The sequence below is a fragment of the Tamandua tetradactyla genome, chromosome 9 (assembly GCF_023851605.1).
Source record: "Tamandua tetradactyla isolate mTamTet1 chromosome 9, mTamTet1.pri, whole genome shotgun sequence".
NCBI classification, from domain to species: Eukaryota; Metazoa; Chordata; class Mammalia; order Pilosa; family Myrmecophagidae; genus Tamandua; species Tamandua tetradactyla.
The window spans coordinates 82,204,756-82,672,841 of record NC_135335.1 but is presented as its reverse complement, the minus strand read 5'-3'; the positions used below and the strand labels follow the sequence as shown (position 1 = coordinate 82,672,841).

Genomic DNA, 468,086 nt, shown 5'->3' with positions numbered 1-468,086 from the left:
GGGATTCACTAGAAAACTGAAAGGATAAGAAATCTATTGATTTGGAGACACTCCAGTGGTTCTATGAGTCCACAGTTTCAAAAACCCAAACCATGGATTTCATCTACTGTTAAATAGATGAATTTTTTAGTATCAGAAGATAAGTTTGAATTTCATTCTTCCGAATGAATTTTTTTTTGAATTTTCTTAACTTTGTGGGTTTCAGCCAGATACTTTGCCTTCCTTGAACGTATTTTCATGTGGTTTTTTAATATTTATACAAAATTATTTCCCATTAGTTCTCTAATTTTAATTGTTGGTAACCATTTCAGTGTGTAGCCATTACATGGTGCAGGAATGATTTATTCACATTAATGTCTGAGGAGACCATGACCCATTTCATTTGCTACGTGGTAAGCCCTGGTATTCATGGAGGCTTTCCGAATAGTTCTGATGAAGTCTTAAAGCGCATGTAATTCTGAAAACAAATTACCATTCAGTAAGACTTATACAGGATGGTAAGCCCCACATGGCAAAAGGTTTCTAAAAAATTCCATAAACATTAAGCATATTTATGTCATAGCATTAAGTTTGGTCAATTTGAAACTTACTGTATTGTAGTATAAGAGGTATTTTGTTTGCTTGTGTTTACTTTCTCAGGAGTAAATGCGTTTTGGTTAACCACAATGGCAAACTTAGTCAAGACATTTATGTCAACAAATCCTACTGCTTAACAAAGTCACATTCTTAGTTTCTAGGACAGCAGACTGGATTCTAAGTAATAAGGTGTTTATAAGGCATGCTATAAATCTGGGACTATAAACATGTCTACTTTTCTGTTAAACCTGCTGCTGTGCATGAGTACAATAAGCTCTTTTCAGTTTTATGGTAGCCAGAATGTTAGCATGCCAGCCTTGATTACTGTTGATTCTACTGTTCCCAAAGCCTCCTACCAAGCTCTTGACCCAAGTCACGCTCCCTGGTGATGTCATAATGCTGCTTAGAATTTGCTCATTCACTGTACCTGCAGGGATGTCCCAAGAGTCACATACCTTCCCTATTAATCACAAGCTGGTTGGAGAATAACACCTTGAAAAAATTAGGAACTCTCCTTCTCCTGATTTCAAAGGTATCACATTTTTAGATTGTTCAAAATAAGTGTATAGATATAGTAAAATGACTATTACTATTAGAGTAACTATTTTTAATATGGCTTTTTCTCAAGTGTCAGCAGTACTAATTTTGGTTGTTTTGACAAAAACCAGGATTTTCTCTGCATTCATAAGAAAAACATTTCTATTCAACATATATTTATGAAACACAGAGCCTGGCATTTGAGATTATCCCCATGGTTACTGATGTCAAACATCTAGAGGAAAAGAGAGGAAACTAGACATAGCTCTGGATATTTAAAATACATGATGTCAAATATATCTATTCAGGAAAATCTGACCAATTTTAACATCTTCACTTTTCATCCAAATGTTAGGCATTTATATACATAAACTTTGAATCTTGCCTTTCTTTACATTTTAATACCAGAACCAAAATACTCAGAGCATAATGTTCCTTAGGTCTTATTAGTTGGACCAATATTTAAAACAACCCCCCCCCAAAAAAGTCTTTAAAACCACTGATTTTGAACTCAGTCCAAAACAAATAGCTCATGTATTTGTATACTTTTTGTTTCTCAGATGAACACTAACAAGGTAACTTTGGTGTTTTAATCAGGCATGAACAATGGTCCAAATACAAATGACTAAAACCACAAGTTAATTTCCCATGAACTATGATAGGCTCAAAACTTACACTATCTTTTATTATAAGCTATCCTTTTCCTCTCTACACTTTATATTTAATAAAACAGAGTTTTTAGATTGAAAATTTTATTCTACTACCTTCAGGAAGAACTTCATCAGCAACTGAAATATTTAACCAAAGATTTAGAGGTTATTTCTGAACAGTTCAAGTTTTTTGCCCACATTTATACATACCTATTTGCCATTTAACACAACTAATGTATAATGTTTGGCAATTAATACAAACTCGCCCAAAAAAAGTCCCTTAAATTGTTTTTCAAGTGAGTGATATATAAGCATTTTCAAAGAGAAAAAAATTGTAAAATCCTCAATGTTAAAATATTTTATGATATTTAAACATTTGTTGATTTTGCATAATAAATCAAAATAAATGTATAAAACAAAAATTATCTGTTCTAGTTTGCTAGCTACCGGAATGCAATATACCAGAAACAGAATGGCTTTTAAAAAGGGGAATTTAATGAGTTGCTAGTTTACAGTTCTAAGGCCAAGAAAATGTCCCAAAAAAGCAAGTCTATAGAAATGTCCCATCAAAGGCATCCTGGGAAAGATACCTTGGTTCAAGAAGGCCAGTGAAGTTCAGGGTCTCTCTCTCAAGCAAGAAGGCAAATGGCAAACACAGTCGCAGTTTCTCTCTCATCTGGAAAGGCACATGGTGAACACAGGGTTCCTCTCTCATCTGGAAGGGCACATGATGGACATGGCATCATCTGCTAGCTTCTTCTCCTGGCTTCTGGTTTCATGAAGCTCCCCGGGAGGCATTTTCCTTCTTCATTTCCAAATGTGACTGGCTTGTGGACTCTCTGCTTCGTGTGCTGCAGCATTCTATGCTCTCTCTGAATCTTCTCATTCTCTAAAATGTTTCCTTTTTTATAGGACTCCAGAAACTTATCAAGACCTACTTTTGGGGGAGAGACATGTCATCACCTAATCCAGTTTAACAACCACTCTTGATTAAATTACATCCCCAGGAAGATGATCTGATTACAGTTTCAAACATACAATATTGAATAGGGATTATTCTGCCTTTATGAAATGGGATTTAGATTAAAACATGGCTTTTCTAGGGGACCTACGTCCTTTCAAACCAACACATGATCATAAATCCATAAAATTCACATTACCTGTGTTAATTTAATATGAGTTACATGATTGTTTTAGAGACTCAAACTCACTACTTAGCCCACAGATATTGTCATCTTTTTTATATGATTAGAGTATAAGCTTCATGAGGTCAGCAACCATGTCTGGTTTTTCTCATCATTGTAAGGTCTTAGGAAATATTTGATGTGAAAATGAGTGAATGATCCATATTAATATGGGAAATTTTAAATATTGAGCAAGTCAAAAATTTTAATACCTCTACACTGAAAACTGCAAACATTTTTGAGAGAAGATCAGAGAAGCCAAGTTAATGGAAGGATATATCCTGTCCATGGATTAGAAATTCTCCATCAAATTTATCTTATCAGTTAAATGTAATCTAGTCAAAATCTCAAGTGATTTTTTTTCAGAAATTAACATGATTCTAAAATTCACAGAGAAATTCAAAGGCCCAAAAACAATCAAGGCAAGCTTGAGAAACAACAATAAAATATATTGGAGGACTTATTACTATATATCACAGGACTTATACTGTATATCATGAATTATACTAATTAGAAGAGTGTGGTATTAATGAAATAAGTAACCTGAGCAGTGAAACCGAACAGAGAATTTATAAATAGAGAAACATATATACATTCATCTGATTTATGTAAAGGTGACACTACAGTGAAGTATGAAAAGGATGTCTTTTTGATAAGTAGTGCTGGTTTGATTGTATATCCATATAAAAAATATTTTTTGACCTTTTTATCATGTTACATACAAAGATCAATTCCAGATTGGTTGCAGATCTAAATGTGAAAGGTAAAACAAATAAAGCCTTTAAAGAAAAGGCAAGAATATCTATGTGACCTTGAGGTAGTCAAATATTACTTAAACAGAATACAAAAAGCACTAATCATAAAAAATTATAATCCATAAATTTATAATAAAACAACAAAAAAGCAACTTAATAAAGAACACAGTGACTTCTGCTTCTGTAATAGACTAATGTTAGCTGGCTGATTCTCACACCTGAAATGACAACAACAACAAATACAAAATACACGGAACAACCATCTTCAAAATGATAAAAATCAGGACAAAGGCAATAATCTCTGAGATAGAGAATAAATGAAGTGAGTCCTACCTTACACCCTGGATAGAGTTTCCATTCCTTAGTGCAAAAAGGGGGAACCCCAGTAAAAGCCAGAGGACTCCCTGAGGTAAAGAAACAGAGTTAAGAATAAAGGAAGTCCAAGAAAGCTAAAGTTCACAGGACAAAGTACTGAAGAGGAGATAGATGCACAGAGAACTCCAGAGATAAGTACTGATTGGAACATGCATATGAGGAAACCACCCAAGGCCAGGAAAAGAATAAGAGAAAATCATAGGGAACAGTGCCCAGCACTCAGACAGGGCCAGAAAAGTGCCTGTTTCCATTAACCAGACTGGAAGACCTTATGATTCACAGGACATGGGGAAATAATCCAAAATGGAGTTACTTCAGTAAAGACAAAAAAAAATAGCCTTAGACTAAATGCTCCTCTGGGTTACAAAACTACTCTTAAAAGGAAAACTCAAAAGAATCAAACTGTTTACATGTACTTTAATGTATCTCAGGACAAATCTTTAGGATATTCCTTGAAATATAATTATATGCAGGACCCCAGAAGGTAAAATCACAATGCCTGGCATCCAATTAAAGATTATTAGACATGCAAAGAATCAGGAAAATACATCTAATAATGAATTCGAAAACAGCCAATTGAAACCAACCCAGAGTGATACAGATGTTAGAATTAGCAGACAGGAACCATAAAGCAGTTATTTTAACTCTGTTCCAAATGTTCAAAACATTAAATAGAGACAGGGAAGATTAGAAAAATCCACAAATCAAGTTTCTAGAGATGAAAATGACAGTTTTTGAGATGAAAACTATACTGTTTAGGATTAGCAGCTGATTAGGCATTTTACAAAACAGGTTAATGAGCTTGAAGGCAAAGTAATGGAAACTATCCAAATGAAACACAGAAAGATGACTTTTTTTTTTTTTTTTTTTGCATGGGCAGGCACTGGGAATCAAACCCAGGTTTCCAGCATGGCAGACAAGACCTGTGCCTGCTGAGTCACCATGGCCCACCCAGAAAGATGACTTTTTAATAAAAATATGCATCAGTGAGCTGTAGAACAACTTCAAGCAGCCTAATATACATAATACTGGAGTCTTCAAAGGAAGGTGGGTGGGGCAGAAAAAATGATGAAGAAACGTCCAGAATTGTTACAAGTGTGATGAAATCTATGAAAAACAGACCCAGGAAGCTCAGCAAACCCCAAGCACAGGAAACATGAAGAAAAACTGTACCAAGTCACATAACAAATTGCTTAAAACCAATAATGAAGAGAAAATCTTAAAAACAGCCATAGAGGGCCCTTTTAAAAAGTCAACCAAGGAGATGGAAAAGTAAGATGCTTCAGGGCTCTGTTCCCCCACAGAATCTTTAAACAACCAACAAAGTCCTGGCAGAAACATCTTTCTCAAAGCTCCATTAGAGAACTGTAGTAGAACAGTGTGGAGCCAGCCTACATTCCCAGTGATCCATGATTCTGGTTCTGAAGGGAGTGGAGTAACCCTTGTGCACATATGGGAAGCATGTATGTCTGGCTGAATCTCTGCTGTGACCTGAGGGACTCACCTCCAAGAACTTGCCCTAAATGAAGATGGCAGCTCACTGAACCCTACTATAGAATGCTGTAGGACAGTCAAATGGCTATCTGGACAAGACAAGGGATTACTAACTATAGGATATACAGTGCAGTGGCCAGACCATGAGGAAACTTTCACAAGGAAGAGGGGACATTCTAATCCTTGTAAATGGGGAGATTCCTAGGGTCATGTGTACCTATACAAGACTAAGCACATGAACAGAAAGGATCTGGGAGGCTCCTACAAGCTAGTCTCTCAACTCATTATATAGATAAGCCCTGAAGGAGAACACTGTTATATGTTAATCTGCAAAGGCTGGAAAAGGTATTTTATGTTTTTCCATTTTTTAAATTATCTCCTGGCATTCAAGGAAAACTCTGGTATAACACTAGCTGGATACAAAATAAAGGGAGCACACCTCAGAGCCTATTCCTGTGATCACACATTAAAATATGAAAATGTCCAGGTTTCAGCAAAACATACAAAGATATAGGAAGTGATGGTCCAGGGAAGGAGAAGATTAAATCATTTTAATCATTGATGAGGAGGACCAGACCTGAGACATACCAGACAGAGCTTTTTAAAATGGTCCTAAATAAAGTTCCAAGAGCTAATGGAAAACATGAACAAAATACTAAAGGGAAATGATAGATGAATTCACACAGAAAAATCAACAGAAGAATGGAAATCATGAAAAGAAACCAAACCAAGTTGAAGACCACAGTAGTAGAAATTTTAAAAATACCTATAGTTTTTCAACAGCAGATTTTGAGCTGGAAGAATAAAGAACCAGTGAACATTAAGATAAGACAAATGAAATCCAACCAAAAATTTTATACCTGGCAACACTGTCTTTCCATATGAGAGAGATTAAGAAATTCCCAGATTAAAAACAAAACTTCTGAGTTTTTCAGCACTAACCCAGGCCTGCAAGGAGATGCTAAAGAGAGTTTTGTAGGTTGAAAGGAAAGGATAATAGATAACAGATTGAAGCCACATGAAAAATAAAGATGTTTGGTAAGGGTTTCAGCAGGGGTAAATATAAATGCCCATATTGTATTTTGGGTTTGTAACTCCACTTTTTTCTTCCTACAGGATCTAAAAAAAGCAAATGCATAATATGAAATGAGAAATCAGTGATTTTGGAGTCCATAATGTATAAACATGTAATTTGTGACAAGAATACATAAAGGTGGGTAAATGGAGGGGTATACGAGCATTGTTCGTACACTATTAAAGTTAAGTTTGTAGCAAACAAAGGAGATTGTCGCAGCTTTAAAATGTTAAATTTAATCTTAATGATAACTACAGAGAATGTATTGGATAATATGCAAGCTCACAGAGACAGAAATTATAGTACATTTTGACATGGGCAGGGGACAGGAGAATGTGGAATCAGTGCAAAACAGGTATAGGATTTCTGTTTGGGGAGACGGGAACATTTTAGTAATGGAAGTTGGTGAGGGCACCAGAACACAGTGAATGTGATTAATCCAATTGAATGGTATTCTTGGGAGTGGTTGACATGAGAATATTAATGTTGTATGGATATTGCCACACACATAAAAGAAAGAACAACAAAGAGACAATGACAACTAAAGGCAATAACAAGGGAGAGAAGACTCAAGAGGACATTGTTGGAAAATTTGAAAAATTTAACATATAGGTTTTACAATGGATGGAGGTGACCTAAGGACACACAACTGATGAAAGGAAGGGAGAACTTCCCCGGTGGCTGCCCATGTAAAAAAAAGAAAAGAAGGGGGAACTGTGGTATATGCATACAATGGACCGTTAAGCAGCTGCAAGAAGAAATGAAATTGTGAGGCATGCGACTAGATGAATGAAACTTGTAAGTTGAATGAAATTACCAGAAATGAAAATACGAATATAACACCTCACTAATGTGGGCTAACTATAACTTGTCAACTCTGAGACTTGAATTCAAGAGCAGGTTTTGAATTAGGTTATCAGGTGAAGGCCTACTTTAAAGTCCCTAGATTGTAACCTCTTACACAGTCACATCTATTCGGGAGTTGTAACTGCTATTTCTAAATTCTGAGATGCTGAGTTCTTTGTGTATAACCTGGTTGTTCCCTGAAACTTTGTATTCGTATGATGCCTGAGACTCAGAGCTAGAGCTCTGCAGCTATGAAAGTCAGCATTACCCCGTACAGCAACTGTTAAAAACAATGAAAAAGTGGTCAAACTTCAATTAGAGATATGAATGAAACTGATCTGGGTAGGACTAAGATAATTCAGACCAAAGGTTAGAGGATGATATTAACTGTATTTTAAAACTTCAACTTCTGAGTGAGATGAAAGAAAGAGATTTGATTTATTTGATGCAAAATTTGTATTTTTGGTAATACATTCCTTTACCTTGTATGGTCAGCTTATTCATACACCATTAACTTCATGGGATCTTAAATTGGGAGTGAGATCTTGTTGGTTTGTACAGGTTGGTGTGATGCCCCAATACATCCCAGAATAATATGGGCAGAAGATTAAAAATATTTTCAAAGCCCCCTTGAAGGACTGGGAAAAGAGGTGAAAATATTAAACTTCCCACCTGTGTACGACTAAATATTCTCACAAACATTGGAGACTTACAATTTGATGGCCAAGCCCTCAATCTTGGGGCTTGCCCTTATGAAACTTATCCGTGCAAAGAAGGAATCTAAGTCTACTTATGATTATGCTGAGTCCCCTCCAGAGAACCTCTTTTGTTGCTTAAATGTGGACTTTCACTCTAAGCTAACTCCACAGGTGAACTCACTGTCCTCCCCCACTATATGGGATATGACTCCCAAGGGTATAAATCTCCCTGGCAACATGAGACATGACCCCCAGGGATGAATCTGGCTCTGGTATCATGGGATTGAGAAAGACTTACTGACCAAAAGGGAGAAGATAAATGAATCAAATTAATGTTTCAGTGACTGAAAGATTTCAAATAGAGTTGAGAGATCATTCTGGAGGTTATTCTTATGCAGTATACAGATATCCGTTTTCATTTTGGAGGGTATTGAAGTAGCTAGAGGAAAGTACATGAAACTGTTGAACTGTAGTCCAATAGCCTTGATTCTTGAAGATGACTGAATACCTATAGAGTTTTTAAGGTGTTGCTGTGTGACTCTGAAAACCTTGTGGCTGACTCTCCCATAATCCAGTGTTTGGCCAGATGACTAAGGAAAAAAAAAGGCCAAAAATAAACAAATAATAGAGGGAGGGGTGTGTGAATGTTTTGGGTGTTCTTTTTCACTTTTATTCTTTATTGTTTTTGAAGTAATGAAAATAATCAAAAATGGATTGTGATGAATACACAGCTATATGATGATACTGTGAACCACTGATTGTACAATTTGGATGATTATATGGTATTTGAATATCTAATATATCTCAATAAAATTGCATTAAAAATTAGCATATAGACATATAGCATGCAAAGCTCACACAGACTATGAGCTTTATATCAATGGTGAATTTCTTGAACTTGAGAGCTGTATTGCAGGTGGATACATGGTGAGTATTCTTGTTCTTGAGAAATGTGCTTGGAAGTATTAAGTATTCAGGGAATGTGATGTATACAACCTACACTCAAGCATTCAGAAAATAGATTAATGAATAGATAGATAATGGGTGAATGGACAAATGGATGTGTTGATGGATTGATGGATAGATAGGTAGAATCATCCCATGGCTTTAGTAAGCGCTATGGCTACATAGCATGTGGATGTTGAGCCAACACAATCTGTGGTCTTCTCAAGTAGGTTATGCTTTGAAGAACCAGCACACCCACACATTGTTAAAGTGGGGTCCCTAATTTTAAAAAGTTTTATTTTAGTATACCTTCTAGACAATTCTGTTCTATAAAACCTCTGTCAGAAAATAGTGGAGACTGTGCAGAAAAACGATAAGGCCAGATGAACAACTCCAGATTTTCTGCAGTAACTCATAGCTGTCCAAGAGAGTAGAGGTGGAGAGCCCTCCCCCTTCAATCTTGCAATATTTCCTAACTTTTTCCCCTCTCCCACGAGATATCTGTTCCTTTCAGCAGATCCTGGTGATCTTACCCAAACCCTTTAATTTGTTTCATAGAAATTTAAGTAAAATGTCTTTTTAACTAGAGCATACTAATTGCATCTTCATCTCTTTGGGATGTTATTGAATGCTACTATTTCACACACTATTTTGCAAATTTGCTCTTCGAGGTTATAAGGTTGTCTGCTTCCACCTTAAATGCCTCCAGACTCAGTTTTTGTTTTAGTTTGTTCTTTCTTTCTTCCAGATCAGTGTTATTTGTCACTTCAGGTTGCCCAAATTGTTCTTGATTTATGAAAGCCCTCTTTCAGCTTCCTCTTATTTGTTGCCTCCTTTGGAGTCTCAAGTCAGAAATCAGATTTCTAGGCTTATTAAAATTCTGCATAAAATAAGAACTGACTTTTCAGTGAAATTGAGGACATGAGCTAGTGTTGCTGGAAGCTACTTCAGTAGATTTCAGATCTTTCCCCTTCTTTTCAGGTACTTGTTAGCCATAGCTAAAAATGAAAGATGACTGATAAGTGGGTCAGTATCATAATAGAATTAACAAAAGAACAGGATATGGACAACTACCAACCCCAGCACTAGTTATTCAGTAGGGAAATTGGGCCATCACTGAGGTCTAAGTAAACTTCCTTTACATTGCCTCAAGGCAAACGCTATAATGTTTTGAATCGAAAGCTGCACTGAAAAGCCCTGTAGGCTTGCTGCAGTTCTCCAAATCTAAGAGTAGACAGAGATTTCATTCTTTTTAAGTGTTATATTGCCAAGAATGCCTGTTGACTTGCAAATATTCTTGGAAGTGATATCATTATAAGCTAATCAGCATCAATATCTGTCTATGGAATAGTTTCTCCCATTTGGTAGCCTATCTGCACACAAAACCCAGACAGAACACAGGCTGGCAATTTGAGAGATATGTGGTGCTTGATAGCCAGCATAAGGGTCTTGAGGCCTGGAAATGAGAGGATGGAGAGGGAGGAGTCCAAGGAGGAAAAGGGAAAAGCATTAAGCAACTTCACTTCCTTCATGATTTTGCTACAGATAGCTATAGACATATGCATGCTTATTTTATAATCTCAAAATTATATGAAAAGAAAAGTTATATACAATTCTTATAGATCTCATTAGAAAGAAAATCTCTCTGCTCAGCTTTCTTCTGAATTTTTATAAATCTACGAAATTCATGCAGACATAATCTCAAACTAAGAATACCTCAAACATAGATCCCCTTAAGGGAGCTGCCTACATTTTGAAAGAATGCTAAGGCAAAGCAGTTCTTCATATTATATGTGAAGAATATTTTTATACTTGTTTAAGTAATGAAAGAAAATTGCTTAGCAGAGATTGAGCAGATACTCACCAAACTTGTTTATTCTTCCTGGACACACAGCTAAATTACATTTCCTGGACCCTTTATATTCTAGACTATGTAACTAATTCTTACTCATGGAATGAATAGAAATGAATAAATTAAGAATATAACTTACATCCATCATTGCTTCATCTTCCTTTCATCAACTGAGGCCACATGTTGTAGATAATGTGGCCACAGCATAGAAAGGCCTGGGTCCTTGAATAACTGCATGGAGGAGAACCCCCTACTAACCTCATTGGGTTTTTAAGTGAGAAATCAAAGTTTATTGGATTAAGCACTGAGAGTTTGGGTTTGCTTATTTTACAGCTAGCATTATTTTACCCTGCTTAAAAATACATCACTTTTGAGTGAAAAAAAAGGAATTCACTTATTCATTGTTGTTCTAATCTACTAAATTGTGGGATAGTTTGTAATTCAGCAGTAGATAACTAACACAGATATCCCTTGAGAACTTGGAAGTAAAGGAATAAATATTAACCACTGATGGTTCAACTCGGTAAAATTTTAAAAAAATTAAAATGAAGTAGCTATTATCAGCACTATGCCCATAAAACAAAAGGTACTTTAGGGATGCAGCAAAGGTATTGCTGAGAGGGAAATTTATAGTTCCAAATGCCTACTTTAAAAAAGAAGAAAGAGCTCAAATCAAAGACCTAATTACACACCTTGAAGAGCTACAAAAGGAACAGAAAACTAATCCCAAAGCAAGCAGAAAATAAACAACAAAGTTTAGAGTAAAAATAAATGAAATTGAAAATAAAAAATCAGTTGAGAGAATTAACAAAACCAAAATTTAGCTCTTTGAGAGGATCAATAAAATAGACAAACCCTCAGCTAGAATGACAAAGAAAGAAGGAGACAAGATGATAATAAAATCAAATGAGAGGAGTGACATTACTACTAACCCCACAGCAATGAAATGAATCATAAGAGGATACTATGGAAAACAGTATGTCAACAAATTAGACAACACAGTTGAAATGGGCAAATTCCTAGAAACACATGAACAACCTACACTGACTCTATAAAGAAATGGAAGACCTTAATAGACCAATAACAAGTAAAGAGATTGAATTGGTTATCAAAAACCTCCCAATAAAGAAAACCCCAAACCAGATGCCTTCACAGGTGAATTCTACCAATCCTTCCAAGAAGATTTAATACCAGATCTGTTCAAACTGTTCCACAAACTACAATGAAAGAAAATTACAGACTAGTTTAGATGCAAAAATCTTCAACAAAATACTTTCAAATCGAATTCAACAGCACATTAAAATAATTTACACCATGATCAAGTGGGTTTTATCCCAGGTATGCAAAGGGTGCCTCAGCTCGAGAAAATCAATTCATGTAGTACTTCATGTTAACAAATCAAAGGGACAAAAACACTTGATCATCTCAGTTGATGCAGAAGAGTGATTTGACAAAATCCAACATCCTTTCTTGATAAAAACACTTCAAACAATAGGAATAGAAGGAAACTTCTTCAACATGATAAAGGCATAAATGGAAAACCAAAGCTAATGTCATACTCAATGGTGAAAGACTGAAAGCTTTCACTCTAAGATCTGCAACAAGAAAAGAAAATGCACATTGTCACCATTGTAACTCAATATTATGCTGGAATTCTAGCTAGAGCAGTTAGGCAAGAAAAAGAGATAAAAGGCATCTACATTGGAAAGGAAAAGTAAAACTTTCACTGTTTGTAGATGACATGATCCTATATACAGAAACTCCCCAAAATTCTACAACAAAACAACTAGAGCTTTAATGAACTTTAAGAAAGTGGCAGTACACAAGATCAACACACAGAAATCAGTCATGTTTCTATACACTAGTAATAGACAATCTGAGGCAGAAATTAAAAAAAAAATTCCATTTACAATAGCAACTAAAATAATCAATATCTAGGAATATATTTAACCAAGGAGGTAAGGGATTTGTACCCAGAAAACTACAAAACATTGCTAAAAGAAACTAAGAAGGTCTAGATAAATGGAAGAGTATTCCATGTTCATGGATTGAAAGACTAAATATCATTAAGATGTTGATTCTACCCAAAGTGATTTACAAATTCAGCACACGTCAAACAAAATTCTGCCCTAATTGCAGAAATGGAAAAGCCAATTATCAAATTTATGTGGAAGTGTAAGGAGACCTGAGTATACAAAATCATATAAAAAAAAAAAAAGGAAGAAGGTTGGAGGACTCACACTTCCTGTCTTTAAAACATATTACAAAGCTACAATGGTCAAAACAACATGGTAAAGGCATAAAACTAGATATATTGACCAATGAAATTTATTTCAGAGTTCAGAAATAGACCCTTACATCTATGGCCAATTGATAATTGACAAGGTGGCCAAGTCCACTCTACTTAGACAGACTAATCTGTTCAACAAATGGTTCTGGTAGAATTAAATATCCATATGCAAAAGAATGAAAGAGGTCCCCTAACTCACACCTTCTACAAAAATTAACTCAAAATGAGTCAAAGACCTAAAATAAGATCCCAGTACCATAAAATTCATAGAAAAAAATGTAAGCAAGCATCTTCAAGATTTTATGGTAAGCAATGGTTTCTTAGAAACCACCCAAAGCACAAACTATGAAAGAAAAAATAAATGGGACTTCAACAAAACTTAAAAGTTTATCAAGGACTTTGTCAAGAAAGTGAAAAGGCAACCTACGCAATGGGAGAAAATACTTAGGAACCATATATCTCATAAGGATTTAATATCCAGAATATATAAATAAATCCTACAGCTCAACAATTAAAAGAAAACAACACAATTAAAAATGGGCAAAGAACTTGGAATAGATATTTTTCCAAAGAGGAAATACGAATGGCTAAAAAGTACATGAAAATATGCTCAATATCACTAGCTATTAGGGAAATGCAAATCAAAACCATATGACATATTCTTTCACCCCTACTAGAATGACCACTATTAAAAAAAAAAAAAGGAACAGAAAACTAGAAGAGTTAGAGAGGATGTGGAGAAATAGGAATACTCATTCACTGCTGGTAGGAATGTAAAATGGTGCAGCCTCTGTGGAAGACAGTTTGGCTGTTCCTCAGAAAGCCAAGTATAGAATTACCATATGATCTGGCAATCCTGCTATTAGGTACATACACAGAAGAACTGAAAGCAGGGACCTGAAGAGATATTTGCATACTGATGTTCATGTGTCATTATTCACAATTGCCAAAAAGGGGAAGCAACCCAAGTGCCTACCAACTGGTGAATGGATAAACAAAATGTGGCATATAAATATGATGGAATATTATTCAGCTCTAGGAAGGAATGAAGTCCTGATACATGTGAAACATGGATAAACCTTGAAGTCATTGTGTTGAATGAAATAAGCCAGGCACAAAAGGACAAATATTTTATTATCTCACTGACATGAATTATAGCTAGCAAACTCAGAGTTTGAAACTAGAATATAGGTTACTAGGTCATAGGATAGTGGTAGAGAATGGGTAACTGTTGTTAAATTTGTGCAGAATTTCAAATAAATCAATTGTAAATGTTTGGAAATGCATAGAGTGATAGTAGCACATTATTGTGAATGTAGTTAACAGCAAAGAATTGTGTGTTTGAATGCAGTGAAGTGGAAATTATAGGTCGTGTATTTTACTAGGAGGAAAGTTAGAGAATAAAACATGGAATTTATAACACAGTGAACCCTACTATGAACAATGACTGTGGTTAATAGTACCAATATAAAAATGTTCTTTCAATTATAACAAATGTGTGTCACTATTACAAGGTGTTAGTAATAGGATGGAATATGGGAAAAATATACCATATGCAACTATGGATTATAGTCAGTAGTAATATATTAATATTCTATCAGTGACTGTAACTAAGGTACCACACCAATGCAAAGTGTCAACAATAGAATGTTGTATATTTTCCATGACTTTTCTGTAAATCTACAACTTCTCTAACAAAAAAAAATAATAATTTTTTAAAAAACCGTTATGCTAAGTGGAAGAAATCAGATGCAAAGTACTACATATTTTATTATTTCATTTGTATAAAATGTAAATATATATAAATCTATAGAGACAGAATTAGAGTAGTGATTATGTAGGGCTGGGGTATGATAGAGGGACTGATTGGTGACTGCTAAAGGGTATGGGTTTTTTCTTTTTTTGAGTAATGAATATGTTCTAAAATTAATTGTAGTGATAAGTGCACAACTCTGTGAGTATACTGAAAGCCATGGACTGTACACTTTGAATGGATTGTATGGTCTATAAATATATCTCAATAAAATTGCTTTTAAAAAAGTCCTCTTTAATCCAGGACTCTGAATATAAAAATGAGTATCTTTTCTAAATGTGTAACACATACCAGTTGCTGTTCTAAGCATTTTAACCATGTGTTCTCATTTAATATTGAAGAAAACAAACTGCTTGAACTCTAGAAGGAAAAACTTAAAGATCTTGTATTTTTAATGCACCCTAAAGGAGCATGAACTTTTTTGCTGCTGGTCCTTTTGCCATGGTCTCTCTTCTTCCTAGAGCATTCTTCTTATACTGTCTTCTAATCCCTTCCCCAGGCCCCTGTTTCTTGGTTATTCCTCTGACCTCAACTAAAAAAAATATGTTTTCCCTGATCCTTTCCTCTCATAATGTGTCCCTCTTATACATTCCTGGAAGGTTCTTATACTTACCTCATGTAGCACTTATATACTCTATATAGAAGTTGTGTGTTTAATAATCTCTCCCCCACTTTAAACTGAAGGTTCCCTCAGGGCTAAACCCATGTTTACATTGTATTCCCAGTACTTAGTACAGAGCCTCATCTTGAAGGAAAAGTCTAGCTTAGGTTCCTGGAATTCACATGGAAACCCTGTAGCCTCATCCAAGCCTCTTCACAGTTAAAAATGAACAGCCACTTTTCCTGCCTTTTTGGTGATGCAACTATGAGCAGGGACACGACCAAGAAGCAGAGATCTAGGAAAAGAGGAGCAGTAGCCACGGCAACAGTGATGCCACTTATTGATCAACCCAGTCATCTATAACTGAACTTGGATAAGAAGGGAAGAAAGGTGCATTAAATAATACCAAAGGGAATTTACAAAATATTATTTCAGCCCTCTCCTATCTGGCAGGAATCGCGGCAGGTACTTATGAAAGTGAGAAGGAAAGGGAAAGAATCATATATACAGAATGAAAAGTAGATTGTTTATATCCTAAATATTCACATCTAGTTGAGACGACAAGAAAGACACAATAAAAATAAACTAAATATCCCAGTGTGCCAATTTGAGAGGATTTATGTACCCTAGAAAAGCCATGTTTTAATCCTGATTCATCTCATGGAAGTAACCATTTCTTTCAATCCCTATTCAATACTATATAGGTTGGAAAGTTGGTTAGATTATCTCCACAGAGATATGATTCACCCAATTGTGGTTATTATTCTTGATTAGATGAAGATGTGAGTCCATCCATTCCAGGTGGGTCTTGATTACCTTCTGGAATCCTTTAAAAGAGGAAGCATATTGGAAAAGGCTTGACGTCTGAGAAAGCCATAAGAACGATGAGAGCCAAAATAGCCAGAGACATTTGGAGATGAAGAAGGAAAACACCCCTGGGGGAGCTTCATGAAACAAGAAGCCTGAAGAGAAAGTTAGCAGATGTCCTGATGTTTGCCATGTGCCTTTCCAGTTGAGAAAGAAACTTCATCACCTATCTTAAGTGAAGGTAACTTCTTGCTGGTGTCTTAAGTTGGACATTTTTATAGACTTGCATGGCATTAGAACTGTAAACTTGCAACTTATTAAATGTCTGAGGTGTCTTTCCATGGATGCCTTAGACTGGACATTATCATAATAATTGGGACATTTTCACTGCCTTAGTGAAAACTTAATAAACATGCAACTTAATAAATCCCCCCTTTTGAAAGTCACTTTGTTTCCAGTACATTGCATTCTGGCAGCTGGCACACTAGAACACCCAGCAACACCATTCCCCCAGACCTACTACCCCTAAATTCCTGCCGAGACATTCTCCGAATATGTGGCATTATTTGCAACATAGAATTTCATTCAATAATCTCTAAAACACAAATTATTAAGGAAAAGAATACAACCAAGATCTTTCACAAGGGATTGAAAACAAAAGATGGCAGGGGTCAGGCAAGTTACATAAATGAGTAAAGCAGGCAAGTATAATATAATGAGGGCTTCAAGGGTTGGGTAATTGGAACTAAACCAGAGCCTGCACACTCTGGCTAAAATAATTCAAATTCATATTAAAAACTAAATCAAGCTGAAACAAAATGAAATTTCTATAATAAAAGCCATTGCCTGGTAAACAAGTCAATGCCAGATGTGAACCCTGTCCTAAACTACATTCTTTAAAGACTAGAGCATCAATCAATTAAGTAATACATGTGTAGTGACCATTGCTTCCTTAGAGAAGGATTGGTAGAGTAGATAAAACTGACATAAAAGTTAAAGCCTAAGAAGGAGCCCGCATGAGTTCAGAGATTGAAAAGTTCAATGTAGAATTGCAGGGAAAAGATGGGTAGGAAATAGACAAAAAATAGAGAAAAGGGCCTTTTCAAGTCTTCTTTTTAATCCCTCACTGTCATGGTCTGGTTCACATGTCAAGTAGGCCAGGTGGTGGTGCCCGTTTTTCTGGTTGGGCAAGTGCTGTCCTGTCTGTGGCTATGAAGACATTTCATGGACATAGATCATGTTTATGTTGGCTCCATACACGGCTGATTGCATTTGTAATCAGCTGAGGGGAGTGTCTTCTGCAGTGAGTGATGCTTAATCTAATCACTGGAAGGCTTTTCAGGAGGATTCAGAAGAGACAGCTTCCTTCCTGCTTCAGCTGACAAGCCTCTCCTCTCGAGTTCATCCAGACTCTTCATCGGAGTCATCAACTCCACAGCCTGCCTGGTGGATTTTAGACTTCCATTCCTATGGTTGTCCAGTCAGCCTCTCCTGAAAGTTTGTTGAGGAACATCATCAGAGTTGCCAACTTGCAAACTGCCCTACAGACCTTGGACTCTATGTTCCCATGGTTACATGAGACATTTCTATAAATTTTAATACCTATGGACATTTCCTGATAATCCTGTTTGTCTAGAGAACCCTAGCTAATGCAGCTTGGTACCAGGAGTGGTTCTTAAGAAACAGAATCTATGCGTATGCACTCAGTAATTCTTAACATCATCACATAGATGCGGAATCATCGTTTCTTAGTACATTTGCATCGGTTTAGAGGAACTAGCAACACAACAGAAAAAGATATAAAATGTTAATATAGAGAAAAGAAATAAAAGTAGTACTAATAGTAAAAAAAAAAAAAAGAAAAAAAAAGAAACAGAATCTGAAAAATGGATTTTTATGATTAGTTTTCTACTCTGACTGGACTCAAAGGCACTAAGAACTCTGTTTCCCATAATCAGAATGATACTGCCAATCCATTGAGTGAGTTGGCAAAAGAGATAGTCAAAATATCACCATTGGATTCTTCTAATGCTTCACTTGTATGAAGCCAGGCTCTGGGGGATAATGTTTTTAACACCTTTACAGAGTTTTGTGGAAATAGGAGGCATAGAGATGTTGGCTGGTTGTTGTTAGATATGCTGTATGCACTAATGAGTGAAAGGGATGGGCTTCAGGCTTCAAATGAAAAGCTTATGTGCCATCTGACAGATGTAAATGTTTCTATGAGTGCCCTGAAGAAAATTATTTTATTTCCTATGGCCATTGGCTTGAGATCTCCAAAAATCAGACTCAGAATCTTATTGTCAGAGTAGCAACTTTACAACATAAACTGAAATCTCAATCTTGCATCGTGTCTGCTATTAAAGTGAGGGCCTTGATTGGAAAGGAGTAGGACTCTGAAAAATGGGATGGCGACATATGGATTGATAATGATATCAGTGGAGAAGTTGAAATCCTAGGTCATGCTGAGTCTTCTCAAGATAACACTGTAATAGTCTGCCCTGAGGACATAGCTGCTCCCCCTCCAGCCTGCCCTGTGGAGTTGATCACCCAACCACCACCTAAGTGATTAGCTCTAGAGTTATTAATCATGTTTCACAAGATGAAACAGAATATTAATGTCCTGAAGCAAATAGCTTAGAAGATTTTTCTAATTCTTTTCATGACCCACCCCCACCACCCCTCATTTCTTCCAGACCTATAATTAGACTAGAGTCCCAGCAGGCCCAAAAAGGTGAGGTACAAATATCACCCATGAAGAGGTACACTATATTCCGAAAGAACTCTGTGAATTTTCCAATTTATATAGGCAGAAATCAGGGGAATATGTGTGACAATGGATTTTAAGGGTGTGGGATAATGGTGGGAGGCATATAAAGCTGGATCAGGCTGAATTTATTGATATGGGCCCACTAAGCAGAGATTAGTTATATAACTTGAGGGATTAGAAAAGGCATTAACAGTTTGTTTGGATGGTTGGCTGAAATATGGATCAAAAGGTGGCCAACATTACCTGAGGTTGAAATGCCAGAATTGCCATGGTATAATGTAGTTGAGGGGATCCAGAGACTTAGAGAGATTGGAATGTTAGAGTGGATTTATCATGGAAAGCCTGCTCATACACCCAAGGAATGTCTGAAGGTTGAACCTTTTGCCAGAGCTGTGAGAAATAAATTTCTGAGACTAGCAGCATCATCCCTGAAGAGCTCTGCAGTTACCCTTCTCTGTAGGTCAGATATTACTGTGAACAGCAGCTATCACTGAGCTGGAATCGTTAAACACAATGGGGATGACTGGACCCTGATTTGGCAGAAGCCAGGCGGCAGCACTTAATTGCCAGAGACGAGGTTCGCATGGCTATAATAATAGCAGACTCAAAGCAGGAGTCAAAATAATATGACTTGCAGATGCTTGTGGTATTGGCTAGTAAATCATGGGGTTCCTATAAGTGCAATAGATAGGCAGTCTACTAAATTCTTGTTTGAGCTGTATAAACAGAAGTGTTCTAGGTCAAGTGAACAGAAGTCTAACTTGAATTACAAAAACAGAGAGTCATGGTTCCTTAATCAATTTCCAGACTTAAGACAGTTTACAGACTCAGAGCCCCTTGAATGAGAGGAAGGCCAGGTCCCTTTGGAGGAGGACCTTTTTACAATATCACAAATTTATACTGTTAATCTTCCTCCAAGCCTTCCCCAAGGAGACCAGCAGCCTTTTACCAGGGTAACTTTGCATTGGAGAAAAGGAAATGATCAGATATTTTGCAGATTAGTAGACACTGTTTTAGAGGTGACATTAATTCCAGGGTACCCAAAACATCACTCTGGTCCACCAGTCAGAGTGGGGCCTTATGTGGTCAGGAAACTAATGGAGTTTTAGCTCAGGACCATCTCACAGTAGGTCCTGTGGGCCACTGGACCTGTTCTGTAGTTATTTTCCCAGTTCCAGAATGCATAATTAGAATAGACATACTGAGCAACTAGCAGAATCCCCACATTGGCTCTCTAACTTGTGGAGTGGGGGTTATTATGGTAGGAAAGGCAAGGTGGAAGCCAATAGAAATGCCTCTACCTAGCAAATTAGTAAATCAGAAGCAATACCAGATTCCTGGAGGGACTGCCGAGATTACTGCCACTCTTAAGGACTTGGAGGATGCAGAGGTGGTGATTCCCACCACATCCCCATTCAACTCTCCCATTTGGCCTGTGCAGAAAACAGATGGGTGTTGGTGGATGACAGTGGATTATCATAAGCTCAACCAGGTGGTAACTCCAATTGCAGCTGCTGTTCGGGATGTGGTATCATGGCTTGAGCAAATCAATACATCATCCCCTGGTATCTGGTATGATCTGGGAAGCGCTTTTTTCTCAATAGCTATTAATAAGCACCACCAGAAACAGTTTGCTTTCAGCTGGCAAGGTCAGCAATATACTTTCACTGTCCTACCTCAGGGATATATCAAATCTCAAGCCGTATGTCATATCTTGTCTGCAGGGAGCTTGATCATTTCTCCCTCCCACAAGACATCACACTGGTCCATTATATTGATGATATCATGTTGATTGGACCTAGTGAGCAAGAAGTAGCAACTACTCTAGACTTGATAAGGCATTTGTATGTCAGAGGATGGGAAATAAATCCACAAAAATACAGGGGCCTTCCACCTCAGTGAAATTTCTAGGTGTCCAGTGGTGTGGGGCATATGGAAATATCCCTTCTAAGGTGGAGGGTAAGTTGCTTCATGTGGCCCTCTCCTACAACTAAAAAGAAACACAGCACCTAGTTGGTCTCTTTGGATTTTGGTGACAACATATTCCTCACTTGGGTGTCCTACCCCAACTCATTTATCGAGTGACCAGAAAAGCAGCTCATTTTGAGTGGGGACCTGAAACAAGAGGAGGCTCTGTGACAGATTCAGGCTGCTGTAGAAGCTGCTCTGCCACTTGGACCATATGATCCAGCAGATCCAATGGTACTGGAAGTGTCAGGGGCAATTAGAAACACTGACTGGAGCCTTTGGCAGGCCCCTATAGGAGAATTACAATGCAGACCCTTAGGATTTTGGAGCAAAGCTTTACCATATCCTACAGATAACTACTCTTCTTTTGAGAAACAGCTTTTAGCCTACTACTGGGCCTTAGTAGAGACTGAACGCTTACCCTTGGACCACCAAGTTACCATGAGACCTGAGTTGCCTAAAACTAACTGGGTGTTGTCTGACCCACCAAGCCATAAAGTTTGGAGTATGCAGCAGCACTCCATCATAAAATGGAAATGGTATATACAAGCTAGGGTCAGAGCAGATCCTGAAGGCACAAGTGAGTTACATGGTGAAGTGACCCAAATGCCCATGGTCTTCACTCCTGCCACATTACCTTCTCTTTCCCAGACCAGAGCTGTGGCCTTTTGGGGAGTCCCTTACAGTGAATTGACTGAGGGAGAGAAAACTCGGGTCTGATTTACAGATGGTTCGGCATGATATGCAGGTACCGCCTGAAAGTGGACAGCTGCAGCACTTCAACTCCTTTCCCAAATGTCCCTGAAGGACAGTGGTGAAGGGAAATCCTCCCAGTGGGCAGAACTTCGAGCAGTGCACTTGGTTGTTCATTTTGCTTGGAAGGAGAACTGGTGCATTTGTATACTCACTCATGGACTGTTGCTAATGGTTTGGCTGCATGGTCAAGGATTTGGAAAGACCATAACTGGAAAATTGGTGACAAAAAGGTCTGGGGAAGATGTTTGTGGATAGACTTTTCTAGGAGTAAAGCTGAAAACATTAAGATATTTGTGTCCCATGTGAAGGTGCACCAGAGGGTGACTTCAGCAGAAAAAGGTTTTAATAATCAAGTGGATAAGATGACCCATTCTTTGGGTAACAGTCAGCCTCTTTCCACAGCAACTCCTGTCATTGCCCAATGGGCTCATGAACAAAGTGGTTATGGTGGTAGGGATGGAGGTTATGCATGGGCTCAGCAACATGGACTTCCACTGACCAAGGCTGATCTGGCTACAGCCGCTGCTGAGTACCCAATCTGCCAGCAGCAGAGACCCACACTCAGCCCCCAATATGGCACCATTCCCCGAGGTGACCAGCCAGCTACATGGTGGCAGGTTGATTACATTGGACCACTCCCTTCATGGAAGGGTCAGCAATTTGTTCTAACTGGAATAGACACATACTCTGGATATGGGTTTGCTTTCCCTGCACGCAATGCTTCTGCCAAAACTACTATCCATGGGCTTACAGAATGCCTTATCCATCATCATGGTATTCCACATAGCATTGCTTCGGATCAAGGAACACACTTCACAGCAAATGAAGTGCGGGAATGGGCACATGCTCATGGAATTCTCTGGTCTTACCATGTTCCCCATCATCCAGAAGCAGCTGGATTGATAGAACGGTGGAATGGCCTTTTGAAAACTCAATTACGGTGCCAACTAGGTGGCAAAAACTTGAAAGGCTGGGGTAATGTTCTCCAGGAAGCTGTGTATGCTCTGAATCAGCGTCCGCTGTATGGTGCTGTTTCTCCCATAGCCAGGATCCATGGGTCCAGGAACCAAGGGGTGGAAATGGGAGTGGCACCACTCACTATTACCCCTAGTGATCCACTAGGAAATATCTGTTTCCTGTCCCTGCAGCCTTGAGCTCTGCTGGTCTATAGGCTTTAGTTCCAGAAGGGGGGAGTGCTTCCACCAGGAGAAACAATAATGGTTCTATTGAACTGGAATCTTAAGTCTGCCACCTGGTCACTTTGGGCTACTGATGCCCCTGGATCAACAAGCCAAGAAGGGGATTACTTTACTGGCCGGGGTGATTGACCCTGACTTTCAGGGGGAAATAAGACTGCAACTACACAATGGAGGTAAAGAAGAGTTTTCCTGGAATATAGGAGATCCCCTAGGGCATCTTTTATTACTGCCATGCCCTGTGATTAAAATCGATGGAATGTAGAATGGAATGATTTCTAAATGTTGTGTTAATTTCTTTTTTTTCTTTAATTAAAAAAAAAAAGTAACCCATAAAAAAAAAAAAAAAAGATGGAAAACTGCAACAACCCAATCCAGGCAGGACTACCAATAGCTCTGAAACTTCAGGAATGAAGGTTTGTGTCATCCCACCAGGCAAAGAACCATGGCCCGCTGAAGTCCTTGCTGAGGGTAAAGGGAATATGGTAGTGGAAGAAGGTAGTGATAAATATGAACTATGACCATGTGATCAGCTACAGAAATGAGGACTGTAATGCTGTTTTGTTCATGTTATACTATTTAAGTTGTAAGAGATCAAGATTAAAAATGAATATTACCCAAGGACTTGCCCCATATCTGGGAAAATTTAATACATTTCCGGTTGTATGTGAAACAGTTTAGTATTGTTAGGCGAGGAAAAAACGTGCCTGTTATTGTTTTCTATTTAGAGATTAAGTATGGTTTAAGATGATGTTGCCAGGTTGACCAGGGGTGGAAAGTCATGGTCAGGTTCATGTGTCAACTTGGCCAGGTGGTGGTGCCTGTTTATCTGGTTAGGTAAGTGCTGGCCTATCTGTTGCTATGAAGTTATTTCATTAACTTAAATCATGATTATGTCTGCTGCATCCACAGCTGATTATATATTTAATCAGCCAAAGGGAGTGTCTTCTGCAATGAGTGATGCTTAATCTAATCACTGGGAGTCTTTAAAGGATGATTCAGAAAAGAGAGCTTCCTTCCTGCTTCAGCCGGTGGGCCTCTCCTGTGGAGTTCATCCAGAACCGTCGTTGGAGTTGTCAGCTTCACAGCCTGCCCTATGGATTTTGGACTCTTCCATTCCTATGGTTGTCCAGCTAGCCTCTCCTGAGAGTTCACTGAGGAACTTCATCGGAGTTGCCAGCTGTGACCTGCCCTACAGACCATGGACTCTACATTCCCATGCTTATGTGAGACATTTTTATAAATTTTATATTTATGGATAGTTTCTGCTGATTGTGTTTCTCTAAAGAACCCTAGCTAATACACTTGCCAAGCATCCAATAAAGCATCCAAGAAGAACTCAGTATGAGAAATCTCATATAGATGGATAACCTCTGTCCCAGTGAGTGGATAAGTAGGAGCACTCCCACATCTCCTCCCTATGAGGTGAATGGGCTTTTTTACAAAAGAAGATGAAAATTGGCTCAAGTTCTCAACTCACTTTGAAAATACTCTGACCACAAGATGCCTAATTTGGGGCAATTACAACATGACCTAGGAGCAAACTCGGTGGAGCCACAATTAATTGGGACCAAGGAGACACAGGAAGATTCTTCAGTACTCTGGGGATCATTAGAAGCAACAGGGACTGGGCTGCAAGGAAAGCAAGGGAGGGAAAGAGGTAGAATGTGATAGAACAGGAAGTAAATACAAGGGCACGATTTAGGAGGGACTATTTTCCATTATATATTTTCTAAACCAGGTGTTTTTCTTTAGTTATATTCCTTTCCTCTTTTTACCATCTACTCCCTCTGTATCTACTTTCACCCTATTTCCAAGCCCTCAAACCAGACAATGGGGGCTGAAGAATGGAGGTTTACAAGAAGAAAGGGATTCAATTGCAATACCAATTGATATAAAGAATTTGACTTTTGCCATTCAATACCCCCCTGGAGATTCTTGGTAACAATTGTAGGCACAACCTCCTCATGCTGAGCACACAGTTAATCTAAGTCAAGGCTTCTGTGACTTACAGGCCTCTTAGCCCTCCTTTGGCCTTTCAAGTAAAAACATTTTAGAATTGGCTTCAGCAAACAGTGCTCTTTCTGGAGAGCAAATGGAATGGATACATAGTTATATTAAGGTTTGAATAGAATTTTAATCCACTAATCAAGATTCTTTTTGTTTTAAAGCCAGATGATATGAAAGCAGAAGCTTTAGGCTCATCTAAGCTGCTTTATTATTTCTTCCTTCTACTACTCTAGGTTTGGAGAAGAAAAGAAAGGAGAAGAGGCATATGCAGTTAGATTGGTTCTGGCTCACTTGCACTTAGATAAAGGCATCTCCTCAAACACTATTATAGGCCTGGGCAGCTCTGGGCTCAATGGCAGAAGAGAATCAGAAAGCTGAAATACTTCTCACAGAACACTAAACTCAGAGGTAGAAGTTGTCTAAGGAGCTGCTCCATTGCAGAGTAACTGGTTGTATCTTTTATCCACTCAGGTGGGTACAGTCATGATGTATGATGGTTTTAGCTGGAAACTGGGACATCCAGCTCTTGATTCCTTTTCCCATGTTGGGAGTCCTAGCCCATATGGCCAGTACCATCTGCTGGGATAAATGATCTACACTTAAATCAACATTTTAAACACAGAATTTTAGACAGCAATTGGATTATGCAGGTAGTGAAAGAGCTGAGGAATTGAACATGGATGAGGCAAGCAACCCAGAGATGATCAGCAACATCTATTTAATAGAAAAATCTATCTTCTAGGGCTAGAGAAACAAAGGGTTGAGTGAGTGTTATTGGAACTTTTGGAACCCAGTAGCCATCTGACAGAAATTTTAACCTGGAAGTTCTGCTGTACCAGAGCTGGAATCATGAAGGGAGGGCCTAGCCAGCAGAAACTATAGCCTCAGAGGAGATACAGCCCTTGTCAGAGATGGTGCTTGAGGCAGAGTAGTGGTGGGTGGGGGTGGAAGTGTTGATATACTATGGCTTCTCCTTACCTCCCTTCTTCTAACCTCCCACCAGAACTCCCATTGGCTGAACTTAGCAGCAAGCCAATTTGCAAGGGATCCTGTAAAATGTAGTTCTCTGTGATGCCAAGCAGAAGCAGAGAAGGGTAGAGAAGGGATCTGAGAGCAAATAATGAAATGACTGAACCACTTAGTGTTACAGATGATTTTCCTTCAGTTGTTATTTCATCCCTTAATTTACACTTCATCTTTAGAATTATTATTAGCTAATATCCTGTCTTCTGCCCATCTTAGGCACTTATGAAGTTGAAATTACCATATTTTCATGTTAGATGGACAGAGAGAAAGAAAGAGTAATCTATGGATAGCTTTAATAAGCAAACTATTTCTTACCGGGTAATCTTCACACAACAATTCATAATCATAAACAGTATTTCCTAACCCTCCCAGATCAGAGACAGGATAATTTCAAAATGTTGGAGATAATAAGTGCACCCCCCCATCTTTTTTTGAACGGGATGGCTCTGGCAAGTGACAACTTGTCCCTAAAGCTCCTCCTTAAATCATTTTTACCATTCTGGATGCAATAACATGACACATGCTTAGCACATACTATCTGTTGAATCCATCAGATGGGATTTACTTCAAAGGGTATTACAAGCTGATGGTGGTATTAATTGCTGTCTGCCCAATGTAAGCTTTATTCATTGTGAAATTACGTTTTGTGATTCTTATCATAAAAAACTCCTTTAGTGTAGCATTTTAACTTATTAGCTACTGTCATATACAGGGCAAGGCATTGAACATGGAAAGGACTCCAGACTAAGGTGTGGACCATGGTCAGTGACAGCTGGGAGTTATAACAGGTGTGAGCCTCTATATCCATTGGAGGGAAGAGAACATTTCAAATTTATCTGCAACCTAGACCTGGTATGAAAGACAGTGTCTGCTTAGTAAAAACTCCTCTACTGAAACCTCTAGCACAGATAATTTGAAAAGAATTGAGTTATGTCTGTTTGCTGATTCTTACATAGAAGTTAAAATTGGAAAATAAGAACCAAAGCATTAAATAACTTGCAGTAGGTTCCAAAAGGAACCTCAGGATATTACAACTAATGTGTTCTGGATATGTTCTGGATGTGACATAAAGTGAAAACTAAGGAAATCTGAATGAAGTATGGATTTTAGTTAAGAAAGATGTATCAATATTAATCCATTAATTTTAACAAATATGCCATGCAAGATGGTAACTGTAGGTGAAACTGGGTTCTAGTTTTTAGATAGCTAGAAAAACTACCTTTGCAGTTTTTCTGTAAATCTAAAACCATTCTTAAAAAGTTGGGTTTTCTAAGCGAATTGATTACTAATCTTGGGATAAATCCAGGCCTCTTGACCCTCAAGTCTTCTTGCTTTTTCCAAAGGCAGGAATTTTTCATTTTTCTGTTTATCATGAATGTCTTTGGCAGTCTGGGGGGAGTAAAAATGCATAAAAGATGTAGGATTACAAAGGAAAACAATTCTATTGAAATGTTATCAAAATATTATGATTAAATACAAAATTAATTATATTGAAATAGTTTAAAAAAAAAAACAGCCAAATTTGTGATGTAGTAATGTGTGTGCTTTTCTCTAATGCCTTAACTACAAAATCTAGTCACAGGTCTATTACCTACAGTAATTTTGAAGCATGATGAGTGTGAATGATATTTCAAGAGACCTACACCAACTAAAATGTGAAGTGAAAATATTTTTCATTTCTATTGGTGCTGCTAATACTACTGTGATTTGTTGTCTACATTCATAGTTTAAGGAAGAGTTAAATTTCAGTTAGTAGTTGTGAAAAAAATTTGCAAATTTTTCCCTTCCGTGTTCATAGGCCACACTTCTCATTCTACCATGGACTAAGAGTTAAGAATTCCTGGGTTAAAGGAAGTACTTGCACTTGCAGCCACTGTAAGGATAACAATCACTGAGGGCTCTATGAAATTAGAGGACTTTCCAGTCTTGAATATCTGTCTCTAATTGGATACAGAAAAAAATTTTTGACAAAATGCATGTATTCTTTTCTTTACTCTCTACAGCTTCACTTTGTTCATCCTTCCCAGTCTGATGTTGTGGAAAGCCTTACTAAAAAGTTAAAGATGAATCCGAATTTTCATCATTTTTTTTATTATTCACACCATGAATCTAAACCTTTCCCTAGTTCCTTTTTACTTGTTCTAACTCCCCAGCTAACAAGTTCTACATGTTTATCTTGGTATATGGGAACTCTCTATACTATCTCTGCAGTTTATATAGGAGTACTTTCTCAAATTTGTCCATAATTTCATCACATAAAACTTTCTCTGAAAAATAGTGAAAAGCAGCCCATATCCAAGTCATGTTTCTAAAGAACTTACTTTGTATAAATACTGTTAATCTGTGGTTGGTTTACACTTTATCTATCTTTGATGCTTAAATATCCCCCTTGAGATGTGGCTTTCTAAATTTCTCTCTGCTACTCCATCCCCTTTCATCAAGTTACCAGAAAAGAAAAATCCCATGGTATACAAGCTATACCATCAAAAAAAACTTGCATAGGATCCTGTCCAGAAATGGTTGATGCCTAGCAGTTTGGCATTGCCAAGGAAAATTTTGTAGTTAAACACTTATCCCCTAATGACTTTCTGCATCTTTACACAAACTTACCTGATGACTGGATCTGTCAGTGCCTGCCTCCCAGTAGAATAGTTTTGGCTCCACAAATCAGACTTTGTATTTACTAAGTATGAAGCCTGGCAATCATTCAACCACAAGTAATCTGCAAACATTTACTTGCCTAAACCAATCTTCCTTTTGACATGTCATCCTGGGTGTTGCCGAGCTTGGAAACATCTCAAACAATGTGCTTCGTTTTTGAAAAACATAATTAATCTACAATGATTGAAATCTGACAAGATGCCCTCAATCCATCCTTTATTTTGTTTTATTATAAGCAACTTTGCATAAGCAATTTAATAACAGAAAATCTGAAATAAGCTAAATGAATTCATGGGAGCTGGTTTACTTGACTCTCTTTGCATTTGACTAGCTACTTCCAACTAATTATTTGTTCTTGGTAATGCCATCATATTAGAATACAGATAGGTAGATTGATGAAGAGCAGAGACTGTTGTGATTTTTTTCTACTGAAGCAGAAATTTGCCTGGGCTTGCTGAGTATTAATGCACTTACAAAAACTTACTTGTCTTGAAATATAAAGATAATATCCCTGAGTGGATATTACTTTTTTCTGTGATCTAGTGCTGGAGACTTAGTAAAAGAATGCAGCCAAAACAAGCTCATGTTATTTCTCCTTGGCAAGTTCTATGCCAGTGACAAAAGTTTCCCCCTGCAATGCCTCCTCCCTCATGGTTTCAGAGTCTATAGCCATACTTGCAAAGCAAAGTAGAAAAAATGAGGACAGTGTCTGGATAATTTCAGTCCCCACACCAAAAAGAATCACCTTTTCTCTTCTCTTAAAAGAATAATTAGGGTTTTATCTGTAAAATGAAGGGACTGATTTAGTTGGTTTCTATGAGATAATTTTAATCCATATTCACCGGTTCTCCTTTTGGAGTAAGGATGGCAAGTGGCAAGTGGCAGCAGAGACTAGCTGCAGGAAAAGAGCCAAAAGGCAGTGCAGCAGTGCACAATCTCAGGACAAGCAGGCCTTGGGACAGACTGACCAAAGAGAGCTTCTCCAGCCGCACCACACTCCTGGGGGCTCTGGGATCCCTAGCCAAAGACTGGCTGAAATGGATATGAATGTTTAATATTGATTACATTCCTCTTGTTTCTTAGAAAGAAAAAAAAATAACTATTAACAAAAACACTCTTCCATTCAGTCCTTATCTTTTTAACCTAACCAATAAAATTGGGATGGGACCTCCATAGAGTTGCCAACTTTTAAATTTGCCAGATTAGGAGCATTAAATATATCACCATCCTCTGTTATCATTTTGTTTCATTAAAAGTAAAAGGATATCAGGCAGGCAATGGTGGCACAGTGGCAGAGTTCTTACTTGCCATGCCAGAGACCTGGGTTCGATTCCCAGTGCCTACCCAAGCAAAACAAAAACAAGCAAACCAACGAACAAAAAAGTAAAAGGATATTTTAATGCCAAACAAAAGGAAGGAAGAAAGAATATAATCTAAAAATAAAAAACACTGATTTTAATAAATTTGTTTGTGAAATATTCATTATTTATCCTTTTCTTGGCTTTTGTTTTATGTTTTTGTCTTTCTTAGCTTTAAAATTTTCACCACTGCCAGTCCAACATTGAGAAATCTTTGCTTTAGAAATATAATTTAGCTAAGACAAAATATCACAAAAGAGTTCAGGAGAAGCAGTGTAGGTTGAAGGAATCAATCTATTTAAATCTTGTTTTGGCTCTTAACCCTACATTGTGGTCTGTCATTTGATTCTCCTAGATTGGGTTTCTCTAGGTTTCCTTTCTTTTACTCTCTCTCTTAAGAAAGGATGGGTGGAAGGAAGGAAGGAAGGAAGGAAGGAAGGAAGGAAGGAAGGAAAGGTCAGGGGAGGGAAGGAAGGGAGAGAGAGGAGGAGAGAGAGAAAGAAAAGAAAAGGGGGAGGGTGGAAGGTAGAGAAGAGTTGAAGAGGGGAGGGGAGTAGAAGGAAGGAGAGGGGAGGAGAGGAGAGGAGAAACAATTTCTTAAAGGTCAGAGATCCACCCTTTGGTTGTGCTTGATGCTGATATGTGGCCATATTCAATAAATGTTTATTGAACTGTAAATGTCTTCTCTGTAAGTGATGAAACCATTCAGATGGTATTTGCTCTTGCAGATTAAACAACCCAGGCTTTATAATAATGCCTTATAATACAGCCCTCCTCTGACATCCATAGTGGGAGTAGGTTTCCTTCTGTCTTAGAGTCTTAGATACACTAAAGTACTCCTGTTAATGATGATTTGTAGGAAGACAATTAACCATCCTCAGTACCCACAATCTCATGCTCTTGCTCCCCACTCCCACCCTCCTCCATTAAAACTTCTTATCACTAGCAGAAAGACCCAGTGCTGGGATCTTATCATTCAAGAGCCTAAAGTCATTCTGTTGTATTTTGGTGAAACTCATCCCCTGTTTTTCAACAGGGATTAGGTGTTTTAAAGGTGGAATTGATCCCCGGAACATCTAAGGGAATCCAGGGTCATCAAATCCCATGTTCTTTGGGTAGTTTCATATGAATCCTGAAATGCATGCATGTATGTATGTATGTGTGTATGTATGCAGATATATAGATATGTATGTATACTATTGCTAAGACACCCTTCTACCCCCTGAACCCTGAAGCGGAAAGAGTGATTCAGGTGAGATAACACTTTCTCTTCAGTTAGTCTTTCAATTGCTATAGGAACAATGTCTCTCTCTCTCTCTCTCTCTCTCTCTCTCTCTTTTTTTTTTTTCGCATGGGCAGGCACCAGAAATGGAACCTGGGTCTCTGGCATGGCAGGTGAGAACTCTGCCAGCTGAGCCACCTGTGATCTGCCCTATCTCATGTTTTTTTAAGTTTATTTTCTTTTTTATTCAGAAAGCTTCTGGATTCCATTAAAATCACCAGGCTAAGACCTCAGAGTAAGTGTCTGTTTTTCTTAGTGGTGTGTGAGAGACTGATGACTTTCAAAGTGGCTTCTTTAAAAAAGGTAAGATGTTCACTAGAATAGCAACTTCGGGGTCCTTGTTCAGACATGTTGGGGCTTGAATATGACAAATGTAAGACTAAACTTCCATTAAACAAAAATGTACTGTGAGCAAAGTCCTGATGTGTTTGGGTGAATAGTGAGCTTCCACCACATGCAAGGTATAATAATAATCAGGTTTTCAAAATACTCAGACTCTGCTGGCCTCTCTAAGATAGAAATGTACAGACAGATAAAAGACTGTTCAGATTCTATTTTAATCTTTGCCTCCCTCCTTGTGGTCTTAGAGGCCTAGTCTTGAAAGCAAATGATATTTCTACCTCCTCCTTGCCAGGCCCAGGAATTCGCATTTTAATTTTGGAACACAGGAAAAAAATCAAATGAAATGCTTTATTTATTTGTTTGAGATTTTTTTTCTTCTTTCCAGGGATAAAAACTATTGCTTACGGAGTTATACTCTAAATATGAAGAGTCCCAAGGCAGAGCTTGTAACTGGAACTATAGTAAATATGTTTATGCTTCACACAGGAGGAAGGAATCCAGCTACAAGGGGCTTCAACATGGAAGGGATTTGTTGTTAGAGCATAGGGATTGGTTTGCCTTGAGCTAAACTTCAATTTAGGAGCTTTATACATACACAAGCAGGAAATATCCTTTAATAGAAATGTGCTGAGAGCACTTCTTTGGTAGGGAAAGTTAGGTACATTTTAGTCATCTTTTCAGCAAATCTGAAGGCCTCTGAACTATAAAATGATGACAACTTGGTTACCAACTATAATTCTTAAAATTAGTCTTCTCACCTGGATTCTGCTTACCTCAGTTAAGATGGTCATACAACTTGTGATCCAAACTAGACACTTAGCAAAAGTGGGTGCTATTAATAAAGACCTTGAGACAGCAGGCATAAACCAGGACTGAACCAGGCAAACTAAAATGAATGATCGATCAAATATTCAGCAAAATTTCCTTTTCAAGTAAAAGAACTTAAGCTGCTTGGGGTCTACAGGCAGGTTGTGATGGAAGGTAAAGGGTCAAATCACGGAAAGGTCAGAAAGAAGAAATTTCCCAGCTGGAACTACTTTGAACATAGAAACTTAGGGCAGGAAAGAACCATGCAATCTTCTGGTTCAACCATATGAGGAAGCTAAAGAGAGATTAGCGAGCCACAGGTTCCATACAGAATGGTGATGAAATCTAGGCCTCCTGACTCAGCTACATCGAAATGTCACGGCTAGTTTCTATGGCTCAATTGTTAGCTGACTGGATAAGATCCCAATGGAATGAATGTCAGCGATAAGTCATTTCCCTTCCCAGCATCAGTGTCTCCCATCCCTACCCTCTTGTGAAATATTTAGCTCTCCTTATTGAAGAACTGATAGATAATAACACTAGTGAATAGCAATTATTTGAGCCTTTTACTTAGAATTGAGCAGGCCTAGTCTCATTAGTTAGCACACTCATTAAAGCTTCATTTATCTGGAAAACTAATTACCATACATTATTACCTAGCAGAAAACTGAAATCAGGTCAGCTTCAATGGAAGAAGGAATGTCTGTTATAAAGAAAGGCAGGTACTGCAGGACCTGAAACAGAGTGTCTGAGCTAGCCAGGGTGGGCCTTGTGAAAGTATAGGATATTAGAGAAGGGATTGCTAGAATGATTGAAGACATTATATGTCCTCAATATAGAATATATATTATATAATATAAATTATGTTGTATTATATAAGATTATATAATTTTATATAATATTATAAAATATATATAATATAGAGAGGAAGGTTCAGAGGACAAATGTTGCATGGTAGATACTTTTAAGGCTTCCTTAAAAGTTAATTAGAAGCATGAGCTCACACCTGGACCAGGTGTGGGGTGCCCAGAGCACCAAGGAGTGTTTCCTCTGTCTTTAATTATGGGTTAAGAGCTTAAATATCAAAAATGAGGAATTAATTATCCCCTGGAAGGCAGATTCTACTGCATGTCTTTCTCTCACTCTTCAGTATTTCCCCACAAGACAAGGTGATTTGGCAGGAAAAGGAAGATGAATTAATTCCAAACATAGATCTAATTTTTAACCTGTCACTTATGAGTAGCACATTCTGTTTTACGCAAATAGTCTAGGAGAATTGGAGTGGATGCCTCTTGCAAATCTAAGAGAAAAAATAATGAAATGCAAGCATTGTTTGGAATGAAAGAACAATTCTTTTTGGAGTGTCAATTTATTTGAGGCAGTATCTTTGCTGCAAAAAGCCAGTTTTTATAGGAAGATGGAAAAATTGAATCAATCATTCAGAATTTTAGTTTCACTCTAGTCTATATCACCTGTATTTCTTATTGGATGTTTGGGAATTTATGGATGAATTTTTCAGTTTTCACCAATCTGTTGAATATTGTGGAAGATTCATAGCTCTACAATGAGAGCATAAAATATTTCTCAGGTCTCTTACATTAGCTCTTCCAGAGTACCTCTTAGAGAGTTATCTTTTATTGGGCAGTACCCAGTTGGTATGTATTAAGTATTAGTCTGTTGCCGTTGGGCTGAACTAAGATATGTATTTTGCATACATAGCCTTGGAGAAAAGAAGCACTACTACAGTACTTTTCAAACTTTTTTGACAGCAACCCACATAAGAAATACATTTTCCATTTTGACCCAGTATGTTGACATATTCACACTCACATACACACACATCCGAATTAAACATTTCTGAAAAAAATGCCTTTACTACATATGGCATAATTTGATATTTTCTATCTTTTATGCTGATCTTAATCTGTAAAATTGGTTTTTTGACCAACTACTATGAAATGGCCTACTGTTAGAAACACAGTGTTCTATAGCAGTTATGAATTAGATCTCTGGGCTAGGATTTGTGTTTTAATTCTGATTTTCTATGAGACATTTTGCAAATACTTTTCTGCAGGCAGTTTCCTCTGCTGCAAAATGGGAAAACCAAGTCAGTATATAAACAATGCCAAAACAAAGGTTTTTTTAATCTATTTAGTTAAAGCCAATTCAATTATTTTCAGAGTAAAGAATTGGCTTCTGTCTGAATGGACTGTTCAAATCTGTCACTATGGTCAGTCCTATAAAACTTTATCTCCCATCTGCTCTGGAATTAATAAAATGACTGAGAAATGTTCTGAATCATTTTTTAAATGCACAAAAAATGAGTTTAAATTAATTTTAAATGTTGTTATTATTGCTAAGATTTTTAAAGTAAAATCCTCAATCACTGGGATATCACCATTTCTGTCTATATTCTTCAAAAATAATTAATTTGATGGCCTTGTTTCATAGCTGGTACTCAGGTTGCCTCTAGCTTAGGTAACCAACAAAGAACTAAGAATTTTGATTAAATTGAAGTATTCATTATCTGACTTCTCAGTATAAAACACAGTATGCATTCCAACAATGGCCTACCAAATAAAATGCATCTATTGAGCCACTGTTCATCATAAAGCTGATCACATAGACACATACACTTTATTCGCTCAACACATTTTAATTGAACATTTACTATTTGATAGGCACTGCAGTAGACATTGTTAGAGCTCAATTAAGACAGTTAGAGGCCATGAGCACTGAAAAAATTATATGTCCCTTGTGCTGGTTCGAATCTGTGGTGGACCCCAGAAAAGCCAGGTCCTTTAATCCTCATTCAGTATTGCTGGCTAGGAGCTATTTTATTGTTCCCAAGGAGATATGACTCACCCACTTGTGGGTTTTAACCTTGATTAGATGAAAATGTGACTTCATCCATTCCAGGAGAGTCTTCATTAGTTTCCTGGAACCCACTAAAAGAGGAAGCATTTTGGAGAAAGCTTGAGAGCCATGACAGAACCATGAGAGCAGAGCCATGGCAGGGTGATGAGAACCAGGAGAGCCCACATAGTCAGAGACCTTTGGAGGGAAAGAAGGAAAATGCCCCTGGGGGAGCTTCATGAGACAAGAAGCCGGAAAGAAAGCTAGCAGATGTCGCCATGCTCACCACGTGCCTTTCCAGTTGAGAAAGACACCTTGAATTTCATCAGCCATTATTGAGTGAAGGTAACCCATGTTGGTGCCTTAATTTGGACATTTTTATAGATTTTAATTGGGACGTCTTCACAGCCTTAGAACCATAAACTTATAACTTATTAAATTCCCCTTTTTAAAAGTCATTCTGTTTCTTATATATCACATTCTGGTAGCTTGCAAACTAGAACATCCCCCTTGCCATGAACACTCCAAAGATAATTTAAACTGAAAACAATACTAAACTGCAAAATATGTAAGGAAATGATCAGAATTCCTATTCCCTCAACCCCATGGTAAATTTTTATAATTTTCAGAAATATCCAAGTTCAAATTTTTCAGAAACTTTTTTTCTCACTTTCTGGAGCTTGTATTTTTCTTGTTCCCTACACATATGTTTAGTCTGCCTACTGTATATCCAGGCCAGGACATTGTAACTTCAGAGATGAAAGACATACTTTCTGTCATTATTGAAAGCATAGTCCAGTGAATAGAAAACACATATAAAGTGGTAGGTCTTAAATCATCACCCACCTACATGGAAAGCCTGGCTAATGAACCTCTGTGAGGAGTGCATCATAAACTATGTTGCCTATTCTGGACACTTGAATTTTTACTGCAATACTTAGCTGGGATCCACATGGTCCAGGCATTTATAGTGGTACTGGGTTGGTTTTTTTTTTTAACTTGGAGTGTTAAAAAGACACTAAGCAGAAGTTAAACATAAGTGTGTCAAATTATAGTGTAAGTAATTTGCTGAATGTAATTATACATTTAACTTGCAGGTGCAAAACATTTACTGTAGGTTTGGGTTATTTAAATATGATTTTTCCTAAGGAATTGGTTTGTGTTTCTTTCCCATTTAAAATATGAAGTCATACCTTATACATCTTCGTAAGCTCAGGACCTCACATTGTCTGGGGCAGAGCAGGAGGGTATTGCATTATTAAGAGTGATGGCAAGGAACAGAAAGAGGAAAGGTGGAGGAAGGGCAAAGCAATAATATTCACTTCTTACAGAGCCAGACATCCAGACCAGAGGAATGCTACGAGAATGCAGGGTTAGCTATGTTATGTTAAGTTAAAGAGCATCCAGTGGGAAACTAAAACTAGCCAGATATGCACCAACATTTGGGAGGTGGGGATAGCAATATCTATATTAATATTCATCCCTCACAAGAGGAAGTCATGGATAACTAAAATAAAAAAAATAAAAAAAGAGTGATGGCAGCTAAAGGAGGTTTGTTTCTTTGAATACAAACTGAAACACTTGCTGACAGGATTTTTCCTATTCAGGATGACCCTGCAACCCTTTTTCTTCCTCACTGGATCCTCTCTGCCTCTTATTTCTGTACTCTAGAAACCGCCTCTTAACCTATCATATGTTTTCTGAAATAATAAGGTTTTGATTCTGTGGAAATTGAAAATGGACCCCCACGTTAGAAATATTGAATGCCAAAATATATCTTGTGTAACCCTGCTAAACAGCCATTTCATACCTACCATTGTACATAGTACATATTCAAAAATAGAAGTTTGTCCCTTCTGCTAGAAATTTAGTAGCCGCAGAATCTCTCTCCACCAGGGTTGGCTTATGGTCCTGAGCCCCACCTGCCAAAAGGTTGGAGCTGGGAGAGTGCGGAGGGGAAGGCAGTAATCAGGAAGGCAACCTCTTGACATAAGTCTCAAGTCTGGAGGACTTTCTTGTGTGAACATGCTAAGTCTTGAGGGGGGATGGAAGAATTGAAGAGGACTGAGAAGTCCTCCAATTTGTGTAATTGGAGAACTGGAGATCACTGAAGAATCTATTTCTATAGCCCAAGAGCAAAAGGCCAAAACTGTGGCAATTAACAGAGAAGAAACAGAAATATTCCACTGAAATTTTAATCATGTTATTAGGTGTATGAACATTTAAAATTGCTATGTTCTCCTGATGAATTTATTAAATTTAACAGTTTTATTGAGATGTAATTCACTTACCATAAAATTCACTCTACTAAAGTGTACAATTCAGCAATTTTTAGTATATCCACAGAGTTGTGGAACCATCCCTGCTATCTCATTTCAGAACATTTTCATCACCCCAAAAAAGAAACCCCGCACCAATTAGCAGTCATTCCCACTCTCCCTTCCCCTAGTCCCTGGCAACCATTAATCAACTTTCTGTCTCTATGGATTTGCCTATTTTGGATTTTTGACAATTGATATAAATGGAATCATATATTATGTGATGTTTTGTGACAAGCTTCTTTCACTTGCCTAATGCTTTCAAATTTCGTTCATATTGTAGTATGCATCAGAACTACATTTCTCTATATTTGCAAATAATATTCCATCATATGACTAGACCACACTTTGTTAATTCAACCATCAGTTGAGGGACATTTTGATTGTTTCCTCTTTTTGCCTATTATAAATAATGCTGCTATGAACACTTGTACCTGAATTTTTTGCATGAACATATGTTTTTATTTCTCTTGGATATATACCTAGGAGTGGAACTGTAGAATAACATGGTAACTCTTTGTTTAACATTCTGAGGAACTGGTAAACAGTTTTCCAAAGGGGCCACACATAAAATTTACACTGTTTTATAACCCCACAACAATGAGGATTCTATTTTCTACACATCATTACCCACACTTGTCTCTTACAAATTTTAGCCACCCTAATGGGTATAAAGAGGTAGCTTATTATGGTTTTGCTTTGCATTCTCCTGATGACTAATGATGTTGAACATCTTTTCATGTGCATATTGGCTATTTCTCTATCTTTTCAGGAGAAATGTCCACCGAAATCCTTTCCCCATTTCTAATTGGGTTATTTGCCTTTTTACTGCTAAGTTATAAGAGTTCTTTACACATTGTGGACGTGAGTTCTTTAACAGATATTTGCAGAAAATATGCAAATATTTTCTCCCAATCTGTTGATTGTTTTATCACCTTCTTGATGGTGTTATTTGAAGAATGGAAGTTTATAATTTTGGCAAGTCCAATTTATCCATTTCTTTTTCTTTTATCACATTTGCTTTCATTGTCATATTTAATAAACCATTGCCTTATCCAAGGCCATAAATATTTACTCCTATGACTGTAAGAGTTGTACAGTTTTAGCTCTTACATTTAGTTTTCTTATCCATTTTGAGTTAATTTTTTAATATGGTATGAGTTAGGGCTCCAATATCATTCTTTTGTATGTGGATATCCAGGTGTCCCAGGAACATTTCTCAAAAGACAATTTTTCTCCATTTCTTGGTCTTAGCAACTCTTGTTGAAATTCATTTGACCTTAAATGTAAGAGTTTACTTGTGGACTTTCAATTCCATTCTATTTATCAGTGTGTCTATTCTTACGTCATTGCTTCACAGTCTTGATTACTGTAGCTTCGTAGTAAGTTTTAAAGTTGAAAATGAGTCCTCCAACTTTTTCTTTTTAAATATTGTTTTGGCTATTCTAGGACTCTGAATTTCCATATGAATTTTAAGATCCACTTGCCAGTTTCTACAAAATAAGGAAGCTAGGATATTGATAGGGGTTGCATTAACTCTGTATCAATTTGAGAAACAGTGCCATCTTAACAAAACTAAGTCTTCCAATCCATGAACATGGGGTGTCTTTCCATTTATTTAGGTCTTCTTTTCTTTCTTTCAGCAATGTTTTGTAATTTTCAGTATCTGTAGTAGTTTGCAGCTGTTATGTACACCAGAAAAGGCCATGTTCTTTTAGTCCATTCTTGTGGGTGCAGACCTTTTGCAGAGGGAACTTTTGGTTAGGTTATTTCAGTTGAGAATTTACCCACCCCATTTAAGATGGGACTTAATCCTTTACTGGAGTCCTTTATGAGAGGTTAAAGATAGAAAACCCGCAGATCACAGAAGGAGAAATGCCCTGGATATGCTAAAAGAGAACTCACAGAGGCTCAGAGAGAAAGCCATTGGAATCAGAACCTGAAAGCAATGAAACCTGGGAGTGAAGGACCAGCAGATGCCAGCCATGTGACAGAGGAACCCCAGATGCCAGCAACCTTTCCTCAGAGAAGATAACTTCCTCTTGATGCCTTAATTTGGACATCTTCAAGGTCTTAGAAATCTAAATGTGTAAACTAATAAATCCCCATTGTAAAATCCAACCCATTTTTGATATATTGCATTCCAGCAGCTTAGCAAACCAAAACAGTGTCCAATTCTGGCACCTTTTTTGTTACATTAATTTAGAAGAATTTTTGATACTGTGGTAAATGGAATGGTTTCTTAATTTCATTTTCATATTTCTCATTGCTAGTGTTTAGAATGCTATCAGTTATTGTATTTTGATCTTATATTCTGCAACCTTGTTAAACTCATCACTTATTAGTTTTAATGTTTTTGTGAATTCCTTAGATCTTCTATATATCATGTCACCTCCAAATAGAGGTAGTTCTATATCTTCCTTTCTAATCTTGGCACCTTTTATTTCTTTTCTGGCCTAATTGCACTGTAACGAATTCCAGTGAAATATTAAACAGAAGTGGCAAAAGCAGACATCTTTGCCTTGTTTCTTACTTAAGGGGAAATCCATTCAGTCTATCACCGTTAAGGATAAGACTGTCTGTGACTTCTTATATATGCTTCTTATCAGTTGAAAAAGTTTCCTCCTACTCTTTGTTGTTGAGTGTTTGTATAATAACTAAAGGTGTTGAATTTTGTCCAATGCTTTTTCTGCATCTATTGGATAACCATGGGGGTTTTGCTGTTTAACTTATTAGTATGGTATCTTACACTGATTGCTTTTTAGATGGGATACCAACCTTGTATTCTTGGGCCTGATCCTATTTGGTCACAGTTTATAATTCTTTTTATATGTTGTTGGATTTGGCTTGCTAATATTTTGCTGAGAATTTTTGTATCTATATTCTGTAATTTTATTTTCTTGTGATATCTTTGTCTGGATTTGAGTAATTTCGACCTCATAGAATGAGTAAGGATATGTTTTCTCCTTTTCTATTTGTTGGAAAAGTTTGTGAAGTATTTGTACTAGATCTCCTTGAAATGTTTGTTGGACTTCACCAGTGAAGCAATCTAGGCATGGGCTTTTCTTTGTGTGTGGATTTTAATTACTCACTTGACTCTCTACTTGTTTTAGGTCTATTCAGAATTTCTATTCTTTCTTGGGTCCATCTCTACAGTTTTTGCCTTTCTAGGAATTTGTCCATTTTTTCTATGTTATCTAATTTTTGCCAGACAGTTATTTATAATAGTTTCTTATAATTCTCTCTTATTTCTGTAAGGTTGCTAGTGATGCCCCTCTTTCTTTCCTGTTTTTAATAATTTGAGTCTTCTCTCTTTTATTATTGTCCCATATAACTAAAGATTTGTTAATTTTGTTGATCTTTTCAAAGAACCAACTTTTGGTTGCGTTGATTTTTCTCTATTGCTTTTCTATTCTGTATTTCATTTACTTTTGTTCTTATTATTATTTCCTTTGTTTGGCTTGCTATTGGTTTAGTTTGCTCTTATTTTTCTAGTTTTTTAAAGTAGATGGTTATTGATTTGAGATCTTTATGTTTTAATATAATTCTTATATTACAAATCCATATATTTATATATGTTACAAACAGCTATAAGTTTCCCTCTGAGCACTGCTTTAACTGTATCCCATAAGTTTTGGTTTTCTAATTTCTTCAACCCATTGACTATTTAGGAGTGCAATGCTTAAATTCCGCATTTTTTCAGTTTTCCAAATTTCCTTCTGCTATTGATTTCTAATTTATGTCCATGTGACTAGATCTTTTTAACTTTATTGGAGCTTGTTTTATGTTCTAACATATGGTCTATCCAAGAGAACATTCTATGTATACTTGAGAGTAATGTATAGTCTCTTGTTGAGTAGAGTGTTCTATAGATGTCTATAGATCCAAATGGATTATTGTTTGTCTAATCTTTCATTTTCTGATTTAAATTCTGCCTAGTTGCTATATCCATTATTGAAATTGGGATATTAAAATCTCCAGCTATTTTTGTTGGATTATCTGTTTTCCCCTTCAATTCTATCCATTTTTCCTTCATGGAATTTGGGATTCTGTTGAATATAAGCTTCTAATTATTAAATATTTATGGTGAATTGACCCTTTAACATCATTAATAGTCTTTCTTTGTCTCTAGTAATGATTTTTTTTCTTAGAATCTATTTTGCTGATATTGGTATAGCCACTCTAGTTCTCTTTTGGTTGCTGTTTGTATGGTATATTTTTATCCATCCTTTCACTTGTAACCCATTTGTGGCTTTGAATCTATTATGTTTCTCTTGTAGACAGCACATTGTTGGATTGCATGATTTTATCCATTCTTTCAAGTTCTGCATTTTAATTGGAATGTTTAACCCATTCTTATTTAATGTAATTACTGATAAAGTAGTAATTTAGAGCTGCCATTTTTCTATTTGTTTTGTGTATGTCATATATCTTTTTTATCCTTTACTCCTCCATTACTTTCTCCTTTCATGTAAAATGTTTTCTAGAATGACACTTTAATTCCTTTATTCTTCCTTTTACTGTATCTTTTAAGTTACTTCATTAATAGTTGTCATGAGCCATCAGGAGATAGAAATAGGATAAGATAGTGGGTAATTGGAGCTGAAGGGATATGGACTGCGCAACAGGACTGGATACAAAAACTCAGAAATGGACAGCACAATACTACCTAATTGTAATGTAATTATGTTAAAACACTGAATGAAGCTGCATGTGAAAATGATAGAGGGAGGAGGGCTGGGGACATAAATGAAATCAGAAAGAAAGATAGATGTTAAAGATCGAGATGGTATAATCTAGGAATTCCTAGAGTGTCTAATAATAGTGAAATGTACAATGTACAAATTTTAAAAATGTTTTTGCATGAGGAAGAACAAAGGATCGTCATTATTGCAGGGTGCTGAAAATAGATGATAACTAATACTTTAAAATGTCACCTTATGTGTGAGACTAAAGCAAAAAATGTTTATTTGTTACAAAATTTAGATTTTGACTAGAGCATTTCCTAATATAACTCATGTAGATAGTTTGATTGAATGTCATAAGTACTTGGAATCTCAGGTAGCACATGAGATTTTGTTGGTTTGTCCAGAGTGATCCCCCAATGAATCCCAGAATGATTTGATCAGTGACTGGAAAAGTATTTGCAAGCCCCCTTCGGGGAATGCTGAGAGTGGGGAGAAATTCAACTTCCCCAAGTTGAATTCTTGATATTCTCACAAGCAGTGTGGACAACCAAAGCTATAGGCTGAGCCCCCAGTCTTGGGGTTTGTTCACATGAAACTTAACCCCACAAAAGATAGGTCAAGTCTACTTAAAATTTAGGCCTAAGAGTCACCTCCAAGAGAGCCTCTTTTGTTGCTCAGACGTGGCCTGTCTCTCCAGCCAATATGATGAGCAGTCTCACCACCCTCCCCCTCTCTGCATGGGACATGACTCCAGGGGTGTGGACCTTCCTGGCAACGTGGGACAAAGATCCTGGAATGAGCTGAGACTCAGCATCAAAGGACTGAGAAAAACCCTAGAATAGGCTGAGAATTAACATCAAGGGATTGAGAGAAACTTCTCGACCAAAAGGGGGAAGAGTAAAATGAGACAAAGTATCAATGGCTGAGAGATCCCAAACAGAGTCGAGAGGTTATCCTGGAGGTTATTCTTATGCATTAAGTAGATATCACCTTGTTGTTCAAGATGTAGTGGAGAGGCTGGAGGGAATTGCCTGAAAATGTAGTGCTGTGTTCCAGTAGCCATGTTTCTTGATGATGGTTGAACAATGATACAGCTTTCACAATGAGACTCTGTGAATGTGAAAACCTTATGTCTGATGCTCCTTTTAGCAACTATATCAACAGAAGAGTAGAACATATGGAATAAAAATAAATAATAAGGGGAACAAATGTTAAAATAAATTCAGTTTGAAATAGTGGTAAATGAAAGCGAGGGGTAAAGGGTATGGTATGTATAGTTTTTTTTTCTCTATTATCATTTTATTTCTTTTTCTGTTGTCTTTTTATTTCTTTTTCTAAATCGATGCAAATGTACTAAGAAATGATGAATATGCAACTATGTGATGATATTAAGAATTACTGATTATATATGTAGAATGAAATGATTTCTAAATGTTTTGTTAATTTTTTTTAATTAATAAAAAAAGTTAAAAAAATAGTTGTCATGAGGATTAAAATTAACATCCTAGTTTAAAACAGTCTAATTCATATTAATATTAACTTAATTTCAGTAATGAACAAAGTAATTGCTTACAAAAAGCCACCTCCCTCCTTCTTCTGTTGTATTATTATTAACAAAATTAAATATTTACATAAATCCATCAACACAGTTTTATTACTTTTGCTTTGTGTAAACTTTTAAAATCAAATAAGAAAAGAAAAGTTATACCAATTTTGTTGAAAACTGAACATTTTAAATAATATAATGTGGCAATTCTGGAAATCAGATCCCTGCCCCCAGGGTATTTTATTGTTGCTGTTTTGTTGTTGTCATTGTTATTGCTGCTATTCATTTACTTAGCAACTTTTTTGGGCTAAGTCTCTAAGGACATATTCCCTGCCATATGTAAGCACTAAAGTCTCTTCTTGATTAACTTAGTTATCAGCTAATGATTGGACAGATATTTCCTTAAATGCCTTGGACCAATAAGTCTTCAATGCTTTGCTGAGGAATTCTGTTTATATATTTGAAAACAACTTCAACCTTCCAGTAGTTTGCAATTCTGCTTTGTCCTTTACATCCTACTTTCCCAGGGCCTCAGAGTCCATCAAAATTGAGAGATTAGGGACTTCTCAGATCTTTCTTGGGGATCCTCATAGCCTTGCAATGTGCATGGCCTTCTAGAGCCCAGGAATATGTCAAAGCTTTTCAAAGCACCCCTCTGGACATCTCATTCCCCAGACCGTCCTTTTACATTTGGGGGCCAGCTCCTTGTTTGCCCTGTTATTGTTTCCTTCAGCAGCTGCAATGTTAAATACTTATCACTGATTGCTTTCAACCAATGCCCTGGGATGAAGCTTACTCCACCGAGAGAGGTCTAAATTAGGTCAGATAAGGACAAGCCATGTTAGGGTCTTTTCCAGGGAGTTTTCACACAGGTCAAATAGTACCAGTTCTCTGGGAATGTGACTGTTTGAGGAGCTCCCAACCCAGTATTGTCCTTTAAGTGGCTCTAGCCTACAGGTTTTCAAGGCTACTGAAGATCTGGAGAGATAGGAATGGAAATAAGCAAGTTAAAATGGCATAGAATTGCTATTCTTACTGATATTCATCTGCTTCTCTTGAACAAATGCTCCTTGAAGTATCATGAGTCTTTGATTAATTTCCAGAAATCTGCAAAAGTTGATTTTGACAATATTTTGCCAGTTTTCCCATTGATTTTATAGATGCTATTTTTCAGAAGACCTTACTCCGCCATCCCAGAAGTCCTATCCTCACTTCAGGTTTCTTTTATTTTTTCAAATATGAAGTATTTATTCAGAAACATAACACACTCATAGCTAAGCCAATTATTCAGTTTAAAGATGAAATTTTACATTGAAATTTTGTCTAAGATTTTTTAATAGTTGATTATTCCGACAGTTACACCCAAAGCTTAAACAACCCTTCCCTAAACTAGACTAGAGATTAAATCCTGACACTTTGAATTATAAATAAAGATGGCATAACATACATCAGTCAGCCTTTATAGAAGAAATTCATTTAGCAAAGTTGATTATACATTCTATAAAGTGGATCGTATTCTCTCATTGAATGCTCAGAGAGGTGGAAGGGAGCCAGGGGCCCTGAAGCGCAGCTCAATATCTTCCTCAGAGGCTGGGTTCCAAAGAGGCCTCTTCTGTAGTGTGTTCCCAGCATGGGTGAAGTGCCTCAGCTCTTGGTCATGTAAGTCTCTGAGGAGAATAATTTCTCCCTTACTTACAAGATCCTCTAACTCCATATTTATAGATCCTATTTCTTTGTTCTCTATCCCCTTTTATATGGTCAATTGCCAGGCTTATAGAGTTATTCTTCAAACTTCTCTAACTAATCCACCATCTGCCCCAGATGGCTCTCAAGCCCCTCAATCCTGAATATTCAAGGCCTCTTTTCATTGAGAGGAAGTGGTTCCCCACTTTAAATTCTATGAGTTGAATTTATGCTGAAAGGAATCTATCTGAAGTCTTCAAAAGTGCAATTTACTTGCATTGTGCTACAGAAATAAGAAACCCAGAGGTTTAGCCTTAAATATCCATTAACTTTCAAATTTAGGGCCCCGAGAGAGTATTTTTGCAAGTACTTTTACTTATAGCCTTTAAATATTGCCAGTTAGTTTTTATAAGGTATAGAATTCTACAACCCCAAGGCCATAAGAATGACACCTGATACTTGTGTGGAATCAGCAATTGACTTCTAGGAAGCATTAGGAGTTACAGGATGCTTTTAGAGGTATTAGTCACTAGAAGTATCTGTGAACAGATTGCCATTAAGCAAACACAGCAGAAGATGATGGCTGGGTGAGGAAGTATGAGGGCTGCTGGTCAGATGGCATGTCTGAGCAAGGGCCAATTCCTGGAGGCCAGATCCAGGAGTGGGCACCCACATACCCAGTTCTAGGGCTTCAGGCCTCAAAGGGAACTGGGGAGATTTAGCCTCACCTCTGTGGACAGCAGAAGACTACTGGTAACCCTATGCAGCCCTAACCAAATCAGCCTTCAGGGCTGACTGGGTTACAAGCTTCCCAGAATGTAGATGATGGGGCAGGGGCAAGTTGCATAAATGGTGGATAGCATGGATTTGGGAGTTTAATCACAGTGCATGTGCTTATTTTACCTTACTATTTTTAGTAGGGATTTTAAATTACTGCCTGTTTAACAATTTGAGGGGAGAAATAATTAAGTAGAGGCAACTGAGCAGGATCATTCTTCAGTAGCATCCAGCCTTGACCAGCATGGCTGCTACAATGCCCAGAAAAGCTAACAACAGAAGACCAAGCTTTCCTTTGTTGAATTGTTTCAAAATGAAAAAATGTTTCCAAGTCTACCTTTGACTGGCTGTTAGGAAGATACCAGAAGCAACAGATACCAGAAGCACTTTCTCTCTTTAAACTTTTTAATAAACAGGCTCATTGATGAGAAAAAGTATTGACACTATGTTTTACATGATAAGCCCCCATCCCACTGACACCCACACCTCCAAAGGGCAAATAATTGAGTATGAAATGCATAATAACATCATTGCTGGTGTCACCACCACTGGAAGTTTGGTCAATCATCTGTTTGATCAGATAAGAAAATATATAGAAAGCTTAGGGGTCTCCTGCACTTGATAGTGAATTCTATGACTTCATCTGCATTTTTCACAAGCATTATTGGAAGAACTGATCCAAAAATTTCTTCTTGCATCATCTTCGTTTCAGGATGAACATCAGTAAGTATAGTTGGGGCTATACAGCATGTGACCTCATCAGTCTCCCCATTGTAAGCTATCTTTTGTCCTTCAAGCAAACTTAATATCCTCTTGAAATGACGTGTATTGATTACCTTCTCATAATCAGGAGACTCTTTTACATTTTCTCCATAAAATTCCTTCATTTTTCCTTTATCTGCTGCATATTTTGGTTCTGAAGGGAGGGTTCACAGAGAGTGTAGACTGGAGCAATGCAAGTTTGACCATAATTCATGTCCTAGCCCCAAGTAATTTATCTGCTAGTAATGTCCGGGTCACAATCTTTATCAATGTAGCAATGTGACTCTTCCCTCCTAGCTCCAGTCTCTGGGATTAGGTGCTTGGGAACAGCTTCCATGACAGTGTTTCCAACTGTAGTATTTTCCATATAAAGAACGTGGTCAAATCGCTGCCTCAGCAGTTCCATGGTTTCCTTAATACGCTCATTAATAACAACATACAGGTCCTTGTCTAAATACTGAGGGAGGAGCCTAGCCAAGATCTTGGCTGTATTCATACTTAGTTCAGAAGGCGTTATAATCACAGCATTTCCTACAGTGGTGGCTCCTATGAGTGGCTGAATGGCAAAAACAAACGGGTAGTTCCAAGCTCCAATAATCAGTATGACTCCCAGGGACTCTGAATTAATATAGACCTCATCCAACATGGTGAGCTGGTTCTTCTCAGCTAATTAGGCAGCTTCTGTAGCACATTATCAATTTCTTTAAGGACCCTAAGGACTTCTCTTTTTTTTTTTTTTTATTAATTAAAAAAATTAACTAACACAACATTTAGAAATCATTCCATTCTACATATGCAATCAGTAATTCTTAATATCATCACATAGATGTATGATCATTTCTTAGTACATATGCATCGATTTAGAAAAAGAAATAGCAAGACAACAGAAAAAGAAATAAAATGATAATATAGAGAAAAAATAAAAATAAAAATAAAAAATACAAAAATATATAAGAAAAAAACAAAACTATAGCTCAGATGCAGCTTCATTCAGTGTTTTAACATAATTACGTTACAATTAGGTAGTATTGTGCTGTCCATTTTTTTTTCTTTTTTAGAAATCATACCATTCTGCATATGCAATCAGTAATTCTTAACATCATCACATAGATGCATGATCATCGTTTCTTAGTACATTTGCATCGGTTTAGAAGAACTAGCAATATAACTGAAAAAGATATAGAATGTTAATATAGAGAAAAAAAATAAAAGTAATAATAGTAAGAACAAAACAAAACAAAACAAAAACCTATAGCTCGGATGCAGCTTCATTCAGTGTTTTAACATGATTACTTTACAATTAGGTATTATTGTGCTGTCCATTTTTGAGTTTTTGTATCTAGTCCTACTGCACAGTCTGTATCCCATCAGCTCCAATTACCCATTATCTTACCCTGTTTCTAACTCCTGCTGAACTCTGTTACCAATAACATATTCCAAGTTTATTCTCGAGTGTCGATTCACATCATTGGGACCATACAGTATTTGTCTTTTAGTTTTTGGCTAGACTCACTCAGCATAATGTTCTCTAGGTCCATCCATGTTATTACATGCTTCATAAGTTTATCCTGCCTTAAAGCTGCATAATATTCCATCGTATGTATATACCACAGTTTGTTTAGCCACTCATCTGTTGATGGACATTTTGGCTGTTTCCATCTCTTTGCAATTGTAAATAACGCTGCTATAAACATTGGTGTGCAAATGTCCATTTGAGTTTTTGCCCTTAATTCCTTTCAGTAGATTCCCAGCAATGATATTGCTGGGTCGTATGGCAATTCTATATTCAGCTTTTTGAGGAACCGCCAAACTGCCTTCCACAGTGGTTGCACCATTTGACATTCCCACCAACAGTGGATAAGTGTGCCTCTTTCTCCGCATCCTCTCCAGCACTTGTCATTTTCTGTTTTGTTGATAATGGCCATTCTGGTGGGTGTGAGATGATATCTCATTGTGGTTTTGATTTGCATTTCTCTAATGGCCAGGGACATTGAGCATCTCTTCATGTGCCTTTTGGCCATTTGTATTTCCTCCTCTGAGAGGTGTCTATTCAAGTCTTTTTCCCATTTTGTAATTGGGTTGGCTCTCTTTTTGTTGTTGAGTTGAACAATCTCATTATAAATGCTGGATACTAGACCTTTATCTGATATGTTGTTTCCAAATATTGATTCCCATTGTGTAGGCTGTCTTTCTACTTTCTTGATGAAGTTCTTTGATGCACAAAAGTGTTTAATTTTGAGGAGTTCCCATTTATTTATTTCCTTCTTCAGTGCTCTTGCTTTAGGTTTAAGGTCCATAAAACTGCCTCCAATTGTAAGATTCATAAGATATCTCCCTACATTTTCCTCTAACTGTTTTATGGTCTTAGACCTAATGTTTAGATCTTTGATCCATTTTGAGTTAACTTTTGTGTAGGGTGTGAGATATGGGTCTTCTTTCATTCTTTTGCATATGGATATCCAGTTCTCTAGGCACCATTTATTGAAGAGACTGTTCTGTCCCAGGTGAGTTGGCTTGACTGCCTTATCAAAGATCAAACAGGACCCTAAGGACTTCTTGACTGTATGTGTTGCCTTTTCTCTTGCATGGGTCAGTGGCAATGGCTGCCAGGATATCCTTTGCATGCTTCTGCACCATCCTCCTCAGGGACTCAAGCTGCTGCACCTGGCATTGCAAGAGTCATAACCAGCAGGTCTTGAATGCATTACACAGCTGCTGAACATGGTGCTCCGTGACCTTGTTCTTGCTGCCTTCTTGCTCTGCTCCAGCTTCAGCACCTCAAGGTTTCTTCTTAGTAGTGAAAGCATAGTATATTTTTCTCTATCCTTTTACTTTTAACTATTTGTAGCTTTATATTTAAGGAGCGTTAGATATAAATTTAAGTTAGGTCTTGCTTTTTTATCCAATGTCTCTATCTCTGCCTTTAAAATGGAGTATTTAGACCATATACATTTAACCTGTTTCTTGATAGGTTTAAAATACCAGAACCTTATTATTTTCTGTTTTTCCCATCTGTTCTTTGTTTCCTTTTCCTCTTTGTCTGTTTTCTTTTGAATTACTGCATATTTTTATTGAAATATATTCACATACCATGTAATCAGCCAAAGTGTACAACCAATGGTTCACAATATCATCATATAGCTATGCATTTATCATCACAATTGACTTTTTTTTCCTTTTTTGTGAAAAATAACATACATACCCAAAAAAGCAATAAGTTTCAAAGCACTTCAGAACAATTAGTTGTAGAACAGATTTTAGTATTCAGTATGGGTTACAATTTCACATTTTTAGGTTTTTTATACTAGCCGCTCCAAGACACTAGAGAGTAAAAGAAATATCAATATAATGATTCAACAATCATACTCATTTGTTAAACCCTACCTTCTCTGTATAACTCCATTACCATTGATCTTTCTCCCACTCTTCAGGGGTATTTGGCTGTGCCTATACTTTTTCTTGTTGGAAGGGCCGTCAATAACACGAGATAGGAGGACGGAACTAGTTGATGCTCTGCTGGCTCCTCTGCATTTCAAGATTTATCTAATCTAGGGACCCAACTAAGGTTGTAGGTTTCAGGAAAGTTACCCTAGGGCATGGAACCTTTGTGGAATCTTATATAATGCCCTAGGTGTTCTTTAGGATTGTCAGGAATGGTTTTGGTTGGAGTTTGGCAAGCTATGATAGGTAGCGATGTTTAACTGAAGCTGGCATAAGAGTGACCTCCAGAGTATCCTCTCGACTGTATTTGAACTCTCTCAGCTACTGATACCTTATTTGTGCCACTTCTTTTCCCCCTTTTGGTCAGGATGACATTGTTGATCCCACGGTTCCAGGGCCAAGCTCATCCCTGGAAGTCATCTCCGTGCTGCAGGGGAGACTTTCACCCCTGGATGTCATGTCCCATGTATGGGGGAGGGCAATGACTTCACTTGCAAAGATGGGCTTAAAGAGGGAAAGGCCACATCTGAGCAACAAGACGTCCTGCAGAAGTAACTCATAGGCATGAATTACTGCATAGTTTTATGTTTCCATTTCATCCCTCTCTTTTTTTTTTTTGGCTTATTGACTATAAATCTTTTTCCTGTTTTTAGTAGTTAATTTATAGTCTAGTGTATATTTATCATTGTCTATCTTCAAGTAATGCTATACTTCACATGTAGTAGAAGAGTTTTACAAGAGTATAACTTTCCTCTCTCCTAGACTTTGTGCTTTGTTGTCATACATTTTACTTCTGCATGCTATTAACTCTACCACACATTATTATTTTTGCTTTAACAGGCCAATTATCTTTCAAAGAAGTTTCAAAAATAAAAAAAAATGTATTCACATATCTACCTTTACTGGTGATCTTCATTTCTTTGAATAGATAATTATTTCCCTCTGGTGTCATTTTTCCTTCTGCCTGAAGGACTTCTTTTTAATATTTCTTGTAATGCAGGTCTGCTGGTGGTTAATTAATTCAGATTTTATATATCTTTTAAAAATCTCACTTTTGCCTTATTTTTCAAAGATATTTCCCTTTTTGTAAAATTCTAGTTTGACATGTTGTTGTTCTTTTCCACTACTTTTAAGATGCAGTTCAACTGTCTTCTGGTTTGCATTGCTTCTTATAAATGTTCTGTCATTCTTACCATTTTTTTCTTTGTACCTAATGTCTGCTTTCTTTGGCTACTTTTAAGATTTTCCATTCTTCATTGCTTTTAATCAATTTGCTTATAATTTGCATTGGTATGTTTTCTTGTTTCTTGTGTTTGGGATTTGTTAAGTTTCTTGGAGTTTGCATTAAATTTGGAAAGTTTTTGGATGTCTTTTTCAATAAGTTTTCAGTCCCCCTCCAATTCTAATTATATACATAAAAGCTCTTTGAAATTGTCCTGTGGTTCACAATTCACTGTTTATATTTTTTCCAGTTTTTTCTGTTTCCTATTTTTATATATTTGAGTTCACTAATCTTTTCTTCCACAGTATCTAATCAACAAATTAATATTATTTTCATTTCAGACAGTGTAAGTTTCATGTTTAGAAATTCAGTTTCAGTCTCTTATTTCTTCCATTTCTGTATTTATGGCCAAATATTTTCTTTACCTTCTTGAGTGTTCTAGTTTGCTAGCTGCTGGAATGCAACACACCAGAGACGGACTGACTTTTAATAAAAGAGGATTTATTTTGTTAGTTCTTCAGAGGAAAGGCAGCTAACTTTCAACTGAAATTCTTTCTTACGTGGGAAGGCACAGGATGGTCTCTGCAGGCCAACTCTCCAGGCCTCTGGGTTCCAACAACTTTCCCTGGGGTGATTTCTTTCTGCATCTCCAAAGAACTGGGCTGAGCTGCAAGTGCTGAGATGGGGTATGCTGAGCTGCTTGGGCTGTGCTACATTGTGCTCTCTCATTTAAGCACCAGCCAATTAAGTCAAACATCATTCATTGCAGCAGGCACACCTCCTAGCCAACTGCAGATGTAATCAGCAACAGATGAGGTTCACATACCATTGACTCATGTCCACAGCAACAGAACTAGGTGCCCTTCACCTGGCCAAGTTGACAACTGACTCTAATTACCACATTGAACATATAAAATTATAGTTATAATAACTGTTTTAATTTCTTTGTCTACTAATTCTAACATCTCTGTCACTTCTGAATCTGTATATATTAATTTATTTTTCTTTTAGTTATGGAGGTGATTTTTCCTGCTTCTTTGCATGACTTGTAATTACATATTTGATTCCAGACTTTGTGAATTTTCTACCTTGTTTTGTGCTTGATATTTTTTATTTCTACAAATATTCTTAGAGTTTTGAGTTATAGTTAATTATTTGGAAACAGTTTCATACTTTCAAGGGTTGCTTTTAAGCTTTATTATGTGGAACTGTAAGAGGCTTTATTCTAAAGCTAACTCTGTCTCATTTCTGATTCAACAATCATCTGAGTATTTTATCAATTGCTGCATGAATTATGAGTTGTTACATTCTGGATAGCTGGAACATGAACATCTTCCAGTGTGAGCTCTGGGGATTGTTCCCTCTGCTCCTTTTGGGTATTCCTTTTCCCAGCTTTGGGTAGTTTCCTCACATGCCTATGTTATTGATATTCTTCTGAAGACTTGAGTTGAACCTTCTTCAGATATCCAGGGCTACCTGCCCCCACCGTGCAACTTTCCCAGTATACTATATTTACCTTAAGCTCCCTGGATTCCCAGCCCTGTCTCCTCAACTCAAGTGACTTTTGTGCTCTGCTCAGGGTCTCCTGCCCTGATTTGTGGTCTGGAAAATCTCTCCAGAGAGTAATGTGGTGCAATGGTAGGGCACACCTAATTTATTTTCACTATCTCAGTGATCACAGTTTTGTCATCCTGATATACAAGGTCTGAAAACTGTGGTTCCATATATATGTTCATGTTTTATTTGTTTCACTGGGGAGGGTATGGCCAGTTCCTATTAGTTGGTCTTTGAGGGAAATGAAGTCCTGTCCTACTGAATTTGTGTCACTTTTAGGAGATAAAATTGACAAAACCCAGTGACTATATGTATGAGGAATATTGCAGTCTAGAATGATTCCCTGTGCAGAGATATTTGCAACCTAGTGCATTAGGCTAACTTACTTATTGGTATTAATACTTTGCATTTGGGTGGCACTTTCTCATTCATGATCTCTATACTATTGTCCCTTTCCTCATTCGTGGAAGGGAGAACTGGTAGTTAATCAGTAATAACATCCTTACTGATTATTATTAACCAGCCATATGTTGATAAGGAATTCAAAAAACTATATACACAAAAACAGATTTTCTTCAGAATTGCAACCCATGAAAGGGCCACAAAAAAAGTGGAGATTTTAGTGGCTCCTCCTTCCTGGTCAATTTCCAACCCCTACCATGCCCCCCACCAACAACTGCTCAATAGATTTTACCCATTTAGCATCTACTCTCAAAAACTACCTTTTCCACATTTTTGCCCCTTTTGTAATCATTAGGAAATTTTTAAGAAAAAGGAAAGAAAATCCTTCTTTGCAGCCTCTTTTCTCTTTAACACCTTGCTGTTCTCCTCAGCCTCTACTATTCATGGTGTATCTATGATTCATTAGTAAAGAAACATGGTATTATTCCCTATAGGAAAATGAGCATATACCAGTCCCCAGGAAGATGATGGGCTATGTCAGGAAGAGGAAGAGGAGGAAAAATCATTCCTACCACATCTCTTTCCTAGTTTTAGATTAAGTCGGGGGATAAGTATATATTACATATATCACATTGATGGAATCAGAACTAGATCTATTGTTTTCTTGGCTCTCACCTCCACTTCTAATTATTTTTCCTTTACAATATGGTTTTGATATATTTTTCTCCTAAGAAATACAGGTTGAATGTTACATATGTGCCCATCCCCAACCTATATATTTCTAGTCCTTGTTAAGAAGAAAATATTCAAATGCCTTGTCTGTTTGTTTCTTGTTAATCTTTATGGCTTCCATCTTTAAAAATAATTTCAGTTCTGCCTTTTATGCCCAGGAAAGCCATTGCCCTGTGGGGTTCCTTTTGAAAACAGAACATACTCTGAATTTTCCGAGAATTCACATGATGATATATGGAATTATTTTGTGGACATCTTGCTGTTTCCTCTCCTCTTAAGTACAAATAGTTCTAATTTTTTTTTACTTTGCAAAATCTCATGAACTTCAGCAAAGGCAAGCATGTAAAATATATGGAAGGACTCCATTCTAATATTTTCTTTTTGCATTTTTTTCTTACTGGGAAATTTCCTCCCTGACAGTTTCTGAGATATGAGCAATTCTTACTTCTTTGCTAAAAACAAAACAAAAAACTTTCTGGAAGTAATAATCATCCTTAGTCAACAGTGACCTCTAGGACTCTGGTTAATTTTTTTTTTTTTGGTTAATTAATTTTTAAAATGGTTTAGAGAACAAGTGATCATAAGAACCAGAATGCATCCTCAGCCTCAGTGAGGCTTTTCTTTTTTCTTTTTTCTATTTTAAAAATTGGGTTCTTCAGATTGCTCTCTCCCTGGACTCCAGAATTCCATTCTCTACCTTCTCCCTAGACCTGAGTGTCTTTTGCCTCTCTGGTAGCACCAATTCATTTCACACAGACCTCATAGCAAAGAATATGCTTGATCTATGCTTAAAACCCTTCGAAAGAAACTGGATTCATGAACATTTGCCCAGCAAATTTATGGCAGCACCCCAGTCCTATGGAAATAAAGTATCAATTACTTTGTAGGTTGCTTTAAGGTGTAATCAAGAAGAAAAATTTTAAAAGAAAGCACTTTGTGAGTACTGTTCCATTCAACAAAATACTCTGCTTTGCATTTTAGATATAGTTGACTGCCTTACCTTACTTAAAAAGTCCTACCTCCAAAATTCATTCACTCCACTGTAAGCTCTAGAGTCTACTAGGAGTTTGTTCTACTTACCTTTGCATATCTGAAGCAGTACGGTGCTTGGAGGGATTCAGTACAGGCCTTTAAGTTGAATTAATGAGACAACTTCTTATGTGGATAGTGGAGCTCCTTCACTAGAGAGGATAATCTGTGAGGAAATCAGGAAGTCTTTGCTGTTTATCTGGGAGAAGAGAGATTTTCTTTTACCATGCATAACTATTCTGATATGTAACGGGATCCCTGAGAAGTGTGATTTGAGAGACGAACTTACCCCCATTAAAACATACTTCACTGGTGATTCAAACTCTACTACTAAATAATCATTTTCCTGCATAATTCAGACTTTTTTTTTTCAATAATCCTCACTTACAATATAAAATTCCTCTGGAAAGTAATTAATTAACAATTATATGTGAATGGATGGATCACACTGATGATCATACTAACATTCTTCTACCTCAGGGATCTCTGGGCAGCATAAAAATTCCAGGCTCTGAAGGACTTGGGGGAGCCTAAAGGGATAGTAGAGTACAGAGGAGAGAGAAGGCCACTAAGCCAAATGTTACCTTCATATTCCAGTTATGAGCTACCACAATCCATGGTCTCCATAGTAGGAATATCCTCCCCTTCTCCCATTTGTGACCAGATCAGTGTTTCTAAATAGAGCAATAAGAAGTTAGAGAATGAGAGCTTTTCTGATACTTAAAATGAATGAAAATTCTATCTTAGTCCTTGGAGTGGTAAAATAACGCTAGTATATATGAATCACATCTATTTTCCTAAATTCACCTTTTACCTACCTGTGTGAACTTGAGCAACTTACTTTTATCTCTCTCTAAAATAATTGCAAGATGATAATAAAGAGTATTTGCAAAGTCCCCTTGGAGGATTGAGGGGAATTCCTGGAATTTTCACAAGCAGTGTGGCAACCAATTCAGTAGGATGAGCTCTAGATCTTTGGGTTTGCCCCTAGAAACTTATTCTTGCAAAGGAGAAACTACGCCTACTTATAATTATGCCTAAGAGTCACCCCCAGAGAACCTCTTTTGCTGCTCAGATGTGCTTCTCTCTCTCTCTAAGCCAACTTGGCAGGTGAACTCACTGCCCTCCCCACTATATGGGACATGACTTTCAGGGGTGTAAATCTCTCTGGCAACATGGGAAAGGGCTCCCAGGGTAAGCCAGGACCTGACAGATTGAGAAAGCCTTCCTGACCAAAACAGGGAAGTGAGAAATGAAACAAAATAACATTTTAGTGGCTGAGATATTTGAGAGTCAAGATGTTATCCTTGAGGCTATTCTTATGTATTATATAGATATTCCTTTTAGTTTATGGTGTACTGGGGGGGCTAGAGGGAAGTACCTGAAACTGTTGACCTATATTCTAATAGCCTTGATTCTTGAAGATGACTGTATAATTATATAGTTTTTACAGTATGACCATATGATTGTGAAAACTTTGTGTCTGATGCTCCTTTTATCCAGAGTATGGATTGATAAGTAAAAAAAATAAGGATAAAAAGTACATAAATAATAGTGGGGAATAAGGGGTAAAAAAAAAAAGGTCAATGAGAGAGAGAGGTGAGGGGTCTTGGATGCATGAATTTTTTCTTTTTTCTTTTCATTTATTTTTCTGGAGTGGTACGAATGTTCTAAAAATGATCATGGTGATGAATACACAATTATGTGATGGTATTGTGAGCCACTAATTTGGATGAACTGTATATGTGTGAAGATTTCTCAATAAAAATTTTTTTTACAAAGACGTTAATAGGATAATAATTACACCTAGAACAAAGTGTTGTTGTGAAGATTAAATGAGGTAGTGCAGGTACTTAGTGACATCTCAATAAAACATTAGCAATTATTGTTACTACTGCCGGTGTTGTTATGTCCTGCTTTACAATCTAATTGAAGATAGATATCAAGCTCCATTTTGAACTTTCAGATGAAATGCTGACAGAATGCAGATTTCACAATACCTGATCTAAGATGGAGAGTTAGTGATGGATTATAGCAGCTAAGGGGCTAGAGATGGGAAGGATATCTGAATAAAGAGAAGGAACTAACTGTTTTGTTTTGTTTTTTAATGGCCACTATAGATCAAGGGCTGTGTGCTTTGTTGTCTCAAGAATCCTCATGGCAACCAAAAAAATTACCCCTTTTTATAGAAGGAGAAACTGAAGTTTAGGGTAGGTAATTTATCCAAGGTCACATAACTAGTATTGCAACAGTAGTGCTGGAGTTCAAAATCAGAAATATTTTATTCAATATTCAAGTGGGAACTTCCCTGTATGACATATAATTCCACATGGTCTGAAAGGAGTTTTGGCTCATGAGCTATTTGGGCTTCTTTAGAAGCTCTAATCATGTATTCCTTACTGGGTCTTCCTTATGATCAGTGCTTGATTAATATCAAATTTGTTGAACTAATTTTTGAACAATAAGGAAGTGGATAAACGGATCAACTAAGAAAATAAGCTACGGGCAGTGTGACGGTGGCTCAGTGGCAGAATTCTTGCCTGCCATGCTGGAGACCTAGGTTCATTTCCCAGTATTAAAGACCTGCCGTAAACTGAGGACACCAGTATCAGATTATATTTCTTCTAGTCATGTAAGAACTTTCCCCTAGCAATTACCATTCCCACCCCAAGCTCTGACTCTGGAGAGTTTGTGAAAGGTGAGGGAAAGGGGAAAGTACAAGGCTGGGAAATAGAGAGGTAGAGAGGTAGACCATGCCCAATCTTCCCCAATGTAAGTTTTCAGCTTAAAGTAGAACTGAACCAGAGGAAGGGAGAAGCTTTAGCTTTAAATAAACTTTGAAATTTTGATGAAGTGCCATAATGTTATAAAATATTGATTGTTAATTAGTATTTAAAGAACTGCAAATGAAATTACCTATGAAATTTAAACTCACTATGTTTTGGTGAAATTAATTAAAGGCTGCTTTAAAACAGATGTACTGCTAATGAATTTTAATTGATGTGAAGTATAATCTTGATTGTCATTAATAAATCTCCCAGTAGTATGTCCCATTTAGGAGATATTAGCCAAAATTGTCTTTAGGTAACCTAAATAGCTTGAGTTTCAGAGACTGAAAAAAATGGTTTCTGAATGTAATTTTGAGAAAATTACTTGGCCTCACTGAGACCAATTTCCTCACCAATAAAAGGAAATAATGGTAATGCTTATTACACTATTAAATGAGATAAAACTGCATTTATACTGTTTTAGTTTCCTAGCTGCTAAAACAAATGTCATACAGTGGGTTGGGTTGGCTTAATAACAGGAATTTATTGGCTCAGGTTTCAGAGATTAAAGGGCTGACTTCCTCAGAATGTCTTTCTGTAACCAATTTCCTTGCTTATAAAGACTTCAGCAATATTGGATTAAGGTCACCCTCATTCAGTTAGGGTGTATCTTAACCGATAACACATTCAAAGGTCCTACTTACAAATGGTTCACACCCACCAAATCAGGGGTTGGAACCTGAGCATGCCTTTGGGGGGGGCATGAGTCAATCCCCAATAGCCAATAAATGCAAACTAAGAAATTCAGGTAAACTCTCAAAAATATATATATATATATATATTTTTAAATCTGATTGCTTTAGTTTGCTAATACTGCCAGAAATGGATTTGTTTTTATAAACGGAATTTATTAAGTTACAGGTTTACAGTTCTAAGGCCATAAAAATGCCTTAACTAAGGTATCCAGAGAAAGATACCTTGATGCAAGAAGGACTGATCTAGAAAGGCATGTGGCTGGCATCTGCTGGTCCTTTAGCTTCTGGTTTCAGACAGCTTCCCCAGGGCCATTTTCTTTCTGCATGTCCAAATGTCTCTGCCTGTGTTGGCTCTAAGCTTTTTCCAAAATGGTTCCCTCTTAAAGGACTCCAGTAAGTGGATTAAGACCCACCTTGAATGGGAGGAGATATATGTCCATGGAAACAACCTAATCAAAAGGTTCCACTCTAAACAATGGGTCTGCCTCCACAAGATTGGATTAGGAAAAAGAACATGACCTTTCATATTTACTAACTTCTACTGTGTTATCTTCTTGACCCATGAGACAGATTTATTTTTACGCACAATCTTATTTCTTCATTAATGGTAATGAGTGAAAGGGTTGTCTGCTTATGTTTGCCATTGTGTCCTCAAGATCTACTATAGTGCCTGGAGCATAGTTGCACTATAACTTATTTATTTATTTGTTGAATTAATTAAAGGTGAGAAGCCTGGAAAGTCAAGCAAGAGCTGAATCATGAAAGGCTTTATGTGGCATACTAAAGAGTTTGGATTTTCACCTGAGAAAGATGAAAAGCCATTGAAAGATTTAGTCAGGATGATAGTATGATCTGATTTGGGTTCTAGACATATTAGTTTGACAGTCATATGGAGGATGGATTAGAGATAATCAGCAAAAATGAATCATTTATTTATCAATTCACTAAATACCTAGTAGTGCTTTCTTGGCATTGTTCCAAGCACTAGGAAGAGTGCAGTGAACAAGACAGAGCAAAGTCCTTGACTTATAAAATTTATATTTTAATGAGAGATGCTAAATAAAATTTACTTTGATACATCCAGGAGCTAACATTCACAATAGAAAAATGCATTGTATTCAGTAAATAATGTTTTAAAATATGAAAGAAAATGGAATTGGTCCTCTCTTCTCTAAGTTATTCTTTCACAAAAATGAAGCAAGAAATCTATAAATAAGTGAAATTTTTCTGAATTTGGTTATTATTTCTGTATTACTTCCATTTTATTAGCCAGAACATTTTATATGTCCCTACCTTTGTTCTGTGTGCTCTCCAATTTATCCCCATGCCTTCATCATACTCAGCCTTCCCCTTTGCTTCTTTCCCCTTTAAGTTTCCCACTGACTGTTTACTTAATTCCAAAGGGGCCCATTAAGCCAGGTAGGTGTAAATAAACAGCTAGATCTCTAAATTTGGTGAAATGAACTCTTACAAATAATGCGGTAAGCAGCTATTTGGTTATGCCTATTCTATAGGGGAACTTTGATTTGTCTTCTTGCTAGCTTCTGTTACCTGTATTCTTGCATGGCTTTCCCCTCCCAATGACAAGCAATGTATGGGTTTGGTTCCCCATAACCAGCACCTCCACTTGTGATGGAAAAGTACATCACTTAAGCCTCTTATGTGGTGCACTTTCTTTACTTATTAGAAATCAATAAATAAGTGAACAGATGCCCTGTTGGATCCTATATCCAGAGTTTTTAGTGATCCTGCACGAGAACACATTGTGATCGTCTTTTGGAAATGTCGATAACTTGCACATATCAGAACAGGATTTGCCCTCTATATCAAACCCAACATATTATTATCTCTTGAAGGGGAAATATTGCCATTCCAGATGAACTGGAAACCAGATGGGGAAGCTGTGACTGAAACCGCCATGCCACTATGCCTGAAACCTCACCTCCTTTTTATGTCAGGGTAAATTGTGACCAAATACAGTTAGTGTAACTGGGATTCTTCGATATGCCCCATTTTTCTAAAACAAGGAAGAAGGAAACGTTTTCACAATTTTACCTAAAGCAAAATTTTAGTATCAATATTCATTCAAATGATTCAGAAGTGAGTTTTCCAATTTGTAACTTATATACTCCCTCGTGACAGTTGACATGTTCTTATTTCAAATACCTCACCAATTTTTGGCTAAAAAAGGGGGGGGGGCGGAAATGAGATACATCTATCAGTCTGTTTTGTGTGTGTTGAAAGAGCCAATTTTCTTCAGTATGCGTATTTCTTTAATAAAATAAAAATAACATGTAATTGACTTGAAAGCAGTATACGTGTATGTTACTAAGTAATTTTTTAAATATTTTGTATGTATTCATATGCACAATGCTTGCAAATCAATTACATGTTACTTGTCATATTTTATATTTTATATATATTTTATATATTTTTATGAAATAGATATAGAAAAAAAATTGTTGTGATACCCTCCACAATTTATCTAGTGAGGAAGGATTATGAGGGAACAAAGTTTCCAGGTAGAAAGAATGGCATAAAAGAAGGACATGGTTGAAAGAAAATAGGGCATGCTTGGAGAGAGGGGTAGTTTTTGTTTCTTTTTTTTTTCTTTTGCATGGGCAAGCACTGGGAATCGAACCCAGGTCTCCAGCACAGTAGGTGAGAACTCTCCCTGCTGAGACACTGTGGCCTGCCTGAGAGGGGTAGTTTTTTGCGCCTGTAATGTGGTGAGGACACAGGTATTAGAGAAAATAAGACTGGAAAGTTTAGAGACAGATGATTAAGGACTTTAAGTGCTGTATTAAAGAATCGGACTTTGTTCTTCAGCAGTGGAATGCCATGGGTGATAGCATGGTGACATCTAAAGGCTTAAAGTAGAGAGAGACTAGAGATGAGGAGATAGAATAAGAAGCTATGAAATAGTGCTTGAGATATATCCTATAGTCCTGGAGGGAAATAATAGAAGGGATAGAGAAAGGAGCATGGATAAAAATGGCATTACATAAGTCTAGTAAACAGAACTTGGTATAGATTGGACATGATGGGGAAGGAAAAATAAAAAGTGGTGGCATTCTTAGGAGTTATGCCATCAACATGGCAATGTAAGCCATCGCCTGGAAAAATATTCCCTAAGAATAAACTAATAAAAGGGCAAATTCCATGTGTTGGAACTCCACAGGGTGATAAAGATAGAGAAGGACTCCACAGATGCTGACTCAAAGAAAAAGAAAAGTAATCTCCCAGATCAGGCAGAGATTATGGGAAGAGAGTGGAGTAGGAAGCTCCAGGACTCAGCCCTTCTACCAAAAAAAAAAAAAAAAATATTGAATAGGCAAGAACTGTCTGAAATAATTATTTCAGACAGCATCCAGAGAAGAGTAGGAGGAAGACGCTGACAAATTACCATTAAGAATAGTAAATTGTTTCTCCACAGCATCTACTGACACCAATCCCCGATTCCTGAGGCAGGGCACCATGGGTACTGGCCCCTAGCTAGCTCACTGGTAACAGAAAGGAACATTTAAAAACCCTCCCCAAGGGTGGGCCACAGTGGCTCAGCAGGCAAGAATGCTTGCCTAACACGCCAGAGAACCCAGGTTCAGTTCCTGGTGCCTGCCCATGTGAAAAAAAAAAAAAAAACCCTCCCCAAGAACAGGAATGGGCAAGGATGATCGCTGATCATAGATTTTAATTAGCAAATTCTGATAGCTGGGGATCCAGCTCTGAAGGCAGCACTATTTTCAACCTGTTCTGGACCAAGGCAGTGGCATCAGTGGTGGTGGAGATTTAAAGACATTGCGCTTCCTCAGGCCTATGACAGACAGTGAGCTGAAGGGCTGCATTTGCAGAGCAGATGAGGAAAGCTCAGCTCTGGATTCATCAGAGACGCTCTTGGTACCCTTCTTAATTCCATCCTTCCACCTGCAAGGCACTGTATAGCCAGTCTGCAGCCCTTTGTGCACACCTGGCCCTGTTCTGGCTAAGAGAAGCTGACTTGGGAATGTGCTCTCTGGTGTGCCCTCCTCTCAGAATTTGCCCTCAAGGCAAAAGCAACTTGTAGCACAGAAAGCCTAAGAAACTATAGAGTTAGACAGTCTGGGACAAAGGCCTGCCAGCTACAAACGCTGGGCGAGGGAGGTCTGTTTCCTGGGAAACCGAGGGACAACCAAACTCCTGTAATCAGGGGAACTCCAAAACAACTAAAGAGCAAAAGCCAAAGACCTGACAGAAGCCCAGAAAGACAGGGAAAACCCTGAGCACTGCATTTGCCTTAAACAGATCTTCCTGATTGGAAGGCTGAAGCTCAAGAAAATCTCTATCTTATCATCAAATGGTTACAAAAGGAATGAACAGACATCTCAGGAAATAAATCCCAAGTTAACATTTTAAAATATTACAAGGTACAACAAAAGACTATAAGACAGTCACAGGAAATGACGGCCCACCCAAAGGAAGTGGATAAAAGTCCAGAAAACAGTAATGAAGAAGATGATAATGTAGACATATTGAGCAAAGCCATTAAAAAATGATCTTAAAAATGGTCAAAGAGAGCTGCTGTTGGAGCTGGTGTCCAGGCTGGTGATGGGGTTAATTCCCAATTGTAAGACTCTCAGTTGCACCCACCCAGCCCCACCATCACCCCAAAGCCCCACATTCCAACTGCCACCTCCTTCTCCTCCTCAATAACGTGGGCCTCTGAAAGGTATGATATATTTCATCCAAGATAATCCGTTTCTGTCCAGAAATCTACAGTGGTAACAAGGACATGGGACTCCTTCTGCCAGGTACCAGATGGTTCAATAAATGGACATCCTGGCTGACAACCGTGAAAAGGAAACTTGAAATATTTCATTTGATTTTTGTGGGACTCCACAATCCTAAATCCATAGAACACATCAGGCTTCGAGTTCCCTGTAGAATTCTAAAATAAAGTTCCCTGTAGAATTCTAAAATAACCATTGCTAATGAGGATGTCTGATGCTGTTACTGAACAAGGTGAAACTGAAACAATGAAGGATTTGGAGGCAGAAATGAAAGATACAACTAGAGTTGAAAATCTTATCAAATCAGAAAACTATGGGAAGATTTTGGCAAAGAATTAACGTTGTATTGACAATATTGATTGGCAGGAGAAAATTCAGATCCAGTTAACACAATCATTTGAAAAGGAAAACCCCTCAAAAGATGAAGCAGAAAAAGAAAATGATAAGTTGCCCAGAAAAATGTTATCAAGAGATTCCAGTCATGAATACCCTGATTCAACTGGCATTAATTTCCATAAATTTTTAGTAAATACATTGAAAAAAAATCCCAGGGACAAAATGATGCTGCTGAAATTGGAACAAGAAATTTTAGATTTCATTGGTAGTAGTGAGTCTCAACGTAAAAAATTGCTCCCAGTGACATCTTACTGTAAGATGCTATCACACAGAGTAGCTGCTTACTTTGGATTAGATCACAATGTTGATCAGAGTGGGAAGTCTGTCATAGTAAACAAAACTAGCAATACAAGAATACCTGATCATAAATTTAATAAACATATTAAGGATGATAAAGGTGAAGACTTTCAGAAACAATACATTCTCAAGAGAGATAACTCTAGCTTTGACAAAGATGATAGCAAGATGAAAATACGATTGAAAGATGACGGAAGTAAATCTATAGACGAAAGAGAAGAAGAGTGTCAGAGAGTTAGAGAAAGATTATTTTCCCAAGATTCCCTATGTCCCCAAGAGAATTATATTATTGACAAAAGAATCCAAGATGAGGATGGTAGTGGTACCTAGCAAAGATGTCAAACATTTAGAGTTAATAAAGATGCATCAGGGAGATCAACAAATAGCCATCAAAGCAGCACTGAGAATGAGCTGAAGTCCCCTGAACCGTGACCCTGGAGCAGCACAGATTCAGAGACCTCTCTCTGGAACTTAAAGCCTGTTGTAACCAAAGTCAGCAGCTTCAGTGGAATTTCAGTCCTAACAAGAGGTGATAGTTCTAGAAGCAAAGAAAGCATAGACAGGCTTTCAAAAAACGTTCTGAGTCTTCTGATAGTGTAGGGTCATCTATGGGCTCTCTTTTTCACATCCAGCAACCTCCTCCAGGTGCACCTCTCAGCCAGTCTTTTCATGGCACACCTGTCATCTATCCTACTGTCAGCACTCATAGTTCTATTTCCTTTGATGGTGGCTTACATTGGCAAGTGGCATCTCCTAGCATTAGCTTCTTTTTACTTCCCTTGGAAGTGGCAGGCATACCACCTGGCAGTATTCTGATCAACCCACCAACAGGTCAGCCCTTCATAAACTCAGATGGGGGTCCAGTTGTGTATAATCTTGTTATGACTCAACAACCAGTTAGAACCCAAGTGCCTGAACCTCCACAGCCACCTCTGCCACCACCACCACCTCAGCAACAAGCAGCTAATCACATTTTCTCACAGGACAACCTTGGATCTCAGTTTAGCCACATGACTCTTGCCCACCAGCCATCTGCTGATGGTTTTGACCCACATGCCACCATGTTCCAGTCCACTGTTGTTCTTCAGTCCCCATAGTAGTCTGGTTATATCATGACAGCAGCCCCCCACCAGATCCTCCACTGCCACCTCCTTCTCCTCCCCTCCCTCCTGGGCAGCCAGTCCCTACTGCTGGCTTTCCTGCCTCCAGTCAATCTGTCAGCCAGTCTGTGCTCCAGCAGCAGGGATATATTCAGCAGCTCTCACCACAGATGCCAGCCTGTTACTGTGCTCCAAGCCACTATCACTCCAGTCAACCTCAGTATTGCCCAATACATTGGCAATTACATCAATAATTGATAATCTTCTGTCCTTTACAATTCACTTCTAATTCAGCCACTGCCACAGCCTGCACCAGCAGACAGCTTCACCTAATTGAATCAGAAAAGAAATATATCCTAAAATCCTTACCTAAAAGGAAAATAAATTTTGTTATGCTAATAAGTTTAATAAAACATTTCCCTTTAACAGAAACAAAAATGGTCAGAGAGGTGAAGGAAAATACAGAGAAAGAGCTAAAGGTATCAAGAAAACAATGAATGAGCTATAGGAGAGTCTTGATAAAGCGATAGAAATTTTTAAAAAGAACCAAACAGTACTACGAGTTGAAGACCACAATAACTGAAATGAAAAATGGCAAATTATTATTAGCAGAAGAAAGAATCAGTGAACTTGAAGATAAAACACTTGAAGTGAGTCTGGGTGAGGAGCAGAAAGAAAAAAAGAAACATTAAAAGCAAAAATAGTCTAAGACACCTTTGGAACACCATTAAATGCAGCAATACATGCCTTATGGGAGTACCAAAGGGAAAGAAAGAGAGAAAGAGGTAGAAGGAATGTTCAAAGAAATAATGACAGGGAGCTTCCCAAACCTAGCAAAAGATGTGATCATGCACATCCAAAAAGCCCAGGGAAAACCAACATGAAGAAAAATATATCCTGCCATATGTCAAGTATCAAATGCAAAGGACAAGGACAGACTTCTGAAAGCTACAAGAGAACAGCAATATATTTTGTGCAAGGGAGTCCCAATTAGATTGAGTACCAGTATCTCATCAGAAACCATGGAGGCAAGAAAGCAGTGGGTTGAAATACATAAAGTGCTGAAATAAAATAACTGCCAGCCAAGAATTTTATATCCTGTGAGAGTTACATTCAAAACTGAGGGAGAAGGTGGGCCATGGTGGCTCAGCATGCAGAGTTCTCACCTGCCATGCTGGAGACATGGGTTCAATTCCCAGTGCCTGCCCATGTGAAAAAAAAAAAGAAAGAAACTGAGGGCGAGCTTAAGACATTCTGAGATAAAAGCTGAGGAAGTCCATCACCACTAGATCTGCTCTACAGGCAATGTTAAATGGGGTTCTTCAGACTGAAAGGAAAAGATAGTAGACAGTGGTTCAAAGTAGTGAAAAGAAAAAACGAATGACACTAGATGTAACCTTTGTGTAATTATAATTATAAATTCCAGTATTATTGTAGTGTACTGTTTGGTATGTAACTCCACTTCTTACTTCCCACAGACGATAAATTTAAGTGCATGAAAGTAATGGTAAATCTGTGTTTTCAGAAATGCAGTGTACAAAGATATAAGTAGTAATGGGTAAAAATAATAGTGAGGGTATAAAGGGTTAGTAAAAGCACATGTGCATGCTATTGAAGTTGTTAGTATCAATCCAAATATAATTATTATAAGTTTAGGATGTCAAATTTTAATCCAAGAGAACCACAAAGAAAACAGGGTGAAAATGTTTCAAGATAGAAATAAAAAGGCACTCAATATGGTACAACAGAAAAAATCAAATAAATATAAAAATAGGCAGTAATGTAGCAGGGGCAACTCACTTTATAAAGGCTAAATAGCAAAATGGCAGAAGAAAGTCCTGTGTTGTCAGTCACGTCTTTTAATGTAAATGACTTGAAATCTGCAGTCAAAAGGCAGAGACTGGCAGAATGGATAAAAAAGCATTAGCCAAATCTATGCTGTCTGCAAGAAACTGATCTTAAATTCACAAATACAAGTAGGTCAAGGGTGAAAGAATGGAAAAGCATATACCAAGAAAGTATATATAACCAGAAGAGAGCAGGGGTGGCTATACTAATATCAGATAAAATAGACTTTAAGTTAAAAACAGTTAGGGGGCACACATGGTCATTATATATTGATAAAAGGAATTATTCAGTAGGAAGATGTAGCAATTATAAAAATATATGCACCTAGCACCAGAGCCCCAAAAATATTGGAAGCAAATACTGACAGATTTGAAGGGAGAAATTCTACATTACTAAGTAAATGCCCCCAGGGAAGCTGTTTGAAGCCAGAAGCCAAAGACCCTAAAAGATGCCTACCAGGTGCCTTCCAACCTGATAGAGAGGTATTCTGGGCCCATCGGCCTTTATTGAGACAAGATATCTTTCTCTGGATGCCATGGTTTTTATGGCCTTAGAACTATAAACTTGTAACTTAATAAATTCCCTTTATAAAAGCAAACCCTTTGTGCTATATTGCATTCCAGCAGCATTAGCAGACCAATACAGATTTTGGTACCAAGAAGTGGGCTGCTGCTGCATCTTTCAAATACCAAGCATGTTGAATGGTTTTTTAAATGGATAAGTGGAAGATTCTGGAAGAATTGTGAGAAACTTGGTTGAGAGGGCCTAGAATGTTTTGAAGAGACTATTGGTAGAAATGTGGACTCTAAAGATATGTTCAGCAAGGCTTTAGACAGAAATGATGCATGTGTCATTGCAAACTGGAAGGAAGGCAATCTCTGAGGATGGTAAGCAGAATTTGAGTGATGAACTTGGATATTGAGCAGAAGAAATTTCCAAACTAAATGTAGAAAATGCAATCTGACTTCTCTTTACAGTGTATCGTAAAACATAACAGGAGAGATAAGTTGAGAACTGAACACTTGGGTACAAAGAAAACAGAAATTGATGGTCTGAAAAATTCAGGGCTGCCAAAAAGTGAGACTCCAGTGAATAGGGCTCCAAATGAGGATTTAATCAAACATGGAAGCAGTCAGTCATTACAGGACAAATGAAAATTTGAGATGGAGTTATCCAGAAAGGATTTGTGGTAAGTCTTATAGTCTGATTATGACCCCTGCAAGCTACATAGAAAACTGATGAGTGTTGCAGGACCTGTATAAACGGATCCACTGACAGTCCCCTAAAAGGGATATGAAAGGGACAAATTGAGGGGGAAATGACTTCAGAGACAGACCATGGAAGCTAAGGTCTGGATCCAGGCAATCTCAGGCCAGGAGAGCAGACCCACCCATACACTTACAGAGGCAGAGTGTGCCCCAGAAGCAGTGTGTGCTGGTTTGAAAGGAATTATGTACCCTAAGAAAGCCATGTTTTAATCCTAATCCTATTTTGTAAAGACAGCAGTTTCTTCTAATCCCTATTTGGCACTGTATGTTGGAAATTCTAATTAGATTATCTCCATGGAGATGTGACTCAATGAAGTGTGGGTATTAAACTTGATTAGGTGGAGACATATCTCCACCCATCCTATGTGGGTCTTGATTAGTTTACCAGGGACATAAACAGATAACCGCACACTAGTGTTCATAGCAGCATTAATAACAATTACCGAAAGATGGAAGCAACCCAAGTATCCATCAACTGATAATGGATAAATGTGATCTATACATACAATGGAATATTATTCAGCCATAAAAAGGAATGGAGTCCTGATAGATGTGACAACATGGATGAACCTCAAAGGCATCATGTTGAGTGATATAAGTCAGACACAAAAGGGTAAAAATTGCATGATCTCACCAATTAAGAACAATTAAAATAAGCCACCTCATAGAGTCAGAATCTAGAATTTGGTTACTAGGAGTTGGGGCAAGGTTAGGAATGGGAAATAAAGGCATAAAATATACAGAGTTCCTGTTTGGAATGATGGTAATATTTGGGTAATGGATAGTTTTAATAGTAGCACAATACTGTGAACGCAATTAAAAGAATTGAAATAAATATTGAATGTAATTAAAAGGAGAAATGTTAGATAATTTTTTTAATCCATGGAACTATACACAAACAGTGAACCCTAAGTTAAACCATGGACTTGAATTAAAAGTAGTTTTTAAAATGTGCTACCATCAATTGTAACAAATGTACCTACATCGATGCAAGGGGTTGGTGGTGGGAGGATGTATTCTATGCATGATTGTTCGGTAAGCCTGCAACATCTTTAATAAAATACATACATATCAGGTAAGAGATATTCTTCCCAGACCCACCAGTCCAGACCACTCCCCTTCACTCAGTCCTGCACAGCATGGGAGTTGTGCAGAGGGAGAACAGCCAGGTTCCTCTGACCACAGACGCAGACCACAGGGAAACACACATCAATGAGTTAGAACCCCATGCATTTCCAGGCACAGGGACCCAAGTCTTCAGAGATCCAGGAGGAAACACAAGTTTCTGAGGAGTGCTGCATACAGAAAGGCCAACAGGGGAGAAAATAGAGAGAGACCATAGCAAAATTGCAAGAGGTGCGTAGGCTCAATCCAGTCTTGGCTTGCTGAGCCACTAACACACAAAACAGACTTTTCTGGACTGGCACACCTTTCTGGATTGACCCCATCTGTGTTCCTGTAGTGGAATATCCTAGCAGGGAAGAAACCAGAGGCAGAAAATTCTCACAGAAGAAAGGCAGGGAGGGGGACCGAACTGCTATGGACAGGACAGGTCTCAGAACAGAGAAGTGTAAGGAAAAAGGAGACACTAGGTGAAAGAGAGAATTTAAACAAATCATAGTAGCTGGGGAGAAAATTCAGCAGAAAAACAGACAGAACAAATCAAGATTCTTGGAGAAGAGAGTGATTTGGACAGCGAGTAAAGTTTTAAAGTCCACCTGGGGGAATGGGGAGAAAGGGAGCAATATTCAACTTCCCCATTTGGAGAATTTCTGATATTCTCACAAGCAGTGGAGACAACCAAATCAATAGGCCAAGCCCTCAATATTGGGACCTGCCCCCTATGAAACTTATTCATGCAAAAGATAGGCTAAGCCTACTTAAAATTAGGCCTAAGATTCACCCCCAGAGAACAACCTTTGTTGCTCAGATGTGGCCTCTCTCTCTAAGCCAACATGGCAAGTGAACTCACTGCCCTCCTCACTATGTGGGACATGACTCTCAAGTGTATAAATCTCCCTGGCAACATGGGACAGAAATCCTAGAATGGACTAGGACTCAGCATCAAGAGATTGAGAAAACCTTCTTGACCAAAACAGTGAAGAGAGAAATGAGAAAAAATAGTGTCAGTGGTTGAGAGATTTCAAACAGAGTTGAGAGGTTATCCTAGAGGTTATTCTTACACATTATATAGAGATCCCTTTTTAGTTTATGGTGTATTGGAGTGGCTAGAGGGAAGTACCTGAAACTAGAGCTGTGTTCCAGTAGTCTTGATTCTTGAAGATGATTGTATAATGACATAGCTTTTACAATGTGACTGGGTGATTGTGAAAACCTTGTATCTGATAATCCTTTTATCTAGGTATGGACAGATGAATAAAAAATATGGATAAAAAGTAAACAAATAGGGTGCACAGGTGGTTCAGTGGTAGAATGCTCACCTTCCATGCGGGACACCGGGTTCAATTCCCAGACCATGCACCCCAAAAATAATAATAATAAAAATAAACAAATATTAGGGGGGACAAAGGTTAAAATAAATTGGGCAGATAGAAATACCAGTGGTCAATGAGAGGGAGGGGTATGGGATATGGGACATATGAGTTTTTTCTTTTTTCTTTTTTATTTCTTTTTCTGCAGTGATGCAAGTATTCAAAAAAATGATCATGGTGTTGAATACACAACTATGTGATGACATTGTGAGCCATTAACTGTATACCATGCATGAAATATTTATATGTTAAGAATGTATGTTTATATATTAAGTTTATATATTAATTGTATGTTTGTATATTATTAAGTTTTATCAATAGAAAGATTTTTTTGTAAAGTTTCTTGGAGAAGTAAGAGAAGAAAGGAAGCTTTCTCCTGGAAGTGAAACAATTGCATCAAAGGGCAATCTTAAAAATTAGGGGGACTTCCGGGAAGATGGCCAACTCGAGATTAGCCCTGCTCCACAAAAGTTTGGAGAGAGGACAGAAGGGCGACTGAGGTGGCGATTTGGGAGTGTAGCTGACCTGGGAGAGCCTTCCACACCGCATGTGGCAGCCCTGGTTGCGGAGGCCAAGGAACTGAGAGGCAGAAGGCTGGACCCTGGCATGGAGGCACAGAGCTGCTCACCCCACACACCATGCACCTGAACCCCATCACCTTCCCCCATTCCCTGCGCTCCAGGCAACCCCACCCCACCAGCCCCCAGTGCATATACCTGCCCACACCTCCACCCCAAGTGCAGCCCATCCCACCTTTCCTGCACCCCTCCCAAACACTACCTCCCCCTCCCTGTTCCTTACAGGCTGTTGGCCAGCTCATGAAGGTTGCAGGTACTAACCTCCATACCTAGGCTACACTCGCCCCTCATCCATAGTGTTGCACAGCCTCACCCTGCCCTCCCTGAGCTCAGCACATCCATTTACAGCACTCCCAGGCTCATGCATGCACATGGGCCCCCAATCACGTCATTCAGCTCTGGGAACCTCAATTTACAGCAGTCTTAGAACCGCCATGTGCACAGCCCTCACTCTCACTTCCCAGCTCTGAGAATGTGCTGACCTGTGCAGCCGGGTCACATCTGCCCCCAATCCATGGACGCTTAATGCTGACCTGCTGCCACAGCTCTATGCATGCACACAAAGGGCCTGTGCCTTAGACCAGCACACACCAGAGTTATGCCCCGCCCCAGACCAGTGCACCTGCACAGCTACATCCTCCCTGGTTGCTAGGTACCCACATTCACATGCATCAGCATAACATAGCCAACCTGTACCCATACCTGCCCTGAAACAAATCACCATACCGAGTGCCCCACTCTGTACCCTGCTTCCTGCTGTACAACCATCCTGCAAACACAAGGCCTTAGACTACTGAAAGAAATCAACTCCCAAAGTTAATCAATCAAGATATTTATATGCCACAAAGACAGCAAAAGATCACTAAGCATATCACAATGCAGACAGATATAGCCTGCCTGATGACCAAATTAGAACACCAGAGGAGACACAGACATTGGAACAACTAATCAGAGATGTTCATACAACTCTATTTAATAAAATAAGTGGGGTACAGATCACATAAAGGAGATTAAGAAGACAGTAGAAGAGCACAAAGAGGAATTTGAAAGAATAAATGGAAAAATAGAAATCACGGATATTAAAGACTCTGTTGATCAAATAAAAAACATACTAGAGGCACACAACACCAGATGTGAGGAGACAGAAGAAAGAATAAGTGATATACAGGGCAGGATAATTGACTTCAAAAACGCAAAACAGCAAATAACAAAAAAGATGGAAGAAATTGAATGGGAACTCAGGGAAATGATAGACAAAACAAAGCACACAAATATAAGAATCATTGGTGTCCCAGAAGGAGAAGGGAGGAGTAAAGGGCTTGGAAGAGTAGCTGAGGATATAATGGGGAAAACTTCCCAACCCTCATAAAGGACATAAATATACAAGTTAAAGAATCTCAAAGAACTCCAAACAGAATAAATCCAAATAGCCCTTTCCCAAGGCACATACTAATCAGTCTGTCAAATGTTGAAGAGAAGCAGAAAATCCTGAAAGCAGCAAGAGAAAAACAATCTACTGCATACAAGGGAAATCAAATAAGACTGAGTTCAGACTACTTAACTAGCGCTCTGGAGGTGAGAAGGCAGTGGTATGATATAGTCAAGATCATGAAAGAGAAAGACTTCCAGCCAAGAATTCTGTACCAAGCCAAATTGTCCTTCAAAACTGATGGAGAGATTAAAGTTTTCACAGACAAAGAAGTCCTGAAAGAATTTTCCAACAAGAGACCAGCCCAACAAGAAATACTAAAAGGAGTTCTGCCAGCTGAAAAAAAAAAAAAAAAAAAAAGACAGGAGAGGGAGGTCTGGAGGAGGGCAGAGAATTGAAGAGTACACTAAAGGTAATTTGAAGAATACAAAAAGAAAGAGGGAAAATAATATAGAGATCTGACAAATAAAATAAAAATGATAAGATGGTGGAATCAAGAAACTCCTTTTCAGTAATAGCTTTCAATATTAACAGCTAAACTTACCAATTAAAAGATACAGATTGGCAGAATGGATTAAGAAACATAATCCAGCTATATACTGCTTACAAGTGACTCATCTTAGACATAATGATACAAATAGATTGAAAGTGAAAGGATGGAAAAAATTTTTCCACGCAAGTTGTAACCAAAAGAAAACAGGAGTAGCTATACTAATAGCAGACAAGAGAGACTTTAAATGTAAAGACATCATAAGTGGCAAAGAAGGACATTGTATACTAATTAAAAGGTCAATTCACCAAGAAGATATAACAATCATAAATGTTTATGCTCCCAATCAAGGAGCTCCAAAGTACATAAGACAAATATTGGCAAAGCTGAAGGGAGCAATAGATGTTTCAACAATAATAGTAGGAGGCTTCAATACACCACTCTCCTCTATAGATAGAACAACTAATCAGAACATCAACAAGGAAATAGAGAAGTTAAATAGCTTGATAAATGAATTAGACCTAACAGATAAATATAGGTCATTGCACTCCAAAGCACAAGGTTTTACATTCTTCTCTAGTGATCATGGAACATTCTCCAAGATAGATCATATGCTGGGGCACAAAACAGGTCTTTATAAATTTAAAAATATTGAAATTATTCAAGGCACTTTCTCTGTTCACAATAGGATGAAGCTGGATCTCAATAACCACCAAAAAATGAGAACATTCATAAATATATGGAGACTAAATAACACTCTCTTAAACAACAAGTGGGTCAAAGAAGAAATTGCTAGAGAAATCAGTAGCTATCTGGGGATGAATGAAAATGAGAATACAACTTATGAGAACTTATGGGATGCAGCAAAGGCTGTGCTGAGAGGGAAATTTATTGCCCTAAATGCCTATATTAAAAAACAAGAAACAGCAAAAATCGAGGACTTAACAACACACCTGGAGGAACCTGAGGAAGAACAGCAAACTAACCCCAAAGCAAATAGTAGAAGAGAAATAACAGATTAAAGCAGAGATAGATGAATGGGAGGACAAAAGAACAATAGAAAGAATCAATAAAACCAAAAGTTGGTTCTTTAAGAAAATCAATAAAATTGATGGGCCATTAGCAAGACTGACAAAGAAAAAAACAGGATATGCAAGTAAACAAAATCAGAAATGAGAAGCAGTGCATTACCACAGACCCTGAAGAAATAAAAGAAATCATAAAAGGATACTATGAACAACTATATGCCAACAACTTAGACAACTTAGATGAAATGGACAAATTCCTGGAGACACACAAACAAGCTACATTGACTCAGGAAGAAATAGACGATCTCAACAAACCAATCACAAGTAAAAAGATTAAATCAGTCATCAAAAATCTTCCTACAAAGAAAAACCCAGGGCCAGATGGCTTCACAGGAGAATTTCATCAAACATTCTAGAAAGAACTAACACCAGTTGTGCTCAAACTTTTCTAAAAATTTGAGGAAAAAGAAACCCTACCTAATTCATTTTATGAAGCTAGTATGATTTTAATATCAAAACCAGGTAAAGATGCTATAAAAAAAAAAGGAAAATTACAAGCCAATTTCCCTAATGAACATAGATGCAAAAATTCTCAATAAAATATCAGCAAATAAAATCCAACAGCACATTAAAAGAATTATACACATGACCAAGTGGGGTTTATACCAGGAATACAAGGATGGTTCAACACAAGAAACTCAATTAATGTAACTCATCATATTAGCATATCAAAAAGGAAAAATCACATGATCATCTAGATTCATGCTGAAAAAGCATTTGACAAAATTCAGCATCCTTTTCTGATAAAAACACTCCAAAAGAAAAGAATCAAAAGTAACTACCTCAATATGTTAAAGGAAAAATATGAAAAACTGATACCAGCATCATATGCAATGGAGAGAGACTGAAAGCCTTCCCCCTAAGATCAGGTACAAGACAAGGATGCCCACTGTCACCACTATTATTCAACATTGTGACAGAAGTTCTAGCTAAAGCAATCAAGCAGGACAAAGAAATAAAAGGCATCCAAATTGGAAAGGAAAAGGTAAAACTCTCTTTATATGCACATGATATGATACTATATTTGGAAGATCATGAGAAATCTACAGCAAAGTTACATGAGCTAATAAACAAATTCAGCAAGGTGGTGGGATATAAAATTAATGTGCAAAAATAAGTAACATTTCTATACACAAGCAATAAGCTAGCTAAGGAGTCAGTTAAGAAAAAAATTCCATTCAAAATAGCAACTAAAGGAATAAAATACTTAAGAATGAACTTAACTAGGGACATAAAGGACTGATACACAGAAAACTACATAATATTGCTAAAAGAAATCAGAGGAGGTCTAAATATAGGTGGAAAGACATTCCCTGTTCATGGATAGGAAGGCTAAATATAGTTAAGATGTCAATTCTCCCCAGATTGATCTACAGATTCAACACAGTACCAATTAAAATTCCAACAACTATTTTGAAGATTTGTAAAAGCTAACTACCAAATTCATCTGGAAGGGAAAGAGACCCCGAATAGCTAAAAGCATCCTTAAAAAAAAGAACAAAGTGGGAGGATTAACACTTCCTGACCTTAAAACCTATTATAAAGCTACAGTGGTCAAAACAGCATGGTACTGGCACAAAGACAGAAGCATTGACCAATGGAATCAAATTGAGAGTGCAGAAATAGACTACCAGATCTAAGGTCAACTGGTTTTTGACAAGACCCCCAAATTCTCTGAACTGGGACAAAATAGTCCTGGATATCAATAGCCAAGAGAATAAAAGAGGACCCCTATATTTACACCTTACAAAAATATTAACTCAAAATGGATCAAACAGGGTGGACCACGGTGGCTCAGCAGGTAAGAGTGCTTACCTGCCATGCCCAAGGACCTGGGTTCGATTCCCGGTGCCTGCCCATGTTAAAAAAAAAAAATGGATCAAATACCTAAATATAAGAACTAATACCGTAAAGCTTCTAGAAGAAAATGTAGGGAAACTTCCTCAAGACCTAGTAATAGGAGGTAGCTTCCTAAGCTTTATACCCAAAGCACAAGCAACAAAAGAAAAAACAGATAAATGGGAACTCCTCAAAATCAAATGCTTCTGCACCTCAAAAGACCTTGTCAAGAAGGTGAACAGGCAGCCAACTGAATGGGAAAAAATATTTGGAAATCACATATCAGAAAAGGTTTGATTTCCTGTATATACAAAGAAAGAGCAAACAATCCAGTTATAAAATGGGCTAAAGGTATGAATAGACATTTTTCTGAAGAGCAAATACAGATGGCTCAAAAGCACATGAAGAGATGCTCATTTTCATTGGCTATAAGGGAAATGCAGATCAAGACTACAATGAGATACCACCTCATACCTATAAGAATGGCTGTTATTAAACAAACAGGAAACTATAAATATTTTAGAGGATGTGGAGAAACTGAAACACTTATGCACTGCTGGTGGCAATGCATAATGGTGCAGCCACTATGGAAGACTGTTTGGCAGTTCCTTAGGAAACTAAATATCGAGTTGCCCTATGACCCAGCAATAGCACTACTTGATATATACCCAGAAGAGCTGAAAGCAACAACACAAACAAACATTTGCACACCGATGTTCACAGCAGCATTATTCACAATCGCCAAAAGATGGAAACAAACCAGATGCCCATCAACAGAGGAGTGGATCGACAAAATGTGCTATATGCATAGGATAGAATATTATGCAGCAGTAAGACAAAATGACATCCTGAAGCAAATGAGAAGATGGATGAGCCTTGAGGACATAATGCTGAGTGAAGTTAGCCAGACACAAAAGGATACTGTATAAGTTCACTTTTATGTCCAGCATAAAGGTATAATAAGAGGCTTATAATGCAAAAAATAGGGGACTCACAGATACATAGAAGCCAGAGATGGGTGAATTGTTAGCTAATGAGGTTGAACTCCAATGTAAAAGAATAAATAGGAGCGAAGGTGATTCTCTAGTGCGTCTAGAAGTAATATTACCATATTGAAGATGAACAAGAATGAAAGGGGTTGTATAGACCTATGTGTCCCACTGACTCACTAGAAATATGAATGAGTTCTCATAAGAATTACATCAAAGATATGATTCTTGTATAGAGAGTGTTTATAAGTCCAGGGTACAGGGGGAAAACTGCCATTGCATGCTATGAGCTATGTTAAAAAGGAAACCATCAGCACTAACTACCACAGCAACAGCAGAGGTAAATAATGGGGTGAAGGACAAGAGTTAAGGAAAGGTTTAGATTTCCTATTTGGCAAGGGTGTGTTTATTGGTTTTCTGTCTCTTGGGAACAATGAAATTATCTAAAATTGAGAATGTTGATGGAATGTGGACTTTGAGCCCTCTACATGATGCCCTATGAATGCAGGCACTGAAGGATGTACTGAGAAGTAGATTGGCGAACAATGGTGTATCCTTATGAATGAAGGTTGTGCTGCTACAAGAAAGAACAATGTCATGAGGCATGCAATGATGTGAATGAATATGTGGGACATTTGGTGAGACAAAATAAGCCAGAAACAAACAAACAAAACAATGGTATGGTTACCTTTAGAAAATGCTTATAAGAAGACAGGTGCCTAGAGTGTAAGCTTTTAAAGCAGACACAGTGGTGATTATTATTTATGGATTTTGAGAGACTGTTTTATATATATAGATATAACCTGATATTTAGAGATAAGAATGAAGCCGAACAGGTTGGGGTTAAAGTCATTCAGAACATAGGGGTAAGGAAGACAGTGTCTATATCTTAGAACCACACATGCTCTTTGAGACCAATGGAAGAAAGGTTTAGTTGATTTGGAACTGAAATTTTCTGTAGTGCATAACCTAATTCAACCTATCTGTATAGCTCATTTGAACAATTCAAACACAGGAAGCACAGAATAAGAAAGAAGTCCTTTAATCCTGTATAGATTATTGTAATGCCTGGAAACATCCTAGAGTATATTAATCAGATAATCGAAAAGTATTGGCAAAGTCCCCTGAAGGAGGGGATAAAGACTATGGAACTATTAAACCTTTTCATCAGGGAATCCCCTGATATTGTGTAAAATTTTGGGATACCCAAATTGATAGGACATGCCCTGAATCATGAGGCTTATTCTTGTGAAGCTTATGTAGGTAGCAGAGAAGCTTAGGCTACCTATAGGCATGCCTAAGAATTACTTCTGGAGGACCTCTATTGTTGCTCAGATGTGGACTCGGTCTCTCTAAGCCCAACTCTGCAAGTGAAATAATTGCCCACCCCCTACATGGGACATGATATCCAGGGGTGAAAGTCTCCCAGACGACATGGGAGATGACTTTCAGGGATCAATCTGGTACCATGGGATGAACAATTCCATCCTGACCAAAAGGCAGAAAAGAAGTGTAATTAATAAAGTATCAGCAGCAGAGAGAGTTCAAATAGAGTCAAGAGGCTACTCTAGAGGTTGCTCTTATACAAGCTTCAGGTAGACCTTGCTACCTGTCATAACCTGCCAACCCCCAACCAGGATCATTCCAGCCAATCCTAAAGAACAACTAGGGCAGTACATAAGATTCCACACGGGTTCCAGGCACTAGAGTAACTTTTTGGAAACCTACAACCTCCAGATGGGTCCTTGGTCCAGGTAAGTCCTGAAACCTAGCCAAGCCTCTCCAGAACATCAGAAAATTTCATCTCCCTACCCCATATTAGTGACAGACCATTCCAGTAGCAAAAATTTAGAATTGCCATAGCCCAAACAACCCCAAAGAGAGGTATGGAAAGATCAAAGGTGATGGTGGAATTATACATAGAAGATAGGACTTAACAAATGAATATGAATGCTGAATCATTAAACTGATATCTCTTTTAGTCTCCAGTATTTTAGAGCAGCTAGAAGTAAAAACCTAAAATTGCGAAATTGTAACCCATGTCAAAGTCTGAAATATGTTCTATAACTAATTGTGGTACTATACTTTGAAATTTATAGCTTTTTTGTATATATGTTATTATTCACAAAAAAAAGAGGGAAAAATAAGTCGATTGTGATGATAAAAAAGTATTTAAGCTCTCTAGCCTCCTATATTCTGGAGCAGCTAGAAGGAAAAATATGAGAGGATCATATAGTAGCCCATGATAAACTCTGGGATCTGTCCTGTAACCACTTATTGAAGAGTGCTTTGAAAACTATTGTTTTTTTATTTCTTTGCTTTGTATATACTTTATACCATACAATTTAAAAAGTTAAATATGAAAAATATATTTATATATATATATATGTAAATATATATATTCCTTCTGGCCTCCAATGTTCTGGTGCAACTAGAAGGAAAAATCTGAGAAGATGGTATGGTAGTCCATGACAAACTCTTGGATCTGTCTGTAACTACTTGTTGAAGAGTCCTTTGAAAACTACTGCTTTTTTCTTTCTTTACTCTGTATAGATGTCATATTATACAATAAAAAAAGTTAAATTTAGAAAAAAAAATGTACCACAGGCAGTGCAACAGAGGCTTAGTGGCAGAATTCTCACCTTCCGCGCCAGAGACCTGGGTTTGTTTTCCAGAGCCTGCCCATGTCAAAAAAAAAAAAAAAAAAAGAAAGTATACCAAACAACCAGGGTAAGAAACAGATGAAGAACAGCTGAGAAATTATGAACAGTTAAATATGGGCTATTCTAAAGGTCCATAATAAGTTGGACCTGTCAAAGCCAATCAACAATAAAACCCCAGACAAGAGAGAGAAACTGATGTTCAGAATTAGAATATCAAAATAGGCTAACACCCAGGCATCAGCAAAAAATTACACATCATACTAAGAAATAGAAAGATATGGCTCAGTCAAGGGAACAAATTGAAACTTCAGAGAAGACTCAGAACTTGGAGCAAATAATCAAAAAAGTTCAAACAATCTCCTATATCAATTCAAGAAGATAAAGGAAAATATGGCTAAAGAGATATTAAGCAGGCAATTTGTAAGCATAAAGAAGAATTTGAAAGTGTAAAAAGAAACATAACACAATAATGGAGATTAAAAATACACAAGAGGCATACAACAGCAGATTTGAATAAGCAAGAGAATCTGCAGACTAGAAGACAGGTCAATCTAAATCATACAGTCAGAAGAACAGATAGAGAAAATAATAGAAAACAATTCAGCAAGAAAGGGGCTTATTTCCTGATAATGGAAATGCAAAATATAAAGGGGTAAAGTGGGGAACCCCATACAGAAGGGGAACTGAGGGATATGGGAGCAGGGGAGTATATGCTATTGAAGTTAAGTTGGTGTCTTTTCAAATTCGTAGATATAGAGGTAGGTTGTATAATATAAACCCAAGGTAACAACAAAGAAAATATTTTTAAAATATAGAGAAACAGAAAAGAGGAAGAAATCAGTCAGCTACATCACAAAAGATAAACTATATAGAAAAGGAGGTTGCAATAAAGGAAAGGAGAGACAAAAAAAGACAAGACATATAAAACAAAGCACAAAATGTCTGAAGTGGGCTGGCCACAGAGGCTCAACAGGCAAAGTTTTTGCCTGCCATGCTGGAGACCTGGTTTGATTCCCGGTGCCAGCCCATGAAAAAAAAAAGGCTAAAGTAAGTACTCCCTTTATAGTAAAACACTGAAAGTTAATGGATTAAACTTGCCAATCCAAAGATGCAGATTGGCAGAATGGATAAAAAAAAAAAAGTATGATTCATTGTTTACAAGAGATACAACTTAGACCCAATGGCACAAATAGATTGAAAGGGAAAGGATAAGAAAAGATATTCCATGCAAAAAGTAACTAAAAAGAACTGTGGGTAGCTATACTAATATCAGACAAAATAGACTTTAAGTCAAAATCTCTTCCAAGAGACAAAGAAAGACATATATATTATTAAAAGGGGTAATACACCAAGAAGAAATAATAATAAATATTTATGCACCAAACCATAGTGCCCCAAAATACATGGGCTAAATAAGGGCAAAACTGAAGGGAGAAATTTACACCTCTGCAATAATGATTGGATCCCTCAGTACACCACTCTCATAAATAGATGGAACATGTAGACAAAAGACCAATAAAGAAACAGAGAATATGAGAAATAAACTAGACCTAACAAACATATACAGAACATTGCACCCCAAAACAGCAGGTTATACATTGTTCTCAAGTGTACATGGATCATTCCACAGGACATACCACATGTTGGGTCACAAAACAGCGAAACTTATGGAAATGATGATACTGTGAGCCATTGATTTTATACTTTGGATGGTTTTTATGATGTATGAATATATATTAATAAAATTCAAAAAAATATGGGAAGCAGTAAAGGCAGTATTGATAGGGAAAATAATAACCATAAATGCCTACATTAAAAAACAAGAAAGAATTAAAATCAAAGACCTCCTGGAGAAACTAGTAAAAGAACAGCAAACTAAACCCAAACCAAGCAGAAGGAAAGAAATTACAAGGATTAGTGCAGAATAAATGAAATGAAGAATAACAAAACAATAGAATTAACAAAAATGCTTCTTCTTTGAAAAGACCAATAAAATGCATAAACACTTTAGCTAGAGCGACAAAGAAAAAAGGGAGAAGATACAAATAAATAAAATCATAAATGAGAAGGGGGAATCTCACTACTGACCCCACATAAATTAAAGGGCTCATATGAGGATACTATGAACGACTGTATGCCAACAAATTATATAACCTAGATAAAATGGACAAATTCCTAGAAACACATGAACAATCTACAATGACTAAATGAAATAGAAGACCTCAACAGACCACTTATATGTATAGAGATTGGAACAGTCATTAAAAGAAACTCCAAAAAGAGAAAAGCCCTGGGCCAGATGACTTCACAATGAATTCTACCAATCATTCCATGAAGACTTAATAACAATCCTGCTAAACCCCTCCAAAAGACTAAAGTGGAGGGAACACTACCTAGCTCATTCTATGAAGCCAACATCATCTTAATACAAAAGCCAAGTAAAGATACAAAGCCAAGTAAAGAAAGGTGCACACCAATTCCTCTTAAGAGTATAGATACAAAATCCTCAACAAAATATTTGTAAAGTGAATCCAACAGCACATCAAAAGAATTGTACACCATGATCAAGTGGGTTTTATCCCAGGTATGCAAGAGTAGTTCAACACAAGAAAATAAATGTAATACACCACAGTAACAAATTGAAAGGGGAAACCACATGATCATTTCAATTGATGCACAGAAGGCAACTGACAAAATCCAACATCCTTTCATATTAAACTTTGAAAGACAGGAATAGAAGAAGGCTTTCTCAACATGATTAAGGGCGTATATGAAAAGCCAACAGCTAATATCACACTCAGTGGTGAAAGACTGAAAGCTTTCCCTCTAGGATCTAGAACAAGGAAAGGATGCCCCACTGTCACCACTGTCATTCAACATTGTGGTAAACATTCTAGAAAGTGCAGTTAGGCAAAAAAAAAAAAAAAAAAGGCATCCAACTGGAAAGGAAGAGTAAAACTTTCACTATTTGAAGATGACATGATCCTATATATAGACAGCCCCAAAGTATCTACAGCTAAGCCACTAGAGCTAAAAAACGAGTTCAGCAAAGTGGCAGGATACAAGATCAATATGCAAAAATCAGTAGTGTTTCCATACTACTATACATTTAGAAATGACTAAACTGAAAAGGAAATCAAGAAAAAAATCCTTTTACAATAACTAAAAGAATCACCTATCTAGGAATAAACTTAACCAAGGATGTTGTGGTAGTTAGGTTCAGGTGTCAACTTGACCAGGTGATGATGCCCCATAGTTCTGTTGCTGTGGACTTGAATCACTGACATGGGAAATTCATCTATGACTGATTACACCTGCAGTTGGCTAAGGGGCATGCCTTCCACAATGAGTGATGTTTAATTTAATTAGCTAGAGGCTTTAAAGAGAGAGCTCAACACCACATAGCTTAAGCAACTCAGCATACCTCATCTCAGCACTTGCAACTCAGCCCAGACGCTTGGCGATGCAGAAAGAATTTGGCCCAGGGAAAGCTGCTGGAACCCACAAGCCTGGAGAGAAGGCCACCAGACATTGCCCTTTGCCCGTGTAAGAGAGAAATTCACATGAAAGTTAGCTGCTTTTCCTATGAAGAACTATAAGCTTTTAACTAAATAAATCCATCTCTAGTGTGTTACATTCTGGCAGCTTTGGCAGACTAAAACAGATGTAAAGAACCTAAACACAGAAAGCTACAAAACATTATTAAAAGAAACCAAGAAGACCTAAATAAATTGAAGGACATTCTGTGTTCATGGATTGGAAAACTAAATATTGTTAAGATGTCAATTTTACACAAAGTGATTTAAGCTTCAGTGCAATCTCAATAAAAATTCCAACAGCCTACTTTGTAGAAATTGAAAATCCAATTATCAAATTTATTTGGAAGGGCAAAAGGTCCCCAATAGCCAAAAACATCTATAAAAAGAAGAACTAAGTTAGAAAACTCACACTTCCTGACTTAAAGCATATTACAAAGCTGTAGTCAAAACAGCATGGCACTGACATAATGACATTATACTGACCAGTGGAATCAAATTGAGAGTTCAAAATTAGGCCCTCACATCTATGGTCAATTGATATTTGACAAAGCTACCAAGTCCACCCAACTGGAACAGAATAGTCTCTTCAACAATTGGTGCTAGGAAAACTGGATACCCATATACAACAGAATGACACCTTAACTAAAAACTCAAAATGGATCAAAGAAATAAAAGAACCAGGACTATTAAATGCCTAGAACGTATTGGGAAGCATCTTCAGGATCTTGTAGTAGGCAATGGTTTCTTTGGCTTTATACTCAAAGCACAAACAACAAATAAAAAATGAATAAATGGAAAAATCATCAAAATAAAAACTTTCATGCGTCAAATGACTTTATCATGAAATAGAAAAACAACCCAGTCATTGAGAGAAAATATTTGGAAACCACCTAACCCAAGAAGAGTTTAATATCCAGAACATATAAAGAAACCCTAGAAAAACAAACAACCCAAATAAAAAATAGGCAAAAGACTTGACTAGACAGTTCTCCAGAGAAGACCTATAGAGGCTAAAAACCACAGGAAAACTTGTTCAACATCATTAGCTATTAAGGAGATGCAAATCAAAATCACAATGAGATGCCATTTCATACCTACTAGAATGGGTACTATTTAAAAAAATGGGAAAGTACAAGTGCTGGAGAGAATGTGGAGAATTAGGAACACTCATTCATTGCTGGTAGGAACATAAAATGGTGCAGCTGCTGTGGAAGACAGATTGGCAGTTCGTTAAAAACCAAGTCTAGAAATACCATATCATCAGGAATCCCTCTACTAGGTATTTACCCAAAAGAATTTAAAGCAGGATCTCTATTTACTTTCTGATATTTATTGCAGCATTATTTACCATTGCCAAAAGATGAAAGCAACCCAAGTGTCCATGAACCAATGAATGGACAAATAAAATGTGATATGTACATAAAAAGGAATGAAGTTCTGGCACCTGGAACAACATGGATGAACCTTGATGACATCATACTGAGTGAAATAAGTCAGACACAAAAGGGCAAATATTTTATCAAAGTCCTACATTGTGTGGCTGAGTATTTTAAATACACACAGTGTCATTTATTAAAGGAGCTAATGTATCCCCCTCTCCCCAGGTAATTGATCAGTTGTGGACTTTGTGACCTGTGTCTAAACCTGTGCTTTAAGATCTTGGAGTTTTCACTCTATTTCTATGTCTTTTGATCTCTTTCCCCTATACTTTTTCTTTCTTTGTCTCTTTTTTCCAGTATCTCTGAATCTTTCAGTCTCTCTCTGAGTCTCTTTTTTTTGCATGGGCAGGCACCGGAAATCGAACCCGGGTCTCCAGCATGGCAGGCGAGAACTCTGCCTGCTGAGCCACCATGGCCTGCCACCTGAGTCATATTTTTTTAAATGCTCTTTTAGAACAGAAAACAGCTCAGATCCTGCTGTGGCATGTGTCCTACGTGTCTCTCTTGTGTCTGCTAAAGCACATGATGCTGTATTTATGGTAGAAAATGACTTTATTTGCTTTCTTAGAATTGTTTATAACAGATGGTATAAGAGGTAATAAACAGAAAAATCTATGCTTGTAAAGAATACAAAAGTTCATTTTACCTACTATAACATGCTGTCTGAAACTTATTTTCTCTCCAAGAAATAAATGTTTTAGTGGACCAAAAAAAGGGCAAATATTGTATGATTTCACTGATATGAAATTATTAGAATAAGAAAGCTCATAGAGTTAGAACCTACAATATAGGTTACATAGGGGTAGGAAACATGGAATTCATGCTTAATTTGTACAGAATTTCTATTTGGGTTGGTTATAAAATTTTGGAAATGGATGGTAGTAATGTGACACAACAATGTAAGTATAATTAGCAGCACTGAATTACATGCATGAATGTGATTAAATGGGAAATTTTTAGTCATATATATATATATATGCTGTTGGAATAAAAATTAAAAAATAAAAATTGGACTGTACAACACAGTGGGCCTTATTGTAAACAATGGACTATAGTTAATTGTATAATTATAAAAATGTTCTTTCATGAATTTATAACAAATGTACCTCCCTAATTAAGGTGTAAATAATAGGATTGTATAAATGGGAAAATACACCTTAATGTAAAACTTTGGACTATGATGACTAGCACAATTTTAATATTCTTTCATCAGCTGTAACAAACATACTACACAAATGTAAAATGTTAATGATGGTGAGGTAATACATGGGAACACTTGTTTGTTACATTATTTTTCTATAAACCTACAACTTCTCTATTTTAAAAAAGTTATAAAGCTAGTTGTAAAATCCACTTTATATTTTAGTGTACTTACCTCAAAAGTGCATGATGCTCTGAAAGAATGTCTTTTTGTTTCTTTTTTAAACTTTTTTATTGTTAAATATAGCATATACGAAGAAAAGAAAGAAAAAGCAATGATTTTCAAAGTACACTTTAACAAGTAGATACAGAATAGATTTCAGAGTTTTTTGGTTTACCATTCCACTATTTCAGAATGCCGTTTATGTGTACTGTAAAAGTCTGGGGGAATAAAGCTTCTTAATTTGGGGGGAAAGAAAACTAATGGCATTCTGTTCGTCCCTTTGCCTGCCCATGTAAAAAAAAAAAAGTAATGGCATTCTATAATCTCCAGTTTAGGAGATTATGAAAATAACTCTTTTATCCAATGTAGGAACCCCAGTAGAAGGAAGAGTAAAGATTTTTATTTTAGACATGTCGAATTTTAAGTTTTGCTATTTATCTCTATGCAGGTTTCCAGATGCTACTTGGAAACACAGGGTGGGAGTGTAGGAAAGGGCTAAAACCAAGAGATTGGTTCATCCTTCTAGGAATTACAGCATAAAGAGATCATAGTTGAGAACCAAGGGTGAAGCCTTAAAGAAGGCCCCCGATGATGGGGCTGAAAGTAGAAGAAAATAAGCCTGGAGGGAGGGAAAGAGAAGAAATAATGCAGTTTGATGAAAGAATGTCCGAGAGGGTGTGATGACACAGAATACAGAGAGAAGTATTTTAAGAAGGACATGTTAAGAAAAGCTTGTTGTATGCTTGCCATGGCATGAACATACTTGCTTATTTGGTCTGGCTGAGTAAACAGGCTCCAGTTAACCAGGGAAAACATTTTATTCCCAGAATCAACAATAGAATGGAGCCTTGCTGTCTAGGATAAGATGGGGTTGGCTATTCATCCTAAGACCCTTCCTGCTTTTTGACCTGTAACCTGGACTCTCTGCAGCTCTCTTGTATTCAACATGTAGGGAGCATACTCCAGCTAAAAGAAAAATTTCACCTCTCTTCTCCAAAAACCACCTACTGATTCTGTTATTTCTTATCACCTTGTGATGCTGTCCATTGTTGTGATTCCAGACAGCAATGGGTTTCAACAATCTCTCTCCACTTTTACTAAGTACAGAGGTTATCCAAACAACAATGGGTAAAGACAAATATCTCTCAAAAAATAATATGAAACCCACTGAAAACTAAAATTGAGACTTCCTTGACCACCCAAGAGCACAACTATACTGTTTGATCTCACTTTACATTCTTTACCATTAACGTTGAATGAGGAATCCTACCATATATGCCTACTTTATTTGTGCTATCCTATTTTCCTTAATTAGTAGTTCACATTTTTTTCTCTATTCTCAAAATTCCTACAGGCACAGGTTTCTCATCATTCTCAGTTAATAATGTTTACAGAGAAATGAAGCAATCACCATTATCTTTCCATCGTAAAATCTATCAAATTATACCTGTATTCAATACTGAACTTTGCTTTTCCACCAGCTACATTGAATGTATTATCATTGCTATACCAAAGTCCTGTCCCTCCATCTGGATCCTATCCTCTCTCACTTTCTGAATCACTTTTATTTTACTATCCCCTCTCTGTTGAGCTTTCTGTCATGACAGAAACATGCTCAAATGCCTCCCATTTCAGAACCTCACCTTCCCAGATGAAAATAGGAGCATAGCACCTATTCTCTGAATATGTAAGTTCTTCTACTGACTCTATGACCTCCCTCCTCTTCTTTATTCCTCAAAGCCCTCTTGTTTTACACATTCTGCATTATTTTATTAGACATGGTACAAAAGAAACCATAATTATAATTTGACCCCTGCTTTAGCCAATTATTCTGTCATTGGATTATGGACACAATACCCTTCCTAAATCTTTGCTAGTGTTTTGTAAATTGCTAGCAGAAGATGAAGTACAAGTCAATTATTTATTTGTTAACAGCACTTGGAATATATTAATTAAAACTAGGTTTGTTATAAGATGAGTGAGGCTTGGAAAAGGATCAAAAAGATAGTTAAAAAGATGAGAAAGTGACACCTTAAGAATAAAGTTAAAGAACTGAGCTTATTTGGAGCAGAGACAAGAAAACTGGAAAATAACTTTAAAATGACCTTTTCTAATGAGAGAATTTTTCAGAGAATAATGAATATCTGATAATATTAACAAAGGAAAAAAGAGTTTCAGTAGAAGCTTCAGTGACAGTTTATTTCTTTGTTGTCTGACATTGAAATACTTTGCCAAATAAGATGTAAAATCTCCTCCTGTAGAGCAGATATTTTCATATAACATGAATTAGCTCAGTTAAAATTCAAGAATGGCGGTACTTGAAGTCAGAAGGAAATAATAGGTACCACTGCAAGATTGCTTTACCGCTACAACTCTGAAATGCTTTGTGCATATCATAGTTATTTTTAACTTAGCCAAATGAAATTTCTCTATTTCTTCAATCTGTGATGAAGATTCTCAAAAGCCTGGTAGAAGAAATGGAATAAAAATACTTCAGTTTTGGAAATTCTCCATGTTCTTTACTGTTTACCATACTAGTCCTTACAAAAATGATCTAGTCACTCGTATCTCAAGAATGTTTGCCTCCTTTGTTTCTGTCACTTTTCTTTTATGAGAACCAAATGGCAATAACCATGAAGGTTTAACTATTTTTAACATTTAAAAGGTTATGCTAACAACATAATTTAAAAATGAGCAGAGGACTTGAATAGACATCTCTCCAAAGAAGATATACAAATGGCCAATAAGCATATGAAAAGATGCTTATATTATTAGCCACTAGGGAAATACAAATCAAAACTACAATGAGATCCCACTTCATACTCACAAAGATAGTTATTTTTTTAATGGAAAATAGCAAGTGTTGGAGAGAATGCAGAAAAATTGGAACTCTTGTGCATTGTTGGTGGGAATATAAAAAGTGCAGTCACTATAGAAAGCAATATGGTAGGTTCTCAGAAAGTTAAATATAAAATTACCATATGATCCAGCAATTCCCCTTCTAGGTTAATACCCAAAGAAAGTAGAAGCAGATTCCCAAACACCTACTTATACACCAATGTTTATAGCAGCATTATTCACATTAGCCAAAAGTAGGAAACAACCCAAGTGGTCATCAGTAAATGAATGAATAAGCAAAATGTGTGTTTTAGTTTCCACTGCTTTAGAAAATACCATGCAATGTTTTAGGGCTGCTTGAGCAAATACCATGCAGTGTTTCAGTTTAAACAATGGGAATTTATTTGCTAATGGTTTTGAGGTTAGGAAAAAGTACAAACCAAGCCAATGTTTTCTCCCCAAAGATGACATTCTGGAGCTGACTGAAGGCAATCCTTGGTCCTTAGTTTGTCACATGGCAAGGTACATGCCAGCATCTCCTAATCTCTTCCTTTTCTTCCACATTCCATTGATGTTCAGCTTCTGGCTGCTTCCTCTCAGCCGTCTCTTCCTATCTGAATATTGTCAGTGAATACAAGCTAAGAGGACAGTTCTTCATGGTAGGGATTATCACACAGAGGGTCCAAAATACTATTTTATCATCCATCTCTGAAATTTATGGATCAGAAAATGATGAGTTATCTCTTCAGCAGGTTAGAATTTGATTTGTTGTTTACTTACTGCTCCTTTCTAAGATGTGCTTCTCTACCCAGTGGTCCTTTATTCACTGAAGTCTATCACAGAATAGGCTCTGTGTTAAGCACTGAAGCTACAGCAGTAAAGCAGAGAGATAAGGTCATTTGTGAAGCTACCATGAAAATAAAATTTCTCTGCAATGAGGAGAACTCAAAGAATTTGGTTAGGAACATAAAATCAAAGAAAGTGCTGTATGTCTTCCATTTACCCCTCAAAATCCTCTCTCTACCCTTCATTACCCTGCTCTGTGCCCCTGGAGGCTGATGTGTCGGAAACCCTATTGGCTTCCTACTGAATTTGGCCTATGGGGGCCCCATCAAGAGGTGGGGGGATGAAAGAGTGAAATTGAGGTGGCCATTGTCTCAGCTCCCTCCTTACCTGGGTTAGTTGCATCCTTCCACAGCTTGCAGTCAAATAGACTATTCCCTACAGCTACTCTCGCCAATTTCTATAACCACTCTCTTCCCTCAGTGCCTGAAGAGGCCTATAGATAGCAATGGTTTCCCACTCTACCTTGCCCTGGGCACTCCTATACCTTGTTGCCCAACCAGTGACTGGGGGGTTAACTTGTAAATACAGTACAATGCTTATCATTCAATTTTCCCCAAAACTTTATGGCACACAACAAATTTATATGTCTGTGGTCATTTTATCTCTCATTCTGTGTGGCTTAGAACCATGTTTCTTGAGAAAATACAAGTCGCTGAGCTCTCAGAAACAAGCTTAGGAAGACTCCTGTGATAGTTAGGTTCTGATGTCAACATGGCCAGGTGATGAGGCCCAGTTGTCTGGTCAGGCAAGCACTGGCCTAATTATTGCTGCAAGGATATTTCATGGCTGACTGATAAATCAGAAGACTGATTTATTAAATCATCAGTCAGTTGATTTCAGCTGTGGCTGATTACAACTAAGGCAGCATCTCCACAAATGAGATAATCCAATCAACTGAATTTGAACTGATTGGTTGAAGACTTTTCAGGAAAAAGAATTCACTGCTTCTTCAGCCAGTGAGCCTCTCCTGTGGAGTTTGTTGAGACCCTTCATTGGAGTTCCCAGCTTCACAGCCTGCCCTATAGACCTTGAGCTCTTGAATTTCCATGGTGGCATGAGACACTTTTATAGCTCTCATATTTACAGATCTCTCCTGATGGTTCTGTTTCTCTAGAGAACCTTGACTAATACAATCCCCAACTGCATGCAATTCTTCAGATTCTTTTCAGCTCTCTCCTCGGGCTCTACTGTGCAATCCCACCTAATCTAACCTTCTCTATGCTTACTGGACTTTAAAATCTCTTCAATGTATTTTGTTTATTTGAGGGAGGCAATCCACTAACACTTTTAATTATAGGGCAGAAACACTTCCTCAACTTCTGTTCTGGGCCATGGAGCAAGACTCTAGTAGGATTTTACATCTTATGCTTTTTGTATGGGTTCTTCAGTGAAGGCCTACAGTGGAGAAGAGTTGGCACATTTTTCTTGATTACTTAGCTTGAAGTATAGCAATCACTAATTATAGGCAGCTGTCCAAGATTACTCTTATAGGTGAGTTCAGAATTCAGTATAATTTCCTTATTGGGACAATGATAAAAATGTGATTGCACATGCTGAGAAGGAATTCTTTATGATGCCTCAATCTTATTTTTGCTTTGGTTAATGGCTGATCTAATAAAGAGCATTCAGGAGTCCTCTTACCATCTCAGATTTCAGTTTTCTGTTGTCAGTGTTCATCTTTCCATTTTCAGGCCACAGATCATTTACCATGACAGAGAGGATTAGAAACAAAATGAGAGCCAAGGAATTCTACTTTCTCTTTGTCACTCATGAACCCAACACTATGACTCTATATAGCGCATAAAAAAGCATTAGTAATTATCGCGCATAATCTGTTACATAAAGTTTTGCCCCCATTAATGCATGTGAAGGCATGTTAGTAATTATATTAAGGATTACCTGTCAACAAAACACTGTGCTTATAGTTAGATTCTATACAAGATAAGTAAAAATCTACCCTGAGGCATAGACAGTAACTAGTATATTTTGTTCTTCTCAAGCTGGTAAAGAGTGTCTCATTCCAATGTATTTTATTCAACTTTACAATGTATGGCATGTATATCTGCACAGAGTTTCTAAATATAAGTCTGTTGTTTAAGTGATAGAGACTAATAATGGTTCACTTTCTAGAAGTGAGAGCATAAAATGGATCATAGGAGAGGGGTAAGAATAGGGCATTAGCAGGAGCCCTCAGAAGGCTGGAAGTAGGTTAGCCATAGAATAAAGTATAGTAGACTGGCGAACCTATCATCTAGGAGAAAGTGGTGTCATAGAAGATGGAAAGAAATGCTTTGACAAGGATGCATTGATTCTTCATGAGCAGATTCTAAGGTTGCCTCATACATTATGGAATGAGGGCCGTACCATCCCTATTGCCTCTGCATCTCCCAGGGGATTGCTGTCATTTAAGATTTTAGCCTGGTTTCCAACAGTCCGTGCTGATATGACATTGTATCTGATAGTGTAAAACATTTCTGTTGCCTTTTCTGAAATTAGTTTGGCAGGCACTCTTGTCTGGCAAATGTTATCAAAACCCTACTGGGTCATAAATATGTAAGACTTCATGAGTCCCTCCTGTCTCCTTATTTTGGCTAAAATAAGGCATCTGTATGCCAATCAGTGGCATCCATTGTAGCAGTCACCAATAGTCAGAGAATTCACAGTTAAAAAGAAAAGCAAAATGAACTTCAGAGGCAGGTGTTTGATATAAATGAAAACTGTACTACATATTAACAGTAATTTTGGCTGTTCATTTGAGCCAAATGGGCAGAAACATTTTCAAGCATACAAACATTTCTTTCTGGACTTCTGTGTTCTGGCCCCGTTGTTGCCCTTAGAAATGTTCACTTTTGCAAATTGCACCAGATACCATCAGATCTAATTCTCTCCCTTGGGCCCAAGAATGCTTTCCTTTTTCATCTTTGTTTTTTATCAGGAAGTTATGTTCAAAGAGTTTATCCCCAATAGTAAGTTAAATTCCAATTCTTTGAGTCAGAGTAACATTTAACATGCACTTCAACATCAGTGTTACCTGTTTTGCTACAAGTTTTGCCTGGAGATAGGGTATTTTTAGAATTATTATGAAACATCTCACAACCACATCACAGAATGAATAGAAGACAGTTAAAAGATGGCTTTCTGTACTTTGAAGAATTATCACCCAAAAGGTAGGGGTCATTCACTATTTTCAATTTACAAGAAGAAACAGATCTAAGCGCAAGGGTTTAAGTTAGAAGGAAAAGAGTCCTAACAGTAATGGATGATATATGGTGTACATTGGAAGTGGTTCCAAAAACTGGCTGTAGACTCTTCTAGAAAGGTATTAAAAATTGAACAAATTTGTGCCAGTCTGGGAAATTTGGAGTCAGGAAAGGCTGAGTACACTCCAGGTACTTTCTCAGGTTTGTAACTCGGTAATGCTGAATCAATTTGGGTTTAGAAATCCGAGTCTTTAGTTAACCAAAATAATTCAGAGAAAAGCATTATAACAGTGTAGGCACTGCTTTTTCATGGTACCCAAATGGCACTGAATCTTCATTGGGCACTAACAGAATTATATAAAATCCAATTTTATAAAAATTAAAAGTGTGACAACTCAGAAATATTATCTGAAATATGTATAGCAGTTTATTTCCAGTGGGTTCTAAAAGCTACGTCATACTGTCACCTCATTTATTCTTATTATCTATCTGTGAGGAACTCTATTTTCACATTCAGAAAATAGTTCCAGAGCCCATAATTCAGGGCTCTATGGTGGCATTAGATATGCAGTGAAGAAGAAAGTGTCTGTCTTCATAAAGTGTACAGTCTTCTGGGAAATAGAGACATTCAACAAGCAACCAAACACATAAACTGCAAATTGTTAAGAAAGAAAAAAGGAAAAGAAAGTAAATAAACAGGATGCTGTGATAGAGAATAATGGGAAAGACTTATCTGGAGTGATCAGAAACAGCCCCCTTAATTCACCTCTAGATTATACAAAAGGAGTCATTGTGTTGTTTTAATATCATTTCCTGTTTATGAAATTGCTGTGATTTAAACAATCATATTTTAAGTTACAAAATGGCTGTTCCCTGTCATTCAACCAAATAAAAAGAGACTATATCTCCATAACTAAATTTGTCAACTTGGGCAAATTAATAAAAAAATAGTAAAACACACACATCCTCTAGATATGAACATGAAAAACACAAACCAGTTATTTCGTGGCTTTCTGCTTTTTTACTAAAAACCTGAAAACTGACAAATGCCAGAAAAGAAAGGAAAAATTTGAACCAGGCCTTATTTTTGTCTCTACATCTAAGATGAGCAAACCGAGACCCAGGGACATTAAGTTACTTTTCAGAAATCATACAGTGATTTGAAAATGTAACAGATGTTTAAACCCAGATCCAATGGCTGCTTATCTATTATACTTTTCACTATCTTTAATTAACTATGCTTCATAATTGAATTATATATCCTTGCTCCTGGATTTTCATAGCTTCTAGAAGATGGACTTTACAATTATGGCTGAAACTGTTGTGTGCTAGTCAAATTAATTCCAAGTTTCCTTTCCCTCCTGAGCACACAGCGAGAGTACGTTTCATGATCTCCTTTGCAATTAGGTGAGCTCTGGCAGTGGAATGTGGGTGGAAGTGACAATGCCATTTCCAGGCCTGGCCCATGAAATCCTTTCACACAATCCTTCATATTCTGTCTTTTCACATCTGCCAGTAAATGGAAAGGATTTCAAGGTCTTGGAGGAGGTTGGAATCACAAAATAGAAGACTGACCTTTGAATGACAATATGGAAGGTTAGCAGACCAGGAACACCTGCCTGAACTCTACGGGTAAGTAATAAATATTGATTATATTAAGCTATTGAGATTTTTAGGGTTTTTTTAATAGCAGCTAATATCATTTGCCTTAATTAATATACTAACATTGTTATTGGTATTCTATAAGCATAGCCTGAGATATATGTTTTATTAGATTTATCAATTTTCTGTTACTGCTATAACAAATATCACAAACTTAGTGGCTTAAATCAACACAGATTTATTAACTTTCAGTTCTGGAGGGCAGAAGTCTAACATGGGTCTCACTTGCCCAAAATTGAGTTGTTGGTATGGCTTTACTCTTTTCTGGAGGCTTCAGGGGAGAATCTGTTTTCTTGCCTTTTCCAGCTTCTAGAGGCTGCCCACATTCCTTGACTCATGGCCCTCTTCCATCTTCAAGCCATCAAAGGCCAGTCTGGTCTTTTTCCTGTCACATCACTCTGACACTGACTCTTCTGCCTCCCTCTTCCACATTTATAGACACTTGTGATTGCATTGGGTTCACCCAGATAATTCAGAAAAATCTCCCTATCTTAAGGTCAGCTGATGAGCAACCATAATTGCATTGGCAACCTTAGTTCCCCTTTGCTGTATAATGTAACATAATCGCAGATTCCACTGATTAGAACATAGACATTTTTGGACCAGTGGTGGGGAAGGGAAAGAAGGGGACCCAAAAGGTATTAAAATAGAACTTATCCTTAAATTTAAACTAAAGATGCACTTCTTTACCTGAATCTCCATTATACTCTGATACTTCTCTGGGAAAAATTAGCATGCCTCTTATAAATACCAGAATGGCATTTCTAACAAATGTTTTTTAAAATAATTAAGGATATATGTTCTAGTTTGCTGGCTGCCAGAATGCGATATTCCAGAAACGGAATGACTTTCAGAAAGAGGAATTTAATAAGTTGCTAGTTTACAGTTCTAAGGCTGAGAAAATGTCCCAATTAAGATGTCTATAGAAATGTCCAATCTAAGGCAACCAAAGATACCTTGGTTCAAGAAGGCCGATGAAGTTCAGGGTTTCTCTCTCATCTGGAAGGGCACATGGCAGACACAGTGTCATCTGCTAGCTTTCTAAAGCTCCTTGGGAGGCATTTTCCTTCATCTCCAAAGGTCACTGGCTGGTGGACTCTGCTTCTAGTGGCTATGTCATTCTGCTCTGCTCTCTCTGAATCTCCTTCATTCTCCCAAATGTTTCGTCTTTTATAGGACTCCAGAAACTTATCAAGACCCACCCAAATGGGTGGAGACATGTCATCACCTAATCCAGTATAACAACCACGCTTGATTAAATACATCTCCAGGAAGATGATCTGATTACAATTTCAAACATACAGTATCGAATAGGGATTATTCTGCCTTTACGAAATGGGATTTTGATTAAAACATGGCTTTCCTAGGGTCCATACATCCTCTCAAATCAACACAATATATAAACCTAACATTACATATCATTATTTCGTTCATACCAATAATTCCATTTTTTTTAAGATAGAATTGACCACATTTGAACAACATTTCAGGATAATCTCACCTAGTGGCAAAAATTAGGGAAAGTAATGCTGTGAACATCTTTGGGTTAGGTGAAGTTTGTTCAAAGGGTCTACTTTTATGGTTTTTTCAGGATACTGAATTTGAAAAAATTTCAGCTCTGTGTATATGTGCCTGCATATGCACAATTACGCATGTTCATGCATGCACACATGAGAAACATAATCCTGCCCCCCCAAAAAATAATAAATGAGGGTTGGGGAAGAAAAAAGAAGAGACTTGAACTGAAGTTATAATGAGAAAAGACACTACAAAAATAACATGTGGCTTTTGTGGTATTCCATATTTAGCCTCTCAGATGCTTCCAGAGCAAACATAGTCCATTTATAAATGGAAGGAGGATTTAGCTGTCAACCTAGATGCTCTACCAGAGATCTAGGGTGGGGGGGAAGCCACACCTGTGCTCTTTTAGTCTCTTACCTCATTGCCTGAAGCAAATGCCCCACCCCTAAAAATCAGTCTTAGTCTCTGAAATTGTAGTCATAAGCATTTATTCTTTCCTTCACAATACAGAAAAGGGAAGCATTTAGTTAGTATTTAAATCTCCTCACAAGAGATGACTTCAACCATGTCATTTTTCAAATCTCAAGTATTATATCTGAAATGAGATTCAATCTGACTACATTTTCACATAATCTACTCTTAGGATGGAGTACAGAGACACTGCCTGTGCTATTACAGAAGTGGTCTGGGTGCCACAGGAAAGATGAAAAGGAAAAGTCAGAAAGGAGATGTGCCTCCCCCACCCCCCACCCCCAATCTTCTGAAGGGTAAAGAATCAGTGGTGAACTTGACTCCTGACTTCACCATATTTAGTGTGTGCATAAGCAAATTCTATAAACCCTCTGATCCTAGGGATTTTCACCTTTAAAAAGGTGACAATCAGTTCCACCTTCACAGAAAAACTTGTGTGCTGATTAAACCAGATGATTGAGATAGGTGCTAACACAGTCTTTGATTCATGGAAGGTACTCAAGAGCATTTTTATAGCTCCTCTAAATCCTGGGCTTATATGCCTTTTGACCCATGCCTCATCCTTCCCCTGATTTTCTTCTCTGTATTTCTGAGGGGATGAACCTTCCCCAGGCTCCCACATCGGCTGGCTCCTAACACTGTGGTCAGGAGTGTGTGAGGCAAAGGGTACAGGGTGAGTCAAAGTAATTTTCCCTTCCCTCTCCGCCTTTGATGGCTTATCTGGCATTGGCTGCATGTCCTTTACGGTTCTAACCTCTGTACAGCAAGCTCACCTTGAGTCCAGCTTTGGTCAGGTTATCTTAGCCCATTGGACAAGGTTATATCACCTCCTTCCAGGGATGGTAATGATTAACTTTTGGGTTACCTCACTGATATCTACATGGCTTGTTTTGGCTCTTAGTGTCTACATCACTTGTGCAACTAGTTCCCTACATCAGGTTCCCTGTTTTTGATACTCCAAGTGGTTTCCATTTTCCTCTCTAGATCTTCTCTTCCTCTTTCTTCAGTGGTGATAGTAGAAGTAGAAAATATAAAGGTCAAGAGACTTAGCCTGCCTTGAATTCATTTTATCGCACAAACTTTGCCATAGTTACAACCCTATAGTTTCTTTTAATCCCTGTTTTGATGTACATTATCTGCTTCCTACAAATGGTAATAATGATCTAATGGTCTATAGTCAGGGGAAGTACCAAAAATCACTTACCACTATCTAAGTGGGTGGTTGACAGGGACTAAAGGTCTCTTGTCATCAAATGAAAAGCAAGTCAGTTTGTCATCCTAGATATAAGACTTTCCAACAGATGGAAAGTCTTTCCAACAGATGGAACAGCTAATAGGCTATGGACTAGAAATTTTCCAATATGCAAAGGTGGACAAAATTGGGAGCCCTCTATTCACTTCTCTTATGTGTCTACTTAATGGACACCTCAGAGAAACCTTCCCTGACCACCCCAATCTAGACCAGAACCATCATCAGTACCACCACAACTCTTTTCTTTTACTTCAATGATTTCATGAATACTGGATTTCATATTATACATTTATTCGTATATTATCTGTTGCCTGCACTAATATGGAAGTCTTAGGTGGTCAAGGGCTTTGTTTCATTCATCACTAAATACCAAGAACCTAGTGCTATACTTGGCACATACTAGACATTTAATAAATATGTGCTCAGTGAGTGAATGAATGAGGACACTGGATGCCTTATATCTGAATTTGCCCCCTTCTCCCCACTACACACTTCTACCCTCAGCCAAGAGTATCCTCCTGCTACTTGCAAATCCCAAATTCCCTACCAGGAGACCCTGTTTAGGCCCTAAGAAAAAGTGTATAATCAGTTCCTAATTTTAAGCAATGGGTTGTTACCTCTTTCAAGAGCCTCTTGATGCTATTTGCTTATCCCAGTTCACTTTCTTTCACCTCTCCAGTTCTTATCAGTTTTTTGCTTTCCAAACATGTACCTGGACCTTTTCACCTAGCTAACTTGTGACTCAATGTTTTAAACTGACCATGAACTTACGTGTATTTCTTGGTTTCTTGCTATTGACCTAGCTGCTACCAATTCCTAATTTAGACTCATTGTTCCTGGTTTCCATAATATATACATGTTCTATGTATCTAAGTTTGGTTATGTTAAAATAATATGAGAAGGGAAGACACAGAGGGCTGGACTTTACCAAGAGCACCTTGAATTCTGAATTCTTGAGCTGATTTGATATATAACCTTAAAGAAAGTTATTTAACCACTTTTAGTCTGGCTGGCCCCTATGTAACTATGCTGTTAAGCAGAAAACTCAATGCTAATGCACAGCTGCACATTCTGAAAGGAACTTCTACTCTTGGACTGATCAATAATAAGCAAAATTAGCTCTGCTAATCCCTAGTTGCTATAGGCTTTGGTGACATATTCATGTCGTGGAAACAACAGCTTTTTCAATTCCCTCCTTAACAGTATTTTGTGCCTATAAACAGCCTCATGTGTCTCCCTACTTTTCTGAGCTAATTTACCCCTTAATAAAAAAAAGAAACGATTTGGCCTAGGAGTTAAGAAAGCTGTAGTCTTGTCCCAACTCTGCCATCCATTAGCTATGTGACTTTGGACAATTTCCTTCTCTAGGCCTTAATATACTCATCTTTAAATGATCACTATAAATTTTTTTTTTTTTTTTTTTTTTTGCATGGGCAGGCACTGGAAAACGAACCCGCGTCTCTGGTATGGCAGGCGAGAACTCTGCCTCCTGAGCCACCATGGCTCACCTCCTAGAATTATTTTAAGCTTTAGAATCCTATGAAACCCAGAGAATAAGTAACAGGACTGGTATATGTAGGAGTTTTGCCAAAATGGTACACAAAAGAGAATCTTGACTGTGATTTGATGAAAAGATCCTTAAAATCTCAGGGATCTTAATAATTCCCTTTAGTTTTCTAGCTTCCATTTCTAAAACTATAAAATCAAGAGTTTGAACAATATCATCTTTTTCTGATGTCTTATCATTCCTTTGTTTCTATCACTATAGAAAATTTATTTGCTGACATATACTATCAAGTTTTCACATCTTTGAAAACAGACAACTACAGAGTTGCACTTGGAATTTGGGTGAAAGATGGTATTAAACCCTCTTCACCTTGTTAAGAGCTTTTCTACCTAGTAAATTCCAGTGTGAGACTAGCTTGTTATTTTGATATCCATGAGATATATATATTATATTTATAAATATTTATAAATATGAATTTATAACAGAAGAACCTAGTGCCAATAAAAGGAGGAGGAGCTAAGGTGAAATATGTGACAACGTATTTGCTAGTTTCAAAATTATAAGCCAGATTTCATCTTTGATGAAAGATAGTTCAATTGGATCCAATCATAGTCATTGCTTTATTTTTCACATTTTCCAAATTGCATTCAGTACCCAGACCTTGATCTTCTAGACCTAATAGCTCTAAGATTGATTGAAGGCATTTTGTTTTATTAAACTGTCAGTTTTATCCCCGCAAGAGCCTCTCTCATAATTGACATTGAGAAGAGCTTATTTCATAACTTCACTGTAAAATATTAACCAGATTAAGCATCATAAAGACTTGAAACCAGGTTTCTATTATTTTCCAAGAGGGCAAATGGTACAGTGACAGATAAATAAAAGGGAATATGTAGGGTTTGCTATTCCTCAAAAAGAAAACACATGAATACTATTGTCATCTTCAGGAAAGACTGTTTGAGACCTACAAAGGGGTTATATCAAAGCACTTAGCACAAGGCCTGGCTCCTGGTACATAGATGGTAAATTTAATTCGCCTTCTTTTTCTCCTTTTAGAAATGGCTTCCTAGACAACCATCATGATGCTCTCGAATCCCAAAAGTTCTAAATTCTCCCCCTCCATAATTCACTAGTATCCCTCTGCTCTTCTAATAAAGCTTAATAAATATCTCCGTGCTTCCCACACCCTTGGGCTGTTCACTTTATTTCGACTAGTGTCTAAGCAGGTGAAAGGCACACAACATGCAGAGTCAAGATTCAACATGCTTTACACATGCTTTCTACCTGACAGGGAACTATTTTTAAGTTGAGAGCTCTGAGAACACACTGTCTATGAAAGTGAGTATTGCTCATTCAGCCTTCCTCAGTGTTGGCACTTTCCCATCTCCTTCTAGGACAGTGAAACTCCAACGACATGGGTGGAAATCAGCAGTCTCTGTGAGGCACACTTAGGAAATCTGCTGTCTGGCCCTCTGAGTCTCAGAGCATGCACACTGGTAGATCCAACAGGCTACTAAAGTCCCCTTTACCTCACCTATATCCAAGATTATTCAGTCCTATTCTCTGTGTCATTGATTTATGCCTTCCTTACCAGTTTTTTTATAATGGTAACCAAAACCGTCCAAGAGTTAATCTATGTATATGTATTGATTTATGATATTAATGTGTTATATATTTATTTATGTTTCCCCATCCTTTTATCACAATGGATTGTAATAGCTTTTATATGATAAATTTATAATACAGAAAATCAGGGCCAAAGAAAGTGTGCCCACCTTGGAGGTCAGTGTGGTTGCTGAGATGGGAGACTGGATAACTATTCCAAGGATGTTCAGTTGTTCAAAATACTTTTTTGTAAATCTATTGGTACCATCTTCTGAGCTAGCTAATGACCTCTTTAAAAAGTCAATCTGAACACATCTGGTTACTCTTTATATTCCACTGAGTCAGCTTCTTACATGTAGAGACACTCAATAAATATTTGCTGAATTCAGTGAATGGAATTAGATTCCAAAGCTGAAAATTACCCTCAGAGAATGAAGATTCATCACTGTTGAATCTGTACAATGAGTTACAACTCAAAAAAAAGACTGGAGACATATGTGAATTCGTGTGTTAACCACATTTGTCTGGAGATTTCAGAATTACCAATGAAAATTCAGAAAACAATAATGAACAGGACAAAGTCAAAGCTTTCGATATGAACATGTGTTACTTTTATAATTAAGAAAATTATCAGTCTATTTTGATTTTACATCCTATGCCTCAGGTAATTCCAAAAAGGAATTTCTCAAAAATGTTACCTAATACTAGCATTTTGGGAATATGTGTACAACTTTCAGAAGTGATTACTTTGAAAGGGACAACACATATTTAGATGAGTACATTCTGTTATGTTTGTTTAAAAAAATAATCCACTACTTATAATCATGCTTCTATTTTAGATATTTTCAGGAATATAAGTCATGACATGGATCCTATGAGGGACATGATTTTAAAAATAAGAGAAATAAACATTCAAGAAATAAGCAGATGACACTTAGGGTCAGGGCAAGTAGCCAGCTGCCTGGGGTGTAGCCTCTAAAACAGCTCTCTCCTCTGGTCGGCTGAAACGGAGCAGCAGTAAGGGTTCATCTAGAGGTTCTACCGAGTGATAAGCATTAATGGAAGTTTGCCAGGCCGGGTATTTAGAGACTAAGGACAAGCATTATCATTCCAGTTTTACGGAATGAAATCAAAACTAAAGTTCCCAACAATCCCCCTCTGTGGGTAGTGTAATGAGGGACTGTTCTCCCCCTTTCAAACCAGAGCGCTGAGAGGATATATACAGAGGACCCACATCAATACACGGGTATTTCTGTCAGCTGCATAAGCCGCTAAGACAGCCACACCCTCAGCAGAAACGGCCCCATAAACCAAGAGCTAATTAAACCCAGAGTTGTTATCACTCACCGCTGGACGGAGTGGTGTATGGTGAGGGTGTTCTGGACGAGAGTGTCCATGTCAACTATGAGGCTTTCTATGAAGAGAACTTTTTTAAACTTGTTGGTGAGAGAACAGAAGGGAGAAAACGGGGAGGGCGCTGTGGCTGGTTGCTGAAAGCTCAAGGCCATCCAAAGGCAGCAGTGATTTATGCTGAAAGAGGCCATTTTACCAGCTCCTTTTGAACCAGGGCCACTGGAAAGGGTACATCAGAGCAGACGTTCCTGTGTGACGGCTGCTCTCTCTCTGGGGGAATATGGAGCTGGGCTGAAAAGGAGGTGGGGACGGTGGGAAGCCAAAGCTGGTTCCCCTCTCCCAGTGGAAAGGAGAAGTGTGCAGCCCGTTGCAAAAAGAAAACATTATAAAGTGCCTGTTTATGTGCTGAAGTAATTTCTAATTACTGGAGGCAGGGAACGTGGTCTGGTGTGGTTAGAGGAGGGAGCAGAGCGCCAGGACACTGACCATTCTGTTCTCCTTTCTGCCCTTAGCCTCCTCCTTCTCTGACTGGCTACAAGTCACTAAACCGCCTCCCTCCTCAGAACTCCAGGATATGATTTGGGTAAAACTTCTCATTCATTCAGTACTTAGCATCTGGCATTCTCAAGTACTTTAAGATGTTTGAGTAATTAATAGCATCCCTTTGAGGCTGAAAGTTATTATTATGAAGATGATGATGCTTTTATTTGATGGTGATCCTAGGCACACAGAGTTTTAAGTCATTTCCCTGCAAGGGCTAGAATCCATAAGTATGGCTAAGAGCTAATCTTGGGCTATTACCACTCAACCCCACACCCTCCTAGACCACACCAGGGAACTCACGGGGTGCTCTGAGGATAAATGAGTGTTTATTCAGCCTTAGGAGCAGCTCAGATTAGGTGTTAAAGAAATACAAAGCATTTCTAATACAGACAGAGCTTTATTTTCAAAGCCGTGCTAGTATTCCTGAATCTTCCACTCACAGGGCAGAGATCATGAATATAGACTGTTGGAACCAGGTTGAATTATACCTCCCTCATTTTATGTGTTGATTTTTCTCTTTGAAAAATTAAGACATAATCTTTGAAAAAATATTCAAGAAGTACACAGAGTAAAGAGCCACAGAGTGCAAAGAGAGCAGTCCCTCCTCAACACTTGTCCTACATCCACTCCCACCCGTCCCCAGTCAAATTCAGCAGTTCCAGGCAACGTTTAGTGTCTCGGTTTTCCTACTAAGCTTTCACAAAATTAATAAAAAATATTTGGGGGCCCATAGAGCACAGTCTGAATCCCAACTGTTTTGGGATTATCCCAGCTACATAACCATGGCCATGCGCTTGAATCCCTATAAGCTTCAGTTTCCTCATCTGTAAAACAATGCCTACCTCACAGAGGTATTTGGAAGATTAATAAGATACCCACTTTGTACAGTTAAAGAAAGGTTAACTATTTTTAAGAATATATATGTTTATTTTACAAAATAATATCATTATAAGCATGAGTTTTACAACAGGCTAACAACTTAATTGTGCTTTTTTAAGAGCTAATATCTTGATATATTCACATTTTTTGAAGTTTTGCTTTATATATTTAATTAGTAAATTGTCTGAAATTTAATTAGTAGAAACCACCAACTTTGGATTGCTTATTTTAGATTAATAAGCCTGTGCCCTTTACTTCTCTGTTGGCTGTTGGGCTATTTCACCAGCTTTAGAAAGATAAAATATGTGATGTGGTTGGGTTGAAGTTTTGGTTTTGAATCATTTGTGGATGTTAATTTACCCTGCTTCAGGCCACTAACACAGATAATAGAGAATTGCCTATATAGTTGGGAAATTTTAACTGAAAAAAATATGACTGCAATTCCCTAATAGTAACACAGCTTTTATTTGTGTGCTCTTTAGAGAGGGTACAAAGCATTTTCACAGATACTATTGAATTTCTTCTTCATTCAGCTCTGTGAAGTAGGTAAGTGCTGTAGTGCAATATGTGAGGGTGCCTGAAAATTGTAATTTAATTTTTTTGAATTTAGAGAATTGTCTTTTAGGATATTTGAAAGCAGTCACTGCATTTCAGAAGAAAATAAATTTTATCTTCAGGGAAGGCCCTCCTTTTCTTCTGTGAGGGAGGGATCTTTTTTTATCACACAGCTATAAGACAATGTGTATACATAGTCATGTGTTTTTAAAATTTTGCAAAAATAAGACCGTTTTGTGTTCTTTTTCTTATTTTGCAAAAATAAGACCTTTTTTGCACTTTTTCTTATAAAGAAACCTATTACATTAAAATGTTAAAAATTTGACCTCATACTGTAAATTGAGTCTATTAGCAAGACTGATTTATTACAAAGATTTTGGACAATGATATTTTGTTTGTTTTAAGTTTTCTTATGCTGAAAAATATTGTTTGTTCCTGCCACATATGGTCTGTGCCCTTGCCCAAACACTGACGCATGGCAAAGGGAAGACTGGATGATGGTCAAGAGGAAAATGCAAGTTTGACCTTCTCTTTAAATCACCTCAACAACAGATTGTGAAATGCGTCAGGCCTGGACATGGAGAACATGGGCTAAACCAGTGATTTCACAAGCATGGTGTCATTAAGAGCTCTATAACCCAGGCTTCAGGCTTCAGTGCATATACTGTGAACCGTTGGATTAGCATGGTCGTGTATTTGGATCAGGCTGCATCTTGAAGAAAATGGATCTTCCTGTCATGATTCACCCTGGGGAATAAAATGTAGCTTGTGGTGGTGATTTTTGAATATGCCCATTGGCAGGAGCTTAGCTGGCTCCATATATAGAAGCTTGACTGGAGCTAAGCAAGTAATCAGTGTTTGAGTCTGGCAACTCCTACAAGCAGTTAGTTTTAAGCAAAGGTGAATTCACCATGCAGCCAATGAAGCTTAACCTTCAGAACTTCTCATTCTGCAGAGTCCTTGCAAAGGTCTTGATAGGGACCTTAGCAATGTGTATACATGGTCATGTGTTTTTAAATTTAAGAACTTTTTGCATTCTTTTTTCTTATAGAGAATCTCAAAATTGCAAAAACTTCATTCCCCTCCAACTTGAGATCTGGCCTAGTTCTATGACAATCTATACTGTACTTTTATTGTCTCCAAGACTTCAATAAGGTTCAATTAAATACTACAGAATTAGCCTTGTCTTGGCTGTTTGGAGGAATTAAAACGAACTGGGTCTACACTTGGAGCAAAATGGTACAAGGCTTATGGTAATATCCTGGAGAAGCTGGTTATGAGATGCAGTAGTTGATCAGCAGAAAGTGGGAGAGTGGTCTGGGGGAAATTAGGAGTCAGATGGTTATGGCCGAGCATGAGGAGGTATGGGCCAGTCAGGAGGGTGAGCACTTGGGCCATACATGCTCACAACCACCTTCACATGTTTTAGAAGGAAAGGAACCTTCAAAGGAGATCGTTAGCCCCACTGTTTATGCATTGTAGAAGCTACTGAAGTTATGTTCATTTTAGAGATTAAGAAACCAAAAAGAACAGAGATGAAGCAAGTAACTTGAGAAAGACCGCGTAGCTAATTAGTAAAATAGGTATGGAGCCTGAGTATCTTGAATTCATGGCCAATTGTTTCCACACTGAAAGGGGACCACAGGGTCAGAAGTTTTCCATCTAAGAAAACTGAGCAAAAGAGAAGAAAGCAACTTTAACCAGTGGCCATTTTAGTTGCTGATGTTGTCAAATATCTACTTGTTTGAATGAAAAACTTGATAAGATCTCTGGTTTCTTATTTTGAGCAACAAATTTCAAATTAGATTTTGCAATTAAAGCTCTGTTATTGTGTATCAACAGTCTGATTCCATTCTTAAGAAATCCAGGCCAAATGAATCTGTATTGATAGAAATCTGGAAAGTTATTGGGATGAGGTGGGAGAACAGGGGAACTGATCGGAAAAGAGAGCTAGGAGACTTTCTTATGCTATGTCTTTTTACAGTCATCAAACTAAATACCTAGGAATTGTGCATTTTTTGTGTGTTAGTTCAATGTCAATAAATATATAAAATAATATAGACTATCAAAAACACCCACAAAAATAAAAATTAAATGAAAACTCCCTTACTCCACAAAAGCATGTATAAAAACTCTGAAGACTCAGGGAGGTAAGATTTTCTGTTTTTCCTGTTGCTGCGGAAAATGTTTCACCCACATTACCATGTCACACGTTTCTATCTCCCTTTTATCTCTCACTGCTACTGGAGAACAATGCCATTACCAGACACAGTATGATTATCAGGCAAAACAATATTATTAATGGAAATTTTGGCAAATGTTTTCAGCAAAATCCTTTCCCAATCATAGGGTCATATTTTCTTTCCATCTATTCTCTGATACCCCAATCTCTCTGCTGCAGATTTCTTTTTATAAACTCTTTTTTTAAACTCTAGTACAACCCTATGTGCTATGCATTTCTTCAGTGCCCAAATGCAACAGGATTAATCCCAACTAAAATAAGTACAGGTTTTTGTTTACTCCATTTGTGAAAAGTTTTACACTAGTTTTTCAAAATGTCTATGCTTTTTTCTGATTATAAAGGAAATATACCTTTGATGTCAATAAATACCATCATCAGTGTCAGCCATTCCTCACATTTTTCTTTTGCTGCATTCCACAATCAATATCATGTGAGCATATTCAATTTTTTGAGGGGGATGCATGGTCCAGGAATCGAACCTCGGTCTCCCACATGGAAAGCAAACATTCTACCACTGAACCACCCGTGCACTCTGCATATTCAATTTTTATTCACCTTTTTCACCATACCATTATATCATATGAATTTTCTGATACTATTAGATACATTTTCTAATATTAGGCTTTACCTACTAATTATTGCGCCTTTATTTTTTGAGTTGGTCAAATAACTTTACCAACTTTCAGTTGATAAGTATTTTCCTGCTCTATCAATTAATAAAGCAGTGCCATGTTAATCAAAATTAGATAGCATTAATCCAAAGTAGTAGGGAGAGTGTGAGTACCTTGAGAACAGGGATGATATTTCTCCATCTTTACAGTCTCCACAGTGCCTACCACATAGTAGGAATTAAAGGAATTAAATGAACACTTGAAGATTGAATTAATGAATGATTGGATGGATGGATGGATGAGAGAGTGAGTGATGGCCATTGGATAATATTTCCAGACATCAGGACTTGCCAAGTAGGCACATAGAGCTCAGTGCCCATTGCTTTTCACCTGGAAATAACATGTATTCTATGGGAACTCCTAAGCAAAAATAAAATAACTTTTAACAACAGCAAAAACTGTGCATTAACACTGCTTAACAGACTTTGGTTACTCTTTTGGATGTTCTAGCCGTAAGTTTTCCAGTTGTTTTCTTTTAAACTGTTATCACACTAAATATAATCTGGAATTGTGTGTCTGTGATGCCTCTTTGGATTATACGAGTTATTATTTGAATGTCAGAGAGGCTTTATAAAACAAGAATTCAAAATATTCTGAGATTCCTTATTCATGGAATTACTAAATTTTAAGACGTTTAGAGCCAGAGAAGACCTAAGTGATCATCTATTTCAAGCCCCCTTTTTACAGAAGAGGAAAGAAAGCAAAGTCAATTGGTTTATCAAGGTCATTCAGATAACCAGAACTGATGTAGCAGGATCTTACCTTTCATTTTTGTCTTCATTATGTGGCAACACATTGCCTCTGGTGGATCTCTTCTGTGGTTCATTAAGAGCAATTTATGTTGAAAAAATACTGTTTCCTTTTCTTATAAGTTTTCAAAGAAGCAGATCAGGGTAATTAGTAGATTTATAATTTATCTGGACTTAAGCAGGACACTTGACAAAGTATTTCATATATTTGTTCTCATATTGGAGCAACATAAATGGGATGCTGGGACAATTATCATTTTCAGTGGTTTCCTTTATTTTTTAACCTGAAAATGACATAGACACACAGAAGTGCATTACATACACGTACAGTTTGAGTTATAAGGTGAATACATAGAAAACCACCACCAGAACAAGAAATAAAACACTGCCAATTTCCAAAAAACCCACCTTTCATGTGTTTACCCATAAACACAAATCTTACCCTTCTCTCTAAAGACAACTATTACCCCAACATATTTCCTGCTTTTCTTTATCTTTTTACCACCAGGAATTTATCCCTAAACACTATAATTAGCTTTGCCTGTTTTTAAAATTAAAATAAGTGGGATAAATTTAATATGATTTTGTGTCTGATATTTTGCTTAACAGAGTATTTAATATTCATTTAAGACTATACTGTACCTATAATTCATTTTCATTGCTTTGTAATATTCCATAGTATGAACACACCACGATAGATTTCTATTCATTTTATTATTGAGAAAAATTCAAGTTGTTTCTAAATTGGGGGACTTACAAATGATTTTTTTATATCCTGGTGCACATGTGTACCATTTGTCCTGGGTATATGCCTAGGAGTAGAATTACTGGATCATGATATATCTTCATCTGCAACTTTAGTAGATAATGCTACAAGTTTTCCAAACTGAAGTACCAGTTTTCACTCCCACCAGCTATATATGAGACACTTCCTTGATCTATATCTTCACCAAAACGTAGCATTGTTAGGCTTTTAAATTTTTGCCTGCCTAATTTGTATGTGTGTCTCACTGTGGTTTTGCTATGCATTTATCTGATTACTAATGAAGTTGAACAACTTTTCATAAGTTTATTACCTATTTGGCTTCCTACTTGTAATGGGCCTATTTAAATTTTTTGCCTATTTTTCTACTAAGTCTCCTGGAATTATTTAGATAATCTGGTGTTATATTAACTGATTTTATGTGATGAAAATATCTTCTGCCACACTCTCTGGTTTACCTCTTCATGCCTTAATAGTGTCTTTTGATGTACAGAAGTTTTTAATTTTAAAGTGGTCAAGTTTGTCAGTTTTTCCTTTGCGGTTATTGCTTTTTACATCTTATTTAAGAAATCTTTTCCTATCATGATACAATTAAACTAGTTTCTAGTGTTCATGTCACATTTATGTCTCTAATTCATCTTGATTGATTTTTGTGTATGGTAAAATAAAGGATCAAATTTCCTTTTAATCAAGATGAATGCTCAAATGTCTCAACGTTATTAATGAAAAAACTACTTTCCTCACTGCTTTGTAGTGCCATCGTCTTCATTAACTAGTCTCTTTATGGGCCTCTTTTGTAGCTCTTTTTTGGTTATCATGATCGATTTATGTCTTCTACTGACAATAGCACGGTGACTTAGTTATCTGAGATTTATAATATATGTTGGCATATGGTAGAACATGTTCCTTCCTGTTTTTCTGTTTTTCTTCTCCAAAAGTTCATTAGTTTCCTGGACATGATGGAGTAAGAGGGGCAATTAAAAACAATTGCAACAATTTAAAAACTAGACAAATATAAGTGAAAATACCATTTTTAAGACTTGAAAAGCAAAGCAGTTACTAACTGTGGTCCCTGAAAAACAGGAAACAAATGAGGTGAGTCTGATGATTGCTCCAACTTTATGCCTGAGACAGCATTCTGGACTGCACGACAGCACCATGTCTTGCTGAATTGAGGAGATCTTCATTTTTTCCTTTATATTTCCTAATCCCCTCCTGTAATTTTTCCAACTTTTGATTTCAATTATTTCCTTCTAGAAGTTTTTGTTTTTCTTTCTGGTCTATTTTCCAGTTCACTTAATATTTCTTTGACTGTAGCTAATCTTTTGTTAAAGTATCCAATGAATTTAATTTTAGTTACTGTACTTTTCAGTTCAACAATTTCTGTTTGTTTGTGTTTTTTTCAAATATGCTATGGCTTTTTTATAGTTTCCAGTTTTCTACCAAAGATTTCAAGCTTAACTTTTGCCTGTTTGAAGTAATAAGCATAGCTGTTTTATAGTTTGTGTCTCATATTTCTGACACAGAGCGTGCTATATTTTGAGGTTTGTGTGTGTGTGTGCCTTCTTCAAGTTAATGTTAATTGTATCTTGTTTTGTCGTGAGGCTGATTGTCTTTTATGCAAGATATTGATTCTAAACATTCTTTGAAAGAAAAAGCTCAATTCTTATTATTATCTTCCTCCAGAGATGATTTTTGTTTACTTTGCAGACTCCTGAGAATTCTAGAGAGTTTAAATATTGACATTTTTCTAGGAAAACAAGATGACATAAAGCCAAATTGTACTTTGGGGGCTGATTTACTTTCAGTTCATCTTAACTTTTAGAGTGAAGCCCTTTACCTGGGCCTCCACCCTTTACACACCTTGAATTCCAACTTTTCCCCCAGGACCCCACAAAATTACCAATAGTTTAATGCAGTCTCAAATCCTCCTCTTCTGAATCAACAAACCTTGAGACCAGTGGAAAAGTGGCCCAAGTACTAGACTCATTTAAATGGATTTCCTCCACTATAAATCTCTCCCCAGGAACTCCTCACTATCTTCTCAACAACTATGTGCTGTGAATAAGATTTAAGTCCACCCAGCTCTTTTCATTTGTCTTCAGTCACACTGATTCTCTGAATTACCTACTCCAGCACTACCAGAAGAGGAGGTCTAGGAAATTTCATTTTTAACAAGTTAAGTAACACCCTGAATTATAATGATAAATAGACTGATGGCAGGCCAAATCCTCACTTCATTAAAATAACAGTTTTAGATAATAATATAGAGGACACATTAAACCATTAAATTACTAGAAAGAATTTGATAAAGTTGTAATGATGCAAGAATCAAAAATATTTCAACTAAGTGTAACAAGATTAAGTATGTAATCTTATTAGTTCTCTACATAAATTAGGAAGAAGGATCAGGGTGACTTTTAACTGATTGAAATTAGGTGGTCTGTAAAGTTCTATAAATATCAGTTAGATCAAGAGAGGAAATAAATCCCAATTTATTTTATGAGACCAAAATTATCCTGAAATCAAAACCAGACAAATAGATTAAGATGGCATATTCTGTATTCAAATATTTTTGTTGTTTCAGAATTTCTTGTCTTCCTTTTCTATCAACTGCTGATACCAGGGTTTCAAAATTGCCATCAGACCTGAATTATAATAAATGTTAAAGGAAGTCCTTTAAGCAGAAGAGAATGATATCAGATGAAAACAGGGATCTATACAATGGAATGTAAAGCACCAGAAAAATAACCGTGGGTATAAATTTAAAAGACTTTATTATTATTAAACTTCTTTAAAAAAATAATTAATTGTTTAAAAAAATAACAATGTATTGTGGAATTTATAACATATTTGGAAGTAAAATATGCAACGTTGCACAAAGGGCAGGAATGAGTAATGAAGAAAGTGAATTGTAAGATCCTTGTATGTTGAGTGGTAGAATATCACTCAGAAATAAATAGTAATAAGTTAAATGTATGTATATATTATGAATCCTAAATCAACAACTATATAACAAAACAAAGATTTATAGCTAATAAGTATGCAAAGGAGATGAAATGTGATTTTTTTAAAAGCTACTCAGATTACTCTGGAGATCACTCTTACGCAAGCTTCAGTTAGACATTGCTACCTACCATAGTTTCCCAAACCCCAACCAAAACCATTCCTGCCAATCTAAAAGAACACTAGGGCAATATATAAGATTCTACAAAGGTTCCATGCACTAGGGTAACTTTCCAGAAACCTACAACTTCCAGATGAGTTCCTGGACCAGATAAGTCCTGAAATGCAGAGGGGCCAGCCTCTCCAGAAAATCAACTAGTTTCATCCCCTATCCCATATTACTAACAGCCTCTCCCAACACGAAAAACTTAGAATGACCACAGCCCGAGTACCCCTAAAGAGTGGGAGAAAAATCAAAGGAGAAGGTAGTGTTTAACAAATGAGTGTGATTGCTGGATTTCTTTTAGTCTCCAGAATCTTAGAGCATCAAGAAGTAAAAACCTAAAACTGTGGCATTGTAACCCATACCAAACTCTGAAATCTGTTCTACAAATAATTGTTGTGATGTGTTTTGAAATTTATTGGGTTTTTTTTTTGTATATATGCTATTTTTCACAAAAAAAAGAAAGAAAAAGTTGATTGTGATGATAAAATATATACATATATTCTTTCTAGCCTCCAGTGTTCCGGAGCAGCTAAAAGGAAAAATCTGAGATGATGGAGTGGTAGTCCATGCAAATTCTGGGATCTGTTCTGTAACTACTCATTAAAGTGTACTTTGAAAATTACTGTTTTTTTCTTTCTTTACTTTGTATATATGTTATTTTACACAATGTAAAAGTTTAAAAAAAACTACTCAGATAATCCAAAAGGAGTCAGAAAAAGAAGAGAAAACAAAGAACAAATGGGACAAAGAAAACAAATAACATAATGGCAGATCTAAATCCAATTATATCAATAATCACATTAATTGCAGATGTTTTTCACAAACCAATTAAAAGCTGTAAAATGTTAGATAGAAAAATTTTTTTTTAAAGCGAGACCTACCTATGTATTGCCTACAAGAAACTCTCTTTCAATACAAGGACACAATTGGGTTATATAGTTTGCGAGCCTATTATGACAAATAGCACAAAATTTAAACAGGAATTTCTTGGCTCACAGTTGTGAAGCTAGAATTCCAAAATCAAGATACTGGCAAGGCTTTTCCTTTTCTCCTAGAGTGTGTAGCACTCTGGTTCTGAATGCTGTCAGTCTTTGGGGTCCCTGGGCTTGTATTTCTGCCTCCCGTCGCATGGAAATCTCATTCTCTTCTTCCAGCTGTTCACGTTTCCACTGACTTCCTGTTTGTCTTCCTGGACTTTTCTGACTCTGGATTCCAGTTGTTTCTTCTGTTTATTAGGCCTCCAGTAATTTGGATTAAGACTCAACCTGATTGAGTGGGCCACATCTTAACTTTCAGAGGTCCTATTTACAATAGTTTACACCTAGAGGGATACAGATTATGATTAAGAATGTGCGTTTATTGGGGTACATAATTCAATCTCTCACAAGGTATTTTTTTGAGCAGTCCACCCAATGACAGCTGAAAATATATTCTTTTCCAATAGAATCAGACGATATTCTTGATCATAAAACAAATCTCAGTATATTTTAAAAGATTCATATCATACACAGTATGTTTTCTGACCACCATGGAAATAAATTCAAAAACAGTAAAGAGAGATAGCTTACAAATTCACAAATATTTGGAAGTTAAACACATCTCTTACTAATGCATGAACCAAAGAAGAACTCAAAAAGGTAATTAGAAAATATTTTTAACTAAATGAAAATAAAAACCTAGCATGTCAAAATGTATGGGATGCAGCTAAAAGAAGTGCTCAAAGGAAATTTGATACCATTAAACACCCATATTAGAAAAGATATGAAACCAATCAGTGATGTCAGCTTCCACCTTAAGAAACTAAAAGTATTCAAGTAAATGACACCCAAAATAAGCAGAAGAAAGGAAATAATAAAGATAAGAGCAGATATCAATGAAATAGAAAGCAGAAAAATATTAGAGAAAAAGCAATGAAACCAAAATGTTGTTCCTTGAGAAAATCAATAAATTGATAAACCTCTAGCCATACTGGTAAAGCAAAAGAGGAGAGAGAAATGAAAGAAATATTATCACAAAATATTTCACAGGCACCAAACATAAGGAAAAATCATTATTTTATTTTTATTTATTTATTTTTGCATGGGCAGGCTCTGGGAATCGAACCCAGGTCTCCAGCATGGCAGGTGAGATTTCTGCCACTGAGCCACTGTTGCACTGCCCTATAAGGAAATATTATTTAAAACCTGTCTTCATGTGTTAACGCTGCTGAAAATGCAATATGCCAGAAATAGGTTGGCTTTTATAAAAAAGTGAATTTAAGTTACAAGTTTGCCGGTATAAGGCCAAAAAAATGCCCAAACTAAGGCATCCAGAAAAAAATATCTTGACTCAAGAAAGGACTGATGACATTCAAGGTTTCTTTGTCAGCTGGGAAGGCACATGGCGTGTGCTCATTTTCTCTCCTGGCTTCACGTTTCAAATGGCTTTCCAGGGACATTTTCATTCTGCAACTTCAAACAGCTCTGTCTGCGTCAGCTCTGAAATTTTTTCCAAAATGGTTCTCTCTTAAAGGACTCCAGTGCATCACCCACCTTGAATGGGTGGAAATGCATCTGCATGGAAACCACCTAACCAAAAGTTTATACTCACAATTGGGTGGGTCATATCTCCATGGAATCAACTTGATTAAAAAGATCCCACCCAACAGTATTGAAACAGGATTAAAGAACTTGGCTTTTCTGGGTTTCACGACAGTTACAAACCGGTACACAGTCATATGGTACATTTAGATGAAATGGACAAATTGCTTAAAGTTCACAAGCAACCCTGAATAAACCTATACATGTTATAAAAAATGAATTTGAAACTTTAAAACTTTCTCACAAAGCTCCAGACTTCATTGGTGAATTCTACCAAGCATTTGAAAATAAATAATGCCAAATCTACACAAGCCTTCTCGAAACGAGACGTTAGCATATTTCCCAACTCATTTTCTGCAATCCACATTACACTAATGCTAACACTAGACAAAAACATTATAAGAAAACCAACCCTTACAAACCTAGACCCAGAAATCCTCAATAAAGTATTAGCATGGTAAACATCAATATATAAAAATATAATATACAATTGATAATTTCAATGTAACTCCAATAAAAATCCAGCAGTCCTTAATGTAGAAATTATAAAATTCATATGGAGAAAGAACCTAGAATACACAAAATAACTTTGAAGAAGAACAACAAAGTGGGAAACCTAACATAATCTGATTTCATGACTTACTATAAAGATAAAATAATCAAGACTGTACTACTGGCATCAAGAGAGACAAATAGATCAATGGAACATAACAAAGAGCCCAGATAGACACACACATTTATGGTCAATTAATTTTTTAAAGAGGTGCAGTGGCGAAATGACCAACAAATAGGGCTAGAACAAATGGATAAATACATGCAAAGAAAACAAACTTTGATCCCTTTCATTATATACAAACATTAGCTCAAAATGAGCGTAGATATAATATAAAACCTAAAGCTATAAAACTTCTAGAATAAAATATAGGAGAAAATCTTTATGACCTTAGGTTAGGCAAAAAATTTTAGATATAACACTAAATGTACAATTTACAAATGAAAACATCATATTACAGACTTCATCAAAATTAAAAACTTTTGCCTTTTGAGATCATTAACGTAAAAAGACAAACCACAGACTGTGCAAAAATACTTGCAAAACATTACCTGACAAAGGGCTTATATTCAGATTATGTAAAAAATTCTTACAACTCAATAGTAAGAAGCCAACTCAGTAAAAAATGTGAAAAAGATTTTAACAGGAAGGTCAATGGAAGACATACAGGTAGCCAATAAAGTAAAAAATGTTATTAGCCATTAGAGAAATGTAAATTAAAGCCACAATGAAGTACCACAGAAGCCTACCAGAGTGGCTAAAATTAGATGCTCTGACAATGCCAAGTAGTAGCAAAGATGCAGAGGAACTCCAGCTTTCATACATTGCTGATGGGAATGCAAAATGGAATAGCCAGTTTGGAAAATGTTTTAGCGATACCACACTGAGCTATTTTCCCAAGAGAAATGAAAACATATATCTAAAATGTGAGTGTTCACAGCAGCAGTACTCATAATAGTGAAAAACTAGAAAATACCCAAGTGTGCATCAACCAGTAAATGCATAAACAAATACTCAGCAATATAAAGAAACGAACACAAACAACATATATTAATACATGCAACAACGTGGATGACTCTCAAAAACATAATTTATGTGAAAGAAGACAAACATAAAAGACTCCAGATTTTATCAGTCCATTTGCAGGCATTTGTCATTTTATTGCACTTCAGAGATATAATGTTTTTAACAAATTGAAAGTTTGTAGTAACCCTGTAGAGCAATTCTATCTGTCCCATTTTCCCAACAGCATGAGTTCACTTCATGTCTCTGTGTTACATTTTGGTAATTCTCACAAGATTTCAAACTTTTTCATTATTACATCTGTTATGGTGATCCGTAGTCAGTAATCTTTGATGTTACTACTGGAATCATTTTGGGGCACTATAAACCATGCCCATGTAAGATGGCAAGCTTAATCAATAAATGTATGTATTCTGACCGCTCCACTGACCAGCCATCTCTCTCCCTCTCCTCAGGCCTCCCTATTCCCTGAGACATAACAATATTGAAATTAGGTCAGTTGACATCCCTACAAAGGCCTCTATGTGATCAAGTGAAAGGAAGAGTTCCAGGTCTCTCACTTTAAATCAAAAGCTAGAAATGATTGAGCTTTGTGAGGAAGGCATGTCAAAAGCTGAGATAGGCCAAAAGCAAGGCCTCTTGAGCCAAATAGTTAGATAAGTTGTAATTGCAAAAGAAAAATTCTTGAAGGAAATTCAAGGTGCTATTCCAGATGAATAATAAGAAAACAAAACCGCCTAATTGTTGATTTGGAGAAAGTTTTAGTGGTCTGGATAGGAGATCAACCTAGCCATAACATTTCCTTAAGCCAAAGCCTAATCCATAGCAAGGCCCTAACTCGCTCAAATTCCATGAAGGCTGAAAGAGGTGAAGAAGCTGGAGTACAAAAGTTTGAAGCTAGCAGAGGTTGCTTCATGAGGTTTAAGGAAAAACGTCATCTCCATAACATAAAAATATCAGATGAAGTGCTGAGGTAGAAGCTGCAGGAAGTTATCCAGAAGATCTAGCTAAGATCATCAGTAAATGTGGCTACCTTAAACAGATTTTCAAAGTAGATGAAACAGACTTCTACTGGAAGAAGATGCCATCTAGACATACATAGCCAGAAAGGAGAAGTCAATGCCTGGCTTTAAAGATTCAAATAATTTTATTATTTGTAAAGTTTATCTTAATAAAATTGGAAAGGGAGATAAGGAATGAGACTTTCCAAATTATTGATAATGGTTACATATTCAGCATAGGAGTAAAAAGTAAAAGAAGTGAAATAAGAAGGATGACTTTTTTTTTAAGAAGGGTGACTTTTATCTTTTACTTTATATACTTTAGAAATGCTTGAAATATTTTTCAGCAAATATGTTCCTTTTGTTGTTTTTATAAAAACTAATACCATGTTTACAACAAAAATAAAATATTAAATTTTCAACCCCAAAAGAAAGTTTCAGAAAAGCCCACATCTGCTCATTATTGGCAAGAGGCTAGAAAGAAGGTAAGGTGTGGGGGCGGGGGGAGAAAGAAAGAAAGTAGCTAGACCCGCAAGAGTCCATCATCACCCTCCCCAAATCAGGAAAGCTCTAAATAAGTTTGTGAAGATAGGCATTGTTGATTTATGTAGGATGGTTTCTGAAATCTTCAGTTTTGTACTCCTCAATTTTAGATTCCAAAAATTTCAACTCAAATAATATTTATTGAGCATCTACTATGTGACCAGTCTTGTAGTAGGTCTTATGAAGGATTCAGAAAGTGGAGTCTAAATCAAAAATCAAATTCTTTAGAGCCCACTTTTTCATTTTTTTGTAATTTTAAGCTTTGAACAGTATTGAAGAGTGCTGAATTTCAGATTTTACTACAATTCCTCCAGAAAAGACACAACTAAATTCTTTCCAAATACCTCCAGCCAAACAGAAGTTAACCTTTAACCCAGTGTGGAATTTAAAAAAAATAAAATAAAATAACTGAAAACAAAAATAAAAAACAAAAACATAGCCTACTTAGGGAGTACAGGATACATTACACTGACTGATGCTAAAAGTGGGTCACCAGTTTGTCAAAGGCTAAGCACCAGATCAATCTCCATCTCTTTTTAAAGTATTTCAGTCATTCTTTGGATTTCCACCAATCATAACTGTCTACATTTAATCTTATAAAATCCTCAGACAGATGTTCTTCAAATTAAGTATATTTCAGAATATCAAGGGAGAAAGCAGATAGAAGATTCCTGTCTTTGGAAGGTAGAACTGCCCACCCCTCCACCACCCCCTCCCCCCCGAAATGGCTCTGTCCTCCCTCCACTACCACCCGTGTCCCTTGAGTTATCTCCAGGGCACTCATGGGATCCACAAAGGCCTGAAATGAATTACTAAACATTAATATGCTACATCAGAAGTTATTATCTAAAAACTGTTAAAATAAAAAACTGAACATGATTCAGAAAATCAAGTTAATTCCTTCCCTTTTGCTTCTAAACTGGTGCCAAGAACAGTGCCTAACCTTTGGAAGATGGTTTATAATCACTTATATAACTATCTGCAAGACCTAGAGATTTTTGGAGCTAAGTATCTAGAGGAAAGTTTCTAAAGAGGCCAAGAAGGTTCACTTGGGAAGGTTTTTTGTCTCTCTGCCTATTTCTAAACTCTAAGGAATATTTGCTGCCAAATACCCTCAATTCCTGGTTAGCATAGTCTGAAGAACCTCCTCACATAAAACAGAAAAATGTATCATGGAACTTTACATCACTCACATCTTACAAGGCAGATGAGGACTGTAACATCCATTATCTTTCTTTCCTCATAGAATGAGAAAGCTGCTGACTCTGTCCCTTCATTTCAGAGCTAATAGTTTGATAGAGCCTACCTAAACCCCAGGCAGCACAAAGAGGAGTTTCATGAAGAACCTTTTTTCTGTATATTTAAAAGAACATTTAAGCCTGCATCTAGGCATAAAGCCCATTAGAAGAGTTCTTCAAAGGAAGAGTGACCTAATTCTAGTCTCCCATGTCTCCCAACTTAGGGGGAGCCTTTGCTATTCTCTGGACTCCTTCCTAAACTAGAAGTGATGAGACTGGGAAAGAGTTAACACATATGTGTAGGAAAGATGGGAATATGTGAGGAAACAGAAAGACAAAGAAGTTACAAGGAAGTGAAAAGAGAAAGACAAAGAACCAAGAACTAGCTTGCTCACCCTTGGACGTGTAGGAAGGAAGGACTGTTCTTTTTAGTATGGTGCCTCATTCCTTCTGCATCCAGGTGGTGGCACTGGTGCTCTTCCTGCCTTACCCTGCGGGCAGCATTCAGCTTGTCTCCTAAAATTGCAGAAACTCGAGGAGGCAGAGCAAGAGATGAGGGATACTTGGCTGCCTAGTAATGGAGCCATTGAAAGTCTCCTGAAAGGACCATTCCTTTGTACATGCTACCTTAACAAAAGTGTAGCAATCTGTGAGTAAAGAAAGGAATAGGAGACTATACTGGAAGGTGGCCTATGGACAGGAAATTCAGAGATCAAGCAGGGAGAGCCAGTCCGGGTTTTAAAGGCAGTCTTAAAGATGATTAGATTAGAAAGTTACATCCCAAACTATGCCGATTGTATCCAGAAATACATAGGTCAGTTTATGTTATCCCCCCAAAAGTTGTATAATATCAAAGCCTATATACCCTTCCTTCATTCTCCATTACTTTACATGGCATCTGATTTTATAGACAGGAAAAAAAAAAAGCATAGAGGTCTGCTGACTTAGACATGGTCACCTAACAAGCTTGTGATAAAGTTCCCTGGAACCCTTAATGGTGTGGACAAATACACCTTCCAAACACAAGGTGACAAAGACACAGCTTCATGACCCCTGTGCTAAACTCTCATTTAAACGTGTTTCTGGTTAAGCTAAGGAACAGTACATTTTGCTTTAGACACATCCTTTGCAAATATGCATTTTTATATGTATTTTTAAAACACAAGACTCAAACACAGAGATGCAAAGAGACCATCACAGATTTTCAAGTGGACCTGGAAGAATTGTCACTAGTCCTATTTATTGAACAACTATATGGTCTACAAATAAGATAAATAGCATTTCAAATACTTCTATATTTAGATTTCTCAAAGCTACAGAGAAGGAATTTCAAATGGACATTGTGACATAACATACAAAAATTTGGGGTTTGGATACATTGGTTTCTAATTCTTCCCTAGTCCCCATCAGACCATGTAGTCTTGAGTAAACTACTTAACTCCTATACCCCAATTTCCTCTTCTGTATAGCAAGGGACTTCAACTGGATTCATCTTAAAATCACACTCATCTTCAGCCAACCATCATGATTTTACTGGCGCTCTATTTGTGAGCAAATATTCTTCCACCTCAGATTGCTCCTGTTTGCTTCCTCAAAATAATTTAGCCTAAGACTTTGACCACAGTGTGTATGAAAAAAAACTTGCCGAGGGAGGTTAGAAGGGCAACCAACACCTTGACTTTCTCTATGGCTTTTCTCCCCAGTATTGTTCAGGCCACTATAATACCCTGCTTCAGTATGTAAACCTATACTTTGACCAGCAGCATCCATGCGACTGATATATTTAACTCTATAACTTATTTAAATTCTCACCATTTCTGTTGTTATCGCAAACTCTATTGTCAATTCTATTTTCCCAGACAATAGAAAAGAAGGGCTGGAACAGCCTAGGAAAAAAATGTCACATCCAAGCATGAGTGTCAAGTGAGATTCTACTACCCAAGCAAGGTGTGACCAAAACTCACAGAGAAGGTGAAGATAAGTGTGCCAGTGGTACCAAAAATTAATTTTTTTGGCCAGATATTGAATGGTCTTTCATAACAACATGCTAAGTCACTACATGCTATAACTGCACAGTTGTAATCACTTTATGAGAGAAGGCATTTGTGTTTGTAAAGTATTTGGATTAATCACTTAACTTTATTCATCTTGCCTCTGCTACAGGATCACTAAATATACATACCCTTAAAAAAAGGGCAGTTTTATCCATTAAGCACCATCTTTTTCTAGTGCTTATACACTACAGATTTGCCTCCTGCTCTCTGGGACCTGAGTGTCCCAGTTTGGTGGTATTTCTCACTTAATGAGAAATTAGGCAGGCAAATGGACATAGTTCTAGTCTGCTTCCGAAAGTCTACAAGTAGCTTAAAGGATCTATCCAAATAATTGAATATTTGTCTGGAAATCAAACCAAACACCTGAGTTCAAGTGACTCAGGGGTTATTAAAGGAGCTGTTAAAGACTTTTGTGGTATCTGCCACCTTACAGACACAAAATTGAAAGATATTGAGCCAAATTTTAAAATTCACAATAAAAGTGAAAGGATAAGTAAAGCTGTTATTTCTTGGACAATGGGTTCTTTCCAGGTTTCTCAGAATTCGTATGCTAACACTGTGCATATTCACCTTCACTTTTTGGCCTCTTTTCCCTATTTTGCAAAACAAGCCTTTTCCTTTAAGATACTGGTTATGGAAGGAATGTTTGCAGTCCTTTCATAGTTCTCACTCCTTGGGACGCTGATAGAAGTGTTAATGGCTTTTGGCAGGGAAAAAAAGTAACTGCCTTAAGCTCACCTAATATCTTTCCTGGTCCTAAATTGTGTAGCTGTTGGCTTTGTGAGGTTTTAGACATGTAAGCAAGGTGACTTGAACCCTTTTCTGCTCCTATCCATCCAGAAACTATGCTCTTTTGAGGTCCAGCTTTTGTTAATTGTAAAATAAGTTATGTGGATGACTCCCCTTTGCAGCACAGCACCAGAAGTCTGTTCTCTCCCCCTAGCACCTAATTTCTCATTCAAATTCTTAGTTTTCCAGAGCTGATGTGACAAATACCACCCAAAGAATTGATTGTCTTTAACAACAGAAATTTATTGTGTCACAGTTTTGGAGGCCAGAAGTCCAATGCCAAGGTGTTGGCAGGCCTTGCCTTCTCTGAGAATCTGAGGCATACTGGCAATCCTCCATCACATGGAGAACTTTCTCTCCTTGTGTCTGCTCCTCTGATTTCCACTGACTTCTGACTTCTACCGGCTAACTGCATCTGAATTCCCTCAGCTTATAAGAACTCTGGTCATATGAATAAGGCCCAGCTTTATTCAATTTAGACTCATCTAAATGAGTTCTTTTAAGTGTCCACACCTCACATATGAATCCACACCTTAACTAATAATAACGTCTTCAGAGGGCCTGCTTTCAAACGGGTTCACACCTAACCAGGGGTTAGGACTCGAACATGTCTTTTGTGGATGACATTATTCAGTACCCAACAAATTCTGCCTTTCTTCATTGCTCCGAGAAAATATTTCCTCACTCCCTAGCCCAGTCATTTTTTAACTTTTCCAAATTGTAATTCTCTTTGCCCAGCTGTAATCTTCTATGGGCACTCAATAGGTAAGGCAGGTAACAGGTAGGTTGAAGCCCAGGCCACACATGACCCATCTTCTGCATTTCTCCCCTTAACCTACGGCTGCCCGTTAAGGGCCCTCATGGAACCTTCAACCTTTAAGATGCAGCAGAGCTCAGAAGTCCTTCCTTCCTCTGAACTCATATTTTACTCACTGTTTATAACATTCATTTTTTTATTCATTCATTCAGCAAATATTGAATATCTACTTTGAGCACCTGACACTTAAGTATGTATGGACTGACAATCACAAATCTAATCATATTGGAATTTATTATTTACCAAGTATCTATATCCCAATAAAATATGAGTTTGTCCTTAGATCCCCAGATCCTATACAGACCCCAAACCCTAATGGGTGCTGGATTTTCCCATATATCCACAAGGCTTCACTTCCTCCAGGTCTCTGCTCAAATGCCATTTATTAAAGAGGTCTTCACTGGCCAGCTTACCTGAAATCATGCCTCCTTCACCCTGTCTTCCTCAGTACCCTTAATCTGCTTTACATTTTGTCCACAATACTTATCACCCTCTGATAAATTATATATCCCCCCTAAAATATAGAACTCTTGTTTATGCACTACCATATATATCTGCAGCCTCTAGAACAGAGCCTGGCACAGAAGTTGGGACTCAATAAATATTTATTGGATGGATGGATGAGTAAATGAAATGAGTAAATATGGCCACATAATCATATTAAAATGCATATATTGGTTATACCCTTCACTGGGATGGCACCTTCTTTAGAGCAGATCTATAACTTCACTCTCTCTGTGCAAGTACAGTATCTTGCTTATGGCACATGTTCCACACATTTATTTAATTGATTGTTCAAGGGGAGGGAAGATGGGCAAAAGATACTGTCTGCAGCAGAGGTACCTACAAGAGACCTGTAGCCCACCTTTGTGGCACATACATAGCTGATCAGGAGCTGCCTGTATCCCCAAGAAGACCAAAGGGACATAGGCTGAGCATAAAGGAGAAAAACGACCTGAGTGAGAGAGAGAGAGAGAGGAAGAAAAAGAGAAAGAAGTCCTTGGTGAACACCAGTTTAAAAAAAACAACTATCTCACAGGAAGACTGCATAGAAATCTACTTTGTCTCACTTACTGATCAAAGGTGAGGTTGGGGAGACAATTGGGGAAACTGGGAGACACAGAAAATATTAGAATCTCCATCTTCATAGCTGATACATCAAGAGTTAGTACTGTGTTACATATCTCTGCTTATTTACTTAGAAGGTCCAGGTACCAATAACAGGCAAATAGCTATAAGAACACCTTGCAAATTGTTTATGCTATTGTCTTAGTTTCCTACGGCAATCATAGCAAAGTAGCACAAACTGTTAAAACAAATTGTCTCGCAGATCTGAAGCCTAAGAGTCTAAAATCGGTAGGGGGAAATCCTTACCTGACTCTTTCTGGCTCTGGATGGTTTGTAGGCAATCCTTGGGTTTCAATCTCTTCCTCATTTATCACATGGGGCTCTCCCCTGTGCCTCTCTGTCTGTGTCCAGTTTCCTCTTATAACGACACCAGTTATATTGGCTTAGGGTGTACCCTATTCCAGTTTGGCCTCATTTAAATAACAGCTTGAAAGATTCTATTTCCAAATAGAATTCACATTCACAGGACCAGAGGTTAGGACTCGAACATATCTTATAGGGGAACACAAACCAACCCAAATAGCCACCTTCCTGTTTGTATACCTGAATAACAGGCTTAATTGTTTTTAAATAAGCAACCATAGCTCTGTGATACTAATTCTTATTAAACTTATATTTACCAAGGATTCTGAATCTTTTTTTTTTCTATCCCATACTATGGCTAATCAGTCTCTCTCTGGTTTGAGTTCAGTTTCCCACAACCAAATGTTGATCACTGCTCTAATTTACCTTGAGCATAATGAACTTAAACCCTGCCCCCAACAAGTAGTTATCTGGCATGAGAAGTAATAAAACACAAACTGTTCAGAAGCAGGATGTGAGAAAAAGAATTTGAAGCATGAAACTATTTAGGAGAGATGCTTCCCTTAATAACTCCACCATAGCTTCTGGTATTTTTCAGATATTCCACTCACAGAACAAGGGCTATAATGATGGTGTCTCATTTACGGGTGAATGTCTGGGGTGGTCTTGTCCGGACTTTTGTCACGTCCCCCTCTCTAACACCTTCACTGTCTTTCTATTGCCTAGGACATAAAGCCCATGCTTTTTTTTCTTTTTTTTTTTTTAAGCCCATGTTTTTATCCTAATACTCAAAGTTTCCATTCTAAACATTCCTCCTTCTATCCACTACCCAAAATCTCTATTCCAGCCAAGTCATGCTCAGAGCTCTGTTAGGAAGCTAAGCTTATTCTGACGCTTGTGCCCTTGTTCAATCAAACCCTGCACCTGAAACGCTCTCTGCCCTCCTTTTCACCAAATACTATTTACATCCCTTCCACAGCCCAACTACAATCTTCCTCTTCCACAGAGCTTTCCACGGTGGCCCTTTACTCAAATTGTGATAGATACAGTAGCATTGTCATCACCTGAGAGCTCATTAGAAAAGCAGAATCTCAGGCCCCACTACAGACTACCTATTGTAAGTTGTATTTAGCAAGCTCTGTAGGGGAATTGTGTGCACATTAAAGTTTGAGAGGTCCTACTGTCATATTCTATGCGCCTCCTTTGACTCTTCTACTCTGCCTTAATGGCATCTGTTACTCCACTGCCTTGAATTGTCCAGTCTTTGGACATGACCTTATACTGTATATATTTACAGTTCCTCTGTCTCTTTCTAACCAAATTTGTGAGTTAGTCAACAAATATAATTGGACATCTATGTACTATGGCACCAACCCCTGAAAAGTTAAAATATGATACAAATTTTTTTGATACCAGAAAACATGTAAGAGGATGCATCACATGACTTCCAAAACTTAGAAGAGACGTGAAAGAATCCACCATGAGTAGGCAGGACCTCTCCCACCCTCTGGGCCATTGTCAGAGATACCTGGGCTCGACAGAGGGCCCACAGCAGGCCCTAAGAGTTTGGTGAATATGAGCAGACCACAAAGTTTTGCAAGGTTTTGACAAACAGCACATTCAGCAGCTGCATTCTGCAGCTTCTGTCCTTCAGATTTGTATTCTCTGAAGTCATAGGAGCCACGGCCTTCAGAAAAAAGAACAGGGAGTGACGAGGGAAGACTGATATTCTTTAATGTCTTGGAGGAATCATGAGGAGCTTTGTCATTTGACAGATGCCAAGGACATTCTTGAGGTGGTTAGGCATGGGGGAGGAATGATGAAGGAAGAATATGGCTTATGCAGCAACTTTCAAAATTAATCTCCCTCTGTGTGTGTGTGTGTGTGTGTGTGTGTGTGTGCACTGTTTTCAACCTCAGATGTAAAAATAATTTCTAACATCCAGGAAAGCTGAAAGAAAGTCACCTGCTGTTAAAATATTGCCCTCATTTACTTTATCAATTGTAGGCTCTGCTCTCTCTTTCTGGCTTCCCTGTCTCCCTCTACTCCTATCCTTCTACCTGTCTTTATCTATCTATCTAGTAATTATTCTTGAACCTTTGAGAGTAAGTTGTATCCATCATGCCCCTTTATTCCTAAATATTTCAGTGTGTATTTCCAAAAATATGGACCTTCACATAACCATAGTTGCTATAGCTTTAAACATCTTAATTTCCACAGCTTTCTCATGATGACTGCATACTTCTTGGCATTGTTTCACCAGTAGGATGACCACTTTTTATTTGATTAATATCTGTGGAGTTGTTCTTATGTTCTGATGTAAGCATTTTTCAATGTGATTTACTGTCGTGACTAGTAACTCCTCAATATTACACCAGGTTTTTCCTACAAGCTCTTGACTTTGCTGTGTTCTAGTCATTCCCTCTATCATACTGCCTCTAATAACTGAGCTGTGGTCAAGCAGAGTCTGAAGGTGGTCACTAAAGGCTTTTATTTCTTGGGACTAGTCAAAGAAACATTTGGTCCGGAATCTACCCATTTTCCTTAGAGGAAAATCCAATAATACATTTGAAAAAAAGATCAAGCCATTTTTACTATGAACTGTGTCAGTAAGGGTTTAGAGTAAGGGTTAATTTCATATGTCATCTTGGCTAGGTTATGATCTCCACTTGTTTGGCCATGCAAGCACTGACCTGATTGTTTCTGTGAGGGTATTTCATAAATGGCTTTAAATCATTAGTCAGTTGGTTGCATTTATGGTTAACTGATTATATCTACAATCAACCAAGGAGATTGCCTGCAGCAATGAGAGGTGTCTCCTCATCCAATCAATTAGAGGCTTAAAGGGAGAACTGAGAATTTAAGCAGTCATAAAGTCTATTTCAGCCAGCCAGCCAACTTCTCTTGGGGAATTCACTGTCACCTTCATCAGAGTTTCCAACATACAGCCTGCTGTACAGAATTCAGACTTGCCAATCTCCATAGTCACATGAGCCAATTCCTATTGACAAATCTGTTAATATAATCCTTAATATTTATACATGTATATGTATATATATCTCTATCTACCTATATATATATATATATCTTTCATATATATCTCCCATTGGTTCCATTTCTCTGGAGAACCCTGACTAATACAAATTGCAAAAGAAAAAGGAGAGAAGAAAGAATAAAAAGAGTTATAATGTGAAGTATACAAGAAACTGCATTATGTCATAAATTAAAATGCTAGTGCTCAACTTTTCATGTTATGAAAATAGCATGGTATTAGTTAGGGTTCTCCAGGAAAGCAGAGCCAACAGGATATATATTAGGTAAATATTGAGATTTATTATAGGAATTGGTTCACATGGACTCTGGGAATGGGCAAGTCCAAATTCTGTAAGGCTGGCTGCAAACTGCGAACTCCAGTGAAGGTTTTTGATGAAATCCCCAAAAGAAGCTGGCTGGCTAAATTCTTCCTTCTGAGTGCTGAAATCATCAGGTCTTCCTTTAAGGCCTTCAACTGATTGAATGAGACTTCACTCATTGTTGAAAACAATCTTCTTAGCTGTGTGTAGATAAAATCAGCCATAGATGCCATCAACTTAAGGATGATTTAAATCCATGAAATATCCTCACAGTAACAATCATTCAGTGCTCACTTGAGGAAAGAACTGGATGTAACCAACTTGACAAATGAACTTAACTATCAGAGGCACTTCTCACCTTTGTAATGAGTTGTATTTAAAAATATAGTTGAGCTAAGCTAAGCCATAATATGCCCTTCCAAAAGAAAAAAAAATATTAATTCTCAGAAGAATCAAATTGTGCATATTGTTAGTAGGGCAGCTGTTAATGAATTGAGCTGAAGGGAAGCTCGTGACATTTCTTCAATCTTATTGAGTCTACCCTATCTTTATAAGCCCAATTTCACCAGTAACCACAGTTATTCTTATTGTTTTAATGTGTATCTCTGTAATCTACAAAACAATTTCAACACAAGATGACTTCTAACTATTAAATTGGTCCTAGGTTGGTTTTCATCAATTTTAAATGACAGAACTAAATTGTAATCATAGTTTCATGCATGCATGGAGAGCTCATACCTGGGAAGAATTTTTCCAAATCTCCAGTCAAAATAAGGTGTCTAACTTTACGTAAAAATTTATGGAATCTGAGTGAGTTGGTAATCTTACTACCATCACTCCATATCCGGTGTTCTATGAAAATATTTTTATTAAGTTAGTATCGATGAAGCATTTAATTATATTATTAATAAATGCTTTACCAAGGTTCAAACCTTGATCTTCTTTCCTTCTCTCTACTTGCTGCCTTGGTGATCATATCTAGTCCCATGGCCTGAAATACTGTCTGCCGCTGATAGCTTCAGCCGGGCCGCGCGACCGGTACACTGGGTGGGTTTGGGGCGAGCTCGCAGGGAATTAACCTGGGTAAGCTGGAGCCAGCGCTTTCCCCAGCCGGCGGTCGTGAGAAACGTCTTCACTGAGGCCAGATTCGGGTTAACGCTTTTATTGATACACACCGGGATGGGCCACCTGGGAACCCGAGGAGTGAGACGTCTGGGGTCCGAAGACCCCGGGGCTCGGACGACCCAGAGCGGGGTAAGCGTGGGGCTTAAGTACTCTCGGGGAGGGGTGGAGTCTTGGGCGCACACGTCAGGGGGAGACAGCCACTCACACAAGCTTAGCGGCAGTTGCTAGGCAGAAGGGTATGTTTCGGGGATAGGGAAGTATAGAGAATAACAGGAAGGCCTGTTGTTTTGTGGTGGGCTATGGAAATGGGCGGTTTACGACAAGAGGGGGAAGGGGGGAACAGTGAGCTAGGTTACAGATATGGGGGGCAGAGAGTGAACATAGAGAGGGAGAGAAACATTAAAAAATTTTAAGTTTGGCTAGGCTCCAGTCCCTGAGAAGTATGCCACACTGTCTATATGCATTTACACCACCACCTCATCCTCTCTCCTGAACTCCTGAACCTTATATCTGACTGTCTATTTGAACTGTATATTTGGGTGTTGTGCCAGTTTGAAACTATTATGTACCCCAGAAAAATCATGTTTTAATCTTGATCCAATCTTGTGGGGCTGGATCTATTGTTTAGGATGAGAAAATTTGATTGGATTGTTTCCGTGGAGATGTGACACACCCACTTGTGGGTATAGCTTTTCGATTGGTTGGAGTTTTGAGGTTTTCCACTCAAGATGGGACTTGATTAGTTTACAAGAGTCCTTTAAAAGAGGAAACATTTTGCAGAAACCTCAGATGCAGATGTTTGGGAAACAGTTGCTTCAGAGTTAACAGAACACGGACGTTCGGTGATGCTTGGAGTGCCAACAGAGAGAGCAGATGCTTAGACATGGGCAGAGCCCAGAAGACATTGCCATGTACCTTCCCATGTGATACTAAAGCCAGCAGCCAGAGTTGCATCCCAGAGAAGACAACAGGTGTTTAGAGAGGACACCACTGGTATCAGAAGCTGGAAACAATGAAACCAGGAACAAGGGCCTGCAGATGCCTGCCAGTCACATGCCTTTCCATGGGGCATACATTAGTGTTTCTTTGACATTAAGGTATCATTCTCTGTATGCCTTAGTTTAGACATTTCTATGGCCTTAGAACTGTAAATTTTCAACTTAATAAATTCCCTTTTAAAAAGCTGTTCCATTTCTGGTATATTGCATTCTGGAAGCTTCAACAAACTAATACAGATATCTAATAGATATCTCAGACTTCATGGGTCCAAGTTAAGCTCCTAGTATTTCCTTCCAAATCACAAACTACCTACAGTTATCTTCATCTCAATAAATAGCAACATTGTTCTTTGATAAGCATGGGATATAAAGTTTTGTAACATCCTGGGTCCCATTATTTCTCTCAGAGCCCTCCATCAGAAAATCCCAACATTTTAATAATCAGAATATAGTCTGATTTGACCATTTCTCACTTTCTCATTGCTAATACTCTGAACAAGCTGCTATCATTTCCTACCTAGATTACTTCAATAGTTTCTAACTTATTTCACTGATTCTGCCCCGGCCACCCCTACAGTTTTTTTCCCAAAAACAAAACCAAACTAACTAGTTCCATCCACCTATCCCATATTACCAACAGCCTCTTCCAACATGAAAAAGTTAAAATGGCTGTAGCCCAAATACCCCTAAAAAATGAGGGAAAGATCAAAGGTGGTGGTGGAGTTATGCAGGGAAGGTAGGGTTTAACAAATGAGTCTGAGTGCTTAATCAGTATATTGATATTTGTTGTAGTCTCCAGAACCTTAGAGCAGCTAAAAATAAAAACCTAAAATTGTGGAATTGTAACTCATACCAAACTCTGAAATCTGTTCTACAACTAAGTTTTGCTATGTACTTTGAAATTTATTGCTTTTTTTGTGTGTATGTTATTTTTCACAAAAAAAGAGAAGGTAGAGTATAATAGAGAAGATAGGATTTAACAAATTAATATGACTACTGAATCAATACATTGATATTTATTTAGGTCTCCCATGTCTTTGAGCAGCTAGAAGAAAAAAGGAAAAATCATGGAACTGTAACCCATACCAAACTTTAACATCTGTTGTATATCTACCTGTCAAAATATTCTTGGAAATTTATTTCTTTTTTGTATGTATGTTACTTTTCACAATAAAAAAAAGTGTTTACTGGGGCAGGCCACATTGGCTCAGCAGGCAGAGTTCTCGCCTGCCATGCCAGAGACCTGGGTTCAATTCACAGTGCCTGCTTATGGATAAAAAAATAAATTAACTAATTAAAAACTTTTTTAAAAAGTGTATTAAAAAAAAAAAGAGCCAAACTGATCTCTATCAAGTCCAAGTCTGAGCTTCTTGTTTCAATCATGATAGAATAACTGGTATTAGACTTACTATTCTGGTATAGACAACCATAAAAACAAATAAAATATATAAAATTGTAGTTTGTAGTCAGAAACTACCAGAAATAAACATACAGCTACAAACCTTGACAGAAGGGAACCACATGAAGTCAGCTCTATCTTTTCCCTGAAGACACCTTTCAAGGAGTGGCACTTTGTTGGGAAGAAGAAATGAAGATCAGAGCTCAGGGCTGCTAAGGTGACAGGTATTTGGAGTGGGTCAAAGTAAAAGAGGTGAGAGAATCACAGAAAAAGAACTCTAAATCTGCATGAGAATTCTCCTTAAGAACTTGCCTGACTCTTTATCTCATGTAACAGGAAAAATGCACATGTGCAGGAAAAAATTCCAGGAGGTATCAGAGACAGCTTATGAGATGATAAGAGTTAAACAAAGATTTCAGAAGTCACACAGTACTTGGGAGGATCTAGAAAATTGATTAGGCCATAGTGAAGGGGCATTGGTAAATACTGCATTGAGACACCCCAAAAGAGTCATGAGCTAGAAATAGCAATCCTACCCTTGGAAAATAATTGTGGCCAACCACTAGGCAAAACTCTGAAATGCCCTAACAAGGTCCAATCTTTTACAATCTCAAACCAATCTTTTACAGTATCAAGACAATCTACCAGTAATTTAGAATAAGGAAGAGAACATCATCCTGAGTATCTATAATATTCAGCATTCAAACAAAAGAATTCTAGATAGGTTAAAGAAGCAGAAAAGTGCATTTTTCAGTACGTAATTTGTACTTTAATAGAGTGATTTTAAAAAGACAAATGCATAGAGGGAAAAAAAAACACATTATCCTCAGGGGAGAAATATGAGGATTACAGCTGATTGCTCAACAGAAACAATGGAAGCCAGAAGACAATGGAAGACCTTTTAATATTCTTAAAGTGCTACCAATTTAGTATTCTACATCCAGTGGAAATATTTTTTCAAATTTAAAGTGAAATATAGATTTTCCAAGACACACAAATGTGGATCAAATTTGATACCATCAATCTTACTACATATTGAAGAAAAATGTTCATGAATGAAAAGACAAAAGTAGAAAAAGTAATGCAACAGAAAGATTAAATATGTGAGTAAATGTGAAGACTTTGATTAAAGTAAAATTAATAAAAATGTTTTGTGAGGCTTATAGCATGTAAAGCTTAAAAAAGAAAGACTATCAAAAAAGGTGAAAGGAGGCATGCAAATAGGTAAACGAACCTTAATAGCTGTATGTAGAATGAAATCTCAGGAACAAAAAGACAAATATTATCATGCTCATTATACGGACTAACTTTAATATAAAAATTCGGTGAACTAAAGTCGAGAACATTGCTTATCAGGTTGGGGCTTATTGTAAAGGATCCTAGATTGTAAGCTCTTACAGCAGTCAAACATATTCAGGAGGGGTAACTGTTAATTCTAAATTCTGTGATACAGAGATGTTTGTATATAACATGGTCTTTCCCAGAAAATTTGGATGTATATGTGACACCTGAGGCTCAGAGTTAGCGATCCGAAGCTATGAAATTCAGTAGTTTTAAAAGTTGAAAAAAATGAAAAAGTGATCAGACATTGAGTAGAGATATGAATGAGGCTGATCTAGATAGGACTAAGGTATATTAGAAGACTGGGTAAAGGATGATATCATCCACATTTCAAAACTTCAACTTCTGTGTGAGACTAAAGGGAGAGATGTTTATTTAGTTGAAAATTTATATTTTGGGTAGTGCATTTCCTAATTTATCTTGTATAGGTAGTTTAGTTGAACACCAGAAGTACCTGGCATCTTGAATAAGGCATGAGATTTTGTTGGTTTGTCCATATTAGTGTGATGCCCTGATAAATTCCAGAGTGATTTGGGCAGTGAATAAAGAAGTATTTGCAAAGTCCCTTTGGGAGAATAGGCAGAAAGGAGGACATATTCAACTTCCCTATTTGGAGAATTTCTGATATTCTTGCAAGAAGTGCTGACAACCAAATCAATTGGCTGAGCCCTTGATCTTGGTTCTCACCTATGAAACTTATTCCTGCAAGAAAATTGGGCACATAGAGCCTGGGGCTACATTGAGCCACATACCAACTTAAGCTCTTGATTGACAAACCCCAGTAGCAGGAGTCTGGCTCTGAAAAGGCCTTTTTTTTTCTTTCTTATTTTCTACTCCCTAACAGCTCATTAGCTAGAACAAGAAGCAACTCTCAGGCTCCAGCACTGCCCCAGGCCAGGGTGGAATTAAGCTTGCCTGAGACAAAGTAATTAGTCAGGTGAAAGGAGTTAATTCCCTAAAGGGTGTATCATCCCATGGAAAAGGTGGGGCCCAGCTCAAGCGGAATCCCTTCTTCAAGGAATTCAGGTCCCAGAGACTGCAAAACTAAAACAGTTAAACTCATCCTACAACTTCACCTTTGTCTCACCCACACCCCTAGCAGAGAAAGTCTACTGAAATTAAAGGAACAACATCAGTTCAAGCTGGTGGGAAGCTGTGGGCAGACAAGTGCCTCATGCTTGGCAGGAGAGGAAAAGGACAGGCTTCATAGGAAAGTCTGACAACATGCTGGGTATTACCCTCAGGGAAAAATAATGCTGGCTACTCTTTCCTACTGAGACCAAGGGCCTGTCCGGTTTGAGAAAATCTGACTGGAGTCAATAATATCTGAGGAGACCACCTTAAAAAAAAAAAAAAAACTCCATATAGGCAAGGCAAGAAACAGAAAAATAAGAACTAAAAAATTCTGACCATTTAACAGAACCCATACTAGAGATCTAAAATAAGTTGAACTGAATGTCAAAGAACAGATAGAAAACAAAGCCATCCAGCAACAAAATCCTAGGCAAAAGAGTGAAAACAACCTCCAGAATAAACTAATTAAGGAAATTAAATGCCTAGATGCCAGCAAAAAATAATGAGTCACACTAGGAAAATTGAAGATATGACCCAGGCAAAGGAACAAATCAACACTTAAAATGAGATACAGGAGTAGAAACAACTAATTCAGGATGTTGAAAAAGACATGGAAAATCTCATCAAAAATCAAATCAGTGAGTCAAGGGAGAATATAAAGAAGACATCGGACAACAAAAAGAAGAGCTAGAAAGTTTGAAAATACAAATCACAGAAACTATGGGAATAAAAGGCACAATAGAAGAAATTTTAAAAAGTGGAAACTTACAATAATAGATTTGAGGAGGCAGAAGAAAGGATTAATGAACTAGAGGGACTGGCCATCTGAAATCACACTCACAAAAGAAAATATTTGGAAACAAATTGAAAAACATGAGCAAGGCCTCAGGGAATTGAATGATAACATGAATAAACACGTTGTGGAGGAGAAAGATTAATGGAGGAAATAATTACTGAAAATTTCCCATCTCTTATGAATGACATAAGTGTGGATCCAAGAAAAGCAGCATACCCCAAACAGAACAGATCCAAATAGACATACTCAAGACACTTACTAAACAGATTGTCAAATGTCAAAGGCAAAGAGAGAATTTTGAAAGCAGCAAGAGAAAAGTCATCCATCACACACAAGGGAAGCCAAATGAGATTGTGTGGACTTCTCAGCAAAAAATGATGGAGACAAGAAGGCAGTGGTATGATAAATTCAAGATTCTAAAAGTGAAAAACTGCCAATGCAGAATTCTATATCCAGCAAAATTGTCCTTCAAAAATCAGGGGGAGAATGAAATATTTTCAGACAATCACTGAGAGAATTTGTAACTAAGAGATTGGCTCTACAAGAAATACTAAAGGGAGTACTACAGGAAGATAGGGAAAGGCAGGAGAGAGAGGTCTGAAGAAGAGTGTAGAAATGAAGACTATCAGTAAAGGTAAAAAGAGAAAAAATATATATTTGACATATAAAATCCAAGGTAAAATGGTAGAAGAAAGTACTGACTTTACAGTAATAACATTAAATGTTAATGGACAGTGGGCCACAGTGGCTCAGCAGACAGATGCCAGAGACCCAGGTTTAATTCCTGGTGCCTGCCCATGCAAAAAATGTTAATGGAGTAAACTCCCCAATCAAAAGCCATATACTGGCAGATGGATTTAAAAACAGGACCCATCTATATGCTGACTACAGGAGACTCATTTTAGACCCAAGGACAAAAAATATCTTGAAAGTGAAAGGTTGAGAAAAAATATTTCATTCAAACAACAATCAAAAAAGAGCAGGAGTAGTTATACTACAATTTGACAAATTAGACTTGAAATGTAAAACAATTAAAAGAGAGAAAGAAGGACATTATGTACTAATAAAAGGAACAATTCAACAAGAAGACATTTCATAAATATTTATCCACTGAACCAGAGTCCTCCAAAATACATGAGGCAAATACTGACAACATGGAAGGGAGAAATAGACACTTTTACCATGATAGTTGGAAACTTCAATTCCCCACTCTCATCAATGGATAGGAATCTAGACAGGGAATCAGCAAAAAAAAAAAACAGAGAATTTGAATAACACGATAAATGAACTAGACTTAACAGACATTTATAGAACATTACACCATACAACACCAGGAAACACATTTTTCCCAAGTGCTCAAGGATCATTCTAAAGGATAGACAATACGCTGGGTCACAAATCAAGTCTCAAAAAATTTAAAAAGATGGAAATCATACAAAACATTTTCTTGGATCATAATGGAATGAAGTTGGAAATGAATAGCAGGCAGAGGGCCAGAAAATTCACAAATTTATGGAGTCTAAACAACACACTCTTAAGCAGCCAGTGGATCAAGGAAGAAATTACAAAAGAATCAGTAAATATCTTGAGGCAAGTGTAAATGAAAATACAACATACCAAAATTTATGGGATGCAGCAAAGGCAATACTAAGAGGGAAATTCATTGCCTTAAATGCCTATCTTTTAAAAAAGAAGAAAGAGCAAAAATTGAGGAATTAACTGTTCACTTGGAAGAACTAGAGAAAGCATAGCAAACTAACCCCCAAAGTAAACAAAAGGAAAGAAATAATGGAGATTACAGCAGAAATAGATGAAATTGAGATGAATAAATGCAAAATGAAAATGAAATGAATAAATGTAAAACATTTTCTTGTTTGTGAAAACAATCAAGAAAATCAACAAATCCAGAAGTTGATTCTTTGAGAAAATAAATAAAACTGATGGGCCCTTAGCTAGGATGACAAAGAAAAAAAATAGAGGATGCAAATAAATAAAGTTAGAAATGGAAAAGGAGATACAATCACTGACCCTGCATAAATAAAGGAGGTAATAAGAGGATACTGTAAGCAGCTATATGCTAATAAACTAGACAGCACTGATGAAGTGGACAACTTCCTAGATACACACGAACAACCAACATTGACTTGAGAAAAAATAAATGACCTCTACAAACCAATCACAAGTAAAGAGATTGAATCAGTCATCAAGAAACTCCCTAGAAAAGAAAACTCCAGGACCAGATGGCTTCACATGTGAATTCTACCAAACATTCAAGAAAGAATTAGTACCAATCCTGCTTTAAAAAATTGAAGAGGAGGGAAAGTTACCTGTCTCATTCTATGAGGCCAACATCACCCTGATACCAAAGCCAGACAAAGATACTACAAGAAAATAAAATTACAGACCAACCTCTCTAATGAGAATAGACACAAAAATCCTCAACAAAATTTTTGTAAATTAAATCCAGCAACACATTAAAAGAGTTATACACCATTCCCAAGTTGGATTTATTCCAGGTATGCAAACATGTTTCAACAATATAAAATCAATTAATGTAATATACCATATCAATAAATCAAAGCAGAAAAACCATATGATAATCTTGATTGATGCAGAAAAGGCATTTGACAAAATTCAATATCCTTTCTTGACGAAAACCTTCAAATGATGGGAATGGAAGGGAACTTCCTCAACATAGTAAAGATAATATATGAAAAACCCACAGCTAACATCATCAATGGGGAAAGACTGAAAGCTTTCCCTCTAAGATCAGGAGCAAGACAAGGATGGCCACTGTCACCATTACTATTCAAAATTGTGCCGCAAGTTCTAGCCTGAGCAATTGGACAAGAAAAAGAAATTAAAGGCATCAAAACTGGAAAGGAAAAAGTAAAACTTTCACTGTTTGCAGATGATAAGATATGTATGTTGAAAGTCCCAAAAAATCTCCAACAAAGCTACTAGAGTTAATAAATGAGCACAATAAAGTGCCAAAATCAACACCCAAAAATCAGTAATATTTGGTTTGGTTCATAAGAACCAAATTGTCAAATATTTAGGAATATATTTAACTAAAAATACAAAAGACTTATACACAGAAAACTATAAGAAACTGCTCAAAGAAATTATGGAAAACCTAAATAAATGCAAAGGCATATGTTCACAGGCTGGAAGACTAAATATAGTTAAGATGTCAATTCTACCCAAATTGATTTATAGATTCAATGCAATACCAATTAAAATTCAAACAACTTATTTTGAAGAAATAGAAAAACCAATAACCAAATTTATTTGGAAGGGAAAAGTACCCTGAATAGCTAAAAATATCTTTAGAAAGAAAAAGGAAGAGAGAGGTCTTACACTACCTGACTTGAAAGCGTATTACAAAGCTACAGTGGTCAAAACAGCATGGTACTGGCATAAAGTTAGATAAACTGACCAATGGAATCAAATAGAGTGTTCAAATATCGACCCTTTCAACTATGGACAATTGATCTTTGATAAGGCAGTCAGGCCAACTCATCTGCAATGAGCAGCCTCTTCGATAAATGGTGCTTGTAAAACTGGATATTCATATACAAAAAAATGAAAGAGGATCCATATTTCACATACTATACAAAAATTAACTCAAAATGGATCAAAGACCTAAACATTAGATCTAAGACCATAAAAATTTTAGAAGAAAATGTAGGGAAATGTCTTATAAATCTTGAAATAGAAGGCGACTTCCTAGACCTTATACCCAAAGCATGAGCATTGAAAAAAGAAATAGATAAATGGGAACAGCTCAAAATTAAATACTTTTGTGCACCAAAGTACTTTGTCAAGAAAGTAAAAAGGCAGCCTAAGCAAGGGGAGACAATATTGGGAAACCACATATCAGATAAGGATTTAGTATCCAGAATATAGAAAGAGATTCTTCAACTAAACAACAAAAAGACAATCATCCCAATTAAAAAACTGGGCGAAAGACATGAACAGACGCTTCTCAGAAGAATAAATACAAATGGTTAAAAGGCACATGAAAAGATGCTCAACTTCATTGGCTATTCAGGAAATGCAAATCAAAACACAATGAGATATCATCTGGCACACACTAGAATGACCACTATCAAAAAAACAGAAAATAACAAGTGCTAGAGAGGATGTGGAGAAAGAGGAACACTTATCCACTGTTGGTGGGAATGTAAAATGCTACAAAAATGCTCTAGAAGGCAGTTTGGTGGTTCTTCAGGAAGCTAAGTGTAGAATTGCCATATGATCCAGCAATCTCATTACCAGGCATATATTCAAAGGACCTGAAGACAAGGATACAAATGGACATTTGCACACCAGTGTTTATAGCAGCATTATTTATATTTGTCAAGAGGTGGAAATAGCCCAAATTTCTATCAACAGATGAATGGCTAAACAAGCTGTGGTATATACATATGATAGAATATTACACAGATGTAAGACAGAATAAAGTAATGAAGCATGTAACAATGTGGATGAACCTTGAGAACATTACGCTGAGTGAAATTAGCCACAAACAAAAGGACAAACACTGTATGGTCAAACTGATAGGACCTGACATTAATGAGTGAACTTTGAGAGTTGAAGTTAAGAATACATGTTATCAGGATATAGAAATAGGGTAGAGATTGGGCATTTGGTTCTGAGGGAACACAGATTGTACAATAGGACATATTGTAAAGATTCAGAAATGGATAGCACAATACTACGTGATTGTAGCACAATAACTTAAGTACACTAAATGAAACTGAATGTGAGTATGGTTGAGGGAGAAAGGCTGGGGGCACATATGAAACCGGAAGGAAAGATAGAGGATGAAGACTGCGATGGTATAATTTAGGAATGCCTAGCGTGGACAATGATGGTGATTTAATGTACAAATAACAAAACATTTTTTGCATGAGGGAGAACAAATGAATGTCAACATTGCAAGATGTTGAAAATGGATGGTATATGGTAATAAGTACAGTCTATGCAAGTTAGGTATATAATCAACAGTAATATTGTAATGCACTTCAGCTGAATGTAACAAAGGCATTATGCCAAATCTAAATGTCAGCATGGGGTGGGGAGAGGCATAGGGAAGAGGTATGGATTCTTTGTGGGAGAAAAGGAAATGTCCTCACATAGATCATGGTGGTGAAGGCATGTCTATATACTTAGGTTTGATTGTATGATGTGTGAATAAAACTGCTTACAAATGAACAGAGAGAAACAGGTACTAGAGAAAGAGATGTACCTTTCCTATTCACTGTTGGTAGGGAAACTGAGAGGCACAATCCCTTGGAGGGCAGTGTGATGGCTCCACAGGAGGCTAGGGGTGTGTTGCCATATGATTCTGGAACCCCGTTGCTTAGTATATAACTGGAGGAACTGAGAGTGGGGACATGGATGAACATTTGCACACTGGTTTTTAGTGTTCATGATTCACAATGGATGGAGGTGACCTAAGGGTACAACAACCAAGGAATAGAAAGGGGAACTATAGGGTATATTTTCAATGAACTACTGAGCAGCTGTAAGAATGAATGAAGTTGTGACGCATGCAACTAAATGTATGAACCTTAAGGACCGTATGTTGAATGAAATATCAGGAATAAAAAGACAAATATTACCATGCTCAATCATATGGATTAACTATAATATAAAAACTCGGTGAACTGAAGTTGAGAACATGGGTTATCATGTTGGTGCCTACTGTAAAGGGTCTTAGATTGTAAGATTTTAAAGCAGTGTCACATATATTCAGGAGTTGCAACTGTTATTTCTAAACTGAGATACTGAGCAATTTGTATATAATCTGGTCGATCCCAGAAACTTCAGGTATTTATGTGACACATGAGACTCAGAGTTAGAGCTCAGAAGCTATAAATGTCAACATTACCCCATTCAACAACTGTTTAAAAAGTTGAAAAAAGGATCAAATTTTGAGTAGAGATATTGGAGAAGCTGATCTGGATAGAACAGAATACAGGACTAAGGACGATATGGTCCATATTTTAAAATTTCAACTTCTGTGTTAGAACAAAGGAAGAGATGTTTATTTGGTGCAAAACTTCTGTTTTGGGCAATGCATTACCTAATTTAACTTGTATGGTCAGTTTAGTTGAACACCATAATTTCATGGAATTTTAAATAGACTGTATGATTCCATTGGTTTGTCCAGGTTAGCATGATGCCCCAATTTGGGGCAGTGAATAAAGAAGTATTTGCAAAGACCCCTTAGGGAACAGGGGAGAAAGGAGGAAATATTCAACTTCCCCATTTGGGGAATTTCTGATATTCTGGCAAGAAGTGGGAACAACCAAATCAATAGGCCAAGCCATTGATCTTGGCGTTCGCCCCTATGAAACTTATTCCTGAAAAAGACAGACTAAACTTACTTAAAATTAGGCCTAAGAATCACCCCCAGAGAACCTCTTTTGTTGATCAGATGTGGCCTCTCTCTCTCTCTTAGCCAGCTCGGTAGGTAAACTCACTGCACTTCCCCCACTCCCCCACCCCCACATGGGACATGACTCCCAGGAGGGTAAATCTCCCTGGAAACTTGGGACAGCACTCTCAGGATGAGCCAGGACCCAGCATCAATGGATTGAGAAAACCTTCTTGACCAAAAGGGGAAAGAAAGATATGAGACAAAATAAAGTTTCAGTGGCTAAGAGATTACAGGATTGAGAGGTTGTCCTGGAGGTTATTCTTATGCATTATATAGCTAACCCTTTTTAGTTTATGGTATATTGGAGTGGCTGAAGGGAAGTACCTGAAACTGTTGAGCTGTGTTCCAGTACCCTTGATTCTCGAAGACAATTACATAAAGATATAACTTTTACCATGTGACTATGTGATTGTGGAAACCTTGTGTCTAATACTCTTTTTATCCAGGGTATGGATAGATGAGTAAAAAAGTATGGATAAAAAATAAATATATAATAGGGGGATAAGAGGGAAAATAAATTGGGTAGATGGAAATACTAGTGTCAATGAGAGGGAGGTGTAAGGGGTATGGTATTTATGAGTTTTTTTTCTTTTTTCTTTTTATTTCTTTTTCTGGAGTAATGCAAATGTTCTAAAAAAATTATCATCGTACTGAATACATAACCATGTGGTTATATTGTGAGCCATTTATTGCGCACTATGAATGGAATGTATGTGTGTGAAGATTGGTGAAAAAAAATTTCAAAAAAAAAATGCAAATTAAAACCACAATATGCTTCCCTTACACTCCTACCAAAATGGCTAAAATCAAAAGACTGTCAATATCAAGAATTGGGAGAATGTCTACCTCTTTAGCAGTATCTACTAAAGCTAAACATATACCCACCATAGGACTCAACATTTCCACTTCTAGGTGTATCCAAGAAAAACTATTATATATATGCTGGTTTGAACGGAGGTATGTCCCCCTAGAAAAGCCATGTTTTAATCTAAATCTCATTTTCTTAAAGGCAGAATAATCCCTATTCAATACTCAATGTTTGAAACTGTAATCAGATCATCTCCATGGAAGTGTGATTTAATCAAGAGTGGTTGTTAAACTGGATTAGGTGATGACATGTCTCCACCCATTTGGGTAGATCTTGATAAGTTTCTGGAGTCCTATAAAAGAGGGCACATTTTGGAGAATGAGAGATTCTGAGAGAGCAGAGAATGTTGCAGAACCACGAAGAGAGAGTCCACGAGCCAGCACCTTTGGAGATGAAGAAGGAAAATGCCTCCCAGGGAACTTCATGAAACAAGAAGCCAGGAGAGAAGTTAGCAGATGACGCCGTTTTCACCATGTGCCCTTCCAGCTTAGAGAGAAGCCCTGACTGTGTTCGCCATCTGCCTTCTCAGCTGAGAGAGAAACCCTGAACTTCATCAGTCTTCTTGAACCAAGGTATCTTTCCCTGGATGGATGCCTTTGATTGGACATTTCAATAGACTTGTTTTAAGTGGGACATTTTCTCAGCCTTAGAACTGTAAACTAGCAACTTATTAAATTCCCCTTTTTAAATGTTTTTACATGAGGAAGAACAAAGGATTGTCATTACTGCAGGGTGCTGAAAATAGATGGTAATTAATATTTTAAAATTTTAACTTATGTGTGAGACTAAAGCAAAAAATGTTTATTTGGTACAAAATTTATATTTTGACTAGTGCATTTCCTAATATAACTTATGTAGACAGCTTAATTGAACACCATAAGTACATGAAACCTTGAGTAGGACATGAGATTTTGTTGATTTGTCCAGAGTGATGCCCTGATAAATCCCAGAGTGATTTGAACAGTGAATAAAAAAGTACTTGCAAAGTCCCCTTCAGGGAATGGTGAGAATGGGAGAAAATTCATTCTCACAAGCAGTGTGGACAACCAAAGCTATAGGCTGAGCCCCCAGTCTTGGGGTTTGTTCCTATGAAACTTAACCCCACAAAGGATAAGTTAAGCCTACTTAAAATTAGGCCTAAGAGTCACCCCCAAGAGAACCTCTTTTGTTGCTCGGATGTGGCCTCTCCAACCAACACAACAAGCAAACTCACCACCCTCCCCGTCTACGTGGGACATGATTCCCAGGGGTTGTGGACCTTTCTAGCAACATGGGACAGAAATCCTAGAATGAGCTGAGACTCAGCATCAAGGGATCAAGAAAACTTTCCCAACCAAAAGAGGGAAGAGTGAAATGAGACAAAATAAAGTGTCAATGGCTAACAGATTCCAAGCAGAGTTGAGAGATTATCCTGGGGGTTATTCTTACGCATTAAATAGATATCACCTTGTTAGTCAAGATGTGATGGAGAGGCTAGAGGGAACTGCCTGAAAATGTAGAGCTGTGTTCCAGTAGCCATGTTTTTTGAAGATGGTTGTATAATGATATAGCTTTCACAATGTGACTGTGTGATTGTGAAAACCTTGTGTCTGATGCTCCTTTTATCTACCTTGTCAACAGATGAGTAGTACATACAGAATAAAACTAAATAATAGGGGGAACAAATGTTAAAATAAATTTAGTTTGAAATGCTAATGATCAATGAAAGGGAGGGGTATGTATGAATTTTTTTCTGTTTTCTTTTTATTTCTTTTTCTGAATAGATGCAAATGTTCCAAGAAATGATCATGATGATGAATATGCATCTATGTGATAATATGGTGAATTACTGATTATATATGTAGAATGGAATGATCAAAACTTAAGAATGTTTGCGTTCGTTTGATGTTTTTTGGTATTTAAAAAAATTAAAATAATTAATTAAAAAAATTCACCTTTTTAAAAGTCATTCTGTTTCTGGTATATTGCATTCTGGCAGCTAGCAAACTAAAACATCCACCAAAAGATATATACAAGAATATTCACGACATCTTTGTTCATCATTTCCCAAAACTAGAAGCTATCCTTTGTAGAATGCTCCTCTGCAGAAGAATGGATAAATTAAGTTATATTCATAAAACTGAACACTATTCCTTGATTGGGGGAAAGGGTCGTTAGGGGAGAAAAACACTGATACATGCAACAAAGATGAATCTCAAAATATAAAGTTAAAGAAATGAAGCCACATAAAAGTATACATTGTATGATTCCATTTAAATGAATTTCAAGAACATTCAAACTAATAAATAATATGAGAAGATAGAAGAGTGATTACCTCCATTGAGGCAATGGGGCATGACCTGATTGGAGCAAGGAAAATTCTGAGTTGATGGCAATATTCTATATCTTGATTTAGTTGTTTGTTACATAGATGGATACTTACATATAAAAACTATTGAGAAAAAAATTATTGAGATCTACACTTGCAATCTGTGCACTTTACAGTATATGAGTTATGCCTCGATTTAAAAAAAACTTTAGAGGAGAAAAAATACAAGTCAGGTCACATCACTTCTCTGCTTAAATCTTCCAGTGGTCTTCCAGTGTCTCACCTAGTGAAAGCCCAGATCCTTACACTTTACCATGTCCTACGTCGTACATATGAGCTTCTCAACTCCACCCACACCCGGTTGAATCAGACTTCATCTTGCTGTTCCTCAAAAACACCAGGCAGCTTCTGTCTTCGAGCTGTTGTCTTTGCCTGGAAATCCTTTTACATTCATCGCTATCTAACATGCTAAATATTTTACATACTATTTTAATTGTCCATGACCCACACCTGATTATAAGTTTCATGAGGGCAGAGAGTCTTGTGAGTTTTATTCATTGTTCTATCCCTAGTATCTAGAAGTGAGCCTGACATATAGTAAGTACTCAGTATATTTTTATAATGAATTAATAAACCATTATCACCATTTTCACACCTCTTATGCACACCTCACATTCTCTCTGCCCCACCTCTTATTCCAACCATCTATGGCCATCAATTATAAACATAAGTCAACCAGTTTTTCCTCACTGTAATATGACAATACCTCACGTTAGGCCATGCAGTGGATCTTTCACTTCTTGACCAGAGCTTTTTTACACCAGAGTGTGCGAATCTGCTCACTATATGAGAGCATCCCAAAAGAGTGAGATGTGAACTCCAGTTAGATGACCTTTTACCATTAGGGAAGAAAGCTGTCGAATGAATGCTGTCTCCTTTAATTGACTATGGCATGGATCACAAACTTTTTCTGTAAAGGAGAAAAATGTAAATATGATAGTCTTTACGGGCCATAGAGTCTCTGTCCTAATCAACTCTGTCATTGTACCCTAAAAGCAGCCATAGAAAATATATAAATGAATGGGCATGTTACAATAAAACTTTATTTATAAAAATAAATTGTCAGCCAGTTTGACCCATAAGCTATAGTTTACTAAACTATTCTGAGATACATTTCAAAAGGCTCCTCAAAAGTTCCAGCAGGATCAAACACCAGTTTCTTGTCAAATAAATAACCATATCCTTGTAATGGCTTTTCCTTTTTCTTTTTTTCACTGCCTCTGGCCTTTCCTGGAATGACTTTCTAACTAACCTACATGCCTTTATCTTGGGCTCTGCTTTCAGAGGAACCCAGTCTACACTGCTAGCCTTAAAAACATTATTTCATTCATATTGTAAGTCAAGTATTGTTTGATTGCTAGAAGTGAGCCTTTGCCTTCGTGATAGGCTATTTTACTGGAAAATATACTAAAAGTAAAAATTATGTAAACTAAACCTGATTTTTCTAGAAAAAATATAATCCTAGCTATTCTGGTTTCAAAAATCAGGTACCTATTTTTTTGATAAAAAGTACTTTAAATGAGCACTATAAACCTGACCAAAACAGTAAGCAAAGCTTAAAATTTAATAAAATATCTCAAAACAGTCAAACTATACAAAATTCTATTTCCATGGCTCCTAATTTTATTTTATTCAACACATCAAAAGAAGAACATGTTCTTATGTGAAGAAATTCTGACAGGCATATATGAGGAAATGCCAAACAATTTCAATAGCAGTTAAAAACCCAACCCAGGAATGTTAGATTTCCTGTTCTTGTGCTTTTATTTATTTATATTTTTTAAATTTTCACGTGGCTACATGGGTTTGGGGAACCAGTTTTAGATTTGTTGCTATAATCTAGTGTTATCAAACATTTCCTCAAAACTGTCTGTGTTCAGCTGCTATAACGTCAATAAGTGATAACGTGGCACTATCTGGCAAAACACTATCAACATGAAATTCACTAAATTGGATCACTGTAATCAATTGGTGTGGTAGTTTGAATTATTTATCCAACTTAGGCATGTTCTTAATCTTAATCCACATTTCTGTGAGTGTGAACCCACTGGAAATAGGACCTGGTGAAGATGTTATTTTTAGTTAAGGTTTGTCCCAATTGAATAAGGACGGGTCTTAATCAGATTAATGGAGGCCTTATGAAGAGTAAGCCATGGAGGGGACCCAGAAGTGGAAAGTCAGCAGGAGCCCGGAAGAGGAGAGGACAATGCCGTGTGATGGGAAGGAGATAAGCCTAGAAGCACCAAGGTTTGCCACAGCCAGTCCAGACTGCTATGACCCTGGGAGGGAGCAAGCCTTCTACCCCCAAAATCATGAGATGATACATTTCCATTGTTTAAGTCAATCAATTGAATGATATATATTATAGCAGCTGAGGCAAACCTAAGACAGGTTAGGGCAGCAGTATGAAGTCTTAGTGTGCAGCCTGCTACTGCAAGCAAGTGTTAAGAATATTCACAGTATCATTGTACTGATATTTCTGTTAGTCTGCAGTGTCTTGGAGCAGCTAGAAGGAAAAACCTAAAATTGTGGAACCATAACCCATACCAAACTCTGAAATCTGTTCTATAACAACTTGTTACAATGTATTTTGAAATGGATTTTTTTGTATATGTGTTATATTTCACAATAAAAACATTTACAAACAAGAAGAATATTCAGAGTTGCAATCTACACATTTTTAACCATAGGCAGCCATTTAACAAGATATGTCCCACAAAATTATTTTATAGGAAAATGTTGACAATCTGATTATTAGAAAAGTGGACAAAGAACAAGTTCTGCTAATGGTGGATTTTCCAACACGTATAGGCCTACTCTGACTGTATATAGAGAAATCCTTCCTTTTCTCAAGTCAGAAGGTGGAGTTCAGTTACTGCCTCTTATATCTCCTAGCTCTGCAATTATAGACCATTTATTTCACCTCTCTAAGTTTTGGATTTTTATCTGAAAATTAGGAATAATATTAATAGTATCAACCTCACAGAACTGTTGTGAGGATTAAATAATAATATTTGTAAAGTATTCAATCATTGCCTGTGTGGTAGTTAGATTCGGTTGTCAACTTGGCCAGGTGAAGGCACCTAGCTCTGTTGCTGTGGACATGAGCCAATGGTACGTGAACCTCATCTGTTGCTGATTACATCTGCAGTCAGCTAGGAGGCATGCCTGCTGCAATGAATGATGCTTGACTTAATTGGCTGGTGCTTAAATGAGAGACTCAACGTAGCACAGCCCAAGCAGCTCAGCATACCTCATCTCAGCACTCACAACTCAGCCCAGGCCTTTGGAGATGCAGAAAGGAATCACCCCTGGGAAAGTTGTTAGAATGCAGAGGCTTGGAGAGAAGGCCAACAGAGATTGCCCTGTGCCTTCCCACATAAGAAAGAACCTCAGATGAAAGTTAGCTGCCTTTCTTCTGAAGAACTAACAAAATAAATCCCCTTTTATTAAAAGCCAATCCGTCTCTGGTGTGTTGCATTCTGGCAGCTAGCAAACTAGAACAGCCTGACACACAACAAAAATTTAGTAACTGTTGACTATCATTACCATCATCATCATCATCGCCATCACCATTTCTTTCAACAAATAATTCAAGCTTCCTTTATCTTCTCTGGACCATTTGAATCCTTATTTTAATTCCTTCCCTGAAGTTTGTATCCCAAGATCTGTAACAATGTTTATCAACTTCTTATAATCCATTTCTCTAGGCATATAACCTCATGCAGTATACCCCTTCCCATTCTAATATCCTAGCATCAACTCCAATGAAGATCTTGTTCACCATTGGGGTAACTCGCTTGACATTTTATTACACTTGACTTTTTGTAGTTGGCGTTATGGAACTATATTTTTACTCTGCTGGGCCTCTATGGACCTGCTACCCCATCCCATGCTGCATCTTCCACAGTACGTGCATCCTCCTTGAATCCTCTGATTTCCTGCCCTCAAGTTTGCCAGGATGACAGACAAACCAACCACGAACTTCTATATAGTTGTTTGCTTGTTTTTTTGTATGCTGTATGGTGGGGGTTACATTTCATTCTTTTTCCATGTGAGTATTCCCTTATTGCAGCACCATTCGTTGAATTCTTGTTTGGTTGGTTTTTCGTTTGTTTGTTTGTTTGTCTTGGGCCAAGACTTGAACCCCAGCCTCCCACATGGCGAGCGAGAATTCTACCACTGAACTACCCTTGCAGCTCACCCCAACATAGTTTTTTAATTTTTCAAGTACATGCATAAAATCATACAGAAAGGAGACTCCACTTGGGATAGAGAGCAGATGCTCTCTCCTGTAATTCTTTTGCTATCTGTCTCCAGTTCCTTATTAAGAAGTTTTACATTGTTCAGTCCTCCCACTCACTTGAAAATTATCTTTTGCTCATCACCACCCCCCACCCAGATCCTCCACCACTATCCTTTCCCAGTCAAAATTCCCATTACTCAAAAGTAGGATTTTGATAAACTATTTTGAGAGTAAAGAGTAGATCAAACTAGTTCATACTAGACGGAATAAATGATTACTAGCTCTGTATGATCACTTATTCTGTTTTCAGTTCTATATCTTGCAATTCCCTCATCCTTAGTGTAGTAATAAAAGTGTGAACAGAGAGTACCGAAAAATGCCAGTGTCCTCCCAAGGGATCTACATTAAAATCTTGAGCTGGTTATCCCTAAGGGCTACATTCCCAAAGGTGGAATTTCTGTTTGACTGGCCCGTGTGTATGTGTGTTTGGAGTGGAGAAAAGTGGGGAGGTTTGCCTGGATGTGAACAATTGCCCCTTACATAGCTCTTTGGAAAGTATGAATTTTTGCATATTAAGTGGCCTTAGAGTAGGCCCTATCTACAAAGAGAAAATTTCAAACCTGATCCATGTATTACTGAGGCATATAAATGGTCCTTTGCAAATGTATAAGTATCCTTTCTACAGTAGGTAGCTTATGTAAAGGAGAGACATAATTTTAAATGAAACGTAGAAGTGTGGAATGATTATGAAGTTTCAAGGTAGATTCTTATGCTGTTTGCATCTTTGAGAAATAAAGCTTAATCCAAAATGATTTGAGAAGATGAATCAGAGGTTAAAGAACATTACACAAATACTTCTGCTGTCTAAAGCTAAATTGCTTTTGGGCATTCCTCCATCTTTAAAGAGGCAGGAGACAAGATTAATGTTTGTTTGACATTCTAACCATTAGGTATAAATTTTAATCTTCAGTGAGGAAAGGGAATCACTTGTAGTTTCAAAATATGGGAGACAAAAAGCCTTCAGCTAGGGAAGGAAAAGTTTAGACTAGATATTAGGAAAAAGAATGTTCTTATGAACAAGAGCCACAGAGTATTAGAGTAAGTTCCCAAAAGAGGTCAAAGGAGCTTCTGTGCAAAAAATAATGGTTTCATTAAGATGTGAGAATATAAGGAATGGCTCTTTAAAAATGCATTTGGAAGCAAGAGACTTTTTGCTGATCCTATGGCCTAATAGGCCAAAAGGCTGCATCACTCAATAGCAAGGCATGTTCAAGACAATAGGGAAATACAATGAGGCCTGGAAAAACGGTACTAATGAAAACTGTGGATACTACAGAGTCTCCTCTTTCATACTAACATCTGAAAAGTCTTTCAGAAATCTACTGAGATAAATATTTCAGGTCAGAGGGGAAAGAATCAAAGGTGAGTGTGGAGACCCAGAACTGCAGAAAATTCCAAACAGATGAACATATACATTTTCAATTTCCTGAAGTCTAAGAGCACAACAATATTTTACAAAGTGGCAGATCACATCATGGGGAAGCCAAAGACAGGCATTTTTGCATACATAATAGTCAGCTATTTTAGTGATAAGAAAATCTTCAAAAAGACATCTGAAATTCCAGTTCACGATCCAAAAGTGACACTATTTTCTTGTCATCAGAACTGCAGTCACACATTTTATTAAAGTCAGCCCCTTCTTTAACAATGAGATCCCCTCTCCAGACAAAAAAAACTTAGATTTTGTCATTGAGCTTTAAAATTTGAACCCAAGAACTTTCCATGTGTTAGCCAAATGATCAGTTTAAAGATGAAAACTTCAGTCAATCCACCACAACTCCTAACATCTAATTTAACAGATTTTTACTGAAGTAACCTATCATTTTTGCATTGTAATGATAGAGCTTAATGGTTCCAGTGGTTTCCCAAGGCCATAAAAAGTGAGGATTTATGATAGAACATCTGAGACATCTGTCACCTCATTAATGGACAAGGTTGATTTGGTTCATCTGGCTAAGTCCATGCCACTTCCCTCACCAATTTCTGTTTCTTTCTCACTCATTCAAAGAGGATGAACTTCTTTAAGAGTAGAGAACTTTTGAAAATTTGAAGAAATCTCAATGTTTCACTTACTGCAGATGTGTAAAATATCATCCCAAGACTTAGTGGCTTAAAACAATAAACATGTGTTAGTTCTCATAGTTTCTGTGGATCAGGAGTTCAGAAGTTACTTGGTTGAGCAATTCTGACTCAAGTCTCTCATAAGGTTGCAGTCATTCAAAGACTTGTCCAGGGCTGTAAGATCCACTTCCAAGCTGACTTGCTCACTTTGCTGGAAGTAGGGGCTGGCCTTCGGCAGGGGCGTCAGATCCTCTCTCTGTGGACCTCTCCAAAGGGCAGTTTGAGTGTCCTCACAGCCTGTTAGCTTGTGTCCTCCAGGATGGAGGAGAGCAAGGCTGAAGCTGAAATACCTTTTATGGCCTAGCTTTGGAAGTCATAAACCATTGCTTCTGCCACATTATATTGGTCATACCAGACTGATTTATTGTGGAAGGGGATAATACAAGTACATAAATACCAGTAAGCTAAGATCACTGGGGGTCATCTTGGAAACTGGCTACCACATTTAAAGTATGGGTGAATGAGTTATTTGTTGATTCCAAAGTTTGTTCTCAGCTACATGTGGTAATTAATTTTTACAATTTTTTTGCTGTTTCATACACAAGATGGCTTACTCTTTCTTCTGTTTGGTTGTAAAGACACCGTGTTTTCTCTTCCTTGGCTCCAAGCATGAATTATTGGTTTCATGTTGAAAATACCTATTTTTACACTCATTCCAGTGATTCTAGCCTCTGCAGTCTTCTCGTCGGCCCTTTTTATTCCTTTATTTAACAAACATTTATTAAATGCCTTCTGTATATCAGGTACTAAAGATAAAATGACCAGAAAAACAAATAAGGTTCCAAGTTTCATAGAATTTATATTCTAGTGAGAAAAACAAACAATACAAGACAAATAAATATCAACGTATATAATGATAAATGTTAGAATAAAAATAAAATAGCGAAGGCGGGCAATGGTGGCTCAGTGGCAGAGTTCTCAACTGCCAGGCCAGAGATCCAAGTTCGATTCCTGGAGCCTGCCCACGCAAAAGGTAAAAAAAAAAAAAAAAAAAAATAGCTAGATGGATAGGTTTCTCTGAGGAGGTGATAGCTGAATCCTGGATAACAAAAATGCAAAGATTTGAGGGAAGAGCATTCTGGCATAAGATGTAGATGAACTTGATGTAGATGAACAAAAGAACAAAAAAAGGTCCAAAGGCTGGAAGAAGAGAGAGAGAGGAATGAAATGAGGTCATATAAATGGGTAGGGACAGATCTAGTTCAGTTCTGTGGACCAGGGCAAAGTGTTCAAATTTTATCCCAGGAGTGACTGCAAGTCATTCTTTTCCAACAATCTTTCTCTTATAATGAATGCTTATTTTCTTTCCTTCCTCTCTTTTTCATTCCCTTCCTTCCTGCAGTTGAGACCTCAGTGTTTCTCTACATCAGGTTCTCCTCTCCTTCCAGACACACAGGAGGTTACATCCTTCAATGGCTTGCAGATAAGAGGGCCATGTTTAGTACTGGCCAGTGGGTTGCAAGTGGGAGTGACGTGCCACTTCTGGGTTGAACTCTTCTATTGCCAACACAAGACTACAGCTCTGTCTTCTTCTGTTAACAACTGAAGTCACATGCCCCAAATGGTACAGCTGTTAAACCCTCCATCAGATCGAGTCCTTGAGTGACTTTGTAAACCAGAGCTCCCATGACCACACTGACATGCAATGGCAACAAGAAACAAAATTTTTGTGTGTCTTAAGCCACTGAGATTTGGGTATTGTATTTAACAGAACATAGCCTAGATTAGTCTGATTATCATGCTTCCAAATAAGTTCTAAACTGAGTTGTTGCCAGTCAACCCAAATCATTATTTTGTAGCTGGTGTTGATTGTTTCCCCAGTATGGTCGTTCTGATTTTCAGTTTCTCTGAACAGTTTCTTCCACCCTCCCATCTCTAGTTACTAGGATAATAGAAAAGTATTGTCATCAGCTGTAAATAAATCATGAAGTTAGCATTTATAAAACCCAAGTTTTCTAATTCAGAGAAGGGAGTGAAGTTCATTATTTAAACTTGAGTGAGAAAGGATATATCTCGTTTACAAGCTGCTGCCATCCAGATGTTGGGAAGAATTTCAGAAGGGCATAGTGATGCCAACTCCATTTCTATACTTAAGATAGTACATCGCACCCAAGGGGAAAATAGAGTGGTTTATCTTTTCTATTTTCCATCTCAAAGTCATCCATAAAGATACACATTTAAATTTTGCTAACTCCCTCAAGGTTCATTAACTTCATTACATTTGTTTAGAAAGCCCCTATCAGTTAAAAAAAAAAAAATTCTCCACTCATGTTACATGGCAGCTTAATGTTTCTGCCAGAGGTATATCATAAATGGGAATTCCAAGCAACACAAATAAGCTTATAAATACTTTTAATTTCTTTCAAATGTCCTCCTTGACTCATGCCACTTCAATTAAGCATGGCATTCTCTAAGCCATTTCCAATTCCTCTGATCAAACAGTCTGGACTAATATTACCTGGGGGTTTTGACTGTGTCCAAGAGATCTGCTTTAACAAACCGTCTGTTAAAGCTCCTGGATTCTTTCCATGTAGTGAGTCTCACACATCATGTGGTATACATTTACACCCTTTGAACCATGTCCTAGACATTTTATTGGAGGAACTTGACTCAATCCCAGATGATCTTTTCAAAGACCTTTCCTTTTTAAAAAATTTAAGATCTCATATTGTGGAAGAGCTGTTCAAAAAGTTCTGTATCTGTGAAGTAGACATAAAACAAGAATGCCTTCTTCTCTTCATCTTCCAGTTTGGGTTCCATTTCTGAGGAGAGGTTCCTGAGGGGATAGTAAGTGATGAAGAAACATAGCAGTTATTAAATGTTTCAGCTAAAGCCAACTTAGAATGACCCACAAGCATCAAGTACAAGAGGGGTTTCTGGCATATCCAGTTAACCATATTCTCAGAACCCTTAGAATAATCTATTCCTATCTTCAGCAAAACAAACTTCAGCAATTGTTGTTTATGAGACCATTAATAATAGATCCAAGACTACAGGTTTGATCTCTATTCAGGCCAGTTAACTTTCCTAGGCTCCATGGCTAAAAACAGAAACAATGGCCCTTCATTAATCATGTAAAAGGCAAAATTTATTAAGCACATATACACAACATATGCATTTTGCACACTTGCTTTTGGTCCCAAAGTTAGAGTCAGTGAGAGAATGTAGAGAGGTGAAATAAATACATAACCACAACTGGGAGAATCACTCAAAAGCACCCCTTTTGGTTGAGGATATCCTCTATAACCGAGATTTTCACAGATAACCACTTATTTCTCGTAACTCTGTGAAGCAGTTTCTGTGTCTCCCACTTAGCAGATGAGAAAAGATGAAACTCAGAATCATGAAACGACTTACCCAGCTGAGATCATGTAGATAGTCAAGAATTAGAACATGAGCCCATATCCAGAGCTTCTTCCCTTCTTCTTTGCCACTTCTTAGAACCTAGAGGTCATGGTTTATATGTGAAAAGCATCTTCTCTGAATATCAAAGTTAGCAAATTCTGGTGTAAAGACTGCTTTCCTGGTCATTCACCTATGTGAGCTTTAAAGCAGAGTAAATATTGTAAACTTAATTAAGTCTGGATTCTCAATTCATATCAAACATAATAACATAATATTTCCTAGTTAATGTGTTGGTTATATTTTTGGAACATACCAATGCAGTATGAAAATGCCAACTATTAAAATATACAATGGAATTCTCTCATCCAATGTGATCAGTTCAGGTGGTTTATTGGTTAAGTAAACATCAGTATAGGGCATATTATCATTAAACACTATATTTCCATTTATCATTGATCATTTATTTGAACTAAAAACATATTAGCTAGTGTTATTCACAAATCTTTTTATGTGTGCCCAAAGCCTTTTTTAAAGTATGAGTTTCCTAATTAGATTCCTACACAGTTATTCTGCATATACCATACTCTAGGTACATCATTTACAATTTCTAGCTTAAACTGGAAAAAAACAGTGAAAATTTTTTCTATATTTGTAATCTTTTCCAATCTCTTGCAAGTTATCTTGCCCATACTAACTGTGGTAGTTTATACCTATCCCAGAAAGGATCATGTTCATGTTCCTTTTTAAATTTGTTTTTTCGCACTTTTTGTTTGTTTGTTTGTTTGTTTGTTTGGGGGGGGATCATGTTCTTTTAATCCATTCCTATGGGTACAAACCTATTGTATGTGAACCTTTTGATTAGGATATTTCAGTTGTGGTTTGCCCCAGGATGGGTCTTAAAATCTTCTTACTATAGTCCTTTATAAGAGGATAAATATCCCAGTAAAGCTATGAGATGAAATTCAGCGAAACACCCAGAGAAGTTTAGAGAAAAAGCCATAGATGAAGAAGCCAGAAGTGGAAGCAATGAAACCCTGGAAGAAAGGACCAGCAGATGTCACCATGTGCCTTGCTGCCTGACAAAGGAACCCAAGCACACTGGTTATTAGTCTTCAGAGAAGGTATCATCCTGTTGAAGCCTTAATTTGGACAATTTCATAGTCTTAGAACTGTAAACTTGTAAGCTAATAGATTCCCATTGTTAAAAGCCAGTCTATTTTGGTATACTGCATTTCGCCAGCTTTAGCAAACCAAAACACTAATTTAATAATATTTGTTTTATAAACTCATCTGTATCCAATTTTTCCAAAGTATTCCACTCTGTAACTCTCTTTTCACCCTACTTCATCAATTTATAGAATTTTTTATTAATTTGTATAAGGTCAATAACATTGACAGTTGACGGAGGCAGGCTGCTTGGTGAAGAGTCTCAGGCACAGCAGAGTGACTGCCAATCTCGACTATCTGTGAGCTATGGTATCAGACAGTTGCCTAACTCGGGAGTGGGGGACAAGCAGAGGCCAGTGCAGCAAGACAGATATTTGGAAGTTAGTTAAGAGAATTTCTACATATATATTTTAGTTGCTGCTGAATATTTTATGATACCACAAATTATATAACCTTTTCACAAACCAAACAGTTCCAAATCACAGGACAGCAGCCTAAACTGACGGGACTTGGCAAACTGGCATAACATGATTCAGAACATCTAAGACAACAACCGTGTTTCTAGGACCCAGGAAACTTTGGAGTTTGGGGGTGGGGGTGGGTAGGCCTCTAAAATCCAACAGGATCAAGTGCGGGGAACTGAGAGGCAAATTTCTTCTGAGCCAAAGAGGGAGGTTCTATGGCTCAGCGGCAGAAGGACATATTTTGTAGCTTGGGAGACACAGCATGGTCAGTTTGATGAGTCAGATGGCCCAGACTCAGAAAAGAATGTTTGGCACTTAATGGACTTCAGAGGGTATTTTCTGGAGTCCAGAAGAGATCTGAGAAGTCCTTTAGTGGCATCAGTAGTTTCAACTTCAGCCACACTCTCACAGAATTTAACTTGGCCTCAAATATCTAGATTTCCTAGATCTAGGAATTAGCCTCATAAAAGAATTAGCGAAGTTCTTCTCACATTTGGGGAAAGAGACTTTCAGTCAAAGTCAAAGTCTCCCAAAGTCAAAGCCTCCCAGTATGAAAAGGTTAATAGCCTTCAAGGACAGAGGTAAGGTTAACAGTTTCCATTTAAACTTTTCCTCTAAGACTTTTTTTTTGGGGGGGGGGGTGCATGGTCCGAGAATTGAACCTGGGTCTCCCGCATGTAAGGAGAGCATTCTACCACTGAAACACCCGTGCACCCTTCCTCTAACACTTTTATAGCTATGTGGATGTTACCATCAATTAGACCTAAATATATACTGATGCAATATACTTGAGTTCATAATTTAATACAAATATTTATCTTCTCCCACTTTCGGGAACATGTAATTAAGCAAAAATTTAGTTGTCTTTTTCCCTTAGTAGAGAGATACCAAGTTTCAACTCTGAAATACATTAAATCTAGCCTCACACTAGTTTTAATTGGCATGGTCTTAGAGGTCATCCTTTTTCCTTTCACAGATGAGAAAACTGGAATGTTGGGGACTACATTATATAAAAGTAGAATTAGAACTGGAACTAGATGTCTTGCCTATTCACCATGCCATACTTCTTACACTCCCACAGTTTTTATTTTATGTTCAAATCAAGAAAAATATCTTCAAATTCCACTAAAGCAAGAGCTCTGAATTTGAGAGTCCATGGGTGAGCTTTAGGGGATCCGTGAACCTCCAGAAATTATATACCAAATATATAAATCTGTGCCTTTTTTGTGACGTTTCTGTGCATTTTTCTGCAAAGATATTCTCAAAGGATTTCCATAAGCCCCAAAAAAGTTAAAACATACTTCAATGCTATTTATATTGTGGGGAAATAAAAGATCTAACCAGTTGATCATCTTTTTCTGCTCCTATCACTTCTTTTAATAAAAATTTTTCTTGAATTATTTTCCTTTATTATGAATCCCCAAGAACTGAGATGTTAATTGAGCTATAAATTTGACCACATTAAGCACACGCATTTCAGATCATTTTAATGGTTTTGGAAAAATATTTTCATGTTCATATAAAATAAGGGTGTTACAGATCTCAGGGAAAAATAGAGAAATTCAGAATTGTATCACTATCTTGATTTCATCATACAGGGATTTGGTGTTAGTAATGATTCCCTTACATGAGGAGAGAAAGGCAGTACTATTTAAAATCTTCATCAGTGTCCAAACTTCAAGAATCACTAAATAACCAGAGGTTTATTACTTCATACTCAGGCTGAGAAATATTTTAGCCATCTCCTTAAGGAGAAGAAATTACCTAAATGATATTATAGAAATGGAATAGTCTCCTGCAAAGACTCCTGTGGTTGGTCTCTGAAAACCTGCTCCCAATCTCAGCTCTGCCACTTACTTATGTATTAATTAACCTTTCTGAGATTCTATTTTCTCACCTGTAAAATAAGTACAAAAGTAGTATTTGACTTGCTGTTACACAGTGTTGTTTTGATGATTGATATGTCAAAGCCCTCTCTTAAACGATTAATTACTAAAGATATTAAATAAATTGCTTTTGATAGCAGGGTAGCTTTATTCAAATTTGGAAAGAAATTCTTCAAGCTATTCAGATCTCTCTCTCTCTTTTTTTTTCCTGTTGACTTAAAAATCTACCTAAATATCGGAGTTGGAGAGTATCTTTCTAATTATTCTACTTTAATACCTTTATTTTACAAAAAGGGAAACTGATTATGAAATTTGCACAATTGGCCGTTTCTGTAAAATAAGGGGACTGCAGGATAGCCATACTAATACCTTTGCTATAGAAATACTGTGAAGAAAACCTTGGATAGACCCAATAAAGCATTGAGGACAGTGCCTGGTAGCAAGTGTTTAGTATATAATAGCTCCTATTATCAGTAAGGGGGTCTTTGAGAAAGGGCAAATATCTTGCCCTGGGTCACATTGCTAAGTACTTATAAATCCAATTTTCCAACAATACTTTGGGAACGGAAACTCAGAGACTTCCCCAAGTCTGAGCTCAGTTAGTTTTCCCAATAGTGCTAACCCTAATCTTATCTACAATAAATTTGTAAGAATCCTGATGCGTCGTATAATATTAGGTTTAAAGAACTTGGAGAGCTGAAGGGTGCTCACCAGTGCAGACCTGCTCACAGATTTTTGGTTTGGTCTTTGGACAACTCAGTCAAAGCCAGACTAAAATATGGAGACTACAAATCAACAGCCCAACCCCCCACAGCCCACCCCCCTTCCTCATGGAAGAAAAGCAGAAGCACAAAAGTTCAGGCTAGCTGGCCCACCAGCTTATTTGATGGGGGGCATCACCAGAGGTAACTTGATCCTAGTGTGGGAATATGAACCAGTCCTCAGTCCACCATCCCCCAGATGGATCCACTCCTAATCCTTAAAGACAGAATAGTCCCTGGGTTTCCCTTTGACCCTTGTCCTAGGTTATCTACATAGATTCTCTCCAGCTGTGTTGAATCATTCCTTTCTACCTTCTATCTTTGCTTTCCCAGCATTTCCTTTGCTAAATAACACAAACAGAAGCCCAGTCTCAAAACATTTCCCAATTTGCAGCCTGAATTCAGTGGAATACACTTTCATGTTAAGCTTTGAAGCCTATGGTAAAGATTGCGTTAGAGACAGTTATCTGCCAGCTATTAACCATTGCCTCTGGTCCGAAGTGAATTCTCAGAGGGCATGGTTCCCCTACAACTTAATCAATGAGCCCCTTTGGCTTTAGGGTTGCAAGGGCCAAGAGCTCCATCAAAGAAGCCTATGTGCTTTCAGCAACTCAGAAGATTCCAGTTGTTTTCATCAGCCCTGAGAGGTTAAAATAAACAAATAAGAAAGTGCCAGGTTGCCCTCTCATTTCTTCTTCTACCCTGTGCCAGGTAGGACCAGTGCTGGACAGGCTGCCCCCAAAGAGACTGCGGTAGTGCCCGTGAGGCCAAGCCATGCCATCGGAGCTTTCACTGCACCAAGTGCCTGTCTTTCTCTTCTCATTCCACTCTCCATTTCTAAAAACTCTTGAAACACCCATTGCTGCATAATTACCAAATGAATTAAAAGCTCTCCAACCCATCCAAGCTGGCACAAGTTACATCCAGTTTGAGGCTGCAGTTGGCAGCCTTTGGGTACGTCAACAATTTCAGCAGCATTTGGAAACAAAGCCTTGTATGGAAAAGCTCAGCAATTGTTTGTGCTTGCAGCTGTCATTGATTGGGATTTTTCCTGTCCACTTGCAGCACAGCCTGGAATGTGAGTAAGGTCTCCATGATGGCATTATAGTGTAAATATGTCCTCAGCCTTGACGCATTTACGGGTTTTTTTTTTTTTTAAAAAAAAGCTCATAAACATGTTTGGCTGCCAGACAGGTTACAGAAAATAGGCTGTTCATTGAGCGACTGTTCAACCTGAAGGTACTACTTAGGTACTACTAGGCATCTTAGACCTAGCGTCTGTATTCTTCTTTCAGACGTATAGATCCTCTGAGTTGAAATGTGGTTGAAAAATTTTAACTGTTCATGGAGTAGAGTTTTAAATGCCAAATTTCAGTCTTTAGACTCTGGATACAAGACTACTTAGTGTCTGTCTTGCCTGAGATGAGAAGAAAAATTGTATAAAGCATTTGCTAACGTCTGTCCACCTGGGGACATTTCTTCAGATAAGGAAGGCTCCCTAAAAATTGCTAATGGGATTAATTCCCACAAATAGCCATTGACAGACTGGAATTCAAACCCAGGTCTTTCGACTTCATGTTTTGTTCTTTTTCTTAATAATGAGTTTCTTCTTTCTTGATATGTGTTCTCTTCTTCTGCAATTCAATACAACTTAACTTAGCAAGAGTTTATTGAGTACTAAATATGTTACAGGAACCCACTGCTCTCTGTCTTGATACCAGGAAATGGTCTCATTCTAATTGTTGAGAGGTCTCACTCCTTGGTTGGACACCCTGTCCATTGACAGAGTATGGGCACTAGAGATAAAGCCTCTCTTTCACTGAATACTTAATGGCCATCTACTCTGTTTAAACACCATGTTAGATCCTAGTCATACAGTGGTAAATAAAACCAACATTTCCTTGCCCACATGGGGTTTAGAATATATTTGTCTTTAAATGTATCTTTTGTTTCTCTAGAAAAGCATAAATCCCTGTAAGACCTGAGTCTTCTTCTCTTTGAATGGTACGATGGCTGAATTCATTAAGTGCATAATTTTTGTTATTGAGGTCAAATGTTCTTAATCGTCCACAGGTAGTGGCAGTGGTTTTCTTTGCCTTTCCCACTGATCAGTCCTTTTCAGACTGCTAACAGTAATTATAGAACCAGAGTTCCTAATCGTAAAGAAAAAAGAACAGATAAGGCCAGTGTTCTAGTTTGCTAGCTGCCAGAATGCAATATACCAGAAACAGAATGGCTTTTAAAAGGGGAATTTAATAAGTTGCTAGTTTACAGTTCTAAGGCAGAGAAAATGTCCCAATTAAACAAGTTTATAGAAATGTTCAATCTAAGGCATCCAGGGAAAGATACCTTGGTTCAAGGAGGCTGATGAAGTTTAGGGTTCCTCTCTCATCTGGAAGGGCACATGGCAAACATGGCATCATCTGCTAGCTTCTTCTCCTGGCTTCCTGTTTCGTGAAGCACCCCAGGAGGCATTTTTCTTCTTCATCTCCAGAGGTCACTGACTGGTGGACTCTACTATGTCGTTCTGCTCTGCTCTCTCTGAATAGCTTTCGTTCTCCAAAATGTTGCCTCTTTTGTAGGACTCCAGAAACTTATCAAGACTCACCCAAATAGGTGGAGACATGTCGTCACCTAATCCAGTTTAACAACCACTCTTGATTAAATCACATCTCCAGGGAGATGATCTGATTGCAGTTTCAAACATACAGAATTGAATAGGGGTTATTCTGCTTTACAAAATGAAATTTAGATTAAAACGTGGCTTTTCTAGGGGACATACATCCTTTCAAACCAGCACAGCCAGCTTCATGGGTGTGTGCCCTGAGCAGTCACACAGGACCCCATTCTCAGAAGAACCCTATGCTTGGTTTAATGCATAGCTGTCACTATCTTGAAAATAAAGGGGCTGCACAAATGATGTAGCCTGTCATGAGAACAGAGTTGGATGTGGCAGGCAAAGTATTGTAATTTTAACATCAACATCATGAGTTTGCCAATAGAGTCCTCTTCAATATGTTTTAACAAGCCCTCCAGGCAATTTTCGTGTATGTTGAAAATTGGGAACCAATGAGTTTTAGCATTGTAAGTCTATTGAGAGCAGAATCTGTGTCTCATACTCCTCTCTATCTTCTATAGTTTCTCAGATAGACAAGTATTGATTATTTAATGCAGATCCGTTGAAGGACAATTGGTAGATATTCAGACTTAGAGGACTTTGCCTTAGTGATTTGCCTGAATAGTGGAGAAAATAGCAATACTGATCCATCCTTGGTCAACAGATTTGTTTATCCTGCTCCTTTGAAGTCAGAGCCAATAAAGTAGAAAGCTTTGGAGGCTAAGCTTGGCATCTGGGTGTAATAGAATCATCTCTTAATTGCTCTCTCACACATATACATTTTGGAGATACTACCAAAGTCTTATTGCTGAGAGTAACCTTAGATCATAAGGACACAGCCCCATAATTTGTAAATGGGAAAAATCAATGTCCATAAAGTTGAACCAACTTCTTAGAGGTAACCCAGAGAATGTTTTAGTAAGGTGAAACAAATAAGAAGAAACGGTAAAAGCCAGAATCACCTTGATAATAGTTTAGTGCCCTTCATGACTAGGCATGGAGAAATGGGAAGCAACCACCCTGTTGAGAAGTTCTATTAAGTGCACTGTCATTGAGCTTCATTTACACACTGTCTCCTGCAAGGTGATTTGATTTCAGAGCACAAACATATCTCAAAGAGACAACCTTTGCATTCTCAACCACTTTCAAATGTCCCATCTTTCCTATGCAGCCAGATGTCTCATCTCAGAAAAAGAAGACTGTGCCTGGGCTGCATAATTGATAACTGACTTCCACCCCTTTGGGAAGAAAATGACCCTTGCTTGTAGGTGGCCCTGCTCGGCTCTGAGCTGCTTATCTCCACTTAACACCTGTTTTTCATTTGTAACACCAAAAACACTTCATGCTTATTAAGCATCATCTGGGCTTAATTTTTAAATTACGAGTTTGGTATGGTTTGTTTTTGAAGTGGCTACAACAGAGTTCACCTTCCTATGTGATGGTGCCTTCTAAACTAAGCTATTGGTTTCTTGTAGATTTAGACAAATATGGTTGTTATAAGAAGTTTAAAATATAAAGGATGTAAATCTTGAAATTTCTTTCCTTTGCCTAGATATGACTGTAGATGAGTCTTTACCCTCACATGTGGTTCATTTGCTCTATTTTTCTTCTCCAATTTTGAATTTCAAGAATTCTTAGATTTTATGTAAAATTAGTTTTGAGGTTTAAGGCCAATAAGGCTCTTCAGCATTGCTTTCTTCTATTTTTCAGAATTTTGCAATTGGTATTGTTTAGTTTTGATAGCCAATAGTTCTTTATGTGGTATTTTGTCAACACACTTGGTCAACATAGAGTTAAGACATTCATCTTCATTTAAGAAGAGAGAATCAGGAATCTATTAGTTCTAAGCCATATATAATTGTAAAGTCACACGGTTTAAAAAAAGATATGTAACATAAATTTGAACAGAATTTTCCAGGGTTCTATGATGCATTTTTAAATGCCCATTCTCTGGCATTACACATTCATAACTATTCATGTATTAGGCAGGTATTCTAGTCCTGGTACTACACAAGAATATTTTAATTCTAGCCCATTCAATTCCTTGACATTGGGTAGTGTTGCAAGTTTGGGGGGGCATGATGCAAATCTGCAGCAATTTTATTGTACATCCTTTAAATTAAAGGCCAATTTGAATTGATGGAAAGGTTAATTTTTCTTCTGAAATTAAACGTAAACTAAGTGTTGCCAACTTCTCCTCCCTTCAGGAGAAACAGCCCTCCTATGAAAGACTAATAACTATTCTAAACCCTCTTCCCATGTGTTCTAGTTTGCTAGCTACCGGAATGCAATATACCAGAAACAGAATGACTTTTAAAAAGGGGAATTTAATAGGTTCCTAGTTAAAGTTCTAAGGCTGAGAAAATGCCCCAGTTAAAGCAAATCTATAGAAATGTCCAATATAAGGCATCCAGGGAAAGATACCTTGATTCAAGAAGGCAGATGAATTTCAGGGTTTCTCTCTCAAGTGGAAGGGCACTTGGCAAACATGGTCAGGATTCCTCTCTCATCTGGAAGGGCACATGGTTAACACAGTGTCATCTGCTAGCCTCTTCTCCTGGCTTCCTGTTTCATGAGGCACCCCGGGAGGCATTTTCCTTCTTCATCTCCAAAGGTCACTGGCTGGTGGACTCTGCTTCTCATGGTGCTACAGCATTCTCTGCTCTCTCCGAATCTCTCTTTCATTCTCCAAAATGTTTCCTCTTTTATAGGACTTCAGAAACTTATCAAGATCCACCCAAATGAGTGGAGACATGTCATCACCTAATCCAGTTTAACAACCATTCTTGATTAAAGCACATCTGTAGGGAGATGATCTAATTACAGATTCAAACATACAGTATTGAATAGGGATTATTCTGCTTTTACAAAATGAGATTTTGATTAAAACATGGCTTTTCTAAGGGACATACATCCTTTCAAACCAACACACCATGTGATTTCAAAACTTCAGTTCTCTCTCCATATATTTCCAAGAAGCCCCAGGACATACTTATGTTTCACAGAACTGTCTTACCATAGTCCCATCCCACCCTGTTGTTATGATTTAACTGTCCAATGTCATCAGCTCTAAGCTACATGCAACCAGAGTCCTTTTCTACCTCTTTACCATTGTATCCTCAACATCTAGAACAGTGCCTGGCTCATGATAGATGTTAGGTTAATCCCTTGGGTGTTGGATTAATGAAAAGATGGATGAATGATGCATTGTAAACATATCCGCCACGTTGATCAAATTTCAAAATTTAGATTTCATATGGGAAGGGGAGAAAGGTAGGGAAATCACCTAAATACTAACCTAAATTTCCATTGTTATTCCTAAGAAATAGGACTATGCCATTCAGTAATGACATATTAAGGAAATTCATTAATTGGAGTATACTCTCCATTATCATTGTGTTAACTCCTACAAAGGGGAAATAGTTTTCCTTTACTTTTGTCAACTACTGTGTGATATTTTGCTCACAGTTGATCTCTTAATATAGTTTCTCATGGGCAAAATAACAATAGAGGTATTTTTATTTCTCAATGGGTTTATGCAAAATAATGCACAGTTGCAAGAGCTATGCAAATTATCAATAACATGTTTACATTTTTTGTTACCCTTAGAACACCTAGTTAGTGGCTAAAAGAAATACAAAAGAAGTCATTTTTTCACATCCATCCATCCTTTCATATCATAATATTTCAAACTTCCAGATCAAAAAATTTATAAACAAGTTTTAAGAGTATTACTATTAACAATCATACTTTCTATAAGATGCCTCCATCATTGCCATAAATATAGTACTCTACTGTATGAGTGAAACTCTTGAATCTTTGAATATGTTTCTACTACTCTCCCCTTCAACCTTTGGCTATTGCCATTTGAAGCATTTCTTATCCCTACGGTATATACATATTTTCAATATTGCTTTTTCTTTCAATATTCTCCATATCTCTCTTGGGATGACTTTAATCCCAATAAAAAATGGAATTGCCCACCTTTGCAAAGGATTTTATCCTGGATGCTGGCTCTCCTAAGTTCTGTTCTCTTCTATGTCTACTAGTATCTTTCAGGAAAACCCTACCTTTATGAATCTCACCTATCAATGACCCAAAAAAAATGCTGAGTCAGCTCCATAATGCCCCAAATATCTTTAAATAGCCCAGAAAGAATCAGATTTTCGACAAGGCTCTGAAAAAACATGTTAAAATACTTGCTCAACACAATACAATGCCATCCATCCTGTATTCCCATTCACACACTCAGCATTTTTTTCACAATACAGTTCTGTAAATTATAAAGACAACATACTATAATAGTTGGGGGCACAAGCTTTGGGGCTAAGATGAGGTTATTACCTCTGCTAGCTGTGTGAGTTTAAATTGTTTAACCTATCTGAGCTCAGTTTTTTCATTCTAAATAAGTAAGAATAATGTTTACTGCATACAACTATCAAGAGTTTTAGATTGGGGAAAACTGCATATATAGCAGGAGCTGCCTCTGTTGAACCTGAAGTTAGGTTATATATACGTGTGAATTTGATCAATAGATACATTAGATCAAGGAGTACAGCTTTTTCACCAGAATGATATATCCATTTTAGTACAAAAAAAATAGCCTTCTGTCTTTTAACAGTCATACAAAATTTTATGGTATGAAAAAAAAAACAGTTTAGTTTCATTTGCGTTTTTGCTTTCGCTTTTTTGTTTGTTCGTTTTTAGTTGTTCACATATAAATGGCCATTTGGGCTTCTGCCAACATTTTTGCTGTTACAACAATGATGCAGTGAACATCACTGTACATATTCCCTTGCACATTTGTGCTCTTGGATATGTGACAAGTTGAATTTCTGGGCCATAAGTTATACTTATTTTTAGTTTCAATAGATGCTACCAAACTACACTGGAAAAGGCTCTTCAAAAATGCTTTTCACCTGATTTTCACAACAATTTTAGATTGTTGCCAATCAGATAAATGTATAATTATATCTGATTTTAATTCTCTGACCACTAGTGAGGTTAAACATCTATACATTTGTTAGCCATCGGTAGTTTCTTTTATTTATATTTCCTTTCCACAGTTTTTGACCATTTTTCTTTTGGTCGTGCAGTCTTCCTCACTTACATGTAAATTTCCTTGTATATTCTGGATATTAATCTGTTAAATATGTGGCAAATATTTTCTCCCATCTCTCTCTTGCCTTTGACTTTACTATGTCACCATAGTAACATTTTTTAATGTTTTTATTGAGAAATATTCATACACGTACAGTCCAACTCTATAATGCAATCAGTGACTCACAATATCATCACATAGTTGTGTATTCTTCACCATGATAATTTTTAGAACATTTGCATCACTCCAGAAAAAGTATTAAAAAGAAAAAAAACTCATACATCCCATACCCCTTGCCCCTCCCTCTAATTTACTCATAGTATTTCAATCTACCCAATGTTTACCCTTTATCTCCACCTATTAGTTATCTATTTTCATCTTTTTTTTTTTTAACTCCTCTGTCCATACCCTGGATAAAAGTTGCATCAGATGCAAGGTTTACACAATCACATTGCATAAGTTATATAGTTATACAATTATCAAGAATCAGGGCTACTGAAACACAGTTCAACAGTTTCATATACTTCCCTCTAGCCACTTCAATACACCATAAACTAAAAACAGATATCTAGATGATGTGCAAGAATAACCTCCAGGATAGCCTCGGGGCTCTGTTTGAACTCTCTCAACCCCTGAGACTTTATTTTATCTCACTTCTTTCCTCCCCCTTCTCATTCCAATGATGTCGGCCCCCAGGAGTCTTGTCCCAAGTTGCCAGGGAGATTTTCACTCCTGGGAGTCATGTCCCACATAGGGAGTAGGGCAGTGAGTTCACCTGCCAAGTTGGCTTAGAACGAGAGAGAAGCCACATCTGAACAGCAAGAGGCTCTCTGGGGGTCACTTTCAGACATAATTATCAGTAGCCTTAGCCTCACCTTTGCAGGAAAAAACTCCATATCAGCAAGTCCCAAGATTGAGGACCTGACTATTGAATTGGTTGTCCCCACTGCTTGCGAGAATATCAGGAATTCCTCAGATGGGGAAGTCTAATATTTCCCCCTTTCTCCCCAATCCCCCAAGGGGATTTTTAAAATACTTCTTATTCTCTGCCCAAATTACTGTAGGATATAGCAGGGCATCACACTAATGTGTACAAACCAATAAGATCTCACACCCTATTCAAGATTCCATGTAATTATGGCATTCAAGTCAACTGACCATACAAATTAAATTAGATAATGCGCTACTCAAAATATAAATTTTGCACCAAATAAATTTCTCTCCCTTTGACCTCACGCAGAGGTTGAAGCTTTAAAATATAGGCCATATTATCCTTTACCCAGTGTTCTGGTTTACCTTAGTCCTATCCAGATCAGCTTCATTCATATCTCTAGATGAATTCTGATCACTTTTTCATCTTTTTTAACAGTTGCTAAATGGGCTAATGCTGACTTTCATAGCTTCAGTGCTCTATCTCTGAGTCTCAAGTGCCACATAAATACCCAAAGTTTTAGGGAACAACCAGGTTATTTACAAATAGCTCAGTATTTCAGAATTTAGAAATTGCAGTTACAACTCCTGAATATATGTGACTGCTGTAAAAATTTACAATCTAGGACCCTTTACAATAGGCCTCAACCTAATAACCTATGCTCTTGACTTCAGTTCTCTGAATTCGTATATTCTAGTTAGTCCATATGAGTGAGGCATGATAATAGCTGTCTTTTTGTTTCTGTCATTTCACTTAGCATACCCTCCTTGAGGCTCATTCACCTAGTTGCATGCCTCACAACTTCATTCCTTCTTCAGCCCCTCAGTAGTCCATTGTATGTCAACACCACAGTTCCCGCTTCCATTCCTCACCACCATAAACACCAGTGTCCAATCATGTCCCCACTCTCAGCTCCTCAAGTTGTATACCTAGCAATGGGGCTCCAAGATCATATGACAACCCCACCCCTAGCCTCCTCTGAAAACACCACACACTGCCATCCAAGTGGCTGCACCCCTCAGCTTCCCTACTAACAGTAAATAAGTACATCTCTTTCTCCACATCTTTTCTAGTACCTGTTTCTTTCAGTTCATTTGTAACCAATTTTATTTGTACATATACGATCCAGCCTAAGTAAATAGACATGCCTTCACCACCATAATCTATATGAAGATATTACCTTTCCTTCTGCGTGGAATCCATACCCTTCTCCCATTTCCCCACCTGCTGACACTTAATTTTGGCATAATGCCTTTGTTATGTTCAGCAGAAGCATTTACAATGTTTCTGTTGACCATAGACCCTAGCTTGCATTGATTGCACCTTTTCCTGTATACCACCCATTTTCAACCCCTTGCAATGTTGACATTCATTTGTTTTCCCCCATATAAAAACATTTTTATATTTGTCCATTTAATCTCCATCATTGTCCACTGTAGGAATTCTTAAATTGTACCATCTCAGTCTTTGTCCTCTGTCTTTCCTTCTGGTTTCATACGTGCCCCCAGCCCTTCTCTTTCAACCATACTCACATCCGACTTCATTCAGTGTACTTATATTATTGTGCTACCATCAAGTAGTATTGTGCTTTATCCATTTCTGAATCTTTACAATCAGTTGTGGTGAATTCTTGATATATGAAACTTTTATTTAATTTGGCCAAATGTATTATTTCATTTTATGTCTTAAGAGAATATTTCCTATACTTAGGTAAAAATATATTGTCCTTTATTTTTTACTTATGGCTTTAGCTGGGTTTTTTTTTTTCATATTTGGATCTTTAATGGCTCTAGAACTTATTTTTGTGAATGATAGAGTTGGGGATTTATTTGTTTTGCAAGTGGATAGCCAGGTCTCCCCAAATCATTTAGTGACTAGCCTCTCCTTTCTTCAGAGATCTGAAATATATTGATTATATGGTAAATTCTCACCAATATTTTTTATTGCCTCTGAATTTGTTAAATGTCCATTGATCTTATGCCTATTTTTGCACAAATATCACACAATTGTATTATCTTTATAATATGTTTTGATAAGCAGTAGGGAAAATTAACTTGTCCATATTTTGTTTTTCAAAATTTTCTTTGCTCTTCTTACAAAGTCTCTCAAGATTTTTAGAATCACTTTGTCAAGTAGTATAGAAATTCTTTGGGGGAATTTTCATTGAGATTCTATTGATTTTATTGATTAACTTGAGGATAATTGGTACTTTTACAATGTTGAGTCATGTCATTCATGGACATGGTATAATAGCTCTTTTTTCAGATCTTCACTCATGTCCTTCAACAAAGTTTTATAGTTTCTTCCATAAAGTCTTGCATACTGGCATTTCAAAATTCATCGGAGTTACTTTTGACTTGCATTTTAAACTGTTAAATTTGCTATTTGGTTGTTTACTTCAGAGTTTTTACTATTGTGAATGGAATCTTTTATTCTACTATATTTTGTAATTGATTATTGCTGAGAAATACTGCTTTTCACATGCTTTACTTGTTTTCTGGCTAAATCACTGTATTTTCTTATTAGTTCTAATGGTCTGTCTATTGATTATCTTGGGTTTTCTAAATTGGTAATCATATTAAGGGTCTCACAAGACTGAATCAAGATGTCAGTAAGGCTGCATTCTTATCTGGAGACTTTATTGGGAATCTGCTTTCACACTCACTCTGAGTGATGGCAGAATTCATTTCCTCTCAGTTGTGAGACTGAGAGCCCTGGCTTCTTGCTGGCTATAGTAGAAGCCACTCTCAGCTCCTAGAAGCTTCTGAAATTCCTAGAGGCTCTCCACAGTGCCTTGCCATGTGAGCTTTTCCAACATGACCACTTAACTTCATCAAGCCAGAAGAGAGTCTCCAGAGTGAGTCTCCTTACAAGACAGAGTGTTATAAATTTAAGAGTCATGGAGTAGCATCCACCCACTCACTTTTGCAATATTCTATTGGTTATAAGCAAGTCACAGTTCCTGCCCACACTCAAGGGGAAGAGATTACATAAAAGCAAGAACAGCAAGAGTGAGCTACAAATGCAGGAAACACCTAGAGTCTACCCACCATCACAGCCCAGATATGGTATCAAATTTTTAGAGTATGTTAAGATTCACTATTTATGCTAGTAGTTAGCATTTTGTAATTATTATAAAGATAATGTGTGGTTAAGTTCAAAAGTCTACACACAACTGTTAGATCAAGCTTATTCAAATCCTCTATTTTTCTTGTTGGCTTGATGTGTGGATTTTTAACAGGTTTTATAAAATTGTAATTATTATTGTGGGTTTGCATATTTATTATTATCGCTCTTTTTCTTGAAATATTTTGAAGTTTTGTGGTTATGTGCACACTGAAATAGTTATATATTTGTGGGAGATTTTTCTTTTTATCTGAAATATCTTTTCAATACTCTTAGTTCATGTATTCTCTTTTGTCTGATGTCAATCTTACTATACTAGGTTCTTTATTCCTTTTTCTTACAAGAAAATATGGCTATTTTAATTTATTTACAATTCAGTTTTAATTGTTTTTCATCAAAGATATTTGCGTAAAATTCATAGAACCAAGTAGTTCTGCAAGAGTTACACAAAAGTTGTTAGCTCCCCCCCACCTTCCCCACTGCACACACATAGCATGATTTTATACTCCCCAGAGACAACCACTTTCAATTACTTATCATTAAATGGCGTGCTTTATAATGCTACTTCCATAAACATAGAACTATTTCCTTTTTCAAACACACATACATATCCCACCCCCACCGCTTGGAGAAACCCTTACTTCCTATCCACCTAGTATAATTAAATCATAATATTAGTTAGATCAATGTTCAGTGTTTCCATTATTCTATGTAAATGCTGCTCTGAGCTATCTATTATGCTATACTTTTGTTTACATTACTTTTGAGTTTTCTTCAAGTTAATAATTGTGTTGTGTTTTCATTTGCTTGTTTTCCATCTACTTATCCTCGGAAAAGTTGAAGGGACACTGAACGAGGTTGTGTGGTAGCAAGAACGCTGGACTCAAGTCAGAAGCCCTCTGCTCTGATACTGCAGTCACCATCTCTGTGATCTCAGAAAGACCACACAGTTCACTGGGCCTCAGTTTCTCTTTTGAAATGGGGTCACAATCCAAGTCCTGCCTGCTTAGAGCCGTCACCACTAGGTGCTCGGGAATGGGCTTTGTATAGTGAAAGGGTTGTGCCAGCTTATCTGCTAGCAGCATGCCAACCATTGGTATATTGAAGTCAACCATGGTGGGCATCTTTTTACCATGGAGACTGACAAATGCTACGGATGTGAGTTTTTTTCCCAAAAAGCTACTTCATCAACATACCCGTTACGTGCAAATGGAAGTGATTATAATAACTATTTCATGGCGGTACTCTCCTAATTGTTCCCATGTCGTAATGTATAACTCAATTGTAGCATTGATCACATTATAACACTATTACATAATAGGCCCTAAGGTCCTTGAGAGTCGGGTCTTCCCCCAGTGTCTAACATGTTGGCAGGCCCTGAACTGATATCTAATTCCATATTTTTTGAATGAGTGGCGAAAATGTTTCACTGTTTGGGGATAAGCATAGGGAGAGGAGAGTTGAGAGGAGGAGTTAGGAAAGGCATATCACATGGAGAGGGGCCTTGTGAGATGTATTGGGAATAGCTTTCCTTAATTGGGAGTTTTCTAAGAGCCAGGTACTTTTCTAGGTGCTGTGCAGATATTGTCTCCTATAGTCCTCACAACAGCCTGAGATAGGTGTTCTTATCCCCACTTCACAGGTGAGAAAAAGAAAGCATCCAGAGTTAAGTAATGTGCTCTTCGTTGTGCAGGCTGAGGTTCAGATCTGACCATACCTGTGTGCCTAAACATATCCCTTCATTAGGGCATAGTAAACCGCAATATCTATGGGTCTGTTGCTAAAATAAAGGCGTGAAACAGGCCTATTTGAAATCTGAGTGTGGCATGAGACCTATAGCAAACTCAAGAGCCCAGACTGTCTAAAGGGAATGATAGCTTAAAGTGGGGTCTACTGGACTTTTTGAAGAGAAGCTGCCAATCAGAGTTTTATCTCATGAATTTCGAAAGTTGGTAATTAGTTCTAATTAAAATTAAAAAAAATACTCAAGATAAAATAGAACATCTATAAATGGCTATCAGTTTGCAAACTTTGATACACTGTCTACTCCCAAAATAAATTTTGAGCAGCCAGGGGGCAGCATGAATGTGTAGATGTGTGACTGGAGGAGGAAATAGAAAAAATAAAAAACAAGCTTGGTCCACTATACAGTTTTACCCAGAAGGTCAAGCCATCACCTTGCACAGCAAGGGGCCAACTGAGAACTGAGGGAAGCCCCCCTTCTTGGTGCACATTCCATCTTCTCCAGGCTTCCCCAGGGAGGGCACATTCCTCATCATCAAGTGGCAGAGTTGTTGATTTAAAAGATTCTTAGAATATTCCATTCAATACCCCAGTGGGTTTTTCTTCCCTTCGAAACAAGATCTCTAGGCCATGGCTTAGATCATGGAAACTCCACAGAGGTGAGTTGGAAGATCATCATGAATTTAGGTCCTACACAGAGTTTCCTGAGACCCAGCAAGTCCCTACAGATTCCCTATCTATTGATTTCCTGAACAATGCTGTCCCCACCACCGAGTCACAAACCAATTCCCCATTCTTTCCCATAAATTGTAGCTTTTGAAGAAAGTTGGAAGATTAAATCCTTCATATAGTGAATCTCAAGTTTTCTTTTCAATAAAGTTTTAAATAGTTGCAAAGTTACTTATAATTAACTCTTGAAAAATACAAGTAGCTAACTAATAACCCACCATTTCGTAAATGTAACTAGCTCTCTGGGAATAGATAGGAATAAAGGAGAGGGTGAGAGACAATAAAAATTGCAAAGAGAATATTTCCACAGGTCCATGTATAAAAACAACAGGCAACTGAGTTAGAGATTTGACTGCAAGTTGTGAAAGGAAAGACTGGACCTGGCTGTGAGCAACTATTTCTCTCTATGGGAACCAGGTTACTCAAACCCATCTGGACCAGCTGCCGGAATGAAGAGTTTTTGAAAAAACTCTTCTGCTGTTACTGGTATCCTTCACCAAGTCCAGTTGAGGATCCCTGGGGTAGAAGAGATGTCAAAAGCCATCCTAGGATAAAAGGGCTATGGGATTGGCCAAGCTAGACACAAAGCAAAGGGTGAGATCACTCCTAGGGCAATGAGAAATGGTCCCGCCCTGTGACTTGGTTAGGTTCTAATAGTCCCCTGGGGAGATGATAAATAGATACAGCACTTTACAGAGCAATGCCCCTATTGTTCCCCTACAACACAAGGGCTCTCAGAGATGGTGCCCAGGGGCTGTAACCCCTAATTTCTCTTTAACATTCACGACCCAATAGCGCTTGCAGATAAATACCCCAGAGATAGTGCACTGCTTTCTCATTGAAAAAGAATAAAGCTCTGCCCTAGAGCATAGCACAATATAATGCATTCTATTATGCATTTATTCTCTCCACTGTGGGCATCTAAGATGGGAATGGTCCTTACACTCATTTTCCTCCCATGCCCTCTTACTGCTTCGGTGCCGTCCAGACAATAACCAGCTGATGCCCTGTATTGCTGCTGTGATCTTCACACTCCCACCCTAGATCCCAGCAGCAGCAGCCCAGCTCCCCTACTCTCTGCTTTAGCTACCTCATCTTATTTAATTCTCAAAACAACCTCATGAGGCAAGGACGGTTCCCATTTTACAAGGAAAGAAATTAAGGAGTCTAAGAAGTTAAAAGGTAATTTTCCAAGGTGCTAGAGCCAGAAATGCAAATCCAAGTCAAATGAAATCCAAAGCATTTCTCTTTCCATCACATTTCACTGGATTAGCAATACACCTAACCTCCTTCTTGACACATCTGTAACCCACACATCAAGCATGGTCTTTTAACACACCATCACACCGTCTCATACCCCTCTCTCTTTGCTTCCCCTTGCTCAGTTATCTACTAAAAATTCCTCTCCTATTTTTCTCAATCATTTTCCCTCAACTTGTTCTGTTTGTGAATTCTGTATGTGAAACATTGATAATAGGGAGGGTACCCAGCAAGGAAAATGAAAGTTGTACCTTTAGGAGTAAAACTAAACATGATAAAGAACAGCGCTATTCAGAGCTTCAGCTGTACCCAAATTTCTACTCCAAAATTTCCAAAGAATTGTGCATCTACTTTCTCCTCATTCCTTAATGAAATATTTTTCCCTTGGTCATCAGCAGTAAAGACAAGTTTTTTAAAAATCTGTTTTTCATTAAATTGCATTGTTCTTCTATTCAGTTTGGTTGTTAACATTATTATTTTCTTATTCTAAAATTACAATATTTCGGATATATTACAGGCTAAGGAGACCTTTTCAGGCTGACCTGGGAACCCATCCACCGAATACAATATGGTAACTTGGGAAAATGAATTTCCAAAACCCCATTTGTAGTTGGTGATAATTTGTATAGTTTGTAGAAATGTATCACTGGAAATATATACATATAATGTCTCTAGTCAAAGTCTGTGCAATCTCCCATTTAAGTCAGGACCACAGCCTCCTCTTTCCTGTAACATTATGCACCACAAGGTCACCACCAATTTTTTTTCCATGAGGGCAATTATCTAAATGTGTTGGGGTTTTTTTTTTTTTTCACTTACCCTCTCAGTTGCCTGACTGCTTAATCAGTGTTCCTTCCCTTAGTTTCCTGTTCTTCCTCATTATTTCAGTGCAACTTTGTCACTGACTAGCTTGTCCACACAGCGTGAAGGCAGGTGCATGACATAGACAATTCAAAGATGAGATGAGATTCAGGATTTCATTTCTTACTCCTTTTTTCGGTGTCAAGGGGACATACTTTGGTGTACTCTAGAAACTACATTTTGTCATAAACATGTTTTTATAAAAGTCTTGTTGATTTATGAATTCGACATTTACTTTTTGAAAACCTTCTGTGTTAAGGCCTGATAGTTGCTCAAAAGTGGAATCCTGGACAAGGGTTAAGAAAAAAGGCATCCTATTCTGTTTTGATCCCATTTATGTGTTCTCAGGCAAATTATTTAATATCTCTGTTCTCAGTTTTCTCACCTGCAAGACAATTCTATGATACTCTCAAGAAATAAGACATAGCTGCTGTCCTTAAGAGGAACCTAGCACTATGCTTAATGTTTGTTTCAGCCCATAAAGCAGCTTCTCTTTCTGAGAGGCTAAATGCACACAGAAAAAGCAGAAAAAATCAATGCAAACAATAATAAAATGCTAAAAAATTTTATGTATCTAAAAGCACTGATAAATGCCAGAAAACAACTATTTCTATAAACTCACGTAGTTGGCAATGACTTCATGGAAGAAGTAAGATTTAAGATGAGTCTAAGGAGCATGTGTAGGATATAACTAAGTAAAGGGTATGAGGAAAGTGTTACAAACTCAGAATGGCATGACAGAAAATGAGGAGGTAGGAAAGTAAATACATATAAATAGATAAATTAGATAGATAGATATAGATAGAGAGAGAGAGAGAGATGATAGATAGATAGATAGATAGATAGACAGATATAGAAATAAACATGTATAGACATATGTGTGTGAATGCACATACACAAAAGAGCATTAATTATCTCTGAACAAATACCTACTGAGCACCCACTCTGGTCCAGGTACTATTACTGGTACATGGAAGACATCAGTGAACAAAACAAAGTCCCTGCCCTCATGGAATATTTTAGCAAGGGAAACACACCTAAACAGTAAGCATTATAAGAGAATTATTCGGTAAGGTTTATTGAAGGTTTAAAAGTGGTCAGTACTATGGAAATAAAAAGAAAGTAGAGAAGGATATGGAGGTCAGGATTATGAATGATGAAAATAGAGAGGTTGGGAAGTTTAATCAGGGAAGTCAATATAAACCTCATTGAGAAGGCATGCACCAAGCAAAGACTTGAAGGAGTTGGATAAATTTAAGGAAAGTATTCCATGCAGAGGGAAAATAAACAAATGCCTAAGTCATGAATATGTTTCACATTCAAGAATGAACAGGCCAACATGGATGGAAGGGAGTGGGAAAGGGAGAAAGTGAACTTTGTGTCCACTATAAGGATTCTGGAGTTTGCTCTGTGTGAACTGGGCATCTTTGGAGGGTTTTAGTTAAGGAGTGACATGATCTGACAAATTTTAAAGGGTCACTCTAGCTGATGTGTGTAGGGTTAGGAGCCAAAAGCCGATTGAGGGTTTATTACAATAATCCAAATAAGACATGATGGTGGATCAGAGCAAGGTGATAGCATGGAGGTGGGAGAAGTGGTTTGATTCCAGATATATTTTGACAGTATAGTCAAGAGTATTCACTGAAAGATAGTGCAAAACCAGGAGAAGTCATGGATGGTTTGGAATATTACGTTTGCCATTATACTAGACCATTTCACTATAGTTAGAATACTTCTGCCCTCTCTGCTCCAGCCTCACCACTATTACTTTCTAGGTGAGAAATATAAAACTCAGAGAATCTCACCAAGTCATCCAAAGTCTCTATGTTGTTAAAGAATTTAGAACTGAATTTGTTTCCATTTGTAATCATCATATAATTTTATTTTATATTGGTTCAATGCTAACTATATTGTTAAATATGGACATTTCTTTGTCATCCTTTTTAAAATTGCTACCCAAATCTCCTTATTTCCCTTTCTTTATTTTTCTCCAAAGCCATTATCTAGCATGCTATATCTTTTACTTGTTTCTTGTCTTTCTTCCCCATTAGAATATAAGCAGTGATTTTTGTCAGTTTGGGGACTGCTATTTCTCTAAGAAGAGTGCCCAGCATATAGTAGGCATTCAGTACATATGTGTTGAGTTAATGCAGGCATTTAAGGCATAAAGATAAGAAAGAATCAAAGAAAGGAAAGGATGAAGTGTTTTAGAAACAAACACATGTGCACAGTGCCCTTATGAAGGGACAAAGGGAATTCAAACTCTCCAACATTTTATGTCTATATTCATACACAAACCAAACGATCACGTGAAAATGAAAAGCAATAAAACTAAATTAAGATGAAAGAATTTTTAATTTAAAAAACTAAATTCAACTTTTCTAGATTCATTTCTGCAAATGATTTTCGGTCTGGGGATATTTTCCTTACTCCAGAAGAATTGAAATCCTGCCAATCTCCTCTGGATGGGAGATAAAAGCTATGGTAGGAGTTGGAGAAGCTATGATAAAGATTGAGTTGGAGAAGCTATGATATAGATTTTTTTTTAATGAGCATTGAACAGATAGATACAGTGACACAGTTCTTCCCCAAATGTTGAACTCTATCAACAGCATGTAGTCACTCATAATTCTGAAGCCTTTCACAGGAAGAAATGTGCTATATGCTTCTGTGTGAACTGTAGAAGATCGAAATTTCAGGATGCAAGTTACTGACTCAGAAATCTGGCCTTTCCAACTCCCTTTCCTTATTAATCACCATGCAGTATAACCAGCAGACATGACAGTGATTTCCCACTGCTGAATCAGTAACTATGCTGCATCTCTTCCTAGATTTGGAAAGAGATTGAATTGTATGAAGACCTTCCCTTGGAAACAATAAATGAATGTTTTCATTTAAACCATATATAATACGTATATTTCAATTTGCAACTTACAAAACATATTTTATGCATTTTGCCCATCTAGTGGACTAGATGGAGCTCACTTTCCCAGATACATCACTTGCTCTTGAGTCTTTTCAAGACTACTGTGCTAGGTGTCTGCCATTTGCCACTCTAAATCCATTCTCTTCCCTGTCCCACACTCTCCCCCATCTCTACTTTGCTCTGTGCCTGAGAGGCTGACCCCATTGTGTGCATCAAGAATTCCCAGGTCTTTTGACTATTCACTGGTCTCAGGCAGCAGGAGGCTCTGGCAGGAAAGTAGAGGACGGGGGGAATATAAGCCTTGGGCACTTTAGCTCCCTGCTCCCTTCCTACCAGGTCTCAGGATATGGGCTGCATCCCGTCAGGCCAGCCACAGTTCCCTCTGGAAGCAGTGTGAGGTACATCCCCTTCACCTTATCCCTTCTGGTCTAGAAGTGGCAATACTATCAATATCCCTAAGTGATGCACCTGTTGATTTCCTTAAACTCGACCTTTAAAAAAAACTGCTCAAATCACCAAGGTTGAGTGTGCTATTTTGTTCCTACTAGGATCCATCAATACACACAGTTAATAAGGGGAAGAGCAGGATTTATATCCAGATCTGTTAACTCCAATCCAGGGATGTTCTTCTGTTTAATAACTGAGGTTATCAGATGATAAAGCTATATGCATTCTAGAGGAAATCTGATTGCTCCCTTCATTTTTTAATATAATGAAACCCCCTCTCTCACTTTGAATCTTATTCTTTCAACCTGCCCACCAACATTTGTTGGAAGAACATTCTGCCAGGCACTTTGCTAGGTGCATCCTCCAGTTGTTCAGATAAGGTGAAGGTAGGTGTCGCACATCAGGACCCCAGGAAGCCAACTGTGAGGTGGTGATAAGCTTACAGGCAATTTACTATGAAGCTCCTGAGTTCCATACCCATGAAAAGGCAAGAAGGAAGCAGCACTGGACACCTTGCTCTGTGCCTGAGAGGCTGACCCCATTGTGTGTATTGCAATACAGCCATAGTATTCAACATACAGAAGAGGTTGAATTGCAATGCAGCCTTAGTGGAAGCTTCAGCAAACCCTGAGAAGTTTTTCAAAGCTTAGGTGAGCTTTCAGATTAGAACATACCTGAATTTAAGAGTTGAGTCTTAACACTCCGTGTTGAATAGTCATTGAATGTTGATCACCCAATGAAGGGGACATGACCTTGGGTCAGACAATTCTTCAACAAATGCAACACCCAAAGGGGACTAATAAATAGATGAGGGCAGTCTCTGGTGGCATGTCCAAAAGCTAAGGGAATAAGTTCTGCTTTCCTGAAGGAGGATCAGTGTCCCTCATAGTCGGGGAAGGAGGAGATACAGATATTAGACAAAAATGTATTCAGGTCAGTATAGAGATATTCGCAGAGTATTATGGCACCCAGAAAGGGAACCTAATCTGGTTTTGGGATTGTGAGAAAAATTCCTACACGAGATGATGCTTTACTTGACTCCTCAAGGCTAAAGAAGACATTAGCCCAACAAAGGAGTGTGGCATGTAAGGGAACTTTGGATAGAGGGTGTAGCTTGAACAAAGTCAGAGATTGGTGTCTGATGGAATCTAAATAAGAAGGGTTGCTGGTGCATAAAGTTTGAGACTGGAAAGGTAAGAAACTAAGCTGGAAAAGCAAGCAGGACCATCGCAGGGAGGCTTTGGATGATATGTCAAACAACTCAGGCTTTAGACTCTAGGCAAAAGGGAGACACTGTGAAATAAGAGAAAGTCCTCTCCCAGGACATTGCCTTCCACTGGAGGGCTTTCAGTGGCAAGGAAAACCCTGCTTAGGGTGGATTTCAAGTTTCCCTCAGCCTAATCCAGGTCTATACAATGAACACACAGCTTTTTCACCCCTCTGAGCTCCCTTTCTCTTTGAAGGAATGTCCTCATTGAGAAGATATCTGCAGCATGGAAGAGTGTTCACTAAATATCCCAACTCCAAAATCAGATTAGTTTCAACCCTAGGGCTGGATGTGTGGTGGAACAGAATCTCCAAGAAACTGATCGTGCTGGAGGAACCACCATCTGGCTCTGTTAAATTTTGTGGGTGTAAATTAGTCCACCTAAGATCCAGAAGGAAAAATACCCGATTCTAATTCTTTTGCTCCTCTACCATACCAGCCAAGTTCAAATAACATCCTTCTCTAGATGATGAGCAAACTAGAGTGAGATCATTTACTTTGCCTCTGAGGAATCAAAAAACATGTAGGATTCTACAGCAGCAACTACCAAACAGAAAACACATCTCTCCATAAACCAGCTGTGAAAGCCCCATCCTATGTGAGGACAAATTTAACCACAGCAATGACAGAGACAACCGAACACGTTCACACTTGACATGAATGCTGTTTCTTGACAAACGGTCCTGATATGTCAGGATGGCCTGTGGGGGAGCCTTACTCTAGACAACTGAATCTTCTCATGAAGTCTACTTAGACTACAGTTTAGAAATACAAAGAAGATTTTATTGTGTTCTTTAATTCTGGTTAACAGGCTCGATTTTAGCTGAGCTGTTTGGAATTTGGAATCATGTCAAAACAGGATTCTTTCTCCAAGTTAGACAAAGTCTCCAAGTTCAGTTTGCCCAATTTAGACTATTAAAGTGTTAAATTTAGGAAAAAGAGGCTGCACACCTGGATTCTTAGGTTTTCCTGAGACATGTGTGCCCTTGGGCTCTTCTCATTGGCCACAGAAATTTAAAGATAAAATTCCATGCGGAATATTTGCTTTCTTCCAGGGAATAAAATGAAAACACCAAGGGGAAAGGGAAGCAGCTCTGGCAAGGAGGACCCTGTGACGGTCAAAGTTGAGAAAAACCTCAATTTGTCCAAGCCGTTGCTATACACTTGAAATATGTGGCCATGCAACATTTTTTGGCTGATTTCCCAAGGGTATATGTTCCAAATTCCTACCTCATTTATCAAGAGCTGCAAGTTGTTTAATGTTGCTTAGGACACTTTGATTGTTGCCAATATATTCTTCCCTTCAGGGTGAGTTTTCCCCTTGAATATTTTCATCTTGTCTTGTTTGAGGCAGAGGCCTTGAAAAACACATCAAACGCTTTCCTCTGGGTATCACCCCTCCTGGCGTGCCCCTCTTTATTCTATACCTCACAATACATAGAAATGATTCTTTCATTCATTCTTTCATTCACTAAGCCTCTATCTAATTAAAGACTGTATCTAATCTAGACACTAAGCTTAGGGGACTTAGGCAACTGGGAGAGAGCAACAGGTCAATGCAAAACCAAATTACAAGGTGATTACCGCTAAGAGATTTGGAACAAAGTACTCAGGGATCTTTTACAACAATACTGTCCTCAGCTAAATTATGGACTCATCTTAGTGATTTTTTTAACTTCTTAGACTCTTCACTGTGCCCCAAATATAAATATTTCTTTTTCAGTTCAGCCCTTTTAAAAGAATAACATTATTCTCCTTTCTTTCTAACAGACCGGGCCTAGAAAGTCAGGGGCATTCTTTACATAAAGCTATTAATTATTATAGTTCCCATCTCATTATGGGCATTGGGAGATTTTTTACTCTCTTCTCCAATATGCCATGCTATTCCAGTTACTAACTAGAAAGCACATCGCCTTCTGTGCCATGGGAATGTCATTCAAGAGGGGTTTTATGCAGAATATTGGAGACGGGAACCCTTTCAGTCACCGGCCTCCTAAGCAAAGAATTCTTTCAAAACAGGAAGGAGTGGCAGCTAAATGTTTTTTCAGCTAAAATTAAATCATCCAAAAGCATAAACACAGGAATTCCACTTCCTTATCAATTTATTTATCTCCAGTGCTTCTGATGGATGAAAGAAGATGTCTCATATTGTTGATTTGGTTGGGTAACTATTTTACTTCAGCTCTCTTGAAGCAAGGCATTATTTAGAGTTTGTTAGAAGAAAGAAATAGTAAGGCCAATTCTTTAGAACAATTATGGAGAAACTGCCAAAAGAGCTGGCATTTCTTTATAAACAGTTGACTTCAAATGGTCCAAAGATTAATTGACTGGAAGCCGGAATGGCCTCATTAGCCTTCAATTTGACGTCATGAAGCTACTTTTTCTTGCTCTTCCCGCAGTCAAACAAAGGGACGCAAAGCCCTTGGTGAGCTCATATTCCTACTCCTGTCACCGAAAGCCTTCATGCATTTAAATGTCACTGCCTCTCTAAAGGAACTCCAGACCAGGAAGAGGGAGAGCAAACAGACTCTTATCTGCAGGACCAGAGGAACAAGCTGCTCTTGGTCGAACTTGAGTCCAGAAATGAACTAGGCACCACGAGGATGCTGTCTGGCAGGAGGCCATCATACAGCCCTCTGCGGAGGGCCAGAGCCCTAAAAGACTTCCTTCACTCCACATGGGTGAGCAATTTCCTCCCAAGTGACTACTAACCAATGGCAGACCGAATTACAGACAAGACCGATGGGTCTGCCTGGCATGCTGAATCTACATTAGGTTTTGTTGTTTTTCTTTGGGAAAAAAAAAAAAGAAATCCTCAAACACAAGAACTAAAACTCCAGGACAAATCTCAATAGTGGGAGGACTTCTCTAAACGGAAGGAAACAAAGAGAACAAGTCACAAGAAATACAGCAAAAAAGTGACCCAGGAAGCACTGATTACACACAACACACGCACGCACACACACCCCAGAAAGGCAATAATTCTCAGGGTCAAGAATTGAAGATGTTTTCTCGCCAGTGTGGGAAAAACTGCAAAGTCTGCCCACAAAAAGGCCATGGCTTTATGTGCTTTCTCTCCCTTCCTGATTGTATGCCTGCAGCCTGAGTCTAAAGCTAAGGGGCAAAATTTGCTTTTGTCCTGTTTTTATCTAGAAGAACTTCTTGGTAAAGCTGTACCTGTATTGGGACCCCAAAGCCTCTGATTTTCACCTACTAGCATTTTTCTTCCAGAACCAGCCACATAATTTGCAGGGCCAATATATTATATAAATGTGGACCTTTTGCTCAAAAAAGGAGGGGAAAAAAAAGATTTTCTTTACTTGCATGGTCTCTTTCTTGGCCTGTCAGGGTGTTTTTATTTTCTATTTACTTGGCACTCCCTTATGCACAGGAAACTTGCTGAGTGAGTGCAGACCCTCACAGGAGCCCTCTCTGCACCCTTGCCCAGGTCTCCACTGTGGGCAGAAGAGGCAGCAATAACTGCGAAGTTGCAGGGAGTGGGTGACAGAAACCCATCCAAAAAGAAGGGTGAGAGGCAGTAGAACAAGTGAATCCAGACTGCAGGTCCCTGGGCAAAGCACAAATGCAAAGACAAAATTATTAAGAAGTTCAGGATGATAACCACAGAGCACTAAGCCTCAAATTCGGGGTCCCTTTCTGAGTGAGGGATCCTGTGCTATTGCACATTGGTCACCCACCCATGGTGCCAACCCTGTTCCCTTCTAATAAAGGGAATGTGGGTGCAAGGTAAAAATTACAAGACTGCCGGCAAACATATACATTTATACCAACAGACAGATACACACAAACACACATGCATGTGTGTACCTGGCTCTTCTCTGTACCGTTTTTTCAGACTAGATGCTTGGATGAAAGATTACTGAGACAAAGGTATAACCATTGTTGGGGCTCTTGATGCATATTGACAGTCACTTTGCTGAATAGTGTGGTGACTTCCAGTACCACCAGCAAAGCCCAGCAGGACAGGTTGACTGTATCCCCTTTGGCAATTTTGCTGCTTTAATATGAAATAAAGATGCTACTTAATTTGCATTTGCATTGAAAATAAAATAAAGTACCTCTTTATATATTTTTGTCTGCCTGATATGTTTTGCAATTTTTGAAAACCAACAATTATTTTTAAAAAATTATAGTGTGCTATTTAGTGATATCATGCAGCAGAAAACAAAGTCACCTTTTGTGTTGATCTTAATAGAAAGGTCTGTTTCTAGCAGGAAAATTAGACCTCAGTGTGAAAGTATCTTACCTTAAAGTCGCCATGGTTAAATGTAGCAGTTGGACCTATAACTTGTCATTGTAATTGGACAATCGAAAGTGGCCACATAGCATGACATTGTCAGCATTCCTCATGTGGAATCTGTCATTTGCTGCTTTTTACTGTGGTTATTTGTGTGAGAGTTTCATTCCCCATCCTTCTACCCTCAAAAGAACTGTAAGCCCCTTGAATTTCATTCATCTTTGCATGATCTTACAATGCTCATTGCAGCATTAAGTACATCATCAACACCAGATATTCCAAAAGCATCAGGGTAGTTCAATCTGCTCACACAAGTTGAGGTCCCTTGTCTCATCTTCTCACTCCTATGTTTAGCTATTCCTAGATTTATGGCTTTCAGGGTAAAATCATAAAGTAACCTTGAATTAAATGTCAAGGAGACAAATCCAGAAAATTTGTATATGTGTGTATTTTATACATAACAGAAAGAATGACAGTTTGTAAAGCCGTAATACCTGCATCATCATTGCATTTTTACCCAAATTATTTCTTAATCAACACTTAAAATCAGGAAGATTAGAATGTAATGGAATAATTGTTAGTTTTTAATTTGGCAAATCAAACATATATATATTGAAAGTGTACAAATGAATTCAGAAAATATTGTAATGCTAAAAAAAGTTAAACATTTCCATATTTATACATTTAAAAATTCAATGCAATATCTTTCTCTTTTTCATCAACCAATGTGAGTCAATAAATATAGATAACTTAATACACTCTACAAATGAAGAAATATTTTTTAAACAAGATCAACCAGACAATGCAGACAATGCAGTTGCTAGATACAAGTGTCATATCCATTTAAGTAACACCTATTTTATATATATATATGTAATATATATACATACATACAGCATGGATAATTCAAAAGATTATCATCACTGTGTTCTCTAGGAAGAGGGGACATCATGTGAAAAATACTGACATGAAAACAAAATTTATTGAACTCTTACCATGAGATAGGTATTCTGGATTATTTTATTTAATTCCCACAATAATACTAAAGAAATAGAGGATACTGTTACCCACTATTTTTCAGATGAGGCATCCAAGGCTCAGGGGGGTGAAGGAAGCTAGTAAGCAGTAAAACCAGGATATGTACCCAAGCAACAGAGTCCAACTCTTAACCTCTATGTTTTTCTACCTCCTGTGGTGTTTTTAGTGGATTCCCTACCCTTTTAGCTTGGGCCAGACCACCAATTGTTTCTTGCCTAGGAAGCCAGCTTGTACCATAGCCAGATTTAGCAAATAAAAGTACAGGACAACCAGTTAAATCTGAATTTCAGATAAACAATGAATAATTTTTTTTATTATAAGTATGTCCCAATATTGCATATTTTTAAAATTCTTCCCTTTTTTTCGAAATTCAGGTTTAACTGGGTGCCCTGTATTTTATCTGGCAACTCTCTGGCTTGCCATCACTCTGAGTTACCGTCACAGATTCTGAAACGACAGCAATGTGGCTTTTTGAGAAAGATAGAAGAGCAATTCTAGGTTGAAACTGGCATCAGGGACAAGGACAGACCCTGTTTCCATAGACAAAACGTTCACTTAATAGCAGCCAAAATGAACATCCCTCTTAAGCTTGCAATTTGGGCCCCCATTGAACCCCTCCTCTTCTAAGCCTTGTAAACTTTAATCAATATTTGCTGAATGAAGGCTTTCTGATCTTCAGACTTCTCACCATGCAAATAATGACAATATTTCACTGGGTTGTTTTGAAGGTCAAGTGAGGTTATATATGTAAACATTTACTGTAAACGCTGTTTGGGGATTCATTTCTGGACATGGGAAATTAAGAATATCATTTTTTCCCAAGAACCAAGAATAAATGCTGTTAATCCAAGCCATTTTCAGTAATCATATAAAGCAGGAAGTCTAATATTTAAATGGATTAAGATAAAAACTAATATACTTGAAAGTGAATAAAAAAGAATGATTTAAATTTTGAAATCAACTGTAAAAATCACTTAGCATCTTTGCACGTAGTTAAGTAGAAATAAAAATAGCTCTTTTTTTATATAATATGTTAATGTATTATTTGTTTCCATTATTTATGCAGTGTCAACTGTTCAAAAGCAAAGTTTTATTGAATACTATCCTTTTTTATTTTTCTTTTCCTTTTTTCTTGCTGAAAAGCTGCCAAAAACAATTACCAAGAACAAGAACAAGGTTATATTAAATGTCCTATAGCCAAGAGTAATGCAGAGAGTGGAAAAGTAAATATGCTATATACACATACACATGTATACACGTACACACACACATATATACAGAAGGATGATAATGAAATGATGATTTCTGCATGGGTGTTTTAATTTACCAACATTTTTCAAGAATTTTCTCAAGTTCTTTGCAAAAAGAAAGTTTTGTTTTTGAAACGTCGTCACATCTCACAAATGGGAAATTCCAGATCATTTTCTGTTCAAAGAGAATCTGTTTCCTGAAAAACAGAAAGAAAATGTTATTGAACAGAAGTCTCAAATATTCAAGTTTGGTTGATCGGCCAAATCAATTTGTTCATGAAATCCTTTTATAGATCAGGGTCAGAGTACTTGAAATATAACTCTACTGCTAGAAAATTGGACCTTGGAGAAAATGATGGAGACATGGAACCAAGAGAAATATTTGAAGCTGGTGGAGCTGAGTTCACGTAATCTTGTCCTCAGCAGACAGCTGAGCAGATAGGGTTTGTAAGGAAAAGAATATAGACATCACAAGTCAGAAAATCCAAATTCTTGTCCTGGCTCCACTAGCAACTTGCTATGTGACCTTCAGCCCCTCTGTGTCTCTGTTTCCTCATCTTTAAAATGGAGACAATAATAATTGGAGGTAATGTTGTGAAGATGCATGTATTTAAAGGTGATAAATAGTTATTATAAGCAATGTTCTTACAATATTTGTAAGAAAGTAGAACCTAGAGACTAAGGGAAAAAAGAGGGATTCTATGTGGCAAGATGTCATAAGCAAAAATTCAAGAAATTTATACAATGAGGTTCAGTTTGGGTGCAGGGAGAAGAAACTCATGATGGAACTGTAGACTTAGAGTTCAGAAAAAGATTTGTTGTTTCGGTAAGTTCTGATATTAACAAGCCAGAGACCTGAAGTTACTGTAAATGCTTCCACTGTCTGTGTAGTCATAAGTGAAGCCATCGGTCATATAGTTCCCCACATATAATCTCTTTATACAAGTACTACAATCTTGTTTGTGCTCTGAGTCTGCTGTGTGAGAGAACAAAGTACGGAAGCAGTGACTAAGAAGTATAAAGGAAAAGTTATGGGTTTGAAGGAGAAATCCATGATTGAATGTGATGGGAAGTGTTCTAGTTTAAAATCTGCCAGAATATGGTATACCAGAAACAGAGCGGCTTTTAAAAAGAGGAATTTATTAAGTTGCAAGTTTACAGTTCTAAAGCCATGAAAATATCCAAATTAAGACTCTAACAAGAGGTTACCTCCATTCAAGAAATGCTGATGAAATTCGGGGTCTCTCTCTTAGCTGGGAGGACATGTGGCGACGTCTGCTAGCTTTCTTTCCCAGCTTCTTGTTTCAAGAAGCTCCCTGGGGGGTGTTTTCCTTCTTCATCTCCAGAGGTCTCTGACTGCATGGGCTGTTGGTCCCGGTGGCTCTTATGGCTCTATAGCTTTTTTCAAAATGGTTCCCTTTCAAAGGGCTCCAGTAAGCAACCCCACCTTGAATGGGTGGGTACTAATCTCCATGGAAACCATCTTATCAAAATGCCCCACCCACAATTGGGTGGGGGTTACATCTCTATGGAAACGATCAAAAAGCTCCCACCCAGCAATACTGAATGAGGATTAAAGGACATGGCTTTTCTAGGGTACATAATAGCTTCAAACCAGCACAGGAAGTTATCCCAATTTGAAGCTATTATGTACTCTAGAAAAGCCATATTTTAATCCTAGTCCTATATAGTAGGAGCAGTCATTTCTTTTGATTAGGTCATCTCTGTGGGGACTTTTGATTAGATTATCTCCACAGAAATGTGGCTTGCCAATTGGGGTGTGACCTTTTAATTAAATGGGGATATGACTCCACCCATTCCAGGTGGGTCTTGATTAGTTTACTGAACTCCTTTAAAATGGGAAACATTTTGGGGAGAGCTTAGAACAGAGACATGGATGTTTTGAGATGCTTGGAGCCAAGCAGACTTCACCATGAGATGTCAAGCAAGCCAGAACCTGGAGAGAGCAAAGGGAAGCCAAGAGATGAAAGCTAACCCCAGACAAAACTCAGGCAGAAGCTGGAGGAGATTTGACCCTTGAAAGAAGGGACCACACAAAATGAGAACTAAATGGATACAGCCAAGAGATGAAGGCCAGCCCTGGAGGAGTAAAGTGAGAAACTCCTACAGGAACAGAGGTTGAAAGCGATGGAGCCCAGGAGCAAGGACCAGCAGATGTCAGCCATGTGCCTTCCCAGACCACCCTTCCTTGGGCCAAGGAATTGTTACTGAAATAGTTCAAGGCTTTTTGTGATATTGTGATGGAGTGAATTTATTTTGCGTATGGAAAAAACGTGTCTATTTGGGGTCCAGAGGGTGAGATGTGCTTGTTTGAAGCAATACGTATCACAGAAAAAACATGTTTTAATCGTAATCCTATCTTGTGAGAGCAGCCATTTATTTTAATCTTGATTCAATATTATTGGGCAGAAACTGTTTATTAGATTTTTCTCCATGGAGATGTGGCATGTCCAATTGTGGGTGTGGCCTTTTGATTAGATGGAAACATAACTCCACCCATTCCAGGTGGGGCTGATTAGTTTATTGGGGTCCTTTTAAAGAGGAAAGATTTGGAAAAAGCTTAGAACAGAGACATAGATTTTGGAAATGCTTGGAGCCCAGCAGACATCATCATTTGCTTTCTCATGAGATGTTAAGCAAGCCAGAACTTGAAGAGATCCAAGGGAAGCCAAGAGATGTAAGTGAGCCCTGGAGGAGCAAAGTGAGGAACTCCTACAGGAGGCTGAAAGCAGTGGAACCCAGGAGCAAGGGACCAGCAGATGCCAGCCATGTGCCTTCACAGATCACTCTTCCTTGAGACAAGGTATCTTTGTCTTGATGCTTTAGTTAGGATATATTTAAAGCCTTAGAACTGTAACTTGTAACTTAATAAATTCCCTTTTTAAAAGCCATTCCATTTCTGGTATATTGCATTCTGGCAGCATAACAAACTAACACAGAAGGTTTCCTAAGTGTCAGCCAAATCAGATAGATGCGTATTGCCTGGATGATTTCATGTTTTGTAACAGCTCCAAATTGAAAACAGTTGGCTGGCAGTCAGAGGGGAAATCAAGTCAAATCCAATTATGTTCCAAGGTCAGCCCCATCTCTTCCCTCTGCTGTCCTGCAATGGGATTATCAACCAGCTTTAGGGTCGAATGAGGCACTGATTCTCCCAATTCCAGAGGATGCCTAAGAGGTCCTCTGAGTGGTTTTCTTGAAGCCCTATTCCCCACTTAGTTTAAGGTGAGAGGGAAGTATTACCTGTCCCTACCCCAGGATGGGCGTTATCCCCACCATGCTAAAAATTTCCTTCGAAGATGTGCTCCTACTAGCCTCATCAACCTCCATATGAACTCCTTGCCTTTTCTTATATTACTCTTATACAAGGTGATAATGGCAAACCTAGTTTTGTATTGCTCACATTGCAAATCCTGCATAAATGGTGGGATAATCTCGCTCTAGATTGTAGGTGTTGACACCTATTGTTTTTTCCTTGACTTACAGGCCTCTAACAAAACTAAGATATCAGGAAAAACTCAGTTAACATCCTATTTCATTAGTATTTTGAGAGAAAAACGTGAAGGAATACATACAAAATTACATGCAATCATTTTCAGGAACGAGGAGTGATCACAAGAGACTTTCACTTTCTACATGAAATATTTCTACTCAGTTCATGTTTGTCTGTGTGTTCCTTATCTTTGCAATCAAAGATAAAATAATTAATGTGAATGCCCCCAGGATCCTACGAATGTTGAATTGACTATGACATCCAAGGAGAGGTCTGACTAGATTCAAGGCCATGGTGAATCTGCAGATTCAAAAGATGACATCTCCCTATCCTTCTCTTCCTCCAACACTTGGCTTTGATTTTCTCTGACTTTGTTTCATTCCCAGGCAGACCATCTTCACATGACAGCAAATGTCCCCCCTTGGAAATTCACAAATTCACCTGATTTTTTGAAGTTCACAAAGTCAGGAATAGAGAGAGTCTCTCTTTCATAGAATTCAAATCAATCTCCCCCATCCCCCAAAGACTCAGTGGTCCTGCTGGGACCTGGGCCAATCACTGTTTTCAGGGAGTGAGGAACTTTGATTTGCCCACTTGAATTATGCAACTGCCTAAGTGACAGGTAAGATAAACTCCATTTGAATGTCAGCCCCAACTTTACCTTTACATGTGTTAAGGGGTAGAGAATGTTTCCTAAAGGGATAGAGGGCAGATTAAAAAGAAAGGAAGGAAGGATGGGAGGGAAGGAGGGAGGAATGTGGGGAAGAGAGAAGGGACAGAAAGAAAACAAAGGAGAGGAAGAGGGAGAGAGGGAAGGAAGGGAGAAAGGAAGGGAGGGAGGGAAGGAGGAAGGAAGGAAGAAAGGAAGGGAAGAAAGAAAGAAAGAAGGATGTGTACCACATCAGAGGCTGAGCATTTACAGGGGACATTTACTGACCACCTATTTCATGCATGATGGTGAAGACTCTTGGAAATCTAGAACTTAACATTGAAAGTTTAGCTATAAGTTACCTCAAAGATCCACGCTATGATGACATATAATAAATCCTAATGGCAATGTTTCCTACATGAATAGTTTTCAAATTTTAGTGTCTATCAGAATCACCTGGAGGGCTTCTAAAGCACAGATTCCTGGATCCCACTCCTAAGTCTGAAGTGAGGCCAAATAATTACATTACTAGTAAATTCCCAGGTAATGCTGATGCCATAAGGAACATACTTGGAGAAACACTACCCTACAGCAAAGGGTTTTGTGATGGCTAGGTTGAGGTGTCAACTAGGCCAGATGATTATACCCAGATATCTAGTCAAGCAAGCAGTGGCCTACCTGTTGCTGTGAGAACATTTTGTGGACTTAATTCATCTATGGCTGATTACATCTACAGTCAACTAATGGGAATGTCTCCACAATGAGAGACATTAATCTAATAGGTTGACAGCTTTAAAGAAGAAATCAGGAGAAATAATCTCTCTCTATTCTCTCTGCTTCAGCCAATCATCCTCTCCTGGGGAATTCATTGAAGACTTTCATTGGAGTTGCCAGCTCATGGCCTACCCTATGGAATTTGGACTTATACATCCCCCACAGTTGTGTGAGACATTTATATAAAATCTCATATTTACAGATATCTCCTGTTGGTTCTGCTTCTCTAGAGCTACAGCTTTGGTACTGAGAGTGGTTCTTGAGAAAACAGAATCTTTAAAATGGATTTTTGCAATTGATTATCTACTCTGATTAGATTCAAAGGCACTAGTGACTCTATTTCCAATAATCTAGATGGCACTGACAGTCCATGCTGTGAATAGCAATAGTGATATGCATGCAAAATATCACCATTGATTCTGCTAATTGTATGCTTATACCAGTCAAGGCTCTGGGTGACTGTTTTTGACTCCTTAACAGAGTTTTGTGGATTAAAAGGTATAAAGATGTTGGCTGGTTGTTCCTAAGTACACTGGATATAGTATAGTTATAAAAGAAAGGGATGAGCTGAAGGTTTCAAATTTGCAGCCTAAGTACCATATAAAAGATGTAAAAGTTCTTATTTGTGCCCTGAAAGAAAATATTATTTCCTGTGGACTCAGACTTATCTCTGAAAACCAGCCTGAGAGTTTTGTGTGAGAAGCAGATTTATAATATAACTAAATTCTCAACCTTACAGTGTGCCAGCTGTTAAAGGATGTGAGATAATGGTGGAAGTAATATAAAGCTGGGTCAGGCTGAATTTATTGATATGGCCCACAAAACAGATTCTGGATTCTATGTTATAGCTCAAGAGGTTACAAAGGGAGTTAACAGCTTGTTTGGGTGGTTGGCTGGAACATAAATCAAAAGGTGACCAATATTACCTGAGTTTGAAATGCCAGAGCTGCTCTAGTATAATGTAGATGAGGGGATCCAAAACCTTAGAGAGATTGGAACGTTAGAGTGGATTTATTACAGAAAACCAGCTCATACACCCCAGGAATGTCCAAAGTACACACCTTTTACCAGGACCGAAGAATAAATTTGTGAGACTAGTTCCATCATCCCTAAAGAGCTCTGTAGTCACCCTTCTCTGTAGGTCAGATTTTACTGTGGGAACTGCTGTCACTGAGCTGGAATCCTTAAACACAAGGCCAATGATTGGATCTCAAGTTGACAGAAGCCAAGTGGTGACAGCTAGTCACCATAGACAAGGTGGACATGGCCACCATAATGGACAGCAGATTCAAAGCAGCAGTCAAAATAATCTGACTCACAAAGACTTACGGCATTGGCTAATAGATTGTGGGGTACCTTAGAAATAAAATAGATGAACAGTCTACTAAATTCTTGTTTGAGCTGTATAAGCAGAAAAGTTTTAGGTTAAGTGAAAAAAAGTCTAACTTGAATTTCAAAAACAGAGAGTCATGGCCCCTTAATCAATTCCCAGACTTGAAACAGTTTACAGACCCCAGAGCCCCTTGACTGAGGGCAAGGCCAGGTACCCTTTGGGAAGGACCCTCTTACACCACCAAAATGTTATACCATTAACCTTTCTTCCAGTCTTCCCCAAGAAGACCTATGGCCTTTTACCAGGGTAATTGTGCACTGGGGAAAAGGAAATGATCAGATATTTCAGGGATTATAAGACACTGGCTCAGAAGTGACTTTTCTGCTTGTACAGCTCAAACAAGAATTCAGTAGACTGCTCATCTATTTTATTTCTAAGGTACCCCACAATCTACTAGCCAGTGCCGTAAGTGTTTGTGAGTCAGATTATTTATTAATTCCAGGAGATCCAAAACATCACTCTGCTCCATCGAATGGAGGGCAGGTGTTCAATAGAGTCTTAGCTCAAATCCATCTCACAGTGGGTCCCAGTAGGTCCCCAGACCCATTCTGTAGTTATTTCCCCAGTTCCAGAATGCATGTTTGGAATAAACATACTGAGCAATTGACAGTCCCCACACTGGTTCCTTGACTTGTGCAGTGAGGGTTATTATGGTAAGAAAGGCCAAATGAAAGCTGCTAGAAACTGCCCCTACCTAACAGAAGCAATACTAGGATTCCTGGAGGGATTGCAGAGATTAGTGTCACTCTTAAGAGCTTGAAGGATGCAGTGGTGGTGATTCCCACTACATCCCCATTCAACCTTCCTATTTGGCCTGTACAGAAAACTGATGGGTGTTGAAGGATGACTGGATTATCATAAACTTAACCAGGTGGTGATTCCAATTGCAGCAGCTGTTTCAGGTAGGTTATCATTGCTTGAGCAAATAAGCACTCCCCTGGTACCTGGTATGCAGCTATTGATCTGGGAAATGTTTTTTTCTCAATAGCTGTTAGTAAGGACCAGAAACAATTTGCTTTCAGTTGGCAAGGCCAGCAGTATACCTTCATTGTCCTACCTGAGGGGTATATCAAATCTCCTGCCCAATGTGATAATCTTGTCTGTAGATTGATCATTCTTCTCTCTCACAAGGCATCACACTGGTCCATTATATTGATGATTGTATTAGTTTTTTAAGCTGCTGGAATGCAATATAGCAGAAATGGAACAGCTTTTACAAGGGGAATTTCATAAGTTGCAAGTTCACAGTTCTAAGGCCAGAAAATGTACAAATTAAGGCACAAACAATAGGTTACTTTCCCTCAAGAAAGGCTAATACCATCCAGAACACCTCCATCAGATGGGAAGGCATGTGACTGGCATCTGCCAGTACCTTCTCCTGGGCTCTGTTACTTTCAGCCCCTGTTTCCTGTGGGGGGTCCTCACCTGGCATCTGTGAGCATTCACTCAGCTGCTCCAGCACAAAATCCTTGGCTTTGTTCCTTAGCTTAGCATCTGTCAGGGCCAGAGATTTCTTCTTTTCAGGTTCTGACTATTTCTGTGAGTCCTTGCTTAGCACCCAAGCTATTTCTGTCTCAATCTCCAAATGTCTATATCAATTCTCTCTGTTGGCTGTGAAGCAACTGCCCTCCAAGTGTCTACATCTCCTCTCTCGTTTCTTCAAAATGTTTCCCCTTTTAAAGGATTCCAGTAAACTAATCAAGACCCACTTTGAATGGGTAGAGTCATATCTCTATCTAATCAAAAGCTCACACCCACAATTGGGTATGTCACATCTCCCATCTCTGTGGAGATAATCTAATCAAAAGTTTCTGCCCTACAATATTAAATCAGGATTAAAGGAAAGGGCTACCCCACAAGATTAAATCAGGATTAAAACATTGCTTTTCTGGGGTACAGAATACTTTCAAGCCAGCACAATGATATATTGTTGATTGGACCTAGTGAGCAAGAAATAGCAACTACTCTAGACTTATTGATAAGGCATTTGCATGATAGAAGGGGAGAGATAAATAAAATATCATGTTTAAATGTTAATGTTACCCAAGGACTTGCGCCCTATTCTGGAGAAATTTAGTGCATTTCAGTTGTACGGAGGACAGTTGAGTATTGTTAGATGAAAATATCTTTTGTTGTTTTCATTTAGAGATTAAGCACGGTTTAAGGGAATGTGTATAGCTGCTAAATTGACAAAGGATGGAATGTGATGGTTAGATTCATGTGTCATCTTGACCAGGTAATGGTGCCCAGTTGTCTGGTCAAGCAATCAATGGCCTATCTATTGTTGTGAGAACATTTCATGGACATAAATCATCAGTACATTGATTACATCTATGCTTGATTTCATCTGCACTCAGCTAAGGGGACTGTCTTCCACAATGAGAGATATTTAATTTAATCAGTTGAAGGCTTTAAAGGAGAAGTCAGGTGAGAGAATCTCTCTTTGCTTCAGCCAGCCGGCCTCTTATGGAGAATTCATCAAAGACCTTCATTGGAGTTGCCAGCCTATGTCCTGCTCTGCAGAATTTGGACTCCTGAATGCCCACAGTTGTGTGAGATACTTTTATAAAATCTCATATTTACAGATGTCTTCTTTTGGTTCTACTGCCCTGGAGAACCCTGACTACTACATCTTTCATGAAGATTAATTTTAAAATATAACCAAAGTGACTACTGCTATTTTGAGTCCCTATTTCAACAAGAATGGTGACTCTATTTGGTGAAGAAGTCAATTCAACTTCTCAACTAGTGGTATTCTTGAATTTAGGGATACCCCCTAAGTCTCTGGATGTATTCTTCACAATTACTAAGACTTCTGTATACAAAAAAATTTACTCAAGTGTCCACCCTGGAGAATAGTGAAATTTGATGTAGTGCTCTGGCTAAAGCTAAAGCCTGAAGCAAATGACCCAGCCTGAACTTTTCCCACTGTTGTCCCATCCTTTGCAAAGCAATGCAAGTCTTGGCCAAGTCAAGGACACCATTAGAAAGAAGCCAGCAAAATAGGCAGGAAAGTCACTAGAGCTTTAAACTCAAGAAGCTTTCATCTCCAAAATAGCATGTTCATTCTCTTTGGTTCAACCAGTGTTTCTGGTGGAAGTGAAATTATTTTCTGGAGTCCAAGAAAGATTTACGACAGTAAAAGAACAGATTTTACCTGGCAGTGGGTGTGTGCAAGGTTTGTTCTCTTTCATGTGAGACCCAATTGCTCGTTATTTTGCAAATGCTAATATTAGACCCAGTTAATCATTGCACATTCCTTTTATTAGGTGAGGAGTTACATTCTTGAAACTGCTCTCAGGAAAACAATCCTTCATTTCCAGACCACCCTGAGCTGTAGATTTGGGTTTTCAGCAGCAGTCATACTGCATGGCCATGTGGCAGACATCTGGGCAGCCCTTAGACATCTGCTCTTCGGCCTCAACCCCTTGGAAGTGGTTTAGAACTTCCTCTTTTCTCTTTCACTTGGCCCAAGTTTGCTCCTTCTACAAACATCATGAAGGTGTTAGTAGCACCAGAGAATTAGACTTTATTGCTTCTTTCCCTATGGGCAAAGCTGCTGGAATAGGATGTATTTAATCTACTTTATTTGAAGACCCTAATTCAGACAAGTTAGTGAGTTTGTGAAAAGTATGAAATATGGAATTGTTAGGCTATATTCAGTTCTGTTACTCCTAAGTGAATGTGTCTTGATTCTAATAGTCATTTCTAAATTAATTATTGGCAAATTAGTAGCCAATTTGCCATAGAAACATTGTGGTTAGACTCTGAGCCAACCTCCAGATGTCTCCTTAACTCATTTTTTGCCTGAAGTATAGTACCATAAAGTCTCATAAACATCTACAACTTTGCTTTTGAAATAAAAACATCCCAAGTTCCAACTCAGAACTTCAGAGGGTGGTTGCTGAAACTCCCCTTCATAACTTGCTGTTGCAGTCAGTTGCCAGACAGTGAGATGGGGCTCCCAGAAAGCAGAAAGGGAATTCTAAGAGGAGATTTTGGGTGATGGGAGTAGCAAAAGTGTAGGTCCACATTTTAGATGGTGGCCTCAGTTCTTGTTGAGTGATTATGGTAATGAAGATGGGGAGTGGGGAAATGAGGAGGGAAAGGAGGCCCCTCACAGAAACAGAAGGGGAGCAGTAAGATAAGCCTTGGACTTGGCCTCCAATTTATAAAAAGAAAATCCTCCCCTTGAATTAGTAAGTGGTCCATTTATGACAATAGCCGGGCAAAATCATGTTGTTACCAAGATCCTTAGAAAAACTGCTTTACCAAACAAACAAAATATTTTATAATTGGCCCATCAATTTGAAACATGCCTGAAAATCATTTATTTCCTTAAGTCTTTTAGCACCTACTTATCTACCCACCCCCAAGCCCCATTATCAAACCTCATCCAGCAATTAATTATTGAGCATTGGACTGTGTGCCAAGGCTAACCTCATGAACATTCTATTCATTTGCATAACCTGCAAACCATTGTATCATAAACAAGCTTACTTGAGGTGTTCTTTCCCGTAGTGTCTTCTGGGACCCCTTTTTCTCCCCTCATTTGCTCTTTCTCTTACATCTTAGATTCCCTCAACTTAACCAGTCCTTTAAGGCCCCTGTGGGCACTGCTCATTCTAAAATCCCACTCTTGGTCCTAACCCCAGGGCCTAGCGAGATGTCCCTTCCACTGCTCCCAGGACAAGGAAGCAGATGTTAGTCTTTGGCTAATGAAACTGGCTTCTTTTTCTGCCTGAGTTCTATTTTCCAGACTCTAGTGCAAAGTCCTTCTTTTTTTTATCTTTCTTTCTTTTCTTTCTTTCCATTTTTGCCCCTATACTCTTTCCTTTTCTTTCTCTTTTGTTCTTTCTATCTATGAAACTCTTGCTTTCTTGCTAAATTGTGTGGAAGACTGGGGGGTGGCACTAGTACACAATGCCCAATCCACACAGAGTACTGATGCACATATTAGACTACAAAGGATGAAAATTAGAATCCAAAGCAGCATTCCCAAAAGAACTCTTATGGGAAAGACTCCTTACAGGCATTCGGGTAAGGCTCCACACTCAGACTTCGTTTACATTTCATAGCTTTTACTAAATTTCCTTCAACTGTCTCTCCAAACATCCTTCTGTGGTCCATAAACTACTTCCAGTGGAATCTGGATCATATTTTGTCTAATTCCTATAACTTTGAGAGAAACTGAAACAGGCCAATCACTTCTAAGCAAAGCTCTCTGTTTAAAAAGAAATCATGTTTGCCATTTCTCTGTCAGCACTGTCACAGCACTACCCTTTCTCCTTCTGATAATCAGGATGGTCTGTATCTTTCCAAAATAATGGTTATAGGGACTCTGCTTGCTGCTTTAAATCTCACTGCTTCTTTATAGATATTTATTAAACTGTGGATAAGTCAGCTTTAATTGTCTGTGGCCAAATGGGACAGATATGACATTTGGTATCCCCAGCCTTCCCTACCTGCTCCTTTGATAGTAAAAATCTGTCATCCTAAAAAGTAGATAACAGATGAGGCTTAGAGGTGACTTCTTCTGGTATATTGTGCTTTGTAATGTGGGATCAAAGTAATGTGGAATTTCAGGGAGGGAACATCATGGGTATCTTCTGATGCTCTTAAAATATGTCATTAAGATAGCCACCTATTGACATAGGTCTGAGGACTCTGAGAAGTTAGCAGAATTGCTCACTGACCCACTGCTTCCTGGAGTTTCACTTTTAAAATATCGGGATGTAATTAGGAGGCAGCTGGACCCATAAAGACCACCTAGGGCAGGCAACTTTGCATTTAGAAGAAGCATTGGCTCTGCCTTCACTTCTCCCAAATATGAACACATGAAGGCAGGCTCCTCTTTAAAGCCACCTAGGAGAAATAGTCTTTCTCCCAGGAGTCTGGCCAAAGTAAAAGAACATTTTGTTAATCATTGCTCATTATCAGTTTGGCCAGAGAATTGTGGGTTTATCTTTTGCCTCTGGGTGACACAGACTCAGGGTAAATTCCATCACATAAATAATCAGTTTACAATTCTGGGTGGTTTTCCCTGGGTCAGAAACTCTCAAGTCCGTGCTTCTGAACTTCCACTGGGGTATGTTTCACTGTGAGTCGTCATGACTGAAATTTTGCAGGGTAAAATGGAATTCTCCATGCATCTCCTCAGAGCTCAGGAGGCTTTTGAGGCAAACCTGTGTTTCTACAGGTCTGTTGTTTTAATGTACATTTACTCTAGAATGGAATAATCATTAAAAACACTCCTGTCATTCTTCTACTCCTGCCAACTAATGGCCTGGACTTAAGGGCTCAGCTTGCCTCTGGGGACAGAGCAATGCTTTGCAATAGCTGCAGTTGCTCTAGCTTTTCTTTTTTCAAGACTGGTTATTCAATCAGTGACCCTTATTTAATTTATATGAGTAACATTGGTACTTCTGCCTTTGGTAAATGGAGAAGTCCAATAGGAAATTCACCTTTCCTCCCATGGATGGCAGATATATATTATTAATTATTTTAATCCTCAAAGGTGCTTAGAAATAGAGTCAATCTCATCTTCTGTATTGGTCCCTGGGGAAATCTCAGGCAATATCATTTGCTTAGGTAGGAAGAAAACAAGTGTGGGTACTTCATTTTGCTTCATATCCTGAGAGGACTTGAAAAAACTGAGATGTTTCAGTTTCTCTGATATGAGGCATGGAAAAAATCAAAATATTCTGCTTAAAACCCACCACAGTGCAAGCTGAACTAGCCAAGACTGTTTTTGATTTTAAGAAAAAGCCAACTCAAGAAAAACTGAATTGTACTTTTCTAAAGGGTCAATCTAAGATAGTATTCCTCAAACTTTCGTTTTTAATAAGACCCACAGCAGGAATTATATTTTACATCACAACACACACCCACATATACAGAAATATTTATCCAAAATATGTTTGCGGAAACATTACTTACTCTTACAACAGACTATGAACTCTGATAATTTTACCTGTTCTAGTCCATTCTCTCCCATTCCATTTTATTTTATTCTATTGCATTTTTTTAAATATGCTAATTGTGACTCACAAAATCGATTTCTCAATCTACTACCCACACTGTGAAAAAGAGTCTTGGGGTGGAGGGAGAGAGGTGAGAAGTTAAACCTCTTCACCAATGCTCTAAATCCTCCTCCTGTTGGAGAGGTCCCAGCTTTCCCACTGAGGATGTCACTGCTTTGGTTAAAGATGTTGTATTCGTTAGGGTTCTCTAGAGAAACAGAACCAACAGGGAACACTTGCAAATATAAAATTTATGAAAGTGTCTCACGTGACCGTAGGAACGCAGAGTCCAAAATCCACAGGGCAGACTGCGAAGCCGATGACTCCAATGGATGGCCTGGACGAACTCCACAGGAGAGGCTCACCAGCCAAAGCAGGAAAGCAACCTGTCTCCTCTGAGTCCTCCTTAAAAGGCTTCCCATGATTGGATTTAGCATCACTAATTGCAGAAGACACTCCCCTTTGGCTGATTACAAATGGAATCAGCTGTGGATGTAGCTGACGTGATCATGACCTAATCCTATGAAATGTCCTCATTGCAACAGACAGGCCAGCGCTTGCCCAATCAGATGAACAGGTACCACAACTTGGCCAAGTTGACACCTGTCCCTAACCAAGACAGTCCACCCCTTGTCAACTTGGCACATATATATATATATATATATATATATATATATATATATCACCTTAGACCATACTTAATTTCCAAATGAAAACATATAAGCACACATTTATTTTTTTTTTACCTGACAATACTCAACTGTCCTGCATATAACTGGAAACACATTAAATCTCTCCAGAATAGCGTGCAAATCTTTGGGCAACATTCATTCTTAAACTTGATATCTTACAACTTAAATAGTATAACACAAACAAAACAGCATTACAGTCCTCGTTTCTGTAACTGATCACGTGGTCGAAGTTCATATTTATCACTACCTTCTTCCACTACCCATTTCATGTTCCCTTTACCCTCAGCAAGCACTTCAGCTGGCCGTGGTTCTTTGCCTGGTGGGGTGACCCAAACCTTCATTCCTGAAGTCTCAGAGCCATTAGTGGTCCTGCCTGGATTGTGTTGTTGCAGTTTTCCATTGATTTTAATCACAGGGCATGGTAGTACTAATAGATGCCCCAGGGGATCTCCTATATTCCAAGAAAACTCTTCTTTACCTCCATTATGTAGTTGCAGTCCTACTTCCTTCTGATAGTCAGGGTCAATTACCCCAGACAATAATGTAATCCCCTTCTTGGTGTGTTAATCCAGAGGCATAAGTAGCCCAAAGTGGCCAGGTGGCAATCTTAACTTCCAGTCCAGTGGTATCACTGTTGTTTCTCCTGGAGAAAGCACACCCCATTTTGGAACTAAAACCTGTAGACCAGCAGAACTCAGGGTAGCAGGGACAGGAAGCAAAAATTTTCCTAGTGGATCACTAGGAGTAATAGTGAGTGGCACCACACCCATTTCCACCCCTTGGTTCCTGGACCCATGGATCCTGGCTATGGGAGAAACAGCACCATACAGTGGACGCTGATTCAGAGCATACACAGCTTCCTGGAGAACATTACCCCAGCCTTTCAAGTTTTTGCCACCTAGTTGGCTCCGTAATTGAGTTTTCAAAAGGCCATTCCACCGTTCTATCAATCCAGCAGCTTCTGGATGATGGGGAACATGGTAAGACCAGAGAATTCCATGAGCATGTGCCCATTCCCGCACTTCATTTGCTGTGAAGTGTGTTCCTTGATCCGAAGCAATGCTATGTGGAATACCATGATGATGGATAAGGCATTCTGTAAGCCCACGGATAGTAGTTTTGGCAGAAGCATTGCGTGCAGGGAAAGCAAACCCATATCCAGAGTATGTGTCTATTCCAGTTAGAACAAATCACTGCCCCTTCCAAGAAGGGAGTGGTCCAATGTAATCAACCTGCCACCATGTAGCTGGCTGGTCACCTCGGGGAATGGTGCCATACCGGGGGCTGAGTGTGGGTCTCTGCTGCTGGCAGATTGGGCACTCAGCAGTGGCTGTAGCCAGGTCAGCCTTGGTGAGTGGAAGTCCATGTTGCTGAGCCCATGCATAACCTCCATCCCTACCACCATGACCACTTTGTTCATGAGCCCATTGGGCAATAACAGGAGTTGCTGGGGAAAGAGGCTGACTGGTATCCATAGAACGGGTCATCTTATCCACTTGATTATTAAAATCTTCCTCTGCTGAAGTCACCCTCTGGTGTGCATTCACATGGGACACAAATATCTTCATGTTATTAGCCCACTCAGAAAGGTCTATCCACATACTTCTTCCCCAGACCTCTTTGTCACCAATTTTCCAATTATGGTCTTTCCAAGTCCCTGACTATCCAGCCAAACCATTAGCAACAGTCCATGAGTCAGTATACAAACGCACCTCTGGCCAGTTTTCCTTCCAAGCACAATGAACAACCAGGTGCACTGCTCGAAGTTCTGCCCACTGGGAGGATTTCCCCTCACCACTGTCCTTCAAGCACACCCCAGAAAGGGGTTGTAATGCTGCAGCTGTCCACTTTCGGGTGGTACCTGCATATCGTGCTGAACCATCTGTAAACCAGGCCCGAGTTTTCTCTTCCTCAGTCAATTCACTGTAAGCAACTCCCCAAGAGGCCATAGCTCTGGTCTGGAAAAGAGAAGGTAATGTGGCAGCAGGAGTGGAAACCATGGGCATTTGTGCCACTTCTTCATGTAACTTACTTGTGCCTTCAGGACCTGCTCTGGCTCTATCTCGTATATACCATTTCCACTTTACAATAGAGTGCTGCTGTGCATGCCCAACTTTATGGCTTGGTGGGTCAGACAACACCAAACTCATGATAGGCAACTCAGGTCTCATGGTAACTTGGTGGCCCATGGTTAAGCGTTCAGTCTCTACTAAGGTCCAGTAGCAGGCCAAAAGCTGTTTCTCAAAAGGAGAGTAGTTATCTGCAGCAGATGGTAAGGCTTTGCTCCAAAATCCTAAGGGTCTGTGTTGTGATTCTCCTATAGGGGCCTGCCAAAGGCTCCAGACAGCATCTCTATTTGCCACTGACACTTCCAGCACCATTGGATCTGTTGGATCATATGGCCCAAGTGGCAGAGTAGCTTGCACAGCAGCCTGGACCTGTTGCAGAGCCTCCTCTTGTTCAGGTCCCCACTCAAAATTAGCAGCTTTTCCGGTCACTCGATAAATGGGCCGGAGTAGCACACCCAAATGAGGAATATGCTGTCGCCAAAATCCAAAAAGACCCACTAGGCGTTGTGCCTCTTTTTTGGTTGTGGGAGGGGCCAGATGCAGCAATTTATCCTTCACCTTAGAAGGGATATCTCGACATGCCCCACACCACCGGACACCTAGAAATTTTACTGAGGTGGAAGGCCCCTGTATTTTTGTTGGATTTACCTCCCATCCTCTGACACGCAAATGCCTTACCAGTAAATCTAGAGCAGTTGCTACTTCTTGCTCACTAGGTCCAATCAACATGATATCATCAATATAATGGACCAGTGTGATGTCTAGTGGGAGGCAGAAACGATCAAGGTCTCCGCAAACAAAATTATGACATAGGGCTGGAGAGTTGATATACCCCTGAGGTAGAACAGTGAAAGTATATTGCTGACCTTGCCAGCTGAAAGCAAACTGTTTCTGGTGGTCCTTACTAATAGCTATTGAGAAAAAAGCATTTGCCAGATCAATAGCTGCATACCAGGTACCAGGGGATGTATTGATTTGCTCAAGCAATGATACTACATCTGGAACAGCAGCTGCAATTGGAGTTACCACCTGGTTGAGTTTATGATAATCCACTGTCATTCTCCAAGACCCATCTGTTTTCTGCACAGGCCAAATAGGAGAGTTGAATGGGGATGTGGTGGGAATCACCACCCCTGCATCTTTCAAGTCCTTAAGAGTGGCAGTAATCTCTGCAATCCCTCCAGGAATACGGTATTGCTTTTGATTTACTATTTTGCTTGGTAGGGGCAGTTCTAGTGGCTTCCACTTGGCCTTTCCCACCATAATAGCCCTCACTGCACGAGTTAGAGAACCAACGTGGGGATTCTGCCAGTTGCTCAGTATGTCTATGCCAATTATACATTCCAGAACTGGGGAAATAACTACAGGATGGGTCCGGGGGCCCACTGGACCCACTGTGAGACGGACCTGAGCTAAAACTTCATTGATCACCTGGCCTCCATAAGCCCCCACTCTGACTGGTGGTCCAGAGTGACATTTTGGGTCCCCTGGAATTAATGTCACTTCTGAACCAGTGTCTAATAATCCCCGAAATATCTGATCATTTCCTTTTCCCCAATGCACAGTTACCCTGGTAAAAGGCCGTCGGTCTCCTTGGGGAAGACTTAGAGGAAGGTTAACAGTATAAATTTGTGGCAGTGTAACAGGTTTCTTCCCCATAGGGACCTGGCCTCCCCTTCATTCAAGGGGCTCAGGGTCTGTAAACTGTTTCAAGTCTGGAAATTGGTTAAGGGGCCATGACTCTGTGTTTTTGTAATTCAGGTTAGACTTCTGTTCCCTTGACCTAGAACTCTTTTGTTTATACAGCTCCAACAAGAATTTAGTAGGCTGCCCTTCTATTGTATTTCTAGGCACCCCATGATTTATTAGCCAATGCCACAAATCTCTGCATGTCATATAATTTTGATGCCTCCTTTGAGTTTGTTGTCTATTATAATACCCACGTCTACCCTGTCTTTGGTGATTAAGTGCTGCCACCTGGCTTCTGCCAACTTGGGATCCTGTCATCCCCATTGTGTTTAAGGATTCCAGCTCAGTGACAGCAGTTCCTACAGTAATATCTGACCTACAGAGAAGTGCAACCACAGAGCTCTCGAGGGATGATGGTGCTAGTCTCACAAATTTATTTCTCACTGTTCTGGTAAAAGGTGCATCCTCTGGACATTCCTGGGGTGTAAGAGCAGGCTTTGCATGATAAATCCACTCTAACATCCCAATCTCTCTAAGCTTCTGGATCCCCTCATCTACATTATACCAGGGCAGTTCTGGCATTTCAACCTCAGGTAATGTTGACCACCTTTTGATCCATGTTTCAACCAACCACCCAAACAAGCTGTTAACACCTTTTCTAACTGCTCTAGCTATAACATTGAATGCAGAATCTCTGCTTAGTGGGCCCATATCAATAAATTCAGCCTGATCCAGCCTTATATTCCTCCCACCATTATCCCACACTCTTAAAATCCATTGCCACACATATTCCCCTGATTTCTGTCTATATAAATTGGAAAACTCACACAGTTCTTTTGGAGTATAACGTACCTCCTCATGTGTGATACTATGTACCTCACCTTTAGGGGCCTGTTGGGACTTTAGTCTAGTTATAGGTCTAGAAGAAATGAGGGGTGGTGGGGGTGGGTCATGAAAAGAATTAGAAATATCTTCCAAGCCATTTGCTTCAGGGCTTTCATTTGCAGTTTCATCTGGTGAAACAGGATTAATCACTCTAGGGCTAATCCCTTCAGGAGGAGGTTGGGTGGCCAATTCCTCAAGGCAGGCTGGAGGTGGGGCGGCTATGTCCTCAGGGCAGACTATTACAGGGTTATCTAAAGAAGGCTCAGCATGGTCTAGGGTTTCAACCTCACCCCCAACATCATTATCAATCCATATGTCACCATCCCATTTTTCAGGGTCCCACTCCTTTCCAATCAATGCCCTCACTTTAACGGCAGACACCATGCAAGACTGAGATTTCAGTTTACATTGTAAAGTTGCTACTCTAACAATAAGATTCTGAGTCCGATTTTCAGAGATCTCAAGTCTACGGCTACAGGAAATAAAATTTTCCTTCAGGATACTCATAGAAACCTCTACATCTTTCAGACGGCACTTAAGCTTCTTGTTTGAAGCCTTAAGCCCATCCCTTTCACCCTTTAATGTAGACAGTGTATCTAACAACAACCAACCAACATCTCTATAACTCTTATTCCTACAAAACTCTGTAAAGGTGTCAAAAACATTATCCCCCAGAGTCTGGCTTCGTACAAGTGAAGCATTAGGAGAATCGAATGATGATATTTTGACTATCTCCTTTGCCAACTCAGTCCATGGATTGGGAGTGTCATTCTGATTACGGGAATCAGAGTCCTTATTGTCTCTGAGCCCAGTCAGAGTAGAAAACCATTCATAAAAACCCATTTTTAAGATTCTGTTCCTTAAGAACCACTCCCGGTACCAAGATGTATTAGTTAGGGTTCTCTAGAGAAACAGAACCAACAGGGAACACTTGCAAATATAAAATTTATGAAAGTGTCTCACGTAACCGTAGGAACACAGAGTCCAAAATCCACAGGGCAGGCTGCGAAGCCGACGACTCCAATGGATGGCCTGGACGAACTCCACAGGAGAGGCTCACCAGCCAAAGCAGGAATGCAACCTGTCTCCTCTGAGTTCTCCTTAAAAGGCTTCCCATGATTGGATTTAGCATCACTAATTGCAGAAGACACTCCCCTTTGGCTGATTACAAATGGAATCAGCTGTGGATGTAGCTGACGTGATCATGACCTAATCCTATGAAATGTCCTCATTGCAACAGACAGGCCAGCGCTTGCCCAATCAGATGAACAGGTACCACAACTTGGCCAAGTTGACACCTGTCCCTAACCAAGACAGATGTTATTGCTTATTAAGATGCAAATGAACCCTGCATGAGTAACAGATTAAATCTGGACTATCATTTATACCCTGAAATTGTATAATATATATATATTATAATAGTGTAATATATCATGTCATATACGTCACAGTAGAGAAAGGAGATCAGCTTGAATAAAGGAAAGGGTGAGAATGAGAACACTGAAGTTCTGAGGAAGGGGTGGGTAAAGGAGTTCTGGGGAGGATGGGGCACCTCTTTATCCTACAGCTGTACCTTCCTCCCGTCAGGTGGAGAGGCTGGGGGCCTCCTCACCCTGTGCTCCCCAGCTGGCCCCTCCACTCCTACTCCTAGGGTGGGGCAAGAATAAAAAGTGCAGTGTAGAAATGAATAAGACAGAGCAAGAGCACCTAGAGTCCTACAGGAGGCCTTTCAAAGGTGAGGGAGAAAGCAAGGAGAGGGCGCACCCATCTGCTCTTACCTCCTTCCTTTTGCTACACTGCTTCTCCCTTCACGAATCCTCTTCCCATTTGTCTCTCCCCTTCTCACCTTTTCCAATAAGAAGTTCCTGACTATACCAGCCCTTCTCTGAGCTCCAGGAGCACTTTTTGCCAATACCAGTATTTTGTCCTTTCAAAGCAACCTGCACAAATGTCCAATGGAGCACCCACTGCATGCAAAACATCATGATTGCTTGACCTGAGGGGTCATGCGGTCATCCGCAGTGCCCAGCACAGAGACCATATCCCCTCACTCATCCATGTATTATTTCATTTAACAATATGAATGTAGTGCTTGTACACATCAAGACCACTGCCAGGTGCAGGAAATATGATGATGAGCAAAACAGACACGGCCCCTGCATTTTTACAATTTGTTGTGTATTTGTTAATGAATATTTTCTGGATGAATGGTGTGATGAAGTAGTGAATAAATGAATCTTATACTGCCATATATTGTAATCTCACTGCTTCATAACACAGGCAGATTTCATTGTGAGAAAACCCTTGTGTTGAATCAAAGTCTATTTCTCTGAAACTTCTATGCATTAATCCACAAAGAACAGAAGTAGCTGAAGACAATTTCTTTGTCTGCAGACATTCTCCTCTCCAGTCTAAATGTCCCCTATTCCTTCAGGGGCTCCTCAAAACAGCATCAGCAATGGATTGGTTGTTTTTCTCATAAAATCCTCCATTTGGTCTATAATCTCCTCCAAGAGTGACACACAAAAGGAAAATCCAGCGTCCAGATGTGGTAACTGCTGCACTCTAAACTTTATATGTTCACAGATGCAGCCTCCTGCCATATTAACTTCTCCAAAAACTGAATTCTACCACCAGCTTAATATTAACAATGTTGACCACGTACTCATACTAGGACTTGATTTATCCAAAAACTCCCTTTACTACTTGAAATTTTGTACAGCCCTCTTCCTCCCAGCCCTCCCCCACCCCAAGCATATTTAGATGGCTATTTTGAGAACTACCATTTTTTATATAATTCTGTCTCCTTGACTACAGGAGAGCTCTTACCAGGTTTCCTATTCTTCCAAAGAGTTTTTCTGGTTGTATTTTAAATAGCAAACCTCTCTTAAGTCTAGTAGCAAAAGTCATAAGGGGTGAGACTCAGAAGTCTTTAAAGGTCACAATCCTGCCTTGTGCGGAAGGATGGTCAATAGCTAACAAGAATAAAACTGCCACCCAAAGAGAAGCTGAGACTAGAAATGGCGAGAGTCCCAGGGTTTTGCGTCCCTTGCCCCATTTATCCTTAAAACCCAGCGACTTCCCTTTCCTTCCTACAGTATGGTTGTTCTTGGATTCCAAGAACCAATAAATTCCCTTTTTGCCTTTTTCCCTAATTCCAATTGGGTTTCTGTAAGTCACAACCAAAAGATTTCTGACTAATCCAACTCCTAATTTCTTCTTGCTGAGTGCTGCCGTGCTGTTCTTAAACCAAATATTCGCATCCTGTACTTACATGTTTTCTAACTCAAAGTCAGGATCTTACATTTACTGCTGTTAAATATATCTTATTTTATTTGATTCATAATTTTAGTGTAGTTGGTCACAAATTTACACATACTGCTGTCAGCTGTGCTAAGAAAATGTGGCTTTTATAAATGTTTGGTAATGGAGATAGTCATCTTCATAAGTCCCTCCTGGGTAGCAAGGAAAAAAATTTTTTTTTCCGAATAATCGTGTCTCATTCAGAAAAGTCTTTAAAGCTGGATAAAACTGGCTCAGTTTCTTTTGAGTAAAATTCCAGTCCTTTGGAGCAATCCAGACCCTGTTCTTCAGCTGGATGAAGGTAGTAATCATGAAACTTTACGATGATGGAAAAGAGTCTCCAAATCCAAGTACATCCTCTGGTCCTCACTAGTCTGTGCCATGGGGTGACTTGACTTGTCCCATCCCTGGACTGGGATCCCTGAGGAGTGGTTGGCTCTATGTGAGACTTGGGGGCCTTATACTGGCATCCACAGTTGAAATCAGTGGCTTTGGCTCTTCGTCTCTGGTCCCAAACCCAACATATGCTGTGAATCTTTCCAAGCCCTCTCAGCATCTCCATGTGCCCACTCTCGGGAATGTGGGAATTTCACATTCATATCAGGGGATGCCTGGAATAGTTCCTAGGGTCAATCTATCAAGCAACCTAGTATTAGTGATACAACATTTTGGAAATTATGGAAGCTCAACTAATTTTGAGGCCAATACCAAAGTTTGCAACTTTCCTCAAACTGAACATAAGGGAACTAGCTGATAGTCCCAATATGACCAGGCTTCCATATACCTATCTTTATATGTCTGCAGCCTTTGAACTTTTAGCCTTGAACAAAACCCCAAACAACCCTTGTATCAATACCTCTCTCATTCCCATAGTCTACTAGGACTGCAAGGCATTACTTCTTTTCCTTCTTGGTCTCAGAGGTTTCTCTGCCATCATATCAGAGTCCCCTCTGTCCTATTTCTTATTAAAACTCAATGATCTGACATCCAGCAGTGTGAATCTCCCTGTCAACATGAGATATAACTCCCAGGGATTAGCCTGGCCCTGGCACCATGGGATCGACAATGCCATCCTGACAGAAAAGTGGGAAAATAAATGTAACAAAATAAGGTGGCTAAGAGAGTACAAATGGAGGCGAGAGGCTATTTTGGGAGCTACTCTTACGCAAGCTTCAGCTAGATATTGCTATTTGCCACAGTTTGCCAAACCCCAACCAATATCATTCTTGTTAACCCTAAAGAATTCCCCGTGCTCTATTGGAGATGTTACGGAAGTTTCATGCACTAAGTTTACGTTTCAGAAACCTAAAACCTTCAGATGGTTCTTAGGTCAGATAAGTTCTGAAACTCAGAAGTGCCAGTCTCTCCAAGAACATCAACCAGTTCCATCCCCCATCCCATATTGACAACACCCCATTTCAACACGAAAAAGATAGAATGAACATAACTCAAATATCCCTAAAGATTGGGAGAAGGATTAAAGGAGAAGGAAAAGTTATAACAGAGAAGTTAGGATCTAACAAATGAGTATGAAAATATTGATCTTCCTTTTTAGTCTCAAATAACAGTATATTTATTCTTTTTAGTCCCCAGAAGCAACTAGAAGGTAAAACTTAAAATTGTGTAACTGTAACCCACACAAAACTTTGAAATCTGTTATATTGCTACCTATTAAACTGTACTTTGATATATGTTGCTTTTTTGTATATATGCTATATTTCACATTAAAAATGTTTAAAAAAACAATCAAAAATGTTGCTGGGAGCTAAAGTTTAGAAAATCTGTTTCTCTCACCTTTTATTTTTTTTCAAAGCATTATCAGTCTGTGGGCTCAAAATTTCCATTTTGGAATTTGAAATCTGAGCATTGCTTTCATCTTTGCATACCTGCTGCAAAAATCCTAATTTCCCTCAAAGCAAATGGATGCCTCTAACCAAATAAGAGGAGGTCACATAACGTGAAAAGCGTTTTAACATATATCAAAATATTATTCCCATTACACTAACATAGAGATAAAACTGGAACCTAATTGTGTTATGTACTAACACTTTGATCTCATTTACCCATAAATTTGAAAACTTTGTCTTTTGTAACTCTGTAACATCATAGATAATAATGATAACAATCTTGAACAATAGAAGATAGAGCTCTATTCCTATTTAAAAGGATTATGTACCCTAGAAAAGCCGTGTTTTAATCCTGATCCATCTTGCGGAGGCAGCCTTTTCTTTTAATACTTATTCAGCACTGCAGGTTGGAACTTGATTAGATTATCTTTGTGGAGAAGTGACACACCCAATTGTGGATATTAACATTTGATTAGAGGGGGATGTGACTCCACCCATTCCAGGAGGATCTTTATTAGTTGACTGGAATTCTTTAAAAGATGAAACATTTTTTAAAAAACTAGAGAGCCATGAGAACTACAGGAGCCCATGCAGCCAGACACCTTTGGAGATGAAGAAAGAAAACATCCCTGGAGGAGCTTCATGAAACAAGAAGCCTGAAGAGAAAGCTAACAGATGGCATCATGTTCACCATGTGCTTTTCCGGTTGAGAGAAAAACCCTGAACTTCATTGGCCTTCTTGAACTGAGGTATCTTTCCCTGATGCCTTTGATTGGATATTTTTATACACTTGCTTTAATTGGGACATTTTCATGGCCTTGGAACTGTAAACTTGCAGCTTAACAAATTTCCCCTTTTAAAAGCCACTCTGTTTCTGGGATATTGCATTCTGGCAGCTGTAAAACTAGAACAAGCTTTGAGGTACAATGCTAGAAACATGTTTGAAAGTGGAAAATGATCCGCAGTGAGAGTACTACTTATCTGGAATTTATTTCTGTTAGCCTAAGTAAATCAGTTGTTTAGAGTTGTGGTGGGCAGACCTTAAGGCAACCCCCAGTGAGGTGTGCCTCCTGGTATTCATGCCTTTCAATAATCCTCTCCTCTTGAGTACAGGCAGGACTTGGAACATATTTTTTATCCAATAGACTATAGCAAAGGTGATAGGATGTCTCTCTCATGTTTATTTTGTTATATTAAGCTATGTCTTACTAGAGACTTCCTCCCTTGCTGGCTTTGAAGAAGCAAGCAGTCACATTAGGAAGCCCATTTAGCAAGGAGGTGAGAGTGGTCTCTCAAAGTAGATGACAGTCCCCCACCAACAACCAAAATGAAGCTGGGGCCCTCAGTCTAACAGCCACCAGGAAATGAATTCTGCCAACAACTTGAATGAGTTTAGAAGGGAATTCTCCAGTTGTGTCTTCAGATGAAAACACAGTCTGATTGATACTTAGATTATTGCAATTTGGTGAAACCCTATAGCAGAGAACTCAGTTAAGCCTTGCCCAGATCTCAACCCACATAAATTGTAAGAAAGTAAATGTTTGTTGTTTTAAGCCACTAAATTTATTACATGGCTTACAAACATTGATATGGGGTGATATAGTAAGAGAACAAATTGTTCAGATATGTGCCTTGGTTCTGACCTCTGCTTCAGATTATATTGCCTTCTTGGGCAGGTGGCTGAATCAGTGCTCAAAAGACCTAAAACCTATGGCAAACTCTATTAAGTAAGTTTATGACCAGCAATTCCATTCCCTTCTCTGTGCATCAATTTTCTCATCTGTAAAATAAAAAAGTTTTACTATGTGAAGTCTAAGATACCTCTCAGCTAAAAGATTTCATGTTGTATGATCCAAAAAGAGGGAAATACTCTTGAGATGTATTTTAACTGAGGTAAAGCAGAAAGGAATGCAGTTTGGAAATAATGGAACAGAAATGAGCAAGTGCTGAAGGCTAAAAAGAAATTCAGCTCTGAGTAGAAAGTAAAAAAGACCCCATATACTGAGCACATCATAGAAGACGATGAAATTAAATGACCCAAAGCAACTATAGACAAATGATTCCAGCATATCAGCCAAATGGGCGATGGGACCATTAGCAATTTTCAGCTTGGTTTCATCAGCATCATTCTGAAGACCTCTATTTTTTTTTTATATAAAAAATATAGCTCAAATCTTTTCCAATAACTTTACCCTCAGCCCAGCTCTGAGTAGCTTAGCATGGAAATCCTCTTCATGTTCACCACCCTTAATAACAGACATTCCTCAGTTATTAAACCACTGTCTTGATTTCTGGTTAACTAGAAGAGCAGAGCCAATGTTCTTAGAAGTTAACTAGACAACAAATTCATGTGAAATAGTTTTATGGGTCTCCATTTTCTAATGCTACATAAAGAAAGGCTTTGAATAGTACTGGATTCTGGGAAAGCCATGGTGAGTATTTTCTAAGATTTCAATGGGGACTATAACTGAGGACATAAATTCTAAGACCATCATAAGCTCAATGTTGGAAAAAGAGAAGTGTTCTTTTCAGTGTGAAAAAATAAAGCTGCTCATTAGAGCCTTAGAATGAATCTACTCTTACAAAACTAATCCAAGAATAAACTAAGAAATAGAGCTTTGCTGAAAAAAAAAATTCCTCGTGGATTTACAAGTTACTATAAGTCCCTAAGGAGTAGGGTTTGAGCTATAAAGTTGCCTGAGGTAAACACGTCTGTACAGGGTAGTGAGAATTTGGGAACGGCCATCTTTCCACAACAAAGACACTACTGATACTAAAAACCAGACCTGTCAGGCTTTCTGTCCACTATGCTAAATGGTACTTAGTGTGGGTTTAAGAGTAACTTAATGGTTGCTGGCTTAAGAAAGAGGGTATTTTGAGGTACTGTTAAATATGTGAAAACAGAAGAGTCCATCTGAATTTCTTAAAAGCTTAAAATCTGAAATCATTTAACTTAAAAAATATTTTATGTTAAATTGACAATTGTCTACAAAGTCAAAATTCATAATTATTCAGAAACATATAAGCAAAACTAGAAAATGTGCAAGTCTTATTTCTTTCATCAAATGAAATAACAATGTTAAAGAGTCCAATAAGTAGTAGATTCCAATAAATGTAGCTTTCATTTCAATTTCTACTCTGTGCTTTATTTAATCGCCACATAGGAATAGTGGGCCAATTATTGGCCAACTCTTTGATTTTATAATTAACTCAGCTGAATGTTATCAGATCAATTAAAAACTCTCTCAGAACTGAGCTATCTGGGAAAGCATATTAATCTCTGATGCAAATTCATTTTTTTGAAGCCTACTTTGACCGATTGCAACATTCCTTTCTTCCACAGCTGAGAAAGGATCTAATATACATGAGATAGGAAATTGATCAAGTTTGGGGGCATACGAATACCTGGTCAGAGTGAGGAGTATTTCATCTTCTGAATGTTTTGATCATTAGAATAATCAGAAATCTGAAAGTTTAGGATTACATCTTAAATAGTTAGATGCTCACCAGATGGAAAACTTCAGGGAAATGTTCCATGACCCTTAGATCTTCAGAGCATGCTTTTATTTACCTTTAAAGTCACTCATACTTTCTAGATCAAGTTCAAGAATCCACAACAAAAGCCAAATTTTAGTAATTTCACTCAGCATTTTGAATTATTTACAAATGCTTATAAAAATTGATTTTTAACTATATGCAAAACACCTTGTCAATTAGAACAGTTTGGGGAGAGAGATGGATAGAGAAATAAGACATAACTCCTGGCCTCCAATCCTAGTCTAGTAGGAAAAATGAGACATATTCCCAAACAACCACAATACCACAATACAAGGTAGAATGTGCCATATGAGGAGCACAGATAATATGCCATGTGAGCTCAAAGGCAGAAGGGGTTATTTGATAGCTGGGATTTTATAAAGATTCAACAATACTTCTCATCACTGTTATATTATAGAACTATTAAAATTATCTCAAAATTAAGGAACTCAGAATTGGGAGGATCCTGAGAAATTATCAAGCCCAACCCTCTATCCATGGATTTCTTAAGTGCAAATCCATGTACTTGCTGCAGGGTATCTGGAACACTCTGACCTTGCCTATCATTCTCTATTTGCTTCGGAGACCTGCCCTCTCCAATCCATCCATTAAATGTTGAGGCTCCTCAAGGATTCATCCTAGACCCATTCTTGCACTTCAATAACTATGCATATATCAATGACACTTAAATTTATCTCTCCAGCCTAGATCTCATTTCTGAGTTCAAGACCCATGTATTTCACTGCCTACTTGGCATCTCCTCTAGGAAAACTTACACTCAGTATGTCAAAATTTATTTTTACCCTTTCAAACTTTGTCTTCCTTTGCTCCTTCCTATCTACTCTTAAATCCCTAAGACATGACACACTCTCCATACACCAAAACTTGAGCATCTTTTTAAAACACACTCATCAAACCATATCACATTTTTGCTAAAATTCTTCTGCAGCCTCCCATTGCTTGTAGGGTAAAACCAAATCCTATACATGGTCTTGGAAGCTTTGGACTGTAAATAACAGAATCACCCCTGCAAAAATACACACACACACAACACTCTACTAGCTTAAACAATGATGTCACTTTAAAAAAGTTCTCAAAAGTGTGGCAACACTTTTAAAGGACTAGGGGAAAATGTGGAAATATTAAAGTTTCCCACCTGGAGAATTCCTGATATTCTCACAAGCATTGAAGACCAGTTTAATAGACTGAGCCCTCAATTTTGAGGCTTGCCCTCATGAAACTTATTTCTGCAAAGGGCAAGCTACACCTACTTCTAATTATGCCTAAGCGTTACCCCTAGAGAACCTCTTTTGTTGCTCAGATGTAGCGTCTCTCTCTAAACCAACTCAGCAGGTAAACTCACTGCCCTCTCCCCACATGGGACATGATTCGAAGAGGTGTAAATCTCCCTGAAAGCATGGGATATGACTCCTGGGGGTGAGCCTGGACCCAACATCATGGGAACAAGAAAAACTTCTTGACCAAAAGGAGAAGAGAAATGAAACAAAATAATGTTTCAGTGACTGAGAGATTTCAAATTGAGTCAAGAGGTCATTCTGGAGGTTATTCTTAAGCATTATATAGATATCTCTCTTTAGTTTTTAGTGTTTTAGAATAGCTAGAGGGAAATACCTGAAACTGTTGAAATGTAATCCAGTAGTTTTCATACTTGAAGATGATTGTATAGCTATATAGTTTTACATTGTGACCATGTGTTTGTGAAAATCCTATGGCTGGCACTCCCTTTATGGAATGTATGGACACATGAGTAAAAAAAAATAAGAAGAAGAAGAACAAAAATAAAGAAATAATAGGGAGGGTGAGGAATACAGAGTATTTTGGGTTTTCTTTTTTTTTTTTTTTGTTCTTATTTTGGGGGAACTAATGAAAATGCTCAGAAATTGGTTGTGTTGATGAATGCGCAACTATATGATGATACTGTGAACCATTGATTGTACACTTTGGATGATTATATGGTATGTGAATATATCTCATTAAAACTGCATTTTAAAAAAAATGCAGGGGACTAGTCACGGTAGCTCAGAAGGAAGAGTTCTCGCTTGCCGTGCTGGAGACCCAGGTTCAATCTCCAGTGCCTGCCCATGCAAAAAATAAAAGTGCCCCAGAATGAATCATTAACATCATCAAGAAATCAGTTTTCTTTCATCTTTATTCTCTGCCATGAAATTTTAAAATCTGATTTATACTCACCTTAGTTTTGATCATGAAGGAAAGTTTTCTTACCTTGATGTTTCTTCTAGATATATTTCTCTCTATTAGAAATCAGAGAACATTGAAGTCACAACTAAAATAATGATTCCTTCCTAAAATTCAATTCCTTCACTGAATTATCTAAAGTGCCCTCATTTGGTCCCTTAATTATTCTGACTGTAATTTGGCAAGATATTTTGAAGTGTAGGTTGGTGTGGTTCGTTGGATCTGTTGCCTCACCAAGAGTGCATAATTTTGACAAATATGACACTGATCTCATGACCCAAATGTTTCATGGTCCCATACCAATCAATTTGTGAAACATCAATAGCCAATGAATTTCAAGTTCAGCAAACATTCAGTTGTAGTGGACTGAAAGTGTTTGTGCTTGATAAAGCACATGTCAGCACACATATTTACTTTAGGGTACCTCCCAATAAAATAAAATATCCATCAAAAATGAGTGCTACTTTCTCCTTATACTATGTGCTCTGCTTCATAGAATGAGTGCAGGTTGTAAATAAAGCAATAATAAGGACATAAAGGGAGAGTAAGAAGTGTGATTTCTTATTCTAGAGCCATGAATTGGAGGAGAGGCATAACAGGTAGAAAGGCAACATAAGATACCCAATGATGTGTCTCTCTTTCCCTCCATGGGAAATAAAATTTGATGAACAAAAGAGTTGTTTGCAGTGAAAATGATATATTGTTTATGGCTGTTCCTTAAAGGTAACCAAGGTGACCTTTATGACATTCAAAAGAACCCAGCCACCCCATCTTAAGGAGAGACCAAGACAGGAGGGAGTGGATCCCTGTAGTTCCAGTCCAAGTACATAAAAGATGCTGTGTATTGACCCTGTGATGAGATCACAGAAGTATGATGGAGACCAATGTAATGGTCTTTACAGCACTAGGAAAGCACAACAGAAGGCTTATAAGGATTGTGCTATAAAGTTTATATAATTAAACCAGGTGGAATATGTTGATAAACATTAGCTGAATGAAAATTTGGGGTGGAAATCAAGCATTAAAGTTCTAGATGTTTCCTTGATCAGAAAACTCTTAATTTGTCACAACTTCTTTGAAAGTATTTGAATCCTCATTTGTCTTCGAAAACTGAACTGAGCAAGCAGAGGTTGATTGATCTGATGTTTTCAAAATGCCCATCTTTACAAGGATCTTCTGGAGAACAATAAGAAAGACATTGCCCATGACCTCGAGGAGCTGTTAATGTCAAGAGAGTTTGCATGAAAGATTTCTTTACAAGAAAATGGATGGGAAGAGGATACAGGGAATTTAAGGGATCTGGTCTTTTCTCCTTCCCAGTTACTAGAGGCTACAGAATGAAGACTCTATGAAGATGCAGCTGAGATGATAACCTCTGACTATAAGTGGGGCTTAAGAGGCTCAGGCAAGACTTCCTTTGTGCTAACCTCAGGTCTCCTCCATTCTGAACATCGTCAAAAATCTGAACTTTTGATCCTACAGACTCACTCTTTCCCCCTCAGAACTTCTAAGGAAGAGTCTTCATGACTCTTTAGTACAAGGGAGAAGACTTGGGAAAAATGCTACATCCCAGGAGCTAAAATAAAAGAGTGAAGTGGGCCTGGAGAAAAACAATCTGGTAGTGAGAAACCACAGAATAACAAAATATTAGAAATAAGGTAAATCAGTTGGTTAGAGTCTACCAAACAGAGAGCTGTAATCTGGGCTATAGGTATGAATTGGAGCCCAGGGGGAAAATATCACCAACAAAGATTTAGGGACTCTATCAGGTGCTCCAGGCAGTTAAACCCAGAAGCCCTACAGCAATATGACCCTGTCAAAAAACTCCTCCTGGGAGTAATCTAGATGGCCATGTAAAAACTAATCTGCCCTAGCAGATCCTGATTCAGGACTCCAGTAATGCCTGACACAAGAGAGGGCATCTGTTGTTGATTTCTTCCCATCCCTTTTATATCAGATTGAAAAACCTTTTCATTTATGACAGTATGAAGAATATGATTGCCTGGAAACTGACGACTATGAAACAACTAGAAATTCCAGATAAAATATAACATTCTTTCAAATGCATAGCTGAATTCACCAAAGAATTAAGAGAAAATTCCAGGGGCCCCAAATGCAAACAAAACTATATGAATACCAGAGCATCAAGAGCATGAACCAATTGCCCCTCCCCTGAGTATTAAGGGGGCGGAGAGTTTTCCAGTTTGCAGAAAACAGAATGTACTTGGGTTATAACTGCCATGCAAGAACAGAAGAACGAATGCCTCAGAATTCATACCATGACTAGGTATCTCTCTTGGGTGACCTTGGGTGACTTCCAGCCATCTCATCACAACCAGTCCCCCGACCTTCCTTCCCATTTGCTGGTTCTGAAGAACACAGTGAACCTATCTCAGCATTTCTTTTAGATATGTTCATCCCTATCAGAAAGCAGAAGACACTGAAACCACTTAACTATAATAATAAACCCTGGGGAATCTTAGGGTTCCCCAGCTTTGGTAGCATTTTGTCACCCCTAAAACTTTAGCTCCACATCTACTCCCCCGGGTACACAAAATGTAGTGATACATCTTCCACTCTCCCTGCCTTCCCATTCCAAGCCTTCTGGATTCTATAATATTAGCCCCCAGGACCCTAAGCCCCAAAACTATCATGCCTAAAAAAAGTACTAAAATACCAAGAATGTTCTTCTTGAAAAATTGAATATTCTTCCTTTTTTGGAGGAAAGGCCCTGCCTGTTTTGAAAGCCAAATATGATATCCTTCCTTTAAAAATCTCTGTATCAACAGCTTGGTCATGGCCTCTTCAAGAATGGGGTCAGCACCTGGAGGAAGAATTGGAGATCTCAGTAAGTGGTACTAACTATAGGGTCAGGAAACCAATAGACACCTGGAAGAAAAAAAGTACATGATTACAGTGAAAACAGAGATCGCTATCTGTGATGCTCATTCTTAAGCAAGGAACTCCATGTTTTCCTGAGGAGGTAGATATGACAGGGCTACTTAACCCTGAGATGACTCACTGAAATACATCCGGAGTTGCTGTATGTTCATTGGGAGACCCCCATTGGCATTGCAGACTATAAATTATGGTCATTCCTAAGAGGTAACAAGAGAGGTTCTGTCAGCTGTGCAATTACTTTGTTTTGGCAGGACACTTTGGAGTCAAGAAAACATTGGCTGGAGTTCAAGGCCAAGATTTTGGATCAGCTGCCACCATAATTTTTCAGAAATGTGATGACTGTTCCTCAAGAAATAGTTTCCTAAGTAGGCTGCAGGAATGTCTCCTGTACATATTCAAAAGGGATTTAAAGAATGAACCCCCTTGGGACCTACCAGTACAGCTGAATTACCATGGGCTTTTCAAGCAAAGGGCAAGAAGTCTGGGTTGCATCAAGATTCCTCCTCTCCAAGTAGTGAAGGAATTAGATAGTAAATTTGATTGAGATAGGATGTGCCTGAACTCTGTATCTTCTACACAATATATGAACACATCACTATAAAATCTATCTCGGCTACTGTGTTAGTTTGAAACTGCTGTGTGCCCCAGAAAAGCCATGTTCTTTTTCCTAGTCCAATCTTGTGGGGCAAACTTATTGTTTGGGCAGGATCTTTTTTAAGTTGCTTCCATTGAAATGTGACCCACCCAATTGTGGATGGGACCTTTTGATTACATGGTTTCCGTGGAGATGCATCTCTACCCACTCAAGTTGGATCTTAATCCACTACTGGAGTCCTTTAAGAGGGAGCCATTTTGAAAAATCACAGAGCGGATACAGACAGAGACATTTGGAGATGCAGAAAGAAAACACCCCCAGGGAAGCTATGTGAAACCAGAAGCCGAAGGACCAGCAGATGCCAGCCATTGACTTTTCTTGAATCAAGGTATCTTTTTCTGCATGCCTTAATTTGGACATTTTTATGCCCTTAGAACTATAAACTTTTAACTTAATAAATTCACTTTTAAAAGTCAACCCATTTCTGGTATATTGCATTCTGGCAGCATTAGCAAACTAAAATAGCTACCTAAATACAATTTATCCTTTCTTCACTGCAAGTTCTGTGTTAAACTCAAATAGGCTAACCTTCCTACACTGCCAGCTATTCTGTTTGGATGTAATGACAGTGAAAAAGAAGAGTATGTCAACATCTAAATGATCCTGATTCCCCAGAGAGTCACTGAAGTCCTAGACACACTCAATCTTCCATTCTTGCATGTTTCCAGTCTTTCATTCGTATACCAGAAAGCATCACTAATACTTAAAAGATTCAAGGAATCATTGCAGTTTGAATACCAAGTCCATTCTCTGCTCCCCCATTATTTTAGTATACCACTGGGCAAGCACTCTATTATTAACTTTATATGTTGTGTTGTCAAAGGAAACATTTACAATATGTCTGAACTCCTAAGATAGAAATGAGGGAAAAGTTTGACTGGTGGGAGTTTGGGTGTGAAATAGGGAATGAAGTGAATTGGAAGTACCATTACAGATGCATAGATATTATGCCAGGGAGGCTCTTTCACCACTCATGCAGAGGAGAAATGCCACCACCATAAGGCAGTGGCTGGGCCATACAGATAACATCCTGAGAAGATGAGAGAGAGCCTTTAATTTATTATCAATTATTAGATTCATATTATTAACTCTATGGGAATAAAATTAAGTATATACAAAACACTTTTGGTTCTGTAAAAGGTTGGAGTAAGAAATAGTGGTTGGACTCTGAGAGTTTATATGGTTTACATAATGGAGGCTGATGCTGGATTCCTCATTTTACTTAGGAAATTATATTCATTTTGGGGAAAGTCTGAAAAGTTTTTCTGCTTTAATATGAATGTGCATGTATTGGTTCTATCTTATAAACACAATGTTATAAATGTCAAGGAGCTAATAATTTGTAAATGGTTGTGGCCTGAAGTCTTGGAAGGCCTACTATATTTTAAACATTTTTATCATGTTTTCAACTTTACCTTGGGCATGTGTGTGCACAATAAATAAGTATATTGTATATTGGGAAGGAGGTTGTATCTATAGGAGGAGACAGGAGACCTAGAAGATTCAACAGCAAAGCTTTAAATTATCAGTCTCCTAGTTATTTCCATCCTTTTGTGTCACCCTTCTTCTCCTGTTCTCCAACTTGCAATACACACACAAACCTCACCAAAATAGGAGGGTGTCTGGTGAGATAATAATTTGGAACTGTTAGCTGAATTCCAAAATGCATTTATAATTGAAAGATTTATGTCACAGGCATTTAAACCATTATTCTCATGGTAGACCTTCAGGGCAGAACCTTCTCCAGGGTCTTTATCAGACTGTGAAGTTCATCCTAAAATCCAGGGTCTGGCGGGCCGCGGTGGCTCAGCGGGCAAGAGTGCTTGCCTGCTATGCCGGAGGACCCCGGTTCGATTCCCGGCCCCAGCCCATGTAAGAAACAAACAAACAAACAAAATATAATAAAACAAGAAAATGTTTAAAAGATGTTTCCCTTTCTTCCTCTCTTCCTTCCTTCCATCCTTCCTTTCTTCTCTCTGTCTTTCCTTCCCTTCCTCCCTCTCTCTTTAAAAAAAAAAAAAAAAAAAAAAATCCAGGGTCTTCATAAGGTCTGAAGTGTCCTTCATTCTTTAGCATAAAAAGACCAATAGATCAACGTTTGAAAACTTTGCACTGTAATCCTGAGTGTGCTATTTATCAATTGTGAGACTTTGAACAGATCACTTAACTGCTCAGAACGTCAATTTACTTATCAATAAATGAAAAGTGTCATTGGTGGGATGAGTTCTAAGTCTGCCTCGTAGGAAGAAATGAATGGTAAGCAGTGGTGTGCTGGTAAGTGCTTAGTAACAGGATCTCAGAACAGAAGGCGCCCTGATTTGTCATTTGTTGATTTCTATGATGTAAATACTCCCACCATGACCAATTTCAATCTACCAACATAACATCTCTGAACATGGAGCTGAGAAATGATACACAGTAGCACACTATCATACAATATTTCCACTGCACAGATACAAAAGACAAAAATAAGCTCATGAGCATAGATAATAGCAAAATAAAGTACGATAACTAGGAAATTATGTATATTAAGTATTTATTGGATAAAATTTATTTAGCTGTAACCTCATTTATTTTAGTTTTTAGTAATAGCTTTGTTTACCAACTGGCTCTCAAAATTCCTGAAAATTCAATAATTGGCTCTCATTGTATCACCCTCCCTCTCTTATCCCTCAACACATCACTGGTTGTTAGGTATCTTTTGTATGACAGAGATGAACCAGAGAATGGTAGTTAATTCTTAAATGAAGTCTAAGGATAGCTTTGAGCCAAGGTTTATATTGGATGAGAAGATATAAGATCTTGCATGGGTAGAAATGAGAATAAAATGAGAAAAGTATCCACGTGACATATGCAGGGATTTGGAAACAGAGGCTTTTCTTTTTCTCAAGCCAAAGCAGCTAAGTTTAGAAAAGGTTTTAAGTAAGAAAAAAATGTTTCAGTGTCATAGTTTGGAAAGATACACTTAGGAAAATGCTCTACTGTGTTGTCACATTATTACTATTATTATAAACTGGTGAGTAGTGATCTGATCACTATACAGATGCTCCTTGTTAGTGTAACTTGAAGTTCAACATTGGGTCCTGGTTTTGAGTAACAACTATGAAAACTTTCGAAGGCAAGAGTGGTGGTCTGAAATGTTTTGTTAAATTGTTAATTCCTCTACTATACTCAAAGGTGAGAGATTTCTCAAAGTAAACAAAGATAAACTATTAGGAATCCAGGCAGGACCCAGGTTATGTGTGGCCCTTTAAAGAATAGCCATCAGGGGTTTATTGAACAAAGATCCCTAAGTCTCTGGAGATAAACGGACTAGGTCTTGATGCCCAGAAGACAAGATACATTCTCATGGTACAACAAATAAGAGAACATTTTGGAATTCCGTCAGATAACAACAGATTAAAGCAATGTTTCCAAATTGATATATTTCATGAATTTGAGTCATTTATAAAAAATGTAAGGATGGCCAACTTGGTTCTTCATCAAGTAAAAAATAAACCTATTAACTATTGTCAGTACAGTTTTATAAAAGAAAGGGAATTTTCACAACTCACACACTAATCATAAAGCTATAATCTCAGACAAAAAGGCAATCTTTAAGTAAGTATTGAATCAATATTTATGAAAAATTTCCTATATGGTCCTAATTTTTCTAATTTCAGCACAAACTGGTAAAATTCCCCCTCCTTGCCATCAGTCTATAGCTGGGTACTGGAAACCCCTGAACTACAATCCTAAATCCTCCCTTTACTTTACCACAGTGATGAGCATATGATACAGCAGTACATGGCAGAGGAACAATGAAGAGCAAATGCATCTGGAACAAAGATCCCTAAGTCTCTGGAGATAAACAGACTAGGTCTTGGTGCCCAGAAGACAAGAGAAAGGGAGACCCCAGAGGGTCTTTTAGGAATAGTTATGGCATGAATGACACTACTGACTGTTCTGAGCCATATGGCAGAGTGAAAAGAGCTTGGGCTCTGGAACAGTCCCCACTCTCATACCTCATTCTATCAGTGACTGTGGGTAAGTTTTTTCACTATTCTGTGTGTCAGTCCTCATTTTGGAAAAAGAGGTGACAATACTACCTGCCTCATCGGGCGTGGTGAGAATCACGAGTCATAGGGCTTAGACCAGTGAGCTCTCGTCATTTCTCTGCCAGAAATCTCACACAGGTAATCTGGTGTACGTCTTGGTGTCTTCATCTATGAAATATGAGGATAGGGAAAGAACATGGTGATGTTTGCTGGGCTCCAAACATCTCCAAATATCTGTGTCTCTGTCAGGTTTGAAGCCACTGTTCTCCAAGCAACTGCATCTGCACTCTCATTTTTTCAAAATGTCCCCTGTTTTAAAGGACTCCAGTAAAATGATCAAGACCCATCTTGAATGGGTGAAGTCACATCTCATCTAATTAAAAGGTCACACCCACAATTGGGTATGTAACATCTTTGTAGAGACAATCTAATAAAAAATTTCTGCACTAAAATATGGAATCAGGATTGAAAGACACCACTGCCCCCACAAGATTGAATCAGGATTAAAACATGACTTTTCTGGGGTACATAATAGCTTCAAATCAGCATAGTCAGCAAATAGAAAAGCCAGGGATTTAAGAGATTTAAGCTTTACAGTCCTTCAAGTGGGTGCCATTTAAGAATATCTGTTTTAAGAAAATCTGGTTTCAGAAAGCAAAAACATCATGCTGTATTTACATTACAAAAATTCTGCAGAGTTTTTTCAAGTAAAAATTCCCCTATGCAGAAAATATTTTGTTGTGGTATCACAACTTACTTGTCAAAGAAGTTTAAGGGGGAAAGGATTAAATCTAAAGTGTCAGAGAATTCTTTGAAGACCACAGCTCTGAAGTTATGATGATAAGAGGATAAATAAGGTGGAACAAAGCTCTGCCTGATTGTCCAATTAATTGTCTGAACCAGGCTTGCAAGCCTCCAAGTCCTAATACATATTAGTAAAGAGAGGTAGATGCAAGAACATTAAGAGTGGTTGGGAATGAGGCAAACCAGGGCATATATGCCCCACTCAAAGGTGTTTGAATTCCATTTTTTTTTTCTAAGCACTGGGTGGCCAAACCAAATGCATCTGCGGACCTCCCATTCATAACCCCTGGGACAGTAAATAACGTGAAATAAGGTGGAACTCATTTGAGGTTAGGAGGTTAGAAGCCTACAGAGGAACTGGGATTTGAACTGCAGATAAGGGATGGACCCAATTAAAAAGAGAAGGGTTTTCCAGGCAGGAGGAACAGTGAGAATTAAAAAGTTCAGGCAGAAAAATGCAGGGAATGCTTAGTGGGTGGCAAGTAAATCAGTTTCAGCACAATTTAACTGAATCAAAGGAATAGTGAATAATAAATCAATAAAGCAAGACTGAGGGTGCTGTCTTGGGGCTGTGAACACCAGGCATGGAATATGGAATCTGACCTGTGGGAAATGGGAGTCATTAAAGGTCATCAGGCAGGAGAGTAAAATTATCAAAGCATGATTGTAGGAAGACTGATACGGCAGTTGTGTGAAGAATGAGTAAATGGGATTGCTTACCAATAAGGAGAAGAATCAGGAGGCTCTCTGCTAATTTAGCATCAAGGTGATAAAGAACTTGATTACTGGCAAAGTGAATGTAGAGGAAGAGATGGATGGGATTCTGATTGGATATGGAAGGTGATAAAAAGGAGTGAGATCTATGCATAGAAGAATGAAAATAACCACCATCTACTGGATTCAGCAGTTTGGCAAAGCCATTGCCTACAGCTAACAGCCTGACTTCAAACCCCAGTTCTGCCTTGTGCTAGCTGTAAGGGCTTGAGCAAGTTTCTTTACCTCTCTGAGCCTCAATTAACACATCTCCAAAGTGACACCTCAACCATAGTCCCTACCTCATAAGGTATTATATGGTTAAATAAATGAACACCTTTACAGTGCTTGGCACAACTTAACATGTAGAAAGTTCGTAGTGAATAGCTATGGTTGTTAAGTTGTGAAAGGCACACATTCTGGCCATTCCTTACTCTCCTTTTGAATGAAATGTTGAGAATAGTCATAAAGGTACCAGGTGGCAAGCTTTATTTAGATATGGTCTCTTGCTGGATTTTTGCTTTCAAGCATAAAATACCTTTGACATCATCCAAGACGTTCCTGCTGGGGAAACAGACCTCTTATGCACATATATATAATTATACATAAATATGAGATTTATTAAAGGAATTGGCTCATGAGACTGCAGGGATTTGCAAGGCTGAATTTCGTACAGCAGGACACAAGTTGGGAACGCCAATGAAAGTTTCTATGAATTTCCAAGAGAAGCTGGCTGGCCAAAGTAGAGATAGAAATTCTTTCTGACTGCTGAAATCATCAGTTCACCCTTTAAGGCCTTCAACTGATTAATGAGACTTCTCTCATTGCTGAAGACAATCTTCTTAGTTGATCATAGATGTAATCAGTCCTAGAGACAATCAATTGATTGATGATTTAAATCCATGAAATGCCCTCACAGTAACAACCAAGCCAGTGCTTGTTTGACCAAACCACTAGCTGCCATAACCTAAACAAGCTGACACAAGAACTTACCATAGGATCATTCTACCCCAGGCTTCTCTGAATGTTGCTTCATACAAGCCCAACATCTCGAGATGAGTCAAAAATGCCTTATAACTGTGGTGGGACCATATCCCCTGGAGGAGCCTTGATTTATGATCTGACACTAATGCTAAATCATGGGCTTTTAGGGTGGACCTAAATAGCAACTCCCATTGGAGAAAGTACAAATGGTCGCATGGCTTTAAAATATAGAAATTTAATAAACCATCTGGTAACATTAACTACAGACAAGGAAAAGTTGTTTGTTTTCTTTAGGTCTTATATATCCCTTAACAATCATGAGTTGGCAAGCATCTGGAGGAGTGGAAAGGTGGACAGGGGGAGGTAGAAGATGAGTAGGGAATAATGTGCTAATTGCTTTGCATTAATTACATCATTTACTCCTATTACTCCCATTTCATAGATGAGGAAACTCTGGAGCCAGTATCGTTGGGTTTATAGCCTTGCTGTGTGACCTATGTAAAAATAAGGATAATAACAGTCCCAACTTCCCTGGACTGCTGTGAGGACTTCCAACTTAGAATCATACCTGATCCATGGAAAGCATTCAGTTGAATTATTATATGCTCCTGTCTACTTGGATAAGGAAGAAAAAGCCAAAGCTGGCAATTTCTGAGGTCTTTCAAGATAAGAAGAGTCTTTTCTGTTGAAAATCAGGCACCTGAAAATTTCTTTTCAATTTGACCTAGTGACAAGTAGTCTCGTCCTCTGGGAGGATGAGAGATAATGAGGAGGAACAGATTCCTTTTCTGTACACCACCCCCTTTCAAAAGGGTCCCGGCAGGGCCAAGAGGGGAGTGCTGACCTTATTTCCTCTGAAGCTCCCGGAGGGCCAGAGCAGTGCCAGTGAAACATGTTTTCCTCCGACTCTTGTACAATGCCAGGCCAGCTGTGGTATACCTGCCCCATGCCTCCTGCTCTCTCCTCCTGGCTGAGATGGACCCAAGGATAGCGCCCTGGAATTGGTCCCCCTGGGGCACTGAAGCTGGAAGCTCTGACCAGTCAGAGCAGAATCTTCTCCCACCACCACCATCATGGAGGACCCCCACATATCCTATCAGTTCTGTTTCTCTGAAGAACCTTAACTGCTATAGAGGCCATGGTCCCAAAAGGGATGCGGGAGAACGGTGGGAATACTGTTTCTTAGAGGTTTCCTAGGCCCACCCTTCATTCCTGCCCTGCCTCTCCCTGAGTCAGCACCCTGCTGAGAATCTTCTAAAACACAGGCACCCAGCGTGGGTGGCATTTGTGGTGATGGTAGGGACCTCACTGGCAGTGGAAGCAGGACGAGGGGAACACTGCTCCATCCATGAGAATTTCTGTGTGTCTCGGGCTTAAAATAAGTCACGAGTAACTTCCCAGATAGTGAAGCAGCTTTTTCACAATCCGGTGGCAACTGGCAAATTCTTGAGGCGGGTTAATCTGCTAAGTACGCTGGAACCTGGGGGGCTCTTCAGAGTGGCAAAATTGACTGAAGATCTCCTTAAAGTGGGCAGGGGGCATAATAATCTGGGTCATCGAGGTCAAGTGTCCAGAATCATGTGGTCTTCAGGCCCTGGGGGTTCAAGGTAATTTTTATTATTCACGAAGATTTGGTCCCTTACATGTCAATTCAAGTTAATTTATTCTTTTCTTATTTCTGCAAGCTTCTCTTTGCTGGGCAGAAACCCATGAGTCATTTTATCACTCAAACATTACAATTCATCACATCCATTCATTGATGTTTTACTTAAACTAGTCCGACAAGAACAGAAAGTGCTCAAAGAATATGGATCTGTGCAGTGAATTATAAACAGGAAAGGGTTTCTGTGGGATGTAATTTTTAATGAGCACACATTGTTATACTTGGGGTATGTGGCACTCTTGCTTAATAGAAACATTTACAAGAACACATACACATTTATATCCAAACACCAAATGAAGTAGATATTTTAAATGGCCAGTTTGCACCAGAAATAAAGTATATTATACAAAACAGGGGTTATATCCACAGTCATTAATTCTCGTTTTCTACACAAAACAATAATAAATTAAATCACATTATATGCAGATAATTCTACTTACATTAGAATAATAAAAGATGTAACTTATGCAGCTTTAATTTTCTACCAGACCCATGGTAGGTTTGTATTGTTTGGTAAGTCTGTACTTAAATTAGCAGTGAATAGTATGAACCAGAAGACAAGGACCCCAGAATTACACCTCCACAGTGTCTGTCCCATGTTTTCATGGTTTCAATTATTCACCATGTACAGGTAACAAAGCTCAGATTCCCAGGACCCAAAACAAAGGTCTGCAAACCCATGGCATCTCCAGACTGTCACCTCATTGTTGTAAGACAAACCACAGCAGCATTGAATACTGAAAAAAGACACCATGTTTTTCAAAATCTATATTGTCCTTTCTCAATCTTCTCTGCCAAGTCATTACATGCTCGACAGCTTTGTTCTTTCAGCAAAACAAAATAATCTGGTAGCCTATATTATGACTTACAATTGGTAAGTGGTCCCTTTATTCCTTGAGCATGGAAATTTAGGTCTTTAAAAATTTGAATCAAAGCAATCCAGCATTTCTGCCCTTAGTTCTGCTTGTTCAAATCTCTCCCCTAAGAATCATCTCACATCTGACACATCAAAGAGCGATTATAACGTATGGATTTTTATTCTGAGTCTCAGCTCCCATTGAAACTATCATGGTGCTTTCAGTAGCTTACAACACGCACATGAAACAGCATCAGCTGGTCTAGAATGTTTTGTGTTTGGTATGAATTAACATTAGTGGTTCATAAAAAATTTGAACAAACTCCAAGCCAGCATCTTTGGAAAGTCATTTTTAATTCTGCAGTTTCACGGTGGGTTATACCTGCAATAGACGTTTGTGGGATCTACATGCTGAAAACCAAAGCCAAGCTTGCTTTGTATGTGGACATCACAGCCTTGAATGGCCCGAGAGCTTATGTAGTCAAGTTAGCATAAGGTCAAAATTAAAAGCCAGCTACATTCCTACAGGCAACACCATTGTGCCTTTTTTCTTCTGAGGAAGTATGGAAGTCCTACACACAGGTTTCAACCCGCACAGGCAAGGTGCTGATATACCATTGCAACTATGACACTGGAGGATAGCCGGGGGGGGGGGGGGGGGGGGGGGGGGGTGTCAGGGATGGAGGGGGGAGGGGCAGTGGCGTCTGCAATACTTTCTTTTTCTGTTTCTTGTAGAGGATCTAACTCCTGATTCCTCTTGCCTGATGTGTCCCAAGCTTCTTGCTGCATCTGGCTTATAAAAGAGCTGTTAAAGAGGGACTAAGTTACTGGTTATTTTCTAGTTCTAAAGGAGAAATAAAAAAGAAATAGTCCCTCTGAAGAGCACCATCTCATTCTCTTTGCTTCCATACTGCCCCTAAAACTCATCCTGCATTTCTACACAGTTTAAGTTTTTTTCTACTGAGCAAGAAATTTACTAGCTTCCTTGTGAAGCACTGAACCACAAGGTGAAACTAAATAAAACCCATGAAAGGCAGATCAGGGGACCTAAATTTGGTTGGCATTGGCTTTGTATTCACTCAGGATCTCAGTTCTTTGTGTCCCAAGAAACAGAGGTACACCTTCCTTCCAGTCTATAAGTGCTTCCTTAATACTTGTGGCAGGATATTCATTTGATCTCCTAAAGAGATGTCCACAAATAGCCAGTGTATACTCATTTACAAAGAAGTCCTGATGCTACTGGAACCTACTGGTGAATCCCTGCCACTCTTTGTATGAGGTCTATACAATGACCTTTATCTCCCTGCTGATAGCATATCTTACCACTCCCCCAAATCAGCTGCAAAAAGAAGGAAAGTGGGAAGTTAGGGGCAAAGAAGGTACCTGTGCCATGCGAATATCAATGATCCTATTAGTATGAACAGGGAGAAGGGACTTAAGATTCCAAAGCAAAAGGCTGAATTAAGAGGAGAGAAGGGGGCTGCCTCTTCCCATAGGCTTCTCCCCTCTCCCCCCCCCCCCCATTAGAAATAGCTTCTGAAATGTCAAGAACTATTTTTAGGCATGTGGAACACGCTGATGGTTTTTCAGAGAAATTTAATGAACACGGAGACTTATTCGTGGAACTCTGGTCATTCTGAGGGGTTAATATGGACTCTGTGAAGAAAGTTCTTTCCAGATAGAAGTGATCATTTGGGGAAAGCTTTTATTTCTGAGTCCGTCCCCTGCTCCCGCCCCCCTCCCACATACAAAAGCTCAGAGAATAACAATGATTTTTCATAAAACCTATACCAATTTCCAACACCAAAAAAGTATATACTCATTTTGACCTGTATCAATGTCAGCTTATGACATACTGATAAACTTACCCCTTTTGAAATCTGAATACACTGCAGGTGCAGTAAAACATATATAGAATGGATTGAAGAACTAAAGCCCTGCTTATTTCACTTTATGCAATGTGGCTACTGGCAAGATATGAATATCATATAAGGACATCTAGGATGTTGCTTAGCAGTTAGGAACTTAAATCCCAAACTACAACCTGGAAAAGTCTTAACTCAGGGCAACCGTGGCCAAAACACATACGCTTTAGCAAAGGTTTCCCAAGTTAATGGAGTTTTCAAAACTTAATGGAGTTTTGGTAACTCAGATGAAAATTCAAAAGAAGAAAGAATAGACAACACATATGTAAACAAGCAATTAATCTTAAAAACATTAGAACTCCTTTAAGATTGGAAGAAAATGGCATCTACATGCCAGAAATTTTATGCTTTGTTCTGCCATTTCTTGTTTGACTCAGGTTTTTATTTCATTAACTATTCTAAGTTAAAGTGAATAGATTTTTCTTAATAGTTCCTGTAATATTTTGCAAGTGCAACAGAAAACTTGAAGAACCACATTAAGATACCTATAGTTCATTAATACAAAAGTTCATTAATACAACAAATACTGCTGTTCTGCCATTTTTGAAAGATAAATTTTTACGTTTCAGATTTTATCTAGGAATAAAATATTAAGTTTAGGACTATTCCTCTACCTGAAGTAGAAATAAAAGATATTCAATTTTAAATATTAGAGTTAATGGGCTCCTAAAAATTCTAGAAAGGCTAGAAATGTTTATATCCAAACACCACAACCACATAGAGTATTTGTTCCTATAGAAGTACATAGGCTCAATATTTAAATGTTTTGGTTTTTTTTTTACAAACACAAGATAAAAGAAAACGAGCACTTTAAAAACATATTTGAAAACATCTGTGAAAAACAAAAAATGAGAAAGAAATAAGCTCCCCAATTCATGTAAATAAGATGGATGTAATCTTTCCATCAGATTTCACTTTCAGGAGCCCTGAGCTGTCAAATGCTTGGCTTTCCTGGATTTTACTGCCCAAACTCTCTTTCCACATTAGAATCTCTAGAGTTTGCCTTTTTTCCCCCATACTTTTATTGAATTCGGCCCTTGTTTCTCTGCATCTACCATGGAGAACTACAACATTGTTGTTTCGGTGGCTCCTAGTTCATTCCTTTACCATGCCCTCCAGCTGCCTGCATTCCACTTGTTAAATGAAAGGGGAAAGATGTGCCTCACACAGATGATCTGTCCCCTCTGGTTGAAATGGTGGTCACAGAGGCAGATTCCACCAGTGAAGCCAGCAGAGGCCAAAGGATCCAAAGGCTCTTACAAACACACTCTTCACGGCCACCTTTGGGAACTACGGCCTCCAAAGCTACCAAGGAATTGCTCAAGCTCGGCTGTGCTCCTCCCTAGAAGTGTCCTTTGATAGACAGTAATATAATTTTTAAACTATTTTTCAGCTGCTCAAAATGTCATTGAGAAAAGACCCTAGTGCCCCAATACAAAGTGGTAACCTACTCTAGCAACTTCCCGTTCTTCCCTCACTGTCTATTTTCTCCACAATAAGGGAAAATGGCCACCTGAGTTTAAACCCATGTGCAGAGTGCTGGGTGCAAAGTAGATATTCAGTAAATACATATTCAACGTAGTCCAAACTCCTTATATGCACACTCAACCCAGTGTGACAGGTTATCAGTGGATGATTATAAAGGGAATGAAAGGGAATATAACGGATATTTAAATTCCCCCTTTGAACCAAAACCACTGCTGTGAATTTGGTAAAAGGTCATGTATGCATTTTTTTTTTTTTTTTTTTTAAGAGAGAGGGAGGAAGGGAAGGAAAGACAGAGAAGGAAGGAAGGATGGAAGGAAGGAAGGGAAACATTTTTAAACATTTTCTTGTTTTTATTATATTTTGTTTGTTTGTTTGTTTTTTACATGGGCTGGGGCCGGGAATCGAACCGGGGTCCTCCGGCACGGCAGGCAAGCACTCTTGCCCGCTGAGCCACCGCGGCCCGCCCCATGTATGCATTTTATAAATTTATCAGTTCTGTGCTTACTGTCACACTCTCTTTATAAAGTTGTCCTTGAGGTAAAGGGGCTGTCCCCTTTATAAACCCTGCTTGGTTCTAATAACTTTTCACCCCTGATCTTGAAATCTCACTTTACTAGCACTGGAAGGGTGTATCTATCTATAAAATAACTTCCACTTAAAAGAGGTAAACTGATATACTCCTTTAGACTTTGTAATCTAGCTACATTTCTAAATCTCTGAAATTAAAGCAACAAATTGCATTTGGCTGTGACCAAGGGCAAGAGGAAAACAGGAAGAAAATGAGAAGCATCTTTCATCATTGTTGGTTTGTTGTACACTCTACCCACGCATTTAAAATATAAATGAAATTTAATCTTCAAATGAAAAAAAAAGACCCATTTTCTAACAGCAAAATACAAGGTTAAAGTACTTAAAAATAAAGTGTTAGCGTGAAATAGGGCTTTTTTTTTTTACATTAAAAAAGGAAACATTTAAGACTTGCTTTTCTTGTGTAAATCCTCTTACCTCAAATGACAGTTTACAACCTTCCAGAGCTGCTTTTATGAGACAGTGAGGAGGGAGTCAGAGAAGAAATTCTATTTCAAGATATAAAGTCAGAACCTGAAAGTACACTTAGGACAGAGCAGTCCTCAACCACCACCCCTAGAAAGAAGGACGCTGCATTTCCGACCTTGCAGTTTTTCATTACAAGATCTTCTTCCCGGGTGTTAAATTGTGTCCAAGAATATTCTACCTTGTAAAAATGATTTTATTCTAGCTATAAAACATTTCATTTAAGAAAACCACAATTTATATCCTCGCATGAAATGCCCCTGCAGGCCATCAAAATAGGGAGACCTCAGATTTTAAAACCATAAAACTAATCATATACCCTTGAAGCAGTATGAACATTTAACAGAATGATGTTATTTCCTTATATTTGTCACAAGATGAAAGGCCGTGAGGCATATGCTAATTAATAATAGTTCCTGAGCTTCTAAAGAAATTAAAAAATGAAATGACTAACTGCTTAAAAGAATGAGTTCTTCAAGAGTGCCCCTCTGTTCCACTGATGTCTTTTATGCCATCTATCTCCTTAAAGAATTTCAGACAGAAAGAAAAGTCTTCCTTTAAGCCACCGAAAAATGAGATCTGATGGAATCTTCCCGTAACTCCCGATGTTTTCCACCGCTACTTTCTTCTTGCTGGCTTCGTCTCTCGATGGTGATTCTGTATTTCTTCCTGGGTAAAGAAAGGGAAAGTGAATGTAGTGGTAAAACCTCACTTGGCTACAAAATACTGTGGTTTCTCTTACAGAGAATGCCCTCAAGGGACATCTGGGTTGGGAGTGATAAATGAGAAGTGACAGAAATGAAACCCTGGTAGAGATTAAAGTGGTGTGCCCCAAGGCGTCATGCCCTTATTCAAGGAGGAAAATTGGCATGCTTTCCAAAATACAAAGAACAAGCCTTCCCCTTCTTCCCTGGGTGCCTTGTAGGTTAAGTCTTGTCTGTTCTTACCCAGAAGTTCTTCCCAACTCCCAGGATATGCTTTAGATAAAGATCAGATTAAGTGTCCTATGACCAAGGGACAGAAATACAATTGTTCCCACAAAGAGCCACATACACTCAGAATTCCATTTCCATGCAGAAATGAAGAAATCTTGGTCTAATGACTTATGAATGAACCATACACTTGACCTCCAAAGATCATAAAAGAAAGGACCCGTCCTTGCAAACCAGTACCTTAACACAAGGAAAGCATTAGAATTTCACAAGCCCTGGGGCTTAGCCACAGGTAACTAAGCTTGTGGGGTCTGCAAATGCTAAGTGTTGACCAGCCTAAGAGCATGTACTCAGAGCTACCCCCTACTCTTAAGAAGGTGAACCAAGGCACTTATTTCCCAACTGGAGTAACCCTGAGAAACTGGTTTTCTGCGTTGTCCAGATTCCCTCTCCACTTTCACATTTGGTGGGTGTTAGGACTTTGGGTCAGAACATCTGTGGTCCAAGGATAGCAGTGGCTCTCTGGCCCACAGGGGAAGTGACAGAAACTTCTGGACTGGCTACACAGTATGCTAACTCCCTGACCACCAAACCCAGGCTCCACACCAAAAGAATAGCTTAGGTTTGTTTTAACCACCACACACAAATAGAATCGTGCAAAGGCAAGTGACAAAGGAAAGGACGAGGATTTTAAAACTTTATGGAGCGCTCCTAACCTGAAAAAGTAGAAGGCCATTAGCAAACCTGCTCCTAATAAGGCACCCACAACAATTCCCGTCACAGCCGATTCTTCCAGGCCACCTGCTTGAGAGAAAAACATGGGTCATCAGAGCTTATTTTGCGAACTAAGTAAGAATGCTGCTGTGTTCCAGCGGCCATGTTTCTTGAAGATGATTGTATAATGATACAGCTTCCACAGTGTGACTGTGTGATTGTGAAAACCTTGTGTCTGATGCTCCTTTTATCTACCTTGTCAACAGATGGGTAGAACATATGGAATAAAAATAAATAATAGGGGGAACAAATGTTAAAATAAATTTAGTTTGAAATGCTTGTGATCAGTGAAAGGGAGAGGTAAGGGGTATGGTATGTATGAATTTTTTCTGAATAGATGCAAATGCTCCAAGAAATGATCAAGATGATGAATATGCAACTATGTGATGACATTGTGAATTACTGATTATATATGTAGAACAGAATATTCAAAAGTTAAGAACGTTTGCGTTTGTTTGGTGTTTTTGGTATTTACAAAAATTTAAAAAAAAAAGAATGCCTCCGCTTCATTCTCTGGAAGGTGTTTCTCAACTTCCCACTTGAGGCAAATTTTCCTTTCTTTTTCAGAGATGTTTTCTTGGTGGATCCCACTTTTCAGCTTTTGCCAAGTGAAAGGCTTAAGAAGCATCTGAGAAAGTACTAGATAAGCGAACACACTGTTAGAAGAGAATGAGCACAATGGCAGCATACTCAGATTCAAGAAGGATTCGAGGAAACCTGGAGACCGAAGTTCTCGGGCCCACCCACCCTCTGCTGAGTTCACTGTCAGAGAAGACAACCAGACGGACCGTAGGACTGACCCAGCACTTCTTATTTTCACACATGGGTGGTGATACTTCAAAGTGCTGGAAGGTCTGGTGAAAATTTTGTTGGGTCAACATTCTATTTTTAGATGTTCTCTCACCACAGCCTGAGTTTCACGTCAAAACGTCCTATATAGCTTTGTGAATATGTGAATAACAATTCGAAACAATCAAGTTCAATAGTGTCCCAGTTATTATATAAAAGCAAGTTTTTCTATAAAAAGTTTAGTATATGGCCTTCAGGGCATTACCTCATTTAATCATCAAAACAACCCTAAGAGTTCGGTACATTTTTCTCATTTTACATATGGAAAACTGAGGCTTCTTCAAGAGGCCAAGGGGCTCTCCTGGGGTCACAAAGCCAGCAAGCGATGGGGGGGTGGGGGGTGTTTGAATCCAGCCCAGTAACTGTGTTCTGGAAACCCTTCCTTCTGCCTTACTTCCACTCATAATTATTACATAGACATAAATAACCCACCATGCGAAAGACATTCCCAGAACATAACGATTATATAAATGTTAGCCAAAAATTTGGTCTGAAAGAGCAATATTCACTTTGTTCTCCCTCATGAGTTCATAAAAAGGTCTTATAAAAGGTATGATTTCTAACAATTTTCCTATTTATAAGCTCCTTATAAGAACATCACTTGCTTCTGTATTAATCTACAAGGTCGCTCATAATAATAGGTTTTACATTTTTTTGCCCACTTGTAAATTTTTAGGGCCATTATACATTCGGTTCTGATGGATAGGAAGGAGCTACGAACTTTGAAAATCAGGCTAAGACTTGCTTCAAAGGATGAATAAGTGAGTGGCATTTAGTATTTGATATTTTGATTTTCCCTGCAAGTGAAAACCTCAAATACTAAGAGATATAAAAATAGAGAGAAGCCGTCTACCATTCTAAAAGAGAAGCATGGAAAATAAGAAAGACCTGTAACTCTCTGATAAAAGCAGGATTCCAGTTTGTGAATTTTCCCCATGTGTCTTATAAACCATCAGAAAAAGAAATCTTAACTTTTAAAACATGAGCTCCCAAAGAACACTTATCTTTTAAAATTGCATTATACCAATACTACAGATGATGAAATGCATAGCAAATTAAGTCTCCAAACTTACATGATTTGCAGGGAGAGGGGTTCGAGTGTTCCACAATTCTGGTTTCATCTATTCTCAGTTTTAAAGGCCCCCAAGGATATTTGACATTTGGCCGCATTTCAAAACGACCTTCTTTTCCAAAGTAATCGCCAATAACCTATATAAGAAAGAAACCAGATATACAAACCGAATGGCCAAAGTTATCTGTTTCCAAAGGAAGCACAAAGCTCACAGCCTTGAACTGTCACCCCAAAAAAACACCCGGCCTGATGGCCACAGCCTGTCTCGGTGTGTATATCAGCACCCCATTTCCAGGGAGGAAGATAGGCCTGCCATCGAGTCCTTCTCCCACGGCAGAAAGCAGCAAGCACTTCAGAAGAAACCAGGGCCTAGACTGGGCTCCCTGACTGTACACACCGATTACAGCTACGAAGATTCTTTAAGTCAGGATTTGGGGTCACAGATGGTGCTATTAAAGTGGAAAACGTAGAGGAATTGTAGCCCCCCTGGGCAGGGAAAGTGGTGACAGAGAAACAGAAAGACACAGAAGAAGTGAAACAAGGGCCACCTGGAGCGTGTTCCCACCCAAGGCTGAGCCCCACCAGCCTTTATCTGGGTATATTTCAGTTGTTACTGCCCAGTGGTAAGGGGAGATTTTCCCTAAAGAAAACCCTGAAATCCATGCCTTATTCCCTTGCTCGGTCAGATATGGCATTCTGTCTCCCTTACCCACCAACCTACCTGCCACAAAGGGCCATGCGTAAGTGCCCAAGAGACTTTCAATGACGTGTGAGGCTGAGTGAGTTTATTTCACACCCAGGTTAGGCGTGTACAGGCACCTGGACTCCTTCCCTTCAACTGGCCTGACAAGTAATTAAAGCAGCAAGGAGCATCTTTGGGAGCTCCCTGGTTCACCCCTTTCAGGTGGGTGGACTATTCCTCGCGTCCTGACTGCTGGGTGACACTCTCCGATGTGACCAACGTGCCCCCCTTGCAACCCCATTTCCAGGCTGAGCGCTCTCTTTGCAACTGATTCCTCTGCTCCTGGAAAATAACCTTCTATGGCTTCAGTTCAAAGTTCACCCCAGGTTCTGAGCCCTAACTTAGAAATATCTTCCCATCCAAGTTCTCAGGACTTGTTTCTCGGTTTTCTGGGCACAAGCACCCTGCTCCTTTAAGTGACATGCCAGTGACATCTCCTCACTGCCCTTTCCATCAGACTCTGAGGCTTCTAGATAATCCCCCAAGTGCTACAACAGCTGGCATGTACCGGGCACCTTCTCCATGCTTTTCGCACTTTCACGCCATCAGCCTCGCAATGACCCAGTGATGGACTATTATGACCCGCCTTTCACAGACAGGGAAATCGGAAGGTAGATGAGGTAAAATGGCATACACTGCACAGAGCGCGTGCCTGCCTTGCTGATCGGGCCCCTCCCACCAGGTCTCGTGTTGAATCAGGCAGGCATCTGTGTGCAAAGTAGAAAATCAGCAAGTTCCACAGCCCAGGGCAGATAAGAAGCCATGAGGCTGAGCAAGAGGGATCAAGGACGCACTCAGAGGAGACGGCCTTAGGTTACTTGAAACACTGCCTATTTGCATAAACTTTATATAAATACACTTATAATTTACAGTTTTTTAATATATAGTACTTTCCTAGGTTTAATTTTCACCTGGTTCTCACAATAACCACATGAGACAGCCAAGAAAGATATTCTGATTTCCATTTTACAGTCCAGCAAACTGAGGCAGAGAGCACGTACCCCCACCCCACACCCACTCCCTCCATAGTAAGTGTTAGAGACTCATCATTGCATCCAGGGCACTCTTTTCTTTTCTTGATGCTATTCTGAAACTACATCATCTTTTGAAATAGTGGCATGTTCAGTTTGTATACCCCACCACACCCCCCAAAAAAATCCCCAATATAAGAGAGGAAATAAAGTTTTACTATTTCAAAGGGATGACCCTCCTTTGCCTCTTGGGACTGATGTTTGATTCTTGGATTTTCCCACCGAGGATAAACTTGACATCTTTTCCTGAAGTCTTCCCTGACACCCTCAACTAAAGGTGAGTTCTCCCTCCTTGGAAACTCCAATGTTTTCAACTTATTTATATTTTGGAGACTGCATCAGGGACAGCTATTTTGACAGCAGGACAAAAATATTCCTTGGACTCTCCACTAGCAGAATGAGCTGTGGGTGCCGAAGTTCCTTTGCTCACCTCCTGGGTGCCTGCTTCTGTGTCCGTCATGGCAATCACGGAGAAATCGCCATACCGGTCTCCATTGGCATCTATGGACACCCGCCCAGCAATACCTAGAGGATGATATACGAAGGGCTAGAAATTAGTTGCTTAAACTACCTCTGTCTGCCAACAAAAACAAGAAAATGAATTGACAGGATTTTTTAAACTAACTAATGCCACAGGAAATCTCATCAGACACTGAGCATTTTTGTTGGCATTTGGAAAGACATTGTAATTTCATCTGTGTCTGCATTCCTAAATTCTTAGCATTTCTCCATTTAAAAAGGAAAAGAAAGAGAAATGAGTGATTTTCTTTGGGGAATAAGTTTTTTTAAAAAAAATTAAGGCTAATCCTGGAAGCAGCATGCTTATCGCAGAGTTTTGTACCAATAAAGAGAGAGAGAGACGGCAAAGAATGAGAAGTGGAAGGACTTTCATAGACGTGTTATGGGGCTGTGTTGTCATCAGACAACACAATGAAAGAAAAAATAATCAGTCCATGGCACAGGACTCAGCTGGCGTGCTTAATGACAAATTCCAACGCACAGGGGAGCAGAGGAGAGAGTCTAGCTTCATGGGTCCTGAATGTCAAGAGCTGAAGAAGAACTGTTCTTTACGCCAATCACTTTCTTCATTCATTCTTTCTCTAAATGTTTCCTGGGTGATTACTAGGTACCGGATTTGGTGCTGCAGCTGGGGACTGAATCAGATACAGTCTCTGCTCAAGAACGGGGCAGCCTGGACTAAGGATTTACAGGTCTACACTGGACTCTGACTGCTGACATTTACTAGTTCTGTGGTCACAGGGAAAGCACTTTAGCCTCTGAGATTCAGTCTCCATGACTGCAAAATAGGCATAAGGTTACCTCGTGACAAAGAAAGGTCCATTTAATCACCTCAACAAAGACTAAATGAGACAAAATATGGAAAGAACTTTCAACCCGTGGTTATTCCTCTATGGTTACTTTCTCCTATTATTCTTACTACCATTTTATTCAAAGGCTGGTAGAGGACATGGGGCTGTGCTCCCACCACTCAGAGAAGGAGCTATCACATCCAGACAGAGAATGAGGGAGGACTCGGTAAAACAGGAGGAATTTTACAGGGACTTTGGAGGAAGTGTATGATTTGGACAAGGAGCAATCGGGAATCACGAGTATTCTAGGCAGAACAGCCAGTCTAGTTGGTACTTATGAAGGAAGAAGACCAAAAGGGAGAGAGGGACTTTGTCCAGAGGGAGATGGGTCCATGTGTGTGGAAGGGAGCTATGAGAAGGAAGGCTGGAACAGGGTGGCCAGTGTGTGTCTTCTTCAAGAATCTGAACTTACTCTGGCTAGCAAGGGCGATTTAGAACACTAAGTAAGAGCAAATATGCATTATTAGCTGATATTAAATCTCTGCATCATAATTTTCAGACATTAAATAAGAGAATGAATGCATCGGCCACATCCTAATAAACTAAGGCTATTGGTTTTCTTGCATTTAAACTGTGGTAAAGCTCAGTGTCACTCTTAATTGGTGTTTCGATTGATTTGGTTCTTTCCGGACGTACAGCCTCCTCTAGTAAAACGGATGTCTGGGAAAAAGGATCCCAGGGGAAAGTTCCATCCTCTGGTGTGGTTTGGAGAGGGCCTGTATTTGGGTTTACTGTCATTTGGGTTGTGGTTTGAGGGCTCCCTCATTTTTCCAGACTTTGGGCTTCTTTGCAGGAAACTGAATGGAGCCACCATTCATCTTGACTCTTTTTTTGTCTTCTTAATATAGGCTGGTTACAAAAGATGCTTGCCTCAAACTTGTGTGTCTTCATAGTCAATAAAACATTATAAGTATCACTTTATAAAAATTTCTTTCTCTCCAAACATATTGGTCATCCAAAGCCATTTGACCCTCTATTTGGAGGTATTTATGATGGTATGTCTTGCTAAGTATTTTGCAGAATATTTTAAAAAACAAGGCAGGCCTGGTAATTTAAGACCTCACTGCACTGTTAAGCTATTACAATTCTGTTAAGAAATGGGGTGAGAACACTCAGCGTGGCTGATTAGCAAAGTGAGACTTCACTTGAGAGTATTGTACATAAGATGAGATCGTCAGGCTGACTGAAGAAGTTTCCTGTACAAAAGTAATGGGACGGGGCGGGCCATGATGGCTCAGCAGGCAGAGTTCTCACCTGCTATGCTGGAGACCCGGGTTCAATTCCCAGTGCCTGCTGATGAAAAAATAATAATAATAATGATGATGAGATGTTCCGGCCTAATTGCTATGGGCCTGTAGTAGAGTTCCAGATTTGAGCCACAATCTTATTTACCTTGTCACTCTGACCTCTCACACAGAAGAAATTTAGCTTCTTTCCAGGCCATTTATTGAAAGCCTTGAGAGCTGGTCATTGGTTTCTCGGCAATAAAATCCAAACTTGTCACACAACATCCAGAGTATTTTTCCCCTGACAACTTAATGGTCACTTACAGGTTACTTTATTTCTAATTTTAGGAAAGTTAGAGTTTCTCTTCATACGGATACCTTAGAGATCTTTCTGGGCCTACCCCGGGATGGCTCTTTGTTTATACAAATAAAATTGGCTCTCCAAGCAATTGAAATCCAAAACTTACCCTGAAATTATTTGTACATTTGGTCAAATGAGATTTAGACTGAACTATAACAGCTGATTATTTCAGGGCTCTTTTCATATTGCTAAGCGTAGACCTGTCCCTAGAATGGAAGTGTCAAGTGGCCTACGGGAAAGGTCAGTCTGTGCCCTGGTTCCAAGTAGACCCGCACTCCAGCCAGCGCGGCGGCCTGCCCTTCCCTTAACAAACTCCCTCAGTTCTGCCCTCCAATGTCCTCCAACTCTGGCTCCTGTTCTGTCAGAGGACCAAGAACAAATGACCACACCAGGTAGTGAGTAATAACTAGAATGGGATGTGGCCGACCAAGGTTGTGTCCACACAGGCCAGCGTCTCAGTGTATTGTGTGCAACTTCTGGGAAATTTGACTCTGTCCTCATATACCCCCTGAATTAGCCTATTTGTTTCCAGTTCCTCAGCTAAATCAGTCAAAGGTGAAGCAAGATGATCCTGGAAGCTTGGTGGCCCATGTCCCATAATCTCTCTAAAGTTAAAAGAGAAGTCATTCTGATTCTCAGTAAGGATGGCATCCACCAAAACCACCATGGAGAAATGACATCAGGTGACTGTGACCAGAGCTACTGCCCGGTCAACCCTAGCTACTAGGGTACCCCCTCCCCACTGTCTTACCCTTTCTAATAACTGCAGATAAGCTGGGGACTGGAATAGACAGGGGTCCCAAAAGAAAAATATGTATTTTTCCAAAATTTAGACTTGCCCAATTTATTCCAGGCACTGAAAATGAAAGCAAAGGTAACTTTCATTAGTCAGATTACAAATAAACATAGGCCCACCCCAATGCATTAAAGGACTCAGAGGAAGAGTAAGCACAAAGCTAAAGGGAACAGGACCTGATGAGTCATCGACTAGGCCAGTCTTCTTAATTACAGCTGAAGGGAGAAGCAACCAAATGAGGCCACCAGTCAGGGGCCAGGATGCCGGATTCCCACCCCCTGCTCCAGTGATCTGTATACCATGTCTGTTGTTCTCAAATGATGCCCATTAGCACACTACAGCTTAGTTTCCGCCTAGCAGCCTAGGAGCCTTTTTTAAGATGCAATATAGATCATGGCACAAAAAGCCCACTAGTAGCTTTCTACCTTACTCAGGGTAAAATCCAAAATCCTTATCACTGCTTCCAAGGTCTGGCCCTACTAAATTCTCTGATCATGCTTCCTGCCACCCCCATACACACACTCTGCTTACTCAAGCCTCCCTACTCTTCCGTGGACACACACAACACTCTCCCACCGGCTGCACTCAGGGTCTCTGCCCTTGCTATTCCCTCTGGAATGTTCTCCCATAAGCATCTTCATAGCTTGCCCCTCACTTTTCTCAGGTCCCCCCCTTACTTTTCAGAGAGGCCTTCCCTGACCACACTATCACTTTCTACCTCCCTGCTTTGTTTTAATTTTCTTCATAGCACTGATAGCCCCTAAAATGATGTATTAATTTGTTCATTGCCACTTCCCCCCATCAGCAATGTAAGCTCAGTTTATTGCAGAGAATATCTTTATTTCACTGCTGAATCCACAGTGCTTCAATTAGGGCCTAGCACATAGTAGGTGCTCAATGAATATTGGTTGAATGAATGAAGTCCAGCAACTGGATCACTCCCTCATTAGCTTTCTCTGAGTGTGGGTGAAGTGAGAGGAAATCAGACCTTTTATGCACTACAGGCAGGAATATAAATTAGTAGACCTTTCTCGAAGGCATCTGGTAATATCTAATGCATTTAAAAGGCACCTACATACTTTTGGATCCAGAAGTCCCACACTAGGAATCTTCACTGTTGGATGTCTCCACAACACTTCATGAGGATGTGCAGCTTCTTGCATAATATGGCAGCATTTTGCATAAAAGCAAAAACTGTAAACAACTGCAGTGCCCATCAATGGGAAACCAGTTAAAGAAGTGACTGCACAGCCATATGGCAGAATAATATGTAACTATTATTTAAAACGTGTTGGATCTGTAAGTGCTGATGCGAAAAAACAATTCTTTTACTTGATATAACATGAAGAATGGCATTCACTGTATGATCCCTGTTGTGAACATTTTTAAAATAAGATATGCAAATGCATATGTGCCAGCAGAAGGCATAAATATTTTTAGACAGAATCATAGGAAACTGTTAATAGTGATTATATTGGGGAGGAGGACTGGGTTGGGTTGGGAAAGAAAGCTTTCACTTTTTATATCATACATTTTTGTACTATTTAAATTTTCCAGCCAAGTATAGTCTCACTCTTGTAAAATTTTTAAATGCCAACGGATTGCCTGAGTGATGAGATTATAGGCTATTTTTGTTGTTCTTATACTTCTCTGTACTTAAGAAAATAGCAACTAATATGTACCTTTTTTTTAAAAAATAAAGCAGAGATCTCAAATAGGCCTGCTCATCCTTCTAATCACCCAGATTTAACCATGACAGCTAGTATTTCCTAAGTTTGAGAAAGACCAGCATTGTCTGAATGCAGCAATGTGAGTCTGGTAAGGTTTAAAACTTATCACAGAACTCCTCATAAACTTGTTATTCTATTGCGAATGAGACTTGTCATTTTAATGACAACTGAATCATTTAATGGGACTTCTGTCTCAAGAAGCGTAGCACTGTCACTTAAATACCAAAAGAACAGGCATTTTCTATTTCCGTAGTATTTTTTCAAAACACTTTCACATGCATCCTCTCATTTAATTTTCACAACAAGTTTATGAGGTGAGTTGATCTTGAATTCTTATCCTTACTTTGCAGATGAGAAAAGCAAGACACCGGCCAGGTTCTGCATTTATAAAAGAGAAAAAGAGAACTAGGAAAGAAGCAGCTCAATTAGCAGCAGAGAGTTGTCGCCTCATAGGATGCATTCTCACCTTCAAACGTTCTATTCCAAGTCTGCTGGATGATTTTCCCTCCATCCTTCTTGCTGTAACCAGCTCTGAGCACTTCATGTAAAGCCAGGACATAGAGGAGGATGGCATCATGGAATCCTTCCACAAACATGTTAACCTGTAAGGGAAGCGTCAGCTGGATGAGACACACTCCAAATGACTCCTGTTCAGGAGTGATGCAAAGCTATCCAAAGGGTTAACAACTTAGACTCAGTGTCTGAAAGCAATGGCAGAGGTGTACACAAATTCGGCCAGTTTACTGGCACTGGCTTAGTGAGGATAACTCTTCCCCAGTTTGGGAATTTGGAGTGCAGACAAAAGATTACAGAAGTCAAGAAAACTGTACCTGTTGACTAAGGCAAATACTACAGGTGCATCAGCCTTTGCACATGGTTCCCTCTGCAGATTCCCTCCTTCCCCCTCCTCTGCTCTCCACCTCGAGACTACTCAAGTCTGACCTTCTCCTTGAGGCCTTCTTCTCTTCCCACTGCCCCCGTGATCTGGAAGGGGGACTGACAAAAGGAACAGACAGAAAATCCATTCAGTTTCACGCAAATATTTATTGATTGTCTCCGACAAGCCGAGCAGGGTGCCAGTACTAAGGATGTGATGAGGAGTGGACTCAGCGATTTCTGCCTCCCCGCCCACCATTCATGTCCTCTCTTCCCTGGGCAATCACACCTCACTTTCCCTTTTCAATCTGTGTTTTAGTGGTTCGAATGCACCTGACCACTCACTACCCCACCGCTGTGCCGAGCTCACTGGACAAGAATGAGAAACAGTCCTGGACCATTTGTATAGCCCAGTTGAGCCCTGACTCAAATAAGATAGCCCTTGCCTTCAAGGAACTTGCAGTCACAAGCAGATAAACCTGGACATGTGAACTTGGGGAAAGCATGTAGTCTCTTTGAGCCCTATTTCCTTCCTCTGTATAATGACAGAAAGACCAGCACCCACTTTAAGAGGTAGTTGCACAAGCAGTCTAAGGAGCTTAACATTATAGTGCCTGGCTCCTAAGAAGTAGTCAACACAATACTGATATTATTTGGTGCACACTAAAATGTTATCAATGCTATATTCAAGGTCTGCTCAGAATACAGTAAGACTATACAAAGAGGAATCATCAACAGTATGGGCTGGAAGGGGCAGTCAGGTGAGGCTTAACAGCAGGGGCAAAAGGTGACCTGAGTTTTGAAGGAATGTAGAGCTGCTCTGCAGTGTGGGAGGCTGAGGAAAGTGCTGCAGGTTGGGGATTGCGGGCAGAGGCCTCGTCAGGCCTGGCCCTGCTGCCTGTTGCAGGTGGGAGGGGAGAAGCGGGAGGGGAGGGGAGAGGTGGAGAGGGAGAGGGAGAGGAAGAGAGGGGCAAGGGCCCCCCACAAGATGGTGCTAGGAAGGTGAGGAAAGCCAGATCATGGGGAACCCAGAGGTTATACAGAGGAACTTGGACTCCTCTGCAGACATTTAATTACTTTCACTTATTTTATTTCACTTCTTAGCTAGACTATAAGCATCCTTTCTCAAGGTCTAATTCCCCATTTAAGTCCATTATAACATGCATTGTACATCATGCACATGGGATGAGCAAATACTGACTTACAACCAAACTCTGTATATAAAAGACAGAATAAAATAAAATCAAGCCTTCTTGTTTCAGGAAAAAGTGGTAACATCAGAACGCCAGGGCAGCAACATAAATTGGACATACCTTAGATGACACTGTGAGGCTTCTGAGTCGGGAATTCCTTCCCCCATCCCTCGAGAGAAACCCCACCAGAAGACAGCCATGCTGCTCTTCTGCATCACTGGTTCAAATGCAGAAAGGTTTGCAGAAGTCTCGGACCAATGAATGGTTCTACATGGCTTCCTCCGACCCTAAGGACTGTGAGTCCTGTTTGTGTCACAGAAGTCTGTGCTTCTGTATTTGCCAAAATCTAGAGCTGAGAGGCAGTTTATCATGGTGGTTAAAGAGCCTGGGCTCACTTTCCAGCTTTCTTTCTTATTAGCTACGTTTTATACCACTCTGACCCTCAGTTTCCTCATCTGGAAAATGAGGATAATAAGAGCATCTACCTTGTGAGAATAGTATCAAAGGGCTGCTGTTAGGTTTAAATGATTTAATGGATGTAAAAGATTTTGACTAGTGCATGGCACAGAGCTGACAGTTGTATTATCATCTAGAGATGAAGAATTACAAACTTAAGAGTCACACTCAGTTTTTAACACCTGATTCAGAAAATGAGTGATGTACTTACACTCATGTAATCGGTTAATGTTATCTCATTAACCCCCATTTTACACTTAGTAGAAACTTTGCTCATAGTTCATGCTTTGATGCCTCAAGCAGTTCTCTTACTTGCACAGCACCACACCCTTCATTTCACCCACGTATGATTCTGCAGAACCTCTGGGAGAGGTGGAAGACAGAGACACTACTCCAAAACAGGAGAGCTCTGCATTAGCTGGTTGGACCCCTAGTCCAAGCCTAACCCTCAGCAACTTAATCTCTCTAACCATCAGTTTTCTCATCTGTTAAATGGGGTGTTATTCCCACCTCACCTCACAGAGCTTTTCTGGAATTAAATGAATCAGTGTGCCTAAAACACCTAAAAAAGTTCCCGGAACCAAGAAACAACTGGGAGGTGTTGGCTCTTCCTCTTAGCCATCAAGCTTAAGTCTCAGTCATCATTTTCTTAGGCAAAGAATAATGGTGGAGAAAAAAGGTCTGCTGTTCAAAGATAATTTCCTGATTTGGCCACGCTAATGTAATTTCCCAAAGGAATATGACATTTTCCTGAGGCCATGAGGTGATCATGGCTTGGCAAAGCATGCATGCTGATGAGTTGGATTTTAATAAGTGAACTTGAGCTGTTGGACTGAATTTTCAGGGCACCAAAATAAATAAGTAAATACATTTTCCAAAAGGTCTGTCTTCTTTTTGAGAATTACATATACGAAAAGAGAAAAGAAAACCCTACTACGGAGGGAAGCCACAGAGTCATACGATTCTAGAATGTTGATATTAGAAAGCTCTGGTCTAGGCCCCTCCTGACTTTGAGGACCATAAGAGCTTCGTTCTTCTTCCGTATTCCCACACGCCATGCTCTCTGTTTCTAGAGAGTCTGGGGTGGCCCCCACTTAAACAATGAAGTCCAAGCTTCTGGGCCTCAGCAGTCGACCCCCTTGCTCCTTCTCTCTGACCCCTTCTCAAAACCCTAACACAGGGCCACCATGCTAAACTTGTCCGCCATGCTAACCTTGGCCACCATGTTAACCTTGGTCATCATGCTAACCTTGGGCGCCATGCTAACCTTGGTCATCATGCTAACCTTGGGCGCCATGCTAACCTTGGCCATCATGCTAACCTTGGGCACCATGCTAACCTTGGCCATCATGTTAACCTTGGCCATCATGCTAACCCTGACTGCCATGTTAACCTTGGCCGCCCAATGTACTCAATGTGTGCCCTAGTCTGCCCTCTCCCTACCTGGCCTCCCCTTCCTTCCTTCTGGATGTGCCCTCTCTACAATCCAGGATGGGAAGAATGATTATCTAACCCAGAAGGATGAAAATGGATTACTTCTGTCCTATCAGCTTCAATAACAGAAGAGAGAAAATAGGCTCTGAACACAGGCCCAGTTCCAAAAACTCATTTGGTCTTGATTTGCAAGTAGATCACAAAACTTGCCTTCTTTCCCCTGAGAGTGGCTCAAAGTCTCCCTCTCATGCCAAAATTAACAGGAAAGCTGTTATCCCTGCTGAGGTTCACTGGCACCCCAGCCTGCTGCGGGGGAGGTTTCACAACACCTACCTCATAGCACCTCAAACATAAGCAAAACCCTAGAGACCGTCTTTTCCCGAGGAGAACATTCTCACATCCCCAGGTGTGTTTTAATGGGAGGAAAGCCCGTTAGCATATTATAGACACTGAAAATTGGAAGTGCAAATTAAAAAAAAAAAAAATTGGGAAAGAAAAAGAAAAAAACCAGAGTATGCATTAAGTTTACCTTTGGAAGACACTCTACTGAACCTCGGGGCTGGAGGAATCTTAGGTCATCTGGTCTGTCTCCCTGCCTCAAGTCAAAACAACTCTCGGCACGTCAAGGTCCCGATGAACTCAGCTCATGCTGTTGTTACTGCTCAGAGAAAACGTGATTCCCCAGCCTGAGTGGCCTGGTCTACTATTTCGCATCCTTTCAAAAGAGAAAGCTCTTCCTCACAGGGGTCTCTGCTAAATTCCAAACTGCATCCATTCCCGTGCTAGGTGCTGAGCAAGCTGAGTTAAAACAGTACAGCACAGGCACTCACTCAACCAGCACCTCGGCTGCACAGAACGGGCAGACGCACCCATACACGGAAGTTGTGAAGTGGACAAGCTCCAGAAAGAGCATCGTTTGACCTTGTGTATCAAGTCATTCAAACAAAATGAAAATCATTCACCATCTGCCACTCACTCTGGGAAGATAACATGAGAAAGGCTGCATATCGCCACTCTCTCCCATCACTGAATCTCAACAGCCTTGCTTCAGTCCTCTGCAGACCCCGAGAGCAACTAGCTGGCCAGCGGCGGGCAGATACTCTTAACGAAAAAGCACCACTTACCACTGGCCTTGCTCTCTGATAGCACCTGTCAGCACCTGGTAGTGCTCTTCTTTAAAAATTCCATACCTTAGGGAAAGCTGAATAGAAGTCTTATTTTGTTAACCAAACATAAAGAGCCGCCATTCGTGACGTGGCTCCAAGCCATGAGAGAGTGGCATCTTTTCCATTTCTCTCTGGGAAGACAACTTCTTACTTAGACGGCCTCCTCAATGCTTGTGTTACAAACAACTAAGCAAAATGCTGTGTGCCTCAGCTGTTCCATAAAGGGAGAGAGAACAGCACAGCCACAATCTCTCTGGATACCTGAGAAAGCCTCTAGAGCGCTCGGAGAAGGCTGCTGGGAGAAAGCTTCCAAAGTTAAAAGCAAGGTTAGGCTGTCCCGGGGTTTTGCTTGTGGTATTCACAGGAACTCAAGCATAGCATATGGCGATTCTATCTTCCTCACCACAAACCAGTGGTGCCCAATGCAAATGAGGGAAGCTGAGGGTGTTGGGCAGGATTGCTCAAGAGTCCTTTGCAAAAGACATGCCCCTCAACCTCCCATGAGGTTGAAGGAGATATGGGGGCAGGGGGGATTCTGAGGGAGGGCAGTGAGAAGACAGAGAGGGTCCAGGACCCGGCCCTTCCCCTCCACAGCAGATACAGTGGCCACAACATCCTGTCCGGTGAGTGATGAGAGACACCGAATGGAGGGGCTCTCGGACTCAATGAATAGACATGCAACTTCTGCTCACCTTTACTGCACCTGCCTTCGTGGAATTCACACTTGGACAGCTGCGGATTTATTTTAGTCTTGAGGAAAGTTAAGGTGAAAGTGCATCGTTATCCTAGTTTAACCTGAGAAAACGCCAAGGGCAAGTGGCTCCAGGCAGGCAGTAGCTGGAGGAGAGAGCCAGGGTCTCCATCTGCAGCGCTGTGCTCCACTCACGCATCTCTGCACTGTCCCGGCAGACTTCTTTTTCCCCATCCTTAAACTAGGACTCATTTGGGGTAGGGGATTTGTCCTAAGTTGTCCAAATGACTGCCTCTATCCTGGGCTCAGCTCTACCCTTGTTAGCAATGCTCAAGAATGACCAATTAATTTAGGTCTTAGAGGTTGCATTGTAGCTGCCTGCAGAGAAGCAGATTTTTTTTTTCACTCTGTCTCTCATTCCCAGATCCAAATAAATTGTTGAACAAACGCAGTCCTGGGAAGATGGCTAAGCTATCAGCCCTTGTTCCTCTCTCACACTTCCATATGACCCTCCAAATGACTGGACAGCAGCAGAGGCTCAGCACAGGTGCCCAGTGTGGCCAACAGAATCTATTTAGAGATGGAACCAGCAAGGAGAGGGACCCACAGGCCTGCTCGTGGGGAGCAAGGAGGAAGACTCCACGAGCTTCGCCTTGGAACTGATGGGTATGGAGCACAAGCAAATGAGAAATGACTTTTAAAAGTCCTCCCCACTCTTGCACAGGTAATTCAGTCACCCTTCAAATGTGTCACACTCACGTGATCTACAGATGGTTGTCCTCACCCATCACCCTCGAAGGGTTAATGAGAAATGCACATATGCAATGGCATAAGGTATCCCTGGGTTTCAGCTGAGTGACAGCTGTCCGCAGCCTTGACCACCCTACTGGCATTAGTGCCCGACCAGATACGCTTCTGGAAAACCTGGTGGCCCGACCCCCACAGGCTGCCATTCACGTACGGGTCTCTCTTTCCCAGCGTCTGTGTTCCAGGTCAAAGCCCCGGTCGTCGGGGTGACCAGAGACACAAAACAAACCCAACAGAAGGGCAGGAGCAGCCAGCAGCTGCCCCGCACACAGCAGGCTCAGCAGAGCTGCGGGCGCAGACGTAGACCCAAGGCCAGGCCAAAGGGACATGGAGACGGGGGAAGAGGGGACAATTTCTGTTCTCATGGTTTATGAAAGGCCAAAATCCGAAGAAGCACACAAATTCTACTTTACTAAACTTGTTGACACCCTTATAATGTGGTCGAGAGAACTTCAGACAACTTCTCCTGGATTTCTTGAGGCCCTTAGAGATGTGATTACAAAGAAGAGATGAGAAAAAAATTCTTGTTTTGTATAAGGGAGATATTTTTTCACTTCTTTTTTTTGATCTTAAAATGAAACCTACCCTTTTTGTTTAAGCAATTTCAAGTTGGGCTGGGGGTGGAGCTAAGATCTAAAACCCCAAGTTCTAGTATTATTGACGTAAGACTTATTGACTTACTGACTCACTGTGAACAGCCAATTTCGTTCAGGTCTTAATTCAGAGTTTCCCACCCTCTATTCTATAGTGCAGCAGCATTCTTTGAAATGTTCGCAGATGGTGTTAGCAATACCAGCATCGTGTTTAAACAGGTTTGAAAACTACTAAAGTCAAACAGGCCTCTTTACTGCTGGGTAATAATTATTACAGCTAACTTTTATTGACCATCTACTATTTGCTAGGAGCTGTGTACACTTAATAAGCTCTGCTGTACTCTGTACTTCACAAAACATTCATAGATAAGTACTGATGCCATCCTACGAGAGAGAGACTAACATCCTAACTGGAAGAAGAGATCTAGGTTAGTGGATGGGGTCAAAACTCCAGGAAACTTTGGAATGGGTAGGTTCTTATAAAAGGTCTCAGTTTGGCTTGTTTCATTATAACATTTATCCCATTGACATATGTTCCACAGGTAATATATGCCCTAGTTTATGTTTTTAATTGGCAAATACTTGGGTAGCACTAAAAGTTGAATATGTATGCTGGCGAGGCAACTGATAGTTTATAAAAGAAAAAACAGCTAAGTGTACCTAAAAGTTCAGCACCACAAAGAAAAGCCTGAGAGAGGGCAAAAGGGGGCAGAAAGCGTTCCAGGAGGCACAGCACATAACAGCTGGAGAGAAAGTGCCCTCGGTAACTGTGACAGCAGCTGATCGGCATTCCCTCATCAGGGTAAGGGAGGGGCCCCCCACTCTAGAGAAGGAAGGAGAGGGCAGAAGATGGAAGATAAAGAGGAGATGGGCACGAGGCAACAACAAGCTAATTTACCCTTATCCCTTATCCCTTAACCAGTTTTTTCCTTTGAACTAGTAGGTAACAGCCTGACTCAGTCAGATCCAAATAAATTGGGATTTCTGACAAGCCACAGATTCAGCTAAAGTTAACCTTGCCCCGGCTATGGGTAAAAATTAAAAATGCCTATTATGCCAAAGGGGCACGTGAATAAGTTGGGCGTGAAGGAGTGTCTGACTTCAGAGATCAGAATCTTCAGGTACATCAGCAGCCAAACCAGATAATCATAGACCTGTTAATTACAGGTTTCCTAACTGGCCGTCAGTATGAACTATAACAGCTTTGGTTTGGGAGGATCTTTAATCTGTATGGTCTTGATTCTTAATGATGATATAATAATATCAATAACAATAATAGTAATAGTATAGCAAAACATTATTTACCCAGCCTTGTCAGGGTGAAAAAAGGTTTCACATAAGCAAATTTTCCAGATTCTTAAACACTTTTTCTCTAAGTATCCAAATGTTTCAATAAGGTTGGATGGAAATGTTTCTAAAATGAACCCCGTCCATTCCAGCCTTGGGACTAGAAAGGACTGAACGTGATATTAACCTTTTGGGATTCTCTCCATCGGAAAGCCATGACAATGAACAGTCCATTACTGTGCTCTGCACACAATGCCAACTCCAGGTCTGCAGCTCCTCATAGATATTCTCTCTTCTTCCACACTGATAGAACATGCGCTGGGACCCTCACTCCTTCCTGAAGTTCTTTCCTCCCTGGCTGCTAAGACTCTTCCGCATGTCTTCATCAAGCCCTCGCTGTTGGTGATTAAAGGATTCTCAGCAGTTAAAGAATTATGTTCAAATGCTTAGGGATGGAAAACCACACTCTCCATTATTAGCCACGCCCCCAAATGAACTCTATCTCTCACTCCTTACAAAACCCCTTGGATTCTCTGAAGTAACTTGACACATTAGCCGTTGGGCTTGGAATGCCCTCCCCACCGGTCTTGTCTCATCCAAAGCAAACTCCCACTCAACGCTGTTGGTTATTCTCAGGTTACTCCCTCCAGCTCCACCCTCCGCGTGTCTGCAGCTGGCGGTATACCCTGGGAGGCTGACATGTATGGACGGCATCAACTGCATCCCCTCACCCTCTGGCTTCTGGTTGGATTCAGCCAAAGGGAGACACCAGCAGGAGAGGAGAGCACAGGAGGAGAAGGGTCAGGCTGGCAGGGACTGCTCCTCCACCAGATGCCACAAATGGATCTCTCCAACTAACTACCAAGGGGCTTGCAGGCTCTGTAAACCTCTCCCTCCTCTTATTCCTTCTATAGGTTGTAACAGCTTCCCAATTTTGCAGGCCCCCAGGTTCTGCATCAAACCTTGTTGGTTTCATTTAACCCCACACATACCTTTGTAAATAGCCCCTTTACTGAATTCTTCATTTCTTTTAAGTGTGTCATCGATTTCCACCCAAGACCGTGACTGACATATCAGCCTTCTGGAGCAGCTCAAACTTGTTGTTACTGCAGCCTTGCCTGAACCACTCACTTCCTTCTTTCTTCTACCCACACCCTTAATACAAACAGCCATCATTACATTTGTCAGTCTATTTTGCAATATCCATATGCTGCCCAAGCTCCTTGATGGTACAAGCCATATCTGAGGTATCTTTATTTTCCTGGGACCCAGCTTGCTCTGAATAGAGAATGCACGCGCTTGATTTGACTTCCCTCTCACTGTCACTTCCCACGCCTCTCACTGTGCCTACCTCCAGCAAGCCAGTGCTTCTTTCTCGCTTCCCACCACTAATGTTCTGTAAGCCGGGACAAGAAATCACAGGCTTGTTAGAGCTAAACCTAAATTAAGGGTAACAGGTCCGCAGGGAGGATTTAAGGGATTCACCCGTGATTAAATTAAGAGGCTCTACATCTATTTTAGCTGCTCAGAGGACTTCTTCCCTTAGTTCTTTGCTCTTGACAGGGTCCCATGGTGTTGAGATTGTCATAAAATTGGTTAAATAGCTACTGCCAAAGGAAAACCCTCTGGGTTTTAACACCAGGACAGGGAGGTTTAAACTGAAACTAAAATTCTCAGCAAATGAATGAAAGAAATAATTTTTAAATCAACTCTTTTTTTTTTTTTTTGAGAAATGTTTTCCAAGTTTGCTACCAAAGGCAAAAAAAAAAAAAAGAATTCTGGGTATTATGTACCCCAAAAAAGCCATGTTTTAATCGTGATCCAATCTTATGGAGGCAGCCGTTTCTTTTAATCCCTATTCAGCACTTTAGGTTGGAAATTTGATTAGATAATCCCCACAGAGATGTGACACGCCCAAGTGTGGGTGTGACCTTTGATGAGATGGAGATGTGGCTCCACCCATCCCAGGTGGGTCTTGATTAGATTTATGGGATCCTTTAAAAGAGGAGACATTTTGGAGAGAGTCAGAAACAACAGAGCCTAGAGAAATGACAGAAGCTTCAGAGCTGTCAGAAACTTCCCAGCAGAGCTGACACAGATGTGGACACGTGAAGAACACAGGCAGATGTGTGGAGGTGCTTGGAGCCCAGCAGACGTCACCACGAGATGTTAAGAAAGCCAGAACCTGGAGAGAACCAAGGGAAGCCAAGAGATGAAAGCCAGCCCCAAACCAAACTCAGGCAGAAGCTGGAGGAGATTTGACCCCTGAAAGAAGGGACCACACAAAATGAGAACTAAATGGATACAGCTTTATCCCTGAGGGTATTCCCTGGTCCAGGAGGCAGAGGGAAGCTAGAACTCAAGCACATCACAGGTTTCTTGGATCTCGGGATAGAAGGACAGAGTTCAGAGTTGTCAGAGAGGTGAGACATTGAGGGAGAAAATCCTGGGAAGGACAAAGCCACAGAGAAATGAACATCCAAATCTGTACTTAAATTTCTGGTATCCTTGGCTGAGCCCTAAAGTGCTATAGGCACAAGGGAAAACAACAAATTGTCTAGCAGAAAGCAACAGCTGAAAGGCTGAGAAAGCTGAGAAACATTTGAATTTCTGCCCTCTGCAGGGAAGAGAGTTTGGAGTTAAAAACAAAACAAAAAAGTGGTGAATACCTCAGGTTTGCCAGTGAAATCCTATAGTGGCCACAATGAGTGAAGATTACATCCCCAAACTACAAATTAACCCTAAGACTAAAATAAAAACAAAACAGAACCATCCTTAATAAACTGTAAAAGTAAGCTTCTGGAAGTTCAAAGTGGTCAGTCAGTAATCTAGCTACCTGCTAGAACAAAACTAACGCTCTTCAGAGGAACATAATTGTATAGTGTCTCTGTAAAATATCCACAACATCCAGTATAAAATTTAAAAATCACAAGACATGCAGAGGTGAAGAGAAGGAAAATGTGATCTACAGTCGGAAGAAAAAAAATATTGAATAAGATACCTTTAAATGATCCAAATGTTGAAATTAGCAAATAAGGACTTTAAAGGGGCTATTTATTTCAAATATGTTCACATCTTAAATAAAAAGGTAGTTCAAACAAAAGGGATCATATAGAGAACCACAGCAGAGAAATGGAAGCCATAAAAAAAGAACAAATGGAAATTCTGGAACTGAAAAGTACAATAGTGAAAAAAAATTTCACTGCAAAGGTTTAAAACAGATCGAGGGTGGGCCACGGTGGCTCAGCAGGCAGAGTTCTCACCTGCCATGCCAGAGACCTGGGTTCAATTCCTGGTGCCTGCCCATGCAAAAAAAAAAGCAGATTGAGACAGCCAAAAGCCAGTGAGCTTGAAGAAACTTTAGCAGTGAATACCCAATTTAAAGAACAGAAATGATACAAGGTCAATATGCAAAAATCAACTGTCTTTCTACATACTGTCAACAAATAATTGAAAATGAATGTTTAAAATTCTGTTTAAAACAGCATCAAAAAATTTAAAATTAACAAAAAAAAATTAATCAACAATATGCAAGACTGACACATAGAAAACTGCAAAACACTGTTTAGAGAAATTAAAGGAAACCTAAATAAATGAAGAAAATCATGCCCCCCATAAAGACAAGTTTAAATTTTAATCTGCATTACTATGGGTGTGAAACCTATTTGTAAAGAAGACCTCTGAAGATGTTAAGTTGTTATTAGTTAAGATGTAGGACCTTCAAAGATCCGATTTAGATGAGGCTAAATTGAATCAGGATGGGCCTTAAACCATGTCTGGAGTCCATTGAAGGCAGAGGAAATTCGGATACAATCAGTCAGTAGAGCGAGAAGTCAGAGAAAGCCACAGGAAGAGACCAAGGAGACAGACCACCATGTGTTGGAGGCAGAGATGCAGACCAAAAAACACCAAAGATTACTAGCAAGTCACCACCAGAATGCTTCCCAGAGAAAGCAAGGCCTGCCAAGATCTTGATTTTGGACCTCTTTTCTCCAAAACCATCAGACAATAGATTTCTGTTGTTTAAGTCAAACCACTGTGTGGTACTCGTCATGACAGCCCTGGCTAATGAAGACAAATGAGATACCATGCTTATGGATTGGAAGAATCAATATTTTTAAGATGTTTATTTCCCCCCAAATTTTTCTACAAATTTAATACAATCCCAGTCAAAATCCCAGGAAGATATCTGTCAAAATTGAAAAGATGATTCTAAATTCATATCAGAAAAGGAAAGAATTTTGAATAGGTGACCTTTATTGAAAAAGAAGAACAAATTAAAGGACTCACATTACCAGATTTCAAGACTCACTATAAAACTACAGCATTCAAGACAATGTAGAATTGGCATAAGAAAATTACACTTACATAGTCAAATTCTGACCAAGGTACTTGAGTAATTCAATGGGGGAAAAAAAAATCTTTTCAACACATGATGCTAGAAGAAATGGAAAAACATATGAGCAAAAATTAAAACTTGACCCCTACTTCACACCATATACAAAAATTACATTTCAGATAGATTATAGACCTAAACATGAAACCTAAAACTATAAAGCTCTAGAAAAAGGAGGAGAATATCTTTTGTGACTTCCGAGTCTCCAAATTTTTCTTAAAGAAGCCCTAGACATAAAAAGTTGACTTTATAAGACAAAAAAAAGTCCTCTGCTCATCAAAAAGCACCATACAAAATCCAAAAGACCAAGAGAAAAACTGGGAGAAAACATTCAATATACTACGTCTGCTTATACCCAAAACACAAAAAATAACTCTTTAAAATCAATAACATAAAGACTACCCAAGTCAAAAATTAGCAAAATACTTCAGCAGATAGGTCACAAAAGTGAAGTGGCCAACAAGTACATGAAAAGAGGCTCAAAAGATCACAGTCATCAGGGTAATACAATTTAAAACCACAATGAGAAACCATTTTACATCCATCAGAATAGCTCAAATTTAAAAGCTGACTACACCAAATGTAGGTGAGGTTGTGGAACAACTGGCACTCTCATAGATTGCTGGCAAGAGTGTAAAATGATACAACTTCTTTGGCAGTTCCTTATAAAAGTAAATATACATCTATGCCATGACCTAACAAATTCATTCCAAGATACTTACCCAATAGAAATGAAAACATATGTCCACAAAAAGACTCATGTAAGAATGTTCATTGTAGCTTTACTCATTCTAGCTCCAATCCGGAAAGAACCCAAGTGTCCATCAACAGGAGAATAAGTAAACAAACTGCAATAGGTTTACATAGTGGGCTACTGTTCAACAATTTTTTAGAAAAGGATGAACTACTCATATATGCAACATCACCCAAAACCCCAAGAGCATCATACTGAGTTAAAGAAGCCAAACACAAAAGGATGTAATATATGATTCCACTCATACAATACGTGCTGTCTGAATTCAAGAATCGGCAAAACTAACGTGTGATAATAGAAATCAGAAGACCTGTTGTCTAGGAGAATGGGAATTATTTGGAAGAGGGCATAAGGAAACTGTCTGTGGTGACGCAAACGTTCTATATCCCGAGTGGGATGGTGATTACAGGGACACGTACATTTACCAAAGCAGATGAAATAGTACAATTAAGATCTATGGATTTCATTGCATGTAAATTTATTTCTAAATAAAGTAATAAAGAGTGATATCATATAGATATATATTAAAATATTCATGTATGAAATAATGATGTGGTGGATTTTTTTCAAAATTATCATGGAATGGGGGTAAGGATGGGGAAAGTTAAAGATGCAATAGGACTGAGTTGATAATTGTTGAAGCTGGGGACAGAAGCATGGACTTTCACCATACTGCTCTCTCTGTTTTTGTATATATTTGAAATTTTCAATAATAAAATGTTTTTATTAAATTGATTCCCTAAATAAACAACCCAAACCTGGAAAAGTATAGATATGTTTCCAGAGTCACTACATTTAGAACATATGAAAATGCGTAATAATAAGGTCAACCTTCATGCTTCATCCAGTCAAGTACTGTTTCCTTACCATTGAACCGAAATACATATTTTTTAAAAGATATCAACTGAAAATATTAAGGTAACAAACCAAACACTCAACACTCCCTCAATCCCATTTGGGATCCATCATAATGAACTGAGCCCAATCATTCTGGAACTCATTTTAAAATAGCCTTGGGGGGTGGGGGGCGCAAGGGTAGCAGACCTGGGTGTGATTCCTGGTCCATGCAGTTCCCAAACAAAGAAACAAACGAGAAAATGAAAAATTCAACAAATGGTGCTGCAATAACGGGATACTCACATGGAAAAAGAATGAAATGTGACCCTGCCAAAGAAAATACAGAAAAAGAAAAGGAAAAAAATAGCCTTTAGAAACGATGCAAATGATGAGTTTCACATGCCTACTAACTACCAAGAAAAAGTTATTCCTTGTGATTATCCTAAAAGTATCTTTTCAATTCTATAGTTTGAGAATTCAGATATGTCCTCAAATTTCAAGAAATGCCCTCATAGTCTTCACAAGGTTTGAGCATGTTATACCTTATTACACATTTTGAAGAGACTCATCTTTTTACTCTATTGCATAGGAAAATTATTTCATTCTCTTAGGCAATTAAAAGAACTTAAAGAAATGGAATGATTTCTAAATGTTGTGTTAGTTAATTTTTTTTAATTAATAAAAAAATAAATAAAATAAAATTAAAAAAAAGAACTTAAAGAAAAAAAAACCTTTAGGGCTAACAAACTCTACTAAGGTGAGTACTCATTTCTCCCAAAAAGCTACCAAAATTGTGCACAATTTTAGATGCAGACATATCATGATTTTGAATCACGGAGATATTCCCAATCTTTTGGAAGGTCGAATGACACTGGGTTAATAAATACATTTGCCACAAAACAGGAAAAACCCCTGGGTTCATATCTTATGGAAGAAATTTGCCCTATCAAATATAATTTTTAGTTAACTTTCAGGGGAAAAGGCTCAAAGGGAAAACACAGTAATACTGGGTATTAGATTGGAAAAGACAGTTAAAGCGTTGCTGAAAAAATATAAACTGATTTTAAACCAGAAAACAAGGCTTAGTTTCTTTAATTCCGCTATCCATGAAGTCACTTCATCATTATTTAGAGACCTGGTATGCTTTTTTAAGAGCTGAGACAGAATTCAAAAGAAAAAAAACCCTAACCAGAGTCTGTTCTCAAAGAACTGAGATGTCAAAAATTTTATGTAAACTATCACAATCATCTGACGTAAAGCCCTCCCTCACCCCCAGGGCACAATGAATGCATAAATGAGGTTGGCGGTCTATTCATATTCCCCCACGCCACACATTAATTGCATTCACACTGGGCCATTTCAATGTCCCTGTGCATTATTCATTCATTCACCACTCTTGTCTTTTGGTTCCATGACCACAATTACGATGATGAAATTCATCTCCATTCAATTTCAATAACTCAGTCTCATGCACAATGACCTCGATAAATCCTTCTCAGAGTTAATGTGCATGCAGTTCACTTAGGATTCTTGTTCAAATCCAGATTCTGACTCAGTAGTCCTGTTGGGGGAAGGGGCAGAGATTCCCCATTTCTAAATTTCCCAGGTGACACTGACCTGCCAGCCCATAGACCACTTTTTGAATAGCAAGACTCTTAGACTCTGGCTTCACCTGGAACTGCCCTACTTTCAAAATCCTTGGAAATCTCTTTTCTCTTTTACTACAATCTCCTAGTCTTTCCATTCTCTTATGTGTGTGGAGCAAGGTCTTTGAAGTCAGACTTATCTGCCTTGACTCCTCTATCGTGGTCCAGCTGAGCTCTGAATGGAGCAGTCCCCAGCGAGGGGCTGAGGGCCAACAGACACACACCTCTCCTGGGCAGAGAAGCCCAGAAGGAACCTGGAAGTGGGGGTCTGCCACTCAAGAGGAAGGTTGAGGTTGGAGACACAAATTTAGGTATTATCCATATAGAGGTGAAAGTGAACATCCTGCCCAGACAAATGGATGCACTACCAAGGAAGAATGTTTAGAGAAAAGAGAGCCAAGGGAAGAACTCTGGGAAACACCAGTATTTGTTGAGCAAGTAGAAAAGAGAAGTCATCAAAGGAGACTAAGAAAGACAAGCAATATAGGTAGGGAATTTAGAGACAGTGGTATTTGGACAGGCATGGGAGGAAGTCAACTTCAAAAAAGAGAGAGACCTTCTCCAAACTACTTCTCTGCAAAACCCCTCCATTCAAGCATGTTACTCACTATCCCCTAAACATGTCATTCATTCCTACTTCTAGGTTTGGATTCCCTGTATTTGCCTCACTTAGGAGGCCCATCTCTATCCATCTATTCTTGCCCATCCTTCAAGAGCCACCTAGCATAGTGCTGGCTTTTCCCCATAGCACCTAGCACATGCCCTGCCCAAAGGAGGGGCTCAGTAAGTACATGATGATATACATAGTGGCTCAATCAATAACAACTTCAGACTAAACTACCTGCATGATGATACACAGGGGTTAAGGGTACTTAAAAATATATGAGTGCTGGCAAGAATAATTTTTAAAAAAAGATATGAGTGCTGGAGTGAAAATGAGTCATATATGAAATCAGCTCAATCCAAGGAATTATTGGACAGTTACCATTAATATATGTCAATGATGACCACAGACAAGAGAAAATGGCATAACACTGAGATGAAAGTAATTGGGGTGACAACAGTGGGTAAACTGGGATGCCAATCTGATGCAGGACTGCTTATGAATAAAGAAATCTCTTTGAAATCTTCACTAATGCATAGAAACACAGCAATATGACTTCAGTGATGTAGCAATTATGCCCATCAGACTTACCTTAAATAGAAGAAATAATAATGTTCCCCAAATTTAGGTCAATCATCAAACTGTTTATTATAAGAATATATAGACATAGATATAAATATAGACACAGATATAAAGATATAGATATCCTTTGCTCACCTCCTCCCTATCTTCACAGCCCTTAGGGCAAGATTTTTCGATCTTTACAAAATGAAGCAAGTTCATTCCCGGAAAAAAAAATTCAGAAGATTAAAGACTAATCCAAAATAATCTCCTACAGCATGAGCTGTTTTCAAATTTCATAACAGGGAAGGTGGTTGAATCCCCAGCAATATATTATTCCAGCTCCTCTCTTTGAACAATTGGCTGGACCCCAAAAAGGATGTCATTTAAAACTGCTACTACACACTGCTTGTAGGCCAGGGGATGTTCTGCTTTTGGCTGCTGTTTTCTTTGGACACCATCACTCAAGGTGCTTAAGCTTATAAAACCCCTTTACAATCATTTTTCATAACTTCCAAAAGCAACTCAGTGTGGTCTTCTCCACTGAACAGATTAAAGTCACTGGCACACTGGGCGGCATACCCTGGGGTCATCAATTGTTTTAATGCCCCATCAGTTGATATTTATTGAACCACTACCTTGAGCTTTTCTGCCACATCCACCCACATGGATAGCAGCGTCAACAGCCAGAATTTATGAACCAGAACTCTGCCCTCAGAGACTTAAAAAACCTGTGGCTGCTGTCGGCATCGAACACCAGAGTTCTCTGTTAGCAGAGTGGCTGAGGAAGCCTGGCCGTGGCCTGTCTACCTCCTTTCTTCCAAGCTGGAAGGCTGACTGCATGGGCATTTCCTTCTGGATTCTGTCAAACTATGTGAAATGCAGATCAATTCAAACTGCAAGAATGGACGTTTATGTTCTGAAAACATCTAGCCATCGCGGAGCCCAACTATTTCATGATCCAGATTGGCTGGACAAAGAGAAAATTCTGCAAGAGGCACTATCTCATCTCCTCCACCTAACCGCAAAATGCCACCTTTATATGCATTTACCTTATGCCTCCCTTTTCCAGGTTCCTCCTTTAAATGCAATATCCTGGTAATGCTAATCTCCGGAAACCTTAATATTTCTATGTAAATGAACTCACCAGGTGGAGAAAGCAGTACTGGGAGACTCCAAGAGCACAGAGGTAGGTATTGGGAGGGATGAGAAAGACAGAAAAAGAAGTCCAAGCTTTCATCCTCTGCAGTTTTGCCTGGGGCCCCTTCATTTATACTAAACGGTATAATTCTACGAGCTGATGCAGATTCTTTCTGCAAGCTGACCTGGTAATAAATGTGTCTACAGTCAAATTTTTAAGTGATCTGACTAGTCAAAAAGAATTTAAATTGTTTCAATCGTGAAGAATTTGCACAAAGGAGCTAAAGTACTCTTCTACTTTATACAGTGACAATACAGAAAAAAACAAACAAGCAAAATAAAAGTACATCAGTTTACCCTTTCAATTGCAAAACATAGTTTCACACTGCATTGTTATATTAGTCATGCATATTTGAGCATATTGCCACCATTATTACACAATATCTTTCTAACTGAAATTATATCACTACACATAATGGAGAAAAAAAATCCAGTGATTGTCTTTTCCAAAGCCAAAATGAAACCTATTGCTTAGAAAGGTCTTCTTTCATAGGCACTGTGATTCTTTGCAAACAATTTCAGATTATACCAGTTCAATAACATATTTTGCAATTAATAAATTCACACCTGTATTGTGAACCATTGATTGTACACTTTGGATGATTACATGGTATGTGAATATATAATATATATCAAATTTTAAAAATGAAAAATAAACACCTGCCAATATATGGAAATTACGAGCAAATGGATACTTAGTATTTTATGATCAAACCAAAAACAGTTTAATCAGGAGTACCCAAAGTCTTTAAATGTTCTAATTTAGCACAACTAAAGTTGCTTTGAAGTTAATGGAATAAACAATTGTAGAGCAATTCCCCCCTTTATTTCAAGAAAATGAAAGTGATGTACTTTTTAGAATTCAGTATATCTTTATTTAAATATGTTTTGAATCAACTGATGCTTCTCCAGCCAGAGAAAACAAATGTTTTTTTCATAAGCCATTCCCCTTGCAGTGCCTTGACCTCCCAATTACATTTCACTAATAAAACTAAACTTATTAATATATTGGCATGTGAACTCATTATTTTTCTGTTGTTAAAAGTCAACTTGTGGTTAGCTTTTATTCTTTCAAATACAATTAGCAAAGCCCTCCAGTGCCTGAAAGGGCCTTTTCATTTGGACAAATTATTCCCTTGGCTGACTTTAAAGAAACAGGGGGAGGACAGAGAGGGAGGGGGCAGTAGAGGGGGAAGGGGGAAGCCTCCTTCCATTCTGATGCGGCTCTAGTGGACACAAAAGCCTGTCTGTGCATAATCCCACCAGAAGTGGGGCAAATACAGTTTGCATCTATGGGCTGCAGTTTTTTTTTTCCATTTTCTTTCTTTAGCTTTAATGATTAGCGAACTTCTAAAAATTTCAGTGAGAGTACAGGGTTCAAATTAAATTACATTACGTAAGTCAAGAGAGGGTGAAGGGTCTGGCCAAGATTTTCTTGGTGATCTGATAACTTTACAATTGTCACCTCCCACACTGCATCTGCGCAAAACTACTGTCGAAATACAAGCTGGTGTAGATAGCTTTACTGCTTGCCCTTTCCTCACTTAAGGAAATCAGAGTGCCTGTTTTGTTTTTTTTCAACATTTTGGACTTTCCAAAATGTAATGTCTGGCCTATCTAAGCAATTATTTATTAAACCCTGTCTCTGTTCAAATATCTTGGCAAGACAAATTGTCACTTCCCCGTTCTGGGAGAAACTTGGGAGAGAAGGAGTACCTAAAACGCATCCTAGTTCTCTAACAATACTGCTATGCCTCGGAAACTGCTGGGATATTTGTTTAATTAGTTAAATTTTCAACTTTTAAATAAGGAGAGAAAAGCTATGGGTGGCCTGCTAACCTCAAACGAGCAAATATCCAAGGTTATAAAATCACCCTCTGCTCAGAATACCTGGTTAGAAATAAAAACAGCATTTACCAAATTCTAACCCAAGTCCAGAACAGAGATTGCATTAAGAAGGATGAAACTAAATTTGAAAGCTAAAATACTAAAGATACAGGATTATTTCATTTAAAAGTTGGACACTACACATTCTTTATAACCAAAACACTTTTCTTTAGTTCCAAAAGCCATCTCTGAGATTAACTGGAGAAATACTAAAATGCTTCTGATCCACTCTCAAAAACTTGTCTCTAATTTTGCTTGCAAAACTACACTTGCAGCTGTATCTTTGCAAATGCAAACTGGACATTAGGACATTGCAATTACTTAATCTGTGTACCCAAAGGTGAGTCTTGCCTGTACCAACAACAGTTAACATGCCATAGAATGGCGGCAGCTAGTTTGGAGCTGAAGAAAAGCCAGTCCTTTGTATTTTCCAAAAGACTGATGTCATGCAATGTTATCAACATAATTCTTTATTGTAATACTATTCTCTAAAATCTGGTGGGACTGGTGGAGGTGAGGGTGGGTTGTGATGGTTGTTACACTGTGATTTTTTTAAATAAAGCATAAGAAAATTCTACGATCAGATAATAACAATGAAACAGCCTCTAAATTAAGACTAAAATTAGAAAAACACTTTTAACATGTAATAACATAAACCTGGCAATGGAAAAGCCCCTTGAGGTGCTGGCCCAATCTCTGCTTTTCCAACAGTACTGAGGCCCTAAGAAATGAGACCTGGCCAAGGACTTTCCCAGCAGAAGCTCACCGGACTAGTCTGAGGACACTTCTACAGCTGCCTTCCCAGCTGGTTTGCCTTGGAGTAGAAATGATGCTGTCTGTACCACCAACAGTGGCCTGTAAAAGGATGGAACCTCTTCAGAGGAGATGGTCTTGGTGTCAGCTACATAGGTACATTGGAAGGTTAAGAGGTCACGCTGGGGACCTCTTAACAAGGTTATGTCCTCAAAATTTTTTCACCTTTTTTCTAAAGCATTATTATTTTACAATTTTAGAGCCATAACAGATTCTAGACTGGGATTGAATTTCTACCATTACATAGTAATTAATTACAAACAATCTGCCCAAACACACAAAAAACCTCCTCCAATTATTTTATGTAAATATCCCATTTTAACCTTAAAACTCAGTCAATTTAGCTTTTTTGAAAAACCTACTTTAAAACTTAAATCCTACAAAAAAGAAAAAAAATCTTATTTATGCTGGTAGCAGGTCTCCTAGATGATTTTCCTATATATGTAAAAAATTTTCATCCTTAAAATGAAGCTGGGATAAGAGCTACATTAGAGGAAAAGTTTAGTCCTGGACATAATGTAAAAGAACAGTCTTCATATACCAGTACGACCAACCTATAAAACCACTCTTTCCATAGTAAATACGTTGCTAATATTGTTACTGTAGGTGGCTTGTGTCAGTTGTTTCTAACCAAGCCCTGAAGACAGGTTTGTCTCTGAGGGCAAGAAAGTGCGCACTGGGCTGGTAAAAAGTAAAGATACAGTAGCCACCAGAAGGAAAACTGGAATCAAGTGGCGATTTTTAAAGAAGCCAGAGCATTTGGCACCAAGAAAATATGCTTTTGTGCACTTGCTCTCTTGCTCACTCCCTCTTGCTCTTGCTCTCTCCTTCATTTCCTCTTTATCCCTCTTTTCCTTACTTTGAATACAAGATAATCCCTTCAAATAAAAGATGGCACTTCCATTACGGACACATGCCAAGTACTGAGATTCAACAATCCAAAAGAGACTTCTGATAAATCACAGCTATTTACATAACGACTCCCTCCAAAATCACCACTAAAACAACAATAAAGTATTTCTTGAGGTATAAACTCACAAGACAAAAGAGTAGAGGAAGAAAATAATGAGAAATGTCAACAAAATTTTAGAAGTTGGCAAGGAGTAACCAACTCAATAGACTGGAGAAACTAAAACCTCAGGGTTCACAGGACAGTAGCAGGGAAGTCTAATGGGAAGCAAAGCTGTTCGCAGCGAGGCTCTAGAACTGGAGATACTAGTTGCCTCAGGAGGTGGGGTTGTGATGAGGTTGAAAATAGGGGGATTATTTGAAAGTTTGTATGAGGAGCACTTAAAAGCCAGAGCCCTACCCCAACCTCACACAAAGATGAATCTGCCCCTCCCCATCCAGGAGGCAGACTGGAGATTTATGTTCTGAAGATCTTGAGACAAAGAGATCTGAATGAGAGAATACCAAGCACAGCTGGAGATTGGATGAAGCATAAAATGGAAAACAAGGCTTAAGTGAAATGTCTGAAGTCCTAGAGATGAGACTTCCCCTTCCTGGTCCCAGAATGTTGGGCAGCCTTACGACCCTGAAAGAGGTCACCAAAGGATGACTCTTTCTTCATAGTTGAAGATCCCTTTGATAAAATACCTCAATACCTTATTACCCTAAAGCCCACCACTAGATAAGTTCCATCCATACTCACAGAGCTTCTGCAGAATCCTACAATGGTTCACCCTTAAATATAAATGACAGCTAAGGAGTACCAAAATTTAAGGAAAGCCTCTAATATGAAATAGAAAGAGTGCAAAGTTAACAAGGGAAAAAAAATGGGGACTTGAAAGAAATAGATAATGTAAAAGATAGAAGAAAACTTATTTTAAAATCTTATTTCAATAAATATATAATACCAGTGATTTTAAGACATACCTTTGTTCTATGAATCTTAGGAAGAAAAAAATCTATTAAATTGTGGTAGCTCATCAATTATAAAATGACTCTAATTTTAGAAATGTTAAGATGTGGAACAAAAAGTGTATTCTAGAATTGATGAAAGGGTATGCTCAGAGAGATAAAATACTGAGCCTGGAAACAAGATAAGGGTGTCATTTTTAGAAAGGGAGGCATTCAGAGAATAAGGGAAAGCTCTTGAAAATTAAAAATATGAGCACAGAAATTAAAAATCCAATAGACAGATCAGGAAAAAAACTCAACGCAATCTCTCAGATAGTAAAACAAAAAAGTAATGTTGAAAAATAGGAGAGAAAATTAGAGAATTCATTAAGAAGAGCCAATATCCAACTTAAAAAATACCAGAAAGAGAAAACAAGGAGTCCAGAACAAAAATTTTTAAAAACCCACACTGAGGCATATCACTGTGAAATTTCAGAGTATTCATTCCCCACCCCTTCCCCTGCTCTGCTTTGTTCCTAAGGGATGACTCCTCCAGCTGCATCTCCCTCTTAGCTGACTTTCGGCTAGTTCAGCCAACATGAAGCACTAGTGGGAGATCTGAAATGGGAGGATATTTCTCCCTCTCTCTCCGCCTTAGTAATGTCTCTGATTGAGGCTGCATATCCCTCATACTTCTAGCTCCTGTGGGCAGCCCTAACTCCTGGGTCCTGGTGAAACTGTCTCTTCCTGTTCCTTCCAGCTCTAGGGGCAGTAATGGATTTTTACTCCTACTAATCTCTGGTTTGCCTTACTGTTTCATTTCACACTTCAACTCTTCCAACACCTTAAAATTCGTTCTTCCCTTTAAATTCCTCCTGCAGAATTACTGATACAATTGGGAATGAGGAGAAAATATTAAAAGCATCTAGCGATAGAGAAAAAGAAAGTGACAGTGAAAAGATAAAGAATCAGAATGGAGACACCAAAAGCAAGAAAACAATGGGGCGATTACATCAAAGTTTGGAGAGAAGTAATCATCAAATTAAAATTTTACACCCAGCTAAATTATCAATTAAATGTAAGGAAAAGAAGTATTTTCTAATGTGCAAAGTCTCAAAAGATTTTCCACTCATGGTCCCTGTTACCTGTAAAATCAAGGTGATATTCAAGACAGAAGAAGAAAAATCTGCTGTCCAAGTAAAAGGGGATCCAATACAAAAGAGAACTGAGGGAAATTTCCAGGTTGATGTTGAAGGAAACAGTGATTCTAACTTGAAGTTGGAAGACAAAGAGCTCCCCCCAAAATTAATATGATACCTAAATGTTTTACTGAGGGAATGAGAATGAAATACTGAAAACTATATGGAAGCAAATAAAAAACCAAGACAATTATTCACTCCACAGAAAACAAAAGCTACAATGGAAAGAATATGTAATCAGACATGGTTCCATTGTGAATAATTTTTATATGATCATCATAATAAAAGCTCTGAAAATGAATTTTTAACCAAAACTATGTTATAAAAATACTGGAAGGATAGGAGGAAAAGGAAGTATTGGCAGAAGAAGAGTGTGTATAAAAGAGTTAAAATTTTTTCCACTGTAAGAAATCAAAAGGTAATACCAAAAATGTTAATAACAGAAGTAGCAATACAAATAAGCTGTTTTAGAAATACAAAAGGCAATAGCAGAAGCAGACAAAATGTTAATGATACTGTTTCTTAAGAAATGGAAGTCAGGAGTGGGGAAATAGAAGAATACGACTCATGCTTGCCTCATAGTACTAAGAATTTACTTTAATTCAATGTGGGTCTTTTCGATTCATTATATCAGGAGCTTGCAGTCTAGAAACTCATTTATTTTGATTTACTCAACATCAGGGAAATAAGGTGAGCTTCACTCAAGGGCAGAGCCAACTGTGAAAGAGCCAGCCAGTACGTGGGCCTCAGAAATGCCAAACACAGTAGGGAGAATGGGTCAAGTCCAAGAATGGGATTTACTGAAGAGTCCAGAAGACAAAAAGGCTGCCAGAGGGGAAAAGATCCCTCCAAAGTTGGTTCAGTCTAACTTAAGAAATAGTAACAGAGACGAATTTAAACCTACCTCTTAAAGATACAATGTGAAAACACCAGGAACTGGGGTGACTTCCTAGTCCAGGATGAGTGAAGGAATAAATGAACGAACAATGCTCTCATCTCAGAAATAAATCTAATGATTTCAGAATCTAAGATACAGTGTATTAGATTAGAGCATTTAAGTGTTTCTTCAGTTTCTCCTGGGGTGGAGGGGATTTTTCAACGCAACCTGGACGCTCCATGTTGTGTCCTATCCATGAGTAAACAGGGCTCTGGATAATACCTGAGCTAATGGTATGCTGAAAAGCCATGGATTCGTTCAATGGTTTTTAAGTATTTGCTACACTGATTCCACAAGCACCAGAAGAGGAGCAGCCAGAAATACACACATGTGTACTCACATACAAAATGCTGTACATAATTATAAAAGGTTAATGCAGCCTTGGTCAAAAAACCTCATCCACTTCAAGGGTCAAAGAACTCATACACAGGAGCCTCCCACTAAAGAAAAATTAAATGAGCCCATCCCACTCAATTTCATTTTTCTAGGAACATGAGTTTCACATATGTGCCACATTTGGTCCCCTACAAAACAGATTGTCCACACTTCTGTTAGTAGGGCTTCACAAAATAAGGCGCATGTGGCTTTATGTCCCTGCTGGTACAGGAATGCAGCTGTCATGAGCTCCCCAGAGCTCACAGTCATGGATATTTATATACCTGCTGAAGTATTTTTAGGTAATGAGAATCCCACCCCAAATGGGATCACTGACTTGTCCAAAATGAAGCTCATGGCCAGGCTCCCTGGGGCACTCAATAAATGGTATCTGATGATCAAGAAAATGATGGTTTATGCTTCAGAAAAAAAAAAAGAGGCAACAGCCCCAACCAAACTTTGTCAAGTGTGTGAAAGAGTAAGAGAAACAGATACCTTCTAAATGTGTATTTGGGCAGGAAGGTGCAGGGAAAGGAAGGAAATCCTTCAACGCACATTGCCTGCCAGCCTCATTTATAGAGCCTGAGACACTCAAATCTTAGGGTCACAGGTGAGCCCCATACTGGGCACACTGCTTTTCCAAGGATGGGACTGATGCAGTGGAAAAAGAAAGTGTTTGAACCAGGAGTCAGGAGATGCATCTAATCTTGGCTTGGTCACCACACAGCATATTCTAAAACCAAATTCCAGCGCTTTGGAATTGAACTGCTCGGGTGGCCAAGGTCAAGCGCTTTCCCTAAGACATCGCTGAGTGAGAGCCACTGCACGTGTGTGGGCGACACAATAAAAACTACCAGAGAAGTCCAGGAAGTACTTGGCAAAGACCGGCCTGCACCCTACCTGAAGTCCCACTGGTGCTTTACTTCTGAAGTTTATACATTTCTGATGACCCCCAAATGGCCTTCAGAACTCCACTGTGAAATGCCCAACACCATCTCCCATGGGACAGGTGAAGCCAAACACCGGGTTCTGTGCTCCGGAAGAGGTCTACACACAGGGTCTGGTTGTACCACTGCAGTATACTTGTTGCCTCACCTCCCTGAGCCTCAGTTTCCACCACTGTTCAAGAAGGGGGTGGGTCAGATGCTCTCCCCACTCAATAACAACAACAATAAATCACATCATAATAATAGCTCACTTTTATTGATTGCTTCCTATGTGCCGAGCATACAATAAGGGGATACAAAGGGAAGAAGAAACCAACAGCGTTCACTTTCTCACAGGGTTTGCAGTCTGGTGGAGGAGACAGAAGTTAGTTAGAAAATCACACAAAGGTGTGTAATAACAGCCCGAGAGATGTGCTATGATGGAAAAGAGTGCTGTAAGAGCCTGGGGGTCTGGAGAGACTGTGCCGAGGAAGGGGTATTTGAGTTAAGTTCTGAAAGAAGTAGAGGCATTAGCCACACCATATACATCGGTCTGGAGGGTAAGCAATAACAGTGAGAGAAACAGCTGACAGCTATTGAAACTTAACTGCTTGGCAAGGTGTTAAGTATTATTCATATACAACTCGTGAATTATTTCAACAATCTCATCAGTTCCAATTATTATTTCCATTGTATAATTAGTTGACAAAGGTACAGAGTTTCAGATATGTGTCCAAGAATGTAAGAGGCAGAGCCAGGTCTGTGAACTTTCCAGCCGGCGTACTTAGCCACTAGGCTACATTGCTCCAATTGTGGTCATTAGCCCCTGTCACGGTCAGGTTCATGTGTCAACTTGGCCAGGTGGTGGTATCCGTTTATCTGGTTGGGCAAGTGCTGGCCTGTCTTTTCCTATGAGGACACTTCATAGAATTAAATCCTGATCACCTCGGCTACATCCACAGCTGATCCCACTTGTAATCAGCCAAGGGGAGTGTCTTCTGCAATGAGTGATGCTTAATCTAATCACTGGAAGCCTTTTAAGGAGGATTCAGAAGGGACAGGCTCTCTTCTGCTTTGGCCGGTGAGCCTCTCCTGTGGAGCTCATCCAGACCCTCCATTGGAATTGCCAGCTTCCCAGCCTGCCCTACAGATTTCAGACTCTATGTTCCCATGGTTACATGAGACACTTTTATAAATTTTATATTTATGACTATTTCCTGTTGATTCTGTTTCTCTAGAGAACCCTCACTAATACAACTTGGTACCAAGAGTGGTTCTTAAGAAACAGAATCTTTGGGTTTTTGTGAATGGTTTTCTACTCTGACTGGACTCAAAGGCTACTAAGGACTCTGATTCCCATAACCAGAATGACACTGCCAATCCATGCAGTGAGTTGGCAAAAGAGATAGTCAAAATATCACCATTTGATTCTTCTAATGCTTCGTTTGTATGAAGCCAGGCTCTCGGGGATAATGTTTTTCATACCTTTACAGAGTTTTGTGGAAATAGTAAGTGTAGAGATGTTGGCTGGTTGCATTAGATACACTGGATACATTAATGAGTGAAAGGGATGAGCTTCAAATGAGAAGCTTATGCACCATTTGACAGATATAGACGCTTCTGTGAGTGTTCTGAATGAAAATCTTACTTCCTGTAGCCGTAGATTTGAGATCTCTGAAAATCAGACTCAGAATCTTATTGTTAGAGTAGCAACTTTACAACATAAACTGAAATCTCAATCTTGCAAGGTGTCTGCTGTTAAAGTGAGGGCATGGATTGGAAAGGAGTGGGACCCTGAAAAATGGGATGGTGACATATCAATTGATAATGATGTGGGTGGCAAGGCTGAAACCCTAAGTCATGCTGAGTCTTCTCTAGATAATCCTATAATAGTCTGCCCTGAGGACATAACCCCCCCACCTCCAGTCTGTCTTGAGGAGTTGGCCACCCAACCTCCACCTGAAGGGATTAGCACTAGAGTGATTAATCCTGTTTCACCAGATGAAACTGCAAATGAATGCCCTGAAGCAAATGGCTTGAAAGATACTTTTGATTATTTTCATGACCAACCCTCACAACCCCTCATTTCTTCCAGACGTATAACTCAACTAAAGTCCCAATAGGCCCTAAAGTTGAGGTACAAAGTATCACACATGAGGAGGTATGTTATACTCCAAAAGAATTGTGTGAGTTTTCCAATTTATATAGACAGAAATCAGGGGAATACGTGTGGCAATGGATTTTAAGGGTGTGGGATAATGGTGGGAGGAATATAAGGCTGGATCAGGCTGAATGTACTGATATGGGACCACTAAGTAGAGATTCTGCATTCAATGTTATAACTCAAGGGGTTAGAAAAGTCATTAACACTTTGGACGGTTGGCTGAAACATGGATGAAAAGGTGGCCGACATTACCTGAGGGTAAAATGCCAGAACTGACCTGATATAATGTAGATGAGGGGATCCAGAGGCTTAGAGAGATTGGAATGTTAGAGTGGATTTATCATGCAAAGCCTGCTCTTACACCCCAGGAATGTCTGGAGGATGCACCTTTTACCAGAACAGTGAGAAATAAATTTGTGAGACTAGCACCATCATCCCTAAAGGGCTCTGTGGTTGCACTTCTCTGTAGGTCAGATATTACTGTAGGAACTGCTATCCCAGACCTGGAATCCTTAAACACAATGGGGGTGATGGGATCCCGAGTTGGCAGAAGCCAGGTGGCAGCACATAATTGCCAAAGACAGGGTAGACGTGGCTATTATAATAGACAGCAAACTCAAAGCAGGCGTCAAAATTATATGACTCACCAAGATTTGTGGCATTGGCTAGTAAATCATGGGGTACTTAGAAATACAATAGATGGGCAGTCTACTAAATTCTTGTTTGAGCTGTATAAACAAAAGAGTTCTAGGTCAAGTGAGCAGAACTCTAACTTGAATTACAAAAACACAGAGCCACGGCCCCTTAATCAATTTACAGACTTGAGACAGTTACAGACCCAGAGCCCCTTGAATGAAGGGGAGGCCAGTTCCCTTTGGGGAATAACACTGCTACACTGCCACAAATCTATACTATTAATCTTCCTTCAAGCCTTCCCCAAGGAGAAGGACAGCCTTTTACCAGGGTAACTGTGCACTGGGGAAAAGAAAATGATCAGATATTTTGGGGATTATTAAATACTGGTTCAGAAGTGACATTAATGCCAGGGAACTAAAAACATCACTCTGGTCCACCAGTCAGAGTGGGGGCTTATGGAGGTCAGGTGATCAATGGAGTTTTAGCTCAGGTCCTTTTCACAGTGGGTTCAGTGGAGCCCTGGACCCATTCTGTAGTTATTTCCCCAGTTCCAGAATGCATAATGGAATAGCCATACTGAGCAACTAGCAGAATCCCCACATTGGCTCTCTAACTTGTGCAGTGAGGGCTATTATGGTGGGAAAGCCAAGTGGAAGCCACTAGAACTGCCCCTACCAAGCAAAATAGTAAATCAGAAGCAATACCGTATTCCTGGAGGGACTGCAGAGATTACTGCCACTCTTAAGGACTTGAAGGATGCAGGGGTGGTGAGTCCCACCACATCCCCATTCAACTCTCCTATTTGGCCTGTGCAGAAAACAGATGGGTCTTGGAGGATGACAGTGGATTATCATAAGCTCTTCCAGGTGGTAACTCCAATTGCAGCTGCTGTTCCAGAAGTGGTATAATTGCTTGAGCAAATCAATACATCGCCTGATGCCTGGTAAGTAGCTATTGATCTGGCAAATGCTTTTTTCTCAATAGCTGTTAGTAAGGACCACCAGAAACAGTTTGCTTTCAGCAGGCAAGGTCAGTGATATACTTTCACTGTCCTACATCAGGGGTATATCAACTCTCCAGCCCAAGCCCTTTGTCTGCAGGGACCTTGATCGTTTTTCCCTCCCACAAGACATCACATTGCTCCACTATATTGATGATATCATGTTGATTAGAACTAGTGAGCAAGAAGTAGCAACTACTCTAGACTTACTGGTAAGGCATCTGCATGCCAGAGGACAGGAAATAAATTCAACAAAAATACAGGGGCCTTCCACCTCAGTGAAATTTCTAGGTGTCCAGTGGTGTGGGGCATGTCAAGATATTCTTTCTAAGGTGAAGGATAAGTTGCTGCATCTGGCCCCTCCTATAACCAAAATAGAGGCACAATGCCTGGTTGGTTTCTTTGGATTTTGGCCACAATGTGTTCCTCATCTGGGTGTGCTACTCTGGCCCATTTATCAGATGACCAGAAAAGCTGCTAATTTTGAGTGGGGACCTGAACAAAAGGAGGCTCTGCAACAGGTCCAGGCTGCTGTACAAGCTGCTCTGCCACTTGGACCATAACATCCAGCAGATCCAATGGTTCTGGAAGTGCCAGTGGCAAATAGAGATGCTGTCTAGAGCCTTTGGCAGGCCCCTATAGGAGAATCACAATGCAGACCCTTAGGATTTTGGAGCAAAACCTTATCCTCTGCTGCAGATAACTACTCTCCTTTTGAGAAACAGCTTTTGGCCTGCTACTGAGCCTTAGTAGAGACTGAACACTTAACCATGAGCCACCAAGTTATCATGAGACCTGAGTTGCCTATCATGAGCTGGGTGTGGTCTGATTCACCAAGTCATAAAGTTGGGTGTGCACAGCAGCACTCCATCATAAAATGGAAATGCTATATACGAGATAGGGCCAGAGCAGATCCTGAAGGCACAAGTAAATTACATGAAAAAGTGGCCCAAATGCCCATGGTCTCCACTCCTGCCACAATTCCTTCTCTTGCAGAGTTCCTCACAGTGAACTGACTGAGGAAGAGAAAACTCAGGCCTGGTTTACAGATGGTTCAGCACGATATGCAGGTACCACCCGAAAGTGGACAGCTACAGCACTACAACCCCTTTCTGGGGTGTCCTTGAAGGACAATGGTGAGGAGAAATCCTCCCAGTGGGCAGAACTTCGAGTAGTGCACCTGGTTGTTCATTTTGCTTGGAGGAGAACTGGCCAGACGTGCATTTGTATACTGACTCATGGGCTGTTGCTAATGGTTTGGCTGGATGGTCAGGGACTTGGAAAGAACATAATTAAAAAATTGGTGACAAAGAGGTCTGGGGAAGAAGTATGTGGATAGACCTTTCTGAGTGGGCTAAGAACATGAAGATATTTGTGTTCCATGTGAATATGCACCAGAGGGTGACTTCAGCAGAGGAAGGCTTTAATAATCAAGTGGATAAGATGACCCGTTCTGTGGATACCAGTCAGCCTCTTTCCCCAGCAACTCCTGTCATTGCCCAATGGGCTCATGAACGAAGTGGTCATGGTGGTAGGGATGGAGGTTATGCATGGGCTCAGCAACATGGACTTCCACTCACCAAGGCTGACCTGGCTAAAGCCACTGCTGAGTGCCCAATCTGCCAGCAGCAAAGACCCACACTCAGCCCCCAACATGGCACCATTTCCCGAGATGACCAGTCGGCTACATGGTGGCAAGTTGATTACATTGGAATCCTTCCATGGAAGGGGCAGCAATTTGTTTTAACTGGAATAGACACATACTCTGGATATGGGTTTGCTTTCCCTGCTCGCAATGCTTCTGCCAAAACTACCATCCATGGGCTTACAGAATGCCTTATCCATCGTCATATTCCACACAGCATTGCTTCGGATCAAGGAACACACTTCACAGTAAATGAAGTGCAGGAATAGGCACATGCTCAAGGAATTATTCTCTGGTCTTGCCGTATTCTCTATCCCCAATTCAGAAGCAGCTGAATTGATAGAATGGTGGAATCACCTTTTAAAAACTCAATTACAGTGTCAGTTAGGTGGCAATACCTTGAAGGGCTGAGGTAATGTTCTTCAGGAAGCTGTGTATGCTCTGAATCAGCGTCCAATGTATGGTGCTGTTTCTCCCATAGCCAGGACCCATAGGTCCAGGAACCAAGGGGTGGAAATGAGAGTGGCACCACTCACTATTAACCCCAGTGATCCACTAGGAAAATTTTTGCTTCCTTTTCCTAAGACCCTGAGCTCTGCTAGTCTACAAGTTTTAGGTCCAAAAGGGGAGTGCTTTCACCAGGAGAAACAACAATAATTCCACTGAACTGGAATCTAAGACTGCCACCTGGTCACTTTGGGTTACTCATGCCCCTGGATCAACAAGCCAAGAAGGAGATTACATTACTGGCTGGGGTGACTGAGACTGCAACTACACAATGGAGGTAAAGAAGAGTTCTCCTGCAATACAGGAGATCTCCTAGGGTGTCTTTTAGTACTACCATGCCCTGTGATTAAACTCAATAGAAAACTGCAACAACCCAATCCAGGAAGGACTACTAATGGCTCTGAAATTTAAGGAATGAAGGTTTGGGTCACCCCACCAGGCAAAGAACCACGGCCAGCTGAAGGGCTTGCTGAGGGTAAAGGGAAGATGGGATGGGTAGTGGCAGAAGGTAGTGATAAATATGAACTACAACCACATGATCAGTTACAGAAACAAGGACTGTAATGCTGTTTTGTTCACGTTATACTATTTAAGTTGTAAGACATCAAGTTTAAGAATGAATATTACCCAAAAACTTGCACCCTATTCTGGAAAGATTTAATATGTTTCAAGTTACATGCAGGACAGTTGAGTATTGTTAGGTAAGAAAAAAAAATGTGTCTTTTTTTTTTTCTATTTAGAAATTAGGTATGGTTTAAGGTGATGAGTATAACTGCCAAGTTGACAAGGGGTGGACTGTCATGGTCAGGTTCATATGTCAACTTGGCCAAGTGGTAGTACCTGTTTGTCTGGTTGGGCAAGTGTTGGCCTGTCTTTTGCTATGAGGACATTTCATAGAATTAAATCTTGATCAAGTCAGCTACATCCACAACTGGTTCCACTTGTAATCAGCCAAGGGGAGTGCACTCGTTTGAAAGGATGTACATACCCTAGAAAAGCCATGTTTTAATCCTAATCCCATTTTGTAAAGGCAATCATATCTTCTAATACCTATTCAGTACTGTATGTTTGAAACTGTAATTAGATCATCTCTTTGGAGATGTGACTCAGGGAGTCTTGATGTGATCTTGATGCAATCTTGAGTAATCAAGAGTGGTTGTTAAATTGGATTAAGTAGAGATGTGTCTCCACCCATTCGGGTGGGTTTTGATTAATTTATTGGAATCCTATAAAAGAGGAAACATCTTGGAGTAACTGAGAGATTCAGAGAGCGCAGAGAGGAATGACATAGCAATGAGAAGCAGAGCACCCATGAGCCAGTGATCTCTGGAGAGGAAGAAGGAAAACGCCTCCCGGGGAGCTTCATGAAACAGGAAGCCAGGAGAGAAAGCTACCAGATGAGGCCTTGCTAGCCCTGTGCCCTTCCAGCTGAGAAAGAAACTGTGACTATGTTCACCATGAACTTCCATTGGCCTTCTTGAACCAAGGTATCTTTCCCTGGATGCCTTTGACTGAACATTTCTATAGACTTGCTTTAATTGGGACATTACCTTGGCCTTAGAACTGTAAACTAGCAACTTATTAAATTTCCCTTTTAGAAGCCATTCTGTTTCTGGTATATTGCATTCTGGCAGCTAGCAAACTAGAATAGGGAGTGTCTTCTTTAATGAGTGATGCTTAGTCTAATCACTGGAAGCCTTTTAAGGAGGATTCAGAAGGGACAGGCTCCTTCCTGCTTCAGTCAGCAAACCTCTCCTGTGGAGTTCATCCAGACCCTCCATCAGAATTGTCAGCTTCACAGCCTGCCCTACAGATTTTGGACTACATTCCCACAGTTGCGTGAGACACTTTTATAAATTTTATATTTACGAATATTTCCTGTTGATAGTGTTTCTCTAGAGAACCCTCACTAACACAGCCCCTTTAAAACATAATGGATCAGAATGTAATAGGCATCTACCAGGCTCACAAGTAAGAGGACAAGTGTACTTTTAAAATATGATTATTCTCCCCATAGGAAGGTGGAGACGGTGTCATAAGACAGATGTAATAATCACTACACAACTACAGTCCCAGTGACAGGCTGCCCTAAACAACTCAATCCTCTATCACATCACACACAGGTACCACTCAAGCCCCCACCTGAGCCGAGCAGATCAGGAGTGGCACTTAACCCCTAAGAAGCTAATCCATTGGCCAACCACAGCCTTTGTGATCACTCAACCTCAAGAGCTCCACCAAGGCAAATGTGACAGGTTCAACCATAGCCATAGTCTCCTAAATATGAACTGGGAAACAGGGAAACTCAAAAGTCTTGAGGGAGAAAGAGGTCAGACATATTCCAGATGGTTAAAATTAGGAAAATCTGGCAATATCAATCACTACATTATAAAAGATTAAAGAAAAAACACCTTATTATTTCAATAAATACAGAAAAAGCACTAGATGAAATTCAACATCCAAACCTACACAGGTGATAAAATTATATAGAACTCAATACCCACATATACACATAGCAATACACGTAAAATTGGGGAAAACTGAATCAGATCAGCGTACCGTATCAATTTAAATATTCTGGTTGTGATATCATACCATTATTTTCCAAAATGGTACCATTGGTCTAAACTACGCAAAGTGTACAAGAGTTTTCTCTATATTATATTGTAAAACTGCATGTAAATCTGCAATTATCTGTTTAAAAATTCAATTAAGAAAGAGGGCAAGAGATGGAAATGGAGATGGGGGTTGGAGATCAATTTTACCAAAAAATCCATCAAAATGCGGTAAGTTAAAAAATATAGAATAGACTTCCTGGAAGATGGCGGCTTAGTAAGACGCGCGGATCTTAGTTTCTTCTCCAGGACACCTACTAGGGGAGTAGAAACGATACAGAAAGCGCCCAAAGCCACAACAGAGATAAAAAAAGACAGCGTACCCCATCCTGGAACGGCTGGCTGGCTGAGAGAAGCAGCTCGGGTGAGATCGCCAAGGCGCGCGGGCCTTACCGGGCGGGGTGGCAAGCGGCCGGAGTTACTCCCTTCCCCCTTCCCGGGCCGGCTGGGAGAATTGGAGAGGTGGTCCCCTGAAACCAAGGCGACTGGCGCCCACACCACGCGCAGCCCCCGGACCAACTGAGAGAATTGGATCGGAAACCCCCAGGCTGCGGAGAACGGTGACCCCGTGACTCCCGGGGAACGTGCACTCTCTCGGGCGGGCCGCTGCCGCTGGCGCCCTCCCGCCACGCTTGTTGCCCAGGGCCGACTAGGAAATTCGGACGGGCTCTTTCCCTGGCTGCGGCGACCAGCAACCCTCCCTGCGTTCGGACACCCTCCCTGCGTTCGGACCCCGGGCCGGCTCAAGCCGCTTCGGCTAGCGAACCCCCAGGACGGCGAGAGTTTTCCAAAGTTTAAGGTCCCACAGCACCTTTTACTGGTGGGACCCGCAGACAAACGTGTGCCACGAGCGCCACCTACTGGGCAGGATAAGAAAAACAGAACCCAGAGATTTCACAGAAAAATATTACAACCTTGCTGGGTCCAACACCAAGAGAAATCTGAATAAATGCCCAGACGCCAGCAGCAGAAGATAACTGTCCACGCTCAAAAGATTGAGAATATGGCTCAGTCAAAGGAACAAACCAATAGCTCAAATGAGACACAAGAGCTGAGACAACTAATGCTGAATATACGAACAGAAATGGAAAACCTCTTCAAAAATGAAATCGATAAATTGAGGGAGGACATGAAGAGGACATGGGCTGAACATAAAGAAGAAATAGAAAAACTGAAAAAACAAATTGCAGAACTTATGGAAGTGAAGGATAAAGTAGCAAACATAGAAAAAATAATGGATAGCTACAATGATAGATTTAAAGAGACAGAAGATAGAATTAGTGATTTGGAGGATGGAACATCTGAATTCCAAAAAGAAACAGAAACTATAGGGAAAAGAATGGAAAAATTTGAACAGGGTATCAGGGAACTCAAGGACAATATGAACCGCACAAATATACGTGTTGTGGGTGTCCCAGAAGGAGAAGAGAAGGGAAAAGGAGGAGAAAAACTAATGGAAGAAATTATCACTGAAAATTTCCCAACTCTTATGAAAGACCTAAAATTACAGATCCAAGAAGTGCAGCGCACCCCAAAGAGATTAGACCCAAATAGGCGTTCTCCAAGACACTTACTAGTTAGAATGTCAGAGGTCAAAGAGAAAGAGAAGATCTTGAAAGCAGCAAGAGAAAAACAATCCATTACATACAAGGGAAACCCAATAAGACTATGTGTAGATTTCTCAGCAGAAACCATGGAAGCTAGAAGACAGTGGGATGATATATTTAAAATACTAAAAGAGAAAAACTGCCAACCAAGACTCCTATATCCAGCAAAATTATCCTTCAAAAATGAGGGAGAAATTAAAACATTCTCAGACAAAAAGTCACTGAAAGAATTCGTGACCAAGAGACCAGCTCTGCAAGAAATACTAAAGGGAGCATTAGAGTCAGATACAAAAAGACAGAAGAGAGAGATATGGAAAAGAGTGTAGAAAGAAGGAAAATCAGATATGATATATATAATACAAAAGGCAAAATGTTAGAGGAAAATATTATCCAAACAGTAATAACACTAAATGTCAATGGACTGAATTCCCCAATCAAAAGACATAGATTGGCAGAATGGATTAAAAAGCAGGATCCTTCTATATGCTGTCTACAGGAAACACATCTTAGACCCAAAGATAAACATAGGTTGAAAGTGAAAGGTTGGGAAAAGATATTTCATGCAAATAACAACCAGAAAAGAGCAGGAGTGGCTATACTAATATCCAACAAATTAGACTTCAAATGTAAAGCAGTTAAAAGAGACAAAGAAGGACACTATATACTAATAAAAGGAACAATTAAACAAGAAGACATAACAATCATAAATATTTACGCACCGAACCAGAATGCCCCAAAATACGTGAGGAATACACTGTAAACACTGAAAAGGGAAATAGACTCATATACTATAATAGTTGGAGACTTCAGCTCACCACTCTCATCAAGGGACAGAACATCTAGACAGAAGATCAACAAAGAAATAGAGAATCTGAATATTACTATAAATGAACTAGACTTAATAGACATTTATAGGACATTACATCCCACAACAGCAGGATACACCTTTTTCTCAAGTGCTCATGGATCATTCTCAAAAATAGACCATATGCTGGGTCACAAAGCAAGTCTTAACAAATTTAAAAAGATTGAAATCTTACACAACACTTTCTCGGACCATAAAGGAATGATGTTGGAAATCAATAATAGGCAGAGTGCCAGAAAATTCACAAATACGTGGAGGCTCAACAACACACTCCTAAACAACGAGTGGGTCAAAGAAGAAATTGCTAGAGAAATTAGCAAATACCTCGAGGCGAATGAAAATCAAAACACAACATATCAAAACTTATGGGATGCAGCAAAGGCAGTGCTAAGAGGGAAATTTATTGCTCTAAATGCCTATATCAGAAAAGAAGAAAAGGCAAAAATTCAGGAATTAACCATCCATTTGGAAGAACTGGAGAAAGAACAGCAAGCTAACCCCAAAGCAAGCAAAAGGAAAGAAATAACAAAGATTAGAGCACAAATAAATGAAATTGAAAACATGAAAACAATAGAGAAAATCAATAAGGCCAGAAGTTGGTTCTATGAGAAAATCAATAAGATTGATCGGCCCTTAGCAAGATTGACAAAAAGAAGAAGAGAGAGGATGCAAATAAATAAGATCAGAAATGGAAGAGGAGACATAACTACTGACCTCACAGAAATAAAGGAGGTAATAACAGGATACTATGAACAACTTTACGCTAATAAATACAACAATTTAGAGGAAATGGACGGGTTCCTGGAAAGACATGAACAACCAACTTTGACTCAAGAAGACATAGATGACCTCAACAAACCAATCACAAGTAAAGAAATTGAATTAGTCATTCAAAAGCTTCCTAAAAAGAAAAGTCCAGGACCAGATGGCTTCACATGTGAATTCTACCAAACGTTCCAGAAAGAATTAGTACCAATTCTCTTCAAACTCTTCAAAAAAATCGAAGTGGAGGGAAAACTACCTAATTCATTCTATGAAGCCAACATCACCCTCATACCAAAACCAGGCAAAGATATTACAAAAAAAGAAAACTACAGACCAATCTCTCTAATGAATACAGATGCAAAAATCCTCAATAAAATTCTAGCAAATCGTATCCAACAGCACATTAAAAGAATTATACATCATGACCAAGTAGGATTCATCCCAGGTATGCAAGGATGGTTTAACATAAGAAAATCAATTAATGTAATACACCATATCAACAAATCAAAGCAGAAAAATCACATGATCATCTCAATTGATGCAGAGAAGGCATTCGACAAGATTCAACATCTTTTCCTGTTGAAAACACTTCAAAAGATAGGAATACAAGGGAACTTCCTTAAAATGATAGAGGGAATATATGAAAAACCCACAGCTAATATCATCCTCAATGGGGAAAAATTGAAAACTTTCCCCCTAAGATCAGGAAGAAGACAAGGATGTCCACTATCACCACTATTATTCAACATTGTGTTGGAGGTTCTAGCCAGAGCAATTAGACAAGAAAAAGATATACAAGGCATCAAAATTGGAAAGGAAGAAGTAAAACTATCACTGTTTGCAGATGTTATGATACTATACGTCGAAAACCCGGAAAAATCCACAACAAAACTACTAGAGCTAATAAATGAGTACAGCAAAGTAGCAGGTTACAAGATCAACATTCAAAAATCTGTAGCATTTCTATACACTAGTAATGAACAAGCTGAGGGGGAAATCAAGAAACGAATCCCATTTACAATTGCAACTAAAAGAATAAAATACCTAGTAATAAATTTAACTAAAGAGACAAAAAACCTATATAAAGAAAACTACAAAAAACTGCTAAAAGAAATCACAGAAGACCTAAATAGATGGAAGGGCATACCGTGTTCATGGATTGGAAGACTAAATATAGTTAAGATGTCAATCCTACCTAAATTAATTTACAGATTCAATGCAATACCAATCAAAATCCCAACAACTTATTTTTCAGAAATAGAAAAACCAATAAGCAAATTTATCTGGAAGGGCAGGGTGCCCCAAATTGCTAAAAACATCTTGAGGAAAAAAAACGAAGCTGGAGGTCTCGCGCTGCCTGACTTTAAGGCATATTATGAAGCCACAGTGGTCAAAACAGCATGGTATTGGCATAAAGATAGATATATCGACCAATGGAATTGAATAGAGTGCTCAGATATAGACCCTCTCATCTATGGACATTTGATCTTTGATAAGGCAGTCAAGCCAACTCACCTGGGACAGAGCAGTCTCTTCAATAAATGGTGCCTAGAGAACTGGATATCCATATGCAAAAGAATCAAAGAAGACCCATCTCTCACACCCTATACAAAAGTTAACTCAAAATGGATCAAAGATCTAAACATTAGGTCTAAGACCATAAAACAGTTAGAGGAAAATGTTGGGAGACATCTTATGGATCTTACAACTGGAGGCGGTTTTATGGACCTTAAACCTAAAGCAAGAGCACTGAAGAAGGAAATAAATAAATGGGAACTCCTCAAAATTAAACACTTTTGTGCATCAAAGAACTTCATCAAGAAAGTAGAAAGACAACCTTCACAATGGGAGACAATATTTGGAAATGATATATCAGATAAAGGTCTAGTATCCAGAATTTATAAAGAGATTGTTCATCTCAACAACAAAAAGACAGCCAACCCAATTACAAAATGGGAAAAAGACTTGAACAGACACCTCTCAGAAGAGGAAATACGGATGGCCAAGAGGCACATGAAGAGATGCTCAATGTCCCTGGCCATTAGAGAAATGCAAATCAAAACCACAATGAGATATCATCTCACACCCACCAGAATGGCCATTATCAACAAAACAGAAAATGACAAGTGCTGGAGAGGATGCGGAGAAAGAGGCACACTTATCCACTGTTGGTGGGAATGTCAAAGGGTGCAACCACTGTGGAAGGCAGTTTGGTGGTTCCTCAAAAAGCTGAATATAGAATTGCCATACGACCCAGCAATACCATTGCTAGGTATCTACTCAAAGGACTTAAGGGCAAAGACACAAACGGACATTTGCACACCAATGTTTATAGCAGCATTATTTACAATTGCAAAGAGATGGAAACAGCCAAAATCTCCATCAACAGAAGAGTGGCTAAACAAACTGTGGTATATACATACGATGGAATATTATGCAGCTTTAAGACAAGATAAACTTATGAACCATGTAATAACATGGATGGACCTAGAGAATATTATGCTGAGTGAATCCAGCCAAAAACTAAAGGACAAATACTGTATGGTCCCACTGATGTGAACGGACATTCGAGAATAAACTTGAAATATGTCATTGGTAACAGAGTTCAGCAGGAGTTAGAAACAGGGTAAGACAATGGGTAATTGAAGCTGAAGGGATACAGACTGTGCAACAGGACTAGATACAAAAACTCAAAAATGGACAGCACAATAATACCTAATTGTAAAGTAATCATGTTAAAACACTGAATGAAGCTGCATCTGAGCTATAGGTTTTTGTTTTGTTTTGTTTTGTTTTGTTTTGATTTTACTATTATTACTTTTATTTTTTTCTCTATATTAACATTCTATATCTTTTTCGGTTATGTTGCTAGTTCTTCTAAACCAATGCAAATGTACTAAGAAATGATGATCATGCATCTATGTGATGATGTTAAGAATTAATGATTGCATGTGTAGAATGGTATGATCTCTAAATGTTGGGTTAATTTCTTTTTTTCCGTTAATTAAAAAAAAAAAAAAAAAGAGAAGGGATAATTGGAGATGAAGGGATACAGACTGTACAACGGGACTGGATATAAAAACTCAGAAATGGACAGCACAATACTACCCAATTGTAAGGCAATTATGTTAAAACACTGAATGAAGCTGCATGTGAGGTATAGGTTTTTTGTTTTTGTTTTTTTTTTGTTTTTTTTTCTTTCTATTATTGTTTTAATTCTTATTCTGTTGTCTTTTTATTTCTTTTTCTAAATTGATGCAAATGTACTAAGAAATGATGAATATGCAACTATGTGATGTTATTAAGAATTACTGATTGTACATGTAGATTGGAATGATTTCTAATTGTTTTGTTAATTCTTTTTTTAATTAATAAAAAAAAAGAAAAAAAAATATAGAATAATAACTTTACTGAAACATATCATTGCCACTGCATTCTTCCAATGCTTCAGTAAAGCCCTTTTAAAAAATTTAAGGTTTCATTTTGCATTTTCAGAAGATCAGGCCTTTCCAAGGCTGCTGATAATGTGCTGTCTGATGCACATGGTTCTGGATACTATCTATGAAGAACAATCAGGCATATCATACAATCTGTATTGCCTACAATAAAAACTATATCCAAAGCCTGCCCTTAACCTTATACAGTGTAGAGACCTTGATGCTTGTTATGCTGTTCTTGTTTCAGGTGGCATACTAATAGGTCTTGCTTTGCCAAAAAGGAGAGGTGGGGGCCTCTGCAAACAAGAAATAAAAGGGAACTTCCGTAACCTAATGGGCTTCCCAAAAAAACCTCACAGCAAACATCGTACTTAAATAGTGAAATGCTAGATCCTTTCCATGGTAAGGTTAAGAACGAGGCAAGACTGTCCACTACCATTGCCTATATTCAATACCGTATTGAAATCCCAGCCAGTGCAAAATTACCCAATTAATTAATTAAAAGTACAAGAATTGGAAAAAAAATCATTACTATTCAAAGCTCATGTGATTGTTTAGAAAATGCATGACAAATTTTAGGAGATAACTAAATTTTAGAATAAGAGAGTTCTAATCCACTAAAGTTGCTGGATTTGAGACCAACAGCAGAGGCTGAAGAGACCACTATGGGTTTCACGGACTCAAGTAAGTAGATCAGCCAACCCATTACTAGAAATAAGGGAATCAGAAAGACCTAGAAAAGAGCTAAGCTAAGCTTAGAATGAAGACCACTGTTCCAGTTTGCTAGCTGCCAGAAGGCAACACACCAGAGATGGATTGGCTTTCAATAAAAGGGGATTTATTTCATTAAAAATGTGTAGTTCCTTAGAATAAAGGCAGCTAACTTTCAACTGAGGTTCTTTCTTACGTGAGGTTCTTTCTTACGTGATCTCTGCTGGCCTTCTTTCCAGGCCTCTGGATTCCAACAACTTTCCCCAGGGTGACTCCCTTCTGCATCTCCAAAGGCCTGGGCTGAGGTGCGAGTGCTGAGATGAGGTATGATCAGCTGCTTGGGCTGTGCTACGTGGCACTCTCTCATTTAAGCACCAGTCAATTAAGTCAAACATCATTCACTGCAGTAGGCACACCTCCTCGCCAACTGCAGATGCAATGAGCAACTGATGAGGTTCATGTACCACTGGCTCATATCCACAGCAACAGAACTAGGCACCTTCACCTGGACAACTGACACCTGACCCTAACTACCACAACGACAAACACTTGCACCTCTTGTGAAGCATCTCCTGATGCCTTGGATCTGGCTCTAGCAACCACGAGACTCAGACACACCAGGGTCCTTGTCCTCCAGTTCTCATATCTCCCTCCTCTGCAACGGCTCAGCACGGCCACCTGTCTAAACTAACTTGATAAAACGTCTGCACCTGGCAATCAAGGTTGCCTAACTGAAACACATGTAAATATGAAAGAAGGATACGTTTTCAGAACAGGATTGAGTTGTTATAGCAAGCTCTAATTTCTGCTTAAAATTATAAGTTGTACTTATTCACATGTATTTATATTGATCTATAAAGTCCATTTCAATGATCCTACCATCAGAGAGAAGCAATACTATAAGCCACGGCTGCAAATAACCTCCAAAGCACTATTTGGTTTTAAACATATTATGCATCTTTGTGGTATACCTTCCAAGTGAAACTTTTCTTAGACTACTATTAAAATCAGCTTGAATATTCTGAACGGAGAATAACTGGTGACCAAGAAAAATGGCCCAATAGTGCTGGGGTGCAGCTTATGTCAAACCTATGCTGAAATAGTTGAACTTCAACAACCTCAAGGAAGAATCCAGACAAAATGTCACCACCGCAGAGTTTTTAACCACAAAATTAATATAAAACTAGTAAAGTAAAATAATACCATGATGCATGTAAAAGACCTCAGTGTTTTTAACACTAGTACAGACCACCTTCAACCTCAGTTGGATCTCAGTTGCCCTTTGTGTTCTTTCAGACTCCTGAGCAAAGGATTGGGATAAAAATGACAGTACTGTCATAGGTTTCCTTCAACTTGGGCTCTAGTGCAGAAACCCTACTTCTTTCAAAATTCAGAACGATGCTGTCCAATACAGTAGCCACTAGTTACCTGTGGCCACTGAGCACTTGAAGTATGGTTAGTCTAAACTGAGACATGCTGCAAGGGTAAAATACACACTAGATTTCAAAGACTTTGTAACAAAAAAAAAAAGAATAAAAAATTTCATTAATAATTTTTACATTGATTAAATGTTGAAATGATAATATTAATAGTAAACTGAGCTAATGAAATATTAAAATTAATTTCATCTGTGCTTCTTTTTTACTTTTTTTTAATGTGGCAATTAAAAGCATTTGGGGCTTGCATTATAGGGACAGCACTGATTTAAAATGACAAAAAAATATTTTAAATGATGTGTATTTTATATATAAAACACTGAAAGCATTAGTAAATGTTTGTAAGTCCTCTACTACATCATACAACAGCAAATTTCTGAAAAGATGGGTATAATCTTATTACAATAGTACAAAAGAGGTACCATTTATTGAGTTCCAAATTTATGACAGAGATAGCACTAAATGCCTCAGACAGATGATCTGTAACCCTGCCAACAAGGCACCCTGGATCAGGGAGACTGAGTAACGGCCCAAGATCACTTATAGAAAGTGCCAGATGCAGGTGCTGCCTGCAAGTCTGTCTGAGGCTGGTGCCAGTCGCCCGTGGTACTTCGAGTTAAGAACCTGGGAGAGGCCCTCTTTGGAAAGGACTGCCTCTTGTGAAGTTGGCCATTATCTATCCAAGTCATAAGCCCATTATTGAGGGAACGCCCTTCTCTGTTTGGGGCACTGTGGAGGGAACAGTTTGCAAAACTAGCACACCTACCCAACCAGCCCAAGGGGACCCAGGGCTCCTGCAATTCTGAGAAAGGATCTGCAGGAGTGAGAAGCGGCTCTGGAGGCTGCCCAGCAAGTGTGCCAGAGGCAGTAGAAACAATGGGCCAGGAGAGGTGTGTTCAGCTGCCTCCTTAGAGGCGTTCCTCTGCTAAAGGAAGCATCCTTAGCCTGCTAAGCTTCTCACTCTGCTGCATTCCTAGAAAATGTGCCAGGAGCAACAGCACCAATGGATCGGAAAGGCCTGGAATACTTGAGCAGGAAGCAGCTTGCAGCAGAAAGGGGCAACACAGTGTCCGCAAGAGAGAGAGAGGCAGACTAGCCATGATGCTTGGACTTGTCAAAAGAGCCTTCTCCAACCCAAAATACTTTCTGCCACCAAGCTCTGGGAAAAAGAGGCCTGCAAAACATTGGCACGCCGTTGTTCATCTCCCTCCACTGCGCTCCTAGCCGAATAGGTGGGTGGAAGTATACAGACTTCCACTAGCTCCGCATTACTTCAAGTACCCACAAAAAGCCATTTTCCTTCCTGCAACAGTTGGGGATGTGTGAGTGGGGGGTGGGATGGGGGATCAGGCCACAAAGAAAACACAGAGAAGGCAACAGGGACATTCAGACGCAAATCCAGAAATTTTTGAATGGCTCAGAATGGGACATTTTGTCACCTCTGATTTAATGAGAAGACTGTTTTCAGGATGCTGAAGGTCTAGGTTCATAATCAAGCACTTACGTAATCCTCCTCATTGAGCCCCTGCTTCTCAACAGAACTTTTCACCTCCATGGAAAACTTCTCAAACTCAGGTTTCACTGTCCTCAGTAGAGTGACTGTTTGGAGGGATGAGTAGGCCTGCTTTGCTTCAAAGTCGTGTTTGTCTCCTCGCTTCCACGAGCCATCTCCTACAGGAGAAATGAAAATATTTATAATTCCAAGCCGGCCAACATAAAGGCACCATTCTACCTTTTTCACTGTGAGGTGTCCCTAATATGCTACTTTTGGCATCCAGGGCACCAGGTATTGTCATAGCTTTGCACTCGGTATAATCTGGCAATGCAGAGCTCCTTAGAGGAGAAGGAGGTCCTTTGGACATGTGTTCCTCTGACGTGTGAGACAGAAAGAAAAGCACCATTGAGGTAACTGCCTTCTAATAACCATGCAACTGCAAAGGTCAGCTCCCCAGAATTGTAGCACTGGAGGAGTAAGAAGTACTCCCTGACTTCACACTTATATTTTCATACCTGCACTCAACTGTAGATGTGAACCAAGTTGTTACTGTGGTATAATAAACCTGATATTCTGTAGCTGTGGAATGGCAGGCTACAGCTATGTACTACAACAGATAAATCCAAGTGTTATAAAGTTAGTGCTGTTGGGAAAAAAAACTGTTTTGGACCATTGACATTTCTTAAATCTATTCAAGGTGAAAAACAGCTTAAGTGAACTTGAGGATTTGCATCTCTCTAGAGTAGACAACGTTGTAAAAATTATTTATTGAACAACATATAAAAGTACAGCAATAGTAATGAAATAAAAATTGCTGACATTCATTGAGCACATATTATATAGATAAAATAAAAGCTAGTATTATGCAGCCACTTTATATGTGTAACTGCATTTAATCGTCACAAGGCCCCCTGATGTAGGTAATACAATTTTACAGATGGGGAAACTGAGGCATTGAAACTCTGAGTACCCCACGGCTTCATAATTCTCCCTTTCACAAAAGCAAAGGTAAATTACATGGATAAGAATGATCACTCTTCCTTCTATTACTACTTTTCACACACAAAAAAAACTGTTTCTCTTTATTAGTATGATTCCTAACTACAACCAGGAATTCAATCTTCCAGAGTCCAACACCAAGCTCAGTTGTTCTCCCTAAGCCTCAGTCCAGGACAAGACCTTCAGTCCCAAGGGCTGAGCCAAGATGTCTCCACACCATGCAGCCTGGGCTATGCAGCCCCCACTCTACTCTTGCAGAAGAAGTTAAATGCAGGTTTGGGGATTGTGTAATTTCTATCATAGCTTGAATCAGATAGACATGGATTAGCCATGTACTACACACAAGGTTCTGTGATAGCTACGTAAATATCCTGAACAGTCTCGATCCCTTTGAAGAGAGGGTTTTGTAAACAACTGAAGTTATTACAGGGTAGGATTACAAGCCACCATGAGAGTACAGAGAAACACCACAGATGATGGAGGAAGAATCAACACTCTCCAACCAGGAAAGCTTCAGGTCAGGAGACATTAGCTGGTCCGAAATGTGTAAAGAGGATTTTAATGGGACAAGAAGGGATGGAAAGGCTTAACAGGCAGAGCCCACAACACAGACAGAGATGCAAATGTATAGGACCTCCAGTAGGCACCTGGGAACCTCAGTCCGGAGCATAAGAAAAGACAAAGACAGACAATTTGTTTGGGGAGGCATCTGTATAATCATAATCCTAATAAGAGGAACCATCTATTAACTGCTTACTATGTACCAGGGAACCATTATAAGATAGAGTAAGATGGAGGCCAGGCTTCTTTAAGGACTACATCCATTCTTCAGTGAGCACAAGATTAAATTTCAGGTGCCCAAACAAAACCTGACAATGAAGTCCTCCTTCTCCCAGGGGAATCCTCCCAAGCACTGATGAGGCCCCAGCGTGAGTGATAACTATGCGGAAGCTCAGAGAGTGGGCGGGAATCAGTGCGGGAATCAGCCAGGTAAACTCAGCTGAGTGCTCCAAAGCCCAGACACAGAGACACCTTTGTTAAGGGGCCAGATCCGTTTGCCAGGAAGACCCCAAATTCTACGAACGTCTAGAATATCTTCATCCCATGGAGGAACCCATTTTTATAGGCATGTAGCAAATATTTATCAATCCATTTTTATTTGACTTGAGACGTCAAAACAGCAGAGATGATGTTTCTTAGGCAAAAAGGGTCAGAGTTTCTCAGCTCTGGAAAAAAGTTCTCTCCAGGAGCATACAAGGAGAAACACTTAACCCGACAGGCTTTTATGCTGTGTAATCAGAAAGCACACCTAGAGTTGCAACAGCAAGTAACTCAGTTACTAAAATGGAATAAACAATTTTTTTTTAAATGAGTGAAATCCAGTACAACTAATCCATCTACCACAGTGTAAATGATAATAACTTGGAGTTCTATTTTCTAGAAAAACTCCACTGGAAAAAGAATGGAAATGACAGCACTTAATAAACTGAAGCCAAGCCAAACAGGTGTCTGCTCACAATCACAACTGATGCTATAACTTCCTGCTTTTGTGGGCCTTTCTTCTTTGTAATGTGCCAGTAATATCTCCCATCTCAAGTCTGTGGGACGCTGGGGAAGCAGAACTCGGCTTGGCAAGATGCCCCCTCAGTGGGGACATATTTAATTCAGGAGACAACTGGGTGCCTCTGAAGATTTATGAGCAGAACACAAGAGTGACACGACGGGAGACATGCCTTGAGAAATGTTAGTGGATTAAAGTGTGGAGACACTAAAGGTTCACAGCCCACAGTAATCCAGTCAAGAGGTTCTAAGAGGTTACATGTGGGAAGTTACACATCAAAAAATTTTAAATGGTTGTCTGGGTGATTAGAAATATGGGTGAGTTTTCTTTTCTTTTTATATTTTATATTTTTCTGAAACTAACAGATTTTCAGTAATAGCTCTTTACCATTCTTATAATCAGGAAAGAGGTTACACCTTCGAAAATGAAAGCTGAGGCCTGTGCAAGTGGAATCCCAAAACTCTTCAGCAGTTAAGGAGCGAGGGCCAGCAGAGCAGATGACGCAAAGAGAAAAGGAAAACCACTTGTCACTGAAAGAAACAGCAGAGCCAGGTGGAGGAGGAGGGTATTAGGTGGTCATGAGAAACGATAATGATTTCAGTTGGGGTCATGGAAAATTCAAGGTGACTACAGAATGCCTAAGTGACAAACTCCTGCTGGCCTTTGGAAAGAAGAGTAAGGGCTAAGAAAGTGCAGGAGTTATTTCCATACACCTCAGAGTGAGAGTCCGGGTCGGCTGCTCTGGATAAGAGTGCAGAAAGAGAGGGGAGGGGACAGAGCACAGGACACTTTGGGGATGCAATTTTTAATGGACAGGAGGAGTAAGAAAAAACAGGAAGATGCTAACAGAGAACCAGAAGAATACCTTCCAGAAAGAGGTAGATGATAAAATGGAACGCTCTAGAGCTGCGGTTGTCTAATCCAGTTGCCCTGCCCATGAATGACTAACTTCAATTTAAATTCACTAAAATTAAATGAAATTTAAAGTCAGTTCTACAGCCACCTGGGCATATTTCAAGCGCTCGGCAGCCACAGGTAGCCAACAGCCCCACACACTGGAGAATGCAAGAGAGAGCATAGCTATCATCATGGAAAGTTCCATTGGATGGTCCCGCTTTAGAGGAAGGGAGCATGGTGTGGATAAGGCTAACGGATTTGATAACGGTCATTGGTGACCTTCAGGAAAGCACTTGCAGAGGAGCAGTGGGTACGAATGTCACGTACTTAACAATCGTCCTGAACAAGGGATAAAGAAGCAGAGAAAGAGCCTGCTAGTGAAAGGCAGGGTAGAGAAGAAGATTTTTTGCAGCTACGTCAGGAGGAAGAGAAAGCAGACAGTCTTACTTTGCTCTGCTTTGCTTATTTTTGTTTTAAGCATCATAGAGACCCAAGCTTGCATTCAGAGTAAGGAGGGTGCACAATATTTATGAAAGTGGAAATAAGCTGTTCAGCACCAAGGCCTGTGCTCAGCAATCCCATGTCTGGGGAGCTGGCATTGGCAAGAGGTGCCCACCTTGAGATGACCTTGTCATCCCATAGCTCCGAGCACTTACTGAGGAACCAAGAACCCAGCTCAGAGCAGGCCTCCAACATAATGTGACCTGAACGAGTAATTGAGTCATCACAGATCTGCCCAGGAGATGAATGCCTGACATTCATTCTGACTGGCTGTGCAGCACTGTGGCACTTGACCTCCGGTGGCCACTGAATGGAAAGAAAAGCACTGGCCTCCTTGCTTCATTCACCCCCTCCAAATAACCGGCATTACGTACTTTCCTTGGGCTCGACTCTCTACAGCTACTTTGCCTGTAGTATTTCATTCTTTAATTCTCATATTAAATCTATGAGGACAATTTTAAACACAATCCCATCTTACAGATGGGAAAACTGAGGCTCAAGGAGATTAACATGTCTGAAGTGACTTGGCTAATACATGATGGAAACAGGATTCAAACACAAGCCTGACTCCAAATGCTGGTGTCTGCCTTCTCTACATTCATTTCATCAGACCTGGGAGCCTTCCAAGATTTAAAAAAGCATGCACTAAGAGGGAAATGTTGTAAAAAACAGAAGAGGAAAGGAAAGGGCTATAACGCAGTTTAACAACTGTGACAGTTGAGGAATTATGTGAGAAATCTCCTTTTCTCTTTGTCCAAATTGACTTTAATATGCATATATCATTCCATATACATCATTTTTCATTGTCAACACATAATAAATTCCAATCCCTCCCCCATTTTTTTGTTATTTTTCCACTTCTAATCAGCCGAATAATTTAATTTGTGTGTATCACTGATTTCTATTATACGTCCATCCTCACCTTAGTTAGTGCATCTTTGAGTTTTCGGGAAGGCTGAAAAGTTCTACGATAATCTTAACAGTCCTGGAATGGGACTACCCAGACAACCTTCCACCTAATTTACATTCTAAGAAGATGATTCCAATGGATGATAATAACAATAGGTGCTATTACAAATGCTACAGGGCAATATATACCATCTTCTCCCTAGATGTAGCTTTTAACTTATCCTTACTGTATGAAATTCTTCCATAATATATTACCCATAGAACTCCTACAACAACATAATCTGAGCAAATTTGAGAATTTTTTTAACGCTCACCAAGCCCAAACACTCTAGAAATCAGTAAAAATGGGCATACTATCAATACGTTTTTAAAAATCCAACATCAGTAAGTATTGCTCAAAATAGAGACCTTTTTTAGGCTTTTGGGTTTGGAGTGATGAGGCACAGGGAGAAGAAGATGTAAGAGGACTTTTCACAAACATACATTTGACTCTTAGGATACAAAATCTCTTACTAATGTTGTACCCCAGAACCTTGGTCTAAGTCACTCTGCCCCACCATATGATTCTGTCCCCTTTGCTCCAGGTTGAAGGGACTTCAGGTTCTGGGGAAGATACAAACTGTTGCCTCCCTACACTCATTCTCCTTTCTTCCTTGGTAACAGATCCCTGAAGTAATTCGGGTTAGCAATGAATCCAGCCAAAAGTACACATTTTCCTGGCCTCCTGTGCAACTACGGGTAGCCAATGATATGCAAGCAGAATCTAATGAGTGGGGCTTCCAGGAGAGCCCTTCAAAGAGAATCGATTCAACTGGAAGTGTCTCTTTTTGTCTGATCTCTCCCTTTGTCTTGCCTAGAATTAGGATGCGGTCTCTGGAGGTTTGAGATCTTCTGATCTCAAGCAATGACACCAGGTAGTAAGGACGAGACAGCAGAGAAACAGAAGCCTGGATCCCTGATGTCATTATGGGACCACCATCACTGGTGACTCCCCACTTCAGACTTCTTACACATGAAAGAATAAATCCCCACGTTTGTCTAAGTGAATATAATGGGGGGGGGGGTTGGGTAATTTATACATAGATGCAATTCCTAATGGATACAGGTCTTTAGAATGCATTTTTTAGAAAGAGAACATATGACCCTAAAGCTATCTGTAAAACTACCACCACAAAAAAACAGAAAATGTACAAACTTAACATAATTTTGAAGTACCACACATAACAAAGTAAAATAAGAGTCATAATAAATATAGCTAACATTTAAACATTTACTGCGTTCCAAGAAGTTTGCTATGTGTTTTACATATTTCATCTCATTTATTATTCAGCCTGATGCCATAATTTAAATACTATTATCATCATTAGAAGAAATCACGGGTTGCAGGCAAGGGCAGGGTAAGGTCACTTTGCCAAGGAACACAGCTAGCAGGTGACACAGGAGCCCAAAGCCTGAGCCACCAGGCTATAAGAAGGTGAAACAAAAGCAGATACCATCACAACGGCCATGAATATTTTGTAAATTGTAGAAGAACACCCTGTGTAACTCTATGCAATTAAATTTTCAAGAAGGAGAAAAACTGACCAGCCAACTGTGCCAGTTTGAAAGGATTACGTACCCTAGACAAGCCATGTTTTAAAGCTCGTCCATCTTGTGGAAGCAGCCCTTTCTTTTAATCCCTATTCAGCACTGTAGGTTGGAAACGTTATTAGATTATCTCCATGGAGATGTGACACACCCAATTGCGGGTATTAATCTTTGATTAGAGGGATGTGACTCTACCCATTCCAGGTGGGTCTTGATTAGTTTACTGGAATCCTTTAAAGGAGGAAACATTTTAGAAAAAACTTCAGAGCCATGAGAGCCCATGAAGCCAGAGACCTTCGGAGATGAAGAAGGAAAACGTCCCCAGAGGAGCTTCATGAAACATGAAGCCTGGAGAGAAAGCTAGCAGACATCGTCATGTTCGCTACGTGCCTTTCCAGCTGAGAGAGAAACCCAGAAGTTCACCGGCCTTTCTTGAGTGAAGGTAGCCTCTTGCTGGTACCTTAATTTCGACATCATAGCCTGGCCTTAATTTGAACATTTTTCATGGCATTAGAACTGTAAACTTGCAACTTAATAAATTCCTCTTTTTAAAAGCCGTTCTGTTTCTGGTATATCTCATTCCAGCAGCTGTTAAAGTAGAACACCAACTGTCATGAAAAAAAAACATTTTTAGAAAAAGTCCAAACATTACTAGCAATAAGTCATATCACCAAGACTTATTATGCACTAATATTCTGCACCGAGAAGGACACAGCACCACTTTGGTAGTATTGTTACCAAAAATGCAAAAATTCAATGTAATCATGGGGCAACATTAGATAAAGCCAAACTGAGAGACATTTAACAAAATAACAGACCAGTAACTCATCAAAAGTGTCAAGAATATAAAAGAAAAGGAAAGACTGAGGAACTATCAAATGAATGGAAGGGATTGTAGAGATACAGCAACTAAATGTAATGTGGGATTCTGGAACATCAAAAAAAACAGTAGGAGGAAAGGTGTAACATGCAAATAAGGCCTGTAGTTTAGTCGATTGTACCAATGTTACATTTTGATCTTGGATCAAGAAGGGAAACCCCACTATTCTATATAAAGGAGTAGGGGAAAGACGAAGATTGAGGCAGCAAGGAGGGCAAAATAAGGTGTTTATCCTACAAAGCTCACATCTCTTTTCCTATTTCAGGAAACAGTTGCTACTTCTGTTTCATCCATTTTTCTTTATCCCCATGAGAAGTGAGTTTTATTATCTGCATATGCGCAATGATCTACTGATTAATTGAGCCAGGATGTCAGGGCAGGAAACCGGGGTGAATGCTTTAAAGTTTAGATCCTAACTACATCCTGCCAGCGAGGACTGGGAAGAGAAGCTCAGTATAAACATGCCATTTGTGATGTACACACTTACAGTCCCCAGGTCATGGCTCAGCTTTAAGCAATCAACACAGAGCCATTAGGAAATGTTCCATAGCCCTATAGTATCTACTTCAGACAGGGCCCTAATCACATGTGGGAGGGGAAAATGTTCTGACCTCCATGACCCCCTTAAACACCACCCCATCACAAGGACCCCAGGTACTTCCTCACATCCCTTTTACGGAATTAAATACTCTAGAGCCTATGTATCTGTGGTCCCCAAACTTTCATACAAGAGCGGCTTAACCACAGGAATCTGGATGGAAGTGGGCAGGGAGCAGTGGCTTTCTATTTCTTTTTTTTTTTTTTAACTTTAAACTATGGCAAAAAAAATGTATTTTACATTGTAATCCATTAAACACACATGTGCAGGCAAACATAAATATATTCCCAAGCATACCATTGTATTATTAAAGTTTCACAAGCCATTAACTGTCTTAAACCCAGCATAATTTGACAAGTTCTGTACTATGTTGCTATGCTCATCCTATTAAACGAAATAGAATGCTGCCCAAATCTCACTAAAATTATTCCAACGGTCAATAGGGTGCAGCTGGAAAGGCACAGGTCTGAGGTTCTTTTTGGCCTAGACTTGTGACTATTTGGAAAGCTGGAGGGGCTGTGCTAAGTCCGGGACATGTCCCTAGACACGACTAACATGCTCTCATTGGATTCTCAGAGGAGGGAAAGCTTGCGAAGGCACGAGAAATCGGGAGTGTCTAAACGGCCTTAGGGAAATCAAATCTGTTTACCAAAGGGAAATCGGTGTGGCCTCTTTCCTCACAGCCCCTCGTGGACCTCTGCCCCGGCGGGGGTGGGGTGGGTGGGGAGGGGGCTGGGAGGGGTGTTACCGTAGGAAGAGCTGTTGAAGAGTTCGATGTTGAAGAAGGCGTAGTCGCCGCTGGTCATGCCGTGCCTGTGCGCCGCCAGCATGATGCTCCGCACCGCGTCGCCGCCCGCACACAGGATCACCACTGGCGGGGGAAGCACAGAACGCGCGTGAGACGCCGCCGCACGCACGGCTGCAGCCCTCGGGGGTGCGGGTCCCCCAAGGGCGGGCTATTCATACAGCCCCGAGGCGTCTCCCCATTCATTACCTATTAGTTACAAAGGGGAGAAGAGTCACTTTACAGTGGAGAAGGCTCGCAGACACCACGACGCCCGAGTGATGGAAGCCACGCCACCCACCACGGCGGGGGACAGACTCGGGAGCCTGAGATCCAAAAACGCCCGCAATGGGCGCCTGCGTCCGCCTCTTGCGGAAGCAGAGAAACCCACACACTGGGGGACAGTCAGTCAAACACTTGGTCTGTGCTCCTTAAATATGTCGATTTCAAGAAAACCAAAAACAGGCAAGAAAAGAGAATAAAGGGAGAGAAGATTAAACATGATACGGGATCCCAGACCTTAATAAAGAGTTTTGCTCTAAAGGCATTATTGAGACAACAGGCGAAATGTGCATAAAGTCCGTAAATCAGTTAACAGCATTGTGTTTGTGTTCAAGTTCTTGTTTTTCACAATTACTCTGAGGTTACGTGAGTGAATGGCGTTGTTCTTAGGAAGCACACACTTAAGCATTTGGGGCAAAGAAGCATGATGGCTGCAACTTGCTCTCAAATGGTTTGGAAGAGATAGTGATATCTGTGTGCATGTGTCTTTATGTATATGCATGTACATAGGAGGTGGTGGAGGCAAGATAAAACAGAGCTTTTGAGAATGATAGAGGAAATGTGACAAAATGTGAATGACTGGGTGGGCCACACTGGCTCAGCAGGTAGAGTTCTCACCTGCTGTGCTGGAGACCGGGTTCGATTCCCGGTACCTGCCCATGGGGGAAAAAAATGTGAATGATTGGTGAAAGTCCGGGTGAAGGTTTTATGGGAGTTCTTTGTACTTTCTTGCATTTCTTCTAAAAGCTTAAAAATCATTTCCAAATAAAGTTTAAAAAAATAATACTTCAAATAAATCACCAAATTCTATATATATGTTCTTTACGCTGTCTGGACTCTGAAACATGATTTTCAGGCTGCCTCAACATAGGTAGAAAATAGTTGAGATCTGAGGTCCCTCCCCCGCATTGTCTGTTTTTATCCACACTGTTGGATTTGAGGCTTTAAGCAAGTTCATAATATCGTTACTTACAAAGAGCCACGCAGGCTGGAGTGGAGCCCAACATCCAGCTAAAGCGATCACTACTGATGGCCAAAAGAGTAATATGTGGGTCTCTGTCCTGCTCCCCAGGACCGGGTTCGGCTTTGCCTCCTACATGGTGCAAAGGAGAGACCCAGAGAGGCCTGGGTGCTGCAACCACATTATCACGCTCAGTGCCAGCCCTCCAAGATGTGTATGTTCTTTGTGAAAGCATGGGTGCTGAAAGACATAAAACAAACTTCAGGCTGTGCCAGGGCTGCCTTGGCACCCTGTGTAGAGGGCTGGGCTCTTGTTGATGTTTAGTTTACTGCACACGTTAATTCTGAGTGTTACATCAGGACTTTGACATTTCGTACTACCTAAAAGGGCTTGGTGTGCAGAGTAAAAGCTCTGGGGAATAAGAGGTATAGTTACATATTTGGGATAAACGGTCAAATTCCAAGACGTCTCCATTAGGAAGCTTTAGAACAGACGCCTAATTGCTTGATTAGTACCTAGACCCTTGCTTTAGCTCTGATTCTATTCTAGCCACTTAAAAGAAAAAGAGCCAAGGCGTTCTGCAAAGCAGTCCACATAGAGAAGACAAGCTGAAGAAGTTTGGTGTGGATTCCAAGAATGGGGCCTCCAGGAGGTTCCAGGTGACTTTGGTCAATTGATCACAATCCAGACTCTGGATCTGTCAGCACATGGAGAGTAGGGCCACTGCTCAGGGGCAGATTCCCACTCATCTAACGCAGATATCTGTAGATAAATTGAGATGCAGTTTTATTTAATAGGCCCAGGATGGTCATGACCACATCTGTATAGACATGACCTGTGCCTGGGCATGCTAAATGGGCAACCAAATTATAAGCGGTAGGATGTTAATGAGGATGAAATCACAATTTGGGGGAGGGGGGGGATCAGTGGGAGGATGCAACACTCCAGGCCTCAGGCCTCATAACCCTAAGCATCCTTCTAAGAGAATGACCAGGTCCAGGACTCCACAGGCTGCTCCCCTAAATCCCGGATGGACACTGCCCAACACTGGCTTCTGTGTTACTTTTTTTTCTATTATTAAATTCCTGGCCAACCTCCTTCTCTTCATCCCATCGCCACCATCATCACCATCACCAACCCTTTCTGGCACTTTTTTCTTTCTAGCTGGTCAGTATCTGTTTAGGCTAAGAGACACAGAGTGACATCTTCTTTCCGAGCAGAAATGGCTCATTTCAGAACTCATCTACTTGGGTTGACCATACGGTTTAACTCTCAAAAGGAAAGCCTCGTGGGCAGGCCACAGTGGCTCAGTAGGCAGAGTTCTTGCCTGCCATGCCGGAGACCCGGGCTCCAGTGCCTGCCCACACACACACAAAGAGTAAAGCGTAGTTTCTAAGTTTCAGAACAAGCATTTAAAGATGCCAGCAAAGCAGTCAGGGTACAGCATCCTTCTGGGTTCTTAAGTTTCACAGGTTCTTAGCGTTGTCTCATTCAGGTCTAAACTCAACAGCGAGTATTTTTAGTAGCTTGCCTTTATAAATCCATCAAAGGGTTTAAAATAGTTCTCATCAAAATAGCTCTCCTTTCCTCCTCATGCTTCATCAGTTTACCTAATAACTAATTAAATTACATGCTATGTTATTAATAAGCACAACTGGCACAAACAGATTTGGGAACAACTTTTGGAAAATACGCAGAGGTGTAAGAAGGGCATGGGTATGTCAGAAGCACACTGACTGCCAATACCTACTACCAGTCCATGAGGTTTATAGAGGATAAGAAAGCATCAGCTTATCCCGTTACCTGCTTTAGTGGAGGTCAATTGACACAGCTTCTGTTGTATGTAAGTATGTTTGAATATATAAATATTAAATTTTTATCAAATAGTTAAACTTCTAACAGAGGAGATGAAGTGATTTTAACTTTCTGGATAGACTTCTCTTCACTCTACTCTAGTGTCTCTGCCTTGCCAAAGAATGTGTGATGTTCTATGCCATCCTCCACTTTTCCACAACTTTCTCACTGTCACAGTACATTTTTGCAATCACTCCGAGAACTGCAAAGCGAAGTGCAAAAGGGGTGGCTATGGATATCAACTCAGGGAAGCAACAATATTCCAAGTAGTCTATCTGAGTTAGAGGGGATATCCTTTTCCCAGTGTCTGGTTTCCATGTGGAGCATCTTCTAATAGGGTAACACTCCTCATCTTTCAATGTGCCCTAATTTACTCTTTCTCAGAGGAAAAGCAGTGAATTATCCAAGTGGAAAATCTGGAAGAAAAACCTGGGATGGCTGAGATTAGCTCTTTGTACCTTCCTCTTTGGGATGTGTCTGCAGAGTCCCCTTTCTGGACTACTTTCATCCTGGGGTCAAGGGAGTGCCCCAAAAGCAGAGTTCTGTGGCTGAGCAGCAGTACCTGTGACTTGGTGAATGAATGACTAATCTTGGGGTGCAGCAATAGCAAGCAGGTCTTTTGGAAACAGATCTAAATCCACGTCCTCCGATAGGTTTTATCAGTAATGAAAATGACATTTTCATATTCTCCATCTGACTCCTATATCATCTTCCACTGAATTCTAAACTTAGAAGGGCTAAAGAAGGGTGTCATTGCATGGGAGCAAAGCAGGATGTGCTATGTGCAGAAAATTAAAAATATAGTAGCAGAAATGAAAAACAAAAATTCAAGAGTTATTTTGGAAATAAAGTCAAAGAAATATACAAGCAAGAGAAATTTTTTTTTAAGAGAACAGGCGGTAAAATAGGGGGAAAGAGATAAGAAAGGTAGAGGATTGACCCAGGAAATTGTACATCCAAATAAAACAAATTCCAGAAAGAGAGAACAGAGAAAAAGATGAGGATAAAATTATCAAAAAAAAATTTAAGAAATTTTTCCAGAACTGAAAGACTTAAGTGACCAGATTGAAGGGGTCCACCGAGTACACGAGGCAAAATACTGGCACCAAAACATATCACAATGAAACTTTAAAACATTAAGTGCAAAGAGAAGAATCTAAAAGTTTCCAGAAAGAAAATAATAATAATAAATTACAAACAATGGGTTAGGAATCCCAACAGATTCAGGCTTCCTAATAGCAATGCTAGAAGTTAGAAGACTTTGGCGCAATGACTTCAAATTTTGAGGGAAAATTATTTCCAATCCGGAATTCTGTAATTATGTATAAAGGTGGGATAGAAAAAACTTTCAGTCGTGAAGGGTCTCAAAACTTAGCTCTCATCCATCTTTTCTCAAAAACTTCCCAGAGGATGTGCTCCACCAAAACAAGGGTATAAACCAAGAAAGAGGAAGACAAATATCTCCCACAAGAGAGAATCATCCCCCAGGGGGATGTGGAGGAAAGAATCCAGGGTTACAATAGCATAGCATGCCAAGAAAATATCCAAACAGGAGCAGCTCAGAAGGCTCACAATAGAAAATTAGAGGATGATTTAGTTATAAATACATAGCGATGAACTAATTATAATAAGTGCACCCTGAAAGTTAAATTAAGAGCATAGGTTATAAGGAGACAGAAAGCGGGCAGAGATTGGGCAAATGATGCTTAAAAGAGTATTTAATAAGGTTGATTATAAATGTTTGGAAATGAATAACACAATACTGTGTGATGGTAGCACAATACTGTAAGTGTAACTAATAAAGCTGAGTATGAGTATGAGTATGGTTGAAAGAGGAAGGCTAGGGCTATGTATGTCACCAGAAGGAAAGCTAGAGGATAAAAACTAGGACTGTATAAAGTAGTGAAACCTAGAGTGGGCAATGATGATGGTTAATTGCACAAATAAAAGAAAGTTCTAACATGACCTAGAAAAATGTTCACACTATTACAAGGTGTAAATAAAAGGATGGTATATGGGAAAAAATACAATTAATGCAAACTAAAGTCTATAGTTAACAATAACATTGTAATATTCTTTAATTAATTTTAACAAAGGCACTATACCAAAGCTAATTGTTAATAGCAGGAGAAAATAAGGGGCATAGGATTTTTTTTCAGAAAAAATGAGCATATTCTCTTATTGATTATGGTAGTTAATGCATAACTATGTGATTATACCAACAGCCATCGATTGTACACTTAGAATGGACTGTATGACATGCATAAAACTGATTTTTAAAAAAGACCCATAAGAAATGAAGCAAACAAAATCAGCCCTCTTTTTTTTAACCCCAAAGAAAACTAGTAGGGCAAGAAATGAAATATCACTATAGTAGCCTATAACTGAGCTATGGATGACATTTAGAAGGTAATAATCTTGATACTGCATGCTGAATTAACCAAAAATTTTGACACTACCATACTTTAAGGATGACCTGGAAGGAAAGATTGTACACATACGTGTATACGTAGTTAACAGGTTAGAAAAGTGGTAAGAGTTAACAACTGAAATTGAAAAAAAAAAAAATCAAAAGTAGCATCTTTTCCATATTTTTTTAATCTAAATTTTAAAAAAGAGGTGGTCCTCTCTGGCTATTATATAACAATGAATATTATTTGCAAAATAGAGATTGCACCTTTACTGTTGTTCACAAAACTCATCTACTCCAAAGGCTTCCAGAATTTTTACACTCCAGCCTACAATACTTTGTTTCCCCTGCTGTATGGAAGTTATTTTGTATTTATCATGAATTCTTTGCTTAAAACTCTACTGATCAACCACTTGGTCATTTACCCTAGACCAATTCTAAAAACAAATGACTTGTCCTTATTAAATACTACATTCTCCATAGTTGTTAGGCATGCCAGGATTAATGACATATTAATGGCTAAAGGGATAAAACTTCAGTTCTTCATACAAAAATGTTTTGGGGTAGACTACCTTTAGTTCTGCATCTTATTAGGTCTGCATCTTATTAGGAATATAGACAAAACAAGTGCAGCGCTTTATACAAGCACTTATTAATTTAAAAAATACTTATTTTTAACTTGCATCTTAAAAGTATCTTTTAAAATATCTTAAGCAAGGAATATTGAGGGCAGTACTTGAACTGTACAAGCAAATCTATTTTCAATGAAGTCTTTTTTAATTATATTCAAATACGTATATTTAGGTGACAGACTTTTTTTACATTCTTGAGTTAGTATTGCCTTAAGGTGAAAAGATAATTAATGTCGATTCATTTTTCTTTCTACAATTCTGCAGGTAGTCAAGTGAATTTTAGTCACTATTATCTGGCATGGTGGCATTGTCAGTTCTTACCCTTTAAGAAATCCAAACATTTGTAATCTTTTTTTTTTTTAAGGTGAACGTGAGTCAAATAAAGTGCTAAATATGTTAGCTCTGGGAAAGGACGAAAGAAAAACTCTCCACCTTAGTTCTATGTTTAATATGGAATTTTCAAAAGCAAAAATACTGTGACATTTTTACTTCTGCATAAACTGGAACCCTTGAATATCAATATGAAGAGGCCTGATTCTAATCCCACCTCACCAGTCTTCAAAGGAAGATTCCCAGACCCAGCAAAGTGAAGTGACTTGCACTAGCCACACATCTTCTAAGTGGAAAGGCCAAACAAGATGCATCTGTCTCTCCAACCAGAGTTCTTTCTCTAAGTCACGAATTCACCTTCTGGGTAAAGCTGATTAGCATCATATATATAATAATAATAGCTGCAATAAAACCTCACAATTATTGAATGCTTAGTATATGTCTGGCACTGTTTCAGTGAATTCCATCTAATCCTCTCAGCATTCCAAAGATGTGGGTGCTCCTACTACCCCCACTTTACCATGAGGAGCCTGAGGTTCAGAGGTTTTGACAGGACCCCAAGATACCCCAGCCAGTGAGTGGCTGGGCCAGAACAGGCCCCTGGGAAGTAAAACTCCACAACCTCTGTTCTGAACCCCTATGTAACACATTAACTGCTTCAGATCTAGTAATGATGACTCACTGTGTTTACAAAAGATCCCGAGAGCCTTGTCACCACACAATTTTCACTCCAGCGAATAAGGAATTTCAGTGGTTAAAAAAAAACAGCTTAGTGGAGAAAGCATGTTTCAGATTTCTGAATATCTGCCAAATCACTATTGGAAATATATCTTAGAAGTAAAATACACAAGTCAGCTGAGCAAACTCTCACCACTAAACCCAAATTTGGAAGGAAAAAAAAAAATGACTTGGGAACATCTACCAGGCTTTGGAATTAAAAAATCAGCACAGCAGCAGCAACCTCCAGCCTCTGAAGCCCGAGACTTTTGACTAGTCCCCCAGCCCCACCAGGGAACTGTCGCCTTGCCTGCTCCTTGGCCTCAGCCACCATCGTGAGTCTGAGGGGCCGTGTGACTGGGTTCTATCCTCATCTGGGCTGACAGATCCCGAATTACAGTCCCCGTGCGCGGGGTCACCGCCGGCAGTGGGACCGCCAAGGCAATGTCAGCACCAACGTTTTGGCAAACCGCGCATCTCGCCCCGGGAGAGGATTAACAGATGACACACCCCTATCCCAGCGCGCCCGTGGGAGTCTCCAACCCCAAACTTCGCGCCCTAGAAAGCCCAGCGCCGAAAAGGCAGCTTCCAGGAGCCAGTTAGCCCGAGGTCTGCAGGCGGCTGCGGTGACCTGGGCACTGGTACTGGGGAGAGAAGTAGATGTGGGTTGCTCGCCGGGCCTGGCCAAGTCCGCAGCCGCTGGACACAAATGCCCTTTTTCATCAGCAGCAAAGCCGGCGTCCCGCCTGCTTGGCTGGCAGGAATTCGCACAGACAGCTTGGATTTCGGACGCTCAAAACTTGACCACGCATCTCCAGTATTCTCACTTCCCACCTCTTCGCCCTAAAGGAGGCGTTCACTCCGAGTCCAAGGTGACCAAGGTGGGGAGAGAGGTGACCGCAGCCCCACCCCTGATGGCGCCTCTTCCACTCTCACCTGTTGCCCTGGCCCCTCCCTCAGGTTACCCTGGCACTCAAGGCCAGTGTCCAGGTGCCCGGACTGCCAAGCTGTGGATGAGCTCCACAGCTGGCTAAGTCCTGCTTCCCCGAGGTCTCACCTGCGTGGTACGGGAGACGCGCGGAGCCTTGCCCGATTGCACCACTGACATTCCCAACCGTATGCGCTCCGAGACAGTGCAGAAGCGGGATTCCCCACTGGGGTCCGGTGCACCCCAGGCCGGACGTGCGGGAACAGGAAACTGCACAATGTTACGGATCTCTGCCCGCCTTCTCTCAGTCCACTCTGCAGTTAAATGGGCCGCACTAGGGGCTTCTACGGTCATGTATCCGCGACCACCCTCTCTTCTTGTTCCTTGTAGCCCCACCCTCCAACCTCAGCCTTAAGCACTTTGATCAACTTGGACATCATTGCAAAATCCCACAAACCCGTGACGAAAACTTGGGGGCACGTGGAAAAGCGGTTCAGCGCGCGCTACCCCCAAAAGACTTCCCTCTGGGCACTTTAAACACCGCGATGCCAGGCGCGCGGGAAAATGAATGTCGCCTGAGTCCAGACACAGCCGGCATTTTTGTCAGAAACCACAGAAGCTCTTTTATAAGGGGCCTGAGGAGCCATGGAGAGGAATGGGGTGGGTGATACAACGAGGCTTTAAAAGAAACCTGGGGTCTGTGGAAGCAGCAGCAGGGGAAACCCGGAGACCTCTGCTAGCCCGGCGGCGGCGCGCAGGCTGCAGCGCGTCGGCGGACGCTTCTGCACTATGAGTGGGCTGGATGACTGGCTCTTTCCGTCCCCGCATGCTTTCACGCCCTCGTTGAATCACCGCACCCGGAGTGCGCCCCTAATCGCTACTGCGATGCCCACGAAAAAGGAAAGAGAAAAAACGAAAACAAACAGGCGTTTGGACAGCACCTGTCAGACCAGGCCCACGAGAGTGGCGAGCGCAGATGCCCCCCTCCCCCAGGTTCCTCCACGCTCCCGGGACCCTTTGCTTACTCTCCGGGTCGGCGGTGGGCGACAGTTTAAAGTCCGTCGCAGTCAGCGCACACCCAGACACGTCCGGGCGCGCGTGCCCTCCCCGGGGCCTCAGCGCAGCGGGATGCAGTGAGGTCTGCAGAGGAAGGAGCGGGTTTGTAGGGAGAACTGCGGAGAGTGGATAGGTTAGAACCCGGCCTGGGGTGCGTTCCTGCTCACCTCGTTCACTGGCCTGGATGTAGCGCACAATGGCGTCCAGGTCTAAGTCTCTGGTCTCATCGAAATTGTACGCGGATGTGTGCAAGCCCTCCTCTTGGAAGACCTCGTGAACCCCCTCGAGGGCGAAGTAGCAGTTCCGTTCCAGCTTGTCGTCGCTGTAGATCAGCGCCGCGCGGCTCCACTGGTGGTGGCGGAATAAGGCGAGCATCATCTCGCCCATCTTGGCGTAGGCGGGCGCCACGCGCGTGAGGTGCGAGAACTCGGTGTCCTTATGTTGGAAGCCAGCGGCCAGTGCCCCGGCCGACAGCATGGGCAGGTCCCAATGAGACGCTAGCCGGGCCACGGGAGCCGCCGCGTACTCGCACACAGGCCCCAGGATGAGGTCCGGCTTGGCGCCCCGCGCTGCCGCCACGCGGTCCACCAGGCTGAAGAGCGCGCGGTTGCCGCAGTCCGAGTCCTCGTAGGCCACCTGGAAGCGGGTGCCGGGCGGCAGGAGCCGCAGCCCGGTCCCGTTGCTCTCCACGCTGCGCAGCGCATACTCGATGGCTGGCCGCACCCGAGCCAAGGAGAACAGGTACGAGTCGTCCCGGGGCAGCAGCACCAGTACCTCGATCTTCTGCGGCGGCAGCGTTTCTCCCTCCCGGAGCCCGCCGCCTGGGCCCGCGCCCCCGCTGCCACCACCACCCGCGCAGCTGGCCAGCAACGCCCAGCTAAGCAGGACGCACGCGGAGAAAGTGAGCACCAGCAGGGACGGCATTGTGCTGCGAGCAAGCGCCTGACCTCGCCGCCGACTCGCCCTCTGCCCCCCACCCAGCCCTTTTCTCCCCTCTCCACTCTTCTCCTCTGAGAGCCCTGCGCCCTTGGGCGCCCTTAGAAAATAGAATTCCCACCTTCACTAACTTGCTAAAAGAGAGGGAGAGTCCTCCTCTGCAATGTCACAAGTTTAAAAAGAAAAAAAGAAGAAGAAAAAGTTCACCGGGTGTAAACCTGTGCGCCTGTAATATATTTATATACATATATATATTCGCTCTCCCTTTTTGTATATTATTTTGCTTAGAGGTGGCTTCTTATTTGGGCGTTGCTGAGGTTGCTTTTGAAAGCATATTTGTAAAAGAAAAAAAAGTTAGACTTGTCCAAGTGCTTGTAATTGACGGTGCATCTCCCTCGCGTTTGATCTCATTGATTCGCGCCGGTTCCTGGAGCCATAGCCTGCGTTTAAACAGCGTGGCAGCGGCGGAGCGTGTTACCACACATGGCGCGCCGAGGCCGGCCTTGTATTTCCAGCGGGTGGGGTGGGAGAGGGTGGGGAGGGGGGCTGGACTGGGGGAGCCTCTCATTAACATTCTTACATCAGGGCTCCTCCCCGCATCCCTTCCCTTCCCACCCCTCCCCTACCCTTATCCCCATTCCCCGCCAGCCCTCCTCCTTTTCCTTAAAGCCGCAGCCGCCCACGTGTGCACCCACCCGAGCCCCCACCGCGCCGCGCGCCTCAGCGATGACCACCTCTTCTCCGCCCGGCACGCGGCAGCGCTCTCTCCAGCCCAAGGCCTTCAAAAAAGGAAATGTGTTTGAAAGTAAAAATGCGCGCGCAAACATACACACCACACAAACACACGATCCCGTGCAAAAAACAGGACTGGAGAAAAGGGGGTTCTAGAAAACGGTTGTTTCCGTGCAAAAATTCGTAGGTCCCGCTCGCTCTCACCTCTTTCTCGCTCTGGTCACATTCCTTCCTGGCGCGCGGACGCCTGGCGGGCACCCTACCATCTCGGTCCCCCGGCACAAGGTCAGCGAACAGCGTCCAAGGTCCCGGAGGAGCCAGTCAGATTGCGGACCCGGGACAAGCCGGCGCCCGTGTGGCCCGGGCGTGCCCCGCGCCCGCGCCGGTCCCCACCTTCCCCGAGGCGCGGTTTCGCGTTAGAATCGCAGCCGTGTAGGGGTCCCCGTGTTCCCGAGCACAGATCCTCTGCCCGCGCTCCGCGAGCAGGAAAGCGAAACTTGTTGCTCCCAAAGGTGCGGCCGCGAGACAGCGATTGGACTCCTTAAGGTAGCCGAATGCTTGAAAGGCGTCCTCCTGGCTTTGTTTGCTAAGCCACGTAACTAAATAAAGAGACGGTCTCCCCAAAACGATCCACGGGTCTCGCTTGCGTGCGGGCGTGAGATCCGCTGCAACGCGCGCGCTCGTACATCCGATCCCTTCTCACTCCTCGGAGCCGTGCGAGACCCTGTGCTTGGGGTTCTACGATGCCAAGAAAGGTCCCGCCTCGGAGACCCAGTCCTGACACTGGTCACGGCCACGCCAGCAGTAGAGACAAGGGTGGAAAAGGCCGCGAAGAGGTCGGTGGCCAAAGCAGCCTCGCCGAAATCCTCCGCGCCGCGGGGCAGATCCAGAAGAAACTTGACCTTCTGAACGTCATAACACACCGAGGTCGTTTGTAATGTGAACGTGTTACATTGAAAGGAAGAATTCGGACACTTAGGTCCCGAAAATTAAATTGAAAATGTTTTAAAATCTTCTTAATTTTGAATGGGCGTTCTTGTCCACCAATTTCATTAGTCTCAGACCAACGCCCTCTTTCGGCAGAAGCCTGCAACCGAGTCGTAACCCTGGGGCTACCGCCCCAAGCGCTGCATTTTTTAACTCGGAGGCCCGGAAGAGCTCTGCCTCTCATTTGTGACCGTAAAAAAGCAAATTGGGGTTTCCGGGGATGTGGAAGCTTCAGACATTAGTGCCCGTCACGGTTACTAGCACTCTCCTTATGGATCTTTCTGACACTGTAATTGTAATTATGGGTAATGCTTCATCTTTGGGACCATTTAGATTTTAGATAGGACACGGTGATCCCTCAATCGTTGTTGTAAGTAGGAGCTTCTAACGCCTGGAAGGACTTTTATTTGTTTAATGAGAACTGCTAAATAGTAGCAAAGCAGGCGTCCGTAAAAGGTTAATTCCACAAAGAGGTTAATCCATATACACTGGAAATTGAGATTGAGAACCTCACGTCAATTAAATCCTTCCTGAAATCCTTGGTGGAGGCCAGGCCTTTTGTAAAGTCATAGATTTAATTTAAAAAAAAAAAAAAAAAAGCTAAATCCCCAATTCCAAAGGTCTTAACGGATTTCAAAACTGGTTGCCAGGAGACGTGAGGGAGCACCGGTTTCCCATTACTCTCCCGCATGGCCTGTGTCTTGCCAAAGGCGATGTGATGCTGCGCAGCGTGTGCTGTGGTTTTTTCCGAGAGGTTGGGGTTTCGGTGGCACCCAGTGTGAACGGCTCTTGGCTCCCAGGCACTCGCTGGAGGGTCTCGAGCAGGGCAGTGTCTTCCCGTTCCACCACCTCTCCCTGGCCTTTAGATCGGAGCTTTCCATTTCCAGCTTGTCACTAAGAACAGCGACAAGATGAAGCCGTGGCTGGGGAAAAGCTCCCAAACCAAACAGCAGGACGAGAGAAAAGCCACTGTTACTGCTCTTGCTGCTACTCAAAATACCCCTTAAAAACTCCAATAAGGGGAAATTAGGATATATAAAGAGTTCTTCAAATGAAAATAGGCATAAAATTATAGGAAGACCCACCAAGTAATACAAGTGTACAGATTTTAATGTTATGGATTTGCTTACTTTGCATCCAATTAGTTTTTTCTCATCCAGCTGAAAGATTATGTAAATATTGTGGTATCCTACAGCCTTAGGGCTGAAAAGCCCTTAGAAGTCACCCAGCTCACAATTCTCCACTCTACAAATGAAGTACTGAGGCCCAAAGAGTACACATGACACACCTAAATATCTTTTCATCCCCAGAAAATATTTTTCAATACAACTGAATTAGAAATAAAGCCTGTAAAAGAGGGCTGGGGACAAAGCTAACTCCCATTTTAAGTAATAGCATTTTTTTTTTAAACATGGGCAGGCACTGGGAACCGAACCCGGGTCTCAGACATGGCAGGCAAGAACTGCCACTGAGCCCCCGTGGCTTGCCCATAATAGCATTTTTAATCTCAAAATTTTAACTAGGTTTTGAGGATATATGGCACAGCAGAACCGCAAATTAGTAAGAACCATTTTATTATAGAATTTTCACAGCACCCTAATAATAAAGATGAACCAAAACAAGAAAGGAGAAAAGAGGGGGAAAAAGAAATAACTCATCTCTTGGGCTCAGATTTTAAATATTGTTCCTTTCAATTCTGTAGAATACTGAAATGAATTTGTTTTATTTATTTAAATTTTATTTGTTTTGTTTTTCCAATCAGAGAATAAGAATGTGATCATTACATGAAAGTGGGTATTATAATCGTTCAGACTTAAAAGTACTAGTTATGGACATTTGTAGAGTAAAGCAAGCCACCTGAACTACACACCAGATGCTCAGTAAACTCAGTGTAATACCTCATTCCTGGTTACAGAGAACTCATAGGACCTTTACGCAGGGAATTTGTTCTCTGTTTAATTTAGTTTTCCATTCAAAACAGAGATATATGCATTTAGGAAAAGAGCCAATTATTGGGTAAACCGAATTTTTTAAAAGCAGCAATTTTTTAACATTCAAAAAAATGCTAAGCTTTTCTCCAAGTGCATTCTTTCTGGCTATATTGCATTGTTGAATGACGCTAGAAAAAGTTTGGGGGACATTCTGCAAAATAAAATAAAATTAGCCAATAGAAACTAATAGGCATCTTATATCTAAACATCAACATCCATAAATCATGTTTAAAATTTTTTTCTATTAAAAACTTAAAGGTTCTCTTTCTTGTTCTATGAAATAAAACTAGCATCAACATTTTATTCCTCTATCACTGGGAAAGACAGCATTCAAAAGGGAAGCTCAATATGTGATTTGTTGAAATGTGTTAGGAGCACTATCAGAAGAAAGAGTTCTCCACCAGTTGTTAACAGTCTGTATAATCCCTCTTCTCCCTCAGAATCCTGGCCATAAACTCTATCATAAGAGCCCATCCAGATTTTAAAAGAAAACCTCTTCTTCCTTGTAGAGGCAGAGCTGAAGTCACATTAAAGAACATTCGTCCATGAAGCCTGTAGTCCATAAAGCAAATACCTTCTGGGGACAGAATTGTTGAAAACACACTTCCCCCTAGAGGCAGAAAAGATGAAAATATTACACATAATTCGAAAACATTTTAATGAGTGTTGAGCTTTTATTTTTTAATGTATAGTTAGTGTTTTAAAGGGAACAATTGGAAAAGGAATATATCAGAGGATGCCAACAAAATTAAAACTTTGCCTCCAGGTTTTAGTTTTCTTTTGCAGGGAATCTGTTAATTGATTCCTTTTCTTTTATTAGGCAACTCTGATTCTTTTTTTCCAGCACGATAAAAAACGGTAGTCACATAATTTTTCAATTTAAATTTATAATTAACTTTCATCAGAAATGTAGTTGAATGTTCTCTTAAAGGGATTTTTTCTAAAATAGGTCTAGCACATTTATCTCCTTATAGTCAGAATTGTTTCTGTATTGCTGTTCTCCATTAACTATGATCTTTTTTTCTTTTCTTCAAAGATCTTCTTTCTGAGACAGAGTGACATTAGAAAACTTCTGAAAAATATATAGCAGGTCTGTAATTTAACCTGAGAACTGGTATGAGATTTTGTATGATTTGTAAGTCACAGGAAGAATTCTCAAATCATTGATTTATAGCCATGTTATTTAATGCAGAACGTTATAGCAAAACAAATGTATGTACCTCAACTTCACGCATACCAGTACTAATACTATATTTAATTGGTATATTTAGTTGTATACTGCGTTATTCCAAAAAAGAATTTGAGAAGGCACATAAATATATAAAATGGAATTTTAGAAGACTTGGCCCAGGACAGCTTTTACAGACATTGAGTTCTACTTCCTCGGGTCCTACTTTCTTCCTTCAGCCTTTACTAATGGTCCCAAGCCTCAGCAACATTCTCCTCTCCTGTCTGAATTTCCACAGCTTTCTCAAGTTCTTGGTCACATTAATTTTTTTTATTTCCTTTCATGGTATGGTATGTCTGGGTGGGATCCAATGAATAGGGAGGAAACAGGATACATTTAGAAGCATCTCAGACGTGTCCATTGGTGATCACCTAACCTATCTGACCTTCAGTTCCTCACTTTTCTCCATTTTCTCACTTCTGAAATGGAGATGATGTGGTCCTTGTGTTATAGAAGAATTAGAAAAAAAATTTTAAAAACAGAGTGTGCTGATTTGAAACTGTTATGTACCCCATAACAGTATGTTCTTTTAAAAGCCATGTTTGTTTCTCTTTTTTTGCTGCCATGTTCTTTTAATCCTAATCCAACCTTGTGGGGCAGAACTATTGCTAAGGGGGAATCTTTTGATTAGGTTGCTTCCATGGAGATGCCATGCACCCAAATGTGGGTGTGATGTTTTGATTAGATTATTTCCATGGAGGTGTGGCCCCGCTCGTTCAAGGTGGGTCTTAATTAGTTTACTGGTGTCCTTTAAAAGGGGAAACATCTTGGAGAAAGCTCAAACAGACATTTGGAGAAACTTGGAGTGTCGACAGAGATTCTAAGAGAAGCTGTATGAAACCAGGACATAGACACTTGAAGAGAAGAAATCTCTGGCCCAGGAGATGCAAAACTAAGAGATGAAACCCACAGTTTTGTCCCAGAGGAGCTAATTAGGGTTCACAAATACCTGGAGAGAAAGCCACTGGAATCAGAAGCTGGGAGCAGCAAACCGGGAGAGCAAGGACTTCAGACGCAGCCACCTGCCTTCCCATGTGACAGACATCAGCCTTTCTTTGGAGTCAAGATATCATTCCCTGGCTGCCTTAGTTTGGACATTTTAAGGCTATAGAACTGTAAATTTGTAGCTTAACAAATCCTTTTTAGAAAAGCCAATCCATTTCTGGTACGTTGCTGTTCTAGTTTACTAGCTGCCAGAATGCAATATGCCCGAAACTGAATGGCTTTTTAAAGGGGGGATTTAATAAGTTGCAAGTTAACAGTTTTTTAGGCAATGGAAATGTCCCAATTAAAGCAAGTCTATAGAAATGTCCAATCTGATGCATCCAAGGAAAGATACCTTGATTCAAGAAGGCTGATGAAAGTTCAGGGTTTCTCTCTCAAGTGATAAGGCACATGATGAACACAGTCAGAGTTTCTCTCTCAGCTGAAAAGGCACATGGTGAACACGGTCAGGGTTTCTCTCTCGGCTAGAAGGGCACATGGTGAACATGGCATCATCTGCTAGCCTTCTGTCCTGATTTCCCATTTCACGAAACACCCCGGGAGACATTTTCCTTCTTTATTTCCAAAAGTCACTGGCTGGTGGACTCTCTGCTTCGTGGTTCTGCGGCATTCTCTGTGGTGGCTTTCCCATGGCTCTGTCGTTCTTCTCTGCAATCTCTGAATCTCTTCCATTCTCCAAAATGTTTCCTCTGTTATAGGATTCCAATAAACTAATCAAGACCCACTCGAATGAGTGGAGACATGTCTCTACCTAATCCAGCTTAACAACCACTCTTGATTGAGTCGCATCTCCAGGAAGATGATCTAATTACAGTTTCACAGTATTGAATAGGGATTAGAAGAAACTGCTGCCTTTACAAAATGGGATTAGGATTAAAACATGGCTTTTCTAGGGTATATGCATCCTTTCAAACTGGCACAATTGCTTTCCAACAGCTTTAACAAACCAAAACAGAAAGATGCAAAGTATTTAGAATACAGTATGAAATTACTAAATGGGAGCTCTCACTATATTCCCTTTAGTGACTGGTAAAGAGTGTTACATGTCCAATAATTGCTATGCAATGAATGATGAATTCAGAACTCTAAATCATATGGCATATATGCAGCTTGTTCACAATTATCTATTGCCTGCTCACAACAGATCTTATTTTGTAATGTTTCTTTGGTAGCAGTGGTTTCCCTAGGGGATCTGTTTTGGGACTCACTTTGATATTGGCCCTGGATTCCCAACCCCAGATATTTCCTGGTAATCCTGAGAGAAGGGCTTGTTCAATAGCCTTCCCTCTACATAGTGCGGGCAAAGGGAGCAGCAGCTCTTGTCTGCCACCCAACAGCTGCCCTTCACAGATACTCACCTCCTCCAGGAACAGGGCTGCCTCCAGCCTAAGAGAACTAAAGGGAACAAGTCAGAGGATGATAAAAAGAAGGGAAAAACAGAAGTGGCTGTGTAAAGGGGAAGGACTCTGAGAATGAGGGGGAGCAGGAAGTAGATTGTATGAAAGCACAAAGAGGACGGCTGCGGCAGGAATGTCTTTAATTTATAGATCATGGATGCTATCACAAATGTTGAAAGAAGAGTAAGATTTATCTTACTGGACTATAAAATGTTGAGCCCAGGGCTTAACACTCTTGTTCAATTCAGCAAACTCTTTAAAACAGCTAAAGTGGGTCAAAGTCTGTGGTGTTCTATAATTTTAACGTATTGAATCGGACATTCATTTGTTTTGTTTGACCTAAATTATATTTAAATCTTTGTGATAGCAATCCTGTTGTTTGTGCTTTCTTTGTAAGATGGTCCAGCTTTATTGAAAGGTGACCTGTCACAGAAGAGACAATTCAAATAGGAACCACTCTGTGGTTTTAAGTGCTGCAGGAATCTGAGTTATGTTTACTACAAAATAATATAAAACACATTAATCAAAACTATACAGTTAAAAGAAATTAGGAAAATGAAGAGTATATCCTCATTAAATTAAATGTTTGTAAATGGTTTCTTCCTCAGCACTTATGACTAGTTTTAGCTCTTTTACAAATTCAAACAGTTTGAATTTCATGAGAAAACCCAGTTGCTATAACATGAAAGAAAGATGTTCACATCAACTTAATTCAGCCCCAATTTTCACAAACCACTTCACTTTCACCAAAGAAAATTATACTTAACTAGCATGGTTTTTGTTTTTTTGTTTTTAAAATATTTTTATTGGGAAATCTTCACACACATACAGTCCATGCATAGTATATAACCAGTGGCTCATAATATCATCATATAGTTGGGTATTTATCACATGATTATTTCTGAAACATTTGCATCACTTCAGAAAAAAGAATAAAAAGAACAAGAGAAATTCATACATTCCATACCCCACACACCTCCCTCTCATTGACCACTATTATTTCAATCTACCCAATTTTCTGTACCCCTTATTCCCTCTATTATTTATTTATTTTTCCTTATTTTTTTAATTCATCTGTCCATAACCTGGATAAAAGGAGCATCAGACACAAAGTTTTTACAATTGCACAGTCATGTTGTTATACAGTCATCTTCAAGTATCAAGGTTACTGGAATACAGTTCAACAGTTTCAGATACTTCCCTTTAGCCACTCCAATGCACCATAAACTAAAAAAGGATATCTATATAATACATGAGAATAACCTCTAGGATAACCTCTTGACTCTCTGTTTGAGGTTATCAAGCAGCCATTGAAACTTTATTTTCTCTCATTTCTCTCTTCCCCCTTTTGGTCAAGAAGGCTTTCTCAATCACATGATTCCAGGTCTGGGCTCATCGGGGAGTTCTGTCCTACATTCCACAGAGATTTACAGCCCCAGGGATTCATGTCCCATGTGGTGGGGAGGGCGGTGAGTTCACTTGCCAAGTTGGCTTAGAGAGAAAGGCCACACTGGAACAACAACAAAAATTCTCTGGGGGTGACTTTTAGGCATCATTATAAGTAGGTTTAGCTTCTACTTTGTAGGAATAAGTTTCGTAGGGTTGAACCGCAAGATCGGGAGTTCAAATTATTGAATTGATTGTCCTCACCGCTTGCGAGAATATTAGGAATTCCCCAGCGCTGAATTTCAATATTTCCTCCTTTCTCCCCAGTCTCCCAAGGGAACTTTGCAAATACTTCCTTATTCACTGCCCAAATTACTCTGAGATGTATCAGGTCATTACACTAATCTGTGCAAACAAAGAAGATCTCATGTCCTGTTCAAGATTCCATGTATTTATGGTGTTCAAATAGACTGACCATGCAAGTTAAATTAGATAATGTGCTGCCCAAAATATAAATTTTGCACCAAATAAACATCTCTTCCTTCAGTCTCACATAGAAGTTGAAGTTTGAAAATATGGACCATATCATCCTTTACCCTGTATTCTGATTTAACTTAGTCCTATCCAGATCAGCTTCATTCATATTTGTAGCCGAAGTCTGATCACTTTTTCAACTTTTTTAACAGTTGATATGTGGGGTAATGCTGACTTCCACAGCTTCAGTGGTCTCACTCTGAGTCTCAGGTATCACATAAATACCCAAAATTTCTGGGAATGGCCAGGTTATACACAAATAGCTCATTACCTCAGAATTTAGAAATAACTGTTACAACTTCTAAATATATGTAACTGCTGTAAGAGCTTAAAATCTAGGACCCTTTACAATAGACCTCAACCCTCCAACTTCAACCCTCCAATTTGTATATCATAGTTAGTCCATCTGAGTGAGGCATGATATTGTTTGTCTTTTTGTTTCTGACATTTCATTCAACACACAGCCCTTAAGGTTTATTTACCTAGTTGCATGCCCCACAACTTCATTCCTTCTTGTGGCCACTCAATATAGACTAGCATTTTATTTATTTGTTTGTTTGCTTGCTTGTTTTGGGGGTGCATGGCCCGTAGACTAGCGTTTTAAAGTGAGCAACATCTCATATTGAGTATTACAGACTAATCACTTCTTACCTTACACAAGCACAATAAATTCTCTAGATTCCCCTTCTGTAGAGAAGATCATCTCACTATTAAGACTCTGAACCTCAGTAAGTACAATTCATTTGACATGGGGTAAAAACAACACAGAATTCAATTTAAGAATTGGGCAAAAAAGACATTTCCTGAGGGAAACTTATCTAATAAATTCCATGAAGCATTTTCTCATTCTTCAAGCTCTTTAACCCCACTCCATTCCCAAGGTCACTCAGAAAATGAAAAGAATAAATCTGATGGCTTTCACAGCAACCTTCATAATTTCAAGGCAATGTTGACTCAGCCATTGTTATTTCATCACATTTCCTGCCCACGATAACACCTCTCCCCACATCCCACTCCCGCTTTGGAGCATTTGAACTTCTGGGTAATATGAACTATTGATTTCTTTAGCTTTAGGTATAACTTGTACATTTTTTTTAATGTGCTTAGTAAATACCCTCTGAATCCTGCACCTGAATTTTCTGATGGACCACATAAAGCATTGAAGCAAATTGTGTCCCTGGAGACCGTCTAAGGCTTAACTTTTGTACCAAATATTTGGGTAGGTCTCTTGATTCTAAGTTTGATTTTAGAGATGAGAATTCAACATAGAAAACAAATTCAGTTGTCAAACATCTGTTTCTAATATAGAGCAAAGCTATACATAGCAAACTCCATTTATTGAACTTTATCTTATGTAAACTTTAAATTAAAAAAAAAAAATCCAGAACCCAATGTAGTTCATGAACTTACTTATACTCAAACATGGTAAAACAAATTTTTTAATTTTTCCGGTCTTCCTAAATGAACTGTGATGCTTTGGGCTGACAGATTAATCACATCATAGATTTAATCTGTCATCATGGAACACAATTTTGACCTGGTAACAGAAAGTTATTCTAGTAATCTGAGACATAGCCAAGATCCTAAGACTGGAATTAAAGGCATTCTTGTGGATTCTGTTCTTTAATGGTTTTCAGAAAGGCAAATCTGAAGAGCCATCAGCTCAGTAGAGACATAGATCAAAGGTTGGTAGAAATGGGCTCATCTGCAGACTTTCAGTATTGCTCTTCAACAAATTCATCAGGCTCAAAAGTGAGTTTTTCATGGATGGGGCTCTCTCCCACTCACTGGTGTTTGTGCCAGTTTTCCATTAGCCTCCTCTCCTAGCATCACAGCCTTGCCAATATTCATCTTGTACCTGGCTCCCAGGTCCCCCTAGCCGCACTGCCTGCCCTCCTTAAAGCCTGAGTTCCAGTTTGTGCGAATGATCGGGTTGTCCAGACGAGTTCCATTTATGTACCACACGGCACTTTCTACATCTGCTCTTGTATTCAATCCAAATACTGTATGCCACAAAACAGAATCCGCATGCTCTCGGTTTTGTTTTGGTTTTCTTTTTTTTTTTTTTCATTTTATCCAGGCCCATAATGTGTTTCTTTGTCACTACTTTTGCTGAAGAGTTCATAGATTTGTTCTTCACTTCTGTAAAAGAAAAAGGTTTTCTTCAGTAATTTTTCTTGTTCTTCATTGTCACATGGGAAATGCTGGTCCCAGCCCTGGCTCAACTCCACCTAGCAGTGCAGCACCTTCAAGGAGGCCGGTGGACAAGGTGCAAAGGGGTGATCAAGCCCAGTTGTATCACCTATGCTATGCTCAGAAAAAACATGCCAACTTTCAAAAATATCTAAGAAAAAGCATTTTCCTGGTTGTATTATGTCACATTATTGAACAGTTTATACTGTTAAATAATTGCAGTAGTCTGTTAGAATGTAAACTCCACAATGGCTGAGATTTTTTTCTTCAATGCCACATTCTCTCCCTCAAGAATGACAGTAAGCATTTATATCACCAATTACTAATCCAAAGAATGCCAAGATTACTACAAAACAGGATTAAGAAGAGAAACAATGAGAAAAAAAAGAGAGAAATATTCCAATATCATCATGTTGGATTTCTCATTTTGCAAACAACATAAGAAGCCAAAAATGCTAAATACCAACTTTAAGAAGTCTTATTACACCAATTTCTCAGCGCTTTGTCATTTATAATTAATTCTTGATCGTTGCTTTGGTAATGAGAACAATACAGTTTCCTCAAAACTGTGCATTATGTTTTTTTTTTAATGCTATGTTATAGGAATTAGAGGTGATGAGGAAAATATTTACTACCATGTGCAATATTGTGAGATACAGTATTTTATCTCTTTCCAGCAAGAGCATTCCACTTTGTATTAAATCTTGGATAGATGATACATGAGACTAAAATAGAAAAGCATGCCATGAGGAAAACATTAGGAAAATTCTTGACATTTGTCCTTTCATATTTTTGGTAATCATGTTATGACATCAAATTTCACCATGATATTAATGGAGAAAATGTTCTAACAAACTGACAAAGTTACTTTTCAATTGTTGCTAATTTCTTTGACAATAAATGTTCTTCCTCACTTTTCTTCCATCCTAAAAAAAAATTCTCTTTTCAGCCTTTATATTTTTTTCCCATTACTAGCTGCCTGGGAGAAATAGTAAGGATTATTTTAACCTGAATTCCATTGCTTTGCACACTTTTGGTGGTCTTGAAACAAGGGAAATAGTCTACTTGTGCAATTTCTCAAACACAAGTTTGAATTAAATTAAATTATCTAAAATTGCAAGTCACTTGTGTTCTAGTGAATGACTTTAGGCTCTTTTTTAACCTCAGGTACAAATTTTTGAGCTAACCACATCTGTAATTCTGGACATACCCTCACTATCAGTGTGTGCAAGTTTCTTCTTTTATTTCTCCTCTTCATTCCTCTTCTCACAGTCCTCTTACTCCTTAGGATCCTCTGTAATGTGTTTGATATCTGCTGTGGATATGTCTGTATCCCGGAAAATAATGTTTCTTGTGTATGTATGTATTATCCAAGCACATAGAAATCGCATTATGATATTTCTTATTTTCACACAGAATAACATGGATGGAACTTAAAACATTATTAGTTTTGAATGCTGCATACTTTTCTACCATATTTTACATATTCATTCTCCCACCTTTTGACACCTGTGTTAACTGCTTGCTTCCAGAAAGATCTTCATCTGTGACCCCTTATAGACTTAAGTGAAGATTTATCTGGAATATATACCCAGAAGTGGAGTTGCTGGGTCAAAAGCATTTGCGTCCTTTCTTTTACTTAGTAATACTAAATTGTTCTTCACAAAGGCAGTGTTGGTTTACACTCCCATCTGCTCTATATGTGGTTTCCTACAGGAACTTCCTTACAGTAGGAATTCAGTACATTTCTAAAGTCTGTCAAGTGTGTGCCCATTACCAAAGAGGAGGACCAAATCAGTTTCCTAAGATCCTCTGACAGCTCCAGATTTCATCCTTATAACTAGAGAGATTGTCCTCTAGATGAAAAGATAGTTTGAACAACAATCCTGGGCCTGAGCTTTGATAACTCACCTACCTCTTCCTGCCCAAATATTGTGGTCAGGGTAATCAAAGGGGAAAATTGAATATTTGAATGCCCTAAGTAAAATTCTAGTGTTGTTACTCAAAGAGGGACAAATGGATACTGAATTAGCCAAAACAACAAATGCTCGCTAGAGAGTATATGCTTAAAATGACAGCCCTGTAGTTAGAGGGCATAGCCAACCCATAGCTCTAACCCTGATTTTGCAAGTAAGCTCAGCTAGGAGGTTCTTCTGGACTCTCACCTAGGATTGCTCATGTGGTTGCCTTCATCTGAAACTTATCTGGGGTTGGATGGTCCAAGACACCCTCACACATGCCTGGAGAATAACTGGAGCTGTCAGCTGGAATCATCTCAGTTCTCATTACCCATGCAGCTTCTCCCATAGCCTACTTGCATCCCAAGAAGACAAGCCTTCATTCGCAAGTGTTTATCAAGCTCCTTACATAACATGTGCTGATGTCCCAAGCAGATCATGTAGCCAAGCTCAGAGTCAACATGGGAAGATGCTACACAAGGGAGTGAGTACCAGGAACCACGATTAACCAGGGCTCATAAAAAATAACAATCTACCACACCAGAGGACTATTCCACAGCATACTTGCTCTAGTTTGCTAGCTGCCGGAATGCAATATACCAGAAACAGAATGGCTTTTTTAAAAGGGAAATTTAATCAGATGCTAGTTTATAGTTCCAAGGCCGAGAAAATGTCTAAATTAAAACAAGTCTATAGAAATGTCCAGTTTAAGCCATCCATGGAAAGATACCTTGGTTTAAGAAGGCCAATGACGTTCAACATTTCTCTCTCAGCTAGAAGGGCACATGGCGAACATGGCAGCATCTGCTGGCTTTCTAGTGGCTCTACCAAACGGGACCCTCTCCAAAATGTTTCCTCTTTTAAAGGATTCCAGTAAGGAACTCCACCTTCAGTGGTGGAGACACACCTCTGTGGAAATCATCTAATCAAGTTACCACCCACAATTGGGTGGGTCACATTTCCATGGGAGACAATCTAATTACAGTTTCAAATATACAATGCTAAAGGGATTAGAAGAAACCACTGCCTTTACAAAATGGGATTAAGATTAAAACATGGCTTTTCTATGGGACATACATCTTTTCAAACCAGCACAACACTACACTGAAATGGAGAGTTTTGCTGAGAGTCATCTAGAGAAGGGGTATGATTCCCAGGCTAAACACTGAAACCAAATAAGACAAGCCCAGAGAAACATCTGGCTCTTCTGGCTTGTGACAGTCCATAGTATAAGATGACACCTCCACATGGAAGCTAGAGAGAAACTCAAAGACACAGACAAAATATAGGCAACATGGCTTTAAGCATTTGCCAACTTTTGGGGATGAATAACATCTACCAAATAGGTCTTCTGAATCATGGAAGTGATGCACGGCAGAAACATCTAGTTGTCCATCTACTATCCATTTTCCCCTTTGTCCTTATTAACAGAACTCTATTTGACTTAGCAGAATCTCAGTCCCTGTTGATAGGCCTTCAGACTTCTTTTACCACGGTGGTAACTCATATGTTTTTAAGTCTTTCTTTGTTCAGATTTTGGCCAATACATCTGAACCTAATCCTAACTAATATACCAAGGTAAGTTGAGTAACTAGTATTATAGAAGTTGAAAAGTTGTGGCTTCTTGAAATTTGATCTTTATTTTCCTTTTGTTCTTTCCTGTTATGTGGAAAAAGTCTTTTGTAGTTCTGTCCTTATTTCAGTTATACCCAGGAGCTATAAGGGGAGAGCCTGTAAACAGACTAAATGTAATTCACCCAGAGTTAATATTGTGGTGATGGTAATAACAAAAAATGAGAGAACACATGAGGGGTGTTCTAGTTTGCTAGCTGCCAAATGCAACATATCAGAGGTGGATTGGCTTTCAATAAAGGGGGATTTATTTAGTTAACATGTAGTTCTTCAGAGGAAAGGCAGCTAACTTTCAACTGAGGTTCTTTCTCATGTGGGAAGGCACAGGGAGATCTCTGCTGTCCTTCTCTCCAGGCCTCTGAGTTCCAACAACTTTCCCCAGGGTGATTCCTTTCTGCATCTCCAATGGCCTGGGCTGACCTGAAAGTGCTGAGATGAGGTATGCTGAGCTGCTTAGGCTATGCTACGTTGAGCTCTCTCATTTGAGCACCAGCCAATTAAATCAAACATCATTCAATGCAGCAGGCACACCTCCTAGCCAACTGTAGATATAATCAGCAACAGATGAGGTTCACATGCCATTGGCTCATGTCTACAATAGAACTAGGCACCTTCACCTAGCCAAGTTGACACCTGAATCTAACTACCACAAGGGGACATAATTAGGACCACAAATTGGCCTCCCCACTCCACTTGAACTCTTCATCAGATTTAAACATTGGAGTTTCTTGTGCTGGTTTGAATCTGTGGTGGACCCCAGAAAAGCCATATCCTGTAATCCTCATTCAATATTGCTGGGTGGGAGCATTTTGATTGTTCCCGTGGAGATGTGACCCACCCAATTGTGGGTGGTAACTTTTGACTAGATGATTTTCATGGAGGTGTGTCTCCACCCATTGAAGGTAGAGTTGCTTACTGGAATCCTTTAAAAGAGGAAACATTTTGGAGAGAGTCCCTTTTGTAGAGCCACGAAAAAGCCAGCAGACGCCACCATGTTCGCCGTATGCCCTTCCAGCTAAGACAGAAACTTTGAACGTCATTGGCCTTCCTGAACCAAGGTATCTTTCCCTGGATGCCTTAGATTGGACATTTCTATAGACATGTTTTAATTGGGACATTTTCTCAACCTTAGAACTGTAAACTTGCAACTTATTAAATTTCCCTTTTTAAAAGCCATTCCATTTCTGATATGTTGCATTCTGGCAGCTAGCAAGTTAGAACAGATTTTGATACCTGAGGAGTGGGGTGCTGCTGTGGTTTGCAAATACCAAACATGTTGGAACAGCTTTTTAAATGGATAAGGGGAAGATTCTGGAGGAGTTGTGAGAAGCTTGATAGAGAAGGCCTAGAATACTTTGAAGAGACTGTTGATAGAAATGTGGACTCTAAAGATATTTCTGATAAGGCCTTAGATAGAAATGAGGCACATGTTATTGCAAAATGGAAAGAAGGTGATCCTTGTTTTAAAATAGCAGATAATCTGACAAAGCTGACTAGTGGCTTTGGCTGGAAGGCAGATTTTAAAAGCCGTGAACTTAGATATTTAGCAGAAGAGATCTCCAAATTAAATGTGGAAAGTGCAGCCTTGTTTCTCCTCACAGCTCATAGTGAAATGTGACGGGAAAGAGATAAGCTGAAAACTGAACTCTTGGGTACAAAGAAACCAAATATTGAAGTTCTGGAAAATTCTGGGCCTCCAGAAAGGGAGACCCCAGGGAAAAGTGTCCCACATGAGGATTTAACCAAATGTGAAACAAGTCAGCCAGCCATTTCAGAGAAAGCCAGGCTTGGAAATGGAGTTATCCAGGAAGGATTTGTGGAAACCCCTTATGTCTGATGGGTATGATCCAAGGCTACTGCACAGAAAGCCAATGAGAGTGCTGTGAGATCTGTTTAAACAGAGCCACTGCCAGTCTGTACTGGGGAGTTCAGAGAAGAGACACTGAGAAGGTAAAATAACTTCAGAGGCAAAGCCATGGAGGCTGAGGTCTGAAGTTAAGCCTCAGGTCAGGAGAGTGGACCCACCCAAGCCTATGGAGAGGATGAGTTTGCCCCAAAGGCAGAGGATGGGCCTTCCACCTCATTGCAATGGAGGAGTCGTGCTGGCTCAGGCCTTGGAGAGGGTGAAGCACATTCTTCAGGATTTGGGGAGAGCCTGGTTGCCACCACCTGAAGGGGGTTGAGCATGTGCCCCGGAGATGGCAGAGAACCTGGGTGCAGCTCCAATGCTTGGAGAGGGTGGAGCCAAGAAAAAGGTAGTCTCTCCAATGTCCCCCAAAGTTGCGTTTGGAGAGAGGTAGGCCTCTACAATAGGCCCTTGGAAAGGGTGGAACTGCCACTTTCTAAAGCCCCGAAGATAAATGACTCTCAGGCTTTGAAATCTGATGAACTTTGTCCTGTGGGTTTTCAAAACTATATGGGTCCAGTGACCCCTGTATTCCTTCCTCCCTATGGAAATGGGTATATGTATCCTATGAATGTTCCTCTTTTATATGTTGGCAGTAAATAACGTGTTCTGAGTTTTACAGGTCCAGAGCCAGAGGAGAATTTTGCCTCAAGACAGACCATGCCTGTAACTGACTCGATGAGATTTTATATTGTTTCTAACATTTTATTGTATTTGTATTGTTATTGAAATGGTTTAAGGCTTTCTGATATTGTTATAGAATGAATGTATTTTGCATTTGGAAAGAGCATATCTTTTGGGAGTCCAAAGGGTGAAATGTGCTGGTTTGAATCTGTGGTTGACCCCAGTAAAGACATGTCCTGTAATCCTCATTCAGTATTGCTGGGTGGGAGCATTTTGATTGTTCCCATGGAGATGTGATCCACCCAACTGTGGGTGGTAACTTTTGATTAGATGATTTTCATGGAGGTGTGTCTCCACCCATTGAAGGTAGAGTTGCTTACTGGAATCTTTTAAAAGAGGAAACATTTTGGAGCAATTCCCCTTTGTAGAGTCACGAGAAAGCCAGCAGATGCCTCCATGTTCACCATGTGCCCTTCCAGCTAAGAGAGAAATGTTGAACATCATCGGCCTTCTTGAACCAAGGTATCTTTCCCTGGATGCCTTAGATTGGACATTTCTATAGACTTGTTTTAATTGGGACATTTTCTCAGCCTTAGAACTGCAAACTTGCAACTTATTAAATTTCCTTTTTTAAAAGCCATTCCATTTCTGGTATATTGCATTCTGGCAGCTAGCAAACTAGAACAAGATTCTAAATTACCAAGAGAAGCAAATTTTCCTTATAGATTTAGGGAGCTATCAGATAAGCCTTGAACCATTCCTTAAAAGATGAATGACAATTAGGACATAGAAAAGAAAAAGAACATCAAAATATAGGTAATAGCATAAGCATGAGCTTTGAGTTAGAATGAGTATGGTGTGCTGTGTAGACTCTGAGGATTGGGACTTATTTGGAAGAAGGTTCATAGAAGCCATAGGTTTGAATTGATGGAATAGGAGTAGAATATGAAAAGCATTTTTAAAATTCTGGGGCTTGGGTTGTCTCCCAAAGTCACTGAACAGAGTCTAAGTGAGGGAATAATAGGATTTTGAGTGAGGGAATAATAGGATTTTGAGTGAGGGAATAATAGGATGAAACTAATGATTATTAAAGGTCAGTCTGGTATTATAGAAAAGATGGACTATTTGCTGAGAAAGTCTGGAGGCAAGGGGAGTTTTAGGGAGTTCTTATAATAGTCTAGATATGAAATAATATTTTACTGGATGAACTAAGGTGGTAGCAATAGAAAATGGGAGGAAGAGAGGGACACTAAGGATATATTGAAGGAAAAGTGATCAAGACATGATGACCAAAGAATGTGGCCATCAATAACTTTAAAATTCTAACAATATAACACTAATACCTAGTTTCTTAAGAACTTTTTTCTTGAAAGCTAAGGAATTTTAATATATGACTGAAAGCTATTATAAAATGCTTAATGAAAATTTTCCAAGTATTTAGGTCAGGCATCACTATTGAAGTGTATCTAAAAATGAAGGCAGTTAGCATTCTCTAAGAAAAATAGAGAGGTTCAACCTGAACAATCTCACTATTAGTCTATCACCCAGATTCATAGAACAGTCAAGGGACTTTATAACTTTCATCAAATATGCAATCCTCTCTGAGGAGCAAAGCAAGCAAAGTAGTTAAAATCATAAGCTTTGCTAAATGCAACCTGGCATCCTGACTTGAATAGGAAAAGGATATTATTAGAAAAATTAATGAAATCCAAATAAAGCCCAGAACGTAGTTAGTAGTCATGTAGCAATGCTAACATCTTAATTTTGGCAAACATACCATTATTATATAAGACGTTAAGGTTAGGGACACTGGCTATACAGGAACTCTCTGTGCTATTTTTGCAACTTCTCCATAAATGCAAAACTACTCTAAAATTAAAAGTTTATTTTTAAAAAATCATAAGCTTTGAAGGCAATCAGACCTGGATTGAATTCTAGCTCTTCTTCTTCTTAGCTGAATGAATTTAGGCATATTCTCTAAGTCTCACTTTCCTCAAAAATGAAAGAGGGGTAACAGTACTGCCCTTATGGTATTTAAACAGATAATGCAGGTAAAGTGCTGAGTGCTCTGGCTGGTACCAAGTAACACTCAGTAAAGTTCAGGGCTGTTTGTGCTGGTGGTGGTGGTAGTTAGTTCTTCATTCAAGAGTTTCCAAGAGAGTCACAGAGTGATGGAAAGACCTAAAAATTTCCTAGTAAAAATAAAAATAATACTTAAGTAGCAAATTGAATACATATATATATCAAGAAGAAAGAATTACTTTGGAATGTGACTTATATATCAGCTATCCAAATAAACAAATTCCAATTTTTTTAATTATTTGGGGATAAATTTAGATTTATAGAAGAGTTGCAAAAATATTACACAGGGTTCTTGTAGAACCCCACCCAGTTTCCCCTAGTACAAAAATGGTACATTTTTTAAGTTAATGGGCCAAAAGAGACAACACGATTATTGACTAAAATCTGTACTCTATTCAGATTTCCTTAGTTTTCATCTAAAATCCTTTTTCATTTCCAGGATCCCAACTGAATATCACATTACATTTATAGCCATCATGTCTCTTTAGGCCTCCTCTTGACAGTGAAATTTTCTCAGACTTTCCTTGTTTCTGATGACCTTAACGGTTTTGAGAAATACTGGTCAGGTATTTGTAGAAAGTCCCTCAATTTCAGTTTGTCTGATGTTTTTTTTTTTTGACATTTAAAAAAAATTTTTATTAGAGAAGCTGTAGGGTTTTTTTTGTTGTTGTTCCTCAATTTTTTTTTATTAATTAAAAAAATTAACTAACACAACATTTAGAAATCATTCCATTCTACATATGCAATCAGTAATTCTTAATATCATCACATAGATGTATGATCATCATTTCTTAGTACATATGCATCGATTTAGAAAAAGAAATAGCAAGACAACAGAAAAAGAAATAAAATGATAATATAGAGAAAAAATAAAAATAAAAATAAAAAATACAAAAATATATAAGAAAAAAACAAAACTATAGCTCAGATGCAGCTTCATTCAGTGTTTTAACATAATTACATTACAATTAGTATTGTGCTGTCCTTTTTTTTTTTTTTTTAGAAATCATACCATTCTACATATGCAATCAGTAATTCTTAACATCATCACATAGATGCATGATCATCGTTTCTTAGTACATTTGCATCGGTTTAGAAGAACTAGCAATATAACCGAAAAAGATATAGAATGTTAATATAGAGAAAAAAATAAAAGTAATAATAGTAAGAACAAAACAAAACAAAACAAAAACCTATAGCTCGGATGCAGCTTCATTCAGTGTTTTAACATGATTACTTTACAATTAGGTATTATTGTGCTGTCCATTTTTGAGTTTTTGTATCTAGTCCTATTGCACAGTCTGTATCCCATCAGCTCCAATTACCCATTATCTTACCCTGTTTCTAACTCCTGCTGAACTCTGTTACCAATGACATATTCCAAGTTTATTCTCGAGTGTCGATTCACATCATTGGGACCATACAGTATTTGTCTTTTAGTTTTTGGCTAGACTCACTCAGCATAATGTTCTCTAGGTCCATCCATGTTATTACATGCTTCATAAGTTTATCCTGTCTTAAAGCTGCATTATATTCCATCATATGTATATACCACAGTTTGTTTAGCCACTCTTCTGTTGATGGACATTTTGGCTGTTTCCATCTCTTTGCAATTGTAAATAACGCTGCTATAAACATTGGTGTGCAAATGTCCGTTTGAGTTTTTGCCCTTAATTCCTTTGAGTAGATTCCCAGCAATGGTATTGCTGGGTCGTATGGCAATTCTATATTCAGCTTTTTGAGGAACCGCCAAACTGCCTTCCACAGTGGTTGCACCATTTGACATTCCCACCAACAGTGGATAAGTGTGCCTCTTTCTCCGCATCCTCTCCAGCACTTGTCATTTTCTGTTTTGTTGATAATGGCCATTCTGGTGGGTGTGAGATGATATCTCATTGTGGTTTTGATTTGCATTTCTCTAATGGCCAGGGACATTGAGCATCTCTTCATGTGCCTTTTGGCCATTTGTATTTCCTCCTCTGAGAGGTGTCTGTTCAAGTCTTTTTCCCATTTTGTAATTGGGTTGGGTGTCTGATGTTTTTATCGTAATTAGAATGGAGTTATATTTTGAGGAGGAAGACCATAGAGATAAACTTCCATTCTCATCACATCATACCAAGGGTAGCTACTAGTAATATAACTGACCATTGATGATGTTAACCTTAATTGCTTACCTGAGGTAGTCTTTGTCGGGTTTCTCCACTGTGAAGTTATTTTTTTCCCTCTTATTATACTGTACTCTTTGGAAGGAAGTCACTATGTGCAGCCCACATTTAAGGTGAGGGATTTATGCTCCACTTCTTTAATATCAAAGTACCATCATAAATTATTTGGAATTTATTCATTCATTTATTAGTTCAATCAATCCATCATTTATTTATACTGCTCTGGACCCATTGGTTATTTATTTTATATTTGGGGATATAATCCAATACTTTGTTATTTATTTTGTTCTCAAATTGTTCTAGCTTTGACCACAGGGAACTCTTTCAGTTGGCTCCTATGTCTCTTTGACATATACCAATTGGTTTGTTTTTGAACACTTACTTCTTTTCTGGCATTACAAGAGACTCCAGACTTATCTTATGTATTCCCTATCCCAGCCCTAGAATTAGCCATTTCTCCAAGGAGCCCTGGATTCTTTTATTGGAGAATGGTATTATAAGACAAGATATGGGCTGGGTGAAAAAAATTCATTTTAATAGTTCAAAATATGCATTTTGTTATGTCCTATGTGACTAGAGAACAGCTTCTACATGCATCAGAATCACATGGAGAGATTTCTCAAAAATACATGTGGGTGCTCACCATGACCACCTTTGTCCATCAACAAAAGCTTTGAACAACAAGCAAGAACTGGCAGAAACATCTTTCTAAAAACTCCAGAAAACAGTTAAAGGATTGCAATACCAGGCTGAGTGCCAAATCAAGAAAAGGCAACTTAAAAACAGTAGGATCTCATGACACCCGTGCAGGCCCTCTCCCCCATCCCCTCACCAGCTCACTGAGGAGCCAGCCCACATCCCAGTGCATGTCCCTGCTCCTGGCTATGGAGGGAGAAGAAGGACATTTGTGCACATATTAGCATATGTATATATCTGTATAAGTCTGTCTTGTAGCAATCTGAATGGTTAACTCAAGATACACATCGCAGTCACACCATCCCAGAATTTGCTTGTACACAGAGCTGGCTCACAGAACTCTCCCACAGAATGCAGTAGAACAACAGTCAAATTGCAATTGCCTGGGACAAAGGAGTGCCAGCTGTGGGACATAAAATATAGCAACTGGGACAGTGGGGAAACATAGTTTCCTGGGAGAATGAGGTCATTCATACCTGCATAAACGAGGAACTCCTAGGGCCATGTGCACATGTCCAGGACAAGAAGTATACCCACAAAAAGCTTGGGAGAACCCTGTGCTTTTGCCTAGGGCTGATCTCTAAACTCATTATCGTGACAGCTAAACCCTGAAGGAAAGTACTTGAAGAGGCTAGGAAAGGTATTTTCTTTTTACTTTCTTTTTTTAGCTCTTGGGATTTAAAGAAATCCCTGGCAAAACACTATCTGGTACATGTTTAAGAAATAGACACCTCAGTGTTTAAATTCCAGAGATAACAAATTAAAATTTCAAAATTTCCAAGTTGCGATAAAAGATTCAAAAAGATAGAAGGCGCAATGTCTTATGCAAATGAGAATGTTAAAACATTAGAAACATAAAGGAGGGCCAAACCTGGGACATACAAATAAAGACTTTCTTTAAAAATGATCCTAATATGCTCAAAAAGCCAAAGAAAACTCCCCAGACGATTCAACAGCAGGTTGGAGCTCACAGAAAAAAGAAAGCATGAACTTGAAGATAAGACAACTGATATCATACAGTCTGAGGAGCAGAAAGAGAAAAGCATGAAGAAAAGTAAACAGAATCTGAGAGACATGTGAGACACCATCAAGAATGCACACTGAAGGAGTCCCAAAGGAGAATAAAGATAAAGGGGCAGCAAGAATATTTGAAGAAATAATGGCTGAAAGTTTCCCAAATTTAATGAAAGACAGAATTATACACATCCAAGAAACTCAACGAACTCTAAACAGAATAAACTCAAATAGACAAATACCAAGCCATATCATCATCAGACTTTCAAATGCCAAGGATAACAAGAGAGTTCTTTTAACCACAAACCAGAAGCAACTTGTCATATACAAGGATATTAAGTGATTATTTCTCATTGGAAACCATGGACGCAAGAAGGCAGTGGGAAGATATATTTAAAATGCTGAAAGGGAAAAATAAACGCCAACAAAGAATACTATATACTGCAAAACTGTCTTTCCCAAATGAGGGGGGAGATTAAGACACCCCAAGATAAACAAAAGCTGAGGGAGCTCATCACCACTACAGTAGCCCTACAAGAAATACTAAAGGGAGTGCTTCAATTTTGAAGCAAAGGATATTAGATAATAGATCAAAGCTGCCTGAAAAAATAAAGATCTCCAATAAATATGGCAACCTGGATAAATATAAATGCCAGTACTATTGTATTTTTTGGTTTGTAATTCTGCTTCCTACTTCCTATAGGATCTAAAAGGTAAATGCATAAAAAGTAATGGTAAAACAATAGTTTGGGCTTGTAATATATAAATATATAATTTTGACATGAACTATATAAAAGTGAGGGGATGGTGGAGTATAAGAGTATATATGCTAGTAAAGTTAAGTTGGCATAAAATGAAACAATATATTTATAGATTTAGGATGTTACATTTAAGCCACATGGTAACAACAAAGAAAGAATATGAGAGAATATGCATTAAAGGAAATGAGAATGGATTTTAAAGAGATCACTACAAAAGATTAAATAAATGCAAAAGTAGACAGTAACAGAAGAACTGAAGGCCAAAGAAGGTATGAAGTTTACAAAAAACAAAGAGTAAAATGGCAGAAGAAAGTCATGTATTATCAGTAATTACTTTAAATTTAAATAGGTTAAATTTTACAGTCAAAGGGCATAGATTGACAGAATGAATTAAAAAGCATGTGCCAGTTTGAAAGTACTATGTGTCCCAGAAAAGCCATGTTTAAATCCTGATCCGATCTTGTGGGGGGCAGCTGTTTCTTTTAATCCTGATTCAACACTGTAAGTTGGAAACCTTTGGTTATCTATTGGACATGTGACATGCCTAATTGTGTGTGTGATCTTTTGATTAAATGGAGATGTGATTTCACCCATTTCAAGTGGATCTTGATTAGTTCACTGGAGTCCTTTAGAAGAAAAAATGTTTTGGAGAGAGCCAGAAATGACAGAACTGAGAGAAACTTCAAAGCAGAGCTGACACAGATACCGACACTTGACGAACAGAGGCACAGATGTTTGGAGATGCTTGAAGCCCAGCAGATGTCACTTGCAGAGTTGTCAAGCAAGACAGAACCTGGTGAGAGCCAAGGGAAGCCAAGAGATAAAAGCCAGCCCTGGAAAACCAAAGTGAGGACCCCCACAGGAACAGAGGCTGAAAGCAATAAAGCCCAGGAGCAAGGAAAAGCATGACTTCCTAGTTGACAGAGGTTTCCAGATGCATTGACCTTTCTTGAATTAAGGTATGTTTTTCTGGATGCCTTAGTTTGGACATTTTTATAGGCGGGAACTGCAAACTTGTAACTTGTTAAATTCCCCTTTTTAAAAACCATTCCAGTTCTGGTATATCACATTCTGGCAGTTTGCAAACTAGAGCAGCTGTTTACAAAAAACACCTTAAATTCAAAAATAAGATAGGTTGAAAGTGAAAGGATAGTAAAAATATTCCACGCAAATGCAATCAAAGAAGAGCAAGAATAATCAGTATTAGACAAATAAACTTTAAAAAAAAACTGTTAAAAGGGACAAAGAAGGAAACTATATATTGATGAAAGGGTCCATACATCAGAAAATATAATGATTATAACCACATATACACCTAACAACAGATTCCCGAAATATACGAAGCAAATTTAGACATATTTAAAAGAAGAAATAGATGGTTCTACATTAATAAAAGGAAACTTCAAAATACCACTTTCAATAATGGAGAGATCAAGACAGAAGATCAATAAAGAGAAAGACTACTTGAACAATACTTTAAAGTAACTAGACCTAGTAGACATATTTAGAACACTTCAAAAACAGCACAGTACACCTTTTTCTCAATTTCACATGGACCATTTTCTAGGAGAAATCACATGCTAAGTCATAGAACATTCAATACACTTTAAAAGATTGAAACATATGAAATCTCTTCTCTTGACTACAGTGGAATGAAACCAGAAATCAATATCAGAGGGAGAAGTGGAAAATTCACAAATATGTGCAAATTAAACATTATACTCTTAAACAACCATTAGGTCAAAGAAGAGAGAAGGGAAACTAGAAAATATCTTGAGACAATGAAAACAAGAACACAACATACCAAGATGCTTGAAATGCAGCAAAGACAGTGCTCAGAGAGAAATTAATAGCTCTAAATGTTTATATTATAAAAGAAGAAAGTACTCAAGTCAGTAACCTGATCTCACACCTGGAGGAAGGACAAAAAGAAAAGCAAACCAAATCCAAAGTGAGCAGTAGGAAGAAAATAATAAAGATTAGAGCAGAGATAAATGAAATAGAGAATAGAAAAACAATGAAACTCAGTGAAACCAAAAGTTGGTTCTTTGAAAACATCAAACCTTTAGCTAGACCAACAAAGAACAAAAGAGAGTAGACACAAATATCAGGAAAAAAATGAAAGCGTAGCCATTGCTATTGACTTTACAGAGATAAAAAAGGATTATAAGAAGATATGATGAACAATTAATTGTATGCCTCCAAATCAAATAACCTAGATAAGGTACACAAATTCCAAGAAACTTATACAACCTAAACTGACTCAAGAAGTATACCTTAACAGACCAATAACAAGTAAAGAGATTGAGTAAAACCTCCCAGCAACAACAAAAAAGTATAGGGCCAGATGGCTTCACAGGTAAATTTTATGAAGCATTCAAAGAATTAACACCAATCTTTCTCAAACTCTTCCAAAAATTGAAGAGGAGGGAAGATTTCCTAACTTCATTCTGTAAAACCAGCATCACCTTAATGCCAAAGCCAAATAGAGATATCACAAGAAAATAAACTTCAGACCAATATCCCTTATGAAAATAGATGTAAAATCCTCAACAATATACTAGTAAACTTAATCCAAGTGCCCATCAAAAAGATTATGCACCATGACCAGTAGGATTTATGCTAGGAATGTGAGGGTGGTTCAACCTAAGAAAAATCTACACTACATTAAAAGAATGAAAGAAAAAAGCACATAATCATATTGATTGACAAAGAATATGCACTTGACAAATTGCAATACCTTTTCTTTATAAAAACACTCAGAGCAATAGGAATGAAAAGGAACTTTTTCAACATAATAAAGGACATATATGAAAAACCCACAGCTAACATCATACCCAATGATGATAGAGCACTTTCCCCTGGGATCAAGAGAAGTATGCCCACTCTCATCATTACTATTCATCATTGCACTGGAAATGCTAGCCTAAGCAATTAAGCAAGAAAAACATAAAAGAAAACCAAATTGGAAAGGAAGAAGTAAAACACTCCTATTTGCATACGAATGATCTTACATAGAGAAAATCCAGAAGAATCTACAAGGAAGCTATTAGACCTAATAAATGAATTCAACAAAGTAGTACAGCACAAGATTATCATTCAAAAATCAGTGATGTTTCCATACATGAGCAGGGAACAATCTGAAATGAAAACAAAAGAGCAATTCCATTTATAATATTATCAATTAAAAAACCTAAATATCTGGGAATAAATCTACCCATTATATAAAGGACTGTAACAGGAAACTACAAATTATTACTGAGGGTGGGCTACAGTGGTTCAGCAGGCTGAGTTCTTGCCTGCCATGATGGAGATCTGGGCTCAATTCCCAGTGCCTGCCCATGCCAAAAAAAAAAAATCATTATTGAAATAACTTAATGAGGACATAAATAAATGGAAAAATATTCCATGCACATGGATTTGAAGACTTAATATCCTTGAGATGTCAATACTCCCCAAAGCAAGTTACAGATTTAATACAATCCCAATCAAAATGCCAACATTCTTGGCAGAAAATGAAAAGCTAACCATCAAATTCAAATGGGAGGACTTCCGGAGAAGATGGTGGCTTAGTAAGACGCGCGGGTCTTAGTTCCTCCTCCAGAACAGCTACTAGAGAAGCAGAAACGATTCAGAACAGCTCCCGGAGCCATGACAGAGACCAAGAAGACACCGTACACCATTCTGGAATGGCTGACTGGCTGGGAAAACCCGCTCTGGTGAGATCGCCGAGGGGCGCGGGCTTCCCCGGGCCAGGGCGGCAGGCGGCCAGAGTGCCTCCCTCACTCCTTCCCGGGCCGGCTGGGAGAATTGGACAGGCGGTCCCCTAAAGCTGCGGTGGCTGGCGCCCCCCCATGCGCAGCCCCCTGGATCAGCTGGGAGAATTGGATCGGAGATCCCCAAGCCGCGGAGAATGGCGACCGGGATCCCTTCCTAACACGTGGCTTCCCAGTCCGGCTGGGAACGGTGGATAGACACTTCCCCAAGCCGCAGGGGCTGGTGCCACCCCACCACGCTTGGCACCCCGGGCCAGCCGGGAAATTTGGACAGGTGTTCCCCCAAGCCGCGGAGGCGGGCAACCCTCCCCGCACGCGGATTCCCGGGCCGGCTGGGAGATTCAGATTGGCACTGCCCCAAGCCGCTTCGGCTGGCGACCCCCCCCTACAGCGAGAGTTTTCCAAAATTAAAGGACCCACAGCATCTTTTACTGGTGGGACACGCAGACAGATGAGCGCCACTTACTGGGCAGGATAAGAAAAACAGAGCCCAGAGATTTCACAGAAAAATCTTTCAACCTGCGGGGTATTACACCCAGGGAAATCTGATTAAATGCCCAGACGCCAGCAGAAGATAATGGATCATGCTCAGAAAATTGAAAATATGGCCCAGTCAAAGGAACAAACCAATAGTTCAAATGAGATACAGGAGCTGAGACAACTAATGCTGAATATACGAACAGAAATGGAAAACCTCTTCAAAAACCAAATCGATAAATTGAGGGAGGACATGAAGAAACATGGGCTGAACAAAAAGAAGAAATAGAAAAACTGAAAAAACAAATCACAGAACTTATGGGAGTGAAGGACAAAGTAGAAAAGTTGGAAAAAACAATGGATACCTACAATGGTAGATTTAAAGAGACAGAAGCTAGAATTAGTGAACTGGAGGATGGAACATCTGAATTCCAAAAAGAAACAGAAACTATAGGGAAAAGAATGGGAAAAAAAAAATTTTTTTTATTAATTAACAGAAAAAAAGAAATTAACCCAACATTTACAAATCATACCATTCTACATATGCAATCAGTAATTCTTAACATCATCACATAGATGCATGATCATCTTTTCTTAGTACATTTGCATCGGTTTAGAAGAACTAGCAACACAACAGAAAAAGATATAGAATGTTAATATAGATAAAAAAATAAAAGTAATAATAGTAAAAACAAAACAAAACAAAACAAAAACCTATAGCTCAGATGCAGCTTCATTCAGTGTTTTAACATGATTACTTTACAATTAGGTATTATTGTGCTGTCCATTTTTGAGTTTTTGTATCTAGTCCTGTTGCACAGTCTGTATCCCTTCAGCACCAATTACCCATTATCTTACCCTGTTTCTAACTCCTGCTGGACTCTGTTACCAATGACATATTCCAAGTTTATTCTCGAATGTCTGTTCACATCAGTGGGACCATACAGTATTTGTCCTTTAGTTTTTGGCTGGACTCACTCAGCATAATGTTCTCTAGGTCCATCCATGTTATTACATGCTTCATAAGTTTATCCTGTCTTAAAGCTGCATAATATTCCATCGTATGTATATACCACAGTTTGTTTAGCCACTCGTCTGTTGATGGACATTTGGCTGTTTCCATCTCTTTGCAATTGTAAATAACGCTGCTATAAACATTGGTGTGCAAATGTACGTTTGTGTCTTTGCCCTTAAGTCCTTTGAGTAGATAGCCAGCAATGGTATTGCTGGGTGGTATGGCAATTCTATATTCAGCTTTTTGAGGAACCGCCAAACTGCCTTCCACAGTGGTTGCACCATTTGACATTCCCACCAACAGTGTATAAGTGTGCCTCTTTCTCCGTGTCCTCTCCAGCACTTGTCATTTTCTGTTTTGTTGATAATGGACATTCCGGTGGGTGTGAGATGATATCTCATTGTGGTTTTGATTTGCATTTCTCTAATGGCCAGGGACATTGACCATCTCTTCATGTGCCTTTTGGACATTTATATTTCCTCTTCTGAGAGGTGTCTGTTCAAGTCTTTTTCGCATTTTATACTTGGGTTGGCTGTCTTTTTGTTGTTGAGTTGGACAATCTCTTTATAAATTCTGGATACTAGACCTTTATCTGATATGTCATTTCCAAATATTGTCTCCCATTGTATAGGCTGTCTTTCTACTTTCTTTTTTTTTTTTTTTTTTCTTTTTTGGTGGTGTTGCTTTTCCATTTTATTTTATTTTAACTTAATTTTTTTTATTAATTAATGGCAAAAAAGAAATTAACCCAACATTTAGAAATCATACCATTCTACATATGCAATCAGTAATTCTTAACATCATCACATAGATGCATGATCATCGTTTCTTAGTACATGTGCATCGGTTTCGAAGAACTAGCAACACAACAGAAAAAGATATAGAATGTTAATATAGAGAAAACAAATAAAAGTAATAATAATAGTAAAAAAACAAACAAAAAAAAACACAAAAAACCTATAGCTCAGATGCAGCTTCATTCAGTGTTTTAACGTGATTACTTTACAATTAGGTATTATTGTGATGTCCATTTTTGAGTTTTTGTATCTAGTCCTGTTGCACAGTCTGTATCCCCTCAGCACCAATTACCCATTATCTTACCCTGTTTCTAACTCCTGCTGGACTCTGTTACCAATGACATATTCCAAGCTTATTCTCGAATGTCCGTTCACATCAGTGGGACCATACAGTATTTGTCCTTTAGTTTTTGGCTAGACTCACTCAGCATAATGTTCTCTAGGTCCATCCATGTTATTACATGCTTCATAAGTTTATCCTGTCTTAAAGCTGCATAATATTCCATCGTATGTATATACCACAGTTTGTTTAGCCACTCGTCTGTTGATGGATATTTTGGCTGTTTCCATCTCCTTGCAATTGTAAATAACGCTGCTATAAACATTGGTGTGCAAATGTCCGTTTGAGTTTTTGCCCTTAATTCCTTTGAGTAGATTCCCAGCAATGGTATTGCTGGGTCGTATGGCAATTCTATATTCAGCTTTTTGAGGAACCGCCAAACTGCCTTCCACAGTGGTTGCACCATTTGATATTCCCACCAACAGTGGATAAGTGTGCCTCTTTCACAGCATCCTCTCCAGCACGTCATTTTCTGTTTTGTTGATAATGGCCATTCTGGTGGGTGTGAGATGATATCTCATTGTGGTTTTGATTTGCATTTCTCTAATGGCCAGGGACATTGAGCATCTCTTCATGTGCCTTTTGGTCATTTGTATTTCCTCTTCTGAGAGGTGTCTGTTCAAGTCTTTTTCCCATTTTGTAATTGGGTTGGCTGACTTTCTGTTGTTAAGTTGAACAATCTCTTTATAAATTCTGGATACTAGAACTTTATCTGATATTTCATTTCCAAATATTGTCTCCCATTGTGTAGGCTGTCTTTCTACTTTCTTGATGAAGATCTTTGATGCACAAAAGTGTTTAATTTTGAGGAGCTCCCATTTATTTATTTATTTCTTCAGTGCTCTTGCTTTAGGTTTAAGGTCCATAAAACCGCCTCCAATTGTAAGATTCATAAGATATCTCCCTACATTTTCCTCTAACTGTTTTATGGTCTTAGACCTAATGTTTAGATCTTTGATCCATTTTGAGTTAACTTTTGTATAGGGTGTGAGATATGGGTCTTCTTTTATTCTTTTGCATATGGATATCCAGTTCTCTAGGCAGCATTTATTGAAGAGACTGTTCTGTCCCAGGTGAGTTGGCTTGACTGCCTTATCAAAGATCAAATGTCCATAGATGAGAGGGTCTATATCTGAGCACTCTATTCAATTCCATTGGTCGATATATCTATCTTTATGCCAATACCATGCTGTTTTGACCACTGTGGCTTCATAATATGCCTTAAAGTCAGGCAGTGCAAGACCTCCAGCTTCGTTTTTTTTCCTCAAGATGTTTTTAGCAATTCGGGGCACCCTGCCCTTCCAGATAAATTTGCTTATTAGTTTTTCTAATTCTGAAAAATAGGTTGTTGGGATTTTGATTGGTATTGCATTGAATCTGTAAATCAATTTAGGTAGGATTGACATCTTAACTATATTTAGTCTTCCAATCCATGAACACAGTATGCCCTTCCATCTATTTAGGTCTTCTGTGATTTCTTTTGACAGTTTTTTGTAGTTTTCTTTATATAGGTTTTTTGTCTCTTTAGTTAAATTTATTCCTAGGTATTTCATTCTTTTAGTTGCAATTGTAAATGGGATTCGTTTCTTGATTTCCTCCTCAGCTTGTTCATTACTAGTGTATAGAAATGCTACAGATTTTTGAATGTTGATCTTGTAACCTGCTACTTTGCTGTACTCATTTATTAGCCCTAGTAGTTTTGTTGTGGATTTTTCTGGGTTTTCGATGTATAGTATCATATCGTCTGCAAACAGTGATAGTTTTATTTCTTCCTTTCCAATTTTGATGCCTTGTATTTCTTTTTCTTGTCTAATTGCTCTGGCTAGACCTTCCAACACAATATTGAATAATAGTGGTGATAGTGGACATCCTTGCCTTGTTCCTGGTCTTAGGGGGAAAGTTTTCAATTTTTCCCCATTGAGGATGATATTAGCTGTGGGTTTTTCATATATTCCCTCTATCATTTTAAGGAAGTTCCCTTGTATTCCTATCCTTTGAAGTGTTTTCAACAGGAAAGGATGTTGAATCTTGTCAAATGCCTTCTCTGCATCAATTGAGATGCTCATGTGATTTTTCTGCTTTGATTTGTTGATATGGTGTATTACATTAATTGATTTTCTTATGTTGAACCATCCTTGCATACCTGGGATGAATCCTACTTGGTCATGATGTATAATTCTTTTAATGTGTTGTTGGATACGATTTGCTAGAATTTTATTGAGGATTTTTGCATCTATATTCATTAGAGAGATTGGTCTGTAGTTTTCTTTTTTTGTAATATCTTTGCCTGGTTTTGGTATGAGGGTGATGTTGGCTTCATAAAATGAATTAGGTAGTTTTCCCTCCACTTCGATTTTTTTGAAGAGTTTGAGGAGAGTTGGTACTAATTCCTTCTGGAATGTTTGATAGAATTCACATGTGAAGCCGTCTGGTCCTGGACTTTTCTTTTTAGGAAGTTTTTGAATGACTAATTCAATTTCTTTACTTGTGACTGGTTTGTTGAGGTCATCTATGTCTTCTTGAGTCAATGTTGGTTGTTCATATCTTTCCAGGAACCCGTCCATTTCATCTAAATTGTTGTATTTGTTAGCGTAAAGTTGTTCATAGTATCCTGTTATTACCTCCTTTATTTCTGTGAGGTCAGTAGTTATGTCTCCTCTTCCATTTCTGATCTTATTTATTTGCGTCCTCTCTCTTCTTCTTTTTGTCAATCTTGCTAAGGGCCCATCAATCTTATTAATTTTCTCATAGAACCAACTTCTGGTCTTATTGATTTTCTCTATTGTTTTCATGTTTTCAATTTCATTTATTTCTGCTCTAATCTTTGTTATTTCTTTCCTTTTGCTTGCTTTGGGATTAGTTTGCTGTTATTTCTCCAGTTCTTCCAAGTGGATAGTTAATTCCTGAATTTTTGCCTTTTCTTCTTTTCTGATATAGGCATTTAGGGCAATAAATTTCCCTCTTAGCACTGCCTTTGCTGCGTCCCATAAGTTTTGATATGTTGTGTTTTGATTTTCATTCGCCTCGAGGTATTTGCTAATTTCTCTTGCAATTTCTTCTTTGACCCACTCGTTGTTTAAGAGTGTGTTGTTGAGCCTCCACGTATTTGTGAATTTTCTGGCACTCTGCCTATTGTTGATTTCCAACTTCATTCCTTTATGATCCGAGAAAGTGTTGTGTATGATTTCAATCTTTTTAAATTTGTTAAGACTTGCTTTGTGACCCAGCATATGGTCTATCTTTGAGAATGATCCATGAGCACTTGAGAAAAAGGTTTATCCTGTTGTTGTGGGATGTAATGTCCTATAAATGTCTGTTAAGTCTAGCTCATTTATAGTAATATTCAGATTCTCTATTTCTTTATTGATCCTCTGTCTAGATGTTCTGTCCATTGATGAGAGTGGTGAATTGAAGTCTCCAACTATTATGGTATATGTGTCTATTTCCCTTTTCAGTGTTTGCAGTGTATTCCTCACGTATTTTGGGGCATTCTGGTTCGGTGCATAAATATTTATGATTGTTATGTCTTCTTGTTTAATTGTTCCTTTTATTAGTAGATAGTGTCCTTCTTTGTTTCTTTTAACTGTTTTACATTTGAAGTCTAATTTGTTGGATATTAGTATAGCCACTTCAGCTGTTTTCTGGTTGTTATTTGCATGAAATATCTTTTCCCAACCTTTCACTTTCAACCTATGTTTATCTTTGGGTCTAAGATGTGTTTCCTGTAGACAGCATATAGAAGGATCCTGTTTTTTAATCCATTCTGCCAGTCTATGTCTTTTGATTGGGGAATTCAGTCCATTAATATTTAGTGTTATTACTGTTTGGATACTATTTTCCTCTACCATTTTGCCTTTTGTATTATATATATCATATCTGACTTTCCTTCTTTCTACACTCTTCTCCATACCTCTCTCTTCTGTCTTTTCGGTCTGACTCTAGTGCTCCCTTTAGTATTTCTTGCAGAGCTGGTCTCTTGGTCACAAATTCTCTCAGTGACTTTTTGTCTATAAATGTTTTAATTTCTCCCTCATTTTTGAAGGACAATTTTGCTGGATATAGGAGTCTTGGTTGGCAGTTTTTCTCTTTTAGTAATTTAAATATATCATCCCACTGTCTTCTAGCTTCCATGGTTTCTGCTGAGAAATCTACACATAGTCTTATTGGGTTTCCCTTGTATGTGATGGATTGTTTTTCTCTTGCTGCTTTCAAGATCCTCTCTTTCTCTTTGACCTCTAACATTCTAACTAGTAAGTGTCTTGGAGAATGCCTATTTGGGTCTAATCTCTTTGGGGTGCGCTGCACTTCTTGGATCTGTAATTTTAGGTCTTTCATAAGAGTTGGGAAATTTTCAGTGATAATTTCTTCCATTAGTTTTTCTCCTCCTTTTCCCTTCTCTTCTCCTTCTGGGACACCCACAACACTTATATTTGTGCGCTTCATATTGTCATTCAGTTCCCTGATCCCCTGTTCAAATTTTTCCATTCAAGAGAGGATCTTGAAAGCAGCAAGAGAAAAACAATCCATCACATACAAGGGAAACCCAATAAGATTATGTGTAGATTTCTCAGCAGAAACCATGGAAGCTAGAAGACAGTGGGATGATATATTTAAATTACTAAAAGAGAAAAACTGCCAACCAAGACTCCTATATCCAGCAAAATTGTCCTTCAAAAATGAGGGAGAAATTAAAACATTCTCAGACAAAAAGTCACTGAGAGAATTTGTGACCAAGAGACCAGCTCTGCAAGAAATACTAAAGGGAGCACTGAAGTCAGAACCGAAAAGACAGAAGAGAGAGGTATGGAGAAGAGTGTAGAAAGAAGGAAAGTCAGATATGATATATATAATACAAAAGGCAAAATGGTAGAGGAAAATATTATCCAAACAGTAATAACACTAAATGTTAATGGACTGAATTCCCCAATCAAAAGACATAGACTGGCAGAATGGATTAAAAACAGGATCCTTCTATATGCTGTCTACAGGAAACACATCTTAGACCCAAAGATAAACATAGGTTGAAAGTGAAAGGTTGGGAAAAGATATTTCATGCAAATAACAACCAGAAACAGCAGGAGTGGCTATACTAATATCCAACAAATTAGACTTCAAATGTAAAGCAGTTAAAAGAGACAAAGAAGGACACTATCTACTAATAAAAGGAACAATTAAACAAGAAGACATAACAATCATAAATATTTATGCACTGAACCAGAATGCCCCAAAATATGTGAGGAATACACTGCAAACACTGAAAAGGGAAATAGACACATATACCATAATAGTTGGAGACCTCAATTCACCACTCTCATCAATGGACAGAACATCTAGACAGAGGATCAATAAAGAAATAGAGAATCTGAATATTACTATAAATGAGCTAGACTTAACAGACATTTATAGGACATTACATCCCATAACAGCAGGATACACCTTTTTCTCAAGTGCTCATGGATCATTCTCAAAGATAGACCATATGCTGGGTCACAAAGCAAGTCTTAACAAATTTAAAAAGATTGAAATCATACACAACACTTTCTCGGATCATAAAGGAATGAAGTTGGAAATCAACAATAGGCGGAGTGCCAGAAAATTCACAAATACGTGAAGGCTCAACAACACACTCTTAAACAACGAGTGGGTCAAAGAAGAAATTGCAAGAGAAATTAGCAAATACCTCGAGGCGAATGAAAATCAAAACACAACATATCAAAACTTATGGGACGCAGCAAAGGCAGTGCTAAGAGGGAAATTTATTGCCCTAAATGCCTATATCAGAAAAGAAGAAAAGGCAAAAATTCAGGAATTAACTATCCACTTGGAAGAACTGGAGAAAGAACAGCAAACTAATCCCAAAGCAAGCAAAAGGAAAGAAATAACAAAGATTAGAGCAGAAATAAATGAAATTGAAAAAAAAAAATTCAAATGGAAGGGCAATGGACCCTGAACAGCCAAAACTTTCTTTAACAAGAATGAAATTGGAAAACTCATAATTCCCTGTGTCCAATTTATTAAAACATTATAGTAATAAAAAAAAAAGTGTGACAATGGCACAAGGACAGACATATAGACCAATGGAATAGAATTGAGAACACAGAAATAAATTCATACAACTATGGCCAACTGATTTTTCACAGGGTAACCAAATCATTTAATTGGGAAAGAACAGTCTTTTCAACAAGTGGTGCTGGGAAACTAGATATCCTTATGCAAATGAATGAAAGCACATCTCTATCTCACACCATATACAAAAATTAACTAAAAATGAATGAACAACGTAAATATAGAAGCTGAAACTACAAAACTCTTAGAAGAAAACATAGGGAAATATCTTCAGGACTTCACATTGTGCAATGGATTCTTAGACTATGTACCAAAAGCAGGAGCAATGAAAAAAATAGGTAAATTGAATTTCATCAGAGTGCACAACTTTTCACATCGAAAGACTTTAACATGAAAGTAAAATGACAACCATCATAATGGAATAAAATATTGAAAGCTATATAACTGATAAGGGTTTAATATCCTGAATATATAAATGCCTGTAACTCAACAACAAAAAGACAAACAACCCAATTTTAAAATATGCAAATGATTGAATAGATATTTCTCCAAAGATATACAAGTTGTCAAAAAGTACATGAAAAGTTGTTAAACATCATTAGACATGAGGGAATATCCAATGTACATCTACAACACAATAATTTACTACCTCATACCCACTAGAATGGCTATTATTTTAAAAATGGAAAATAAAAAGTGCTGGTAAGGTTATAGAGAAATAGGAATCCTTGTACTTTGTTGGTGGGAATGTAAAATGATGCAGCTGCTGTGGAAAAGTCTGGTTGTCCCTTAAAAAATTAATCATAAAACCACCATATGACCTGGAAAACCCAATTCTAGGTATGTATACAAAAGAATTGAAAGCAGGAAGTGTGCCAATTTGAGGCTGTTATGTACCCCAGAAAATCCATGTTCTTTTTCCTAATCCAGTCTTGTGGGGGCAGACTTTTAGATTATGTTGTTTCCATGGAACTGTGACTCACCCAATTGTGGGTGAGATCCTTGGATTAGGTGGTTTCCATGGAGATGTATCTCAGCCCATTCAAGATGGGTCCTCATCTACTTATTGAAGTCCTTTAAGAGGGAACCATTTTGGAAGGGCTCAGAGCAAACACAGAGACATTTGGAGATGCAGAAAGAAAATATTCCAGGGGAAGTTGTTAGAAACCACAAGCCAAAGGACCAGCAGACACCAGCCACATCCCTTCTCAGTGACAGAGGTGTTCGAGACCCATCAGCCTTTCTTGAGACAAGGTATCTTTTTCTGGATGCTTTAGTTTGGACATTTTTATGGTCTTAGAACTATAAACTTGTAACTTAATAAATTCCCTTTATAAAAGCCAATCCAGGGCAGTGCAACAGTGGTTCAGTGGCAGAATTCTCACCTGCCATGCTAGGGACCTGGGTTCAATTCCTGGTTCCTGCCCATGAAGAAAAAAGCCAATCCATTTCTGGTACATCATATTTCTGGCATTATTAACAAACGAAAACAGGAACTCAGACAAATATTTGTACACCAATGTTCATAGCAGCATTGTTAACAATAGCCAAAATGTGGAATAACTCAAATGTCCATCAGCAGATCAATGGATGAACAAACTGTATATATTAAATGGAATATCTCCTTTAAAAAAATGAAGTTCTGATACATACTACTTCATGGATGAACCATGAAGACATCATATTGACTGAAGTATGTCTGACCCAAAATGACAGGTCTCTTTCATGAAATAGCTAGAATATGCTAATTCATAGAGACAGAAAATAGACTACAGGTTACTGGATGAGGCTGTAGGGAGAATGGGGACTTAATGCATAACAGATGTAGAGTTTCTGTTTGGGGTATTGGGAAAGTTCTGGCAATGGATGGTGGTAAGGGTTGTGCAACATTGTGAACGTGATTAATCCCATTGAACAGTGCACCTTGGAGTGTTTACTATGGAGAAGTTTACATTATATATATGTTTCCACAATTTATAAAAAATAGCTACTAAAGAGATAATGACAATTAAATGCAACACATGATCGTGGACTGGATCTAATAATGGAGGAGAAAATTCCCCAAATTACATTATTGGAACACACAAAAAATTAAAATATAGATTGTAAGCTTTATGTCTCTTCTAGTTTTCTAGCTGCTGGAATGCAACACACCAGAGACGGAATGGCTTTCAATAAAAGGGGATTTATTTAGTTGACATATAGTTCTTCAGAGGAAAGGCAGCTAACTTACAACTGAGGTTCTTTCTTACATAGGAAGGCACAGGGTGATCTCTGCTGGCCTACTCTCCAAGCCTCTGAGTTCCAACAACTTTCCCTGGGGTGATTCTTTTCTGCATCTCCAAAGGCCTGGGCTGAGCGGCAAGTGCTGAGATGAGGTATGCTGAGCTGCTTTTCGTTGTGCTACATTGAACTCTCTCATTTAAGCACCAGCCAATTAAATCAAACACCATTCATTGCAGCAGGCATGCCTCCTAGCCGACTACAAACGTAATCAACAACAGATGAGGTTCACATGCCATTGGCTCATGTCCACAGCAATAGAACTAAGCACCTTTACCTAGCCAAGTTGACACCTGAATCCCAACTACCACAATATCAATGTCAAATTTCTCAATAACTTTACTGAAGGTGATTACATAAGGGAATATCCTTGTTGTTAGGAAATGTACATTGAAGTACTGCATATTTAAGGAGGAAGATGTTCACAACCTCCTCACAGATGTTTAGAAAAGAGAGAGAAACTGAATGAAACAGGCAAATGTGGCAAATGTTAAAAATTGGTGGACTCAGTCTCTGGTAGTGGGGTATATTAAAGTTCCCTATATGGGTTTTGTATCATTTTTGCAGCTGTCCTGTAAGCTTGAAGTTGTTCCAAAATAAAAATTTTAAGAACTAAAAAATATTTACATGTAGCTGTGTTCCACTCAGAAAGAATTACTGAATCAGAATCTCCAGTTGTGGGGTCTTAGAGAAGAAAGTCAATTTTGGAAAATCTCCGCAGGTGAATAGGATGGGCAGCCCTAGTAACCACTGTTACTAAACTCAATGTATTAGTAAGCTACCAGAATCAATATACCAGAAACAGGAACAGTTTTTTTTAAGGGGATTTAATAAGTTGCAAGTTTACAGTTCTACGCTTATAAAAATATCCAAACTAAGGCATCCAGGGAGAAGATACTTCACTTTAAGGAAGGCCGATGGGTCTATGTTCTAATTTGCTAGCTGCCAGAATGCAATATACCAGAAATGGAATGGCTTTTAAAAGGGAGAATTTATTAAGTTGCAAATTTACAATTCTATGGCAGTGAAAATGTCCCAACTAAAGCAAGTCTATAAAAATGTCCAAATTAAGGTATCAATAAGAGGTTAACTTCACTCAAGAAAGGCTGATGAAGATCAGGGTTTCTCTCAACTGGAAAGGTACATAGTGAACTTGGTGACATCTGCTAGTTTTCTCTCCAGGATTCTTGTTTCATGATGCTCCCTCAGGGGCATATTTCTTCTTCATTTTCAAAGGTCTCTGACTGTGTGGGCTCTCACGGTTCTTGCGGCTCTCTCTCCAAGATGTTTCCTCTTTTAAAAGATTCCAGTAAACTAATCAAGAGCTACTGGGATGGGTGGAGTGGGTGGAGTCACATCTCCCTCTTATCAAAGGTTAATACCCACAATTGTGCATGTCACACCTCCGTAAATATTTTCTAATCAAGTTTTCAACCTACAATGCTAAATAGGAATTAAAAGAAATGGCTGTCTCCATGAGATGGATCAGGATTAAAACATGGCTTTTCTAGGGTATGTAATCCTTTTGAACTGGCACAGTCTGCACACCTCTGTCAGCTGGGTAGTCACATGGCTGGCATCTGCTGGTCCCTTGTCCCTGGGCTCTGTAGTTTCACCTCTGTTCCTGTGGGAATTTCTAACTTTGCTTTTCCAGGGATGGCTTTTATTTCTTGACCCTCCTTGGCTCCCTTCAGGTTCTGGCTTACTTAACATCTTATGGTGATGTCTTCTGGGCTCCAAGCATCTCCAGACATCTGCATCTCTGTTCTCCGAAGCAACTGTTCTCCATGCATCTACATCTGCTCTCCCTGTTGGCTCTGATCTCTTCAAAATGTTTGCTCTTTTAAAGGATTCCAGTAAACTAATCAAGACCCACCTGGAATGGGTGGAATCACATATCCATAGAATCAAAAGGCCTAACCTACAATTTGGTGCACCTCAACTCTATGAAGATAATCTAATCAAAAGTTTCTACCTACATTATTGAATCAGGATTAAAATAATTGGCTGCCCCTACGAGAGTGAATCAGGATTAAAACATGGTTTCTCTGGGGTACATAATACTTTCAAACCAGCACAACCAATGATAGAAAGAAATAATCACAGAGATAACATCATAATAAGCATTTAAGCCCTAAAAGGTATACAGAGGATTGGAATTGTGGAAGTTTATTTCTGGAGAAAATTTCACTGTGTATCATTTGACAAAAAAGCTATTTATCCAAAATTCTATAAAAATGAGTATGTTACTATGTCATGGATTGAAGTGATTTAGATTATAAAGTACCTAGGAACCATATCATATCTGGAGTATGTGATGGCTTTTGATGTGTCAGCTTGGCTTAGTGGAACTACATTTCCCAGAATTCCTTTTACTTTCATGTTTTCACTTAGAAAGGGCTACAAGGGATAATCTCTCCTGAGTATTAGAGGACAAAGAGAGAGAGTGCCATTTGTAGCATATGCAAGCCTTCTCTCAGTTCTTCAGTCAAACATGAATCTAGGTACTGCTGTGAAGGAACTTTACAGATGTGATTAAAGCCCCAAATCAGTTAACTTTAAGTTCATTAAAAAGGAGATTATCCTGAGTAAGTTGGTAGCTGGAGTCTTGGGCTTTTCCCTCTTCATGACTGCCTGCCCTATGCGCTTTGGACCTTCCTAACCAGTCCCCACAATTGCTAAGCCAAATCCATGTAATACATTTCTATCTATCTATTTATCCATTTTTTTAAATTTCTGCTTCCCTGGTGTGTCCTGACCAATACAGACTGAGAGAACTGTCAATGTTTAGCCTGGAAAGGTAAAATTGAAACAACACCTGGTGGTTATCCTCTAATATTTAAAAGGCTATCTTGTGAAGGAAGAAGAGTTGTAGACCAAGAGCTAATGGTAAAGGTAAAAGGAGGCAGATATAGGCCCAATGAAAGGAAGAACTTTCTAATGACTGTAGTGGGACTGTGTGTGTCATTAATGGAGATACTTGACAGCACTGCTGGAGAGGAGATACCTGCCTTGGGAAAGCTTGCATTTGATGATCTTTGAATTTCCTTCCAAGTCAGAAAAGCTATAATCCTAAAATTTTTTGCAACCTGCAAACAACAAATCAAGAGAGCATCACTGAAATAAACAACTTAGTACGGTGATAGTAGAAACAACATGACTGAGGACACCTTAGGAGTTTCTAAGTCTAGGCAGAGTTTGAGGTAGGAAGATTCCATTGTCCAAAAAATTTTCTGCCTCATCAGAATTCCCCAAAAGAAAACTCCAACGTCTCTTTTTAAGATGAAACTCTCCTTGGTAAGAGTTGTATACTAATCCTTTGTTAATTCCTCATTGCAAGCAATCTCATGAGTTGGCTTTCTTTCATAACATAGGAATCTGAGAAAATGTTGCTGAGGAAAAGGAAATTTTCCTGAGAGCTTAAGAGATAGATTTAGAGTTAGGTCAGCATATCTGGTAGTAGAGTCAAACAGTGGGAGGTGGAGGTGCCTTGAACAGTCAGAGGAGCCTGGTGTTTTTCAGCATAAATTGTGAAGGAGACAGGCTTTCCCCTTTGGAGCACTTATCTTTGCAACTAGGTTGCAGAATATCTTCTGAATCCAATGGAATTGGCCATAGCTACGCACCTTCTGTCTCAAGCTAGACAATTGTTTTTTTCAGGGTTTCATTGGACTGGGGGCATAGAAAGCTGTTATGGAATGATGAAAAGTCCACTCTGCTCCAAAGACAGGTTGAGATGTTAGAAGCATATCCACAGCAGTTCCTCTAGCTGGAATCTAGGTTTACGAAAATATTTAGGGGATTTGAAAGTGGACAGTGATGGCTAAATGCCAGGACTAAGTCCTCTGTATCAAGGCATCTGCATGTACAAAACATTTTCTTTTATTTTCTCCTTTGATGGAAGAGAGAGCCCAGTAGAAGGGAGCCATGACTAATTCTTGGTCCTCAATAAATATGAAATCATAATAAAACTAGCATCTCTCTTGAGCATGCTCTCCAAGTATTTTTCCCACCCCTTCCAATTAATATTTAGAAACAAGATCATTTTCCTTTAGAAAAAAAAATCTTCAACAATCCATCCCAGCTCTTTGTTTTGGATGCTGTTTGGCATATGGTGAGGCCAAACATTTTTTTTTTAATGGCAAACTCCTTTACATTAGACTGTATCTGCCTACGATTCCATTTTATAGTGATAGAGGTTTGTCCACACAGCATTGCTTTTCTTATCACCAAAACCAGAGTGTTTGATAATTTTGACAAGATACACCTCTCTCTGTGGACTCAAAAACTTGTGTATTCTTTCCAGAAGGTACAAATAACTACCTAGGAAAGAGAAGCATGCAAATGAAAGGATGCAAAGAAATTGTCCTGCTGAAAATGGAAACCTTGATTTTACAGGCACCTTATGAAAGGAACCTTATGAAAGTAAGATTTGTAAATTTCCTCAGAAATGATATCCTGGATTTGAAATGAGATCAAAAGCTTAATGATAGTGAGTGTAGTAGTTAGATTCAGGTGTTGCCTTGGCCAGGTGATCATGTACAGTCCTTCTGTTGCTGTGAACTTAAATCACGAGCATGTGAAATTCATCTATAGCTGATTACATCTGCAGTTGGCTAATGGGAGTGCCTTCTGCAATGAGTGATGTTTAATTTGATCAATAGGAGGCTTAAAAGGAAAAGTCAAAAGAGAGAAAAGCAGCTCAGCACAGCCCAGCACACCTCAGCTCAGTGCTCATAGCTGATACAGACCCAGATATTTGGAGATGCAGAGAGGAAATACCCCAGGGAAAGCCATTTGAATCCAGAAGCTTGGAGAGAGGGCCAACAGACATCACCATGTACCTGCCCATGTGACAGAGAAACTCAGATGAAAGCTAGCTGTCTTCCCTCTGAGGAACTGTAAATTTGTACCTAAATATATCTTGTTATAAAAGCCAATCTATTTCTGGTGTATTGCATTCTGGCAGCTTTGGCAAGCTAACACAGTGAGTCCTGTAGTAATACATGAGATTCGCCAGATTTGGGATCTGAGATTGTTTTTCTCTGAAGAGTATTGGCCAGAACATTGAGGGGGGGAAAATGGGCTCCCCATGGGCACTGAGTAAATTGATGTGAGCATCTGACAACCAATATATTTTCTACAATAGTGTGGGAGTTGCTATAAGGACACATTAATCTTTGGTTTATTGGGACATGATTTTGGATACACTAATTCTGAATACAATAAAGCTTAATCAAAATAATTTTTTCATTAAAAATTTATTCTTAATTTGTTCAAAATAATATTCAAACACCAAATTAGTTTTGAACATTTTTTCTCTATTTTGAGAATTTTGTATCTTTTAAGTCTGTACATCCCAAAGTTGAAGACAGCAATTAACTCTCCTGGCCTCTCTTGCAACTAGGGTATGAGCATGTGACCAAAGCTTCATCAGTTGGCCACACCTATATGAGACTTTCTTTGGGAAGCAACTGAGGGGAAGAAACAGATGTCATGTGAAATCCATTCTGGTGACGGGGATATCCAGCTTCTAAAAGGAACAGTGACAAGGGTTCTGGCTTCTAGTGCCTATTCTTTTAAGTGCAGGCTGTGGTTTCACTGCCCAGTGGCCACAGCAGTAGAAATGGCATGAGGGGTTGGTCCTCCTCTGTAATTCCATCAAATGATCCCGGCAGCATTGCTTCCAAATATAAGTCTTTCCCCTTCTGGAGATTCCTTGAAATAACTGGTATTCTTTAACAAATTCCATTTCCACATAATCTAACTAAAGTGTTTTTGGTTTTTATAATCAAGAACACTGACTTATAGAACATGAAAAAGACTTAGCCATAACTGATAAAGAGTAAACACACAATATCAATTATCATTATTATTATTATTACTATTATTATTATATTTCTTCGCATCCTAATGTAGATAAGTGCAGTCACATCCTCCAAAACTCATTTTATACATGAGGAAATGGAGAACCAGGGAAGAAAGTGCCTTTTTTTGAAGTCACACGTGGTTAGTAGCAGAATAGAGATTAGAATCATGATCTCCAGATTTCATTGCTCTTTCCAGTATACAAGAGGTTGCCAGAAACCATTCTAGATTTCTAGAACCAATAAAAACAGGAAAGAAAGAAGGAAGGGGATAGGAAGGGTGGGAGAGAAAATGAGAAGGAGAAAGGGAAGAAGGGAGAAATAAAGAGAGAAAAGGTGACAAATGGTTGCCTGCTTTTGTCCCAAAAGAGACATAACAAGAATCCCAAAGTTATTTACTATTGTACCCATTTTCCAAAGGAGAGATCACAAATGCCCCAAAGTAAGAAGGATCCTCTCATGTGGTAGAAGAATATTTTTATATTAAACTCTGTTTTACTCTTCAAAATGGTCTGAATGGGCTCCTACCATTAAGCCAGCAATGATTTTCTGCTCTGAAAAGAACTGATACCAAAAGAACAAATCCATTGTCATGGCTAATGAGCACCTACATAGCTATTTGTAGATCTATAGCAGAGTCAAAAGTCTGAAAATCAAAAGGCTTTTGCTTTACAAATACCAGAATCCTGACAGAAAAATATTTTTTATCCTAAAATATTGGCTTTATATGTCAAGGAAAAAAGACTGAAGGAAGGAATTATCCATAAATAATAAATTGGGAAAATAAATGCTGAAATGTAAGTGTTCATTTCCCTCCAAAGAAGGATAAAAGTTTTACCAAAGAGATTTGCAGGGGGCAAAACTAGTGGACTAATGTTTCCTGGGTTTCTGAACTGAGTCCTGGGAGAAGAGGGGAGCTCATACCAAAACCACATAGAGGTTTGGAGCAACCCAAATATCAGGCGAGTTATTGCTGGGCTTCTGGGTTATATTCAGGGAGACTGCAAACTTGAAGAGAAGCGCCACATCCAAACTGACATCTGAGCAGAGTAGCAGTGGCTATGGAAGGCGCCCAAGGAGATGGATGTGAGGAGGACTCACAGAGGTCTGCCCACCACCATGAGAAGTGGCGGGAAACTGAACATGTCCCATATCCCGAAGCAGCTAGAAGGGATGGAAGACCCCAAGAAGCCTCACGGAATGACAGTTAAGTGCTGTCAATGGCTGGGCATATACTGTATAAGTCAAAGACAATATTGGACCCTCAGAGGCTGTAGTGGATCCAGTGAAGTCAGGCAGTCTGGACTTCGGTGCAGCTGAGGCCAGAGGGCTGGGCATGGCTGTGACTCCCCCTCCCCAGTGCAAGGCCACACAGATAGTCTATTGCCCTGCAATGCTTCCCACCCCAAAGAAGAATCATCCTCCAAAGAAGGGAAGGAGATAAATGGAGAGTGCACAATTGTGAATTGGCTGAGTTAAAATTCTAAATAACAGTGTCATAGAATTTGGAAATTGTGTTAAATTGATTTAGCTGGATTAAGCTTTCAGCTTCCACTTGAGCTAAATTCATCAGTTTTTTCCCACACTATATTTTGTGATAGTTATGTTCAAAATAAAGGTAGGTTGGTTGACAATCTGTTAGCTGAATGCTGAGGAAATATATATACTGACATTAATCATTAGGCAAACTAAAGCTAAATAGTGGCAAAGATCCACAGATAGGAAAGCTTACTGTTTACAATGTTTATTTGGAGACATTTCACAGCTGATCATAATCAAATTAAAAAACATTCTGAAGAATTGAATGTTAGAAGAAGATACCTTATGGAAAAGGACTTAGAGTGGAAATAGTTGGGGCTGAGGACAAATACTTTTAACCATGTGTTTACGACATATTAAAAATAAAATTATTTACACTGAAAATAGTAAACTCCTTTGAGTCAAACTTAAGTCAGCCCTCTGGAATCTTCAGGCAGTGTCAAGTCTTTACAACACCTTCAATTAATACCATCAAACTATTAAGAAACAACAACATAAAGAATGAAAACAACAAAAAAAATTCTTCTGAAATCTCCTCTTCTCATCCATTTATGGAATTCATATTTCAGCCATGCAGTGTCGTAAAGTACCCAAAGTGATAGAGAATGGTATTTAACATCTCAGCTCAAAAATTGAAAAGCACAAAATCTTTAAAGTTGTTTCCCTTTCTATCTTTCCTTACTTCATATTAATATTCCTCTATATTAGTCAGATTATGGGAGGAAATGGAAACTACTCTAGGTATTTCAATCAAAAAGGGCTTTAATACAAGGATTTAAATGTTTAAAAGTTATTGGGAGTTGCTTTCCATTACTTTGAAACTCCCTTTATATCCCCACTAATCTCTTTTTACACAGTTCTTGTTTTTCTTAAAGTTCATTTTTGTACATTCTTTTTGGATGAAACATGTTTATTACTTCCATCAGCATTTATTTGTTCAGTAGTCATTTATTGAGCCCCAGCTCTGGGCCAAGCATTATGCCAGGAGCTGGAATGTGTTCCCACTACAGAAAATTCTAACAGATGGAGTTAGGAAACTAAATCCCCAGTGTTAGTATTATACCGGTTCTGGAGAACACACTTTAGTTATAATTCCCAGTCTGCACAAACTTACCTAATTATAATTGTAGGGGTACCCTATTTTAAGAAAACAGAAATGTAAGTTACAAAGTGATTGTACTATTTAAAATAAACTATTTATATTCCAGTTTAGAAATTATTGGAGAGACTGGGGGGTGGGCAGAAATGGAGTCCACACCTTGGCTTTTACCCTTAAGCTTACACCACCATAGTTGCAATATTGAGGTCAGGAAACTGCTGACAACTTCCACTTTCACTGCCCCTCAGGTACAAATCTGGTGACTGAACAGTGAGACATGAGTCTGGCTTCTGCAAAAACTATGCCTGCCAGATCCCACCATCATGTGCCTCTGCCACAGGAACAATGGCTTCTCCTTCCCTTCTACTTTCCAAATATCTTGAGAGTGCATGTTACTGGCATTATGTAAAATGCATCCACTGCACTAGCAGCAAGGGAATTTGGAGAATTTAATTTTATCCTTCCCAGCCACTGTAATATATGAGGAACACAGAAGGGAGTGAAATGGATAACAAATCCCAACCTATTATATCTAGACCCCCTACATTTCAGAATGGTTCATGTGATAAAGCTATGTAGATGCTGTGAACATTTTGACATGCAGAATGAAAGTATGCCATCTATATTTAAGTAATATTCCTCCCCCATGGCCTTTACTCCATTCTTGATCCTTAGACAATTTCTAACCCTTACCTTTTTCCTAACCCTTTCTCCATTCCTAACACTCACCCATTTTTGACCTTCATCTCATCCCAGATCACATCTTCACTCCACCTAATCATTCATCTGTTTTCAGAACTCCCCATCCCAGGCTCAGCTTTTGCCTGGGTCTCACTCCATTCCCATCACTCCAGCAACCATCATTCTATCCTTCATTCCTTGACCACCATATCATCCCTCACATTTTAGGGCATTGGTCTTTATATATCAAGCATCCCTTTCTATTTTGGAAAGAGCATTTGGCGGGGGATTGACCAAACATATCCTCTACCCACTTCTTTAACTCTGAAGTAACACAAAGATGGATGGATGGATGGATGGATGGATGGATGGATGGATGGATGGATGGATGGTTAGTAGTCATTCACATGGTAGCAATCCCTGCAGCTGCATTCAGGGCAGATTGTTTCTTTAAAAGATAATTGATTCTCCTTCCTCCTGGCTTTCCAAAGCTGTCTTGGTTTATGCTCTAATTTCTTATCCTCATCTACAACATTCTACCAAATTTCTTTTCTGCTTAAGATAGCATGAATTGGTTTCTATTGCTTGCCACCAAGAACACTAATGAAACAGAATCTGGTGCCAGAGGATAAGTTGTAGGCAGCAGACACAAAGGGAAATGTGAAGAATCTGGGATTGATTGTCTAAATTAACTGGGTCAGAGTGTAGTCAAAGTCTCATTAATAACCAAAGGATAGAAATCTGGAAGTTCAAGGCATGTCATAGCAAATCATCTCATTAAGTTATTAACTATGGTCATCTAGAATGACCTCCCAAGGGGAGCAAAGTTTTGGTTATTGCCTTGCTGATTCCAAAGAATAAAAAGTGTATGAGAGATTCAAAGATTTAGGGACAGAATAGCTACTTCTAACAGCAATTAACATGAAAAATCTTTTAGAAAATAGAAAGATAACCTCAAATCCGTGTCTTTACTCAAGATGTAAACTGAAGCCTAGGGACTCAATTCTTCTGGCTGCAGGGTTGAGACAGAAGGAAAAATTTGCTGGTTCCCGATTTGCAACTTCAGTTAAATATAATACTTTATTTGGTCTCTTTTATGAAATTTGAGACAAAAGTCAGGAAAAAGTGAGAATAGGAATGAGGATATGCAAGAGGATTTGGGGAATTTGGAGTCCCTTGTCTCAGTTTGCCAGAGTTGCTATCACAAATATCACACAATGGGTTGGCTTAAATAATGGGAATTTATTGGATTTAGGTTTTGAGACTATGAGAATATCAAAATCAAGGCATCAGCAAGGCAGTGCTTTCTCCCAGTCTGTAGCATTCTGGTGCTGGCTGTTAGCAATCCTTGGACTTCCCTGATTTATTTCTCTACCTCTTATCACATGGCAATGTCCTCTCCCTTCCTGGCTTCTGTGACTTCCCAGTTTTCTTTATAAAGCCACCAGTAATTCAGATTAAGACCCATCCTCATTCAGTTAGGTCATACCTTAACTAAAAATAACATCCGTAAGAGGGCCTATTTACAATGGGTTCATACCCACAGGAATGCAGATTAAGATTCAGAACAGGTCTATGTTGAACTATATAATTCCATCTACCACACCCCTCAAAACTCTCCACCCCCACTGATCCTTATTTGATCCCAAGCCCTTCCTCCCTATATATAGAGGCAGATCCTGGAATTCCTAAAGAATTCCATTAACACGCCAAATCTGGAAGGGAATGACTTAAACATAAAAGAACTATAGTACTTTACTAATTTACATTACCAAAAATCTGGGGAACGCATGTAATACATTTTTAGGATTTTCAGCCAAGAAGATGAAAACATTTAGATTAGATTTTTTAATTGGATTGAATCTAATGGCATGGGACAATGATGGTCAGTTTTATGTACCAATTTGGCTAGGCTACAGTCCCGTTATTCAATCAAACACTACTAATAGATGTTGCTGTGAAGAGAGTTTACAGATGTGATTAAAATTCACAATCCTCTTTAAGTAAGGGAAATTGTCATAGATAATCTGGTGTGCCTGATTCAATCAGTTAAGTAGCCTTAAGAGCAGAGCTGCAGCTTCCCACAGGAAAAAATTTCACCTCTGTAAAGCAGCTCATGTCTGAGACTTCCAACCAGCTTTTCCTTCGGTCAGATGCTACCGATTTTGGATTTGCCTTTCCAGCCCCCACAATTGCGTAAAGCCAATTCCTTTAAAGAAAATCTGTATGTAATCTCTTGCTGATTCTGTTTCTCTGATTGAATATTAACTAATACAAGTACCCCCACCCAAGATTCTGGATTCAGTGTGCCAGCTCAGGTGGCTTTATATGGTTGAAGCAGTTTGCTCAACTATTAAACTATCATAATTTACTCCACTATAGTATTTGTTCCACTCTTAAACAAAGTTATGGTGGCAGAAATCAATTGTTGTAACATGAAGAAATGCATTCTTGGGTGGGCTGATCATGTCCCTCTCCCTCAGCTCACACCTATGATCTTGCAGGGTATAACTCCTTATAGCCAGTTGATGGAAGAACACACAGCTGAGAAGGATTGCTGCTGTACTGTAGCCTATCCAGGGGTAACTCTGAAACACAGCAATGAGGGAAGTGCTACAACGAGCAGAGCTTCAGGCCCTGAACCTAGCCATCCACTTTGGGTGCAAAGAGAAGTGACAAGATAAAAGCATATATATAGACCAAAAATGTAAAACTGTTATCCATCCTTGATGAATTTAAACTGTTTCTGATCCTTCTTCGTGGCAGGAATGGAAAAGAAGACTTTCAACAAGTCAATGATCACAAACTGTGTACCTAATAAGGTCTTGTTCATTTATACTAGCAAAAATTCCCACATCTGTCAAAGCAGTTGCATTTAGAGATACTACGTGGTTGAGTTTTGCTAATCTTCTGTAATCCTCCAGGGTCTATCTAGCTTTTGTGAGAGTCAAATTTGTTAATTAAATGGGAATATGATGAGAATCACCATACCTACATCTTTTAGGGTGACATTCACTTGTGCTATTTCCCATGAGGTTGTGACATTATTTTGGCTTGGGTAGTGGAAAGGGAACAAGGAGCCTTAGGGACGTTCACTTGGCCTTCCCCAGGCCCAGGAGTCATTGTGGAAGTTCCACTATATACAAATTTAGGATCTAGGGAAATGATAACTGTGTGGATCTAGAGACCCAGCAAATCTACTGTGAAATGGATCTGGGTCAGGACTCCATTCACTGCCTGGCCTTCTATTTGCTCCCACTCTAACACTGGACCACAGAGATGCTTTGTGTCCCCAGGTCAACTTTTACCCTATATCTAATAGTCCTTGAAGTTTTGGGGAATTCCCTTTTCCCCAATAATTGATTACCTGAGTAAATTTGGGGAAGGACTGGGGGTATCACTACCATCTACACTTACCATGGTGTTGCAGATTTCTTCCTCCTAAAGACAAGACCTCTCCTTAAATGATTCTGCTTCTTGAAACTAGCTTGGGTCTGAAAACTGAGCAAAGGATCTTGACTTTTTATTGGGCTGGATGCATTTAGACTTTTCATCTTCCATCCTTGATATCTCCTGATTGCATAAATTATGAAATATCTTATTGCTGGACTATTTATCTTGTCCAAAGAGAAAACATTTGTTCTATTAACCAAAATCACGGCCTTCTTACAGGTCAAACCCACTCCCAATCCCCAGGCCATTTTGATTTTGTAGGCTTTTGGTTTCTTATGCTAAATACTACCAGCTGGCTTTTATTTGATTTTAGGATTATATTATCCCTGTTATTAGGAATCCCAGGTTCGTAACAGCACCTCCTATCAGACCTGGCCAACAAGGACAGCTGCCAATGACCATCTCAGCAAATCTAGTATTTATATCCACCCTAGCATGCCCTCTTCTCTGAGCCTTTTGATTCATTTTCCCACCTTCTGCCACAGCATACTGCAATTTCTACTTCTCTTGATATGGGCTTTCCCTTCCTTCAAACTTCCAAGAGTCATCCTAGCAGTATTTAGCACCATTTTCCAGGGTCATTGCCCAGTGTGAAACCATGTATCATGGAAAAATGGTCCCATATTGATAGATTTTCCTCTGTTATGATCTAACCTCCTGTCATTCGTCACCCTCAGGATCCAATTCCAAATATACTCTCCCAGTTGCTGCTTGTACATGTTGGTGAGATCCTGTAGTGCCTGGGGACTAGAATTCTTAGCCTTCCTTAGAAGAGTTGGCACTTCCACAGCTGAGCTACATGGTGATTTCACCTCAATTATGAGCTTGGCAGCTGGGATATGAGATAGGTGTAGTTACTGAGGAAAGTTCATATTACCTTCTGTATTAGTTTGCAAGCTGTGGAATGCAACATATCCAAATTGGAGTAACATTTATAAAGGGAATCTAATAAATTATAAATTTACAGTTCTAAGCCTATAAAAATATCAAACTAAGGCATTCAGGGAAAAATACCTTAATTCAAGGAAGGCCAATGGGTCAGGAACACCTCTGTCAGCTGGATAGTCACATGGCTGGGATCTACTGGTCCCTTCCTGTTCGGCTCCGTTGCTTTCAGTCTCTGTCTGTGTGGAGGTTCCTCACTTTGCTTCTCTGGGGCTGGCTTTCATCTATTGGCTTCCCTTGGCTATCTCCAGGTTCTAGCTTGCTTAACATCTCATGGTAATGTCTGCTGGGCTCCAAGCATCTCCAAACATCTGTGTCTCCATTCTCCAAGTGTCAGCATCTGTGTCAGCTCTGAGGTCTCACAAAAATGTTTCCTTTTTCAAAGGACTCCAGTAAACAAACAAGACCCACCTAGATAGGGTGGAGTCACACCTCCATCTCATCAAAAGGTCACATCCACAATAAAGTGTGCCACATCTCCATGGAGATAATCTAATCAAATTTTCTACCCTATAATATTTGAATCAGTATTAAAACATAGCTTTTCTAGAATACATAATAGTTTCAAAACAGCACAGCAGGGAAAACTGTTTTTAAAGGGAGTAGTAGTCCCTTTCTGCAGGCTCAGGAGGTTCCAAGGCATCTGGGGATTCAAGATTTTCCAATGTACTGGCCCACTGTCCCCAACCATGTCTTACAGCTCTGCTCTTTCCCAATCAGGCTCCTGACCATGGTGTTACAAACATTCTAATGGTGAAAATTTAGCCTACTCTGGAATTCTATTTTTATAATTACACCCTAAGCCTAACCCTCATGTTTTTCTGCCCTCTGGCTACAAGGAGGAGGACTCTTTATGTTTTTCCTTTTTGAAAGAGAAAGAGGCCCTCAGTGGTTCAGACTTAGCCTTTTATTAGTGATTAATACCTGCTTTTCATTGTCTTTCTCCATTGAATTGTTTGCTCCCAAGAATAGCCATCTAATACCATAGTCCTTATCATTTCTACTGCCACCAAACTTTTCAAATACCTATGATACTGCCTATGCATTCCTTTGCACAATCCACCAATGGATTCTTTTCATTTGGTGTCCCGTCCCAGTAACCCATCAGTGAAAGTTTTAACAAACCCAATGCTACAGAATGCCAGGGGCTCTTAGTGTTCCACCTGTCATCAGTTTTGCTGCCCTCAATGCTAGTCAGTATCAGCTGGCAGGTGATCCTGCTCCACATTCTTATTTTACAGTCCTCTTTCTCATACCACACCTGAGACCAACTGTCTGAGACTTGGTTCTCTAGTAGACATGCTCTGAGATGGAGATTTGCATGTAGGAAATGTCCTCAATATCAACATCTGTAGTGGAGTGATGGTAGGAGGACTGCACAGAGAATGGTGTTGAACTGCAATGCAATCCCATTGGGAGTTCTGGAGCTGGAGTGTCCAAATCCAGGGCAAGATGTACAGGCTTTTATACCTTTTATACCTTCACAATGAAGGCTGACCTTGGGAGGAGACATGATCTTGGATAAGGTGACTTTCTTCAGGTCAGTGAAACTAAAGTTGTGGGCCCTTGGCTGCTAGTACTGCCAGCAGCCCATGGAATGAATGCCTCAGTCCTAAAGTAGGGATCTGGGCAGTATAATTCACAACCACTGTCACTAGGAAGCCATTGTAATTGAAATTATCTTTCTTCAGTTTCAGTAGGAATGGAAGGATCCAAGATAAAAGATATGTTGGAGACCAAAAATCAGTACTTAACAATGAGGTAAGGAAGACATGCATGACCACCATTATACAGCACGAAGACTAAGAACAGCACAAATTTTAAGGAGACAGTCACTCTTAGGGTTATGTAAGTGCAAGATTGGCATTGCACAATACTGAGAGTGAGTGTTCCCTTAAATTTTGTACCCTAAGCAACTTGCTTGCATCACCCTAGTCCCAGCCCTGCTACTTAGAGACAGTGAAGTCAGCATTGTAATCAAAGTGGTCTGACCCATGTGGATCTTTGATGATTTTTATTTGATTACCAGAATAAATACATAAAATCAGACCGCTAAGGTCATACTTAATTTTAATAAGAAGAACAGAAGCCTAAAAGTAGCAATACTTTGTCCAAGTCCTGAACCCATTCATAGACTCAGTGAAGGCTTAGTGAAGGAAAATCTGGGCTTCATTGAGAAAGGACAAACCCTGAAGTAATACTGCAGATGGGAACCGTGGCTGTTCTTCCTAGTCTTCCCCAAAGGGACCTATAACTAGTCACCAGTAAAATCAAACAGTAGGGAAAAAAGTGAAATACCCAAACCTTTTGGAAACTATTGTACACTGACTCTAAGGTAATTCTTACTCTGATGGCATCCAGATTATCACTACAGTCTACCAATCACAATAGATATTGTGAAGGACAAATGATATTGGGATTTTTATTTACCATATCCACCTCACCAGAGCCCAATGAGATCACCGCATTCTTATTGTCACTTAAAATATATCTATTTCTAGAGCTGTGTTCCAGGAGCAATGTTTCTTGAAGATGATTGTACAATGATATAGCTTTCACAATGTGACTGTGTGGTTGTGAAAACCTTGTGTCTGATGCTCCTATTATCTACCTTGTCAACAGATGAGTAGAACATATGGAATAAAAATAAATAATAGGGGGAACAAATGTTAAAATAAATTTAGTTTGAAATGCTAGTGATCAATGGAAGGGAGCAGTAAGGGTATGGAATGTATAACTTTTTTTTCTGTTTTTGTTTTCTTTTTCTGAATAGATCCATAATTACTAGTAAACTTAGCTTCTACTTTACAAGAATGTTTCATAGGGGGTGAACCCCAACATCAAGGGCTCAGCCTATTGAATTGGCTATCTTCACTGTTTGCAAGAATAGCAGGAATTCCCCAGATGGGGAAGCTGAATATTTCCTCCTTTCTCCTCAACCCCAGAAGGGAACTTTGCAAATACATTTTTATTCTCTGACCATATTACTGTGGAATATATTGGGGCATCACATTAACCTGTGCCAACAAGATGTCATGCCCTATTCAATATTCCATGTACTTATGGTTTTTCAATAAACTGACCCTATGTGTTAAATTAGATAATGTGCTAACAAAAATATAAATTTTGCACCAAATAAACATCTCTCCCTTTGGTCTCACACAGAACTTGAAGCTTTAAAATATGGACCATATTATCCTTTACCCCATATTCTGATTTACCTCAGTCCTATCCAGATCAGCTTCATTCATATCTCTAGTCTAAATCTGATCACTTTTTCAACTCTTTTAACAATTGCTGTATGGGGTAAAGTTGACTTTCATAGCTTCAGTGCTCTAATTCCAGTGAGACCACCTGTGGTGATTTGAAGCTGTATGTACCCCAGAAAAACATGTCCTTAAATTTATTCCATTCCTGGGGGTATGAACCCATTGTAACTTTTGATGAGATTACTTTGGTTAAGGTGTGGCCCAGCTCAGTTGGATGGGTGATTTTTTTTGTTGTTGTTTGGCTGTGTAGTAGGGGATACATGTTGTACTTGTTTGAAAAGAGTTATGTGCCCTAGAAAAGCCATGTTTTAATCCTAATCAGTCTTGTGGGAGTGACAGTTTCTTCTCATCCCTATTCAGTACTATAGATTGGAAACTTGATTAGGTTATCTCCACGGAGATGTGACTCAATCAATTGTGGTTATTAAACTTAATTAGATGGAGCTGGGTCTCGGCCCATTCTCCATGGGTCTTGATTAGTTTACTAGAATCCTATAAAAGCAGAGACATTTGGAGAGAATTCCTTTCGAGAATGAGGAGAGAGCCACAGAACCATGACAGAATGGCAAGGGAACCACACAGAGTTCACCAGCCAGCAAACTTTGGAGATGAAGGAGAATGCGGCCAGGGAGTTTCATGAAGCAAGAGGCCTGGAGAGGAAGCTAGTAGACATCACCATGTTCACCATGTGCCTTTCCATTGGAGAAAGAAACCCTGAACTTCACTGGTCTTCTTAAACCAAGGTATCTTTCCCTGGATGCCTTAATTTGGACATTTTTTATAGACTTGCTTTAATTTGGATATTTTCTCAGCCTCAGACCTGTAACCTAGCAACTTACTAAATTCCCCTTTTTAAAAGCCATTCGTTCCTGGCATATTGCATTCTGGTAGCTAGCAAACTAGAACACACATGCAGATGAAAATTGAAATGTCACAGTGAAGGCTGTAATGGGTATTTGTCCAAATTTTCCACAACTGCTTCCCCAAACCCTTTCTATTTTCAGAATGATACAGGTATGGTTCCATGCCCCGCCTCTTGCCAAAGAAATCAGGTCAAAGAGAGCTTTCTTCTCTCCTCCCCTGGCAGCCAGAACTCGATCTGTTATGGCTAGGGAGCAGGAATCTGGAATAAGGTGCCCATGGGTGGTGGAGGCTATTTAGAAGGTGTGGATGGGCGGGCAATGGTGGCTCAGTGGCAGAGCTCTCACCTGTCATACAGGATACCCAGGTTCATTTCCTGGTGCCTGCCCATGAAAAAAAAAAAAAAGAGATGTGGGTATATCTAGAGGCAGCAGTGGTTTGGCTTCACTGACCTGGAAGTGGCTGGTCTAAGTAGTGTTCTGTTTATGGCGTGTCTCAGTTGTGGGTCTTAACTACACAGCAACAGGACTGGCTCTAGCCTTGTAGCAGATGCTGCTGGTGCCCAGCCAGATTTCTCAGGAGATGGCTGCTCTATCTGTGCTAGTGGCAGGCAGAAGGAGGGGGATGAGCAATCCAAGAAGCAGCCCTCAGCCTATGAACTATAAATGGCCCAGTGCCCTCCCTGCTTCAGTGGATGTTTCAGTTTGCTAAAGCGGCCAGAATGCAATTTACCAGAAATGGGTTGGATTTTACAATGGTGATTTATTGTTACAGTTTACAGTTCTTAGGCCATAAAAATGTTCCAACTCAAGATGTCAACAGGATGATACCTGGACTCTGAAGATAGGCTGCTGGCATCCAGGGCACCTCTGTCAACCGGGAAGGCATGTGGCTGGAATCTGCTAGTCCTTCCCTCCCAGGTTTCATTACTTTCAGCTTCTGACTTCAGTGGCTTCTGGTTTGTTATGGGTCCTCTCTTAGCTTCTCTGGGGCTTTTCTCCATAAGCTTCCTTCAATTTCATCTCTTATAAAGAACCTAGTACAAGGATTAAGACACTCCTCAATTGAAATAACTTAATCAAAAGGTCCCACCTACAATATATCTGCAACCACATGAATGGATTAAAAGAATATGGCCTGGGCGGGCCACAGTCGCTCAGCAGGCAGAGTTCTCGCCTGCCATGCCAGAGACCCCGGTTTGATTCCCAGTGCCTGCCCATGTAAAATAAAGAATAGGGCCTTTTCTGGGTTACATAACAGCTACAAGCCACCACAGAGGATAACTCTGAGACCTGTGTGTTCAAAGTTTTCTGGAGTTTCTCTGCTGGATTGACTTCAGGAGCCCATGGTGGTAGCTTTGATAATAAAGGAAACACCCTTTGTTAGCTGCCTTGTTTTTCCCATCACATTTCTCCATTCTCCTACCAATGTTTCCTGCAATATTCTCCTCCCAAATAAACATTGTGTTCTCAAATTCTTTTCTCGGAGTCTGGTTGTGGGGGTACCTAAAGTAAACAGGTTCTCTTCAGCAAAAAGGGATTTTATTGGAAGGATAGTTGAGACTCAAAGAATTGATAGGGGTGAGAGATCACAACAGGCCTGGAAAATGGACAACCCAAAGGAGCTCAGAAGGAGCCTACTCCAAAGGTCACTGCCCCTGTATCTATAATGGAAGAGCCAAAATCTGAGATTTGTTTCCAATTGGCAAAGCTCAAGTCTCTGGTCTGCCACTGACTGTAAGTGCAGATAGCAAGAGTGAGAAAATTATCTCTTTGGCTTCCATGGTGGGAGGTGGGTATAGTTTTCCATCAAGACAGGGAGCTCTTGCTACATTACAAAGAATACATAAAACGGGATGAAATGCTATTACAAAGAAGGATTGGATTCTTGCAAGGAAAAAAAAAAAGAGAAATGTTTACACTCCAAGCAGATAAAAACCTAACAGTTTTGTATCTATTTCATTTTATTCTCCAGGGTCATGAAAAGAATACGAAACCCTCTGCTGGTTAAAAATTTTGTGGCATTAAAACTTCATGGAAGTCAGAATGTCATGCTCCTTACTAATCTGAAACTGAATTATTTTTTTAATCTGTCATTTCCTTAAGTTAATTTCTTTGCCTTTGTAAACGCCATTGTGATTTACTTTCTAAATTTTCAAAATAGTTATTCTTCTCTTATACTAGACATTCTGTCTTTTCCTCCAGGTTCATTTATATTATTTATAAATCATTATCTCATTTTTTTTCTTTAAGGATCACAAGAGCACAGAACTGAGATCAAAGAGGCAATAAAATAAAAGCAACACCACCTTTAAGCACTTACAAGCTACAAGCACTGTTAAGTACTCTACATACATTATCTCATTTAATCCTCATAATAACTCTTTGTGTAAGCATTATTATCAGCTCCATTTTAGAGATGACAAAACTAGCCTGGAAAAAAATGGATTAATTTTCCTAAAGAACACCTAGGACAATAGGCAAGATTTCAATGCACTAGAGTAATTTTCCAGAAACCTACAACCTCCAGATGGGTCCCTGGTTCAGATAAGTCCTGAAACCTAGCCCAGTTTCTTCGAACATTAGATAGGTCCATCCCCCTACCCCATATTAGTGATAGACCCTTCCAATATGGAAAATTTAGAATGGCCATAGCCCAAACACCCCTAAAGAGAGGGATGGAAAGATCAAAGGTGATGTGGAGTTACACAGAGAAGATAGGATTTAACAAATGAATATGAATGCCAAATCAGTAAATTTATATCCCTTTTGGTCTCCAGTATTTTAGGACAGCTAGAAGTAAAAACCTAAAATTGTGGAATTGTAACCCATGTCAAATTCTGAAATACATTCCACAACTAATTGTGGTGCTGTGCTTTGAAACTTTATAGCTTTTTTGTAAATATGTTATTGTTCACAAAAAAAGAGAAGGAAAACAAGTTGATTGTAATGATAAAAAATTATTTAAGCCCTCTAGCCTCCTATATTCTGGAGCAGCTAGAAGGAAAAATATGAGAGATCATATGGTAGCCCATGAATATTCCCTGAGCACTAGAGAAGAATGTATATCCTGGTATCTTGGGGTGTGACAATCTATACATATCTATTATATCTCTTCATTTACTGCATTAAGTTTATTTCTATGTTGATCCTCTGTATGGTTGTTCTATCTATAGTGGAGAGTGGTTTATTGAAGTCACCCACTATTTTTGCTAAAACATCTATAGTTCCCTTCAGTCTTGCCAATGTACTTTGGAGCTCCTTATTTGGGAGCATAAACACTTATGATTGTTATTTCTTCTTGGTGTATTGTCCCTTTTATTAATATGCAATGCCCTTCAATGTCTCTTCACATTTAAAGTCTATTCTATCTGATATTAGTATAGCTACTCCTGCTTTCTTCTGGTTACAGCTTGCACAGAACGTATTTTTCCATCCTATCACTTTCAATCTATTTGTGTCTTTGGGTCTCAGATGCATCTCTTGTAAACAGCATATAGATGGATTATGTTTTTTAATCCATTCTGCCAATTTGCATCTTTTAATTGGTGAGTTTAGTCCATTAATGTTCAAAGTTATTACTATAAAAGCAGCTCTTGAATCTACCATCTTATCCTTTAGTTTTAATTTGTCAGATCTTACACTTACTGGTACATTTCAACTCTATGCCCCTTCCAGACCATCCTCTCCTGTCTTTTCAGCTGACAGGACTTCTTCTAGTATTTTTTGTGAGGTACGTCTCTTGTTGACTAGTTCTCTCAGTCTTTGCTTATCTTTGAAGATTCTAATCTCACTCTCAGTTTTAAAGTACAACTTGGCTAGATAAAGAATTCTTGGCTGTCCAATGTTCTGGAGCAGCTAGAAAGAAAAATCTGAGATGATGGTATGGTAGCCTATAACAAACTCTGGGATCCATCCTGCAACTACTTTTTGAAGAGTGCTTTGAAAACTATTGCTTTTTTCTTTCTTCACTTTGTTTGTATATATGCTATATTATGCAATTAAAAAAAAGTTTAAAAAAAAAAGAATTCTTGGCTGGATGCCTTTCTCATTCATGATCTTAAATATATCATACCACTGTCTTCTCACCTCCATGGTGCCTGTTGTCTGAACTCAGTCTAATGTGGTTTTCCTTGTATGCAGCAGATCACTTTTCCTGTGTTTCTTTCAGGACTTTCCGCTTCTCTTCAGCATTTGACAGTCTGATTACTGTGTGTCTTAGAGTACACCTATTTTAATTTATTCTATTTGGGATTCATTGGGCTTCTTTGATTTGCATAATTATGTCTTTTATAAAGGTTGAGAAGTTTTCTCTGATTATATCTTCAACTGATCTTCTCAGCCTTTACTTTTCTCCTTCTGGTACACCAGTGATTCTTATATTTGTGTGCCTTTTGTTGTCTATCATTTCGCTAAGATCCAGTTGCATTTTTTCCAACTTCCTTGGCATTTGTTCTTTTGTATGCTTTCTAGTTCAATTGTTTTGTCTTCTAGGTCACTTATTCTTCCTTCTGCTTCTTTGAATCTGCTATCATGTGTCTCTAGTATATTTCTAATTTAGTCTACAATATCATTCATCTCTGTGAGATCTTCTATTTTCTTATTTAATCTTTTGATCTCTTCTTTATGCTCTTCTAATATCTTCTTGATATCCTTTATTTCTTTATAAATATCTTTGAGTAGTTTTTCCATATTCTGTGTCCCCTCTGGTATTTTAATTTGGTTAATTTAACTGGGCCATTTCTGCATGAATCTTCATGTGCTTTGTAATTTTCTGTTGTGTTCAGAACATTTGATTATAATAGCAAGGTTTTTTGCAAGTTGGTTTCCTTCACTCATCTAAAGATTTGTATTTGCTTGGGTTTGCATTTAAGGTCCCCTTTTGCACTTGGTTCGTTAGTAATTTCCTACCAAACCAAGACCCAACCTCATATAGGGGTGCAATTCTATTTGAAAGTCTATTAAAAGCTAGGTGGGCTCTCTCTCTCTCTCTCTAAGGCAACTTGGCAAGTGAACTCACTGCCCTTCCCCTGCTATATGGGATGTGAATCCCAGGAGCATAAATCTCCTTGGCAACATAGGATATAACTCCCAAGATTAGCTGGGACCCAGCATCATGGGATTGAGAAAGCCTTCTTGACAAAAAATGGGGAAGAGAGAAATGAGACAAAATAAATTTTCAATGGCTGAGAGATTTCAAACATAGTTGAGAGGTTATCCTGGAGGTTATTCTCATGCATTATACAGATATCTCCTTTTAAGTTTGTGGTGTACTGGAGTGGCTCCTGAAGTACCTGAAACTGTTGAACTGTATTCCAGTAGCCTTGATTCTTGAAGATGATTGTATAATGATATAACTTTTACAATGTGACTGTGTGACTGTGAAAACCTTACATCTGATGGTTCTTTTATCCAGCCTATGGGCAGATGACTAAAAAATATGTATAAAAATAAATAAATAATAGGGGAGATATGGGTAAAAAAAAGCATGTAGATTGAAATACTAGTGGTCAATGAAATGGAAGGGTAAGGAGTATGGGATGCATGAGTTTTTTCTTTTTTTTCTTTTTATTTCTTTTTCTGGAATGATGCATATGTTCTGAAAATGATCATGGTGATGAATACACAACTATGTGAAGATATTGCTAGCCATTGATTGTACACCATGTGTGGGCATATGTGTGTAAAGATTTATCAATAAAAATATTTTGTAAAAAAAGTTAGGTGGCAGTGCATGGGTAGTTCAGTGGCAAAATGCCCACCTGCCATGTAGGAGACCTAGGCTTGACTCCTGGCCCATACACACACACACAAAAATCCCAGCTACAGTATGCCCTGAAGCCAAGGCAATACCCCAAGATAACTTAGGAATGCACTCAGACTGGTGCCCATAGAAGAAACAGAATAAAAATTAAATAATAAGTAAATAAAATAATAATAATTTTAAAATATATTTTTAAAAATTAAACTAGGTAGATACGGAGTTTGCAAGACTGCACTTACCACTTCTTCCTAGCAGATGATAATCTTGAGCCACCTCTTCCTCTCAGGCCTGCTTTTCACTGACTGTGGCAGCTGACTGGGAAGATCATAGGCATGGCAGTGGGGGCCTGCTCCTGGCACGTGGTGGCTGGATGCCAGTCCCAATACATGGGACAGGGCAGTTGATCATAGCACCTGACACCAGCAAATACACCATTCACAGTACTCAATAGGATAGCTATTCATGGACCCCAGTGGAGCAACCAATCCCAGGGCCCAGCGGACATAGCTTTTTGCAGCAGGCTGCTAGGTGCACCTCTGGGCTCCCCATGGGTGCTGTTGGCTGTAGAGCTGCACAGGGAAGTCTCCTCAGCTAACAGTTGGAGTAGATTAGAGTGATGTGATGGTCACTTCCCCGATCCACATTTTCCCAAACACTGCTGCCAGCCTCACCTTGCTCACTCCATCCCAGTCTCCCTGCCTTTCTCATGTAGGATCTTCCTGTGGAATGCTAAAGACCAACTTCAATCACTCACACCCCAGAACTGCTGCCCCAGTCATTTTTTCTGTCTTCTCTCATGTTGTTTCACAGAGCATGGGCAAACCTAGCCTACCCCTCTATTTCTATTTGATTTCTCCTTTCCTGATGGATCATTCTTTTTCTTATAAATCCCTATGTTTCACAGTCACATTGTAAGCAAGCATTCTTCCATTTATCAATGGGAGTCATTTTTAAGCTGCCAGAGCTATGGAGATCAAACAAAGGCTTTGGTTGAAACATACTTTATACTGGTTACTGGGCTTTGGGAAAAGAGTAACATTGTTAAAAAATTTACCTTTGGGTAAAGGTAGACATATTTTCATCATATAAAATCCAAGAGGCTTTTATTTCACACAGCTATTCAAAGATGATGAAGCAACATAATGGATTATTTTCTTCTTTTGAACAAGGAAAAACTCACACAGACCCATTTTAAAAACAAGAACTTTTTTTTTAAACTACAAAATAAACAACAACACAAGTTGCAGTGCCCAAAGACATTCTGTATCATGGAAAATCCTTTTGTCTACACAATGTAAATCACTTCAAGGCTTGGAGGACCCCAAAACTCTCATATGCACAATAGCTTCATATGGATGTTACTATAAATTAGGAAAGAGTGCTAAGGATTGGCACAGAAGTGAGACTCAAGGCAGTTTTAGAGGATTCATGGTTGAGGAGAGAAGGAACGTAGCTATCAGTTAGTTGTTCTTAGGGTTAACAAAAAGCAAAATTTCATGGTAGAACTTCTATTTGTGTTTATCAACTCTTACAGAAAATACAATCAGTACAATCTCTAGATCTACAAGGACCTTTGAACTTTGTTCATTCTGGGACGTTGCTAGATACTGGTAGAATATTTCAGAACTAATCACCTAAATCACAAGAATGGAAGTAAGGCTCCAGAGCAACTACTAGGTGAACAGAAACAGTGCAGAACAGTTCCCAGTGCCACGGCAGGGAATGGACACACAGCGTACCCCAGTCTGGACTGGCTAGACTGACTGCGAGACTCTGCTGTGGTGAGATCCCCAAGCAGCGCGCAATTCCCCGAGCAGCGGCAGCTGGTGGCCAGAGCACCTCCCTCCCTCTTTCCCGGGCCGGCTGAGAATCTCGGAGAGGCAAGTTTCCCAAGCCGCGGCAGCTGGCACCCCTCTTTTGTGGGCGGCTTCCTGGACCGGCTACGAGTCTCGGATCAGAGGGCTACCCAAGCCGCGGTGGCCGGCAACCGGCGCCCCTCCCCCGCGGGCGGCTTCCTGGTCCGGTGGCGAGTTCCCCAGACCGCGGCGGCCGGCAACCGGCACCCCTCCAGGGAGAGGAGGGAATTTCCAACAGTGGCAGGGACTGGGTCCAACCAAACACCAATAGGGGCATTAATAATAGGAGCCACAGGGTCCCCTCAAGCCGCAGCGGCTGACGCCCCCACCATGCGCGGCCCCCCGGACCAACTGAGAGCATTGGATCGGAAATCCCCAGGCTGCGGAGAACGGTGACCGGGGGGATCCCTTCCAAACACGTGAGACAAACGTGTGCCATGAGCGCCACCTACTGGGCAGGATAAGAAAAAACAGAACCCAGAGATTTCACAGAAAAATCTTACACCCTGTTGGGTCCGACACCAAGGGAAATCTGACTAAATGCCCAGACGCCAGCAGAAGATAATGGTCCACGCTCAGAAGATTGAGAATATGGCCCAGTCAAAGGAACAAACCAATAGTTCAAATGAGATACAGGAGCTGAGACAACTAATGCTGAATATATGAACAGAAATGGAAAACCTCTTCAAGAACCAAATCGATAAATTGAGGGAGGACATGAAGAAGACATGGGCTGAACAAAAAGAAGAAAGAGAAAAACTGAAAAAACAAATCACAGAACTTATGGAAGTGAAGGATAAAGTAGAAAAGATGGAAAAAACAATGGATACCTACAACGATAGATTTAAAGAGACAGAAGATAGAATTAGTGATTTGGAGGATGGAACATCTGAATTCCAAAAACAAACAGAAACTATCGGGAAAAGAATGGAAAAATTTGAACAGGGTATCAGGGAACTCAAAGACAATATGAAGCGCACAAATATACGTGTTGTGGGTGTCCCAGAAGGAGAAGAGAAGGGAAAAGGAGGAGAAAAACTAATGGAAGAAATTATCACTGAAAATTTCCCAACTCTTATGAAAGACCTAAAATTACAGATACAAGAAGTGCAGCGCACCCCAAAGAGAACAGACCCAAATAGGCGTTCTCCAAGACACTTACTACTTAGAATGTCAGAGGTCAAAGAGAAAGAGAGGATCTTGAAAGCAGCAAGAGAAAAACAATCCATCACATACAAGGGAAACCCAATAAGACTATGTGTAGATTTCTCAGCAGAAACCATGGAAGCTAGAAGATGGTGGGATGATATATTTAAATTACTAAAAGAGAAAAACTGCCAACCAAGACTCCTATATCCAGCAAAATTGTCCTTCAAAAATGAGGGAGAAATTAAAACATTCTCAGACAAAAAGTCACCGAGAGAATTTGTGACCAAGAGACCAGCTCTGCAAGAAATACTAAAGGGAGCACTAGAGTCAGAACCGAAAAGACAGAAGAGAGAGGTATGGAGAAGAGTGTAGAAAGAAGGAAAGTCAGATATGATATATATAATACAAAAGGCAAAATGGTAGAGGAAATATTATCAAACAGTAATAACACTAAATGTTAATGGACTGAATTCCCCAATCAAAAGGCATAGATTGGCAGAATGGATTAAAAAACAGGATCCTTCTATATGCTGTCTACAGGAAACACATCTTAGATCCAAAGATAAACATAGGTTGAAAGTGAAAGGTTGGGAAAAGATATTTCATGCAAATAACAACCAGAAAACAGCAGGAGTGGCTATACTAATATCCAACAAATTAGACTTCAAATGTAAAACAGTTAAAAGAGACAAAGAAGGACACTATATACTAATAAAGGGAACAATTAAACAAGAAGACATAACAATCACAAATACTTATGCACCGAACCAGAAAGCCCCAAAATACGTGAGGAATACACTGCAAACACTGAAAAGGGAAATAGACACATATACCATAATAGTTGGAGACTTCAATTCACCAATCTCATCAATGGACAGAACATCTAGACAGAGGATCAATAAAGAAATAGAGAATCTGAATATTACTATAAATGAGCTAGACTTAACAGACATTTATAGGACATTACATCCCATAACAGCAGGATACACCTTTTTCTCAAGTGCTCATGGATCATTCTCAAAGATAGACCATATGCTGGGTCACAAAGCAAGTCTTAACAAATTTTAAAAGATTGAAATCATACACAACACTTTCTCGGATCATAAAGGAATGAAGTTAGAAATCAATAATAGGCCAAGTGCCAGAAAATTCACAAATACATGGAGGCTCAACAACACACTCTTAAACAACGAGTGGGTCAAAGAAGAAATTGCAAGAGAAATTAGCAAATACCTCGAGGCGAATGAAAATCAAAACACAGCATATCAAAACTTATGGGACGCAGCAAAGGCAGTGCTAAGAGGGAAATTTATTGCCCTAAATGCCTATATCAGAAAAGAAGAAAAGGCAAAAATTCAGGAATTAACTATCCACTTGGAAGAACTGGAGAAATAACAGCAAACTAATCCCAAAGCAAGCAAAAGGAAAGAAATAACAAAGATTAGAGCAGAAATAAATGAAATTGAAAACAATAGAGAAAATCAATAAGACCAGAAGTTGGTTCTATGAGAAAATCAATAAGATTGATGGGCCCTTAGCAAGATTGACAAAAAGAAGAAGAGAGAGGATGCAAATAAATAAGATCAGAAATGGAAGAGGAGACATAACTACTGACCTCACAGAAATAAAGGAGGTAATAACAGGATACTATGAACAACTTTACGCTAATAAATACAACAATTTAGATGAAATGGACGGGTTCCTGGAAAGACATGAACAACCAACTTTGACTCAAGAAGACATAGATGACCTCAACAAACCAATCACAAGTAAAGAAATTGAATTAGTCATTCAAAAGCTTCCTAAAAAGAAAAATCCAGGACCAGACGGCTTCACATGTGAATTCTATCAAACATTCCAGAAAGAATTAGTACCAACTCTCCTCAAACTCTTCAAAAAAATCGAAGTGGAGGGAAAACTACCTAATTCATTCTATGAAGCCAACATCACCCTCATACCAAAACCAGGCAAAGATATTACAAAAAAAGAAAACTACAGACCAATCTCTCTAATGAATATAGATGCAAAAATCCTCAATAAAATTCTAGCAAATCGTATCCAACAACACATTAAAAGAATTATACATCATGACCAAGTAGGATTCATCCCAGGTATGCAAGGATGGTTCAACATAAGAAAATCAATTAATGTAATACACCATATCAACAAATCAAAGCAGAAAAATCACATGAGCATCTCAATTGATGCAGAGAAGGCATTTGACAAGATTCAACATCCTTTCCTGTTGAAAACACTTCAAAGGATAGGAATACAAGGGAACTTCCTTAAAATGATAGAGGGAATATATGAAAAACCCACAGCTAATATCATTCTCAATGGGGAAAAATTGAAAACTTTCCCCCTAAGATCAGGAACAAGACAAGGATGTCCACTATTACCACTATTATTCAATATTGTGTTGGAAGGTCTAGCCAGAGCAATTAGACAAGAAAAAGAAATACAAGGCATCAAAATTGGAAAGGAAGAAGTAAAACTATCACTGTTTGCAGACGATATGATACTATACGTCGAAAACCCGGAAAAATCCACAACAAAACTACTAGAGCTAATAAATGAGTACAGCAAAGTAGCAGGTTACAAGATCAACATTCAAAAATCTGTAGCATTTCTATACACTAGTAATGAACAAGCTGAGGGGGAAATCAAGAAACGAATCCCATTTACAATTGCAACTAAAAGAATGAAATACCTAGGAATAAATTTAACTAAAGAGACAAAAAATCTATATAAAGAAAACTACAAAAAACTGTCAAAAGAAATCACAGAAGACCTAAATAGATGGAAGGGCATACCGTGTTCATGGATTGGAAGACTAAATATAGTTAAGATGTCAATCCTACCTAAACTGATTTACAGATTCAATGCAATACCAATCAAAATCCCAACAACTTATTTTTCAGAAATAGAAAAACTAATAAGCAAATTTATCTGGAAGGGCAGGGTGCCCCGAATTGCTAAAAACATCTTGAGGAAAAAAAACGAAGCTGGAGGTCTTGCACTGCCTGACTTTAAGGCATATTATGAAGCCACAGTGGTCAAAACAGCATGGTATTGGCATAAAGATAGATATATCGACCAATGGAATTGAATAGAGTGCTCAGATATAGACCCTCTCATCTATGGACATTTGATCTTTGATAAGGCAGTCAAGCCAACTCACCTGGGACAGAACAGTCTCTTCAATAAATGCTGCCTAGAGAACTGGATATCCATATGCAAAAGAATGAAAGAAGACCCATATCTCACACCCTATACAAAAGTTAACTCAAAATGGATCAAAGATCTAAACATTAGGTCTAAGACCATAAAACAATTAGAGGAAAATGTAGGGAGATATCTTATGAATCTTACAATTGGAGGCGGTTTTATGGACCTTAAACCTAAAGCAAGAGCACTGAAGAAGGAAATAAATAAATGGGAACTCCTCAAAATTAAACACTTTTGTGCATCAAAGAACTTCATCAAGAACGTAGAAAGACAGCCTACACAATGGGAGACAATATTTGGAAATGACATATCAGATAAAGGTCTAGTATCCAGAATTTATAAAGATATTGTTCAACTCAACAACAAAAAGACAGCCAACCCAATTACAAAATGGGAAAAAGACTTGAATAGACACCTCTCAGAAGAGGAAATACAAATGGCCAAAAGGCACATGAAGAGATGCTCAATGTCCCTGGCCATTAGAGAAATGCAAATCAAAACCACAATGAGATATCATCTCACACCCACCAGAATGGCCATTATCAACAAAACAGAAAATGACAAGTGCTGGAGAGGATGCGGAGAAAGAGGCACACTTATCCACTGTTGGTGGGAATGTCAAATGGTGCAACCACTGTGGAAGGCAGTTTGGCGGTTCCTCAAAAAGCTGAATATAGAATTGCCATACGACCCAGCAATACCATTGCTGGGAATCTACTCAAAGGAATTAAGGGCAAAAACTCAAACGGACATTTGCACACCAATGTTTATAGCAGCGTTATTTACAATTGCAAAGAGATGGAAACAGCCAAAATGTCCATCAACAGACAAGTGGCTAAACAAACTGTGGTATATACATACGATGGAATATTATGCAGCTTTAAGACAGGATAAACTTATGAAGCATGTAATAACATGGATGGACCTAGAGAACATTATGCTGAGTGAGTCTAGCCAAAAACTAAAGGACAAATACTGTATGGTCCCATTGATGTGAATCGACATTCGAGAATAAACTTGGAATATGTCATTGGTAACAGAGTCCAGCAGGAGTTAGAAAAAGGGTAAGATAATGGGTAATTGGAGCTGAAGGGATACAGACTGTGCAACACGGCTAGATACAAAAACTCAAAAGTGGACAGCACAATAATACCTAATTGTAAAGTAATCATGTTTAAACACTGAATGAAGCTGCATCTGAGCTATAGGTTTTTGTTTTGTTTTGTTTTGTTTTGTTTTGTTTTTACTATTATTACTTTGTTTTCTATATATTAACATTCTATATCTTTTTCGGTTGTGTTGCTAGTTCTTCTAAACCGATGCAAATGTACTAAGAAACGATGATCATGCATCTATGTGATGATGTTAAGAATTACTGATTGCATATGTAGAAAGGTATGATTCCTAAATGTTGGGTTAATTTCTTTTTTTCCGTTAATTAATAAAAAATATATATATATGCCTAGGCATCACCCCCAGGGAACCTCTTTTGTTGCTCAGATGTGACCTCCTCTCTCCCTAGGCCAACTCGGCAGGTGAATGCCCTGCCCTCCTTGCTAAGTGAGACATGACTCCCAGCGATGTAAATCTGCCTGGCAATGTGGGACAGAACTCCTGAGATTCATGGGGACCCAACATCATGGGATTGAGAATGCATTCTTGACCAAAAGGGGGAAGAGACAAATGAGACAAAATAAAGTTTCAGTGGCTGAGAGACTTCAGAGTTGAGAGGTTATCCAGGAGGTCATTCTTATCCATTGCATAGATATCCCTTTTTAGTTTATGATGTATTGGAGTGGCTGGAGGGAAGTACCTGAAACTGTTGAGCTGTGTTCCAGTAGCATTGATTCTTGTAGACAATTGTAAAATGAAATAACTTATACAATGTGACTGTGTGATTGTGAAAATCTTGTGTCTAATGCTCCTTTTATCCAGGATATGGATGGATGAGTAAAATAAAAATGTGGATAAAAAAACATAAATAATAGGGGGGGTAAGGGGTAAAAAAAAATATTAGGTAGATTAAAATACTAGTGGTCAATGAGAGGAAGGGAACGAAAAAAAAAAAACAAGAACAAACAAAACTTGAGGATTTAACTGCTCACCTGGAGAATTTGGACAAAGGGCAGCAAAGTAACCCCAAAGCAAATAGATGAAGAGAAATAAAGATTAAAGCAGAAATAAATGATCTGGAGAACAACAAAACAACAAAACCAAAAGTTGGTTCTTAGAGAAAATCAATAGACTTTATGGACCCCTAGCTAGGCTAACAAAAAAGAAAAAGAGAAAGAGAGAGACAGAGATGGTGGAACTCAAATAAGCAAAATCAGAAATTAGAGGGGGGTCATTACCACAGATCATGAAGAAAGTTTTAAATTTTAAAAACCAAAAGAGAATATTGTGAACAACTATATGCCAATAAACTAGACAGCTTAGATGAAATGGACAAATTTCTAGAAACACACAAATTGCCTATACTGACCTGAGAAGAAACAGATCTCAACAAACCAATTACAAGTAAATTCAATCAATCATAAAAAAATCTCCCCACAAAGAAAGGCCCAGATTGCTTCACAGGGGAATTTCATCAAACATTTCATCAAACATTCACCAAAAATAACTAGCACCAATCCTGCTCAAACTCTTCCAAAAATTTTGGGGAAAAGGAACACTTTGTGTGCTGGTTTGAAATGATTAGGTACCCTAGAATCCTGATCCAATCTTTTGGGAGCAACCATCTCTTTTAATCCCTATTCAATAATGTAAATTGGAATCCCTTCATTAGATTATCTTCATGGGAGATGTGGTACACCCAATTGTGGGTATTAACCTTGGATTAGAGGGAGATGTGACTCCACCCATTCCAAGTGGGTCTTGATGGGTTTGTTGGAATCCTTTAAAAGAGGAAACATTTTGGAGAGAGTCCTTTTTTAGAGCCACAAGAACCACAAGACCCTACGCAGCCAGAGGCCTTTGGAGATGAAGAAGGAAAATGCCCCCAGGGGAGCTTTGTGAAACAAGAAGCCTGTAGGGTAACCAAGCAGATGTCACCATGCTCGCCATGTGCCTTTCCAGTTGAGAGAGAAACTCTGAACATCATCGGCCTTTCTTGAGTGAAGATAACCTCTTCTTGGTGCCTTAATTTGGACATTTTTTATAAACTTGCTTTAATCGGGACAATTTCATGGCCTTATGAACTTAATAAATTAAGTTTTGCAACTTAATAAATTCTCCCTTTTAAAAGCCATTCTGTTTCTGGTATATTGCATTCCAGTAGCATGCAAACTAGAACACTACTAACTCATTTTATGAAGCTAACATCACTCTAATACCAAAATCAGATAAAGATGCTACAAGAAAGGAAAACTACAGACCAATCTCCCTAATGAACATAGATGCAAAAATTCTTAACAAAATACTAGCATATTGAATCCAATGACATATTAAAATAATTATACATCATGACCAAGTTGGATCCATATAAGGAATGCAAGGGTGGTTCAACAATAGAAAATCAATCAACATAATACAGCACATTAACAGATTGAAAGGGGAAAATGTCACATGAGCATATTGATTTATGCTGAAAAAACATTTAAGAAAATCCAGCCACCTTTCCTGATAAAAACACCTCAAAAGGTAGCAATCAAAGGAAACTTTCTCAATATCATAAATGGCATATATTAAAAAAAAATAGCAAACATCATACTCAATGGTGAGAAACTGAAAGCATTCCCTCTAAGATGTGGAATGAAACAAGGATGTCCATTGTCATGACTATTATTCAAAATTGTATTAGAAGTCCTAGTTTGAGTGATTAGACAGGAGAAAGAAATCAAAAGCATCCAAATAGGAAAGGAAGAAGTAAAACTTTCATTACTTGCAAATGACATGATTCTATATTCAGAAAAACCTGAGAAATCTATGGCAAAGCTACTTGAGCTAATAACAAATTCAGCAGACTAGATTAATGTACAAAAATCACTAAAGTTTCTGTATGCAAGCAATGACCTAACTGAGGTGACAATTAAGGAAAAAAAATCATCCAAAATAGTGGCCAGAAGAATCAGGTATCTAGGAAGAAGCCTAATCAAGGATGTCAAGGAAATTTGACACAGAAATTTTCTGTTATACAGAAAATTACAAAAAAAATTGATAAAAGAAATAAAAAATGACCTAAATAGGTGGAAAGACATTCCATGCTCATGGTTAGGAAAATTGAATATCATTAAGATGCCAATTCTACCCAAATTGATGTACAGATTCAGTGCAATACCAATCAAAACCCCAACAACCTATTTTGAAGACTTGCAAAAGCTGCTTTTCAAATTTATATGGAAGGAAAATACACCCCAAATAACTAAAGCTGACCTAGAAAAGAAAAGAAAAGAAAAGTGGGAGGGCTATAATTTCCTGACTTTAAAGCTTACCATGAAGTCACAGTAGTCAAAACAGCATGGTATTGACACAAAGATAGAAATATTGACCATTAGAACTGACTTGAGAGTGCAGCAATAGACCACTAAATCTGTAGTCAATTGATCTTCAATAATGCCTCCAAATCCACTGAACTGGGACAGAATAGTTTTTTCAATAAATGGGCATGGGAGAACTGGATACTAATAGCCAAAAAAATGAAAGAGGACCCCTACCTTACACTTATACAAAAATTAATTCAAAATGGATTAAAGAACTAAATATAACAGCCAGTATCATAAAACCTTTAGAAGAAAATGCAAGGAAACATCTTCAAGGTCTAGGAATAATAGGTAGCTTCCTAAACTTTACACCTAAACTACAAACAGCAAAAGAAAAAAAATAGACAGATGGAAATTCCTTAATTTGATCCTTTTAAGATCCTCTTAAGATCAAGGGGTATTGTGCCTCAAAGGAGGTTGTTAAAAGGTGAAGAGGGGCGGGCCACGGTAATTCAGCAGGCAGAGTTCTTGCCTGCTATGCTGGAGACTCGGGTTCGATTCCTAGTGCCTGCCCATCTGAAAAAAAAGGTGAAGAGGCAGCCAGCTCAATGGGAGAAAATATTTGGAAACCACATATTAGATAAAGGCTTGTAAACCTATCTATATAAAGAAATTATACAACTCAAAAACAAAAGAACAAACAATCCAATTATAAAATGGGCAAAGGATATGAATAGACACTTTTCTGAAGAGCAAATACAGATGGCTATAAAGCACATGAAGAGATCTTATTTTCATCAGCTTTTATAAGGGAAATGCAAATTAAGATGACAATGAGATATCACCTCACACCTATTAGAATGGCTGCAATTTAAAAAACAAACAACTACAAATCTTGGAGAGGATGTAGACAAATAGGAACACTTAGTCACTATTGATGGGAATGTATAATGGTGCAGCTGCTGTGGAAGACAGTTTGGTGATTCCTCAGAAAACTAAATATTTAGTTGCCCTATGCTCCGGCAATACCAATACTCAGAATATACCCAGAAGACCAGAGGGCAGTGACATGAACACTGATGTTCATGGTGGCACTATTCACAATTGCCGAGAGAAGGAAACAATCCAAGTACCCATCTACAGATAAGTGGATAAACAAAATGTGGTATATACATACAATGAAATATTATGCAAAAGAAGTAAGACAAAATGATGTCCTGAAACATGACAAAGTGGATGAACACTGAGGACATAATGCTGAGTGAAATAAGTAAGTCACGAAAGGACAGATACTGTTTCATTTCATTATTATGACTCTGGTAAAGGGAATCTCAGAGGTTACACTGTAGAATATAGCAGACTTAGAGATACACAGAAACTACAGATGGAGGAAAGGCTACCCAAAGAGATTGAATCTAAATGCAAGGGAATGGATATAAGTGATGATAACTAATAAGCAAGTTTATAAGGAGCATTTCCATATTGAAGGCGAGTATGATTGACAGGGGACATATAGTGCCATGTATCCCAATGATCAAATTTATGATTATAAATAAGTTCTCACATGAACTATTTCAATGATTCGATAGTGGACAAAGAGTCAATAGTAGAGGGATACGGGGGAAAACTAAAAATGCATGCTCTGGCTAATAGTTAAGAGGAAAACATCAATTATACCACAGCACTACCAGGGGCAACTAATTGGGGGGTGGGGAGAGGAATGACAAGTGATAAGAGGTAGTTGGTAATATTATGTTTCAGTTCTTTGTCATTATGAGCCAATGAAAACCCTAAAATTGAGAGTGCTGCTGATTGTACAACCAAATGAAGATACTGTAAGACATGGTTTGTTTATTTTGGACATTATCCATGATGCCCAATAGATGGAGGGAGCCAAAGGACACAATGACTGAGAAGTACAAGGGTGAATGATGATATTTATATGACGGAATTTGGTGTGACTACAAAAAGGAGGGACATCGAGGGGCACACGATGAACTGAATAAACCATGGGGACAATAGGCTGTGCAGAATGGGCCAGAAACAAACAAATATGCCAAGGTCTCTCTCAGAAAATATTATAAAAAATGAGAGCCTGAATGTGAGCCTTTATAGCAGCTACATTTGGTCTGAAGTGGACTCTGAAACACTGAACTATATGTGTGTCAGTTGATATTTCCCCTGAACTTTGATTAGCTCTGGGACACCTGGGTCCCAGGAGTGGTGGGCTGCAGACCTAAGAGTTAGCATAGCTATATATAATAACAGTTGAAGTAACTGAGAAAGTGATCAGGCCTCAATTACAGTTCTAAAGGTGAATTAGAATTCAGGGTAAAAGGTGATAGTGTATGTACTCTAGTCCTTCAGCTGCTGCATGAGATCAAAGGCAGAGAGATTTATTTATTATGTCAAGAACCTAAACTTTCTGTAGCTCATAGTCTGAATCTGCCTCTCTGGATAGTTCATTTAGACAGCCCAGACTCATGGAGTCGAGAACAGGAATGACACCTTGTAATTCTCTATGCCTTGTTATAGTACCAGGATACATCTCAGACTACGGTGGGCTGATAATCAAAAAGTATTGGTAGAGTCCCTTAGGAATCTAAAGGAAAAAACAAATATGTGTGTGTGTATGTGTGTGTATTAGTCAGGGTCCTCTAGAGAAACAGAACCAACAGGATATATCTGTAAATATGAGATTTATAAAAGTGTCTCACCAACTATAGGGATGTAAGAGTTCAAAGTCTGGGGTGCTTAGGTGATTCAGTGGTAGAATGCTCACTCTCCATGTGGGAGACCTGGATTCAATTCCCTGACCATGCACCCCCCCAAAAAAATTCTGTAGGGCAGGCTGTGAGCTGACAGCTCCAATGCAGGTCCTCAACAAACTCCCAGGAGAAGCTGGCTGGCTGAAGTGGAGAGATTGTCTCTTCTGAATTCTCCTTAAAAGCCTTTGGGTGATTAGATTAAACATCACTCATTGCAGAAGACACTCCCCTTAGCTGACTGCAGATGTAATCAGCCATGGGTGCAGCAAATGTGCTTATGATTTGAGTCCATGAAAGGTCCTCATAGTAACAGATAGGCCAGTGCTTGCTTGACAAGACAACTGGGCACTATCACCTGGCCAAGTTGACACATGAACCTGACCACACAAAATGGAGCTATTAAACTCCCCCATCTGGTGGAAAATCACAGGTACCCTCCCAACCATTGGGGACTCCCAAGAAAATAGGCCTCACCCTGGATTTTGAGGCTTGCTCTTATGAAACACTTCTGTAGGGGAGAAGCTAACACTACTCATAACGAGGCCTAAGAGTTGCTTCCAGGAAGCCTCTTTGTTACTCTGATGTGGCCTCTCTCTCTCTAAGCACAATTCAGCAAGGAAAATTGTTGCCCTCCTCCCTGCATGGTACAAACCATTCAGGAGTGAAAATCTCCCTGACAACATGGGGCATGGCTCCCAGGGTGAGTCTGGCCCTGGCACCATTGGATTGACAATGCCCTCCTGACCAAAAGGGGGAAAAGAAGTGTAATAAAAGAAGGTATCAGTGGCCAAGAGAGATCAAATGGAGTCAAGAGGCTATTCTGGAGGCTGCTCTTATGCAAGGTTCAGTTAAGATAGTATTAATTGGCATGGTTTGCTAAACCCCATCAACAGCACTCCTGCTGACTCTTAAGAGCACCTAGGGCTGCTCAAACTGGTACTCCATAAAGATTTCATGCACACTTCCTAGAACATATCATTTCCAGAGGGTTCCTAGGTCAGATAAATCCTGAAACCCAGAGGGACCAGGCTCTCCAGGAATATCAATTAGATGCATTCCCCTATCCTTCAGTGTGGATACCCCTTCTCAACATGAAAAAGTCAGAACAGGCATTCCCCAAAGATCCCTATAGATTGGGAGACGGATTAAAGAAGAAGGAGGAAGTATGACAGAGAAAATGAGATTTACCAAACAAGTTTGGCTGCTGAATCACTAATATTCCTTTTAGGCTCCAGCGTTTTGGAGCAGTTAGTAAGAAAAATCTGAGATGATGGAATGGTAGCCCATGACAAACTCTGGATCTGTTCTGTAACTACTTGTTGATGTGTGCTTTGAAAACTATTACTTTTTTCTTTCTTTGCTGTATATATGGATTATATTATACAATAAAAAACATTTTAAAATAAAAATAATAAACAGAAAGATATAAGTGCTGGAGAAAATGTTGAGGGAAGATGTACCTATTCACTGTTGGTAGGAAAGTAGAGTGGTACAGCCTATCTGGAGAGCAGTGTGGTGGTTCCACAAGTATAAGGTTGTCATTTGAACCTGCAATCCAGTTATTAGTTATATACTTGGAAGAACTAAAAGCAGGGACAGGAATAGACATTTGCACACTTGTGTTTATGGTAGCAGTATTCATTATTTGCAATGGATGGAGCTGGCCTAAGGGTACATCAACTAATGAAGAGAAGGGTGAAATGTGGTGTACACACACAATGGAATACTGAGCATGCAACTTGGTGAATGAATCTTGAGGACAGTTTGCTCAATATAAATAAGCCAGAAATGAAAAGACAGATACCATAATGCCTCACTAAAGTGGACCAACATAACATGCAAACTCTGGGGATTCAATTTGAAAGCATAGGTTATCAGGGGAAGGCTTATTATAAAGGTTCCTAGATTGTAAACTCTAACAGCATCACATCTATTCCCGAGTTGTAACTTATTTCTAAATTCTGAGATGCTAAGCTTTTCGTGTCATTTCTGGAACTTTGGGTATTGTAACAGCTGAGACTCAGAGTTAGAGTTCTGCAGCTATGAAAGTCAGCATTACCTTATATTGCAACTGTTTAAAAAGCTGAAAAAGTGACTAGACTTCAATTAGAGATGCAAATGAAGTTGATCTGGTTAGGACTAAGGTAAATCACACTAAAGAGAAAAGGTGATATTGACTGTATTTTAAAACTTCAACTTCTGTGTGAGACCAAATGAAGAGATGTCTTTGATACAAGATTTCTATTTTCTGTTGCATACTATCTAATTTAACTTCTATGGTCAGTTTATTCGAATGTCATAATTACATGGAACCTTGAATAAGGAGTGAGATCTTGTTGGTTTGTACATTTAGTGTGATGCCTAATACATCCCAGAATAATCTGGGCATAAGATAAAAAGTATTTGCAAAGTCCCCTTGAAGTACAGACGGAAAATGTGGAAATATTAAACTTCCCCACTTGGGGGAGACCTGATGTTCTCACGAGCATTGGGGACTCCCAATTTAATAAGCCAAGCCTCTGATCTTGGCACTCGCCCTTATGAAACTTATTCCTCTGGTGAAGGAAAAGCTAAGACTACTTATAATTATGCCTAGGAGTCACCCCCAGACAGTCTCTTTTATTTCTCAAATGTGGTCTCCCTCTCTAAACTAACCCTGCCAGTGAACTCACTGCTCTCCCCACCATGTGGGACATGACTCCCAGGGGTATAAATCTCCTGGACAACATGAGACCTGACTCCTTGGGATGACACTGGCTCTGGAATCATGGGATTGAAAAAGATTTCTTGACCAAAAGGGGGAAAAGAATGAAACAAAATAAATTTTCAGTGATTGAGAGATTTCAAATACAGTCGATAGGTCATTTTGGAGGTTATTCTTATACATTATATAGATATCTTCTTTCAGTTTTTGGTGTATTGGAGTAGCTGGAGGGAAATGTCTGAAACTGTTGAACAATAATCAAGTAGACTCGATTCTTTCTTTTGCAGAGGAGCTAAATAATATAATTAGTAGAATATATCAGATTTATATATTTCAAATATATATTAAATCATGATTTCTGAAAAAAAGGCTATTGTATTTTTAAGTGCTCATGGAACATTCATAAGAAAGGAATACAATCATACAGTCTCTGATCACAATGGAAAAACAGCTGCCAACAGGGATTTTCTTATTGTGCTAACATATATATCACATAAAATTTGCCATTTTAGTCAATTTAAGCATACAATTCAGTGACATTAATTATATCTATAATGTTTGCTACAACACCATAATCCATTACCAAAACTTTGTCATTACCCAAAATAGAAGCTCTGTATCCCTCTCCCCACATTAAGTAATAAATCCCCATTTTTCCTGTCTTCAGTCCCTAGTAACCTGTACTGTACTTTCTGTCTCTATGAATTTGTTTATTCCAGATATTTTATATAAATGGTATCACACAATATGTCCCTTTGTTTCAGGCATATTTCATTTAACATATTATTTCTAAGGTTCAGCCATGTTGTAGCATATATCAGTACTTCATTCCTTTTTATGATTGAATAATACTCCATTTTATGCTTATACCACATTTTGTTTATCCATTTGTCTATCATTGGACACTTGGGCTGTATCTATCTTTTGGCTGTTGTGAAAAATGCTACCATGAACATCAGTGAACAAGTATCTGAGTTCCTGCTTCTTTTTTTTTTGTTTTAATTCTTTGGGTATCTACCTAGGAATGGAATTACTGCATCCTATGACAATTTTAGGTTTAACTCTTTGAAAAACTGCCAAACTGTTTTTCACAGCAGTTGCACCATTTTACATTTTCACCAACAATGCATGAGATTTCCAATTTCTCCATATCCCATATGTGGCAACACCTACAACCTGTTTCTTTTCTTTTCTTTTAATATTTTTTCCTGAGATATTTCCACATATATACAGTCCATCCAAAGTATGCAATCAATGGCTCACAATTTTATCACATAGTTGTATATTTATTACCATGATCATTTTTAGAACATTGGCATCACTCCAGAAAAAGAAATAAAAAGAAAAAAGTTCATGTATCCCATACCACTTATCCCTCTCTCCCTTTGACTGCTAGTATTTCAAACTACTTGATTTTTATTTTTACCTCTTCTCTCCCCCTCTTATTTATTTTTTATTCTTATGTTTTCAATTATCTGTCCATACCTTGGATAAAAAGTATGGACATTTAAAATTATTTTTAATTATTCTTAATTATAATGTCCATAACTTGAATAAAAGGTATGGACATTTCTCAAAAGGGGAAGAGAGAAATGAGACAAAATAAAAGTTTCAGTGGCTGAGAGATTTCAAACAGGATCAAGAGGTTATCTTGGAGATTATTCTTATACATTATATAGATATCCCTTTTTAGTTTATGGTGTACTATAGTGGCTGGAGGGAAGTACCTGAAACTGTGGAGCTGTGTTCCAGTAGCTTTGATTCTTAAAGATGATTGTATAACAATACAACTTTTACAATGTGATTATGTGATTGTGAAAACCTTGTGTCTGATGTTTCTTTAACCTAGAGTATGGACAGAAGAGTTAAAAAAATATGGATTAAAAAATAAATAAATAATAGGGAGACAAAGGGTAAAATAAATTGGGTAGATGGAAATACTAATGGTCATTGAGAGGGGAGGGGCAAGGGGCATGGTATGTATGAGCTTTTTCTTTTGTTTTTTTATTTATTTTTCTGGAGTGATGCAAATGTTTTTAAAAATAATCATAGTAATGAATGCACAACTATTGTAAGCCATTGATTATACACCATGTATGGAATGTATGTGTGTAAAGACTTCTCAATAATATATATATGGTTTTCTCAATCCCATGATGCCAGGTCCTGACTCATCCTGGGAGTCTTGTCCCACATTGCCAGGGAGATTTACATCCCTGGGAGTCATATCCTATGTAGAGGGGAGAGTAATGAGTTCACCTGCTGAGTTAGCTTAGAGAGAGAAAAGCGACAACTGAGTAACAAAAGAGGTTCTCTGCAGGTGACTCTTAGGCATAACTATAAGTAGACTTAGCTTCTCTTCTTTGCAGGTATAAGCCTTGATTCTTGAAGATGATTGTATAACTATGAGCTTTTATGGTATGACCACGTGATTGTGAAAACCTTGTGACTGACCCTCCTTTATCTGTATGGATAGATAAGTAAGAAAATAAAGACAATAAGTAAATAAATAATAGGGGGAATAAGGGGTATGCTAAGTTTGGGGTGTTCTTTTTTACTTTTATTTATATTCTTATTTTTGTGATTTATCCTGAAATGAAAATGTTAAAAAATCAATTGTAATGATGAGTCCACAACTATAAGATGACATTGTGAAACACTGATTGTATACTTTGGATGATTACATTGTATATGAATATAATACAATAAAATTGCATTTAAAAAAAGAATAACGAAGCGGGTACATAGGTGGTTCAGTGGTAGAATGCTCACCTTTCATGTGGGAGACCCAGACCATGCACCCCAAAAAAAAGAATGAGTAAGTTGGGGAAATGCCTTCAATATATTTAATGAAAAAGTTTAAGTTAAAAAATTCCAGGTTCTATATGATCTCCTTTTCTGAAGGAAAAATAGTATTTATATCCATTAAAATTTAAAAAAAAAAAAAAAGACTGGAATGATGCATGAAACGAGATAGGATGTATAGTTACATGGGTGGTAGGTTCTAGGATGATTGATTTCTTGTTTCTGCTTATTTGTACATTTAAAGTTTCTTGAGTAGGCATGTATACTTGAAATAATGAGAAAATAAAACTATTATTCATTTTCACCATACTGGAGTTTCCTTTCCCAATATATTTTCTTCTACTGTTGGTTCTGCCCAGGTCATGGGGCTCAGGTGGCAGGGCAGCCAGTATATGCTGTAGAACCATTTCTTATTCCAGGACCCACGCAAAATTGGCACCCTTTTGGGTTACCTAGTGAAAAAGTCAAAGCAGCATGCCCAAATGGAGTACAGGTGCCTCCAAGTTCCAACAAGGCCCACAAAGGTTTGTGCCTTATTCTTAGTGGTGAGCAAGTCAAAGTACAGCAACTTCTCTTACTTTAAAAGGAATGTCTCCACATGGCAGCACCCTAGACATTCTTGGGTGTTATTTTCCATCTGGTGATATACATATTGTGCTGGCTTAAAGCCTTTATATATCCCAGAAAAGGCCCTGTTGTTTTAATCCATTCTTGTGGGTACAGACCTATTATGGATAGGACCTTTTGATTAGGTTGTTTCAACTGAGATGTGACCCACTCAATTCAAGGTGGGTCTTAATCCTTTACTAGAGTCATTTATGAGAGAAACACCCAGAGATCTTGGGGAGAAACACCCCAGAGAAACAAGATAGGACCCACAGAAACTGAAAGAGGCAGAACCTGAAAGCAACAAAACCCAGGAGAGAAGGATCAGCAGAGACCAGCCACGTGCTTTCCCGCGTGACAGAGGAACTCCAGAGGCTATCAGCCTCTCTTCTGAGAATGTATTGTCCTGTTGATGCACTAATTGGGACATTTTCATGGCCTTAAAACTGTAAATGTGTGGGCAGGCAACGAAGGCTCACTGCCAGAGTTCTCACCTGCCTTGCTGGAGACCTGGGTTCGATTCCCAGTGCCTACCCATGTAAAAAAAAAAAAAAAAAAAAAGCAAAAAACATAGATTTGTAAACTAATAAATTATTGCAAAAGCCAGTCCATTTCTGGTATATTGTATTCTGGCCTCTTTAGCAAACTGAAACATATTTCTTTTGCTAAAGCATCAAGGGAGTTTGCTATTTCCTGGTCACTACATTCCATTAGCATAATTTCATGAACTGTGGGATATCAAAATGATCAAGACTTATGCAAATGTGATAGAGAGCAGAAGAGTTAACATAGCCCTACAGAATGTCCATAAAACTATTCTTTATCAGCAATGGAAATGCAAATTGCTTCTAATTTTCCTTAGGGACTGAAATTGAAAATAAAGAATTTACCAGGTCAATAGCTGCATACCAGATACCAGAAAATATGTTGTAAAGATTACCAAAACCCGACAGGAGATCCAAGATGGCGTCTTAGTAAGGTACATGCGTCTTAGTTCCTCCGACTCCAAATCAACTAATAGGTGAACAGAAACAGTACGAAACAGCTCCTGGGGCTACAGCAGGGAATGGACACACAGCGTAACCAAGTCTGGGCTGGCTAGTCTGACTGCGAAACTCAGCTGCGGTGAGTGAGATCCCCGAGCGGCGGGCGATTTCCCAAGCAGCTGCAGCTGCGGCGGTCCGAGCTAATCCCTCCCTCCTTCCGGGGCTGGCTGAGAGACTCGGAGAGACAAGCTTCCCAGCCAAGGCGGCCGGCGCCACACTTTTGCGGGCGGCTTCGAGTCCGCGACTACAAGTCTCGGATCAGAGGGCTATCCAAAGTCTGGGCTGGCAAGTCTGATTGCGAGACTTGGCTGCGGCGAGACCCCCGAGCGGCTGCAGCTGCGGCGGTCTGAGCTAATCCCTCCCTCCTTCCGGGGCTGGCTGAGAGACTCGGAGAGACAAGCTTCCCAGCCAAGGCGGCCGGCGCCACACTTTTGCGGGCGGCTTCGAGTCCGCGACTACAAGTCTCGGATCAGAGGGCTATCCAAAGTCTGGGCTGGCAAGTCTGATTGCGAGACTTGGCTGCGGCGAGACCCCCGAGCGGCCGCAGCTGCGGCGGTCCGAGCTAATCCCTCCCTCCTTCCCGGGCCGGCTGAGAGTATCGGAGAAGTAAGTTCCCCAAGCCGAGGCAGGCGGCGCCCTTCTTTTGCGGGCGGCTTCGAGTCTCGGCTTTAAGTCCGCGGCTACGAGTCCCGGATCAGAGGGCTATCCAAAGTCTGGGCTGGCTAGACTGACTGTGAGACTCGGCTGCAGTGAGACCCCCGAGCGGCGTGCGATTTCCCGATCAGCGGCAGCTGCGGTGGTCCGAGCTACTCCCTCCCTCCTTTCCGGGCCGGCTGAGAGTATTGGAGAAGCAAGTTTCCCAAGCCGAGGCAGGTGGCACCCCTCTTTTGCGGGCGGCTTCGAGTCTCTGCTTTGAGTCCGCGGATACGAGTCTCAGATAGGAGGGCTATCCAAGCCGCGGAAGCCCCCCCCCACGGGAGGCTTCCTGGTCCGGTGGGGAATCCCCCAGGCCCGCTGCAGCCCGCAACCAGCCACAGGGTCCCCTCAAGCCGCGGCAGTTGACGCCCCCACCATGCGCGGCCCCCGAACCAACGGAGAGATTTGGATCCGAAATCCCCAGGCCACGGAGATCGGTGACTGGGGGAGACCCATTCCAAACACTTGAGAGAAACGTGTGCCACGTGCGCCACGTACTGGGCAAGATAAGAAAAACAGATCCCAGAGATTTCACAGAAAAATCTTACAACCTTGCTGGGTCCAACACCCAGAGAAATCTGAATAAATGCCCAGACGCCAGCAGCAGAAGATAACTGTCCACGCTCAAAAGATTGAGAATATGGCCCAGTCAAAGGAACAAACCAATAGCTCAAATGAGACACAAGAGCTGAGACAACTAATCCTGAATATACGAACAGAAATGGAAAACCTCTTCAAAAATGAAATCGATAAATTGAGGGAGGACATGAAGAGGACATGGGCTGAACATAAAGAAGAAATAGAAAAACAGAAAAAATAAATCGCAGAACTTATGGAAGTGAAGGATAAAGTAGCAAACATAGAAAAAATAATGGATAGTTACAATGATAGATTTAAAGAGACAGAAGATAGAATTAGTGATTTGGAGGACGGAACATCTGCATTCCAAAAAGAAACAGAAACTATAGGGAAAAGAATGGGGAAATTTGAACAGGGTATCAGGGAACTCAAGGATAATATGAACCGCACAAATATACGTGTTGTGGGTGTCCCAGAGGGAGAAGAGAAGGGAAAAGGAGGAGAAAAACTAATGGAAGAAATTTTCACTGAAAATTTCCCAACTCTTATGAAAGACCTAAAATTACAGATACAAGAAGTGCAGCGCACCCCAAAGAGAACAGACCCAAATAGGCGTTCTCCAAGACACTTACTACTTAGAATGTCAGAGGTCAAAGAGAAAGAGAGGATCTTGAAAGCAGAAAGAGAAAAACAATCCATCACATACAAGGGAAACCCAATAAGACTATGTGTAGATTTCTCAGCAGAAACCATGGAAGCTAGAAGACAGTGGGATGATATATTTAAAATACTAAAAGAGAAAAACTGCCAACCAAGACTCCTATATCCAGCAAAATTATCCTTCAAAAATGAGGGAGAAATTAAAACATTCTCAGACAAAAAGTCACTGAAAGAATTCGTGACCAAGAGACCAGCTCTGCAAGAAATACTAAAGGGAGCATTAGAGTCAGATACAAAAAGACAGAAGAGAGAGATATGGAAAAGAGTGTAGAAAGAAGGAAAATCAGATATGATATATATAATACAAAAGGCAAAATGTTAGAGGAAAATATTATCCAAACAGTAATAACACTAAATGTCAATGGACTGAATTCCCCAATCAAAAGACATAGATTGGCAGAATGGATTAAAAAACAGGATCCTTCTATATGCTGTCTACAGGAAACACATCTTAGACCCAAAGATAAACATAGGTTGAAAGTGAAAGGTTGGGAAAAGATATTTCATGCAAATAACAACCAGAAAAGAGCAGGAGTGGCTACACTAATATCCAACAAATTAGACTTCAAATGTAAAGCAGTTAAAAGAGACAAAGAAGGACACTATATACTAATAAAAGGAACAATTAAACAAGAAGACATAACAATCATAAATATTTACGCACCGAACCAGAATGCCCCAAAATACGTGAGGAATACACTGCAAACACTGAAAAGGGAAATAGACTCATATACTATAATAGTTGGAGACTTCAACTCACCACTCTCATCAAGGGACAGAACATCTAGACAGAAGATCAACAAAGAAATAGAGAATCTGAATATTACTATAAATGAACTAGACTTAATAGACATTTATAGGACATTACATCCCACAACAGCAGGATACACCTTTTTCTCAAGTGCTCATGGATCATTCTCAAAAATAGACCATATGCTGGGTCACAAAGCAAGTCTTAACAAATTTAAAAAGATTGAAATCATACACAACACTTTCTCGGACCATAAAGGAATGATGTTGGAAATCAATAATAGGCAGAGTGCCAGAAAATTCACAAATACATGGAGGCTCAACAACACACTCCTAAACAACGAGTGGGTCAAAGAAGAAATTGCTAGAGAAATTAGCAAATACCTCGAGGCGAATGAAAATGAAAACACAACATATCAAAACTTATGGGATGCAGCAAAGGCAGTGCTAAGAGGGAAATTTATTGCTCTAAATGCCTATATCAGAAAAGAAGAAAAGGCAAAAATTCAGGAATTAACTATCCATTTGGAAGAACTGGAGAAAGAACAGCAAGCTAACCCCAAAGCAAGCAAAAGGAAAGAAATAACAAAGATTAGAGCACAAATAAATGAAATTGAAAACATGAAAACAATAGAGAAAATCAATAAGACCAGAAGTTGGTTCTATGAGAAAATCAATAAGATTGATGGGCCCTTAGCAAGATGGACAAAAAGAAGAAGAGAGAGGACGCAAATAAATAAGATCAGAAATGGAAGGGGAGACATAACTACTGACCTCACAGAAATAAAGGAGGTAATAACAGGATACTATGAACAACTTTACGCTAATAAATACAACAATTTAGAGGAAATGGACGGGTTCCTGGAAAGACATGAACAACCAACTTTGACTCAAGAAGAGATAGATGATCTCAACAAACCAATCACAAGTAAAGAAATCGAAGCAGTCATTCAAAAGCTTCCTAAAAAGAAAAGTCCAGGACCAGACGGCTTCACATGTGAATTCTATCAAACATTCCAGAAAGAATTAGTACCAACTCTCCTCAAACTCTTCAAAAAAATCGAAGTGGAGGGAAAACTACCTAACTCATTCTATGAAGCCAACATTACCCTCATACCAAAACCAGGCAAAGATATTACAAGAAAAGAAAACTACAGGCCGATCTCTCTAATGAATATTGATGCAAAAATCCTCAATAAAATTCTAGCAAATCGTATCCAACAACACATTAAAAGAATTATACATCATGACCAAGTAGGATTCATCCCAGGTATGCAAGGATGGTTCAACATAAGAAAATCAATTAATGTAATACACCATATCAACAAATTAAAGCAGAAAAATCACATGATCATCTCAATTGATGCAGAGAAGGCATTTGACAAGATTCAACATCCTTTCCTGTTGAAAACACTTCAAAGGATAGGAATACAAGGGAACTTCCTTAAAATGATAGAGGGAATATATGAAAAACCCACAGCTAATATCATCCTTAATGGGGAAAAATTGAAAACGTTCCCCCTAAGATCAGGAACAAGACAAGGATGTCCACTATCACCACTATTATTCAACATTGTGTTGGAGGTTCTAGCCAGAGCAATTAGACAAGAAAAAGAAATACAAGGCATCAAAATTGGAAAGGAAGAAGTAAAACTATCACTGTTTGCAGATGATATATACTATACGTCGAAAACCCGGAAAAATCCACAACAAAACTACTAGAGCTAATAAATGAGTACAGCAAAGTAGCAGGTTACAAGATCAACATTCAAAAATCTGTAGCATTTCTATACACTAGCAATGAACAAGCGGAGGGGGAAATCAAGAAACGAATCCCATTTACAATTGCAACTAAAAGAATAAAATACCTAGGAATAAATTTAACTAAAGAGACAAAAGACCTATACAAAGAAAACTACAAAAAACTGCTAAAAGAAATCACAGAAGACCTAAACAGATGGAAGGGCATACCGTGTTCATGGATTGGAAGACTAAATATAGTTAAGATGTCAATCCTACCTAAATTGATTTACAGATTCAATGCAATACCAATCAAAATCCCAACAACTTATTTTTCAGAAATAGAAAAACCAATAAGCAAATTTATCTGGAAGGGCAGGGTGCCCCAAATTGCTAAAAACATCTTGAGGAAAAAAAACGAAGCTGGAGGTCTTGCGCTGCCAGACTTTAAGGCATATTATGAAGCCACAGTGGTCAAAACAGCATGGTATTGGCATAAAGATAGATATATCGACCAATGGAATCAAATAGAGTGCTCAGATATAGACCCTCTCATCTATGGTCATTTGATCGTTGATAAGGGAGTCAAGCCAACTCACCTGGGACAGAACAGTCTCTTCAATAAATGGTGCCTAGAGAACTGGATATCCATATGCAAAAGAATGAAAGAAGACCCATATCTCACACCCTATACAAAAGTTAACTCAAAATGGATCAAAGATCTAAACATTAGGTCTAAGACCATAGAACAGTTAGAGGAAAATGTAGGGAGATATCTTATGAATCTTACAATTGGAGGCGGTTTTATGGACCTTAAACCTAAAGCAAGAGCACTGAAGAAGGAAATAAATAAATGGGAACTCCTCAAAATTAAACACTTTTGTGCATCAAAGAACTTCATCAAGAAAGTAGAAAGACAGCCTACACAATGGGAATCAATATTTGGAAACGACATATCAGATAAAGGTCTAGTATCCAGAATTTATAATGAGATTGTTCAACTCAACAACAAAAAGATAGCCAACCCAATTACAAAATGGGAAAAAGACTTGAATAGACACCTCTCAGAGGAGGAAATACAAATGGCCAAAAGACACATGAAGAGATGCTCAATGTCCCTGGCCATTAGAGAAATGCAAATCAAAACCACAATGAGATATCATCTCACACCCACCAGAATGGCCATTATCAACAAAACAGAAAATGACAAGTGCTGGAGAGGATGCGGTGAAAGAGGCACACTTATCCACTGTTGGTGGGAATGTCAAATGGTGCAACCACTGTGGAAAGCAGTTTGGCGGTTCCTCAAAAAGCTGAATATAGAATTGCCATACGACCCAGCAATACCATTGCTGGGAATCTACTCAAAGGAATTAAGGGCAAAAACTCAAACGGACATTTGCACACCAATGTTTATAGCAGCGTTATTTACAATTGCAAAGAGATGGAAACAGCCAAAATGTCCATCAACAGACGAGTGGCTAAACAAACTGTGGTATATACATACGATGGAATATTATGCAGCGTTAAGACAGGATAAACTTATGAAGCATGTAATAACATGGATGGACCTAGAAAACATTATGCTGAGTGAGTCTAGCCAAAAGCTAAAAGACAAATACTGTATGGTCCCAATGATGTGAATCGACACTCGAGAATAAACTTGGAATATGTCATTGGTAACAGAGTTCAGCAGGAGTTAGAAACAGGGTAAGATAATGGGTAATCGGAGCTGATGGAATACAGACAGTGCAATAGGACTAGATACAAAAACTCAAAAATGGACAGTACAATAATACCTAATTGTAAAGTAATCATGTTAAAATACTGAACGAAGCTGCATCCGAGCTATAGGTTTTTGTTTTGTTTTGTTTTGTTTGTTTTGCTCTTATTATTATTACTTTTATTTTTTTTCTCTATATGAACATTCTATATCTTTTTCTGTTATACTGCTAGTTCTTCTAAACCGATGCAAATGTATTAAGAAATGATGATCATGCATCTATGTGATGATGTTAAGAATTACTGATTGCATATGTAGAATGGTATGATGTCTAAAAAAAAAAAAAATGGTCAGCACAATACTGCCTAATTGTAATGTAATTATCTTGGAACGCTGAATGAAGCTGCATCTGATCTATAGTTTTTTTTTTGTTTGTTTTGTTTTTTTTTTCTCTTATATATTTTTGTACTTTTTATTTTTATTTGTGTTTTCTCTCTGTGTTATCACTTTATTTCTTTTTCTGTTGTAGTGCTATTTCTTTCTCTAAATCAATGCATATGTACTGAGAAATGATGACCATACACCTATGTGATGATATTAAGAATTTCTGATTGCATATGTAGAATGGATTGATTTCTATTGTTGTGTTAGTTAATTTTTTTAATTAATAAAAAAAAAAAAAAAGATTACCAAAACCCTAAGGAAATGATGATTTTCTCAATAAATGGTACTGAGAAAAATAAATCTTGACTTCTACCTCACTCCATGGACAGAAATCAATCATAGGTGAATTGGAGACCTAAATATGAAATATAAAAGGAAGTCACAGAGAAAGATAATGTACTTGTAATACTTTCATTACAGAAATATTGCTTCGGAATATACAAAGAACTGCAAATCAATGAGAAAAAGGCAGCTATCGCTACAGATCATTGTAGGTCAAACTTTCTGATTTCTTCCCCATCCCTGTCACTTATTGTGGTAAAAGTTCCACTTAATCTCTGGCAGTTAAGTATGTTTCTCCAAGTTAAGCATTGCCCCCCTGAGGTACCATTATTCTTACTGAGATTAGGAATCCAGCATTCTCAATTTACAGAGGACAGTCACCACAGAGCTCATCAAAGATGCTGGTACCCCCAACACCACTGAATTTCAAAAGCCTTGGGAGAAGCGATATGGTTAGTGGATGAACTGAGCAGGGTTGCACATAATAGGTCCCTTCTAACATTCTGGATTCCCTGTGCCCTTGGACACCTTCCTCTATAGCAGGGGTTGGCAAAGTATGGTCTGTAGGCCAAATCTAGCCCATCACCTATTTTGGTAAATAAAGCTTTATTGGAACACAATCACACTCATTCATTTACATATAAAAAACAGTCTATGGCTGCCTTTGTTCTACAACAGCATAGTTGAGTAGGCACGGCAGAGACTCTACGGTCCATGAAGGCTAAAATATTTACAGAAAAAGCTTGTTTGACACCTCTGCGTTACAGTAGGCCTGGGATGTTCTCACATTTTTATTTCACAGACTATATGTCATCTGTTCCAGCTATCAAATGCTGCATAATAAGTCACCCCAAAACATAGTGGATCCAAACAACAGTAATCACTTACTATCTTTACCAGTATGTATGTATTCAGAGTTTGGGAGCACCTCAGCTGGGCAATTCTGGCTCAAGGTCCCTCAAGAGGTTGCAGTCAGATGACGGCTGGAGCTGGGGTCATCTTGAAGATTTCTTCATTCAAGTGCCTAGTGCCTGAGCTGGGAAGATTGGAACGGCTTGGGACTGGAACAGCCAGGACTTCTCCGGCATCTCTATCTCTAAGAAGCCTCTACACACAATCTCTTCAGCTTAGAAGTCTCAGGGTAACTGGCCTTCTTCCATGCCAGCTCAAGGCTCCCAACACACATGTTCCAAGAAAAAGAGAGACAGATGTAAGCCTATTGCCTTTTATGAACTAGCACCCTCCCACCCCCCCAACCCCCACCCCCCCCACCCCCGCAGTGGTCATTCAGCATTACTTCTACTTTAACTAATAGGCATTCTCCTATTAGTTAAAAAAGAAGAAATATAAACCTTATTTCTCCATGGAGAAGCATCAACATTATGTTGTAGAAAAGCATATGTATGGGATTTATATTGGTGCCAATACCTTGGAAAATACAACTTTCTGTACCATGGCTGAGTCCAGATTTTGCTTAGCCAATTTAGCACATTATTAAATCAACTCCCAAGAGTTAAAGCCAAAACATTAAACCCAGAATCATGGGTGAGGGCTCCTATGTTAACAAATTCAGGCCAAAAGAGTCTGAAATTTTGTCCTTTTTGGATAAACCTTTAAAACTTTTAGAATCCACCCTCACATGTGCTCCCCAGGCTCCAGCCAACAGCAATCAGCAATGTAACTCATTGTGAACATAAGCTCTCTCTTTCAAGACCAGGCTTTGTACCTCTCCATTAGAGTTCTGTTGGGTTGTAACTCTTGTTATGGACCTAGAGGCAATGAATGGTGCCCATTAGCATGGGAGGCAATTGCCAGGTGTTCCCATTTTAAAGTCATTTAGCAGAGGAGGGTTTGTTCCCTCAAAGACCGGTAGGGCTTCCTCTGCTGGCAAAGGAATTAAAGGAAATTTTACAGGTTCAAGGTTCTCAGCCTTGTCTGTGTCTGCCCAAATGTCTTCACCCAATGCCTCATAGTCCCACTCAAGCCCTCCCACTTGCCTTTCCTTCATGTAAAAAAACTAAAATTTTAGCATTTACTTGGTGCTGAAACTCTTCACCCTTTACCCCTCAGCTGCATCAAACCCTGCAATAACAAGAGATGAAGGACTCCTTCAAACCTGCCTTGAAGGCCTCTTATTTCCCTGTGTATATTCTTAATTCTGTGTTCATAGCTTTTCATTTCTCTCTTACCCTCTAGGGTTGTTAGAAGAAGCCAGGTGACTCACAATTGTTATAAACACTACTATTACTATAGCAACTAAATCCCAGGGCCACTTGATCTCCCAGAGCCTTGCCCTCCACCTGCACTTCACCTCTTCACACCACACAGTGCTAATTTGAGTAATCATGATGCCACTCCATGGCACAAATTGGCTGTATCCCTTCCTCCTCTCATGGAAGTAATCTCTGTGCTTCTTGAACATACCTACAACCAAATTATAAAATCCTGTGAAAGGATCTGATTTCTGAGCATAAAGTGAACTAAAATATATTATAACTGGGTGCTTCCCCCTTCTTAAAAAATCACACATAGATAATCAAAAACATAACACGAATGACAACTGTCCTCTCATTTTTACACAGGTTAAATTTTCATCCCCATGACAACCAGGATACAGAAGTCAGTCTTTTAATTGATTTCCATTTTCAAAAATCCAATTACTGTTAGCATTGTGCAAACTTTTTTGGGTAGTCTGTACTGAATTTTTCAGGGTCACTGGAAAATTTCTAATTTGTCATTCCTTAAACCCAAACTTTCTCTTTCCTCAGACTCAGTCACCAGGTATTTCTCTTCTCTTTCCACCCCCCCCACCCCCCACCCCCCCACCCCCCACCCCCCCCCTTGGCTATTAATTAAGCACTTCCCTGGGGGTTCTTGCTTTCTACTTGAAACAGAATATCAATGTGCTCCTTCCAAACAAACTCAGTGTTTTTTCCCAAGAGAACGTGAGTTAAATTTCCTCTCTGTTATTATTTTCACATCCCCAGCATGTAGTCCAATGACCATCACATAAAACATATCATTGTAATAAGAATAACAATAATCCTTTATATTTTCAAATGGTTATTATGTGTTTCATATACCTTATTTAGTCTTCACAACAATACTGTGTCTTAGATGTGTAAATATTATTATCTCCAATGTACTTACGAAGGCTTAGAGAGTATAAGGTACATGCTCAGGGTTATATCCAACAGGTAAGTGAGAAAACCATCTCTATTTGACTTCAAAGCCAGTAGGCTCCATGGCTTCACTCAATCATGTTCATAGAATGAATGGCCAGATGAGGCTACACATATTTAAAATTTCTTATTACTTTGTTTCCACATGATTTTGTTGTCCCGAAACAAAATTTTCTAGCATTATCACTAACCCTCTTCACCATACTTGACTGTTTATGATTCCATCAGTGATTGCACGTAACAGAAACCAACTCTGGCTAAATAAAGCAGAAATAAAGAGAATCGTTGTAAAGGGAGAGCCCACAGAATTAAAGTGATGCTGATCAACAAGTTCTGAAAGAACAAATCCAGGCAAAACTAGGCAGTGAAATAACAGGAACAAAAGGACAGCCTCTTTAGACCTCCACCATTGGGGTGAATCAGCTTCAACTATTTTCAGTTCTCGTGTCACTCTGCTTCAAGCCTCAAATTCCAGCAAGAGTCTGATTGATATCATGTGATTCTCTGTCCAGTTTTTGGCCAGAGGATGGGGGATGGGGGATGGGGGAGGGATGGAGCACCTTGATTGACAGTTCCATCATGAATGCATTCCAGAAAGGAAAATTGAGGTGCAGTAATCAAAGAAGGTTTCATGGGTAGTTGGCAGGTAAGCACAAGATGTTTGCTGCAGTGACTTTTAACAAATCCATAATCAGAGGAAAAATATCTATATTATTGAAAACATTCAAAGAAATGCACTATACAGGTAATTTCTAATGAAATGGTCCAAACATTTTGAATACTGCTTCCCAAAAGGACCATTTCTAATGCAAAAAGAAAAAGAAAAAAGAAAAACCTCTCATGGACCATCTACTGTTGTCCTAAATTACTTTCTACTGCAATGTTACTTAGATGTGTACAAGTATAAAACTACATGTAAAAATCCTTGAATTTATAGCACTTATAAAATTATTATGCCACAATAAATTTTAAAATTCAATTCAAACAAAATGACAAGACCAATATAATTCAAATTACTTACATAAGTTTAACTTGACAGATGATATTTTTCTGAAACTGATCTCGCAGCTCCCAATGTGAATATAGTTCTGACTGCTACATTGCAAGTATTTTGGAGTTCAGCACTGCTATGCTATTGCATGCCTTGTGATATGACTCAATTTTCCCACCACTTATATCCCTTCAATCCACTGGGAAATCTTGGGACAGCAGGTCCAATGTTGCCATTTGTTCTGCACTCAGTGTGAAAATGTCTCTGCTCTTTTCTTATTAGTGCATGATAATTAGAGTAGTATTATTTAATGTCAGTGAATCACAAACACAAATGCAAACAGAGACATAAAAATTCTTGGCAGTACTCGAGTATAAGATGGTCACTAGATGGTACATAATAGGCTGATATTAAATTTTTTGTGATTATCTTAGAGAAATAAATGCAAGCTTTAAACATTCTTATGTAGAACTCCTATGTAATCTGAGAATATATCCTGGGAGTCTCAGGAGTCATGACCCTTAGTTTGAGACACAGGGGTTTCAAGTAATAGCCTCACCCTTAGAATAAATGTGTAGCCTCTTAAATGAACTCCTTAAAGGGCATTACAATCATTTGCTGCTATAAATTCCGAGGTATTTTCCTGTGGTAAAATTAGTTCCATATGCATTCTGATAATTCTAATGCCAAGGATTGTCTGCATACTGTCATTTAAAGATGAAAAACACCTTATAGCCTCTTGACAATCTCAATTTAGTATGTGAAAGCTTCAATTTCTAGGAATGTATTAAAACATGTTTTAACCATTAATATATGTGCCTGTAAACTTATGTGGCTTCTTTAGCAATTGATATTTTTTAAATGTAAATTGAGTTCATGATTGGGAGTCTGACCATTCTTCTAATTATAAAATACACAGTACACAAATATAAAAAAGTTAACATAATGGGACACTAATAATTATCTAGCTATTCTCTTGAGCAAATGCACATACTGAGATCTTACTTCTAGTGATCATGAAATGCAGTGCTTGATTGTGAAACATTTCTAATCCAGTAAGACTATTTCACATTCTGCTCTAGTTTAAAAGATCAATTCAATATAACTCAATTTTACATTGCACTGACTTTTTAAATAGATTCTAAAGATTATTCTAAATCATATGGTTGAACTAGATTAAGAATTATAGCATAATTCTTATATAATTTTATAATAAACAGAAGACAGAAAACTGACAGTTGAAAAGAAATACTTTCACCTGTGAGGTTAGGAAGAGCAGTTTAGGTGGTATCATATGAGTTCTCCATAAGAATGGTTAAATTTTACACTGATATGTCTAAGATAATCTCAAAAACTTTATATCAGCATGTTATGGGTTATTTGGGTGACCACCTATATTAAAACAATGGAAAAGATTTTGATGGACACTGGTGGAACTGGTATCTTTAATTTATAATCATGCTTATTTACAAGTGTATTGGAAACATGAGCAAAATGACAGAATATTTCAATAAGGAATAGCTCTCATATCATCCATATAAGAAAAAGCAACCTTGTGCGTACCAGTTTCAAGTGCCAGAAGTAATTGGTGAGACCTTCAAATTATCCTGATGATGCAAATGACAGAACTAGTCAATGCGTTAGGGTTTGCAAAGAGTGCCTATGCAGAAACCTCTTCCTAATGTTCAATTTCACTTTAGGCAAAATATAAGTATCCTCATCTTCCACAGACTGAAATCCAAAGAATCTTCCTTTAACAGAAATACATTTAAGGTAAAATATTCAACATTTTATATCTCTGTATAAAAACCCCTATGATGAAGTTGGTCATACTGAAAGAATGTAGGGGTTGGGCAAGTTTAATTGTTTGCACAATTCAAAATGAGTTAACATTTGGGTAATAACAAAAATTCTTTAAGAGATTTCCTATATCATCCCCCACTTTTAAATGTCACCTTTTGCAGAAAATTTTAGAAATAGAAAATCTATGGATTGTCACCACATTAAAAGTCTTGAGTTTGGAGGAGATAAAAAGTACTGCAAAAAGTGTCAAGCATTTTCATGGTCTTCATTTTCTAACTGGTTATTAGCTAGTTTATGAGCACCACATTGTGGAGTAGAAGGGGTGTGGGCTTTGCCAACCAGGTGTGGGGCTGAATACAGGTTTTACCATTTATTAATCCTGTGATCTTGGGCCCATCCCATAACCACTACTGCAGGTTCTTAATCAGATTAAAAGGCTATTAAGGGAGTTCTGGGAAGATAGCATAATAGGATATGTCGAGTTCATCCTGCTCCAAGAACAAATAGAAAAGTGACAGAAAAATGACTCAGACAGCAATTCCAGGATGTAAGTGACCTGAGAGGGTCTGCTACACTACATAGGGAAGCCCTGGATGCAAAAGCCGAGGAACTGAGGATGGGCCACGGTGGCTCAGCAGGCCGAGTTCTCACCTGCCATGCTGGAGACCCGGGTTCGATTCCTAGTGCCTGCCCATGCAAAAAAATAAAATAAATAAAACTGAAAAATGAGATGCAGAGAACCAAAGACCATCCACCTAATGCTAACAGCTTAATGAGCCCCTTTCCAGAGGACAGAGTCCTCAGGAGTGCACAGACCGGGAGATAGGCACTAGGAAGAAAGCCAAGCATACTCCTTGAACATGCTACACCCATATGTGCCATCCCCACCCCATGACCCATGACACCTCTACACCCAACCCATGCATCGCATCCCACCCCCTCAAGACCTGCACCCTGCCTCCCTGGCCTTGCACACATGCACCTCGCCCCACACCCCCAGCTCTGGGCAAGCAATCATCCACTCATTTGGCCACATTGCAGCTGCAACCCTTCCCCACAGCTCCTAAGCTCTGCATAGGAGTACACTAAGGCCCCACCCACCAGATCCTGCACACCAGGGCCCTGCCCCCAGGCCCACGCATGCGCACTGCCACATCCTGCTTGCTGGGCACCCATGCACACCCCCCTGGCCCACACACTTGTACAGCCTTGCCCCACCCTCCAGCACAAGTGCCCTGCTCCCACACAGCCCACACCCTGTGCACACACTCCACCACCCCAGCCCTGTGTACCTACATCAGGGCCCCACCCACTGTTGACCCTTTGCCCGCAACCACCACGACCTGCAACCGGCCCTTGCACACACCCACATTCACATCTTGGCCCCCTGGACCCCCTTCCTCTGTGTAAGAATGCACCCGCGGACTGCCCTCCTGCACCCCGACCTCTGTGCCCCATACCTCACACCCTGATACCCACAACCCCCCATGCTCCACAAGCTCACCCACATACTGCTTTTGCACACCAGTCCCCTTACCTCCATGCAGTACCCCATCTGCCTCTCACCACTCTGTACTTCTTGTGTTCCCCACACTGCTCCCAGCTCCTGCGCTCCAAGGCCTGCCGGAGCTGCGCTTCGCCCCCACAGTCCCAGCACCACACCTCCAAAATGCTGTGCCCCACACCCCATGCTCACGGGCACCAGCGTAGATTATTCACTTTGGATGATTACATGGTTGTGACTATATAATATATATAAATAAAATTGCATTAAAATTAAAAAATAAATCCCTCCCTCTAAAAAAAATAGGAGGGATATTGACTTACCTGTAGGAGCAGGACTTGATTTCTTTTCTGACTCTACTGTAATTTTGGCAAGCCACATGACTCTTTGGGCCCACCTACTTTTCCTGAAAATGAATGTATTATGGTTCTCATTGGGAACAATTTTTTCTTCCACCCCAAGGGCATTTGGAAATTTGTGGAGTATTTTGTGGTTGTCACAAAAAATAAGGGGACAAGGGATGATAAAAATAAGGGGATACAGGGATGCCCTCTCATGTGCAAGATAGCCCCTGCAGTAGAACAAAGGATTGCCCCAACAGCAGTCCCACTGTGAAACTAAACTACATTATCTCTCAAGTTCTTTCTATTGTGGCATTTCATAATATTCTTTTATAACAACTATTTTTGATAAATGGGATAATTAGATACTGTAAGTCACATGACACAAGCATGTTTATCAAAGCAAAGAATCACAGAATAAAGAATTTGCTTTGGATGGTTGGCATGAAGTGACCAGGACAAGTATAAGAGTGTATGAGATAGACATTTTACTGGACACAGTTCCTAAAGAAATTTCACTATGGAAAGTAAAGGCAACTCACATTTCATGAGCACAGGTGTAGATACATTTACATGGGCTATCCTACTCAATCCACATAGCATCCCTATCTCATTATGTTCTGTTTTCCCCATTTTACAGGTGCTGGAATCTACCCACAGTTCCAGGGATTTTTTTTTTTAATGATCAGAATAAAATTTAAATGGTGAGTGTGTTTCTGAAATTATAGAAAAGAAGCATAACATAGAGAATACATGAAAATACTACACCTTGTTCTCAGAGTCCTTCCTAATCTGACTTTAAGTCCTGTGGTCCAGTGTACCCTGCTCCCATGACCACCACCACCATCACAGGAAGTTTCTCAACATCTCCACTTATCAGCATCCAGGCCTAGCTGACATGAGGCCACAAAGAGAAGAGGAAGTTCTTCATTCATATCAGGCTAAGGCCTATCTTGTTTGTTCCAATCTCCTTCTTCAGGGTTGACCTATTTCCAGATGACTGGCATCTGGACTTTCCATTCCTTTTAGGGGAAATTCCAGCTCCTCCCAGAGGAGGGTAGCATTGTTCTTCAGCCCCAAAGATGTCAGAACATATTTCTATACAAGTCCATTTGTCACATGGATTATTCAATCTGTAATAATGCCACATGGGGTCAGCGGCAATCCTACCCGGAGTCCTCTGCTCCAAGCTGGGGCTTGTTTCTTGGCATGGTCTCTTCTCCAGCCATAAGGAAAGAAAAAATTGTGACCTGTCTGTGTTTCCAGATTCTTCAGGGTCTTCCAAGGAGGTTCCCTATGCCATGCTTTACTCAGTTTCAGAATACCAGTTAACTAGGATTGCTGAGTTTCAGCTGACTGAATGAGACTGCATATGGAGTTGCAAAAATATTTAAGAGACATGCTTTTGGCACTTGAGTTATTTTATTTCTGCTCAAAGGTGTCGTCTGCAGAACCAATGTGCCATTTCACCACTGTATTCCAGTGCTGCCTGGGCAGCATATGGAGTACTGCCCTAGCAGATGCTCTCCAGGATCTGTTGAGGGCACCAAATTCAGAACCATGGGTGAGTGTGAGAAATGACCATCAAAAATCCTGACTCACGGGCGGGCCGCGGTGGCTCAGCGGGCAAAGTGCTTGCCTGCTATGCCGGAGGACCTCGGTTCGATTCCCGGCCCCAGCCCATGTAACAAAAACGGAGAAACAAAATACAATAAAACAAGAAAATGTTTAAAAGATGTTTCCCTTTCTTCCTCCCTTCCTTCCTTCTATCCTTCCTTCCTTCTCTCTGTCTTTCCTTTGAAAAAAAAAAAAAAAAAAAAAAAAAAAAAAAAAAAAATCCTGACTCACACAGGACATTTGAATGGAGACACAGACGCAGAGGGAAAAAATGCTTCTTACTGAACATCTTATCCCCACTGAAGCCACAGAAATTTAGATGCATATTGTTTAAAGTGCAGAGAAGGGAGATCCTAAAAAGTTTCTATCAAGTAAGGAGGCACACGTTTAAACAGTTTGTGTCACACCTATGACTGTTTTTATTAGAGAAATGGGTTTACAGAACAATCATGTATAAAATACAAGATTCTCATGTTCTACCCTATTATTAACACCTTGCTTTGGTCTGGTATATTTGTTAGAATTGATGAAAGAACATTTTTATAATTGAACTATTAACTATAGGCCATTGTTTAATTTAGGGTTCACTGTGTTGTGCAGTTCCATGGATATCTTTTCAATTTTTATTCTAGTAACATATATATACAACCTAAAATTTTCCCTTTTAACCACAATGAAATACATAGTTCAGTGCTGTTGATTACATTCACAATGTTGTGCTACCATCAACATTCATTACCAAAATGTCCCATTGTCCCAAATAGAAGCTCTGTCCATTTTAAGCTTTAATTCCCTATTCGCTCCCCCAACCCACTCCATCCCCTGGTAACTTACATTCTAGATTCTGACTCTATGAGTTTACTTATTATAATTGTTTCATATCAGTCAGATAATACCATGTATGTTCTTTTGTGTCTGGCTTATTTCACTTAACATGATGTCATCTAGGTTCATCCATTTTGTTGCACATATCAGGAATTGATTCCTTTTTTTTTAGGACTTGATTCCTTTTAACAGCTGAATAAAATTCTATTGTGTGTGTGTGTATATATATATATATTTATTCACCCATTCACCAGTTAATGGACACTTGGGCTGCTTCAATCTTTTGGCAATTGTGAATAATGCTGCCATTAACACCAACTATGCAAATATCTGATTGAGTCCCTGCTTTCACTTCTTAGGGGTATATACCTAGAAGTTGGATTGCCAGGTTATATGTTAAATCAATGCTTAGCTTTCTAAGGAACTGCCACAGTGTGTTCCACAGAAGCTGCACCATTGTACATTCCCACCAGCAATGAATGAGTGTTCCTGTTTCTCCACATCCTCTCGAACACTTGTAACTGTCCATTTTTTTTAATACTAGCCATTACAAAGGATGTAAAATGGTATATCATTGTGGTTTTGATTTGCATTACTGTAATGGATAATGATGTTCAGCATCTTTTCAAGTACTCTTTGGCCATTTATATATCTTATTTGGTGAAATATCTATTCAAGCCTTTTGCATATTTTAGAATTAGGTTGTATGTCTTATTGTTGAATTGAAGGATTTCTTTCTATATTCTGGAAATTACACATTTTTCAGTTATGTGGTTTCCAAATATTTTCTCCCATTGTATAGTTTGTCATTTTACTTTCATGATAAATCCTTTGAAGCACAAAAGTATTTAATTTTTATGAGGCTCCATTTATCTATATTTTCTTTTGTCTCTTGCATTGTGGGTATAAGGTCTAAGAAACCATGACCTAACACAAGGTCCTAAATATGCTCCACAAAGTTTTCTTCCAGGAGTTTTATAGTTCTGGCTGTTATATTTAGGTCTATGATCGTTTTGAGTTGATTCTTATATATAGTGTTAAGTAAGGGTCCTCCTTCATTCTCTTGAAATGGAGATCCAGTTTTCCCAGCACCATTTGTTGAAGAGATTATTCTTTCCCCATTTAGTGGTCTTTGCCCCTTGTCAAAAACCAGTTGACCATAAATATAAGGGTTGATTTCTGAGCTCTCAATTCAATTTCAGTGGTCTATATGTCTGTCCTTGTGCCAGTACCATGCTGTGTTGATTGCTATGGCTTTATAATAAGTTTTAAGATTGGGAAGTGGGAGTCTTTGTGCTGGTTTGGAGCTGTTATGTATCCCAGAAATCCATCTCTGTGGGGGACAGACCTATTGTAGGTGGGTCCTTTTGGTTCAACTGAGACATGACCCAGCTCATTCAATGTGGGTTTTAACCATATAGTGGAGTCCTTTATGAGAGCTCAGGGAGAGAAAATGCCCAGAGATATTTGGAGATAGTCACTGAAACCTTGAAGAGAAGGACCAGCAGATGTCATTGTGTACCTTCCATGTGACAGAGCAACTCCAAAGCCAGCAGCCTTTCCTAGAGATGGTATCTTCCTGTTAGACATTTTCATGGCCTTAGAACTGTAAATTTGTTAACTAATAAATTTCCATCAAAAAAGGCAACCCAGACTTCCGGAGAAGATGGCGGCTTAGTAAGATGCGTGGGTCTTAGTTCCTCCTCCAGAACAGCTACTAGAGAAGTAGAAACGATACAGAACAGCTCCCGAAGCCACGACAGAGACCAAGAAGACAGCATACCCCATTCTGGAACGGCTGACTGGCTGAGAGAACCGGCTCCAGTGAGATCGCCGAGGGGCGCAGGCTTCCCTGGGCCGGGGCGGCAGGCGGCCGGAGTCCCTCCCTCCCTCCTTCCCGGGCCGGCTGGGAGAATTGGATCGGAGATCCCCAAGCCGCGGAGAACGGTGACCGGGGTCCCTTCCAAACACGTGGCTTCCCGGTCCGGCTGGGAACGGTGGGTAGGCACTCCCCCAAGCCACTTCGGCTGGTGAACCCCCCTACAGCGAGAGTCTTCCAAAGTTAAAGGAGCCACAGCATCTTTTACTGGTGGAACCCGCAGACAGATAAGCGCCACGAGCGCCACCTACTGGGCAGGATAAGAAAAACAGAGCCCAGAGATTTCACAGAAAAATCTTTCAACCTGTGGGGTCTTACACCCAGGGAAATCTGATTAAATGCCCAGATGCCAGCAGAAGATAATGGATCACGCTCAGAAAATTGAAAATATGGCCCAGTCAAAGGAACAAACCAATAGTTCAAATGAGATACAGGAGCTGAGACAACTAATGCTGAATATACGAACAGAAATGGAAAACCTCTTCAAAAACCAAATCAATAAACTGAGAGAGGACATGAAGAAGACATGGGCTGAACAAAAAGAAGAAATAGAAAAACTGAAAAAACAAATCACAGAACTTATGGGAGTGAAAGATAAAGTAGAAAAGATGAAAAACAATGGATACCTACAATGGTAGATTTAAAGAGACAGAAGCTAGAATTAGTGAACTGGAGGATGGAACATCTGAATTCCAAAAAGAAACAGAAACTATAGGGAAAAGAATGGAAAAATTTGAACAGGGGATCAGGGAACTGAATGACAATATGAAGCGCACAAATATACGTGTTGTGGGTGTCCCAGAAGGAGAAGAGAAGGGAAAAGGAGGAGAAAAACTAATGGAAGAAATTTTCACTGAAAATTTCCCAACTCTTATGAAAGACCTAAAATTACAGATACAAGAAGTGCAGCGCACCCCAAAGAGAACAGACCCAAATAGGCGTTCTCCAAGACACTTACTACTTAGAATGTCAGAGGTCAAAGAGAAAGAGAGGATCTTGAAAGCAGAAAGAGAAAAACAATCCATCACATACAAGGGAAACCCAATAAGACTATGTGTAGATTTCTCAGCAGAAACCATGGAAGCTAGAAGATGGTGGGATGATATATTTAAATTACTAAAAGAGAAAAACTGCCAACCAAGACTCCTATATCCAGCAAAATTGTCCTTCAAAAATGAGGGAGAAATTAAAACATTCTCAGACAAAAAGTCACCGAGAGAATTTGTGACCAAGAGACCAGCTCTGCAAGAAATACTAAAGGGAGCACTAGAGTCAGATACAAAAACACAGAAGAGAGAGGTATGGAGAAGAGTGTAGAAAGAAGGAAAATCAGATATGATGTACGTAATACAAAAGACAAAATGGTAGAGGAAAATATTATCCAAACAGTAATAACACTAAATGTTAATGGACTGAATTCCCCAATCAAAAGGCATAGACTGGCAGAATGGATTAAAAAACAGGATCCTTCTATATGCTGTCTACAGGAAACACATCTTAGACCCAAAGATAAACATAGGTTGAAAGTGAAAGGTTGGGAAAAGATATTTCATGCAAATAACAACCAGAAAAGAGCAGGAGTGGCTATACTAATATCCAACAAATTAGACTTCAAATGTAAAACAGTTAAAAGAGAGAAAGAAGGACACTATATACTAATAAAGGGAACAATTAAACAAGAAGACATAACAATCATAAATATTTATGCATTGAACCAGAATGCCCCAAAATACGTGAGGAGTACACTGCAAACACTGAAAAGGGAAATAGACTCATATACCATAATAGTTGGAGACTTCAATTCACCACTCCCATCAATGGACAGAACATCTAGACAGAGGATCAATAAAGCAATAGAGAATCTGAATATTACTATAAATGAGCTAGACTTAACAGACATTTATAGGACATTACATCCCATAACAGCAGGATAAACCTTTTTCTCAAGTGCTCATGGATCATTCTCAAAGATAGACCATATGCTGGGTCACAAAGCAAGTCTTAACAAATTTAAAAAGATTGAAATCATACACAACACTTTCTCGGATCATAAAGGAATGAAGTTGGAAATCAATAATAGGCGGAGTGCCAGAAAATTCACAAATACGTGGAGGCTCAACAACACACTCCTAAACAACGAGTGGGTCAAAGAAGAAATTGCAAGAGAAATTAGTAAATACCTCGAGGCAAATGAAAATGAAAACACAACATATCAAAACCTATGGGACGCAGCAAAGGCAGTGCTAAGAGGGAAATTTATTGCCCTAAATGCCTATATCAGAAAAGAAGAAAAGGCAAAAATGCAGGAATTAACTGTCCACTTGGAATAACTGGAGAAAGAACAGCAAACTAACCCCAAAGCAAGCAAAAGGAAAGAAATAACAAAGATTAGAGCAGAAATAAATGAAACTGAAAACATGAAAACAATAGAGAAAATCAATAAGACCAGAAGTTGGTTCTATTAGAAAATCAATAAGATTGATGGGCCCTTAGCAAGACTGACAAAAAGAAGAAGAGAGAGGATGCAAATAAATAAGATCAGAAATGGAAGAGGAGACATAACCACTGACCTCACAGAAATAAAGGAGGTAATAACAGGATACTATGAACAACTTTACGCTAATAAATACAACAATTTAGATGAAATAGACGGGTTCCTGGAAAGACATGAACAACCAACTTTGACTCAAGAAGACATAGATGACCTCAACAAACCAATCACAAGTAAAGAAATTGAATCAGTCATTCAAAAGCTTCCTAAAAAGAAAAGTCCAGGACCAGATGGCTTCACATGTGAATTTTATCAAACATTCCAGAAAGAATTAGTACCAACTCTCCTCAAACTCTTCAAAAAAATCAAAGTGGAGGGAAAGCTACCTAATTCATTCTATGAAGCCAACATTACCCTCATACCAAAACCAGGCAAAGATATTACAAAAAAAGAAAACTACAGACCAATCTCTCTGATGAATATAGATGCAAAAATCCTCAACAAAATTCTAGCAAATCGAATCCAACAACACATTAAAAGAATTATACATCATGACCAAGTAGGATTCACCCCAGGTATGCAAGGATGGTTCAACATAAGAAAATCAATTAATGTAATACACCATATCAACAAATCAAAGCAGAAAAATCACATGATCATCTCAATTGATGCAGAGAAGGCATTTGACAAGATTCAACATCCTTTCCTGTTGAAAACACCTCAAAAGATAGGAATACAAGGGAACTTCCTTAAAATGATAGAGGGAATATATGAAAAACCCACAGCTAATATCATCCTCAATGGGGAAAAATTGAAAACTTTCCCCCTAAGATCAGGAACAAGACAAGGATGTCCATTATCACCACTATTATTCAACATCGTGTTGGAGGTTCTAGCCAGAGCAATTAGACAAGAAAAAGAAATACAAGGCATCAAAATTGGAAAGGAAGAAGTAAAACTATCACTGTTTGCAGATGATATATACTATACGTCGAAAACCCGGAAAAATCCACAACAAAACTACTAGAGCTAATAAATGAGTACAGCAAAGTAGCAGGTTACAAGATCAACATTCAAAAATCTGTAGCATTTCTATACACTAGTAATGAACAAGCTGAGGGGGAAATCATGAAACGAATCCCATTTACAATTGCAACTAAAAGAATAAAGTACCTAGGAATAAATTTAACTAAAGAGACAAAAAACCTATACAAAGAAAACTACAAAAAACTGTTAAAAGAAATCACAGAAGACCTAAATAGATGGACGCGCATACTATGTTCATGGATTGGAAGACTAAATATAGTTAAGATGTCAATCCTACCTAAATTGACTTACAGATTCAATGCAATACCAATCAAAATCCCAACAACTTATTTTTCAGAAATAGAAAAACTAATAAGCAAATTTATTTGGAAGGGCAGGGTGCCCCGAATTGCTAAAAGTATCTTGAGGAAAAATAACGAAGCTGGAGGTCTCACACTGTTGGATTTTAAGGCATATTATGAAGCCAAGTGGTCAAAACAGCATGGTATTGGCATAAAGATAGACATATCGACCAATGGAATCGAATAGAGTGCTCAGATATAGACCCTCTCATCTATGGACATTTGATCTTTGATAAGGCAATCAAGCCAACTCACCTGGGACAGAACAGTCTCTTCAATAAATGGTGCCTAGAGAACTGGATATCCATATGCAAAAGAATGAAAGAAGACCCGTATCTCACACCCTATACAAAAGTTAACTCAAAATGGATCAAAGATCTAAACATTAGGTCTAAGACCATAAAACAGTTAGAGAAAAATGTAGGGAGATATCTTATGAAACTTACAATTGGAGGCGGTTTTATGGACCTTAAACCTAAAGCAAGAGCACCGAAGAAATAAATAAATAAATGGGAGCTCCTCAAAATTAAACACTTTTGTGCATCAAAGAACTTCATCAAGAAAGTAGAAAGACAGCCTACACAATGGGAGGCAATATTTGGAAACAACATATCAGATAAAGGTCTAGTATCCAGAATTTATAAAGAGATTGTCCAACTCAACAACAAAAAGACAGCCAACCCAATTACAAAATGGGAATAAGACTTGAACAGACACCTCTCAGAAGAGGAAATACAAATGGCCATAAGGCACATGAAGAGATGCTCAATATCCCTGGCCATTAGAGAAATGCACATCAAAACCACAATGAGATATCATCTCACACCCACCAGAATGGCCATTATCAACAAAACAGAAAATGACAAGTGCTGGAGAGGATGTGGTGAAAGAGGCATACTTATCCACTGTTGGTGGGAATGTCAAATGCTGCAATCACTGTGGAAGGCAGTTTGGCAGTTCCTCAAAAAGCTGAATATAGAATTGCCATACGACCCAGCAATACCATTGCTAGGTATCTACTCAAAGGACTTAAGGGCAAAGACACAAACATACATTTGCACACCAATGTTTATAGCAGTGTTATTTACAATTGCAAAGAGATGGAAACAGCCAAAATGTCCATCAACAGACAAGTGGCTAAACAAACTGTGGTATATACATACGATGGAATATTATGCAGCTTTAAGACAGGATAAACTTATGAAGCATGTAATAACATGGATGGACCTAGAGAACATTATGCTGAGTGAGTCTAGCCAAAAACTAAAGGACAAATACTGTATGGTCCCACTGATGTGAATCGACATTCAAGAATAAACTTGGAATATGTCATTGGTAACAGAGACCAGCAGGAGTTAGAAACAGGGTAAGATAATGGGTAATTGGAGCTGAAGGGATACAGACTTGGCAACAGGACTAGATACAAAAACTCAAAAATGGACAGCACAATAATACCTAATTGTAAAGTAATCATGTTAAAACACTGAATGAAGCTGCATCTGAGCTATAGGTTTTTTTGTTTGTTTGTTTGTCTCTTTTTTTTTACTATTATTATTATTATTTTTATTTTTTTCTCTATATTAACATTCTATATCTTTTTCTGTTGTTTTGCTAGTTCTTTTCCTAAATCGATGCAAATGTACTAAGAAATGATGATCATGCATCTATGTGATGATGTTAAGAATTACTGATTGCATATGTAGAATGGAATGATTTCTTAAAAAAAAAAAAAAAAGGCAACCCATTTCTGGTATATTGCGTTCCAGCAGCTTTAGCAAACTGAAAAAATCCTTCAATTTCATTCTTTTTCAAAATGACTTTGGCTATTTGGAGTCCCTTAACCTTCCACATGAATTTGATGATTGGCTTTTCCATTTCTGACAAGAAGGTTATTGAAATTATTATTGGGATTGCATTGAATCTGCAAATCACTTTGGGAAGAACTGACATCTTAACAATATTTAGTCTTTTAATTCATGAACACAGAATGTCCTTCCATTTATTTAGGTTTTCTTTGATTTCTTTTAGCAATGTTTTGTAGTTTTCTATGTTCAAGAAACATCACTGATTTTGGGGTATTGACCTTGTTGCCCCACCACTTTGGCGAATGCATTTATTAGCTCTAGGATCTTTGTTGTGGATTTTTTTCAGGATTTTCTGTATATAGAATCATGTCATCTGCAAATAAGAAAAGTTTTACTTCTTTCGTTCCTTTCTGGATGCACTTTATTTCTTTTTCTTGTCTAATTGCTTTGGCTAGATCTTCCTGTACAATGTTCAATAATAATGGTGACAGTGGGCATATTTGTCTTATTCCTGATCTTGGAGGGAAAGCTTTCAATTTTTCACCATTAAGTATGTTATCTGAGGGTATTTCATTTGTGCTATTTATCATGTTGAGGACGTTTCCTTCTATGCCTAGTTTTCTAAGTGCTTTTATCAAGAAGTGGTGCTGGATTTTGTCAAGTGCCTTTTCTGCATCCATTGAGATGATCATGTTTTATTTTTTTTCTTTCATTATGTTAATGTCATCTATTACATTAATTGATTTTCTTATGTGGAACCACTCTTGTATACCTGGGATAAATCTCACTTAATCAAGGTGTATAATTCTTTGAATATGCTGTTGGATTCAGTTTACTAATATTTCATTGAAGATTTCTGCATCTATATTCATAAGAGATATTGGTCTGCAGTTTTCTTTTCTTGTGGTATCCTTCTCTGGCTTTGATAGTGGGTGATGTTGGCATGATAGAATGAGTTAGGGAATTTTCCCTCCTCTTCAATTTTTTGGAAGAGTTTGAACAGGACTGGTGTTGATTCTTCTTGGAACATTTGGTAAAATTCCTCCGTGATGCCATCTGGAACTGGGCTTTTCTTTGTTGGGAGATTTTTGATTCTTAATTCAAGCTCTTTACTAGTTATTGATTTGCTGAGATCGTGTACTTCATCTTGAGTCGTTGTGAGTAGTTTCTCTGTTTCTAGGAATTTGTCCATTTCTTCTAGGTTACCTAATTTATTGGTGTACAACTGTTAATAGTATCCTTTACAGTCCTTTTTATTTCCGTGGGGTTGAAGTAATGTCTCCTTTTCATTTCTAATTTTAATCATTTGTGTCTTCTATCTTTCTTTGTTCAACAGTTTAACTAAAGATTTGTCAATTTTATTTATTGATTCTAATTTATTTATTGATTCTTTTCAAAGAATCAACTTTTAGTTTTGCTAATCCTCTATTTTTTTTTTTTCTATTTCATTTACTTCCACTCTAATCTTTACTATTTCCTTCCTTCTGCTTGCTTTGGGTTTAGTTGCTCTTCTTTTTCTAGTTCTTCCCTTTTGAGTTTAGGTCTCTGACTTGAAATCTTTCTTCTTTTTTAATATAAACCCTTAGAGCTATACATTTCCCTCTCAGTCCTGCTTTTGCTGTAACCTATAAGTTTTGGAATGCTGTAATTTCATTTTCATTTGCCTCAAGATATTTCCTAATTTCCCTCATGATTTCCTCTTTAACCTATTGGTTGTTCAAGAGTACATTGTTTAATATCCACATATTTATGAATGTTCCATTTCTCCCTGTTATTGATTTCTAGCTTCATTCCATTGTGGTTGGAGAAGATACATTTATGATTTTAATATTTTTGAATACACTAAAACTTTTCTGACCTAACATATGGTCTATCCTAGAGAATGAACCCTGTGTACTAAAGAAGCATTAGGGTGAAGTAGGGTGAAGCGTTTTATATATGTCTGTTAGGTCTAACTGGTTTATGGATTTATTCACATCTATTTTCTTATTTATCTTCTGCCTAGGTGTTCTATCCATTATTGAAAGTGGTATATTGAAATCTCCTACTGTTAATGTAGAAACATATGTCTCCCTTCAAATCTGCCAATATCTGCTTCAACATTTAGGGTTCTGCCATTAGATAAATATATGTATTTATAATCAGGTCTACTTATTGAATTGACCCCTTGATGAATATATAATCACCTCCTTGGTCCCTTCTAACACTTTTTACTTAGTCTATTTTATCTGATATTAACATAGCTACCCCAGGTTCTTTTGGTTTCTATTTGCTCTCCTTTGGCTACTACTCACATGGTATATTTTTTTTCTGTCCTTTCACTCTCAACCTACTTCTGTCTTTGAATTTAAGGTGAGTCTCTTGTAAACAACATATAGTTTGGACATGCTTTTTATCCATTCTGCCTACCTCTGCCTTTTGATTGGAGAGTTTAATCCATTTATATTTAAAGTAAATACTGAGAATGCAGGATTTTGTTCTGCCATTTTTCTATTTAGTCTTTGTGAGTCTTGAACCTTTTTGTCTCTTAATTCTTTTGTTAATGCCTACTTTCATACTTATATGCTTTTTATACCATACTGAGTCCTTTCTAATTTCTTTCTGGATATACTTTTCATATATTTTCTTTGTAATTAGCATAGGGCTAAAATTTAACATCCTAAATAGATAAAAATTATATTTTATTTGATAACAACATTACTTCAATAGCATACACATACACTGTTCCTATACCCCTCGCCCCCCATTTGTTTCGTACTTGTTACAAATTATATCTTTGTGTATTATATGTCCAAATTCATAGACATATAATTACTTTTATGCATTTGCTTTTCAGCACCTGTAGGAAGTAAGAAGTGGAGTTACATACCAAAAAATATATAATACATTAGTACTGGTATTTATAATTATCCAAAGGGTTACCTTTACCAGAAGTCTTTCTTTATGCCACTTTGAACCACTGGCTAGTGTCTTTTCCTTTCAGTCTGAAGAACTCCCTTTAGCATTGCTTGTTGGATAGATCTAATTGTGATGAATGCCCTCACTTTTTCTTTATCTGTTATAATTGCCCCCTCATTTTTTTAAACTTTTTTATTGTATGGTATAATATATGTACAAAGCAAAGAAATAAAAAAGCAATAGTTTTCAAAGCACTCTTCAACAAGTAGCTACAGGACATAGCCCAGAGTTTGTCATGGGCTACCACATGATCTTCTCAGATTTTTCCTTCTAGCTGCTCCAGAATATAGGCGGCTAGAAAGCTTAAGTTTTTTTTATCACCACAATCACTTTTTTCCTTCTTTCTTGTGAAAAATAACATATATATACCAAAAAAAGCAATAAATTTCAAATGAATTGTAGAACAATTTCAGAGTTTGACATAGGTTACAATTCCACATTTTACTTCTAGCTGCTCTAAAATACTGGAGACTAAAAGAGATTTCAATTTAATGATTCAGCAATCATATTAATTTGTTAAATCCTATCTTCTCTGTATAACTCCACCATCACCTTTGATCTTTCTATCCCTCTCTTTAGGGATATTTGGGTTGTGGTTATTCTAACTTTTTCATGTTGGAAGGGTCTGTCACTAATATGGGGTAGGGAGATGGAACTAGCTGTTTTCAAGAGGCTGGACTCTCTAAGTTTCAGGACTTATCTGCTCCAGGGATCCATCTGGAGGTTGTATGTTTCTGGAAAGTTATACTAGTGCATGGAACCCTTGTGGGATCTTATATATTGTCCTAGGTCTTCTTTAGGATTGCTGGAGTGGTCCTGGTTGGGGTTTGGCAGGTTATAATAGGTAGAAATATCTAACTGAAGCTTCTGTAAGAGCAACCTCCAGAGTAGCCTCTCAACTCCATTTGAACTCTCTCTGCCACTGATACTTTATTAGTTATACTTCTTTTCCTCCTTTTGGTCAGGATGAAATTGTTGATCCCACAGAGCCAGGGCCAGATTCATCCCCGGGAATCATCTCCTATGTTGCCGGGGAGACTTTCACCCCTGGATGTCATGTCCCATGTATGGGGGAGGGCAATGATTTCACTTGCAGAGTTGGGCTTAGAGAGAATGAGGCTACATCTGAGGAACAAAAGAGGTCCTACAGAAATAACTCTTAGGCATAGCTATAGGTAGCCTAAGCTTCTCTATTACCTACATAAGCTTTAGAAGAGTAAGTCTCAAATCAAGGGCATGGCCTGTTGATTTAGATAGACCTAAAGTTTGACACAGTATCAGGGGATTTCCTGATGCTAAAATTTAATTGTTCCGTACTTTTTCTCCCATCCCTCAAGGGAATTTGTCAGTACTTTTTGATTATCTGCTTAATATACTCTAGGATGTATCCAGGCATTACATTAGAAATTATACGGGATTAAATTACCTCTTTCTTATCTGGGCTCCCCGTGTTTCTGTTGTTCAAATGAGCTATACAGGTAGGTTGAGTTAGATTATGTGCTACAGAAAATTTCAGTTCCAGACCAAATAAACCTTTCTTCCTTTGGCCTCAAAGAGTATGTGTGGTTCTAAACTATAGACTTTGTCTTCCTTACCCCTGTGTTCTGAGTTACTTTAACTCCAAACCGATGGCATCATTCTTATCTCTAAATATCAGGTTCTATGTAAAACATCCTCTTGATGATTTGAACGGTGAATAAAACAGTATTTGCAAAGTCCCCTTGGGGGAATGGTGAGAAATGGGGAAAATTCAACCTCCCCAAGTTGAATTCATGATATTCTCACAAGCATTGGGGACAACCAAAGCAAAAGGCTGAGCCCCCAATCTTGGGGTTTGTTCATATAAAATTTAACCACACAAAGGATAGGTCAAACCTACTTAAAATTAGGCCTAAAAGTAACCTCCAAGAAAACCTCTTTTGTTGCTCAGATGAGGACTCTCTCTCCAGCCAACACAATAAGCAAACTCACTGACCTCCCCCTGTCTATGTGGGACATGACTCCCAGGGGTGTGACCTTCCTGGCAACGTGGAACAGAAATCCTAGAATGAGCTGAGACTCAGCATCAAGGGATTGAGGAAACCTTCTCAACCAAAAGGGGGAAGAGTGAAATGAGACAAAATAAAGTGTCAATGGCTGAGAGACTCCAAACGAGTCAAGAGGTTACTGGAGGTTATTCTTAAGCATTAAGTAGATATCACCTTATTAGTCAAGATGTAATGGAGAGGCTGGAGGGAACTGCCTGAAAATGTAGAGCTGTGTTCCAATAACCATGTTTCTTGAAGATGATTGTATAATGATATAGCTTTCGCAATGTGACTGTGTGATTGTGAAAACCTTGTGTCTGATGCTCCTTTTATCTATCATATCAACAGATGAGTAAAACAAATGGAATAAAAATAAATAATAGGGGGAACAAATGTTAAAATAAATTTAGATTGAAATGCTAGTGATCAATGAAAGGGAGAGGTAAGGGGTATGGTATGGATGAATTTTTTTCTGTTGTCTTTTTAGTTCTTTTTCTGAATTGATGCAAATGTTCTAAGAAATGATCATGGTGATGAATATGCAACTATGTGATGATAATGTGAATTACTGATTATATATGTAGAATGGAATGATAATTTTTAAAAAAAAAAAAAGCCCACAGCTTAAAAAAAAAAATCTTCTCAAAATCCAGAAATAATAATTACCTCTCCAGACTAAATGTGTCTGCTATAAAAGCTTACAATCTAGGCCCCTGCTTTCTTGTAAGCATTTTCTAAAAGAGACCATACTATTATTGTCTTTTGTTTCTGGCTTATGTTACCTCACCAAGTGTCCCACATATTCATTCACATCACTACTTGCCTCACAACTTCACTCCTTTTCTGTAGCAGCACAACATTCATTCATAAGTATACACCATGGTTCACCAATCTACTTCTCTGTCAGTGCATCCTTCAGCCACCTGCATTCATAAGTGATCATGTATAATGCCCAAAGTCCACATGCACCCTCCTTTTTTTTTTTTTTTTTTTTTTTATTACATGGGCAGGCACTGGGAACTGAACCCAGGTCTCCAGCATGGCAGGTGAGAACTCTACCACTGAGCCACCATTGCCTGCTCCCTCATTTTTTAAAGAAAGTCTCTGCAGACATAAAACTCTTGGCTGACAATTGTTTTCTTTCAGCACTTTAGGTATTTCAACCCACTACCTTCTTGCCTGCATAGTTTCTGATGAGAAATTAGCATCTGTCATCTAATTGGAACTCTCTTGTACATAACATGCTGCTTTTCTCTTGCAGTTTTCAGAACCCTTTCTTTGTCCTTTGTCTTCAACAATTTGATCTATGTGATGTGGTGTATTTTTCTTCAAATTTATCCTGTTTGGTTTCTCTGGGCCTCTTTGATGTGCATATTCATGTCTTTTGCTACGTTTGGGAAATTTTCTGTCATTAGTTCTATGAATATTCCTTCTGTCCCTTTCTCTCTTTCTTATTCTTCTAGGAGCCCCATAATGTGTATATATAGTGTGCTTGATGGTCCCAAAAGTCTCTTAGGCTATTTTCACCTTTTATAATTCTTTTTACTTTGTGCTGCTCACCCTGACTCCTCTCAATTGTGTTGTCTTTGAGTTCACTGATTCCTTCTTCTGCCAACTCCAAATTGCTATTGAAACCCTCCTGGGAATTTTTCATTTCAGTTATTATAGTCTTCAACTCTAGTATGTTTGTTTGGTTCCTTTTTAAAATTTCTATCTCTTTATTGAATTCTCATAATACTGCTTTCCCGATATCCTTTAGTTTTCTGTATTTTCCTTCAACTACTTGAGTTTATTGAAGATCATTTTCTTCCAGTCTTTGTCTAGTATGTCCACAGCCTGGTCTTAATTGATGTTTATTGGATTTTTATCCTCTTCCTTTGGACAGGTCATCAATTCCTTTCTTTGTTTCTTTTGTTTGTCTTGTAATCTCTTATTGCTCACTGTATATTGTAGTATTTTAAAATGTTAAGTCCATGATTTATTCCGAGATATACAATAATTGGACTTGTAAGAAGCTGGTGATATGACACAGTGTGTCTTGAGTGTCAGCCGTTCTATCAGGAAGCTTTGCCTGAGGTGAATGCAAAGTGCAGGGTCCTTCCTATCTTTTTATAGCCCTGTATTTTGTCCTGAGTTTGTGCTTGCTAGTGGCCTTAGGAGTTCCCTTGTTTACAAAGTTTGAATGCCCACTCTACTTCCCAGGAGACAGACCTTCTCCCTTTCCCAGCTGGTCCACTCCTGGACTTAAAGCAAGTAAGCCTTTGCCTCAGGCTATCCACCTCAATTGTTTCTTACACTGCTTTTCTTGTCTTAAGCTGCTTTTGCCTGGAGAGCAAATTTTAGAGTGGGTACTGTAAGGGGTGGGCTGGATGCTGGAGAGGAGTTTCCTAAATCAGTCTTTCCCAGCCAGAAGAAGGCCAGGGGCCCCAAAATAGAGTACTGACAAGCTCCAAACTACCCTGGTGAGGTAGTTTGGGTCCCCAAAGCTATGTTTTCTTGACTTTCCCAGAAAATGCAGTCCTTTAACTTGTCCTCTGAAGCTCTGAGAAAGTATACCATCTTTAAGACTCCTCTGCCACCTTTGTTTAGGGTGGGTAGGAACAACGGCTGCCTTCAAAACTGGGCCCCCAGCAACCCAAAGTAGTTAATCAAAAGTCGTGATCAACAATCAGCCCATCCACCCCAGATCTTGGGGAAGTGGGGCTTTTTGTACCTTTCTGGCACCAGCGATTTACACCAAGGGCTGGACCTCTCTGCTGCCTATCATGAGAGTGAGGGCACTCACTTCTCAACTCAGACAGAGAGAACAATTTACTGGTATTTACTGTAATTTACTTCCTCCCACTCTTCCCTGAATGCTGTACAGTTTTCTACTGGACTCCACAGTTCAAAATAGTTGATTCAGACTATCCCTGCCTGTTTAATAGCTGTTCTGGTGGAAAGACTGATTCCTGGAACTTCCTGCTCCGCCTTATTCCCACAGTCCTCCCAGGATTTTACACTATTTTAAAATGTATAAAGTTTTACACAGAGCTCAGAGTTGCCCTGGGAAGCGTACAAGGGTACGTGGCCAAGGGGGCAAATTAAGGCTGCATCCATCTGGAGAATGAAGTGCTTTTAAAATTGGCACCTGTATGGCCTAAAGCAGCCCTGATTGCATTATCTCCATTGCTTTTAGTGTACAAAAAAAATTGTAAAAGAATTTTTATATGTTTACTCCTGACCCCATTCCCTCAACTCTAGAAAGTCCTATATATTTTTAACTATAAATTCTCCTCCTCTGCAGAATATCAAAAACTTCATCCTTACAACATGGGAAGATAAGAGAAATAATACAACATCCTTGCAGTGATGATTGTACAAAGTACAAAGTGACTGGAAAAGAAGGGGCAGGGGAGAGTGGATTCAATTACTTCATTGAGTTGATTCAATTCAATTGCACTTACTTTTAATTTGTCTTTAACATTTTATATAAGGCAGAAATGTAGAACTGGTGAGGCTGGACTCTCAATATCATTATTGGGATAAAATCATGTTTAATATTCAACATTATCATAGTGAAGAGATCATTCTGTGTATGTTATAAAATGTTTACATACTTTCCATCTAGTTCCATAAAGAAAATTAATGTCTGTTGCATAAGCCCCTATGCTGGTTTGAAAGGAAGTATGCCCCCTAGAAAAGCCATGCTTTAATCAAAATATCATTTCATAAAGGTAGAATAATCTCTATTCAATACTGTATGTTTGAAACTGTAATCAGATCATCTCCCTGGATGATGGGATTTAGTCAAGAGTGGTTGTTAAACTGGATTAGGGGATGACATGTCTCCACCCATTTGGGTGGATCTTGATTTGTTTATTGGAGTCCTATGGAAGAGGAAATATTTTGGGGAATAAGAGATTCAGAGAGCAGAGAATCCTGCAGCACCACGAAGCAGAGTCCACCAGTCAGTGACCTTTGGAGATGAAGAAGGAAAACACCTCCGGGGGAGCTTCATGAAACAGGAAGCCAGGAGAGAAAGTAGCAGATAATTTCTTGCTTGCCATGTGCCCTTCCAACCGAGAGAGAAACTATGACTGTGTTTGCCATGTACCTTTCCAGATGAGAGAGAAACGCTGAACTTCATCGGCCTTCTTGAACCAAGGTATCTTTCCCGGGATGCCTTAAATTGAACATTTCTATAGACTTGTTTTGATTGGGACATTTTCTTGGCCTTAGAACTGTAAACTAGCAACTCATTAAATTCCCCTTTTTAAAAGCCATTCCATTTCTGGTGTATTGTATTCCGGCAGCTAGCAAACTAGAAAAGCCCCTGAAAAAAAAATTCTGAAACTTTGAACTTGCCCTACAAAAGCAAGTTCAAATAGCATACTTGCTAGTTTTGGTGTTTTTTTTAGAATTAATGTTGGTGTAAAACTATGCTTATTACCTTTCAAGTGGAATTTTACACAAAAGGAAAACGAGAGAGTACCTTTTGATTGACAGGGCTGCTATACCTAACAATGGCCTAGGAAGACAAGTAGTCAACTTACTAATTTATTAACTATATAATAACTGAAGATCTTAAAGTGTGGATGCTATATCAGTTTTTAAGTTGAGGTATAGTGTCATTGGCTCAGTATGTAGACTGAATCTATAATGAGACTAGTTCAAATTTCCTCTTAACATCATATTATAGATAAAAATGTTGCTCTTAAAAAGTAATCCAAACAGGGCAGTAGTATCTGCCTACGAAAAAAAAAGATCCAAATAATTACCATGTCTTACTATTAGAATTTTTATTAATTATTCTTTATTGTAAAATATTTCAAAGATACAGAAGTGTATCTCTATAAACTATAAAAAAGGGTATAGAGCATAATATAATAAACACACTCCCTCCCATCACTTAGTTATAACAAATATTTTCATTTATGAATATTTTATTTGATGTTTTTGCTGACAAAATCAAATTTGCTGATGTGGCTGCCATTCTCAACGTGGCTTCCTCCAATTCCATCCCCTCTGACCAATCCCAGGATTCTGAAGCAGAAGTTTCCATCCCAGGCATACTTTTACCCTTTTTCCTCACATGTACATATCCATAGAAAATATAATTCTATAACTTTTTTCACTTAACATTATATTTTTGATATTTTTCCATACTAATACACAAACTTTTAATTCATTCATATTTATAGCTGTAGAGTGTATCAATAGTTCATCCATTCTTTTGCTAAAGGGAATTTTAGTGGTTGCTAATTTTTCACAATTACTAACAAATAAGACTGTGTTAAATATTCTCATGCATTTTTTCCTGGAGTATTTTTCTAGAGAGACAATATGAGCACATGAACATTTTTCTAGAGAGACCTAGCCTTCCCATTTGTTTTTCAAAAAAAGTCTGTTTAAATATGAGGTTGCTGGTAAACAGAAGCTGCTGCAAAATTGTTTCCTTTCAGGAGGAAAAAGTAGTGGTTGGGGAGGGCCTTCTGGATAACCTAGGCCTCTACCACATGAATGACTGTTACAGAAGCCCGGCTCACTAGGTATAGCACATACCTTCTAGTGCCATCCTCCTCCACAGAACAGCTCATTGATCCAAGATGAGAAGACCCCATCCTGGTGGTATGGAAGCAAGTGTTTATAAAATCTCAAACAGACCAATTATTGTCTGTGGAAATAACGTGTGCATACGTCAAACAGCCAAAGCTGTTTGGAGATTTAGAGGTGAACATGACTGCAGTAGGCTGGATAATGGCCCACCAAAGATGCCCAGGTCCTAATCCCTGCAACATGTGAATACAGTACCACATATGGCAAAAGAAACTTTGCAGGTGTGACTAAGTTAAGCCCCTTGAGACAAGAAGAGTATTTTGGATTGCTCAGGGAGGCCCAATGAAATCACTAGAGTTCTTACAAGAGGGAGCAGGAGAGTCAAAGTCAGAGAGATTAGAAGATGTTACACAACCGGCTTTGAAGATGGAAGAATGGGCCACAAACCAAGAAATGCAGGCTGCCTCTATAAGCTAGAAAGGACAAGCAAAAGGATCCTTGCTTAGAATCTCCAGAAGGAACCACCATGTTGACACCTTGATTTTATCCCCATAAAATCTATTTTTGACTTCTGACCTACAGACTGTAAAATAATAAATTTGTGTTGCTTTAAGCCACTAAGTTAGAGGTAATTTGTTACAGCAGCAGTAAGAATTGCAAAGGTGGATGAGGATCCACTTAATGGTTAATCACAAAAAAGGAGTTGCACCACCCATCTTACTGATCCTGACAACAAACCTGACTCAGAACAGGGGAAAGAAAGATTGCCCATCAGAACTGAAGCTGCTAGCATCACAACTGCTCCACTTCATGCCCCTAGAGGAATCTGGCAGTCAGTTACTGCAAGTAGTCAAAATATATAGGTATGGGTGGTTGAAATAGATAAATGTGTTGTCTGTATTGACTTTCCCATCTTGAACGTGTATGAAATCTCTCTAACATCACTTGGCTCCACAGTCAAGCTGATTACATTTGGATTCAACTTGCCTCCTTATTGTAGAATCTTAGACATTTGTTCTGTCTCCCTGTTCTACATCTGAGCCCTGTTGTCTGACCTCCACTTGGCTGGGAACCTGCCCTTCAGCTAACATGGCCATGTTCATGGAACCCTTGCTTTGGGCTGGAACTTCTGCCAACTTCACCTCCCCGCCTGAGCCTCTCACTTAGGTTGGATCTCAGGATTCTCCACTCTCCTGGCCACAACAGAATGTTGCCTGAGCCCATTAGAATTCCCCACTATCTCTCTACCCCAGTGATCCACCCCAAGACTGGGCATGTGCTCCTCAAGTCATGAGCTAATCATACTCCTACCACAGAGTGTTTTAATAGAAATTGAGGAAGGAGCGCTTTCCTGGGAAGGAAGAGTCAAGCTGAGAGGTAGGAGTTGTGTCCTAATCTCCTGGGTAGAAATGGCTAAAGAACATGAAATGAACCCACGGACATATGAGTCATGCAGAGAAAGCAAACTTTGACACATTTACATCCTAGAGAAACAGCAATGCACAGTGATACCAAGTGTGTGGTTCTAGAGGCTGTCTAGGTGACTTTGAGAAACTTAACCTCTCTAAACTTGAGTCTCCTCTTTTGTAAAAAGAGGATAATTATAGCACTTAACTCATGGGATTGTTGTGAGGATTGAACAAATGAATGCATGTGAAGCATGTGCAATACTGCTTGGCACATGGTCATCTCACAATAAATATTAACTATTATAAGCTACTCCAGTTGTCCATGAGGCTCTCTTCACCCTTGCCCTGCCTTTGATTTGTTTACATGAGCAAATAGTTTCCTCTTTTTGCCTAAGCTAGTGGTCAATCTCTATTACCAGTGACCTGAAGAGTCCTGTGGAATGCAATCATTATTTCCTTAAATTCCTAAATTCCTTGAGTGGCTCTATGAGAAAAAGTTTCCATAGTCAGATAAGTTTGTACCGCTCTTGGATATTTGCCATGTTTTAATTTATATGTTCCTCCCCTTTTGAATAGTGACATTATACTTTAATATATTAAAGGTCCCAAGTAGCCCTACAATTAAAAAGCCAGTTGAACTTTATTTAACCTAGAACTTCCCAAACTTATTTAACCATGACTCACTTTTCCCCCTGTAATATTTTCTTCCTATTCTGTAGAATTAGCTTTCCATCTTGGTGTAATGAACAGAACAAACAGATAATAAAACTGAAGGATCTGCTGAGTTACAAGTGGAACCCAGATTTGTTTGAACCTAAAACTTACGCTCTTCCCACAGTTCTACACACATATCCATAAACACAGAACAATCAGCATTAATCATTTGGAAGGTAAGTGGTATACGTACAGGTTGTGAGTTCACTTTTCCATCAACTTTTGCTTTCCCACAGAACAAAGTTTTATGTGCTTGCCCTTGCAGTTTCATGCATGCCATGCAAAATAAGTAGCAGCATTAATGACTTTTTAAGACAATTTTGAATCATCTGAGACATGCAATGTCCTCTTCAGTGAAAAACTGCAAGAAAGATGGCATTCCTTCTCTGAAAGCCAAACCTAAATATGGAAGAAATGCTAGCTTAGAAGATGTTTTCACTCTAATTCACACTGTCAGATACCTTTGTTGTGATTTGTAGGAGAGCCAAATTATTGTTGAAATCACTCACATGTCTCTCTTGACCAAATCCTGCTTTCTGATTAACAAAACTATGTCTTGAACTGTAGGTCAAATCTGGGTAATGGATATAATCATAATTATTATTATTATTGATTGATTGATATTGCTTTTTGGGCCCCAAGAATTGTAAGAGGGGACTTTAGCACCAAAAGAGAGACCTAGTTCCTTCTGGCAGCCTTACAATCTAAATTAGACTGAGTTGTATAACAGTTTTAGGCATCTGATATGGGACTTGCCAAATTTCATGGCTTCAGGCACACGGAATGCACATCCCTGTTCCAGGGAGGCTAAATATTTTTCCAAATCAGTAGATAAAACAAACTCCCTGACCTCAACTTACTTCCTGGCGCCTGGAGTCCTGAGTAGCTGATGAAGAGTGTCTGTCTGCTATCAAGTGACAGGACACATTGAGACTGGCTCCTGCACTCAGGACCTTGTGGTACCCGATCCTGTCTCCATCTTCAGGGCTCAGACTTTGGCCACAACTTAAATACCTAAGTCCAGAGGGCAATGGGCCAGGTTTAGATACCATTAAGTGCCATTGAATCAGCCTTGAAGGGCAACTGTAGCTTCTTAGTGCATGAGGCAATGTGCTACAGCTGGTGAAAACTGGTAATCACAGACCCCCACAAATCCCAACTCAGACGTCATATCTGAAATGGAGAGGTGGCTATACCACTGTCTTAAGTAAATACTATGCACAGATTTTAGACCTTACAGAGCAAACCAACTAGGGAGCAAATCCATCATAGGGAACCTGATGCTTCTGACCTAAGGGCTTCATTGGGTGGGCACCTTAACTATTAGACAGTGACATCTACTGACTGTGTTAGACACTGCCACCTTACAGATAAAGAATTAGCAAAGCCTTGAAGACTCAAAGCAATGTAAAATGTGGGGAAATATTCCCATCATGGTCTAGACAGAGATAGAATACATTAATAGCAGAAGAAAGATCTCAAAGATTAGAACATGTTATAGACAATAAAAATCAACTTCATAATGTTATTAAATTATTTGAATCTGTCCAGGAGAGGTGTTCTAGATGCATTAAGCAAACATATTAGAGCCTTTCTATGTTTATCAGCTCATTCCAATAGCATTTTCCCTGAGGTGTTCCCTTTGTAGTCAATCTGATTTGTCAGTTAGACTCTTATGCATTTGAATTGATGAACATGAGCCTGTTCTTCCCACTTTCTACTCTTCCTCTTGCTGTCCCATCCTCCTGTTTATTCAAGAACACTGAGTTCCCATTTCTTCCTTTTACTGAATCATCAAAATAGCTTTTTTGCTAACCATCTGTTGCAGAATCTAGGGAATTGTGCAGCCACATTTCCCCCTCACATCCTACTTCATGTAGCTGTAAATCACCCAATTTATTCCTCAAAGAGTGTCTAGCATACTTTGGTGCTTAATGCTTGAGCACTGGTTTAGACAGCATGACTCACCTTCTAGCTACATCCAGTGCATAAGGGGGTGACAACTACCAGGAAAGTTAATATTCATTCCAACATGGTTATCACTTGTGGTTTCTGTGCATCAAAAGACTTTTATCATGAAAGTAAAACAAGAAGCTACTCAATGGGAGAAAATATTTGGAAACTATATATCTAAAAAACGGTTAATTATCTGGAATAGATAAAGAAATTCTACAATTCAATAATAAAAAGACAATAAAGAAGAAAAAAGACAATCAACTCAACTTAAATGTGAGCAAAAGACAACAATGTAAGTACACTGAATGAAGCTGAATATAAGTACAGTTGAGGGAGAAGGGCTGGGGGCATGTATGAAGTCAGAAGGTAGGATAGAGGATAAAGACTAAGACGGTATAATTTAGGAATGCCTAATGTGTACAATGATGGTGATTAAATGTACAAATTAAAAAATATTTTTGCATGAGGAAGAACAAAGGAATGTCAGTATTGCAGGGTGTTGAAAATAGATGGTGTATGGGAAAAAGCATAATGTAAGCTAGAGTCAGTAGTCAACAGTAACAGTGTAATATGCTTCAACTGAATGTAAAAAGGCATTATGCCAAAACTAAATGCCAATCAGCAGGGGGACTGGGAAAGGGGTATGCATTCTTTGTGGAAGAAAAGTAAATTTCTTCAGATAGAATATGGTGGCGAAGACACATCTATACACTTAGGCTGGATTATATGATGTGTGAATAAAACTAGTTAAAAATGGTCAGAAAGAAACAAGTTCTAGAGAAAATGTGGAGAAAGAGATGTACCTATTCATTGTCGGTAGGGAAATGAGAGGTACAGCCCCTTGGAAAGCAGTGTGGTGGTTCCACAGGAGGCTGGGGTGGGTTTGCCACATGATCCTGAAACCCCATTGCTCAGTATATACCTGGAGGAACTGAGTGTGGAGACATGAATGGACATTTGCACACTGGTGTTTCTGGTAGCAACAACTGTGATTCACAATGAATGGAGATGGCCTAGGTGTACACTACTGAGGAATGGAAGGGGGAATTGTGGTGTATATATACGATGGACTACTGAGCAAGTAGGAATGAAGTTGTGAGGCATGCAACTAGAAGAATAGGAACTTTAAGAACTGTTTGTTGAATGAAATGTTAGGAATAAAAAGACAAATATTATCACGCCTCAATTATATGGACTAACTATAATATAAAAATTCAGTGAACTAAAGTTGAGAGCATGGATTATCAGGTTGGGGCCTATTGTCAAGGGTCCTAGATTGTAAGCTCTTACAGCAGTCACACATATTCAGGTATAACTGTTAATTTTAAATTCTGAGATACTGACCTGTTTGTATACAGCCTGGTCTTTCCCAGAATCTTTGGGTATTTATGTGACACCTGAGACTCAGGGTCAGCGCTCTGAAGCTATGAAAGTCAGCAGTACTCCATATAGGAACTATTTAAAAAGTTGAAAAAGTGATCAGACATTGAGCAGAGGTATGAGTGAAGCTGATCTGGTTAGGACTAAGGTTTCAGAAGACTTGGTATAGGATGATATCGCCCATATCTTAAAACTTCAACTTTTGTGTGAGACTAAAGGGAGAGGTGCTTATTTGCTGCAAAATTTATATTTTGGATAATGCATTTCCTAATTTAACTTGTCTGGTCAGTTTAGTTGAACATCGTTTAAGTACATGGAATCTTGAATAGGGCATGAGATTTTGTTGGTTTGTCCAAGTTAGTGTGATGTCCCAATAAATCCCAAAGTGATTTGGACAGTGAATAAACTGGTATTTGCAGGGTCCCCTCAGGGGAATTGGGAGAAATTCAATTTCCCCATTTGGAGAATTTCTGATATTCTCGCAAGCAGTGCAGACAACCAAATCAGTAGGCTGAGCCGCTGATCTTGGGGTTTGCCCCTACAAAACTTTTCCTGCAAAGGATAGACTAAGCCTACTTAAAATGAGGGCTAAGAGTCACCCCCAGAGAATCTCTTTTGTTGCTCCAATGTGGCCTCACTCGCTAAACCGACACAGCAAGTGAACCTACTGCCCTCCCCACTTCACCCCCGGCCATGTGGGACATGACTCCCAGGGGTGTAAATATCTCTGGCAATGTGGGACAGAATGAGCTGGGACCCGGCATCAAGGGATTGAGAAAAATTTCTTGACCAAAAGAGGGAAGACAGAAATGAAAAAAAAAAAAGTGTCAATGGCTGAGAGATTTCAAATAGAGTTGAGAGGTTATCCTGGAGGTTATTCTTATGCACTATATAGATATCCATTTTCATACGGAATATTTGAGTGGCTAAAGGGAAGTACCTGAAACTGTTGAGCTGTGTTCCAGTAGCCTTGTTTCTTGAAGATAATTGTATAAAGATATAATGTGACTGTGTGATTGTGAAAACCTAGTGTCTGATGCTCCCTTTATCTAGCTTATGGACAGAGGAGTAAAAAATATGGATAAAAAATAAACAAATAATAGGGGAACAAAGGTTAAAATATATTGGGTAGATAGAAATACTAGTGGTCACTGAGAGGGAAGGGTAAAGGGTATGATATACATGAGTTTTTTCTTTTTTTCTTCTTATTTCTTTTTCTGGAGTGATGTAAATGTTCTAAAAAATGACATGGCGATGAATATACAACTATGTGATGATTTTGTGAGCCACTGATGGAATGTATGTATGTTAAGAATGTTTGTATTTATATGTTGTTTTACCAATAAAAATTTTTTTTTTTTTTTAAAAAGAGGTTATTCTGGAGGACTCTAATGCAAGCTTCACTTAGATAGTATTTAGTTGTTATCTTTGCTAACTCCCAACCACCATCACTCCTGTTGACTCCTGAGAACACCTAGGGCTCAAACTGAGACTCTTGTACAAGTTTCATGCACTATTAGCTTTCAGGGAACCTGTAACTCCCAGAGGGTTCCTAGGTCAGATAAATCCTAAAACCAGAAGGACCAGCCTATCCAAGATTATCAATTAATTATATTCTGCTATCCTTTAGTGTGGACACCCCTTCCCAACATGACGAAGTCAGAACCAGCATTGCCCAGGGATCCCTATGGATTGGAAGAAGGATCAGAGGAAAAAGAGGAGGTATAACAGAGAGAATAGGTTTGGCAAACAAGCATGACTGCTGAATCACTATATTAATATTCCATCTAACCTCCAGTGTTTAGGAGCAGCTAGAAGGAAAAATCTGAGATGGTGGAACAGTAGCCCATGACAAACTCTGAAATCTGTAATTACTTGTTGAAGTGTGCTTTGAAAATTATTGTTTTCTTTCTTTGCTTTGTATATATGTTATATTTTACAATAAAAATTGTTAAATATATATATATATATATAGGCAAAAGATTTGAATAAATATTTCTCCAAAGAAGATAAACAAATGACCAAAAAGCATGTGAAGAAATACTCGTTATCATTAGCCACTAGGGAAATGCAAACCAAAACCACAATGAGATACTATTTCACACCCACTAAAATGAATACTCTTAAGAAAACAAAACTTTACATGTGTTTAAAAAGATATGGAGACTTCCAGGTCAAGATGGTGGCTTAACAACGTGCGCATTTTAGTTCGTCCTCCAGAACAACTACTAAATAACCAGAAACAGTACAAAACAGCTCCCGGAGCCACAATAGTGACCGGACACACAGCGTACCTCAGTCTGGACCAGCTGGACCGGCTGCAAGCACCCCCCAGAACCGTGAGTTTCCAAAGCTGCGGCAGCCAATGCTCCTCCCCCACAGGCCGCTTCCCAGAGGGGAAAGGAAAGGACTTTACCAGCAGCAGGGACTGGGCACAATCAAATGCCAATTGTGGAACTAATTAACAAATTCTGACTACTAAAAATAGGCCCCCAGCTTAGGTGAACCTGATCAAAGCGAAGGTTGCTCATTTTTGCCCCGGCACCAAGGGGGCAGGAATGACAGAAAAAGGGGGAAAAAAGACAAGGAAACAGAGGTTTTTGCAGCTGTGTATCTACAAAGGCTTGACTGCCTCTGGATACAGCAGCAGGACTTTTCAGGCTGCAACTGCCCCAGGCATAGGAAGAAGTGAGCTCTTTTGGGGGCTTATCTGGAGCTTGTGCCTCACCCAGGTGGAATCCCTCCATCAACGAATTCAGACACAAGGGTTTGGTAATTTGAAGCCATTAAAACCAGTCTACAAACTCTCCTCTGTCTCCACCACGCCCCCAGCAGGGAGAGTCTGCGAAAGTTAAAGGTACCGCATCATCTTATGCTGGTGGGACCTGCAGTCAGACAAGCGCCACATACTGGGCAGGATAAGAAAAACAGAGCCCAGAGACTTCACAGGAAAGTCTTTCAACCTGCTAGGTCTCACCCTCAGGGAAAACCGATGCAGGTGACTCTTTCCTCCTGATAGGAGGCCAGTTTGGTCTGGGAAAATCTGGCTGGGGTCTATAATATCTAAGTAGACCATCCTAAGTGTGTGTGGGGGGAAGGCACCACACAAGCAGAGCAAGAAACAAGAAAACAAGAACTGAAAAATTCTCCTCTGTTAAATAAAACCTAAGCGAGAGGTCCAGAAAAAGCTGAACTGAATTTCAAAGAAAAGAGAGACAACAAATTCATCCAGCAAGAAAACCCTAGGTAAAAGAAGTGAAAGCAATCTCCAGAATAAACTAATTAAGGTAATTAAATGCCTATATGCCAGCAAAAAATAGCAAATCACACTAGGAAAATTGAAGATATGGCCCAGTCAAAGGAACAAACCGACAATTCAAATGACATACAGGAGCTAAAACAATTAATTCAGAATGTACAAACAGACATGGAAAACCTCATCAAAAACCAAATCAATGAATTGAGGGAGGATATAAAGAAGGCAAGGAAAGAACAAAAAGAAGAAACTGAAAGTCTGAAAAAACAAATCACAGAACTTATGGGAATGAAAGACACAGTTGGAGAGATGAAAAAAACAATGGAAACCTACAATGGTAGATTTCGAGAGACAGAACATAGGATTTCTGAACTGGAGGACAGAACATCTGAAATCCGACAAGAAATGGAAACTATAGGGAAAAAATGGAAAAATATGAGCAGGGACTCAGGGAATTGAAAGACAATATGAAGCGCATGAATATACATGTTGTGGGTGTCCCAGAAGGAGAAGAGAAGGGAAAAGGAGGAGAAAAACTAATGGAGGAAATTATCACTGAAAATTTCCCAACTCTTAGTAAAGACTTAAAATTACAGATCTAAGAAGTGCAGCATACCCCAAAGAGAATAGATCCAAACAGACATACTCCAAGACATTTACTAATCAGAATGTCAGAGGTCAAAGAGAAAGAGAGAATCTTGAAAGCAGCAAGAGAAAAGCAAACTATCACGTACAAGGGAAGCCCAATAAGACTATGCATAGATCTCTCAGCAGAAACCATGGAGGCAAGAAGACAGTGGGATGATATATTTAAATTATAAAAAGAGGAAAACTGCCAACCAAGAATTCTATATCCAGCAAAACTGTCCTTCAAAAATGAGGGAGAAATTAAAACATTTTCAGACAAAAGAAATCACTAAGAGAATTTGTGACCAAGAGACCAGCTCTGCAAGAAATACTAAAGGGAACACTAGAGACAGATAAGAAAAGACAGAACAGAGAGGTGTGGAGAAGAGTGAAGAAAGGAAAACTATGAGTAAAGGTAAAAGGAAGGAAAATTAGATATGACATACAAAATCCAGAAGGCAAAATAGTAGAAGAAAGTACTGCCCATGCAGTAATAACACTAAATGTTAATAGATTAAACTCCTCAATCAAAAGACATAGACTGGCAGAATGGATTAAAAAACAAGACCAATCTATATGCTATCTCTACTAAAAGGACATGAGAGCAAGGACATAAATGGACATTTGCACACCAATGTTTATTAGCAGCATTATTAATTACCATCTCTTGGTAATTACAATTACCAAGAGATGGAAACAGCCAAAATGTCCATCAGCACATGGATGGCTAAACAAACTGTGGCACATACATATGATGGAATATTATGCAGCTGTAAGAATAAAGTTATGAAGTATGTAACAACATGGATGGACCTTAAGGACACTATGCTGAGTGTGATTAGCCAAAATAAAAGGACAAATTCTGTATGGTCTCACTGATATGAACTGATATTAATGAATAAACTTGGAATATTTCATTGGTAACAGAGACCATCAGGACATAGAAATAGGGTAAGATATTGGGTAACTGAAACTGAAGGGATACAGATTGTACAACAGGACTGAATATAAAAACTCAGAAATGGACAGCACAACACTACCTAACTGTAATACAATTATGTTAAAACACTGAATGAAGCTGAATGTGAGAATGATAAAGGGAGGAGGGCTGGGGCCATAAATGAAATCACAAAGAAAGATAAACAATAAAGCTTGAGATGGTATAATCTAGGAATGCCTACAGTGTATAATGATAATGTCTAAATGTACAAATTTAAAAATGCTTGAGTGAGGAAGAACAAAGGAATGTCATTACTGTAGGGTGCTGAAAGTAGATGGCAATTAATATTTTAAAATTTCAATTTATGTGTGAGACTAAATCAAAAAATGTTTATTTGGTACAAAATTTATATTTTGACTAGCACATCTCCTAATATAATTTATGTAGATAGTTGGCTGAACAACCTAAGTACATGGAACCGTGGGTAGGACATGAGATTTTGTTGGTTTGTCCAGAGTGATGCCCTGATGAATCCCAGAATGATTTGATCAGTGAGTGGAAAAGTATTTGCAAAGTCCCCTTCGGGGAATGGTGCAAACGGGGGAAAATTCAACCTCCCCAAGTTGAATTATTGATATTCTCACAAGCAGTGCGGACAACCAAAGCTATAGGCTGAGCCCCCAGTTTTGGGGTTTGTTCACATGAAACTTAACCCCACAAAGGATAGGTCAAGCCTACTTCAAATTAGGCCTAAGAGTCACCCGCAATATAACCTCCTTTGTTGCTCAGATGTTGCCTCTGTGTCCAGCCAATACAACAAGCAAACTCACCATTCTCCCCGTCTACATGGGACATGACTCCCAGGGGTGTGGACCTTCCTGGCAACGTGGGACCGAAATCCCAGAATGAGCTGAGACTCAGCATCAAGGGATTGAGAAAAACTCTAGAATGAGCTGAGACCCAGCATCAAGGGATTGAGAAAACCTTCTCGACCAAAAGGGGGAAGAGTGAAATGAGACAAAGTGTCAATGGCTGAGAGATTCCAAACAGAGTTGAGAGGTTATCCTGGAGGTTATTCTTATGCATTAAGTAGATATCACTTTGTTATCCAAGATGTAATGGAGAGGGTGAAGGGAACTGCCTGAAAACGTAGAACTGTGTTCCAGTAGCCATGTTTATTGAAGACGACTGTATAATGATATAGCTTTCACAATGTGACTGTGTGATTGTGAAAACCTTGTGTCTGATGCTCCTTTTATCTACCTTGTCAACAGATGAGTAGAACATATGGAATAAAAATAAATAATAGGGGAAACAAATGTTAAAATAAATTTAGTTTGAAATGCTAGTGATCAATGAGAGGGAGGGGTAAGGGGTATGGTATGTAAAATTTTTTTTTTCTTTTTCTGTTTTCATTTTTTTGTTGTCTTTATTTCTTTTTCTGAATTGATGCAAATGTTCTGAGAAATGATCATGATGATGAATATGCAACTATGTGATATTGTGAATTACTGATTATATATGTAGAATGGAATGAGCATATATTAAGGATGTTTGCATTTCTTTCTTGTAATTTTTTTAATAAAAAATTATAAAAAAAAACAGATTAAGAAGATAGAGCAGGCTGAATAATTGCCACTCAAATATAAGAAGTCGTAATCCCTGGAGCATGTAAATATTACCTTATAACAAAAAGGATTTTTGGAGATGTGGTTAAACATCTTAATATGGGGAGACTAGAAAGATTATTTGAGTGGGCCATAAATCCAGTGACAAATGTCCTTGTAAGAGAAATGCAGAGGGAGATCTGACACATAAATACAGAGAAGGCAATGACATAAGCAGAGACTGGAAAGATGCACCCACCAACTGAAAAATGCTGGAAGAGGCAAGGAACAGACTCATCCCTAGTGCCCCGGAAGGAAGCACGGCCCTGCCAACACCTTGATTTGGGACTCTAGCCTCCAGAACTATGAGAATAAATTTCTGTTCTTTCAAGCCACCCAGTTTGTGGTTAATTTGTTAGAGTAACTACAGGAAACGAATATGGAAAACATGGCCCAAAAAAATGCAATGTGTGATCTTGGACCAATAAAAGACATTAGTGGAACAATGGTGAAACATGAATACTATCTGAACATTTAATAATTATGTTGATGCTCATTTCCAGATTTTCATATTCTACTGTGGTTATATAAGATATTAACATTGGAAAAAATCTTGGTGATTTAGCAAGATGTGGCTTCAAGACTCGTGTTTCTTTACTTGTCTGATGGCAGCAGTATTTTAATGATTTTAATATTTTTCACATAAGAAAAGAATTAAACATATTTTCAAATGGTAAATAAAATCAAAAGCAACCACAAAAGTTTTAATTTGACAAGACAAACTTTCCATAGAACATAATAATATTTACCATAATTCAACAGCAATTACCATCATGTTAGAAACCGGACAGAATGTTTTGCATTTTATTTTCCAACAAAAGATGAAAATGGATTGGAATCAACTTCTTTCTTCAAAAGATTAATTTTAGCTGTAAGAAGCAAGGGTAAATTTTAAGAATTGGCTGCTTCTAACAACTGAAGTATGAACTATTGGAAGATGAATTTCTAAAATACAGTTCTACTTGCTTAATTTTACATAAAAGTTATAAAATAATATCCTGAGCTTGCTGAAGTTACTTATTAATAATATCTTCTCCCACTGTCATTAATATAGCTTAGACTGCTTTCTCTACAATGCATGTTTTAAAACAAAATAAAGAAACATAGATAGCATAATTATCTCCTGCAAGTAGAAATATCACCAATTCAATATACATTAGATAAATTAACAAGCAAGAAACACCCATCTATCACATTAAAAACTTTAAATAGTACACATGGTATTTGTTCAAAACTGCATATAAGCACTTATTATGGAGATATCCCTATATCACTCTAACTTTTTAGTTTTGCTTACACTTGAAATGAACAATGTATACAGTTTTTTTTTTCATTTCATGGTTTCTCATTATATTTGTTAAAATGTCAATCTACAGTTTGTTTAGCCACTCGTCTGTTGATGGACATTTTGGCTGTTTCCATCTCTTTGTAAATGTGTTAATTTCTTTTCTTTTTTTTGATTAATTAAAAAAAAAATGTCAATCTACGGCAGGCCATGGTGGCTCAGTAGGCAGAGTTTTCACTTGCCATGCTGGAGACCCAGGTTTGATTCCCAAAGCCTGCCCATGCAAAAAAAAAATAAAATAAAATAAAAAAGTCAATCTATGTCTGTTGACTCTACTAATAAAAAATAGGGAATTTTATTTTCTATGGTTTTTAATGTAATTTTTCTAGTAATTTTTTATTGTATTTTACAAAAGTACCAGTCCACAAAAAGATTACAAAACAACATTGACTTTCACACAGATCATTTAAGAAATGCTGTCATCGTCAACATTCCTTATATGGCCACTAGATGGTGACCAAGGATCTTCTCCCTTTGCTTGCCTGGCCACCCTACACCCACCTCCCCAGAATGACACACACCAGCTGAGAAGTAATAGGTGAATTAGAAGCACTTCATATGCTGCAAATTTCTCCTCAGTAGACGGGCAGTAGTATTGTCATATCATTCCTCTTTCTCAAACCCCAAGAGAAGGCAAGTCAATTTCTCCCTTGTAAAGGGGACATTTGTAAACACTGAAGCTGATGTATCCAATTGAAGACAGTGATATTCATTGCATTGCACTGGTATTATTTTCATTAACAATATGCTTTTGTTGGCTGTTCTTAGGCTTTCTGAATGAAGAGAAGCATCTATTAAAGCTGTTATAACGATTGCTATCAAGAAGATTCTGAGATCCCCTTGTCTCATAATAGTGACAGGAACCAACTATATATATAGGTCAAATTATAAAGGAGGTCTATAAAGTCTTTTCAACGCCCATGTCTTCCAGAATCAGAAGGGGCAATGGAAAGGCGGAGAATGTAATTCTGAAAAATAACTGCCTAAAATCAGTCCAAAGACTAGACTAAAGTGGCCAGCTATTTTTGCTTGTAGCTCTCTTGAATGTAAGACCCACAGCCAGCAGACTTTCTCTCACATTAACATTGACAGCCCAAAGTATTTCCTGCCACTCCAGCAAAAGCCATTCACAAAACTATATTTGAAGATATTCTGGACGCTATTGAAAAGCACATTAGGAATATTAGTATTTCACAAAAGCTTTCCATTAATATGTGTATGAGAATTCAATCCTGATGGGCCTTGACATAATTTACCATCTACATCAAAGTTCACCAGAGAAATTTTATTCTTCAGCTTCACTGGAAAGGTGATACCTATCACAAACACTTTTATAAACTGCCAAGACCTTTAGCTCTCAATACATTCTTCCTTTGTAAAAAGATTTAGTGGGGCACACTGCAAAGAGAATTAAAACGTGTCTATTGCCAAAAGTTGACATCACTTTACATGATGAAAAGTGTCACATGTGACTGCAAGTCTTTGATTTCTAACTTTTATAACTACTTTGTGGGTCTGCTCTGGCTTTTCTTCAAGGTTGGCAGCATCTCCCACTATCTTCCAAGTACTCAGAAAATCTCATTATCTCCTTATCTAACTCTGACCATGTTTGACTTTGGCCATCTGGAAACCAAATTTGGGGTAGAATGTGCTGGAAGCCTCTTCTGTCAAGAGCACAGTAGTGACAATCATCCATGCATAGCAACAAGCAGTAACCGTAGTTATTGCTAACATGTTCCTTTTGATGGCCTTGAGGTTCTTAGGTACTGAGATGGTACGAAAAGAATATGCGGCTTTAGAACAGAGAGAAGTTTGCCTACTAAATGGACAAAAGTTTTTGTTCTTGTTGTTTTTTGTTTTGTTTTTGTTTTTTACATGGGCAGGCACTGGGAATCAAACCCAGGTCTCTGGCATGGCAGGCAAGAATTCTGCCACTGAGCCATCATGGCCCACCCCAGACAAAAGCTTTAAGAACTCTTCTTTCTTGGACTTATTTGATGACTTTAGCGGTTTTTGCTATGACTGTTTTTATAGACCAAACACACTAAAAATAACTGAACAAATTTCTTTGTAAGGCCGGGTCTACAGGTCCAAGTAAGTGAAGTTTTTTCCAGCTGAATCCATAATAGTTCTGTCTCTGCTGCTAATCCTATTTGCCCTTAATCAGCTACTCAAGGGGGCCAAGATGGCAGCTTAGCGAGGTGTGGGATTTAGTTCATCCTCCAGAGTAGCTATTAGCGAAAAACAGTACAGAACAACTGCTGGAGCCACATCAGTGACCGGACACACAGCAAACTCCAGTCTGGACCAGCTGCGAGCCCCCCTAGAACCGTGAGTTCTCCAAGCCGCACAGGCTGCTTCCCAGAGGGGAAAGGAAAGGGACTTTACCAGCAGCAAGGGCTGAGCGTAACTAAGCTTCAATTGTGGAATTAATTCACAAATTCTGACTACTAAAAATAAGCCTCCAGTTCATTGAACCTGATCAAAGTACAGGTTGCTGATTTCTTCCCCGGCGCCAAGGGGACAGGGCTGACAGAAAAAAAAAAAAAAAAAAAACAGGTTTTTTGGATCGGATAGCACATAATACTTGAAAGGGTCTGGGCCCTGAAGGAAAGGAGGGGGCACACAGGGATCTGAAGGAACACAAAGCAACATACCAACTTATGCTGTTGATTGGCAAAACTGTGGAACGGGGCTCCTGCTCTGAGAAGGATTTTTCTCTTTATTTTTTGTGGCTGTGTTTCTACAAAGGCTTGATAAAGCCTTTGGATACAACGGCAGGGGTTCTCAGACTGCAACTGCCCCAGGCATAGGCAGAAACAAGCTTGTTTGAGAGCTTGTCTGGAGCCTGTGCCTTCCCCAGATGGGGCCCAGCCCAGGTGGAATCCCTCCTTCAAGGAATTCAGACCCCAGGGTTTGGAAATTTGAAGTGATTAAACCAGCCTACAACCTCTCCTCTGTCTCCAACACACCCCCAGCAGGAAGAGTCTGCCAAAGTTAAAGGTACAGCATCACCTTATGCTGGTGGGACCTGCAGGCAGACAAGTGCCACACATACTGAGCAGGATGAGACTTCACAGGAAAGTCTTTCAATCTGCTGGGTCTCACCCTCAGGGAAAACTGACGCAGGTGACTCTTTCCTCCTCACAGGAGGCCAGTTTGGTCTGGGAAAATCTGGCCGGGATCTATAATACTTAAGTAGACCCTCTCCTAAGAGTGGGGGGAAAAGGCACCATACAGGCAAGGCAAGAAACAAGAAAACAAGAATTGAAAAATTCTGCTCTGTTAAACAAAACCTAAGCTAGAGGTCCAGAATAAGCTGAACTGAATGTCAAAGAACAGACAGACAACAAAGTCATCCAGCAAGAAAATTCTAGGTAAAAGAAGTGAAAACAATCTCCAGAATAAACTAAGGTAACTAAATGCCTAGATGCCAGCAAAAAATAACTAATCATACTAGAAAAACTGAAGTTATGGCCCAGTCAAAGGAACAAACCAACAATTCAAATGAGATACAGGAGCTGAAACAATCAGCCACTCGGGGTCCCAATTTTAAAAGACACTCAAATTAAGCTAATTCAAGGACTATTATTTATTAAAATAAATTATTTACAAAGATATGGGGAAAGGTTTAGGAAAGTCAAAGATCTGCCATGCTATAACCAAGCTAGTAAAACAGACAAACTGTAAACCTCCAACAGCCCAGAAGGAGAGAGGAAGAAACAGTTACTGAAACCCAAAAGGAGAAACTCACATAGAGGAAGACACCTTAAAAGCAGTAATGAGAAACACAGGCAGCCTGAAGTGATCCCATTCCACCTAATTCTCCTTTCTCCTTCCAAACTCCTGTATAGTGATGCTTTAAGTTTTGTAGTCTCCGCATAAAGACATAGCCTAAATAACTGACTTTTCCCTTTTCCTCCCCTCTCCTACTCACAGAACATTATTACACAATGAGGCTGAAAAGCAAGAGCATTTCTGTTCAAATAAGGTGAGTCCTGGACCACAGGAAAAGAACCTGCACCCAAGGGGCCTGGGCCTCTGAAACTTTTTCTCCCTTTTCCCATCCCCTGTTCCTGTCCCCTGCCTCCTGAAACTTTTTAATTGTGTTCCTTACTGTCACAATCAGCATGACTATATAGCACTCAATTAGATTCTTTACATACCAAGAGTTATTTTAAAGCAGAATGCACAAATTAACTATGCTGTAATTTTTGTTGTAATAAATGTAAAATTTACAAGTAAGAAAAAAAAACAGTAAGGCAACCTGGATTGATGGACTTTCTCTCCTGTGTGTCATAAGGTTATGTACAGAACCTATGCAGTATTCATGCAAATGACATTTAACCTAAATTGAACCATGAGAAAACAGACAAATCCAGAATGTGAGATATACTACAAGACAATTGGTCTGCACTCTTTAAAAAGTCAATGTCGTAGCAGACAAAAAAGTGAGAAAATTTTCTCAGCTAAAAAAGACAAAAGAGCTGGGCCACAGTGGTTCAGCAGGCAGAGTTCTCGCCTGCCATTCCGAAGACCCGGGTTTGATTCCTGGTGCCTGCCCATGCAAAAAAAAAAGACAAGAGCTGAGAGATTTCAAACAGCAGTCGAGAGGTTATCCTGGAGGTTATTCTTATGCATTATATAGATATCCCTTTTCAGTTTATGGTGTATTTGAGTGGCTAAAAGTAAGTACCTGAAATTGTAGAGCTGTGCTCCGGTAGCCTTGTTTCTTGGAATTGATTGTATGAAGATGTAACGTTTACAATGTGACTGTGTGACTGTGAAAACCTTCTGATGTTCCCTTTATCTAGGGATGGACAGATGAGTAAAATATATGGACTGAAAAAATAAACAATAAGGGGAACAAAGGTTAAAATATATTGGGTAGATAGAAATATTAGTGGTTCACGAGAGGGAGGGCTGTGTCTATCTATGCCAGCCTTCCTGGCCAGGGGTTGAAGATACTCTGAAACCAAACCCTGGGATCTGTTCACTGTAATTGTTAAAACATGAGGGGATAGTGGGATCAGAAAATTCTCTTCTTTTTATCTTCGTTTTTAGTTTTTCCTACTGAATCACAAGGCCCAAGGTGTCTGGAGGTTAGCTGGGATGAGGTCAGAAGGAAATCCCTATTCTACACTAATAATCCAACTTAACTCTATTTCAAGATCTGTGCCAGAGGCAGAGCCTGACTATTAAACAGACTATGTTAGAGTTTGCCTTGATTAAAATGAGTTTGGCATGTGCTGAGATGTAAGTGTACACCATTGCATAATGTGAGTCATAAGAGTACCTTTACCTTCCCTTATGGAACAATGGAGAAAATTAAAAGGGAAAAATAACAAAATGCCCAGTATGTGAAACTGCCCATGTCTCTCCATCCTAGCACTCAACAAATAGGAGTGGTTATTAATCTACGGCTTTGACAGGTAGTTTACCATAAAGGATGTTTTACATAAATTTAGCATAATGGTTCTGTTTTCTAAGTTAAAAAAAAAAAAAATGTCCAAACTTAAAATGGGGAATCTAACCCAAGGTCTTCCCAATCCTTATAGGGAAGAGCTGTAAAACTACTCGTGGTTTTTTCTCTGGAGATTGCTGGGGTTGACAAGATAGTAAAACATAGTCTTCACCACATTTTTAGATTTCGCCCATCTTCCTTTTGGTTTTGCATGGGCAGGCACCAGGAGTTGAACCTGGGTCTCTGGCATGGCAGGCAAGAACTCTGCCTGCTGAGCCACTGTGGCCCACCCCACCCTCCTTTTGGATGCAGTTTTCTAATGCAAGTGCCTTGCTGACAACATTGCTCTGAATACCTCTTCATTGCAAGTAACAGCTCCCCTTACACTTAAAAATTCAAGAACCATTTGTTATAGGACTCAAAGGTGTTGAAATGTTTTCAAATGTTTCTAAGAGCTTTCTTTGCCTGCTAGTTAATAGCTCTGTACATGAGTAAAACGCATTTTCCAAACTCAGGAAAAAATTGAGTGATGGGTCAAAAAAAGATCTATATATGAATGTTTGGATACCAAAACACCTGTTTCTGAATAAAGAATTCTGAGGAAAACCACGGGGTTTATGAAAATTATTTTTAATTAACTATATGTTAGTTCCTCAAACCAGAATACCAGGTTCAGGACTGAGGGCTGAAATGCTCAATTCCCCACCCCATCTTCAGAATTCTGCTATATACCATCTCACTCCTCTTTCATCTTTCGTATCACATAAGTGTGAATAAATAAAAATGTTCTTTCTTCTTTTCAATTTTGAGAGCAAAGAGTGAATGGGGGAAAGACAGTTTATGCTTCAAAAACAATAAACGAGAGAGGCACTTGCCAATCATAACTGATTACCCAGCTGCCCAAACACAAAATTTGCCCAAGTTTATGATCTAAATTTCAGAATCTCAGATGCTAAGGTGCAATGTGGTATGAGAACCAAATTATCAGATTCATAATGTTAAAATGGAGTAAATGCAGAAAGCCTGCACGAGCACATGATCTAAATTTCAAAAGCTCAGCTGTTGGGGTGCAATGTGGTATGAGAAACAAATAATCAGACTCATACCATTAAAATGAAGTAAAGCAGGTAATAATTTTTTCTTTAAAAGTTTTTACAAGCACTCAACACTCAGGTAGCATTTAGTAAGGAGTTAACAGGTAAACAAAAGTGGGAAGTGGGTTTAAATCATAGCTGACATCAACAGTAAACTTAAATATGTATTTAATGCAACTGTTCACCTGAATTAGATTTGCACACTGCATTTCATGGATTAATTATACCAGTGGCACTGCCTTGATCCCACACCCTACCACAGCTACCGTCCCACTTCTCCTTATCCTTCACAACCAAATTGCTCAAATAAGTTGTCTGCTCCTCATTTCCACCCTACCAGTCCGGTCTCGACCCTTCTTAACCTATCACCAGTGAAATTATGTATTACCAAATCTTCAGAAATGTCAAGGTCATGAAAATCAAGGAAAAACTGAGAAACTGTGTCATACTAAAGGAGACATAAGAGACAATCAAATGAGACACATGATCCTATATTGAAAGGATTTCCTTTAAAATTAATATTGGAACAATCTGCAATACTTGAATGGACTCCAGGCAATGGAGTAAATGGGGATTCTCTGTTCTTACAGCAACTACAGATTTGAAAAAAAAAGTCAAAGAAGAGCTATTAGAAGACTCTGGCTTATTTAGCAGGAGACAAAACTGGAATTTCATGTTACTCTCTCCAAGACACTTGAGCCACTATGTAAACAACTTCAGTTTAAGTTACGGACCTGGATGGTTGGAGAAGCAATTTCTAAAGTTCAATGCTGTACTAACACAATCTTTTCATTACCAAGGGAGCTATAGTAACCAAATGCTGAAATTTAGGATAAGTGCTTTTTTTTTCTGGCAGAGTTAGAGAAAAGAAGTAGACTAAATAATTTTCTAATTAAAAAAGCTATCCAGCAGAAGGATAAACTATTTAAACTATTGAGAGCCTAACAGTGAAATAAAGTCATAGAGCGTGCCACTTCAAATAGAACAGAAACGTATGCCACTTTTAATTCAATGATCTGGGAAGGTCTGAAACTTATACTGAACTTACAAGAAGGGAGAGAAAAGTCCCATGTAGCATGATCTTTTACTCAGATAGGATATTAGTTTTGTATGAACTGTTACACTGTAAATAATTTCATAATCCCATACATTTTTAAAGATGCTTCATGTTTTTCAAATCTGTTCTATCTCAGATAACTCCTCAGAGCCATATCAAAAAAAAAAATTGTAAAAACTTTAAGTACTCCTTTTTTTCTTCTTCTGACTGTATTTTTGAGTTAATATGTTTTACTAAAGGCAAATTTCCAGATGATTAAGGGAGCAAACTCAAGAGTGAGCCACGAGGAGTCTCTTCCATGGACCTTTACACCCCTGTATAAAGTTTTCCTAAACAGTTACTTAAACAATGAGAGACCTCAATGTATAAGCAAAGTACTAATCAAGAAGGGCAGAGCAGAGACTATATAAATGAAAATAAGTTTGAAATACTCAGAGGAGTCCACTTACAGTTAAGTATACCAAGAATTAGCAGACTGAAAGGCATTTGTAGGGCAAAGGAAAAAAGAAGGTTGTGTACACCTTACGATATGGCACTTTTCCATTTGGATCAGGTAGATGGATGGAAAAAACACTCACACCACATGGTCTCAGAGGTCCTTAGAAGACTTAACCACCTAAGGCTAGACCACATTCCAAAGCATTCACACAGAAAAGCAATAAAAATTTGTTAATAAAATCGACTCAACAGATAACTTGTCTGTTCACCTTCAGACTTGTGAAACTGGGATGACACAAGGGGCACATTATTTATTTTTATTTCAACATTTAAAATATTCACAGATGGGAGTATTATAAATCATTGACATCTCCATGGAAGATGTACCAAATAAAGCATACAGGCATTCCACATTACAGAATTACATTTTGTGAATATGTAAATGTATATCCCTAGAATTTATTTGGAAAAACATCACTTAAAAAAAATTTTTAAATAAAAACTTGAGCTTTTTACTGCATTAATTTCCATAGAAAGAGAGCTGCAAAGAATTTCAGAGAAATACCTAAATGTTATTCGGCACTTTTTAAAAATTTCAAACTTTTATAATAAACTTCTAACACCATACCTCTATCAGAAACACTCTTTCCCCCTCAATAGCCAAGCCAGGATGTACTTTCAGTTTTTTTCTAATTCTTTTTTTCTAAACACATTATATACAATAGGTTGATCACCACATTATCTTGCCTAGCTAATGGTAGGAAGTATTCTTTAAAAGAAGTTCTTAGTCACTGATGAAGCAGAGCGAAAGACAATACTCAAATTTTAAAGAGCTTTTTTTTAGTGATTGTTCTTTAAATAAAATGCAAGAGAAGTGGAAATTGGCCAAATGCTGCTCATACTTTAAAAATCAAAGAGGGAAAACTCGTTAGAAATCCCTGCTATTAAGTATACAGATATTTAAGGACAATACCTGAGTAACAGCATTAATTAAATTCATTTTGGCATTACAAAGTAAGTATGATACCTATTGCAAAATGCCACGCTTTCCTTCTGAGAAAAACTTTACCAAGATAAAGTTTAATTAGAAAACAAAAGTACCCCATCCTTTTTCAGTACAAGTTCATTTGTTCTTTTATCGCAGTTCTCATATCCTTTCCTACACACAAATATTAACAATTTCTATATATTGCATATCCAGCAATGTACTTTAGCAGTCTATCAGAGAAACACTTCATATATGAAAATTCCACTAATACAACGCTAAACAGAAAATGCCTACATAATAGATTCCCGCAGTATCTCTGAATTAGCAGATTGTTTTAAAATGCATACACCCTGAATTCATATAAACCTAGGCAATAACCCATTATTCCCTCTTCGCCTACACCAAAATCAAATTTCTGTGTTCTAACTACCATTCCTATACGCAAAAAATAGGGAATGCTTTACAAATCTACCCAATTAAGTTAATAGGACATACATATTCCTGAATAAGGGAAAGAAAGGTAATAGAGCTGGACTCGTCTAAAATACGTATTTTCAAGACTTTAATACCTATTATTTGAAGAAAATACCAGAAAAGAAGATACCTTTATTTCCCTCATTAGGCACCAAGTAGGGTGACTGCTAAAAATATTTTAAAAGTTATCTAAAAAATATAAAACATCATATTTAAACAGAATAGTTGCCAGAAAATATTTATAACTAACTATGCGGTCTGGCAGACGTTTTTTAAATCAAGCCCCTGACAATCTTACTACAAAATGTTTTAGACAGAGGAATCAAATTTAGTAGCATATAGTGCAACTCTCTCATATGGCAGCCTTTACCTTTAATGGCAGTAACCATTTGAGACTTGCTACCTTTAATGGCAGTAACCATTTGAGACTTGCTATATCAAGAAGAATTTTTTACATCTTTAAAGTTTTTCTACTATTCTACCTAGAATTGTGTTCTAGCAATATGGTCAAAGGTTTCAAAATATTAAAGTATCACTTTGTGTATACCATTTAATTTGAAGAGAATTTTCTCTTCAAAACTGCCACCTTTTTAAATCTGTTATAATTCCCTTTATAAACATTTCTTTCCCAAGGCACACCATGCCCTATTTATTGCTGCAAAGCCCCTGAAATCTGTTCATCAATCTGTCTGCTTCTCATTATGAAAAAATCACTTGAGTGTATGCTAAAACTTAGTAACATCAAGTCTAGAATGCCATTGTCCAATAGATTAACTGCAAGATAACCAAATCTAGTGAAAGGCAAAAAAAAAAAAAATCCACAAGTATATGCTCTTTCCCCTAAAAACTGACATTACCTACTATTACAGTAAAGCTCAATGATACCTCTTGGCTATATATAAAATCCATACTCAATGTTATAAAATAAAATGTTAGGCCAGTAAGCTTTCACAATTTTTATTAAATCCTAGTCTAATTTAACAATATATGATTTTATAGACATCATCCCAAGGTGAAGGAAGATATTTAATAAGTGAAAGCAAATCAGACATCTAAGCCATTATTTTCTGCAGACTAAACAGTAAGGTAACAACTACACAGAACACTATACACTTGCTCAGTTTTCATACAAGCCATGTTCTTCATCAAACTATATCTCCTAATATTTAATACAGCAAAATTAGTGATTGTAGTTCCCATATAATATTTTAATTACAAGTGCCTTACTAAGATAACTAACATTCTGACAGTTTCTAAATTAGCATAACATATTCAAGGAAAAGAGCGAAAACTGAACATGAAAAGATAAGTCAATAAAGGAAACTGAAGTAAGAAAAAAGGGAAAGTGAAATATCATTGGGGTGGAAAAGTCTAAATATTAAGTTGGAAGACAACAGATCAACTATGGATTTCACAAATCAAGAGTTTACAAATTCAGTGTCATACAAATCCTTAATGTATAAGCCAAATTAAAACTGAAAGGTCTATCTTATTTTGGGCCTTAAGCAGTAACAACTCTTCTGATCAAAAAAGGCCACAACCATTATGATTGTATTACTTATTTTATTTTACACTAGGTGGTGGGCACAAAGCAATCCTCCTTAATAAAGCTGACAATTAGCTTCACTCAGAACATTTTTAATAATGCACATTAAAAAAAAGTATTCACCTTACAAATTGTTCTGCAATCCAATATACAATAACTTGGAAAACAATGTTTAGAAAACAAAAGCCAATGTAAAAAGACAGATTAAAACAACTAGAACAGAACAGGTTTTATATGGCTCTGATTTTACAGTTTTCTTACTGCATCATCAATGTCAGAAATCTGTTCCTTCAGCTGGCTCCACTGCTCAGGATTTAAAGAAATACCTAAAATAAAGTTTTAAAAATTAAAAGTTGAAAATCTATTTAAATTTTCTATAGGGCATTCATATTTTCTATTAAGATACTGATTTAATGAAATTGACATTCTGAATGTTGTACAATATTCAAAAAATTGAATGTCAAAAAAAATCTCTTAATTTGTTCCAGATTCATCAAAATTTACTGAGCAATAAAAACAAATAGGTACCAATCTCATAACCAGGTTTACTTCCAACATTATATCCTGCATATACCTCTTATATCAAACAAGAACAAATGGGGATTTTAAGATGCATCTCACAAATACCTGCCAATTAGCAGACTAAGTGACCTGGCCCAGATTTGCCACGTGACACCCCATTTCTACATCTAGCTCATTCCAACACTTGTCCAAAACTGCCACAGGAATTCAAGATGAATGACTTTGTGCTGAGTTCTTCTAGAAGCAGCATTCCTTTCAGTTTGAAAAGATCTCTGGGTTGTGATCCAAACAATACTTTTTAGTGTGTATACAATGGTTAAGAGCATCACTCTGGAATCATGCTGTCACAGTTCAGAGCCTAGTCTATCCACTAGCTATATAACCTAAAAAAAAATTACATTACCTCTATACCTGTATCCTCACCAAAAAAAGGCACTATTTTATTAGGTAATCTGAATAAAGAACTTAGCAAGGCGCCTGACATAATTTAACAATAAATATCAGATAATGAAATCTGTCTTGCCTAATTAAGATGTAAAAGTATGAATAAAAATTCTGTCTTTTCTAAACTCTGCACTTTAAACTTTCAGTATTCTAATAAACTAATACTTGGTTCCTATAAATAAGTAAGAATTGGAAAAATTAATGTATTTCTTAGAAAAATGCTAGAAGCCCATGAAATTGAGAAGGAAGAGAACGCATAGGGACTATAAAGGGCTTTAAAGCTAATCAAATTATTTTAAGCCAATGTTTGCAGGAACAAGACTTTGGCATTGCCACGAGACTCTGACACATAGTCACAGACCATGAAAAACACTAAGAAAATCTAGGAAAGGCCTGAGCAAGAAAATGTTAAAGGTATAAAATTATACAGAGATTAAGCTTTAATAAACTCCAAAATTGGATGAAACAAGTGATGTCTTTCAAACTGACAGATAGGCAGTGAAGAAAAAAAAAATGACAGGCATTTTTCATTAGCTATGAATCCACCTAAAGCAGTATCTATGGAAACATATGTTTGTTTTGGCTTCCAAATATCCTCAATTCATTTGCTGAATGAATAAAGTTTTTACAATCCAAACAGGCTTGGGATTGAATGAAGCACAAATGAAGGACAGAGACCCACTTAAAGAATAATAACCTGAAAATAGCCTTTAGGAGATGAAACAAAGGAAACAATGAATGAGAAATTCCCATATCTAATTTAACAGCTTCCAAAATAATGTCTAATCTACTTCAGAATAGTTATAAATTTTTTTAAAAGTTCATTTACATTCAATTAGCAGCAAATTAAAGTGATATTACTGGTGTTGTTTTTCTGAGTTTTATTCCAGAACAAAAAATCCCAGCAGTAGCAAATAAATTTTATGTCCAAAATAACCACAGAAGATAAAGAATCAAATGAATGAGGAGTTTTATTGCCCTATACACTGCCAAAATTATTTCAATTCTAAGTAAGGCAGATTAATTTAAAATTTTCTAATTTAGTCCCAACATTAAAACAAAACTCAGGAAATTAAATCTCACCTTTTCTTCCTGGTTTCATTTCACCTTCTGGATCCATCCAATATTCTCTAATGTCAATTAGGACTTTTCCTTTAAAGTCCCGAACACTGACGTACCTCATTTTTCCAATCTGCAGAAGAAACAAGAACATAACAAAGGGTGGACAGTGGAGTTCACATTTACATACACAACCTCTTTGCCCACTCACTCCACTTCTATTCACAAAAATGATTACTATTCTTGATATCAAAATGTCAACCAAAGGACTAAGCTTAATTGTCACTGCTAAAAAAACTGTTAAAAAATCTTGCAGTACAAACTACAACCAATAGAAAGCCATAGATTCAGCTAGTTGCACTGCTTTAGCACCATTCTGAACTTAGGAATCCAGGATTCCATCCAAAAGTATCATGAGAAGATTTTTCCTTTTAGAGTGTCATTTCAAACAACATCTTTAATGCACTTCATGCACAGTCTCATTTAAGGACATAAAACTCAAAGTGAGTCTGTTTTTTGTTTTTTAAAAAACCTTATACTGTTGCTTAACACAAACTCGACAAATTCCAGGGGTCACTTACTACCATGTGAGCTTACCATAAAAACAAAATGGAATATTCAGTTCTGTAACTGCCTAAAATACTTACAAATTTCTTAGATTTGGGGGATAAAACCTTTAATATTTTAACCTGTCACTGACAGTTTCACTATTAATTGTTTGGGTAACATTTACTCCATTCACCCATTAAAAAAATGTACAGAGACCCCAGTATGATCGGCACTAGGGAATACACAGATGACTAAAACAGAACCCTACCCTCCAACGAGCAGTCTATGAAGGAATAGGGTAAAATCAAGTAGTCACAGAAAAAGAACAGCGCTATGACCAGAGCAGGATATAAATATTTTAAAAAGTAGAGATTTACTCTATCTGGAGTCAAGAAAACTTTCAAGGGCAAGGAAATAGGCTTTGATGATACAGGACAAAGGAAACAAGAGTTGCCTCAAAGATCTTCAGTCTTTACCGTCCTTGGCTTGGATTCAATGAGTTCAAGTTTAGGGGGTATAATAAGAATGAACTGAAGGCCCAGATTTAAGAGTTTTGAGAGGTGAAACTGAAATTTGCTGACCAATCAGATACGACAGAGGGAAATAAAAGGTAAAAGCTGAAGATAACTGAGGTGTCCAGCTTGGATATAAGTTGATACTATTAATACAATAAAGCAGAAGAAACGAAAAGCACAGTGAATCTCAAATGAGACCAGCAAAAGAGGTTAAAACAGGAAAACAGAATGAAAAGGAATAGTAAGAGAGACCCAGTGACCTAGAAAGGAAACAAGACACGAAATAGAAAACAACTGATTAAAAAGTCATTAAAACTGGCAATAAGGTCACCAGCAACTTTAAGGTAGGGAATGGGAATTTAATTAGTAGAAACATTTCTCTCCTTTCAAAGTCTAGATAAAGGGAAGGAGGAAATAATGGGATATTAATCGTAGAAATTTTCCTCCTCCCAAACATGGCTAAACATGCACATATTCAAAACTTTGAATTTACAATTTGAAACCCCTACATCAATTTTCAAATTACTTTCAGAGACAAGTATAGGTAAGTAAATTAATACTCAAAATTTGACATTTCAGAGAAAGCACCAGCACCAAAGAGCTGCGGGGGTTGAAGGAAAAACCTGGGGACACAGGTAAAGCTGTCCTAGCAAAATCTGAGTTTCTTATTATAATTTAAAAATTCATGTGCATTTTGTTTACTATCCCCTGATATACATCATTTTAACATAAAAAATGTTAATGCAAATCTCCAAATAAAGGGCAGGCCACAGTGGCTCAGCGGCAGAGTTCTTGCCTGTCATGCCAAAGACCCGGATTCAATTCCCAGTGCCCGCCCATGTAAAAAAAAAAAAAAAAAGATCTCCAAATAAAGAGTGGCCCTGCAGAAAAATGCACCATGTTTATCCCATGACTTCTCAATTTCCGACCTCAAAACTGCAAAATCACAGCACTGTAGACATATCTCGTTTAAGCAACGGTGCCTTAAGAGAAAGGAAAACATTAGAAGGATACTTTGCACCTATGATCAGGAACAAAGCAAGGGTGTCTGCTCTCACTATTTTTCAATACTGTACTAGAAGTCCTGGCAATAGGGCAAGAAAAGAATTAAAAAGGACAATGTAAAACAAGATATTATCAAAATACAAAATTTTTAGAAATCTCTTAAAAGTATATGTAATACATAATATATGTGGTAAATATATATTTAGAACATGTAACATTATACATATTTTTCTAGCTATAAACAATTGGAAAACTAAGTTAAAAAACAACACAGTTTACAACAGAATTTAAGAGAAAGTTAGGAATAAATTCAACTAAAGATGGTAACACCTCTATACGGAAAACCACAAAACAGTGAGAAAAATTCGAAAAGATCTAAGTGGAGAGTTACCCATGTTTATGGCTTGGAACACTCAATACTGATAATCTATTCACCCCAAATTGATTTATAGATTTACACAAACCCAATCAAAATCCTAATAGACCTTTTGGTGGAAAGCAACAAGTTGATTCCAAAACCATGTGTGAAAATGCAAAAACAATTTTGAAGGCGTTAGAATCAAGTCAAAGGTATTATACTACCTTATTTCAAGATTTACTACAAAAATACAGTAATTAAGACAGTATGGTACTGCTAAAGAACACCTTGGGCAATATATAAGATTCCACAAGCGTTCCATGCACTAGTGTAAATTTCCAGAAACATACAACCTCCAGATGGGTCCCTGGACCAGGTAAGTCCTGAAACCTAGATGGCCCAGCCCCTCCAGAACATCAGATAGTTCATCTCCCTACCCCATATTAGCGACAGACCGTTCTAAGATGAAAAGGTTAGAATGGTCATAGCCCAAACACCCCTAAAGAGAGGGACAGAAAGATCAAAGGTGATGGTGGAGTTATACAGAGAAGATAGGATTTAACAAATGAATATGATTGCTGAATCATCAAACTGGTATCTCTTTTAGTCTCCAGTATCTTAGAGCAGCTAAATTGTGGAACTGCAACCCATGTCAAACTCTGAAATATGTCCTACAACTAACTGTGGTGATGTGCTTTGAAATGTATTGCTTTTTTGTATCTATGTTATTTCTCACAAAAAAAAGTCAATTGTGGGGGAAAAAAATATTCATTCCTTCTAGCCTCCAGTATTCCGGAGCAGCTAGAAGGAAAAATCTGAGATGATGGTACGGTAACCAATGACAAACTCTGGGATTTGTCCTATAACTACCTGTGGAAGAGTGTTTTGAAAACTATTGCTTTTTTATTTCTTTGCTTTGTATATATATTATACCATATAATAAAAAAAGTTAAAAAAAAAAAAAAAAAGACAGTATGGTACTGGAATAAAGTTAGACTAGCGGAACAGAGTAAAATCCAGAAATAGATATATACCCATATACAAACATGTATATGTATTTATTTATTTATTTATTCACAATTTTAAAATAAATGATCCAGGGCGGGCCACAGTGGCTCAGCAGGCAAACTTCTTGCCTGCCAAGCTGGAGACCTGGGTTCGATTTTCCGCCCATGTGCTTCCCAAACAAACAAGCAAGCAAACAAACAAAATTTCAGCAAAAAAGGTACTGCAATAAGGGGATACTCATATGGAAAAAAGAACGAAATGTGACCCCCGCCATACGGCCTACAATATAAAAACAAAACAAACAAAAACTACTGCAGCCCTGCAGTAAGCAAGTATTTCTTGCAGATGAAATAAAATGCAGTAACCAAAAAAAGGAAAAAAAATGATGAAAAGAACACTATCAAAATTAAAGGCTTAAAAAAAAAAACACTTATGAGAATGACAAAAGCAAACCACAGACGTGGAAAAAATACTCACTATACTTATATTTGTCAAATGACTTATATCCAGAATATATAAAGAACTCTTACAACTCAGTAAATCAAATGACCCAATTCTTTTAAAAATGGGCAAAAGCCCAAGACTGGAAATAGCCTAAGTGCCTAGCCAAGGTGAACGGATGAAATGTAGTATAATCATATGGAGGAATATTATTCAATAAAAAGGAATAAACTACTGATACACACAATAAGGCTTGATCTCAAAACCTTACATTGTGCAAAAGAAGCTAAACATAAAAAAGTAGAGGCTGAGTAACTCCATTAATATGAAGTTTTAGAATAAGCAAAATAAATCTCTTAAGTGATAGAATTCAGACCAAAAGGAATTTTCAGGGGTAACGGAAATGTGAGAGAAATCAGGACAAAAGGGAATTTTCTGGGGTAATGGAAACGTTCTGGCCACAAAATTGTGCACCTATACAACCACTCATGAAATTATGCTTTAAATGTGTGCAGTTCATTGTACATAAATTATATCTCAATAAAGTCTAATGGAGGGGAACGTGTCCAACATTTACCTCTCTCTTGAAATAAAGCAAGCTGACAAATTCTTACAACCACAAACCAAAAAAAACAGAAGAATGAGGAGGTAATCCAGGGATATTATAATTACAAATAGAAAAGATCACTATAATCACATTTCACAAGAAGAAATAACAGGATTGGATGACAGAATGTATATATTGTACATGTATAATATAAAATGGAGGTTACTGAAAAAAATAGCAGGCACATCATAAAGAACAATGATTCTTTCTTTTGTTCTCTACCCCCTCTGAGGCTCTAATGAAGATTATGAATAATCCCTTCAGATACCACTCCATACCCCAAATCAGACTAGAACAGGAAAAAAAAAAAAAAAAACTATGAAATCTCTACTGTCCATTCATAGGTTAAGAATACTGACTTAGTAATAACATAATTTAAAAGCACACTGCTGTACAAGGGTGGCTCAGTGTTTGAATTCTTGCCTATCATGCCGGAGACCCAGTTTGATTACCAGAATCTGCACAAGCCAAAGTAAAGAAAAAACAACCTTCCTTTCGGGCAGTGCAATGGTGGTTCAGAATTTTTGCCTGCCATGCCAGAGACCCAGGTTTGATTCCTGGAGCCTGCCCACGCCAAAAAAAAAAAAAAAAGAAACTTATCCAACCAAAACCAATCCTGCCAATCACCTGCCAGAACAATTCTGCCAGAACACCTAGGGTATTACATATATAAGATTCTACAAAGGTTTCATGCACTAGCCTAACTTTCCAGAAACCTACAATGTCGAGATGGCTCTCTAGACCAGGTAAGTCCTGAAATACAGAAGAGCCAGCCTTCCCAGATCATCTAATTCCATCCTCCTATCCCATATTATTAACAGCCCCTTCCAACATGAAAAAGTTAGAATGCGCATAGCTCAAATACCCCTTAAGAGTGGGAAAAAGATCAAAAGGTGATGGTGGAGGTATACAGAGAAGGTACAGTTTAACAAATGAGCATGACTGCTCAATCATTATATTGATATTTCTTTTAGTCTCAGTATCTTAGAGCAGCTAGAAATAAAAACCTAAAGCTATGGAATTGTAACCCATACCAAACTCTGAAATCTGTTCTACAATTAATTGCTACAATGTACTTTGAAATGTACTATATACATGTTACTTAAAGAGAAGGAGGACCATAACAGAAAAGACAGGATTTAACAAATGATATGACTATGGAATCATTTTATTGATATTCTCTATTGGTCTCCATTGTCTTGGAGCAGGTAGAAAAAACGAAAACTCATGGAACTATAACTCATACCAAACTTTAAAATCTGTTCTATAACTACTTGTTAAAATGTACTTGTAAACTTATTCCTTTTTTGTATATATATTTCACAATTTAAAAAAACATTTAAAAAAAGTACATCACATGATATTGTGAGCCCACTGATTGTATACCGTGTATGGACTGTAGGTGTGTGAAAATCTGTCTATAAAAAATGAAAAAAAAATCCATCAAACTGCACTATACAAGCAGTGAACCTAAGTTAAACCATGGACTACAGTTAACAGTACAATTATAAAAATGTGCTTTTACCAACTGTAACAAACATACCACACCAATGCAAGGTGTTAATACAGTGATATATGGGAATCCTGCATTTTATGCATGGTTTTCCTGTAGACTCACAATTTCTCTAATAATCTTTTTTTTTTTAAAAGCATATCAGGTTTAGGCTTTAAAACCATCAAATTAAGTTAGGCAATTAGTACTAATCTTTGGTGTCTAACTTGGGAAGACAGAGATCAAAGTCTCCTGCCTCAGCTACTATAACCTCTTCAGTAACAGGTGTCAAAAACAAGGTAATTCTCAAATCTGCCTTTAATATCACAGAAGTCATCTTATGTAGGTTTTAACACTATGAAGCCAAGCTTTTACGATTCAAAGCTAAATTAGGAACCAGAACACAAGCATCTAGTAATATTTTCTGCCTAGTCAGAATTCTGCCCAAACCATTCCGGAGTTTAAAAAACTAGCACAGCATCTTTCCTTGGATACAATTTTCTTAAATATTACATTCAGAGAGCTGCTGCTGTTTGGTGAACACCTTCTTTGCAGCATTTAAGATTATTTCCCTCTAGTTCGATTATCAAGGCATGGCTATTTAATTAAAAAAAAAATCCTGTCTTACTGCTAGCCATACCAAGAAATTATAATTTGGATTTTAGATCTATTTGTTTTTAGCAAAATATATCTGATAATTCTAACATATATTGATCTAGTAATTTCTTAAAAACTTCTACTCCGTGAGACCTGTCTTCAAAGCACTATCCTGGTAAATGAAAAACAGTAAATAACTCTATTTAAAAAAAAAGAAGCTTTATAAAACAAGTGGGGGAAGGGACAACAGCAACAGACAGGAACCCCCATCTTTCAGTCATTACTCAAAAATTATCAAACCTTTAACACTAATAAAAATGAAGGCTTCATTTAATATTACAAAACCAATATACTCTTCTAATGCATTCAAAGTTGATTAAAATTTAGTATACCACTAAAATATTTTTTGTGATCAAAAACCATTTCAAGGAACATGCTAAAATGGCAACAAAATTAAATTTTAAATTATCTCTTAAAATGTCTTCACTCCTAGGTCTGTGAACACACTGAAAGTAACACCTATGATCCTCCTGAGTGAAGACTTTCAAGAGGATGAAGTATCTAAAAACTCAGGAGGCTTATTTCCAAATAAGGGTTTAAGAACTGAACCCCCTTTTTTGGTGAGAAAACAACCCCCTAAAAATAGTTTTGGCTTTCCCAGAAATGCTTGAACAGAATAAAGTCTCTAAATGTGGGAGATGGTTTCTATATCTATAAAATTAGGGAGTGAAATGAAATGGACAAGGAGAAATCCATCACGAGGCCATATATTTTCTTTTAAAAAGGGTAAAGGTAGGCATATAGTATATAGAAAAGTCCAAGACAGTATCTAGCAAATAAAGTTTTTACCTTTATTTCAAACATTAAGTTAAAATATTCCAAAGCAGCCTCTCATTCTACACAGCACAGATTCTCTACTGCAAATTTTATATTTCATTCTACCCCTTACAACAGCCTCGCAACGCACACAGAATAAAACTCAAGCTCCTTTATCATGGCTTTCCAACAGGAAGGCCCTGAAAGATCTGGCCCTGTCCCCTCTTCACCAACTGGATCTTTCTATATTCTCCACTAGACTTCCTATGTTCCACTGGCAATGCTTCACAAGTTCTGTACAAACCAAGTTCTTTCCATCTTCAAGAGCTTTATACCACTTATCCTACTTTGAAAGTAGTTCCCTCTTCCACAGACTGTGCATAGTTGGCTCCTTCTCAATTCTTTCTGTCTTAAACTTTTAAATGCAACTTCTTAGAAGGAGCTTTACAGAACACCCAATCTTAAAACCAAGCCCCTTTATTCTCTCAAAATAACCTGCCCTTTTTCTTCTCAGCCCTTAGCATATTTTTTTTCCTATATACTTTGTATCTGTGTAATGTTTATCTCCATAAATTCCATGATACCACAGACCTAACTTGGTTCATCACTGAACTGTCCAGAACCTAGCAAGGCCTGAATGAAATACAATAGGCATTCAACTTCTTATCTACCCAAAGAAATGAGGGCCCTCTCATAGTTTTCCTTATATACAAACATTCAGGTATATTTACTATCAAATTAATCTACTCTGTTCCTAGTTACTCTAAACTATACAGAAGTCAGAGAACTAAACCCAATAGCTAAATACTTCAATTACATTTTATCCTGAAGTATAAGGCAAAAGTGAATAAAAATATCAGACATCTATCTTTTTTACAATTCTTACCTATATGCTGGCACTCTGCCTTTCTAAGCCATCAAAAGTTTAAATAAAGATTTGGGTCTCGCTTTCTAGTCAAATGTTTGCAGTCTCATTACTTTCAACCTTTTGGCTTCAATACTTATGCCTTCTTCTTCTTATCCCTTTCCTGCTCCCATTACTATACTCTTTTCATTTTCCTTCACCTTCTCTTAACCTACAATCTTTTTCCTTCCATCCTCCAGCTGAGAATGGAACCTAAAGTGAGTTTTCAGTCACCTATTCTTCTCCCTCTGGTTTATACTTAAAATTCAGTGGAGGGCTTCAGTCAACCATGACGATGATACCACATGAACCACCCACCTACCCCTTCAGGCGCTACTGGATAAACCTATTTATTTTATCACATTTAGAATTAGGTCCAAAAAGTCATTCTTAACAACCTCTGCCATTAAAACAAATTCCTTTTCTTTCTATCAATGAAGCCTTAATTTCTACAGTCTCTCAAATGTAAAACCAGTTTTCATCAACTGCTTGATTCCTCTGATCCATTCTTCCTCACCAGTATCTTCTAATCACCACTATTTCTTTGGGGGAAAACAAAACAGTTTAGCCTTAGTATCACCTCATATACAAATTACAGCCCACAATTACTTAAAAGATTTCATCTGCATCCATTTCCCCCTATGTCTTTCCTCTAAAAATCCTTCTTATACAATGACGTCACCATCAAACTTACCTAAAATAAGAGAAGAAACCTAAGGAAAGAAGCTTATAGTCCCCTCCAGGGGATTTCATCAAATTCCTCTAATGAAATTCTCTCACATTATCTAATCAACCTCATTCCCTATTATGTATCAACATACAGCCTATTTCAGTAAATCTGCTTGCCTTATCTATTCTTATCAGGCCAAAACAAAGCAGATCAGACTGCTGTTTCCCCTCCAATAAAAAGCAATCCATACTTCACAGTCCAGTATACACCTACCTCCTCCAACTTGCTATATCTGCAGTTCTTAATCACTTCTTTGGCTTTTGCTAACGTTTTAACTCGTATTTTCTTAAATATAGCAAAACTGCAGACTTTCAGACTTCAACAACAGTCCAGCATCATACAAATTAATTTCTACTACATTTCCTTGTATTTCAATAAAATACATCCTTAGTCAGAGGATTTTAATATACACAAAAGGTTACTAATGCAAACTCAGATTAAGATAACTTTAACATACCTTTTTCTAAGTTTCAGATCAAACCAGATTAATAATTCCTCTGTATTTAAGTGAAATAACCAACTTTACCTGAAACATGTTATCATCTCTGCTGCTGCTGCTCTGCTTGGAAGATGATAGGGCTCTTGAGGTTTCACCAGTCTTTTGCTTCTTTACAGGTTTTTCTGGAGTAACTTGCTTTTTCCTTTTTAACTTGAAAATAAAAAACAAGAATATAGTTAAAATCTACACACACAAGGATAAAACACAATTCCAGGTTCAAAATATTCCATTACTTTTTAGGAACTATAAGAAAAAAAGACTATATTCATTTATTCATCAGAATAAAAATCATAAATATATACATGGCTAAGTTTTACCTGACAACAGTACTATGAATCTAATCTCACATTATATCTAAAGTAGAGTTTTCAAACTGTGTTCTAAGGAAGCCAAAAGATACTTAGGCATTTGTGCTATTAATCAAGGGAAAGAGTCATTTTGTGGACTGGGGTGCCACATAAGATTTCTTTGGGAGAATTAAAAAGAGACAGAAGGGCTTACAGCTTTTGATTAAACTTTGGGGGACCACATGCCTACTTAAGCTAGTAAATTATTTTTTTTACAAAGAAGATACAGTATTTAGGAAAACTACAACCAATTTATTCAATTTCTAGGAAATAAATATTCATGTATGCCCTGCCTTACTGAAAAAGTTTTAAGTTGGCTAAAGGAACATATAACTAGACAAAGCTGAAGAGAGCCATTTTGCACTGGCACTGGAAATGAACAATTCAAGTGCTTTCTCATCACAATAAATTACTGAGAGTCAACAGCAATATGTTAGATTAGTACTCAAAAGCACAACGTTTTAAAATGTTGTAAAATCTTTTAAAATAATCTCATTCTCAAGGTATGCTAACAACATATAAAAACCACACGCGTTCCCAATCAATCAGTAGAGGGCAGTCATGTTCCTTCTCAGCAGAAAGTATAATTATATTTTATTTTACCTAATTAGATGAGACAAAGCTAAACATCTATACATAAACTGAAAAAATGTGGATGTATTTAGCACAAGTGCTTTGGGACCAAGTAGTAAAAATTAACACCACTCAAAAAGCGGAAAGCTTATTCCTTAAATCAGGGGTTAGATGTTCCCTGTGGAGTATTGCATGCCTTAGCACATTAAAGCACACTAAAATTTATTAAATGAATATTATTCAAATGCTTTACCAAACGCAATTTTAAAAATTAAAAGAGATTTCTGCAAGTACAGCTATGTATACACTCTGAAGCCTTATTTCAGCATACCAGGTGGTATTTTATTTGCATTTTCCTATAAAGGTCAACTTCTCCAAGATTCTTTTATAAGTGCGTGCTTGCTCTCTCTCTCTCTTTCTTTCTCTTTCTCTAGCTAACACTGCTAAACCCATAGGCAGAACTGTAAGCTTCTCGAAAATAAAGGGTAGTTCTGACTGAAGGGTAGCAACCGCAATTTGAGACACTCATGGAAGTGGCTAAAGCTAAACTGCAATGACCATTAAAGGAGAGTTATCTAATGCAGAAAAGCCAAATCTGTCAAAATGGGTCAAGTCATCTCATGTTAGCTTTACTGAGTACTGATTTAACTAAAAGAAGGGGAACCGAATAAATAACATTCAAACTGTGTAAACTATAAAATATACCAAGACTAAAATTTACTAATCCTTGTAGACAGACTATAGATAGCAACAGCTGCAGAGATGACTGTCAAAATTAACACTGGTATTCAAGAGGTTCAGGTAATTTGGTCCAACTACTACAAACCTAATGCCTACAGATGAGTCAGATTTCTATAATGACAAAAACAGCGGCTTTAGCCTAATCCTAGCTCCGTTTCCGTTAGGGCAATAGTTCTGCAACTTCAGTTTTCCTGAAACTCAACAAAGGATTTACTGAGAAAGACTGTCTAAGACTGATTTACGACCCAGGAAAGTACATGTGCAAAAGCATCCTAACCATTTCTAGACAAGAGGTGCAGAGGCCATGCAAACATTCAAAAGCACCCATCCATGTTCTCACTTTAAGACCCCAATAAGCCTGGAGAACTGAATGTGGACAATGTTGCTGAATTAAAATAACAGTGCAGTAATGGTCACCTTTTTGTCGACTTCACTATCAGAATCACTGCCAGATGAGCTCGAAGAAACAAGTTCCTTTGATTTAGGCATTCTGAAATAAAAATATATTATGCAAATAATGTAATTACAAGTTGTCCTTTTACCTTCAGGTGACTCTGTCCCAATCTAAAAACCAAGGACAGGATGCTTGGGTGGGTCAGAGATAGAATGCTGGCCTTCCATGCAGGAGACATGGGTTTGATTCCCTGACCATGCACCCCAAAAAAGAAAACAAGGACAAGAAACTACACAGTTCATTCTACCATTTTGTGGTACTGAAGTTATTACACTGAGCATAATGCTAGAAATTCTGCTTTTTCTACCAGAGCAGGGCAGTGGGGGGGGGGAGGGGAGGGATGGGCCAGGAATCAAACCAGGGTCTCTCACATGGCAGGTGAGCACTCTACCACTGAACCACCTTGAAGTTATACTTTTAATCTACTCTTTTAAACTGAAAACATGCAAAGCGAAATGTTCTAAATCCAGCAAGGAGAACTAAATGTCATACATATCCCACATTCCTACACCTCTAACTTCTTCAACATCAAAGCAGGGGCTAGGTAGTTTTATTTGGGTAGAGTGTAAGAACGCAGTTGGCAGGAATTACAGTTAAGCCAGAAGAAATGTGAATAATTCTACTTAGTACTATTTTACACTTCAAACCCAATGTAGAATTATAATCGCACAACCCAGACATAGAGGTACAAAGTTCAGTGCCTTGCTTTCAAGTGGACTTGCTGAGTACAAGTCAAGAGCCTTGTGCATGCTTCTGGAGATAAAACCATCAGTAAGCTTAAGTACCAAATCTCAAGGAATTCCAAGGCATGCTATGCCTCTTTTCCAGGCACTTAAACAAGGTGGTAAAACGGTAATTATCAAAATAGCTTTGGTTCTCCCCATCTCCATGCAAGAGACAGGACAGGGCCCTATTAAATTTTTTGTATGCCCTAAAGGGCCCAATAAAGCAAGAGCTCTGTAAATGTTAGCTGAATAAAACAAGACTTCAATTACTCATCAAAAAAATCAATCTAGCTCTACAAACCATATCTGCATTAGTACTAGGACTTCGTGTGTTCCACACTAAAAGTGAGGGACAAGGTTTAAAAAAAAGAAAGAAACTGGGCCATCGAAACCCTGATCACTAAATTTGAAAACCTCACACCAGCCCCAACTCAGCTATGCTGATTCTAACCAGTAACGTCTCTAACATTAAAAGAGTAAATTCAGAAACGGAGCCACAGCGTTCATAATCACGTTTTATGCACTGTTTCTAGTACTGCTCCATTTTCTAACCAAATCTCCAAAATCAATTTAGTTTAGTTTTTAATCAATTCAGTTCAGTTGTTTTTGTTTTATGCCAGGTAATACAACCGTCAAAAAAAAAAATGTTAAGGTAATTTAAATGAACATACTGTATTTTCAGCTTTCAAACACTCAAGCATAACTACTGTTATTTAAAACTGCGTGAGGGCCTAAAATCATTTCCTACAACCACCTCACATGTAGCCTAAATGAACAGTCTATGAATAAGGTAATAGTAACGAAAGTCTGCCTGTCTTTTAACTTTTTGACAAAATGTATTTTCTCACTTTAAGAGACTTTCTTTACACACACACACACACACACACACACAAAAGGGGGCTTGTAATTCAGGGAAATGATAGTGTAGGAGCAACAGACGATGCACACAAAACGCAACTGAAAAAAAAAACGTATCTTGGGTCTCTGGTGACTGCGGGGGGGAGGGAGAATTAGAAAAGGCGAGGTGAAATTAAGCTAAGACTGAAGGGAACACGAATTCGGTACAACACGAGGGACAGAAACACCGAGACAAGGGAAGGGGGAGTCGCTGGATGCCAGGAAGCTGCTAGAATTCCCGGGCTGGCAACGGCTTCGGCAAGGGGTGACAGGTTGGTCAGAGGGGGCGTGGGAGGCGGCGATGTGCGAAGGAGACGGTGTGGGAAGAGGAGGGACTTGCTCCAAGCGCCATTTTCTTCTCTCGATGCGTTCCCTGCCCCCCGCAAAACAGCCAGCCTTCCCTCCACCTCCTCCCACGGTCACCACCGCCCCCCCCGCCCTCTTCGGACCAGGGTCCGCACTTCCCTCTCCCCACAGCAACCCCCACCTCGGGGCAGGCGTGGGGACCCGGGCCAGGCCATGGGATGAGCCGGCACCGCACGCCCCCCGGCTCCGGCCGCCACCGCCTCATTGTCCTGGTGGCGCCCGGGCCCCCGCCCCACGGCACCTCGCCCCCGCTCGGCCGCGGCCCACAGTGCGAGACCACCGCGCCCGCCTCCCCAGGGCCATTCCCGAGGTCGGGCGTCACCGAGAGGCCCGCAGCGAATCCTGCGCGGGGTAGGGGCCAGAGGAGGGGTCCGGGAGAGGCCGAGGCGGGGAAGGGGGAGGTCAGGCAGGGCCGCCATTTCTCGCGACCGCCGCCGACTGTACAAAAGGGAGGCGGACTGTTCGCGACCTAGCTGAAGGGGTGGAGATCGGCCGGGAAGAAGGTTCGGGATAGGAGCGGGGGCCGGCGCACTCACGCTCTCCTCCTGCAGCCGAACTGCCGCCCTCTCACTCGCTCGCTCTCTCGAGACTGACAGAGAGGCGGAAATGACGGTAAAGACGCCGGCTCCGCCCCCTGGAGACCGCGGACACGTGACGGGGCGTGTTCTCCTCGGCGAAACCTACTCCGAGACCCTTTCCAGGGCCTTAAAGGGACCGCCCGTCTTTCTGAACGGTGCCACGAAAATGGGATGCCAGGGAAATTGGATCTGACCTGTGGGTGAATGAGGGGAGCATGTAAAGCATGAATGACAAGCACCGAATGTCGCATTGCTTAATAATTGGATGTACCGAAAAGAGTAACACTTCTGATCCACGTTCCGAGAAATGACCTCCCACCACCCCCACCCGCTCAGTATTTGACTCTGGTTGGTAAAATTCGAAGGTAGGAAACCAAAAGCTTTGTGTTTAATTCCTGAAAGTGCAGGCAATCGTTGCAGAAATCCTTGGCTGCAAGCACTCTTCTAGCTAAGCCGAAGTCCTGGAAAATCTATTATACAAGCCGGAATACATAACTAATAGATTATTTGAATATGCATTATGATGAATGCCTACTGTAGCCAAGAATTAAAAAATAAAGTTATAATTTTCAACAAACATTTATCAACCACCCACAGTGTGCCTAACACAACGTACATTGCTCATGTTAACAAGCACTGTCCAAAGAAGGAATGATTGATCATTCTTTCCATTTTATATGAGGCAACCAAGAGTCAACCTGGTTAAATAAGTTGCCTGAGGTTATACAAGTTGTATTCCTGATTCAGACCCCATGCTGTCTGATATGCACTGAAGAAGAATGCACAAGCTCTAGCCCACTCCTACTTTATGCAGTTTCAATCTAGATAACTACTTTTTAAAAATAAAATATTTACTATATAATTCCTTATATATGAAATTCAGAAACAAGGAAAAAGAATCTCTGCGAATAGAGGTCACATTTCCCTGGAGGCATCACCTGGAAGACAGAATGAGGGAAATTCCTGGGGTACAGAAAATATCTTAGTCTGGATGATGATTACACAGGTGTATAAAAGAGATTAAATTTTTAGTATTTGTGCACTTTCTATATATGGTATACTTCAATAATAAAGTTAAAAATAGAGTAAAAAACAAAATATTTAAATTACATTATTAAAATATATAATACAATTCAAAAACCACCCACTGTTCCAGCTTGGGAGCCTGGAGTTTGCCCATGCTCCCCCACAGAGACTACAGCCAAATGATCAAAGTCTCCTTGGAGACCCAACAGTGGACACCACTACTCAGTCTGTCTGGTTGGACTGGGCTGACATCCTGGGGTAACTTGGGAGTTACCCAGTTGCCTGGGTGCTGG

The 468,086-nt window shown here is 38.7% G+C and overlaps 2 protein-coding genes, 3 long non-coding RNA genes and 2 pseudogenes across 14 annotated transcripts; 2 read left to right on the top strand and 5 right to left on the bottom strand.

The window, feature by feature from the left end:
• The first annotated feature begins 894 nt into the window (after positions 1-894).
• LOC143647203 (uncharacterized) lies at positions 895-235,391 on the top strand. 6 transcript variants are annotated; one of them, XR_013157913.1, is made up of 6 exons: positions 895-1,108; positions 6,688-6,784; positions 95,192-95,307; positions 103,559-103,629; positions 104,951-105,014; positions 235,009-235,391. It is a non-coding gene; the product is annotated as an uncharacterized LOC143647203 (long non-coding RNA). The 6 variants fall into 6 exon arrangements; XR_013157914.1 differs by lacking the exon at positions 235,009-235,391 and adding an exon at positions 111,475-111,715; XR_013157915.1 differs by lacking the exon at positions 235,009-235,391 and adding an exon at positions 106,075-106,808.
• Positions 46,762-53,953, bottom strand: LOC143646360 (aldehyde dehydrogenase family 3 member A2 pseudogene; annotated as a pseudogene).
• LOC143646359 (R3H domain-containing protein 1 pseudogene) lies at positions 64,088-66,020 on the top strand (annotated as a pseudogene).
• On the bottom strand, positions 186,075-216,568 carry LOC143646177 (uncharacterized). 2 transcript variants are annotated; one of them, XR_013157364.1, is made up of 3 exons: positions 216,238-216,568; positions 215,611-215,672; positions 186,075-186,222 (listed from the first exon to the last, which is right to left on the bottom strand). It is a non-coding gene; the product is annotated as an uncharacterized LOC143646177 (long non-coding RNA). The 2 variants fall into 2 exon arrangements; XR_013157365.1 differs by having other exon boundaries at positions 215,644-215,672; positions 216,238-216,566.
• Positions 232,513-308,291, bottom strand: NPR3 (natriuretic peptide receptor 3). 3 transcript variants are annotated; one of them, XM_077116924.1, is made up of 8 exons: positions 307,032-308,291; positions 297,659-297,781; positions 288,988-289,154; positions 244,085-244,220; positions 238,566-238,660; positions 236,364-236,499; positions 234,384-234,471; positions 232,513-233,404 (listed from the first exon to the last, which is right to left on the bottom strand). In XM_077116924.1, exons 1-8 carry the CDS (start codon positions 307,786-307,788, stop codon positions 233,293-233,295), a joined length of 1,614 nt encoding a protein of 537 aa, XP_076973039.1. In that variant the 5' UTR covers positions 307,789-308,291; the 3' UTR covers positions 232,513-233,292. The 3 variants fall into 3 exon arrangements, with proteins under 3 accessions (XP_076973039.1, XP_076973040.1, XP_076973041.1); XM_077116925.1 differs by having other exon boundaries at positions 234,384-234,468; XM_077116926.1 differs by lacking the exon at positions 307,032-308,291 and adding an exon at positions 298,950-300,158.
• Positions 308,292-327,188: 18,897 nt separating this feature from the next.
• On the bottom strand, positions 327,189-345,657 carry LOC143646176 (uncharacterized). Its single transcript, XR_013157363.1, has 3 exons — positions 345,460-345,657; positions 329,630-329,755; positions 327,189-327,565 (listed from the first exon to the last, which is right to left on the bottom strand). It is a non-coding gene; the product is annotated as an uncharacterized LOC143646176 (long non-coding RNA).
• A 104,880-nt stretch (positions 345,658-450,537) lies between these two features.
• SUB1 (SUB1 regulator of transcription) lies at positions 450,538-466,852 on the bottom strand. Of its 2 annotated transcripts, none has more exons than XM_077116922.1 (5): positions 466,726-466,852; positions 464,165-464,237; positions 462,114-462,236; positions 452,590-452,698; positions 450,538-450,866 (listed from the first exon to the last, which is right to left on the bottom strand). In XM_077116922.1, exons 2-5 carry the CDS (start codon positions 464,234-464,236, stop codon positions 450,787-450,789), a joined length of 384 nt encoding a protein of 127 aa, XP_076973037.1. In that variant the 5' UTR covers position 464,237; positions 466,726-466,852; the 3' UTR covers positions 450,538-450,786. The 2 variants fall into 2 exon arrangements, with proteins under 2 accessions (XP_076973037.1, XP_076973038.1); XM_077116923.1 differs by having other exon boundaries at positions 466,659-466,746.
• Positions 466,853-468,086: the final 1,234 nt, after the last annotated feature.

Coding starts and splice junctions, on each gene's coding strand:
- NPR3 (XM_077116924.1), bottom strand. CDS start 307,788: ATGCCGTCCCTGCTGGTGCTCACTTTCTCCGCGTGCGTCCTGCTTAGC. Junction 238,661..244,084: donor TTGGAATAGAACGTTTGAAG/GTGAGAATGCAT, acceptor ATCATCCTCTAG/GTATTGCTGGGCGGGTGTCC. Junction 236,500..238,565: donor CAGAAGCAGGCACCCAGGAG/GTGAGCAAAGGA, acceptor TTTCTTATATAG/GTTATTGGCGATTACTTTGG.
- SUB1 (XM_077116922.1), bottom strand. CDS start 464,236: ATGCCTAAATCAAAGGAACTTGTTTCTTCGAGCTCATCTGGCAGTGAT. Junction 452,699..462,113: donor GAGATGATAACATGTTTCAG/GTAAAGTTGGTT, acceptor TTTCTTCTGCAG/ATTGGAAAAATGAGGTACGT. Junction 450,867..452,589: donor AATGAAACCAGGAAGAAAAG/GTGAGATTTAAT, acceptor ACTTTATTTTAG/GTATTTCTTTAAATCCTGAG.